At 39.7% G+C, this 514,853-nt stretch overlaps 5 protein-coding genes, 2 non-coding genes and 1 pseudogene across 14 annotated transcripts; 4 read left to right on the top strand and 4 right to left on the bottom strand.

Annotated features, from left to right (window-relative positions):
• The first annotated feature begins 81,087 nt into the window (after window positions 1–81,087).
• CDKL5 (cyclin dependent kinase like 5) lies at window positions 81,088–260,868 on the top strand. 5 transcript variants are annotated; one of them, XM_036270966.1, is made up of 19 exons: window positions 81,088–81,169; window positions 152,005–152,234; window positions 155,354–155,388; window positions 194,980–195,025; window positions 205,231–205,367; window positions 209,499–209,619; window positions 211,514–211,573; window positions 214,427–214,517; window positions 217,954–218,143; window positions 223,677–223,757; window positions 228,043–228,194; window positions 232,400–233,366; window positions 237,106–237,207; window positions 237,478–237,583; window positions 240,929–241,052; window positions 248,181–248,280; window positions 253,152–253,271; window positions 255,882–256,098; window positions 258,347–260,868. In XM_036270966.1, exons 2-19 carry the CDS (start codon window positions 152,171–152,173, stop codon window positions 258,406–258,408), a joined length of 2,775 nt encoding a protein of 924 aa, XP_036126859.1. In that variant the 5' UTR covers window positions 81,088–81,169; window positions 152,005–152,170; the 3' UTR covers window positions 258,409–260,868. The 5 variants fall into 5 exon arrangements, with proteins under 5 accessions (XP_036126859.1, XP_036126855.1, XP_036126858.1 ...); XM_036270962.1 differs by lacking the exon at window positions 258,347–260,868 and having other exon boundaries at window positions 255,882–256,268; XM_036270965.1 differs by lacking the exons at window positions 81,088–81,169; window positions 258,347–260,868 and adding an exon at window positions 95,765–95,831 and having other exon boundaries at window positions 255,882–256,268.
• LOC118636023 lies at window positions 172,911–174,268 on the top strand (annotated as a pseudogene).
• Window positions 260,869–269,054: 8,186 nt separating the features above from the next.
• Window positions 269,055–299,138, bottom strand: RS1 (retinoschisin 1). Its single transcript, XM_036270988.1, has 6 exons — window positions 299,046–299,138; window positions 284,072–284,097; window positions 282,891–282,996; window positions 274,815–274,956; window positions 272,385–272,580; window positions 269,055–269,389 (listed from the first exon to the last, which is right to left on the bottom strand). Exons 1-6 carry the CDS (start codon window positions 299,095–299,097, stop codon window positions 269,237–269,239), a joined length of 675 nt encoding a protein of 224 aa, XP_036126881.1. The 5' UTR covers window positions 299,098–299,138; the 3' UTR covers window positions 269,055–269,236.
• A 1,736-nt stretch (window positions 299,139–300,874) lies between these two features.
• TRNAV-UAC lies at window positions 300,875–300,947 on the bottom strand. Its single transcript has one exon. It is a non-coding gene; the product is annotated as a tRNA-Val (tRNA).
• A 310-nt stretch (window positions 300,948–301,257) lies between these two features.
• Window positions 301,258–416,638, top strand: PPEF1 (protein phosphatase with EF-hand domain 1). 2 transcript variants are annotated; one of them, XM_036271576.1, is made up of 20 exons: window positions 301,258–301,300; window positions 302,337–302,390; window positions 316,915–316,934; window positions 318,238–318,324; window positions 326,905–327,050; window positions 344,631–344,758; window positions 348,010–348,070; window positions 362,476–362,639; window positions 368,669–368,783; window positions 373,375–373,421; window positions 386,198–386,364; window positions 389,376–389,412; window positions 390,431–390,580; window positions 395,406–395,546; window positions 407,507–407,692; window positions 409,056–409,198; window positions 411,087–411,193; window positions 413,104–413,267; window positions 414,402–414,486; window positions 415,530–416,638. In XM_036271576.1, exons 5-20 carry the CDS (start codon window positions 327,005–327,007, stop codon window positions 415,736–415,738), a joined length of 1,950 nt encoding a protein of 649 aa, XP_036127469.1. In that variant the 5' UTR covers window positions 301,258–301,300; window positions 302,337–302,390; window positions 316,915–316,934; window positions 318,238–318,324; window positions 326,905–327,004; the 3' UTR covers window positions 415,739–416,638. The 2 variants fall into 2 exon arrangements, with proteins under 2 accessions (XP_036127469.1, XP_036127470.1); XM_036271577.1 differs by lacking the exons at window positions 301,258–301,300; window positions 302,337–302,390; window positions 316,915–316,934; window positions 318,238–318,324 and adding an exon at window positions 320,448–320,502.
• On the bottom strand, window positions 333,480–333,894 carry LOC118636477 (enhancer of rudimentary homolog). Its single transcript, XM_036271578.1, has one exon. It carries the CDS (start codon window positions 333,855–333,857, stop codon window positions 333,543–333,545), a length of 315 nt encoding a protein of 104 aa, XP_036127471.1. The 5' UTR covers window positions 333,858–333,894; the 3' UTR covers window positions 333,480–333,542.
• Window positions 370,630–370,733, top strand: LOC118636799. Its single transcript, XR_004960780.1, has one exon. It is a non-coding gene; the product is annotated as a U6 spliceosomal RNA (small nuclear RNA).
• Window positions 416,639–445,250: 28,612 nt separating the features above from the next.
• On the bottom strand, window positions 445,251–511,323 carry PHKA2 (phosphorylase kinase regulatory subunit alpha 2). 3 transcript variants are annotated; one of them, XM_036270245.1, is made up of 34 exons: window positions 511,230–511,323; window positions 510,651–510,882; window positions 493,756–493,914; window positions 491,196–491,243; window positions 490,124–490,292; window positions 488,999–489,081; window positions 486,163–486,243; window positions 484,408–484,506; window positions 482,262–482,408; window positions 480,417–480,470; window positions 479,694–479,816; window positions 476,407–476,502; window positions 473,066–473,173; window positions 472,074–472,152; window positions 470,600–470,734; window positions 469,810–469,919; window positions 468,526–468,670; window positions 468,185–468,263; window positions 464,729–464,910; window positions 463,778–463,954; window positions 460,475–460,563; window positions 459,075–459,208; window positions 458,505–458,661; window positions 457,613–457,692; window positions 457,333–457,411; window positions 457,099–457,228; window positions 456,428–456,529; window positions 453,836–453,954; window positions 453,043–453,072; window positions 451,533–451,586; window positions 449,604–449,774; window positions 447,577–447,630; window positions 446,664–446,864; window positions 445,251–446,175 (listed from the first exon to the last, which is right to left on the bottom strand). In XM_036270245.1, the coding sequence occupies exons 2-34, from the start codon at window positions 510,726–510,728 to the stop codon at window positions 446,005–446,007; spliced, it is 3,723 nt and encodes a 1,240-aa protein (XP_036126138.1). In that variant the 5' UTR covers window positions 510,729–510,882; window positions 511,230–511,323; the 3' UTR covers window positions 445,251–446,004. The 3 variants fall into 3 exon arrangements, with proteins under 3 accessions (XP_036126138.1, XP_036126139.1, XP_036126140.1); XM_036270246.1 differs by lacking the exon at window positions 451,533–451,586; XM_036270247.1 differs by lacking the exons at window positions 510,651–510,882; window positions 511,230–511,323 and adding an exon at window positions 500,164–500,223.
• Between the last annotated feature and the right edge of the window lie 3,530 nt (window positions 511,324–514,853).

The following is a 514,853-nucleotide window of genomic DNA, read 5'->3' as shown; positions in this document are numbered from 1 at the left end:
TTAAAAGAGGTAAAAAGTGGTGCTCTGCGGGAAGACAGAAGGTACAATTAACAGGAAATGGGCAGGAAATTAACAGAAAATAAGGCTTCTCAAAGGAAGTACTACTTGAACTGGACCTTTATTTTATTTTATTTTATTTTGTGTTATAGAATAGTCATTTATTAGCACTAACAGTCTTTTGGTAGAGACTTTAGGGTTTTCTATATATAAGATCCTGTCATCTACAGAGACAATTTAACTTCTTCCTTTCTGATCTGGATGTGTTTTTATTTCTTTTTGTTGCCCAATTACTCTGGCTAGGTCTTCTAGCACAATGTTGAATAGAAGTGGTGCGAGTGGGCATCCTTATCTTGTTCCTGATCTCAAAGGAAAAGATTTCAGCTTTTCACCATTGAGTATTATGTTAGTTGTGGGTTTGTTGTATATGGTCATTATTATGTTGAGGTACATTCTTTATCTAATTTATTGAGAAATTTTAATCATAAAAAATGTTTAATTTTTTTCAAATGCTTTTTCTGCATCTATTGAGATCATATTTTTTCTTTACATTTTTAAATTTATTTATTTTTGCTACAGATATTTCTTTTTCCCCCTAGACACCGTTCTTCTGATTCAGCCCCACCCCCACCCCCAGTACTGTTGTCTATGTCCATTGGTTATCCACACATGCATATAAGTTCTTTGGTTTACCTCATTGCTCTCCCCTGCCCCCCTCCTCTGAGGGCTGTCAGTCTGAACCGTACTCCTTTCTATGTCTCTGGGTCTATTTTCTTTAACTGGACTTTTAAGGATAAGCATTTCAATGAGCAGAGAAGACAGAAAGAAGAATTTCAGGATGAAGACACAAAGTGGTCAGAAATTAAAAAGAAACCCCTGCTTCTTGTACTTGATTATGAAATGTTGGAGTTGTTCAATCAGGTTCATTCTGAGCTCTCATTCCCTCTACAGTCTCTAAGGACCCATAGCTTTAGGAGCCACCCATACACAGATGACTCACAAAGCATTACCTCCCCTTCCCAGACCTCTCTTCTGAAAGCCAGGCTGGAATCTTCTATTGGAATGAATATTCAATACAACCACTAGAACACTGTCAAATAAGGACTATAGCCTAGTGGCTGAAAAAAAAAAGACAAAGTAAAATACAGAGAGGGGCTGAATCCAAACAGATAGTAAAGAGACATACGCTGCAATCAAGGAAGGGAATAAAGGCACTTACCAACTCTAATCAGAGAGCAAAGACTGTGAGCTACAATCAATAAGTTTTGAGTTACATTAAAACAAGTCCCATTACTGTACAAAGGGGTTCAGTCCAAAAAACTTGAGGGATGGGTCACTCATAGAAGGTATACCTATGTTCCTATGTTCTGTTTTCAAATCTCTAACCCATAAGTGAATTCTTAACCTCAACTAGTATCGATTTTTCCCTTTAGTTGAATGATACCATAATCCTAGAAGGTGAAGATGTATATATAGAGATGATCAAAAGGAAATATTTGAAAAATCGTAAATCTTTGAAGGCCTTAATAAATAAATCCATGTACCAAGATCACAATTTGGAAGATTTCTTATACTATATGTGTAAATAAAGCACTAACCATAAAAGAAAATATTGATAAACTATATTTAATCATAATTAAATTTTCTGTTTATCCAAAGGCACTATTAATCAAGCCAAGTGGTACTGGCAAAAGGGTAAACATATAAATCAATGGACAAAACAGAGTCCTGAAAAATAATCCATCATATATATGGTCAATAGGTTTTCAACAAAAGTGCCACAGTAATATCAATGAAGAGAGAACAGTTATGCTTTTTTCCAATAAATGGTGCTGGAACATATACAAATAATAAAAATAAAAACAACAACAACAACACCACTTACCTCACAAGTTATTACAAAAAAAAATGACCTTTAAATAGATCATAAATCTAAATAAAAAGCCTAAAATTATAAAATTTCTAGAGGAGAACATAGAGACCTTGTAACTTTGAATTAGGCAATGATTTTTTAGATATTACACAAAAAGTACAATGCTTAAAAGAAAAATTGATAAATTGGATTTCATCAAACTAACAAGTGCTCTTCAAATGACACTAAGAAAATAAAAAGATAAAAACACATATCTGATTTTTTAAAATCTATATCCAGAATATACAAAGAACTCTTATAACTCAAATTCTTTTTTTAATCCTCATCCAAGGATATTTTTTCACTTATTTTCAGACAGTGTGGGAGGAAGGGGGAGGGGGGGAGGGAGGGAGGGAGGGAGAGAGAGAGAGAGAGAGAGAGAGAGAGAGAGAGAGAGAGAGAAACATTGATGTGAGAGAGACTGGTTGCCTCCTGCACAACCCTGACCAGGGGCAGGGACCAAACCGCAACCAAGGCATGTGCCCTTGACTGGAATTGAACCTGCGACTCCCAGGCCCACGGGCCGCACTCTAAACACTGAGCCAAACTGACCAGGGCTATAACTCAATTTTTTTAAAAGGCAAACAACCCAATAAAAACATAATTGGCAAAAGATTTCAACAATCACTTTGCTAAAGATACACAAATGGCCAATGGGCAGGGAGAAATATGCTCAACATCATTAGTATTTAGGGAAGCACAAATTAAAACCACAATGTGTCATGGGTCTATGCCCACAAAAATAAAAAAGGCAAGGCCTCTGCCCTGAGAGCTCCCCTGCAGAACTTCCTAGGCTGTGTGTCCAGCCAACATTTCTACCCAACCGCAGTTTTAACCTGCCTGTGTTCCCACATGTGCTAAGCCATGCCCAGCCATGTGCATTTGTTTACTCATGGTGATTGGTGAATGTACCCATTTACTAGACCTATTCAGTATAAATTTATAAAATTACTTTAATATATACAGAATACTTTTCTGTGAAATTAAACTTTTCATACATACTTAATTTTAATTACACAAACGTGTCTATATAAGTAAAAACAGGTAAACTAATTTGTCAATTTTTTAACATACACATTCAGAAAACCTACTTTATTATATAATGGACTTCTGGTTTTAAGGGACAACCCCCTCACCTGAATTAGTCCGTCATATTGAAGTTTTACTATACTGAAAATAGATTTTGGCCCCTTGTGAACCAAAAAAAGCCTTTGTGGACTCAGAATAACTAGAATGAGCTTTTTCTTCTTTTTTACACATTCATCACCCCCCGAAAAATTAGAATACAGTTAAGTAAAAGAGGAAAAATCATCTATAATCCCACGATCAAGCAAAAATACCTGCTGTTAACCATCCGGTGTATATCCTTTCAGTTTTGAAAAATCGCATATGTAAATCCACATATAATACACATTTGAACCACTCTTAAATGTGTATTTTCCAAATTCCATATATCATAACCTTCAAATGAAATTCTGCCTAGATTATAAATTCATCAAGTCAATATTTTTAGCTAAAATGAAAATTGGACAATAATAAATGTCTTTTAAAAATTTGTGCAAAGCTAATCCCCAGAAAAAACTGTAGAAAAAGTTTAACTTTACTCTCAGTATACCTTAAACTGCTTCAGCACTTTAAGAAAGACTCGAACAAAACCCCTAAAATAGTGCTCAATGTTACATGGCATAGAAAAATTTGGTGAGAAAAAAAATTTAAAGCTTTGTTTTGTTTTTACCACCATAAAGGAAAGTTGCTTCACTAAATGCATATAAGGAGCAACTTCACTGCATTAAAAAAAAAAAAAAACACTCAAGTATAAATAAGCCCCCTAAAAAAGGTATTAGGTTAGCACTATTTTATAATGTCTGACATTTAAATTTCCTTTACCAAAAGATCAGTTACACTAAATCTACCCAGGCTTTGACCAAGCATAGATAACTGGGATCTTTTACAAAACCATTTGTTTTGCCAATTGTATCTTGTCATAGATTCTTAAATCTTAGCTCTTACACTAAGAGATCAAAAAGTGCTTTGAAAAGTCTTGCATTGTTTTAAACCATTTTCTCAATATAATTAAACAGTAAATTAATGGTGAAATTATTAAGCCTAAAAACTCTCATTGCGCTTATCTGATTCTAGAGAAAATTCTAGTTATTTTTGTTTGTTTGTTTGTTTTTTTAAAGACAGTTTTAAAGGACTATTTAGCAAATTAATGAATCTATAATTCTAAGATTACAGAATCCTCCCATCATTTGTTTGTCTGGTGTTTTTGTTTTTGTTTTGAAGATAAGGTAATATACCTTGAATCTCTAATTAAAGAGTCAATAAGGGTGACAAGGACAGGAACTAAACAAGTTTGACAAGCAAGAAATCTCCCAAGGCCCTTTGAATTTCAAACATTATAAAATAGATGGAATTGGAGCATCTCAACCTGAGAGAATATAAAAATAAACTAAACACAGATGTTGAACTGAAAAAAAAAAAATTGTTCCCACACCAACAGCAAGGTTTGCTGCCATATTTCTCAGACAGAAGTCCATAGGTGGGAATAATGTCCAAACTTAAACATCCATTTTTAGATTTATTCACTGAACCTCCCTTTTGGCAGATATTAAAATCCACATATTCGAAAGAGTAAAGTGACATTAAATTGAGATAACATCAATTTTTATTGGTGTAGAAAAGACTCTTAACTATATTATATATTTACCTGAATAATCTTTTCCTGATGACCACTACAATTTTGGTAATAAATATGATAACACTCATTATACAAAGAGTTGTTGTGATACCTCACTTTCTGCTATCTGGCCTCTATCTTCCCCCTTTTCTCCTATAACTGCTTCCAAGGCTTCAATTACCTTCCAGACATCAAACTCCATTCCAGTGTTTCAGTCATTCTCCTTGACACTTCAGGAGCCTTCTGTGATAGGTCACCCCTCATTCCTGACACCTCTCCTCTTTGAGCCTCAGTCACGTGTTATTCCCTGGTTGTCCTACCTCTATTACCCCTCTGTGTCTACTTTCTCCTTCTGTCCTAGTCATTGATCCTCCCTAGTCACTCAGTCTGTTCCTCTAGAGTCTAGAAATTCTAGAGTCTAGAGTCTCATTCCGTTCCATGGCTGATGTGGATGACTCCTATATCAGCATCTCCAGTCTCAATCTCTCTCCAAAAATTTCTAGTCTAGCCAACTGAACATCAGTTTGAATGTCTCACAACCATCTCAAACACTACATATTTTTAAAAATCTAACTCTTCTGTCCTCCAAAATGTGCTCCTCTTCCTTTGCTTCCTGTTTTAATAGACACTATGAACTCCCACTCTTTCTGAATTAGAAGTCACCTTTGATTTCCCTCCTCCTTTATCCAGTATCTTACCAGTTACCAAGTTATGTTGATTCTTGATAATCAGAAAGCTGGTAGTGAAAGAAAAATGATTCAAACCTAGGTTTGTCAGACACCAAAAGACAGGGTTCCAATACACTGTACATGCTTTGAAAGGGAGAAGCAAAAAGACACCCCATGTACCCTGGACAGAATGGATCCATGAGGACAGGAGAAAATAAAGATTACAGGTTCCTGGGGTCTAATGACGGTGGTGTTGGCAGTGGTAATAACAACTACTAAGAGGTGCCATTATTGAGCTCTTTCTAAATGTCTACCATACTAGGGCCTTTTAATACATTTTTCTTATCTGAAGCCTATTACAAGCCTGTTATTAATTGGTACTATTATTAATGTCCATTTGAAAGTTAAGGATACTGAGGAGCAAAGACCTGTACAAGATCACTCAACTACATTTGAACCTAGGTCCAGGAATGCTTAACCATTATGCTAAAATTGATTCTGTTGTATTTGTATACATGCCTTATCTCTCCTGCTAGACTATGAACCTTTAGGGACAGTATCAAGTCTGGTTCATCTTTGTATTTCTCGTGTCTATCCAGTGTCCATCACATAATAGGGCCTGCAAAATGTTTGCTAAACAAGTAAATAAAATCTGCTGTGCTACAGACTATTTATACCTAAATTACATATTACCAGAACATTGTTGTTTTGAAATATTTGGTGAAATTTTTCTTTTGGCTGTCGTTGTCTTCCATGTTTCTTTTTCTAGTATCTGATCTGCTGTCTTAATTTACACACAACTCCAGGTCAATAGGCCAAGGAGAAAATTCTTTGAGATCTGAGACAGTCCCTCACTCCCCACATCTCTTTCTTTTCCAACATTTGCCAGAACTTTATGTTTTTATTCTGAAATTGATTTCTGGGATGTTTGAGGTATCAAAAAGATAGACCCCAACATAAATGGTATTACAGGTGATTTTTTTTTCAGGGAGAAGAACTAGAAATATATGTTATACCACAATTCAGTTTATAAATTCTAATTACAAGACAGTTGGAACCAAAGTATGTGCTTAAACCAATAGTCAAACAAAACAAAAAGGAAAAGACACAGTCCCTACACAAAAAAGAATATACCTACAAAAATACTTCATTCTCTCCCCTTGAACATATCAATAATATAAAAAGTTTCAAGCTAAGTAAGAGAAGTTCATAAATATGTTTGCTGGTAGTTTTAAAGAAAATGTTGGAATAAGTGATAGAAATTATAATACACACATATAACTCACCAGAGACTATAAATAAAATAGCACAAGTCAATTTTTTTTTTCTTTTTTAGTCCACCTCATTATACAGACACTGCTTTCAAACTTGAATAACAAACAAAAAAACTCTTTATTAACCAGTCACTGTGCAAAAGGATGACAGAGAAGTTTGAGTTAACTGCATAAAACAACACCTTTAAGTTTTTCATTTTGACTGGAAAATAGTTTATTTTGGTTTGAAACTTTGGTTTCAAGAGTACTTCACATTTATACCTAAATGCAAAAGCATGTTGATTTAATTTAAGTACATTATAGCTATATATTTTCCTTTTACAAAAAGAAGCTGACTCTTTTAACTAAAATGTTGCTTCTGGTAGTGGTGATTATCCTAACACAGTAGAAAAAGTGTGTATATCCATTGTACAGCCATATATAACTTGTTAAATTGGATATGATTAATCAATTTAAGATTTCACAAGTATGTACTCAATCCACTCAAGTAAATAATCAAATTTTCCATTTTCTGATATATGTATAAACATAATTAGAAAAAAATTAAATTTTAATGTTGTGATTACCTTTAAAAATAAATTTTCATCTCTGAATTGTGAATAATCAATATAAAAAATGAATGTTTTTGGTAGTGAGTATTTATCAAATCAAGCCTTGTGGAGGAAATTAAGGTTTCTAGAGGAGCACTTTTAATTATGCTTTAGTAAAATCAACCACAACAAATTAAAAATTCTTTTCTGTGTCAAAACAAGCCCAAGGGAAAAGAGAACTATTTTCAAGAATTTTTAACATATCTAAAAAACTATAGCCTATAAGTTAAAATAATTAATACTTGCAATTTTTAAATAATTTATGTGAAAGCTATTCATTTAGTTAAGAAGTATGTTATATCAGAAAACAGATAAATGAAAAACAAGTCAAGGGTTGCCAAAATCCCAGTTTATAGTTGTAAGTTCCTAAAGTTTTAAAGCAAAGCCACAGGCTAATTGTCCAAAGACCTGCTGCCCACCAACATTTGCAGAGGACTGGACTTAATAGCAGGGCATGTCAATTTACTACAGGCAGTTCTCCATGCTACATTTTGACAAAAGAACTGGGTCAGGTTACAGCCTGTTCCTATTATCACAGCAGTCTAGATTTATGGTTTCTAACACTGGCCCTACAAGAAATAATGGAAATGATGACAACAACAATTCCTGCTAGACAACAGACTACAGAAAAGCATGCAATAAACCACAATCTGAAGTGACCAGAAAACTAAACATTCCTGATAATGCTTCAAACATGAGGCAGGTGTCAGTAAATTATCCACTTTAATATTTCTACAACCTCAAAAAATCTCAAATCAGAGTTTGTAGTCTAAACCAAGCAATATATAAATGTGCTTATCATTGAATACTATATTTTCTTTTAATAACCATCAAAGACAATGTGTTTATTTGAACAGATTTATTGAACTCTACCAAGATAATAACAAATAAAGGTAATACTGATCATTACGTTTCAAATAACTTTAAAGATGTTGAAAAATACTCCAAATAATACTTTAAATCTATCGAAAGAATAAAAAGACCCATTTCACAGCAAAGGACACATGTTTACAACTGTATTCAGAGGCAAGAGAACTGGAGAAGAAACACAGTTGATTCCCTCACTGCTTAATTTAAAACTAAGTGTATAATCAAAATCTTAAACCAGCTAAAAATGATGAAAGGTAGGAAAAGTGACCAAATGTTAAAAGAAAAAAACTTTGTCAATACATGAGCTTAAAAGCCTAAGCAAATTAAGCTGTTTATGTCTGGAATTCAGCACCAGTTAATCCTTATGAGAAACTAATTGAGATAGAGCAAGTATGTATTCTAAAGACAAGAAAAGAGTCTTACCAACTTTTTCCTGAGAAAAGAAAGCATCCTCAAGGTATGCCCTAGACTTGCAATATATCTGGTCCCTTCTGAAGTTTACAATGGCATGTTACCACAAAAGGTGGGCACGCTCTTTCCGCTTTTACAACAATTTGCTCCTATAAACTTAGGAAGGGGCAGAGCCACAGCCATAAACATAGATCACAAGTAGTAGGTAATAAAATGCTCTCCATTTTCAAATGTTTCCCAGCTCTTGACTCATATAAAGCTTATTCTTTTTTTAACTCCTTGGTTAAATAAGGAATTCATTTAGCCTAGGTCAGGTGAGGATGAAATTAAGTTAACAGCACCATCATATAAACTGCTTATAGGAACCTCAAATCTTTCACTTTAAACACAGTAAGAGATCTGTTTCTTACATTAAAACCTTTCTATCACATGCTCAAACAATGAAAGTAAGAGAAATACTTATGGATATATGTTTAGTAGAAATCAGCAAGAAAATCATTAGTATTATCATTTCTTTATATATATACACACACACACACACACACACACACACATACTTTTCCTCTATTGATTTTAGAGAGGAAGGGAGAGGGAGAGATAGAAACATAGATGACAGAGAACATCAACTGGCCGCCTGCTGCATGCCCCCCCCCTGGGGATTGGGCCCACAACCTGGGCATGTGCCCTGACCTTCGACCTCTTGGTGCAACAACTGAGCCACACCAGCTGGGCACTGGTATTATCATTTCTAAGGGGGCTAAGATTTAGTTATGGTAGACAACATAAACACAAAATAAGCAAAAATGACTTACTCATGAAAAACCACCGAACATATGCACATTTCAAACCCTAGTTTCTCAGGTATTCTTAACTTATTCAGCTTTCAGAACCATCTCTGCTATCTTTTTTAAAATGAGGTGTTATCACTACAATAAAGGCATTTCTATGCTTTGAGTCACCAAAGACCAAATTAGTTAAAGCCTGGAAAACTTACCACTAAATTACACCAACCTATTTTAATCTAAGACAAACAGCAGTGGTTTCTTTCATCTACTTCCCCAAGGTAAAAGGATAATAAATATTAAGACCCCAAGACAAGGAAGATTAAACATTTTCTTTCAAAATCACCAACATTTGCCATTTTCAAAATTTCCACTTCTTTTGGTTCCTGAAATCAACAATCACTTCAAATTCTAAGTTATTATGTAGTAATTTTCAGACATTGATAATGTTCCTAAAATCCTTAAGGGTGCTTGATTTTGCTCACTCCAAACTACAAAACACCTGGCAATGCCAGACCAATATTTGCACCACTGCCTCATGGCTCTAACATTGATGGCTGTGGCAGAGCTCACTTCTTTCATGTCTTGTATATCCTAAAAACCAGAAGTGGCTATGAGGAAACAATGAGATTCCCAGGGAGAGGAGCTAATAGAGAGAACCTCAGATTTCCATTCACAACTGGAATGAGAATAGAAGGGAAAGAAGTTGCAGACACGGTAACCTGGCCAAAAAAAATAAAAGGACTACAGGTGACTAATAACTCAAATAGCAGAAGATCCCTTGCATCTGCCAGTGTTCCAGTTACTAAAGTTGCAAGTGATTTCTATTAACCCAAAAAGAGGGGCAGTAAAATATACAAGTGAAATTTTCGTTCTCCTTCCACTCTCTCTCACCCTTTAAGAGCTCAAACTAAAATTGTGATTTGGATCTTCTTTAAATGGAACAAGAGGCTACATCATTTTCACTAAAAGACAGTATTTACTCAGCCTCAAGGCACTTTACTGTATCATCAATTATTTCTCAGGGAAGCAGCACAGGATTACCCTGACCATTTCAATGATGCGGAAACAGACACCAACAGCAAAAGCAACAGGGGCAGGAAGAGGGGCGATAGGAAGCATCTGGGAGGAACAGGCAGGCAGCTAAAAAAGAACAACCCCAAAAGAAAATGAGAGTCACATCTGGCTTATAGCTGACCATCATAACACTTATTTGTAATTTTTGAACTGAGAGAGATTTCTGAAACATTTTGAAAAAAGAAAGTGCTCTAAATGATCAGTCAGTTAATATCTAGTTACAGCCTAAACTACTTGGTCATAGAAGTAAAAGATGTTTTAGCATTAAAAAGACCCAATCTCCAAAACACATTCTGATTTTAATTTACACCATTCATTTTCCCCTTAAATGTTATGTTTGACCCAGAAAATAATCTCTCATAAAAAAATGTATAGTCGTACAGAATCAGAACAGAGAGGCATAACGTCAACATCACACAAGTCAGAAAATTCAATTATACCCAGAATTTCATTTACAGAATTATAACCAAAATCCCTGAATTTGCCCTTGAAATAAAAGGATTACTTGTTCTACATTCATATTGATTTTCTTAGCTATAACCTTGAACTTTTCAGGAATAAACTACTGATGGGAACCCTTAAACACCCAGAAACTAGCACACACAGCAGCCTCTGAATAAATGCACACTGAACTGAACTGCATACAGACAGCAAAGGCACTTAATAAAAATGTGTTGACTGAAGTATAAACCAAAACAACAGACTGTCTCATGAGAAAAACTGGTATCACTTTTCAGACTGGCTCCAATGCTTTTTGTACATATTATAACATCCTTAGTTTTAAAGCATCCTCACCCATAATGTATTCAGTTACATTAATATTTTTTTCCAAACTATCAATTTCAAAACAAATCAGATTCTCTTAGGAAACAGGTATGCACACTTAAAAAGCTTATATGGTTGTGTGATGTATATGAAATTTATTCAAAAATTCCAAAGCCATTTTAAATGGTGTTTGACTAAGTTTAAAAAAATCTGTCAGACTGTTTTGAAGACTATGGATAAAGCTACAGCCGAACAAATATAAGACATAAGGTCAGTGCTTTCATAAACTCTCTCCTTTCTTGAAATCCCAATTGGACTAATTTCCAAAAGCTTATATTCACATTCCTCCCACTAAATAACAAAACCACAAACAGAGTAAAAGAACATTCACCCTTGGAAATACATTATTTCATGAGTAATTAAGAAAAAGAATGGCAAGAAAGGCAAAATTGTCATTATTGAAAAACACTCCCAAGCACTGTTACTGATAAAATTTAAATACGTGACTATGAACTATTGTTACACAATTGCTTGTCATAGGAAGCTGTACTCCCTGAATGTTATACATCTTATAATATTCCCTTCAAAACAGAAATATTTAAAAGTAGCTCTGGAATCATTAAAAATGCAGCAGTGCCCTGGTCAGAGTTGCTCAGTGGTTAGAGCATGGGCCCAAGACCCTAAGGGTCCTGTGTTGATACCCTGTCAAGGGCACGTTCCTGGGTTGTAAATTAGATCCCGATCCTGCAACCACTCCCCCTCTCCCCCCCCCCCGCCCCGCCCCGCCCCGCCCCGCCCCCAATCAGGGAAGGAGACAACCAATCTAAGTGTCTCTCTCACATGGACGTTTCTCCCCGCCCCCGCGGCGCCACACCACCACTGCCCGCCACTTTCTCTAAAAATCAGTGGGAAAAATTTCCTCAGGTGAGGGTTTAAAAAAAATTGTTTTTTAATGCAGCACTTATTGGCAATGGTTTGGGGAAAGAAAACTTTAATTTTGTAAATCATATGGTCATAATGAAGTACTCACTTTCTCTGCCTCAGTTTCCCCTACTAACGGATCAATTCACTTTCTAGAGATGTCCCAAAGTCACGCTACAGTTAAGTCCTAAATGCTCATCTAATTCTTCAAAGTAGAGGCCAATTTCAAGTTGTAATCACACTTTATAATGAATGACAATATTACAACCTCTTTTAAAAAAAAAATGAATAGTCTTAAACGGAAACTTGTACCTAAATACCTGTGCTATCAAAACATTCTGGGGGAAGAGGAGCCCAATTACAGTTCAGCCCTCAAAGCTACGCAGAACCTCAAAGCGCAAAATCTATTAAATTCGCCTACCCACTCTACCTGTGTCGACTGACACTAAGATGCAGCACAACCACTAACCATGTGGAAAAGGCGAGAACGCTGTCACGAAACCAAGATAGCAAAGGTCCCTGGATCGTCGCGCCACGAAAGCACCGCACCCGCCTCGGCGCTCCTCAGGAGAGCAGGAGCCGCGCTCTCTGGTACCTACACTCCCCTCACCTCGGACCCGAGAGCGGGCCGCGCTGTCCGCTACCCAACCCCCTGACCCGAGAGCGGGCTGCTCCTCCAGAGAGCAGGAGCGGCGTTCTCTGCAGCCCACCCCCCTGTCCCGAGAGCGGGCGCCCCTCCCGAGAGCAGGAGCGGCGTTCTCTGCAGCCCACCCCCCTGTCCCGAGAGCGGGCGCCCCTCCCGAGAGCAGGAGCTGCACTCTCCGCCACCCAACCCCTGGAACAGAGAGCGGGTCGTGCCCTCCTGGGCCGCTCCAGCCCCTCAGGACAGACCAATGGGGCTCCGCACTGCGCCTCCCCTCCCCACACCAGCCCCTACGAGCCCCCGGCGCGAGTCTGACAGACACCTAGCATCAGTAGCCAAGCCCGCTCTCCACAGCTGGCGCATCCTTCCGAGCTGGCATTTCACTTCCAAACTCCAAAAGTTACTTCACAAGTCCCCGGAGGGCTCCCGGGCGAGTTTCAACCCCGAACACGCAAAGTCAGCCCCGCACACGCAAAATCAGCCCCGAACGCGCAAAGGCAGCCCCGAACGCGCAAAGTCAACCCCGAACACTCCAAGTCAGCCCCGGCCACGCAAAGGCAGCCCCGCCGCCCACCCGCGCTACCCCGGGGCCCCGACCCGGCCCCACCCACCGCGGGAAGATGCTCGGGACGGTGCTGTCCGCGCTTCGGACAGGGGCCCGCTAGAAGACAGCAGCCCGCCAACAGGACCTCCCGGGGAGTGAGAGCGGCTGCACTGCAGAAGCTGAGGGAACTAAGTAGGGCAGGGAAATCCCTGATCTCAGGGAGGTGAGGCCGCTGAGAGTGGGCGACAGGGGTGCAGGGCCCGGCTAAGGCCCGGCCCCGCAGGGCGGTTGAGGGGGCGTTCCTCGAGCGGGACGCGCCGCGAAGAGCTCCCAAGCGCCCGCCCGCCCGCGGACAATGGCCAGGTCCCGGACGCCAAGGTTCCGCCTCCCTCGTCCTCAAGGGGCCCAGGGTCGCCACATACCTAGGGTCTCGTTGGCAAAAGCAGCAAAATTCGATCGCACTGGTCACCGATTCCCGCGAGCAGGCAATGGTCTTCACACCGCTGCCGCCATGTTTGAGAAGCCGCGCGCGTAGCCGCGCATGCCCCGCAACCGCCACTGGCGCCCCGCCCCCCCTGGCCCGCGTGCCCTGAGGTTGCCACGAGCACGCCCTTTGACCGCGACCGCGTGCGGAGCCGGAGCTGGGGGCCCGGCTGTGAGCCCGCGGGCATAGACACTGCGAGCCCCGGAAAACCCTTGGCAGTTTTCCCTTTTCTCCTCCCACAATCTGTTCTCCCGCCAAAAAGGCCAGTCACAGTCCCTGCACCCAAGACAGTGGGGATCCCCTAACTGGGACCCCAGGGTGCACGTCAAGTTCCGTCCCGGGAACTGGTTCCTTTGGCCCTTCGACTTCGACTCTCGGGCACCACCCACCCTGGCCACACACCCAGAAGGCAGGCGCTTCCCAAGGAACTCAAGCAAGTTCCATGAGCATGGAAAAAGCATCTTGTTAGAGCAGCCTGAGCAAAACCACTCCTTCGCGAATTGCAGCATATTCCTTAAAACAGCCCCCCCCCAAGGGTTTTTGCCATACATTCTCCTCCAGTTCCACATTCTAGGTTTAGTTGTTCCTCTAAACCCAGGTTCGAGCTAACGGGAACTAGATTAACACGAGGGGAAATAATCTGCTCAATGGCCAAACGGTGTTTGGGGGCATCCTCTAGAACGCGTTTTGGGGTCTCCTCTTCTCCACCCGTCTCGCCCGGTTCTGAGCCGTGGTGCAGGTGGAAGGCCTACCTAGGAGGAAGGGGCGGGCTTAAAACTAGCTATAAAACAGTCCATGAATCTCTCCACACAAAATGTGGCAAAATGTGGAAAACCAGAGGAAGTCATCCCATCCCTCCTTGTGAAGTTGGGTATAAGCAAATTTAAAACTTTTTTAAAAATAATACAATGTGCTGTGTTAGCGGAAAGTAAACCATTGTCAGTCCGCTAACCCTTTCAAAAGTTGGATGTAGGTTTTGCATCCGTGATCTCCTTAACATAGTATATGGAGCATGACGTATTTAAATCATAATTTGGAAATTGGAGCTTAAAACTGTTTAAAGCACCGCAGAATATATCCATTTAATACAATGCATAATAAAATTATTTTCATACGCAACTTTTGCAACATTAAGCAAGAGCCAAGTTAGCATGTTTTTATTGTATCTAAACGTTGGCGAATGGCACAAAATCAAATTGCTCTGATTGTTCTTGAAATCTTTAAAAATGAATAAATAGCCCTAACTGGGTAGCCCAGTCAGTTAGATCGTCCTCCCTATAATGCCAAGGTTTCGGTTCCATCCCAGGTTAGGGCACATACAATAATCAACCAATTAATGCATAAATGGATAAAACAATCCCCTCTCTCTTTCTCTCTCCCTCCCACCCCACCCTTCCCCTCTCTCCAAAAAAGCAATCAATAAAGAAAAATGAATAAATAAATGTTAATGCAAAATTAAGAAAACTTTAAGATGAAAATAGAAAAAGTAGGCCATTGATAATGCAAGTATTAAAGAGAGATTTGGTCATATCAATTGTGTAACCTATCACATTAGAAAGTATGTTGAAATGGTCTAAGATGAAGGTTCAAAAATGTTTTCAAAAGCCAGAAAGCTATCTTTAACAGAAAGAAATTAAACAGGTTTAATTTAAGCAAACCCTTAGCATAGGCTACAGCAGGTGGGGAGGGGGGTTATGGTTAGGGGGGTTAGAGTTAGGGAGGTTGGTGGAGGGGTATTTAAATACTTAATTTTCTTAATTACCAGCCATTGTCTTTCTAATCACAATGCAATGGAAATACTTGAAATTCATCTCTACATTCTTTGTATGAAAGATCTGGATTTCACATACACCTCTTTTTTTTCTCTCTCTTTCAGCCATTTCTTTTTATTTACAGTTTGTGTTCAATGCAAACACAATATACAATCCAAAATATATATACAGCAGTCAGGTATGAAACAAAAGAGAATGTTCATTCACACACACAGTAGCTTGAGATCTGCTGGATATGGGTTCCTAGGTAGGTTTCTAACGATGTAAAAAAGAATGACTTTGGAATATAATGAACATAACAGTCTGAGGAATGGGGTAGTCCCAGAGACGCGGAAGTGGGGTACAGACTGACAATCCCCCTAAAGAGGGGGGGGTGGGGGAGAGATAAACCACAGAACTTATATGCATGTATGCATGAACAGTGGACATGGACAACAAACTGGGGAAAGGGCAGGGAGGGAAGGGGAGGGGGGAATCAGTGGAGGGAAAAGGAGAAACATCTGTAACAAAAATTAATTAATAAAAAATAAATAAAAATTAAAAAATTTAAAAAAAGAATGACTTTGGTTATCAAGACTACTGTGGCCATATTAGACACTGGAGCATCTAAGCATTAGTGTGTGACCATGTGAACAAAAGACTTTAGGGAGTTTATTTTTTTAAGTTCGGAGCATCGAGACACTTGTAAAAGGATTTACTTTCCAGAATTAAGTCCATATTAGGCTTTGGATCGGGTTCTAACTATCTAAAAATATTGACCAATAACAGAAAGTGTTCCAAGTGTGGCTCTTCTGATTCATAGTTGTTGTTTTTTAAAATATGTACAGAATCAGTGTTAAAGTTTTTCTGAATTTAATGTAAGCTTCCAGTCTTCGCTTCCCAAATACCTAATTTACAGTTTTGGCTCCTTCACATATTTGCCTTTTCAATTTTAAGATTTGTCAATTTGACCTTAAAAACCAATCACTTTTTAAATTGTAAAAAGTATTCAACATGTGCAGATATAAAAAGTATTTTGAAATTAGTTGAGGTCAGTGTACTTCTTTCTACCCTTTGAAATTAGTTTAGCTAAATGAATCTGGCGCTCTCTTTGATTATCAGCAAAATTTAATCATTATGCTTGGATTTGGGGTAGATTCCAATCCATCATTGCCTTAGCACATATCAATTACTACATAAAAAGTCAAATGCTATGTCAAATCCAAAGCCTCAGAGGAAAGAGTTCAGTTCCCAAGAGAACAGTGATAGCTTAACAATGTGTATATAACTTTATCTAGAGTTACATGGACATTAAACTACTACTGTGAAACAATACATTGAGGATTTCCAGGAACACCTGGAAGTTCCTTCTAATGTACATATAAATAAAACCATAACTTTTTGCATTACCTAACTGTTTTTATGACCTTAGAACTTTAATGAACCAGATGAAAACTGTTCCAAATTCCATCCTTTATCTCTAGATAAGATAAAATCTATTCATTTTCAAAGTAGAATTGTATGTGTCCATACTTCTTAAGCCACATTTAAAGAAATCACCTCTGAACTAATTTTGGATGTGTCTTCATTGTGTACATGAAACTGCAGCAGATTTAATATCAGCATTCATCACCTAGTCAAACCCTGCACATGCTCTTCAAACCAATAAATTTAAGATCCTCAACATTTTCGCCCTGGCCAGTTTGACTCAGGGGTAGAGCGTCCACCCACGGACCAGTGAGTCGAGGGTTAGATTCCGGCCAAGGGCAGGTGCCTTTGTTGCGATTGGTCCCTGGCCCCAGTCATGGTCATGTGGGAGGCAACAAGTTAATGTGTCCCTCTCACATCAGTGTCTCTCTCTCTCTCTCTCTCTCTCTCTCTCTCTCTCTCTCTCTCCCTCCCTCCCTTTCTTCCCCTCTCACTCCCTCCCACTCTGTCTGAAGATAAAAAGAAAAATATCCAATATCCTCTGGTGAGGATTAAAATAAATGAGATCCTGCCCTGGCCGGTTTGGCTCAGCGGTTAGAGTGTCAGCCTGCGGTCCTGAGAGACCCGGGTTCGGTTCCCACTAAGGGCACGTACCTCGGTTGCAGTTTGTCCCCGGCCCTGGTCGGTTGTGCGGGTGGCAACCACTCGATGTGTCCCTTCACATCGATGTTTCTCTCTCTCTGTTCCTCTCTCTCTCTCTCCCACTCTACCTGAACAAAAAAATGGAAAAATGTCCTCAGGTGAGGATAAAAATAATAATAATAAAAATAAATGAGATCCTCAACATTTTCTATGTCGATAAAATTAGGTGTGGAATTAGCAGATTCAATGAAGACCTGTTTTCCTTGTCACACAGGATATCTAGATGCAATTTGGATTGGGTTTAGAAGATAGAGAAGTATAGACCAGTCTTTTACCAGTAGAGATGCAGAAGAGAGAATGAGATCACAAGGAGGCTGGCTATTGACTGCCAAGCACCCCTGGTGGTGGCATTTGCTGGACTTGCAGTAGTTGAGGTATTGTGGGAGGTGTTACTTGCAGGTGTTATTGAAGTTGTTTGATTTGAATAAATCTGCGTGGGTAGGAGCAGCACCAGAAACAGCAGACTCAATCTGAGCCTGGCTACCATGGCTCTGCCCATGTCTGCTGGCTCCCAGCTGGCACAGGCAATGTCCTCATTTATGCCTCTTTCACATGTATGGACTCTTTATTAAGATGTAGAAATACTTTCATTGTTAAATTACCAGTCTCATGAACGCCTCACCTACTTCCCATATTTCTGTTGTTAACATGAAATGGCTGAAGTCCTTACTCTAAAAATGTAATTCGCATTATTATTCTTAATGACTATGTTCACCAAAGCATTTATAAAGGGTAGTACCTACAGAGTACTAAGAATCAAGCTAGCCTCTTTAGATACATAATTTTCAATATTCATAATGTTCTTTCATCAAGTTCTTATGAGGCAGATACCCTTATTTACATTTTACAGATAAGGAATTTGAATATTGCATAGTAAATAAATGGAAGAATCAGCTTCTGAACATATATCCAAACCTTTCTTAACTATCCTTTTCACCATCTCATCAATCATGTGCTTTCATCATAGACTATGTATATAAGCATTCAATAAGTATTATTTTATTTACTTACACCCTGCTTTTCCTTTTTTCCCCCTTTGCCAAAATAAACTTGAGACGGCTTCTTAATGATGTTAGTATAGGTCGGAACACCACTGTTTCTTTTACATTATATCGAAGTGCCTTGCACACAGAGGGAATTTGGTAAATATTTGTTGAATAAGTAAATGGATGAATGGCATGTGCAGGGTGTGACTAGATGATGAATACCTTTTATTATGACATTCAATTAATTTTGCCTGTTAAACGTGGAAATAAGGAGTCTATTTGAACTGAAAGAATAAGAACTAATGCTGATAAAACCCAAGTTTTGGTGACTGCATTTCAAACTTCAGATTTGCTTCTGTCGATTTGCTCCTATAGGTCTCCTGACTCAGCCCCAAACCTGTGACAACCTTAAAGATCCCTCATTACCACCCAGCTCAACCTATGGCCTCCTGCCATCAATCCCCCCACCTCAGGCTGCTCTCAAAGAGGTCAGACTTTCATTAGGAGAGGTGAGCAGAGCCCTCCTTGCCTCGGTAGCAGCCCTGGAGAACATGGGCTGGAGCGAGCAGAGGCTGAGAACAATCAGAGCAGTTAGGGTTTGATGGTCACAGGGAGGGGGTGAAGACCAGAGCAGGCAGTGGGCCAGCTGAGTTGACAAGATCACTTCAACAAATGTGTTTTTTTCCCAATTGAGCTTTAAACTACATTCAATAAAGTGTACAAATCATAAATGTATTTATGATTAATTTTTACATATGTACTCACACTGACATCAACGTATAGACATTGCCAGCACCCCAGAAAATCTTATGACTCCTCTCAGTCAAGAACACAATTATTCTTTTTTTTTTTTTTTATCCTCACCCAAGGACATTTTTCCATTTTTTGTTCAGATAGAGTGGGGAGGGAGAGAGAGAGAGAGAGAAACATCGACGTGAAAGGGACACATAGAGTGGCTGCCACCCGCACGACCCAACCAGGGCCGGAGACAAACTACAACCGAGGTACATGCCCTTAGCAGGAACCGAACCCGGGTCTCTCTGACCGCAGGCTGACGCTCTACCACTGAGCCAAACTGGCCAGGGCAAGAACACACTTATTCTGACTTCTGTCACTCTAGATTAGTTTTACCTGTTCTTCGGTATCTTATCGATGGATTTATACAGTATGTCCTCTTTTGTGTCTGGCTTCCTTCACTTAACATTATGTCCCCAAGATTCATCCCTATTATTAACGAATCACCCTCATTCTTAGCAAGTGTTGCAGACAACTTTACTCTCCTCCTTTCCCACAAGCTGTTTTTTGTTTTGTTTTGTATTGTTTTTTGGTTAAAGCTACTGCAAGTTGTCTTCCAATTATTTTCTTCTCCTTCTATAATGAATTCTCTTCAATTATGGCAGTAGTTTGGCCTCCAATTATATTAAACCTTAGTTATCTTGATAATGAAAACTTTGCTTGGGGGGAGGGGTGGCGGGGCCAAAAAAAAATAAAAAACAACTTTTCGTTACTCAAACTCAAGGGCAGATTTCACTTTATACCTCTGTAGGGTACTGTGTAGGTAAACTATTGATCCTTCCATTTTGGATCTTCTGTCTAAATGCAGATTTTTTTCATTTTTTCTTTTTATTCATAATTTTTTTTACAAATGTCCCTCTTTTTTCCCCCATTAACAATCTCTACCCTGCTCCCATCACCCCCCACCTTCACCTCACTGTTGTCTGTGTCCATTGGTTATGCATATACGCATGTAAGTTCTTTGGTTTATGTCTTCCTACCCTTCCACCCCCCCTTCCCTCTGAGATTTGTCAGTCTGTTTAAGTACAGATTTGTAAACCAACATGGTGGCTGGAAAGATGAACATTTAGAGGCCCTTTGCATTCCATATATTCCATAGATTTAGGCAACTGAGTTTTGTTTGTTGCTTGCCTCTGCCTTGGCCAAAACAAACAAGCAAAAGTAAAGCAAACTAACGAGAAATTGATTGGAAAGGTAAAAAGGCAAACTAACATAGATAATAATGGAAATAGCAGGTAACAATATCTGACAAAAGAAAAAGTATAATTGGGAGAGGATAGAGTCAAGAGAACTGGGAAAATGTTAGCTAGAAGTGGGTACCTGCCTACCCTTGCAGGCTCAGGTTAGTGAGAGCCTAAGAGATAGCACATAGCATTTTTTGCCCTATGAAGTACAGAATGTTCTTTGCTCCTTGACTTGTTCAATTCCCTTGTGCTTATCAATGTTTCTGCTGGTTACCTCTTCCACTTCCCTGGGGCCTTTCACACCATTTGTTCCCCTTCCAGTCCCTGTCTTTCCTGGGCTGGCCTCCTTATGTCTTCTCCTATCCCAATGACAGCTTGATGATTGGCTCCTCTCACTTCTGGTTCTGATGATACTTTTAAGCTGGCTGTGTAACCATCCCTGGATGAGTCCACTTTCACCAATCTAGGTCTTTGGAAGTTTCTTAGATCATAAAACTTAGACTTAACTATTTTTTTCTTGTGTGTGTAGGTGTTTAATTTTTATTTATTTTTTGTAATGTTTTAAAATTTTGCTTTTTTTTTAAAGAAAGATCTTTTTTTATTTATTTTTCTTTATTGATTTTAGAGAGAGAGGAAGGAAGAGGGAGAGAGAGATAGAAACATCGGTGAGAGAGTACATTGATTGGATGTCTTCTGCATGCCCCCCACTGGGGATCTGGCCCACAACCTGGGCATGTGCCCTGACCGGGAATCAAACTGGTGACCTCGTGGTGCATGGGTTGATGCTCAGCCACTGACCCACACTGGCCAGGTTGTATGTGTTTAATTTTTAAATACTGAAAGAAGAATAATACAATGAGCCCTATGCACCTATCACTCAGCCCCCACAACTATGGCCAGTCCTACCTCACCCTTATTCCTCTCCAATCTCCCTCATCCCCTATTATTTTGAAACTAATTCTAGATATCATATAATTTATTTTGTAAATATTTCATTATGTATCTCTAAAAGATGACTTTTTATAACATAATTGTATTAGTGTCCTAGTACTGCTATAAGAAATTACCACAAGCTTAGTGGCTTAAAACAATAGAAGTTTATTATCTTATAGTTTCAAAGAAGGTCAGAAGTCCAAAATGGGTAGGCAAGGCTGTAAGCTTTTGAAGGCTCTGGAGGAGAATTAGTTTCTTTGCTTTTTCCAGCTTCTAGACACCACCTGTATTCTTTGGCTTGTGATCACCTCCTCCATTTTCAAAGCCAGCAATATAACATCTTCAAAGTATCTATCTATCTATCTATCTATCTATCTATCTATCTATCTATCTATATCTATCTATCTATCTATCTATCTATCTATCTATCTCTATCTATCTATCTATCTATCTATCTATCTATCTATATCTATCTATCTATCTATCTATCTCTATCTATCTATCTATCTATCTATCTATCATCTATCTATATCTATCTATCTATCTATCTATCTATCTATATCTATCTATCTATCTATCTATCTATCTATCTATCTATCTATCTATCTATCTATCCCTATCTCGATCTCTCTCCCTGACCTCTTCCTCTTCTTCCATGGTCACCTCCTCTGACTCTTACTTTCTTGCCACACCTTCCTTCCTTCATAAGAACCCTGTGATTACCTTGGGCATACCCAGATAATCCAAAATAATTTCCCTATACAAGATTCTTAACTCAGTCACAGCTGCAAAGTTTTGGTGGTTTTTTGTTTGCTTATTTGTTTGCCACATATTCACAGGTTCCAGGGATTAGGATGTGGCATCTTTGCGGAAAAGGGATTATCATGTCTACTTACCATAATACCACCTAAATAATTTGAAATAATTTCTTAATAATATCAAATATACATTCACTATTCAAATTTCCAATTGTCCTATAAAATATCATACCTTTGCTTTTACAGCTTTAGGGGAAAAAAGGATGCAACTAAGGTCCACATATTGCAATTGGAAGACTCTTTTTTTTACCCCCTCACCTGAGGACATGTTTTAATGATTTCTGGGAGAGAAAGAGAGTTGGTTGCCTCTTGTATGCACCTTGACTGAGGATCAAACATGCAACCTAGGCAGAAGCCCTGACTGGGAATTGAACCTAAAACCTTTTGGATTATGGGATGACACTTCAACCAGCTGAGCCACCTGGCCAGGGCTTTTGAAAATATTTTATTTATTTATTTGTATTAATTATTTTTGTTACAGATATTTCTCCTTTTTCCCCCATTGACACCCTCTTCCTGACCACCCCCCCACACACACACACACACACAGCATTGTTGTCTATGTCCATTGCTTATGCATATATGCATATATGCATATAAGTTCTTCGGTTTATTTCTTCCCTCCTCCCTGGCCACCTCCTCTGAGGTTTGTTAATCTGAACCCTATTTCCACGTCTCTGGGTCTATTTTATTCATCTGCTTATTTTGTTCATTATATCCCACAAATAAGTGAGATCATGTGATATTTGTCTTTTTCTGCTTGGCTTATTTCACTTAGCATAATACTCTCCAGGTCCCGCCATGTCATCTCAAAGGATAAGAGATCTTTCTTTCTTACAGCTGCATAGTGTTCCATTGCGTATATGTACCACAGATTTATTTTATCCACTCATCTATTGATGGACACTTGGGCTGTCTCCAGATCTTAGCAATTGTAAATAGTGCTGCTATGAACATGGGGGTACATATATTCTTTCTGATTGGTGTTTCAGGCTTCTTAGGATATATTCCTAGAAGTGGGAACACTGGGTCAAATGGCAGTTCAATTTTTAATTTTTTGAGAAAACACCATATTGTTTTCCATAGGGGCTGCACCAGTCTGCATTCCCACCAGCAGTGTACTAGAGTTCCCTTTTCTCCACACCCTCGCCAGCACTTGTTTGATGATTTGTTGGTGGCAGCCATTCTGGCAAGTGTGAGGTGATAGCTCATAGTCATTTTAATTTGCATCTCTCTGATGATTAGTGACACTGAGTATTTTTTCATGTCTCTTGGCCATTTGTATGTCTTGTTTGAAGAGATGTCTGTTTAGGTCCTCTGCCCATTTTTTTAATTGGGTTCTTTGTTGAGTTGTAGGAGTACTCTATATATTTTGGAAATTATCCCCTTATCTGATGTATCGTTGGCAATTATGCTCTCCCATATAGTGGGTTCCCTTTCCATTTTGATGGTTGTTTCTTTTGCTGTGCAGAAGCTTTTTAGTTTGCTGTAGTCCCATGTATTAATTTTTTTCCTTTGTTTATCTTGCCTTAGGCATTGCATCAGTGAAAATTCTGCTGCATGTGATGTCTGAAAATTTGTAGCCTACACTTTCTTCTAGGATTTTTATGGATTCATGTGTCACATTTAAATCTTTTATCTATTTTGAGTTTATTCTTGTGTATGGTGTAAGTTGATGGTCTAGCTTCATTTTTTTTTTTTTTTTTTGCATGTAGCTGTCCAATTTTCCCAACACCATTTATTAAAAAGGCTGTCTTTACTCCATTGTATACTCTTGCCACCTTTGTCAAATATTAATTGAGCATAATGTCTTAGGTCAGTTTCTCGGTTTTCTGTTTTGTTCTATTGATCTATATGCCTGTTCTTGTGCCAGTACCAGGCTGTTTTGATTACAGTGGCTTTGTAGTATAACCTGATATCCGGTATTGTGATCCCTCTTACTTTATTCTTTTTCAAGATTTCTGTGGCTATGCAGGGTCTTTTTTGGTTACATATAAACTTTTGGAGTATTTGATCTAAGAATAAGATTCTGTGAAATATATCATTGGTATTAATGGTGACTGCAGTGAATCTATAGATTGCTTTGGGTAGTATGAATATTTTAATGATGTTAATTCTTCCAATCCATAAACAAGGTACATGCTTCCACGATTTTATATCGTCCTCTATTTCTTTTTTCAGTGTCCTATAGTTTTCCATGAACAGGTCCTTTACCTCTTTGGTTAAGTTTATCCCTAGGTATCTTAGGGTTTATTTTGCTGCAGTGGTAAATGGGATTGTTTTTTTTGGTTTCTCTTTCTGTGAGTCCATTATTGGTGTATAAGAATGCCATGCCCTGGCCGGTTTGGCTCAGCGGTTAGTCAGTCTGCAGTGCAGAGAGACCCTGGTTCAGTTGCCGCTAAGGGCACGTATCTCGGTTGCAGTTTGTCCCCAGCCCTGGTTGGGTCGTGCGGGTGGCAGCCACTTGATATGTCCCTTTCACGTTGATGTTTCTCTCTCTCTTCCTCTCTCTCCCTCCTACTCTATCTGAACAACAACAAAAAAAAATATGAAAAAATGTCCTCGGGTGAGGATAAAAAAAATTTCTTTAGGCCTGCAGTGCAGAAAGAATGCCATTGATTTCTTGATGTTAATTTTGTATCCTGCTACTTTGCCAAATTCATTTATTAAATCTAGTAAATTTTTGATGGAGTCTTTAGGGTTTTCTATGTACAATATCATGTCATCTGCAAATAATGACAGTTTCACTTCCTTCTTTCCAATTTGGATTCCTTTTATTTTTTCCTTCTTGTCTAATTGCTGTGGCTAAGACTTCCAGTACTATGTTAAATAAGAGTGGCAAAAGTGGGCATCCCTGTCTTGTTCCTGTTCTTAAGTAAAATGCTTTTAGTTTTTGCCCATTGAGTATGATGTTGGCTATAGGTTTTTCATATATGACCTTTACTATGTCGAGATATGATCCTTCTATTCCCACATTGCTGAGCATTTTCATCAGAAATGGGTGCTGGATTTTATCAAATGCTTTTTCAGCATCTATTGATATGACCATATGGTTTTTATTTTTCATTTTGTTTATGTGGTGTATCACATTTATTGATTTGCAAATATTGTACCAGTCTTGCATCTCTGGGATGAACCCCACTTGGTCATGGTGAATAAATTTTTTAATGTATTGTTGGATCTGATTTGCTAATATTTTTTTCAGGATTTTGGCATCTATGTTCATCAGGGATATTGGCCTGTAGTTTTCTTTCTTTGTAGTGTCTTTATCTGGTTTTGGAATTCGAATTATGCTGGCCTCATAAAATGAGTTTGGAAGTCTTCCTTCTTCTTGGATTTTTTTAAATAGTTTGAGGAGAATGGCTGTTAGTTCTTCTTTGAATGTTCAGTAAAACTCCCCCGTGAAGCGGTCCGGGACTGGGCTTTTGTTTGCTAGGAGTTTCTTGATTACATCTTCAATTTCCTTAGTAGTTATTGTTCTGTTCAAGTTTTGTATCTCTTCCCGATTTGGTGCAATTCTAGAAATTTGTCCATTTCACCTAGATTGTCCAATTTGTTGATGTATAATTGTTTATGGTATTCTTTAACAATCCTTTGTATTTCTGTGGTGTCAATTGTTACTTCTCCTCTTTCATTTCTGATTTTGTTTATTTGGGTCCTTTCTTTGTTTCTTGGTTAGTCTGGCTAAGGGTCATCCATCTTGTTTATCTTTCCAAAGCACCAGCTCTTTGTTTCATTGATCTTTTGAATTGTTTTTTTTTTTTGTTTTTTTTTTTCCTTTTGTCTCTGTGTCATTTATTTCTGCTCTGACCTTTACCATTTCTTTCCTTCTACATGCTCTGGGTTGTTCTTTTTGTTTACTTTCTAGTTTTTTAAGTTGTAGGGTTAGATAGTCAATTAGGAATTTTTCTTGTTTCTTGAGGTAGGCCTGCAGTGCTATGAACTTTCCTCTTAGGACTGTTTTTGCTGCATCCCATATATTTTGTGTTGTGTGTTCATTTTCATTGGTTTCCAGGAAGTTTTTAATTTCTTCCTTCATCTCCTTGGTAACCCATTCATTGTTTAATAACATGCTATTTAGCCTCCATATGTTTAAATGATTTTGCATGTTTTTGTTGTAATTAATTTCTAGTTTCATGCCACTGTGATCTGAGAAGATGCTTGATATTATTTCAATCTTCTTAAAGTTGTAGAGACTTAGTTTGTGTCCTAACATGTGGTCTATCTTTGAGAATGTCCCATGTGCACTTGAGAAGAATGTGAATTCTGCAGTTTTGGGGGTAATTCTCTGTACATATCTATTTTATCCATTTGATCTAGTGCATCATTTAGAATCTCTGTTTCCTTATTAATTTTTTGTCTAGAAGATCTACCCAGTGATGTCAGTGGGGTGTTGAAGTCCCCTACCATGACTGTATTGCTGTTGATTTCTCCTTTGAAGTCCTCCAGAAGTTTTTTATGTATTTTGGTGCTCCTATATTGTGTGCATATATGTTTTCCAAGGTTATATCCTCCTGTTGGATAGATCCTTTCAAAATTATTTAGTGGCCTTCTTTGTCTCTAGTTATGGCATTTGTTTTGAAATCTGTTTTATCAAATATGAATATTGTTACCCCAGTTCTTTTTTCCTTTCCATTTGCTTGGAATATTTTTTCCAACCCTTCACTTTTAACCTATGTGAGTCTTTTGTTGTGAGGTGGGTCTTTTGTAAACAACATATATATGAGTTATGCTTTCTTATCCATTCAGCTACTCTGTGTCTTTTGATCGGAGTATTTAGTTCATTTACATTTAAGGTTACTATTGATATGTACTTATTTATTGCCATTTTTGTTTGTTGTGGTTCTATTTTTCTTCTGCTAATTACAGCAGTCCTTTTAACATTTCTTTCAGTGCTGGTTTGGTGCTAATATATTCCCTTAGCAGCTAGTGGAGTAAATGTTTTTAAGTGAGGAATTGAAAGGATGTAAATAGGGATGGAATCAATACTGCTTTACTGGAAAACACATTAGAAAAACTGAACTCATAGATACAAAGAACAGATTGGTGGTTTCTAGAGGTGGGGGTAGGGGGTAGGCAAAATGGGTGGAGGTGGCCAAAAGGTATGAACTTCCAGTTATAAAATAAGTCCTGGAGATACAATGTACATCATGGTGACTATAGTTAATAATACTGTGCTGCATATTTGAAAGTTATTAAGAGAGTAGATATTAACAGTTCTCATCATAAACAAAAATGTATAGCTATATAGGATGATGGGTGTTAACTAGAGTTATCGTGGTCTTCCATTTTGCAATATATACAGATATCAAATTTTTATGTTGTACACCTGAAACTAATATAATACTACATGTCAATTATACCTCAAATAAAATACGGAAAAGAAAAAAAATTGAGAAACACTGGTTTACACTTCCTAAAAATCAAAACAAAATGCACAATAGAGAAACTGAAAAACAAAGGCTTAAAAGGATGGGAAGAGATCAACCAAAGAATATATATGCATATATGCATAGCCCATGGACATAGACAATAATGTGGTGAAGGCCTAGGGGGGCAGGGGCAGGGTAGAGGGAGGCAAAGAGCAGGTAAATGGGGGACATCTATAATAGAGTCAACAATAAAAACAAAACAAAAAAAAAATCCCAAAGGTTTACCCTTTTAAAATATTTTAATTTTTTTGAAATAACAGGATACGTTGAGAATGCTTTAGAATCCACACAATCACTCATCAAGTTTTAGGAATGATTTAAAAATGGAGAATGATTACAACAGCAAAGTTGAGTTAATGAGCAAGTGGATGCAAAGATAAAAAGCAATGCTCTGGGCACCTTGGCATTCAAGGGCTTGAGTTCAGACATTCTGTATGGGTTTTATAGCAGTACCTTTATTTTCAACCTACATGGATTCTGGATAGGGGCTATCATGAGAGTAATAGAGAAAGCATAGTGAGTCAGGGGACCTGGTGACATTTGGCTGTGCTCCTTCCTGGGACTGGGACTGGGACTGATTTGAAGTGCACTGGACTCTAAAATGAATGGAAAACAACCCCACCAGACAGCCATAAGCTCCTCTAGAGCTGATCCAGACAACCTGTCTAAAGGCAGCATCTGGCATTGGAATGCATGTGCATAACACCCTCTGCACATTCATTCCTTATTCAGGCAGGAAGTATTTATTGAGCCTACCATACACCAGGTCCCATGCTAGATGCATATAGTCTGCAGACAAATAAACAAGCGATCTCAATGGTAAAGGCTATTGATGAAATTAACACACTGATTATAGGCATCAATAGGTATATTCACTTTTTGAGAAAATGGACTCTTACATGTTTATGTAAATGATTAAAAATAACTCTTCATGAAAAATCCTATTAATTGTGAATATAGAACATAGTGAAATTAGACAAGCTAACATAAAATTCACTCAGAGAATATTTTCCTCCTTTCTTAAAGACTTTCTTTAGCTCCTGGCTTTTGGAAATTTCCATCAAATTCTCCTTCACACATTCCCAGCAAGTTGTCATTCCAAACCTTGTCTCTAGGTATCTACTGGGAGGGAGTCAGTCAACTACATGGTCTAAAGCCTGGAGTCTAGCAGGCCTTGAATAGCATAATACTCTCAATGGCCTCTCTTCTCCCCTCTAATGCTGGGGACCTCAACCCACATGCCTAAGAAAAGAAGATGGAAAGTTATGGTTTTGTGGGATACTTTGTGTAAACCTACAGTGTGCAAACCTTTTTTATTCTATAGCATCAACTAGGAAAGGAGAAAAAATATACCAAGCCTAAGTCTGCAAACTTCCAAAGCATGACACAACATGTTAAAAGGTTTCGTGCCGTGAACAATCAGGTCCTTGTCGTCTACCCATTTGCTAGCACAGTTTCCACAAATAACAGGCAAGTTCTAAATTTTCATAAAACATTTTGGCAGCACAGGATGGGCCAGCTTTCTGGCTGTTTCTCTAAGGAAATTGCTGCAAATTTTTTTGGTGTGAACAGCCTTAAGTATTTTAAATCCTTAGTAAATAAAATTGCCAACAGTCCAAAATATGTTTTACTATTCTGAATTGGACATTCAGGAATATTGTAGAAGAAGTTTTTTCAACAACAAATATTTTAATAAATGAGTTATCTGAATTCCCTTTCTTAAATGTTGATTACTTTGGGAAACTTCATAAATGAGAAACAAACTTTAGTAGACAAATTGCAGAGGTTGAGATAAATAAAAATTTCCTAGAAAACATAGTATAAAGGCAACATGACTCCATTGAGGCTTCCAGAAAAACTATAGACCCACAGTTTTTACTATAAATGCTGATTTCTAAATCAAAAATTTGAGAAACCAGCATAACCTACTAATCTGAAATAATTCTAGAGTTTATTCAGTAAGTTATCCCGAAGGATGGGTGTTCTAAATCTGGCTTCTGATATGGTAGCCATTAGCCACGTGTAGCTATTCGAATTTAAATTTAAATTAAATTAAATTAAAAATTCAGTTCTTCATTCATACTAGCCTCATTTCAAATGTGGCTAGTGACTATCGTATTACATAGTGCAGAACATTTCCATCGCAAAGAAACTCTTATTGAACAGAATTGTTCTATATCCTTACTACTCAAAGGGTAGACAAGCAGCTTCAGCAGCATCTCAGAGCTTGTTAAAAAGATAGAATTTAAAAAAAAGAAAAAGACAATCTCATGCCCCACACCAAACCCACTGAATCAGAATCTTCATTTTTACAAGATGCCCAGGCAATTTGTGTGCATACTAAAGTTTGACGAGCACTAGTCTAAATCAGTGTTTCCCAGATTGGCTTGATCATAAGATTCACCTAGAGCACTCATTTATCATTTAGAAAGCAGGGCCTTGCTAGACCTACTAAGTCTGACTCTTCAGAGCAGGTGCTTGGGAATCTGTATGTTTACCAAGCACTCTAGGTGATTCTTATTACTCTGGAATTGGGCACCCATATATTTTTTAAAAAACTCTCCAAGATTTTGATGGGCAGCCAAGGTTAAGAACGACTGCTATAAATGACTTGATCTCAAAACTGCTTCTAGTCATAAAATTGGGTATTCATTTTTAAACAGAGGTAAAATGAATAGCGTTAAAAGTAAATTTAAGGACTTCCAGTCAAGATGGCAGCATAGGTAAACTCGGTATCGCCTCCTCCCACAACCTTATCAAAATGACAACTAAACTACAACCCAACCATCATTCAGAACCCCCTGAAATCGAGCTGAATGGAAGTCCTACAACTACGAAATTAAAGTGGCAGCCACATCAAGACTGGTAGGAGGGCGGAAGTGGATGGGCTGGTCCCACACCCACCTGTGGCAGATAAAAATCAGGAGGGACACCTCGGCTGGGAAGGTCCTTTCTGAGGAGTGAGGAGTCCCCGTCCCACACCAGGTGCCCAGCTCAGGGTACCAGTGATAGGAAGAGAAGTCCCCATCACTTCTGGCTGGAAAAACCAGCAGGAATTGAGGCTGAGGGAGGCTGAGGCTTCTGGAGCCCCAGACAGTTCCTCTTAAAGGGCTCATGCACAGACTTACTCGGACTTGCTCCCTCTAAACTCAGAGGGGAGGCAGCTTGAGGGGAGCCAGAGACATACAGGGAAGAACTGAGCTGTTTGGCATTGGGATGAGAGCTGGAGAGGCGGCTTTCTCCTATACAGATGTGCTGGCTCAGGCTGATGTTCTTTTGGTGAGCCCTTCCCTGGGTGGCAGACGTCTGTCATATCTGGGACTCCAGCAACCTGGCTCACACTGTTTGCCCCGCCCTGATGATTCCCTGAGGCCTGGCCCCACCCAACTCTCTGGCCCACCCAAGTTGTTTCCAAAGGCTTTACCATAGGATTGGCCTGTCTTGGATCCTGCTTCAGAGTTTTCTAAATTCTCTCAAACAAGGAGCATCTGGTCTCAGCGAGCCCCATACCTCTCATTAAGTGGTCCCAGGCCTGACCCTAGAAGCAGCCAGCCTTGGGTCATAACTTGGCTTTTCCTGGGTACCTCCAAGCCCAGCACAAGAAGCAGCCATTGGAAGATCACTCTGTAACTTATGCTGGGTGGCCCCAGATAGAACACAGACTGTAGCTGACCTTGCCCCAGAGCTAGCACACCCAGTGGACAGCTCCAGAACACATGGAAACACCACCACCCAACCACCTCCACAAGTGACACACTCAAGGAATGCACTCAGTGGGTACCAAAGCCCTGTTGAAGTAAGTCTTACTCTATGTAGTGGGCCCTTGCACAGCTGATCCTCCAAAGTAGTCAGAAGTCGGTGGTCATTGGGCACAGCCAGTCCTCGCAGCTGATCAGCCTGAGTAAATCCCTCCCATTAACATACCAACAGCAATCAAGACTCAATTACAACAGAAGGATGTACAGTCCAAATGAGAGGTGCACCTCGAGAGTGCAGCTGAAGTGATCAGAGAGGCTGTGCCACTGGACCCTACAGAACGCCTACTACAATAGGCCACTCTAAGAAGCCTAGGAGACACAGAAACTCTACCTAATACATAGAAACAAACACAGGGAGGCAGCCAAAATGAGGAGACAAAGAAACATGTCCCAAATGAAAGAATAGAACAAAACTCCAGGAAAATAACTAAACGAAACAGAGATAAGCAATTTAACAGATGCAGAGTTCTAAACACTGGTTATAAAGATGCTCAATGAACTTAGTGAGAATTTCAAGGAATTTAGTGAGGACCTCAAGAGCATAAAAAGGGACCAGTCAGACATGAAGGATGCACTAACTGAAATAAAGAATAATTTACAGGGAATCAATAGTAGAGTAGGTGAGGGAAGTATTTTTCTCAGCCTGTTGAGATCTTGCTTCCAGGTATATCCTCTGTTTGATGCAAATAATTTTTATAAAAATTCTCTACAGATTTGGACATGTTTATGTTGACACAGGCATATTTCATTTATGTCTACAAATGGATATAATACTACTAATGAAATAAATACTTTAATGCTGCTCTGGCAGTATTACATGAATACAGCCTCTGGGACCACCTGGGCTCAGGCTGCAAGTTGGAGAGAGCCCAGCGCTGGGTAGGTCACAGTAGAAGAGTTGTGAGTTAACCCAGGTAAAACACTGACCTGGGTTTGCTCAGTGGTTAGAGTGTCGGCTTGCAAATAGGAAAGTCCCGGGTTTGGTTCCCACAACAGCACATACCTTGGTTGCAGTTTGTCCCCGGCCCTGGTTGGGATCGTGTGGGTGGCAACCACTCAAGGTGTCTCTGTCACATCCATGTTTCTCTCTCTTCCTCCCCTCTCCCTCCCACTCGATCTGAAGATAAGTGCAAAAATGTCCTCGGGTGAGGATTAAAACAATTTTTTAAAAATAGTAGAGTAGGTGAAGCAAGAAGAAAACCATCAATTTGGAATATAGGGAAGCAAAAAACACCCAATCAGAACAGAAAAAAGAAAAAAAGTATCCAAAAAAATGAGGATAGTATAAGGAGCCTATGGGACAACTTCAAGTATACCAACATTTGCATCATGGGAATGCCAGAAGGAGAAGAGAGAGAGCAAGAGATTGAAAACCTATTTGAAAAAATAATGGCAGAAAACTTTCCTAACTTGGTGAAGCAAATAGACATAAAAGTCCAGGAAGCACAGAGAGTCCCAAACAAGATGAACCCAAAGAGGTCTATACCAAGACACATCATCATCAAAATGCAGAAAGTTAAGACAAAAAGAGAATCTTAAAAGCAGCTAAAGGAAAGCAGTTAGTTATCTACAATGGAGCTCCCATAAGACTGCCAGACAATTTTTCAAAAGAAACTTGGCAGGCCGGAAGGGAGTGGAAATAAATGTTTAAAATGATGAAAAACAAGGACCTACAACCAAGTTCACTCTATCCTGTAAAGTTATCATTTAGAATTGATGGCCATATAAAGAGTTTCCCAGACAAGAAAAAGCTAAAGGAGTTCATCACCACCAAACAAGTATTATATGAAATGTTGAAGGGTCTTCTTGAAGAAGAAGAACAGAAATATGAACAATAAAATGGCAATTAATACATATTTATCAACAATTGAATCTACAAACAAAATGAGCAAGCAAAACAGAAACAGACTCATAGATACAAAGAACTTTTTGTTGCTTGCCAGATGGGTGAAGGCTGGGGGGATGGATGGAAAAGATGAAGGAATTAAGAAGTACAAATTGGTTGTTAGACTGATGAACCTCAAAGGGAAGAGAGGAGGGAGGGCGGGATGAGATAAACCAAAGAATTTCTATTTGTAGATGCATAACCAATGGACACCGACAATAGTGTGGGGAAGGCAGGAGGAGGGCAGGAGTGGGGAGGAGAGGGTCAATGGGGAAAAGGGGGGGGGGACATCTGTAATATATTCAACAATAAAGATGAGTTTAAAAAATAATATAGTCCTGGCCGGTTTTGCTCAGCGGTTAGAGCGTCGGCCTGCGGTCCTGAGAGACCTGGGTTCGGTTCCCGCTAAGGGCACGTACCTCGGTTGCAGTTTGTCCCTGGCCCTGGTCGGTCGTGCGGGTGGCAGCCACTCGATGTGTCCCTTTCACATCGATGTTTCTCTTTCTCTCTCTCTGTTCCTCTCTCTCCCTCCCGCTCTACCTGAACAAAAAATGGAAAAATGTCCTCAGGTGAGGATAAAAAAATAATAATAATAATATAAAAAATTTAAGTGTCTATGGAGCTTAGAAGCACAGCTAAAGATCTCCTTATTATGTACTTTGTGAGTTAGAACAAGAAATATCAATGTAATGTTTTGACTATTTTGCCAATTTCTGTTACATAATCAGACAGAATTCTATATGGTATTTTGGGGGTTTTGTTATGTTTCACCTACTTTTTTATGTTTTGGCTTTTTAAAGAAAATTATTAGCTCCTTGGGGAAGGAAATGAAGTTTTCTATTTTTGGACTCTAACTCCTACCCTAAAATATACACTTGTTGATGCAAACTAACTGATAACGAGATCCAAATAAAATAGTCACAGTATTTTAACAGCAACAGCAGCAGATATGAAACCCCCAGGAAAAGACCATCCACCTATGAAGAAATAACAGTCCCATAGAGATAAGGAATGGGTAACAAAAACAGAAGTGGCAAAATATCCTATTAATAAGGAAAATGTGTAAAGGAAGTGTTCCAAATCAGAAAGCAAAAGCTAGGTGGTTGGTTCCCAGATATTAATTATATTATTATATTTTATAAATTAACTTTGATAGCCCTTGATGCCTAGAGTAGAAAACAGGAAATGCTTAAAATTAGTTAGTTGTCCTACTTAAGGATTTAAAAATAGAATAAACTCAAGGAAAAATAAAAATAAAAACAAGTGAGAGTATCAATGAAATAAAAAATATAGAATAGAGACAAGCAAAGCTGAAAGTTGGTTCATAAAAAAACAAACAAACACAGAAGTGATTCATATATTCAATTTTCCCCAGATTAATCTGGAAATTCAGTGCATTTCCAATAAAAATTCCAGTGGGTTTTCTTTTTTCATGAACCCCATAAGCTGATTCTAAACTTTATATCAGAGTTTCTCACCCTTCACAGTGATGACATTTGGGACCAAATAATTTTTTGTCCTGGGGAGCTGTTCTGTGTGCAATGTATGATGTCTTGCAGCATCCCAGGCCTCTGTTTACTATAAGCCAGTAGTAACCACCACTCCCACCCCCCGAAGTGTGACAATCAAAAATAACTACAGATATTGCCAGTGTCTGGGGGGTTATAAAATTGCTCCCAGATGAGAACGATAGCTTTATAACTTTAAAGGGAAGGGACTAAATATAGCCAGAATACTTCTGAAGTAGAACAGACTTAGTCTCCCAGATCTCATGACTAATTATGAAGTTATAATAATGAGGACAATTATATGATACTAGAATAGACCAGTGAACCCAAGTATAGTCCTTCTCTCAAATTGCAAACTTCAAGAAGATATTTGCAAGCCATATAACTAGAATATATAAAGAACTCCTACAAATAAATAACAAAAGTACAAACAACCAAATTGAAAAATGGACAAAAAAACATTGTTATGGACTGAATGTTTATGTCCCTCCCAAATTCATATGTTGCAATTCTAAGCCCCAGTGTGATGGTATTAGGAGGTGGAGCCTTTGGGGGGTGATTAGGTCATGAGTGTGGAGCCTTCATCAATGATATTAGTGCCCTTATAAAAGAGACCCCAGAGAGCTCACTTTCCACCATGTGAAGACAGCAAGAAGATAGTGGTGTATGAACCAGGAAGTGGGCTCTCACCAGATACCAAATCAACCAGTGCCTCTATCTTGGATTTCCCAGTGTTCAGAACCATACAAAATAAATTTATGTTGTTTAAAAGCCACACAGTCTATAGTATTCTGTTATAGCAGCCTGAACAGACTAAGACAGGTATGAACAGAGATTTCACAGAAGAAAACATACATATGATCAATGAATATGTGAAAAGATGTTAAACATTAATGATCTGGAAAATTCAAATCAAGACCACAATCAGATGCTATTTTGCATCTATTAATTGGCCAAAAAAAAAAGAGTGGCTTGATCAGCTGTAGTATATTCATACAATAGAATATTATATCAAATCAAAATGAATAAACTACAGCCACACATACCAACAAGAACAAATCTTAACAATATACTATTAACTGAAAAGAGTAAGTCTGCAAATATTCCATACAACTTGATATCTTTTTAAAACTTAAAAACAACTAAAATTAAAAACAGACTTTTAGGTCTGAATATAGATGATATCAGAGAAAGCAAGAGAACAACTAACATAGGATTCAAATGGTTATCTCAGCTCGGAAGAAGCAAAATGATAAATGGCTGAAGACCACATAGTTGGATGCACATCGTTGTACAATTCCTAGCTCTCATGTTAGGTGGTAGGTTCACTGGTGCTCATTCAATTGTAAATTTAATTAGATAAATGAATAGATAGATAGGTAGGTAGGTAGGTAAGTAGGTAGGTAGATAGATAACAGACATAGTAATTAGAAAGGGTCATGAATGTGGTTCGGTGGTTGAGCATCAACCCATGCACCAAGAGGTTGCCAGTTTGATTCTTGGTCAGGGCACATGCCCAGGTTGTGGGCCTGAACTCCAGTGGGGGGCATGCAGGAGGCGGCCAATCAATGTTCTCTCTCATCAATGTTTCTATCTTTCTCTCCCTCTCCCTTCCTATCTCTCTGAAGTCAATAAAGAAAAAACAATTTTTTTAAAGAAAGGTCATGAATTTGAAAGTAGTCCTGAACCAAGGATTATAATTAATCAAAATCTGTGCACCTAAGATTCATTAAAAACATGTTACATATCAAATATTTCATAATTAAAGAAAACAACAAATAAAAAAGCACATATTCCCTTGAACAAGTGGATGTGTTTCTGAAAAACCATACAGAAATCTTGTTTTGCCAGTGGAATGAAATCAAATTTCAAATGTCTCACTAAACCTAGTCTTTCATTGTTATTTTTGTGTTTAATAGCAACCCTATAACAAATCTTTCTGTAAGGTAAATAACTATTGTGTTATGCACATAATTGTCTCCTAATTTATATATTTAGTTAGTTTCCACTTTCAGCCACTCTCTAAATGCTCTCTCCCCCTCATTCTCAATCTCTCTCTCTCTCTCTCTCTCTCTCTCTCTCTCTCTCTCTCTCTCTCTCTCTCCATATATCCATATATATATATATATATATAATCTCCTTCATACAAATAGCTGCCCAGGGGACCCCCCAAAAAAAACTCCCCTTTTCTCCCAACTTTGCTAGAGTAAGGTTTCCATCCCCTCAACCCAGCTCACCCTGTTCCAGCCTGGCATCTGGCTCACACTTCCCTGGTCCTGGCTTCACACCTCATCTCATTGCTCGTGCAGGTCTTTGAGGCCAGAACTATGCTCTTTGACTCCACAGCTCCTTCTTTGTCTCCAGCAACCACACTCCCATTTCCTATTTACCAGCCACTTTCACTATACCCAATGCACCGAATTAGGTACAGTGGGAGATATAAAAAGGTGAATCAGAGAAAGCCCCGGCCTCAGGAACATGCAGACCATTGAAGGAGATGACATAGATACAGCAGAAATAACTATAATGGGGAAAGGAATGTGTCAGGTCTTGCCCACATCTATAAAATCAACATTGTTAAAATCTATAAAATCAGATCCCAGGATGAATCTGACCTAAGGCAGTAAGCATTTACCAGACTCCAGCCCCTGGAAATAAGCTGCACATAAGCACTCAGCTGCCCTTATCATTTGGTTCTGACTTTGTCACTGCACCTCAGTTCCCATTCTGGAAACTTGCTTAACATCTCAGTCCCTTACTGGGAGGCTCCAGATCTTATCATTGGATTCTACCTTGGCCTCTGCTTCTTGTGTTTGGTTCTAGTAACTTTCACAGTATATTGTTATTGGTAGTAGTAGTAGTAGTAGTAGTAGTAGTAGTAGTAGTAGTAGTAGTATTTTGGCCTGGGGTCCTTGCATGAACCAGGGAACTAACTGCTCATAACTGCAGCTACCAGATAGTGCTTTGTTTGTTCTTCTTGATGCTCTCTGATACCATGCATCTGCACTTTCAAACTTCACCTTCCCAGGTTTGTTGTGACTTACTGAGGGTGCCGGCTACTTCATCCTGGATCTCTATCCTGTTTCTGTCGGTGACTCAATGCTAATTTGCTCTTAGACCCCAAGTCCCTTCATATGTCCACTCTCATTGTCTTTCAGCTCCCCCAAGCTGTTGTCCCACAGCTAAGAAGGGACCAGTTCCAAGTCCCACCCCTCAGCCAGCTAGGTATAACTGACCCTGCCCCCCTCCCCAGCTACTGGGATATGACTATATATGGAAGGATGCACTGGGGAAGACCTCATGGGAAGGCTCCAAAGGGCTTTTTCAGGCAAAATCACAAAGGTGAAGAAATTTGAGAGTCACATAAGAACCAGTATGTCATTCAATTTGGCTACAGCAAAAAGCATTGAGCAGAATGATTTGGTAAAACCAGGCTGATTCCGTTTTGTGGAGGGCTTTGAAGGTCAGGCAAAGGAGTTTAGACATTATTCACTAGAAAACTGGAGCCACTGTAAGTTTCTGAGGAAGATGGTATAATTAGAGCTGCACTTCTCCAGGTATAAATTTGTGTATCTGGAGTATATGTAGAGTCTATATACTAGAGACCTATAATGAGTATCTGATTTAATGCAGTCACAATGGGAAGGAAAAAGGAGAAACTATTGCAAGATTGTTGTAGAGGTGATAGAATTAAAAGATAGGATGCCATAACTGATACTTTAAAAATGACAGATTTGTGACTTGCAAACCAGGAGGATGGTACTGTGTATTTGACAAATGATGAACACAGGTAATAGGGGTTCTGGCCACCAATTTCAATGTGTGTACCCCACCTTGCCCCCCAACAAGCAATGCTCTGACACCAGCTGAGTGTCCTACAATTTAACTCAATGCTGACACTATCTACCTGGAGATAGCATAGATTCCACGGGCTAAAAGGTCACTCAGGATGCTAATTCCAAGTCCAGATTGTTACCTGCATTTTTGACTGATTGGTGATGGATTGGAGATTCCCAGAACTCCTCCCAGTGGGTACGATTGATTTTCTAGAGCAGCTCACAGAACTTGAGAAACATTTTACTTACTAGCTCACTGCTTTATTATAAAAGGATATAATTCAGCCCTGGCTGGTTTGGCTCAGCGGTTAGAGAGTCTACCTGCGGTCCAGAGAGGCCCCGGGTTCGGTTCCCGCTAAGGGCACGTACCTCGGTTGCAGTTTGTCCCCGGCCCTGGTTGGGTCGTGTGGGTGGCAACTACTCGATGTGTCCCTTTCATGTCGATGTGTCTCTCTCTCCCTCCCACTCTATCTGAACAAAATATCGGAAAAAACAATGTCCTTGGGTGAGGATAAAATATAAATAAATAAATAAATAAAAAATAAATAAAAGGATATAATTCAGAAAGAGTCAGATGAAAGAGATGCAGAGGGCAAGGTGTGGGGAAAGAGCACAGAGCTTCCATGACCTCTCTGGGAGTGCCATTCTCCCTGAATCTCCAAGTGTCCACCACCCAGAAGCTCTCCAAAACCCTTTCTGTTTTTGTATGAAGGAGTCGTTACATAGTCATGATTGATTAAATCATTGGCCATTGGTGATTGGTTGGATCTCCAGCCCCTCCCCTCTCTGGAGGTTTGGGGGTGCTACTGAAACCTCTAAGCACAGGGTTGGTTCCGCTGGTAATCAGCTCCCATTCTTCAGTGCTGTCCAAAAATCACCAGCAACATAACAAAAGACACCTTTATGGCTCTTATTACAGGATATTTCAAGGGTTTTAGGAGCTCTGTGCCAGGAATGAGTTGAAGTCCAAATACATATTTCTTTTCATAAATCACAGCTATCACAGCGAAGAAGGAGGAGGTGGGGAAAAAAAGTCAACTTATAATTGATCATGCTAAACTGTGAGAGTGAAAGGGGGAGATATTAATAGTTACACAAGGACAACAGACATAAACCAGGACTTTGCTGGGAAAACTGAAGTATATAGTCACTCAGAATATAAATTGAGAGGTGAGTAAGTAGAATAAAAGTGTCCTAAGTTTTATGCACTTCCAGAAAAAGAAAAAAGTAAGACATCTTTTTGTTGGTGTTGTAAATTGCGTATTTACTTGAATTTCACTTTCTGGTTTTGTTTTTAAATATAAATATATTAGCCCTGGCCGGTTTTGCAGACCAGAGAGTCCTGGGTTTGGTTCCCGCTAGGGGCACGTACCCCAAAATAATAGAGAGAGAGAGAGAGATAAACATATTAAACAGTCATTAACCTCGTTAACAATAAGGAAATGGAAATTAAAGCCACAGTGGGACACCACTACAAACCCAGCATATTGGCAAAACTTTAATTTGCAGTCATTTAAAAGAATGTCAATTATACACCAATTAAAAGGTGTTAAAAATACTGACAATATCAGGTTTTGATAATAATGTAGAGCATAGGAACTCTCGTACACTGCTGGTGGGAGTATAGATTGGTACAAATGCTTTAGAAAAGAGGTTGGCATTATCTAGTAAAGTTGAAGGTAAATATAGCCAAAAGCCCATCAGTTTTGCTATGTGTATGCCCTGCAAAAACTTGTTCGTGCATATTGTAAACAAAATAAATATTTAAGAATGCTCATGGCAACATGATTTATAATAGCTCCCACTACTAAAACCACAAGTACATCTTTAGTAAAATGGAACTATATATTATGACATATTCATTCAATGGAATGAATACTCTATAGCAATGGTAATAAACAGCTACACACTGTAACATGGGTGAAATCTCAAAAACATCATGTTAAGCAAAAGAAGAGAGACAACAGAGATAGAGAGAAAGAGAACCCAAATGGTATGGTTCCATTCAGACAATACTCAAATCCAGGATGCATACCGAGGGGTAAAACAGAAACAACAAAATGTGAAAAACAGGGACTTGATTATCAGGAGTTAGGAGCTACTTCTAGGGAGGAGGTTGAGGGTCATGGTCAAGGAGGTTGCATGCAGAGAACATCTGTAAGGTTCTGCTTCATTGACATGGGTGACCCACCATATTTGTTTTTGTTTTTAGCTTTAAAGTAAAAATTATATGTGTTTGATATACATTTTTGTATGTAGGTTATATTTCATAATTTTTAAAAAATAAATATGGGAGCCCTGGTCGGTTTGCTTCAGTGGTTAGAGTGTTGGCCCATAGACCAAAGGGTCAATTCCCAGTCAAGGGTACATACCTGGGTTGCAGGTTTGATCCCTGGCCCCAATCGGGAGACAACTAGTTGGTCTCTCTCACTGCAATGTCTCGCTCTCTCTCCCTCTCTCTCTCCTTCTCTCCCTCCCTTCCACTCTCTCTAAAAATCAATGGAAAAAATATCCTCGAGTAAGGATTTTAAAAAATATACGGGAAAACATAAAAGAGAGAGATATTACCTATAATCCACCATTTGGGAATACACATAGTTTATATTTTAATGAACTTCCTTCTTGTTCTTCTTCTCTTTCCCTGAGCATGCAAATCCTTTTTGTTTTCTGTGTTTTTTCATAATTGAGATTATACTGCAAAACTTATAAAATTGAAATCAAAACTATTTTCTCTTTATTAATATTTTGCACTGATCTTATTGAAATTCTTTTTTTTTTTTTTTTGTCCTCACTCGAGGACATTTTTCCATTTTTGGTCAGATAGAGTGGGAGGGAGGGAGAGAGAGAGAGAAACATCAACGTGAAAGGGACACATTGAGTGGTTGCCACCTGCACGATCCAACCAGGGCCCGGGACAAACTGCAACTGAGGCACGCGCCCTTAGTGGGAACCAAACCCGGGTCTCTCTGGACCGCAGGCCGATGCTCTAACCGCTGAGCCAAACCGGCCAGGGCTTATTGGAATTCTTTCAAAGTCCAATGTCCTATAGTGGTAGAGGCAGGACATTGTATAGGAGGTTGTCTGAACAATTGGCAAGGTACAGGAGAGGGCAGTTGACTGTGTTCTTTCAAGAAGTTTAGAATATCTAATGTTTTTTAGCATGAGTGTGACCAACACATCACGTGTATTTGGGTTAAGCAGGATTTGTGGGCAGACCTAATTACTGACTCAACAAAATATGCTGATACCTAGTAAATTTGGAGAACAGTGAAAATTCACTGAGGGTGGAGCATTGGATATGTAGGAAGTGGCAGAAAGTAAGTCTGAAGTGGTAGATGGGGCTGGATTACAAAGGTTTTTCAATGTCAATAATATCCCTGTAGGTAACAGAGAGTAGAAGAGAGTTTTGTTTTGTTTTTCTTTTTTAAAAAAGTTAAATAAATTGTTTTAATTTAGAATACTTTCAGATCTACATAAAAGTTGCAATGATAGTAGAGAGAGATCCCATAAACCCCACACCCAGTTTTCCCTATTATTAACACCTTACATTGGTATAGTACATTTGTCACAACTAGTAAACCGATAGTGATATATTATTACTATTAACTGAAGCCCATAGTTTATTCAGATCCCCTTAGTTTTTACCCAATGTCTTTTTCCTGTTTCAAGATCCCATACAGGATACCATGTCACATTTAGTCATCACGTCTCCTAAGGCTCCTCTTGGCTATAGCCAATTTCTCAGACTTCTCATGTTTTTGATTACCTTGACAGTTTTGAGGAGGACTGGTCAGGGATTTTGTAGACTGTCACTGCATTAGAATTTGTCTTGTGTTTTTCTCATGATTAGTCAAGGGTTATGCGTTTTTGTGAAGAAAATCACAGATGAAGTGCCATTATTATCACATCATATTAAGGGAATATGCTATCAACATAATTTATCACTGGTGATGTTGACCTTGATCACCTGATGAGATAGTGTTTGCCAGATTTTTCCATTGTAGTTATTTCCTTCATCCCTGATTCTCCACTATACTTTTTGGAAATTAGTCACTAAATGCAACTCACACTCAAGAGGTGTGTGTGTGTGTGTGTGTGTGTGTGTGTCCAAGTTGTGTTCCATTGTGTAAATGTACCACAGGTTTTTTATCCATTCATTTACCGATGGGCACTTGAGCTGTTTCCAGATCTTGGCTATTGTAAATAATGCTGCAATGAACATAGGGGTACATGTATTCTTTCAAATTAATATTTTGGGTTTCTTTGGATATATTCCCAGAAGTGGGATCACTGGGTCAAAGGGTAGTTCCATTTTTAATTTGTTGAGGAAACTCTATACTGTTTTCCACAGTGACTGCACCAGTCTACATTCCCACCAACAGTGCACCCGGGTTCCCTTTTCTCCACACCCTTACCAGCACTTGTTTGTTGATGTATTTTTTTTTTCTTTTTTCTTCTTTTTTTTTTTTTTTTTGGTCCACACCAAGACACATCATTATCAATACAAAGAGAGAATCTTTTTTTTTTTTTAATCGTCATCTGAGGACATTTTTCGATATTTTGTTCGAATAGAGTGGGAGGGGGGGAGAGAGAGAGAGAGAGAGAGAGAGAGAGAGAGAGAGAGAAACATCGATGTGAAAGGGACACATCAAGTGGTTGCAGTGGGGACAAACTGCAACCAAGGTACACGCCCTTAGCGGTAATCAAACCCGGATCTCTCTGGACCACAGGCCGATGCTCTAACCGCTGAGCCAAACTGGCCTGGGCCAAAGAGAGAATCTTAAAAGCAGCAAGAGAAAAGCAGTTTGTTACCTACAAAGGAGCTCCCATAAGATTATCAGCTGATTTCTCAAAAGAAACTTTGTAGGCCATAAAGGAGTGGCAAGAGATATTCAAGGTGATGAAAAGCTAGGACCTACAACCAAGATTACTCTATCCTGGGACGTATCAAGAGTTTCCCAGATAAGAAAAAGCTAAAGGAGTTCATCACCACCAAACCAGTATTACATGAAATGTTGAAGAGTCTTCTTGAAGGAGAAGAACAAAAATATGAACAATAAAATGGCAATTAATACATATCAACAATTGAATTTACAAACAAAATGAGCAAGCATCATAGATACAGAGAACGTTTTCTTGCTTGCCAGATGGGAGGGGGTTGGGGGGATGGGTGAAAAATATGAAGGAATTAAGAAGTACAAATTGGTTGTTAGACTGATGAACCTCAAAGGGAAGCGGGGAGAGAGGGTGGGATGAGATAAACCAAAGAATTTCTTTGCATATATGCATAACCAATGGACACAGACAGTAGTGTGGGGAAGGCAGGAAGGGGAGCAGGAATGGGGAGGAGGGGGTCAATGAGGGAAAAAGGGGGCGACATCTATAATACATTCAACAATAAAGATAAGTTTTTTTTTTTTAAATATCTCAGCTATTAATATTACTTCCTTCACTCAATATATTGAGCATAACTGTTGTGGAATATTGTTTGGTGCTGAGGAATTCAGCGTTTTGAAAGGAAAGTAAGTTAGTAAATTGATACATACAGAGGTAAGAACAGTCTACTATGGTACTGATGAAGAAACAAAATTAATGAAAGAGAATAGGGAGTTTGAAAATAAACTCATACAGCCCTAGCCAGTTTGGCTCAGCAGTTAGAGCGTCGGCCTGCGGTCCAGAGAGACCCGGGTTCGGTTCCTGCTAAGGGCATGTACCTCGGTTGCAGTTTGTCCCCGGCCCTGGTTGGGTCGTGCGGGTGGCAACCACTCGATGTGTCCCTTTCATGTCGATGTTTCTCTCTCTCTTCCTCTCTCTCCCTCCCTCTCTATCTGAACGAAAAATGGAAAAACATCCTCGGGTGAGGATAAAAAAGAAAAGAAAAGAAACTCATACAGTATATGAAGTTTAGTGCATGATAAATGTGGTATTTCAAATCAGTGGGCAAAGAACAGCCTGGCCAGTTAGAAATGTTGAAACATTTGGCAATCCATTAGTGGGGGGGGGGGAACATAGTTCACATGATAAACAAAAGGAAATTCCAGATAGATTAAGGGTATAACTGTAAAAAAGAAAGCCTCTAGCCCTGGCTGGTTTGGCTCAGCTGTTAGAACATCAGCCCGCAGATCAAAGAGTTGAGGGTTTGATTCTGGTCACAGCGTGTACCTTGGTTGTGTCATGTGGGAGGCAGCCAATGGATGTGTCTTTCTCACATCGATATTTCTCTCTTTCTCTCCCTCCCACTCTATCTGAAGATAAATGGAAAAATATCCTCAGGTGAAGTTTTTTAAATATTAAAATTAAAAATTCCAACAATGATTAAAGATCTTTAAAAAAAAATAAAGTCTCTAAAAAATTATATATGGGAATGTGTTTATAAACTTGACGCAGTCAGTCATCCTGAGTAAAAACAAAGTTCACAAACCATCAAGGAAAATATTAATAATTTTGACTAAGTGAATATTAATATTACTGTCCCTTTTAAAAGACACAAATTTATTTTATTACATTTTTAAATAGTTTATTGATTTTTAGAGAGAGAGGAAGGGAGAGGGAGAGAAAGAAACATCTATGTGAGAGCATAACATCAATCGGCTGCCTCCTGCGCACCTCCTATGGGGGATTGAGCCCGCAATCCAGGCATATGCCCTGACCAGGAATCCAACCGGCAGGGCAACCTTTTGGTGCACAGATGATGCCCAACCAACTGAGCCACATTGGCCAGGGCGAGACACGAGTTTAAAGACAGGCAGCAGACTAATAGAAAATATTTGTAACATATATTACAGTCAAAGAATTAATATCCATAATATATAAAGAACCAGAGTTTGTGGGGAAAAAAAGAAAAGAAACAGCCGCTTATGCAGAGAGTACTTACACACACACTTTCATCCTCATTCCAGGTCTCTCCTGTGAATGCCAGACATTTGTGTTCACCCTCTAATTTTGAAATCTCTTGGATGACTGAAAGGCTCTTTCCAAGTCATCAGGCCCCAAACTGAACTTATAATCTTCCTCAACATATCAGGTCCTCTCCAACATTCTTTTTTCTCTTTGAAAAAAAAAAAAATCAATCTACCAATTTTATTTTTTCAACTGACAGAATCGATTGATTCTACCAGTGTTCTGGGAATCAATTCTATCAATTCTTTCCCAGAAATCAATCTACCAGAAAGCTCTGAGTCAACCTTGACATCTCCTTCTCCTGTCATCCATCATTTGTAATCCTTCACCAAGCCCTGTGTAATAGCTCTTAAATCCACCCACTCCACCCCATCTCTACCACCTCCTCCCTTAACCAAGCCACCTGGCCAGGGCTACTGCTCTAGCTTCCTACTCTGTCCTCTTATATTCTGTTCTCACTGTAGTCTAAGTGATCTATTCAAAAGCAAATCTACTCCTAGCACTCAGACTGTGGTCTTTAAATGCTAATTTCCATTAAAAAGAACTGGGGCTCCTTTGAGAAAAGGCTGATTCTGGCTCTGGGGCTTGAAATGCCTGAGGTGACCCTTTTGCTGCCAGGTAGCAAGGAAGTTATCAAAAACTAGTAAATTGTGTCCAAAATAAACAGGAACCACCTTGAGGGAGCCCCACTGACCTAAAATGGGGTCATTTGGGCATTAAAATAATGATAGAATGGGTTAAAACACATTGAGTATATAAAAATCCATGGATTCAAACTGATAATATAAAAAAAACAAAACAAACAGATTTACTGGTTGCCATTGGAAGTAGTTAGATCATCAGCACCTTACTTTGAAAATTGATAATGAAGGGGAAAGAACTAGCCTTTATTAAGCATAATCAATCCTGTTTCAGGATTGCCAAATAATCCTAGATAATGGAGAAAAGTTCTTCACAGAAGAATTCCAGCGAATAAGCACGAGAGGAATGATAAGATTATAAAATTGCCACTTTGAACACTTCGAATGAAGTAACTGATACAAATAATATCAAGGATGCTAAAACCATTAGAGGAAAGGCTGCCACAGAACCAGACACTATCAGGGTGCCAATGTATCACCCCACTGATTACTCAGTGTTTGGAAAAAACAAACATCTTTACAATGGATGGATCAAGCTGTCATCACCTGAATGCACTGCTCAATCTAAAAGAGGAAAGACAATAGACATTATATACCTCTCGATGTGATCAATATGAAATGCATAGCATTGCCTATGAACTGCTGTGTTCTCTAAACCTTTGAACTGGAATCCAATGAAGGGATTAGATCTAACCTCTACTTTTGAGGAAATATGGGGGATAGTGGAACTAGTTAAACACCATTATGAGGAAGCCTCCAGACTAATTCAGAAAGTGGAATATTCCACAAGACAACTCATCTGGTTTCTTCCAAAAGCCAATGGCATGAAACAAAAAGAGGGAGAGAAGACTGCTGTAAAGTAAAAGAGATTTAAGAGACCCAATAAACAAAATGTGTGGTAATTAAAAAAATAAATAAATATCGAAAAATACATAAATAAATAAACATAATGTGTGGACCTTGTTTACATCCTGATTCAAACAAACTAACTTTAAAAAGGGGGCATTTTTGGCTGATTCCGAAGACTCTGTCACAGGGGTGTTCAGAATCAGACTCTGGCCAGCTAATAAATGGCTCTTATTTGGACTTCAAAGAAAAAAAAAGGCATTTTTTAGACCGCTGGGGAATTTGAATATGGAGTGCATATTAGATGATGTTAATGAATTATTGTTAATTTTATTAGATGTGATAATGGTATTGTGATCATGTGAGAAATTTTTCTGTTTATCATATTTGCACACTAAAGGTTTTAGAGGTAAACTGTCATAATGCCTGGGATTTATTTTAAAATATTTCAATTTTAAAAAGAGAGAGAAGAAGAAAGAGATAAAGGAATCAAGTGTGGTAAGTGTTAATAGCTGTTAAAATTGGGGTAATGGGTATATGGTGGTTTTTATACTTATTCTCTATACTTTTGAGTATATTGAAATTTTTAGTTTAAAAATTTCTTAATATGCAAAAAAAATGCATGTCTGATTCTGTCAGTTTCTTACCAAGAATCCCTTCATGGTTTCCCATTGTTCTTCTGATAAAGACAGAAATCTGCCCAGCAGCTGTGGCTCAGTGGTTGGGCGTTGACCCATGCATCAAGAAGTGGCAGTTTGGATTCCCAGTCAGGGCACATGCCCAGGTTATGGGCCAAATCCCTAGTGGGGGCATGCAGGAGGTGGCCAATCAATGTTCTCTCTCATTGATATTTCTATCTCTCCCTCCCTCTCCCTTTCTCTCTCTCTAAAAGTCAATAAAAATAAAAATAAAAATAAAAAGACAGAAATCCTTAGTGTGGTTTATAAGGTCCTCCATAAGGTGACCCCTTCTTACCTCCCAGGGTCATCTCACACCACAAGCTTTGCCTTTTAGAAACTGAGAATTCAGTTGAAGAAGTGAAGGAGATACATTTGGCCTCACAGAATCTATTTGATTTTGCAAGACTATAGGAATTTGTTATATTCTTTGTGATCCTAAGCCATTCATTTCAGCAGCTGCCATTGATCGTAAGTATGCCTGTTAATAAGTGTCCATTGGTTAGGCCATTCCAATGTGGACAAGTGAGAGGTGTGTCAAAGCCCACAATTCTACTTATATAATTTGAAAAACTAAAATTATTTTTATAGAAAAATTCTACAAAGGGATGTCTTGAAGATCTCTCTTTGAAAGGTGTTTTGGGTCCCTTCCTTTGCCATCTGCCACTGCTCTAATCTAGACCATCATTGTCTTGTCTCTGGCCTATGGCAGCAGTCTTCCAGCTGGTCTCTCAACCTCCAGTTCCCTTCTCTGTGGTCCATTTTCCATATGGCACCCAGAATGAAGTTCTACAATGCAAATGTAATCATGTCACTGCTTAAGTGACTGCCTATTGCTCCTTAGAGAAATCCTGAACTCTTTAACAGGTTTGGAAAGCCTTTTTGAGCCTTCCTTCTCTCTCTTCAACCTCATCTCTCCTCACCACCCCCCCACGTCCCCACTCTCCAACTCAGAGGTTCTAGACATACTGAACATCTTTCAGTTCCTCAAAGAAGCTCTTTCCCTCACTTCTGAGTCTTGAACGTGCTCTTCACTCTGCCTGGATGGCTCTTCCCACCACCTCACCTCATCCTTCAGTAGAGTCACTCCTGACTCATACTTCAGTTGTCAGCTAAAATGTTGCTTTCTCTAGTTGTCCTTGTTGTGTCTTTAGAGTGTCCTCTATTTAGCATTTACTGTGCCAGGTTGTCATTTCTCACTTAATTACTGTAAGCTTCTCGAAGACAGGGTCAGTCTTGCTTGCTTCAGTTGTATCCTTAGCATCTGGTGCAATGCCTGGGGAGTAATAACTTGATAAGCATCTGTTGAATGAATGAATAAATGCTCTACAAAAATGGCCTTCTGGATACTTTACCTGATACCACCTTCTTCTCCTCTAATTCTTGCTAGACTTATCTTCCTAAAACACCATTGTCACGGTGGTAAAAACATTCAATTGCTCCCCATTTCTTTCAGAAGCAAGTACAATAGTATTCAAGTACCTCCATATTTTTTTCTATGCTATCTATCCAACTTTGTATTCTGAGGAAGATATTTTTTTTTTCTCCAGAAATGATGTATTTTTGTTTGTTTTGTAAGAAAATAATTAAATCTCCCAAGGCTCCCCACCAGCTTTCATTTTCAGGGAGTGCAGGTGGCAAGGTAGGCACAAAGTCCTAGGTCCTCCAGCTGCCCTACAGCAGCCAAAAGTAGCTGGAGAGGGGAGCAAGGAAGTCCATGGCCACTCTTTTGCCTCGTAGGTCAGAAAGCATAGTACAGTGAAGGAGAAAGTAAAGAGTAGGGGCTGCTGTAATGATTGGATGTATAGATAAAATCTAGTTAGTTCCCATAGCTGCAATGGCCTCTTGACACCCATCAGGCTGACTAGATCCCAGATCTTGTGCATATAAACCCCCATGTCTTCAGGATTACTCTTGCCAGCAGTAATACTGAAGCAGCAAGAAGATGGCTTCCACCTCACTTCCACCTGGAGAGTGTAGTTTTAGCTCCTGTGGTACAGCATACACACAAGAAGGAGGTTGAAATACACACCAAGTGCCAATCAACCATACCAACCAAACTGGTGGAGGAGGAATAAACAGCAGAAGAAGCAGCTTACAGTGACAGCAGCAGCAGGAAAGTGCCAATGACTTTGAACCTTCTTTGTACTCATGAAAACAACTGTTGAAGTCTATGACAGTAACCTGATTGTCATAAAATGATGTATATTTCCAACACTGAAGCTATTGAGACCTATTTTACTAACTCATAAAAATGAGACAGTTCGGTTAGACTTCTATTATTTTAGAAATAGTCCAACAATAATTACATTGAAGTAAGAACAGCATATTGTTTTATAGAACAAAAGGAGTATTTTGATCTAAAATAAATCAAGTTTTCGTGCTTTCAAGAATGCATAGCATCTGTAATTGGACTAATAATGCATTGTCCAGGAAACCAATTTTAGCAAGCAGATAAAAATTTTGCCATCAGCATACTGATTTAGTGCTTATATTTAGCATATCACATGTTTACATGTTGTACATAAAGGGATTGAGTATATCCTCTCCACTCAGTAGATTTGTCTACACAATTAATTTGTTTAACAGATTTTTCATTATAGAAAATTCAACAATACACTTCAGCTCTACCACAAAGTCAATGTTACTGGTACAGTCATTAAGGAAGTTTAGTTGTAATTATTAGATGTGGTAGCAGCTACAATGATCATTTGAGAAAGTAACCAACAACTTACCTCTGAATTTTCTTGTGAGTAATGGGTTACATGAATAAATCTGTGCCCCGCTTCTTGGGCAGGCAATGTGGCATAGTAGAAGGATTTGGTTGGCTTCAGGAACCTCCCTTTCCCCTACTACTCACCTTGAGCAGTTATCTTTTTTTTTAACTTAATTTTTTTTTCAGTTACAGTTTACGTTCAACATTCCTTTGTATTGGTTTCAGGTGTACAGCATGGTGGTTAGACAATCATATATTTTACAAAGTGTTCTCCCTTGAGCAGGTATTTTTAAATGTAATTTTATTTTTAGTTTAGAACAAACTGAACATGAACCCAAAGTAGAGTCAGCCACAGAAGATAAATAGCATGCAGTTGGCCACAGATAAAAAGTCACGATGAAGGTTCAGCGTCCATGAGATGACAGTGCTCAAAACACCAAAAATCATGGTGTATAATTTAATGTTTAAAAGACCTCACTTTTGCCCGGCTGGTGTGGCTCAGTGGTTGAGCGTCGACCCATGCACCACAAGGTCACCGGTCCAATTCCCAGTCAGGGTACATGCCCAGGTTGTGGGCCCGATCCCCAGTGGGAAGGTGTTCAGGAGGCGGCCATTCAGTGTTCTCGCTCATTGATGTTTCTATCTCTCTCTCCCTCTCCTTTCCTCTCTCTCCAAAATCATGAAAAGAAAAAAAAAAATTTTTAATGATCTCACTTTCAGATCCCCTTGCACAAGTGAGCCTTGACCGAACCACCTCCCATGTATGGTGTCTATGCTTTGGGCATATGGGCTGCGGTCTTCTCTTTTTTGCCTACTGCTGTTCTGCTAGGTTTGTGCCTCTCACAACCACCTCCTTTGTCATTGTGTCACATGGTAACAACAATTTTTAAAAAGCTTGATTACTGTGAAATCAGGATTTTGAAGCTCTGGAAGTTTTGACATTTGTTCCATCATTATGTCATTAGTGGGAAGCCAGGAAAGGAGAGGTAGAATCTGCTTCTATTTTTGGTATCCACATAAAACAATTAAATCAGCTAGCAGCAGGAGTTCTTGTCTCTGTGGCTGTGCCATCTGAGTGTTTGCCTGTGTATCACTCAGGCATGTGTGATACATACTTTGCCTTAGCACCCAGGATAAAGTAATTTGAAAGGTGGATTGGTGAGAACTAAGATATTAGAGCTACAGATCTCCCATCAATGGGAGCAACATTGTCTGGAAATAGTCCCCTCAGACAATATAAATTTTAAGGCACAAACTCTAATTTTCTGCACTGAAGAACTACCTGTAAGTACTCAGGGACACATAAGCACGATTCATACGAAGAAATTACTGCAAGGCCCATTTTAGGAATATCAAGGCATACAGAGTAAGGGGAGGATCACAAAGTAGAAGTTTTAATTAGATGAAACTTGTAATTAATATCAAATTAAAATGAAATCCACAAAAGAGATTGGCCAGCAGAGATTATATCCTGTGAGAATTCAAACTGCTGTAACCTATTTTAATTACATTCCTGAAATAGAAGCCTGCAAACAGGATTTGAATAGATAGCTTAGATAAATCTTTGCTCCACTGACAAATTTTCCTAGCAACATTCTCAGTCTACCAAAATTGGAAGGTAATAACAAGCTGGTAAAGAAGAATTCTAGAGAGGATTGTCAGAAAGCGATTCAAAACTAGTGTGTTAATACAATTTAAAGGTTTTTTAGGAGAGTAAGCATCACAGAAGTTTATGCCATTGGCAGTAAGGAAGCAAAAGTACCATTTTAAATCTCTTTTTCCCTCTTTACAAATTTGAGGTCAAAATTTGTGCCAAGTTTTTCTTATCTCTTTAGCTTGTAAAGTAAAAGTAAATACCTGTGCCCTGGAAGGTTTGGTTCAGTGGTTGGAGCGTCGGACCGCGAATCAAAGAGTCGCAGGTTCAATTGCAGTCAAGGGCATGTACCTCTGTTGCAGTTTGTCCTCGGCCCAGTCAGGGTGGTGCGGGAAGCAACCAATTGATGTGTCTCTTGCATCGATGTTTCTCTCTCTCTCTCTTCCTCCCTCCCTCCTTCCCTTCTGCTCTATCTGAAGATAAATGAAAAAATATATTTGGGTGAAGATAAAAAAAAGTAAATATCTGTATTTCTGTAATATAGGGTATTTCTACATATTGTAGGAATGGTCAGAAAGAGTAAATAAGTCTTATTTCTAAACCATTCCATTTGTTTTATTCATTTGTTTATTTTATCCTCACCCAAGGACTTTTTTTCACTTTTGTTCAGATAGAGTGGAAGGGAGAGAGAGCGAGAGCGAGAGTGAGAGAGAGAGAGAGAAAGAGAGAGAGAGAGAGAAGAGAGAGAGAAAAACATCGACGTGAAAGGGACACATCGAGTGGCTGCCTCCCGCACAACCCCAATCAGGGCTGGGGACAAATTGCATCTGACTGTACGTGCCGTTGACAGGAATCAAACCCGCGACTCATTGGTTTTTAGGCCAACGCTCTAACCACTGAGCAACACTGGCCAGGGCCCATTCCATTTATTTTATATTGCCTGCCATAGACTGGACAACTGCAGGGAGCTTTTTAGATAATAATACTATATTCACTTCAAATGGCTGTTGTAACAAATTAGCATGAACTTAGTGGCTTAAAACAAAACTTTATTCTCTTCTCATTCTGGAGGCCGGAAGTTTAAAATCAGTTTCACTGGGCCAAAGTCTAGGTGTTGACAGGACCATGTTCCCCTTGGAGGCTCTACGGAAGAATCCGTTCCTTGCCTCTTCCTCCTTCTGGTGGCTGCTGGCATTCTTTGGCTCATGGCAGTATCATTCCAGGGTGTCTCATGAGGTGGCAGTCTGGATGTCAGCCACGCCTGAAGTCATCTGAAGACTTGATTAGGGCTAGAGGATCTGTTTCCAATTTCACACACATGGCTGTTAGGTCTTAGCCCCTCTTGGCTGTTAGCCAGAGGCCTTGATTCCTCACCGTGTGGGCCTCTCCTCAGGACACGCAGCTACCTTTTCCCCAAGGGAATGATCTAAGAGAAAGACCAAGAGGAAGTTGCAGGACCTTCCATAATCTGATGTCAGAAGTCACATACCATCACATCTGCATTTTTATATTGATCACACAGACCACTGTAGAGGAGGAAAAAAAATCTACTTTTGTAGGTTCTGTGGCTGGTTTAATAATCAAATTAACATAAAAGAGATTAACAGGAGAAAAAAACAAATTTAATTACATATATGTGGGGCTCCCATATATATTGGACTCAAGGACAAGTTGGGCAATTAAGGCTTATATGCCATCTTGAGCTAAGGAATGAAGCAGGGGCCTGATGCTTCAAAAGTGAAGAGGGCAATTTACTGGACGATAAGAGCAGATGTTTGGTATTTAGACGTTTGTCCTACCATACAGGTAGGTCATTCAAATAAAAGTTATTTCTGGTAATAGCTCTCTTTCTGGGCCAGGCCCCCTATCTAAATTCTTTTAGGCAGTTAAGGGAGAGGAAAACATTTTTCTTAAACTTTCTGGGTGCTGACTGCTTCAGCCCCAAATGATCCACACGTCATGTATTTTTGTTCCTGGTCACCAACACAATACAATGTTGGGGGACATTATGCAAGGGCATTAATACCAAGAGGTCAGAGATCATAGGAGCTATCTTGGAGGCAGGCTACTGCAGCACTTGAATACACTACCCTCGCCCCTTGGCCACTGATTTGTTCAAGGAAGGGGCATATGAATCAAATGAGGCCTGTCAGAGTGCATTTCTGAGAATCACATATATGGGTGCCAGAAATGAGAGCTGCTTTCATTTTCCTTGGATCTCAAGACTGAAAGTTTCGCTGGTCATTTTCCCAACCACATAGAGGAAGCCCTTATAAAATGGGAGAGAATAGAGCCAAACAGAGGAAGAAGCAGAGCTAAGGGCTGGAAATAAAGAAAGCCTTTCCAACATCTTGTGGGCCTCTCATTCCTTCCATGCTTGAAGTTCACCCCTGGATTTCCTAGTAACAAGCCAATACATTTCTCCTTTTGTGCTTAAGCCAGTTGACTTGGATTTCTGAGTCTCGCAACTGATAGGGCCTGGACTTAGGCACAGCTTGAGGAGCCTCCTAGGAAAAAACTCATCCGACAGGAATAGAGACTCAAACTTGGTACAGTTGCAGAGCCTTGGCTATGTGAGGAGTAACCCCCAGAAAGGAAGTGGTCACTCATGGCTTTGCTCCCTTAGAACAAGGCCTAAGCTCTATAGGTAAAGGAGGAGGATTTTTTTTAAAATGGGAAAATGGTTTCATCACAAACTCTGTAGGAGTAGGGGGGCAAAAGTAATCCCGAATTTGTGCCCTTGTGACAATAGTTCACACCAAGAGGAGGGAGAAGTGTTTTTACAGCATAGACACAAAACACAGTGAGGGCTTTGCAGACTTAGAGAAGGAAGCCTGGCTCAATACATTGGTGAGAGGGGCTTTCTGGCTGGTGTCCAGATGCTGGGTGTGACCTGTAAATGTTTCTGGTAGAGCTGATTACCTTCCAGACTGGGGAGGGAGAGAGACGTTCCCCCTCTGACATCTTTCCCCACACGGCACCCAGAAGACCTTCTGAGCTTTATATCTTCTTGCTTGGCTCTCCAGCAGCTCCCTGGTGGCCCACCTGCATTTTATATTGTTCCACTCCCATCCCTGGGGAGCTCTCATTATGTATGAGTCCCTGCAAAGGTCCAGGCACAGAACTTTGCCTCTATAGATGCTCCCAAAATATTGACGGAGTGAAAGCCTACCACTTTCAGACCGCAGATGGCACTGTGAGACAACTATAAGGCAATGTAGCTAGGGGGAAGTGGGTAAGAGACGGAATCAAACACCGGAATCTTGTGCTGGATCCGAACCTATTTAAAATCTGCATCTCCAAGGAGGGTTGTCTATGAAAGTCCCCTTCCCAGGAGCATGTGCTACAGTGGTCTATCCCCTCTCTATTCAAATGTGGTCCTCGGACCAGCGGACTAGCAGCGTGGGCATCGCCTGAGAGCTTGTTAGAATCTCAGACCCAGACACCCCCTTTTCTCCCCCACTCCTCGAGCAATGTCTTCTTAGCTGAGCAAAATCGTTTGAAAAGTCTTTAGTTATATAGAAGCACAGATGTTCATCAGTATTGCAAACAAAGCAAAGCAAACCAAAGCAGCCCAAAATGCTCTCTTCCCCTTTAAGAAAAAAACTGCTCTTGTAAACTTACTAAAAAGAGCTTGCGATGCTTGCTGCTTTTAGGCAGCAGATGGCACTGTGGGACAACTCTAAAGCAACCGTTTTTCCTGCAGCTTGATGGAAGCTCAGAAAGCAGACTGGATCCAACACACCAATCTTCCCTAGATCTGGACCTATTTAAAATCTACATCTCCAAGGTTAGAAGATTAGGAACTCTTCTGGATGAGGAAAAATAAAATAAGCCTGTGGAGACAGGTGAAAAAGAAGACGAGGACTTTCCTCTGCCAGGGGAGAAAGAAATCATATTTGTATGTGTTAAGTGTCAGAAAGGTCCTCTCAAATTGTCTCTTAAGATCCATTGTTAGAACCCCAGCCCTTTGAATTACTGCTTAAAATACAAATGCTTCTAAGAGACAGCACATTTCACCACCATTAATGCCTTTCTGGACATTAATTTGTCATCTTACTTTGTAATAAAGGTCATTCCTTGGCAGAAAAGACAACCCCCCCCACCCCCCCACCCCCAACACACACACACAGAGGCAAGACTTGTCAGGGAGACAGGGAGAAGATTAAATATATGCTCAAGGGTATAAGCCTGGGCAGAACCTCAGAGTTAGGCCTCTGGGCACTGGGTCCCAGGGGGGCGGAGAGTCTGGAATGGAAAAGATCTGGGCTCCAAATGTGAACTCCCTCTGGCCCCTCCAGGGGCATTTGTCAGTGGGGGTGGAGGATAAGGAGTATTGGAGTCTAGACATCCAGAATTTGAGACAGGAGCATGTTCCTCTGCCTCCTCCAGGGACAGGCCTCATGCTGGTCTTGCTCAATCACCCCTGAAAGCCCTAGGTCTTTGTCATCATGTGGCCATGGCCTCACCCGCTGTCAAGCCTTATCAAAGGAAGACCCAATATGGGATTGCAGGTGACGGGAAACCAGATTGAAGGACATCTGAAGAAAATAAACTAATTCATCATATATAATTTACAGAACCCAAATCATGTTGGAGACATTCTTTTAGGAAGAACAATACCCACAAAGAAATTCCACTGGTAGGAGTCTCCCCAGGTAGAATTGCCACATGTAGCAAAAACAAAAACAAAACAGGACTCCCAGTTACATTTATTTTCAGATAAACAACAAATAATTTTTTAGTATGTAAATAGGTCCCATGCACTATTTAGGACAGAGTTATATTTCAAAATTACATGGTGTTTTGTTTTTGTTTTTTTAATTCAGATTTCACTGAGCACTGGAGAAATTCTCATCTATAGGTCAAGAACACATGGACAGTGATGCTCGCCATAGCCTTGTTGTGTAATAGAGAGAAAGTAGAAACAACCTAACTAAGACTTGTGAGAAGAGAAACACAGTCACCCCAAAACCATGGGCTGTTGGAGGGAGCAGGGTTCTCCTATCTCACCTCTCTTCTACTGGGTTTCCCATTGGCAAAGCCCATTAGAAAGCAAGAGGGCAAGGGAGTAGGAGTTTGCAGTCTTTAGAGGTCAGCTGACCGAGCTCTGCTGGGGTCAACTGTGAGCATCTCCTCCCAAATCAATGTTCAGTGACGTCACATCCGTAAGTTGAAATTGACCATGGTGGGAGTATTTACTCCACGGAAATCAACAGACACCACAAATCAGGGTAATTTTAGTTCCATAGTGCTGGTGTTAACCACTTACTAGCACTCATTGTCGTTTTCCGAGGCACAGGGCAGGATGGAGAAGCGTTGAGAATGTGTGTGGAAGGGAAAATGGAGACTACCTAGCATAACTATTGTATTGTATAAATAAATCTCCATTTATGTATCTGTTCTCCTAACAAGGCAGCGCCTCTCCCATAACTTGGTTTCTTACTCGTTTCAGTAATTGCCTTCTGCCCTGGGCACTTCAGTCTTAGAAGTGGTGACTGTGCATCATCAGTTTGAGGCCAGTCAGGAGAGAGGAGTCACACAGTAGTTTGAACAGAGAGCGTTTAATATAAAGAATGCTTCACGACCCTGGCCGGGTAGCTCAGTTCGTTAGAGCGTCATCCCGATACACCACAGTTGCAAGCTTGATCTCTGGTCTGGGCACATACAAGAAGCAACCAATGAATGCATGGATAAATGGAACAACAAATCAATGTTTCTCTCTCTCTCTCTCTCTCTCTCTCTCTCCCTCTCTCTCTAAAATCAATCAATAAAACAAAAATTCTAATAATGATTCATATAACAAGGGATTAGAGTAATGAGAGGTTGGCTAGTAGGAAGAAAAGAGAACTCTGGAGAATATAGGTGTAGCTGATATGAGAGCAACCATTGTCCCTTTGGCTGCCATAGAGCGCCCAAGGAGGAGTTCCCCCTATCCTCCACCCTCATAAGATGGCACAGCAATGGCTCACTAAACAGCAGAGACATTACGATGGTGCTTCTCTGGTGGAACTTACTGGAAATCTGTGCTCTGGAACCTGCTGGGAATCGTCTCTCTAGGGCACCAAGCAAAGCTTCTCACAGGGAGGGGACTCACTAGAGGCTGCAAATCCACTGCTGGCTGCCAGACACTGCACAAGTTGTGGGTGCTGCAGGAACTTCGCACTGGAGAAGCTGTGTACACTGCAGGAGCCAATGATCAGGGAGCAAAACCCTTTCTCCTACAGTATCACCTCCCTACCCTCTACTGACATCATGCCAGCTGGCCAAGGCAAGATATTTAAAGGGTTCAGATCCATTGTCACAGAGCTGGCAACGAAGGATACATTTGGAGTAAAGATAATCTGCACAAAAGCTTTCTAGTACTGCTGGTCCCTGGGGTTTCACTATCCCTGTTGGTTCCCTTAACCCTGAGTTCCTTCAGTGGACTCCCTTCAGGTAAATCTTTTGGGTATGCCATTTCCTTCTCATAGGGACTGAATGATTCAACTGTTACAATGAAAGACCAACCAGCACAATGAATACAGGTATCAACATGAGTAAATCTCTTCTTGGGTGAAAAAAGGGCCACATCAGAAAAGATAGATACAATATGATATTTGTGTAAAATTTTAAGGTACTCAAACAATTGCAGATATTATTTACAGAACTAGACATATATTGCTAAAAGTACAAATGTTCATGAAAGGGGAGTAGCAAGTATATGTATAGGGGTTGGGAGAAGAAGATGGTTTTTAACTGTTCTCTGTAATACTTTCATTTTCTTTCTTTTTAAAGATTTATGAAGCATATTTTATTAATTATTAAATTAATAAATTGTTAAATCTAGCTGTTGGTAGCATGGTTGTCTGTTATGCCAGTGTCTTTACTCTGTGTGCTTGAAATATTAAAAATATACAATGTTAACTATTATGCAGATAGTCATTAAATATAACTTTTTATTTTATATGTAGTGCTTGCTTGGCACTGACCATGCAAAGATGTAGAGAAAACTGACAATTCAACATGCCAGTGCAAGAAATCTAGCAATGGCAGTAGAAGATTGATGCTCAAATGAGTGGTATTAGAAATAGACTGCTTTAGAGATGTTCAGAAGAGTGGAGGAACACCAGGAAGATCCTGGGAAAACTCCATGGAAGAGTGGCCATGGAATGGGGCCTTGATGCTGGCTGGGATCTGTATTGTGGGTGGGAATAGGGTTAGCACTCCAGACAATGAAAACAGTGTTGTGAAGCACAGTGGTCTCAGAGTGGGGCATCCTGGATGGCCAGCAGAGAGCTGGGTGGATCCATGGTTCTGGCCCAGGAGGGTGAGCTGGTTTGAAGAGGACTCTGTTAAACCCGAAGCTTCTCCCCATCTGAATCATTCTGCTTGTGCCTCCACCTATCAGGCAAAGAGCAGCCTGCAAAAAGCCCTCCAAAATCCCCTGAGGAGCCTGGATCTTTCTTTGTAGAGCGTGGGCAGTCACAGATTTTCTTAGCTAAGCACTGACAGGATCCAAGCTGTGATTTAGGCAGATCAGTTTGGCAATTCCACACATTGTGGCCTAAAAGGGAGAGACAGCCAGAGGCAGGAGAAACTGTTCAGTGGTCACAGTCATTGTTGAATGACACATGGAGGTAGTAGACCTGAACTAGAACCACTAGGAGTGAAATAGGGAAGAAATTAAAAGAAACTGGGAAATCATTGACAGAATGCAACAATGGTTGGATCCAGAAGACAAAGAAGAAATTGACGAGGGCTCCGAGGGTTAAGAGAATAGTGATGTCTAAGGACACTAAGTGGCATTGGGAAAGGCAGGCAGCTCTGAGAAGATTAAAAGTTCACTTGTATAAATTTTGAGCCTGAAGTAACATCAAAATGACCAGTCTATTAAGCAGGAGGTTTGAGACTGGGGGCTTGGGAGACAAGCCACAGCTGCCTATTCAGATTGGGATACTGTTTTACAAACCATAGGATTGTACATGCTTTTACTATTATTATTAATTAATTTTTGTTACAGATGTTTCTCCTTTTCCCCTCATTGACCCCTCCTCCCGATCCTGCCCACCACTCCGTACATGCTTTTTGAGATGAATAATTAAGATAAAAAAGTGCACCAAAGGCCTTTTCTTAGAGAATAAGGAGCAGGAAGATACACAGAACCAGGGAATGAGAAAGAAGTAGACCTGTGTCAAAGGGAGAAGCAGATGGTAGAGAAAATGTTGCCTCTAAGGCCATGCTGAGCAGTGCAAGAGAGTCAGGTTTCCATGGGTTTTGGCGATTGCTTGTCTACCTAGCAACCTTTGGGCAGGACAAATCCAAATTCAGAAGAATTTCTAGTTGTCTCTAGCTTTCTCTTAGCTCTAGCCAGTTACAGATGCCCAGAACCTGGACTCTAAGCCAATCTTTAATTTTTTCAGGAAACCTGACACTTTAACAGTTCTCTCATTTCTTGTCTACCTTGAAATAACAATAATAATTAAGTGTGTCTTCCTCTGCAAGCCCACAGCACATTTCTTGCCCCTCCAATGGCCATCAGATAAATCCATTTAAAGGAGATTCTGGAGTCACACACCTGGGTTTAAATCTGGGCTCCACCAATGACTACCTGCGACCTTGAGCCAATTACTGAACCTGCCATGTTGGATTCAGTTTGTATACTGGAGACCTAAACACAGTGACTAATGCAGTTAGTAGTTATTGAGTTCAATCAGATTTTGCAAAACCCTGGCCCCACATGTCACTTCTACTTTGTCTCCATATTTTCATTCTGTCCACACCATGATATTTTCATCAGAAATGCAGGGAATATTGACCATGTATTCAAGAGACAGACCAGTAAAGAACAGAGAGAAATGGGATGGTAACCAGAAGAAGCAGTAAAAGGCTTTTCCAGAATTAGGAAGATCTGAGTGTAATTGAAGGAAAGAACTGATGTAGGTTTAAGAGCTGGAAAGGGAAGGAATCTTATAGGAACAATATTTGGGAAGATGATAGGAAGAATTTAAGTCATGAGCACCAAGAAAAGGAGTTTCTGTTTCTTTTGTGTGTGTGTGTGTGTGTGAGTGTACTGTCCATCTTGGTCCAGCTAAACTCTCAGAGAGGGTACCCAAGTGCATAGCAGTATGGGGATCACACCCTTGGCCCACCATGATTCTCTCTGATGTCTGATAAAGGGAAGATTTGGAGATCTGGGTAGTTGGTATTTGGGCAGACATAGTTTTCAGCTGAAGCTGAGAGATAAAGGTAGGGAGAAAGCAAATAATTAGGTTTAAAATGCAGGGCAATTGGCCCATGAAGAAGTCGAGGCCCATCAGGCATTATGGAATAACCTCAGGGATGGGGTGGGGGGGTGAGACTGGCTGAGTGAAGTCAAGTCAGGGATGAAAGTAGACTTAGTGATGACAGGCGAGAAAAGCCGAGCTTGAGGACCCTATTCCCAAGAAAAGTTGCAGGTGATCTAGAGAGGTGTCAGCCCAGAGCAGTGCTGCTCGGGTTTGAGAAGGTGTTGGTAGTTACTGGGTGGTCAGCTCTGCTGAACACGAGCCTTTTAGTATTCCAAACAGAGGCTGTAACTTTGGGGAGGCATGGCCTCTTTGAAAATCTGATTTAAAAAAAAATATGGACCATCTCCATACTGGCTAGTGTGGCTCAGTGGATTTTGCATCGTCCCATGAACTGAGAGGTTCTGGTTCATATTCCCAGTCAGGGCACAAGCGTGGGTTGCAGGCTCAATCCCCAGTAGAGGGTGTTCAGGAATCAACCAATGGATGTTTCTATTTCTTTCTCCCTTCCTTTCTCTCTAAAAAAAAATCAATAAAACATATTTTAGAAAATGTGGACCATCTCCTAAGAAAGGCATAGGGGTACACACAAGTAATCCACATTTTTGCGTGTAATTTGGAGGAGCCATAGATCCTCCCAAATAATTCATGGATCTCAAGGGTAAAAATTTCTGTTCTAGAATTTTTTTTAATGATAGGAATCATTGGATTGTTTAAAACATTTAAGTGGAAAAAGTCTGGTTTCTTTACATGTTTTTAACGTAAATTTTAAAAATTGAAGCATAATTAAATTATATTAGTTTCATGTACACTTAGGTGTACAAAGTAATTGTCGGATATTTGTATATACTAGTGCAAAATGGCCACCACAATAAGTTCATGGGACTTTTAACATTGCCTCCTTCCATTGCTGAAATTGAAGCACTTTATTTCCATACATTGGAGAATTTTTGAATTAGAAGTGTTAGCAGCAATCTAGGGCTCCCAGCCCCTTCATGTCAAAACTGAGAAAGCTTAGACACATGGACAATGCGGTCACAAATCCTCTTTAAAAATGGCAGATCCTTTCTACCACAGTGTTTTCTGCCATTTCCTCTATTTTTAACTCCCATGGTGGAGTAGAGGGGAGCAGATGGGATTAAAGTACTCTGGGAACCTTCAGGTATACTTTTGCATAAGGTGGGTGTTATGGGTTAAATTGTGTTCTCCCCCCAAAATTCTTATGTTGAAGTCCTAAACCCAGTAACTCAGAATGTGACCTCATTTGTGAAGGGAGTCACTGCAGATTTAATTAGTTAAGATGAGGTCAGATGGAAGTAGGGCGGACCCCTAATCCAATATGACTAATGTCCTTATAAGAAGGAGAAATTTGGACATGGAGACGTGCGCAGAAAGAGAACGTCATGTGAAGATGAAGGCAGAGATTGGGGTGAAGCATCTACAAGCCAAAGATTGCCAGCAAGCCGCCTGAAGCTAGGAGAGAGGCCTGGAACAGATCCTCCCTCCCAGCCCTCACAAGGAGCCAACCCTGCTGACACCTTGATCTCGGGCCTCTGGCCTCCAGAACCAGGAGACAATACGTTTCTGTTGTTTAAGTTGGTGGTGCTTTGTTATAGCATCCCTTGCAAAAGGAATATAGTCGGGGAGGTGTCTACCTCTCCTGTTTGGGCACAGTGCTATAAGTACACATGCTGACTACTGAGTCTTATGGGAAATGGAATAAGCATGTCTTTGATTAAGAGACAGAAGGGAAGGGACATGAAGTATGCTGAGAGCCAGTCATAGAGGCCAGCTGGTCGTGGTCAAAAGGAGGCAGGTTTTCTTGGTTAGGATTGAGCAGACATCAGAACTAGGGAATGATGAGAAACTACGTTACAGAGCAGAGTGAGATGCTCAAATAACCCAAAGGAAATGTGATGGGGTTCAGATGGATTTGGGTATGGAAAGAGGGGCCTTGTGGTAAGGGGGAGCTTGAATGCCACAAATAATCTCTTCAGCTCTGACTTTCATGACAATCTCTTCAGCTCTCACTTTCATGAAAGCTATCTGAAATAAATGTGCAGTCTAAATAAAAACAGTGTGCTGATATAAACATGCAGTCTTTTAGGGGAGGTTGCCTAGACCAATTCGTTGTCCTAAGCCCTTTGTATTAGTCCTCTAGGGCTGCCATAACAACGTACCACAAACTGCGTGGCTTAATCAACCAAAATTTGTTTTCTCGTGTCCTAGAAAGTCCAAGATCAAGGTGTGATCAAGGTTTCAGCAAGATCTCAGACCTCCTAAAGCCTCTCTTCTTGGCTTGCAAACAGCCACCTTCCTCCTATGTCCTCACATGGCTTTGTCTCTGCATGTGCACATCCCTCTTCTTATGAAGACACCAATCATATCGGATTAGAACATATCTTAAAGGTGTCATTTAACCTTAATGACCTCTTTAAAGGCCCTCTCTCCAAATACAGTAATACTGGGGGTCAGGGATCCAACATATGAATTTGAGGGCATCACATTTCCCTCCATGATACCTCCTGTGAAACACTCTGAGGCTGTCTTTGTAATGAAAAGAAAGAGCTAGAGAATCACAAGGCACACAACTGGTTTAATATTACTTTGGAAAAGAGAGCAAGAGCTGCTAGCAGTGAGGAGATTGGATAGGAGGACCAATCAAAAAGGGAGACATCATATAAGTTAGCTGTGGCAGAGAGATTGTTTAATATTGTAAGTGGAGAACAAGAGATTGAGACATTCATGGCATTTAAATGATGGGAGAGAGATTGCAAGTGAGAGGAAAGGGAGAACTAGGTTATAAGTATTGTGGGAGTTGTTGATTGGGTCTGCCTTGGCACTGTCTCGAGGACCCTAGTGAGGTTCAGTTACTGATGGAGGCTGGGCTGTGCTGCTTTGAATGCCAATCAGTATGTAGACTGGATTATGTGGGGAGCTGAACTGTATGTTGGTTACAAAAGAAGCCAAGTGCACAAATCAAGAAAGAGGGTGCAATCAGGGTTTTTACCATGATTTGCACATTTTTGACTCAGGTACCTGAGTAACAGACACCACTACAACTAGATGATTTCAACAGGACAAAATGCAAAGCAAAAAAAAAAGTGAATAGTTGAAACATTAAATATAGACAGAGGATTTCCCAGATGGTGTCAATTTGGCACCATTGCTCTCTCAAATTGTTTAACTATGACTAATTCTTTTCCCTAATTTGACATGTTGAAAGAAACCTATTAGAACTTTTTTTTTTTTTGGTTAATCCTCACCGGAGGATATTTTTCCATTGATTTTCTAGATAGAGTGGGAGGAAGGGAGAAAGGGAGGGAGGGAGAGAGAGAGAGAGAGTGAGAGAGAGAGAGAGAGAGAGAGAGATTGATTGGTTGTTTCCCGAATGACCTGGGGAGGAACCTGCAACCCAGATACATGCCCTTGACTGGGAATTGAACCCGAGACCCTTCGGTCTATAGGCCGATGCTCTAACCACTGAGAAAACTGGCCAGGGCCCTATTGGAGCCATTTTAAATCTGAAATAGAGGCAAAGAAACCTTAGGGTTGCTGAGTAACTATAGGCCTGGTTGCAGTCATTTCAGTTGGAGTCACATTATGGCAGTAAAACCTGATACTTTTTGAGCTCTAACAAATCTGTGTACAATTAGGAGGAAACCAAGATGTGAGGAAACCAAGATGTAAAGAGGGAAAGTTGCTTGTCCAGAGTCGCCCTGCCTGTAAACTCTCTGAGAGGGTGCGTGTGTAAGGTGAATGCGGTACTGCAGGGGTGGGCCTTCATCCACCTTTCCTTCCTTAGACATTCTCTCTTTCCACAGAAATTGGCCACAATTTAATGACTGGAGGAACTTAATGCATATTATCTGAAACTCACATATTTAGCAAGTAAAGGTTGTCACCTTTGATTAATGCTTGATTAATACATATATATATATATATATATATATATATATATATAGAGAGAGAGAGAGAGAGAGAGAGAGAGAGAGAGAGAGAAAGGAGGAGGAGGTGGAGGAGGAGGAGGAGGAGGAAGAGGAGGAGGAGGAGGAGGAGGAAAATGAAGAGGAGGAGGCTTTAACACAAAGAAGTTTTGCTCCGAAAGTTTATTTTTGAATTAATGGCATTTGATCTCAGAAATAGGGTTGTAGAGGTTGATTAAGAGCTGAGATCAGGCTGGAAAAGCACATTTAACTGAAGTCCCAGAAGCACAGTAGTATCCCAGAGCCCAAACTCTGTTTTATGACAGAGTGTTTCTGTGGAAAATGTGTTTAAGATTTTGACTTGAAATGCCAGGAATATGTGTCCCTATGGACCCTTGTCTTCTCCGTGCCCCCCCCCCCCTACTTCCTAACACCAGGTACAGGAATAGAGGTGTGCGATAATGGTAAGCAGTCAGGGATGGGCTGGGAGCAGGCCTAGGCCCCTGGGGGATAGTGGGGAGTTGTGACAGGGTACTTTATGGGGCCTGGGATGCTCCCCAACCTCTTCTTCTTTTACCTGGATCCAGCAATGGCCACCTGCTTCCCTTCCTACTACTACCAACCCATGCCTCCAATAGCTTTCTTTCCTGGTCTGTTCTGGAACAGCACTTGGCCTCCATGTTTCTTCTTTACATTCTTGTCCCTGAAGCAAACATTTCACATTGTAGAAATTGAGTTTACTTTAGAAGAATAGTCAGACTTCAGCTGTCTTAGCATTTTACCTTAAGAGCTATAAGGATTCCTTCTGGTGACAAGTTGGATAAAGCCTGGTGCCACTGGGTAGGGAGGTGGTTGAGAAATGAGGACATCACTGTGATCAGTACATGTCCCCTGAGGAAGATTTGAGTGGCACAGAAGGGCCACTGGACCTGAAATATCCACAATTGATTACTTTTTTTTTTTAAGGGAAGATGCAGGTTAGGAAGACTTTTCTATTTGCAGATTTCTCTGAGTCATGATACTGTAGACATTATCTTAGCCAGAACTGCCTAGTGATAATGGAGCTTTTTGGATTAATGGAAAAGCCAGCTATCTGTACTGATATCTTGTTAAATTATAAAATGCCCTTCCATTCCTCATTTCCTCCTATAATGCTTCACTTTCTGTACTTAATATGAGATGAAATTTTAGTAAAATAAACATTGAGACTTGTCACAGGTTGGGCTCCCTAGAGAGCAGATTCTGAGATAGACATAGGATGTTTATTAGGAAGCCCCCTTAAGGTTAACCCCTGTGAAAAAAAAGGGGTGGGAAGCAGGACTGGGCAGAGGGAGAAATCTATCTGTCATACTGGCCCAACCACAGCCATGGGGATAATCTGAAGCTTTGTTCTGGGTTGGGCCAAGATGACTAGGCATTTATAACCTTGCATCCATAAGTCATTGGATGCAGGCCACCTGAGCCAGGTGGCTCTCTACAGCTGAGGCACCTGCTTAAGTGGCCAATGGCTCAAGGCTGCCTGCCGCCAGTACTCTCAGCTGCTGGAGCTACAAGGCTTTCGTTGAAGGGGCTCCTCCAGTGGTGCACCAAGGTGTCTATTTTGATACTCAAAATGAAAATGGATGATAACTAGGAATTTATAGTGCAAAATCAAAAAGCACACTTGCTTACATTGCTGTTTTCATTTGCACCGATTCATTCAGCAGGAGGAGCAACAGACTGCAATCCGTGGGCCAGCAGTTACACCTGTGGCTAAGCACAGATACTGGGCTGAGACTGAGACCTTTTCTTTTCTACCATGGCAACATGCCATGGCAATCAGGAAAAGAAGTCTGCCTCTCTTCAACTGTTATCTTTAAGATGCGAAGTGAATTCAGTTATTTATTGATCTGGACTATAAAAGCACCTGTAAAAATATGCATAGTACAAAAAGGAATAGAGCAGGAAAAAAAAATCACCCACAATCCCACTGACTAGAAGTAATCAGAGAATCATTGTTAACACTTTTGCATATTTTTGCTAATCTTCTCTGATATATATTTTTCCCTCCATAGTGGAGCTCATGCTGGACTAGTGGAAGGCAGCAATGTGCCATAATTAAGAACATGAATTCTGAAGGAGAAAGATCTGGTTTGAATTCTGTCTCTGCCACTTATTCATGGTGAAACTTTCATCCATCCATCCATTCATCCATCTATCCATCTATCCATCCATCCATCCATTCGTTTAACAAATAACTATTATATAGCAGTGGGAATATGAAGGTGAAAAAGAGATAAAGACTTTCCTTCATGAAATCACATGTTAATGGAAACTTAACCTTTCTTAAAGTCTCCACTTTCTCACCTGTAAAGTGGAGATAATAATACCTTCCCCTCAGCGATTCCATGAACCGTTATTATCTTGTTAAATGAGATAATGTATATAAAATGCCTGCATGTAGTAATTGCTCAAAAATGGCAATTATCATCATCACATAAGTTTTGTCTTTTTTCACTGAATATTATGTCATAGTTTGCCCACGTTATAGAAACACCCATTGTTGGGTTCACTGTGGGGTTCCTGTAACATTAGTGGGAATATAGGTACTTGGCTTCCTGCAAGGAACACAGTCCTTAAAACTCCAGCAACACCAGTAGCACAACCCTTGAGAGTTCAGGAGAACCCCATTTGCCCTTTAGCTTTCCAGCCTGAAGAGTTGTAGGGCTTCCTGAATGAGTAACCCCTGGATAACCTCGTCTTCCCCCTCTCGCTTCTTCAGCCCTTCCACCTCTTTCATAAGCAGCTCTGTCCAAGTGCATTCTTCCCATTTGGTATATCTAGAGTGGGTTCTATTTTCCTGCTTGGACCTGATGGAGGCAACCGTTATGTTCCATTCTGGTTCCTCATTTTAAAAGCAATTCTAAAAAATAGATAAAGGTCAGTTGGATAGTTGTAAAAAGAATTCAATACTTGAAAATGGGGCAGATGAGGAAAAGTTATAAAAGTGAACAGGCAAAAAGCTGAAAGTCATCAATAAATAAGGGATTTAGGAATATGAAAAGTTGTTCTAAGAATTTGACCATTTATTTAATGTCTCTACTAAGAAAAGAACCAGAGGGAATTTTCTCAAAGCCAGGGAATTAGATACTTTTTAGAGAAAAGCTTCCTTATCATAAAGATGGGGACAACTATGTTTTAGCCTGTGGTTCTCATTTGTGCCCCAGGGGACACTTGTCTGGAGGCAGTTTTGGTTGTCTCAGCTTGGGAGGGGGTGCTACAGGCATGTGGTGGGTGGAGGCCAGGGATGCTGCTAAGCATCCTAGCGTGCACAGCGCAGCCCCCACAACAAAGAATGATTCAGCCGGAAACATCAATAGTGCTGAGGTTGAGAAACCCTGGTATAAATAAAGTGGAATTTCTAGGCACTGCAAAATACTATTACCAGCTCTACAAAATGCCTCTTCTGCTTGTCTCACTGACTTTTTAAAATAACTTCATTGAAACATACAGTAATTCACATACCATAATGTTCACCCCTTTAAATCATACAATTCAGTGGTTTTTTAGTATACGTATTCACAGAGTTGTGCATTGATTACCACTATCTAATTTCAGAACACTTTTATTGCCCCCAACAGAAATACCGTACTCATTGGTAGTCACCCTCCATTCCACTTCCACAAAGTCCTACAGTGCCAACTGGTTTTTGAAAGCAGTGAGCAGCCATAAATTACTTTACCATGTATTTTACAATAGCCTTTTCTTTTCTTGAAGGACACGATGATTGTTTCCTTGCTTTGCTTTGCTTGGTTTGTAACATAACTGAAGACTTTTCAAAAGTTTTAGGTCAGCTAAAAAGACATTGCCCAAGGAGTGGATTCTGTCACAGGGGTTTGGGCCTGAGATTCTGCATTTCTCACAAGTTATCAGGTGATGCCAGTGCTGTTGGTCTGAATACCACATTTGAGTAGAGAGGGGATAGACAAGAGTAGCAAATATGCCTGGACAGGGGACTTTCATAATGTAACCTGCTGTTTATTCTCCTAGACCCATAAAAAAAAATCTTAATGAGCTATAATTCACAACCCATATAATTTGCCCATTTAAAAATAACATAATTCAATGTTTTTAGTATATTAACAGAGTTGTGCAACTATCACCATCATCAATTTTTAAACATTTTTATCACCCCCAAAAGAAATCTCATATCTATTAGCAATCACTCCTCATTCCCCTCCAGCTCCCCACCCTTCGCCTCAACCCATCAATATACTTTCTGTCCCTATAGATTGGCCAATTCTGGGTATTTCATATAAATGGAATCACACAATGCGTGATCTTTTGTGACTGACTTCTTTCACTTAGCATCATGTCTTCAAGGATCATCCATGTTGTAGTCTGGATCAGTACTTCATTCCTTTTAATGCCAAATAATATTCTACTCTATGGATATACTGCATTTTGTTTATCCATTCATCAGCTGATAGACATTTGGGTTCTTTCCACTTTTTGAGCATTATGAACAATATTAGTAGATTCATTGAATCATGGAATTTTATAATGAGAGATTTTGCCTCTGTGTTAGTGATTGATTGATTGATTGATTGATTGGTTACTACACTGTTAAAATGTAAACTGCCAGGAAATATTACACATAACACACTGACATTCCTTTATAGGCTGGTTTCAATGAATTTATCCGGTGTTTTTCTCGGAGTTACTTTTGAAACCAAGAGGGTACCAGATAGAAGAGCACTGGGAATACTGAATCTGGGATGATATGGGAAAAGGGGCAGGAAGGGAGGCTGGGGCCCCTAAAAAAACACTATTCCTTGATCTTGCCTTGCACAAATGCATTCATTATAAAGTTTCCAAAGGAGACTGAGATAGTGCAACTATTTAATTGTCATGTTTAGTTAGATACTCTTTTGCTTAGAAGCTGGTGAATAGACAAGACACATTGAAATCTCCTATTTACAAAGTCTTGAAGTTCTATCTTTTACACTAGTGAAGTTGACTAATGAGAAAATAAACTTAGGTTTTGTTTTTATTTGGTTAGTCTTATTTATGAATCAGTAAAGTCTTTTTCTTCCTCTTTTTATTATGATTATTCTTTGATTATGTCAAAGTTTATTAGCAGTTTGGAGGAGAAATAATAAGAAAAATATAGCTTACTGTGATTGGCCACTTGCTCCATTTGTGTATCTCTACTGCAATAATAAGCACGGTATTATCTATATTGTAGGATCTCATTAATCTTTGTTGAATGGATGAACTCACACCAACCTGGCCATTTGGTAGCAGTTCTTATGAAAAAAAGTTTCATATGTGAGGGAAATAGTTGGATTATTGACAGATGTCAATGGTTGCAAAATCTCTATCTCTTACTAATGTGGTAATACAGTTGCTTTCTTGATTTTGGAAGCCAGTGTCTGTAGATTCACATGGTTTTGGTCTTAGATACTATATCAGTTATGTATGGCTGCAAAATAAATTATCCCCAAATGCAGTGGCTTCCAATTATTTGCTTTCATCATGAATCTCGATTTGAGCAGGGGTTGGCAAGGACCTTTTGTCTCTATTCCAGGTGGCATCAGCTCTTTTAGGGCTGGAGGGTATAGTTTCCAACGTGACTCACTCACACACATGGCTGTTGGTTCCTCTCCATGGTGACCTTTCTATAGGATGGCTTGGGCTTCCTCACAACAGAGTAGCTGGGTAAGAACAATGAGCCCAACAGAACCAAGCAGAAGCTATATTGCCTTTTATGACCTAGCCTTGAAAATCACACAATATTACTTTCATCATATTCACAAACCAGCCCAGATTTAAGGGGAAGGAACATAGACCTTCTTCATCTGGATGGGAGGAGTGTCAAAACCACATTATAAGAATGTGGGATGAGAAGTATTGTAGTGGCCATCTTTGGAAAATATAGTTTGTCATAGGGATTATTTATGATCCTTCTTCATACCCCCAATTTCCCAAGTGTAAAGCTTTTTTAAAATTTGTCTTTATGATATTTTTTGTCAACTGTCCCCTCTAAAACTAGTAGCTATTACATCTCAGAAGCTAACATTCTTTAAAATCATTTATGTGTGGAAGATTGTCCTTGTAGTATACTGAAGGCATCCACTGAGCATCTTTCTAGGCTAGGAGTGTGTCCAGCTGAATTTATTCTTCTATATAATTCTCACCTCTATATCACCTCACACCTTCTAGAATGGTTGCCATCAATAAATCATCAAACAACAAGTGCTGGCGAGGGTGTAGAGAAAAGGGGACTCTAGTACACTGCTGGTGGGAATGCAGACTGATGTACCCAGTATGGAAAAAAATATGGTGTTTTCTCAAAAAAATTAAAAATTAGACTGCCTTTTGACCCAGTGATCCCACTTCTAGGAATATATCCTAAGAAGCCTGAAACACCAATCAGAAAGAATATATGTACCCCTATGTTCATAGCAGCATTACTTACAATTGCTAAGATTTGGAAACAGCCTAAGTGTCCATCAATAGATGAGTGGATAAAACAGCTGTGGTACATATATACAACGCAATACCATGTAGCTGTAAGAAAGCAAGATCTCGCCCTGGCCAGTTTGGCTCAGCGGTTAGAGCGTCGGCCTGCGGTCCGGAGAGACCCGGGTTCGGTTCCCGCTAAGGGCACGTATTTCGGTTGCAGTTTGTCCCCGGCCCTGGTTGGTCGTGCGGGTGGCAGCCACTCGATGTGTCCCTTCACGTCGATGTTTCTCTCTCTCTCTCCCTTCCTCTCTCTCCCTCCCACTCTATCTGTACAAAAAATGGAAAAATATCCTCGGGTGAGGATAAAAAAAAAAAAAAAAAAGAAAGCAAGATCTCGCCCTAGCTGGTTTGGCTCAGGGGTTAGAGGGTCAGCCCACAGACCAGAGAGTCCAGGGTTCGGTTCCCGCTAAGGGCATGTATCTCAGTTGCAGGTTGTCCCTGGCCCTGGTTGGAGTTGTGTGGGTGACAACCACTCGATGTGTCTCTCTAACATCAGTGTTTCTCTCTCTCTCTCTTCCTCCCTCTCTCCCTCCCGCTCTACCTGAAGATAAATGCAAAAAAAAAAAAAAAAAAATGTCATTGGGTGAGGATAAAAAAGAAAAAAGAAAGATCTCTTATCTTTTGAGATGACATGGAGGGACCTGGAGAGTATTATCCTAAGTGAAACAAGCCAAGCAGAGAAAGACAAACATCACATGATCTCACTTATTTATGAAATATGATGAACAAAATAATCTGATGAACAAAATAGACCCAGAGACATAGAAGTAGGGTTCAGACTGACAAACCTCAGAGGAGGGGGGCGGAGGGTAGGGAAGAGATAAACCAAATAACTTAAATGCATATATGCATAACCAATGAACATAGACAACAATGTTGGGGAGGGCAGGATCAGGAGGAGGGTGTCTAGGGGGAGAAAGGAGAAACATCTATAACAAAAATAAATTAATTAATAAAAAAGTCTTACCTGTATTCGGTTTGGAGAAGAGAATAACACACAGGTAGGCATAAACCTAAATATAATAAAACAAATGAGAAAAAATATATATATATATGTATATATGAATGTGTATATATATATATACATTTATATAATTAAAAATGAGAAACTATACATATATGGCCTGGATTTTTGGAAGGTTCTATGGTACAGGTGATGGGTGGATTCAGTGGAAAATCTTATAGACATGTGTAGAATAATGAGTATCTCTATTTTGGGATTATCATGGCAATGTAAGTTAATGCTTTATGTCATGTGTGTGTTTTTGTATGTGTGTGAGTGTGTGTATTTGTATTTGGTCCTAGTTAAAGTTGGAGTACTGAGGCTGGCTAGCAGTGATTTGGTCAGGACTTTGCGTGAAATCCTGAAATTGAAATCATAAAGCAACATATATTTTCTATCAAAGTAGCATTTTCCCTGACATTTTATTTTATTCAAATTTTAAAAACACTAAAAGTTTAAAGAACTGCACAGTGAACATCTATATATACCTGCCACCCAGATTCTACAATTACCATTTTACTTTATTTTCTTCGTTACATATCTACCCATCCATCCCTCCCTCCCTTACCCATCCATCAATCCATCTTGGTTTTTTATACTTCAAAGTAGCTTGCAGTCATTAGTACACAAAGTAGCATGTTTTGAGTTCTGTTGAAAAATGTGGACACTTTTTTCTTTTCAGTCTATCTTATAAAAATTACATTTGACAAATATATGAAATCGGGTGGACTTGATCTTTTGTCATTATATTAAAAATGAAATCTATGAGAATTTGGTGGGAAAGTTGCTGGAGAAACAAAATGTACAGATTGTGCTCTGTGATGCACATTATTTAATGTGCTTCATATAAAATCTTTGTCTTCACTTGAGAATGTAATAAAAACTTATATATTTATACTGAATAGTGTGTCTCTTGACAGTAAAAAAGACTGGTGAATGAATAAAATAGGAATTGTATCTCTTCATTTCTTTAAGTATATTGGAAGCCAAATTGGATTTTTATCTGTAAAGCTGGTCAAGAATGTCTTTTAGAGACATGAAATCAAGACTCAGGGCACTTGTACAGGTAGATCAGGTTCACTCCACAGCTCCCAAATCTTTTTATTCCAACCTACCTCCTCCAAATGGTATAGAATCAATATACCTAGTCACTTTGTGTTCATCTTGCTTTTCTTTTTCTTCTATTTAAAAATATGTATATTCTGCAGTTAATTGTCTGAATCCTTAATTTTCCTCTATTGTGTATCAACACAGCACAAAATAATGTGGAGATTCATTGATCAGTTCATTGATTCATTCATTTTTTAACAAACGTTTATTGAGTGTCAGGTCCTGTGCTAGGCATTGGGGAAATAAAAATGAATATGACATAATCTTTATTTTAAATGAAAAGAGATTAATATAGTACATTGATCAATATAGATGACAAAACTGGATACTTGAGGCCTGTTAGATTTTTCCCACTCTCCCAATAACAGATTTTACCCATTCTCCACTTCATGTTGTGCAGACACCAAATAGGAGCAAACATGGAAGACCAATGTTATGTTAATAAATCATTATTATACTAGACATTTTCAAAAATATGTTTATAGTGACTTTTCAGAGCGAGAGGAAGGGAGAGATAGAAACATCGATGTGAGAGAGAAACACTGATCAGCTACCTCCCACATGCGCTGCACTGGGCATCGGGTCTGCAAACCAGGCATGTGCCCCGACTGGGAACAGAACCAGGACCTCTCAGTCCATTGGGCGATACTCAATCCGCTGAACTACATTGGCCAGGCTTAGAACATTTTAAAAGAGCAAGAACTGTTTTATGGATTTGAGAAGAAGCAAGATCGATATGTTTTCCACTACGTGTGTTTTTATATAACTAGCCCAGAATTCCAAGGCGCCTTATAAATAGTCTGTAAAATTGTATTGAACCAGATATGAATTAAACCTAGAAAATGAGAGCAACAGCCATTTTATTACTTTTTAGTACTTAGACTCTATGAATTCACCTGGCTGGTGTGGCTCAGTGGTTCAGCATTGTCCCATGCACCAAGAAGTCGCCTGTTTGATTCCTGGTCAGGGCACATGTCCAGGCTGAGGGCTCCATCCCCAGTGGGGGGTATGCAGGAGGCAGTCAATCCATCCATGTTTCTCTCTCACATCGATGTTTCTAACTCTTTCTCCTTCTCCCTAAAAATCATAAAAATATATTAAAAATAAAATAATAGACTCTATGAACTCTTTTGTTTCTTTACAAATTAAATGCTGTGTGTTTTTAATTTTTAATTAAATTTTGAGATAAGATAATATACATTATATGCTATATCTCAGTCTACGCATATTTTCAAGGGAAGGGCAGCATCTAGGGTCTTTTAAACATTCCAAAACTCTTTGAGGGAAGGATATTAGTAAGGTGTTTATCAAGTCACCTCACACTTGAGCTAAACAAATAAGCAAAGGACAAATATGAAATGGATAACAGTGCTGCTTCACTCTATACCTTCATGTACATCATTAGTATTGATTCTGATAAGAAGAAAGTAACTGTACTTTGATGGCGTTGAAATGCAGAAAAAAGTATTCCTTGCAGAGCTGTAATGGGAATAAATGAGGCAGTGTAAGGAAAGTTCCTGATACATAGCACAATTGCATAAATGGTTTCTATTGCTGGAAGGTATAGCTTAACAGTTAAGGATTATGCTTTTGGAATCAGTTGCCTGGGTCTGTATCCTGGTTCCATGGTCTACTGCCTAGGTAAGCTTGGCTAAGTAACTACAACCTTGTCTGTAAAATGGAGATAAAATTCATCTAATTACTCACTGATGCATAACAAATTACCCTCAAACTTAGTGGTGTAAAACAATAAACTTTTGTTATCTCATAGTTTCTGTGGGTCAGAAATTCAAGAGTGGCTTAGCTGGATGGTTCTGGTTCAGAATCTCTCATGAGGTTGCATTCAGCCTGGGCTGCAGTCACCTGAAGGCTTGACTGGAGCTGAAGGATCTGCTTCCAGGGTGGTGCACTCACATGGCTATGGGCAGTTCCTTGTTGGCTGTGCACAGGATACTTCAGTTCTTCATTCCCTGATTTCTCCATAGGGTGTCTTGAAAGTATCCTCACAACATGTAGTTGGCTTCCTCCATCATGTGTGATTCAAGATAGAGAGCAAGGAGGAAGCTGCAACAACTTTTATGACCTAGTCTCAGGTCATGACCACCTATGACCATCACTTCTGCCATATTTTATTTGTCAGAAATGAGTGTTGCCCCCACTCAAAGGGAGGGGAAGTTAGTCTACTTTTTGAAGAGAGAAGGAAGGGGAATTTTTTTTTAAATCCTCACCCAAGGATATTTTTCCATTTATTTTCAGACAGAGTGGGAGGGATATATACATATATATATTGAGAGAGAGAGAGAGAGAGAGAAACATCGATGTGAGAGAGACACATCGATTGGTTGCCTCTCCCATGACCCCGACCAGGGCCAGGGACCAAACTGGCAACCAAGGTATGTGCCCTTGACCAGAATTGAACCTGAGACTCTTGGGTCCGTGGGCTGATGCTCTAAATGCTGAGCCAAACTGGCCAGGGCAGGAAGGGGAAATTTTTGTGGGGATATCTTAAAACCACTACATGACCTCATAGGGGTATTACAAGGATTAAATGAGATAATCTATGCAAAATGGTCAGCATAATGCCTGGCAACAAATTTTGATTAATATTATTTCTAAAGAAAGATCAATGGACTGTTGTTTACCTAGGGAAATTGGTTTCATCTGGATTAAGATATCAACATATGAAATTAATTTATTTGGTATTTAAAAATTATGTAGAATTATGACTGTTCAGTTGAAACAGGTATCTAAAACAACAAATATTTCTAATATACTCCCTGGCTTTAAGCCTCTTTCATAATTTATTGTGCAGGGTGTTGGGGAGGAAGGGAAATGGGATGTTAGTACTGCCTTTATACCTAAAATCATCAGGTCAGGGTATACAGAATTATTAAGTAATTTAGTACAGATGGAAAGATGCTAGAATTACTCTCCATTATGTGCCCCAATTCTTACTATTATTTCCCTGCTGTTATCTATAAAATTAGCTGGCTCACTTCTTACAAAGCCAAAGACAGCACATCTCCATTATCTTATTAGATACTCCTCTTGAAATAAAAAGCCCCTCTACATCAGTAATAGCATCCATTAACACTGCCACACTCCAGCTCCCTGGACACCGATGATCATATGATCTGGGCATACTAGACTAAGGTAGAATAGGGAGTCCACAGCCACCCTAGCAGATTGAAAATGGTCACTTCAGGTGCCTTAAGTCACAAGCTGGGAGATGATGGTGGGAGGGGTGGTACTAGAAGGGAATGGGATTTAAATCAACATTCGAGGTTTATTTTTATTTTTATTTTTTCTTTATTGATTTGAGAGAGAGAGGAAGGGAGACGGGGAAAGAGATAGAAACATCGATGAGAGAGAACATCGATGGGCCGCCTCCTGCATGCCCCTCACTGGGGATCAGGCCCACCTGGGCATGTACCCCTACTGGGAATTGAACCGGTGACCTCCTGGTGCATGGGTCGATGCTCAGCCACCGAGCCACACCGGCTGGGCATAACATTCGAGTTTTAAACTAGATAAAAGACCTAAGAGTTGTTAAAATTGTCCAAGATGTGAAGGGATACAAAAGGCAAATTTACCATAAAAATATGGTTCAAAGTAGTGATTGAAGAAAAATAAACTGCTTCAATTTATAGCCCATGGAACTGAGCCTGCTCAGTAACAGCTAATCCTTGTAAAGTCCTTACCGTGGGCTAGGTACTCTGTTAAGCATTTCAAAAATAGTCCCTCACCTAGACCTATGAGGTGAGCACTATTATTATCACCATTTCACTGAGGAGAAGTTGAGCAGTTTCCCGAAGGACATAACTAGACCTAGCATTTGATTGTAGGTGATCTGGCTCCTGAGTCTATGGTTTTAGCCACTAAGCTATACTGCCTTGCCAACCATCCACTTTCATATGGCATTTTATTCTGGTGTGATTTTCCCTTTTGGGTCTTCTGAGGCTGACATTTCTGTTCTTTCTACACTGTTTGTGGTTAAACTTAGTGCCTGGAGGACAGGGATACAGGTTTTAATAGTTTAAAATGAGGTACTGGACTTAATATTTCTCAAATGACATTTTCCCAAATGGTATGAACTTTAATGAAAACATGTAAGATCTGACAGTCTGATTTAAGCTTTGAGCAGAGCCAAGAAATAACTAATGCTCACCGTTTCCTACAAACAGTACAGATCTACACAATGATTTGATTCTTAAACTTTTTTCCTAGATCTTGATGCATTTTGAGGTCTAGGCCCAGATGGGCATTGCATAAATGATTTTTGACAATTATTAGAAAGCTTATTTAGTTTTCTAGACTGTCCCACATATATTCAAGATAAAAATGTCTTACATCTTGTTGACCACTTGTTTATTTATTATCGAGACCCCTAATGAGTAGAAGGCATGGGCTCTGATATCTGTAGCAGGATACTTCTGAGGCATCTAATAGAAACTCTGACTCAAACTGTTTTAAACTCAAGGAAAAGGCAGAATTTATTTAATTAAGCAACTCAGTGGTGTTATCAGGAACCCAGCTTTTTTTTTCTTTCTTTCTATTTTTCAGCTCTGCCTTACTTAGTATATATGCTTTGACCTAAGGCTGATTTTCCTCCTAGTCACAAAATGGCTGCCGGTGGCAACCTAGGTACTTGCTTCCTTTTTTATCTAACAGGATAGACAGGGGACACACTCTCTCAAACAATAGGATGTTAAGTCCTTTCCTTTAGTCTAATTGGGCCACACACAGCTTAACTAAGATGAATCAGCACCTACCACTCTGGAAGTGGGAACACAGTTTGGATTCTATAAGAAGGAGGAAGGAGCAAATACATGGTGGAGTTTTCTTTATCTGGAAAATTGTGACCTAACAGAGAATCTTGCAGATAATCATGACGTTCAGCAATAATGTATGTAGGGTTGGCAGATTTAGCATATATAAAAATTGAGGATGCCTAGTGAAATTTGAATTTCAGATAAACAGTAAACAATTTTTTAGTATAAGTATGTGCACCTCTTTCTACAAACACTACAAATTTACACACTGATTTAGTTCTTAAGCTTTTCTCCTAGATCCTGATTGCATTATGAGGTCTGGACCCAAAGGAGCATTAAAAAAAATTTTTTTACAGCGATTAGAAAGCATATTTAGTCTTCTACCCTTCTTTCACACGTATCCAAGATAAAAATGCATACTTATACTAAAAAAAAAATGTATTCATTGTTTATCTGAAATTCAAATTTAATGGGCCTCCTGTATTTTATCTAGCAACTCTAAATGTATGTAACATTCTTGGCACATAGCAGGCATTCATTCAGTGGTAAGTATTAGTGTTCCTTCTACATAAGAAAAGAGCTCAGTTAAATGGCAGCATGGTACATCTTAACTCTTACTAACCTTCTAGAAAAGATATAATTTTGATCAAAATTGCGATTAACTGAACTGGATGTGGCTCCAAGAAACCATGCACCACTATTCAAAACCAAATCAAAGCAAACGTCCCTAAGTGGAAGGTTGTATTTGTATATCTGGGATGGCACAATATAATAAAGCATCTAATATTATCACTTAAAATGAAACTGGACCAATATCAATGGATATTTAGTTATTGGTTTTCCCTTATTTTATTCCGAATCTATACAGTTAAACCATTCTTCATTTAACATACAGGGATGAAAATGGAGTGATTGCCTCAGGAATTCTGGCTCCACGTGGGTGAAGCTTGAGGTCATAGCATCCTTACCTTGCATCTGGAGGAGGCAGGAGAGTTTGCAAAGCTCTGTTGTTGCCTCTGGCTCCATTTTCCCTCACTGCTAATTCACTGTTACTACCTGTAAAAAATTCTAATATGCTTCCTGAAATTGAAGAGAAAGCAGGCACCTTTATTTCCTTATCAAATACTCACTATGTTATGAAAAAGGAAACCCTCTTGGCTTGGTGCAGAGTAGACAAACCTATGATATTGTTATGTATTGTTACCAGATTCATGACAGGAATAGATTAAGTGAATTTTATTCAAGTTATCTATTTCCCATTGCAGTACAGTACTGCATATTTCTAATTTGGTGGCTGCTATGACTTTATATACTGCTTATTTTCTGGAAAAATTCGCACAGAAAAAACTATTTTTCCTCTTTGCTTTTTAAAGTGCAAATTATTATGCAGCTTTACATAAATTTGCCCGCGATGTCTTTTAAAAATTCTTCTTAATTTTCAAAAAATTGAAAATGTATCTCCTTCAATTTTATCACCTTTCATTCTCATTGGAAACCTGATCCATGGTAGGTATTAAGATCTTTACATTTCTACTGGTTGGGCGATGACTTCATTGCTTTCACGCCAGCTGGGGAATCTTGTGTGGTGGAACATTGGACCAAAGTGGAGCTGTGTGTTGCTGCTGTTGCTGCTGCTGCTGCAACAGCCGTTTGCATGCATCCAGCTGCTGTGTAAGGAATCCTCAGGCTACTCGTTCTTTGCTCCTAATTCACCGAAGGTATCGCAGGCTGATGGATGAGTGTATGTATGCATATATGTATATATGTGTATATGTGCGTGTGTGTATGCACATGTCGCTGCAACAGTTGGACATCAGCAACAATGGATTTCGATATTATTTTTTTACCAACGACAGGAATAAAGAGTCTTTCATTCTTTATTTCCAAGCAGTGCCTCGGTTCCCGCTCTAAATGTGCTTGCTCTCTGCTCTTCCCGGACCCCCGGTCGCCCCGCACGTGTTCCTCCGGAGGGAGGCCAGGATAGCTGCGTTGCAGGCAGGATTCCCCTTTTTTTCCGCAGTGACAGGCGGATTCCCGGGCCTTCTCGGCCCCTCCACCCCCTGCAGCCGCCCCTTTCCCAGTCACGATCTCCCCCCCCCCACTGCGTCCCTCCCTCCCCACCGACACCTCGCGGCTCGGGCCCCGCCCCTCGCAGCCACCCAGCCCAGGTTGCTAGGGCCTGGCGGGGCAACCAAACTGGCGCGCGAGGAGGCGCGCGCGCGCGCAGGCGAGCTTACACAAGGAACGAGCGGTCTTTGGCTTCGAGGATCCGAGCACGAGCGGAGCGGGCGGGGCGCGCGAGCCCGAGCGCGAGCACGAGCGTGCTCTCTGCATTGGCTCCTACTAGAAGTAGGCGAGGGCTGAGGCGGGACCTGGCGGGGTGTGAGGCGCTTCCCCATTTGCCCGAATAGACGGCCGGGGCGGGGCAGTTAGCAAATTAGGCTGCGCGTTCGCTTCTGCGAGAGGGCGGGGCCGGAGGTTTCGATTAGTTGTCGCTGCCGCTGGGGAAGGTAAAGCGGCGACGGCGGCGGCCTCAGGAGCTGTGGGGTCCCCGGCTGGAGGTGGGGGACTCGCCGGGTGAGTAGTCGCGCCGTCACCCGCCCGGCAGGCCTTGTTGTCCACACATCGGCCCCGCGCCCCCCCAGCTTCTCCCTAGAGAGGGGACCCACCCGGTCCCCCCGGGCAGACGGGAGAAGCGGCGGCGGCGCGGGTACCCCCAGAACAGGGCGACGCGGTGAGGGCGTCCCAGTCTGGAGTGGCTCCTTCTCAGCGCCCCATTGCACCGCCGGAAGGGAGTCCCCGCTGATGGTCTGGGGATGTATTTTGGGATGTGGGGAGACGAGAGGGTATGAGGAGGGGCGGCGGATCGAGGCCGCCCCCCGGGGCTCCCCTCAGCGGCGGGTCTGCGGCGTCCCCGCCGCCCCCGCGGCGCTAGCTCCCTCGGGCTTGCGGTGAAGGAAGCCCCTTCCCGCGGGCGCCGAGGTGGAGCCTGCGCACCTGAGCCCCCCGCCCGAGTTCAGAGGGAGCCTGGGACCTGCTGACCTTGGCTGCCCAGAAGGGTGGGCGAGAGACCCACCGCCTGACCCGCGTCTCCTCCAGCCTCCCCCAAACAAGTTTCGGGCGTCGCTACGAAGTTCACGACTGGCATAGTGGGGTGAGGGGTGGGGAAGCAAAATTGGCCCTTTCCCAGACCTTCGTACCCTTTGTACCCTCATAGAAATTAAATCTTGGGGTTTGGAATCGTCTCCCAGAACGAACAGGTTCTGTTCGCATTGACTCGTCTTGTGCCCACGTTGGGGAAAAAAATAACCAGAACATATTTCAGTGTAAAGGCAGATCTTCCTTGAGGGTTTTGTTTTTCGCTTCACTTGAGTGTTAAAGCACAGATGCCTGAATAAGAAAAACCTGACCTTAGTATCTTAGATTAGACGGATGCTGTGATATTTAAGTAGTTGCAGATCAGTGTTCTGTTTAACACAATCTATTTTAATTGGCTGAAATGTAAGCTGATTTTAGAAAGTCTCGCAGACACAGAATAATTTCTTTCCGTGCATCTGAATTAGGTTTGTTGGGACGTAATGGTTATGTAGTTAATGTGAAAGATTATACAGATTAATTTGTCTGAGAGCATTTGACTGAAACAGGAGACATAAATATGTATGGAATAGGGTTCTCATTTTAGGTAACATCTGCTGGAACATTTCCAGCTTGTTCCTTGCTGTAGGGTTACAAAAAAGACATCTTTTCCGAGGCTATTATTTGCAATTATATGTCAATGACATTTATATGTAAATTTGTTTTTAATTTCTTTAAGGGCTTTTAAATATTTTATTCACAAAATGTGAAGAAGCTATGTTTACTGTTGAAGGCGGTAGTATAATCTTATATTAACAACCCAATTAGGGTTTATTAATAATACGTTTTTTTTAAAGGTGTGTGACTTTTTGAGAACATGATAGTTGAGTACCTTAGCAATCCTTTTAATTTATTTATTAAAAGTACTATTTTAGATTTGAGCATTTTTGGCAGTTGACACTAGAACAGGAGTAAGGAAGCCTGCAGCGGTATTACCAGTTTGACACCACCAGTGGGTGTTTCTGTTGACAAATGCAGAGAAGAGAACATTTGGGAAGGAAATCTCGCCCCCCCCCCATGTGGTGGGGGGTGGGAGAGATTGGAGGGGTGGAGGGTGAAGAGGGTAGGAGCCAGAAGAGAGAAGCTGTAGAACTAAAGCTGCCAGTACAGTGTATGCTGAGCATTTCACAAGTACAAGGGAACCTAATTAGGGTAAAAAAAAAATTAAATTTGGTTATATTAAATAATAGAACTCCAAAAGATGAATGCTAAATAAAGTTAATCATTCCAAGAGTGTTTAAAAAATCTACCATTTCAGAGAGTTGGAGGGTCTTCAGTTGGCAAGAGCATCAAATCCCTTTGAATCATCTTGCCTTTTTAACATAATGCAACGATTAATTTGATATATAACAGTTTAATATTTTAATTTTGCTTACTTAGCATGTTTTCTAAGCCTAATTGTTTTAAAAACAAAACTTGATACCTTTTTAAAATAATTGGAAATAAACATTCTTTCTCCAGAGAGGATTTCTTTTTCTTGCTCAGATTTATAATTTATTCATGATTTAGGGGCTGGTGGTAGGGAATTTTTTTACCCTTTTTATCTCAGGTTTTTAATTTTAACTTATGCAAGTTCCCTGCTAAATCTGCCGTTATTTTCATTGAAATTTTCTTGGAATTATTTAAACCAGAATGTGGCATCTACAGTGTGCCCTGGGGTTTTAAAAGAAAAGACTCCCATTGAGGGAAATTGCAGGGCCATCTCGTATAGATGAGTAATAGAAGGTTGACTGATTGCGAATCAGATGTATTCTGTTCCACATATGCTGCATGGGGCTAAGGCAGTCTCATTTAATGAGAACGAAATTGTGCGTGGTATTTCTACTTTGAAGGTGCAGTATTGTTACATTACAATCTGAAATACAGAGGTGGAGAAATTAATTCATGTATGCTTTTACCCCCTAGCCTTGCTTCACCACTGTGTCCAAGAATCTTTGAGAGACTCTTTCAACAATAGTTGCATTGTTGGAAATGACAGTGGCTTCTGTTGCAGGAATTTAACCTTTCATTTGATTTATGTTTCAATTTACTGTGTGATAGAAAATTCAGCTGTATCTGAGAATATGACTGTAGGAAATTTTAAGGAAGTGAGCAGAGATTAAAACAAGTCTCTTCACTGTGTGTGTTGAAAGTTTACCTTTTAACCCCTTCCATTTTAATAACTTTGATGATTATCTGCTTTATTTCTTCTGGATATTAGAAGGTATGCTAATATAGTATTTTATTTTTGGCAGTTAGTGGGGAGATAATGACTTTTTCATGTAATAAATTCATGTCAAATAATAACAAGGCATGTAAGAACAAATGAATTCATGTGCATAGATCCAAAATGTGAGGGAAATCCTTTGGGTAACCCTTAACATTGGTACAAGAACAGCAACATTTGAAGTTAATATTAAGTTGCTTTCTAAGTAGGAAAAGCTGTTTACCCAGGATTTGATAATTTTAGATTCTAAAGTTTTATTTTTGGCAGCATCAAATTTCTTGCTAGAGGAGGAGAAAGAATTTCAAAGGTTCTTTATCATCTGATGATGGTGTCAGATGGATTCCATATTTCAATTTATGAAAATAATGAAATTAAAATACTATATTTCAACTTTCTGTGAAGCTTTTCTAATTTATATTCAGTCTTAACCTCAACATTAGAAATTTTTTTGTTGGCAATGCACCATTTTAGTGTTTGGATTCAGATTCTTGATAGTTTTTAGATAATTTCCTATACATAGAGTAGTACCTGAATGATTAGATTACACAAAGGTCTGGCCTCATTTTTCATTCAAATTTGCATACTTCTTAATACTAAGATCTGGAAGCCGAGAATGAGGACCTTCTACCTAAAGAGCCTTATAACATTTAGACAATTCAGATTGGATATCAACAGGAAATTATTTGTTACATTAAAAGGACCTAGCCCCACCTGGCCAGTGTGGCTTAGTGGATTGATTGTCATCCCATGGACTGAGAAGTCCAGGTTCAATTCCTGGTCAGGGCACATGCCTGGGTTGTGGGCTCAATCCCCAGTAGGGGGTGTGCAGGAGGCAGCCGATCCATGTTTCTCTCTCATATAGATGTTTCTATCTCCCTTTCCCTTCCTCTCTCTCTAAAAAATTCAATGAAACATATTTTTAAAATTTTAGAAAAAGGACCTAGCCCATTCAGGTCTGTGAAATTGTCACCAGTTTAATTAAGCTCTTTAAGTACTTAGAAGCATTTGTGTTTGAGATAGTTATAATTAGAGTCAAGTTTTGGGTATGGTCTCTCTTTTGGGTAGTCTTCTGTAATAATTAAGATACAATATTCTATTTATTGAGCCTTGTTGAATGCCAGATACTATGGCAGATAATTTATTTGCATGGATATACGTGTGTACGTGTGTTCTCACATCTCTTTATTTCCTGTATATACTTGGCCAAATGACCTCAGAGAGAGAAAATAATTTGCCCAAATTACCCAACTAGTCATCATCAGAGGCAAAACTTCCATCCAGACTAGTCTGACTTGAATCTGTGCTCTTCAAAACCATGCTTTCTTCTTCTCTTTAGAATCTGATTCCACTTCTGGGGTGGTACTAGAGATATCAGTATACCTCCTGGAGTTCACAGGCTACATTGGCAAGGCCATATAACCTTTAGTCACATGGGAGGCTGGACTCAGATCCATCAGTACTGCTGCATAGGACAACTGGAAGCGCAGACTTTTCTAAGAGCGTCATTAGTTCTGTTTCTTCATAAACGAAGGTTGTACCTAATTATTTACACCCAAAATGAGTACTGTTTCTAATGAACCACTTGCTATTTCATGTTTATGCATGTTTCATTATAACTTTTGACTGACTGTGATTAAATTTGCTACACTAATAAAGGCTATGAAGATACTTCTTGAATGCAATTTTGTGGTTTGATGCACTCTTGAAATAAAATAGCAGCCATTACAACTTGCAGATGGTATCTCTTCTGTAAACGTAATGACCTAAGTGAAGTAAAAGCTGGAGATGAAGTCTGCAGACATATATTACTGTTGCTTCTTAATGCATAGAAGTTGAACTCTGACAATTTTTTTTACTTGAAAGTAGAATTTTCTACTACTACAAGCATCTCATGAGTGTGTGTGTTTAAACAAGACCTGTCCCTAAGAGCTAAACAGTTGCTTAGCCCAAAGGAGCACTCAGAGGTTCATGTTAGGGAGGAAAAGGACTTAATATCCTATTCTGTAATTTATGAGAATCACTTTTGTCACTTATTAGAGTTAGAAAGGAGTGATGAATATCATAGGACCTCAAGGCTGGAAATCATCTTGATCAGAGCAGGACAGTTATTCTACAAAGATGGGACCTATACATAGTTCTTGTGGGTTTCTTTACCAAGTGTGGGTTTTCAATATGCATTTTTCACAGCTTTATTGAGGTGTACTTTAAAAGTGCATATCATAAAATTCAGCTCTTTTAAGTGTACCATGTAATGATTTTTTAGGGCAAATTTATGGAGTTGTATAACCATCACTACAATCCAATCTTAGAACATTTCCATCATTCCAAAAAAGATCCCCCCCACCAACATGCATTTTTTTTGCCTTATTTACTTACTTCTACCTAGAATCCTTTAACATCAGAGACTAATAGATGAAATCATGTAGATTTTAAAACATACTTTAAAAAAATATACATATTACAATTTATTAATATTTTTTTGTGTTTTCAAAAGATTTTGCCTAAACATAATACATAGTAGAATATAAGGGACAATACTGCGAATGGTATAAATTACCTTGTCTTTGTGGTTTTGATTAGATTTTGTTTTGGTCTTTTTAAACCAGCGAATAAAATGCAGTGTTCTTAATGCTATGTTGGAAATGCAGGGAAAAAATAAAGGTAAAAGTAATATAATTATTGAGCAAGAAAAAAATTCCTTTAAGATTTAAGATCATGGGCAAAATAGTTTTTATTTTATTTTATTTTAAGCCAATAGTGACATTGTGGATATTGTTTGAACTCTAATCCCCCTTGAGAAATTCATGCCATAGAGTAGGCTTCATTAAATTCGGGTATTTCAAGCACAGTGTCTGCTTTCTGCATTGCTTCAGACTGGATTGTTGTGGGATTTGGAAACAACTTAACCTGCAAGGCTGCTTTTTCCTGCCTGCATCATTTTCTTTGTAGTTACTCTCAGTGGTAGATGGGGTCGGGGAATAAAACTAACCTGGGCACGAATTGTACAGTATGGGCTGATGCCCATCAGTTCACAGGTGCTCTCCTTTGCAAGGTTACTGTGTGTGTAGATGGACACTGCTGATAAAATAGCTTAGGGATGTTAATTTTGGGGTATGCATAATAGAGGAATGCAGTGGTTTGGTTGGAAGTAAAGTGTTTTGGAAACTAACTTTTCATCGCTTTTAGATTAACATTTCTGGATGGAAAGTGATCCTTACAAATGCCAGGCAGGTAAATCAATAACTCCTTGTGTGGTAGTTTGTCTGGATTTTTAATAACAAACAGATTGGACATAGCACCATTAATAGTTTACTGTAAATTCAATCATAACTGGTTTAAAAAAAAGGTTACATTAAAAAACAAACACCTGTTTAAGAACCATGGCTGTGTGATTCTGTTGCTACTTTGTATCCTTTGTAAGAGAAAGATCTAATATCAAATAGTAACAGATGAAGTGCTTTTTGACAGTATAATTTTTTGACTTAAAGCAAAATAGTGATTTTTGAAAGTAACAACTTGGGTTCTGTAAGTTAACAAAACATGTGGATGAATACATTATGTTTTTTTTAAAAAGATGGTCTTAAATTACTTTAGGTAAATTGCAATTTTAGATCCCTGTGTTACGCCTAAAGATTAGGTCCTTGATAGTGTAAGATTGTATTATAATAATCAGATTAAACACACACTCATGTGAGGAAGATATGGCAGATTAAAAAAAATGGTGATAAGTAATAGTTGAAGAAAAATGTACTGATTGGATTTGCTCAATTACCCCGATATTGGCCAAGAGGAGAAACTAGCTTCCTGATCAATAGAATCCTTCAGAGATCACAAAAGCTAATTCAAGTGTGACATATCCTAGAATTTATCCATACACACCACCCTGGTTTGTTGGCCTCTTGTGGGATGTATTAACTTTAATTGCTAGTAATTATGATTAATAATATTACCACTAAAATTTAAGATTAGCATTGCAAAGGAAAAGAAAAAGTTTTTTTTTTTTATCCTCGAGGGCATTTTTGCACTTTATCTTGAGATATAGAGTGGGAGGGAGAGAAGGAGGAAGAAAGAAACATTGATGTGAGAGAGACGCATTAAGTGGTCGCCACCCACATGACCCCAATCGGGGCCGGGGACAAACTGCAACTGAGGTATGTTCCCTTAGTGGGAACCAAACCTGGGACACTCTGGTCCACGGGCCGACGCTTTAACTGCTGAGCCAAACCGGCCAGGGTGAAAAGAAAAAGTTTTATTTTAATTTTTAATAATTGAAGATAGTTGAGGGAGAAAAAAGCTAATTTTGTGCAAATCGGTGTTTCATACTTTATCATTTATTTCTTTCTAAAATAACCTGTCCTAGATCCTGAGGATCTGTACTTCATTTAGCAAATACTAATTGTTTGCTATGTAACAGACTATGATAGAGGCTGGATGGAATGATACATTAAAGGGAAGTAGACCCTGCCCTCAAATAATTTACGGTCTTTTTTCTAATTCTCACCTGAGGATATACTTTTCATTGATTTCAGAGAGGGAGGAAAGGAGAGGGAGAGAGAGAAACATTGATGGGTTGCCTCCCATATGCCTGACTGGGAATCAAACCCCAACTTGAGTATGTGCCCTGACTGGGAATTGAACCCGCAACGCTTTGCTGCATGGGATGATACTCTAACCAACTGAGCCACATCGTCCAGGGCTAATTTATACTCTTGAGGTGAAGGCAGAGAAATACAAGGCACTATGGGAGATATAACAGGGTAGGATGGGTTATCTATCCTGGGGGGAGTAGGTAGGAAGGCCATATTGAAGAGGTAACATTTAAGTGAGACCTAAAGAATAAGAAGGGCATGGTCTAGTTCAGGAAATAAATTGTCCTGGCAGAAGGTGTAAATACCCTCAGGCAAAGTAAGAGAGAGAGAGGCTTTTGAAAAACAACTTTTTAAAGAACTGAAGAAATCTAAAGTGACTGGAAAGTGGAAAGCAGGTGATGAAGCAGAAGTAGGCAGGGGTCCGGTCTTTAAAAGGCTTAGTAAAGGCCAGCTGCTGTGTTTTTTAACTTGTCCTAAGTCTCCTGGGAAGCTATTGAAGGTTTTAAGCAGGGATGTGGCATGAAATGAAATACAAAAAAACAAGACTTTTAGCTCTTTGGAACCTTGATAATTTACCAAAAAGGTCAAATCTCTGCAAGGTAAAAATATTCTTTTCAAATCTCATTAAAATAAAGTTTTTGCAACTGCTTCCTTGATTGATTGTCATCTGTGATAAGGAATTACCTTTAATTTTCTGAAGGTTCCTTCTTTTCTTTTATCCTTCACCAATTTGTTAACCTTATATAGGAGTGCCATTACTATTTATAGCTGAGTTAAATATTTTTTTTAACAGTTTCAGCTCTTTTCCATATTTAAACTTAAAACTCTGCTGGGCTCCCCCCACCCCCATACCTTTAATCTAATCAAGGTATGTAATGTTTCAATAAAATGTTTCATTAAATTTGCTTTATCCCTGCCCTGGCAGGTTTAGCTCAGCGGTTAGAGCGTTGGCCTGCGGTCCGGAGAGACCCAGGTTCGGTTCCTGCTAAGGGCACGTACCTCGGTTACAGTTTGTCCCCGGCCCTGGTTGGGTCATGTGGGTGGCAGCCACTCAATGTGTCCCTTTCACGTCGATGTCTCTCTCTCTCTCTCTCCCTCCCCCTCCCACTCTATCTGAACAAAATATCGAAAAAAATGTCCTCGGATGAGAATAAAAAAAAAATTTGCTTTATCCTTTACCCCCTGAAATACAGTGTCTTAGGTCTAGTTTAATATTTTTCAACATTTATGCTATTCATAGTTAATCAAATCTCATTTTGAGCATCTACAATGTTTTAAGAGAATTTTATTAATACTGTTTAAGATGACTAATCTTTAGCAAGAGTACCATTTTCAAATCTGGTTCTCATTCTGTGATATCATCTTTTATATTAAACTGGTCTCTGTTGAGCATCTTATGTTCAAGTAAGTTTATGTATATAAAAGTACTGTAAAGGTGTTATTTTATATATCCTATTTTTTATTTCCCTCCTTCCACCATAAATGTCCCTACATGCTTAATTCTTTTTTGGAAATCTTAAGCCATGTTAAATTTTTGCTTGCCTTGTTGATTGACCAAACAATCATTCAGGTCTTCCTTGGTATAAGTTGTTAGTTTCTGCCTGTGTAGAATGCTGTTGCCCATTTTTCCTCTTCAAATATACAAAGAATATCCACAGCATCACTTCCGCCTTCAAATATTTCCTTTGAAGTCTGCATTTTGATGCAGCCTCTAACTTAGCTCACTTTGGCCTTGAGTTCTGAGGCTTTTCTGAACCATTCTATACTTGCTCTGTGTTCTTATTGCTTTAATCTTTTTGTCCTGGTGCTGGTAACCTGAAGAGTTTGCACTAGTTTATGTCATTACCTTTTTCACTTCCTATCCAGCCCAGGACATTTATTTTAAAAGAGTTGCCTCATTTCAGATTTTAGAGTTGAAACTGATGTTTTTGTGCTGTTATTCAAAACTACTGCCCTTGAGGACGGTGGCAAGATGGCGGCATAGGTAAACATGGTATTTCCTCCTCCCACAACCACATCAAAATTACAACTACAGAACAACCATCATTCAGAATTGCCTGAAATCGAGCTGAATGGAAGTCCTACAACTACGAAATTAAAGAAGCCACATCGACACCGGTAGGAGGGGTGGAGGTGCGGATGGGTTGGTCCCACACCCACGTGTGGCGGATAAAAATTGGGAGGACACCCCGGCTGTGAAGGTCCTCCATGAGGAGTGAGAGGTCCCCGTCCCACACCAGGTGCTCAGCTCAGGGTTCCAGTGCCAGGAAGAGAATCCCCATCACTTATGGCTGGAAAAACCAGTGGGAACTGAGGCTGAGGGAGGCTGAGACGGCTGGCACCACAGGCAGGTCCTCTTAAAGGGCCTGCGCATGGACTTACTCGGACTCACTCCCTCTAAGCTTGGAGGGGAGGCAGTTTGAAAGGCACCAGAGACATACAAGGAAGAACTGAGCTGTTTGGTCGTGGGACCAGGGCTGAAGAGGCAGCTTTCTCCTGGACAGACCTGCTTGCGGAGGCCTTTATTCCTTTGGTGAGCCCTTTCCTGGGGAAAAAGGGAGGACATCTGTAATACATTCAACAATGAAGATAAGTTAAAAAGAAAAAAAAATGAGTACCCTTGATTTAGAGTTGTGCTTTCAAGTCTGTCCCTCTGTGCAGGATTGGTAAAGGAAGGCTATACTTGTTATTCTTTGGCTGACTTTGAGATAGGGTAACAGTGTGGGTGTCTTGGTGTCAAGTGTTGTTCAGGCAACTGAAAGGGTGTTGGCATCATGGTAAGTGATGGAGATACAAAACCAAGGTGTGGTGCTGTGCCCTTACTGGAGTTTGTAATCCAGCAGAAGAGGCAGAAAATAATGAGTAAAGTATAGGATGATATGCGCGTTTAGATGGAAATACATGGTGCTGGTACTCTAGGCAAGAAGAAGTGCACTTAATGCAGACTTAAGGGGACTGGGAAAGGCAGTGCTTCCTGAGTGTTTGTGAAGAGCCTTAAAGGAGGCCCAGAATGTCAGGTAGAAGGAAAGGGTTTTCTGGCAGATGGTGTTTTCAAAGACATGGATCTAAGAATGAGCGTATAAAGCTGGGAGAATAGCAAAAAACAATGTGGATTTGTGTATTGCATGCCTTGCTTTGATGCCTTTGCCCCAGCTACATCCCAGGGTCTTGATTTTCTCTATGGCCATCTTTTGTCTTTTTTTTGATCTGTTTTCACTTTTACCTGAGAGTATAGGAAGGAAATACTAAGACCTGGAATTTAAATAGGGGACGGACTTCTGGAAAAAATGGATAAGCAGATGGTAATGGTTTTCTACTGCAAGCTCCATGGAGGCATGGAGTGTTGTCTGTTGCTTCCTTAGCGTCTAGTGCATTGCCTGGTACTTAGGAAATGCTCAGTAAATATTTCTTGTATGAAAAGCACCTCCTCTTTGTCCCCTCTCCATCTCCTCATGTCAGTACCTTCTTCCTTGTTCAGTGGCTTCTCTTCTCTGTCAGGTACCTACCTAGTTGATCTTCCTCTCTGCTCGCCTTATACACATGCTTATCCCATATCTAGTCACCAGGCAATTATAACTGTGTTATAATTGGATCCACATTACTGTGTGACTGTGCTAAGCATACAGAGGTGCTAATGGCTCACTGTGGGGCTCCTGAAACTTCTACCAACGTTTACAGTATGGCAGATGAGGGGGAGGCCAAAGTTGACACGTATAAGAGTGACATTTAAGTATTTTCATGATTTATTGCATGAATTCATTGAATTGATGAGCTCTATTCCATAATAAACTCTTGTGTGTGCATGCATATGTGTGTTTGTATATATCTGCATTGTACATTACTTGACAAAATGACATTCTGTGAACATGTTTGCTTATTTATCATGTGGCTTTGCATACCCCAGATTACTGTTTATGTCCCTCAGATTAGGAAGCTGCTTTAAAGGGTGTTACCACATTGAGATAAAATATTTGTCTTACAGAAATGTCCCCTGGGGATGCAGTATCTTCACCAGGGAATTCACTGTACAATAACAGCTGTTAGTTAGATGGAACGTTAGTTGGTTTGTATTTTAGCACGGGTAGCAGACTTTTAAATACCTCTCTACGTTTTGGTAATTTCTCATATTATGGGTTCAACTTTCCCAGAAAACTCGCATCCTCAATCATTTTTACAACTAGGATAAATACTTGTGATCTAGGTTTGACCAGTCATTTACAGAGTGAAACTTATATGTAGAGGTGAGCATTGTGAGGTGGCCATCATGTGTAGTTGCAGTTGAATTGATAACCTGGTGATCATATTGACAGGTGTATTTGTTTTTTAAGGCATGGCAAAAGCAGAGCTTATGGAATTCAGTCTCAAGTGGTATTGGTGCTGAGTGATGGCAGTACTTTTTTTTGGGGGGGGGGGTAAATCTGTCTTCCTGTTCTTTGATCACTGGGATTTGTGGTTAGATGTCTTATATTAATTTTGGAATATTTTCAGCCAATACCTCTTCAGATATTTTTGTCCCATTCTCTTATTTCTGTGATTCCAGTTACCAGTATATTAGAACCTTTGATCTTGTCCTACAGTTCTTGACTGTTCTGTTTTATCGTTTTCTCTCAGTGTTTTGGTTGGGGTCATTTCTGTTGACCTGTCGTTTTCTTTTCTTGGCTGAGTTGAGTCTGTAGAAGAGCCCATTGAAGACACTCCATTTCTCTTAGCTATGTTTTCCATTTTCAGTACTTCCATTTTGTTCTCTCTTATAGTTTTCATCTCTCTGCTGAATTATTCATCTGGTTTTGCATGTTGTTTTCCTTTTGGGTTAGAGCCCTAACCATGTTACTCATAGTATTTAAATGTTCATTTTAGATATTTTCAACATGTGATTCTGTGTCAAGTTCTGGTAAATTCTTTGTCTTTTGAGTATTGCTTTTTTCTTTTATTCTCACCCAAGGACACCCTTCCACCTTTTTTTTGTTGTTGTTCAGATAGAGTGGGAGGGAGAGAGAGAGAGAAACATCGACGTGGAAGGGACACATCAAGTGGCTGCCACCAACACGATCCAACCAGGGCTGGGGACAAATTGCAACGGAGGTACATGCCCTTAGCGGGAACCGAACCCAGGCCTCTCTGGACCTCAGGCCAACGCTCTAATTGCTGAGTCAAACCAGCCAGGGCTGAGTATTGTTTTTTTTTTTCTTTGCCTTTTCTTATACCTTGTGATTCTTTTTTTTTTTATCCTCACCCAAGGACATTTTTGCATTTATCTTCAGATAGAGCAGGAGGGAGAAAGAGAGGAAGAGAGAGAGAGAGAGAAACATCAATGTGAGAGAGACACATCGACTAGCTGCCACCCACACGACCCCAACCAGGGTGGGGGGACAAACTGCAACTGAGGTACGTGCCCCTAGTGGGAACCAAACCCAGGAATCTCTGGTTCGTGGGCTGACACTCTAACCGCTTAGCCAAACCGGCCAGGGCCCTTGTGATTCTTTTGTTGTTGCAAATCTGACCTATTTTGTAGAAAATTAGAGACTGATGTACATAACTTGTGTCTGTAAAAGGGCATATCTTTCCTTCTGCTGTGCCTTTACTGCAGTGATTTGAATAAATCTAGTCAAGAGTGGGGCTAGGTTTGAATTTGTTGTTGCGGTGGTTACCCTCAGTATACCTTAGGCTTTAAATTCTCATGGAGATGCTTTGTGATTAGGCTGGGAGTTGATTTATTTTATTCTGGGTTTCATATCTTTCTTTTGAATTGTTACTTAAAATGGGTCTTCTTGTTCTGACCTTCCACTGGTAATATGCTACTGTTAACTTGTTATTGGAAGTTGGTTAGCTTGGAGGTGGGGAGTATTGGTACAGTGTGGTCTTTTGTTCTAAACCTCAGGTTTAAGCCTGCCTCAGTGTCCCAAGGTCTTGCCCCTCCCTTGGCTATTTTGGTGGGCTCAGGGTGGAATCTTATTCCTCTCCCAGGAGTAGGGTGCCTGCCTCATTTCCCAGCGGCAATGAGTTTTTACCAATGCTTTAAGTAAGGATAGACTCAATTATTGGCCTTGCTTTCACTGATACAGGCTTTTCTTTAGTGGGGATAGGGAAAGAAGGATCTGGGTGAATTCCTTGCTCCTGAGGTACAGCTGTGGTTCCCTTCCTCCAGGTCTGCATCACAATGGGTAATCCTCAGGACCCTACTTTCTGTGAGTACCTGGTGGGGTTGGTGGAGGAAGATCCTGCAGAAGGTTTGGGTTTCCCCCATTTCTGCCACCCCCCCCCCCGCAAAGTTTAACACTGTCCTTCAGCAAGCAACATCAGATTTTTTATCAATTTGCCAATTATTCTAGCTGAACTCCTCTTATCAGTGTCCATTTGCAGTCTATCCCGGGTGATTTGTTTTCTCTCCTTGAAGGTCCTGCCTCAAGATTTTGAGCCAATTTGTTCTGTGATGCATTTTGTTTAAAGAAAACCATGAATTTGAAATCAATCCATCTTTTTTTTTCATCGGAAGAGTGGCCGCTATATTTCTTCCAGCTTTCTTATTCCAGGGTGAAAGACAGAAGTTTGGTTACTCTTAATTTTTTTTTTTTTTTTTTATCCTCACCCGAGGACATTTTTCCATTTTTTGTTCAGATAGAGCGGGAGGGAGAGAGAGGAAGAGAAACATCGACGTGAAGGGACACATCGAGTGGCTGCCACCCGCACAACCAACCAGGGCCGGGGACAAACTGCAACCGAGGTACGTGCCCTTAGCGGGAACCGAACCCGGGTCTCTCTGTACCGCAGGCCGACGCTTCACCCGCTGAGCCAAACCGGCCAAGGCCCTCTTAAAATTTTTAACAGGCACATTTAACTTAGTCTAAGCTAAATTATTATTTCCATCCTCCTGAATAAGACAGAGATTTTTAGAATGGTTTATCTTTTAACCCTCATCCTCTCATCCATGTTAGTTATTTATGCTTTAATTTTGCCTTGTATAAGCCACCTTATGCCTATAAAAATAGTGAATATTTACTCATCAATCCGTTTTTTAAACATCTTTGCATGCCAGTCTTTATTTACCCCATTTCTAAACTTTTGGGTTCAGTTTTTTTCTTTATAAAGAATGTTCTTAAGTAGTTATTTTACTAAATGCCTGTTAGTAAACTTGGTCTGGGCCTTTTTGAGTGTCCTTATTTTACTTTTTCTCTAAATGATGGGTACAGAATTTACAGTGACAATTATTTTCTCTATTCTTGTGTTTTTGTTGCTGGCAGAAATGGGGTTTTCCACAGAGTTGCAAGAAAAGCATTTTGAGGACCCACGCATGGGAGGATGAGGTGTAGTGGTAAGATTTATTGGAGTAGAAAGAAAGGACTGTCTCCAGGTCCCTGGTCTCTCATTCTCGAGCAGGTCATACAGCTCTGTCCCACTGTGGAAGAAGTCCAGCCTTGTTTTCAGCAAGGCTAGAAGGAGGTCCAGGGTCCAGAGATATTGTGCCATTACCTGGTATTGGCAGGGCATCCAAGAGGCTTTCATAGTTCAGTTGAGTCCATGCTGAGACTTAGTCTGACTCAATCTCTGTCCCACCTGCTAGTTTAGCCTCTGTTCCTGTCTGTGCTCAGCTGGTGCTGCGCTGCTGCACCCAGGCCCGCACTTGGAGCCCGCCCAAGCTTGGACCATGTGGCTGCCGGCCTATACAGCTACAACAGACCTGCACTTGGAGCTGTGCAGATATGGAGACCCAGACGGGCCTTTGTTAAGCTTTGATTATATTGATTATATTACCTTGGGCTTGGGAACTGGTAAGCTTTCTTTCAAATTAACCAATTTCTTTCCTGGATTTGTGTTGGGTCCTCCCTCTATCTAATCTGGTCTTTTTTCCCCCCAGGTTAGACACTTCCCCTTTATGGTCATCATCTTGGGTTCTAGTGCACATGCCTCAAAGAAAAAGGACCTACCCCTGTGCCATCTTGGCTCCTAGTTTGCATGTGCCCAGCAGAGGAATTTGCCCTTTACTGCCCCCCACCCCCAGCTTCACTAGATAATCTGGAGAACAGACTGGTAGTTCCCTGGGAGATTAGAAAGCTGGTCCTTCCTCCTTGGGTGGGGAGTATAAATTCCAGACTCAATCAGGGCCAGCCAGTCTAGCTCCCTTCTCTTTTGTTAACTTCTAGCTGCCTATGCTAACATTTTGACAAGCCTTGTTAATGAGAAGTCTTTAGTTGGTTCAGGTGTAATTTCTTTGTATGTAGGTAATTATCTTTTCTCTTGGGCTACATTTAAGATGTTTTCCTTGTTTTTGATCTTCTGCAGTTTCTTTGCAATATCTCTAGATGTCGATTTTTTTTTTTTTTTAACTTACACTGCTTTTCTCTTGTGTACTCCTATCAGTCTAAAGACAGTATCTTCAGTTGTAGAAAAATACCTTACTATCTTTTAAAATAATGCTTCTCCTCCATTTTTCATATCTGGAATCATTATTTAGATATGTGTTGGAGTTTTATTCTCTCTTTATTGATATGAGAGAGAGAGAGGAAAGGAGGGGGGGAGAGATAGAAACATCAATGATAATAGAGAACATTAATTGGCCGCCTCCTGCATTTTTCCCACTGGGGATCAGGCCCACAAAGTGGGCATGTGCCTGACTGGCGACCTCTTGGTGCATGGGTCGATGCTCAACCACTGAGCCACACTGGCCGGGCTACATGTAGGAGTTTTTCATTGCATCTTCCATATTGCTTACATTTTCTTTAATATTTTTTATTTTTACTTCTGGGTAATTTCCTGACACCCATCTTACAATTCACTAATTTCTCTTTAGCTGTATCTAGTCTATTGTCTAATCCATTTATTGAGAATTCATACTTAAAACATTTGACTATGTTTTTAAATGTAAAAAATTCAGTGATTTTTTTTTTGAAAACTGCTTTTTAATTTTTATAAGGGCATTTTCTGTGAACATTTAAAAATAGAGTTATGTTTGGATTATATTCTGAGCTGTAGTTCTTGAGGAATGAAATCTCCTATTCCGTCTCCTCCCTCCCTATTTTGCTTATTTCTTTTGTGGTTTGCAACATCTAACAGTTTGGGAATTGCTTCCTCTTCTTGAAGGTCCTGCCTTGGTGCCTGGCTTGTGAAATGTTCCTTTGATTGACTTTGCATTTATCTCTGATGGGACCCTTTGGATTCACTGCTTCTGGAGTGTTTCTGATCTGTTTTCAGATGGGTTTCTGACATCTGGAGAGTGGTGTGAATTTGGACTCCATATCTGTGGTAGAGCAAAGACTTGGGTTTTCCCTTTTGCTTTGGTCACTCCTATGCACAGCCCTGGGCCACTGTGTGTAGCATTTTTTTTTCTTTTCTTATCTACCCAAGGACAGCCCTTTGTTATCTCTTGGCTTCATGCTGGTTGTTTACTTCCAGCTTCTTTCCCATATATGGACTTGAGGCAATTGTTTCGGTTTCCTAGTCCCATAATTATTTGAGGGTGCAGCCCTTGGTTTAGAGGGCAGGAGTGAGCAGGTCTTTGTCCTGTAAAGAATCTTATTTAATAAGCATCCTGTCTTTACAGACACTCCTTTCTAATCTAGTTTTCCTGACTGTTGGTCAGGAAGCAGTTCATCCAGTTAAGAACCAGGAAGTAGTTACAACCACAGACATCTTCTAACTTTAACAAATTACTTATCAAAAGTTCATTTAGACATTAATTTTGTGGAAGAGTTCATATTATCTGATAGGAACTATGTTATTTTATAAAATGGGTTAGTTTCCCAGGTAACCCGCAGGAATCCATTATGTAGTTGAAATTCATATAGACCCTTTGGGACTGTAATCAGTATGGAAAAGGTGATTTCTTTGGGAAGGTACGTTTTGACATTCTGCGTGAGAAAAGGGAATAGGGTCATTTCCAGTCTTAGTTGTTCTTCTGTGGTGTGACCTGCTAGCTACCAGTTCCTATTATTGTTACAAACCCTAGCCACTGTTCTCAAACCGGCCACTGAATTATCACCACTCATACTTAGCACAACAGCCTTACCTCTGCTCCACTGAGAATACTGAAGGCCTTCTGGCTGATTTTCTGCAGGTTCTGGTTCCATGTACAGATTTATCAGTTCCTCTATTCCCAGAGCTGTTCTTTCCTCCTATCTCAGAAGATGAGGTGCTTCTGCTGCTGTTCCAGGCCAGTCCCTTGCTCATTACCCTCAGCTTTAGTGCTGCTGCTTTGACATAATTTTCCATCAGTTTTTCCTTCTCTTCCTTCCCATTGTGTATACCAGTGGTTCTCAACAGAGGGCGATTTTGCTCCCCAGGGGACATTTGGCAGTATCTGGAGACATTTTTGTCATCACAACTGGGGTGGTGGTGGTGGTGATGATAATGGTGATGATGTATGTGCTATTGGCATCTGGTGAGTAGAGGCAAGGAATGCTGCTAAACATCTTACAATGTCTAAAATGTCGGTAGTGTTGAGGTACAGTAACTTTGCTGCATCCTTTGAATCTTGCTGTGACTCCTTTGTTTTTCTCTGCCCATTATTTTATTCCTAAGGTTCTCATCCTAGAAAACCTTCCCTGAACCACTTGTTCACTCCTCTCTTAGTTACCTAACCTTCATCCCTCCTTCTCATCTAAACTTCTGTGAGAGTGGTTTATATATATTCCATTTATTTCTCCTCAAATTTTAGCTCTTACTCTTGGGCTTCCCAACCTCACTACTTAAACTGTCATTGCTGAGATTGCCTGTGATGTCTTGTGTGCTTCATCTAGTGGCTTCAATCAGTCCTCATTTTACTGACTTTTCTGTTGCACCTGACACTCTTATTCACTATCTCCTTGAAGCAGTATGTTCCCTTAGCATCCTGGTTGTCCATGAGTAGAGGCCAGTAATGCTGCTAAACATTTCTCTTACATTTCTTTCTCTGCATCTTCTGTGGGCTCATTTTGATCCACTTATTCCTTACCCACTGCTGTTAGCCTGAGTTTGACCTCTTGGCCGGCCAACTGTTATGTTTGGTCATTGTCTCCATTGTGCCCAGAGTTTCAGTTCTACTTATGTGCAGATGTTTTTCTAATTTCTAAATTCTTCCTTTCCTTTTCCCTACATGCTTCTGATTCATTCTTAATAACCTGCAGGAAATCTACACCTGTATATTTATTTTACAGGTGCCTTACACTCAGCATATGTAATGTGAAGCACAGCATGGTTTCCTCTAACTTGCTTTTCCTTAATTAAAAAAAAAAAGTCTTGCCCTGGCCAGTTTTGCTCAGCGGTTAGAGCATCAGCCCTCAGACCAGTGAGTCACGGGTTCGATTCCAATCAAGGGCATGTACCTCGATTGCGGTTTGTCCCGGCCCTGGTCAGGTCGTGCAGGAGGCAACCTATGTGATGTGGCTCTATCACATTGATGTTTCTCTCTCTCTTTCCCTCCTCCCTCTCCCTCCCATTCTATCTGATAATAAGTAGAAAAATATCCTCAGGTGAGGACTTAAAAAAAAAAAGTCTCAGTGTTTCTACCAACCACTGTGGTTCCTAAGGTAGATAGTTGGGTATTATCCAACTCAGATACATTATCTACAGTTGCTAGCTAGTATGATATAAAATCTGATTGTGAACTTATCACTGACCTTCTTGAAAGCCTGCAGTGGTGCTCTCAAACTGACAGGAGAAAGAGAAAGTCTGAATTCTCTTATAGGGCTTATCAGGCTCTCTGGTATGTTCTCTGGTTACCAACCTCTCCAACCTCACATCCTTTCTCTGCCTCAAACACTATGCTCTGGCATGTAGAGGTCCCCATAAAATCCTGTTTCAAATCTGATGTCTTTGCTTATGTTATCTCCTTGTCCTGAATGCAATGTTTTTCTGTGGTGTGTGTGGGTCATTAGCTCTCTGGTGGGACTCCCTATTTTTCATGGAAGTTACAGTTAATTGACACTTTTCTCCTCTTCTCTGGAGAAATGTTACTGAGTAGTATTCTGTGTCCAAACTATCAATTTAGACAGTCAGGACTAGATAAATGCTGGCATCAGTCCTGCTGAAAAGGGGTAGGCAGGGGGCATAGGTAATGGTGTTTTACAGGGCTCCAATTATGTGGTTTATTATTAGCCATTTCTTTTCTACTACCTATAGTTCCTACTACCTATAGTTTTATTATCTTTCAAGGGTCCTTCTGGAAACATATTTGGGGGGAGAGTTCTTTATTTTACTATATGAAGTTGTGGGTTCTTCAGCTCTAGTGGGTTTTGCCATCCATTGGATATTCTTATTTTAAACAATTTCTTTTTTTTTTATGTATTGATTTGAGAGAGAGAGAAACATTGATTTCTTTTTATTTAAATAAAATATGTTTTTATTGATTTTTTAGAGAGAGAGGAAGGGAGAGAGAGAGAGAGAGAAACATTGATGTGAGAGAGAAACATCGATCACCTGCCTCCTGCACGCCCCCCACTGGGGTTCAAGCCTGCAACCCGGGTATGTGCCCTGACTGGGAATCGAACCGGAACCTTTCAGTCCATGGGCCGACGCTCATTCCACTGAGCCACACCAGCTGGGCCATTGATTTGTTGTTGCACTTATTTGTGCAGTCATTGGTTGGTTCTAGAATGTGCCCTGAGTGGGGATCAAACCCGAAACCTTAGCATGTCAGGACAATGCTCTAACCAACTGAGCTACCCGGCCAAGGCCCATCCATTGGATCTTAACCTGCTTCATAGCTCCTTGGAATTCCTCACTGATCTATCTGCTGAAGTATCTACATTTCCAGGGCTGCTCTGGACTTATTTTTATATTTCTTTGCTTGTTTCAGTGGGTTTTAATGTGGGAAGAAAGGTAAACATGTGTTTGGTCAGCCATTTTAAAGCAGAACTTTAGTGCCCTGCACCTCATGTTGTTTCTCCTTTTTCTCTACTGTAGATATCATGGCAAAAAAATGTCTTTTAATGTGAATTTTTGTGAAAATTTTTGACAGTTTTTTTTAGGACGTCTTATATGCCCCTTGGGAATCACTGTGGGTGATGACACATGACATTGATGGGAGGGAGTGTGCCACACCTATAGAGGGTGTAGAGGAAACATGCTGATTCAACTAAAGGAGAGGTTACCAATTTAAAAATGTTTATTATTTTTGCCAGTCTGGTGAGCATTATTGTTTTTTTGTTAGATTTAAAAAAAATTAATTGTATGATTGAACATTTACAAAATTTATTTTATTGGCCATTTGTATTTTTCTTTGTACATTTTCTTTAAATGCCAATACAGGTTATTTTGTGTGTGTGTGTGTGTGTGTGTGTGTGTGTACTCTTGTAGGGTTCACATGATTCTTTCCTTTTAACATGAAATAAGTAAACTATGCCAAATGTCAGATCCATTTCTTGCTCTCTCTCGCTCTCTCTCTGGTTAATCTTTACTCGAGGATATTTTGCCACTGATTTTCTTAGATAGAGTGGAAGGGAGGGAGGGAGAGAGAGATAGCGATGTGAGAGAGACATTTATTGGCTGCCTCCCACATGACCCCAGTTGGGGCTGGGGATCAATCCTGCAACCCAGGTATGTGCCTTTTACCTGGAATAGAGCCGGCTACCCTTCGGTCCGTGGACAGACGCTTTAACTGCTGAGCCAAAATGGTCAGGGCCATTGCTCATTTTTGAAGTTTAGATTTCTTATCTGATTCTTGGAAAATGAACAACCATTCCTGGTGTTGTGATTATTAACATCTACCTCACAAGGTGACTGTGAAAATTAAATGAAATAACATAAATGAAGTGCCCAATGTAGTATTTGGTACACAATAGGTAGCAGTAAATATTAGTTTCATCTCTCCATTCTTTCTCCTTTGCCAGATTGTTAAAATAACTACAGCAGTCCATACTCCATCACATGTACTTACTGAACCCTTGTTAAATGAAGGGCAGTATGACAAATACCCCGAGTAATAGAGAGATGTTTAAGGCTGCTTTCTATCCAGGGATAAACATAGCTTACTGCTTATATATATTTTTTTTACCTTTCTAGGGTTTTTTTTTTTTAAAGGTTCTGAAAACCTTTCAATCTTTAAAACTATTATTTTATTTGAGCACAGAACACTTTAAAGGTAGGTATGACACATTTAATTCATTACATTTCTGTGAGAATAGTTATTAGTTCTACTTTCTAAATGAGGACCCTGAAGGGTGGTCTGCCCGACTTCTGGCTGGGGTAAAAATAGGCTATATTGGGATGCTAACTAACCATTGTACTTGCAGCCTCAGTAGGTGTTGAATAAATATTTGTTGAAAGAATGAATCATCTTTTGCCCTGGCCAGTTAGGCTCAGTGGTTGAGCATTGGCCTGTGAACCAGAGAGTCCCGGGTTCGGTTCCTGCTAGGGGCACGTACCACAAATGAAAAAAAAAAAAAGAATGAATCATCTTTTAGTAAATGGTATGTTAAGCCCATTCCTAAATTGCATCTCTACTTACTGCTTTTCTCTCTTCCTTTATACTTTATGCTGCTGAAGTGATTAAAATAGCTTTCAAATTCAGTGGTTGGTAGAAAAGACATCGGAAGTTGGAAGATATGCTACACTGCTTTAGTCATAATGAAATGGAAGATTTTTGTGCTTATACTGATTGTATTTGATGATTAAATTTTTTGCCCTGGTGCTGCTTTTTTGCAAGGCTACCTTTGTGGTTCCTGTAACAGCTGCAACGGGCTTCCCAAGTTGGGGGCCAGGATAAATAACCCAATTTGTTGCACTCTTAAGGATGCCTCTGCTGTTTATAGTCAAGTTTTTCATTTAATCCCTAGTTAAATAGGAAAAACGTAGCAATTATAATTAAGCTCTGGAGATGTGCAGGGAAAACTTGTTAATGAATGAACTAGCAAATATACAAACTTTAATGGAATAAGTGATTAATATCATCTTGCTCTGCATTTAGCTTTTTGTTGTTGGTTGGTGTCATAGTGAAATGACTCTTACTAAAAATGGTAAGACCCCATATAGCATTGGTGGTGGGACATCCATGAGTCTAGTGCACTCTGCACGTGGAGCAGTCCATTTTGTCTTGCTAAATTCACTTCTTTTTTTTTTTTTAATCTCCACTGGAGGACATTTCTGCATTTATCTTCAGACAGACAGAGCAGGAGGGAGAGAGGGAGGAAGAGAGAGAGAGAGAGAGAAACATCGACGTGAGAGAGACACATCCAGGTCTCTCGGTCCACAGGCTGATGCCCTAACTGCTGAGCCAAACCGACCAGGGGTAAATTCACTTCTTTTTTTTTTTTAAGGTATATAGCTTTTTATTTATTTATTTTTTTATCCTCACTCGAGGACATTTTTTTACATTTTTTGTTCAGATAGAGAGGGAGGGAGGGTGGGAGGGAGGGAGGGAGAGAGAGAGAGAGAGAGAGAAAGAGAGAAAGAGAGAAAGAGAGAGAGAAAGAGAGAAACATCGATGTGAAAGGGACACATCGAGTGGCTGTGACCCGCACGACCCAACCAGGGTGGGGGACAAACTGCAACCGAAGTACATGCCCTTAGCGGGGACCTAACCCGGGTCTCTCTGGACTGCAGGCAGATGCTCTAACCGCTGAGCCAAACCGACCAGGGCTAAATTCACTTCTTTTAACAAATTTTCTAAATAGATTTCTTCATCACGCTTTTGGTTTCCCCAGTTCAGTTTTCTACTTGGGATTCATTCAGTGCTGCTTACAAATAACCGTTATCTTGCAAATTAATCTTATAGTTAAAAATAGGCCTTTGGAGGTTGGTAAAAACCTTGGTTTGATTCTGGCCTTGACACTTCCTAGCCATGTGACCAGTGACAAGGTATTTAATGACTCTGGGACTGTTTTCTTATCTTTTAAAAGTGTGAGGATGAAATGTGATAATGTATATCAAAACACTTGGCATCATGTGCAATGTGTGGAAATGCTCCAAAAGCACTATCTTAAGCCGTGTGGTTTATCTGTTTAGGATGTAGCATAGTGGCCAAGTATGGGGCTTCTGGAGCCTGACTGCCTGCGTTTGAACTCTAGTTCTGCCACTTTACTATGTAACTAATTTCTCTCTTTATCTCCTTGTTGGTAAAATGAGTTTTCTGGTAGTGAAGGACCATAAAAGGTTTTTATGAGGATTAAATACATTAATATAAATAAAGCAGCTAGACCAGTGCTTAGCACAAAGTGCTATCTATATATTTTCGCTGTTATTATTTTATTACATTTGAAAATCCAGTATGTCACCAGAATTTTTATTTGAAATATTTTGTTCTTCTGGAATTTTTTGCATCTCTTATTACTTGAAGCTCCACGAGGGCAGGTTCTGGTCTGTTTTGTTCACTATTGGTATTGGTAACATCTGTTGTAGTGACTGGGATAGAATACTTATTCAGTAAATATTTGTGGAATAATGAATGATGAATGTTCCATTTACCTTGAATTGCATTTACCAGTATTTTAATTCAAGTAATAATTTTCATTGTTATGTCACTGTAAAAAAAAAAATCTGTAGCCCTGGCTGGTTTGGCTCTGCAGTTAGAGCGTCAGCCTACGGTCCAGAGAGACCCGGGTTTGGTTCCCGCTAAGGGCGTGTACCTCGGTTGCAGTTTGTTCCAGGACCTGGTTGGGTCGTGTGGGTGGCAGCCACTCGATGTGTTCCTTTCATATTGATGTTTTGCTCTCTCTCTCCCTCCCACTCTATCTGAACAAAAAATGAAAAAATGTCCTTGAGTGAGGATTAGAAAAAAAAAAATCTGTAACAAAACTTGTAATAAATTCCCAGGTTTACAGGATGACATTCAAGTTTCTTAGCTTTGCATTAAAAAAACCTATTGAATCTAACCATACCCAAGTTTCTTCTCTTTTAGAATGTGCAGTTTTAATCAGATATCCTTTCTCTATTTCATAAGTATGATTCTCTGATTTGTGAATTAATTCACTGGGTTGTTGCAATTTCCAGTGAAATGGTAACTGTGAAAGCACTTTGCAAATTTATAATCATTATAATCATTATTTATAATAATCCTCAAGTGTTTTTAAACAAATTTTGCTGGAATGAACCCTCTTCCTTTTTGCTCACACAACTTAACTGTAACCCCATCCCTTTTTCCAGACCTAGTCCAAATCCTCTTTGCTATGTAAAAGATAATCTCCCTAGTCTAAAATGAACACTCTTTTCTTTGAGTATTTATAGCCATTATGATTTATATCATTCATTTAAAAATATGTTTTTCTTTATTGATTTTATAGAGAGAGGAAGGGAGAGGGGGAGAGAGATAGAAACATCGATGAGAGAGAATACTGATTGGTTACCCCCCCCCCCAGGGTATTGTACTGACAACCTGGGCATGTTGACAGACTGGGAATCGAACCAACGACCTCTTGGTGCATGGGTTGATGCTCAACCATTGAGCCACACTGGCTGGGCTATATCATTCATTTTTTATAATTTGTTTGGTAATCATGAATCTGAATCATCTCATCTTGCCTGTTGTCTTCATGTATTAACTACAGTCTTGAAATATCTACCTCTTAATGAAAGCAGTAAACATTGATTGAACACCAATATTGCCCTAATCCTCTGGACACGAAGTTTTCATGTATTAATTCCAGTTTTCACAATTGAATTGTAGTTACTGTTTGAAGATAAGCTGAGGTATATTAACATTTTTGAGAGTTTGAGGAAAAAATCAGTTTGAATTGGGCAGCACCAAATTGGAAGTGATTAGGAGCATTCTGCCGATACGAGCCAGGGGAAGGACTTATATAGAGAAAGTGCTGTAGCAAAGAAAGGGAATTCTTTGATTGGCTATAGCTTAAGGCCTTGTTTTGGTTTGCCTTTGGGTATTAGAGCCATCTCAGTCTAATGGCCTCCTTGTTTAATTAACTTAACATTACTTTATGAATAAAGACTATAATGTGTGCCCTGGCTGGTTTGGCTCATGGGTTGGAGAATCAGCCCACAGACCTAAGGGTTTCGGGTTTGATTTCCTGTCAAGGGCATGTACCTGGGTTTCAAGTTCGATCCCCGCCCTGGTCAGAGTTGTGCGGAAAGCAACCAATTGAATGTGTCTCTCTCACATTGACGTCCCCCCCCCTCCTGCTCTCTCCCTCCTTCCCTCCCTTCCACCCTATCTAAAAAAGTATCAATGGAGAAAGATCCTCAACAACAAAAGACTATGACTGTACTTCTTGGTTTCATGAATGATTCTTTTTTTTTTTTTTATCCTCACTCGAGGACATTTTTCCATCTATTTTCAGACAGAGTAGGAGGGAGAGGGAGAGAGAGAAAGAGAGAGAGAGAGAAAAAGAAAGGGAAACATTGATGTGAGAAAGACACATTGATTGGCTGCCTCCCCAACGACCCGACCAGGGCTGGGGACCGAACTGAAAATGAGGTATGTGCCCTTGACTGGAATCGAACCCACAACTCTTTGGTCCGAGGGCCAGTGCTCCAACTGCTGAGCCAAACCAGCCAGGGCAATGAATGATTCTTTATACATAATAAAATGTGGCAATGGGTAATTAGTTGATGTATCATTAATGATAAAATGTAATTGCAAATATCATTTCCTTGTTAGAACCAGCCTAGCATTTGTCTGTGATGTCTGGATTTTTAAAAATAATTGGTTTACATTTATGTTTTCTTTCTTCCTTAGTTTGTTTTCAAATATGTTGACTTATTTCCTACTTATTTCTCCTTCACCAAGATACAAATACTATCTTTCCTTAAATTACTTACCTTAAATTTTCTTTTTTTTTGGACAACTACTATTTCTCCCATATGCTGTCTTTGTAAGATCTATCTCTGCAGTGATTTATTGAGGTCATTTTGTTTTACTTTTTAGTGCATCAAGATCTAAAGAAACTATTAATAGAATTTTTGTTATTCATAATGAATTGTTTTTTATTTTTATTTATTTATTTTTTAAATATGTTTTTATTGAGTTTTTTAGACAGAGAGGAAGGGAGAGATAGAAACATTGATATGAGAGAGATACATCAGTTAGCTGCCTCGTGAATGCCCCCTACTGGGGATCAGGCCCGCAATCTGGGCATGTGCCCTGATCAAACTGGGACTTCTCAGTCCATGGGACGATGCTCAGTCCACTGAGCAACATGGGCCGGGCATGAATTTGTTTTTTTAAAGTGGTTTGAGATTAAAATCAATAGCAGCAGTCTAACACCAGTTGAGGGTTTTTTGAAGAGGCAGGTAGCACTGGTGGGGCTTTCTGAAGGAGGTGGCCTTTGTGCAGAGGTGTGAAGGAATAAGTTTTAGCAAGATGTTTTGGTGGGGGTCCCCTTATTTGATGGACTGAAGTCAATAATTGGAAAGTTAATTTTAAAAATTGATAAAGCTCTAAGTAATTCATAAGAATGCACAAATAACAAATATTTTGCAGTAAAGTGTGTTTATTTGCCAGTCTTTTGATGTATGGCTACATTTTGTTTGTTTGTTTACGAGTATGGATCAGCTAGCTGAAGTTCAGTGTCATCTTTCTTGTATGAACCATACTCATAATGCATCTTATCTGTCTAGTAGGTCCAGTTTCTTAAAAGTGGAACAGTACTATAGGCAACTTATGAAACCGTCTAGTGCAGAATTGTAGATTTTTACAGTGTTCTCCTGTCTTTTAATGTTATCTAACCCATATCTAATTGATAGCCACATTTTAAAGTCACTCATCACCTTCATCAAATCTTGCCAAAGCATCCTACATAATTTTCACAGAAATTGCAACTTACTTTTAATTGGTTTACTTACTCTTTAGTTGAAAACCATGAGATGTCTATTACAAGAGGAGTTGACAAATAGTTTTGGGGAAGAAATGCAACTAACTTTTGGATGCTAAGTGTGCAGCTCAACTGAAGGGAGCAGAAGTGTGAAATTGAGCTAAATAGTTACCTATTAGCCAAAAACATTTGTACGGTTGGCATCAGCTGGTCTGTTTTACAGAGGTAATGGGGAGTTGGCCTGTTAAGAGACATGCTGGAGGGCCAGTACAGCTAGAGTGCACAGTGCAAATGGACTTTCGTAAATGCATTTTATACTTTTCAAAAAGTCCATTTTCCATGAATAACATGCCTTTTCACAATATAACAGAGATAAATGAATTATTGAGTGCCTGGAGAAAATCACACTATTCAAATAAAATCGTTGTGAAGCTTTTTCCCCAAGTAGTTTCCTCCTCCTCCTAGACATAGGTGATTTTTACGTCTTCTGGGCAGTAAAATACCTTGCATAGACCTTTTTTGTACTTCTCACATGTAGTTAATTCACATGTTCACCTCTTCTGTGAGCTCTTCCTCTGAGGAGCTTTTGTATACAATGTCTGATCCATAGTTGGTGTCCAAGAAATTGAATGAAAGAGAAGTTCTGGCCACTTAAACTGATGACACAACCAAATCTTGCTGAGATATAGTTTTCATTCATGTGCCATAAAAAAAATAAGCCATTATTATCTATAAATTCAGTCCAGAAAATATTTCAGTGTACTTTTACTCAAGTATATTATATTCTGTGTGTACAAGATACTGCATTATATCTACAAAGTACTGAATTTAATAAGACATGGTTTTTATCTGTGGACCTGTATTCTAATAGTACAATGGGAATATATGGGCAGATGAGATTAATTAGAGCCTGGAGGAATCTGTGTGGTTTTGACAGGACATTGGACCTGAACTGGATTGTGAGTGGTAACAATAGTTAGGGCTCTTTGGCACATACTGCTTTATGGCATTTTATAGTCTGAATCTCCATGGAACTCTCTTCCCTTCTTTTCTGTCACTTACTCTCAGTCTTCCTACTTCCATTTTTAGCTTTTTTCTCCCGCAGTATTTTTCTTTTCTTTGGCTATCTTTTTCCTCTTTCTGCCCTTTGTGTAGTGCTGTATTGTTTTAATACTAACTCTGAGCTTACATACCTCTACTGGACTGTGACTTATTTGAGAGTAAGTTGTATCTTTGTAGTTCTTAAAGTATCTGGTATATAGTTTTGTAAGAAGTAGGTGTCACATACTATTCTGTTAAATTTAGCTTCTTATGCCAAACTTAGTTCCTCTTCCAGACTTTCCTTTTTCTGTTCACAGTGGTGAAGTTCTCCCCTTAACTCCGTACCCTGGTCAGCAAGTTCTGCTGCTTTTGTCTTCCAAGTGTTATTCATAGCCACACCATCATTTCCACTTTCATCATTGCATTCCAAATAAAAAAACAAACAAACAAAAAACAAAACACATATTGACTGCTTATTATATTCTAAGCACTGTTTAAGTGCTGGGAATACAAATATTACAGATCTAGTCCCTTGCTCTTAGAATACCAGTGGGAGAGAGAGAGACACTCATTTGGCATTTTATTGAGAAAATGTTTTTATTTATTTATTTGTTTTCCTTATTGATTTTAAAGAGAGGAGAGGAGAGGGAGAGAGAGAAACATCGATGAGAGAGAACATTGATTGGCTGCCTCCTGCATGCCTCCTACTGGGGATTTGGCTCACAACCTGGTCATGTACCCTGACCAGGACTCAAACTTGCAACCTCTTGGTGCATGGGTCGATGCTCAACCAGTGAGCCATACCAGCTGGGCATGAGCAAATGTTTATTGAACGCTTTCTCTGTGCCGAGTGTTGTTATAGGCACAGATGTAGTACAGAGTTCTTTTCCATGGGCTGCTCACCTCCAAAGGGAGAGGCCTAGAAAACATAGCTACTGGATCTCCTTCATTCTAAAGTATATTTTCCTCCCCAGGCTTTAGCATTTCTAAAATTCAGATGAGTCTTAACCCTGCCATCTATATTTAATGTCGTTTTTAATTTCCTCTTCAAGACTATAAAATTACTGATACTTAACACTAGTAGAACTTTATCATTGGGGAACTATAGCATAAATCAGTGGTAAGGATTATGATAGAAGTATGCATAGAATTGCACTGTCAAATATGGTAGCTTCTAGCCCCACATGGCTACATAATCAGACATTACATTGATTACATTTAAGGTTAAATTTATTAAAACTAAGTAAAATTAAAAGATTCGGTTCCTCAGTATATAAGCCACAATTCAAGTACTCAATAATTTGACTAGTAGCTAATGTATTGGACAGTGCAGATATAGGACATTTCCATCGTTACAGAATGTTCTGTTGGACAGCATTGGTGTAGAATGTGGTTCACAGTTATACTTGGAGATTTGGAAAATATTTAGTCATTTGCTTTCTTGCATTACTATTAGTTAATATTTCAGATAAATTGTCTCTTGTTTATATCTTTCTTTGGTTTTACCCTAGGTTCTGGGACAGTAAGTAGTAGGTACCCCCCAAAAAACGGGGGTGTGAAAGAGTTCAGATAACAGGGGCAAAGGCTCTACATTTTCAAACTAGGAAGATAGCTTAGCTGGTTTTATTCAATATGTATCCTCCTGTCCTTGTTTAAAGAGGGTTTCTTTTTTAAGCAGTCTTACCTTTTTTTATTTATTTTTTATTTTTTATCCTCACCCGAGGATATTTTTCCATTTTTTTTCTTTGTACAGATAGAGTGGGAGGGAGAGAGAGGAAGGGAGAGAGGGAGAGAAACATCGACGTGAAGGGACACATCGAGTGGCTGCCACCCCCACAACCAACCAGGGCCGGGGACAAACTGCCACCGAAGTACGTGCCCTTAGCGGGAACCGAACCCGGGTCTCTCCGGACCGCAGGCCGACACTCTAACTGCTGAGCCAAACTGGCCAGGGCAGTCTTACCTTTTTTCTCTCAACTTAATTGAGGTAGAGTTGACAAGTAAAATTGTATTTATTTAAAGTGTACAATGTGATGATTTAATACACATGTACATTGTGGAATGATTACCACAATCAAATTAATTAACACATCTATCACTTCACATACTTACCTTTTTTTCTTTTTTTTGGTGTGAACACTTAAGATTTACTCTCAGCAAATTTCAAGTATACAATATAGAAGTATTGTTAACTATAGTTACCATGTTGTACATTGGATCCTTAGAACTTATAACTGAACGTTTATAACCTTCACAAGTATCTCACCATTTCCTCCATCCCCTGGCAACTAGCATTCTACTGTTTCTATGAGTTTAACTTTTAAAATTTTAGATTTCATATGTAAGTGCTACCATATAATATTTGTCTTTCTCTGGTTTATTTTGCTTAGTATAATGCTGTATAGGTTTATTCATGTTGTCATAAGTGGCAGAATATCTTTAAAAAAAAAAAATAGCTGAATGGTACTCCATTTTATACAGTCCCTCTCCCCATTTTCTTTCTTTATTCATCCATCATCAGACACTTGGGTTGTTTCTATATTTTGACTATTGTGGATAATGCTGCAGTGAACCATGGGAGGGTACATATTTCTTCAAGATACTGATTTTGCTACCTTCGGATATAAACCCAGAAGTGTGATTGCTGGATCATATGAGAGTTCTATTTTTAATTTTTTGAGAAACTAAAGAGGATTTTTAAAATAAATCTTGTGACTGAAAATTTAAGAAATTGTACATAGGTTCTTATCACTTATCAAGTGAGATTCTGCAGGTAGTCCATTATGTTACAAGGCTATGATTTGGTGGGATGTACCACAATTAAATTTACCAAGTTTCCAAATTTGATATTCACAGTACAACATGTAATTTCTTAGGGAAGGTATAATTGGACATGAAATATTTACGTGAACTGTTCACTCCCATGGATTTCTCTTTCAGTGTGTGCAATGATTGGAGCAAAGGTTTCCTGAGTCTTTTTCTTGTTTCCATTTTTTCGTATGGTAAAACACAACTATCCATTCTCTTATTAGCAGATAGTTAGATTGTTTCTTGTTTTTGGCCAATACAAATAAAACGACTTGTCTTTTGTTGGGCAGATACTTTCATTTCTCTTGGGTTAAATAAGTTTAATAGGCCCTGGCCAGTTTGGCTCAGTGGTTAGAGCGTTGGCCTGTGGTCCAGAGAGACCCGGGTTCGGTTCCTGCTAAGGGCATGTACCTCGGTTGCAGTTTGTCCCCGGCCCTGGATGGTCGTGCGGGTGGCAACCACTTGATGTGTCCCTTTCACGTCGATGTTTCTCTCTCTCTTTTCCTCTCTCTCCCTCCCACTCTATCTGAACAAAAAATGAAAAAATGTCCTCGGGTGAGGATGAAAAAAAATAAAGTTTAATAGTGGCGTGGAGAAAGGTCGTTGTTTTTCCATGCCCTCTCCAGGCAGGCCATTCTCCCCGAATCTCCACGTGTTCACTACTCTGAAGCTCTCCGAACCTCGTCCTTTTGGATTTTTATGGAGGTTTCATTACACAGGCATGCTTGATTAAATCATCCACCATTGATGACTGAACTGAATCACAAACCCATCTCCCTTTCCTGGAGGCCTGAAAGTTCAACCCTCTAATCACTTCATTGACTCCACTGGCAACCCACCCCCATCCTTAGGTTACCTAGGGTCTTTCCTAAAGTCACCTTACTGTTATTTTTAAAAATTTATCTTTATTGTTGAAAGTATTACAGATGTCCCTCCTTTTTTTTTTCTCTCATTAACCCCCTCTTCCCCCCACCACCCCCCCTTGCTGGTCACCACCTTATTAACATAACAAGAGACACCTTTGTTGTTCTCATCACTTAGGAAATTCCAAGGGTTTTAGGAGCTCTGTGCCAGAAACTGGAACCAAAAGCAAAAGTATATTTCATATTATATATCATAGTATCACACTAATATATTAAAGATATCCAACCTTCCTGGCCGGTGTGGCTCAGTACTTGAGTTTCGACCCATGTACCAAGAGGTCGCCAGTTTGATTCCCGGTTGGGGCACATGCCCAAGTTGTGGGCCCAATCCCCAGTTGGGGGCATGCAGAAGACAGCTAGTCAGTGCTCTCTTGCATAAATATCTCTATCTCTCTCTCCCTCTCCCTTCTTCTCTCTCTCAAATCAATAAAGAAAAAATATTTAAAAAATAAAAATAAAGATATCCAACCTTTGTTTCATTTATTATTTTGGAAATCAAGAAGTGTACATACTCACCCATTGCCTTGTAAAACTGTTTTAAGGAATACAGGACACCAGTGAACCACTCACATTGAATTGTCACAAACCAACACTTAACTTGAATCAGGTAAAGACATAAAACATTTCAAATCCCCAAAAGTTAGTGGTGTATCAGGGGCTGGGAGTGATGGGTGTGATCTGCCCCAGGTTCAGACAGTAACCATACATTTTCTATAGAGAATTTAAAATTAATGACTTAAAGTTGGTCTAGTTTTTTATTATTACCATGAGTTGACCATTTAAAAATGTCTCTCTCTCTGTCAGCCTGCGGTCCGGAGAGACCCGGGTTCGGTTCCCGCTGAGGGCGCGTACTTCGGTTGCAGTTTGTCCCCGGCCCTGGTTGGTCGTGCGGGTGGCAGCCACTCGATGTGTCCCTTCACGTTGATGTTTCTCACTCTCTCTCCCTTCCTCTCTCTCCCTCCCATTCTATCTGTACAAAAAAAAATGGAAAAATATCCTCGGGTGAGGATTAAAAAAAAAAAAAAAAATGTCTCTCTCTCGCTCTGGCCGGTTTGGCTCAGCAGTTAGAGCATCAGCCCTCAGACCAAAAGGTCACAGGTTCAATTCTGGTCAAGGGCATGTGCCTGGGTTTCTTGTTTCCCTGGCCATGACCAGGGCTGTGTGGGAGGCAACCAATCGATGTGTCTCTCTCAACATCGATGCTTATTTCTCTCTCTCTACCTCCCTCCCTTCCACTCTCTCTAAAAATACATAAATACATAAATACATAGATAAAAATAAAAATATCTCTATGTGCAACATCTACTTTGTGGCTTACCTGGTCACTCTCTTTGATGAATAGAAATTAATTTTAATATAGTCCAGTTTATCTGTCCTTTCTTTTGGTGCTTGTATCCACAAAGAGATTTTCTTCTATATTATCTTTGTCTGTTTGTTTGTTTTTGTTAATCCTCACCCAAGAATATTTTTCCATTGATTTTTAAGAGAGAGTGGAAGGGAGGGAGGGAGGGGGGAGAGAGAGAGATTGGGGGGGAGATAGAGAGAAAGAGAAACATCAGTGTGGCGCGAGAAACATCAATTGGTATCCTCCCACATGTGCCCCCACTGGGCTGGGGATTGAACCTGCAACCCAGGTATGTGTCCTTGACTGGGAATCAAATCTGCAACCTTTCAGTGGGTAGGCTGACACTCTAACGAATTAGTGACAGTGGTGAGGGCTTTCTACATTAGCTTTCAGGAGCTTTATTATTTTGACTTTTTTCTTGTTTTTTATTTTTTGAATTGATTTTGTGAGAGGAAGGGAGAAGGAGAGAGAAACATCAATCGGAAACCCAATAACGTGTCCTCACTGGGAATTGGACCAGCAACCTTTCAGTGCATGGGACAATTCTCAACCAACTGAGCCACACTGGCCAGGGCTGACTTTTACATTGAGATATATAATCCACCTGAAATTAATGTTAATGTATGGTATAAGTTAGAGGTTAAACAGCACCATTTATTGCAAAGATCAAACTTTCCTCTCTGATCTGCGTGCTAACTTTTTTGTATAAGCATCCATTTCCTGTATGATCTATTTTTGTGCTTCTGTTCTTTCCTTTTATCGGTTTTTCTAATATTCTGCCTTAATGATTGCTTTATAAGTCCTGATATCTGGAGAGAAAGTCTTTTCTTCTTAAAGTGTCTTGTTTCCCTTGGTTGTTTGCCTTTTTGTATACATTTTTGAATTAGCCTACAAATTTCCATGCAATACTTGTTAGGATTGATTGGGATTGTACTGGGTCTCTAGATCAATTTAGATAGAATCGACATCTCTACAATGTTAAATCTCAGGAACATGGGCTACGCCTTCACTTATTAGGTCTCCTTTAATTTTTAAATACTGTTTTTTATAGCTTTCTATATAGAGGTTTTTCTACCTTTTGTTTGTTTATTTCTAGGATTTGATGTTTTTAATGGTATTGTAAATGATATTAAAGTTTATTTTCTAACTTTATTGCTGGTATATAGAAGGACAATTGATTTTTGGATATTAACTTTTGTATCCCTTAGCTTTGATAAACTCTCATCTTTTCTGGTAGTTTGGATTTCCTATGTGTACAATCTATGAACAAAGATAGTTTTTTTCCCTTCACTTCCAGTTGTCATATTTTTGCCCAGCTTTCTACTTGTTTGTAGTAGATTACTCAGCATTATTGGAAGCAGAAATTCTTCCTAAACAGAAAATTAAAACTGCATCCTATTCTCATTTCTGAATTATCTTTTACTTTAAACTCAAATCTCTGTGTACCTCAACAGCCATGAGGACCAGTGAAAGATAATGGTATCTTTTCAGATATCATAAATGTTCCTAAAGTTTATATAAACATCTTATGAAATCTTTATTTTAAATGTTTAAAAATTTAATTTTGATGGTGAAAACTCTTAATGTATCTCCCAAGGACTTAAATATGAACGTTTATTGTAGTTAAAGAAATCTGCAAAGTGGTCGAGTCACTAACCACAAGGCACCTCTGATGTACTAATCTTTTAAAGCATCATCCTTAGAAGCCTTCTATTGGAGGTAGCCCAGGGAACTGTCCACTTTGCAGAGGGCATTGGCTTCCTGGGTAATGCCCTGTGGTGCCCGTGGAGATGAACTTAAGGGAGAATGCTAGAAACTGCTTGGAGAACGAAGTGGCATATGAGTGTCTGTGTGGGCAAGTGTCCCGTAGTGTTTCACAGAGGGAAATTCCAACTTGGTGGGTTGCAGCTGAGGGATCAGAGCCTTGTCTCTGCTTGTCCTCTGGCAATGTCATGCATAGGCCTGTGAGGGAGTCAACAGATGTTAAGCAGCCTCAGGAACATGATTGCAGCTTAAAACAGACAACCTCTGCTGTGTCATCTCCATGGGGGAGTCTGTGCCATCTTGGTTGTGGGATTTCAACAGTAACATGATGGAGTTATTTATATAGATGGAGCAGCAAAAGGCACTTACAATGAGCTGTATTGACTATTTTGGGAATTATGGGAGTGGGCAAACAACAGCTGCAACTGTAATTAGCATTGGGGGATGCAAATAATTTTTCTCCTCCTCACCTTTTGTTTTTCACAGCAATTTACACATGATAGCTGTTCAATTAATGTTGTATGTATATGAACCATCATTAAAACTTTGGAAAAATTTTAGAAACTACTGCACGTGAACTCAAATGCGCTCATTAAAAAATGATTAGTATCTTTAGCAGGTTAAATAATTTTTTAATTGTTGAAAGTATTACAGATGTACCCCTTTTTTCCTCATTGGCCCTCCCTCCTCCCTGCTCCCACCCCATCCTACTTTGCCCTATCTAATGTCTGTGTCCATTGGTTGTATATATGCATATAAGTTCTTTGGTTTATCTCTTTCCAACCCCCTCCCCCATCCCTCTGGTTTGTCAGTCTGTTCCCTACTTCCATGACTCTGGATCTATTTTGGTTGACAGCTTATTTTGTTCCTCCAGGTTAAAATTTTTAAAAGATCAAGTTTAAAGGAAAATCTTATTCTATTTTTGGAGCATGATGTATTTGAGTTCAATTTGCAGTTTTCTAGTTAAAGAAAAGAGCTATAATTATAAACTGCAAATGAAGGAGGTGTAAGACTGGTTTAAGTTTAAAAAAATTTATGTCCTTAAGTTAATTAATCCAGAGTGCTCTGTATTCTTTTAAAATGTATTGACATTGTAAGTAAAATTTATCTTCATAGTAAATGTTTTGAGATTTCTATAGGAAGCCACATAGAGTTAAACGCTACTTATTTCTTTTCCTAGTAGTATTTTACTGAATCATTTTATTAGTTGTATGTGCCTTTCTTGAGTTGGGAATTTATGCAGGGGGCTAAAGACATCCTTTCCATCCAAAATATAAACTCTATACCATTTTGTGGATAGGTGTCCAATGGTGAACCTTTAGTAATGACAAATGCTAGCTTTTATAATTATATGTTTTTATAGAATAATACCATCTTGTAAAGTAGTCTGTTTCTCAGTTTTTCTAGAGTAATTTCAAACACTTTATGAGTATTTAAAATAAATTATAAGGTGAATTTTTTTGTAAAAGAAGGGTTTGTTTATTAGCATGAATATTTCCTAATCTTCCCCTCCCCTTCCATACATTTCTAGCTACTTAGAGGGCTGAGTTTTTATATACATATAATAAATTTTCTCAGTTACAAATAGTGTTTTAGAGATTTGTACCTGAATCAGAAATGTAATTATTATTCTTACTTATAGCACAATGTTTCTTCAGTTGTGAATTTTTATGCCCTCGAATATGGTAGGATATCTTAATGTCACAGTTATGAAAGTAATAGTTGGTAATTTATAAAATCTGTATGAAAATGTATGTTAGGCTTTAATGGTTGTTTAGTTCTAAGTAGCGCCTGGGGAATCTTTAGAAAAGGTGAGTTTTTAAAAATTATCAAATCAGACCTGCTAGTGTCTAGTTTAGGACTTGAGTGCTTAATATATATTCATTTCTTTTTGAGGGGCAGATGTTTCTAATGAGTACTTCATTAATTTTGCATTTTTATAATTTTCTCCCTTAGTTTTATTAAGGAATAAATGACATATATCACTATTTTAAATTTAAGGCGTGCAGCATGATGGTTTGATTTCCATATGTTGTGAAATGGTTACCACAGTAAATTCGGGACATTTTTATAATTTTAAAATTAGAATCCATGGGCCAACTTCAGAGATTTCTTAAAAATTGCTAGTTTTTAGTCATTTGTTTTCTCTTAGCAAATCTCCAATGACAAATTAATTAAAACAATTTTAAAAACTAAAACAACACTTTAAAATATTAACACATTCTTATTAAAACACCTTAGAATAACTATTATATTTTGGATTATTTAATATGTATTTTTATGTACTATATGTAGGGAAATAATTAAAGATAAAAGTAATGGAGGAGTCTCTTTTAGGAATCACTTGATAGAAAGCAGTGAACGTTTCTCACATATAGTAATAAATGGATGAGGTGAACCTGGTTTTCTCAGGAAAAGTTCAGTTTAATAGTAACAGGAATGACTTTTAGTAATTAGACCCATTCTTTCAGTACTGTTGGATTGATTACAAATTGCTGAATTTTGAGTGTATTAGTCAGGATGCAGTCTGAGAAATAGAACCACTGTGAATGTTATGGAATGAGGGATTTATAATAGTTAATCAGACTGTGCACAATTGTAGGAAGAGCTGGGTATGTGAAAATCAGGAAGGGGAAAGATCAGAAAAATAGCCACTGATAGAGCCTCCTGAAACACTGGTACATGTGGGTCAGTCAGAGCTTACTGGGAAAATTTTAAGAAGCCAAATGTGTACTGTCATCAAAGTGGAAATGCCAAGAGGGTGATCGTGGAGAGGTCTGTGGGAGGCTCTTGCCTCTGTTTAACTACTGCCTCGGTGGATCCACAGTCCAGAGCCAAACATCTGTTGATAGGTATTGGGCCACTGTTTATTAAGTGAGAAAGAAGAGCTGGACACAGAGGGGACCAGAGGAGAGTGAGAATAAGTCAAAACCTGTCAGGCATCTCTGGATTTGTCCTCACCTTGTCTAATTATCAAGACCTTCCAAGAGTTTGGCCATCTCTCTCTCTCTAACTTGGTGTACCATACAGGGAAGGCAATTCTGGGAGACACAGTTCCCAGCTGGACCAAATTCACAATGGAAATATCCAGTACATTGAGCTTCCCATTTTGGGTATCTCCTTTGGCCTCATCTCATCAGTGGATGGTGGGAATGTTATAATATTTTGAGCCTCAAGATTTCCATTTCTTTATGTATGTACTGGAGAAATGTTCATATGCTATCTTCAGTCGAGAATTTTAAATGCTTTCGGTAATTTTTCTTATTAATACCATGGCCTTTTCCTAATGTATAATTTCTATATATATTATATATTGATTATTCTCATTGTTATTAAAGTTTTACAATCCCACAAAGGAATTCCAGATCAGAAAATACTATGCAAATTTTGGAGAGGAAAAGCGGTACAGTATTTAAATATGAATAACTCTACATAGTCTTTGGTGAATTTGGGATTAAAAATAACCAAGTGTGCCATAGGACTTTGTGCTGACTTTCTGGAGTATTAATGGTACTAATGGTAAAAAAAAGGAGATGACCTTTTGCAAAAGATTTTAATTTAATTTAATTTCTAGGTTCTTTTAAATACAGAACCTCAAAATTTTGTCAGCTAGGTTGATCCATTCAGCTAGCAAAATTAAGTGGTTTTCTATTCTCAGATTCCCACTACATCCTTTGTGCTCCACATCTGCCTTCTGTCTTCTGCAGTGCACGTGTAACATGCATGCCTGCTAGTTCTTGATTTTTTTTTTTTTTTTTTAATGGATGATCTGACAGAGTTGGGGAATAAGGGCATGATGAAGGATAGAAAGTGCTGAAAATAGTTTTCATTTATCTCCTTTCTGCAGTCCATATGGAGGGTTCATTTGTCTCTTTCCCATTTATTTTTTTCCTTGGGTTGAAGAATCTCTTCTAATGCCTTTTAAGAACGTTCACAGATAGTGACTGAAATACTCTGGAGAGTTCGATGTAATCTTTGACTATTTATTATGTTCTAAGTTGGCTTCCAGTATCTGTTCACTTTTAGTACAGTAATTGATTTTTTTTTTTTAATGTATGCTCTTGCCACCCAGGTAAAGACTACATTTCCCAGTCTCCTTTGCAGCCAGGTTTGGGCACAGGATTAAATCTTGGTCAACAGGATATGAATGAAAATGATGGGTACATCTTCTGTGTTGTACCCTAAAAGGAAAGGAGTTTAGCTCTGCCTGTACCCACTTTTTTATCTTCTCTGTGGTGGGATGCATGCAAAATTTTGGGATTTGAAACAGATACACTTACCCAAACTTTTACATGAAAGAGGAATAAACTTTTTTATTTAAGCCACTATTATATTGGGTCTGTTAGAAGAACCAAATTGTTGCCTAATACATGTATTAATATGTTAATGTGGTATATTTCATATTATAATTAGGCAGTATCTTAAGGAATAGAAACTTGCTTAACAAACCATGAGTAAAATGAGGTTTTATTCTAAGAACCTCGTATATCTCCTGGACTCAATTGCAGGGAATAATTAGTTGCTTTTCTTGCCTCTTGTCTCAGAATTGCTTCTGTCCAAGTCATTTTCAAATTTTTCAGTCATTCACTTGCAGGTAGTATGTTATGGCTGCCTCAAAATAGCAGCCTAAACACTTGAATTTACGGGACCTTCTAATCAGCTCTTTGTAGGTTATTACTGTCTTGGGCTCTTAGTTTGAATTCCCATCTCCCAGAAAGGAGAAGATGATTGGTCCAGCTTTGGCCAGGGTTTTTTTTTATCTCTAGTCCAGTAAGCTATGGCCAAGGGGCAGTGTTGCGTGGTATGTATCTATGACCGGATTCTGGGACCATAAGTGGAATCATTTTATTTTTTTTAAAGAAATGACTATAGCTGAGGGGAAATGATTGGCATTTTGGACAGAGAAAAACCTTAGACAATCAAGGTTTTTTCAAATGTGGTAATACCTTCCCCTATTGTTCAAGTGGCTTCTTAATTTTTATAACTTTTGAAAAGGTAAAAGATTTGATATATTACAGGAGTCCTTATAGTGTAGGCTAGGCCATAAGCCCTAAAATAAAATGCTAACATTGCTCATGAGAATGTACAAGAATATCATATAAATCCACGAATAATGTACACCATGTAGTTTACACAATGTAATTTCTGTTATTTGACAAGATACTAAAGGTGATGATACAAATTGAAAGGTTTTCTTTTATATTATGTATCTCATTAGATAATCTGATAGAGCTGCTCTTTGATATGTTAATCTATAACAGTTTGGTTAGGTGGCAATGAAGTATCCTTCCATACACAATTTGTTTTCTGAATTTTGTGGAATGTTTCTTGGACTTTGTCCCTGTCACATATTGGCTGGGATTAGGAATGTTTATTAGGAGGTATAGATAATACTCATTTTATAGATTAATAGGCAATTTTCTTTAAAACTGAATTAATATGGCAGATGCTTCTATGCTTTCATGAAAAAAGGAAAAATAAAACTAGCATAGAGCATTTACTTTGTGTGCCACATTGTGCACACAATTGAAGACTCTTTACTAGAGTATGTGAGGCAGAAAATTATTGTGAATTATATACTTTTATTTATTTATTTTTTATTTTCACCCGAGGATATTTTTTTCCATTTTATCTTCAGATAGAGTGGGAGGGAGGGAGACAGAGAGAGAAATATCGATGAGAGAGAACATCGATTGACTGCCTTCCGCTTGTCCCCTACTCGGGTTTTGGCCCACAACCCGAGCATGTGCCCTGACCAGGAATTGAACCAGCGACCTCTTGGTGCATGGGTCGACATTCAACAACTGAGCCACACCGGCCAGGAGAATTATATACTTTTAAAACAAAAGTTCTTGAGGCAACCTGGACCATTGCTTAGTCACTGTGAAGGTGTCTGATAGTATTGCCTCAAAGAAGAAAGTGAAAAAAGATACTATACAAAAGGTGCCCTGGCTGGTTTGGCTCAGTGGTTGAAGTGTTGGCCCTTGGACCAAAGAGTCTTGGGTTTGATTCCATTCAAGGGCATATACCTCAGTTGCGATTCGATCCCCGGCCCTGGTTGGGGTCATGTAGAGGCAACTAATCAATGTGTCTCTCTCATATCAATGTTTCTCTCTTTCCCCTTCTCCCTCCCTCCCTTCCAATGGAAAAAGATCCTCGGGTGAGGGATTAAAAACAGCAAAAACAAAACAAAACAAAAAAACCCAGAGGTAATGGCTTCAGGCAGAATTTCTGTGGTTTTTCTTCTTTTTTTTTCCCTTTCTTCTCCTCCCTGGCCCTCTCAGAATTTATACCATTCATCTTGCTATCTTTCATTAGTGCTCCAGAAAAATCCAAGTTAGAAGTGATATGTGTAAAACTAATCCTTTTACTTCTGATTGACCCTAATGATGCTTTGTTTAAAACAATTTAAATTTCACTTCTTGCCTAATTTAATCTCTGATATCTACTTTTAGTTAAGTTTAAGAATTAATGGTATTTTTAAAGACTTGGGATGGGGGAGGGATGGTATATTAAAAGTAGGCTATCAAGGAAACTTTCATTCTAATGAAATAGTAAAATCTCTACAAATTTAAATCATAGTTTTTTGTTCTCTTGATAGCATCAGTCTAGATTTTGTCCATTTTTATAAGCATTTCTGGCAGTGATCATTCACCTCATAGTCTAGCTTGGTAACAGGAACATTGTAAGGGTATGATATGTATTAATTATTTTCCCGACGATCCATTTTCATCTCTGCTGCCACAATCTTAATTAAGATCCTTATAATCTTTCACCAGGCCTTTTACAATAATATCCTAATTGTTTTGCTAGTCTTCAAGTTTCTACCTTTTTCAGTCCACTTCCATGTCCCCTGCAACAGTGCTTTCTGATATACAAGTTTAGTGATGTCACTAAATTTAGAAACATTCAATAATTTCTAATGCCTAAGAAAGTGTACACACTGTAGTATTACAATCAAGGCCCTTTACAGCATACTAATTAAATTGTTGAAATGACTTGCCCAAGGTCACAGAGTTAGTAGCAGAAGTTAAAGGTGGAAATATGTTTTGCTGCACAGAAGAAATACAGAACTTAATGGAATCCCAAAGTTAGTATTGGAATGAACATAATATATTGCGTGAATTTTGGAGAAAGTGTTGACCAAACTTGTCTAAAGAAGTTGAATAGGAAATACTTTATATATTGAAACACAATTTTTCTATTATGTGTTGAGTTAAGCCTTGTAATTTTAAAATTACATTTTAAGAAAATAATAATTGGAAAAAACAACATCCCTACTTTTTTTCTCTCAAATATTATATACATCATTTGTAATACTTTGAGTCTTTTAATATTTAGTATTGTGATAAATTAGAATTGATGATGGTACTTTAATGTTCCAAACTTGATCTGTTTCTTTTCTTGGAAAGGATAATGAAAATAACTACTTTACTGTTTATGGTTAATCCTATTTTCTAATACTTGAATTTAAAAAATGTCCTATAGAGTTAAGTTTATTCATATAGCAGATTTTAGATTTTGTTCCTGCAATATATTCATAAAAGAAGCAACATTACTATTCCTTAGTGACTTGTATAACTCAAGGCTAGAACACATATTCATCAGACAAAGCTTGAAATCAGAGTTAAGAATTGATACATGAACAAAGGATAGGTCCCTTGAGTATTTGCAATTGATGCCTTATTTATCTCTTGCTTGTGCTCATCCAGATTTTCTTATTTCTTTGTTTTAATTTATATTTGTTTGGAGGCTCAGTTGTTAGGTGATGTATGTTTATAATTTCTGTATCTTCCTGATTGACCCTTTTATCACAATAAAATGTTCCTCTTTGTCTTTAGCAATTGATTATTGATTACTGATTTCTGACTTATTACTAATAATGATTTTATTATTAAAGTCCATACTTTATTCAGATTTCCTTAATTTTTACCTAATAATTTTTGTCTTAATGTCTATTTAGTCATATTTTAATGTAGCCCTTCAGCTCTCATATACATGGTATGTCTTTTTTCAGCCTTTCTACTTTCAACCTATTTATATCTTTGAATTTAAAATGTGTCTCTTGTAGACAGAATATAGGGCTGCATCTTGTTTATTTATCCAGTCTGACAATCTACCTTTTGTTTGGATTGTTTAATTCATTCACATTCAATGTTGTTATTAATATGGCTCAATTTCATTTATTTTGCCTTTTATTTTCTGTTTTATGTCTTTTGTTTTTCTGTTTTTTCTTTGGCTACTTTCTTTCTTTTTTAATCCTCACCGAAGGATATTTTTCCATTTTTCTTCAGATAGAGTGTAAGGGAAAGAGAGGTAGGGAGGGAGGGAGGGAAGGAGAGAGAAAATGAGAAACATCAAGAGAGACACATTGACTGTTTGCCTCCCACACCACCCAGACCACGGCTGGGAACTGAAATCCCGTACCACTGTTGTGGTATGACAGAGTCAAAGAAAGACCACTAGAGAATTGAAGTCCAAATAAGAGTCGTTTATTAGCCAGTCGACGTCTGATTCCAATCACCCCTGTGACAGAGTCTTCGGAGATCAGCCTCGATATGCTTTATTACATGCCTTTTATACTTTACAGCAAAAGTTTAATGATATAAGAAAATAGGATTTTCTTGATATAATGCCCAGGGCTACAACAATGCTGTATAGAATTAGTTTGCCTTGCAGATAACAGGAGCACCCAGGCACACCCAGGAACACCCAGGTTTTTCAAGGTACATTGGGTCACACTTAGTCCCGAGCTGCACAAACACAATGCAAGCCTAATTCCTTGAGATTGTGGGGGAGGTCGAGTCTCTGACTCAAGACTGCCAGACTCCATGGACTCTGTCAGACACGTAGCTGGCTCCCAACAATTTCTTTTTTTTTTTCTTTTATCCTCACCCGAGGACACTTCTTGCATTTATCTTCAGATAGAGCGGAGGGAGAGAGGGGGGAAGAGGGACAGAGAAACATTGATGTGAGAGACACGCATTGACTGGTCACTATCCACACAACCTCAACCTGGGCTGGGGACAAACTGCAACCAAGGTACATGCTTTTATTTATTTATTTATTTATTTTTTTAGTACATGCCCCTAGCGGGAACCGAACCCGGGATTCTTTGGTCCACAGGCTGATGCTCCAACCGCTGGGCCAAACTGGCCAGGGCCCAAGGTACATGCTTTTAGCAGGAACCGAACTTGGGACTCTCTGGTCCGCGGGCCAACGCTCTAACCACTGAGCAAAACCGGCCAGGGCAATATTACTGATTTTTATTTATTTATTTATTGGTACGTGCCCCTAGCGGGAACTGAACTTGGGACTATTTAGTCCACAGGCCAATGCTCCAACCACTGAGCCAAGCCGGCCAGGGCCCAACAAATTTTTGGTTCAGGGGGTCTTTACAATACAGGTTGAGCTACAGGGCACACAGTGACTTTTCCAATCATCAATTATGGAGCTATAAACAAGTCAGCACAATAATTTACCAATCATCAATTATGGGGTTATGAACATGTCAGCACAGTATGTGCCCCTGACCAGAATCGAATCTGTGACTCTTTGGTCCACAGGCTGACACTCTAACTGCTGAGCCAAATCTGCCAGGGCGCTTCTTTCTTTTCTATTAAGAGAATATTTTCTAGTGTGGCATTTTAATTCCTTTAATGATTTTTTCACTAGTTTTTAAAATTATTTCCTTAGTGATTGCCTTAATGCTTACCATATACACACTTATCAGAATCTACTTCAGACTTATACTAACTTAATTCCCATGAGCTGTAGAAACATCCCCACTATATAGCTTTATTCTCTCCTCCTTTTGTGATGTTATACATATTATGTCTATATATGTTAAAATCCAACAATATGTTATTATAATTATTACATTATCTTTTTTTTTTATCCTCACCTAAGGACATTTTTCCATTTTTTGTTCAGATAGAGTGGGAGGGAGAGAGAGGAAGAAAGAGAAACAATGACATGAAAGGGACACATCGAGTGGCTGCCACCCACACGAACCAACTTGGAGTTAACAAATTTGAGCTTCTTAGATGCATAGATTAATGTTTTTCATCAAATTTGGAGAGTTCTCAGACATTATTTCTTCAATATTTTTTTCTCTCTTTTATTTTTGGTAGTCCCATTTTCTGTATGTTGGTGTGTGTGTGTATTAGTTTAGGTTCTCCAGATAAACAGGACCAGGACCAGTAGGGGGTACACACGCGCACACACGCACATAGAGAGACAGAGAGAGAGTGAGAGGGAGAGAATATCATGTGATTATCAAGGCTGAGAGGTCCCAAATCTGCAGTCTGAGGGCCTGGGAACCAGGAGAGCCAATTATGTAAGTTCTAGTCCAAAACAGAAGACTGAAAAATTGCAGCTTGAAGACCAGATCAATTAAACAGGGAGAACAAATTCTATCTTGCTCAGCCTTTTGTTTTATCCAGTCCCTCTATGGGTTGGATGAATCCCACCACATTGAGGAGGACAGTGTGCTTTCACTTGTTAATCCCATCTTGAGACACCCTCACAGATGCACCCCAAAAATGTTTAACCAAATATCCTGTTACCCAGTCAAGTTGACATACAAAATTAACCTTCACAGTGTGCTTAATGGTGTCCTACATTTCTCTGAGACTCTGCTTAGTTTTCTTCATTCTTTTTCCTCTCTCCTTCAGATTGCATAATTTCTATAGATCTATCTTCAAATTCACTGATTATTTCTTCTGCCAACTGAAATTTACTGTAGAGCTCCTCTAATGATGTTTTTTAAAAATAATCTTTATAATTTAGAATAGTTTTTGGTTTACAGAAAAGTTGCAAAGATGGTAGAGAATGTTTCTATATATCCTATTACAATTAATTAGTAAACCAATATATATTATTTTTAATATGTTTATATTGATTTTTTAGAAAGAGAAACATCGATGAGAGAGAAACATTGATCCACTGCCTCCTACTGGGGATCAGGCCTGCAACCTAGGCATGTGCCCTGACTGGATATTGAACCGGGACTTCTCTGTCCATGGAACGATGCTCAATCCGCTAAGCCACACCGGCTGGGTAGCAAACAAATATTGATACGAGTATTCATTACTGATTTTATTATTAAAGTCCATACTTTCTTCAGATTGCCACAGTTTTTAGCTAATACCTTTTTTTCTGTTCTAGGATCCCATCTAAGATACCACATTACATTTAGTTGTCATGTATCCTTAGGCTCTTCTTGGCTGTTAACAGATTCTCAGACATTTTGTTTTTGATGACCTTAATATTTTTGAGTAGTACTGGTTAAGTATTTTATAGAATATCTCTCAGTTGGGGTCTTTTCTGATGTTTTTTCTTGTGATTAGACTGATGTTATGTTTGGGGAAGAAGGCTACAGAGGTGAAATACCATTTTTATCACATCAAGGGTACATACTATCAACATGACTTATCACTGTTGATGTTAATCTTTTTTTTTTTTTTTTTTTATCCTCACCCGAGGACATTTTTTGATATTTTGTTCAGATAGAGTGAGAGGGAGAGAGAGAGAGAGAGAGAGAAACATTGACGCGAAAGCGACACATCGAGTGGTTGCCACCCGCACGACCCAACCAGGGCCGGGGACAAACTGCAACCAAGGTACGTGCCCTTAGCGGGAACCGAACCCGGGTCTCTCTGGACCGCAGGCCAACGCTCTAACCGCTGAGCCAAACCGGCCAGGGCTGTTGATGTTAATCTTGATCACCTGGCTGAGGTAATGTTTGTCAGGTTTATTCACTATAAAGCTATTCATTTCCCTTTTCCATACTGTCCTCTTTGAAATAAAGGCACTATACATAGCCCACATTTAAGGACTGGGAAGTTATACTCCATCTTCTTGAGGGTAGAGTATCTACATAAATTATTATTATTTTTTTTTATCTTCAGATAGAGTGGGAGGGAGAGAAGGAAGAAGAGACAGAAAGAGAAACATTGATGTGAGAGACACATCGAGTGGTTGCCACCCACATGACCCCAACTGAGGCCGGGAATGAACCGCAACCGAGGTACATGCCCTTAGTGGGAACCGAACCTGGGACTCTCTGGTCCGCAGGCCAGTGCTCTAACCATTGAGCCAAACCGGCCAGGGCTACATAAATTATTTTTAATTCTTCTGTGTGGGAGATTTTCCCAGTGTTCTCCATGTATTTAATCATTTATTTATATTATTATGCACTTACTGATATTTATTTTATGTTCTCAGTTATAATCCAAATCCAGTACTACTTTATTTTGTTTTTCAAGTTGTTCCTGCTTTGGCCATTGGGAGTCCTTTCAGTTGCCTCCTGTGCCACTTAACATAACATCATTCATTCATTCTTTCTTTCATTCATTCCTTCATTCCTTCATTTAAATCCTCACCTGAGGATATATTTATCAGGTCATTTTTTTGGAGAGAGCGAAAGAGAAAAACACCAATGTGAGAGGGGAATATCAATTGGTTGCCTCCCATACACACCTCAGCTGAGGATTGAACCCGCAATCTAGGAATATGTCATGACTGGGAATCAAACCCACAACCTTTTGGTGTATGGGATGATGCTCCAATCAACTGAGGCCCCCAGCCAGGGCTAATCTTTTTTTTTTTTAAACACTTCCTTTCTGGCATTACAGGATTCTCATCTTGTACATTTCTTGCCCCAGTCCTAGAATCAGCCATTTCTCAAAAGAGCTCTGGTTCCTTCTTTTGGAGAATGATATTAGAAACCAGGATTTGGGTGCTAGGTGTATGCTAATGAATTTTTAATTTTGATAATTGTACTTTTCTACTTAAGAATTTTCGTATGGTTCCATTTTCAGTATTTTCAGTCTGCTGTGCCTGGGATAGAGCTTTTGCCCTATGATTGAAAGCTGGGTGGAGGCAGGGAGCCCCTGTCATCTCGGTCTAGTTTCCCTGTAGTAGAGTTTCTGCAACATGTTGCTGTGAACTAAGGATGCGAAATGCTGACACTTGCTGCTAGATTCTCTAGGGAGAAACTTTCACCCTAGACTGGGAACTGGGGTGAGATGATACCCTGTCATCTTGGCCATACCCTCTTGGAGTGGAGCTAGGAATGGGGTGGAGTAAGAAAGTGGGTCATGGCTCAAATGCCACAATTTCGTTGTTCTTGCCGAGATTCAGATTTTCTTGAATAAATGTTTCTGTGTTTGACATAAGTACTTAAGGTAATTTTGAGAGCCTGTAAATAGTTGTTGTTTTTTTTTTAAATAATGTTTACCAGTTAAGATTGTTTTGCTGGGGAAGAAGGTACATGTGGAGCTCCTCACACCACCATTCTGAAAGTGCTTCTCCTGTTTGGTTTAATTTTGGGTGGAATAAAGTATCACTTATGGAAATATTGTTAGGAAAAGGTATTTACCAATTTTATATAACATTCTTTATTGCTTCCATCATGTTTTCTTTATCCTTTGATAGTAATTAATTGGTAGCACATTTCTTTAGAGTTTAGACTTTGTAAATCACCTCTTCTTTCTTTTAAAAATAAAGCCTCATTTTTGATAGCTCAGGCAGAATACTTCCATTTGCTGTCCTTTAACTCTACCGTTTGTGTGTGTCTTGTTTCTCTGGTTTCTTTCATGTAACCCCTTAGTGCTAATGGTAATTGAAATTGCTTTTCCTCCAAGTGAAATGCTTTACAGATATAACTCATCAGTTCTGTTTACAGATCCTCTTTGATTTGCCAGTTGTTTTTGTCTTGGCATAGCAGATGTTTTTTCTTTATACAGTTAGCTAAAGGTATCTTTACTTATATGACTCTATAAATTATCAGTACAGACTCCCCCCTTATTCATGATTTCACATTTCTTAGTTTCAGTTACCTACAGTCGACCATGGTCTAAAAATATTAAAGGGAAAATTCCAGAAATAAAGAATAAGTTTTAAATTCTGTGCTGTTCCGAGTAGCATGATGAAATCTCACACTGTCCCTGGGACATGAATCATTTCTTTGTCCAGCATGTCCGCACTGCTTATGCTATATGCCTATTATTCACTTAGTAGCCATATTGGTTATCAGATCAACTATTGCTGCCTCACAGTGCTTGTGTTTAAGTAACCTTTATTTTATTTAATAATGAGCCCAAAGTGCAAGAGTACTGATGTTGGTAATTCAGATATGCCAAAGAGAAGCCGCAAAGTGCTTCCTTTAAGTGAAAAGGTGACTGCAGTACAAGACATTTTGAGAGAGAGACAGCACATTCACATACCTTTTCTTGCAGTATATTGTTATAACTGTTCTATTTATAGTTAATCTCTTACTGTGCCTAATTTATAAATTAAACTTTATCATAGGTATATATGTGTAGGAAAAAACATAATACAGGATAAGGTAAAAGTAAGATTACAGTTGTGAGTACATGGAATAGAGTTTATTGTTGTATTATTATTTATTATTGTATTATTTTTCCATTCAAACAGCTGTAAACCTACTTTGTCCCACCTTGTATATATAGGGTCTGGTACTATCTGTGCTTTCAGGCATCCACTGAGGATCCAGCAACTCTGCGAACTTATCCCCCTCAGATAAGTGGGGACTACTGTAATGTTGATAGCACAATGACATTTCAGAAGTGGTTTTGAATTTACCATCGATCTAAATTATTTAGGCCGAGAAGACAAATTTCCAGCGATATTGTTTACCTTAATAAAATAACATTGTTTTGCAAATACTTTGGTTGTCATTGGAACTGGCAAGACTTAAATATTGCTTGCTTTAAAAATGCTTTATTTACTTTAAGAAAAATATTACTCTTAAAAATGCTAGTGATGTTTCATGAATCCTTCTGGGTCTTGACATAATTTATTTGTCTCATATAGGGAATCTCTTTAAGTGCAGGCTCATAATTGAGATAATTTCAAGTCCTATTTTCTAGACATATTAGCCTTCTTAGTTCCATCATTTATTGTGTGAAATTAGTGTTATTTTATTACTAATAATAGTTATATTATGTGGCTACTATGAATCAGAGGCTTTATTTATATAACCTTGAATTCTCACCAATAGCCTATAAATAGGTAGTATCAGTCCCTCTTAATGAATGAGAAAATAGGCTTAAAAGGTTAAATAACTTGCTCATGGTCACATAATTAGGGTTGATATCCAGATGTGTCAGTATTCTTAGAAGAATAGAAACAGGGGTTCCAGTAAAGGAAGGTTTGTGCTCAACAAGCAGTGTACTAGGTCTGATTGTTGACATCATCCTAATTGGTCTTAGATTGTTGAAGTAATGATTTTTCTTCTTCTAAGGAGGACATATTAAAGTATAAAAACTAAAAGAAAATTTACTTTTGATTTTTAAAATTTTAGGATATCTTAGTTTATGTTAGCATAGACAAACTTGTTTGATTAATTCAAAATAGCAGGTAATAGATAATATTTTAATTTGGAATGTGCATAGGTTTCTTTAAAATATTTAATAATGTGTCTGTTATGAAGTAAAATGGGAGTTATTGTAAGGAAAGTGATAATACCATGCTGGGAAGCAGGTATGTGGTCACCAGGAAGTTACCTAGTGTCCCCACCTTCTCTATTGTGAAAGAGGGTAGGTGGTGTTGGGAGAGGAAAGAGGGCCCTTCAGTCAAGCCAGAGCAGGGCTCCTCCATCTACACCTCTGTCCCCCAGTGTCAGTCAGCAGTGCCCTGATACACACAATAATCAAGGCAGACATCTTGCAATCATCTAGACTTCTCCATTTCTCATTTGTCAACTATTTTTAATTTGTTACTGTATCTTTTGAATACTCCTCCTAAATATTTCAAATCTCTCTGCCTTTCTCTGTCCTCACTGTTGCTACTTTCAGATTTTCATCATTTTGTGCCTGGCCTCTATGTCAGTAGCTTTCTGATTAATGTCTCTGCCCTAACCTTCTTTCTGCCTCTGTGGTGATTTTTCTGAAACATAACACTGATAATTACCTAAAAAGCTTCTCTTAATTTATAGTTGTCTATGGCAGTAGCCTTCAAACTTCTTGTAAAGCTGTTTAACTAACCCTTTCTTCAAATACAGGGGAAACATACCTGTGCCATGGCATGCAAGACCTTTTATGATTTAATTCCTGTCTCTTGCTATTCCTGAACCTGTACCTTAGATTTTAGAGAAGCTGAATGACTTGAGTTCTACAAATACTCCTTGTTTTTTTTGTTTTTTTTTTGGCCCTGTTTTTGCGCTAACTTTTCCTACAATGCTTATTCAGTTCTTGTCTCAAGAAAGTCACCTGACTCAGAGCAGGCAGACAGCTCTGGTGTGGATGGTTGGGGGTGGGGGTAGGGGTTGAGGGATTGAGCAACAACAAAAGGAGAAAGAGAAAACCTGGACTTGGGCATCACTGTGTTGATTGCCAGGGGTGGGGGAGTGGAGGTGGAAGAAGGCATAGAGGTCATAAATGGTGATGGAAAAAAGAAAAGAAAGTCACCTGAATCTCCTGAGTGATGACAGTGTCTTTCGTATGCTAATGAGATGACTCTTGGCAGAGTCCCCTAGATAACTTCAGGTTAGGGCCTGGTCACCAGAAGGATCAAGCCATGCTTAGAAGGTTAGATCTGTCTGGTCCCTCCTCCCACTCCTTCCTCTAGGGAGAGGAGGAGAGGGAATGGAGCTTGAGTTCAATCACCAATGGCTAATGATTTAATCAATTGTGCTTATGTAATGAAACTTCCATAAAAACCCCTAAGCATCAGGGTTTGGGGAGCTTCTCTGTTGGTGAACAGAACACATCGAGGTACTGGGAGGTATTTGGAAGGTGGTGTAACCTAAGAGGGCATGGCAGCTTTGCACACACACACTCACCCCCTTACCTCACCCTGTGCATCTCTTCCATTTGGCTGTTCCTGAGTTGTATCCTTTATAATAAACCAATAATGATAAGTAAATCATTTTCCTGAGTTCTAGGGAATTAATCAAACTTGAGGAAGGGATTGTGGGAATTACCACTTTTTTAGTCAAGTCAAACAGAAGTGCAGGGCCCCGGGACTTGTGACTGGCCTCTAAAGTGAGTGAAGTGTTGTGGGACTGAGCCCTTAAACTTGTGAACTTTGATATTAATTCTGGGTAGTTAGTGTTAGAATAGATTGTAGGACACTCAGTTGGTGTCAGGGAATTGGTGTTGGAAAAGAGGCCAAGTATTTGGTGTCAGGGACACTTAACCCCAGTTTACAAATGGAAACAAACCAAATCTTCAAGAGATTGCTCAGCTTAACATTAAGTTAGTTTGTGGGAGAGCTGTAATTCAAAAGTCCTCTTAACCATATCTTGCGCACCCCCCCTCCCAATCAGATAGACGGGGAAAGAACCTATGTATCTTTTCTTTAACATACTACATTTTTATTATTTATTAGTCATGTGTTCAAATTTTTTTTTGAACGTAATTGAACACTTTCATCAATTAATGGCCTTGATGAAATTGCTTGTAATTTTGACTGCATTTGTCTGGTCAAAGTGATGTTACTTACCCTTCTAAACTTAGCAGGACAAATAGCTGAGGAAGTGTAAGATGTTTAGCTTGATTTTCTTCAGTTCTTTCTATATTTTAAATAGGACACACATATCTCTGTAAATAAAAATAACTTCTTCCCAACCCATTTGGAAAATATCCCAGACTTCCTCTTCATGCCTTGCAAGGTTGCTGCTGTCTAGTCATTATTACTATTTGTTTTTTTCCCCCTCTCTTTAACATAAGTGATCATCCCAGGAACAGCTTGATCACCAGATGTTTGGCCAGCAGTACTCCTCTTATTCTAGTTTTGCAGTTTTTCTGAAACAGGCTAAAAGGTAATCCTCCATTCCTTTCCTTGTTCTAAGATAAGATTTTACTCAGTTCTTCTTGAAACTTACCTTGGTAAGTGATTTGGGACCATAATGAAAAGAGAGAGGGTAGAGTATATATTTTATACTGGCCCCCTATGAATTGACCTTTATTAATTGAGGATTTTGACAGTTATTTCAATTTGAGTGGTTATGGGTGTTTAGAAATGAAATTGTGGGACTTGAAAGCTAGGAGGGACCTCAGGGATCATCTAACAGAGGAGATATATTTCTGACGGAGGAAATGAAAGTTGTCAAGGTCAGCGATAAATTTGATACTATGGCTTGGTGAAAGAAACCTAAATTTCAGAATCTCTCTGATGTAAGTCTAGAGACATGATAACAAGCTCAGTTTGTGACTGCATTAACACTGTTTAGCCTGGAAGCAGCCTTTGTGACTTTTCCAGATTATTAAGGGTTTGAAATCTCTTAATGTCTTTAGGACCAATAAACTCTACCATGTACTTTTGTACTTTTCAGTTAGTGAATTTTTAAACTTCAGAAAATAGCAGTAAATCTCAGTGTATAAAACAGATATAAGAGGCAATAAATTAAAATGCAATTTAAAGTAGAATTTGTATTACAAAATTAATGAGAAAGTCAAATTTGTGAAATGTTGTATTAGAGTATATACATATTTCACTTCTAAGTCTAGCTTAAAACAACTGAATGGATGTACCATAATTCATTTAATCAGGCCCCTCTTGATGTGTATTTAGGTTGTTTCTATTATTTTGCTTTTATACACAATGCTGTAGTGAATAATGTATACTCATCCTGTGTGTGTGTGTGTGTTTTAGGATAAATTCCTAGAAATGTAATTGCTGTGTCATTAGAATATGTTTGTCTGTAGTTTTGAATATGTTATCAAATTGTCCTCCAAGAAATTCAGTATACATTGCCACAAGCAGTGTATGAGCAAGCTTAAATTCTCTCATGCTTTCATCAACATGGTATGTTAATATTGGTCTTTGCTAATCTGAAAAATTGTTCTAAGTGTAGTTTTAATCGTCAGTTTTTATTAAATGTAAACTTGAGTAACTTTTTATATGTTTAAGAGCCATCTGTGGCCCTAGCAGCTCAGTTGGTTAGAGTGTAGTAACAATGCGCGAAGGTTGCGAGTTCAATTCCCAGTCAGGGCACATATAAGAATCAGCCAATAAATGCAATGAATGCATAAATAAGCGGAACAACAAATTGATGCCGCTTTCTCTTTCTCTCTCTCTAAAATCAGTCAATTTTTTTTTTAAAGAGCCATTTGTGTTTCCTTTTCTGTGAACTATTTGTTCATATCACTTTGTCCATTTTACAAATTGGATTTCTATTCCTCTTATTGAGCAGTAGGAACCTTTTATGTGTTAGGATTAGGATCTTTTTTTCAGTTTATTTTCTCTTTACCCTTTTGTTATTTTTATGGCTGTCTGAACTCAAAAAACATGGTTAAAATGGAATCCTGGATTTTCTCCTTTCCCTTAACCTGTTCCTCTCATAGTCTTTCTCACATCAAGATGCAGCAACCTCCATCTACTCATAGCCCAAGCCCCAAACAAAGAAGTTTTCCTTGATTGCTCTTTCCCACACTTCCCATCTCTAATCCATCCCCAGTTGTGTTGGCTTTCTATCCCAATGTATCCTGAATCCATCAGTGTCTCTTCAGATCCACCAATTTAATCCATCCCGCCCTTATCCTTCCCTTGACCGGCTGCAATGGTTTCCTAACTGTGATACTCTCAAATTGACATCTTCCTTTCCAGTTATCAAGCCATTTTCTATTCTGTAGCTTATATGATCTTTTCAAGATGCACCTGATTGTCATACCATCCTCTGAACCCACCCCTTCCATTTTTGTTCAAAACCCTTCATTGGCTCCTTATGTCTTATGATGAAGATATAACTACTTAAAATATCTCATCCGCCCAGCCAGTGTGGCTCAGTGGTTGAGCACTGACCCATGGATCAAGAGATCACCGGTTTGATTGCTGGTCAGGGCACATGCCTGGGTTGTGGGCTCGATCCCCAGTAGGGGGTGTGCAGGAGGCAGCCAATCGATGTTTCTCTCTCATCGGTGTTTCTCTTTCTCTCTCCCTCTTCCTTTCTCTCTCTCTAAAAAATCAATAAGATATAAAAAATATATATATCTCAGCCTACTATTTCTCCAGCTTCACCTTGTACTAGATTATTAACCATACCACCTCCTCCACCTTTGATTGTATTCTGTCTGCCGTGTTCCCTCCTGACTTGGGACTTTTCACATAAATCATTCTCTCCTGGAGCACCCCTCCTCTTCCATAAGTTTATGTCTACTTGTCTTGCAGATCTTAGCTCACTCCACTCATTGCTTTCTTTGGAAAAGCAAACCCTTCCTAATTAGGTAGAAAACACTTGTTATAAGCCCTCGTAGCACCTTATAGCTCTTTTAAAAAAATAACATTTATTGTTACATTTTATACCTACTGTGTGATTCCTTGATAAACTCCATGAAATAAAAGGTCTTTTCTATTTCCTTCACTGATATATCCCCAGTGTTTCTCACAGTGACTGTTTAGCATATAGTTAGTGCTTAAGACATATTTATTGAATGATTGCTTAATTATAAATTATTAGGTTTACAGAATGTACTGTTTCTACCCTTTCCAAAAATAATGTGACTACATTTACTCTTTTTTATTTTAATTTTTTCCCCAAGTACAGTTGACATACAATATTATATGAGTTTTAGGTGTACAACCCAGTGATTAAACATTTATATACCTTATGAAGTTATCACCCCTATGAATCTAGTTCCCATCTGACATCATACATAGTTATTACAACATGCTATACTGTATATCTCTATGACTGTTTTATAACAACTAATTTGTTGTTCTTGATCCCTTTTCCATTTTTACCCATCTACCCAACTACCCTCCCAGTGGGCAACTGTCAAAATGTTCTCTGTATCTGTGAGTGTGTTTCTGTTTTGTTTGTTTTTTAGATTCCACATATAAGTGAAATTATGGCATTTATCTTTCTCTGTAAGATTTATTTCACTGAGCACAACACTCTCCCTCCAGGTCCATCCATGTTGTTGCTGATGGCTAGATTTCATTCTTTGTTTTAATGGCTGAGCCTTATTCCATTGTGTATATGCACCACTTATTTTTTATCCATTCATCTATTGATGGGCACTTAGGTTGCTTCTATAACTTGGCTATTGTAAATAATGCTGTAGTGAACATATGGATGCATATGTCTTTTCAAATTAGTGGCTTGGGTTTCTTCGGATAAATACCCAGAAGTGGAATTGCTGGTTCCTTTTTTGTTTCTTGTTATAAAGTCTATTTCATCTGCCGTAAGTATTGCTACCCCAGCCTTTTGTTTCCATTTTCATAAAATATCTTTTTTCATTCCTTTACTTTCAGTCTGTGTGTGTCTTTTGATCTGAAGTGTGTTCCTTGTAGACAGCATATGTATGAGTCATGTTTTCTTATCTATTCAGCCACGATATGTTTTTTTAATTGGAGCATTTACTCTAGTCACACTTAAAGTAATTGTTGATAGATATGTAGTTATTGTCGTTTTTTAATTCATATTTTTAATTTTTTCTTCTTAAGTCTCTTTTTTAATATTTCTTGTAATACTGATTTAGTGGTGAATTCCTTTAGCTTTTTCTCGTCTGGGAAGCTCTTTATTTGTCCTTCCAATTCTCAGTAATAGCTTTGTTGGGTAGAGTAATCTTGATTATAGCTCGTTGCTTTTCATCACTTTGAATATTTCATGCCAATCCCTTCTGGCCTGCAAAGTTTCTGTTCAGAAATCAGTCTTTTTTTTTTTTTTTTAATCCTCAACCGAGGATATTTTTCCACTTTTTGTACAGATAGAGTGGGAGGGAGAGAGAGGAAGGGAGAGAGAGAGAGAAACATCGACATGAAGGGACACATCGAGTGGCCGCCACCCGCGCGACCAACCAGGGCCGGGGACAAACTGCAATCGAAGTACGTGCCCTTATCGGGAACCGAACCCGGGTCTCTCCGGACCGCAGGCCGACGCTTTAACCGCTGAGCCAAACTGGCCAGGGCCAGAAATCAGTCTTATGAGAGTGCCCTTGTAGGTAGCTGTCTGCTTTTCTCTTGCTGCTTTTAAGATTATCTCTTTGTCTTTTAAACTTTGGCATTTTAATTATTATGTGCCTTGGGATGGGCCCCTTTGGGTTCCTCTTGTTTGGGACTCTATGCTTCCTTAGTTTGTATGTCTGTATACTTCACCACGTTAGGGAAGTTTTTTTTGTTTGTTTGTTTTCAAATAGGTTTTCAGTTTTGTTTTTTTTTTGCTCTCTTCTTCTGGTACCCCTGTGATGCAAATTTGGGTACACTTTACATTGTCCCAAATGCCCCTTAGGCTACCCTCATTTTTTTTTGGATTCTGTTTTCTTTTTGCTGTTCTAATTGGGTGTTTTCTGTTACCTTATCTTCTAAATCACTGATTCGATCCTCTGCTTCATCTAATCTGTTCATTTCCTCTAATGTATTATTCATTTTAGTTACTGTATTATTCATTTATGACTGGTCCTTTTTTATGTTTTCTATCTTCATTTTTGTACGTTCTATCTCTTTGTTGATGTTCTCATTGAAATCATTGAGCATCCTTATCAGTAATGTTTTAAACTCTGCATCTGGTAGATTGTTTATCTCCATTTTGTCTAGTTTTTTTTTCTGGAGTATTATTTTGTTCTTTCATTTTTGACATGTTTCTTTGTCTCTTTATTTTGGCTTACCCTCTGTGCTTGTTTGTATGTATTAGGTAGAGCTATTATACCTCCTACTCTTGGCAGGGTGGCCTTATATAGTAGGTATCCTGTGGGGCCCAGTGGTACAATCTCCCTGGTCACCTGAGCTGGGTGCTCTAGATGTGTCCCTTGCATGGGTTGTGTGTGCTCTCATGTTGTAGTTGAGCCTTGATTGCTGTTGGGAGGGATCAACCCTCAGACTGGTTGGTTGTGAGGATTGGCCACAACTACAGTGGAGGAGCTGTTAGGCAGGGGATGTCACTGCATAGCAAGATTTGCTTTAATGGGGCTCTGGTGTTTTTCTGTCTTTGCTCTTTGAGTGTGTCATTTATGCAGTTGGTTGGGTGATATTCTGGTATGGTGTGAAGCTGGTCACTGGGTGTGTTGGTTCTTGGGCCACTTGGGAGGTGTAGGCCATGGTCAGCCACTGACTGTGCCCTGCCTGAGGCTACTTGGTATGAGCTAAAAAGTGATCTACTTTTGGTCTTGGACTTCAGTTCTTTCTATCCTTTTTCATTTGAAGACTATTTTATTTGGAATAGAGGATAATAAGTTACACCACATATTCTTACTCACATCATCCCTGTAAAATCTTAGGTGGTCCGCAACTTCTGTTAAATTTATTTTAAATTTAGTTATTTAGAATTTGGAGATCAGAATAAATTATCCCATAGAAACCCTGAAAAAGTTGATACTTATATTTTCGTGCAGGTGCTTTCAAAACCTTTTAAACCAATAGTGTATCTTAAGTGGTACAGTATCAGTATGAATCTTAAATTTCTCTGATCCCAGTTTAGCCCTGAAGGGAAGCAGAGTTTGATACCCCAAAATATGTCTTTTGGGGTATTGATTTTAAGCTAGTTTTAAGGAACAAAAGACTAAGGGAAAAACTTTGACCTCTTCCCTAACTGCCTAAAAAGAATTTAGATAGAGGACCTGCTCCAGGAAGGGAGATAGCATCAGATAACTAGTTTAATGTAAACTAGTGAGTGACAGACAGGGGGGTCCATTTGTTCAAAGTCTTCTCTGTTCCATTGTTAGATGGTCCAGCAAACATTTATTTACTAAACATTTGCTTTTCCGGTGCCCATTGAGTTTCCTTCCTCCTCTTTGAAGTCCCAGACCACTACCCTCCGCCCTTCTACTGGGTGTCTCATTATGGCACTCCTGAACATGCATTTGTAGAAAAAAACTTTGGACATTTTCTCCTGTTAATCAGTCTCTGTTAACTTGATTATTAACCCAGCTAGGAAAGAAGGTGGGAGGAAAATTATTTTTTTAACCCCCACAGCTCTTTTTTTTCAATCTGAACCCCGAGGCCCTCAGATTTTCAGCAAGGGCTAGGAGTTGAATAAGTTGGCAGTGCTGGGAGAAATATCAAGTAGCTGGATAGGAGTATACATTGAGTTGGTCTTGGATTTCATTCCTCGTGGAAGAATTCTAAAGGGAAAGGGTGGGAAGGCAATGTACGTGTTTGGTAGTTTGAAATTTTTATGATCTTAAACTGTGTGTATGTTACTCATGATAGTTAAATATCAGTTTGATTTAATGATGGGAACTGAAGTATAGAGAATAGATTTATAAACCAAATGATTCTCCACTATTGGGGGAATAAAACATAATGAAGATCCTGTTAATTATTGGTCAGGTGGTCCCATCTAGGAAGACAACAAGTGGGGCCCTGGCTAGTATGGCTCAGGTGGCTGGAGTGTCATCCCGTACACTGAAAGGTTGCAAGTTCCATTCCCAGTCAGGACACATGCCTATGTTGCCCTTCAATCCCTGGTTGGGGTGTGTATGGGAAGGCAACCAATTGATGCTTCTCTCTCACATTGTTGTCTGTCTGTCTGCCTCCCTTCTTCCCTCCCTCCTTCCCTCCTTCCCCTTTCTCTAAAATCAATAAACATGTCCTTGGGTCAGGATTTAAAAAAAAGAAAACAAGTGGGAGTACTTTATCTCCTCACTTAGATTCAACATGGAGTGTTCTGTACAAGAGTTTAATGAGGATGTTCTTTTCCACAAGGCTGTGCTTTCCGTAGAAATGGTTTCCTTCCATACATGGATCACAAGTTTTAAGATGCTTGCAAACCATTTGAACTCTCTCATTATAACAGAAATTTTGTGATGTACCAAATTCATTCCAGTGTACTCTGCACTGAAAAAATGGTTCTCTCATTTGTATGTATAAAAACAATACCAGAAACAAAAACAAAGTTCAGCTGATTTTGTACTCTCTTTTGGAAGAAGAAAAGATCCTTTGAGATGAAAATTATAATTTCAACAACAAAGGAAACATTCAAGGCCCAGGCAGCTCTTACATTTAGTACTAATAATATATGAAATAAATTATAAGCTTTATGTGTCTGTCAGTTCTTGTAGGTAGGTACCTGCTTACTTGCCAATACAGAGACAAGATTACTTAATTCTAGGTGTGTTTCTTTGTGCAAGACAAATTCTCTTTAAAATGCAATCTGTTATTTTTGAAGTTAATGGTTAGTAATAAACTCACATGGTTTTTGAGAGATTCTTAGATCTTTGCTTTGGAAGAAACTTCAGAACATACCTAGTTTAGTGTAGAACTCTTTTCTACCAAGACCGAACTGCTTCCAGTGGTCTCTTCCTGCCCTCTCTTGGTCCTCTTGTCTACTATGCTTCAGATTACAGATCTCTGTCCTTGAATTTATCAAGTTCTGTAAGGCTCTTTGTACTGCCTCTAATGCTTTTTTCACATCCTTGTTCCCATGGCTTGCTTCTTTACATTCAACAGATTTCACTGAATACTTATTTCCTCAGACAGGCCTTTCCCAGATCACCCTATTTAAAGGATCCCTCCTCAACTGCAATAACTCTCTATCATAAGACATTTTTCCCCCTTTATAATCCTTGTCACTGTTGTAGGGTCGGAAAATTTTTTTTCCTTCTAGGTTTTTTGGCTGACCTAAATAATTAAATTGACATAAGACAGATTAACAAAAGAAAATTTTAGTTTTATAAGTATGGGTCTCATAAGAATATACTAAGATACAAAGAACAGCCAGGTAACTGAAGTTTATGTAACATCCTAAACTAAGGAAAGGGGTTAGGGGTCTGGCATACAAAGGGGAGGAAGGTGTTTTACCCAAGGCCAGAGGAGATTTTTGGAAAACAAAGGTTGCTTTGTTATGAAGATAAAGAGGTATCTGGCCCAGCCAGTGTGGCTCAGTGGATTGATCATAGTCCCTTAGACTGAGAGGTCCCAGTTAGATTCCTGGTCAGGGCACATGGCTGGATTGCAGGCTTGATCCCAGGTGAGGAGTGTTCCTGAGGCAGCTGATCAGTGTTTCTCTCTCATATCAATGTTTCTATCTCTTTCTCCCTTCTTCTCTCCCTAAAAAAAATCAATAAAAACATATTTTTAAAAAAAGGTATCTAGTAATAGCTCTTTTCCCTGTATGGGCCCCACTTCCAATGTAGAGTTAGGCAGTTGAGGGGGGAGGTAATAGAGCTTTTCCTTAATCTGTTGAGTTTTCATTGCCTTTAGCTCAAAATAATCCTTATGCCAGAGAGGCATATTTTGGGGTAACAAATTAGCTCACTGTCTGGAATGATCATGTTTGCTTGTCTCCCCTCAGTAAGTTCCATGAGAGCAGGGGCCATGTTTGTGTTGTTCAGTGCTATATCCCAAAGCATCAGTAAGTGGGCTGGTCCACTGTAGGTAGCTGACAGATATTTATAAAATGAATGAGTAACCATTAATTGTTTATTGTTGTCCAGTCATTACTGAGCTGAAATCTATCTCCTTTCACTTTTCCAACTGATCATAGTTCTTTCCTCTGAAATAATTCAAACCACCTGCTCTACTCCCTCTTTTGCAAAGAGTCTTCAGACCTTTGGATGTCAGTCATTACTCATTGAGGCCAAACTCACTCAGCTTCCTCACCAGCTCCTTATCTGGCATGGATGGGCATGGTCATCATCCAGTTATTCATCACATGGAGTTTTTGGTTTTGTTGTTGATACCCAGCACTTAGACACAGTACATATTGTGGAGTCTGAACTTCAGAGAGAGATAGTTTAGTTAAACTTTTTTGGTCAATGTTTATCTTTGATAAAAATGATCTTTTACCTCCAAATAAATGACCAATTAACTATTTATATATGCTGTCATTGTCAGAATTACTGTTTGAGTTCTTAAAAACTTGTTTTATTGTGGAATATAACAGCATAGAAATACATAAAATATATACACTCTAATGTCTGTTTATCTATCACTCAAGTCAAGAAATAGAACATTATCATGGTCCCAGAAAGCCCTCTTATTGGTGCAGGTATTCTAGGGGCCCAGGGACCCAGGGACCCAAGAGTTCACAACCTACTCTGGGTTCTTGGCTTTGTAAAGAAAAGAATTCAAACTTGAGCTGGAATAGCATTTAAAGTGAAGATAAATTTATTAGCAAAGCAGTGAGACAAAGAGTGGGCTATTCCACAGACAGAGCAGCCCTCACTTTAGTAGAATTTGCTTCCTTTATTGAGGTTTATTTAATAGGGGTAAAGGTAGGGTATTGGATAAAGGGGAGGAGTATTCAGAATTTTCCCTGAAAAGGGGTGGAGGTTATTCAGAGGAGCTCCGTTGGCCATTTTGTGTTCTTATATGGGCTTTCCATTTCAGATCATGGTGGAGCAGGGTGTGTTGTTTATCACGCTAATGTATTTCAGTGAGTGTAAAATGAGGCTAGGGGTTATGTTTAGGTGAAATTAGTTGTCATATTGAATTGAGCCGACCACTGCCAGTTTTAAGTCATAAATCTGATGGGTGGTGGTCTTACTATTTCTTGACAGCTCCTGTAGTTTTTGTCAGTTGCAGTTGTTTTGCCACATACCCAATCTCATCACGTATCTCTTTTCGATCTCAACTCCTCCCTGAAAATAAATAATATCCTGATTTTAAGAAGAAACACTTCCTTGGTCACTTATTATTATTTTTTTTATAGATTAACCACTTATATTTGCATTCCTAAACAATGTAGTTCAGCTTTGCCTGTTTTAAAATTCTATGTAAATGCAATGATACGGTGTTAGTTTTCTGTTGTTTTGTAATGAGTTACCACTAGCTTAGCAGTTTAAGACAGCGCCCAGATGTTAGCCAACAGTTGTGTAGGTCATGAAGTGGCTGGGTTTCTCTGCACAGGATATCATAAGCCTGAAATCAATATGTTGGCTGTGCTGAGTTCTCCTTTTACTTTGATTAGTTCCAAAATTGATTTCTAAGATCCGGCTCTTTGATCTCTTTATTGTTTGTGAGGGGAAGGAAGAAATTTTCCTCTACCCTTCTACATTTATTCACCTGGTCTAATAATTAAATCAACCTGAAACAGATTAACAAGAGAAAATAACCAAGTTTAATTATACACGTATGTATGGGAACCCCACATATATGGGAGAGTCAGAGACCTCACATACACAAGAGGTTCTAGACAGAAAGGTAAAATGAGGTATACATATATGGCACCCTGGGCCGAGGAGTGAGGTAAGGTGCCTTGGGGCTTCAGAGGAGAGGAGGTTCATTTGCAGGACTCTAAGAAGAGCAGATGTTCAGTAATGAGAAGTTTGACCTGCCCTATAGATAAGTCATAAAAATTTATTTCTGGTGATACATCTTATTATAGGCAAGGCCCCCCAATTTAAATTCTCTAGGGGAGAGGTAAAAGCTGCTTGTGAGCCTGCAGGGCTTCCTCTGCTTTCAGCTCAGAACAACCCACAGGCCAAAGTAGCACATCTTGGGGATGCCTGTTCTGAACCTCTTCAGGTATTTTTTATTTCATGAATTTCTGCTCTTCATTATCTCTTTCTTTATATTTACCTTGCAATTATTTTTCTGTTCTTTTTTTAAACTCTTGAGATTCATGCTTTGTTTATTAATTTTATAAAAAAAATATTTTCTGATATATGCATATGTAAGGCTCTCAGTTCCCCCAAGCATTGCTTTAGCTTCTTCCCATAAATTTGTATTTTTAAATGCCTTTTATGAATTCTTCTTTGATTGACATGTGGATTGTTTTAAGATTGTACTAATTTCCAAACATATGAGCATTTTTTTTTTTTTTATCCTCACCTGAGGACATTTTTCCATTTTTTTGTTCAGATAGAGCGGGAGGGAGAAAGAGAGAGAGAGAAACATGGACGTGAAAGGGACACATCGAGTGGCTGCCACCCGCACAACCCAACCAGGGCCGGGGACAAACTGCAACCGAGGTACGTGCCCTTAGCGGGAACCGAACCCGGGTCTCTCTGGATCGCAGGCTGACACTCTAACCACTGAACCAAACTGTCCAGGGCCATATGAGTATTTTTTAATTATTTCTTTTGTGATTGATTTTTTTTTTTTTTTGCATACTTAAGAGAGAATATCCTTATGCTTCAGTTCTTGTCTTTGTTTTGGATTGCATTATGGCCTAGCACATTATCAGTCTTTGTAAATGTTCTGTGTGTGCTTGGAAAGAAAAGATATTCTACAGTTCTTTGCTACAGTTTATATGTTCATTTGGCCAAGTTTTTGAACTTTCTATATCCTGATATTTTTCTCTTTAAACTCTCTGCTGAATTCCTTTGCTGTTATTTTATCTTTCAGTTCTAGAATTCTAATTTATTTTTTCAAATTTGTTCTTTTACCTTTTAGACCTTCAAGTTCAACCTTTGGGTTTTTATTAATTCAATCTCATAGATGTTTTTTCAGCTATTCCTGATAATTCTAATATTACAAGTCTTTCTGAGTCATTTTCTGCTTTAGTCATTTCTGTTGGTTCTTGTTAGTGGTATTTTATTACCTTGTGTGTCTGGCTATTATGTACTGCACAGTGTAAAGGGTACATTATCTGTAGCAATATTGTGAGGCCTAGATTGATGTTATCTTCTGCAGAGACTTGCTTTTCTTTTTTTCTTTTTTGCACCTTCATCCCCACCCTACCCCATTGCTTCAACCAGACAGCTAGTGGCACCAAAAATCTGAATGTGGGACCACCTTAATCCAGCAATCCAAGGTACACTTAGAGATTAATTTAGGTCACCCAGATGACATAAAGCTATAATCCCAGTGTGTTTAAGGGCTGATTTCTTTCTGGTTTTCCTCTATCCTGGGAGTATAGCTCTTTAGGGTTTCTGCTTCAAGTGAGTGGTGGCTTATCAAACTTTCTCCTTTGAAACTCTCTTGCCTTTGACTTTTTTACCCATTGATTTGTAAGGGTTTCAAGAGCAATCTGGCCCTGGCCGGTTTGGCTCAGCAGTTAGAGCGTCGGCCTGCGGTCCTGAGAGACTCGGGTTCGGTTCCCGCTAAGGGCGCGTACCTTGGTTGCAGTTTGTCCCCGGCCCTGGTCGGTTGTGCGGGTGGCAGCCACTCGATGTGTTCCTTTCACGTCGATGTTTCTCTCTCTCTCTGTTCCTCTCTCTCCCTCCCACTCTACCTGAACAAAAAATGGAAAAATGTCCTTGGGTGAGGATAACAAAAATTAAAAAAAAAAAAAAGAGCAATCTGTTTTTCTCCCCCACCTTTTTTTCCTGGATCTTCAACGCCAGAGGATTAAAACCATTTTGGCTGGTTTAGATTACCTCTCTGGTTTCTATTCTTTTGCCTCTCTTTCAATCAGATAATTCTTCACAATCTTCTTAAGTCCTTGGGGTTTTGGGACTGTGTTTAAAAAGTATTCCCTCCAGCCCTGGCTGGTATGGCTCAAGTTGGCTGGGCATCATCCCATGCACCGAAGGGTTGCTGGTTCAATTCCCGGTCAGGGAACATGCCCGGGTTGTGGGCTCTATCCCAGGTAGGGGGAGTGTAGGAGGCAGCTGATCTATGTTTCCATCTCAAATTGATGTTTTGTTCCCTCTCCCTTCCTCTCTCTCAAAAAAAAAAAAAAATCAATAAAAATATTTTTTAAAAAGTATTCCCTCCAGAATTTGTATTTATTTTCAAAAAGACATTTCATCTACGTTATTTAGTTATTTTAAGATAAAATGTCTGAGTTTTTAGTGCCTTAAAATTAATCGCTGTTATTCATATAAAATTGTAGATGTTGATGTAAGAACATCCAAAGTTATAGAAAAATTTTATATGAATTTATTTGAGCCAAAATTATGAGGACATTCTCAGAAGCAAGATCTCAAAGGATTGAGAAAATGCTCCAAAGAATGGCAGTTTTGCAGCTCGTTTTATACATTTAGAATCAAAGGAGAGGACACATAAAGGGGTTACATGGAATCCCCTGTTGGTAGATTAAGGAGGTGGGGGAAAGCAAAGTGGGGAAATCTCTGGGATTGGATAAAAATCAAAATGGAGCCCTGGCCAGTTTGGCTCAGCGGTTAGAGCATTGGCCTGCGGTCCAGAGAGTCCCAGGTTCGGTTCCGCTAAGGGTGCGTACCTCTGTTGCAGTTTGCCCTCGGCCCTGGTTGGGTTGTGCGGGTGGCAGCCACTAGATGTGTCCCTTTCACTTTGATGTTTCTCTCTCTCTCCCCCCCCCCACTCTATCTGAACAAAAAATGGAAAAATGTCCTCACTTGAGGATAAAAATAAAAAATAAAAATAAAAAAAAATGGAGAAACACGTTTCTTTTACATTGAGGGTACAGGACAGGTAACACAACACAGTAAATAGAGATGGTATGTAACAACATGGAGTCATGTGATCTTGTGCTCTGATGCCAGTGGTTGTGCTTTCCAGGGGTATGGAAAAGAAAATTACTCTGACACTTCAAAGGTATGTTATCCTGAATGCATAAGAACAATGGACAGAGCTCACTGAAGGTAAAGATTGACCTTTGTGCCCTGGCCAGTTTGGTTCAGCAGTTGAGCGTTGGCCTGCGGACCAGAGAGTCCTGGGTTTGGTTCCTGCTAGGGGCACGTACCACACACACACACACACACACACACACACACACACACACACACACACACACAAGATTGACCTTTGCTAAGAAAGCTATAGGCCTGGGATGACTTCCAGTCACTGAGCTTGTCAGGCCAAATAGCTCTCTGAACTTGTCAGCTCTAAGCTGCCCCCTTTTAGTTTACATAGTGAAATTCAATTTGGCATATATTTTTTTTCCTCAGTGTGAATACTAGTAGTTAAAAGACTGTTCTTGACACCTATATTGTGTATTTGTGCACTCATTTAAATTCTGATTCCCAGTTTACATTACTCAGTTTTGATTTCTACAGAGACTAGGTGAGACCAAATATTCTTTACAAATACTTACATGCAGAACTTTTGGGGTGCCGAGTCTTCGTCATAGGAATGATTTAATTTTTATCTCTAGTTTCTTTTGAGATAAGTCATATACCATTATTGGGAGAGAGGGGAATAATTACGTTTCCTGGGTGTTCTTCCAAATCAGTCATAGAAAATGAAAGAATGATTCCTTCTCAAGCACTTTGAGCATCTTTTACCTGGAAAGTGACTGACTTAGATTTTCATATGGGTGACTCCTTTTTTTTTTTTTTTTTTAATCCTCACCCAGGATAGTTTTCTATTTATCTTCAGGTAGAGTGAGAGGGAGAGAGAAACATCACCACGAGAGGGACACATCTACTGGTTGCCTCCTGCACCACTCCGACCAGGGCTGGGGACTAACCGCAACCAAGGTACATGCCCTTTGCTGGAATCGAACCCGGGACTCATTGGTCCACGGGCCGATGCTCTACCGCTGAACCAAATCTGCCAGGGCAGGGACTCCTTGTTACTGATATTTCACCTCAGATGTCACCTTTTTAGAGAGGCCTCTCTGAGTAATTACTCCTTCTTTCTCCCTTCATAACATGTATCAGTATCTGATGATAATCTTGTATTTTTTCCTCCCTCAGCAAAATGTAAAGCTCCATGAGGGCAATGACCTTGCCCAACTTGTTCACCACTGTCCTGTGTGTCTTATTTATCCACTTCCTGAAATATGTTAGGCAGTGAGTAATTATTTGTTTAATAAATGAATGAATAGAATAAATATCAATTTCTTCTGAAATTGTGACATCCTAGTCTCTAAATGTCACAGTCATCCTTTTAAAATTTGTGATATTATTAAAATTTTCTAAAATATAATGCCTGCTTTCTCTTGCCTTTTTTCAAAAAACATTTTTTGTAAATGTTGACTGAAAAATCAGATAATAAGAATCTGACCTAAAGTAAATGTTAGAGTGAAAAAGAAATATTTAGGACTAGGTACAACTGTGACTTTCTTGTTATATATTGAACTGAAACGAAGTTAGTGTGGCTGGAGTGAAGCAAGCCAATGGAGAGATTGGTGGGAGATGATGTCAGAGGAGGGCAGGTTAAGGCCTTGTAGCTTATGTGGACTTGGACTTTCACTCTTAATCATGAGGGAGGCCTTTGGGGAGTTTTGAGCAGAGAAGTAACATGATTTGACTTAATCACTAAAGACTTCTGTGAAAAGAACAGACTGAATTCGGGGGAGGTGAGAGTGGAGCTGTAGGGATATTTAAGTAAGTAGCGTCTGCTGCTGGGCTCTCACATTAGTTCCATGGGCTAATCTGTCTGCATCTGTGCCAGGAGCATACTGTCTTAACTTCTATAGCTCAGTTCTAACCCTCAATATATTTGGAAGGGGGCATACTGCCAGATCCTGCCCTCAAGGCTGAGCCTCCTTACTTTTTTTATTCAGTGGACTGTGGACTGTACTTGGAACTCTGCTCTTTCACGTATATTTTAGAATTAGCTTCTCTTAATTTCTCAGAAAACACTGGGATTTTGATTGGAATTCCATTGACTGTATAGGTTAATATGGAGGGTATTGATTCTTCCTAGCTTAAAATTGGGAAAACTCCATTTATTTAGGTCATCTTTATATATATATATATTTGAATAGAGGCCTTGGATATCTTTTATGTTAAATCCTAAGCCACTATTTTTGTTGTAAATGTGGTTTTAAAACAATTATATTTTGTCTATTGTTGATGTTTATAAATACAGTTAATATTTATATATTAAATTTACATTCAGTTACCTTGCCAACACTTATAATTCTAATAATTTGTAAATTCCTCTATCTAGACAATAGAATTTTCTATGTAGACAATAATATCTGTAAATACTATTTTGTTTCCCTCTCTCCTATCTTATATATTTTACTCATTTATTTATTTTTTCTTATTTTACTGAGCTGGCTAGAACCCACCAGGATAATGTTAACAATAATGTTAATAAGTATTCATTGTAGGACATCTCATCAGATTCTTAATTTTTAAAGGGACTATGTCTAATATTTCACATTTAAGAATGATGTAGGTTTTTGTTAGATACTTTTATCAGGATATGATCATTTTAAAAGCATTTAATTATGCATATTACTCTTTAGAGAGCTTGTCTCAGTTTTCAGTCCTACCATCAGTGTGCTAGCTATAGGCATCATGTTGTACATTATATCCCTAAGACTTATTTATTTTTAAATTTTTAAATTTATTTTTGTTACTGATGTTTCTCCTTTTTACCCCATTGACACCCTCCTCCCAATCCCCCCCCCCCGTCCTTTCCCCAGCATTGTTGTCTATGTCCATAGTTACACATACATGCATATAAGTTCTGTGGTTTATTTTTTTGCTCCCCCCAACCTCCTCTTCTGAGGTTTTTGGGACTTATTTTTTAACTAGAAGTTTGTACCTTTTGACCACCTTCACCTATTTCTTTATTTCTTAAAACAAGATCATTGTTTTGCATAACTACTATACTGTTGTCAAAATAAAATGATCATTGATACAATATTATTATATAATCTGTAGACATTTAAATTTTGTCAGTTACCCTTCATAGCAAAAAAAAAAAAAAAAAAAAAGTTCTTGTCCAGAATCCAGTCCAGGAGCATGTATTATATTTAGTTTTCATGACTCTTAATTTTCTTTTCTGGAACACTTAGTCATTCTTTTTCTTTCATGACATAGACATTTTTAAAGAATACAGGCCGGTTATTTAGTAGAGTGTCCGTAGTAGTTTGGGCTTGTCTGCTGTTGTCTCTGGTTAGATTTAGGTTTTACCTTTTTAGAAGGAATACCACAGGAGTATGTTGTGACGCATCCTATCAGAAGGCATATGGTGTTGACTTGTCCTATTACTAGCGATGTTAACTTTGATTGCTTAAGGTAGTATCTGGCAGGATTTGTCACTATGAACTTACTATTTTTCCTTTGTAATTGATAAGTATCTTATAGGGAGCTACTTTGAGACTAGATAATATCCTGTTTTCCATCAAACTTTCAACCACTGGTTTTATCATGTATTGATATTTACCTGAAATAATTATAGCCAGGGCCTTGCCAAATGGTGATTTTTCTAATTTCTTCACCAGTTTTTTTTTTTTTCTTTATTGATTTTAGAGAGAGAGGAAGGGAGAGGGAAAGAGAGATAGAAACTCTGATGAGAGAGAAAATCGATTGGCTGCCTCCTGCACGCTCCCCACTGAGGATTTGGCCCATAACCTGGGCATATGCCCTGACTGGTAATCGAACCAGTCTATGCTCAACCATTGAGCCACACAGGCTGGGCTTCACCAAATTTATTATTTGGAATTATACTCTAAGAAAGACCTTTTTCTTCTCCCCCATTTATTTATGGTGCATTTCCCCCCCTATGGATTATATTGTGCTACTATTTTTATTTTGTTGCTCAACTATTCCTCATTTGACCAGCTTGAGACTCTTCAAGCTGACTCCTGTGTCCTTTAGACATGCCCCTATTATTTTTTGAGTATTTCCTTACTTTCTGCTATAGCCTGAAAATCAGCCATTTCTCCAAGTGACTCTGGTTCCTTTTATTGGTGTATTAGCTATGCTCGTGGATACTGAAGTGTCATTGCTTTCAGGCCCCTTCAACAGACAGAGATAAGAAATAGATATGTGTATGTATATTTATGTATATTTACACACACATTTATATTTATTTCTACATCTCTCTATGTTAAGAATTGAGTTTATATGGTTAACTCTAATTTCAAGCCTTCCCCCTTTTCATATTTGTAACTTCCTTTTATGAGAAGGGACCAAGCTCATTATCTACAATATATATACTTACTTGGCTCAATCCTAGAATAGACATAAATAAGTCTTATGTCTCTGTGGAAATAAATATCTAAGTAGAGTATAATATGTGTTTATATTTATTTTTGTCTTAGCTAGAGGAATGTATGTTGTTAAAATATTGTTTTCAAGAGTTACCTAGGGTTAATTCTTTTTCCCCTGGCCCCCTTTAGTGTGTTTATGTTACTCATTTCAAATACAGTTAGGTGCATTTGTTCATTTGTGTTTCATTTTGGGTTCTTTCCTTCTGTGATTATTTCTGAGATATAAACTTATGGCTTTTAATTGTTTGTTCTTTCAGGGAATCATTTAATATTTCACATTAGAAGAAATATGTGAAAGTTCCTGCCAACCTGTGAGAATTTCTTCCTTCGGCCATTTTTTGTTCTACTTACTGGACAACTTTTTCAGAATTTCTTTTTTGATGCCATGTTCTGTGGCTCGCATCAAAAGAGGAGTTTGTCTTCATGAAGATTCCTAACATTGGTAATGTGATGAATAAATTTGAGATCCTTGGGGTTGTAGGTGAAGGTAAGTTTTGCATTCCTTGAGTTTCGAGCAATGTACAATTATACCGACCACCAAGATAATTAATAACTCCGGTCCTATTCATTTAATCTGTCAATTTAGATATGGGCCTAAGAGTAAGATATTTAAAATATACTCTCAACAATATAGATAATAATAAAAATAAAATAATATTACTCTCAAGTATTGGGTCCTATTCTCCAGTTGAAAGTTAACATTTTAAAACCCTTTAAAGTTTAATAAATCAGGGATATCTTGAGGCTGCCTTCATTCCTTTCTTTTCATTGGGAATCATGGTTTCTTTAGTCAGTAATTTTTTTGGTTACATTTTATATCAGCTAGGCTTATGGTGAATAACTTAAGTTAAATTTTACTTACTGAATGGTGAATAAATGAATAAATAACTTCTATTTGTCTTTGGGAATAAAAAAACACATTTTATAAATTCTGAGGCATATAATTTAGTCATATTGTAATATCTTTGAAATCAGATGTATGTTATAATCAGTAGCATGTCATGGTTTAATTGGCAACATTTTTCCTTTCCAAGTAGTACATAGAATTATAATCAATGACATCATTATGAGAAGAAATATGATCATTCATTTTTCATATGTCTTCCTGATTTTTCATTTTTAGTAGGTTTTGCTTTTTATTTAAAGATAACTTCATGGAAATTTTGATAAATTATTCTGTTAAAGGGATAAGCGACTATAATTATGGTTTCTTAGCAGTTATATCTTTAAAGCAAATGTTATAGAAATTTCATATTTCAGAATTTTCAAATAAATTTTGAGTTTCAAAAGAAGTTTTAAAAATTTACCAATGTGAACAGCAAAGTTGTTGTAGATTTAATTTTAAGTTGTCAAATTCTTTTCAAATAAATTAAAACAGAGTCTAATCATTGGGTATTTGCTTCGAAGTCTTCAAAACTGTATCAAGAGAATGGATCCTTCTTTCTTTACCAGTCGGCTCCTTTCCTTTTCTTCATTGATAATTAATTGTAAAAATAAATTTATTCTCCATACCTTATCTACTATCTGTTTTATAATAGCTGCTTTTTTGGATTATTTATTGTTGTTTTTTCACAAGTATTATAATTAGAGACTTATGCAATAAACTACTGACTGGAGAAGGTTACCTCACAGGATATAACAGGGTTGGAATGTTCCAGATTCTGGGCCTAAATTTTCTGGATCATAACCTTGTTTTTCTTTGTATACCTGTACGTTACCATCTTCTCAGGGATTGGCTCAGATTAACTAAAACTACCAGACTGGTCCTGGCCATTGTGGCTCAGTTGGTTAAGCATTGTCCCAAGCACCAAAAGGTTGCGGGTTCGATCTCTGGTCAGGGGTCTTGAGGGAGGCAGCTGATTTATGTTTCTCTCTCAGATCAGTGTTTTTTTCTCTCTCTCCCCACCCCTTCCTATAAATATATACATACGTACATACATACTACCAGACTGTTAAATAAATCAGAATATGTCAGTTTAAGTTGTAGTCAGAACCATCATTGCTATGTTTTTTTCCTTTGTAAACTGTGTCAGTTGCTTTTTTGGCTAAGAAATGTGTGTGTGTGTGTGTGTGTGTGTGTGTGTGTATAATTAAAAACTGTCAAGTAAACTACATTCCTGTAGCTTAGTGCATTTTTACCCCATAGTAAAACTGGCATGAGGATTGGATGATTGTCTATGATTGTGGAGCTAAGTTGGATGACTATAATGGCTGGTCCCATCCTAACTATGATAGTAAGGTTCATTCATCTCCACCAAATTGGGAGAGACTTGTTCTGGTTCCCTAGACTTTGTTGGAGAGACAGTTCCCAATTTCATGTCCCTAAAGTTTCCTTCTCATAAATACATGAGGTTTTGCCTGTCTGTTAATGTCAGTGTTCTTGACATTTCTACAAACCTGTTATCATACAATACCTTTTGATTCTCCTAATTAGATTTTTATAATATAACTTTAACCTCAGTCTTCCGGGTACCTTGCTGTCAACTCTGTGTTCTGCCTCTAAAGAAGTAGTTTATTGGCTAGATAGACCCAAAGGTAGGATTGAAGTAACACAAAAGGTAGTGATGAATCTCATAGAAATATGTCAAACAAAGTGGGAATGTGTGGCTATAAATGACCAGAGATTCTTGGACTGCTTGTGGGGCTTATACTATTTTCCAATCAGGAAAAACATTCCAGTATCCTAGAAGAGGACTGAAATGTCTCCTACGATAGATAACATATTTGGTAGGCTCTGTGCTTGAGCTTACTATTAGGAAATCATTAGCTCTTAAATTTTAAATTTCCTAGAATCTCTTGAATTAATTTTCATTTATTCCTAAAAATTTTTGTGCCTAAATCATGTCTCCAGTATATTTTAAGCTTAAATTAAAAAAAAAAAATGTCTTAAGTGAACTTTAAAAAGAGAAACCTTTTGTCTGGCCAGTATGGCTCAGTGGTTGAGCATCGACCAATGCAACAAGAAGTCGCCAGTCTGATTCCTGGTCAGGACACATGCCCAGGTTGTGGGCCCGATCCCGTGGGGGACATGGAGGAGGCGGCCAATGGATGTTCTCTCTCACTGATGTTTCTGTCTGTTTCTCTCTCTCACTTCCTCTCTCTCTAAAACCAATAAAGGGAAAAAGTTTAAAACAAATAAATAAATAAAAAGAGAAACCTTTAAAGATACATGTTGAGGCCCTGGCACAGGTGGCTCAGTTGGTTGCAATGTTGTCCCTTACACCAAAAGACTGTGGGTTCGATTCCTGGTTGGGGTGTGTGCTGGAGGCAGCCGATTGATGCTTCTCTCTTACATCGATGTTTCTTTCTCTCTTTCTCAAAACCAATAAAACATATCCTCGGATGAGGATAAAAAATAAAATAAAATAGAAATACATGTTGAGGAAGTGGGTTGCTTATACTCTTGGTTTACTAAAGATATATATAATAAATATCCATGCTCTCTTTGTATGTGGCTCATTGCATTATCACTGTGGAATATTGTCATTTTAGGAATAATTATTATAATATAATACTGATAAACAGTGTAAGTATAATAGAACTTTGATGTTTACAAGAGCCATAGTTGGTATACTGCTCCTAACTCTTTATTTCTTTTTATTATAGGAGCCTATGGAGTTGTACTTAAATGCAGACACAAGGCAAGTACAAGAAGAAAATATCTTATGTGTTTAACTGTTTTGAAGCTAATGGAATGTTCTATGCATGTGGGCATATAATTAAAACTGTCTGATTATAATGATGATGCTTGTTGAGTAGAATTAATATGTGAACCCAGAGAAAGAAGACTACTTTGAGACAAGCTTTATCATGATTAGGTAGTCATTAGTTCTTTGCAATCTCGTGTTGTTTTGTCAGCTGACCTATGTATAGGTGAAAAGCTGCCTAATGGGAAGCAAAGAGGTTGTAGAGAAGAAGTCAAGGTGGTGATGAATTTATGTTCAGGTACTTAAGAGCAATGAGGAATTTTATTCAGTCATTATTTTTCATGTAGACCCAATAACTTAGAATGTTTGATGGATCTGAATCCAGATATTGAAGGGTATAGTGGATAGTATTTGATTATAAAATAGGGCTTGGGATAATAGTGTATGGTTATGATTATTGGTTATAGTTGATCACCCTTGAACAGCCTTGAAATGAATCATGTTATATAAATTATTTAACTCTGACAATAATCACCATTTATTCAGGTAAGTTATTTCAAGTGTCCATAGCTGTTACTCAGTGGTGAGCGTGTTTTACTCAGAGACTAACTTTTAGATGGTAAGTGTTCTAATATCGAATCATTACATTGTACACCTGAAACTAATATAATGTTAAATGTCAATAATACCTCAGTTTAAAAAAATATGGTAAGTGTTGAAGCTATAACAATTTTGACCTTATCTAAGCTCTCCTTCTGCCTTTTATGTAAAAAAAAATTTTATTAGTTTAATATATTGTTTTTATCTTTCCATATATCTGGTTTACTTGTTTGTTAGAATATGCTTGTTACCTGTAGTAAGAAGTAGTTTGCACCGCACCTGTTGGTGCCAGCAAGATGGGCCCAGAGTGAAAGTGGATGAGAACAGGCATCTCTGCTGTTGGGAAACCAAATGTAAATATGAACTTTAATTCCTAGTGGCTATGTGTAGAGTAGAACTTTGAGTTATAAGGATGAGTAAACCATAGTTTTCTTAACCTTGTATGGCTTATGGTTTGTCTGAAGAGATACTTTGAAAAATGAGATTGCATCTAAAAATCTCTCTTTTTACTGCCCTTCACTAAATGGAGGACTCGCAGACCAGCTCTTTAAATATTGTTGTTTTTTTTCCTTTTATGCATCTAAAAAGATATCACTGGGTAGAACATTTAAAGCATAATTAGCGCCTAATTCAGAGTAATAAAAACTCATTTTAGAATCTGCAACTGTTTAGTCATTGGACTTGTTATAGTATATTCTTTTTTCAGCCAGGTCAGACCTTTAAATTTTTACCCCACTACCCAAAAATAGAGAATTTGATGCTTTTGGTAAGATTTACCCTTTAAGATCAAACAAATGGATTACCATGAAATTGCATGTTATAGGTAAAAATGGATATAATCCTTTCTGTTGCACCATTATATATAAAATAATCATGCTCATGTATTTTGCATACCTTTATTTGTTTATTTTAATTTTATTTTATTATGAGCTTCTCTCCCCCAACAGGAGTAATTTTATCTTTACTGTTTAAAGTATTACAGATGTTCCCTCCTTCCCCCCCCATTTTAGAAATTTAATAAAATCCTTATAAATTATATGATTACTTATGCATAGGTGTGTGTGTGATCACTTATGCATAAATTTGTTATCTTTATGAGTGGGTTGGCTCTATAAATATAATTAAATAATTCCTAGCATATTATATATTTGAGCAATTATGAAAGAAAGTTACTGTTTTAATCTGTGTACTGTTGCAAGAAATTTAAAGGACTTGTTTATAAAAAGATGTATCTTACCTTTTGTGAACACAATAAATGTTGGTCTATTCCAGGCCAAAGGCCATACTTCTTAGTTTACTGAAATAGATTCTGCCCATTTAAAAAAGAATGTAACTGTACTCTCTTTTTGACAGCTTCTGTTTATTGTTATATATACACATTGGCATGTATATGACAACTCTTAGCAGTGACCGTTCAGCTATTTATGGTGCTTTACGACTGCTCGCATTTGGAAGATGTTCTGGTTTGGACCTTTACTCTGCAGATAATATATTGCTGATTTATTTTAAACTTTGCATGTCTGCTTTGAAGTGCCTGTGAGAGGGGAGGCATGTTTTACAGCACACTTTTTCTTTGCAGAAGCCCAAAGAGATCATCCTTACTATAAAGTAGGGAGAATGGAATGGAGTTGATATAGAGAGATGAGTTTAGAGAGAAGAGGGTCGTGCAGCCAAATAGAGGTTGGAGGGCAGTGTGGTTGAGCCTAGGACAGGGAAGTGCTGGTTCATGTAGTTCCTTTCCTGTGGCTGGGGTTGACTTAAGAGAAGTTTCTGTTTGTTGTGAAGTAGTAAGTGCCATATGCTCTTGAGATAGCTAGTTATACAAAGCCATGAACTCTCCAGTATTGGGTACAGCCTATCCGTGTTCAATTAATGATAAAGTTGACTTAAATTACAGAACCCCGAGTGAAGGACACTGCAGAGAACTGTTGCTGAGTAGCAGGTCCCTATGGACAGATTAAAGATTATCCCAAGGATTTGTGGCAAACTGGAAAAGCATTGGTATCATTTATCTGACTGAAAAACTTATAAAGGGTGTATAAGTTTGGGAGAAGAAATAATGAGCTTGACTTTCATAATACAGAATAAAATGGCACAGAATATCAATCCTGACATTAATAAATACCACATATTAAGCATTTACCACGTGCTAGGCACTCTACTAGATGTTTTACATTTAATCCCCACAACGACCCTACTCTTATTTCCATTTTTCAGGGGACGAAACTGAAAAATGAGAGGTTATGTCATAGAGAGGTTATGTAACAGGGCCAATATTACGCAGCTGAAAAAGTGGCTTTGATCTGACTTCAGAAATAGCTAACTTGAGCATGAGATGGAACTGTGAAATGATTTGAACCTTCCAAGAGGGAACACAGAGCAGAGTAAGGGCAGGTTTAAAATGGTCAGACTGAAAGGAGAGGGAGGCCAACTTCTTGAAAGCAAGGAAGAAAGGTTTTTTTAAAAATGGTATTCACCAACAGTGTAAAAATCCATATAAAGATCTATGATGATTGAAGGGGTGACCAGATAGAGCCATTTCATGTAACGGTGCCATTTATTAGTGGACTCTTTAAGTGAAATGGTACATTGAGTGCCAAATTGTAAGAGGTTAAGAGAGAAAACATGGATGAAATCTGGATTGTGTAATTTTCCCCTTCGAGATTTAAAAGATTGAGATTAAGAGTAGGAAGAATAGATGTAATGAAATACTCACTAGTTCAGTACTACTTTTACCTCATTCTACTAAAAGGCATTCTTGGGTCGTTTGCTATTACTTAATAGTCACAATTTGTTTTTTGCTATAAGCCTTCATTTTTAGCGAGCATTCTACATTTTGAATTAGTGATTCCTTTTTTCTTTTTCAGATTAATTTTGTTTTTCCAACAAAAAGCTAACTGATGATTTGGTTACTTTTTTAAAGCAATATTTTAAGATGAAGAAAAGTCACTGAACCATCACCAATTTAACAGATTATTTATAGTCTGCCATCTCAAACCACAGTTATTTTCTAAAACAAAATAAACTTCTACTTTTTCAGTTTTCTCTATAGTAAATAAAACTAATGTTTTTTTTTTAATTTCTAGGTTTAGGTTTTACATGTGATTTGTGTTTTTAAAGTGAAGCTTAGAGTCAACAATGAGAAACTGAATATATGAGATTAATTAGATCATTTACTTTGTTGTTACTTTCATTCTTATTTCAGTATTGATTATTTTGTCATAAACATTTTTTAAGTAATTACTCTCTCCTAAATGGCATTAATTTACTGTAGGTTATAATGATTAATGAGATGCCAATGTTAAACTGGACTTAATTAAGGTCAGGAACAAAAATGGTAGGAATCATTTATTGGGGAACACATCTTCTGTTACCTCTTACACAAGTACTCATATAGAACCATATTTCTGTGTAGTTTCCTCCCTTGACCTGGGTTTTGTTGCTGATCCAGTTAATTGTAGAACAGTCTCTGGAACATTACAGAAGCCTCACCAAAATCATCCTTTTTTGTATTATAATATTTTGTATTTTCAATTCTGCTAGTCTGTCGATATAGGAAAAACAGCCTATATTTCTGTTGTCTTCTTATCAGTAAAAGAATGATGGCTTCTGTGTTAATTTCTGGGAGAGTGACTTCTTTAGGGAACTAGCAGAATTTTGTTTTTTTGCAGGCTTCCTGGTTGCCTTTATCCTCATCATCCTAATCTGGATTTGTTTTGTTGTTTTTTTGGTTTTTAGTAAATAGGGTAAGGGAATGGTCATATTAGAAATAGCCAGTATTAGCTCTGCGTGCACTGTCTACGCAGAAGACTTTACCTCATTCATCCTTCTTACAGTGACTCAGTTTCTAAATGATCATATCCCCACTTGCCACCCAATCTAGAGGATGAGGTGGCTGGAGTACTAGATGGACTTTAAAATCCCCTTTTCTGCTAATCATAAAAACATAATTAGTTCAAAGAAGAGAACATTATTTCTACACCTTCTTAAGAGGAGTACTTTCATTAGTCTTCGATAATGTCTGTGTTTAAGAGATTTATATTAGCTTATTTTGTTGTTATTAATCCTCACCTGAGGATATTTTTTCCATTGATTTTAGATAGAGTGGAAGGGAAGGAAGGAGGGTGGGGGGGGGAGAGAGAGAGAGAGAGAGAGACAAAGACAGAGACAGACATTGATGTGAGCAAGACACATCGATTGGTTGCCTCCTGCATGACCCAGACCAGGTCCGTGGATCAAACCTGCAACCCAGGTATGCACCCTTGACTGGGAATCGAACCTGAGACCCTTTGATCCTCGGGCTAACACTCTTAACTGCTGAGCCAAACTGGCCAGGGCTATATTAGCTTTTCTTTTTTTTATCCTCACCTCAGGACATTTCTTCATTTTTTTTTTTTTTCAGATAGAGTGGGAGGGAGAGCGAGGAAGAAAGAGAGAGAGAGAGACAGAGAGAGACATCGATGTGAAAGGAACACATCGAGTGGCTGCCACCCGCACAACCCAACCAGGGCTGGGGACAAACTGCAACAGAGGTACGTGCCCTTAGCGGGAACCAAACCCGGGTCTCTCTGGACCGCAGGCCGACGCTCTAACAGCTGAGCCAAACTGGCCAGGGCTATATTACCTTTTCAATGTGACTTCTTTTCCAAAAGTTTAGGAGCAAAACTGAGTATGAATCATTTTTCAACATAAGCCTGAAATATCTGCAGGGTTGGCAAAAGTAGGTTTAAAGTTGTTTATATGGAAAATAATACAATAATTAATAAATAATAATACAAGAATAAACTGTTTCACATACTCACAACTGTAAGCCTACTCGTATTCACTGATAATATAAGAAAAGGAACTGATCAACAAATGTCCATATAGTGGGTGCTTTTGTTGAAATTAGAGACTAGAATGTAGTGCGTGGTGATCAGTTTCTACAAAAAAGTAACCCAACCCTGAAATACTATGAGAAGCTATACAATGCTTTTGAGCTTTACTATGTCTTAATTTAAAGTTTGTTTCATACGTTAAAGCATTTTAATTTAAAAAATCAAACTAAACATCATTTTCTACCTCTTATGCTTAATATACTGTGTTCAAGGCATGGCATTATAAAATAAAATTCAAATAAATATCTATTTAAAAAAATCTATTGAGCCCTGGCCGGTTTGGCTCAGCGGTTAGAGCGTTGGCCTGCGGTCTGGAGAGACCCGGGTTCGGTTCCCGCTAAGGGCATGCACCTCGGTTGCAGTTTGTCCTCGGCCCTGGTTGGGTCATGTGAGTGGCAACCACTCGATGTGTCCCTTTCACATCGATGTTTCTCTTTCTCTCTCTCTCTCTCTCTCTCTCTCTCTCTCTCTCTCTCTCTCTCCTTCCCACTCTATCTGAACAAACTATCAAAAAAAAAAAATGTCCTCAGGTAAGAATAAAAAAAAAATCTATTGAGTGTCTACAAAATGTCAGGCATTCTGTTAGGCACTGGCTCTGCAAAAACCAGATGCAGTTCTTATTTTTGAGGAATGTAGTCTAGCATGTATAAATTAACGAGTACAAGATCATGTTTTTATTTGTCAAGAAGCTTACAATATAGTTTGGGAGAGAGAAATTTGAGAAAAGATTGTAGTTGAAATGATAGTGTGAAACCTTTCCCATTTTTAAAATAAATTCTCCACTAAAGCCTGCTTAGGAACAAACACTTTTCACTAATAAAGAAAAACACCTTTCCTTATTCTCTTTAAAATCATTTTGTTGATATCCACAAATAGCTTGCTGGGAGTGGGATTACTTTGAATCTGTAAATCAAATTGAGAAGAAATGGCCCTGGCCAGTTTGACTCAGCGGTTAGAGTGAGTGTTGGCCCTCGGACTGAAGGGTCACAGGTTTGATTCCCATTCAGGGGCACGTATCTGGGTTGCAGGTTCTATCCAAGGCCCCTGTCTGGGTTGTCACCAGTCTGGGTTGTACGGGAGGTAACCAATTGATGTGTCTCTTTTACATCAATATTTCTCTCTCTCCCTTTCCTTTTCCCTTCCTCCCTCCCTCCTTCCCCCTCCCTCTCTCCCTTTCTTCCTTCCGCTCTCTCTCAATATCAATGGAAAAATATCCTCGGATGAGGGTTAACAAAAGAGAGAGAGAGAGAGAGAGAAAGAAAAGAATCAATATCTTAATAATATTGAGTCTTTTGATCCATGAACACAGAATATCTCTTCCTTTATTTAGATCTTTGATTTCTTTCAAGAGTTATGTAGTTTTTTGTTTTGGTTTTTGCATGCAGATCTTGCAAATATTTTGTTAGATGTATACCTAAATACTTCTTTTTCTTTTGGTGATAATGTAAATGGTATTGTATTTTTAATTTTAAATTCTAATTGTTCATTGACTTTTGTATATTAACCTTGTATTGGGTGACCTTGCTAGAATTGCTTATTAGTTCCAGGAGTTTTTGTTTTGTAGATTTGGGGGGATTTTCTTCATAGACAATCATGCCATCTACAAACAAAATAGTTTTATTTCTCCTTTCCCAATACATTTATTTCCTTTTCTTGCCTTATTGTATTTATGACCTCCAATACAATATTGAATACAAGTGGTGAGAGGGTACATCCTTGTCTTGTTTCTGAGCTTAGTGGGAAGACATGTAGTTTGTCATCATCAAGTATGATGTTAGAAGATGGCAGCGTAGGTAAATGTGGTTCTCGTCTCCTCTCACAACCACATCAAAATTACAACTAAACTACAGAACTACCATCATTCAAAACCACCTAAAATTGAGCTGAATAGAAGTCCTACAACTATGAAATTAAAGAAGAAGCCACATTGAGAAGGGCAGAAGTACTGACCAGCTGGACCCATACCAGTATGTGGTGGATAAAAAGCAGGAGGGATACCTCAGCTGTGAAGGTTCTTCCTGAAGAGTGATGGGTCTCTGTCACACACCAGGCCCCCTAGCTCAGGGTTCCAGTGCCAGGAAGAAAAGTCCCCATAACTTCTGGCTGTAAAAGCCAGTAGGAGTTGAGTCTCAGGGAGGCTGAGGCTGCTGGAGCCCCAGGCAGTTCCTGGTAAAGGGCCCACACATGAACTTACTCAGACTCACTCCCTCTGAGATCTAGCATGGGGGAGGCAGCTTGAAAGGCACCAGAGACATATGGGGAATAATTGAGTTTGGCATCGGGGCAAGAGCTGGAGAGGCAGCTTTCTCCCAGACAGATGTGCTAGACTTGCTGGTGAAAGCGGTTGTTTCTTTGGTGAGCCCTTCCCCCATGGGCCGGCAGATGGCCACTATATCTGGGACTCCAGCAACCTGGCTCACACTGTTTGCCTCACCCTGAGGCCCTGTTCAACCCAGCTTTCAGGTCCATCCAAGCTCTTTCCAGTGCCTTTACCATAGGATTGGATTGGCTTGGCTCCTGCTTTAGATTTTCCTAAATTCTCTGAAACAAGCAGCATACCTCTCGCTAAGTGGCTCCAGGCCTGACACCAGAAGCAGCCAGCCTTGGTTCACAACTTGGCTTTGTCTGGGCACCTCCAAACGTAGCACAAGAAGCAGGTCACTTTGTAGCTTATGCCTAGTGGCCCCAGGTAGGTCACAGGCAGTGGCTGTCCTTGCCCAAGAGCCAGCACTCACAGTGGACAGCTTCAGACCACATTGAAGCACTACCACCCAACCACCTCCATAAGTGACACACTCAAGGAGTGGACTCAGTGGGTGCTAGAGCCCTGCTGAAGTAAGCCTTACTGTGTGTGGTGGGCCCCAGCACAGCTGATCTTCCAAGGTAGTCAGAGGTCATTAGTGGTCAGTGAGCACAGCCAGACCTTGCAGCTGATCAGTCTGAGTAAATCCCTCCCATTGATGTGCCAACAGCAATCAAGACTCAATTACGGCAGAAGGATATGCAGTCCAAACAAGGGGTGCACTTAAAGGGAACAGCTGAGGTGATCAGAGAGGCTGTGTCATTGGACCCTACAGGACACCTACTACAATAGGCCACCCTACGAAGCCTAGGAGACACAGCAACTCTACCTAATACATAGAAACAAACACAGAGAAGCAGCCAAAATGAGAAGACAAATGTGTCCCAAATGAAAGAACAGAACAAAACTCCAGGGGAAAAAAAAATCAATGAAATGGAGATAAGCAAACTAACAGATGCAGAGTTCAAAGCACTGGTTATAAGAATCCTCAAGGAACTTAGTGAGGACCTCAAAGAGCATAAAAAAGAAGTCAGAAATGAAGGATGCTCTAACTAAAATAAAGAATAATTTACAGGGAATCTATAGTAGAGTAGGTGAAGGCAAGAAGCAAATCATCAATTTGGAATATGAGGAATATCAGAAAAGCAAAAAGAAAAAATAACATCCCCCCCCCTCAAAAATAAATTAGAATAGTGTAAGGAGTCTCTGAGACAACTTCAAGCATACCAATACTCACATCAGGAGGATGTGAGTAGTAGAAGAGAGAGTAAGAAATTGAAAACCTATTTTAAAAAATGACAGAAAACTTCCCTAACTTGGTGAAGGAAACAGACATACAAGTCCAAGAAGCACAGAGTCCCAAACAAGATGAACCCCAAGAGGCCTACACCAAAACACATCATCATCAAAATGCAAAAGGTTCAAGACAAAGAGAGAATCTTAAAAGCAGCAAGAGAAAAGCAGTTATCTACAAGGGAGCTCCCATAAGACTGTCAGCTGATTTCTCAAAAGAAACTTTGCAGGCCAGAGGGAGTGGTAAATATTCAAAGTGATGGAAAGCGAGGAACTACAACCAAGATTACTCTGTCCTGCAAAGCTATCATTTAGAATCGATGGACATATAGTTTCCCAGACAAAAAGCTGAAGGAGTTCATTACCACCAAAGCAGTATTATATGAAATGTTGAAGAGTCTTCTTGAAGAAAAAGAAGATAAAAAATATGAACAGTAAAATGGCAATAAATACATATCTATTTACGATTGAATCTACAGACAAAATGAACAAGCAGAACAGAAACAGACTTATAGATACAGAGAACTTTTTGATGGTTGCCAAATGGGAAATGGGTTGGGGGAATGGGCAAAAAAGGTGAAGGGAAGTACAAATTGGTTGTTAGACTGAGGGACCTCAAAGGGAAGGGGGTGGGGAGTGTGAAGAGATAAACCAAAGAACTTATATGCACATATGCATAACCAGTGGACACAGGCAATAATGTGGGTAAGGCAGGAGGTGGGCGGGAGCAGGGAGGAGGGGGTCAATGGGGAAAAAAGGAGGAACATCTATAATACATTCAACAATAAAGATAAGTTTTTAAAAATGTCAGCAATGGCAAAAGAGACAAAATTATCATATGCCCTCATATTTTCATTCAAATAACATTATATTAACATAACTATGAAAAGCATACTGAAATGGGGAAAAAAACAAATAAGCACAATTTAGGGCCTGTGTGGATAAACAGGAATTCACCTTCAAGACAGTTTCTTCCTAATAAAGTCTTGAGAAAAAGCATGATGTTAGTCGTGGTATATGTACATGTAGTAATAGAATAAACTACAGGACATCCACGCAAGAGTACTGTGCAGCTGAAAAAAATGAGGAAGACTTTTATAAACTAATAAGGAGTAATTTCCAGGGTAAACTTTTTAAAAAATATGTTTTTATTGATTTTTTTTTTTTTTTTTTTTTTTTAGAGAGAGAGAGGAAGGGGGAGGGATAAAAACATCCATGTGAGAGCAAAACATGGATCAGCTGCCCCCTGCACGCCCTCTACTGGGGATAGAACCCACAACCCAGGCATGTGCCCTGACCAGGAATCGAACTGGAACCTCTCAGTTCATGGGATGACGCTGAGCACACTGGCTGGGCATTTCAACTTTCTTTTGATTAGTGTTTCACATGGTATATCTTTCTTCATCCCTTTGCTTTTAACCTGTCTGTATCTTTCTATTTAAAGGATGTTTTAATCCACTCTGATATTTTCTTTCAATTGGTATATTTAGGCCATTCACATTTAAAGTGATTATAAATATATTTGGATTATATCAACCATGTTTGTAACTTCTGTTTTTGTTATACTTCTTAGTTTTGATTTTGTTTAATTTTTTTTTCTTTATTGATTTTATAGAGAAAGTAAGGGAGAGGGAGAGAGAGAGAAACATCGATGAGAGAGAACATCAATTGGCTGCCTCATACACATCGCCCACTGGGTATTTGGCCCACAACCTGGGCATATGCCTTGACCGGGAATTGAACCGGTGACCTCTTGGTGCATGGGTCAGATGCTCAACCACTGAGCCATACCAGCCGGGCTATACTTCTTGTTTTCAAACAGAAATAGTTCACTCTTTTTCTGCCTTCTCTGATTTTAATTGACCATTTTTATATGACTGTTTTCTCTCCTGTCTTATCACATCTATGGTATTTCTTTTATAAAAGTTTTTGGTTGTTGCTCTGGTGTTTTCAATATATGTTTACAACTTATCTAGGTCCATTGTCAGATAACTCTGTTCTGTGTTGGGTAATGCAGGTACCTTATACCAGAATTTTTTCACCTTCTTCCTCCCATCCCTTATAACATTGATGTCATTCATTATACTTATCCATATATATATATGCTCATCGAATACATTGTTACTATTATTACTTTGAACAATTATTAATTCAGCATAAGAAAAATAGATTTCATTTCACCTTTATTTATTCCTTCTCCAGTGCTCTTTTTTGCTTTGAGTAGATCTGACTTTCTGATGTACAGTTATCCCCCGCCACTTCGCGCTTCTACCTTCGCGGCTTCACTCTATCGCGGTTTTTTCAAATACTATACTATACTATACTATACTATACTATACTATACTATAGTTGAAAAAACCGCGATAGAGTGAAACCGCGAAGTCGAAGCGCGAAGTGGCGAGGGACAACTGGGTATGAATAAAGAATCCTACTTCATGGAAATTCATTTATCGCGGTAGAGTCTGGAACTGATTAACTGCGATAAACGAGGGCCGGCTGTATATCATTTTCTTTCTCTCTGAAGAACTTTTTAAAACAGTTGATACTATGCAGATCTATTGGTGACAGATTCTTTCAGTTTTTGTTTATATGAGAAAGTATTTCTCCTTCACTTTTGAAGGATAATTTTACTGAATGCTTCTGGGTTGTTTTTTTTCTTTCAATGCTAAGTATTTCAATTCATGGCTTCTGACAAGAAGTCAGATGTACTTCTTATCCTTGTTCTCTATATGTAAGGTATTTTTCCCTCTGGCTTTCATGATTTTCTCTTTGTGTTTGGTTATCAGCAGTTTGAATATGATGTGTTTAGGTGAAGATATTTTGGTATTTGTCGTGCTTGGTGTGCTCTGAGCTTCCCAGATGTGTGGTTTGGTGTCTATTATTAATTTTGGAAGATTCTCAGCCATTATGCCTTCAAATATTTCTTCTCCTTGGTCTCATTCTTCTCCTTCTGGTATTCCAGTAACACCTTTTGTAATTGTCCCACAGGTCTTGGATATTCTGTTCTGCTTTTTAAAAATTATTTTTTCTCTTTTCATTTTAGTTTGGGAATTTCTACTGACATATCTTTAAGTTTACTGATTCTTTCCTTGGCCATATCCAATCTACTAATGAGTCCATTAAAGGCATTATTCATTTTTTGTTATAGTGCTTTTGATTTCTAGCTTTGTCTTTTAATTCTTTGTTGGAGTTGTATATGCTTACATTATCTTGTATGTTGTCTACTTTTTCCATTAGAGTTCTTAACATAATAATCCTAGTGATTTTAAATTTCTTATCTGAAATTATCCCTGATAATTCCCAGATTTGTGCCATATCTGAGCCTGGTTCTGATGCTTGCTTTGTCCTTTTTTAATGTTTTGTTTTTTGTTGGTGGTGTTTTTTTTTGTTTTTTGTTTTTTTTACAAGCCAGATAGGATATATTGGCTAATAGGACCTGAGGTAAATGGTCCTTTAGTGTAAGGTTTTATGTTAATTTGGCTAGGTGCTGGGATATGTTTGTTGTTTGTTGTAGGTGTTGGTGCCAGAAGCTTCAGTTTCCTCTATTATCTACATTTTTTTCTTTATTTCCTCTCCTGTTGATTTTGGGTTTTCCTAATAACTCTTTTTTTAAATAGAGTCTGTTTCTTGCAACTATTTCACTTGTAATTCATTGTTACGGTACTGGGACCCTGGTGACATGGTGGTAGAGTGTAGGGAAGGAGAAGTGGGTCTAAGTATGGGCTTCAACCTTTATTTCTTAGCCTTCCCCTCTCACCCCCTTGCTTATAGGTGGAACACTATATGGGGTTATAGTTAGCTAATTTCCCCTCTCCCAGGACAACATATAAGGCTCTGGTAAATTTTACCTTGTAATGGGTTGGCCTTTGTTATCAGTAACATCCTGGGCTTATTTTAAAACTGTTACTTTCCCCCTGGGCATATTTCAAAATGGTTACTTTCCCCTTCCCCAAAAGGGAGAAGATTTTTATTAGATAGTCACCCAGGGTGCATTTCAAAATTGTTACTTTTCTTTTCCTCTCACCCAAAAGGGGAGGAGCTCATTCTTGGATCTTTACTGTCAGAACCTGGTAAGGTTCCTGGAGGTAACGCCACAAGAGTGTGGAGGTCCTTATAAGATTGGGCCCCCAGGAGTGCTTACTCACAAGCCTTTGTCAAAATTACTATTTAACTTTTCTTACTAGTGATTACTCTAGCACCTTGTGCTCCATGTAAGCTGATCTTAGATGTGAGTACATTTGCCTCTCTCCAGATTTCAGGAGTTCAGTTTGCCCTATGTCCTCAATTCTCTGATAAGCCTAGGAAAAGCTGTTGATTTTCAGTTCAGTTTTGTTGTTGTAAGGACAGGAATATGTAAGCACTTTATGTGTTGGAGCTGAAACCTGAAATATTACATTTATACTTTAAAGTTGGGAATATCTAGTCCAGTTTAAAATAATGTTCAGCAAGAGGCTTTAAGTTTCCTATGAACCATTTGCTTGGCTGAGATGACTCATTCTCAGTTATTTTCATCCCTTTGAATCTCAGATCTGTATATTTTCAAAGTGCTTAGTGAGAACTTTTTCAGAAAAAAATACATGAAAATCTTAAGCACTTCATGTATTTCTATAAAACACTAATAACTATCCTAAATTAACTAGAATTATTTATTTTCTCCAAGCACTATTTTTTTTTGTTTGTTTTATCAAATACTGTCTATAAACCATGCTAATGAACTTTTGCGGGTTATTTTCTTTAACCTTCACTTATTATTTTACTCCACTTATATTTGAAGAAGTAACTCAATTTTCTAAGGTGCTTTGAAGCCTCTGGAGACTTAAGCATTGAAAAACTAATGAGAATAAATGCTTAAGTCTTATGCTGCCAACAGTTTATCTTCGGTTAGCCTTGAAGAATATTGTAATTATAAACTATAGATCTTGGTGACTTTAGCTTAATAATGTTACTTTTAGAATCTTTGTGATAGAGTACAGTTTGGCTCAACTGTGTTACTAAAGCAACCAAGAAAGACTGTGTGTACTTTAAAGAATTATAATCTGATTACGTACTAAAAAAAAAAAATGCAGTTGGAGAGATTTCAGTTCTTATCTTTGGAGAACAGTTGTAACCAACCTTGGGAGATGGAGACATTTTAAATTACATTAACCATGCCCCTTTTGATGTTTCATTTTAAGTTTTATTTTTCTCACTGAATCTACTGTGAGGAACAGCCATTAGAACAAGAAACAAGAAGCTACATGGTATTTTATTTTATTTTATTTTATTTTATTTTATTTTATTTTATTTTATTTTATTTTATTTTATTTTATTTTATTTTATTTTATTTTATTTTAATTCTCACCCAAGGACATTTTTGCATTTATCTTCAGATAGAACGGGAGGGAGAGAGGGAAAAAGAGAGAGAGAAACATCGATGTGAGAGAGACACATCAAGTGGTTGCCACCCACATGACCCTGGTTCCCAACCGGGGCCAAATTGCAACCGAGGTACGTGCCCTTAGCGGAAACCGAACCCGGGACTCTCTGGTCCGCGGACTGATGCTCTAACCGCTGAGCCAAACATGCCAGGGCAGCTGCGTGGTATTTAAGATTGCTTATTAGTTGGCAAATTCATGTTATATTTATTTTCAGAAACATTTTCCTGATTTAATTTTTCTAATTGTTTAAAATGAATATCTTTGGGAATTAAAGATTATTTTGAAGTGGGAGAATTAAAATATTAAGTATTATGAATATCTTAGTATACTAAATAAAATTTGTTTAAAAATTGATGAGTTGGTGCTGTATTGAAAGAATTTGATTTAAAGTCGGTTTTTTGCCATGTAATAATTAGCTGCGATTCATTTCAGGGTAAGATCCGTTTGTCTTGTATAATCTGGATTTGAGGCAGAAAGCTTTACTTGACTTTTGCTTAGAGACATTTCTTAGGAAGAAATAGGGCTGTCGGGATGAAATAGAGAAAAAAGAGGCAGGTCTTTAGTAGTGGCACAGTTGTGTGTTACAGTAGGTTCTACCCACCCTCAACAGATTGGTGAGTGGTATCAGTTTTGCTCCTACTGAAATTAAAAAAAAAAAAAAAAAAAAGCTCTAGATATATTTTAATAGTATCCTAGAGGAAACCCACAAGAGTGAACACAGTATATCAGTATTTTTACTCTTAACCATAAAGTTTCCATGGGCTAACAATGCAACTGAAGCTAATGGTCCACATTCAATAAATATGTATTTAAATTGAGGCTCTGTTGGTAGGGACCTGACTTCCAATTCCCAGATGAAAAAGGAGCAGCAGCTCCTCTTTGTTGTTGTTGTTGTTGTTGTTGTTCTGATCTTGCTACTTCCTGCTAAGGAGGATGTCAACTCCCCTTGCAAAATGGTCCTTCATTAAAGACAGCATTCAGGACCACAGCACAGGTCTTGATCGCCTATTCCCCTCTCGACTCTCAGGACCAGTCCCATGATTCTTGACATCCTCTTTTACTTTCTGTCACCACCAAAACTCACTGGCTACACATTAGCATAGAATCCTTATCCCTGCACTGCTCTGTACATCCCTCAATAGCATCCTGTCCCCTGGAGCTCCCAAACTGCCATTAGTAATTTCTCTGTGGCCTCAATCCTGCTGCAGCTTCATAGTATACTCTGGCTTTCTGCCTCTGGGCTTCTTTGCTGCTGCCAAGCCAGTGCCTGAGGTGTAGCCCCCTCTAGCACCAGTCGCTACCTCTGCCTAACTACCTGTAACCATGCTGTGTGCTTTTGATCTCCTTGAGTACAGTGATTTCTTTCCTCTTCAATTTTTTGCCCATGCTGCTTCCTTCACATGCAGCAGTTTTACACTCTTTGCTTGGCTGACTCTATGCAGACTGATCTTGGTTTCCTTGCATTAATCTCTTGTCAGTGCCCATTTGTTTCCTTCTTGGAATTTATTTAAAGTTGCAGTTGTATATTCACTTACTCACTTGACCCTTTTCATTGATTCTAAGATGTATATCCTCCCCCTCCATTTCTGAAATCGGGGCACATGTTACCCTCGGTATTTTTAAAGTAAATAATGGTTTACCTCACAATTGTGCCTTAGCTTTAATGAAATACTACATTTTTAATTGTGTTTCCCCCAGTTGACTATGAGTCCCACAGGAATTCTATTTTACTAACCAATAGGTACCAGTGCCCAGTATAGTACCTGAAACCTATGTAGGTACTGAGTAAATAATGCTTGAATGGGTATCATTATCTATTTGGGAGATGATGGCCCTAATACATCTGAAGATGAATCAGTCAGTATATGCATGTGAGTTGTTTAATTCAGTTTCTGTGTTTGAGACTTTATCTTTGGAAATATTTTTATTCAGTACTCTGAAGGAGACTTGTAGATATACCTGTTTTGTTCCCCCATTTGCGTAACTTGTGCCATTATCAATATATGCACGTCCTTATTTAAGAGTATTTGCTCACCACGTATGAAAATGAATCTATATAAGCTTTTTTTTTTTGCCTAGAAGTCATTGATTTATCCATTTGTTCATTCACCCAACAGTTGTACAATACCTGGGTACTCCATGTAAAAGAGTAGGCTAGGCAGTTGGAATACAACACAATCCATGCCCTTATACAATTCACAGCCTAGAGTTTGTAAGATAAGGCATATTTACTATCCAAAAATATACTAAAATCTAATCAGATGCTAACTTTTCTAACTGGAAAACTTTACTCATGTCTGATAATGTAGATGTATGTGAATATACATATAAGTACAGTATGTATATACCTAAGTATATATATAATACACACACACACACACACACACACACACACACTTCTAGATAGCTTACATGATGTGATATCATGGAAAAAGCACTGGTCTAGCATTGAAGGCTTACATTCTAGTCGAGTTCAGCTGCTTCTTAGCTATGTGACTAGGGCAAGTCACTTAACTTTCATTAATCTACTTCCCAATGCATAAAATGAAGATAATAATACCTGTTTTACCTACTTCACAAGCTTATTATGTATATAAAATGGCAAAAAGATGTAATAGTGTCTGTTAAATTGTAGAACTCTACAAATGTACAATCCAAAACATGAGAACTTATTTTAACTTCTAAAGCTATTAAGATAGCTAAAATACTTTCATGTTTTTAAAAATTATTTTTATTAATTTATTTTTGTTACAGATGTTTCTCCATTTTCCCCCATTGACACCCTCCTTCCAATCCCCCCCCCCACCCGCACTACATAAGCTTTTATCAGGTATCAGCAATAGTCTTCCATTGGAAGAATGAAGGAGGATACCAAAGAATAGCAGACTTATAAACTTGATACAGTATTGAGTGCTTGGACTTAACTTTTTCATTTTACTTCATCTTCCAAGGATGGCAGTCACCACCATACCTACCTCACTTCTTTTAAGCAAAACAAACAAACAAAAAACCCGGCAAACAGGCAACATGAGTGACTGGAGTGCCTTAGGCCAACTCCTGGACAGGGTTCAAGGTTACTCTACTGCTGGAGGGAAAGTGTGGCTCTCAGTTCTTTTCATTTTCTAAATCCTACTACTGAGGACAGTGGTTGAGTCACCCTGGGGTGATGAGGATTTTACCTTTCCTTGTAACACTCGACAGCCTCATCATGAAAATGTCTGCTCTGATAAGTCCTCCCCAATCTCTCATGTGCACTTCTGGATCTTGCAGATCACGTTTGTGTCTGTCCTCACACTCTTGTACCTAGTGAACGTGTTCTTTGTGATACAAAAGGAAGAGAAGTTAAACAAGAAAGAGGAACTCAGTGTTGCCCAAACTGAAGGTGTCAGTATGGAGATGGCACTTGCAGGAAAAGGAAATCAAGAAGTTCAAGTATGGCACTGGCAGGGTGTCTCAGTTGGTTGAAGTGTCGACCTATGCACCAAAGTGTTGTCAGTTCGATTCCTGGTCAAGGCACATACCTAGGTTGCAGGTCCAATCCCTGGTAAGGACACATACTGTAGGCAACTGATTGATGTTTCTCTTTCACACTCATGTTTCTCTCTCTCTCCCCCACCCTCTCTCCCTCCCCTTACCTTTCTCTTCCTCCTTCCCTCTCCACCTCCCCCCAAAATCAATTGAAACATCCTCAGGTGAGGTTTAAAGAAAAAAAGTTCACTTATGGCATTGAAGAACACAGCAAGGTGAAAATGAGAAGTGGCCTGCTGTGAACCTATACCATTAGTATCTTCTTTAAGTGTGTCTTCTAGGTGGCCTTCCTGCTGATCCATGGGTTCAGTCTGAATGCAGTTTACACTTGCAAATGAGACCCTTGCCTGCATCAGGTGGACTGCTTTCTCCCTCACCCCACAGAGAAAAGCATCTTTGTTCTTTTCATGCTGGTGGTGACCTTGGTGTCTCTTGACTTGAATATAATTGAACTATTCTCTGTCTTATTCAAGGGCATTAAGGACCATGTGAAGGATCTGGGAGTGAGCTTTACCGCAATACTTCTGGTCAGTCATTGGAGGGGCTCCTCATCAACTCTTCTTCACTCTACCTCACCCACTCCCAGGGACAAGCTGGTTTCTGGGGCCAGAGACAGTTCTTTCTGCCATAGTTACAACAAACAAAGAAGTGAGCAAAATAGTTCTAATTACAGCACATAGCAAGATTGAATGGGGAAGGTAGGAAGCACCATCTCTAACTCAGGCACACAGCCTTATGATTTCCCTCATGAGAAGCAGAATTCTAAAAAAAAACCTAGCTACTGGGCCTTAGCCATTGTAGACCAGCAGCCATTCAGCAGAGCCAGCAGTCATGCCAGCAGCAGTGTAATGACCTAAAGATCTAGACACATGCTTGAAAGCATTATGGTTCTGTCAATTGTTAATGAAAAGGAAGGTGTGGTAGAAAGTGCCTTTTTGTTCCAGGGGAGGTGGTGCTCAACAAGCTCAGTTGCCAGGCTTAGCAGACATAAAACCATTAGACTACTATGGTTCTTCTGGAGTGCCTGGTGTAGGAGGGTAGAGAGAGTGATTAACAGAGGTACATGTTGGCATTTAAAGTTTACTCAAATAATGTACATCCTAAGTAAAACAGACTAGGTGATGCATAAGTAAGGCCTTTTCCCTCCCATGCTCCCCTAGAGTGGTTCAGTGTATGTGAAAGTGATAGATATTTGTCATGTATTGATGCAAACAGATGCATTATAAATTCATGAACAAAGATTTTAATATAATGCACATGCAGTGTTCAAATTGAGCTTTTCTCGTGGATTTCGAGGTGTGGGCCCAAATGATGTTTCTGTTACTTAATTCCTACTGTGAAAGTAAAGCACTCTTTTCCTAACCCCACCCCCAATGTTACCTATTATGGATACTGGTTCTGTTCATTATTACTTTTTCTGTTTTGTAAAAAGGTGTCACGAATGATTTCTTTTTCTGAAATGTAATCATTGATGCTTGCATGATAAAATTTAGTACAGTAAATTAGCACTCATCAATGTGAGAAACTTAAAAGAAATACTTAGAGCTGTACTATTAAATGTTCTTGCATGAATTTTGCAGCAACTGATAGTTCTTGGCTTTATCCTACTTAATAAGCCCTCCTGAATAAGTAGTATTTCAGAACTTATACTCTGTTATGAATTTGGTAGTCAGCGTTTTGGGGCGACCAACATTTTTTAAAATTTGGTTTTCTTTATTGATTTTAGAGAGAGAGGAAGGGAGAGGGGGAGAGAGAGAGAACATCGATTGGCCACCTCCTACGTGCCCCCCACTGGGGATTTGGCCCACAACCTGAGCATGTGCCCTGACCGAGAATCGAACCAGGGACGTCTTGGTTCATGGGTCGACACTCAAATCCTGAGCCACACTGGCCAGGCTCAACATTTTTGATATTTGTAATAAGATTTTATTTGGAATTCAAGATAGGTTGAAAGAGGTTTGAGTATTACCCATGTAACTAATTTGTTTGAAATATACACTAAAGAAACCTACCATTTCTTCAAATGCCTCTTTTAAAGCTCTTCACAGATGATTGGTGAAAATCCTGAGCTTAATACTTTGTTACTGCACAAGAGCTACATAAGCAGTTTTGTACAATGAGAAATATGAATATAACATTTTACATTAAGCTACTGTCATGTTCAGTTTTATTGCAGACAGGGTAGACCTAGTCTATCACATATTCTAGAGAGTGTTCTTTGTTCAGTGAAGTTTTAAGAGAGCAACCCACATGTCTGCCTCCTCTGAGAGCTTCTGGCTGCACTGATCTTTCCTAGTCTTTTGAACTCTTCTTGGTGTGTCTTAATCGAAGCAAAATACACTAGAATCAGGTTTGTAGAAATGGAATTGTGACTACGTTACAAAAGGCATCTTTAAATATATGTAGCAGGATCACAGATATACCCACTACTTCCAGATGTACAGAAAACGTAGCTGCTGCTGCTTTTTTCAATTGATCTACTCTTCACCAGAAACTTCCACCCCTCAGGGCACTCACTGGTGGAAAGAGAAGACGGGGACAACTTAAACATTAAACCTACCAATCCACAGTATCCTGCTGTGACAGTTTAAACAGCCTCATTTGGAAAACCCAGTCTCTTGGTTTAATGAAGTTTTTCAGATATTTTCACAAGCTCTTTTATGAGGGGAAAAAAATCACAATTATACTAATGAGAGGTGTGTTTCTTTGGGGTACTGCAGAATTTCTGAAACTTTGGAATCAGATTGGACACTGCTACCCTCACTTCCTGTTTCACATTTATTTTCACATATTGCTTATTTTCTTTCAAATTTTTATCTTGAGATAATTATCAATTCGCATGCAAGTTGAGGAAATTACCTCCTATTTATTGTTTGCCAGAGAGTTTTTAAAATCACAAATGATGAATTTTGTCCAATTCTTTTACTGCATCAATTAATATGATCTTACGATTTTCTTTCTTTACCTTGTTGATACAGTTTTTAGATGTTAAATCAGCCTTGCATATCTGGAATAAATTCAATTTGGTAATGATATATAGTTCTTTTTTATACATCACTGGATTTGATTTGTTAATATTTTGTTGAGAATTTTTGTGTCTAAGTTCATAAGAGATATCAGTCTATAGTTTTATGTTTTTTGTGCTGTCTTTGTCTGGTTTTGATATAACTGGTAGAATTCTCCAGTGAACCTGTGTGAAATTGAAGCCTTCTTTTTTTTTTTTTCCTCACCTGAGGACATTTTTCCATTTTTTGTTCAGGTAGAGTGGGAGGGAGAGAGAGGAAGAGAGAGAGAAACATCGATGTGAAAGGGACACATCGAGTGGCTGCCACCCGCACGACCAACCAGGGCCGGGAACAAACTGCAACCGAGGTACATGCCCTTAGCGGGAACCGAACCCGGGTCTCTCGGGACCGCAGGCTTACGCTCTAACCGCTGAGCCAAACCGGCCAGGGCTGAAGCCTTCTTTTATTGAAAACTTTTAAATTGCAAATTCAGTGTACTTAATAATTATATGACTATTAAGTTTTCTAAATTTCATCTTGGTTAAATTTGAGTAGTTGTTTTCAAGGAATTGGCCTATCTCTTCTAAGTTGTCAAATTTATGAGTGTAACATTTGTAATACTTCCTTATTCTTTTATTGGCTACAGGGTTGTAGGGATCTCCCGTTTCATTCCTGATACTAATTATTTTTGTCCTCTCTCTTGTTAGCTTTATCAGTCTTGCTAGAGGTTATCAATTTTATCGATCTTTTTTTTTTTTCTTTTTCTTTTTTTTTTGCAGAACAAGCTTTTGCTTCATTAATTTTCTCAATTGTTTTCCTGTTTGAAATTTCATTGATTTCTGTTTTTATGTTTATTATTTCTTTCCTTTTTGCTTTGGTTTATTTTCTAGTGTTGAGGTAAGAATTTAGATTATTAATTCAAGACCTTTCCTCTTTTCTAATGTATGCATTTAGTGCTATAAATGTATCTTAATACTGCTTTAGCTGCATCCCACATATTTTGGTATATTGTATTTTTATTAAGTTCTGTGAAATTAAAATTTCCTTTGAGAGTTCCTCTTTGTATGATGGCTGCTTTGAAATTCTTATCAGATAATTCTGACATCTCTGTATTAGCCTCTCTCGATAGTTTTTTCTCATTCATGTTGAGGTTTTCCTGATTCTTCGCATGATGTAATTTCTATGGAAACCTGGACATTTGGGATATTATGTCATCAGACTTTGGATCTTATTTAATCTTTTGTTTTAGCTCTCTGTCTTTTTTTTTTAATCCTCACCCAAGGACTTTTTTCCATTTTTTTGCTCAGATAGAGTGTGAGGGAGAGAGAGGAAGAGAGAGAAAGAGAGAAACATCAACGTGAAAGGGACATATGGAGTGGCTGCCACCCTCATGACCAACCAGGACTGGGGACAAACTGCAACTGAGGTATGCGCCCTTAGCAGGAACCAAACCCGGGTCTCTCTGGACCACAGGCCAACGCTCTAACTGCTGTGCCAAACCAGCCAGGGCTTATCTGTCTCCTTGGACACTGCTCTGGTAAGGGAGGTGGTGCCAGATGGGGGATGGTAATTCAGTTTCCTCATCCCACTTCCATTGCCACCCACTGGGAGCAGCTCCTTGTTACTGGTGTGGGTTGGCTTTCAGTTCCCTGTTTGGCCTCCGCTGACCTCTGTGGCTGTGAGGGGCATGAGTACTTTGTTATTGCTTTCCAGCAGCCTCCACTGAAACAACCCTGGCAGGGCGTTGGATATACTCCCCATTCTGCCTTTACTGGTATGAGTGGAGCCACAATTTGCATTGTTTCATTTGGCTGGAGTAGAGTGGTTATTGTCTGAAAGTTTTCCATCTTGTTACACTGCTCTTTCCTGGTACTTTAGCTTGAGAGAGCAGGCTTTTATTGGGGCTATTTTGTCTGTGCCTATGGGTGTTTCTGGGTTGCTTGTTTAAGTAGTTTTATTAGGGTTGCTTTAAAACCCTTGTCAGATAATTCCAACATGTGATTCATCTTGGTGTTAATGTCCCTTGTCTTTTTTCATTCAGGTTGTAACTTTCATGCTCCTTGGTATGACAAGTGATTTTTTTTATTGTATCTTGGTCATTTTGGATATTATGAGACTTTTTTGTTTAACAGACAGCCTTCTTTTTGAGGGCCAGGTTGATGTATGTATACGTGTAGCCTCCTGCTTGGTCCTCCTGACAGCACCTCCACAGAAGTGTTGCTCTTACTCCTGTTGCCTCCTTGTAGATGGGGTGGTGTGGATGTTCGGTGAACATGGACCACTGATTCACACTGTCTTGTTGCCTCTGCTCCATCCTGCAGGTACTGTCCTGGTAGAGGGGCCAGAGTACTGTTCCCTGCTGCTGAGGGGTGGGGGGAATAAAAGATCAGCTCCTGACTGGACCTGCCAAAATCACAGGCGGGGAATGGGTGCACTGCCTACTTCTGCCAGGCAGCAGACAGAAGATTAGCTCCCTGCTCAGCCCCACCAACAAGGACAGCACCAGGTGGAGGAGTTAGAGCTGTTGCCTGCTTCCACAGAGAGACAGAGACAGAGACAGACAGAGACAGACAGACAGTCAACCCACTTAGCCACACTGAAACCTCAGTGGGATGGTGGTGCAGTTTTTGGTCTTTTGGCTGTGGGAACAGGCTTTTCTTGGCACGTTTTTTTATACTTGCCTCTTGTCAGTTCCAGGTTGGAGTTTTTTGTAGCACCCTATCAGGAATACATGGGAGACGGTGAGGAAACCTAGGAAACTCACTGCCATGGCATTTCTCAAGTCCCGACATCCCTAGGCAGTAGTCTTCCTCCTATCCACTGTCTTCCTATTCATTCATTCATTCATGATATGGATGTTTCTCCTTTTTCCCCCATTGACACCCTTTCCCCCCTCCCTCCCCTCCCTGTCCCCAGCTTTGTTGTCCATGTACATGCATTTAAGTTCTGTAGTTTATCTCCCCCCTTAACCCCCTCTTCTGGGGATTGTCAGTCTGTACCCTACTTCCACCTCTCTGGGACTACCCTATTCCTCAGACTGTTATGTTCATTATATTCCACAAATAAGTAAGATCATATGATATTTGTCTTTCTCTGCTTGGCTTATTTTGCTTAGGATGATACTTTCCAGGTCCCTCCATGTCATCTCAAAGGATAAGAGATCCTTCTTTCTTACAGCTGCATAGTACTCCATTGTGTATATGTACTACAGCTTTTTTATCCATTCGTCTACTGATAGACATTTGGGCTGTTTCCAGATCTTAGCTATTGTAAATAGTGCTGCTATGGACATGGGGTACATATATTCTTTCTGATTGGTGTTTCAGCCTTCTTAGGGTATATTTTTAGAAGTGGGATCACTGGGTCAAATGGCAATTCAATTTTTAATTTTTTGAGGTAGCACCATATTGTTTTCCATAGTGGCTGCACCAGTCTGCATTTTCACCAGCAGTGTCCTAGAGTCCCCTTTTCTCCACACCCTCACCAGCACTTGTTTGATGATTTGTTGATGACAGCCATTCTGGCATGTGTGAGGTGATACCTCATTGTTGTTTTAATTTGCATCTCTCTGATGATTAGTGATGTTGAGTGTCTTCCTATTCTTGTTTGTGTCTTATATGCAGGGATTTTTAGTTTTAAGAGGAAGAATCTGGAAGGAATGGGGCTGCTTCATCTTTACCAAAACTGGAGGTCTCCATCTGTGTGTGAAAATTCTATAAACAATTATTTATCTGATAATAACATCAATTCATTCTTTAAATATACCATGTATCAGGCACTGTTATTGACCTCGGGACTATAGATAGGACTGAAATATAGTACTTACTTTCAAAGACCTCACCGTTTTGTAGAGGTCAGAGGCCTGGGAAACAGATTTCAATTTGCCCCATGACACTCAGGTAGAAAACACAATTCTTTATTTTAAAAATAAAACTAAATCCAGCTCCACAACACCTGGCTTGTATTATTGGAGATCCTTTGCCTTCCATTAACTGATATAAGTCTCATTTAGTTAATGAGGTATCAGGCAAATGGTGAGGGGGCCTAGTCAGTAAAGCCTTTGTTGTTACCATGGTTACTCTTTATTGTTACTTAAGTTGCCATTAAGCCACTGCCCTCCAGTGGTTATTATTACCTGGCCCCAGCTCTCTAGGCTGTCAAGCTTAGTAGTCAGACTGGACAAATCTCTTGAAGGACCACCACTGTCCAGAATTCTGGACACCCTTCTTCGTCATGCAGAAGCCACCATCCCTTGATCCTCTCAGTAGTGGAGAATCCTCCACTCCCACAGAACCATCAGCTCTCCTTGACGTTAGTCTACTGTTAAGGAAGTTCTACACTACTGCTCCTGTGAGTCTGGGTTTTATACTAGTAAGGACTGTTAGTTCTCCCCAGGGGCAGGAGAAGACCCTCAGGGACAAATCCCACGCTTTGTGAGTTCCTCTGGAAACACGGTGATTGGGGAATGCCCAAAAGTACAGCATGTTGAGCTTTCTCCCTGATGTTTAGCTCAGGTGCTGTTCTGAGCATTTTACTTGTATTTCCTTATTCAATCCTAATAGCACCCTCAGAAATAAGTCATATTATTAGACTCAATTTTCAAAAAGGAAATTGAGGCACTGAGAAGGTAAATAACTTGTCTAAGTAGATGGTGGAGCCAGAATTCAAATCCAGGCCATTTGGCTCTAGATCTAGAGTTCTTACCCTTCTTGTGGATGTGTGACAACTTCTGAGTTTCACTTTGCTTTATTGTTATTTGTTTGAAATCAAGATAGCATCTGAAAGAAATACTTCTGGGCTTCTAAAAGGTATCGCAAAATTAAATGTAATTGCAGAATGCTTTTAATTAGAAACAGTTTTTGTTTTCTTTCTTATGAAATACAGATCTGGTAACAGGAATTTGAAAAGTGACTTAACTAGGTCCTATCTTATATTTTAAACTAGAGTATAGTCTTTTTTTCTTTATTGATTTTAGAGAGAGTGGAAGGGAGAGGGGGAGAGAGAGAGAAATATCAATGAGAGAGAACATCAAATGGCCGCCTCCTGCATGCCCTTCACTAGGGATCAGGCCCATAACCTGGGCATGCACCCTGACTAGGAATTGAACTAGTGACCTCTTGGTGCATGGGTCGACGCTCAACCACTGAGCCACACCAGCCAGGCGAGTATAGTCTTTTAATAACCAGATTTTTAAATTTGTTTCTGAAACTAGGAAATAATGATTTCATTAGAAATTCCTGTTTTTGTGTTTTTTTTTTTGTTTAGTTGTTTAGGGCGGAAGAGGAAATTTAACCAGATTATTTTATTATATATATCTATCATATTTCTTTATACATTTGTAAAATTTTCTATTGCTTTAGGTGTCTTTTTGTTGTTGTTTTTTTGTTTTGTTTTTTTTATGTGGATAATTTTACGTGGATATTTTTGCATTTATCTTCATATAGAGCGGGAGGGAGAGAGGAAGGAAGAGAGAGAGAAACATCTATGTGAGAGAGACACATCGATTGGTTGCCACCCGTACAACCCCAACCAGGACCCAGGACGAACTACGACCTGCAATGGAGGTACCTGCCCTTAGTGGGAATTGAACCTGGGACTCCCTGGAATGTGGGCTGACACTCTAACTGCTGAGCCAAACTGGCCAGGGCTAGGTGTCTTTTTCTTCAAATACAGGTAGTAGAGTAACTAGAAATATGTTATTATGTAAATATTATCCATGCCATTAGACTTAAATCCTACTTTAGGGGCTTATTGTGAGGCAGTTATGTAGCCAAGTTCCTCTCTTCAGAAAAGATTCATGCTGCCCTTTAACTTGCTTTTTCAGTGAAAATGTTTGTTTTTGTTCATTTAAAATGTGGAATATAATGAACATAACAGTCTGAGGAACAGGGTAGTCCCAGAGACGTGGAAGTGGGGTACGGATTGACAATCCCCTGAAGAAGGGGTGGGGGGGAGAGATAAACCACAGAACTTATATGCATGTATGTATGAACAATGGACATGGACAACAAAGGTGGGGACAGGGTGGGGAGGGAGGGGGAGGGGGAATCAGTGGGGGGGAAAAGGAGAAACATCTGTAACAATAATTAATTAATTAAAGAATAAAATGAAAAAAATGTTGACTCAAGTTTCATTTACATACATATTCTATGTACTTGGTAGTATAATCTAGCAATTTGGTCTATTCCTTATAAACTTGGAATAGAACATTTTCGCCATGTTTTATTAGAGAATAATGTATAATTTCTCTTAAAGTCATCCATTAATTTGTATTTTTCTACCATTGGCTCTTCTTTTTAAATTAAATTTATTGGCATGACATTGGCTAATAAAATGATATAGGTTTCTACCATTGGTTCTTAAATTTCCACAAGCACTTACCCACTGTGTGATTTATCTGAAGCAGATATCCTTTTCAAGTTATGTTGATTTATCATCCATGTCCATTTAAATACATTCTTTGTTAAAAAGCAATGTTAAATTAGTAATAGAAAGTTTAAAAGCTAAAGCTACATTTTCTTGGCACATCTTAGAGTCAGTGTTTGAGGATGTATTTCCAGTGTTTAAATTTTGTATTCTTTGTTCACTATTGAATACATTTTAAGTCCAATGATTGTCTGATTGAGGTTGTTGATTGCCTGCATTTGGCATGCCTAATTAATGCTCTTTTGTCTCAATTACATGATCGCTAGAAGTGGATTTTCATTTTCTACTCATTGTTATAAAATAAGGGCAACATAAAATGAAATGGTGACACAATTGCACAATAGCTACAATACAGACATGATGGTTAATATTACTAAACTGAAATGCTGTCTGGCTGGCATCATTACCATGTGCTCTTTGAAATGTCCATTCAATTTGCTAGCATACCACAGTCTGAGTTGGGTGGTTTGAGAGCATCTGTATATAGTGTCCAAAAGTGTGGGTTACTGAAAGTCAAGTATGTTTCAACTTTATATGATCTATAAATATGGAACTAAACTGTTTTTTTAAGTTCACCTGTCTCTTTCAGTTGAAAAGAGTTGCTATTTGCTCTGCCAGGGAGGGTTAGTGACTGTTGTTCTTTGGATACCTCATTTTTCATTGTGATAACTACATTTTATTTTTTGAGCATTTTATTAATTACCTAATCTATAATATTAAGATAGTCAATTTATATTACTCTGTAACTATGAGGTGAATTATTTTTAAATGATTCATTTTAAATTGTCTTTATTGAGGTATAATTTACATATAAGAATGTACCTTTTTATATACAATAAGATATATCCTTTTTAAGTGTACAGTTTTCTATGAACTAGTTTCCTTAGTTCATCACAGTTATATCCTTTGACATTTTCAACTAGGTCCCTTCAGGTTGATATTGATCCACTAACAGTTACACTGGGCCACATTAGAAGTACTTATACAGGCTTTCTGCATGTGTGGGTTTGTTTGCATTATCAACTAAATAGTCCTAGACATTTACATTTTTATTCTTATATTTGTGGCACTCAAATGTCAGCCATCTAGCTGCCCCCAAGTCTTACAGTCTTACTGGGTATGTTCACTTTTAATGTTTTCATATTTTCACATATAAAAATAGTTCAAGTAAAGTCTATAGGTATTCCAGTGGTCTCCTTAAGAATGTAGCTCACCAAAAAAAAAAAAAAAGAGCCCAGCCAGAGTGGCTCAGTTGGTTGAGTGTTGTGCTGTGCACTGAAAGGTTGCCTGTTCAATTCTCAAGTCAGGGCACATATCTGGGTTGCAGTATGATCCCTGATAGGGCATATATAGAAGGTAACCAATTGATGTTTCTCTCACACATTGATGTTTCTCTCTCTCTCTCTCTCTCTCTCTCTCTCTCTCTCTCTCTCTCTCTCTCGCGCACTTCTTTCTAAGCATGTCCTTGGGTGGTGATTAAAACAAATAATAATGTAGCTTACATTTTCAAAAGAGCTTCTCTCCCTTTGAGTTTTCTCTTCCAAACTCATGTTTTTAAATCCCACCTCTAGTGGCTCTTCCCTTCTTTCTGTTCCACATCAACCCAAGCTTTACCCCTTTTCCTTCTTTTCCCCAAAGTGCTGGCAATACAAAATGCCTGCATATTTGTAGCACACTTGCACTGAGGATTTAGCAACCATGTGACTGCACTGTAAGCAACATAAGTATTAGGTTGTAACTATTTCTGTCACTGAGAATGTCTCATACGACACAAATGTTAGATAGTAGTAATTATGTGACATCTCTGTTTTTCATATTCTGTCAGGCTAGAGGAAAGCTTGCTAGTTTTGTCACAGAATGGAATAGGGGTGATGGTGAAAGAGAATAGTTCTTGTTTCAGATGGAGAAATAAATCAATGTGTAATAATTTTAAGTTAGTAAGCCTTCTTCTGATATAACTTGATAACCATTGGCAACTTAGTAATTGCAACCATTTTATAGTAATGCTATGGAAGTTTTGTTTTTTTTTTACTCCTCACCTGAGGATATTTTTCCATTTATTTTCAGACTGGGGAGGGGGATGGGAGACAGAGACACTGATGTGAAAGAGACGCATCAATTGGCTGCCTCCCACATGACCCTGAGCAGGGCCGGGGATGAACCACAACCAAGGTACAGGCCCTTGATCAGAATCCAACCCATGACTCTTTGGTCCACAAGCTAATGCTCTAACCACTGGGCCAAACCGGCCAGGGCTATGGAAGAAATTTTTAACAGAAAGAAAGCAATATTGATTTTGCAGTGAATTTTTAAGACCTGCAGAAGGCCAGAGTAGCCAAATAGCAAAAGAGGTATTTAATCAAGACAGTATCATTCCTTTTGAACTTTAAGAGCTTATTCAAATTCCTGCCTGCTAGAGGACTTCAAGAGAGGGACAGATCAAGTTTTGAAGTATCTTATGTTTCTTTCATTATCTTTTTCTTTTCTTTCTTTCTTTTTTTTTAAAACTTTCTAAGGGAAGAAGAAAACATCTATTTTAATGTATCTCCTAATAATATACTGTCCTTTAAAAAAACTTAAATGTGTATATTTGTATTCCTTGTTCTTGCTGGATTTCTTTTTTTTTTATTTCTTGTCTACCAAGGAGTGTCTTTTTTGCTGTTTAAAATTAATGGTAGGAAAAGGTGTTTCTCTGTTAAACTGTAGTGGAATTGGTAAATTATATCCTAAAAGAAGGCTGACCCTGGCCAGCAGGATGTAAGTTTTGAATTGGTGATGCAGTACAGTGAGACATTTGCAGTGGATCTTTCTCTCTCTTGCTCAGCACACTTCGGACCAGTCATACATACGTTTATTTCTTACCCAGTTGCTTGCAGTCCAGTGGTAGAATGAGACCTTTATCAAGTGGTCATATAACTATGTAAAGGTGTCATTTAATAAAAGTTATGAAGAATAGGTGTTTGCTAAGAGAGCGTATGAGACTTCAGACCTAGTCACAAAGCTGTGGGAAGGCTCTCTTCAGGAAGTGAGGATTGAGCCAAGACCTGAGGGGTAATGTAGGGCTGAGTGGAGCAAGGGAGGGCAAAGCTTTTAGGAGAAAAGGGAACAAACAGGTCTTGTGGCAAGAGAGGTCGTGCAGATGGTAGGGGCTCAGCAAGCAAGGGAGGCTGGAAAGCATCACAATGGTCCCTGGACAGACCTTTCTGGCCACATGAAGGGGCTTTAATGTAATCCTTAGGGCAGGAGAGTTTTGGGAGAGTTTTAAGGGAAAAGGTGGGCACTGAAATTGGTTTCTGTTTGCAAATGAAGAGACTGGTTGTTGAGTGGTGGACATATTTAGAAGGGTTAGGAGGCCAGGCAGTACTCCAGGTGGGAATGCCAAAGGTTTTAACTAGGATTGGTAGTGTTTGGGTAGAGAACAGTAGACCAAATTGAAAGAGATTTAGGAGGCAAAAATCAGTAGCTCTTGGTGATAGAGTTAGATGGGTTTGGGGTGCTGGGAGAGGTCAAGAGTGATCCTAAATTGCTGGCTAGTGGTCATAAGATATGGGAACAGGAGAGAGGACTGGTCTCAGAGGGGGAAGATGAGGAAATGGTTAGACATTCTATCTAAATATCTTAACACTCTTCACTCTCATTTTCCATCACAATAAAGATTTGTGGAGAGCAGATTTAGCCCAGAGGGAGTAGGAAGGATTTGATGTTATAATGGAAATAAATGAGAAAATAGATTTTGTTACATAGGAATTTTATTACTGACTTAGCTTGGAGGCAGTTATTTTCTACATGATTTTGTCTTTGTAATATCCCACTTCCTACATCTTCCTTTTTGGGCTCCATGCTCCCTCGTGTTCTTGACAATGTATTAATATTTTTGTAAGACTATCCTCTTTTTAGAGGCTGAACATGAAGTAAATTCATTATGAGTTCCCTTGTAATGGTTTTTATTTTATTTATTTATTTTTTTCCTCCATTCTTTTTTTGTTGTTTGTTTGTTACAGATGTTTCTCCTTTTTCCCCCACTGACACCCTCCTCCCCCTCCCTCCCCACCCTTTCCCCGGCTTTCCTTGTAATGGTTTTTAAAATGTAAGTTTTCTTGAAATACTCTTAGCATACACATTATGAACACTTTAGAGTTGACACCAGTGTTCCTGATAATGTGAACCTTTGTGGCAGTTTTACTGGGTATTGGCGTAGACTTTATTTGACCTGGCTAAATTGTTTGTGGCGCACTTCGATGGATTTTTAACAAAGTAAATAATGTTTTTATATATCTTTTTGGTATATTTCACTATATAATGTTTTAAAAGAGCTTTATTACAAAAGTTATTTTAAAAGTAATTGTTGTTTTATGATAATGAGATGAGTATAGAAATTTTAGTTACAGATGATTAATAGCTTTAATAATTTTTGAAGAATTAATCTTCTAATAATCTTATTTGCAACTAAAATTTATTTTCACTGTATATTAGTCTTTTCGAAAGCCTTTCCTAATCTCCTCAACAAGTGGTCATTCTCTTTTAAGGGGGAGTGTTTACAGTGGAATACCACAAAATCGTTGAAATGAATAAACTAGACTAAAGTTTTTCAACATCAGCACTTTTGACATTTGGGGCCCGGTCATTCTTTGTTGTTGGGGCTGCCCTGTGTACTGTCAGATGTTCAGCATCCCTGGCCTCTACCTACTAGATGCCAGTAGTCACCCACACACCCATTGTGACAACCAAAAATGTCTCCTGACATTACCAGACATCCCTGGGGGTGGGGCAGGGGGGAGCACAGTTGTCCTCAGTTGAGTACCACTGAACTAGGTTTATGTTTAAATCTCAGCTACACAATGTCATTCTTTAAAAAAAAAGTTATTGCTAAAAGATGCATACAATAACATGCTATTTAACATGATTTTCAATGTACAAGGTAGTAGTAAAATTGCTTATGGGTAAAGTCATTTGTAGTAATAAAAATGTGCATGGGAATGGTATATACCATCTTCAGGACAGAAGTTACCTTTGGGAAGAGAAGAAATAGGGATGAATGAAAGTATATTTATGACATTTTATATTTCAAAAAGAGAGAGAGACACGAAACATATAAACCAACATATTATCAACTTAAATATAAAAGAGGTATACATTTTATTCTGTATATTTACGTGATCCATCTGTTTTGAACAACTGTGGCATATCATATAACATTTGTTGTACTTTTTAACTTTTGTCCTACATTTTACCTTACTGTCATGCATTATTACAGGCCAGGGTGTAAGCATCTGTGTATATGAGACGCTTCATTTACTCATGTCAAACTCATGTTACATACAACCTCACATAAAGCAGTGGCCCAGTGGGCAATTCTTAGCTGACTAACTGAAATGTTCTTCTTCTTTGCTTTAGATTGTTTCTTTCCTGATTTTGTCTGAAGTACTTAAATTTAATAGTTGATCTGATGTCTAGGATTGGCCAACTATGATAGTTTACAAGTAATAAATAATACAAGTCAAGTAAAGATCTAAGGGCTTTCTTAGAAAACAACCTAGTTTTTATCATTGCATGTCCTTGATAATGTTTTGTATTTCTATGGTACTTGGCAAACACATATTAGCTCCATTGTATCTACCATGGAATACATCCTGTGCTTGAAATGTACTCTCATAATTTTGTTCATAATGTCTTAATTTGTCTGAGTTATTTTAGGTTTCTGTGCAAAATATCAGAATAAAGATAAAGATAGAAACATTGAAAGTTGCAGCTACTTTTAGGTGTATAAATATTTTAATAGACATTTTTAGAAAACTACTTGGAAATTTTTGTTGGTGCTAACATGTACTTTGGAGAAAAACACAGAAGAGAAATAATGATGCCTCCCCAGTGGGGGATGTGTGTGTATGTATTTTACACTATATCTTTTTCAACAATAAAATATATATATGTATGTCTCTATTACTTCTTAGATGTGTATAATCTTGGGGCAAATTGTGGGCAGTGTGTGAAAGCACTTAGACAGTTGGGATATTTACATTCAAAATGTGGATTGAAATCTTTTAAATTACTTTAGTTGTCAAATTGTATTCCCTTCTATTGGGATGAAGAAATACTTTTTCTCAATGAAGGACCTCCTAAGAGAGTAATTAGAGAATGAATTGTAGAGTATAACCTCTGCGTTAGTTTAATCCATGAATTGTAAAGTAAAATCAGTATATTTTTCTGTTCTGTTTTATAATGCATGTTGGATATTTGAAATCACATTTAAAACAATGACTCCTACTACTTCCTTGTACACTGTATGATCAGTTTAGAGAATTCACTATTCCAGAGCATAATCAAATCAAGTTATGTAAGTGCATTTAAAATAACGGTAAATGTTATGATTGTTAATACCAATTAGTTACTTTGCCAACATCTTAAGAAAGGACCATTGATTCCGGGAATAAAAGAAACATTCAGGAGCTTTAAACAGTCAATGGCAGGAGTGAATTTTGGTTATAAGTCTCCGTGTCCAGTATGGTTGTTCAGTGATTGAGGCATGATTTTTATGAAGTAGGAATCTTGAGAAATATTATAGGCCCTCCAGATAATTTTCTATTTGTTACTACTTATAAATTTTATTTTTCATTCTCTTTCAGATTTCTTTTCAGCTGGGAAAATGTATTCTTGGAAATGCTAAATGCTTTGATATATCTTGTTCACTCATGGAGATAGAACCATAATTCAGGAGTTTTTATCTTTTTGCATTCTAGATTGATATAACTCCTTTTTTGAGGTGAAATTAAGGATGGCGTATGGAATTATCATGAATGGTTTACTTATACATTTTAACACATCCTTAGTTTATTTCTTAAAGTGTCACCTTTTAACTAGCTCATTGTTTAAGCCAAGTAAGACACTAAAACCAGTAGCAAATTATGCCTGTCATGAGAACTATACTGGTGAAATTCTGTTGCAGATGTTGTGGGGGCAATGGCATACTTTTGTGAGTATATCAAACACTTCTTCAGAGTTGTTTTTCAGATTTTGTCCTTCTTTGTCTATACCTATGTTATGTATAGCATCTCAGGGGGTGGTAGTACAAGTAACTAAACTTGATATACCACCTCTTACCTTCCCATTAAATACCCATGAAGATTTTTCTCTAAATTAAGAAACTAATTGTCGAAGATCATTGGCAAAATCCAGGGAGATGGGATGAAAAAACAGCCTTGAACATCATGTTATTTATTGTACGTTCTGAACCAGCATAGGGCAAACTCCCCAAAGGGAATAGAAAAATACTTGGGCCCATACCCACAGGGGATGGAAGCAGGCAGCCATCTCATGGTGGTAACTATCATCTGACCCTGTGGGAGCTGGAGTTCTCTGTCCCCAACTAGCCCACATCTGCATCTGTATTGCCAGATCTTTTCAGAGACTAAATACCCAAATACAGTAAAGCAAGAAGTAGAGAAAGATTCGAAGCAGCGTGCTTTAAAAATCATTTTTTGTAACAAACAGATGAAGTTCAGTCTCCTGAAGGAGAGCCAGAAGGATATGATCTCTATAGTCAGATCAAGCTAAAACAAGGCAAAAATTGCAGAAGTTATCTGAAACAAGATAGCGACCTAAAGTGGAGGCAGTAAAAGAACTAAATTGATTAGAAGTTTTGATTCATGAAATATTCATTTAATATTTATTGAACACCTACTATGTGGCTGCTTTTCTCGGTATTTACAGTGTAGTAGTGAACAGAACATGTAAGCAATTATGGAAGATCCAATGTAAGGTTTCTAGTGGAAATATATTTAAAAATAGTAGTAGAAACGACATTTAAGGTTGTTAGAAGAAAACTTTTCTAAGTTCATTGATTTCCAGTTAATATTACTTCAGAATGCGCATGCGCGCGCGCGCGCGCACACACACACACACACACACACACACACACACACACATATATCCTTCTAGACATATTCTGATAACAGTAGGCAGAAAATAAGTTATCTACATTGGAACAGATATCAAATTGGCCTCAGACTTCTTTTCTGTAACATGAAATACTAGAAGATCATCAGGGCATTGCTAGCCCATGTGGAGCCTTATGTGGATTAGAAAATGGCAGTCCTTCTTTTATGGCCCTGGCTGGATAGCTCATTTGATTAGAGCATTGTCCCCATAGGTACACCAAGATTGCCAGTTCGATCTCTGGTCAGGGCACATATAAAGAGCAATCAATAAATACATAAACAAGTGGAACAACAAAATTGATACTTCTCTCTCTCCTTCCCTTCTCCTCCTTCTCCCCTTCATTCTCTGTAAAAAAAAAAGAAAAAAGAAAAAAAATGGCAGTCCTTCTTTTAAGATCTTTCATTTTCTTCTTGGAAAAATAATCAGTATGCGGGTTTTGTTACAACAAGATACTTACTCCTATCTGCTGGAAAGTTGCTTTAATAAACACAAATCTGCGATGTCTGAGCTGAATGGCACTTTCCAGGGCTTTGTGGTGCATACAACCTTACAGTGACCCTAAATGGTGGAGAATGTTAGAATTCTGTGCCCGCTGAGTTGCCATTCAAAGATGCACACTGGCTGAGCAAAATCTTAATGCAAATAGAGCACTCAAATTTATGAAAACCACATTAGGAAAGGACTGGTGGAGAACAGTGCGGCCAATTAATATGTAAAGAAGCATAGACTAAATATAATAGCTCATGTGTGTATAATTACAAGTTAAATATAGCCAAAACCTATTGTCAGAATAAATTTATTTAACAAAATGTTATGAAAAGAATCAGGATCTGTAACCTCAGATTAATTTAAAATTGTTTAAGGTCACAATAACTTAAGCTGGTTCTGGCATAAGAATCAATAATACAGACTAGACTGTTGTATTTGTATTTGAATACGAAACATGGATTAAAATATTTTAAAATACTTCAGTTGTCAAATTGTATTTCTTGCTATTTGGATGAAGAAATAAAGACTTTCTCCCAATGAAGGGTCTCCTCAGACAGTCATTAGAAAATGAATTGTAGAGTATAACCTTTGCATTGGTTTAATCTATGAATAGTAAAGTATAATAAAACCAGTATCTTTTTCTGTTGTTTTATAATGAATGTTGGATATTTAAAATTACAGAACAAAACATTAAAACGATGACTCCTGCTACTTTCTTATACAGTGTATGATCGGTTTAGAGAATTCACTGTTTCAAAGCATAATCAAATCAAGTTATGTAAGCACATTTTAAATAACAGTAAATTTTATGATTGTTAATACCCATTAGCTGCTTTGCCAACATCTTAAGAAAGAAAACCATTGATTCTGGGAATAAACCAAACACTCAGGAGCTTTAGACAGCCAGTGCCAAGAGTGAGTTTTAGTAAGTCTCTGTGTCCAGTATGGTTGTTTAGTGATTGAGGCATGATTTTTATGGGCAGAGATCTTGAGAAGTTTTATAGGCCCTCCAGACACTGTTTTACTGTTTTATACCCTTTGACCCAGTTATATCATTTATACAACTTATTGTATGGAAACCAAGATGCAGATGTTGAAATATGCCCATTGATAGACTGTTTAAATAACAATTCGTTATAAATGGTGGTTTTAAAAATTAATAACAGATAAATATACCTTATATAATATTAAGTGAAATAAAAGCAATATGTATGACAATATACAATATTACTATTCCAATTTGAGAAAAATTTACTGGAAAAAAATATACCAAATGTAACAAGGGTTATATAAATAGCTTTTTATTTCTTCTTTATACTCCTTTTATACTCTTATACTGTTTTTATACTCTTTATATTCTTTTATATTTTCTGTAATGAGTTTGTGTATTTCCATAGCAGATTGAATAAAAATGAAATATTGAATATTTTCCAGCATCATCTTCTGCCCTTAATTATATGTGTTTTCTAGCAACCATTGAATTGATTTTATGTAGAAAACCTTATCTGTTTGGCTTTATTCTTTAAGTAAATGTAGAAACCATAGTGTATGTGTGTGTGTGTGTGTGTGTGTGTGTGTGTGTGTGTGTTGAGGAGAGAGAGGATTTACATGGTATTGGTGAAAGGATAAATAAAGTAATAAACATTTCATTTTATTTGACCCCCCTTTTGTGCAACTGTTTTATATAATAAAGTCTATTTATGAAATGATAGGGGGAAAAACTAATGAATTTTTTATTCAAGATGGTGTAAATGTACTAGTTTTAAATTTGAATCTGTAGTCATGTTAATGGACAATTTTGAACCAAGTAAGGCCTTTTATAAAGTCAGGTAAGTTTTTGACACTTAGGAAGCATTAAAAAAATGTATTTGGGGGTCTGAGTTTAGAGTACAGTATAGGGTGAAGCACTACCTGAAACTTCTCACCGTGGGAATAGTGTTACTTTCTTCCTGGATGCATATCATGCTGTCCCCTAGTTTGCGCTGTGAGCAGTTTCCTGATAGGGTTTGCTCTTTTTCTTATACCATAGGTAGGTTGCTAGCTAGAGCCATTTGGAAAAGAGCAACATGAGAGAATGTATTGAGAGAGGGTAGCATACTTAGAAGAGTTACCTGCTACTATCGGTACTAATATTCTAGCCCTTCATTTCCTGCATTACATTGACTTTGCAGTTATTCCTTCTCAGTGTTGAAATTTACAATATCAGAAAGTACCTGGAAGGCTGAGTTTCCTTAAGTCAGAAGGTCTGCTAATATACAGGGTCCCCCCAAAAATGTATACAGGTGTTTGTAGATTCTGTTACATTTTGAAAATGAAATGGATTTTAATAAACACTGGCTTTATAATTAAAGTTAGGTGTACATTTTCTGGTATACCCTATACAAATACATTGTATCCCAAAACCTGCCTGTGCTTTACAATTCTGTTCCTCCGTTAGAAACAAAAATGTAGTACCCTTAAGAATCTTTTTCCTCATTAGCCTATAAAGCACTTTCAGATAATTTTTCCCCAATAAGACAAATATGAAAGCTGATACTTTCTTTTTTCAGTGGGCAAACGAGAAATAGAAAGGTTTGATTTACACACATAGTTACAACTCAGGGTTTATCTTTTGGCATGAATAAAATGGTCACTTTTCCTCCCCCCAACCTTTCATTATTCCCCTTGCTTTTGTAATAAACTTGGGCGAAAAGCCACATATTTTTAATGTTAATGGTTTGGGATTTTTTTTTTTTTTTGGTTGTTGTTCTGTTTTTGTTTTGTTGTCGTTGGATGCTGTTGGTTATTGCCTGAAATTGTGTCCTTTTCTGAAGCCTTTGTTTCCATGCAGGGACAGTATTTTTTTTAGCATATTTGATCCTAGAGATTTGAATGTATGCTCAGAGTAAAAACAGGCTGAGTCATTCAGAAGACCTTTCTATATGACATGTTTGCTTTGAGGACTATATATTATTTTATCAATAGATTTTTATAGACCAGAATTGGGCATGAGTTACTTAGCTTAGTGGTACTTAGTTCTTAGTATTTCCGTTTCCTTTCTAGCCCTTATATTCTTCTCTTCCAACCAAAAAAGAAAAAAAAATTGTAACTTTTCAGTTTAAAGTAGGGTTCTGCTCATAAACTACTTCTGTTAAGGAGACCTATATAAAGACAGGGAGGGTAATTGGTATTTGGTAATCAAATGTTTGTCCTGCTTTGGATTTGAAATGACCACCCATAGGGAAGAGCTGGTGGGCAACTAGATAGTTTCATTAGGAAAAGGTACATGAAGGAAGAGACTTGGAGGAGGTATTCTGCTACTAGCAACTGCCAAGTATTGTAGAAGCGTTGTCTCTAGTCTTAGAAGCCCAATTAAAATATGTCTCTGGGTTTCAGAGGGCAGTACAGTTGGTAGTCTAGTGTCAGTCATCCTGACAGTTTTGTTTAACCTCAGTACATTGACATTTTTGGTTCATCCATGTTTTTTCACCATCTCTGCTCTTTTCCTCCTCCCTTGCTTCCCCCTCTCCTTTTCCTTTCCTGACAATGCCTGCAGGGTGGTAAGAAAGAATTTTGGAACCAAGAAGTGAGGGACTGGGAGGAGGAGGATCTATTTTTTACTCTCTGGTTCTTGCTACTCTGTCCCAGAATATATACCTAGCCCTGGGCAATTGGGATTCCCAGACTGAAAAACATGGGAGAATGACTTTCCTTCTGCCTCTTTTCCTTTGCAGGAAACGCATGAAATTGTGGCAATCAAGAAATTCAAGGATAGTGAAGGTACATATGTTTCTCTCTCTCTCTCTCTCTCTCTCTCTCTCTCTCTCTCTCTCTCTCTCTCTCGTGTGTGTATTTAGTTTCTGTGAGTAGAATGTGGAATAGATGGGATTGAGCTGATTAGACTCTATTCCTGAAATTATAAAGTGTCAACCTTAGAAATATAGCTTATTTATTATCATGCTTTGCTTTGAACATTTTAGTTCCTTCTATGTGAATTTTTTCAAATCTCATGATATTAGAAAACTCATCTTGTATTTTAAGGTACAGTCAACATTGGAAAACGTGCTTCATATACTGGATAGAAGGAATGCTATTTACATTGTATCCAAATATTAATAAAATGAGGAAACTAATTTGAAGTAAATATTTCTGTGTGTTCACACAAATAGCAAGCATAGTACCGGCATTGGGTACTATGATCTCCAGTTCCTAGTCAATTAGAAGTACAAGAATAAATGGTATGTAGATGGTATCAAGGGAGTGGTTTTATAAAAGTTATTGGTAAATAAAAGCTTTTCAAGGGTAAGTACTATACTTGGAGGGCTTGGTCACATGTCCAGACCATTTTGAATAGAGTATTAAAATTTTCCCATGTGCCCAGCTGGTTTGGCTCAGTGCTTGAGTGTTGACCCATGCACCAAGAGATCTGTGGTCCGATTCCCAGTCAGAGCACATGCCCAGGTTGTGAGCCCAATCCCCAGTGAGGGGTGTGCAGGAGGCGACCAATCAATGCTCTCTCTCACCCATGTTTCTCTCTGTCTCCCTCTCCCTTCCCCCCTCTCTCTCTAAAGTCCATAAAGAAACATTTTTTTTTTTAAGTATCCCATACTGGGTGAGAAAGGTTAAAAGAAACCACTTTTTACAAGTAATGTACAAAAAAAGATAATGTATCAGAAAATAAGTAAATAAAACATTTTAGTAGTTTATTGGGTTTTGAATGTAGATTATTGGCCATTTAAAGATAGTCAAGTAGAAAAACCGACCATGAAGACATCCATGGTATTTGAGAAGCTCTAGGTAGCATTTTTCTAATTTGTTTTTTGACAGAGACCCATAGTAGAAATATTTTTTACATCCTAACCCAGTATAAGCATACATAATGTCCTATATAGAACTGAAACAAAAAGTGTCACAAAACTGCTTTACTTTAGTAATGTGAGGTTCTCCATTTTCTGTTTTTTCCCTGCTCATATAAATTCATGTAAATGCTTATTGTGGCATCAAATACATTGATTTCACCACTAATGAGTCACAACCTGCCAATTGAAAAATAGTGCTCCAAGTGTAAGAGTCACCAGCATAGCATCAACCTTCATATCTAATTAGAAGTATGACAATAGCAGTCACAGCCTACCTTCATCAGCACACATTGACTGTAAGACAGCAGCCTCTATATTTATGAACAGTTTCATCACCCTTACCTTAGAGACTTAGCAAACCTTAAATAACTAAAAGGGCTCCCTGACAAAGTCCTGTGGTGTAAAGTCAGTGGTATGTGATGTAACCTGACTCTGATGTGCTGGTTATGTGGAGCACATGCACACCAGCCAGGAACTTGTGCAGCCATTGTCCTGGTAGCCTTAAAGAGAAGGCCATAAAAAAATGCTTCCGGCTTATTCTAAAAAAAAAAAAAAAAGAAAGAAAGAAACTGCTTCAAATGATGTACCTGTGGTCTAACAGGAAACAATAGCCCAGGCCAACCCTGAGACCATTGGAAATGAGCTCTCTGAGCTGTGGCTTTGAGCTAACCACAGGTGGCCAAGAGACAAATGGTGATCTACTAAAAAGAGTGGTTGCAACACTAGATCAAAGCAAAGCCTTCATATGAGTGTAAAGACTTCTGACTGTGTATTCATCTTGTAAGGCGCATCATCAAGCATCAGTTACCACCAAAAATAATACCTCATCAATTTTTTGAAAAGCAGTACAATCTATGGACATGTATGCCATTGCTTTTTTAAAAAAAACTAAATACCATGTTCTTTACAACCTCTATCTTATGCATAGCAATTCTTAGTTTCAATTAAATGATATGTTTGTACCTGTGTTATGTCTTCAGAGTGGCAATCAGTAGTATATCTGTTGAAATTCATTGAGCACTGAAAGAGGTACTGTAAGAGCTGTGAAGGTAAATCAGGTGCAGATATTGTCAAGAAGCTTATGACCTATTAGTAGAATTAAGACCTGTAAATAAACAGCAGTAAAATAGAGTATAAAGCAGTCAGTACCTGAATGAATTTGCATAATTTTGAGGCCAGATTGCCTAGCTGGTGTCCCAAGAATGCATGAATAGTGTAGACATTGTAGGAAACATTTGATCAGCCCCCATTTCACGGAGCTGACAAGACATGAAGCCAAATCCGCCTTCATCTCTATGGGGCCATTATCAGTTACCAAACCTCAGGCACTCTTGTGAGCAAAGGAGCATCCTCAAAAGGAGTTACACATGTTTCTGTCTTTCCATGATACCAAGTTTATTAGGGGAGACCTCCCCAATAAGCCAGTAGAGTCACATGTAAGTTACACACAGAGAGGGGAAGTGTATGTGATAGAAGTGAGCAGAGCGAGTGTCCAGAGCAAAGTCCCAGTCACTGCCAGCGTGTGTAGGTGGAGAGGTGGGCATGGGTCTCAGGCTAGGCGGCTACAGTGGCAGCATGCATCTGGTGAAGTGGAGTTCCAGCAGGGCTCCAACTGTGACTAAGCTTGAGCATTGGGTGATCAGAACGCTGAGTTCTTAGAGCCCACCAGGGGTGGAGGCCCCATTCATATCAGTGTTCAGATGGAATCCTTATCCAAGTGTCCAGACTTGTGGTTTTGGGCATTCCAGGCCCTTCCAAGGTCATTCCTGGCCCTCCTAAGGTTGTTCCAGGCCCTCTTAAGGGGGTTCCCTTTACACCCCATTCCCTCAGTTCTTGACGCAACACTTGACATAACTGTCATGGCTGACTGACTCCATATTGGATTGTCAGAGGGGTCCAAAAAGTCCACTCTGCTCTTGCTCTATATACCCACCCACTTTGCAGATGGACACCTTTGTAGGTATGCCTATACATACTTCTAGAGGGAGACTTCCTAAACATTTCTGTGATAAAATCTGAAGACATATCCAATTACTCATAACTTTTTAGTTCAGTCCTATTTTAGGTACACTTTCCTACTGTTTCCAGTTCTCCCTGGGAGATATCATGCTCTCTTTTTTTGTCTTTACCCTTTTCCTCCTGCCAGAGTAGTATCTTGCTTAATGGAAAGTAAGGGAATGTGTGTGGTGAACAACATTTTTGGAATGTGAGATGTACATAGATAGTCTAGTACAGATGAAGATGTGCATTCAACCCTTATGTAAAACACTTTATTCAGTTTATCATCTTAAATTTTAGTCAGATCAATTATAATAAAAATAGTTTCATAATATTGCCCTTATTGTCATATAGCTCTCATTAATCTATTTTATTAGTTAATCTCTTGATACTATGATAGTGACTTTTCTAAATGAAATATTTAAATTTTTGTGGAGATAATGAAATAACTTTGTAAAAACATTATTAAACTATAATAGGATCTGAACTTGATCTGACCCACATTCAAGCTAATCAAGTACTCACACTGATGATATCAAGGGATATTTTTTTTGAAAGTATATATTACCTTCTGTTAGCTTTAAAAGATTATGACTACTGCCCTGGCCATGTAGCTCAGTTGGTTGGAGTGTTAGCCCATACACCAAAAGGTTGTGGGGTTCAATTCCTGGTTAGGGCATATACCCTGGTTGCAGACGCAATCCCCAGTCGGAGGTATATGGGAGGCAACCAATTGATGTTTCTTTCTCACATTGAGGTCTCTCTCTCCCTTTCTCTCTCCCTCCCTCTCCCTCTCCCCCTTTCTCCCTCCCTCCTGCTCTTCCTCTCTCTCTAACATCAATAAAAACATACCCTCAGGTAAGGATTAAAAATAAAAGGATTATGTCCTTATTATCCTGGGATAGTAGATCTTTATTTAAAATGGAAACCAAAATTCCATAGTAAATAAAAGGTTAGATTGGGAAAAATAAACTAAAATTACAAAAATAAGTTTACCTTATAGTTAACACAATTTAGGTTATAATAGCAACTATGTGCTATTTCTTAGAAGAAAGAATCAAGTGTTCTCTTTTGGGGGGAACAACTTTTACTAGGTCAACGAAGGGTTTTCACAATAAAAAGAGTCATTAAAAAATACACAGAAGGCTTTCTCAGTTTTTTCTTTGTTTTTGTATGTTCCCGTCTTTTTGTCTTCATCCTGTGAGTTTTTTATTCTGATATAACTTTATTATATCATTTGTCAGTTGTCTTTGCCTATGGGGGACAAAAACTCCTGTTAAAAGGGAGGAATGTTTGAGTGATGGCATTTTTTTCTGAAATCACTTCATTAGTTATTATTTTCTTATTTTGATGGTGTTTGCTTCTTTATACATAATCACAAATGTGGAATCTCAGATAATGAATTCTTAATGATAACCTGAGTGATAGTATTATACATTTGTCTATTAATGTAAGTTTCTACAGAGAAACATTAAGTAATAAACACATAACCAACCAGAGGTCTCCGTAGAATTAATTCTACTCACTATTGGGGTTTTCTGAGAAGAGAAAAATGACCACAGATTGAAAAGATACTAGAGATTATTTAGTTAAAAGGTACTTTCAGACTATATATAAGGATAACATTAGCCTAGTTCTTTTACCCTTCCTTTAAGTCCAGTCTTGTACAATGATATTTGATGTTCAGATGATAACCTTCTATCACTATTGGATTATCATTCTCATGTACACACATACACATCTGCATTTTTGATTTATGAAATCATCCAAGAGCACTGATTTAGACTAGATAGCTTTGGACCAGCAAGAATTAAAACATTGTTCAGCCTTTACTTGAGGAGATCCTGTGATCTAGAATTTATTTTCAACATATACATTTGGAACTTCTGATGTGACAACATCTTTTGCTTCTTTGGACTTTTCAGTCTTTCTCTGAGTATACAGGTAGTGGAGTGAGAAGGGATCCTCTCCACTTGTCACATAGCAAGGAGACTGATCCTCAGGGGACTGAGTTGTAGTCTTCAGTTAAGATGGAATTTAGGTTGTGTTCCTGTTTTTATATCAAATAAAATTGCTTGCATTCATATCCTGCTGCTGATTTTGTTTTCTGTAGATAAATATTTTTCTCTTGGAATGGACATATTTATTCTTCTTAATCATGAGAAAATATTTTCTTGATCCATTTTTTTTCTTCCAATTCATTTCATTCTTATTTTTACCCAGACATTAGAAAGGAACTCTGGACTCTTATTTTGTATAATGGCACAAAACAAGAGTTCATAATCTTTGGTCCTTAAATTCAAAATCTTGATTTCTCCATAAGCGAGGCCTCAAAACTAACATTCCATACTCTGGTTAAACAGGTAATTCAGTTAGCTAAGCTTGAGCATTCTGCTTGTCATGATTTCACGACACTTGCTTTTAATGTCCAAAATCGATCTCTTTCAAACTTCAGGGATTCTTCTAGGATGTGGTGAACATTTTACACCTTTCATGACTTAATAAACTTCTATTGTGCTTTACCTGGTCTTCATCTCTGAAGATTTAAGAGTTCTCATCTTTTTTGGTGTATATGACAGCATCACAATTCAAACCCTACTGGCCCTGTTAATTGTCCTCCTATTTATATTCATTCTTCAGCAAGGCAACCAGACTCAAACGTAGCATCCTTTTGATTTTATACAAGGATGGGTTGGCTCACCGCCCCCGCCTACTCCTCCTGCAATTTACCTGTTTAAAGTTACATTTTGGGGGGATTCTTTGGCTATACAAGAATGTCAGGGTTGTGATTTCAAAAAGTAGGTTACAGCTATTTCTGGATTTCTTTTCCAAGCCCACTGTTCTTTAAAAATAGAGTTACAATAGAGATTCAGCTCATCTTTAGATCTTTTCTCTTTTCATCACATATCTTTGCATTTCTTTTGCTCCTGTGATCTTCTTTACATTTTTTTAAAAACTTTAGTGAATCTCTCTTCTTGATTTTTAGGTGTGTTAACTTTAACTTGCCTTCCTGGCAAGCTTAGAAATAGTTTCTTTTTGTTTATTTGTTTTTTTAGATTAATGTTCTTTTTCTGCCCTGCCATTTAGTCACCACTCAGAGTTTATATGACTTTGTCAGAGTTACTGTCTGTGCTAAGCTCAACACCCTCAGTAACTGATGCCCAAGTCCATCTGCATGCACATCGTAGGAATAGCATGGAAATACCAGCTCTTAGAGCTGGAAGGACCATCTGAATCATCTAGCAGAACCTCAGCCCTAATTTACAGCCGTGGAACTGAAGGCCCAAAGCTGCACAGCTAGTATGTGGTTAACTGAGACTAAGATACAGACCCCAGGGTCTTTGTTGAGTTTTTCCTCCACCCATAGCATGCTGCTTTGCCACTCGGCTGAGCAAAAGCAGAGTCTAGACCGGAACCTGGCTGTTCCAACCCACTCTCCAAAGCTCACTCACTGCCTTCCACCATGTTGCCTATGTCTCTATGTTCTATTCAGTGTGGCATTCTCTTCACTCACCCTTAGAAAGTTCTTCTTCCTCGACTTGGTTTCTTCATTTGTAAACTGGAGGAGCCTGGCCAAAACAAAGAATCTATAGGATTCTGTCTAGTAGAAGGCAGGGATTTTTGTGCTCCCTTCAGTGGGCTCTGCCCCCACTTGTTAAAAACTACCTCACTAAAGAACATGGCTACTTTCTGAACCTCTGGGGAGAGAAACAGGCGTAAGTGAAAGGTACTATCCTTTTCTCCATCATCTGATTGATTGTTTAGTGCCCCAATTTTCATCATAAAGTCCAGGCTAGTCCAGGAACCTAAAAAGTGCTCAGAGAAACAAAAATAATAAAATATACCCAATAATGAAGTGTGCATTTTGCTTGCACTTAGGAAATTAATAGTTCCACTTCCTGCCCATTCCCACTTATTACAATCTCAGTGCCGAAATGCTTACCTCGACTTTTAATATCTGTCATAAATTAGAGAAGCCTTCATTTCCCAAAAAAGATAGGCCACTCGAATGATGTGGTTTGGGCAGTACATACTAAGTCATTTTGTGAGCTGCTTTTTAAAGATTCCTTTCTCCTCTCTATAACCATTCTTAAGTAGAGTTAGTATAGATTTGAATGATGTATATATAACAAAGAACCAAAATTCAATGAGCTTTAGGCTCATAATCAATGAGACTTTAATGAAAAGAAATCAGATTATTAAACTTAGAAAAGGTCATGGGTTTTTTTAGGGTGTGTGTGCCCCTTTATTTATTTTATGAATGAGAAATTAAGTGGCTTACCCAAGTCACACCTCACCGTGTTAGTTGCTTAAAAGCATACAAAATCTAGGTCTCACATTTCGGCTGCCCATGTCTTACTTAACCCATGTCTTAAGGGAATAGGAGCAAGCCACCTAAGAGCAAAGATTTCCTCACGGCACCAGTGGAAGCATTCTTGTAAGAAGTATTTATCCATCCCCTCTTTGCGGCAGGTACAATCCTAGGTTGTTAGGCACATATGGTTGAACAGAGCTCTCAGTTCGCAGGAGTGGCCATACAGATGGTAAACCAGTAAGAAAACAAATACATAAATAAAGATGCTGTGAAGTTCTGAAAGAAACATTCAGAGTCCTGTGATAAGGAATAATAGTGATGGAGGCCTGCTTCAGTTTAGTGCTCTGGGCAAGGCTCGTAAGGAGTGACATTTAAACTAAAACCTGAAGGAGCTATCCCTGGAGTAGAATGAGTTCTAGGCAGAGGGAGCAAGTTCAAAGGCCCTAATGTTGAAAAATAAAGTCTGAGGCTGTTTTGGGAACTGAAAGACTAGCGGAAGAGGGGCATGAGATTAGGATAGAAAAGTAGGCAGGGACCAAGTCATGAGTCATCAATATATTTATCTCTTGCTCAGTCAAGAGCACTTGCTTCTTACTGAGACCTGTGTGGCCCTTTATGTCTTAGAGATAGGTGAATTTTAGTTTGATTACCCCAACATTCAGAGTAACTCAGATGGGATATCAGGAAATCAGGTTAGCCTTCATAAGACTAAAGGCTTTTAGTGTTCCCTAGGCTTTAGCAGTTCTAACAGTCACAAAATACCACTTCTGTGGCTCAGCCCCAACTAGCAGAACAGCTGGACCTCTGTGTCCATCCCCCCACTCTCTGCCCCCATCCCCTAAGCTGCTTTGGGAAGTCCCCCAATCACATCACACACCTTTTCCCCCTACTGCCAGGTGGCCCCACTGTGTCATGCTCTTTTCCACTGATGTGGGCCTGTGAGTACCCCTGACATGGGCTGGGCTGGTTCACTGGCTAAACCACTGCTGGCCTTAGCTACTGCTAGTTCTTGCCCTCCTTCTGATAGGCAGTGTCTCTGTCTGTCCTTTCCTAATCTAAGTTCCAGCCTTCTCCAACAGTTTTTGTGCTGAAGTAAGGAGAATTTTTTATTTGTGTAACCAGTTCTCCTTTCTTTAAACTCAATTTGACTGGGAGTTGGGATAGAAAATAATCTGAGAACTACTCCTGGCCCTACATTTAGAATCTCCTCTCCTCCTTTGGCCCCTTCAGGCATTTTTTCGTATGTGTATTTTGCTTAGGAAGTATTTCTTCCTAGAAGGCATCTTAATCTTTCGCGCTCCTATCAGTGAACTCCATTTTCTCCCATTTCCTAGACGTGCCTGAACCTGAAGGTCACACAACTTAGACTCTCAAGCTAGGATTTTGATCCTTACTCAAAACCATGGGGGCCAAATGTATTTCAGAACTGATAATTTTTGGATTTTAGAATAAAAATATGTCATGTTACTTTAGCACCCTGTAATCAGGTACTGTTTTTAAAGCACGGCATAAGAATATTCATACTGAGTGGGATGCATACACAAAGACTATAAATGGTCTCGTGTCAGTTCAGGTTTTGCCTTTATTTATTTTTTATCCTCACCCGAGGACATTTTTACATTTTTGTTCAGATAGAGTGGGAGGGAGAGAGAGAAAAACATCGACATGAAAGGGACACATCGAGTGGCTGCCTCCCGCACAACCCCAACCAGGGCTGGGGACGAATTGCAACCGAGGTACGTGTCCTTGACTGGAATCAAACCCGTGACTCATTGGTCTGCGGCCTGCCACTAACCTCTGAGCCAAACCGGCCAGGGCCAAGTTTTGCCTTTAAAGAGATTTGCCATAAATTTAGAAAAAGTGTTCAGTGTTTAGACTGATATTTGGGTTCTTGGAATTGCAGATAAAGAATTATGAACTTATATCCTTATGTATACATACATAAACATGGCAGTTAGAATTTCTTGGCTAAATCATAAAAACTCATTTAAAGCCAAATATTACCTTCCCCACTTCCCTGTTCATGAGTCCATTAGAGTTAATGTGACTTTTGTCCTTCCTCCATGTCTGTGAGGGTTATCATGAGTGACATTGATGATATGGAACGGAATGTTGCTTCAGCTTAAGTTCTCCACTCTAGTACAGCTACACCATCTGGGATGGACAGATGGACATACCACAGGAGGACGGCAGGAACCTACAGCAGCTGCTGTTCTGAGAGAAGATCAGACATGCTTAGAATTCCCTGCAATTTGACTGTGCCTGGCACTTGGCCTTTGCTCACTGAGGTGACTCACATGCAGCCTGAGGAATAAAATGCTTTTTTAAGCCAAAGCTTCAGGCCAAACTTAGGAACATCAACTGCTACAGACGCTGCGCAGAGGCTCCTCTGCACAGTGATTCAGTTGATTCCTTTTTACCCTTTTAAACTCCTTCCTCAGATGCAGTGTTAGAGTTAAACTGACAGTGGATTCATATATGGTACCTGAAACTCTGTGTTTTACATACACACTGTACAATACGGAAGTTAAGAAAATCCAAGCCGAACAGTATGTTCGTGCTGGTCAAGTAAGTCTTTTCTTTAAGTATCTTATTCTTGATACTTTGAACAAGAAAAGATATTATTTAAAAAAAAAAAAGAAAGAAAGAAAGAAGAAAGAAAAGATGGTATTTAATAATGTCATCCTTGGACTTACGCAGAAGTATTCAGAGTGGAATATGAAATTAGTATGTTTTCATTGTTCTTAGAATTTTTTTTGAACAGTAGTTTGAAAGCTTTAATTTTACCCTATTCACCGTTGTTTGCATTCTAGAAAATGAAGAAGTCAAGGAAACGACTTTACGAGAGCTTAAAATGCTTCGTACTCTCAAACAGGAAAACATTGTGGAACTGAAAGAAGCCTTTCGTCGGAGGGGGAAATTATACTTGGTTTTTGAGTATGTTGAAAAAGTAAGTCACTGATGCTGTGGAGATTTGCCTGATTCTTTTATTTAGGGTTGTTTCTGACACCATTCAAGGGAGTATTATTATCTAGTATGACTTGTCCCTGTTCTCATAATCTGAGGACTTTCAAAATAGAAAACATTACTCATAATCACTAGAGAAGTCTTGAAATATATTGACAGATTTTATACAATTTAACTATAGATATAATCTTGAGTTTAAACAGTGTGTTGATTTGGCTTCTGCAGTCTGAGAATCTCTGTTCATCAAGTAATTTTTAGACTTGGTTTATTTTAATTAAACCTAAGCGAGGCCTCTGAGGGAGATACAAATAAATGGGCAGTGATAGTACAGGTAGAGGTACGTGTAAGATAACTCATAAGCATAGGATGGGTGTCTGAATCAGACCTATGTTGGTGAGAGGGTGGGCTCATAAAGCAGCCTTTTGTGAATTGCCAGTGCTTTGGCTATATTTGAGGGAAGCAGGTGTGCCAGGAGGCATAAGGTGAGGCTTGAGGAGGTAGATGAGACCACAGGTAAAGGAATTTGAAACATGGGAGAAAATAAGAAAATCACACATTGTTCGAGTTGTCTGTGCACTTGCTTTAGTATACTTTTTACAAATTCTTAACTGTTAGGAACATTTTTAATGATGGGACCTAAGAACAAATGTACGCTGCAGTAATCCATCCTCTATGCCTATGATTTTCTTGGACAGCAGCTGACCCTACAGCAGTTGGTTATTGTCAAGAACTTAAATTAGTACCTTAACAAGAGGAAAATAAACTAGAGCCAGACACACCTTTGAAGGTTTCCTTGATCATTGAATAGGTGGCTCTGCTGAGTTTCTGTGTTATTATCTAAAGATTAAGACTGGAGAGGTTTATGCTTGCTTTAGATCAATCCCCAGGTGCATTCTATGGCATAAAGGACAGAGTATCACCACCACCATCATCATCATCAGGAAACAGAAAGCAGTGCTGCCGAGATGGCTGACCAGTAACCAGTAGCTTTCAAATTAATCCAGCCGTTACCAACTATTTTTCTAACTAAAAAACTATATAGTAACTTCATTATAAGCAGAAGTTGAAAAATTACAAAGTTCTTTGTTATTTTAAACAAGTGTTTTCCCTCTAAAATCTGTTTCAAGGTTTCTTTTTCTGTGTCGATTTAGGTATTTTCTTAAGGGACCTTTCCCACCAAAATAAAACGGAACTTTGATTTAAAAAAAAAAAAGTATTGCTGTTAAATCAGATGCTGTTTAAATTATTTTTCAGTTGTCAAAAATAATCATGCCATTTGCAGTTTCCACTGCCAAATAATAAAATTCTGACATCTGTATTTCAGTTTATCCTTTTTATTTCTGTTCTACTCATGGTGATTATTGACAACTACAGTTTAGTAGGAACAAATGGAAAAATCACCTCTTTGTTTCAGATAATCTGTCATATCTGAGATCTCTGCTGGTAAGAGGCAGAGCTGCTATCAGAACTCCAGTCTTCTGACCCCCAGGTCTGGGATTCTTGCTCTGGCCCTGTGTTTTTTTCGGTGGAAGGTGACCATCATACCATTCCATCAGTGGCAGTGCCTAACGATTAACAAGTCTCAAGAGGGCAAGGAGAAAGATGCTTTAAGGGTAGGGGGTTGTAACAGATGCAGGATCACAGGAGCTGAAACAAAATAGAACTTTCTTTCTCACATACAAATACAAAGGTGGGAAGTACAACGCTGATATGGTAACTCCACAACCGTAGGAGTCCTAGGTTGCTTCTGCCTTTCTGCTTACCACCGCTGAGAGCTGAGATGTGGCCCTTGTCCTCATGGTCAAGATAGAACTCCAGCTATCACATCCCATTGACCAGGACTTAGTTGCATGGCCACACTAGCTGCAAGGCAGAGGGAAAATCTACTCCTTATTCTGGGCACCAATGCATCCACTTACAAATTGTATTACTTTGGAATGAGAGAAGAATGGATTCCTCTCTGTCACTGAGGGGTTTAGAGTCCAATATGAAATTAGACAATTGATTTTCTCTATTACAAAGTCCTTTTATTCCTCTTGTGCATTTGGGAGCTCCTATGCATTTGTTAATTGAAAAAGGTAATTCAAGTGGAGAATCATTTAAAAAATAGTGTATACATACTTTAAACATTTTATTTTAACTTAAAACAAATAAATACAGATTTACCATTCTTCAGAGGTAGGGTCAAGGCCTTTTGAGTACTGATCTTCTGATTGGTGTTCTGATGGGTCTTTCTTGCATATATCATACCCATAATGCATCAACTGTGATATCCCGTGCCAGCTTCTTTAAAATGAGGCAAAAGCTTAAAAGCATCACAAAGCAACGTCAGTGCAGAGTCCTGATCACCCCCCCTCACCATCTTTGCCAGTGTTTTGTGATTATTATACTCACATTTGATAAGAGGGCAGTATGTTTGGTGGCTTTCCTTTATTAGTCCTTTCCAGAGCATGAAATGTAATTTTCTTACAAACAGTAACTCTTTTTTAAAAACATCATTTCATTGGTTTATGTGATATTTAGTTATAAAATAACAAGTGCATCTGTTATAAATAGGTATGGCTATGTTGTAAACAAAAACTGACTATATGTAGCCCTGGCCAGTTTGGCTCAGCGGTTGAAGCATTGGCCTGCGGACCAGAGAGTCCCGGGTTCGGTTCCCACTAGGGGCACATACAAAAAAAACCAAAAAAACAAAAAAACTGACTGTATGTATACCACTTGCTGGTGAGAACAAAGTTGTCATGTATGAGAGCAGCAGCCTTCTAACTTTTTGGTCTCAGGACTGCTTTACATTTCTAAATGTTATTGGGAATCTTAAAAGCTTTTCATTTATGCGAGTTTTATCTATTACTATTTCTCAGATTAGAAGTCAAAACTGAACAATATAAAAACAGTTAAGTCATTTAAATAACAATACTATTAACATAAATACATGTATGTCAGTCATTCTTTCAAGTAAAAAATGGTGTTCCACAAGAGAATTGGCTTGTTCAGTTTGCAATGCCATTGCCCATGTACTCTTCCTCAAGACAAACGTCATACTTTGATGTGCAGCAGCAAGAAATACTTTATGTATATTCCTCATTTCATCATGTAGATTCCTAAAAACATGTACTCAAGAAATGAAATTTAATAAAAGTCATAATTTTTACTGCTTCATCAAAGACATCCTTAACTAAAACTGGTTTGTTTTTATTTTAACTGCAAGGGTGTGGCATTGAAGAATCCAAAGTCTTGATTCATACTAAAGTGCCACCAATTTATCCATTGTTGCCTTGTGCCATAAGTGTAAATGCCCTCAAAATGAAAAAGGCCGAGTGTTATTATGACTATAGTTTTGACTCCATGGGCCCTCTGCATGGTTTGAGAACTGTTGTCCTGGTCATCTACAGACAGTAAACTCGAATGGTTCTGTGGGCCTTTGTCTTGTGCTTTACCTAGAGAATGGAGAATATTTAGTTAATCTGGAAATTCAGTAAGACTGGTTAAGTGGAGTTTGTACTTAAAAAAAAAAATTTCCATGAATTTTAGAATGGCCACTCCAGGCTGACATTTTTCAATATTGATTTGTTTAGAGTCTGAATTTTTATTTCAGCAACCTTTTCTAGCCTGTTTTAATTTTTATACTGATTGTATTGATCACTGCTAATCTTAGGGATTGTTTCTTTTAAGAATATTTTCCAGGTCTACCAGAAATATTTTCAAGGCTTGGTTTTATTGCAGAGTTGTATTTAAAGATGCACAATGAACTGTTTAAATGACTCCCCCCACCCCAATTTATATATTACATTGTCTTATCTCTACTTTGTATTGCCTTTCCTTTGAAAACTACTAACATGATGCCAGAAAGGTTTTAAGGAGAGTGAAAAGTACACAGGGTTATTATTTGGGACAGCACTGGGGAGTAGGAAATTCTCTTTAAAAAGAACCTTGATTTAATACAACATCCTACTTCAATATGAAAAAGGTTATAGATGAAAAGCAAAACAATTTAAAAGTGCAGGCTGTGTATTGGATGAATTATCATCCAAGATGCTTTTTTAAATTGTTAATACATGGCTTATGGGCCTACATAATTTTAGAGATTAATGGCTCCCTATTTAATTTTTAGAATATGCTTGAATTGCTGGAAGAAATGCCAAATGGAGTTCCACCTGAAAAAGTAAAAAGTTATATCTATCAGCTGATCAAAGCTATTCACTGGTGCCATAAGAATGATATCGTTCATAGGGGTAAGTATGGAATTTTTGAAATAGAAAATATTAAAGAAAACATCAAATAAAGTTAACAATAAAAAATTTCACATAGTGCTCTCATAATTATATTTCCATAGACATGGCATTCCATTTAAATTAAATACATTTTGAAAGTACAGGATACGAGGCATCGTTTGCCTTCCAAGTTTCCTTTTATATTACAAAAAGGGTGGATAGCAAATTTACTTGGATATTATGGTGAGATCTCTGTTTGTAAAGCCATATTCACTCTCAAGTATAGAAACACCTAATGTTATAAAGAACTCAACAGATGTGAACTCTGGAGCTTACTGGGTAGGGAGAGAGACCCTCTCCATTGCCTTTGGTCCTGCAGGTAGACCAGGTAATGTGAAACAAACCCCAAATGAGGCTTTAGAGATAGTCCCCTAAGTCATTGACACCATCTCCCAACCCCACTACCACTGCCTTGACAGTCATTGCTCATTCCCTTGGAGACCAAGATCTCCATGTGTATTTTCACCTCCTAATTTTCCCTACCTGTTACTGAAAAGTACCCATTGTTGCAGGTTGCATGCATGATCAACCTGACATAAAGGCCATGATTATACTTCCATAAACTGTTTTATTTTGTCTTTTATTGCCATGAGGTGCATTGTTTATAGCAATAAAAAGGAAATTACTTTCTCAGCACCATCTTTAACTCTACACCATTTATCTTCTGATAATCTCTCTTACATTCCAGTTATACAATAATGGGATGCAAATTGGTACAGTAATGAAGCTAAAATATGTTTGTCTTTGAATGATCAAATAAGAGAATGCTATATTTAGTTAACCTATATAGAGACACAAAGGTACCACTTTAAAGATAGTCTTACTTGAAGAATACCTTGTTTAGACTGCCAACTATTATTTCTAGAAAGAGATAGTTGATATTTCTCTTGTATTTGACTTTCATAGCCGTTACCTTATCAAGGGTAGCATGGATAGATCTCAAAGTTAGCTGGAAATCTAGTGTCTAGGGTAAAATACCAGTCTATACTATACAGTTTGAGGGCGTTAATAAGGAACTGATTTAGCTGCATTTCCATGGTGATAACAGTAATTTAGTAAGTGTGTAGTAAATCAATGGCTGGGAATTAGCAATAGAAGCCATGATGCTGAACTCTACAAAGTTCATTTCTACCCCTTCCCTTTCTCCATTTCCACCTCTACCATATGATATAGATAATAAGTACTCCAAAAATGCAGTTGTGAGGCGCCTCCCAAGGGGGGAATTAAACTGCATTTTCTGTGTATTTCTACTCAACTCCCACCACATCTTCAAAAGATCCGTGAAAAAATGAGAAATCTTGACTCATTTAATATAGCTTTAGCATTAGAGATTTTTAATGTTAACCACATAGAAAAGCTAAAGATACACATAAATATAGAAATTACATAGAAAATGTACCCTGTATGTATTTTTTCCCTCCAGTAAATATAATACTAGGTTACTTGCTCTTATGTGTGCTTATAAGGTATCTTGTAAGTGTAAACATTTCATATTCTGTCTCTGAAAATTTGTATTATTAGTGTTCTATAAAGTAAAAATAGTTCCTTAAAATGTGGTAGCTTGGAATCAATCATTCTTAAATTCCTTTCAGAAATGCATTTAATGCCCTTAAGATATAAGGGGAAAATATTTTTGAAATTTGAAATTGTAGTCTGCATGCTCCTCAAAAAGAAATTAATTGAAACGTTTATGTACCAGCATAAAATGTATTACTCTGCTTTTCACTGCCACAGGTTTCTATTCAGACCACTCTGGATATTTCTAGTTAGGTGCTGTTATAGTGATCTAATGGTGTCAATCAGCAGTACGGGGGACGTTTTTTTTAATAATTGTTTTTTAATCTTGATGCTTCAGATATCAAGCCAGAAAATCTGTTAATCAGCCACAATGATGTTTTGAAACTGTGTGACTTCGGTAAGTTGAAAAGAAATTGAGCCCTTTAAGGACAGTAGTCCTCCCTTATCTGCAGTTTCACTTTCTGTGGTTTCAGTTACCCACAGTCAGCTGAGGTCTGAAAATATTAAATGGAAAATTCCAGAAATAACAAATTCATAAGTTTAAGTTATTCTGAGTAGCGTGATGAAATCACACTTTCCTGCTCTATCTCGCCTGGGATGTGAATCACAGTGTCTGTCTCAGTTATCAGATTGACTGTCTCAGTACACCAGTGCTTGTGTTCAAGTAACCCTTTTTTTACTTAATAATGGCCCCAAAGTGCAAGAAAAGCTGTAAAATGCTTATTTTAAGTGAAAAGGTATGGATATATAGGGAAAAAACAGCACATACAGGTTCGGTATTATCTGTGGTTTCAGGCACCCACTGGGGGGTTGGTTGGTCTTGGAATATAATCCCTATGATAAGGGGGGACCATTATACAAAATTAATATAACACGTAGGTAGTTTTTACAAGCATATTAAAAGATTTTTTTTTTTTTTTATGTTTTGACTTAAAGTAGCAGAGGAACATTCTATTTGGTTGTATGTTGAAAAATTGATTGGAGGAAGAATACTACTCTCCCTTTGGTTTACATAGTGTTGTCTACTGTTTTTAAAAATTCATCATGCAGTAGTTATTTAATGAGAATTCAACGCAAATACATGCATGTGCATATATTCATAAGTCCGGCAGTTAATGACCCCTGAAAGGGAGTTCTCTAGGAAATACCACTGTGGCCTTCCGGTTTGAGTAGGATTAAAATTTTTAAAAACTATTTTAAATGTTGGTAGAAATTGTTGGAGGCATAATTATAAACACTGAAAATATGCCTATGTAAATACACGTGTGTGTAGTGTAAATGCAAAAGTTATGTATCTGTAAGATCAAAAGACATTTTTAGAACAATTCTGATATTCTCTTTAAATGTTCAGTGAATGATATTAGTGATTGATGTGTGATACTCCAGCTCCTGGTTGAGTGTATAAGGAAGTTTTTGAGTTGTAGTCTCTTCTAGTAGAAAATTGTATGCTATTTCCCATGTATTAAACACTATTAAACATTTAAATTGAACTAATTCAGAAAAGTTTTAAAAATATAAGGTATTGTCATGAGTCACTTTTGTAAATTGTACTTTTGTCTAATCCATATGTTGAAAAATAACTTGACTTTTTTAAATGTTATTTTTTCAGATATTCAAATAAAATCACATACAATGTAAACCTCTACATATAAATGAGAAGACATTTCTTTCTGTAAATAAAAGTTAGATGAGTACTTGGGAGATGGAGTGCATAAGTGAGACATGAAAACATTCCAAGAATTCACTTTAGAATGACTGACTTTGTCTACTGTAGCAATTGGAAGCATGTGTAGCTGTTTTTACCTAGTGTTTTTAAAGAATTTGAATATTTTGAACCTGCTTGCTTGAGAAAAATGTTTTACAGAACTTAATTTTCTTCATACTTTATGATAAGGAAGATTTCAGAGAAGAGTCCTGCTGTATCCTAATCATCATTAGAAGAGCTTAGGAGAATAAAAAGAAAATACTGAACACTGTATTTAAAAGATTTTGATCATGGCATTTTTAGCATTTCCTTAGCATTATGATTTTCAGGAATAATATCTGTTTTTTTACTTCCTATCCATAATTGTAATAACCACCAAGTACTGAGACTGTGCGCTTCATAGAACCTTTACTGTGCATCCATGAACTATGGAGTTGGTGATCTGTTTAAACTCTAGAGTAACTGAAATTTGTAAAGCAAGTTACAAAAGATGCCTGTAGAATGGTTAGTAATAGGAAAAGAGTATTTCTGGTCTAGCATCATTTGTAGAAAAAAACATTTTTTTATGGGCCGGAAGTTCTTCATGGCAGCACCACTGCCCTGGGCATCCCCTATGAAGACTTCCCGATTGCTTTCCCTCCCCGAGTTTGTAGTTTCTTTGTTTAGCTGGAAGAACCCCATTTAAAAATATGAATATTTCTTCAAAATATGTTTTACAAAGAAGTATTGATTAACTGAAGTTAGGGTTTTGTTTTTTGGTTTTTTGTTTTTGTTTTGCTGTGGTTTTTATATTTCACTGTTCCATTTTAAGAAATACTATTTTCTACTTTTCAAAACTGATACCATAATTTTAATGTTCTAGTTTTCTATCACTGTTCACAATGAATCCATATTACTTTTGGTGAGTTAGATGGATAATTAACTTACCTGCTGGTTTATTTTGTGACCCTAAAACCTCTTGAAAGTGTTTTGGGGGGAATAGTAATAGAGTCTATAAGGTAATTAAGATGCCTCTAATATGGTTCTCAGTCACTTTAGGAGATAAACATAATTTAGGCCAGCTTTGTTTCCATTATTGCCAGCCGTTACTTGTTTATATAATGGCTAGAGCTGACAGCAACAGTAGATATACTAGTAACATGAACGTCCCACATTGCAGAATGTAATGACTGCAGTGACACACTATTTAGCTTTGGCTTCTGGCTTTTGTGGGACTTTATTTTGTTTCTAAGATTTGTATTTATTGGGGAAACTATTTTAAAATGTGTTCTGAATGCTTATTAAAGCATGTGATGATTTTAAAAACAGATTTCTTTAGCATGGGGGAGACTTTTTTATTTAATGAATACATATTTTTAATTGGCATATGAACAGTGGACTAACCTTTTAAAATAGCAAGGACACTATTAATGAACAGCCCATCAATACTAGTCATTATGTTCTTTTGATGTTCCTTTAAAATATTTCTAGCACTGAAATATTTGGCCAACATGAAATTATTATTTCTTTTTCAAAGTTACACCTTTGGGCTTTGCTATCTTTCAGGTTTTGCTCGGAATCTATCAGAAGGCAACAATGCTAATTATACAGAATATGTGGCCACCAGGTGGTATCGGTCCCCAGAACTCTTACTTGGGTGAGTTACCTTCCCCAAATAGAATATTTGCACATCTGCTGATCCTTTATTATTAGCTCTTGGATCATCTATGGAAAATAATGTCAGTTAATTAAATACCAGTTACCTATTCTAGTGTAACAAACCACCCCAAAATTTAATGGCATAAAACAAAACACCATTTTATTTGCTCACAGTTCTAAGTGCCAGTGATTTGGAGGTCAGCAATTCGAGTTCAGCTGGATGGTTCTGCTAGTCTCAACTACAGTTGCTCATGTAGCTATCTATAGTCAGTCTGCAGGTCATCTGGAGGTGGTTGGTTTATGGGGCCTTAGCTGGGACCGAGCATCTCCATCCCATGGGGACTCATCCTCTAGTAGGCTAGTCCAAGTTTCTTTGTGTGATAACAGAACTCCCTGCAGCATTAGGACAAGCCCCAAACCAAAAGTTGTTTTCAAGCCTCTGTTTGCATGTCTTTTGCCTCATTGGCCAAAGCATATTATATGGCCAAGTTCTGATTCCAGGGATGGAAAAATAAACTCCAGCTCTTGATGGGAGGAGTGGCAGGGTCACATTACAAAGTGGGAGATGTGTGGAAATCGGAGGAGTTAACTGCTGTCATCTTTGTTAATAATCTTTTGCAGTACGAACGTGGATGTCCACAGAGGTTGTTTTTGCCTGTTTCTTCGTATCCCTCTGTCTGGACTCAAATGGGATGCATAGTACATTTTCTTTTGAGGGAGATTGTAATTTAGATTTACTAAACAGTGTTTGCCAAAGAAGAAATGTGAATAAATTAGATCATTCATAGAACCTCACCTGAGGATTCAAGTGTGGTAGAAGGACTCATGATGGTCTCAACAAGATAATTCTGAGGACAGCCTTATTGCAAAACTTCAGGGACTATTTGCTGCCTAATAATACCTGTCAGAAAATTGTGGTTAGGTTTGGAAGCTACCAGAAGTAGAAGGGGACTCCAGCTTATTTGATTCAACATGAATATTGCTAATTAATAATTGCAAGTACTAGTTGAAGAACCATATTATTTGTGTAAAAATTCCATTGATATCAGTTGATATTTGGTTAAGATTAAGAATTTATATTTCTGTACATTCTCAAAACTTTGTCTTTGACATTCAAAATAGTTCCAGCTGTATAAATTATTCAAACCGGTTTACAGAACAGAAATTATGCATAGTGGGTATATGGAGATTTTCTGGGTATGTGGAGATTTTTCATAAGTTTCTCCATCTAGCACATGTTTACTCTGTCGTAGATGTTAAAGAAAAATTGGGCCCTGGCCACTTTGGCTCAGCAGTTAGAGTGTCGGCCTGCGGTCCAGAGCGACCCGGGTTCGGTTCCCACTAAGGGCACGTACCTCGGTTGCAGTTTGTCCCTGGCCCTGGTTGGGTCGTGCGGGAGGCAGCCACTTGATGTGTCCCTTTCACGTCGATGTTTCTCTCTCTCTCTCTTCCTCTCTCTCCTTCCCACTCTATCTGAACAAAAAATGGAAAAATGTCCTTGGGTGAGGATAAAAAAAAAAATCAGTACCCTTCCCTCTCCAGCAAGCTACCAAAAAGACAGTCTACATGAAGTTTTCTAATATGGTTCTTAGGTTTTTGTGGGAAGGAAATGAGATAAATAAAATACTGACTTATTGTTCACTGATTTATTGTCCTAGAAACATATTCTGTACAATGTTAACAGTGCTTTAATTTCAGAGTATTTGTTAAAAGTTTTGTATTACTACTATATTATTATGGTATTCTAGAATTGTATTCTTTTTTTTTTCAGATATTTTATTTTGACTTCTCCTTCTTGAAGCTTAGATTATTTATGTTTGAAGCTAAAGAAAAGATGGTTTCTTACTTAACCTGCCATATAAAATTTGACTTAAGGCATTAGATATTGGGGTATACATATAATGCTGTTTTAATAATACCTAGATTTTTGTGTATAGCCTTCATTTATTAATTATAGTTAACACTGTTAAAGCCCTCTGGTAAACTCAAATCCTAGAAGAGAGTTAAACTGCTAAGTAATGGGAAATACTTTAAGGGAAATAGCTATCATAAAGCCCCATATATAGAATACAAATAGATTCAAGTAAATAATTCAATAGAGCTTAGCAGAATCTTAGCTATTAGAAATTATGACCATGCAGTCAGAGGTTAAATAATACTCATTGCTTGTTGTGTAAGAAGGTGGGTGGGGGCTGGGAGGAGGTAGGAAAAGAGGGTGGAAATGGGGGAACATCGGTATAGTGTCAACAATAAAAATATAATTTTTGCACTAAGTAAAAAGTTTAAAAAATAAAGTCAACCATTATAGTCAAATAAAGACTCATAAGTCAGTAGTACATTTTAGTAGACTGAACTACAAAAATAGATAAGATGTAACTTTTTGATATTTAGAGAGCTAAAGGATAATTATCTAGAACAGTGATTTTCAACCGGTGAGCCGCGAGAATTTTAAAACATGCAATACCTGACTATTTAGTCAGGGGCACTGACTCTTTTCCCTTAGTTTATCAAATAAAAAAAGACAACAGCCAACACAATAATAGCCATCCTGTGTGAATACTCTGTCTTGAACCATAAATATACAGGTCATATAATAGAGTTGCATCTTATTGGTCATGTTGCATAATAAGGTTGCGTCTGATTGGTTAATTCTTGATACAAGAAATCATTATATACAAGTATAGGCATCTGATTTTTTTAAAAAGTTACTTTGGAGCAAAAAGCATAAGTTGTTGTTGTTGTTGTTATTATTATTATTGTAAATCAGTCAAAGTTATACTTATCGTGCCGGGCCAGTGTGGCTCAGTGGATTGAGTGTTATCCCATGGACTGAGAGGTCCTGGTTCAATTCCTGGTCAGGGCACATGCCAGGGTTGCAGGCTCGATCCCCAGTGAGAGGTGTAAAGGAGGCAGCTGATCGATGTTTCAGTCTCTTTCTTCCTCTCTAAAAAAATCAATAAAATATATTTTTTTAAAAGTATAAATATTGTGTTGTAAGATCGGCAAAAAAATATATTTTTTGGTGTGTTGCAGAATTGTAGTAGTTAGTTTGTGTGTGCCATGAGTTGAAAATCACTGACCTAGAACTTAAATTTCTTGGGAGCATTTCATTCCCCAAGTGAGGTGTTATCAGGCATGTGCACTATATTAAGGTTTATTAAGCCATTCGTGTTCAAAATACACACAGATGTGAATAGATTTCAACTTAGTGTATGCTGTCTAAATTGTTACTAAACTGATGGTTTTATTAGCATAGATTTATTGACTTGGATATCCATAATTCCTTTTTTTAGCCTCCCTTTTTTCCACATGGCACTTTTTAATTCCTTAAATACATTAATGTGTTTTAAATCATCAATCTGTTCCAAATAATTTGGAAATTATTAAAATGTATTTCTTCAATTGCCAAGATAATCTCTCCATTTGCTTTTCAGAGCTCCCTATGGAAAATCTGTAGATATGTGGTCAGTGGGTTGTATTCTTGGAGAGCTTAGTGATGGACAGCCATTATTCCCTGGAGAAAGCGAAATTGACCAACTTTTCACTATTCAGAAGGTGCTAGGACCGCTTCCATCTGAGCAAATGAAGCTCTTCTACAGTAATCCTCGCTTCCATGGGCTCCGGGTAAGAGGCTTTGTGAAAACAAAAAATGGAACCAGTACAGCAGTGTTTAAATCACTGTTCATTACACAATGGAATGCTTAGCTATTCCCTTTCTCATTACAGTGTTTATAATCCCCATTATAATATTTTATTTTTGAATCTTATAAAGTGGTCTGAATATGAAAGTGGGAGCTGTTTATATATTTTTTAATTTGTACATTCCCACTTTTCAAAGTATTTGAAAGTGTGGGTATTATTATATTCTAAACTTTGGTTATCTCAGAATATTTCTTTATACAAAATATTAAGCATCTCCTGAAGATATAAAATTGTACAAATGGCTGTTGCTTATTTGAGCAAACATATTTGTAATGATTTGAGGAAGACTATGAATATTTAACATTTTGCAGATTTAAAGGTGCTGTTCTAGTGGCTATTTCTTGTTCATCTGTTGACAGTGAAACAAGTCTTCTATTCAGACTAGTATATTGTCTTGGGCAGCCTTTTCTAGACTTGTAATGTTGTATAAAACTTTTCAAAGAATATACTAAAATGAGTCTTAAAATATAAACTTTCCCCAAGTGAGGGACAATCAGCTTGCAGAAACACCTTATGGAAGTGGCCAGTTATAGGCTGCTTCTCTCTTCCATCTACCCCAAAAGCTACGTTTTTAGTCATCAACTACCCTGTTTGGGCCAGCATGCCAGTTGGTGGTAGCCATTGTGGGAACTATAAAATAAGCTTACTACCACTCCTTTTCTTCCTCTTAAGTGCATAATTCTCAAACTATGTTTTCTTGACATTTGTGAAGCACTTTGTTTCTTCCTTTGACTTTCTGGACCTCAGTTAATTTCACCTTGAAGAGCACCCCTCCTGACACGTGCGTTTCCAACACAGCACCCACTCCTGAGTGCAAAAGAAAGGAGTGAACAGAAGTGAATAGTTTCTCATCTCTTTCCTGTTTTTTCTCTCTTCCAAATCTGAGTTACCTCCAGCAAGTTTCTCTTCTTTTATTTTTGCTTTCATAAGTCAAAAATTAGCCAAATCCTGACCATAAATCAGGGTACACAGAGCTCAACAGTTATTAAGCATTTGTCATACTAGATGCTAAAGATATGACAAAATAGGTAGGACTCACTCAGCTTTAGTCTAGCAGAAGGGAAAGTCTGTTCAGACAAAGTTATTCATAATTCATGAATTTCTGTTTTGCTGAGAATATATCCAGACTTCTTCCCATAGCCTATGACACCTGATCCAGGCCCTTCTAGCTCCCTGACCTCAGCTCATACCACTCTCCATTCCCTTCCCTCTCCACACTATCACCACACTTGCTTTTCTTTCTTTTTTTTATTTTTTTTTTTATTTTCTGCATTTATCTTCAGATAGAGCAGAAGGGAGAGAGGAGGGTAAGAGAGAGAGAGAGAGAAACATCGATGTGAGAGAGACACATCGACTGGTTACCAACCACACAACCCCAACCGGGGCCAGGGACAAACTGCAACCGAGGTACGTGCCTTAGTGAGAATCAAACCCAGGACTCTGGTCCACTGCTGAGCCAAACCGACCAGGGCTCTTTTTTTGTTTTTGACTTGCATAAGCATTCCAAGGTTTATCCAACTTCATGGATTTGAGACTTGTGCCTCCTTCCAGTAAAGACACTTCCCTCGTGTGACCTTCTCATTTTGTAAATCTCAGTTCCAAGAATGCCCGCTCTCTCTGACCCCACAACATATTACCACCTCCTTTCTATTATCTTCCATAGTACCCTTTTTCCTCCATCATAGCACTTATTATATGTAATTATTTTGTTTGTTTACTTGTTAATTATTGTCTAGTTCTTAACCACTATAATATAATGCCCCAAGGGCAGAAATCTATTTTATCACTGTATTTCCAGCATCTAACACAGAGCCCAGTACATCTAGTAGGACTCAAGAAATATTTGAATGAGTGCTTAAACCAATCTGTGTTGGCAGCAGTCAAGTTCAATGATATTTCCCTTCTCTCCATCTCTAATGCTACTTTACTCTTACACCTGTTACCTGAACTGTTGACAGCTGCTCCCAAACTGATCGCTCCAACTTTCTCTCTTCACTTCAGTCTTTTCACATTGTGTTTAGAATCCTCTCCCCTCAAATGCAAATTTAATTTCATCTACTTTGTGTTTAAAAGCCCCTGCAGGATTGCTGATTACGTTTAAACTCCCTTAGTGTGTTAGTAAGAACCCCTTGCTCCTAGCCCCCAACCTCGTCTTCTCCCCTTTCCCCTCCCCTTGCCCCTACTCTGCAGCCACATTGACCTCCTCACCATTTCCTTGACATGTTGCTTCTATAGTGCTGTATTTTCATTTCTATTATGCTCCCAATGCTCACTCCACTTCCTGGAAAGCTCTTCCTCCTCTGCCCTCCCCCAGACTCATGTCAAATGTTCTCCCCACCCCTATCCCCTTAAAGCCCTTCTAGATTCTTCCAAGGGAATTAATGACTTTCCCCTTCAGTGCTCCTGTAGCACTTTGGTCATTTCTCTTGCAGCACTCATTCACTGCAGTCTCTTTTTGCAAATATGTGTCCTCACTGGACTAATGAATTCCTTGAGGAAGTGAACTATTATGTTCACCATTATATTCACAGCACACCTAGAATACTGCCTACTAGGTTGAATAGTATTAAATGATTGAATATTTGACTTCAGGATTTTAACACTAACTTCTAGAGCATCAAGCTTTTGCCTGCTGGCTGCCTGGTTCTTTGCCTGGTTGAAGAGGTTCTATGCCAGATTCTCTGAAGAGAGTATAAACAGATCTGTCATGGTACCTGGCCTTAATAACTTACAAAACTAGCTGAAGAGTTCAACTATTTGTGCGTGAAATAATTAGAAAACAATATAACTTATACTCAAGCATGATTTATAATAAAGTACCACCACATTCTTTACTACATTGTACTGTTTTCTAATACATCTCATGGTTGAGGCCATGAGAGTGTGAAATGTTCTGGAAAGTTAGAAATCATAGCTCACTGGATTCACTAGACAACAATTTATAGAGAAGTGGAAATTTGAAATGGATATTGAAGAATGAGTAGCATTTGGATTAGATAGGCCACTTGAAGGCTATCTTTTCCTCGTTTGTCTATGGTACTCTTAGTTCACAGACTTCCTCACTGAACAGTATTATCTGTAAATTACTAGAGAGTACATGATGACACTGCTTGTAAATATCCTTCAGAGAAATTGCTACTTCCATGACATTTTGATTTTTATAGACCTTAATATTTTTACATTTTAGTCTGAAAGTGTTTGTGGTGTTTCAGCTAAATCGCTTTAACCTTTTTGGAGGTTTAACAGCTTTTGAGGGACAGTCTTTATCATTTTGCTTGAGACTGTTTGCAACAGATAGCTAAGCACATTGGGTGTGTGACCAGCATCTGCTGTGAAACATGGACTCACCAATAACCAGTCTATGTTATTTGCATTTTGATTCAGTTGTGTAGAGATTGGAAAATGAACAAGATGTTGCTCTAATGGTGTTTACATTATTTTGAAAAAGTAACAATTATTCTCCCATAGTATAGGGCATAGACTCTAGAGTTATACTGTGGGGTTCAACGCCTGGCTCCTTATTTACTACTCGAATGGCCCTAGGCAAGTTTCTTGTGCCTCTTATTCCTTGCTGTGTGAAATGATGATAACAGAAGTTCCACCTGATGGGGTTGTTGTGAAGTTTAAATGTTTTATGTAGGATGGCCAGACCACATAGTAAGTGCTTGGTAAGAAGGCATTGACCGAGGAAGGAAAGGAGGGAGGGGTAAGAAAAGAAAAGAAGGGAAAGGGAAAAGAAAGGAAAGGGAAGGAAAGGAAAGAAGGCCTACTGAACTAGATGTTCAGGTAGAGTGGGAGGGAGAGAGAGGAACAGAGAGAGAGAGAAACATCGATGTGAAAGGAACACATCAAGTGGCTGCCACCCGCACGACCGACCAGGGCCGGGGACAAACCGCAACCGAGGTACATGCCCTTAGCGGGAACCGAACCCGGGTCTCTCTGGACCGCAGGCCGACGCTCTAACCGCTGAGCCAAACCGGCCAGGGCCAGTATAGTCTTTTATCACAGCAAGACAGGTATCTCTCTCTCTCTTTGGGCTAATAATTAATGCTCTGACATCCAAAGAAACCTCTGTACCTCCCTGAGGAGAGGTGCCTTGGTTTGGAAAGAGTGTAGGTTTGGACTACAGACTTGGGAGCAAAATGCTAATTCTACTGCTTTTTCATTGTGTGACTTGCCTCGAACAAGTTATTTGAACTTTCTGAGCATCACCTTCCTTGTTTCGAAAATAAAAACAATGATAATTGCTAAAATGCTTCATGTAGCATCACTTCCCTCAGAAATCAGTGTTAGGTTATTGCCTTTATGTCTGTATTAATTGAGCTCATGGCATTGCTTCTACTTCCTCTAAGTAGAAGATGCTGTCCTTCTTTTCTCCATCCTCACATTTTTCTTATCTTTCAAAACCTAGCTAAAATATTAGTTATGCAGTCTGTCTTCTCCAGCTGCAAACCACCTGGGTCTCTCCTTTCTGTGAGCTCCAAGTGGAATTTATAGCTGCATAGTGCAGTACTGATTGCTTTCCAACCTGACTGAGGAGTGCTTGAGTGCAGGGTTTAGGTCTTACCCATATTCTCTCTCCTGTCCTACCTGGCACACTGTGGGGATGAGGGTGAGGTCATAACCAATCCTCCCATCCACTCATTTAGCATGTTTAGGGATTTAAGTACTTTGAAATGTTCTCACGTTGATATAAAGGAAATCTATGTTAAAAGCAAAGTAGCCCTCCCATTGGGAGGAAGTTCATGGAATTGGGCCCTAATACCTTACCTTCACTTAGATATTGTGAAATGTGAGTTGGCAGAGGGAAGGACAGAACATCTAAATAGACTTACCTCTTCCCCCTCATTCTGTCGAAAAATACTTTTGTTAATTTACAAGCCTGCGTGCCTTCTGTTTCAACTTACATAAAGGAAGGAATTGAAAACAGGTCATTAAAAGAGTGTATAAAAGCAATAATAGAATGTGTGTTTGAATTCACTAATTCTACTTCTGTGGCCTTTCAGGAATTGACCTGTCTTTTTCTCTCTCTCTTTTTTTTTTTCTACTTCTCTAATTTTTCAGGAGTTGTTATAAGAAAAACAAGAATTGTCTATATGAGCAGAGAAATTCTGTATAAACTGTGTTATAACTGAATTCTCTATATAAGCAGACAATACTGTATAAATAAAGTTTCAAATTTTTATATTTTGGTTTGTTTTCCACGCTTCAGTATTGTCTGATAAGATTTAAGTATCTTCCACCTGTGAGGTTTCCTGTTATTTAACACCCAATTCTATTCATCTATACCTCAAATACATAGACACCAAAAATAATATCCATATGAAATAAATTTGACTTCAGTTGGCACTAGGGGAATAACTTCTGTTCGGCTACTACCTTCTTTAGTAATGATAGTGCGTGCACACGCATACCCTTCCCCCTGTGCTAACACCCTGTCATGTTGTTCTTCCAGTTTCCAGCTGTTAACCATCCTCAATCACTGGAGAGACGATATCTGGGAATTTTAAACAGTGTTTTGCTCGACTTAATGAAGGTGGGACAAGTTGATATTGTCTGTATGAAATGTTTTTTGGTTTGTGGGTTCTCTTGTGTCTTAATTGTGACCATAGTCTGCTTTTACGAATTAAATGTTGTGTTAATAGGTGTATAATGGTGAATAACGGGGGACTTATCATGTTAAAAGGCATGGAAATTATTTAAAATTGTAGCAGTGTCTGGAATTGTAGCATTCCATCTAGATACAACTGTGAGATATCTAAAATATAGTCCTAAAATGGGCAGAATAAAGACAGTCTAAATATAAATAATAAGAAATAATTAAATTTATTTTCAGCACTCAAGAGCTACTCAGGCATAAGGTTTTAAAACAAATCTTAGAATGAATGTTGAAAGAAAAGAGATTCTAACATTTTTTACATGATATTTAAGGCTTCCCGTAAGATTATTTTACCATTGAACCTAATTCTGCTCTTTTTCTAACTTGGCCTCCTCTTTCCCAGACTCAGCTCTTTCTGGGCCTGAGTGTTCTTCCTGTTGTTAGTGCCCCTGTCCAGAGGTCTTCCTGCTCTGGACTACTGAAAATATTCTCACAGTTTTTCATTTGTATTTTTCTTCCCCCGTAGATAGAGTCAACCTCTTGAGTGAGAATTTTTCTTTTCATATTTCTCCTTCTTTCATTATAGCCAGCCAATGCATAAGCAAGTGCTGTGTTTTTTTGTGGGTTTTTTTTTGTTGTTTTTTTGTTTTGTTTTTTTTTTGACAGTAGACCTTCAAAAAACAGTTGTTAATGAATCAGGTTTATGTTATGCCCTTTCAGACAACCATCATAATCAGAGATGGTTACACTGTGCACAGAGCCTTTAAAGGCATACTTAGCACAGTTGGAAGTTGCTGAGCAGTGCTCTCAGAACTTTGCTGTGCTTTAAACTATGTTAATCTGTGTGCCAAGGAACACTGTAAATAGGCGTGGGGGCAGAGGTGGGAGAGGGGGCGTGGCCTTTGGGAAAGGCCACATACCATATTCAGTAACCTATAAAGGCTTTCAGAAATCCCACAGCAAGGAAGCATTTCTGTTTCACCCAACATTTCCCAAATTTAATTAAATACTGAATACTTTTTTTTTTTTTAATAAAACTCCAAAGCACTAATGTTCTTCTCAACACAGATTGAGAGGTGCTATTAAAAAAAGAACCCTCAAGGCTCTTTTAGGTTAATTAGGCATAAATTATCTCTTAAATCAGTTCGGTTTTGTCAATATGTTCTTTCGTGCAATCAATATTTATTTATCAGAGTTTTAATTATTTGGTAACTTTTAAAATGTAAACAAAATAAAATAGAACTAAATTAAATTAAATTTCATGTTTTCTGCCTTTTTATCTTTTTATAGTTAAAAATAATTGAACTTTCCTTGTTAAATAATTACCAAATGTAATTACCAAGCATCAGTGTGTGGTACCTGGTAAAATCTAGCACAGATAAAAGTACAATGATAACCTGAATCTCTGCATTTATACCGATTCGGAAATTAAACAGTCTAATTCTTATTCGTTTAATATATTTATCCTCAAATTTTCTGAACATCAAAGAACCATTTTATTGAAATACATATTCATAAGGTATACAAATTATGTGTACATCTCAGTTAATTTTTATAATGTAAGCGTATCTGTGTAACCCACCCACACTGAGATATAGAAAATTATTAACATCCCAGAAGCTTCCTATGACCCTCTCTCAGACTCTACACTCCATCTTTCACTAAGCCTAGAAACCATGATTCTGATTTCTGTTACCAAAGAGTAATATCACCTTATTATTATTGAATATTAATATAAATAGAATTATTCCTTTTGTCTTTCAGTTGTATTTGAAAACAAATTTGAAAAATAAATAGTACCACTTACCTTTTTATGAAGAAATGTATTCTCTATGCCATTTCCCTAAAGCAGATTTGACCATTTTATCCATATATAAGTACCTGAAATGGCCATCTCATTCTGCATCTGTTTATACATGTCGGTCATTTTAGTGGGGATATAAGCCTCCAGAATTAATCTAAGCCCCTAATAACGTAAAGAATAGCTACAGTAATTATATGGGTTTTATTTTAGTTTTTTTTTTTAAAAATTATGTTGTTTTGTGCTTTCCTCATATTGACCTCATCCTTCCAAGTAATTTGAAAATTAACAACTATATTCATAAATATAAAAATAGTTATTTGCGTGTATATGTAGTAATTTCTACTGTTGATAATCTTAAAATAACACCTTAATGCTAGTAGATATTTGACTTCTAAAAGGTCATATGTACTTCTAATTTGAAATACTACTCGGAGGCTGACTTTCCTTTGTTTTAATTAGCATCACGCAATTTTAACCATTTTGATGTTAACTGTTTTAACTGCCGGTGAGACTAAAATCATTTTATATACCTCCACAATTTTTGTTTTCTAAAAAGGAGGAAGGAAGAATTGAGATGATTTTAGAGTTGTATCTGAATTAACATGAATGTAAATTCATTTGCATGTAAGCAATGGCCTGAGTGTCTAGATTCTGACCCCAAGTGAATGTTTCAGTATATGAAAGGATCACATTTCAAATTTTCTGTGATGCTAGGTTAAAGGTGGTTGTCTAAAATTGAATTCTGGCTTATTGGGATCAAATCTAGGTTCACTCTTAGTGTTCAACAGTGGATCACAAAGAGATTATTGTTGGCAAAACCAATGAAAGTGATCTAGAGATGGATTTGGGAATGCTTGAATCTTACCCTTCTTCCTTTCTCTGAAGGAGAATGCCCATCACTCAGAGCAAAGTTCAGTGTGCTCTATTGAGTTGTGTTAGGTGAGATAGGTTATGTTTCTTTATATATTTAATTTGTCAATAAAACCATTTAGTTTTAGTAATGAGTCACCTTTTTAAATCTTGTTCAGTTACTAATAAGATAATAAATATTATCAGAAGAAAATATTTTAGTTGTAAAAGAAACTGTGTGCAATGTAAAAGGATTAGTACCTTAATGAATAAAGAACACTTAGAAATAAATTAGAAAAATAAAAGAAGGAATATAAGTAATCAATAAGCATAAAAATATTCAACCTCAATAGTCATCAAAGATATGAATTAAAACAGCTATGAGATGCCATTTTAAAAATATTGAATTTACAAGTACTAAAAAGAATAATAGTGGCTGCTGTTGATAAGGGTGCCAGGAAATTGGTAGACTCTCGTTTGCTTAGAGGAGTATCGTTTGAGACAAACTTCCTAGGGGGTAATTTGGCAACATATAGAAAATAATCTTTAAAAGTTTGCATTCCTACCAGTTCCATCTCTAGTTTATCCTGTGAAAAGGATCATGGATGTATGACAAAGATTTCAGGTGTTCGTTACAATGTTAATTATAATAGTGAAAAGTGACAGCCATCTAAATGTCCAACAGTAGGAAATTGATTAAATAAATTACGGTATATCCATACCACAGACTTGTATATAGTCATTTAAAAACATGTTATGAAGTTTTGATTTTTGTTTTTTTTGGTATGTGCCCCTAGCAGGAATCAAACCCAGAACTCTCTGGTCCACAGGCCAAGGCTCCAACCGCTGATCCAAACCGGCCAGGGTTGTTAATGAAGTTTTTTTGTTGTAACATTGTTTATAATAATAAAAGAAGGGAAACAACCGAAATGTTTATCCTTAGGGAATTGCTAAAAACAACCTAAGGTACATCCATAGTTAAAGCTCTTTACTGATATGAAATGATCTCGTAAGATCTAATGTCCAGTGGGAAGAAAACTAAGTGCAGACCATTGTGTGTATGCTACTATTTGGGTAAAATAAAAGGAGCAGTTAGAGATAGGAACAGAGCAGACAGAGTTAAATACAGATGCACAAGAAACTGGTAATGCGGGCTGCCTCTAGAGAGGGGGACAGGAGAAAGATGAAAAATGTGTATTCTTCCATGTGACTATATACTTATTCCAAAAACATTTGAAGTGTTAGAATGATGTTGTAAATAATGTTTTTGATTAGTAAGTGAAAAGTGGAGGATACAAAAATTAAGTGTATAATATGAACCAGATTTTGTAAAAGGAAATATATGTATTATTCAAGAAGCGTCTGAGAGGGCATATCCCCAGAGGACAGCAATGGTAAGATTGTGGGTGATTTAGATAGTCCTTAAAAATTTTTGTTTGGACTAAACTGTGTTTGCTAGATATTCTTCAATGACCATGCATTTCTTTTATAAGAAAATAAATAAGGTTTTTGAGACAGATTAAATTTGATGTTGTAATGTTCTTTCCAACCCTAACTTTATTTCTTAAGAATTTACTGAAGTTGGACCCAGCTGAAAGATACTTGACTGAACAATGTTTGAATCACCCTGCATTTCAAACCCAGAGACTTTTGGATCGTTCCCCTTCAAGGTCAACAAAAAGGAAACCTTACCATGTGGAAAGCAGCACTTTGTCTAATAGGTAAATATTCCCTTTTAAGGAAATACAGATGCAGTATTGGTCTTACAAGTAGGTGGAGGAGGTGGGTGCTTAAATGATGCAATTAGAGAAAAAGAAGGGAAGCCCTCTTTATTCAAAAATATCTTCCTTATGCTTATTACATGATTCAGAACCACAATTTAAGAGTCGTGTGGGTCTTAAAGACTTTCTTATCTTTAACAAGTATATTATGGAAACCTATGCATTCCCTGGGAAAGGTAGCATGGGTTAGCAACTGAGGAGGGTTCTAGCCTCATGAGCCAGAAGATTCTGTGTAATGGGACCTAGGGGTGATACCTGGGGAAGAAGGGTAGGTTAGGGCAAGGGGATTTCTGGAGAGGGCATAGGATACCAAACCCGGATATTGGAAGGTACCTAGAACAATCTTTGTAACTGAACCAAGTAGGTCTGGCTCTATAGAAGTCTTGTGTTTTGTTGCTCTTGTCTTTTGATTGATTTGAGAAGTTATTTTTTTCATAAGAATAAGAATATGGAAATAGTAAAGTCAGTTTGGAAGGTAGTGATTAAAATTGGTATTTTTTTCAAATGTAATTTCTCAGCATAATCTTTAAAAGGAACCTCTATGTTTTGGGACGGGGAGACTCACAAGGGATAGGACCATGCAGTCACCTTCTCTCTCCAGAACTGCCATCCCATGATCTGTTGGCTGCATTTACAGGAGGGCAGTGTGTTTGTCTTCCTTCCTCTCCCAAGAAGCTGGTCTTGTCATCCAGTGTTGCTTAGACTATGGGAGATAGGAAATAGTTTCTCTCATCTACTATTAGAGAAATAGAAAACAATAATTCTTAATATGAAGCTTTTTGAATATAAGTTTCTCTTATTTCCACTCCCACACCCAATTTTGTTTCCATGTAGAGTAATTGTAATTGTTCTTAATCTAATGTAATTTTTAAAGCTCAAGACCTGGTACTTTTAGATCTGTGAGTGCATTTATAAATTGTCAATAAACACTTATCCTATATTTTCTCTGCTTAACTGTGATGGTGTGACTTTGTTTTGTTTTGTTTTTGTTTTATATATAGCTGTTTACTCTCTTTAAAGTGATTGGCTTTGGTATTATTGGTTCCCTCACATCTTATAAACCAGTCTTACTTGGGTTTTTGTTTTTTGTTTTTTTGTGTTTTTTTGGTTTGTTTGTTTGAAGGCCTGGGAGCAGATTCAAGTTTTGTTTAACCAAGTTTGTGTTCACTTTGTTTTCTGTTTGCATGAGATCTTAGTACATTAAGTCAAGGATTAGTATGCATCATTTGGTTGCTCCTTTGCATTGAGGAGGTTTACATTATGGTTGTCTTATCTGGGATCACTCCCAGTTCGGGTGCTTTTGTCTCCCATCTATTGTAATTGTCACTTCACTCTAGGTTACATTTGCAAAAAAAAAAAAGGATCCTAATGATATAAAGTTTAGTAGACTGATTTTTGATTCATACCATAGTGATTAGTGGTATAATCCATACCATGAAATGTGTATTTGTCCTCTGGTGACTCACTTGAGAGAGATCTCCAGTGGGAACCCTTTTTAGGGATCTGTCAAGGAGAATGTGTGTGTTGATGAGGATACAGTTTATATAGGTCTTTGAGGAGTCCTCCCAAATCCCTTTTTGAAGCAGAGGAGAATAGAATGTATAAGTAAATAAAAATCTCTGGAAGAGCCCTGGCCAGTTTGGCTCAGCGGTTAGAGCGTCGGCCTGCGGTACAGAGAGACCCGGGTTCGGTTCCCGCTAAGGGTACGTACTTCGGTTGCAGTTTGTCCCCGGCCCTGGTTGGTCATGCGGGTGGCAGCCACTCGATGTGTCCCTTCACATCGATGTCTCTCTCTCTCTCTCTCTCTGTCTCTCTCTCTCTCTCTCTCTCTCTCTCTCTCTTCCTCTCTCTCCCTCCCGCTCTATCTGAACAAAAAATGGAAAAATGTCCTCGAGTGAGGATAAAAAATAAAAAAAAATCTCTGGAAGAACTGGTTTTTAGATCTTGACACTTTTTTTTAATATCTTAGCTCAATTTGCATGTATGTGGAAATGTCTTCTTTACACTTGTCTATGGTCCATATTTCCTCCATAGTAGTCCTTCTTTGGGGGGTGCTAATTCTACACAGACCATGGCTTTCTTGAAGTTTCCAGCACCATTGTAGAGATGTTCACGGCACCATATCATGTTGGCTGCCAATTATTCCTCTGCCTTGTTCCTCACACACACACACACACTGTCTTCTGTCATCCAAGCTCATGTGTCTATAAGAGAGGCAATGGATTCTTGCATTACCTAGCCCCTGACTAAATCTCCTTCAAACTCTCCTGAGGTTCTGCTCACCTTGGACGTGGAGAGATGATACTTCAGCTTGCCCTTCACTGCTTTTACCAGTCCTGTTCTGCCAACCTTCTTCATAAAAGTGTAGCTTTGCATCTTTGATGTTTGCTTTGAAAAGTTATTGTAACTAATAAGTGTCTTCCTTCCTTCCTTCCTTCCTTTCTTCCTTCCTTCCTTCCACCCACCCACCCATCTATCCATCCTGCCAATCATTTTAGAAGGGTTTTTATATTAAATCCTCTTAAGTGGTTGGCAGTTTAACACAGATTCCTTATAATTGTGTATCCAAGAGATGAAAGTTTCAAAGTAGTTTTGTTGTTGTGTTTGGCAGGGCTCCAGTTTGAAGACAATTTGATGCCCTTCCTATGTAGGAATTATGTGCAAGCTCAGTACCTTTAGATTAATACCAAGGTAGAAACATTCAGGATAGCAGTTTAGACTCTTAGTAAATTTATGGGAAACCTAACTCTGACAAGTATCTCTAACTTAATTAACTTACTAACTTTATAGTCTCCCTTTTCACATTAGAAATTGTATCTTACATTGTTATGAATATGTTCTTCCTCACATGTAAGTTTGTGCTCCACCTTGTGAGCAATGTTTCCAAGTTTCAAAACTAGCAGCCGTCTTCACTTTTCTCTATCCTTTCCTGGCTGGAGCTTCAGACATTTCACAATATCTACATCTATTGTCCCTACTATTACTCTTTCTAGGCCTGGAGGAGAAAGGGGAGGAAATAGGGTTATGAGAGCCCAGAGGGGCCAGGCAGAAAGGGCCACCTCGTGAGAGCTGTAATCTGGAGGAACACAGCTATGATCTGAGTCAGGGTGCTGATGCCTGGAAGGAGCAGGGAAGACAGCCCCCAACCCTTTGTTTGCACTGCTAAGCCCCACTGGGAGTTACACTGCAAAGGAGCCTGGGTGACGCAGTCTACAGAGTTGGGCTCCTGAGGCCTGGGATGAGGCAGAAAGGAGTGGACAATGGATTGGGAATTGGGCAAATGGAGAATAACCAACACACTTAATCATATGTATTTATGGGTGAGACTATCTATCATCGTTTAACGTTTTGAAAACTTGCTAAGGTATTCTAGTTACCGAGATATAAATTGACAATTCTGGGAACTGTCCCTTATTGACCTGGGGGTGGGCAGATTCCTGTTGAGTGTACAAGGAAGTATCTGATGAACCTCAAGTATTGCCACTTCTCTGAAACACAAACATTAAGCAGCATGTTTTCCAACAAACCTCACCAGACTGTTTACATTTCTTTTTAGAGTGTTATTTTTCGTATTGAGTACCTTGCTAGAATTCTCATTCTTTGATGATATAGGCGAAAGACGAAAGAGACACTGGTATCTGTGTGTATATACTGTGAGTATGTACCTCTGAGACAGGCTGTGAGTTTGACAAATAAAAACGAAGTTCAAGGAACACAGTGACCTTCAAGTATAAATGTTGCCTTCTGACATTCAAGCAGACAGAGTCATAAAGAGTTTGTCTATAGCTCGACTCTCTTCTTAGCAGGCGTTCCGTAACCAACACGCATGTGAGCAGCAACATAGCAAAAGCATGTTTTCCCAGATTATCAGTTAGAAACTGTATTTGTAGAAAGTTAGCTAAGCTTTTAAAGATGTCCAAATAATTTCTTCAGGACTGGTGCTTTTTTGCAGAGGTACTTGATTGATCTAAGGTACTTACTGCTTATGGTTACTTGTTATTTGTTGATCCTAGTGTGAAAGACTTAATGTTTTTAGCCTTTGAGGTGTTTTAGGTATGTGTCTTTTTTTTTTTTTAAATGATATTTCTTGTGTGTCTGCTATTGAGGAAAACTGATACACTTTTTGGGGTTTTTTTTTAACATAGAAATCAAGCCAGCAAAAGTGCCGCTTTGCAGTCTCACCACAGATCTAATAGCAAGGACATCCAGAACCTAAGCGTGGGTCTGCCCCGGGCTGATGAAGGTCTTCCTGCCAACGAAAGCTTCCTAAACGGAAACCTTGCTGGAGCTACTCTTAGCCCCATGCACACCAAAACCTACCAGGCAAGCAGCCAGCCCGGGTCCACCAGCAAAGATCTTACCAACAACAACATACCACACCTTCTCAGCCCAAAAGAAGCCAAGTCAAAGGCAGAATTTGATTTCAATATTGACCCAAAGCCTTCGGAAGGCCCGGGCACGAAGTACCTCAAGTCGAGCAGCAGATCCCAGCAGAATCGGCACTCATTTATGGAAAGCTCTCAGAGCAAAGCTGGGACACTGCAGCCCAGTGAAAAGCAGAGTCGGCACAGCTACATTGACACCATTCCCCAGTCCTCTAGGAGTCCATCCTACCGGACCAAGGCCAAAAGCCATGGGGCATTGAGTGACTCCAAGTCTGTGAGCAACCTTTCTGAACCCAGGGCCCAAATTGCAGAGTCCAATACGAGCAGGTACTTCCCATCTAGCTGCTTGGACTTGAACTCTCCGACCAGCCCAACCCCCACCAGGCACAGCGACACAAGAACTTTGCTCAGCCCCTCGGGGAGAAATAATCGAAATGAAGGCACTCTGGATTCACGCAGAACCATAGTCAGGCATTCAAAAACGATGGACGAGTTGAAGCTGCCGGAACATGTGGACAGCAGCCATTCTCATTCACTCTCTGCACCTCATGAATCCTTTTCTTATGGGCTGGGCTACACCAGCCCCTTCTCCTCCCAGCAGCGACCACATAGGCATTCCATGTATGTGACCCGGGACAAAGTGAGAGCCAAAGGCTTGGATGGAAACCTGAGTGTAGGGCAAGGGATGGCAGCCAGAGCCAACAGCCTGCAGCTCTTATCACCTCAGGTACATCTGAGGGCCGTGACTGGATCTCTCGGCTCACCATGGGAAGGTGGTGCAGGGTTGAATAGGGTCAGTCTGCAATTTTCCCTACTGTAAGAGGTTGTACTTGCTTGAAAGGATGCATTTAGGGAAGCAGTACTTGAAGGACTAATCTGTTTAAAATAATTGAATCATTTAAGCCAACTGTTGAGTACTCAGAACTCAAAAAGCTTGTTTTCAGAAATATGTTTCCTTAAATGTTCCTTTCTGGCATATTGTGTTGAGATTATAGAATTCATTGGCTATGTGGGTTAGTTTTTAATTTTCTCAAAATTCAGTGAGAATTCATGGAGATTTTTCTCTAATTGTTCCAAACCATGTTTGCTTAAATCAACCCTTATTCAATACTAAGACCTTATTCAATATCTTAACCGAATTGAAACATGTTAAACTTATTCAGAACTATAGAGAAATTTAATACCAGGCCAGGATAAATGTCAATGTTCAGTTTTTGGATTGTTTTTAATCTCAAGACAGTGCTTTTAGTGCAATATTTCTTCCATCTTATTGCTCTATACACTCTAGAACTGACACTGACCTGTTTAAAGCAGCAGCATTCTTGCAACAGAACACGGTTTTTTGTTTTGTTTTTTTAATTACATTTTTGTGGTATTAAATATTCGCCTTGATCAAAGAAATGAAGGTGGAGAAACGTCAGTGTCAGAAGGGGAAGAGTTTCGTGTAGGGAAAGCCCTCCCCCCTTTTTGAGGCAATGAAAATAGGTTCATCAGCGTGTATAAGAACTCTAGAAAATATGGGTGAAAAATATAATGGGAGGCTTAGCAAGATGAGTGCTGGGGAGAGTGTATTGACAAGAGCTCAGCTGGGAAACCAGGCAGACCCAGGTTTGTATCCCAGTTCTGCAGTGTGCTTCGAACTGAATTTGGGAAAGTGATACAATCTCTCTGTGCCTCAGATTCCTCATCTGAGTGTTGTTATGAGGATTAAAGACGGTGTATAAAGCACTGTGCCCAGTGCTCAGCACAAAATAAGTGTCGAACAAATTTTAGTTGTTGCTGCTGTTTCTATGATGGTGGGGGCTGTGCTTTAGACTTGGAACACCTTCTCTATGCTGGGTATTCTTGGGCACTCAGAGAGTCTGAAGTAGGGTTCTTGCCCTTCAGAAACTTATCTTCTTTCTGGGAAGATTAAATTATACATGATAACAATGAACTATTTGGGAACCACATTCCTATGGCACTGGCTATAAATAGGAGCTGAGAACAGGGAGAGAGCATCGTGAGTAGGAGCAGTCAGAAATGACTTTAGGGGCAACTAAAGGTCTTGCTCTGAGCTAGGATGTAGAGAGAGGTTTTAGAAAGCTAGAGAATGAAGACGTGTTAGGCATTTACTGAGCTAGGCACCATGATTGGCTCTAATTAGAAAGATGTGGTCCCTGTCCTCTTAGAATGTGAGGGCTGAGGTGAGGGTTGCACATTTGCCAACATATAATTCATTACAATACTGTTTGGCTATGTGCCTGCACTGTGCTAGAGGTGTGTGTGTGCCGTAGTGACAGTCAGGCAGGGGCTTGTGGGAGGCCCTCAGGGGAGGTGTTATCTAAGCAGAGACTTCTGGGACTTAACTAGGGGAAGACAGTGGAGTAGACATCAGGAAAGAGGCTTGAGGGGAGCAGAAAAGAGCATTGCAAGGAAGAAGAGGGTAAGAGAGACATTCAATAGCATGGTGTGCTATGGGGATTGCAACTTGTTACACCTTGCTGGAATGGAAATGCAAGATTTGGGGTGGCTTTTGCAATAATCCAAGCATGAGGTGAGGAGAGAATGTTCAGTGGGAAAACAGAGAAAGAATGAGTTTTACAAGACTCCTCAGAAGTGGAAACAATGGGAATTGTAAATTGGACTGAATATAGGAAAAAGAAAGCCTTCAAGGTTGCTTTTCTAGGAGCTCCTTTTGGGAATAGAAAAGAGGACTTTTGAGGTCACTGCATTCAACCCCTTCATTTCACAGATAAGCATGCTGAGGCTGGGAGAAGTTGGCCTTGTTTCATAAGTTCACTAGTTCAGGGCAGAGCTGGGATCATGAGGTAATGTTCAGGTCTCTAGTCAGTGCTCTTTATAGTGTATCATGCTGACCATGTTGAGGTTGATGTGACCCTGAGTGTCTAAGCAGAGGTGTTATTCAGGAGGTTGGAAAGACTGTCTGGCGCCTAGGTGAGAGGAGAGGCAGGAGATGTCATGATTGGAGTCAGAGCAGTGGTTGGGGCTGCCTCCAAGGAGTCCCTCCAGAGAGGAGAGAACCTCCAGGACCTACAAAGATCTCTAGAGCCTGGCAGAGACCCATAGACATTAAGGTCAAACCAGGTAAAGTATCCTAGCTCTAAGCATAGTGTAAACAGAGAAGTAAGAAAAACAAAAAGCTTGAACCTGGAAAAAGGACAAGTGGACTAGCTCTTTGAGAGTTCCAGAAAAAGACTTTGTGAACATGGTGGAAATAAGCTAATTATAAACAGTTACTGTGGGCTAAGCACAGATCCAACTGTTACTGAATGTTAGGTCCAGTTCAAGATGTACAGTGCCAAGCTGCAAAACAGTACAAGTTTAAAGACACAGAGATGGCAGACGGCTTGACAAGTAACTAAAGCCATGAATAAATGAGGGGACTCACCCTCTAGCAAAGTGTTGTAGCTTCCTTCAAGAGTAAAGGGGCTGGACTGGCACTGTCATTTAAGAGTTTAGGTTAGATGTAAATCATTTGTTTTCTAAAATACTTTTTAGGGGCCTTTGTAAACAATACAGGTGATAAAATTTATGTGAGATCTTGTCATAAAGTAGAAAGAAGAAAGGCTATATTGGATTGGATGATTTCCTGCCCAGAATCCTTTCATAGTACATTTGGAAAGTGAGGAGGAGAAAGACAGAGACTCGATTTTAAATTTTAAATAAAACGTTTTTGATACATCACATAAGGCTCAAGATAAGACATAATGCAGCTAACTCCTCTTAATGGCTTGGTAATTTTGTTCCTTAATCTTTTTTTCTGAGGGTAGAAAATGCTGCTTTTTCCTTCATTGAACACCATTGTGGGCCAGTGCTGCTCTTAGTTTGTGAATCACTTCCTTGAGAGAAATGGGTAGTATCTCCCAAGATGAGCAGTGTCATAATTATGGTTAAGAAAATACATGAAATATAAGTACAGTTATCCTAGAGAATTTTCAGAAGAGAACTTAAGTATATAAACTACAGTAGTTAGAGAATTTTAAGACAAATTATTAAGAGTACTGATTCTGTTTCTCAGTATATCCAAAGAACTTTAGTTTTCATCTGACTATGCCATATAAGTCCTTCATGAAAAATAATTTCGAATCTGCTTGAGAAATTTTGGATTAACTAATAGAATCTCTAATTAGAGTGTTGCACAGGACCATGACTGTCTAGATATTAGGAAGATGATTTTCTTTGTTTTTAATAATTAATTGAACTATTTTCAGAGTAATTCCTTCCCTGCTCGCCTTAACTTTAATGAGAATTTCACTTTCCATCTATGTGACAGTCGTTTGACTTATTTTACATTCATCAGATGACCAACTCTTTTATGGGACAATTGGTGTTTTAGCCAGTTAACATTTTTTCTTTTAGTTGGTTAAGGTACTGTTTATACCAAATAAAGCCTATTGTGATTTAGGTGATTTTTATCATTTATAAAGACAAGTCTTACTGATCCTTTTCAATTTGACTTCCAGCCCGGGGAACAACTTCCTCCGGAGATGACTGTGGCAAGATCTTCCGTTAAGGAACCCTCCAGAGAAGGCAACCCTTCATTCCACTCACGGCAGAAGTCTGAGGTCTGAGTTCTCCAGAGTTGCTACCTTTAAATGATAAAACCTGTCTATAAAGATTGGTCATTCAACATTATTACAGCCTATCTTTTAAAATTTATCCATACCCAATCTCCCACAAATAATTTGGGCTGGCTTATAAAGTAGTTTTCCTCATGCCGTAATTCTGAGTTTTCTCTTAAAAAGATCCTGGAGTAAATTATAAATCAACGAGGCACTATTCTAAGTTCACAGGCTGTTTACTTTATATAAATGTAAACTTGTTTCCTGTCTCAGGGTGGAGCATATCACGACCCCCACTCTGATGATGGCACTGCCCCCAAAGAAAATAGACATCTGTACAATGATCCTGTTCCGAGGAGAGTTGGCAGCTTCTACCGAGGTAAGCCTGGCCCCTGACAGCCAACAGGGTCCTCTCAACTCTGCCCCTCAACTACACCTCCAACCCACACCCCCCCCCCACTACATTTCACTGTGCTTCAGGTCAGTGTGATAACACCTGTGCTGTCACCTTCCAACGCTTCTCCCGGTTCCGGGTCCCTCTGTCTTATTTCAGGTCCTTGAGGCTTCTGACCTGGGTTCTTTCAGTAGTCTTCCTATTTCCAAGGTCACCATCAAAACAGTCTCTGGAATGACCCTTCTGAAGCTGTGTTCTAACCACACCACTTATTGATTCAGTTGAGGGATAAAATAATCGATGTCACCTGTGTGCATAGCACTGTTCTAGTTTAGAACATGGCAATGTACATGACAATTGAATGTCTTTACCCTCACGGAGCTCATATCCTCATTGGAAGAGAGCAGCACTAAATGTAATAATTATGTAAAGCAGTAAAAGTTAGTAAATGCTATAGGAAAAAAATAGAACAAGGCAACTCATTGCCCCCCACCTCTCCTCTTATCCTGCTGAGAGCCCTCTGGTGGTTTCCCCATTGGTATCAAGACAAAATCTGAATTTCCTAGGGTGGCATTCCAGACTTTGCATGCCTTGACCCTGACATCCTTTCCAGCTGCTCCTCTTCCTCTCTGGTACCCAGCCTATGGGACTCACACAGGCCACACCCTCCTCTGGCCTGCAATCCGCCCCCCTTGGATAGCTTGTTTCTGTCCTTTTAAGATTCTACTGTGAGGTTCTCTGCAGTGTAGTGTCTTTCCTGCCCACCCAGATGAATTGAAGTGTTTCCTCCCCTGTTCCACCCATGGTTCCTTGTTTAGGCCTCTAACATGACATACAGGACACATGATACTGATTCCTTGTCTGCATTTCTCTCTCACAAGGTTGCGTGGCCCTTTATTTTTTCCTCTTTCACCCGCATTGACTAGCAATGCTTACTGCCTGGCAGTTTCATTAATATTTGTTGATTGAATGAAAGAAAATCTTCAGGTGTACTTGCACAGCCTTAAAATTGCACTTTGAAGTTTAATAGACATCTAAAACAGATGATTTGGGGACTGTATGGATTTAGAAGATGTTGACAGAGAAAGACATCCCTTTTAAGAAGCTATGTAATAACACAGTAGGAGCCCCTGGGGAGCCCCAGCCTGTAGAAAGGAGACAGTTAACAAGCCCACCAGGGTGGGGCAAGGTCCTGGATCTGGGAGCTCAACTTTTCAAAACCTTCTACAGATGCCCTCAACCACATTGCCTGACTTCTCACTATTGTGTTAATTTGGGAGGACAGCTGGAAAGGGCAGGAATTGAGGGTGGGGGCAGACAGTTGCTTGGTCATTTTAACCAGGAACCCAAGCTAAATACATACATACAAGTGTTATTCAGGATTAAATGTATATTGAATGACTAGGCTACTCTGTTCCCTCCCAGCCCCGCCTTTGAAAAATGCATAAGGCATTGAATATGTTTTTTAATGCTTTTTTTTTTTTTTTGCCCCCTCATGCTATGGTTACTTTAGAATCTTATGGGACTAAAATTTTAATTCAAATTAAAGTTATTTAAAGCAAAATCTTGTAGTATACATGAGCAAAAGCCTTTTCTTCTATCACTATAAGTTTTACTTCCAAAATGGACCATACATATGTTATTTCTATAGAGGTCTGTGGAATATAAATTTTTTTTTTATCCTCACCCGAGGACATTTCTGCATTAATCTTCAGACAGAGTGGGAAGGAGAGAGGGAGAAACATCGATGTGAGAGAGACACATCGAGTGGTTGCCACCCAAATGACCCCAACCAGGGCTGGGGACAAACTGCAACCCAGGTATGTGCCCTTAATGGGAACTGAACCCAGGACCTCTGGTCCACGGGCCGACGCTCTTACCGCTGAGCCAAACTGGCCAGGGCTGTGGAATATAATATAAAATGTTAACATTTTAATTAATCTGGAACCACAGTTTTATTTTGATTGCAAGTAAATTAAATCAATTAATATCAGTGAAGCCCCTCATTTGTCTTCCTGATAATCCACTTCAGGATTGGGCAGAACATTTTTTTAAATATGTTTTTATTGATTTTTTTAGAGAGAGAAGAAGGGAGAGAAACATTGATTGGCTGCCTCCTGCATGACATCTACTGGGGATTGAGCCCACAACCCGGGCATGTGCCTTGACCGGAATTGAACTGGGACCTCTTTATTTTACAAAGTCTACAAATAGAAAAAATTTAACTAGGTGAACATCTGGAGACAGCTGCCATTTCAATGATGCTACGAAATCTAACAAAGATTTTGTGATATCACCAAAATGATACCATTTTGATGTTTCCAGAATATTTTCCCTTTTCAGTCTTACTGGTTGAGAGTCAAGTGAAATTATGTCATTTGTCTTGATATACAGCCTATATTTTCCTTTTGTGATGAAATTTGAAATATATTTTGATCTATGACCAAGCTTAGAAATTGACAGGAAAAAAATAGGAACCCTCACCTAAAAAGCAGAAAAGTATTTACTCAGATGCAATTTGGTGTATCTTTCTGTTTATTCTTAGATTGAGAACGTAGAGGAAAATGTGTATTCTTGTGCAAGTAACCAAATTTCTTTGGGATTTAATTTAAAAAATATAAAATTGATGCTGCCTCCCAAGTGTCAAAGCCTAAATGGTACTTTGTATATTCCAGCACACATATTGTTAAGAATCACTTCAGACTAAGAACATATTTTGCATAGTTGGGTTTATGATGTAAAAAAGCTTCACCTTCAAAGAATGTCAAAACAGTGAAGGAGGGCTATCATATTCATACTTTTACATATCCTACAATTGCCTAGCCAGTATGGCTCAGTGGATTGAGTGTAGTCCCATGGACCGAGAGGTCCCGGTTCAATTCCCGGTCAGGGCACATGCCTGGGGTTGCAGGCTTTATCCACAGTGGGGGTCATGCAGGAGGCAGCTGATCGATGTTTCTCTCTCACATTGATGTTTCTATCTCTCGCTCTCTTCCTTTCTCTCTCAAAAATCAATAAAAATATTTTTAAATAAATATCCTATAGTGTTTTTCAATTTCTTAGCTGATAGGTCAATTGATATCACCTGGTGATGTGATGTATTTATTGCCTGGTGTTGACTAACCCTCACAGGTTGCTCTTATAAGCAGTGGAGGTAGGGAGAGTGTTCCTTGAAATGTTTCCACCCTCAGAAAACACAAAAATTACCTGAAGGGCAGATGAGGATTTTGAAAGATCTGTTTGTGTTTTATTCATGTGAGAAAAAATACAATAGAATAACCTGAATACTGCTTTGACCAAAAGAGTACATCAGTGACTTTCTTTATTTAGTGCCATCTCCACGTCCAGATAATTCTTTCCATGAGAATAATGTGTCAACCAGAGTTTCTTCCCTGCCATCAGAAAGCAGTTCTGGTACTAACCACTCAAAAAGACAATCAGCATTTGAAACGTGGTAAGTATTTTTTTTATCTTCACTATTATTTTTTCTAACTGGAGATTTGAGATTTCAAAGAAATTCTGGATAAACGTTTAGCGTTCTTCCTCTGGCTAGGCCTTTCTTTTTCAAGAGAGGTTGCTTGATAAGGAAAATGTGATGTGTCATTATTTGTAATGGTTTCTTTCAATTTCAGCATTTATATTAAATGCCGTGTAAAAGAAAAAAAATCTCCTGAATCAATAAATACCTCATAAGTGTTCCATCGCATTCTTCTGACATGATTGATGTCTTTTACTGTCTCCTCTTTTGTTGCTATTGAATCACGTAGCAGACACTTTGCTTAGCAATTTGTGTGCACTCTCACTCAGTTCTCACAATCAGCCTTTGAAGTAGGGGTGACTCCCATTCTACACATGAGGAAACCACAGCTTAGAAAAGGTAAGGAGCTTGATTGGTGCTGGACAGCCAGCAGCAGGAGCCAGGATCTAAACCTACACGGGCTCTAGACTCCACAGCTCGTATCTTTCATCTCTATACTACCTGACTTTTTTCAGGGTGAAAAGATAGAAATGGAGGAACAGTTCTTTTTTTTTTTTTTTTATCCTCACCCGAGGACATTTTTCCATTTTTTGTTCAGGTAGAGTGGGGGGAAAGAGAGAGAGAGAGAAACATCGATGTGAAAGGGACACATCGAGTGGCTGCCACCCGCACAACCGACCAGGGCCGGGGACAAACTGCAACCGAGGTACATGCCCTTAGCGGGAACCGAACCCGGGTCTCTCAGGACCACAGGCCGACGCTCTAACCGCTGAGCCAAACCGGCCAGGGCGGAAGAACAATTCTTTATGCTACCACAAAAGTGTAATGGTAGCCAGATAGTAAAATGATGTGCCAACTCTGTTAATCCTTTTATCTTTTTGTGTCATGTGTAATAAAAATTTAGGGAGAGAATTATAATGTATATCAATTCTCATTAGCAGATCTGTCTGGGAGTAAGGACTTTTTAAGAATAGTAATGGGTGAACTTTGTATTCTCAGCTGCCCAAAATCCAGATGTGAGGGCACTTACGTGTACTTCATAGAACTGAGTTCTCCACCAGAAGAATAAAACAGTACATCACTGTAACACATCGACTTTAGAATAAGACCAGTCTGTCAGAGAGCCCATCTCTAGTGTTTGTTGCCAGAAGTCACAGAGGGCCTTAGTTTGGTTCTACTAACCCTATGTGGTTTCACAATTTGGACCCTGTTGGTAGGATTATATTGAGGTTTCATTGTTACTGTGCCGAATGGTAAAATTAACTTAATTATTTAAATAATAATAATGATTTTTAAAGTTATAAATACTTTTTCTTTTATAAGTACACTTTACATCCATTGCCTTATTTATAAAATGAGAGTCTTAACATTCGTGACTAAGAGGCTAGGAGTATAGACTTTGGAAATAGGGTATCTTGATTAATGTCACCTTCTGGCCATGTGACTTTGACCTCTTTGAGCCTTGGTTACTTCATGTGTAAAACAGGGCTAGAAAAAGCACCTCCCTCATAGGCTTAATGTGATCATTAACTGGGGTGAAACATCAAGAGCACCTAGAGTAATGACTTGTTAATGTCAGCAGTCTTTACCATTCATGTCCTCTAACTTCAGTATGACTTGTCAGGTGTCTCCCTTCCACTTTTCTGATAAACTTTGGTGCATTCTCTCCCCATGTGACTGTAGACAAGATCCCCTGTACATTAGCCCGGGAACACAGGTACAACTTATTTTAGTTACCAGCATTGACAGTTTTCAAGTGTGGTTTTAACAAGCCACGAGAAGAGTGTCTAAATGATGAGAATACGGAATTACAGAAGGAATTGTTTTTCCTCTTGTTCATTGTAAAATAAAGTGGTGACGGTTTAAAAGAGTGTCAATTACAGACTAACAGAGTCCTGTGAAAATTAGGTAGGTCAGGTCAGAACTGAGTCCAAATGTGGTATAGGTGGTATTCACAACATACTACGTCTCTCTTTTTGACAGCCAGTTTGAGTAGAGCTTGTTTAGACCTGGGTATGTGTAGAAACCAGAAAACAGTTGGTCTTAAAAAAAAAAAAAAGAATTAGAGCCACAATTGGTACGTTGAACTTTAGACAAGTCTCCATTGAGTCATCTATACTCTGATGCTGCTGATAGGAGGCTTGAGAGAGTTCCAGAATTACTGGTGATGAACTGTGACATTCTTTTGTTCCCATTGCCCCTCCTAAGAATGCTGCTATGATACTTTCTTCGTGCATCACATCTAACTTAGTCTAAGTCATTCATTAAGTTTGACTTGTTTTGATGTTTTTTCTTAAACAAGTAATCTTATTGTTTCATCATGCCGTGTATATTTGAGAAATGCAGTTTGATAATTGTTACAAAAACATGAACCTCACTATGGTAACATAGTGAATTGCTGTTTCTAAATTATCACTTTCCAAAGGGCAGTCTGTTTCTCCTTGATAGTAGTGCGTACTTTACATTTCTTTTGGGAAGATAATATTTCTACAGTGTATATATACATTTTTGTAATGAAAAAAAATCAAGCTACTATATCTTATTTTAAAGTGATAAATAGATATTGTAGTATAATATCCAGAGTGATTATTCTGGCCATTTTAGCTATCCAGAATCCACATTTATAAAAATAGGCTGCTCTTACTTTGCTTAAGAAGACGAAGTATATAAATATGTTTAGAAAGACTGCTGTCAAAATTGGGTTAAAACTTAATGCTTAAACAGGGAACCAAATTAATGAGAAATCCCAGTAGTTAAGTGAAGAATCGCAGCCCTGGCTGGTTTGGCTCAGCAGTTAGGCCGTTGGCCTGTGGACCGAAGAGTCTCAGGTTCGATTCCAGTCAAGGGCTTGTACCTTGGTTGTGGTTTGGTCCCAGCCTTCCCTCCCTTCTTCCCTCCCACTCTATCTGAAGATAAATGGAAAAATATCCTGGGGTGAGGATTTAAAAAAAGAAGAATTTCTGGCACTCACTTGCACAATCCCAGGCTTTTTCTTCTTGTAAAGTTATTAATATATTGGTATATATTATTGCTTGCCACCCTAAGTTACATTATTAATGGATTTTCTCTTCTCAGACATTACTGACCACCCTAGTGACACTGCCAGAGGAGGGGAGGTGGCAAGGAAAGTGTCACAGAGGAATTACTGCCCCTCTCCGCTTCAATTCACCTTCATGCTGCTCCCAGAATGTTTATGCAAAAGCCCCCAAAGTCTGACCCTCTGTCAAACCTTTGGGTCTCCTGCCTTGAGTCTATGAGCAGCTTGAAGTCACACTCCTGGTTTTATTTTTCTCTGTAATTCCAACACCTAAAAGAGGGCCTGGCACATACAAAGTACTCTGTAAATGGTGGTTGACTTTGATTCAGTCAGTTTTAGTTGTAATCCCTTCCATTTTTTAGGTGAGTCTTTTAAATTCTCTCTTTCCTCTTGACTACTTAGAGAAATAGCTGTTGTGTGAGAGAACTTGTGTCCCGTGACTGTTCAGGAAGCAGACTGTTACTCCCACACCATCATCACCCCCTACCTCCATGGTTTTATCGGCCCCAGATAATGTGCCCGGTGACTAGCTGGGTGGTCCATCTTAAAGCTCCTATGAGATTGATGTGATCACCCACTTGCCCTTCTCTTGTGCTGCTCCTCTTGGACCCATCTATTTCTGTACAATTAGCTCAGCTCAGCACATAACTGTTGATCATACCAGGCAGAACCACAGGGTTGAGAATTCAAATTTGAGCTGTATCATGGGGCATACTCTTACCCAATGGGTACAGTACTAGTTGCAAATGTTCAAGTCTCTCTCTTCGTTCTTTTGTACAACACATGGCTTTTCAGGGCCTGTGTTCCAGGCATTTTTTCTCCATCTCTGAGTCTCTCCCCCAGGCTTTTCTTCCCTCAGTTTTTCTATTAATTGTCTGTATGTGTATATTTCGGTGTAGCTTCTCCCTCTGTTTTTTTTTTTTTCTTTCTCTGTCTCCCTCTCTCTCTCTCTCTCTCCCACCTGATCTCTTTCTCTTTCTGTCTGACTTCCTTCTGTGTCTTTTGTCATGCATGCACACCCACACTTCACTCCTAGCTTTCATCCTCTAGTTCAAGAGTAATTCATTTTCTTTTCTATTTTGGCCTCTGGGATCTCTCCCTGCCTGGATACTGGTCCCACCACCTCTGCTCACCTTCAGTTTGAAGATGTTTACGTCATCATTCCCCTTCCCCCGAGGCTCTAGTTTATCCATTGCCTCCAAAAAGATGCTGCAGAAGGTCTTTGATGCCCTGTGTTTGGGTCATAAGGAACAACAGACACCAGCTTTTTGTCCTGCTCCTTCTTTTCCATTACCCTCCTCTCACTGCCATCTTATTAGGTGGACTCTTCTTCCCATCTCACATCCTGCTCCTCCTAGGACCAGTGTCTCAAGCTTCCACTTCTCTCACCAGCATTACCATTCTTATAGAAATACTCATTCCCTTCCTGGGGTTGCAGTCATAATGAACGTATCCCCCTTAAAGGTTTCCTGGATTGGCAGAAAGCACTTACACTGCTGACCCTTGACAGACCTTTAAGATTTTATTAGACTTTCATTGTGATTGGTAAAATCTTCTACCTGTTCATCTGAATACTGTGCTATGCAGACCCCAGTATGGAAGGACATAAGCTATATCACAAGCGAATAATTCTTTATCCTCTGGAAGTTGAAGAACATTAAAAATAGCATTGCTGGTTAGACTAGATGCTCTCTGAAGCTCCTTTCAATCCTAAGGGTCCTGCTTTTGTGATTCCAGCGAACTACACTGTTCTGCTGTGTTCCCTAGGACCCTCACATGACTAAATGCTGTGGCCTGGAATTGATTTTAGGTCAGTCTGTCTTTAGGCCTCATGCAAGAGGGTTTCATCTCCTTAATCTTAAAACTACTTGTCATAAGAAAATTTGACCGAATTCTCAAGGTGGAGGCCCAGTCTGTCATTGGGACAAGAGTGTTTTCCCTAGCACCACAACACTGCACTTAAAGAATATTTAACTTTTCACTCATTTCATTCTCACCCATTCCATCATGTCTGAACTTTTCCAGTTCTCAACATTGTAAATGGATTATTTATTTTATTGGTTGTATTGTATTATAAAACTTTCACTTCAGAACTTGGGACTCCGCAGTGATGTGTAAAATTGCAGGTCCTAATGACACTCAGGAACACAGGCCTACGGTACATGCTTTTACGTCTTTGGGATTCCCATTAACTTTTAGGCTAAACACTAGAAGAAATGATCATTGCTCCTTCAAACAGTCATGGTTTTTACTTCCTATTTCTCTCTCTCTCTCTCTCTCACTCTCTCTCTCCCCCCCCTTCCTCCCTCCCTCTCTCTCTCTTCCCTTGTTGTCTTTGATCTTGAGTTCTTGGCTTTTCAAATAAATTTGTTTGTGGTTCATAAAACCTTTCTATTACTCTTAAGTACATTTTGGTGTTGAACTTAAAAAGAAGGAATGCTAAATCACCAAAATAATTCTCTTACCCAGAGATGATAGCTATTAAGATTTTATTTTATTTCTTCCTGTCTTTTAAAAAAATGTATGTATGTGCACACATATATTCCTTTTTTATTATTATTTTTTTTTTATACTCACCCGAGGACATTTTTCCATTTATTGTTCAGATAGAGTGGCAGGGAGAGAGAGGAAGAGAGAGAGAGAGAGAGAAACATCGACGTGAAAGGGACACATCGAGTGGCTGCCACCCGCACGACCCATCCAGGTCCGGGGACGAACTGCAACCGATGTACGCGCCCTTAGTGGGAACCGAACCCAGGTCTCTCTGGACCACAGGCCGACGTTCTCACTGCTGAGCCAAACCAGCCAGGGCCATATATTCCTATTTTAAAAATATGGCTAGGCTCATATTATGTAGAAAGTTTTGAATCGTGCTATTTTCACTTAGTATTATAGTTTGAATATTCCTTCATATTTTTGAAAATTCTTTGACAATGTGATTTATTTTAATAGCTTTATGTTTTCTATCATGTAGATCTGTAATCATTTATAGAGATGTTTTCTGCCTTCACACAGATTTAATCAAGTAAATGATGTTGCTTCTCTCATGTTTTCTTAGATGTTCTAGTAACTTCTTCGCTGTTAGGTATTCTAAAACCATTAAATATGAGTAAACTCTGTCACCTTTAATGTTTTCACTATTGATTTTAGGGAATAGTAGAAGGAATGCAATCATTTGAGAAAGTGGTTTTCCATAGTCATATAGATATTCAAATTTAAAATAGAGACAATGGAATGTGCCCTTCTGAAAAATAATACCAGTTGAGTTGCTTTTTAAATACTATAAATTAAATTAATTTATGGCCTTTGCCAACATACAAGTAGCCAACTTGTTGGGGCCAAGGTATCTTGTTTGCTGTCTTTTAATATATCCTATTTGTATTAAAATGCCTGGTGGGTGGTATCATTGATATGAAGCCTAATGTCAGTATTTTCAACTGAGGCTTTTATTCTGAAAGGGTCCTTTATATTAAGCATTTTTTCTGTCCACACTTTTTTCTTAACTTACCTATTTTTATTTAGTATTAAGTAGATACAATATTTTTATAAAGGGATTTTCCAGCTTCAGGCAACTTTTACTTTTATTTATAATGTTTCTGTAGCAGCATTGATTTTTTTTTTCTTATGTTCAGTACCTTGGCAAGCCACTAATAATGAACTTGTTGAGCTGGGTTTAAGAAGGTAAATAGAAAAATGAAGATAATGAAAATGTTTTTGCTCTTTCCGTTGGAGGGTTGCAAAAAAGGCGTCCTTTAGACCATGCGCTTTTCAGACTCCTAATTCTGAGGTTTTCAACAGCCTGAAAATGGTCCTGCAGCAGAGTTACAGATCATTTATAATAATGCTCAAATTGCTAGTTCGAATGAGTCTGTGCCAAAGGCTAGTCATTAACCATGGTTGATTAGATTCAGTTCCTCCTGTGCTTTTTAGATGCTCTTTACCTGTGTGTTTGATCTTCATGGCTATTTGAACCTGGTGACATGCAGTTTTCATCTTAATTATATTTGTCATGTAATGGTAGGAGAATGATTGAGAAATCAATATGATAAAAATGTCTTCTCATTTAGGAAAAATCCTGAAAACATTAGTCATTCTGAACAACTCAAGGAAAAAGAAAAACAAGGTTTTTTCAGGTCAATGAAAAAGAAAAAGAAGAAATCTCAAACAGTAAGTAGATGGCTAATTTCTATATACAGTGGCAAATGAGTCTACATTACTCCGTGGGTAGTTTGCATTTTATATGTGGCAATCAAAGTGAATGATTTTCTTATTGAGACCTGACATGCGAACACTGTGTAGGTTTCTTTCTCAAACTCTATACAACTATCCTCCTGTCACAGAGCCTTTTTTAGATTCAACAGAATCTCCAGGAATAGAAGAAATTTAATTTGGATGAGAGAGAACACTTTAAGCCTCTCTCAATAAATGTCTTATCTGTTTGGATTTGTATTCATGTAAAAACTATGAAGCTACAGGATTTATTTCTCTCTAGGGGTTAAAGATATGCGAACACTCAGTAAATGGTTTTGATTTATGCTTAAATCTTAAAAGTCATAACTAACTATCACTCAGTCTTCTCCCCTGGCTGATTATCCAATTCCTATGTTGACAAGTGTACTTCTGGGCTGTAGAGTCAAAGAGAGGAGATAGTATTTGACATTTCAGGGCTTGCTTTAGTAGGAAGATATGCTTATCCTGTGATTGAACTGTGCAATGGAGCGAGTCTTAGCTCCTGGGAGCCCTCTGTCTGAACCCAGGGCTGCCTCCATGGAACTGTGCACATCACATCACTGAACCACCCAAGCAAGGATTCTGCTGGTTAGTGACATGAGAAAACGTGGGGAAGCCAGGCCTCCAGGCCAGCAGGCACTTCTTTACCCACGGGAAGCCTGCTTCTCCCTTTACTTTATGCCATCTTCCAGACTAGACAGTGTTGAGTCGGTCATTTTAAATGATTTTGTTTCTAGTTTTACTTCAGATGTGATTGAATCTTATTTAAAAAGGAAAAGGATTCTAGGGTTATGACTCAGTAGTTAGTAAAGGTGAGATAGATGATAGTAGCAAAGAATGATAGCCAAAGTAAGGATTTTTCTTTCATAGATGTTCTAGAACTATATTCATAATCCTTCTCAATTACCCTTCTAGATTATTCTATTACTTGCTTGTTTGTTGAATTTATATATTTCATTATAAAATATGAGTTAATTACAGAAAAATTGAGAAAAAATTATAATTTCTAATCTACCACCCTATAACAACTAGTATTAGTTCCTCTTAGCTTTTTAGCCTATGCATATGTCTATGGGAAAAGGTGGCTTTTTATTTTGTTTTAAATAATAGTAATCATTCTAGTATAATTTTGTATCTGGATTTTAACAGTAATTTCTGTCTGTCAATACACACAACATGTATGTTACTACACAAATCTTATTATCTTCATTTTAATGGCAGCATGATATTCCTGAAGTGTTTATTTTTTAAAAACTGCTTATATCTCTAACTGAAACTCACTTAAAGCAGAATTTCAAGTCAAAATGGCACTCAATTAAATATTACTACATTTGTTATTTAGACTAGATGAATAAAACAGACCTGATTTAAATTAGAGAAGCTCAAAATATTTAAAGTGCTAATAAAGTAATACTTTCATCATTGTCTGTAGAACATTTGTCTATCATGAACATTGAACTTAGACTGCCTCCTCTTAACCACTCTTATTTCTATTTTGATGTTTTTTGTTCTGAACCTCAGGTCCATAGCCACTTATGGGGTGGTTAAGTGGAAGAAAGTGGCAGAAACCAAGGAATTGAAGTGTATAGATTCATAGATGTTCTAGAACTATATTAATAATCCTAATGTCTGTGTATTGACAGACAAGGAATTTGTGTATAGATTTGGCTTTTGATATCTGTCTTAGACCAACATTAAACTTAAAGCCACTGGTTCACTGTGGCCTGTGTCGAGTATATACATGTTGACTGACTTTATTATTTAGGATCAAATTTTAGATGTTGAAATAGTGTAGGTTAGGGTAAATAGGAAATTATTATTCTCTAATATCCTCTCCACTTGAACATCCTTTTTTAAGGTTTTCATACATTTTATTTTTGGTATGTAAAGTAACTGTAAAATATTTCTGCACAGGCCACAATGCCTTAAGCCTTCAAACCAAAAGTTTTTTGTACCTCTGGATTTTTTTAGTTAAAAAAATGTTTTTAAGGACTTAGGGGATGTAGAGTAAGATTTCCAAAGAGCACTTAATATATCTTTCCAGACCTCAGGCTCCTAAGTCTGGCATTTCATTAACTCTGCCCCCTTCGCATGAGCAGAAATAGAATTAAAGTTAGCTTTTTTCACTTTCTAGAACTCAGCAAAAGGAAACTAGGTAACCAAGCTTTGAAAGGTTTAAAGCTTTGTAGCATTGCATAAGGTTCAAAAAGGGAAATGTAATGCCCAGAGCACATAGAGAAGCAGCACATTTTAAAGCCTCGATGGGTACTAAGTCTAGTTTAACCCTTTTATTTCGCTGATATAGGAGCAACCCAGGCAAGTTGTGACCTTCCCGAAGTCGCACTATCAGTTGAGAGAACTAGAGGTGGGTTCTCCTGACTAGCAGGCCAAGGTTCAGTCCCTGCCACCAGCCCACTCGGTGGAGAGCCTCGGACCACTTGTTCCTGGCTCTCTTGTGGCCTCCTTAGTGATGCAAGTTTAACTCTTCCCTGGGACCCCATCATGGGAGCAGGGAACTTCATGGGCTGTTTTACTCAAATGTTCTCATACACACATCTATAAAAGATGATCGGAATACCTTTACACGCATTCTACTTCTCTGAGAATTGAGATGTCCACAACAGAGACAAGTGGTGTCAAAAAATAATTTTGTATTGTAAGGGTGCCTGCTTTGACTCAATCAAATCTGGAAGCCGCCTTGGGAAATCTGGCTTCAGTTCCAAATCCAGAGAGTTACATAAGCCCTCAGAGCATATGGTGACTGCCAACTTGGTAGTTGTACCCGAGTTAGTATGCACCTCAACTGGTAATCGTGCTTCAATTTAAAGACTGAATTTTCTGTTTCTTCACTTTGAAATTTCATATTCTGAATTGTGCCAGATATTTCCCATGGGGTGAATATTTCTAACACCCTAGAACCAGTCTTCTTCCTTGACAGTAGAACCCTGCAACAGCTATCTTCCTCTTCCAAGTGATGTGTTCTGGGTCAAGAGTTGACCATGTTCAAAAGGGTCTGCAGTATCTTTATTTTTATTTATTTTTCCTAACAGGCAGATTGCGTGGTAGATTTTTTTAGTTGCGGAAGTCTTCTCTAGCAACTAGTAAGAGATTGAAGTTCATCGGTAGCTCTTTAAACACAATTCTTTATTATAATTGTATTTCTGATAATAAAGAAATCCTTAAGTGTTTTGTAAGCTTAATGTGAATGATGTGTGTAGGTCTCTAGGCATTCCTTTGATAGGTGTTGATCATGACCACATATTCTCTATATATGTAGAAGTTTTTTGCCTGTCTTAAGTTACATTGTTGGCATCTTCGTCTCCAGGTGAGAAGTGACACAGTGCCCCTCCAGATGCACACACAGCACATTCTTTCAGTGACTGTTAATATTTAACAATTTGAGGGCTTCCAAGGGCTAGATGTTTCAGCAAGAACACTTTTTTTTTCTTTTCTTTGGCAATTAGTTTATTTGTATCTTATATTGCAGACAGATTCCACCAACGGGGAGAATCCAAGCATCAAGAAATCCCTCTTTCCTCTTTTTAATTCAAAGAATCATTTAAAGCATAGTTCTTCTTTGAAAAAGCTTCCTGTAGTCACTCCACCCATGGTACCCATTTTTACGTATGGTAGCCCTGAAAAGTCCAGTAAACTTGTTTTACTGATGACAACAGCATGTCTTTTATTTTCATGGGGTCATATTCTCTTTGTGCTAGTTAAGTACCTGAGCCAGTTCCATAAATTCACTGAGACATAAATTCTTTGCTGTTCTGGATTTTCTGAAGCAGTTAAGGAGGTTGAAGCATAAAAGGCTGTTGAGCAAACAAACTAGTGAAAGGCTGGTTTGGGTTGTCTGATTAGCCAATTGTCAGCAGACAGCATTCATAAAATTCCTTATTTCCTGTAAAGAATTTGATTAACATTTATAATTTACAAATGTCTTTTTGTTTGGCTCACAAAGTTTGTTAACAACACTTGGTTGGCAGTTTGTTTATTTGAAACCAAGTTGAATTGACCAAATTGAGTGAGCCAGCCGGCTCCATGAAAAAACAGCTTCCGTTAGTTGGTGATTTGCTTTTTTCTTGCCTGGCTCTAGCTTTTGCTGGTCACTTGGTTTAAAGCCAGGGCTTTTGCTTGACATTTGGCGTTACTCTACTGTGTTCACCAAAATCGGTGAATGGATCAGTTGCATTCGTGTGGAATTTGTGGCACAAATTTCCAGCATTTTCATCATTCATAATGCTAGACCCAGATTCTTTACTGGGCAGTGTCTTGTGATTATGATTCAAACCATACTTTTCTACTTTGCTACCCTTGAAAACCTGCTAGACTTCTTTGAGTACCACCAAACACAGTGTCTGGATCATTTTCCCAGCAGGAACAAATTTTTGTTTTATTGAACTGGTTCATAACCTAACTGCAATGTGGAATGAGGATACGACAGCAATTCCTGGTACAGCCCAATTTAACTGCTCTCTCTTACAGCGACTAAAACTAACAGCATGGGAATGCTTTAAGGGTTGAGATTTTAACAAAGCTGCATGACATCTGTCAATTTTTCCTAATGCAGGGAAAATTAAGAGGGCAGCAGAATTTAACTAGCATCACTTGCATTGTGAACATTGGGAGAGTTTGGGTTTCTTTTTTATTGTTTTCTTTTTTTTATTGTTTTTTTTTGTTGGGGGGGTCCTTGGGAGGTTGAGTTTAGGTTTGGTTGACTTGCTTTTGTTCTCTTTTGGGGTGTGGTTGCATATCTTAATTAGGCTTATTGGTGTGCTGATTGAATCCTTGTCTATATCCTGCTCTAGGTGCCCAATTCTGAAGGCCCCGATCTTCTGACATTGCAGAAAGCCATTCACTCTGCTAACACCCCAAGCGGCAGACCAAAGGAATGGCGTCCTGAGAAGATCTCCGATCTACAGACCCAAGTGAGTGGCACAGACATCACTCCTAGACTCTTAGACTACAGTGATCGTCTCTCCTAGGGAGAGGGGCAGGGTTGAGAAATTTAGCCTCTCAGTGTTACAACAATATTCTGGAAAGTCTCCCTAGAATATACCCTCACTAATAGCCAGATGTATCTTGGGGTCCAGATGGATCTTGCGTTGATGACCCTTGTCCTACTAGGGAAAAAAGTGAGCTTCCATTAGACTTCACCTAGCTGGGGATATGGGTGGGGGTGGGCTAAAGAGATGAATGAGATACAGCCCAGCCTACAAATACTCTGTAGCCTAAGAGAGACAGAAAATCCATAAATAACCATAATTGGTGGTAAAAAGTGAGGCATGCCATAAAATGTAGGGGAAAGTGAAAAGAGGTAGTGGGAAGATTTAAGGTTTCATTAAAGGTGGTAGTATATAAATTGGGCCTTGAAAGACAGATATGATAAGCTTTCTTGAAAGATTATTTAAACTTTTTAAATCCATACTGTTTTTGATAGAAAAGAGGCAAACAATTGCATTAGGAAGTACATATTAGACGGTACGTCTAATCACATTTCTCTGTCATAATGGGGGAATAATAAGTAGAAACCGAATCCGTAAATTTTTCAGGTACTGAGGTTTGTCTTTTTTAAACAATTATTTTGATTGGAAATGTTAAAATAATTGTATCTTCATTATCCTGTAATGAGCATAGCAACATAATCTACCTTGTTTTTTTATCATATTCAGTGTTTTAGAAATCCATTGTTTCTCTGTACTATAATTTCTGACAACTCTGACGAGCTGTTGAGGCTGTAGAGTTATTTGTGATTTGGAGGAAGAGGGTCTATATTTTTATAGGTTTGCTGTTGACCCTCTCATTGTAAGCTGTTACTTAGAGCTGCTGGTATGGCTTCGTGGTTGAGCATCGACCCATGCACCAAGAGGTCACGAGTTTGATTCCCGGTCAGGGCACATGCCCAGGTTGTGGGCCTGATCCCCAGTGGGGTTATGCAGGAGGCAGCCCATAGATATTCTCTCTCATCTGTGTTTCCGTCTCTCTCTCCCTTTCCCTTCCTCTCTCTCTAATATCAATAAAGGAAAATATTTTTTTAAATGGCCTAAAGCAATGCATATGGTCAGACACTCAACCACAAATGGAAAATAGTACAAGTATTTGTTGAAAAAAATCCAGGTATAAGTGGACCCATGCAGTTCAAACTCATATTGTTCAAGGGTCAACCATAGTTGCTCAATAGTTACACATGGTCAGGGCTATAAAAATCACCAGGGATGTCATTGTGTTATCATACTAATTCCATTTTTGAAGAGAATACACTTTTGAGCACTTATAGTGTGCAGTATACTGTGCCACATCCTGTGGGGACCACAAAGCTTTCTTGGACAGACTTTGGAATGCCATGGAGGATGCTTCTCTAAGAGCAATTTCTACTTGAGTCAGTTCTCGAGCAGTTTCCCTTGGATTCCAATGCTCTGTTCCTTCGAATCTTGTAGTGTTTCTGGAGATCATCGACATTATGTTAAAACTTTGCTGAGCCCTTAAAAGCGTGTTCCTTGAAGATTGGCAGCCAGAGGTAACCCTGGGAGGGCTTTGAATTTCACGGTGGGTGCTTTCACTTGCCTCTTCTGATGGTGAGCTGCCTGTCACTAGTGAGGAGCCCACAGGGCAGATGGCTTCCAGGACCCTCCCTTCTGCCTCAAAGCGCAGTCCCCCAGCCACACAGCAGACAGGGCAGCCAGGAGCCCATGTTAGGAATCCAAGGCCTCCTGTGAGTGAATTGTTTTAGATTCTGTAGGACTTTTGCTTGTTTCTCTGTGCTTTGCATTTTTGATGCTCCAATCTTATCCTCCCCCTTAAAAAAAATAAATAAAAAATAAAAAAAAATTAAAAACCCAAAAATAAAAGGGCAGAAATGAAACATTTGGATTTTGCAATGTCAAGGGAAAATGGGGGAGATAAGAACAGAGCAGGGGATACTTTGTGAAGTATATGATTGTCTAACCCCTGTGCTGGACACCTGAAGCCAGTACAAAATAAGATTGAATGTAAACTGCAATTGAAAAACATTAAAAATTTTAAAAAATAATAAACAGCTTTAAAAAAAGAAACAAAAAAAGAACAGATGGGGATATATAAATTGAAACATTATATTGTTTCAGTTTCTCTTGCAGCTAGATGGTCATATGGCTGAGCCCTGGCCACTGAACTAAAAGTGGCTGCTTTCTGTAGCACTGTTGGGAAATCTTCTCAAAAGGAAGAGTCATATCCCTTCTTTTGCTTCTTCCTGCTGGTTTAAGCATGAGATAGATCTCCCTCCCCCTCTAAAGGTGGGATGCAGCAGATAGAAGGGGCCTAAGCCTTTGATCATCCACCACACCAGCTCTAGATTTATTCTCTGGATTTCTAAGCTTCTTTATTAAGGAAAAATACATTCAATCTTGTCTGGAAAACAACAAAAGAACAGATAAGGCTGTGCTAGGCCCTCCTCTCCCCCCAGGGCCCACCTTCCCTGGCTTCATGCAGTCATGTCAGATCTGCTCCTCTCCTTCCAGCTTTCCAGTCTACCCTACACACACTCTCCTCTTGTCTTCCAGAGCCAGCCGTTAAAATCACTGCGCAAGCTGTTGCATCTCTCTTCAGCTTCCAATCACCCGGCTACCATGGACCCCCGCTTCCAGCCGTTAACAGCTCAACAAGTCAAAAATGCCTTCTCAGAAATTCGGATTCACTCCCTGAACCAGGCCTCGGGTGGGAGCAGTAACATCCGGCAGGAGCCCACACCGAAGGGCAGACCAGCCCTTCAGCTGCCAGGTCAGATGGACTCTGGTTGGCACGTGTCCTCTGTGACCCGGAGTGCCACAGAAGGGCCTTCCTACTCTGAACAGCTGGGAGCCAAGAGTGGGCCAAATGGGCACCCTTATAACAGAACAAATCGGTCTCGAATGCCAAATCTGAATGATTTGAAGGAGACAGCCTTGTAATGTGTGCTTGGGGCGGGGGGTGGGGGAGGGGACAAGCCAGTTGGGAGGGGTAGGGGAGGGGGTTGGAGGGTGGGCTGGGGAATGGGCTGGGCCAGGGTGGTAAGCCAGTATTTTCAGCTTTATGAAGGTGTGTGCAATATTGTATGTGTGGAGCCATGTGGCTCCTCACGGCCACAAATGCTAGTCAGGGATCTTAGAGCCACAGGAGTTCCTTAGGGATCGCCAGTCTCCACGGGTCTTGCGTGAGAATGGATAGAGTGTGCCATTGAGGAAGAAGACATTCTTGCCAGTTTCTCCCCCTTACATTCCAGCTATAGTGCAATCCCTCTTGAACTTGGGAAAGCCAGGACATGTTCTGGCCCTGCAAGGGAAATAAAAATCCGTGTTGACCGATGCCCTTACCCCAGATTTTTTTTCTGCCTAGACTAAATGTGGGGTTTATTGTAATCCAAGAATATCCCTTTGAAGGGTTAGCAGATGAATTAACTGTATGTCTTAAATTGTTTTCTAAACTTCCATATTTGATAGGATTTGTAACATTTATTTATAATTAATTAATATTGTACTGTTATAATCATATCTTTTATGTTAAATGTAAAGTTATTTTGAGCTGTTTGGAACATTGTGAAGCAGTGGGACAGCTACGGTAGTTTCTATAAAAACTAAACAGTAACATTTATATATTGCATCAGGAGTATTTTATTCTATATATAAATATATATATATGATAAACATATGTGTCTGTTTTATAAATATAATCATTTAAAGAAAGTATCGTTATGACACTCTGCCATATTTTTATACATTTGTAATATGAAGTGAGTATTATACTTCTAATCAAACGAGTTGAATTGTGGCTATATGTAACTGTAACAGTAGGAACCTTGCTCAACTTTTAGGCCCCAGCAGTAGCCTCTAGATATGCTCCTTGGTAGCAGACAGGATGCAGCATCTCCTTGCAAACCCATGGTGGAAGAAAGTGGACTAGGCTAGTGAGAGCTCTGGCAGGCCTTGTCTCCATCCTCACACAATTGGCTCCTCTTCATGTCCAGGGACGTTCCTTGCACCTGAGGGAGAACAGATCCAGGCTTACTCATGGGTCTTTGTAGAAAGAATGTGCTCTTCTACTTAGAATTAGTATAGAGCATTGACCAAAGATTTGCCAGTAAACATTCCTAGTTGCAAGGTTGTAAGAGGCCCCTGTCTGCAGACCTGGCATACCAGCTCTATGCTCCTGAATCCTGTGCACTGTACCAGAGACTCTTGGTGGGGAGGAGAGTGGGTAGATACATGTATGGCATCTCTATTTCTAAATACTTCTTTTGTTGTGCTCTTTCCGGTACATTTAAAAGACTCCTGAAGCAATTCTAGATGTAGAGAAAATTCCTATACCCACTTTTTCTTCCTGGGACCATCCACACATAACAAGATTATGCACGCGCGTGCACACACACACACACACACACACACACACGATCAGACCAGGACTTCTCTTTCTCTCACTAGATCTCCTTCAACTCCCAAGTTCCTGCCAAGTGTCATAAAGGCCGTAGGCCACCTAAGGTTATAGCCCCATGTCTCTGGGCCATCCTGGACAGAAATCACTCAACACTATCATCCATCAAGAACATTTGATTTTTGGAAGTAGGCTCCTAGCAATAATAGTTTTAAAGGTCCCCTCCCACCCCTCAAAGAGGTAATGTCTCAGTATTTATTACTTGTCCCAGGATTCTGAGAGAGTCAGTCCCTGAATCGAGTTAGCTGTAACTGATATGTGCTGTTACTGTTCCCCTCCCCCACGATTTTGAGAATCATAGTTCTGATGATTATGAAGATTATAAAGAAAAAGTCTTAGTTTCTTTGAAGCTTAAATTGTGTGCATATTGCATTTTTATATAACTACTATAATGATGTGCATTGATTATATATAGAGGTCATTTTAAGGTGCTTTTTATTTAATTTACTAAGTGTAATAGGCACTAAAATGAAACAACTGGGTACTATCATTGAAACAATTTGATTCACACCAATAGTTTGCATGCTCTTTGATTCTTTTTATATCTTGTTTCTTTCACCAGTTCAGTACTGTTTGAGTAGCTCTGAATTCTGGCTTTTCCCAGGCAGCTGCTCAGTTATATAAGTGATGTGGACCCTTAGCAGTTTTTGCCTGGATGCTAATGACTCTAAAAGGGTGTGTAACTCTTCTTTTTCATACTAGATCTGTACCTTGTGTTCCCCCTTGCAAACCAGAAACTACATTTTTTTCCTCTGGAAAGACTTCTCACTGTGCTGTGCGCTTAGGAACTGCGCAGTCACATTGCCATGATGTGGCATTTGAGGCTCGTCGTCACCTAGCGGCTGGTTTCCCATGTTTTCATCCTTGCTAACACTGGGATCTCAGATGTTTGCAGATCATTTCTATTCCTGATGGTTCTTCAAAGAAGGGCTAGAATAATTGCCTTCTACCTAGAGCAAAGTAAACCTAACCGATGAAGAGTTAATACATACTTTTCTTACATTCCCAGATTTGAGCCAGAAAATATCTACAGTGTTTTCAACTCGTGTTTTTGAGGTAGCTCTTTTATCCTCTTCTCAGCTTTTATCCATTCTGACTTTTCATTGACCTCAGTGAGCTGTAAAGTGAATTACAATCTGCATTTCTAGCATGTATAATGCTTTTCCTACTCACACAGGGAAATGGTCAAGTTTCCTCTCAAATCTAATGGGCCCTCTCTTAGCTTTTAACTTATTTTCCTCTGTCAGTGAATTCTCGACCTCACAGAGATTTGCCATCCATGATGAGGACTTGATTCTTTAGGAAGAGAAATTTTTATGACATCTGTGTTCTGTTATCTGCCCTAACTTCCTAAAGAATAAAATGGTTGAATGAAGGCTTATCAATTACTTTGTTTTATGGAAGTATCACTGATCTCCTTTTGAAAAGAAACTCTGCTTTGCTGTTTTTCTAGTTTTGCTTTACCACCATCCTCCTTTTTCTTCTCAGAAGTTCTAAATCAACTTTCGCTGAACCTTATTTGGTCCCGGTCTGAGGTTTAGCCTCTCTCCAGAGCCCCAGACCAAAAGTAGTCCTTACTAAGGGGCTCAAGAGAGCTGTCTCTACAGCAAGCGTTCTCAACCAGGGCCAACTTTGCCTCCCGGCAGTATTTGGCTATGTCAGGAGACATATTTACTTGTTACAACTGGGTGCTACTGTCATGTTGTTAGTAGAGGCCAGGAATGCTGCTACACAGCCTACATTAACAGGACACTCCCAGAAACAAAAAATGATCCAGCCCCAAATGTCAGCAGTGCTAAGGTTGAGAACCCTGCTCTTACCATGTTCCACCAGTCGGTAGAGCTCAGCCCTGTCCTTGTCTCTCCAGGCTAGGAAACTGTAGGTATGAATTCTTCAGCATCCCAGTCTTTTAAAGAATCTTCTACCACTGTTTTTGAACCCGTGGAATCCTATTGTTCATTTCCATTATCTTGGGCCTGCTAAAAGGTGCATCCTTTGGGAGGAGACCAGAGTTACTTTATTGGTGTTTGAGAACTTAAATTCTAGGTCAGCTTCCTTAGAAAATCTTTCATAGACCCATGATGCTTATATTAGAAGTGAGCAACAGCCTGGCATATTGGCATGATTTTCACCAAGTGCTTAAAGACATCCATGGCTTTTAGCTGTGTCTCCCAAAAGAAAATGTCTTTGTTTTTCATTTAGGCCATTTAAGAGCTCTTAACAAATATTGGCATATGACAGACCGATTAGGAGCAAAACCTGGTGGTTGTGATGTGGCTGTTATAGGAGTATTTGTGCTGTACGCTTTGGTCAAATCTGTTTTCAAACCTGCTTTAAGACTCACCATATGCAGTTGTACTTTTCATTCTAAGCTCAGAGCTACGCTGGTTTCTAGTCATGTCATGTATTATAAAGTATGTTGTGGTTGTAGAGTTAGCCAGTTTAGCATGTTCCTAATCTGAAAATTAGTGGACTTCTCTAGGAAATGCTATCCCATTTTTCCTTCCCAGCTCCTCTTAGTTAACGTCATAGTATCCTCACACTTCTTAAACTAGTTTTTAGAGTAAATAAGGAAAAAAGCCATTTATTCTTCTAGCTATGTATTGAGAATGACTCATAAGTGTACAGCTTTTTTTAAAAGCGAGAGGATTACTTTTCAAGTGTGTAGAAGGCGCTGTTTATTTCTATTCACCTAGGTCCTGGTGGTGACCCAACTTTCAGCAAGGGCAATCGCTCATTGCAACTTATTCCTGGAGCTCAGCTGGGACTCAGAAATCTGCATATTCTCTCCTGATCAGAACATTTTTTCTGGAGAGCACTGCTTTTATATCTAGAAGTTCGTTACTTCCTGCATTATAGTGGGATATTGAGCTCCATGTGAGCACTAAGATCCACAGACTCATACTTTTATGAACTGGGAATGTGGTATGATACACTGAACCAAGTCAGAAAATACTGAATTACTTCCTTACTTCCTTCAGTTCATCACTAATAAAGTGTGTAGGCAGAGAAAACTTATTTACAGTTAAAATCAAATGGTTTCTTTTTAAAAAAATATGTTTTTATTGATATTTTTAGAGAGAGAGGGAGGGAGAGAGAAAGATCGATGTGAGAGAGAAACATCGATCAGCTGCCTCCTGTACGCCCCCTGCTGGGGACCGAGCCCACAACCCAGGCATGTGCCCTGACCGGGAATCAAACCCAGACCGCTCAGTCCGTGGGCCAATGCTCAATCCACTGAACCACACCAGCTGGCAACAAATGTTGCCTTTAAAAGGGGCAGCAGAAAAGACAGTACAAATGTTCTAAGTGTCCTGTCGCTAATCCCCAGGTCCAGAATCTCACAAGAAGATTCTCTCAGAGACTTAAAGGGCCAACTTAACAAAACACAAAGTTGTAAGTGGTTCTGATTTCTTCCTTTTATGTCTTGACCAGCTGAGGTATAGAATATCTCAAAGTCTGATTCAGCTGGGTAAAAAGTTCTGTCTTAGAAACCATGAGTAAATACAAGAAAATGAAGCTGTGACAGGACGAGTCCCTCGTCTGTATACACACAATGTGGTGAAAGTAAGGTGGCTAGGAAACTTTGGGCCTGCTGCCCTATTCTATTCTATTTCTTCTTTTTTAATTGAATGTACTATAAAAGATCATAGACTCCTGTGCCAAGTCAGTTACTACGTGAATATCCATTTCCCATCGTGCTTTGTTAATTCATCAGCGTTGGGCCTGGTCCTGACTCTACCTTTTTTCACTCTGGGCACTGACCCACCTTTCTGTGTATTTCCTATAGGCTCTTAAGTATGATCACAACCTGCCTTGTATTTTCATTCATTAACTGTTTACTCCCAAATTTGAGGGAGATTTGTCTTTTTGTTTTGCCAGAAAAAAAAAATTGTAATAGTTGCACGTTGGATTTCTAGGGCCAGAGAGCGGCGTCAGTGAAACCGGTTTCACTTCTAAGGCCCTTCATTACCTACAAGGTTAAGCTCTCTGAACCCCATTTGATCCTTGGGTCATATTTTGATCCTCCATTGGAATCTGAAAAGAAAAACAAAAAACGGTCTCCATGTTGTATGCAGAATAGAAGTTGCCTTGTTTGTTACTCTTCCAGCGCAGAGTATCAGGGAGAAAGAGGCCTTATCTGTTCCTCCATCCCCTCCATTTTGACAGACTGCTAAGAATTCCTCAGGACTTCCTTTGGTTTGGGATTGTACTTGCCCAAAAGCCTGATGTGATTCATTTCAGGCATAGACAAGCTTGTCCTAGTGTTTTGCTTCAGGGTTAATCAGATGAAACCCAGGAATGGAAAAGGTAGATGCCTTGACTTTTGTCCCTGTTGGGGGATTAAAGTGTTTATCGCCAGAGTTGTCAAAAGCTCCAGTTACAAAGCATTCAGAGGTTCACGAAATAAAAGATGCTTTTTCTTCTGGAGAACTTTGAAGTTCTCTATGATGGCTTAGGTTTTCCACAGTGGAAAGCAAAATTTATACAAAATCCATTTTCACTAGAGATATACGATTGGTTATATATAGTCCTTTCAGTCTATTTCCCTCTCCTTGTTTCCTCTTTGGTCACTGATGGAGTCAGGCTGGAGGGGTAATGCTGTGATTGCAAGAAGTCAGTTCTCACTGTAAACTTGGATTAATTAACAGAAACAATTAAACCAAACAAAATAGTGGCCCCTAATTTCTATCTCCAAGAATTGCTTTTGTGCCATTTTGAATTCAGGTAGTTATTCTGTATATACTTAGAAGACTATTCCGAGCTTCTTCAATCTCTAGGAAGTTTGAAGGTGGTATCTGGGAAGACACAGGGCAGGGCGATTTTGAGAACCCTGCTCGTGCATGAAAACAAAAATAGGGATAAGCCAGAGTGATATAACATCCAAATTTGTAGTAGTTGAAGAATCAGTGGAAATTCTTAATTGCACAGACTTTATAAATCCATAATGCAAAGTGTAATTCCATACTTTTTACTGTGGCAAGGGTGTGCTGTGGTGTTAACCTTTTTAATTTTTGAATCCAAACTGAATTTAAAGTGTTGAATATTTAATTCCTCACAAGCTAATTATGAACCATTTGTAAAGTGTTTATATAACTCTTTGTATCATGTGTTCGTACATCTTATCAAGTTTTTTCTGGCATGTATTCCATTCTAAACTTCTGTAAAATTTCTATTGTTGCTGTAAATATTATACAAATATCTATTCCGTGGTAACCTTAATTATGAGCATGAAATGGTTAATTTTTACTGAGCACAATGTATTTTTGAATGGACCTTCCCAAATGTCTTTAATAAAATGCAGATTTTGCACTGACTGATGTGATTGCCAGGCCATCCCAGTCTTGAGCACTGTTGTCCCTCAAGTTTGAATAGCAAGCAGCTCTTCGGTTAGTTCCTTCTTTGTAAAGAACTTGTTGGAATTCAAATAAGGGATAATGGGCCGTTGAAGTTGGAATCAGTATAAGGGACTGAAATTAATGTAAAGCAGGGCAAATCCTGTTATTTAATGATGTTGATATTTTTTTTGTATTTATAAAGCTTTTTTCCCCTTCTGGCATTTTGGAAACTGGTTTCTTTTACACTTGAGTGTTGTCTCCTTTGCATGTTCCTAGTCGATCACTTGGTGGGTCCAGGAGGATGGGAAGAGATGCTAGCCTCCTGCTCAGTGCTGTGGAGAAAGCCAAGGTGGACAGCTAAATAAGGATTTCTTTGTGTTTTAGAGCAGTGGGCTGGCAAACTTTTTCTGTATAGAGCCAAATAGTAAATATTTGAGGCTCTATGAGCCATAGAGTTTCATCTACTCAACTCTACCATTGGGTGCAGAGGCAGCATTTGAAAATGATGAGTGTGTCTGTGTTCCAGTAAAATTATTTACAAAAACAGGTCAGGTGCCAGATTTACTAACCTGTTCTAGGCCTTCACTTTTGTCTTTAAGGATAGGACCTACTGACTAAATGCTCAGTCAGGACGAAAGAACTTAAATTTTGAGATAACATATCTAAATACTCTCCAACTTTATCTTTCTAAACAAAGGACAGCAGCTAAAATCCAGTGCTTGGCATTCTTATAAGCACTGTATCACCAACTTCTTTGCTCCAGGTTTCTCCTTAAATCATGGAAACCTGTGATTTCAATTATACTTTTTATCAAGACGTAAAAAGTATCTGGGGCTTGTAATTCTTTTTATATTCATAGCACTTACTATGGCTGAGCACAATACAAAGTGTTTTACTTTTATTACTACATTTGCTTTTCAGAACAGCACAATGAAACAAGCTGTATCCCCATTTTGTAGATGACAAAACTGAGGTCTGTGGACTTTACATTAACTTGCCCAAGGTCAGCCAGCTTGGATTTGGAGCCTAGTATGTTCACTGTAAAGCCTGCTCTTCAATACTAACAAACAGTGCAGTTGCTGTGTCTCCATATATAGAAATGGACATGGGGTTCATGACATGTGGGATTAGTGTGCCACCTTTCCTCCCATCTCCCAGCAGGTGGTAATTGATTTGATTTGAGACCAGAGCATTTCATTGAAACAAGTCACTAGAGGTCCAGAGACTGGTGAAGTGGTTAAAAGCACAGGATCTGGAGTTAGCTTGCCTGAGTGGAATCCTATATGTTGTTTGGCTTTAGGCAAGTTACCTAACTTTTCTATGCCTCAGTGACCGTATCTTTAACTGGGAATATTAATAATGGTACCTACCTCATAAGGCTGTTTTGGGGGATTTGATGAGATGATAACCTGCAAAGCATTTGATAGGTTCTCAATAAATATTAGCTATTACAACAGTATTGCTAGTATTTGTGCCCCAGTTGGCAGCCCTATGAAGTTGAAAAGGATTGTCACTGAATCTTGACTGCCAGCTATGGAGACCTCATTAAGCCCTTTAGATACATTTATCCTATTTGATCTTCACATCAGCTCTGTAGAATTGTCCAGGTTAAGAAACACTGTGATTTGTCACTTGTAGCTTGGAGCTACTCTTGGATCACAGGGAAGCAACAGCCCTTACAGCTGGACATTTGTCAGCAGGCCTCAGCAGTAGCAGGTAGACAAAAAGATGGGCTTCTGGCAGTGTCTGTTCAAAGCCTCACTTAGGTGTATGTACAGTCTTCTAGGTTCTGATACTGGATTCATAGTGGCATCTTTATTTTGAAATACCTTTGCTTTGTCCAAGTAACCTCCTCCCACACCGAATATCCAAATCAGCTCAGACTTTTCTTTATCTTGGCAACATTTACTGCTACTTTTTTTGTTCATAGCATTTAATGTAGCTGTTTTAAAATCTCCTGCAATATGTTATATTTTACCACAATTTAAAAAAAAAATCTCCAACAAGTGTACCCCACACTCAAGCATTTCTAAAAATAAAAGTAAACATGTTAACATAAGGTAAGGGAATGAGTTTTTGCTATAATATATATATATATAATATATATATATATTATATATATATATTTTTTTTTAATTGCAAGTTTCCCCCACAAAAGTAATACTGCAAACATAGTTCATGTGTTTAATAGCAAAATTCCGTTAGGTTTTATTTATTTTACATTCTGGCATTAATTCAATGAAGTAAAAAATTCATATGCTGTTGTAAACAAATTACCTACAGATAAACATTTTACGGATTTCAGAACCTCATTGTTTATTAAATTCTGAAGTGTCGAGCAATTTCCAATGTGAAATCTCAGCTGACTTCTTTGCAAAAAAAAAAAAAAAATTGATCCTAAAATTTATATGGCAATTCAAGGGACTCAGAATAGTCAAAATAATATTGAAGAACAAAGTTGGAGGACTCACATGTTCTAATTTCAAAACTTACTACAAAGCTACAATAATCAAAACAGTGTGGTGCTGGCATAAGGATAGACATATAGATCAATGGAATAGAATTGAGAGTCCAGAAACAAACCTTCATTTTTATGTCAACTGCTTTTTTTCAATAAGTATACCAGTGGGAAAAGATAGTTTTTTGTTTTTGTTTTTCAACAAATGGTGCTGGGACAACTGGATACCCACATGCAAAGAATGAAGTTGGAACCCTCATACCATATATAAAAATTAACTCAAAATGACTCAAAGATCTAAATGCTATACTATAAAACTCTTAGAAGAAAACATAGGAGTAAATCTTTATGATGTGAATTTAGCAACGGTTTCCCAAATATGACACCAAAAGCACAAGCAACAAAAGAGAAAAATAAATTGGACTTCATCAAAATTTTTAAATGTGTATTTCAAAGAACTCCTTCAAGAAAATTTAAAAAAATAAAATAAACAATAGAAAATATTTGCGGATCATATGTCAGATAAAGGAATTGTATCTAAAATAAAGAAACCTTACAACTCAATAAAAAGCCTGAATTTAAAGTGAGCAAAGGATCTGAATAGACATTTTTCCAAAGAAGTATACAAAGGGCCGATAAACACATGAAAAGAGGCTTCGCATCATTAGTCATGCATGGGAAAATGCAAATCAAAACTGCAGTGAAATACTACTTTATATACCCCAGATGGCTTTAATCAAAAAGACAGATAATAACAACTGTAGAGAAATTAGAACCCTACTAGATTGCTGGTGTGAGTGTAAAATGGTACAGCCACTTTGGAAAATCTGACAGTTCCTCAAAAGTTTAAACATAGAGTTACCATATGACTCAGCAATTCCCCTCCTAGGTGTATATACCCAAGATAAATGAAAACATGTCTACATAAAAACTGGTACAGCCCTGGCCTGTTTGGCTCAGCGTTGGAGTGTTGGCCTGTGGACCAGAGAGTCCCAGGTTCAGTTCCCGCTGGGCCCTAGCGGCTAGGGGCACGTACCAAAAAAAAAACAACAAAAAAAAAACTGGTACATAATTTTTCATAGCAGCATTATTTGTTATAGCCAAAAGCATGGAAATAATCCAAATGCCCATCAACGGATGAATGGATAATATAATGTGGTCTGTCTATACAGTGGAGTGCTATTCTGCCATAAAACGATACATGCTACATCATGAACAAACCTTGAAAACACTGGCAAGCGAAAGAATCCAGACAGAAAAGACCACATATTGTATATGATTCCGTTTATTAGAAAAGTCCAGAATAGGCTACAGTAACAGAAATAGATCAGTGGTTGCCTAAGGCTGGGGTGGGCAAGTGGGTTGGTGGGGTGATAGCTAATGGATACGGGGTTTCTTTTTGGGGTGATGAAATTTTTAAAAAATCAATTGTGATAATGACTGCTCAACTCTATACTAAAAGTCACTGAATTGTACACTTTAAATGGGTGAAATCTGTATGGTGTGTGAACTTTATCTCAATAAAGCTGTTACCAAACAAAAATTTCCTACATGAACAATTATTTGGAGAACCTTTATTCCTACCTCACACCATTTCATTCTTTTTTCCCTTTAACTCGATTCCTCTCCTGTGTTTGGACTGCCAGTTGTCGAGGACCTGAACCTTTATTCCCTGACAATGCATGTCATGATAAAAGTTCATTCAACTTTCCCAGTTAGGGTATCCAATCAGGTGTTCTGTTCAAAATGCATTTGTCCATGTGTTCTAAGACCAGAGAAGGACCCCCCCCCCGAATTGATTTGTTTATATTTGAGAGAAGATGGAGCACAAAAAAGCATTTTTCCAGGTTCAAGTGTAGAGGCTGGGTTAAATATGAAACTCTTCTTAACCCAATGACACCAGAGAAGAGATTTAGAGATTTTAGGAGGCTGCCAGGGTGAATGTGATGTCCAGGATCGTGTTAGTATGGGTCTAGTCACTCAGCTTGGCATTTGAAAACAGTAGCTCGGAAAGGCTGCACTGCATAAGGGCCAGGATAGTCTTGGATCCCCCAGTCTTGTTGGAGGGCCCCCATCCTCTGATTCTACCCTCCCATTTCCTACTTTTATATCCTCTCCTGCCCACCTGCCATGTCATTAGCTTTCCCCAGAGAAGGACCCTAAAACAGGCTGAGCTATAAATGACAAGGGTGACTTAGACTGTCGTTTCCTAAGCTCCCTGCTTAATGAGCTGCTCCAGGAGGGGAAGGCCAGGCTCATGCCAGGCTCAGTCCAGACCCGTTCCTTCCCAAGGAGGTTGCAGCATCAGTAACAGGCAGGTTTGTGTATTTTCAAGGCAAGGGAGCAGAAGTTGGAAGGTGTGCTCACTGGGGGTGTAGCCGCATCTCTCTTAAGTACACAGGTCCCAACCACTACATACAAAGCTAATGGGCTTAGCTAACGGGCCTTCTCTGTGTAGCCAGTGATAGCTCCCAGGCCAACTGTTTTCTTTTTTTTTTCATCCTCACCCGAGGACATTTTTCCATTTTTTGTTCAGATAGAGCGGGAGGGAGAGAGATGGAGAAACATCGACGTGAAGGGACACATCGAGTGGCTGCCACCCGCACGACCAACCAGGGCCGGGGACAAACTGCAGCCGAGGTACGCGCCCTTAGCGGGAACCGAACCCGGGTCTCTCTTTACCACAGGCCGACGCTCCAACCGCTGAGCCAAAACGGCCAGGGCAGGCCAACTGTTTTCAAAGTGCTAAGCTTGTTCAAAACAATAGCTCTAGATAAAGGGAAATTCTGGTGTGTTCTGGTCATTTGGGGTTCCTAAATACAGGGAAACTGCTACTTACACATGTAGCCTGACCTGTGAATTCACCTGAATAGTGACCATAGCCTGGGATAATTTGCCTGAGTGGGCTGCAGAATGGAATTGTATATAATGAGAGCTCTGGAACCCCCCAATCCCTGTGAACATGGGGGTAAAAACTCAGCAGGTCAGGCCCTCCTACCTGGGGCCTTTGGTCATGTACGGCTCTCAGGAGACTGAGACACAGGCTCACATCCACCGTACTCATCTCCAGCACCCAGTAACGCCAAAACCATTCACTCTGTATACCCAGTGCTCTACAGTCCTAAATGGCCATGATTTAATGAAAACTTAGCTAAGAGAAACCACAAGCTTGGCTCCCTCTTTGTATTCAGAGCCAGGCTTCATGAAACATTATGTTCCTGTTTTGAATATAGTGAAGCAAAAGAAATTTCAAATTATCAGGGCTGCTTTGTGTTCCCCTGGGACTGCACCTTTCACAGTATCACTGTGACAAAACAGAACAAAACAAAACAAAACAAAAAAACAGAGCAGCAAATTACCCCTGCTACTTAGGCTTTTGTAGGAAAATTGTTTTTAGGGACATTTTCTTTGTTCTTATTTATTTATATTTTTTTTTGGCCCTGAGTGGGGAATATGTTCATTTTTCTTTCTTTCATTGAAATTGGAAACTATATCTTAATGGAAAGAAAGAAATATTCTCTACCCAGCTCTGCAGTGAAAAGAGCTTGTAAAATACAGCCCTGTTTGTCACAGTGATGTGTCGGGGTCCCCCCGCGGGCAGCTCTGTGCCCTCCACTACCACCCCCCTCCCGGCAGGCGCCCAGCCGCTCAGGTGTCAGGCACACTTGCTGACGCACTCTAGCAGCTCCATTCGGATGGCGATGCGGACGTGCCAGCCGAGCGGGATCAGCCGGATGAAGCGGGAAATGATGGGGGGCCGCAGCAGGTTCTGGACTGTGGAGGTTCTGTCTGAGTTTCCGTAGAAGACCTAAAGAGAGGTGAAATCTTCTCACCATCACACCAGGGGAGGGAAAAGGAAGAGCAATTCCTGTCTGGAGCTGACCCCAACTTGTAACTGGAAAAATCTCGGAAAGTGGTTAAAGTACAGCGAATTTGCAGACATCCCACAAAATCTGATCTCCAGCGGTTATTAGCACCTACATGCTCCAGGCCTCTCTGAATCTGGGGACATCCAGAACTGCGCTGTCCAGTATGGTAGCCAGTAGCTACATATGGCTACTTAAATTTAAATGACTTCAAATTAGATAACAATTCACTTCATCAGTCACACTACCCATGCATGGTTCAAGTGCTCAATAGCTAATGTGATTAGTGGCGGCCGTATTGGACATTGCAGATATTAACAGTTCCATCATCACAGAGAGTTCTTTTGTGTGGCGCTGCTTTTTTTAAAATGCCTCTTGATTTTTCATTTTAATTCTTTGCATTTTGATAAGAATTTTTAAAAGGACCACATCACACAAGAAGAATGTTCCCATGTTCCAAAGGTATCCAAAATGGGGCTCAAGTAAAAACGTGTGAGCTGGCTCTGCAGTCATGAGCTAAAGTTTAACAGTGTGTCTCTACATTGATACAAACAGCAGGTACTTTCTACTCTTGGAAATGTTTTTTAAAAGAAAAAAAAAACTAGAAGGAAGATTCTGAAAGGAGGAGGGTAGTGCCCAGAGAAGAGAGGAAAATGGTTTGTTTTATGGTTTTCAGGATATAACGTGGCATGATGCAGTGGGTGAAACATAAAAGGTGCAGTGAATGTTTGGCTGTATTTCCAAAGAAATCATTCTTTTCACTATTTCTGGAGTCATAGAGTTCTGCCTGATGACACTGTAACATTTTATTCCCTTCTGGTATTATCTTCTGGGAAAAATTGGCCTCATCCATCCACAAAACAAGAAGGACCTCCTATGCCATGATCTTACCTTTCTTCTCAATAACAATACCCCACATCTCCTCTAACCTGCTTGCCCTTGAATCTATTCAAGGCAGCAGCCAGGTGAAGAGGGAGGATGGAACAGGCTCCTCCAGATTGTGCAAATGCCCAAGTGGAGTGCTTCTTTGACAAGAACCCCCAAGGCCTTCAGAAACAGTGCTTGAAAAGAATTCCCATTATCTTTTTGAAAAGCCAATAAGAACAAAAATGGAATAAAAGATCCAAGTATCAATATGGTTTTACCTATTGTGTTCAAACTCCTTAAAATCTCAACCCATGAATGTCTTGCTATATGGATTCCCATCAGAGGGTACAAAGCCTTTTGATTTTCAGCTGCACATGTCTACTTGACTTGATTGAATGTCCAAATTAGCTGGGAGAAGTCCTCACAGGCAAAAGAGCAATTAACATTTCCAAATAGCTAGTAAAATTTTAATTCATCATATACATATATGTATGTATACAAAGATATAAGATATATGTGAACAGATAGAGATAGAGATACATTGAGAGAGTCTATTGTGTCTAGTCTAGGATGAACAAGAGTTGGGCCTTGGCACTCAGAGTTTACTGGCATATAAAAGTTTAAGGGCCTCTATGTCTGCACTGCTGGAGTCATTTTAAACATTTCTGTAGTTTACTGGCTAACATGCTGGGTTGTCTAGAGCATCTCAGCTGTCAGTCTCAATCAATAGTAAGGAGAGGCCATATCTACATCAATGGAGCAGGATTTATCTGCATCAGTAATAGATCAAATCAGATCTATGCAGCAAAGTGTTCAACAATCCAATGAGTTTGAAATAGTCAAAATGGTTGGTTTTGATTATTCAAGCCACTATATCCTGATATGAGAACTCAAAGATTTCTTTTTTTTTTTTTTTTAATTTTCAGATTTTTTATTAGTAAGAGTTCCTAGATATTGCTTCAGCCATCCAATATGAGCTCAATCCAATGTGTACTAACAGGTGACTTTCGGTATTGATTTCACACTTACAAAACTACTTCTTATTTTTGCATCACCCCTTAACTGTGGTCCTGAGGTTTGGGGGTTTATCTAAAACACAGAATATGCATGAATTCAGGAACAGATTGGATCCATCAAACGGCAACAAATGTTTGATGAACCGAATTGAGTTCATTCCCTTCTTCCCTTTCTTCCTTCTATTTTCCTATTTTATTTTTCACTCATTCAACAACTATTCATTGTGTGACTACATTGGGTCAGACCCGTGTCTAGGCATGAGATATACGGCAGTGCATAAAACATCTGTCTCCCGTGGGTCTTGTATATTCAGTGGGGAGACTGTTGATAAACAAGTACACCAATAAATAAGAAAGATGTTTTCAGAAAGTGGTAAGTGCTATGAAGAAAGATAAAGTGATAAGATGGAGGTATTTGAAGAAACAGTGGCTGTTTGATAGTGTGGTTAGGGAAAGAGGGCCTGTCTAAGCAGAGTAAATTGGAGCTTGTCCCGAGTAATAATGAGCCATTGTGGTCAGGGTCTGGGGAAAGAGTCTTCTAGGCAGAAGGTGTGTAGCAAGGTGAGAGCTCCTTAGGACAGGACACAGGCCTGTCATTATCCCAGCATCCTGGCTTGTGTCCTGTTCTAAGGGATAATGTCACTGGGGGTACATCTCCCAGGGCCTTGTAGGCCGGGGAAAGAGTTGGGATTTTGTTATGAGTGCAATGGGAAGTCATTGAAGCAGTGAAGGGCACGATCTGATTTACTTTGTTAAAAGCTCACTCTGCTGCTCTGTGGAGTGGAGTTTGAAAGGGTGGAAGTGAGAGCTGTGCAGTTGCCCAGGGAAAGGGGAGAGCAACTTGGGCTGGGGTGGTGGTAGTGGAGTCAAAGATTTCTTTTGTATGCAAGAGTGACACTCATTTGCTAACTACTAGGCACCATGGATACAACAAGAAAGACCTACTTTGGGGCCAGTGTGCTGACAGAGGACAGCGACAGGGACACTGGGATACTGGAAAGAGGTGAGTCCCAGAGAGTGTGAGCTAAGGTGGTTTGGGGTAAGCCTGACTTACCCTGTTGTTTCCGGTCTGGTCCTTATAGTAAATCCAGTTCAGGCTCTCATCGGTCCTGTACTGCACACTGTATTTGGTCATCCACTCATCTATGTCACAACGACCCTGGGTGAGGATCCCAGAAATCACTTTGACCTCCTTCAGATCTATCTGTAACCACTGGCTGCTGTCCTGGAACTTGGAGAGCCAGGCGCACCTGCCAGGGACACAGAGAATTAGCAGGAGCCTTCCCTGCAAATGTCTCTGAAGAGCCTGGAAACGCTGACTTTTGAGGGGATGCCAGCACCTGAAGAACCCCCGCTAAGCTTGGACTGAGCTGCAATCTCTGAAGCACCCAGAGGCTTGTCTCCAAGAAGTGCCCAGCCTATGTGACATTTGCATCATTCTCTCTCTCCCTGTGCCTCCACCGCCCGAGGAAAACTTGTCAGATCCAACTAATTTGTCAAAGAAATGCCTCTGAGTGTAGCTGAAATCACCTTTGGGGCGTGGTTGAGCATGTCTTTCTTCAATGCATGGTTATTGCACCCACCAGCCCCCTTCCCTTTTCATTAGTCTCACCTGATGTTTCTTTCACCATGAATCTTTTTTCTTTAATTTCATTCTCTTTACATATCTGCATCTCCTTCATGTGCTGTCATGCATGGCTTTCAGGGAGAGTGTATCATGTACAGAACACTGAGCCGAGTGGCTCTGGGAGGGCTTTTGACAATTATAAAATAACCAACCTTGATGGAACGGATTTTCTTTTTTTTTTCTTTAGCTATGTCCCTCATAAATTGTGGACACCCATAGCTCCTCTACTTTTTTATTGCATATGAATTAGCTTCTCAGAACTCAGTCCTTGGCTACTTTCTCTTCTAATTCCAGACTTGCTCCTCAGTTGGCTCTGACTTTCTGCCTCCATCCCAAACCTTTTCTAATTTCCAGATCCTGAGAATCATCTGTAAGCTAACCAACTTCTCCCATATGCCTTAGAGCATCTTAAATGAAACAAGCCCAAAAGTGAGTTATGATTTATCCTCACCCCAAAACCTCCTTCAGTGCTACCCATCTCACTGAATGTGACCCGTCTTCCCAGGTCTTCATGCCAGCAATCTGAGAGCCATCCTTGGCCCCTTCCTCTCTGTCACCTCAAACAGCCAATCCATCTATTGACTCCATCTCCAAGTGTTTCTCAAAGTCATTTACTTCTCTCCATTTCACTGACACCATTCTAGCCCTCAACTGTTGCCCGGACTGCCACCGTAGCTTAATTCATCTCCCTGGATTATCATAGTCCCCCATCTGAACAGCTCTCCCCACAGGAGCTACAAGATTTTTCTCTTAACACAAATCTGATTGTGATACTCCTCAACTTTAAATATTTCTCTCACAGTCTGCTAATTGTGTCCTAATAGCCTCTCCCCATCTCCTTTTAGCAATAGAACTCCTGAGTTTTATCTGGGCAAATGGCCACCAAGCTAAGATCACATTTCATAGTCCTCCTTGCAGCTAGGTGGGGCCATCAGACTAAATTCTGGTCAATGGGATATGGGCAGAAGTGGCCAATACAATTATGTCTGAATCCTTAAAGGAAAAGTGTGTGCGCTCTGCTCTCCTTTTCTCTCTACTGACTCGAATTTGAATGTGACAGTGGGTGCTAAGAGCAGCCATCTTGGGTTCCAAGATGGAAGCTTCATGTTAAGGATGACTGAACAATAAGGTAGATAGAGTCTGGACCCCTGATAGCATCCACCTGCCATGAGAACCCTAGACCACCTAATGAAACTTTTAGATGAGCAGGAAACATACCTCTATGTGAAGTCTCTGTACTTTGGGATTCTTTGTTACAGCAGCACAAACCTGTATTCTAACTAATGCACTTTCAGGGTCCTCCCACTATCCCTAAAATGAGGACCACAATCCTTAGCATGACTATAAGACCCTGCATGATCTGACTTCTGTCTGTCTCTCCAGTTTTACCTTGCCTATGCTCCCACCTTGTGGGCCTTCTTTACGGCCCCCATCCATGCTCTTAAGGGATCTTCCCTACTCAGGGACTTTGCACCTGCGATATCCTCTGCCCACCCCCTCACCTTGCAAACTGTAAGTCTCAGGTTAAATATCTTTTCCTTAGAAAGCCTTTCCATGGTACTTCAAATGGACTAGGTCTTTCTGCTCTGTCTCCTCTGCAGCACTCATCACACTTACTAAGTGATCAGTTGTGTGATTATGTGTTTAGAATCCTCCCCTTCTAAACTATGTGCTTCCTAAAGGCCAGGACCTCATCCACCTTGTTCAGTGCTGTATCCACAGTCCTTGGCACATGGAAGGCATTCAATCAATGTTTGTTGAATAACTAAATGCATTCTGTGTCAGTAGTTTATTAAAGGGACCTACTTTGTCAAATCACATGGGGGGAAAAATTAGCTGAGCTGCCAGCCTGCTTACCCAAAGCCTTGACCGTTGAGGCGGGCCTTGTTGGCAGTCCATGACGAATACCAGCCCACGTACTGCTCCGGGTTGGAGCAGGTGATCTGGTCTGGTGTAACCTCTCCTGACTCGAAACCCAGGGGCTTATGATAGGGGCATTCTGGGAAAGGAAAAACAATGCACATTAAAACACTTGTATTGCATTACAATGCTCAATAAACATGACATGACTGAAATGACAAATCAAACCATCCCATTTGAAGATGAAATAAGGGAGTTGCCTTAGAGACTCAAGACATTCATAAAAGCAGAGGAAGTGGTTCTTTGGCAGTTGGGGGCGGGGGGGGGTTGAGAAATACTTTACCTCCTCCACAAACAGAGACCTAAAAGCCAAGAGGTCTACAGCAAAATATCATATTTAAATGTCATACTCTTTATTTTCCTCATTAATGCAGGTTTAGCCATCCTGTATGATGACATCAGGGTCCCTAATTGTCCTCAAGCAGCATATGATGGCAATTATAGGGGGAAAAAAAAACAATGGTGAGAGGCAGGATGGTGATTATATATTGAGATCGACTTCCCACTTGTAAATACAGTTTTCTCACTAGTCTAATGAAAAGAAAAAGAAAAGGTGAAATGTGCCCAAGTGACTGTCAAATAAAGGACAATTGAAAGGAACTGCTTTTCCCAAGGAAGAATAGCCAAAGCTTGTTCCTAGGCGTTAATTGTCTGCTGCCTCTCATGTTATTTCCTCTCACGTTCAGTGTTGGTTTACCTGGTCAGAGACTGCCAATTGTCAACCAAGCATACATTACCCCCTTCTTTTTTACTAAAGAACCCTAATTTTGTTGAGGGCAGCAATGTAGCCAGCTAAAAAAGCATCTTTCCCAGCCTTTGTTGCAGTTAGAAGTCACGTGACACAATTTCTGACCAGTGAGATATATAAGAGAATATCTGCTGGGGATTTCTGATCAGGTTTTGCTTTGCCTCTTCTTTCTAACTATTGCCTAGAAGCAAGACCTAATGACTGGTGCAACAGTAGCCATCTTGCACCATGGAAGTAAGGCCAAGAGAACTGCAGAGACCTCAGCCCTGATATCCTTAAGAAAATCCCTACCCCTAGGCTTTTTACCATGTGAGTCAAAACAAAGCTAATTCAATAAGCCACTATTTAGGGTACCTCTTATTTATAACCTAACTCAACTTCTGCCTGAATTTTTATAGAAAACAAATGATAAGCTTATGCAAATACATTCTCCTAGTTTTCCAATTGTGAATGATAAACTTCAAGTAAGGTAAATCAAATTATTTTTTCCATGTGTGCATTGGGTTCATATTGAAGAGCTGAATATATTTACTGGGGCATCATCACCTTCCACAGTAAAATGAGAGCTGAGTTCTTTCTAGAGAGTAATTTTCAGAAGTCAGTAATACTGAATGAAGCATGCAAAAGCTTGATCACCATCCTGAGGCTCCATTATGCCTGCAGGGACAGCCATGCCCTGTCCCCAGAGGCTGAAGACAAAATGACAGCTTCGGGCCTCTGGCCAGAGGGCTTAACCACCTTTCTACCCAATGCACCAAAAAAATAGGTCCAACTCCCACCAGTAGCTGCAGCTCAATGGGACTGAGGGTAAGGGGAAAGCATTTGTAGTTTATCAAGTACCCAAGGCTCCGGGAACTATTAAAATGTCAGTTCATGGGAGAAGGAAGAGGAAAACTTTATGGACTTGCCTGTGTGGCCAAATCATCAAGGGGGCTTATTAAGAATGCAGTTTCCAGGATTTCACTCCCAGAATGACCAGTTTTTTTCACAAGTACACTTTCAAAGTGCACAGTGGAAACCTTAGCATGCCAGGGAAGGCGTTGTGTTGACTGGTGGATTCAAGGGCCTAGTGCCCATGGCCTTGGGGGCTCCTCCACCTCCTCCATCCCCCTCCAAACTAGAAGACAAACTTGTGCCACCAGATAGAGGGACAAGGCCCCAGTGTCAGAAAGCTAGGTTTCAGTTGGGCCTTGGTGGTCACTTAAATTCTAACTGTGGATGTCTCTCTAAGTCCCCTGTATCCAGAACCTTCCTTTTCTTGCTCCAGAGCCACCAGCTTGGAGGGAGTGGGCAGAGGGGAAGGAAAAGCCATCGCCACCTCTCTCAAGAACTTTATTCTTGGTATTTTGATCTTTCTCTGTTCCCCCTTATATTTCTTGCCATTTCTTCACAATTACCCCATCTAACAATTAAGAGTGTGGGCTGTAGACATGCAGGGACCTGGCCAGTGGCAATGACTTTGGAGGCCTGTGAGGACTTGTCCAGACATGGATCTTGTCCACACTTTCCAGGGGAAGCGATTATCTCACCATCCCCATGGTTTCAGCAGGCATTTGGGAGTCAGTGCCTGACTCTTAGGCCCTCTGACTATTTTCCAGGTGAACAGTTCCATCTGGGTGACTCAAAGATGCTTCATACCCATATAGCCAAAAATGAGCCCGTCAGCATCCAAGCCCCAAGCCTTCCCCTGTCCAGTGCTCCTGTGTCAGGCATTGGTGCCTCCAGCTACCCAGCTACTAACCCAGAAACTTGGTGGTTTGGCCCAGGGCACAAAGCAGAGCCTCTCTGATGGGTCTCATCCTGGGCATCACCTGGGGAGTTGCAGAAGTGCTGATGTTCGGGCCAAACCCCCAGAGATTCTGATGTCTTGGTCCAGGGGCAGGAGCTGGGCATGGGGTAAAGCTGCAGGTCATTGTAATGAGCAGCCAAAATCAAAATTAGAGCCAATGCAACCTGGGATTGAATCCCACTTGAATCCCACTCTCCCTCTGTGTGAGTTTCGGCAAGCTGCTTAACATCTCTGTGCTTCAGTTTCCTCCTCTGTGAAAAGAACACAACAGCCTCCATACATTGTTGTGGGATTATGTGAAATAACATTTGTAGAGTGTAAAGCCTATAGTGCCTGGCCAAAAAGCAGCAACTCATATTGGTAGAATAAGGTGAAGCTGTGAGGATATAGTAATGTCTATTTGAGTTTGGCATGTTTTTTGTTTTCTTTTTTACAGATGAAGGATCACTAGGGAGGGAATCTAACACACCTCTACCCTGCCCTGCCCCGCTCCCATCATCTGAGAAGGAGCCCAGCTTCAGGTTTCTAAAGGTCTGGGTTCTCCTTTCCCTAGGACTGAATAAGCTGTGTGTGTGTGTGTGTGTGTATGAGTGACAGAGAAGCCTGTTGGCAACATAACATCTCCCAGGCTTATGGATTTGGAAGGTCTAGGCCTCAAAACGAATCAACTGATTATTCCAGAGGAGAAGGTGGCCAGGGGCTCTGGGTTTTGAGTCTTGCCCAGTGGTGGTGGTGGGGAGCTTATGGGAAGGGCCTGAGCTTAGCTGGGAAATGGTGCCCATGATGAGGCTGGAGCAGGGATGGGGCTTGGGAGCCCTGAGCTCTGGACACCTTCAGGAAACTTGGAAAGGTCCCCAGGACTGAGTTTGGTTCAGAGGGGGAAGGTGTTGACCTTTGAGTGGGGCTGTGGGCCAGGCAGAGAGCCTACCACCCAGCCTGGGCCTAGGCTCTGCCCCAGACAGCCCTTGCAAGCCCATAGTCCAAAAGGGAGAAGAAGGACCTTCCACAATCCTGTCTTTAGACTCTTCATTTGTAGAGTGTAGGCCATGACAAAGGGAGACTCAAACTGGGGTTATTTGAACTTGGAAAAATAGAAAATGTAACATTCGTTGGGCTCTGTGTGCTGTGAAGTGAACTTTATTCTAGTTTATTATTTTTCCCATGGTCCTGGCTAAGCCGCCTTCAGGTCCTCAGGCAGGCCTGTAGGCCTTCACTTGAGGCTGTTCCCTCTGCCTGTGACACTCCTGTCCCCTCTTTTTCCCCATCACCTTTACTCATCCTTCAGATCTCTGCCTACCCTGAGCTGAGTAAAGGATTCCAGGTTATGTCTTCCCAAGCACCCTTGTCCCTCCTCCTGTGATTATTTAATCGTCAGCAGCATAGTCTGTCTTGCTCACCATTCTAACCTCTGAGCCCTGCAGAATGCCTGCACATGTAGGCACTGCGTAGATATTGATTGCATGGATGAATGAAGGATGGATGGATGAACAAACATCATCACCCCCCCTTGGTGGCTGCTGAGGATAAGCAGAGAAAATGGCAGAAATAGGAAGCAATGAGCCCGGGGAGAAAGTAGAAGTTGTCTGGCCCAAAGCCCCACTGGCCTATGTCTGTACTCATTTTACTCTTAAGGCAAAACCTGCATCTTCTGTCACAAGTGGCTCTTCTGAGCGATGATTTGATAATTAGATGGATAAAGGCAAATTCACAATGTGCTGCTAATTCAGACTGTGGATACTTAACATACTAGCCTTTCTTATTCAGTACATAGTTTCTCAATTTGTAGGCATGCAGGCCAGACATGCTTATAAAAGACATTATAACCTAAAGGGACACAAAGAGAGTTCAGGGACATTCTTGTCAAGAGAGATGTGAATATTATTCTGCATGTGTATTAGACTTGAATACCTATGACAATGTAGTAGAATATTGAATAGCATTTACAGAAGAATAGAATATAAATCTGAATATAATGTAGAAATATAGAATCTGGAATAAAAGTAAAGCATTGAGTCATTGGATTTCTTATACTTTGATACCTTCCCTAACCTATTCCTGCCTCAGAGTGCTGAGGTAATCTTGGCTCAATGGTGGGAAAGATAGACCTTTCAGTAGTTTTAATAGTGTTAAGGTGAAGATTACAAATAAGCACTTAGTCTTTGCTCTATGGGTGGGGTCCCTGGGCAGTAAGAGCCAGTGTGCACCTGGGAGCTCCTTTTTTGGCAGCTATGAATGACCTTCCTGTCCTTCTGTGCTTTCTAGTCTCTTCTTTACCCCTAAATCAAAGTCTGCAGGAGGCCTTGAATCGCAGAGGCCGGAGATATCGACCACCATATCAATAAGGATCTGAGCCACTGACGGGCAACTGACTTCATGTGTTTCATGGAAAACCCAATTACTACCAATGAATAAACCAATTAACACCAACGTTGTGTTTTTTTCCTTCGTAGAAATATCTGCATTGTTATAAAAACAAAATGAGCCCTGACCGGTTTGGCTCAGCAGTTAGAGCATCGTCAGCCCGCGGACCAATGAGTCGCAGGTTCAATTCCGGTCAAGGGCACATACCTTGGTTGTGGTTTGTCCCTGACCTTGGTTGAAGTCCTGCGAACAATTCATGTATCCCTTTCACGCTTGTCTCTCTCTCTCTCTCTCTCTCTCTCTCTCTCTCTCTCTCTCTTTCTCTCTCTCTCTTCTTCTCTCTCTCTCTCTCTCTCTCTCTCTCTCTCTCTGTCACTCCCTCTCTCTCCCTCCCACTCTATCTGAACAAAAATGGAAAAAAAGTCCTCAAGTGAGGATAAAAAATTTTTTTTAATGAAACAAACAAAAACAGTGGGGAGAGAACAGGTGAGCTAAAGAATTTCTGATTTCAGAACTTCCAGTTCATGGCAATGTAGGGGAGAAAGCTTTGGGGACCGGGGTCTTCTTCACATTCCTCAAACACAAGTCCCTCCTCAGTTTCACAGTTGATTGGGTCAGTGAATCCAATCTGCATAAATCATCTCTTTTCAATTTCTTCTTAGAACTTCCTTGGAATGGAATTCCAGTAGGCCTCCTGCCTCTAGTGAAGAGAACATTTGTTTTCACTAAATGGTAAACTCCTCCAGGGTGAAGACAATGCTTTCATTTTTGTCTCTCCATCAGTGTCTGGCACATAAAAGGCACATGATAAAAGGGGGCGGAATTCTAAGTGGATTATTAAGGAGGGTGCTTCAATATTGACTGGGCAGATCATCCGAACAAGTAATGGCTGCAGGAGCTCCGGTCCACTGGGAAGCCCACTGAACTGAACAGCACGTACTGCTTTCCTCACTATGGGGACCCCACTGTTCCCTTCTGTGAGACTTAGTTCAGAAAAGACTTTCTACCACTTTAGTAAAAGGAAAACGGAAGCAGTAAAAGCCATTGTACACTACCCTCTTTCTCTCCCCCACAATTTGCTATTTTAATGCAAATTTAATGAAATAATGAAGAGAAGCTCACAGGCATACACACAAACCTGTCTCTCCTGGAGCTATTATTAGGCGATTATGTAAAGTGAATGACGTTACAAGGCCCTCTGTAACCCTGGAGAGGGGTGACAAGGACAGTTTCATGCCAAAGAAGCTCAGAGCCTGGAGGGGACTGAACATTGCAAATATTTGCAGCCGCTCCAGCCTCTGAAAGCCAGAGCATGAGCTCTTAGGAGGCAGGAAGAAAAGGAGCTCCAGTTTGCCAGGTACAGCACAATGTGCTTTAATGCCTCATCCAATTTATTCCCAAGTCCTTGGAGCAGGGGTCTGCAAACTGTGGCCTCCGGTCAAATATTGCTCACTGCCTGTTTTTGTAAATAAAGTTTTATTGGCACACAGCCATGCACATACATTTACCTATTGTCTATGGCTGCTTTTTGAGCAACAATAGCAGAATTGAGAAGTTGAGAAGGCAGGACCCATAAAACCACAAATACTTATTATCTGGTCCTTTACAGACAAAGCTTGCTGGCCCCTGCCTTAGAGGAAGGTGGGAATTCACATCACTCAGAAAAGGCCATGTTATGCTGCAGAACAAACCATCCAGAAATTTCTGAGGCTTAACACAACAAAGGTTTATTTTTCACTCGGGTGACTTGGCCATTGTGGGTTGGCAGGGGTTTCTGCTCCATGGCATTTCCCTGGCACCCAGGCTGAGGGACAAGCCACTTTCTCAAGCAGGAAAATGGAGAACTGGAGTACCAGCAGGCCTTAAATGCCTTATTTCGGAAGGGACACTGCTCGCTTTGGCGGGAAGCGCTCATATGAAGCCACCTGGCTGCAGTGGGGCTGGGATGGGGGGAAGCACATGGCTGCTCGGTGAGTAATGACTATCCAGGCACAGTAGTATCGATACTGTTGAAATTAGCTAGTTATTAATAATAGGAAAGGCACAAAGGGAAGGCCAGATATTATAGGCATGTCACTTGGGCAGCTCCACCAGGAAGCTACAACTTTACACTCCCCAGGGGACCAACAAAGGGAAGATGGGTGCATGCCCAATAAATTAGGGGGGGGGGGGCTAATGAAGGTGCTTGCTGTCAATTACACCCGGGGACAGAGATGGTTGGCCAGAATGGGCATGGACACTGCAAGGGCGTGAAGATTTGGGATACATAACCCCTTAAACAAAGGTGTTCGCTCTCTTGGCTCTCTGGGAACTCATGTGACTGGGCTTGTGGGGCTCTTTCGCTCCTGCTTCCTTGCATTTGCCCACATGGCCCACACCCGTGCGCACCCCACACACAATGGACTAATGGACTACAGCTAGCCTGATGCTGAACTGGACGTGGCTCCAACATGTAAAGAAAACTCTGGACACAGGCTTTGTTGCTAGCTCCATTGAAACCCCAGCTATACTTCTTCTATGACTGGACTAAGGGAAATGGGACTTTGGAAACCCAGGGATGTAATTCCATGGAAATAAAGCTTTCTACCATATCTCATCCTCCTGTGGGGGCGTCCAGAAATGCTTCTTCCAGTGGTATCCCAAGAACCTCACTCCCACTAGCAACCAGGGAAGATGAGACATATTTTTCTCCAATATCAGTATTGCTTCCGCTTGATAGAAAAAGGCCAAAGTGAGAGTCCCGGAGTTAAGAAGTGATGCAGCCAGGATTCCAGCTCTGGTCTTTTCTGGCTCAAAAGCCTAACCTCTTCTCAAAACTCCCTGCTACCTACTATTAATTTATTTTCAATTAATTATCCATTAATCTCTTTATTAGGTCCTATCTTACCATCTTACCCAGGCCAAGCAGAGATCCAGAAAGCTTTTCTGGACAAGGGCATCAGGACAGTTTAGAGCAATGGCCATGTGAGATTTGAAGCTCAGAGGCCAACTGGAGAAAACCCAGAGCGTGGCATATCAGGGGTTTAATTAAGCTGGGTTGAAAGAAAGGAGAAATAGGATGTTCTCAAGGACACCCAAGGGTCTGGTGCTCCAAGGAGAGGGGACACTCACTCACCCGGTATGCAGTCTAGGGAGGCGGCGCCCGCAGACCACAGGGCATTGGCACTTCCTTGGCAATCATACTTGCACACTTTCTGGTACCAGGGATCCTCACCCTCATCCTGTGGGAAGCCAAAGAGGCAGAAAAGTCACGGTCAAAGTTAACTGTAGTCAGCACTACTGGAAAAGCTTGTGTTCAAAAATGTTGCTCATTGCCCTGGCCGGTTTGGCTCAGCGGTTAGAGCGTTGGCCCGCAGAACAGAAAGTCCCAGGTTTGGTTCCCACTAAGGGCACGTACCTTAGTTGCAGTTTGTCCCCAGCCCCATGGGATTGTGTGGGTGGCAGCCAGTCGATGTGTCTCTCTCTCTTCCTCCCTCTCTCCTTCCCGCTCTATCTGAAGAGAAATGCAAAAATGTCCTCGGGTGAGGATAAAAAAAAACGAAAAAACCTTGCTCATTCATTACAATTGTCTACAGCTGCTTTCACAGTACAACAGCACAATTGAATCCAGCCATAACACACATAGTTGCCACTCATCTGTAAATCTAGATAAACAAGTGTCTGTCACTGTGGGTGACCAGCTAATAATCTCACAGACACACCCATATAAGGGGCAGTGTTCACTCCATTATAGTTGTCTTCAGAGGTTTGGGGATACCCAGTCCAAGGTCAGGCTCCTTTCATCCTCTGGAGGTCCCTTTTGGGGATCCAGTTTTAAAGGGTACTGGATTCAAGATTACACCATCTTAATTAAGACCTGGTTTACTCGCGTTCTCTCATTGAAACATTCTCTCAATGAAACATATCTCTCAGATAAAATGTGCTATTGCCACAAACAGAAAAAAATAATATTTAAAAATACATTTTTTAAAAAGTCATAGCCCTATACATTATTTTTGGCTCAGAAACTCTTTAAAAAAGGCTATGCATGTAAATCCTAGTCTTCTTCTTTTTTTTTAATCCTCACCCGAGGACATTTTTTCCTTTTTTTTTTTGGTAACCATTGACGTGAAAGGGACACATCGAGTAGCTGCCACCCGCACAACCGCACAACCCAACCAGGGCCGGTGACAAACCGCACCCAAGGTACCTGCCCTTAGCGGGAACTGAACCCGGGTCTTTCTGGACCGCAGGCCGATGCTCTAACCGCTGAACCAAACTGGCCAGGGCAATCCTACCCTTCTTACTATAACATACCTCAGTAGATGACAATCCCAGTGTGGCTGAGCAAGAGGACAAGAGAAGAAAAATCAAATTTTAAAAAAGAGAGAAATTCAACAAAATGTTTCATTACATGGAAAAGTAAAATGAAGTCACATAAAAGTTAACAAACCTCCTTCTGGAAGAAGTCAAACTAAGTAACTGTCAGCATCCACAGATGCTGAGAAACTAGGCACAGGAAAATTAAACAGAAAGACAGGGATAATTGGTATTATTTTCTTTTATTTTTTTGTTAATCCTCGCCTGAGGATATTTTTCCATTGATTTTTAGATAGAGTGGGAGGGAGGGAGGGAGAAAGAGAGAAACATCAATGTAAGAGAGACACATTGGTTGCATCTTGCAGGATCCCGACTGGGGACAGGTATGGAACCTACAACTCATGCATATGCCCTTCACTGGGAATCAAACCCTCAACCCTTCCGTGCCCGGGCCAAAGCTCTAACCACTGAGTGACTCCATCATCATCATCCTCCCTAGTGTCTGCCCAATGTGCTAGTCAAGAGCTGATGTTCAGTTCCCCCACTGTGACACATTTAGGTAATTATTTAGGGTTAGGACATTGTTTAGAAAATGCTTTACAGGGTTATCTATTATGTACAAGAAATATCAAACCATAATCACAGTATAAATACCACATAAATTATGTGGGGAAATTGAAAGTGTGCAAAATTTAACATAAAACTACCATATAAACTATCTTTATGGAAGAATAAATGAAAAGGATGACTGCACAAAGGAATAGGAAAAGTGTGTGTATATATTAGCATAAAATGATTGCTCAGAGCTGCGCTGTCCAATGCCCTAGCTACTAGTCCTTGTGGCTATTTGAACTGAATTTAACTAAAATTGATACAATTAAAAATTCAATTCATTTCTCCAGTCACACTGGCCACATTTCAAGTGCTTACTGGACTGGCCACATGTCACTAGTGGCTGCTGCACTGGACAGCACAGATATACACTTCTGTAGTCACAGAAGGTTCCAGCAGACAGTACGGTTTAAAGCACCAAAACGCCACTTCTCATTTTCTTTCTTTTTAAATCCTCACCTGAGGATATTTTTCTATTTATCTTCAGATAGAGTGGTGGTGGTGGGGGGGGGAGAAACATTGATATGAGAGAGACACATCGACTGGCTGCCTCCCGCATGACCCTGACCAGAGTCGGGGACCGAACTGCAACCCAAGTACGTGCCCTGGACCGGAATTGAACCCGCAACTCTTTGGTCTGCAGGCCAATGCTCTAACCACTGAGCAAAACAGGTCAGGGCACCACTTCTCATTTTCAACAAAACAAACCCCTTCATTTCTTTTCTGCTTATAAAAGCGACACACCTATGTATGAAAATCTCAAACAAAACCTGAGTGTAGACAGCAGGAAATAAAAGTCCCTCCTTAACCACTTTCCTATCTAAAAATTAGATCTGATGCCCCCAAAACAATTTCAGATTGTTTTAGAGAGTAAAGAAATGGTCTCATCTTTTTCATCACAATTATAAAACTCTTTTTCAAATCGTACCTTTATTTAAATAACACATATTTACCTATTCCACAAATCCCTTTTGTTTTTTTTGTTTTTTTTGTTTTTTTTTTGTTTTTTTTTTTATTATGAATTTTTATTTATTTTTTTGTTACAGATATTTTACCTTTTTACCCCATTGGCACCCCCCACCCCACCCCCTCCACCCTGTCCCCGGCTTAGTTGTCCATGTCCATTGGTCATGCATACATGCATATAAGTTCTGTGGTTTATCTCTTCCCACCCCCCCACCCCCCATCCCCTCTTCTGAGGGATGTCAGTCTGTGCCCTACTTCCATGTGTCTGGGTCTACTGTATTCCTCAGACTGTTATGTTCATTATATTCCGTATATAAGTGAGATCATGTGGTATTTGTCTTTTTCTGCTTGACTTCTTTCACTTAGGATAATACTTTCCAGGTCCCTCCATGTCGTCTCAAAGGATAAGAGATCTTTCTTTCTTACCGCTGCATAGTACTCCATTGTGTATATGTACCACAGCTTTTTGATCCATTCGTCTACTGGTGGACACTTGGGCTGTTTCCAGATCTTAGCTATTGTAAATAGTGCTGCTATGAACATGGGGGTACATATATTCTTCCTGATTGGTGTTTCAGGCTTCTTAGGGTATATTCCCAGCAGTGGGATCACTGGGTCAAATGGAAGTTCAATTTTTAATTTTTTGAGGTAGCACCATATTGTTTTCCATAGCGGCTGCACCAGTCTGCATTCCCACCAGCAGTGTATTAGAGTTCCCTTTTCTCCACACCCTCGCCAACACTTGTTGTTTGATGATTTGTTGATGGCGGCCATTGTGACAGGTGTGAGGTGATACCTCATTGTTGTTTTAATTTGCATCTCTCGGATGATTAGTGATGTTGAGCATTTCTTCATATGTCTCTTGGCCATTTGTATGTCCTGTTTGGAGAGGTGTCTATTCAGCTCCTCTGCCCATTTTTTAATTGGGTTCTTTGTCTTCCTTTTGTGGAGTTGTGTGAGCTCTCTGTATATATTGGAAATTAACCCCTTATCTGATACATCATTGGCAATGATGTTCTCCCATACAGTGGGTTGCCTTTCCATTTTGATGATCGTTTCTTTTGCTGTGCAGAAGCTTTTTAGTTTGATGTAGTCCCATGTGTTCATTTTCTCCTTTATTTCTGTTGCCTTAGGTGATGTATCAGTGAAAATTCTGCTCCGTATGATGTCCGAAATTTTGTTGCCTACATTTTCTTCTAGAATTTTTATGGATTCACGGGTCACATTTAAGTCTTTTATCCATTTTGAGTTTATTTTTGTGTATGGTGTAAGTTGATGGTCGAGTTTCATTTTTTTGCATGTAGCTGTCCAATTTTCCCAACACCATTTATTAAAGAGGCTGTCTTTACTCCACTGTATGCTCTTGCCACCTTTGTCAAATATTAATTGAGCGTATTGCCTTGGGTCCATTTCTGGGTTTTCAGTTCTGTTCCACTGGTCTATATGCCTGTTCTTGTGCCAGTACCAGGCTGTTTTGGTTACAGTCGCTTTGTAGTATAACCTGATATCTGGTAATGTGATCCCTCCAACTTTGTTCTTCTTTTTCAAGATTGCTGTGGCTATTCGGGGTCTTTTTTGGTTCCATATGAACTTTTGAAGTATTTGTTCTAGTTCTATGAAATATGTCGTTGGTATTTTGATGGGGATTGCATTGAATCTATAGATTGCTTTGGGTAGTATGGACATTTTAATTATGTTAATTCTTCCAATCCATGAACAGGGTATGTTCTTCCACTTTTTTATATCTTCCTCTATTTCTTTTTTCAATGACCTGTAGTTTTCTGCAAATAGGTCCTTTACTTCTTTGGTTAAGTTTATTCCTAGGTATCGTAATTTTTTTGGAGCGATGGTAAATGGGATTGTTTTTTCAGTTTCTCTTTCTGTGAGTTCATCATTGATGTACAAGAATGCCGTCGATTTCTTGACGTTAATTTTGTATCCTGCTACTTTGCCAAATTCATTTATTAAGTCTAATAGATTTTTGATGGAGTCTTTAGGGTTTTCTATGTACAATATCATGTCATCTGCAAATAATGACAGTTTCACTTCCTCCTTTCCAATTTGGATCCCTTTTATTTTTTCTTCATGTCTGATTGCTGTGGCTAAGACTTCCAGTACAATGTTAAACAAGAGTGGCGAAAGTGGACATCCCTGTCTTGTTCCTGTTCTTAATGGAAATGTTTTTAGTTTCTGTCCATTGAGTATGATGTTGGCTATAGGTCTTTCATATATGGCCTTTATTATGTCGAGATATGATCCCTCTATTCCTACATTGCTGAGCGTTTTTATCAGAAATGGATGCTGGATTTTGTCGAATGCTTTTTCAGCATCTATTGATATGATCATGTGGTTTTTATTCTTCATTTTGTTTATGTGGTGTATCACGTTTATTGATTTGCGAATATTGTACCAGCCTTGCATCCCTGGAATGAATCCCACTTGGTCATGGTGAATAATTTTTTTGATGTATTTCTGGATCCGATTTGCTAGTATTTTGTTCAGGATTTTGGCATCTATGTTCATCAGGGATATTGGCCTGTAGTTTTCTTTCTTCGTAGTGTCTTTTTCTGGTTTTGGAATTAGAATTATGCTGGCCTCATAGAACGTGTTTGGAAGTCTTCCTTCTTCTTGAATTTTTTGAAATAGTTTGAGGAGAATGGGTGTTAGTTCTTTTTTGAATGTTCGGTAAAACTCCCCCGTGAAACCATCTGGGCCTGGGCTTTTGTTTGCTGGGAGAGTCTTGATTACCTCTTCAATTTCCTTAGTTGTTATTGGTCTGTTCAAGTTTTCTATCTCTTCCGGGAATAGTTTTGGGAGACTGTGTGTTTCTAGAAATTTGTCCATTTCGCTGAGATTGTCGAATTTGTTGCCATATAGTTGTTCATAGTAGTTGTTAACGATCTTTTGTATTTCCGTGGTGTTGGTTGTTACTTCTCCTCTTTCATTTCTGATTTTGTGTATTTGGGTTCTCTCTCTTTGTTTCTTGGTGAGTCTAGCTAAGGGTCCATCAATCTTGTTTATCTTTTCGAAAAACCAGCTCTTTGTTTCATTGATCCTTTGAATTGTTTTTTTGGTCTCTATGTCATTTATTTCTGCTCTGATCTTTACTATTTCCTTCCTTCTACTTGCTCTGGGGTTTTCTTTTTGTTTGCTTTCTAATTCTTTAAGTTGTGAGGTTAGACAATTAGAAATTTTTCTTGTTTTTTGAGGTAGGCCTGTAGTGCTATGAACTTCCCTCTCAGAACTGCTTTCGCTGCATCCCATAGATTTTGTGTTGTTGTGTGTTCATTTTCATTGGTTTCCAGGAAGTTTTTGATTTCTTCCTTGATCTCCTCGGTGACCCATTCATTGTTTAATAACATGCTATTTAGCCTCCATGTGTTGAAATGTCTTTGCATGTTCTTGTTGCAGTTGATTTCTAGTTTCATGCCATTGTGATCTGAGAAGATGCTTGATATGATTTCAATCTTCTTGAACTTGTAGAGATTTAGTTTGTGTCCTATCATGTGGTCTATCTTTGAGAATGTCCCATGTGCACTTGAGAAGAATGTGTATTCTGTAGTTTTGGGGTGTAATTCTCTGTAGATATCTATTAAATCCATTTGGTCTAGTGCTTCATTTAGAGTCTCTGTTTCCTTGCTAATTTTTTGCCTAGAGGATCTATCCAGTGCTGTCAACGGGGTGTTGAAGTCCCCTGCTATGATTGTATTGTTGTCGATTTCTCCTTGGAAGTCCTCCAGAAGATTTTTAATATATTTTGGTGCTCCTATATTGGTGCATATATGTTTATCAAGGTTATATCTTCCTGTTGGATAGATCCTTTCAATATTATGTAGTGGCCGTCTTTGTCTCTAGTTATGGTCTTCATTTTGAAATCTATTTTATCAGATATGAGAATTGCTACCCCAGCTTTTTTTTGCTTTCCATTTGCTTGGAAAATTTTTTTCCATCCCTTCACTTTCAACCTATGTGAGTCTTTTGTTGAGAGATGGGTCTCTTGTAAACAACATATAGATGAGTCATGCTTTCTTATCCAATCAGCTACTCTGTGTCTCTTTATGGGAGCATTCAGTCCATTTACGTTTAAGGTGATTATTGATATGTACTTATTTATTGCCATTTTTGTTTAGTGTGGTTCTATTTTTGTTCCCATTTCTACTGCTAATTACAGCAGTCCTTTTAACATTTCTTGCAGTGCTGGTTTGGTGCTAATGTATTCCCTTAGCTTTTTTTTGTCTGGGAAGCTCTTTATTTGATCTTCTATTTTGAATGATAGCCTTGCTGGGTAGAGTAGTCTTGGATTCAGATTCTTGTTTTTCATGACTTTGATTACTTCATGCCATTCCCTTCTGGCCTGTAATGTTTCTTGTGAGAAGTCAGCTGAGAGCCTTATGGGGTTCCCTTTGTAGGTAACCTGTTGCTTATCTCTTGCTGCTTTTAGGATTCTCTCTTTGTCTTTAATTTGTGGCATTTTAATTACTATGTGTCTTGGTGTGGGCCTGTTTGGGTTCTTCTTACTTGGGACTCTCTGTGCTTCTTGAACTTGAATGCCTTCTTCCTTCACCAAATTAGGGAAGTTTTCTCTCACTATTTTTTTGAATATATTCTCTATCCCTTGCTCCTTTTCTTCTTCTTCGGGGACTCCTATGATGCGAATATTATTACGTTTCCAGTTGTCCCATAGTTCTCTTAAGCTGTCTTCCTGTTTTTTAATAGTTTTTTCCTTTTGTTTTTCTGATTGGTTGATTTTTTCTACCCTGTCTTCTAATTCGCTGATCCGGTCCTCAGCTTCCCCTACTCTGCTTTTTAAACCTTCCAATGTGTTTTTCATTTCGGATATGTCATTTTTTATCTCTTCTTGTTGGTTTTTAATTTCCATTTGGCTTATTTTCAGTGTCTCTATGTCCTTACTCATGCTGTTCAGCTTCCTCAAGATCATGGCTCTGAATTCTAGCTCTGTTAACATGCCTAATTGCTCCACATTGATCTCATCTTCGGTGGAGGTGGTTTGCTCTTTCATTTGGCTTCTGTTTCTGTGTTTCACCATTTTAGCTATCACTCTGGGCTTTGGAGCCTGTCAAGTTCTCCCTGTGGGTGTTGGTGTTCTGCTGTTTGTGGCTCCCTCTCCTGTGTTTAGATGAGCGAGGGAGGACCCGCGTTGAACACCACTGTCAAGTCTTACTTTCCTGGTTAAAGTTGCCAGCCCAGGAAACGTACTGTTATCCTCTAGCTTTTTGCCTGGAAGCTAGCAGTCTAGGTTAATTGATGAGTTTTGGGTTGTCAGTTGATTGAAAAACTCCCTCTGGTGCTCAGCCAAGGGGCTTTCACGAGGGTGGGGCAGATGCTGGTCCTTAGTGAGCCTCAATTAACACTTCAATGGCCCACAGGGTGGGGTTGGATCTCCGAGGGAGGGGCTGCTGCCTCTCTCAGAGCCCTGGGAAGAAGCAATGTGGCCACCGTCCTGAGTGGCTGCACTCAGCCAAAGCTCCGAGAGCCCTCCAAACCCCGAGTGTCCCGACACAGTTCCAGTCCAGTCTGCCCTCCCTCTGCCGGAGCCCAAGGTGAGTGGCTGTGGCTGTTTTAGCCTCAGTCCCGGCTGCGCTGTGGGGCCGCCTGGGAGTGTGACCCGCGGGCGCCGCTTATAGCTAAGGCCGCTGCCGAGCTGCCGACCGTGCGCTCCCAGCCCCGTCTCGCGCCTTCGCAAGCCTACTGGGATGGAGTCAGTGTCCCTCGTTGTATGGTCCTCGCAAGCTGCTTTTCTGTTGGTTTTTCCCGTCGATTTGTCTGTGTTATAGTTGTAATTCCAGTTTGGTTCTGGGAGACGGTCTGTGTAGCTCCGTTCACTCCGCCGCCATTTTTCGGTCTCCACACAAATCCCTTTTGCATGTCCACTGTGGGCCTGGCCCTGGGCCAGGGCCTAGGCCTTCTGAAATGGAAGCCTCACTCTCTCCCCACAGGGCCTTGAGGACCCAGGAAAAGACCAACTACAGGATAATGCCCAGGGTCATTGCTCTGCCGGGTTATGCATAGGCTACAGTGGGAGTCAAGGGGCCATACCTCTTAGCCTGGGCAGTTTCAGGGCCACCCCTCACCTGTAGTCACCAAACTGCTGTCTCTCCTGGGCCTTGTTCACTGGTTATTCATTCCTAGAGACTCCTTGGTCTACCCCCTATGGGCAGAACTGACCCTTTCAGGTAACAGTGAAGGTTAGGGAGCACCATCCTAGTAGAAGGCCAAGCCCTGTGCTGGCAAAGGAAATTGCCAATGACTTCTCACTTCCACATTCAATGGATTCTGTCCAACACTGAGCTTAAGTCTTTGTGGCGCAATGTTGGGTGCTGTCAGTCTCTCCTATCTTCCTTCAGTTTCCGTCATGCTGCTCACCTGGTTCTCCCACTACTCTGAATCGTCCTCCTCAGTCTCTCTTGAGAGCTCTACTTCTTTTCCATCTCCATAAATGTTGCTAAGCCCAAGATTCTGATACTTGCATTGAATGGCTTACTGGACATCTCCACGTAAATGTTTCTTACTATGTAAAACTGGTGCCAACCAAGTGTCGTCAAGGTCAGGGAGCAATCTGAACTGTCATGTGGTGCCAGTGGGGTATAAGTTGGTCTAACTTTTTTGAAAAACTGCTTGGCAATTTGTACCGAGGCTGGACACATATGTGCCCTATGAACCAACAATTCTACTCCCAAGTATTTACTTACCAGAAATGCACGCATATGTTCTCCAAAAAACAAAACCATGTACTAGATTATTCATAGCAGCAGTATTTAAAATAACTCCGAAGTAGAAACACTCATATGCCCATCAATAGTAGAATGGATACCTGTAGTAGAGTCACACAGTGGAACACTATACTGCAATGAAAAGGGATGATCTACAACTCCATAGTATGCTGCATCTCACAATGTTGAGTGGAGAGTCAGATGCTAAAGTGGATATACCATATGAATCCATTTAACATGTATAAAAACAGGCCAAAGTAATCTATGCCACTAGACATAGGGTCCTGGTCACACTTGGGATGGGGAGTGGCAGGTAGGAAGTCCAGAAAGGATGTCTTGATCTGAGTGCTGTTACTTGATCTGAGTTCTAGTTACTTGGATATGTTTTGTGGTGAACATTTATTGAATCAAACTAGTGACCTCCTGGTGCATGGGACGACACTCAACCAATTGAGCCACACTGATCGGGACTAGTCGCCTCTTTTTCCTATCACCCTATACCCAGTATCTATTAGGGGACTTCTTTTCTCTCCACCCTCACTGTCACTTCCTGTTTTAGACCCTCCCCCTTCCCCTTCTCCCCTGGACTCTCTCCTTGCTAAAAAGAGACTTTGCCTCATCCATCCTTCATTTTGTCAATGGAATGAAATGCAAACCTGATTTTATCACTTTTCTGCCAAACCCTTTGGTGGGTCCCCTCTCCCAGGGTCTGAGTTCCACCTCTGACATTTCTTGGTTGTATGACTGCATGTCTCTATTTCCTCATTCTTCAAGTATGTATAATAATGTGTTCCTTAGAGGGACTGTGATCTAGCTCCTGCCTACCTTTCCAGATTGATCTTTTGTACTCTGTACTACCTGCAATTCATCAAGTGTGCCAAGCTGTTTCCTGCCTCCATGCTTTTGTCCTTATGAGTTCTTGGCTTCAAATGCCCTCCCCTCCCAACTTTTCTGCTTGCTTATCCCCTTCCCTCTGAAGAGGACTTTTTCTGTCCCACATATAGAACTCACCAGTTGTTCTGGCCTTTGAGTCCCACCTCTTTGTTACCCACAGGTTTATCTAAGTACCTGTACAATTATACAAACTAATATAAAAGATAGCTGATAATGACTGGTCCCGAAACATTCATTCATTTATTACTATTTATTGAACATCTATATTCTAGGTCCAGGTTTAGGTGCTGGAGATATAAGTAAACAAAACAGGAAAAACACCTGCCCTCATAGAATTTATAGTCTAATGTGGGGAAGTGGGGGAATAATGAATGAGCAAATGAACTATAAAGACACTAAGGTGGGTGGATGCTTGACGTGTCATCCAAAGGAGAGATGATGGTGGCGTGGCCTGGGAATAATGAATGAGCAAATGAACTATAAAGACACTAAAGTGGGTGGATGCTTGACGTGTCATCCAAAGGAGAGATGATGGTGGCATGGCCTGGGGTGGTGGCAGTGGAGGTAATGAGAAATGGCTGGATTCTGACTGTCATTGGAAGGTGGTGGCAGTAGGATTTGCCAATAGATGATGTGGATGTAAAAAAAAAAAAAAAAGAGCTGCCTGAGGCCTGAGTGACTGAGAGAATAGAGCTATCATTTACAGAGGAAGAGAAGGTTCTAGGGGGAACAGAGATTTGAGGAAATGGGGGTAGAAATGTTTCATTTGAGAGGCCAATGGGACACCCAAGTGTTGAAGTTGAGTGGGCGGTTGGCTGGAAGCTCCTGAAGCTCAGGGGAAAATCGAGTTAGGCTGGTGTCACCCTATGTTCCTCGCAGTTAATGTGCACGTGAATCCATAGCTTCAGTCTCGCAGCTGCTCTGCCAAGAACTGCACAGTAGATGAGCAGTTGGCATCTAGTTGATCTGGGGACTGTTCATCCAGGAGGCACTCAGCTCCACCCCTATCTTCAAGAGCTGGGGATGGCCAAAATGCAGGAAGGCCCTGTCGGTTGGGCAAACATCAGTTGTGCCAAGGCCCTCTTTTGGGGGGACCAAAGGTGAGGTGAGCGGTGTGTCCTTAATAACCAAATCAGTTTGGCCCAGAGGCCATATCTGTCACTGAAGAGGGTCTATGCAGCTGCAACTGAGCAAACCCAGAGTTCAAATGAAGCTCAGGACCTGTCCAGTTGCCTTTGCATCGCCTGGGTCTAGGGATGGGCCCTGGAGGGGCTCCACATTCTGCAGAAAACAAAGCAGAAGGCAAAAAGGAAAGGTCGAGGAGGTCCGGCCACTGTCAACCTGTGGAGAAAAAGAGACCTACCAGGAGGCCTAGTTTGAGAGCTACTTCCTGTGTTTACCCAGAGACTGGGCAGATTTCCGCCTCCCCTCCCCAGAAAGCATTGCTCTGTAAGCAGCCTGGGGTTCTGAGGCACCAGATCCTTAGGGAAATGAGCAGAGACGGAGGGAACGGCAAGCATTTTACAGGAAGAGCTGTCGTCAGCAAGGGAGCAGCAGTGTGGCCTCTGTAGTCCCCAGAATGATTAATCAAAAAAGCTGGCAAAAGCATGTTTGACTACAACATCTTATAATACCAGAAGCTAAGCAAAACTTTGCCCTGGCTGGTAGCTCAGTTGGTTACAGTGTCATCCTGATAGGCCAAGGTTGTGGGTTCAATCCCTGGTCAGGGCACATATGAGAAACAACCGACGAATACATAAATAAATGGAATGACAAGTTGATGTTTTTCTCCCTCTCTCTCTAGAAAATCAATAATTTTTTTTAAAAAAGAAAATAACATTGTTGGAATAAGCAAAAGAAAACAGGCCAGACTTTAAAGGAAAAAACAGTAAAGGATTTAGATTATGTGGTTTTGCATTTTTCTCCCTACTGGGGTTGTTTTTGAGATTCCTCCACAGGTTACGCTCCACTAGAGCATCTGAGAAGTCTGCCACTCACCGGTTTTAGAGTCATGCAATACGGAGTCATTCTGCCCTTTTGCCCAAAGGACCACTTCATGGGAAAACACTTGTTACCACAGCAAGGAAATTCAAGGCATAGCTATTTCTCAAAATGTGCCTTGCAAACCTAAGAGAAGAGGTATGCATTTGAGGGTGGGGAAGGTCTGGCCCGTGGGCCATATAAGGCCTGTGAAATCAATATCAGCTAACATCACTCGCCTCACCAAAGTAGCCTGAGCAAATATAGCAGGCTAATTTTTTTTTTTTACATATTCAAGACTTTTTATTTTTTATTTATTTATTTTTAAAATTATTTATTAATTTATTTTTGTTACAGATGTTTCTCCTCCCCCCCCCCCCAGCCCATACCCAGCTTTGTTGTCCGTGTCCAGTTAGGCGTACATGCATATAAGTTCTGTGGTTTACCTCTTCCCTCCCCTCACCACCCCCTCTTCTGGGGATTGTCAGTCTGTACCCTACTTCCACGTCTCTGGATCTACCCTATTCCTCAAACTGTTATGTTCATTATATTCCACAAATAAGTGAGATCATGTGATACTTGTCTTTCTCTGTTTGGCTTGTTTCACTGAGGATAATACTTTCCATAGCAGGCTAATTTTTAAGTTGATAATTTTGTATGGCCCGCGAGTGATGTTATAAATATCCAAATAGCCCTTGGCAGAAAAAAGGTTCCCCATCCCTGTGTGAAGACTCTTTTAGTCTCTTTGATTGGATGTCACTAAATACAGAACTCTCCTTCCCATGGAAACAGATAAAGCCTTGGAGAAAAGCATAAAATTATGAATGATAAAACTGTAACCAGCTTCCAATCTACTTGAAAAACAAGAATAAGACATGGGAGAAAAACAGCAGGCTGAAATAATGTCCCTCTCTGTGAAGACGAAAGAAGGAAATTGCTTCTGGAGTGAAAGTGTTACTATTTTAGGCGACAGACATATTCAGGGGTAAATCTGTTATCTGTACCTGCTTCAACACAGATGAACCTCAAAAACATATTCTATGTGACAGACAAAAGACCATATGCTATATGATTCCATTTAAATGAAATGTCCCCAATAGGCAAATTTATAGAGAGAGACATAAAGTAGATCAGTGGTTGTGGGGGTCGGGGCTGGAGGGAGGGAGGAGGGGAAGGAATGGGAAGTGACTGCTAATGTCTACCGGATTCTTTTTGGAGAGATGAAAATGTTCTAAAATTAGATTGTGTGCTCCACAAATCTGTAAATATACTAAAAGCCACTGAATTTCACACTTTAAATGGGTGAATTTAATGATATGTAAATTACATCTCAAGCAAGCTGCTTAAAAAAAAAAATCTGCTGTCCCTGATGGTTAACACACCACAAAGAGGACACTCACCTGTAAGATAAAGTTTGGTAATTTTTAAAAAATATAATAACCATGACCAAGTAATTGAGTGATATAATTTTTACTAAGGTGGAAGTTTTTAAAATCCTTGTTGGCTTAGAATCCAAAATGTACAATGTAATATAAATAGAAGCCTCTTCAGTTGTAAGACATAAGTTGTGCCTTACTCTGATGATTAGTGTATTCCCAAGTGAACCTTCATCTAATGCATAAGTAAAGTCAATCCATTTACCTTATTTCACTGTAGGAAAGAGCCACTGCCACCATGGAATAGAAACAGGGGAGAGTAAATTAAACAAAGAAGCTTTGTCTTCAGGTTCCCAGTGTGCAATAGAATACGTCTTTCCCACGTGCATTGTGCCTTATTCCTCCATCTGGATTGCAAGCTGATTCAGTGCAGTAATTGCATCCTGTATTTTTTCTCTGTCTCCTGGAACATCCCTTTAGTTCAGGGTAGAGCACTGGCTATTTTCGGCTGGCTTCTTTCATTCTACGCGCCATGTGAGGGTGGAGGGCGTTGGTTAGGTGGGTAAGAGATTTAAGCTTCTCAAGCTTACCCACTGGACCACATTCCATTCCAGCTGGACAGAGGGGATTCTCTATTTGTAAATTTCTGGAGATCCCTCGCCATGCACAAATATTACTAAGTAATTGAACAGGAAAGAATGCACAGCTCTGTGCCTCCTGACAGCATGTCTTTTATTGTAGATATTCCCTGAATGAACAGGTCTAATTTAAAAATGGGTTGGTAAATTTTAGAGTTTCTTCGCATTTGGGGGTCAAAGAGCAGGATTGTTAGACTCAGCACATGTTTGGCCCATAGCAGGTACTTAGGGATGGGTTCTTGAATGAACAGGCAAACAAAATCTGAGGGCGAGCCCTGTGGATATCTGAGAACCAGAAGTATTGACATTTAAGCCTTGAAAGGGTATTTAGATTTTTTTTTTTTTTTTTGCTGAGGAAAGGGCAAAGAGGAAAGGACAAACAACAAAATAACAAAAGCATCTTAAATTATTAAGAATTACTTCAACAATCCTGGCCTGTGTGGTTCAGTTGGTTGGGCGGCATCCTATGTACCAGGAGGTTGCGGGTTGATTTCTGGTTGAGGGCACATTCCCAGGTTTTGGGTTTTGAGCTCCATCCTCGGTAGGGGCCATGCAGGAGGCAGCGGATGGATGTTGTGCTCACACATGGATGTTTCTCTCTCTCTCCCCCTCTCTTCCCCCCTCTCTAAAAAATCAATAAACAGTTTTTTGTTTTTGTTTTTAAATTACTGAAACAAGTTGCTATTAATTGCAACGGGGAAAAACAATTAGTCTGAGTGATCTCTACTTAGAAATACATTTGGGTTTGCAAAATGACATTGGGATTATATCTTTATAAGTCTTTCCAAACTGAGAAATGTGACTAAATAGCAAAAGCCATATGATTGGGGAATCATGAAAGCAGGTACTCTACCAGAAAAATATGAGAGGGTAGAGAGGAGAATAATTTAAACCAGGAATTCTGAGTCTGCTTGTGAGTTTTGTCATATCTGTCTACCAGGTCATTTACAGAGTGGAGAGACCTCTTCCTCCCCACCCTCCTTATTTATTTCTGTTACACACATAAATACCCAATGACCATAAAGAAGATATTTTGTTCAGAATGTACCTAAAAAAATTTTTTAGCTGATGGGTCCTTGAGAGTTGAGAGAGGCATGAAAGAGTATAATTCCAAAGACTGAAAATTTGAAAGTTGAATTGGATGACATTTTAGAGATTTGCCTTTAATTTCTCCTTATTTAAGCATATCATTCCTGCCAGGACCATATTTAGCGACTTAAAAATAAGTGTATTGAGTCTTCGGGGGTTTCTGACTGTCAGTTGGATTACTCTCTTAGAGTCCAATGGTACTTGGCATGCTATGTTAATCCATGTTTAAACTAGGGTGACCCCACGTCCTGATTTGCCTGATTTACACCCGTTGTCCCAGCAGAATTATTAATAGCAACCTCTTCTACTCTTAATAGCGTCTTGGTTTGGAAGATTAATCTCTACAATTCCGCCTAAAATTTTTCAAGAACACGCCACACTTTCCTACTAATTGTTGAATTTATAGCTATTTTATACAATTACTGAGATCCTTCCTTCTTCTTGACCCATTTTAAGCATCCTTTGAAATTCAGAAGGCTCCTCACAGAACCAGAAAGCCAGTGGTGAGACAAAGAGTACTACATCCACACAAAGACAACTGTTGTTCATTAATAACATATTAATTAACATGCTTTGCCAATTAATAATATTTTCATTATTCAGGTTGCATTTCTATTAATGAGCTATATTATTAACTCAGTTATATTAAGTATATAATGAATGCTCAAGGTTTGCTAGCACATACCTTCATAGCCAAACAGAAGTAAAATCAAGAAGCCTTCTATCTTACGTGGCATTCTCCCCTTGTCCTTGGCGGCAGCTCTACCTTATCCAAGTGGAGAGCTTCCCCAGGAGCAGGAGCTTAACTTGAGCACTGGCCTCATTAAGCACCTTATGCCATTTAGTTCTTAGGGCTTTGGCTGAGCCCCACCAAATTAACCCACATAGTTACCTGCCTCAAGAAGGAAGTTTTAGAGAAGAATCTAATGTCAACTGAGGTCAGTTTAGCAAAGGAAAGTATTAGTTTTAGTCTATCTTTAAATGTAAGGTAAGCAGTGGAGGAAAATGGAAACTAGAATCAGAAGACTCAGGTTTTAATTCCTTCTCTGCCATCATCTTCTAGTAGGTGACCTTGAGCAATTTCCTGCCAAATAAGCACTAACATTCTTGAGATCTGTGAAAATGACATGGATTCTCTCTTAGAAAGCAATTTGGCACCAAGTCCATGCCTGTTCACATGGGAAAATACTAAATTTAGGAGGGGGGAACAGTTACACACAAGAATGTACATGGCTGTGTTATTCATAATAACAAAAAAATGGAAACAATCTACATTGCCAAAGTTAGGGAGGGTTCAGTTCAACAGGTAGGGTTAACAGCTGATTCCCAAGCCAGACTGGGTGCAAATCTCAGCTCAACAACTTGTTATGCAACTTTGGACAAGTTACTTAAGTTCTCTGTGTTTCAACTTTCTGATCTGTAAAATAATGGTAATGCCTACTTCATAGTGGTAGTTTTAGACTTAAATTGGATTATGTGTATATACATATATATATTTTTCTTTTTCACAACAGTGTGAATATAATTCATATTACTCAACTGTACACTTAAGAATGGCTAAGGTGGTTAAAAAATAAAGTTAAAAGTTAATGAAGAGATTGTAATAACAGGGACAATCATGTGTCATACTCCGAGTTAGAAAATTACGAAAATTTACACATTGTATGAGCAAAACTATGTGGGAAAATGCAAAGAAAAAGACTGAGTTTCCCCTTTTCTTTTTAGTTCTTGGCCACCACTATTCCACCTCAGCCCCAGGGTCCCAGACACCTTTCCTGCATTCCTCTTGTCAAAGAAGAAAAAGACAATAATACTATATTATTAAAAAGATAATAATAACCCTTCAAAAGGAAAGTGCAACGAACTAATAGGGAGAAACGAAAAGGAACTAAAGAAACGTTATTTAATCAGTTTATTGAATGTCTACAAGCCTGACATTTATTCTGTACTGTGTATGGATTCATTCAACAAAGGTCTGTTCTACAAACTACTGTTGTATTAAAAAGAAAAGGACTGTTATTTCTTTTATAAGAAAAGAACTGATTTTCCCTGCTCTGTATTTTAAAGTTCAATGTAAAATTAAACCCTTAATAATAATAAGTAATAATCTTTTAATAATTGAACAGCAATAAAAGAGCTGTGGAGTTGGCATATTTTATTTGAAGGCTTTGCGGGGCCGACCTGTCCTGACTTGCAAGAAAAGGGCCACGCTGGGTGGTTTTGTTTTCAGGCCGCCCTGGGGTACCGGAGGAAAGGTGGGGGGGTAGGGCCCCAGCGGGCCGGGGTGCCCTTGAGACTATGACACAGCCAGCCCCCACCTCTGCTGTTTTTCAGTTGGGGCGATGGCGGCCCGGATGGGAGGAGCCGGGTATCTGTTATTACGCTTCTGCGATAAAAGCATTCTAAAAGATAAATAAAATAAAATTTTGTTTAAAAGGAGAAAGAAATGTACTTCCTTTTTGGTTTTTATCTTTCACCAGAATAACTCAAAACATGTTGAAAATAAGAAAGTCGTGGTCCCACTGGGGCTCGAACCCAGGACCTTCTGCGTGTAAAGCAGACGTGATAACCACTACACTATGGAACCTCCTCGTAGAGCAGCCTCCTCATTGGTTTACTTATAGTCTCACCTCAGAAACAGCGCTCCCGCGGAAACCCCGCCTCCTCGCCGTAGCCCCGCCCTCACTGTAGCCCCGCCCCGCTCCCAAGATTCGGACTTCTTGGCCGGCCTAACTCCAGCTCCAGCGTTCCGACCGCTCACCCTCTCTGCCCTCTGGGTTGCTCTCCCTGCGACCGGGTGTCCCCCCGCGGCCGAGAGCACCGCCCGGCTTATCACCCGTCCCCAAACTTTCCCTCAGCCTCAGTATTAGCGAGGCTGTCCCGGCGGGCGGAAGCGGATCACGCCCGGGCACAGCCCCTCCGGGCAGTTCCCCTCAGGTGGTGAGGGACCCTCACTTCCCCCATTTTCCCCGCCGGCACACTGAGCCGCTTCCGGGGCTTTGGAGGGCGGACAGGAGCACTGCTGGGAGCCAAACACTCAGGCAGCGTGGGGGGGCGGGGGTCATTTTTATATCGGCATTTATTTTGCCAGGATTGGAAAAGGTCGCTGGTGAGTCGGCCTTTTGACCCAGAATGTAGGCTCTTACTGCTCCCCTGACCTTTTCTATAGCCTTCTCCGAGGGGGGCTAAACAGTGCAGGCCTTTTGTTTGCTCTCGGCTGGGGTGGGGTGGTGGTGTAGACAAGCCACCCCCTTTATGGCTGGAGTGGGGGGCGAAGCAGGAGCGGACACAAAATTTGAGGGACCCAATGCAAAATGAAAAGTACCAGGCCTTTTGTTCGTAAGTTATTAAGAATTCCAAAATGGTGACCTCAGAGCCCTAAACCCATAGCACCTGGCCTTGTGCTCCCAGGACTGTGGTTCCTATAAGGTGCTGGGACCCTCCATTACAAAAGGTGCCTGTATGGTTTCCTTATTGGTTTTCGTTGTCAGTGCCATTTATTCATACCCCCACTAACACCCCCTCTGCATCTGGATGGATCTTTGTCACCATTTGAGGATTGCTTGCCATCCTCAAGCTTGAAAACCATTTAAAAACACTGGTGGGGGCTGGGGAGGCATTTTTAGTGTTGAGTGGGACATGGCTGAAGGCTGTGCAGCTGTGACTGTCATTTCCCTGGAGTCTTCTGAAACTGGCAGAATGATAGAGAAATTATACTGATTGTCTGAAAGCAACCTCTTCCGCCAACTCCTGTCTTCTTGGGAAGGCCCCTGAAAGAAACAGGTGTGTGGAAGGTGCACTAATCTGGGAGACATGATTTGGATTCCAGTCCTCTCTTGTCTACTCACTGTGTACTCTTGAACTAGGTCACTTCACCTCCCAAACCTTAGTATCCTTTATGAAATGCATGGGTTGGACTAGACACCTCCCACATTCTTATGAGGTAACCATAGTAAATACTGCTATCTGTTTTCAGCTGAAGAATTTGAAGCCAAAGATATTGAATGCCTTGCCTGAGACCATTCTGCTGGTGAGTTGCAGGGCTGGGCTCATACTCAGTCTTCTGACACCTAAGTGATTTTGGGAGGCCCATGTCCACAAAGGACAGTGCTGTAGTCTCTTGTAATAGTTTGTATGCATGCCACTGAGGAAATGGATACTTTCTCTTTTTTATCTTTTGTAATTTGTTGTTGTTCAGATAGAGTGGGAGGGAGAGAGAGAGAGACACATCCATGTGAAAGGGACACATCGAGTGGTCGCCATCTGCAGGATCCAACCAAGGAGGCAGGGGACAAACTGCAACCGAGGTACATGCCCCTAGCGGAAACCGAACCCCGGTCTCTCCAGACTGCAGGCCGACGCTCTAACTGCTGAGCCAAACCGGCCAGGGCTATCTTTTGTAATTTTTAAATGAAATCCGAAAGCGCAGGAACCAAGAACCTATGGAAACAACTGTTGATGATTTTCACCTTGAAACCACCAGAGTCATGGATAGTGCCTCAGATAACCACAGTTTTGCCTGGCACTTCAGTCTGTTCAGTTGGATTTGTGAGGCCTGTCACCCCCAGGTATGCCCATGAGCATCTCAGCAACTATAAGGCAAATACATAAACTGGTAAATAAAGACTAGAAGTCACTTCAAGGTTTTTGGGTCCTCTGATTTCTCATATGTCCAGTGTGGCTTCCTCAGTGTTTGCCTTCACCGATGGAGGGTAATTCAACCAAAGAGACTGCAGTCTAAAACACTGACTTGATTTAGGAAGCTCAGTGGACCTGGTTTCATTGATAATTGTACTATGTCTTTTAATGAGTACTCAAGTATTTATTTACTAAGTAAAGTGAGTCATTGCCTTAGTTGATAGAGCTCACCTTATTTTTCCCTTTTTGTGGCTCATCATGTTCAAAACATTTGAAACTAGTCTATTGGAATAGATATTTGTTGCTTTTTGCCCACCTACCTTTTCATTGTTGCTTAAATCCCTCTGTTTTCTTACCCTGCTCAAGTTCTGTGGTCACTTTAATCACTCATTTGCCTTTTTTGTTGCTTGTGGCAAGACCACAATCTACTGAATTCAATTCTCTCCCTACTCCACCCCTGAATGTGGCCCCAGGAAAAACACACATTCAGGCCTACAGGTTTTATATTAAATTCTTGAATACTTATCTCAAGTGAGCCGTTGATGTGGCCCAGAATCATGTCCACTTCCCCTGTGTATTCATTGTACACCTTTCGTAAAGGATAGTTTCATATCTTCTCTCCCTACACTTCCTGTACCTCCTTCCCCAGTCTCACAGCTGATGAACTTGCTTCCTATTTCAGTGAAAAAATGGAAGCAACCAGAAGAGAGCTTCCACAAGTAACCCCCACATCTGCCCACCTACCTACATCTCTGCCCTCATAGATCTACACCTGAGCTCTTCCTCCAGATCAAGGCTTCTCGCCCTATTGACATTTGGGACTGGGTAATTCTTGGTTGTGGAGAACTGTCCTGTGTACTGTAAAATGTTTCACAGTATTCCTGCCTCTCTTCACTGGATGCCCACAGCATCCCTCAGTTAGTTGTGACAACCCAAAATATCCCCTGGGGGAACAAAACATTGGAGGCTGTTGACAGTGTCTGCAGATACTTTCGGTTGCCATGACTCGGGGATGACATGGGGTACTGCTGGTATCTAGAGGGTAGAGACCAGGGAATGCGGTGAAACATCCTGTATTGCACAGGGCAGCACCCACATGGAAGAATTACCTGGTCCCAAATGTCAATAGTGTCATGGTTGAAAAATCCCACCCTAGATGAATTGTCTGCATTCCTATTGAAACCCAGCCCTCCACCTGCTCCTGCAGGAGTCAGAGGCAACTCCATGGCATGTAACATACACCATTTTGATACGTACCAGCTGCTGAGGGACTTCCCAGTGTTGCAGTCCCCTGATTGAAGTTTATTATCACATGTCTTCAATATGTCTAGAAGCACAGTGTTGGGCAGTGTGGGAGTTTTACAAAGAAGTATATGATATGGCCCCATCTCAAGGAGTTTGAAGAACACTGATTAACCCAAAGGACTAATTTTTTTCCAAGATGTTAATGGATGAGAATGGTTTCATGTAGTCTTCCTAACTTAGGGTGTATTTGGATTTCAATTAGACTCTGTCTCCTCTCAAAGAAGAAACTCAGACATGGGGAAGGCAGAGGGGAGGGGGGGCCACGGTGATATGCAGAAACCCATTTAATAATAAAGATGGCCTCATGTGGTATTCCTCTCCATACTAGCTATCTGTAATACCCCAAATCACCCACAACATATTTAATGAGCTTAGATTATACAGGGAGAGAAAGAGACCAGCTCAAAATACTCCCCCTCCCTTATTTATATATCTTGAGTGCCTCTAATTTTTAAAGTCACTCCTCTGGGACTATGTAACTGAACACAGAACAATTTGGCTACTCCCCACTTCTACAGAACTCCATTTAAAAGAAAATGTCTGATTGCAGCGTCTAGCCAATGGTAATTGGTGACAAATGAAATTGGCTACTCCCTCCACTTCCCTAACACTTAATGTCTTCTTTAGATTTACAAGTGGATTCAACTGTGCACATAATAGAGCTTGCCTCTGAGCTTGATAGATTTCAAGAGTGATGCGGGTATTAAACAAAAATCATATACTGTATTTTTCTTAGTGATTTTAAGTATTTGTGATTGTTGGGAATACCATTAGGGTATTGTCTGAAGATTGTATATAATAATAAAACCAAAACTAATTAGTAGGTTAACTCAGAGGCTGTCTGCAGGCTAGCAGCTTTCCTCTGCTACATCTTGTTAAAATAAAGTAGATTCTATTTTGTACAGAATGAGCAGGCTGCCATGACAACTGTCTGTGAATATTATTTCAGTATTGGTTATAGGTTTCCAGTGTCTGACTCCGGGTTCAACGTTTTTTCTAAAACCCAGATGCACATCTATTCTTAAAGGAGTTTTGGACATATTTACAAAAAGCAGAAACAAAACACTTTCAACTGGCTGGATTTTTTTCTTTTGGAATAGATACTTGAATGAATTTACACAATTGCAAATTTTAGATTTTATTGCTGTTCTTTTCTTTTGGAGAGGTGATTTGGGTATGAATTTATATTGTACTTGACTATAGATTTGATTAAATAGACACACTAGACCAGAGTTTGGGAAGTTCCTTTCTAGGTATATAATCTTTACATTCAATTGTGTTTTTGTTTGTTTGTTTGTTTTTCTTTCATCTAACAATATCAGAGGAATCTGTGGTTGCAAGTGACAGAGGATTCAGCCCAAACTAAGTTAGCAAAACCAGTCTAAAATGAATCTGACTTGAAAATTCCGAAGGTAAAATTTCATCAGAGATTTATGATGGAGGGTTCTGGCTCCATTTCCCTGCTTTTCTCTTGGTCTCCCCTTCTACATGTATCAGTTGTACCCCCCATCCCCCACCAGACCGGCTCTCCTCATGGTGACAACCTTACTCAGACAGAGCACCACATTTTGGGGAGAAGAGTGAGTCTGTGTCCCAGTGCTTTCTCCAGAGCCCTGAGATCCATTCGTATTGCCTGTCTTTAGCTACGTGCTCATGTGAACACTCTCTTTTGCCAGAAGAGGATGTGCTAACTGCTTTAGGCCTGAGTTATGTGCCCATCTCTGAACAGTCACTGTTGCTTTGGAAATGTGCTCATGCTAATTGACTTAAGCCAATCTGGGCCCACACTTAGAGTGGGGGGTGGTGTCAATCTCATGCAAACCACAGGGTTGAGAATAGGGAGAGGGTTGATTTCAAAAAAGAAAATTGTGGTACTATTGCAAGGAAGTGAGGAGAATATTTGCTAACCACCTGGTTAGGGACCAGAAGGCCAAGCAAACAATACTAATAATTATAATTATAGCTAGCATTTATTGAATAACTAACTATGAGCATAGACACTCAGACTGCTTTACAAACGTATTGGTTAGAGAATATGTTTGGCCGCTTGTAATAAGGTAAATGAAATAGCAGAGACAACACAGAGGGTTGATTTTTATCTCCTGTGATATGAAGTCAGGAAAGAAGCAGCTTCACATTCTCATTCATGTCTCAGTCTCCTCCCATCTTTCTGTAGCATCATTCTCTCTCTTGCTAATGTGCTCAAGAGGCCTGCTCCTACTCCAGGCATTGTGTCCTGGTTCCAGGCAGGATAGAGGGAAAGGCAAAGAGGAAAGGACTCATGTCTGGTCTTTTTTTATCAGGAAAATAGTTTTTCTGGGAGCCTCAGACAGTAGATTTCTGTTTATATCGCATTGGCCAGAACTGTGCCACATGACCAACCAACAGTAAGGGAACCTAGCAAATCGAGTTTTGTTGCCTGAACCCGTTGCTACCTACAACAAAATTGGGGTTTTATTGGTAAGGAAGAAAGGGAGAATGGATATTGATTAGGCAACTATCAGTGGCTGCCACAATGTGTATTAACTCATTTATTCCTTATAGCAGCCCAGTGTGGTAGGTACTATTACTGTCCTGGTTTTCTAAGAAACAGGCACAGTCTATGTAATTTTCCCAAGCTCACACAGAGCTGCTAAGTGATGGGGCTAGACTATGACCCCAAGCAATGTGACTCTAGAGCCACATTCTATTATGCTCCCAAGGCACATCCTGACCCACAGGCCAGATCACATTTCTTTCCTAGGATGGGTATCCACTCGGAAATTGTAGGCCTCTCCTAGAAATGGTAGTTAATATTTGCTTAGCGCTTTATAGTTTATGAAGAATTTTTCACTTAGATTATTCCATTCATATATTATTACCCTCATTTCTTAAATGAGAAAATTGAGGCTCAGAGAAGTTATATAAGTTGCCCAAGTTCCCTAGGTTGTAAGTGGCAGAGCTGACATTTCCTTGAAATGTCAAGAACTTGTTCCTGGTCCCCTATCTTAATCCTCCTACTCTTCCAAGCACAGAAGACATCATTTTAAAAATTTTTAAATGACAATATTTTGCTCTAGGCCCTGTATTAACTTCATAATTTTCTCAGGAAAGGCAATCCAGAGAAATCTTGGATCTCTCACCAACTCATTTTCAGAGTCTTTTGCACTTAGCCACACCACCAGGAACATGACAGATCAGCAGGAATTGTGTTCTGTAATAAGAAACAGAGACCTAAGAAGGGAGTTTATTATTATTATTTTTAATCCTCACCTGAGGACATGTTTTTAAAAAAAATATTTTAGAGAGAGGAAGGAGAGAGAGAGAGACATCAATGTGATAGAGAAACATCAATTGGTTGCCTCTTTTATGTGTCCCAGCATGGGATCGAACCTGAACCCGAAGCCTAGATATGTGTCCTAACAGGGAATCGAGCCTGTGATCTTTTTTTTTTTTTTAATCCTTACCCGAGGACATTTTTTCATTTTTTTTGTTCAGATAGAGTGGGAGGGAGAGAGAGAGAGAAACATCGATGTGAAAGGGACACATCGAGTGGCTGCCACCCACACGACCAACCAGGGCCGGGGACAAACTGCAACCGAGGTACATGCCCTTAGCGGGAACCGAACCCCGGTCTCTCTGGACCACAGGCCGACGCTCTAACCGCTGAGCCAAACCAGCCAGGGCGAGCCTGCGATCTTTTGATATACAGAACAACCAACCACACTCCAACTGAGCCACACTGGCCAGGGCAAAGGGAGGTTATTTTTATCTCATATACTATAAAATCCAGAGCTTCATTCGTAATGTGAAAATGTTCATTACAAATAGCTCTTATTTACCTGTTTACGTAAAAGAGTCATTAAATATATAGAAATTTCCTGGCCTTAGTTACATGAGGTTAATTTATATTACGTTTCCTTGAAGCTGCTCTGTAAATCAGACTTTTTTCAAAGTGAGAATGACTGTCAACCTCACTGGTGTAGGTTAATGAAGTTTTACTACATTACTGATACCTCAGTTTGCTTATAATTGTTATTACCCTCATTCTTTCCTAATATTTGAAATCATAAGCTATGGCATTGTTTTATTTATATATCACAACATTATTTTCTTCTGGCGATACTACTGAATTGACCAAAAAAATCATAAGAATGTTGTAGAATATAATTTGACTTTAAAAGTCATGAAAGGGTGGGTTGAAAAATAGAGATTTAAACAAATAAAAATTATACTGTGTTGTATGTAGAGCAGCACCACTCGAAGTATACGTTGCCATCACTGCGGAGCTTAATAGAAATACAGATTCATGAGCGCCACTCAAGACCTGCTGAATCAGAACCTCTAAGGGGCTGGGCCCCAAAATCTGTGTTTTAACCAGACACCCCCCCCCAAGGTGATTTATAAACACATTAAAGTTTGAGAATCACTATTTTAGAGAGTTTTATGGAAATGAGAATCACAGATTGTACACTCTTTGGAATATTGGTGAAAAAAACTAATTTCAGATTTAGTAAACTAAGACCTAATTCTCCTTGGAAAGTCTCCAGATCATGGAGTTCACTTATCTACTACAAGTCATTGAGCCTTAACTCACATGTATGCTTGACTCTATCCCCCCATCAACACCTTCACCTAATCAATCTGTGTTCATCTTGCAGATGTTAGTTAAAAGGTTACTTGCTGCCCTGGCTGGTTTAGCTCAGTGGTTACAGCATTGGCCAGAAGTCCAGAGAGACTTGGGTTCAGTTCCCACTAAGGGCATGTACCTCGGTTGCAGTTTGTCCCCGGCCCTGGTTGGGTCGTACGGGTGGCAGCCACTCGATGTGTCCCTTTCACGTCGATGTTTCTCTCTCTCTCTCCCTCCCACTCTATCTGAACAAAACATGGGATAATGTCCTCGGGTGAGGATGAAAAAAAAAAAAGGTTACTTCCTCAGAGAAGCCTTTTTGCTTGACCTCCTGACTCATTCTCATGATACATGTACTTCTCTGCAATTTTACATTTATTTATTTAAATTCTATAAATGCTACTTTTTATTTATTTTCTTCTATTTCCATTTTATTTTTTTTATTGTGAAAAGTATTACAGATATCCCCCTTTTTCCCCCATTGACCCCCTCCTTCCTGCTACATTTATTTTTATAATTATTTGATGAATGTTTACTTCCCCCACTAGGCTATAAACTTCATAAGGGAAGAGACCTTGTCAGTTCTGTTAACTGGTATATCTCCAGGGTCTAGAACAGTGCCTGCTTGACAAATATTTGTTAAATGAATATATAAATGAAACCAAGATAAGAATAAGTGCTATTAAAGAAAATTCTCTAGCCCTGGCCATTGTGGCTCAGTTGGTTGGAACATTGTCCCATGTTGGGTTTGATCCCTGGTTGGGGCGCATTCAAGAGGCAACTGATCAATGCATTTCTCCTACATCCATGTTTCTCTCTCTCTTCCTTCCTTCCTCTCTGAAATCAATTAAGAAAATTATCTAAAAACTTTTCCAAAGGCTTCACTGTAAGCTCTTAGTCATCTGAGGCAATGGCAAGGGTTTTGAAAAGAAAACTATTAATCTTTTCCAGGCCTTGTTATAGCTAATAATTTTAACATTTCTCCAAGAAATAAACTGTTTTTGTTTTTAATATATTTTTATTGATTTTTTTAAGAGAGAGAGAAAGGGAGAGAGAGATAGAAACATCAATCGGCTGCCTCCTGCATGCCTCCCATTGGGGATCAAGTCCACAAACCATGCAGGTGCCATGACCTGGAATCGAACTGGGACCTCTCAGTCCATGGGCAGAGGCTCAATCCACTGAGCCACACGGGCCAGGCAACTGTTCTTTGTTTTCTATGTTTATGAATGCAAAAGTTGTTGATGGGGGTAATAGCAAAAAGAAAGCTTGAAGAACCTTGTATCTGCCTTTCCAGTAAGCAGGAAGTGGTTTTTGCATGCAGGTTGTGTTGTTTACCTTATGTAGGCAGGTGATGATGTCATAATTGCATCTGACATCATGGGGTTGCCCCGGCAACTTATTGAAGAGTTACTGTATATCATCTGCCTCTGGCAAACTGCAGTTGAGGCTGAGTCCTCCCCAAGTAACACCCATGAGCATGAGAATGGCTTGAATCCTAAGCCTCCAGCCTTGGCTGAAAGATTCACCAACCAGCCAAGTGAGTATCTAGGAGTGGGGAACTGATAGAATGTGGAAGGGTAAAAACTCTTAAAGGAGAAGATGAATTGAATGAAAATTGGGTAGTCATGGAAACATGTTTAGTTGTTTGGCAAACTCTTGTGGGCTTTATGTTTTGTTTAAGGAGTTTATTGTATTTTACTATATATTATATTGGAGCTATCTTTATAGGGTGAAATGAGTAACTTTGATGAGTACTGGCCACCCAGTCATAAGACTGACATTCAGGAGCCACCTAAGCTCTCCTATAAAATGGAGGGCCTTTCTGAACAAGTCCAGACGGCCACAGCATCTTGTCACAAGTCATAAGACTGTGATGTTGGGGAGCCACCTCACCTGTTCTATAAAATGGAGGGCCGGCCCTGGCCAGTTTGGCTTGGTTAGTTGGAGCATCATCCCATACATAGAAAGGTTTTGGGTTCGATTCCTGGTCAGTCACTTAAGGAAGGCATACAATCGATGTTTTCTCTTGCACTGATGTTTCTCTCTCTCTCTCTCTTTCCCTTCCCTTCCCTTCCCTTCCCTTCCCTTCCCTTCCCTTCCCTTCCCTTCCCTTCCCTTCCCTTCCCTTCCCTTCCCTTCCCTTCCCTTCCCTTCCCTTCCCTTCCCTTCTCTAAAATCAATAAGCATATCCTTGGGTGAGGATTAAAAAAAAAAGGAAGGCCCTTGTGAAAAAGTCCAGAGGGCTATAGTATCTTGCCACATCATAGGCTCACCTATTACAGAGCTCTGGGCCAAAAACCTCATGGTGGTCTTACGAGGAGACTCTACCATCTGTGCCTAGATCATTTTGCCCAATTCCCAGTGCTTTGACATGAGAGGGAGTTGCATAAATGGATATTTTTTTTGTTTTACCTTTGTCTTGGAATGGCATATCATAGCTCCACAAAAGGAAAATAAAAAAGAATTATCATTGCTCTGCCATTGACTCATGCTAGATGTCAAACTGAGATACTGCAAAACAGGAGCACATACAAGCTAAAGGGACAGATTGTGGCAATATTTAAAAATATCACAACTGTCTAAATAAGAAACAGCTCTGGTAAGTGGATTTGGAATTCAGACAAAACACCCATAATTCTGAAAATCTGAATTGTACATTGCCAAGGTAAATTATTTTTATGCAGTAATTATAGAAGATATGTTGGATTATATGATTTGTATTATATGTCTTCTTTGGTATACAGACATCCCTCTCTCCTGGGCTGCTTGCTTTCCAGATTGCTCCCTTGTTTACTCCTTAATGTTTCTATTCCCCAGGGTTCTGCTTTTGCCCCTATTGCCTGCTTACTCTACAGCTCTCCTTGGCTATTTTATTTTCTCTAATCACTTCAGCTATTACTGGTACCCTGCTGACCTCTTTAATCAGAATATGCAGACCTAAATTATTTCCTGGGCTGTAAATGCAGGCTTCTATTGTGTATAGAACATTTCAGCTCGTTATTTTTCTCCATTGTAAATACACTTGTCCCCCTTCATATCCTACCCCTGTATCTTTAATACTATTCTGCAATTAATGGCATCACCTAGACTGTAAATTATAAGAGAGAAGGGACCAGTATTGTACTTCTAGCACCAAACATAGTGCCTGGTACAAGGTAGACACCCAGTAAATAATGTTAAATAAGTGATGACTTCATTTATTATTCCAAACTAGAAACCTTGGAGTCATTCTTGATACCTCTGTCTTCTGTGCTCCCTATGCCCAGTGTGGGACTAGTGGTGTTTTGTACATAAAAGGCTTTTATATTTGAGCCCTCCCCTCCATCCTCACTGCCCGGGCTTTAATTCAGCCCTTATATTTATCTCCTGGATTGTGGCAGGAGCTTCCTCATTGGTCTATTTATGGCTGGCTTTTTCCCAGTTCATTACCATCTGACCCTCAAGGTGATCTTCCTAAAGTTGGAATCTAATCAGATTACTCTGAGACTCCCCTACACTCAGAGTTTGCAATCTGGCAACCTCACACTGAATACATGGAGTTTATACAATGTTTTAAGAAAATGAGAATGACAGTATTTCATTGATTCTAAGATGCACATTTTTTCACATTTTAGCACCTCTGAAATTGGAGTGAGTCTTAAAATCAATGGAGTGTCATAGTTTGATAGGTGGCTTTTTGCTTTTTTATTGGTACATAAAATGGTGATGCACCTTATAATCAATGGCATCTTAAATTTGCAGAAATATACTCATATTTAAAAATAGGGAGATTTCGCATAAAAATATGTTCAGCTTCTCTTGAAAAAATTACATCGGGTAACACTGGGCCAGGATTTCTGGATGGCAGCCTTAGAGGGAGCTACCAATAAGTAGCAGCTGCCTCACTTAGACAGAAACTCTCTAGAATGCCCCATCATTTCCACTCAGACTGTTTTATATACTTATTTTTCTCCAATTTTTATTAATTTATTTTTGTTACAGATGTTTCTCCTTTTTGCCCCCTAGACACCATCATCCCCATCAATCTCTCCCCCGCCTACTCTGAGGTTTGTTAGTCTGAACCATACTCCTTTCTATGTCTCTGGGTCTATTTCGTTCATCAGCCCACCTTGTTTATTATATTCCACAAATAAGTGAGATCATGTGATATTTGTATTTCTCTGATTGGCTTGTTTTGCTTAGCATAATACACTCCAGGTCCCTCCATGTCGTCTCAAAGGATAAGAGATCTTTCTTACAGCTGCATAGTATTCCATTGTGTATATGTACCACAGCTCTTTTGTCCACTCCTCTATCAATGGACACTTGGGCTGTTTCCAGATCTTAGCTATTGTAAATAGTGCTGCTGTGAACATAGGGGTACATATATTCTTTCTGATTGGTGTTTCAGGCTTCTTAGGGTATATTCCTAGAAGTAGGATCACTGAGTCAAATGGCAGATTAATTTTTAATTTTTTGAGGAAACACCATACTGTTGTTTTCCATAGTGGCTGCACCAGTCTGCATTCCCACCAGCAGTGTACTAGGGTCCCCTTTTCTCCACACCCTCGCCAGCACTTGTTGTTTGAAGATTTTTTGATGGCAGCCATTCTGGCAGATGTGAGGTGATACCTCATAGTTGTTTTAATTTGTATCTCTCTGATGATTAATGATGTTGAGCATTTCTTCATATGTCTCTTGGCCATTTGTATGTCCTGTTTGGAGAGGTGTCTATTCAGGTCCTCTGCCCATTTTTAAATTGGGTTCTTTGTCTTCCTTTGGTTGAGTTGTATGAGCATACTATATATTTTGGAAATTAGCCCCTTATCTGATGTATCATTGGCAGTTATGCTCTCCCATACAGTGGGTAGCCTTTCCATTTTGATGATTGTTTCTTTTGCTGTGCAGAAGCTTTTTTGTTTGATATAGTCCCATGTGTTCATTTTTTCCTTCGTTTCTGTTGCCTTAGGTAATGTATCAGTGAAAATTCTGCTGTGTATGATGTCTGGAATTTTGTTTCTTACATTTTCTTCTAGAATTTTTGTGGATTTGCGAGTCATGTTTAAGTCTTTTATCCACTTTGAGTTTATTCTTGTGTATGGTGTAAGTTGAATGTCTAGTTTCATTTTTTTGCATGTAGCTGTCCAATTTTCCCAACACCATTTATTAAAGAGGCTGTCTTTACTCCACTGTATGCTCTTGCCACCTTTGTCAAATATTAATTGAGCATAATGTCTTGGGTCCATTTCCGGATTCTCTGTTCTGTTCCATTTATCTATATGCTGTTCTTGTGCCAGTACCAGGCTGTTTTGATTACAGTGGCTTTGTAGTATAACCTGATATCTGCTATTGTGATCCCACCTATTTTGTCCTCCTTTTTCAAGATTGCTGTTGCTATTCGGGGTCTTTTTTGGTTGTATATAAACTTTTGAAGTATTTGTTTAGTTCTGTGAAATATGTTGTTGGTATTTTGTTTTTGTGTTTTTTTTTTATCCTCACCCGAGGACATTTTTCCATTTTTTACTCAGATAGAGCGGGAAGGAGAGAGAGGAAGAGAGAGAAACATCGATGTGAAAGGGACACATCGAGTGGCCGCCACCCACACGACCCAACCAGGGCCGGGGACAAACTGCAGCCAAGGTACGTGCCCTTAGCGGGAACCGAACCCGGGTCTCTGTGGACTGCAGGCTGATGCTCTAACCGCTGAGCCAAACTGGCCAGGGCTGTTGTTGGTATTTTGATGGGGATTGCATTGAATCTATACATTGCTTAGGGTAGTATGGACATTTTAATGATGTTAATTCTTCCAATCCATGAACAAGGTATGTGCTTCCAGTTTTTTATATCTTCCTCATTTCTTTTTTCAATGTCCTGTAGTTTTCTGCAAATAGATTCTTTACTTCTTTGATTAAGTTTATTCCTAGGTATCTTAATTTTTTTGCCACAATGGTAGATGGGATTGCCTTTTAGTTTATCTTCCTGTGAGTTGATTATTGATGTATAAGAATACTGTTGATTTCTTGATGTTAATTTTGTATCCTACTGCCTTGCCAGATTCATTTATTAAATCTAGCAGATTATTGATGGAGTCTTTAGGGTTTTTTATGTATAATATCATGTCACCTGTGAATAATGACAGTTTCACTTTCCCCTTTCCAATTTGGATCCCTTTTATTTTTTCTTCATGTCTGATTGCTGTGGCTAAGACTTTCAGTACTATGTTAAATAAGAGTGGTGAAAGTGGGCATCCCTGTCTTCTTCTTCTTCTTAAGGGAAATGCTTTTAGTTTCAGCCCTTTGAGTATGATGTTGGCTATTGGTTTTTCATATATGACCTTTATTATGTCGTCCACTCAGGCTGTTTTATTCATTTATATTATCTGCCCCAGCTCATGTAAGTATTTGTAATTGCAATCCCTGACTGACTGGTTGAATTTAAACTGGTTAAATTCTTTGTTATGATTTGCATGAACCATCACAGTTGGCACCAACCTACTTCTCCAGGTTCAAGTCCCCATCCTCCACTCCATAAGCCCTCTAGCCCCCAGTCTCAGGAAACGTTACTCAAATATAACATGCTCCCATGTTCCTTGGAATGTCTTTGCCACCTTTTAATTCTCTATGAAACATTTCTCGACTTGCCCTGACTGAACTGATATACTTCTGGACTCCAGTATTAAGTGACATATCTCTGGACCTATACTGCCTGTTTTGAAATTATTTGTGAACAGGCCTGTGCCCCTCATTACACTGTACACTTGGCATGGAAATGAACCAGAGCTCATTCATTTTTGCATCCCTGACTCGTAGCTGGAACATGCTCAGTAAGTATCTGTTGAGGAAAGAGTGGATGGGCTGTTTTCTGCCTGGGAGCTCTGTTCTTTGAGTTTTGCCCATGGTTAGAGAGCTAAAAGTAAAGTCAGAGGGAAGGGCTAGTGTTTTCCTTAGTGCTCATAGTTTACAGCAGAAAATACTCCTTCTGGCTGTGATTAGGAAGGGCCTCTCACAGTCCAAGTCAGCCCATGGGGACTTTAATATCTGCAGACCCAAGGCACTAAACCAGAGCTAGCTCTGAAGCTTTCTGAAAAAATTATTTTTAAATTAGTATACAGTAAAATCAACTTGCTGTACAGTTCTATGAATTTGGACACATGGATAGAAGATCATAACCACTACCATAATTAGGATATAGAACATCACCCTCCAAAATTTCCTCTGCTATCCCCTTGTAGTCACACCCTCCCCCACCCATCACCCCTGACATCCAGTGATCAGTGCTCCATCACTGCGGTTTTGTCCTTTTGAAACTCTCATTTAAATGTACACAACCTTTTAAGCCTGCTTCTTTTACTGAGCATAATGCCTTTGAGATTCATTCATGTATATCGCTAGTTTGTTGTAACCCACCTTTGATGTCTTTGAATGACTTTCAAATTACTTGCCAAATCTGGCCTCCTTTTTCTCCTACTTAATGCAGTTTTTCAATACTTAGAACTTATTCCTGAAAATATACATGATTCTTTCTCTATTTAAACATAATATTACGCCGGCTGGTGTGGCTCAGGGGTTGAGCGTCAACCCATGCACCAAGAGGTCCCAGGTTCCATTCCCAGTCAGGGCACATGCCCAGGTTGTGGGCCTGATCCCCAGTGGGTGGCATGCAGTAGGTGGCCAATCGATGTTCCCTTTCATTGATGTTTTCTATCTCTCTCTCACTCCCCCTTCCTCTCTCTCTCTAAAGTCAATAAATAAAAAATAATAATATTACTTATTATCCCTTCTCTTCAAAAGGGAGCAGGCTCTTTAAATCAGGGTTCTTCAAATGTTTTTGATTGTGAACCTCTCACGGTAAAAGCTTTCTGAGAATGGACCCCAATACAGGTATATTTATTTATTTGCAACTAATACTACTGAACTCATATATTGTGTATATTACCAAACATACATGAAAATAGAAAATTCAAAAAGAATAAAATGATAAAAATACAAATTCTAATGTTTTGCTTTCTATTTTCCAACAGATCTATGCTTCTGATGTGGGGTAGGTACCTCAATTTGGAGACTACCAGGAGCTAGGAAGCTGGGATTGGATATGATTGCTTACCACTAGCCCCAGCACCAGAAGGCTAGCTGAGAGGCCAGCCCAATCCGAGCTACCCCCTCTTGGTGCTATTGGGCATTTAGGTATCAGGGACCACAAGTGGATGAACACCTTAAGTACTCACTACCAAACAGATCTGTACACAGTGTTGTTTTCTCAATTTACTCCCAAATCTAGCTGCTTTGCCTACATTTTAGCATATTCCCCAGTGTGTATCATAACCCATTAGAATTACTTTTCTGGAACTGTGGCCAGCTCCAGGAAGCTTGTGAAATAGGAGAGATTGGCCTGCAGTGCCCAGTCTCTTCCTTGTGAGGTAACCAGCCTTCTCTGTCTCCTCTATCTTTCCATAGTTTACTACTACCATAGACTAACCAAGGTGCTGGTTTTGGTTTCCTTAGCAACAGACCCTTAGACAAGCATTTGAGAGCAAAAAGTTTATTTGGAAGGTGAAGGAAAACTCAGTAGGGGAGTGAGGAAGTAATAAAGGAAAGAAAAACAGCAAAGATAGCCAATAAAGAGTAAATCTAGCCTACAGAGTTGGAGAGGCAGCCATTTTTCAATCATAACAGATACCTTTCTCTACCCTTTTGAAAGTCTTAACTGCAGCATTATAATTACGGTCACAGTTCATTCTGATTTTTACTTCACCTCTCTCATTTCACATCCTTGTTAATTACTATAAAATATACATGTCTACAAGAACATCCTCATCTCCCTTACCTCTTCTTCTGGCTAACTCTTAACTCTGTCTCCTCAATCATCAGGTCTCAGCCTAGGCAATACTTCTAGAAAGCCTTCCCTCAGCCCCCTTTCTGGGATGGGGCTCCTTTTCTGTGTCCCCTAATTGTCTTGTTAGAGATCTTACACTGTATTGCTTTCATTTATTCATATAATAAATATTATGTACCTGGCACTGTTTTAGGTACCTTGGGCTTATATTCCAATAGGAGAGACAGATTTTAATTTCTCATTTACCTGTGTGTTTGCCTCACCTAATCATTTCTATTTTGTTTTACCATTCATGTCCGTCCCCCCATCACATTGCCTGCCACATAGGAGGTGTTCAACAAAAATGTGCTGAATTGAATGAGACAGCATGGGGCATCTTAGTTAAGGATGATGTGGTATTGCTATGGCCTTCCCTGGGGGGAAATGAGCTCTCATCTTTCCTGTTGGCTGTTCTTATATGATTATGGGCCCATTGAGAGATAAATTGACCCATTATTTTTTCTTTTTCCAGGCTAGGAAAACACATCCGTCCTCAGCTGGAGGAAAGCCAGAGAACATCTGAGTAGAAGCTGGAAACATAATTTCACGAACATAAAAGGTGCTGACTGAGGCAGTATAGTGTAATGATTATAAGTAAAGGTTCTAGAGTGAAAGCGCCTGTGTTTAAATCCCAGCTCTGCTGTTTGACTTTGGGCTATAGTTCCTAATGTAGAAATAATGATAATAATGGTGTATGCCTCATATGATGGTGTGTGGATTAAATAATATTAACATATGAAAAATTAGTAAGTGCCTAGAACATAATAAGTACTCAATGAATGTTACTATCATTATTGTGATTTATTCACATATATCAACGCTCATTCATTTAATAATTGGAAGTTGGCTATAGGACACTTTGTGGTGCTCAAAGTAGCATTTTATCATTGTACAATGGAAAAATATGGTGAAGTTCTTCATTTTAAGCAAATTTTAAGTTTTAGAAAAGTCACATAAAGGGCACAGCCAATCCAATTCATGGTTCAGAAACTGGTCATTAAAATAACTACCTAAATCATGAGTTTTTTCCTCTCCTTTTCTTTCTTTCTGTGATTAAACAAATATTTGGTGAGTACCTCTTATTGCATTTGGTGCTGGGAATGGAAGACGAACAAAATGGATCCTTTCCCTTCCAGGATTTCACATGTAAAAGGACAAATGACTGTGCACTTTGGAAAGTTCTATAATTGGACATACATATGGCTTTGAGTGCCAGAAGACAGAGTGACAAAGTCCCCTGTTCTGATTTAGGAAAGGCCTCACACACAGGAGGTGATATTTGAACAACTGTACTTAGACATAGCCATCATTTAATCAGAGTGGATTGAATAGGCATTCGGCTGGAAACACAGCCATATAGCGACATTGTCCACTATTTTTTCAGGAGCCTGGCTAATTATGCTGTCATTTACAATGTGTATGGCAGCCTCATCAGGTCCTGGTCTTGGAGTCCCTGCCATGGAAACTTGTATGGTTGCATTACCTCATAATGAGGTCCTCTGACAATATTTAATATGCTAATAGGAGTAGAGAAGCCCAGAGCTATCTTTCTGTTTATTTTTTTTAAAGTGACTCCATTAGATTAAATAGCAAGCTAGGTAACTGCTTTACTGGATCTCTTGTGGCATCCAATTGCAGAAAGAAATTGGCTAAAGAGCAGCTTGGGTGGGGTTATGAAATAATTATGCCTAAGGCCAGTAAGCTGAGGCCATATGCTGTGTAACCAAGTAGGAAGAGTCTGGGAGGAAAATTGCTATCAGTGCAGCTGCAGTCAGCATGAGACTCTGGGAACAAGTCACCCCTGGATTGCCTCAAAAGACAGCCGAGAACTGTGGCTGGTCTCATCCAGTACTGACATCCACATTTCGATTATTCAATTGTGTCTTCTCTCCTCTTTCTTCTCAAACTCAGCAAAATTACAGGTCAACTTTCCTTTCCCTTTCTGCCGATGGAGGGAGGTGAATCTCCTTTCACAGATGGGTTCTCTAACAAGCTGGTAATTGAATAGCTGGAAGAATAAAAATGTCATATAAATAAATTTGCAGCACAGAACCCAACAGCCACTTCCTTAACCCATGCCTGTTCAAGTCCTAAGGAGGAGTGTTTAGTGATTCCACTTCCTTCTCTTAATTGTACCCAGGTTACTGTAATGTTTCTTAGAAATCACTCTTGGGTCTTGGTTGACCTAAAGAGTCAGCCATCGAATGCTTTTCTGCCCTTATTTGGCAAAATTCTCTATTACACTTTGTACTGATGCAGATTATTTACGCAAACAGCTGCCTGGTCCTGCTGGTACAGAGCCTGGTCCCCCTGGAAGCAGTCATGTGATCGCAGCCCATTACTTGAGCACATCCCTTATCGCCTAGCCTGGAACAGGGCAGGGTTTGGGCAAACAGCTGTGGCTCCCGGCCAGCGCTCAGCCTGTCCCCGATCTGTGGCTCTGGGCTCGCCTTCCAGGCTGAAAGGCAAAGCAGCTGGGCCTGTTTGGGTTATTTCTTTGTGTGTGCGGGTGTGTGTTTGTTTCTTGATTTATTTAAGCTGGGGCTCATCCTGCAGAGAGCTGCAGAGATGTGAGATGTGTGGAGTGTGTATGTGTACGTAGGGGGTGCTCCAGAGAGAGCTGAATTCTACCTTTTTTTCTTTCAGACCTCAGCATTCCTCATAGAGAACTTTTTTTTTTTTTTTTTTTTTTGGTGGGTAAAGAAAAACCTCTGCACTGGCCAAGCAAAAGAACCAGGTAATATATTTGTTTGTTCTTAGGTATTTTGGGGAAGCAGAAGTCTGCATTATTAACATATATTGTGTAGCAACAGAACAGGGAATGTGCACTCCTTGGAGTTTATTTTATTGCTTTTCTGTTTCTCAGATTGATTTTTCTCAAAGATGCTTATTGCAAATCACTTGCCACCATCTTAAAATGGTATACTTTGTAATCTGAAGGGTTGTGGCCTATTTCAAATAAACGTGATATTTGGAAAAACTCTGTGGTCACTTGGGTGAGAGCTAGAAAATGAGGGAAGGGATACTTTAAGAAACTCTTCTAGGCCCTTCACGGGCTGTTCTCCAAACCCCATTGTACAACTTCATGTTCAGAATGTTCAGAAATCTTTTTTTAGCTCTCTTGTCCTCTTGTTATCACAGAGCACCACAGGGTTCCCATCTGTCTGTAAGAAAGGGAAACAATTCCTTGCAATGTTCAAGAATTCTCTTTAGTGATTTAGTGCTTGCATAGATTGATCAGATTGGATCCCAAAACCAAGGCATAGAGAACCTTTAAGTGGACAGACATCTTTGTTCTTTAAGATTAAACAGAGTGGGGCTTTGGTTCTGCTACTGATTATCTGTGCCATGGAGTACAATATTTAATTTCTGAGTCTCAGTTTCTTCATCTGTAATATGGGAGTGATGATACCATTGTGAAGGTTGCTGTGAAGATTAACTGGAATAATAGAAATATAAAGTACACACTGTACTGGGTAAACAGTAGTCCCTTAATAAGTAGTGGTGATTTTTAGCTCTCCTTCTTCTTTTTCTTCTTCTTCTTCTTCTTCTTCTTCTTCTTCTTCTTCTTCTTCTTCTTCTTCTTCTTATTATTATTATTATTACTGATATAGTAGTCTTTCAGATCTTAGCGTTCTCAGGGAAAAAGAGCCCATATCTTGTGAATCAGCAATTATCCCAAAACCTGTACACACCCAAGGGATTTAGTTTCTGGAAGGTCCTAGGCGATGCATTTGGAAGTAGGAGATTTGAGCAAACACAAATTTTGTTTCAACACTTCTACCACAGTGGGTACCCACCCATGTGTGCTCCCTCCTAAATCATCCGCTGAGAATTGCTCATTAGTCCTCAGTACAAGTATGTAAAGTATGTTATTATCCCTACTTCATTATGAGAAAACTGAGGTACAGAGGAATTAATGACTAGCTGAGAAGAATTTAAACTTTGGTTTGTCTGACTTCTCAACTCCAGGCTCCATGGGGCTACCATTAGGCAGTTAGGATCTGTAGATGTTTTTGAGATGCTTTCGCTCAAAAGGGTCGCCTGCTAGGCTGTTTTGGAGACACTGGGCACAATAGCTCTTCCTTAGAGTCAGTCTTACAATGCACATTAACATATTGAAGGTTCTGAGGAGTCCTGTAGTAAAGAAACTTGTGTAAATCTACTTCTCGGGAACTTATTTGATGGTGGGACCTTTTTGTTTGTTTGTTTGTTTTGTTGTATTCCTAGAATTATGAACCCCATAGAACTATGCTTCCACAAACACACTTTGGAAAACTGGCACCAGGCCAAGCTGCCTCCTGATCACAATCCTGCCTGATATAACAACAGATACCCTCAGACACCTTCTGGTGGCCAGAATAGTTTTCTACAGTTTCTTATCCTTTCATCTAATGAGATCCAGGAACAATCACCAGCTCAGTCCTACAGATCTCCCACTATTCATTTAGGATCCCAGGTACAAACAAATGCTACAGTGTTTTATGGAACGGTAGCAGTGGAAGGGGCCTTTCTAGCATGGTCTGCCAGGGACTCCTCTACTCTATGCCCCCTTAGTTATATTTAGGCCACAGACATCAGGCTGTAGAACCCCTGGTTTGATGAAGAAAAAAGATAAATCAGCAGGGTGAGCCTGAAAAGGTATCTGTCCTCTATCAGTGTGCCCACAGTTGAATGACTTGTGGGTTCTAGATTTGGCTTCCTAGGGGCCAGAGCTAGAGCCGGGATTTCTCACAAAAGCTGAGCTTTCTCTAAGAAAAGCTGAGCTTCTGGCATGGGAAACCACACACTTCACATCCAGAATGCCAGAGCTGGGATCAAGATCAAAGTGGCTGAGTCAAGGTGTGAGGGTTCAATAGAGATGCACTTTGAAATAAAATAAGAACAACTTGGGGAGACTGGGCTAGCGCTTGGAGGGTACTTGATAGCAGACTTCAGCTTGCTCCAAGGGCCATCTTTTGTTCTTTCTTTGTATTTTCACTTTTGGAAATGAAAAGTGGTTAGGATGAAAAGAACTGAACAACATCAAAAGGTACAGCTCTCCACTTCTCCCGTCTCATCCCTCCTCCACACACACACGATGAAAACCTTTTAGCAGAAGCCTTAGAAACCTTTCGTTTTACAAATTATAAGTAAGTGCCAATGAAGAGTCACTATTTTATGTTTAGGCTTAAAATCCATCCTCAGTATATATTGGTAGGGGCAGCAGCATAGGGCAAGTTTCAAGCTGTGTTTTGGCCAAGAGCCACCTTTTCAGTGGTTCCTGTCCTTGGGTCTTTGTAACGCTGCTGACTCTCCCCACCCCTTGAGCTGAAGAACCCATTTCAGGCCCCAGGAAACTGTTTCTTCTTTAGAAATATCCATTTATTCATTCATTTTAGCATTTATCAAATACCTGCTATGTTAAAGGCACTGTGTAGGTGCCAGAGATTCAAGGAGTATTTAGAAAGAAAGATACCCCAGGAGCTTACAGTCTAGCAGAAATATATTCAAGAATGATGCTTTTTAATTCCTAGTGAATCTTTTATATGGAATTTTGTTGTATAATGAATTAACTGAGGGGTGGCTGAGAACCAAATGCTTTTGGAGAGATATATTGTTTTATTTCTTTTTCTGGAAAAAGAAAATCGAGATGGAAATATATTACTTCCTATTGTTGAATCAGTGTTGCCTACTCAATGCCCAACTCTTATATATTCATAAAAAGAGTAGAGAAAATAGCATGAAGATGGAAGTGAAGCCCAAGGAAGCTATAGAGAGCCGTGTTTCTCAGATTGAGATACAGGGAGTGCCTGCATCAAAGTTCCCTGAATGGTGCACTTTAATCACAGATTCCCAGGTCCCCCAGACTGCTTGAATCCAGTATTGGCAGTAAAGTCTGGGAGTCTGCATTTTTAATAATCTCCTGTGGTAAGTCTTATGGTACTCCTGTTGGAGAGCTCTAATCTGGGCACTTGGATATAGTCAGCAGAACTAGATGAACTACTTCAAAGGCTGATGAAGACCCCAGCAGGTGTGTTCTCATAGGCACTACAGATAACCTCAGAGAAGTTTCTGAGTATGGAGAGAAGGCAGGTGATGTGTAACTAGTGCCCCAATTTCAAAAATGAAGACATGAGGAAAGAGTAGATGCCAGAAGCCACAGCCTTATAAGCTTGACATGACTTCTGGAATAATTTTGTTCCAAACAGATGAAGTCAAAAAGCATTTTAGAGGAAAACGTGATGTTCACTAGGCATCATCATGGGTTTTCCAAAATATTGTCTCTATTAGAGATTGTCAAACTTTGCTGCATGTTAGAATCATCTGGGGAGCTTTAAAAAATCCAGATGCCCAATCCCACCCAAGGGAATCCAGGCATCAGTTTCTTTTTAAGCCCTAAGAGATTCTGATTTAATAAGGTGCTGTCTGATCATTGGGAGTTTTAAACTCTCCCCAGGTAATACTAATATACAACAAAGTTTGATAACCAATTTGTCTCTATGACAATTATGCGAGTTGCTTAACTTCTTTGTACTTTGTGTCAATTCCAGGTAATTTTAAAGGTCTCACATCTTTATACATCTGTGGTTCTGTTATTAAAAATCATGCCAAACTGATTTCCTTCCTTTCTTCCTCTCTCCTCCCCTTTCTCCTTCCTCTCTCCCTTCTTTCCTTTCTTCCTTCCTTCCCACCCTCCCTTCCCCTTCTCCTCCTCCTCTTCTTTTTCTCCTTCTTCTAATGCTGGGATAGCCTGGAATGTCAAGATGTCAAAGTATATATCTTAATTTCACTAAATTATTTAGCAAGATTTCCAAGGATGTCTCATAGATAAATAAGATAATAGTTATGATGGGTGAATTTGCCACCTAAGTGCACAAATATTCTCCAAGGGTGTGAATGTAATGGCTCTGCGGTAACCCTGGAGAATGGTTTGGAGTGGAATGCTACAAGGGCTGCTTTGCCCTTGGAGCTGACCTTGTTAATATTTAAGAAAGATATGAAAGAAATGCCTATCAAATTTGCGAATAACCTAAAGTTTAAGAGGGTAAATTGATTCAACACATAAAAGAATTGGGCCTAGCTCTGATTAGAATATGTTTATTAAGGTTATTTTTTTTTAAATGTCCATAATTCCAATATTTTGCTCATTTTAGTTTTCCCCTTTCTTCAGTTGAGTTGACATTTCAAAGCTTTTAGTGTAGTGCTATGGAAAAACAGATGTGCCCATAAGGTCCCTAGTCAGTTAGTTGTTCTCTGACTTTGTTCCTATCAAGAAATGAAAATATATTAGATCAGGTTGGTTTGGAGCATCAAAAAATAAAGGAAATGTGGGAGCTAAAAAATATTTTCCTCTCACCTTCTAGGTTCTTTTAGATGGGCTAATAATAAAATCAACAGAGACACATTAATAGGAAAAAATCACATTGTAGTACATGCCCATGGGGGATTCATATAAGCATGGAAATTCCAAAGACAGTGAAGTAAAATTGGTTATATATGTTATTTTGGACAAAGGGGAAAGAGGAGGTAGGGGGTCTGAGACACCAAAAGGAGTAGACAATTTACAGGTAGTTGAGGAAAAGGGGTAACATACAGTTGCTGGGCAACCCAGAAACAGGGAGACATGGTGGCGGGTGGGGGTGTTGTCTAGTGAACAGACACCTGCTTGGAGTCTTCCTGTCTAATACTAAGATGATTATGCTAAGGTTCTCTTCCTGAAGCAGGTTTTTTTTTTTTTTCTATCTGAATCACTTAGGCAAGAAAGGGGGAGAATCAAAGTTTCTTTCTGAGTCTTTTGTTTCTTTTAACATCCTGCTTAAAAATCAATATTCCAAAAGGCAGAACTTTTGGTCCCTTTCAGAAACATCACCCAAAAAAGTGATGAGGAAAGGAATTTTGTTGAGAACTCCCAGGGAGTGATTGTGGAAGATCCCATCAGCAGTTTCATCTAACTCGTCAGAAGGGATGGTGAGCTAGTGGAAGGTAGACTTGGAGGAGTTTCAAAAACACTGGGAGACTTATTTATTTTTTTATTAAAAAAAATTTTTATTAATTTATTTTTGTTACAGATGTTTCTCCTTTCTCCCCCATTGACACCCTCCTCCCGATCCTGCTACCCCCACCCCTGCCCCGTCCCCAGCATTGCTGACTATGTCCATTGGTTATGCGTACATGCATATAAGTTCTGTGGTTTATCTCTTCCTCCCATCCCCACCCCTCTTCTGAGGTTTGTCAGTCTGTACCCTACTTCTATGTCTCTGGGTCTGTTTTGTTCATCAGTTTGTTCTGTTCATTATATTCCACAAATAAGTGAGATCATGTGATATTTGTCTTTCCGTATTTAATTTTTTTGTTAATTCTCACCTGAGGATATTTTTCCATTGATATTTAGAGTGGAAAGCTGGGAGAGAGAGAAACATTGATGTGAGAGAAACACATCGACTGGTTGCCTTCTGTATGACCCTGGCTGGGGATCGAACCTGAGACCCTTCGGTCCATGGGCGGATGCTCTAACCACTGAGACAAACTGGTCAGAGCTGGGAGAGCTTGTTTTAAAAGGGCACTCCCACGGATTCTGATGCTGTAGTTTGGGGGGATAACTTAAGCCTCCTTTTTGTAAACAAATATCCCCACAGATTCTAAGAAATATTGTCAAAGAACTCACTTTGATTTGAATTTTGACATTGTTGTTTAAATTGTGTGTGTGTGTGCGTGTGTGGTGTGTTTATCGTAGTCAGTCTCCAATTTGTGTTTTTCAAAGCCCAGATAGATTTAATTATTTTGAGCTGAAAACGAAAACTGTTAAATAATGTCAGATCCTTCATATCCCATTTCCTATATTTCAGTTAGAAAATTATATGATCTTACATTTCCTTTTTATTGTTTTTAATGCTTTATTTTCTACAGACCTTGATCTGACTGAGACACAAGGAAAATATAATTTATGTGTAGCAGAAAAGCAGTCTATAGCTGCTCCCTTGCTGCTCCTGTGTTGTGGAAAATAAACCAGGATTAGATTAAGTCTGATCACTTTCCACATCACATGATGAACGGCAGTTGAGAAGAAGCATAAAATGAATCCTGCCCAGTAGTCCTTAGATACCTTGTTGTTAACAGCGCTGCTTCCCTCCCCTCCCTCCTGTGTATTCTCCATCAGGGTCTGTGACTGAAGTGGCTCAGCTAAGGAGTAGCTCCTCACGGCTCTTCACACCACCTGGAAATAAGAAGTTGAAACAATTTCACGCCATCTAGAAGACATGGGTTGTGGTAGTTCATCAATTAAAGTCAAGAAATCTGCAAAAAGTGAGTGCTAGGAATGTGCCTGTCTTCCTGATGAAAAGGGAAGAGTGAGCCAATTACCTGTCCCCCTTTCTCATTTACTCATATGGTTGGTTCAGGAGCTGCCTGCCCTGTATGATTTTGCACAAGGGATCATCACTTGAACCGAAGTTTAAATATTGGGATAACATCGGAAACTACTGTTAAGAAGATGTAGCTTTGGATTTATGATGTACCATGAAGTATTATCTAAGAGATATTTTATGTTTGAGTTGATTTCAGTTGGAAATGTACCAATGTAAAATCTCAATTTAAAACTCAGTGGCAGGGAACAAGAAACTGTGTAAATTTGTTTATTCAAAATGCTTATAAATAGCTATATCCATACCTATGTAACATTTAGTAACATCATTGAATCTTTATTAGGTTTTATAACTCAGTGATCAGATTATTTTTATAGCTATTCCACACAGAACTTTATGAGATTTGCCTCATGTTTTTACTATATTCTAGGTAGAACTTGGGAAATGCTGCTGCATCTGCTTCTCCAAAAGAGTGTTGTTTCTAAATAGATGACATGCCTCCTACTACCCCCATAGAATTAGAGGCTTAAATATTTTCTTTATTTTATACTGAGGTTCTTTCTCATAGCTACTAGAATCTAGTTGAAACTCACTTGAGTGTTTAAGAGACATAGTCTTTACAAGCAAATTAAAATAAAAACAAACAAGCTGGGACAATTGTGAATAATTTGCTGTTATGCTCCATTCATTTGTCATCTAGGTATAGATAATTTTCACAATTTCTATTCCACATATTGGCTTTGGAAGTTTACTTAGGCTTAATGTGGAGAGTTTAGGATGCAGAGTAGAGTGTCCCATACTAATTAGTGTGACCCGCTTTCCTTTTGGTTTCAAATGTGTAGCAGAAAAGCAGTCTAGAGCTGCTCCCTTGCTGCTCCTGTGTTGTGGAAAATAAACCAGGATTAGATTAAGTCTGATCACTTTCCACATCACACGATGAACGGCAGTTGAGAAGAAGCATAAAATGAATCCTGCCCAGTAGTCCTTAGATACCTTGTTGTTAACAGCGCTGCTTCCCTCCCCTCCCTAGTTGAATTGGGCTGGTGAGGTAGCAAGCTAATAACAGTAGGGACAGGGGAGGTGCACTAACTCTCAAATCTGTAAGCATGTCATGAAATAAATCTTTTAAAAGCTCTAAAATGTCTTATATTTTAGGATTGATTTAAAAAAAATAATGTATTGAGGTGAAATTTGCTGACATAAAATTAACCATTTCATGGAGAATAATTCAGGGGCATTTGATACATTCATAATGTTGTATAGCCACCATTTCTATCTACTTCCAAAACATTTCCATCACTTCAAAGTGAAAATCCTTATCTATTAAGCAGTTTCTCCCTATTTCCCTCTCTGCCACCCCTGGCAACCACCAATCTGTGTTCTGTCTCTATGAACTTACCTATTCTGGATTTGTCATGTCATGTAAATGGAATAATTCACAGTGTGACCTTTTGTGTCTGGCTTCTTTCACTTGGCATAATGTTTTTGAGGTCCATCCACGTTGTGGCATGTATCAGTACATCATTCCTATTTAAGGCTGAATAGTATTTCATTATATGTATATACCACATTTTGTTTATCCATTTATTTGTTGATGGACATTTTGGTTGTTTTCATTTTTTGGCTGCTATAAATAGTACTCTATGAACATGAGTGTATGTGTACTTGTTTGAGTTCCTACTTCCAATTATTTTGGGTATATGCCTAGGAGTGGAATTGCAGGGTCATATGGTAAATCTATGTTTAACTTTTTGAGGAAATACCAAACTATTTTTCTAGATCACTTTAAAAATATTTTCAAAATATGTTTTTATTGACTTTTTTAGAGAGAGAGGAAGGGAGAGAGTGACAGAAACATCGACTTGAAAGAGAAACATGGATTGGCTGCCTCCTGCACGCCCCCTACTGGGGATCAAGCCCACAACCTGGGTATGTGCCCTGACTGGGAATCAAACCAGGACCTCTCGGTCCATGATACGATGCTCAATCCACTGAGCCACACCTGCCTAGCCTGGATCACTTTTTTAAAATAGCAGTTTTATTGAGATATAATTCACATACTGCACAATTCACCAGTTTAAAGTTTATAATTCAGTGGTTTTTAGTTTTTTCACAGAGCTATACAACCATTACCACATTCAATTCTAGAACATTTTCATCTCCCCTCCGAAACCCATTAGTAGTCACTTTCATACCCACTCACCCCCACCTCTCCAGCCGTAGGCAATCACAAACCTACTTCCTCTATACATTAGGGCTATTCTGGACATTTCATATAAATATAATCAGACAATATGGAGTCTTTTGTGTCTTCTTTCACTCAGCATAATATTTTTGAAGTTCATCCATGTTGTAACATGAATCACAACTTTATTCCTTTTTATTGCTGAATAATATTCCATTGAATGAATATGCCACATTGTATTCCTCCATTCATCAACTGATGTTTTGTTTCTACATTTTTACTATTGTGAACACTGCTACTATGAACATGTAAGCACAAGTTATTGTGTGAACACGTTTTCAGTTATCTTGGGTATATACCTAGGAGTAGAATTTCTCAGTCACATGGTACCTCAATGTTTAACATTTGATAACCTTCCAACTGTTTTACCAGATAGCTGCACTAGCGATGTATGATGGTTCCAATTTCTCCGCATCCTTGGCAGCACTTGTTATTGTCTGTCCTTTTGATTATACCCATCCTAGAGGGTATGAAGTGTTGTTTTATTAAGGTTTTCAATTGCATTTTCCCAATGACTAATGATGTTGAACATCTTTTTATGTATTTATTGGCCATTTGTAGATCTTCTTTGGAGAAATGTTTCTTCAGATCATTTGTCCATTTTTAATTATTACTTTTATATTATTTTGTTGTAAGAATTCTTTATATATTCCTGTTATAAGTTCCTTATCAAATATATGATTTGCAAATTTTTCTCCCATTCTTTGGATTGTCATCTTACTTTCTTGATGATGTCCTTTGAAGCACAAAGGTTTTTAATTTTGATAAGTCCAATTTATTTTTTATTGGTTGCTTGTGCATTTGTCTAGGAATTCTTACATTTAAGAATCCACAGTCAAATCCAAGGTTATTTATGCTTATGTATTCTTCTGAGTTTTATATTTTTAGCTCTTTCTTTTAATCCTCACCTGAGGATATTTTTTCATTTATCTTCAGATAGAGCAGGAGGGAGGGAGAGAGGAAGAGAGAGAGAGAGAGAGAGAGAGAGAGAGAGAGAGAGAAACATCGATGTGAGAGAGACACATATTGATCGGTTGCCTCCTAAACGATCCCAACTGGGGCCAGGGACAAACCGCAACCAAGGTATGTGCCCTTGGCCGGAATCAAACCCGGGACTCTTTGGTTTGTGGGCCGATGCTCTAACCGCTGAAACAAACCAGTCAGGGTATTTTTTAGCTCTTATATTTAGGTTTTGATTCATTTTGAGTTAATTTTCCTATATGGAATGAGGTAGGGGTACAAATTTATTCTTTACAGGTGGATATCTAGTCCCAGCATCATTTGTTGAAAAGACAATACTTTCCCTATTGAATGGTCTTGGCACTATTGTCAAAACTCAGTTGACCATAAATGGGAGAGTTTATTTTTGGACTCTCAATACTATTCCATTGATCTATATGTCTATCCCTGTGCCAGTAGTACATTGTCTTGATTATGGTAGCTCTTGTAGAAAGTTTTTAAATTGGAGTGTGAGTCCTTCAACTTTGTTTCTCTTTTTCATGATTGCTTTGGCTCTCTGGTCTCCTTACATTTCCATATGAATTTTGAGAACAGTATGTCAATTTCTCAAAAGAAGTCAGCTGGAATGTTGATGGGATTGCTTTGAATCTGTAGATCAATTTGGGGAGATTGCCATCATACCAGTCAACCATCTGATCTTGAATGTGGGATATCTTTCCATTTATTTAGGTTTTCTTTAATTTATTATTATTATTTTTTATCCACACCTGAGGACATTTTTCCCTTTCTTTTTTTTATTCAGATAGAGAGGGAGGGAGGGAGAGGAGAGGAGAGAGAGAGAGAGAGAGAGAGAGAGAAACATTGACATGAAAGGGACACATCGAGTGGCTGCCACCCACACAACCCAACCAGAGTCAGGGACAAACTGCAACCGAGATACATGCCCTTAGTGGGAACCGAACCTGGGTCTCTCTGGACCACAGGCTGACGCTCTAACCGCTGAGCCAAACTGACCAGGGCTTCTTCAATTTTTTTTTTTATCCTCACCTGAGGACACGTTTTCATTCTTTGTTCAGATAGAGCAGGAGGGAGAGAGAGAGAGAGAGAGAAACATCGATGTGAAAGGGACACATCGAGTGGCTGCCACCCGCACAACCAACCAGGGCCGGGGGCAAACTGCAACCGAAGTACGTGCCCTTAGCGGGAACCGAACCCGGGTCTCTCCGGACCGCAGGCCGACGCTCTAACCGCTGAGCCAAACTGGCCAGGGCTTCTTCAATTTTTTAAACAATGTTTTATAGTATTCAGAGTTGAAGTTTTACACTTCTTTTGCTAAATTTAGCCTAAATATTTTATTCTTTTGATGCTATTGTAAATGAATTGTTTTCTCTTTTTTTACTATATTTAATTTTTTAAAAAAATTTTATTATTTTTGATTTTTTCTTTTTTAATTAATTTTTTTTTGTTACAGATGTTTCTCCTTTTTCCCTCATTGACTCCCTCCTCCTGATCTCCACTCCCCTGTCCCCAGCATTTTTTTATTCATATTTGTTATTTTATTTTTTATTAAATTTTTTTGTTACAAATGTTTCTCCTTTTTTCCCCATTGACACCATCTTCCCAATTCCGCACCTCCAGCATTGTTGCCTATGTCCATGGTTGCACATACATGCATATAAGTTCTGTGGTTTATCGCTTCCTTCCCCCCACCCTCATCCCCCTCTTCTGAGGTTTGCCAGTCTGTACCCTACTTCTATGTCTCTGGGTCTATTTTGTTCATTACATTCCACAAATAAGTGAGATCATGTGATATTTGTCTTTCTCTTCTTGGCTTATTTCGCTTAGGATAATATTCTCCAGGTCCTTCCATGCCATCACAAAGGATAAGAGATCTTTCTTTCTTGCAGCTGCATAGTACTCCATTGTGTATATGTTCCGCAGCTTTTTAATCCACTCATCTACTGATGGACACTTGGGCTGTTTCCAGATCTTAGCTATTGTAAATAGTGCTGCTACGAACATGGGGGTACATATATTCTTTCTGATTGGTGTTTCAGGCTTCTTAGGGTATATTCCTAGAAGTGGGATCACTGGGTCGAATGGCAGTTCAATTTTTAATTTTTTGAGGTAACACCATATTGTTTCCATAGTGGCTGCACCAGTCTGCATTCCCACCAGCAGTGTACTAGAGTCCCCTTTTCTCCACACCCTCGCCAACACTTGTTGTTTGATGATTTGTTGATGGCAGCCATTCTGGCAGGTGTGAGGTGATATCTCATAGTTGTTTTAATTTGCATCTCTCTGACGATTAGTGACATTGAGCATTTTTTCATGTCTCTTGGCCCTTTGTATGTTCTGTTTGGAGAGGTCTATTTAGGTCCTCTGCCCATTTTTTAATTGGGTTCCTTGTCTTCCTTTTGTTGAGTTGTATGAGTACTCTTTACTTAAAATTTTAAAAATACTACATAGCCACCACATATTTCTTTAATTCTTGGAATAACATGTAGTTAATTTTGTCTTTTAAATATCTAACAATCGAGCCATTCAGAATTACCTGAGAAATCCCCTCCCTCCATGCCGAGCCCCATATCCCCCAACCCCCTCAATCTTTTTTTTTTTTCTTTAACTAAAGACCATTTATTTGTTTTTCACTAAGACTTTATCTTAGGACATAATTAAACTGTATTACCACCCCCCACCCAAACTTGAAGAAGGGTTAGTACAGTGAATGTTATAAAGTAGATATGAACAGTTGTTTGTTTTTTTTTTTACCTTTTTACCCCATTGGCACCCCCCACCCCACCCCACCTCCGCCCCGTCCCCGGCTTAGTTGTCCATGTCCATTGGTCATGCATACATGCATATAAGTTCTGTGGTTTATCTCTTCCCACCACCCCACCCCCCCATCCCCTCTTCTGAGGGATGTCAGTCTGTGTCTGGGTCAATATGAACAGTTTTTAAACAATTGGAACCAACATTAACTTGACAAAGAAAAACTTCCTTCTAAATCATAATAATGTTTAAGTAAAAAAAAAAAAAAAGAGAAAAAAAAGGGGGTGATGGAAGTTCAGATTGAACAAGATCCTCACATTTCATCTAACACATTCAATCTTGGCTAGAATGTACCAAAATGGAAACAGGATTACTATAATACAAGACTTCCACTACAGATCGCTGTACACACCTGTGTTCCAAGCCCACCCCCAACCCCCAGTGCTTCCAACACAACTATTTCCCAGCCTGTTGGGCCTGCCGACGAAGGAGCACGTAGATCTTCTCTTTAATCCAATCTTTGTTATAAGGCTGGTATGTCTGGGTATCAACTCGGTAAACAAGACAGCTGAGGTCTGCCAGATCATCAATAAAATCAAACAATTGGCTGATATCATATGTAATAGAGGGACTGTTGGGATTCATTCTCTTCAGATGTTCTTCATGCATTTTACAAACGCCTTCCATGCATTCATTCACTGATTCATAGTCAGCATAAGTTCTGCCTTCTGGCCTCTTGGTAGGCTGTACCAGTAAAATGGTGTGAGACATCGCGCCAAACTCTTTTGCTTCAGCCGCCGCCGACACCACCGCCAAACACCCAGTCTTTTTTTATTATTATTATTGTTATTTATTAGTTTTTGTTACAGATGTTTCTCATTTTTCCCCCAATGACACCCTCCTCCCCTCCCCCACCCTGCTCTATCCCCAGCTTTGTTGTCTATGTTCATTGGTCATGCATACATGCATGTAAGTTCTGTGGTTTATCTCTTCCCCCCAAACCCCGCTCCTCTGAGGCTTGTCAGTCTGTACCCCACCTCTATGTCTCTGGGTTAATTTTGTATACCCTAAGAAACCCGAAACACCAATCAGAAAGAATATATGTACCCCTATGTTCATAGCAGCACTATTTACAATAGGTAAGATCTGGAAACAACCCAAGTGTCCATCAGTAGATGAGTGGATAAAGAAGCTGTGGTACATGTTCACAATGGAGTACTATGCAACTATAAGAACCCCCTCACTCATAGTGTTAGGTTCTTTACAGTCATTGTTTCCTTTATCTTTGTTGTTCTCTAAAGAATTTTCTGAAAGTTTAGATGAATGCATAAATAAGTAGAACAACAAATCCATGTTTCTTTTTTCTTCCTTCCTCACTCTCTCTAAAATCAATAGATAAAAATTAAAAAAGAAAGTTCTAGACATTATGTTAACCTCTATATACTTCACATGAATCTTCTAAAAAGGATATAAGTACAATACTATGTCACTGAAAAAAAATTCACATTGCTAGAGTAATATTATTTAATATCTAGTTCATATTCAGAATTTCCCAATTGTTCAGAATTGCCCTTTGTAACTGTTTTCCCCTTCCCTTGATCTCTTGTTCCTTCCAGTTACTATCCTCTCTCCTGTTCAGAGTTTGCTCCTGAAGGGAGCATTCACACTACTGTCCTGTACCTCCTCCTTTGGAAAATGATTTTGACAAGTTCTTGAATGACCTTGAAGTCTAATGGTACATTTTCAGTACTTATTTTGTTTAACTTCTTGGCAGTAGTTGGCACTCCTGCACACTCCTCTCTTAAAATATTCAAGACCCTTGGCTTCAGTGACAGCATATTCTCCTGGTTTTCCTTCTATGTCTCTGTTTGAACTATTTACGAGGGCTCCACTTTCTTGCAACTTTTAAATATTGGGGTTTCACCCTGGCCGGTTTGGCTCAGTGGTTAGAGCGTCGGACTGCGGTCCGGAGAGACCCGGGTTCGGTTTCCGCTAAGGGCACGTACCTCGGTTGCAGTTTGTCCCCGGCCCTGGGTGGGTCGTGCGGGTGGCAGCCACTCAGCGTGTCCCTTTCACGTCAATGTTTCTCTCTCTCTCTCCCTCCCGCTCTATCTGAACAAAATATCGAAAAATGTCCTCGGGTAGGAAATAAATAAATAAATAAATAAATAAATAAATAAATAAATAAATAAATAAATAAATAAATATTGGGGTTCCTCTGGAGTCCTCTTGGCCCTCTTATTTTTGTCACTCTAATGCTTTCTTTGGGTGACTTTACTCCCATAGCTTTAATTAAGAACAGTATGCCAGAATTGCCAAATCTTTATTTTCAGCCCACATCTTATACTATAATCCCTGGTTTTTTGGCATCAAATGGAAATCATTTTAAACAAGTACTTTTCTTTGTAAAAGGAGACCATTTTCTTCATCTGAAATTATGATCCCTTTCAATAACAATTTTTAGTTAATTATTCACTTTTTTATATCATAATGTATGAGCCTTGATATTTATATAGGATTAGTACTACAAACACATTTATTGCCTGCATGAAACAGGCAAACAAAAAAAAAAAAACATTTGTTCTTTATGCCAGTTAAATGCATCTTCATCTTTTTCTTTATTTTTATTTGCTGTGTGATTAATCTTCCTCTGCTTTAGAAATTTCAGGTATAATGAGACTCTGACAGGGACTATTCAAATATCCACCCTAGACTCATTAAACTTTAGAAAGTAGAAAATACTGCTGAAAGAATATGAAGTCCCATCTCCCCATTTAAATGCTTTTTACCAGCTTCAGCCCTGACTAGGCAGTTCACAAAGAAGCCAGCTTTATAGTTGGAGCCTGGTATTTGTTAGAAAATGCTGTTACAGAGACACATTTAAACTTAGTGTAGGAAAGGGCAATACCTCAGCCCCAATTGCCAGTTATTTCCCTTAATCAGAACAGTTTTCCTATACGATTATGGGTTTGTATTGCATTATCTTTCTAGGAGCTGCAAAAGACAAAAATTTAGTGCTGATTGTATTTGACCTTGGGTAAATGAATTTGGCAATATAAGTCAGATTAGTAATTATTAACAAAGGAGACATAAAACAGAATTGCATTAAAGACATTTAAGTTTTTTTTTTTTTTCTGAGTGAGGATTAAAGGTCATTATTGAATTGTTAAATAGAACATATTTCCTATGAGAAAATATTTTAATAATTTAAAATGAGAGTTATACTTGTACGTAGCTAAATTTCTTATGTACTTAAGAAAATAATAGTTTAAAGAAGTTGAGTCCGGCCGGTGTGGCTCAGTGGTTGAGCATCGACCCATGCACCAAAAGGTCATCGGTTCGATTCCTGGTCAGGACACATGCCTAGGTTGTGGGCCCGATCCCCAGTGGGGGGTATGCAGGAGGTGGCCAGTTGATGTTCTCTCTCATCAATGTTTCTATCTCTCTCTCTCCCTCTCACTTCCTCTCTCTCTAAAACCAATAAAGGAAAAAAAAATTTTTTAAAGTTGATATTTTCACAGTAATGATTCTTTTAGGAAATTAGCAGAAATCAATGTGGCAGAGATGTCACAGTTGCTTGTGAATGTTCTCCCGATTTTACTGATTTAGATTATTATTTTAGTATTGTATAGATAAACCTTCATATTTTCCTGAACTGTGATTCAGCCAAGGATTACAATTCTTATGGAAACTTCCATAAGATGGCTTTATGTAAGCAAAGTGTTGTTCCATTGCCCTGTTGAATAAAAGAGGGCTTTAAATGGGGTATTTAAAAATTATAATCCTAATAAATGTAGAACAAATGAGTTAGAATTTGCTCTTTTGCAACCACCATAGAAATAATTGATTTAGGCAAAAATCGTCAATGGATGTTTCAGAGAACAGAATATATACACAGTCCCAAAGTGTGTTCCTGCAAATTGTTTACTAATTATAAAGAGAAAGAAAATACCTCTACAGAATTGAATTTTAGGTAGACACCACCTTAACCAAGTGATCTAAGTTCACATCACCCATAATGAAACAAATTAACATCATGTGCTTCCTGATATAACACACTTGAGAAAGATCCATCACTTATTCCTGCCAAAATGTATAACCTGAATCTGATCATGAGGAAAGAGCAGACCAGATCCGGACTGAGGAATATTTTAAATAACTGGTCTGTATTCTTCAAAAATATCAGTCATTTAAAAAATATTTTAAAAAATAAAAGAAGAATTCTACCCTAATCCTTCCTTCTCAGCGTTGGATAGTTCTAGGCCTTTGTAAAAATAAAAAATAAAATAAAAACATCAGTCATTAAAGAGAAAGGAAGGCTAAGGACTTGTTCTAGAATAAAGGAGACTGAAGAATGATGGATGATATGTGTGTGTGGAGAGAGAGTGTGTGTGCAAGAGAATGCATATGTGGCAAAATATTAGCAATTGTAATATTCTTACCATTTTCAAATATGTTTGAAATATGTTTCAAAATAAAAAATAAAAAATATCCTAATCCTGCAGTGCCTACAACCTAGGCTTATGCCCTTTGGGGGTACTATTTGTTAGCCCTTCCTTGTTTTTGTCATCCACCAACTTCTTTATTCATTGCAGACTCACAGCCATGTATGTCATGGCATCATCTTGAGTATCTTCACTGTACACATGAATAATCTCAAACACGTTGGCGTCTCAGTTCTTTGACCTCCTGAACTCCAGCAGCCTCTCCTCCACTCTCACTCCCATTTCCTGTGGCCACTTGGATCAGCTCCACCTCTGCAGTCTTTATGATTATTATCCCATTCTCTGATCTCTTGATCTTCAGTGAAACCTCTGGGCCTTAGACCTTTCCCATCTGTCTCTGTTTCCAGCCCCATCTTCTTTTCACTTTCTTCCCCATCCACCTTTCCCCATCTTCTATTGGCTATCACTTGAACCAAGTAACAGATCATATACAGAAATCATATATCTTATGTAATTTAAAGGAGAAGTAATAGGTGAAATGTTTAATGTTCCTAGACCAATTGCTAGCAAAGTTTGGCTACAACTCCTTGATGGGAAAGGCAAGGATATTAGTGACTTGACTTGGATTTTTCTACAGGGATAATTCGGATTTTTTAAATAGCTTTTAGAATTTGTCTTCTTTGTCCAGAAGCTTCTGATTTGAGTGTTCACATTTACACATCCTATTTTGTCCTTGAATGGTTATTTTCAACTTCACTATGTGCAATAATAGGCTGCAGCTGTGGCATTAAAAAAAATAGAGGGATGAATTAGAGCATTTTATAACTGGAAAGGATCGTAGAGATCACAAAATTCCATGTTCTCATTGTTCACATGAAAAACTGAGGACCAGAGAGGTAAGGTGACTTGCCTGAGGTTACACAGTTAGCACCTGGTTGAGTCAGGTCCAAAATGAAAGTCTCCAGATTACAAATTCAGAACTTATTTTTATTACCCTATGTGGATAGGTTGATAGGGGGGCTAATATCTGAGTAAATAAAAAGCTATAGAAATGACCTCTAATTCTTGCCCTTCTCCGACTAAAAGGTCAGAGGTTTCTAAGAATGATAAAACTACAATCTTTTTTGTCATTTAGGGAAAGTGTATAGTTGTGTTTAGAATGTTTGCCATTGTTTGGGCACTGGGCCTCCTGCTTTACTCTCATTTACCTCTTGTTTAAGAAAAATGCTGCCCTGGCCAGTTTGGCTCAGTGGTTAGAGCGTCAGCCCTCAGACCAGAGAGACCCAGGTTCGGTTCCTGCTAAGGGCATGTATCTCGGTTGCATTTTGTCCCCGGCCCCGGTTGGGGTGGTGTGGGTGGCAGCCAGTTAATGTGTCTCTCTCACGTCGATGTTTCTCTCTCTCTCTTCTTTCTCCCTCTCGCTCTATCTGAAGATAAATGCAAAAAAAAAAAAAAAGTGTCCTTGGGTGAGGATAAAAAAGAGAAATGCTTTCCAGGGACAGGGAGGCTGTGCTGTGCCCTTGTTCTGCAGGGATGTCACAGTTTGTGGATGAGCGAGCCTCATAGGGGTCCTTGCCTTATTTGCTGCCAAGTAGCAGCCTTTGTGACCATCTCACGCTCTGAGCTTTTTCCAGTGAAGCTGGAAGTCTCAGTGCAACAGACACACACTGTAGCAGCCAGCAGATGTAGAATGTCTGTAAACAAAAACACCAACAATGAAAACTGTGGTCCCAGAGTTCAGCCATTTCCTATTCTCATCATGCTTTGAATAGCTGAGGTAATAGATGCTTTTCCTCTATGTTTAAAGCCTTTTGCCCCTAGACGGTTCATTCTCTTTCCAGTTCATTTGAATTCATTTTAATCAGTTTTATCACACATGTGTGTTTCTCTCTCTTCCTGACTGGATATCAGACCCCTTAAAGTTACATTAAATATTCACTCATCCTGATGCCTTCTCAGGAGACCTCTACCAGCAGAATTTCAAGAGGCAGAGTCTTTAGATGCCTTATTCTGAATATAAAGCTTCTTGTTTAAAGAACTATCTGTCAAATAAACTCTTATTTAAAAAACAAAAACAAATCGAACATAAGACTGTACCAGTCAGCATGAGGAGAAACAAGACAGAAATTCATAACTAAACAGTAATTTCATTCATGTAACAAATATTTTTTGAGCATCTACTATTTTCCAGGGACTGTTCCAAACTCAGGGGATGCAGCAGCTAATCCAGTGGACCCAAATCCCAGCCTTTATGGAGATTACATTCTAGTGGAAGGAGATAGACAATAACAAACGAGTAAAATATATGCTATATCAGATGGTGGTAAGTGCTGTGCAGAAAAATAAGGAAGGAGTAGGCAATGGGAGAAGGATGCCATTTTAAAAAGGGTGGTCAGGAAAGGCCTCACGGAGAAGGTGACTCTTGAGCTGAAACTACTCTCTAAGGGAGTGAGCCCTGTGGGTCCTGATTGGCACGGGCTCTTCTTGCTCCTGGTTCTTGGGTTCTAAGATGGGAGCCTGTTTTGTCCACAGTAGTTTGTGAATTTTTAATGAAATATCATGTCTAATTAGGAAGTCTATGGGGGCACTACAACTTGTTAGCCTGGAAAGAGAATTATCTGTTGTTCCTGCCTCATTCTTCAAAATAAGTATTCTATCATTTATTATATGACAGACAATGTACTAAGCATTTTATATTAATTATATAATTAATTATATATCAGTTAATATATTACTAATACCTATATTAACACATTACTAATGTATTATTATAACAGCCCTAGAAAGGCCTCTCCCTAGGTGCTGGGAATATAGCAGTGAACAAAATAAACTCTGTATTCTCATGTAGCTAAGCTACTAGGGGATGATAGACAATAAGCACAAACATATGACTATATGGAATGTCAGATGGTAAAAAGTGCTGTGGAGAATAAGAAATCAGGCAAACAGTATAGGAAACATGTGGTGGGGAGGTGTGGGAGGGAGCTATTATTCTACATACTGTCTCATTTTTTATGACTGATTCCAAATGCCACTCTGGGTTGTATTGCAAAATGATATGAGCCCAGGTTCTGAAATTACAGACATCTGGATTTGACTCTACCTTCTCCCACTGATAAGCGATGTGACCCCAAATAAATTAATCTGAACGTCAGTTTCCTTTTTGTAAAATGAGGATAACTTCATAGGATTGTTGGGTGGGCTAATAAAATCAAATCATCCATACAAAGCATCAAGCACAGTGCCTGTCACCATAAAGCAAAATGCTCTGAATTTATCATTTGTTTTACTCATTGACCCGCTACATGGATATGTAGCTTCTTGCAAAACATCATGATAATGATCACAACCGAAGGAAATAATCCATTCAAAAATAACAACCAAAACAGTTTGGCAATACAGAAACTACCTGTGCTGGACACAGAAAATTGGCAAGGTAACTTATTAAACCTATGCTGTTGCTTCCTTCCAGAAACAAAACAGAAGACCTTTGAGATACATAAGGCAATAGTTTTGTTGTTGTTGTTAATCCTCACCTGAGGATATTTTTTCCATTGATTTTGATTTTGAGAGTGAGAGACAGAGACAGAGATAATGTGAGAGAGACACATTGATTGGTTGCCTCTAGCACGACCCTGATTGGGGACGAGGATTGAACCTGAAACCCTTCGGTGTGCAGGGACCCACGCTCTAACCACTTAGCAACACTGGCCAGGGCAAGGCAATAGCTATTATTTTTCTCTTTTTCTGCATAGAGTTAATGTGACGGGGATGACAAATTCTGTTACACCATGAAGCAGCAGGACCAGAAGAGATCTAAGCTGTCCAATGAGTTCGGAACTGGACAACACAGATCTTTTCCTCCATGGGCAGGGTTGGGAGTTATGGAGTCAGTGGCCCCCCTGGCATAGGGTCTATATGGGCTCTTCCCTTTGCCATTTGGGAGGTTTCTGCTCCAGAGGAAGGTCCTGAGCTGGCTTGAGTGCCCTATGGTGGTGAAGTTTTAGAAGTCTGATGTTGTTATGCCCATTCCTGCTCTGCCAGTCCCCTTCCCTCTCCTATTGACAGAACCAAACATGGAGCAGTTGGCACAGTGGAAATGTGGCCTGCGGAGTCCCAGCCTCCAGCATCAGCCAGCTGATTAGAATTGAGAAGCATGGGGTGAGAGGTGATAGATAGCTTAGTAAGTGGCATTCATGCTCAGGTGTAGGGGCTCAGGTATAGGAATGTAAGCCTAAACGAAGATGGCGGATTCCCAAGTTGGGGTCAAGACTGGCTCAGCTTATTGACTTTGGAGAAGAAGAGGAAGTGTAAGAGACAGGGAACTGAGCATAGCTGTCTACCTTCCAAGGCCCGGTACCCACACCCGATAGTAAAAGAAAGCCCATGAATGTAATGCGTGCTTACCAAACAAAATAACTCCTCTTCTGGGGAGTGGGCTGCAGTCCCTGAAAGACAGAGATGGGAGAGGAGACTTAGATAGCCTCTTTCCTCTTGTGGGGGAGGAGTAAAAGTACTGCCATATGTAATGTGTCTGGCTTAGTGCCAGGCACATAGTAGGCACTCAATAAATGATGGCTATTATTCAAAGAAAGAAAAGGTACAAATAGAGCAGGGAATGATATAACTGGCTATATATTGTGGAGAGAGCCCAGGGTTTTGACTTAGAAGACCTGAGTCCGTACTAGGTAAATGATTTGAGCAAGATCCTTACTTTTCTAAACCTGAAGTTTCCTTTTTTGTAACATGGAGATGATAATACTTGGGATTAATGTCTTGTAGGAGACCCTCAACATATGGTAGCTATTTTGTTCAATTATCAATTATAGAAATGATAATAAGCTTGATTATTTATTATTGATTTTGCTAATAGTAAATAGAAGAGACTTTAGAGATTATTTATTTCACTCCATCTTGTGCAGATGAAGAAACTGAGACATAGAAAAAGGTCAATAGCTCTGTGGAGGTTAAGAGTTTGGGCTATGGGGTCAGTGAGACTTTGATTCAATTCCTTGCTGTCCATTTTCACTTATTGGCTAGGTGACCTTAATTAAGTTAGTCTTTCTCAGATTCACAGCGCGGCAAGGGCTGCAGGAATGAACCTATTGCCTGGCCTTCAGTAAGTGCTCAGTAAGTAGCACTGGAACATTTTGCTTGGTGAACAAAAAACCACTGAGGTGAGGGTTGGTTGGTCATGACAGTGAGTATTCTACAGAACACAACTTTCAGGTGAGCCTGGACTGTCCATAAGGATATGGTAAAAACATGAGATTTCAGCCATGGTACCACTAGTTATTTGCTTTGCAATACTGAACAAGTTACTTGATATTTTCTCCCTATAAAGATTTTGACACTTGACGTTATGTCTGTTTCCTGGGGTTTTCTGAAAGCTGAATAATGAAATGAGAGTCTCTGAAACCCAAGAGCCTTGAGGGAGCTCATAAATAAACACCCTCAGATGATTAGTGTCTACTCCATGTACCATAGCAGTACTAAACCAAATATGCTGGGACTGGAGGCTGGATTCCTACTTTCAAATCTCAAATTGTTCTCGTTATAGTCAACTCTTAATTTTTATGTGCTAACTGGGAAAAATTATAGCATGAATAAAAGGAGCCAGCTGGTGTTGATTGCTATTCATTCTAAAACTTGAGGAAGGCATAAGAGACTATATTTTAAATCTCATCTTTCACCCGATCTCTTTCTTCAAAACTATAAAGCTACAGGATGGTTCAAAGGTTACCAGAAGAGAGTCAGCATGCCTGAATAATCCACAAACAAGACAGTACTTATCATTATAGTCGCCATTTATTTAGTATGTGCTTTACATCAGGCATTGGGCTAAACTCTTTCCCTATAGTATCTCATTTTGTTCTTATAGTAGCTCTATAAAGGGGGAGGTGTATTCATTTCCATCTGTTGTCTATCAGTTGAAACTCAGGTGTGGAAGGTGGAGTGAATCATACTTCTCAATTAATTGTGCATTGTTGTCATTGGTTTGTGCAAGACCCTTTCTTATGTTAGTTAATTAATTTACTTGTTTAACCTTTTATCCATGTACCTGATGCTCATTCACCCTCCTCCCATAAATAACCAATCTATTATGTTTAGTGGGTATCTTTTCCTTTGTATATATTCTTATGAAATGTATATTGTGGTTTTGTGTTTGTGCATTTTAAATTTATATGAAATGGTATCATATTATATTTAATGATATATTTCTGTCTCTAACTTGTTATTACCTGTTCTAACTGAATCACCATTTTTCTTTTATTGATTTTAGAGAGAGAGGAAAGGAGAGGGAGAGAGAGATAGAAACATTGATGAGCGAGAACATCGATTGGCCACCTCCTGCGTGCCCCCCACTGGGGATTTGGCCCACAACCTGGGCTTGTGCCCTGACCGGAATTGAACCGGCGACCTCTTGGTGCATGGGTTGATGCTCAACCACTGAGCCACACCAGCTAGGCTGAATCACCGTTTTTTAAAGACCCACTTGTGTTGCTACAGGTTTATTTAATCTATTGCTTCCACGTGTGGTGTCATATTCTATAGTGTGCAGCCACCACAGTTACACATTCTCCTTCCTAGCGATTGACAGCCGGGTTGTGTTAGTGTCAAACTTCCTACTGCCACAAAGAAGCATTGTATTGCCATATGTCTCCTTTATGGACTGTGTGAGAATTTCTTTGGGGTATACAGTGAAGAACAGGGCAGACGTAGACTTCATATGCTTAAGTAGTGCCATAGGTAAGTGCTGTTATCACCATTTTACAGATAAGGGAACTGAGGCTTTGAGAGTTTTAATAACTTACCCAAAGTCACATAGTAATTGGCAGAGCTGGAATTCAAATTCAGGCAGTTTTGCTCCAAAAATTCTACTCTTAATGTTTATGCCATCATTCTTCTCTGAATGTTTGAGACTTGATGACATTTTTCAAAAATATGAAGGTAGGTCTCATTGTAGTTCTTATGTTTGTAGAACTGAGGAATATAGGTGGACTGATTTTTTTTTCCCTGAAGTGCCTACCTCACCCCCCACCCCCATCGCTGCATAGTAATTGTTTTTCTTTGACTTTTATATCCTGTGTGTCTGCAGCAATAAGAGCCGCATTGGTCATCCAAAATTGGTACCGAGGTTACAGAGCTCGGTTGAAGGCCAGACAACGTTATGCTCTCACCATCTTCCAGTCCATTGAATATGCTGATGAACAAGGTCAATTACAGGTCTGTTTTGTAAGCTTGCCTCTTCTTTTGGTAAAATGCTTCTCTTTACTCCTTGTTATTGAAAGAATGACAGGTTGAGGCCATTTTAAGCTGAGGAACCTTGGTGAAACACTTTAATAGAAAATATAGTGACATTGTCTTGGAATTAGCTGTTGAGAGAGAATATGATTTAGGATGAGGATGGTATTTTTCAGTTCTGAAGTTCACTTTTTTAAAAAAATCCTCACCTGAGGATATTTTTCCCCCCTTAGTCTTCGGATGGAGTGGGAGGGAGAGAGAGTAAACGATAGGGAGGGAGGGAGAGAGAGAGAGAGAAAGAGAAAGAAACACTGATATGAGAGAGACACATTGATTGGTTGCCTCCCACACGACCCCAACCAGGGCCTGGGACCAAGCCACAACCGAGGTACATGCCCTTGACTGGAATTGAAACCACGACTCTTTGGTCTATGGGCCAACGCTCTAATTGTTGAGCCAAACAGGCCAGGGCTGAAGTTCACATTTTTAGGAGGGCTGCCAGAGTCTAGTTAACTAATAACAATGGTCTTATTTTGTTTTGGGGGATGTACCCCAGTAGGAAGTAAAGTTGTTACTTTATGAAGAAAAACATACTTTAAGAAGTTAAAAACTAAAAGAATTTCCTGGGAACAAACTTATGAAAGTTCTAGGAGAAAATATAGATGGGTGAGGAAGGCTTTTTCAAACTTGCAAAAAATGATATATAAATCCAGCTTTAATGCTTATTGATAGAAAAAAGTACTTCTTTTTATTTATTTATTTAAATTACACACCATATTTTAATACTATCATTTTATTTATTTATTTATTTATTTTATCCTCACCTGAGGACAATTTTCCATTTTTTGTTCAGATAGAACAGGAGGGAGAGAGAGGAAGAGAGAGAGAGAGAGAGAGAGAGAGAGAGAGAGAGAAACGTCGATGTGAAAGGAACCCATTAAGTGGCTGCCACCGGCATGACCCAACCAGGGCCGGGAACAAACTGTAACTGAGGTACATGCCCTTAGCAGGAACCAAACCTGGTCTCTTTGGACCGCAGGACAATGCTCTAACCACTGAGAAAAACTGGCCAGGGTGAAAAAAAGTACTTCTTAATAATAAAAATATCTTAGAAAGATCTCATAATTGTTAAAAAAATCAACTTATAGAACAATATGTAGGGTTTTATCCCATATATATGAAATAAAATTAAACATACAGCAAAAGTCTGGAGAAAGCTATACAATGAAATGTTTCCAGTGGTTATTTCTGGGGACAGGAGTGGTATTGATGGGTGGGAGTGGGTGGGAGAGGAATTCTCATTTTCATTCTGTATTGTTTGTAGTTTTCAACAATCATATTTATATGTAAATTTATTACATAATCTTTAAAAAATTAAGAACATTTTAAAAAAGAATAAAAGAAATTGCTGGATTTATTCTTGGCAGCTATAAAAATGATATGCTTCAGTCATATTCTCCCTTTGCCCTGATTAGGAGCTCACAGTGTGGGCTGTCCTTTTAAGCACTACAGAATATAGTGCTGAGTATAAAGGTAGAGTGAGCTTTCAAATTGATATGCTTTGTATGCACACATTCTAGTATTAGCACATTCTTTGATGTTGACTCTTTTAATTGTAGATTTATTGAGATACATTTCAGTTAAAGTATAAAATTTAATGGCCTTTATTATATTCCCAAAGTTGTAACCATCACCACAATAAATTTTAGAACCTTTTCATCACCCCCTCTTCCTGCAAATAAGCTCTATACTCATTCACAGTCACTCCCCATTCCTCCCACTTCCCAAGCCCCTGGCAACCACTAATCTGTTTTCTGTCTTTATGGATTTGCCTTTTCTCACCATTTCATATACAGGGAATCACACAAAATATGATCCTTTTGTGTCTGACTTATTTTACTTAGCATAATGTCTTCAATGTTCATCCATGTTGTATGTAGCATGTATCAGCACTTCATTCCTTTTTATGGCAGAATAATATTCCATTGTATGGGTATTGCACATTTCTTAACCCACTTCTCAGTGGATAGATAATTTGAATTGTTTCCACTTTGGGGCTATTATAAATAATGCTGCTGTGAATATTTGTGTGTGTTTTTATGAGAACATATATTTTCAGTTTTCTTGGGTATATACCTAGAAGTGGAATTGTTGGGTCATTTGGGAACTCTGTGTTTAACTTTTTGTTAAATTGTTTTCCAAAGCAGCTGCACCATTTTACATTCCCACCAGCAGTGTATGAGGGATCCAATTTCACCACATCTTTGACAACACTTGTTATTATCTGTCTTTTTTATGATAGCCATCCTAGTGTGGGTGAAGTGGCATTACATTGTGGTTTCTATTAACTCTTAATTGACAAACCCATCAAGAGTATTAAAATTATATATTTTGATATTTGTATGGAAAGTCTTCCTTCCTTCAACTCCCAGACCTACTCCCAGGTTGGTAAGATTCCTTAGTGTTCACTCTTTATGGGAGGCAGGGCTTAGAGAAGTTATTTGTGCTTTATAAATGCAGATCGTTGCAGGTAATTGGTGGGCATAGAGACATCATCTAGGTGATGGCTAGCGTGCTGGTGGATTTCCATCTTTCCCTCCCTCCCTCCTTCCTTATTTTATTTCCCACATATATTTGACATTTCAGAGTATTCCTTAACTCTTCTTCTCACTACCAAAAGGAAATGAAGAGATCATAATGAACAAAATCTAGTAGCTGTCTTAGGTCGGTTTCCTAGAAGCTGAATCTAAGACAGGGATTCTATGACAAGTGATTTCCTAAGAGAGTGTTCTCAGGAAAAACCTTAAAGAAGTGAGGAAAACAGTATTAGACAGGGGACGAAACCAGGCAAAAATGTGGTTTCTGGAGAAGTTTGACCTCAGCCTGATCCCATTGGGGCTCTGAAGTGTGAAAAGCATCACAGTTTATCCCACCCAGTGGCAAGGAAGGTGGGGGGCTGGACTGTAATACTCTTGCTTCAGTTAGTCATTTTCTATGGGAAGACCCCCAGGAGGACAGATATGTGATATCCTGTGTAGCTCAGGAAGGTGCTGCCTATCTGCCAAGGGCAATCCTTGGGAGGAGGGGCCGGGTAGAGGTGGGACCTGTGTATGGCAGCTGGGAAATGAGTGCCCTAGAAGAGTAAAGGGGACTTGCATTAAACACCAAATAGCATTTGTTACAGTAGCTGTTTGGAGTTCATAAATTGATTAATGTATTTTTATTTTGTCCAGTTATCCAATTTCTTTTCCTTCATGTTGGAAAACTACACACATATACAACAGAAAGATCCAAGTAAGTAAAATTTTAGTCTTTTGAAAAGCAGTCATTAGATATTGAATTGTTCTCATCAAGGGATGTAAACTCTGAAGATAGAAGAATACTAAACAATGTAAAAGATACCCACCTATCTTGTCTATGTAACACCAAACAACCAGTGAAATCAATTCAGCTGGCTTTTTCTTCTCTGATGGGTGTCAACTGAATTGACCATTTAATTCTTTGACTTTCAAAAAAAATGAATTAAGTTTTATTTGATGTTAATTTGTTGAATACCTTCTCTGAACCACAATCTATTGATGTACAATAGTAGCTTAGTAAGGAAGACCTTATTTTTTATCCATGAAACTTTTGTGCTGAGAGATAAAAATATCTTGAGTATTTCATGAAACAGATCTTGAGGAACTGGTGGATTAAACACAGTTGGCGCCATCATGTCTGTTTTCTGTATGGATACCTATCTGTCTGTCTATTTATCGATCTCATTTATTTAGTCAAATGACTAAACGAATCATTTCAGAGACAGGCAATATAGGTGTGGCTCCAAAATGATTTTAAAATAATAGTTTTTCACAAGTCATGTAATTCTCCTGCAAATTAAGACCTGCCTATAATCTTCAAAGAGGTGTAGACTTTAAACCTTTTTTTCTTTAATTTTAGGCAACCATTCTTTGTTCTAATTAAATGTTTGTGACATCTAAGAGCATATTTTAAATAATCTAGTGAACACCCTCAGAAGAGGCAAAAGAATGGTGGTTTAATGGCATGCTTTGAGCTAAGTACACATGTATAAAACTAATTAAAGCATTTAATGATTTATGGAAGCTTTTTGAATGGTGGAATAGCCAAACCTGAGGAGTGGGGAGTGGGTGGAAGTAGGTATTTTGCCATTTTCTTTCTTTTAGATAATTGCAATTTCAAGGGTTGTTTCATGTTCTTTGGCAAAAATATTTCTGAGAAGAAATATAATAATGATGAAGTGAAGCAGCACTCTTTCTGCTAATGACCTAATATTTCAATCTGGACTGTGCATCAGAAACACTTATGGAGATTCATAGCCACAGATGGCTGGGTTCCAGCCCAGAGATATTTATTCAGGCTCTGATTTTTTATTTTTATTTTTTATTTTATTTTATTTTTTTATCCTCACCCGAGGACATTTTTTCCATCTTTTGTTCAGACAGAGTGGGAGGGAGAGAGAGGAAAAGAGAAAGAGAAACATCGACGTGAAAGGGACACATTGAGTGGCTGCCACCCGCACGACCAACCAGGGCTGGGGACAAACTGCAACCGAGGTACATGCCCTTAGCGGGAACCGAAGTCGGGTCTCTCTGGACCGCAGGCCAACACTCTAACCGCTGAGCCAAACTGGCCAGGGCAAGGCTCTGATTTTTTTTTTATCTACATTTAAAAATTCTGCAGGTGACTTAAAAATATATTTAAAATTTTATCGAAGAAGGAGACAGTGGCTTAATCTTATATAAACTTCACATTACAGAAAAATACACAAATCATAAGTTATATGACTCAATAGATTTTCTCAAAGTAACATACCCTTGTATCCTGCACCCAGAATAAGAAATGAGCCATTATTAGAGCCACAGAAACCTCCTGTCCCTCTCCAGTCACTACCCACTTCCCTTATCACTATTTTCTGACGTCTATATTCCAGATTAATTTTACTTGTTTTTGAACTTCTCTAAATAAGTGGAAGCATAGAGCTTTGAGTCTGGCTTCTTTTACACAACACAGTATTCGTGAGAGTCATCCATGTTGTTGCAATTTGGTCATTCTTATCGCTGAATAACATTCCATATTATGCATATACCAAAATTTATCCATTCTACTATTTGTGGACTTTTGAGTTGTTTTCAGTTTTGGTAATTTAAATGGTACTGCTATGCATATTCTTATACATGACCACTTTGGTGAACATATGTACTCTTTTTTAAAAAATATGTTTTTATTGATTTTAGAGAGAGTAAGGGAGAGAGAGATAGAAACATTGATCGGCTGTCCCCTGCAGCCTCCACATTGAGCCCACATCCTGGGCATGTGCCCTGACTGGGAATTGAACCAGTGACTTCCTGATGCATATAACAATGCCCAACCAACTGAGCCACACCAGCTGGGTTGCATTCTTTTCTTTTGCTATGTACTCATTTTCAGTTATCTATTTCTGTACAACAAACCACTCCAAAATTTAGTGGCTTAAAAACAAAAGCAATTTTAATTTTTATGATTCTGTGAGTCAGGCATTTGAACTGGGCTCAGTGGGGATGACTTGTCTTTGCTTCAGGTGGTATCAGTTCTGCTCACTCAGCCTAGCTGGGTGGGGCAGGGAGGTCCAAATGATTTTACTTACATGTCTGGGACTTTTCAGTGTTAGCTATGAACTTGGACGCCTTAATTCTCCTCATCCAGACTTTCTGTCCAACAGGGTATTCTGGACTTCTTTACATGGCAGCTGGATCCCAAGAGGGCAAAGCCAGAAGCTTGCAAGGCCTCTTGAGGTCTCTGCTCTGGAACTCACACAAAATCAGTTCTGCCATATTTTGTTTGTCAAAGTCCATCACAAGGTCAGCTGCAGATTCAAAGGCGTTAGGAAAACTCCATCTCTTGCAGGGACCAGCAGCAGCATTATATTGTAAAGGGATATGGATACAAGGAAGCATGTTTCAATGGGGGCCAGGAGTAGAAGTTTTGGGTTATAGGGTATGCATATGTTCAGCTTTACTAGATACTGACAAACAGTTTTACAAAATTGTACCAAGTGATACTGCCACCAGTGTATGAGCGTTCCAGTTGTTCCATATTCTCACTAATTCTCCTTTTCATTTTAACCATTTAGTGGGTATGTAGTAGTATCACATTTCTGCTTTAATTTACATTTCCCTGGTGAGCAGTGAAATTGCTCACCTTTTTAGTATATTTATCAGTCACTTGCACATCCTGCTTGGTAAAGTGCCTGTTCTGTTTTTTGGCCCATCTGTCTTTTTCTTAGCAATTTGGATGAGGTTTTTGTTTTTGTTTTTTGAAATAGTCTAATTATAAGCATATGAATCTTTGTTAGATAAATGTATTGTAAATATCTTTTCCTGGTCTTTGCTTTTTATCCCTTCCAATCTTTAAAAGGTGTTTTTTGATAAACAGACATTTTTTTAAGTGTAGTAAATTATTTTCCCCTTTGTGGTTAGTAGTTTCTCTATCTTGTTTAAGAAATTCTTATATTTATATATATAGATAGATATGTATATAGATATAGATACAAATATATAGATACACACACACATATACATATAGACAGACACATGCTCATTTGTGCAAAAATAAACACAGGATAAACCAGAAATTAATGACATTGTTTACCTATGGGGCTTGGGGGTGGGTGGGAGCAGGAAACAAAGAATGGGAGAATGAGGATGGGGTAGAGGGATGAGGGGACAGTGACAGTTCTTTGAGTATACATTTTTATAGTTCTGACTCTTTAAAAAATTTTTTTTATAAATTTTTTTTCTTTATTGATTTTATTTATGTATTTTTTAAATTAATTAATTTATTTTTGTTTCTACTTTTCCCCCCACTGATTCCCCCTTCCTTTTCCCTCCCCACTCCTTTATTGATTTTAGAGAGAGGAAGTGAGAGGGAGAGAGAGATAGAAACATCAATGAGAGAGAACATCAATTGGCCACCTCCTGCATGCCCCACACTGGGGATTTGGCCCACAAATTGGGCATGTGTCTTGACTAGGAATCAAACTGGTGACCTCTTGGTGCATGGGTTGATGCTCAACTACTGAGCCACACCAGCCAGACTATAGTTCTGACTCTTAAAACCATGATAATGTTTCAAATCCCTAAAGAAAATAATTAAAAACAGAAAGTGTATATATATTTCCAGAGTAGAATATACACTGTGACAAATGAACATAACTGTTTTACAAATGATAACATAATCACCTGAAGGAGTTGGGGAAGAGAAAAAACTAACCTAAGTAACATTGGAAAATAGCATTTTAACCATAATGTGACTTGATGAGGTTTCATTTTTACTTATCCTGCCTGGGTTTTGCTGAGTATTTTGATATCTATATTTTTGTCAGATTTAGAAAATTTTCATCTATTAATTATTTAAAATATCTTTCTTTTAAAGTCTAAATATCTTTTTCTTTGTGAATCCTTCTGCTTTTAAACTTAGAAGGCACTGAAATATTAAAAATGTGATTGCTATGCCTGTATGTCTAGATTTTTTATGGTTTGACTTTTAAAAAATTTAACACTTCATAAATTTTGAATTTTTATATTAAACCAGAAAAGGAAATTTTGATGCCTAGTGGTTGAGAACAATTAAAAACTACAAAGATAATTTCGAAATAGTTAACCAATTTTTTCCACAAAATTTATTTCATAATTTATCTTTTCACCATGATTTGTAGTGCCTCCTTTATAATATATGTATGTAAAAATGTATAATAGGGCATATTTCTAGGCCATCTAGTCTCTTATACATCTCTTGATTATAGAGTACTAGAATCATGTTGATTTAATTATTTTTTAATTAATTAATTTATTTTTGTTACAGATGTTTCTCATTTTTCCCCCACTGATTCCTTCCCCCTCCTTCCCCGCTCTTTCCCCAGCTTTGTTGTCTATGTCCATTGTTCATGCACACATGCATATAAGTTCTGTGGTTTATCTCGCCCCCACCACCCTGTCTTCTGGTGATTGTCAGTCTTCCACGTCTCTGGGACTACCCTGTTCCTCAGACTGTTATGTTCATTATATTCCATAAATAAGTGAGATCATATGATATTTATCTTTCTCTGTTTGGCTTGTTTTGCTTAGGATAATACTTTCCAGGTCCCTCCAGGTCATCTCAAAGGATAAGAGATCTTTCTTTCTTACAGCTGCATAGTACTCCATTGTGTAAATGTACCACAGCTTTTTTATTCATTCGTCTACTGATGGACATTTGGGCTGTTTCCAGATCTTAGCTATTGTAAATAGTGCTGCTACGAATATGGGGGTACATATATTCTTTCTGATTGGTGTTTCAGGCTTCTTAGGGTATATCCCTAGAAGTAGGTTCACGGGTCAAATGGTGGTTCAATTTTTAATTTTTTGTGGTAACACCATATTGTTTTCCATAGTGGCTGCACCAGTCTGCATTCCCACCAGCAGTGCACTAGAGTCCCCTTTTCTCCACATCCTCGCCAACACTTGTCGTTTGATGATTTGTTGATGGCGGCCATTCTGACAGGTGTGAGGTGATACCTCATTGTTGTTTTAATTTGCATCTCTCTGATTTAATTATTATATGTGTCAGGAAAGAAATTTACAGATTATTGCTATAGGTTGATTTCATTTAAAAATTTTCCCAGCTTTGCCCTGGCCAGTTTTGCTCAGCGGTTAGAGCATTGGCCTGCAGTCCAGAGAGACCTGGATTCGGTTCCTGCTAAGGGCACATAACTCGGTTGCAGTTTGTCCCCAGCTCTGGTTGGGTTGTGCGGGTGGCAGCCACTTGATGTGTCCCTTTCATGTCGATGTTTTTCTCTCTCTCTTTCTTCCTCTCTCTCCCTCCCACTCTATCTGAACAAAAAATGGAAAAATGTCCTCAGGTGAGGATAAAAAAAAAATGACTAAAAATTTTCCCAGCTTTGTTGAAATATAATTGACATATAATATTGTATAAGTTTTAGGTGCAATGTAATAATTTTATTTATGTATGTATTATGAAATGATTACCACCTTAAAGTTAGTTAACTCATCCACACCACCTCACGTAGGTACAATTTTGTTTGTGTGTGGTGAGAACTTTTAAAATGTACTCCTTTAGCAAGTTAGAAACATACACTGGAGTATTGTTAACGAGAGTCACCATGCTGTACATTACTGTAGGTTGCTTTCTGATGACTCTCTTTGGTAGGAAGGTCCCAGACAACCTCCACCTAGACCTATTTGGCAGAAGTGCCCTGACCCCTGAGCAAGGTATATTTAGGGATACAGCTACATTTAACATTTGCAGATATCAGAGCCAAATTAATGGTTTTAATCTGAGGCATAGAATATGTCGAGACTTCTGGGTGTTCCAAAAGTGACAGGTGACCTGGAAGCAGAACTTTTCTGTGCCCTAGTACTTTAACATTCAATATTAGTTTGTATTAGTTTCAAGTGTACAGTATAGTGGTTAGACCATCATACAGGGGTAGGCAAAAGTAGGTTTACAGTTGTGAGTACATGAAACACAGTTTTATTCTTGTAGTATTATCTATTCTTATATATTTTCCCATACAAACAACTATAAACCTACTTTTGCACATCCCTGTATACTTTACAAAGTATTACCCCCAATATTTCCAGTACCCACCTGGCACCATGTGTAGTTATTATAATATTATTGACTGTATTCCCTATGCTGTACTTTACATCCCTGTGACTGTTTTATAACTACCAATCTGTACTTCTCAATCTCTTCACATTTTTCACCCAGTCCTCCAACCCTCCTCCTCTCTGTTCTGTATCTGTGAGTCTGTTTCAATTTTGCTTGTTCATTTGTTTTGTTGTTTAGATACCACATACAAGTGAAATCATATGGTATTTCTCTCTTTCTGGCTGACTTATTTCACTTAGCATAATACCCTTTAGGTCCATCCATGCTGTTGCAAATGGTAAGATTTTATTAGTTTTTATATCCGATTGATAGTCCTTTGTGTATATGTACCACCACTTTTTTATCCACTACTCGTCTGTTGATGGGCACTTGGACTGCTTCCATATCTTGTCTATTGTAAATAATGCTGCAGTGAACATAGGGGTGCATATATTCTTTCAAATTAGTGTTTTGTGTTTCTTCAGTTATATACCTAGAAGTGGAATTGCTGGGTCATAGAGCAGTTTCATTTTTAATTTTTCGGGGATCCTTTATACTGTTTTCCATAGTGGCTATACCAATCTGCATTTCAGCCAACAGTGCACGAGGGTTCCCTTTTCTCCACATCCTTGTCAACACTTGTTTGCTGATTTATTGATGAAAGCCATTCTGACAGGTGTGAGGTGATAGCTCATTGTGGTTTAATTTGCATTTCTCTGATGATTAGTCACCTTGAGCATCTTTTCATATGTCTATTGGCTATCTGTATATCCTCTTTAGAAAAGTGTATATTCAGGTCCTCTGCCCATTTTGTAATTGGATTGTTTGGGTTTTTTTTTTTTTTTTTTTTTTTTTTTTTTTTGCTGTTGAGTTGTATGAGTTCTTTATAAATTATGGATATTAATCCCTTATCAGATGTACTGGTGAATATGTTCTCTCCCATTCAGTAATTTGTCTTTTTGTTTTGTTGATGGTTTCCTTTGCTGTACAAACACTTTTTAGTTTGATGTAGTCCCATTTGTTAATTTTTTCTTTTGTTTGCCTTGTCTGAGGGGTTGTATCAGAAAAAAAATGTTGCTATGAGAAATATCAGGGATTTTACTGCCTATGTTTTCTGCTAGGATTTTTATGGTTTCAAGTCTCACATTTAAGTCTTTAATCCATTTTGAGTTTATTTTTGTATATGGTATAAGAAGGTGGTCTAGTTTTATTTTTTGCATGTATCTGTCCCATTTTCTCAGTACCATTTATTGAATAGACTGTCTTAACCTCATTGTATATTTTTGCCTCCTTTGTCAAATATTAATTGACCCTATAGGTGTGGATTTATTTCTAGTATCTCTGTTCTGTCCCATTGATTTGTGTGTCTGTTTTTATGCCAGTACCATGCTGTTGTGATTGCTATAGTCTTATAGTATAGTTCGATATCAGGTAGTGTGATACATCCAACTTTATTCTTCTTTCTCAAGATTTCTTTAGCTGTTCAGAATCTTTCATAGTTCCACATAAATTTTTGTATTATTTGTTCTAGTTCTATGAAATATATCATTGGTATTTTGATAGGAATTGCATTTAATCTATAGATTGCTTTGAGTAGTATGAACATTTTAATGATGTTAATTCTTCCTATCTATGAGCACAGTATATGCTTCCATTTATTCATATATTCTTCAGTTTCTTTCTTCAGTATCTTATAATTTTCTTAGTACAGGTCTTTTACCTTCTTGGCTAAATTTATTCCTGGGTGTTATTTTTTATGCAATTGTAAATGGGATTATTTTCTTAATTTTCCTTTCTCATAGTTCATTATTGGTGTATAAGAATATAACTGATTTCTCAATATTTATTTTGTATCCTGCTACTTTTTGAATTCCTTTATCAGTTCTGGTATTTGTCTGGGAGAATCTTTAGGGTTCTCTACATATAGTATCATATCATCTGCAAATAATGAGTTTTACTTCTTTTTTTTTCCATTTTGGGTGCCTTTTATTTCTTCTTGTCTGATTGCTGTGGCTAGGAATAAGAGTGGTGAGGGTAGACATCCCTGTCTTGTTCCTGATCTTAAGGAAATGATTTTAGTTTTTCTCTGTTGAGTATGATGTTGGTTGTGGGTTTATCATGTATGGCATTTAATATGTTGGGATATGTTCCTTTTATTCCCACTTTGCTGAGAGTTCTTATCATAAATGGGTGCTGGATTTTGTCAAAAGCTTTTCTGCATCTATTGATATGATCATATGATTTTTTATCCTTCATTTTGTTTATGTGGTGTATCATGTTAATTGACTTGCAGATTCTGTATCAACCTTGCATCCCAGGAATAAATCCCACTTGATCATGGTATATGATCTTTTAAAAGTATTGTTCGATTTGGTTTGCTAATATTTTGTTGAGGAATTTGCATCTATGTTCATCAGGGATACAGGTTTATAATTTTCTTTGTTTTTTATTTTTATTTTTAAATCTGATTTTTGGAATTAAGGTAATGCTGGCCTTATAAAATGAGCTTCAGAGTTTTCCCTCTTGAATTTTTTGTAATAGTTTGATAAAGATAGGTGTTAATTTTTTGTTGCTATAATTAATAGGATATTTTCCCCATTGTATCTCCTCAGTGATTATTGGTGGTATTTAGTAAAATTATTGATTTATATTTATTTTTTGTATTGTACTACTGTCAAATAACATTAATGAAATTATTATTATTGCTTTTATTTGTTGTTTGCCATATGCCATATCTTTAAGTACTTTATTATTTATTGATTTATTTTTTATCCTCACCTGAAGACATTTTTGCATTTATCTTTAGATAGAGTGGGAAGGAGAGAGGGGGGAAGAGAGAGAGAAAAACATCCATGTGAGAGAGACACATTGACTGGTTGCCACCCACATGACCCCAACTGGGGCCAAGGACAAACTGCAACTGAGGTACGTGCCCTTAGCGGGAACTGAACCCGGGACTCTCTGGTCCGTGGGCTGATGCTCTAACTGCTGAGCCAAACTGTTCAGGGCTCTTTAAGTACTTTAAATATATCCTTTAATTTAGTCTTCATGACAAACCAGTGAGATCAGTATTATTATCATCCCCTTTTTGTGGATGAGGCTTAGAAGGTAACCTCCCAAGGTTATTCATCTCATCAGTGGTGAAGCTGTGATTCAAACTAGTATGGTTAGCCTCTGTATTATTTTATTTTTAACCTTTGTATTATTTTAATTCTTCTATCAATTATGGGAGTTTTTCAATTGATTTTCTAAAAATATATATATATATATAATGTGTGTGTTTATTGATTTGAGAGAGAGAGAAAGGGAGAGGGAGAGATAGAAACACTGATGAGAGCCCTAGCCAGTTTGGCTCAGAGGTTAGAGCATCGGCCTGCGGTCCAGAGAGACCCGGGTTCAGTTCCCGCTAAGGGCACGTACCTGGGTTGCAGTCTGTCCCCGGCCCTGGTTGGTCGTGCGGGTGGCAGCCACTCGATGTGTCCCTTTCACATCGATGTTTCGCTCTCTCTCTCTGTTCCTCTCTCTCCCTCCCACTCTACTTGAACAAAAATGGAAAAATGTCCTCAGGTGAGGATAAAAAAAAAAAAGAAAGAAAGAAACACTGATGAGAGAGAAACATCTATCTCCTGCCTCCTGCACATCCCCTACTGGATATTTAGCCCACAACCCAGGCATGTGTCCTAACTAGGAATTGAACCAGTGACCTCTTGGTGTGTGGGACGATGCCCAATCAACTGAGCCATATAGGCTGGGCCTTAGTATATATATTTAATAATACTGGCCACAAGTAACTTTATTTTTATATCTTTGTGTCCAATAGTCACTCCTCTTATTTGACTTCATGTTTTGTTGCATTGTTAAAATGAAACAGTGAAAGTAGGCATCCTCGTTTTGTTAATGATTTAATAGAAAAACCATTATTGTTAATTTAAATTAAAAATTATGTTAGGGAGGTATCCTTTCATTCTTAGTTTTCTGGGTTTTTTAAATATCAAGAACAGGTGTTAAATTTTATAAAATGTCATTTTGGCAACTATTGAGTTTATTATATGGACACCCAACTGTTTTAATCCAGATTTGTAATTTAGAAATGAAATAACTATAAATGCAGTTCAATTGGTGCTTTTCCTTTTCCAAGCAATATCTGGAGCTTGTTTTAAAAATGACATATAGGTCAACCTGGTCGGTTTGTCTCAGCAGTTAGAGCACCAGCCTGTGGACCGAAGGGTCATGGGTTAAATTCCTGGTCAAGGGCACATACCTGGATTGCAGGATTGATCCTTGGCCCTCATCAGGGTCATGTGGGAGGCAGCCAATTTCTGTGTTTCTCTCCCATCAATGTTTCTCTCCCCCCCACACACACACACCCTTCCTTCCACTCTATCTAAAAGTCCAGGGGAAAATATCCTTAGGTGAAGATTAGCAAAAAAATGAAAAAATAAAAATAAAATGAGATGTGGGTAGTAGAGGCAGAACTTTTTTTGTTTTGTTTTGTTTTAAATTATGGACTTAAAATTTTTCCCTATCCACATTTTGAGTCTGTACTAGGTAAAAGAAAAGATTATGTATAGGGAGCATTTTTAAGGTGTTTTTTTTAGAATAGCTTGTAAAGGTATCATTTGATTATACTTCAAAATTTTATTATAGTTTGTTTAGATTCATGTTGACAGAATTATAAAACCATTAGGTAAGGATTAATTCTAATTACATGTTGCACAAATCTTCATATATTGTTGACATTCATTAAACTATTATTACTAGTTATAATAGTTATAGCCTACAAAGAAAGTGCTTGCATTTGAAATGTTAAAGCTTTTCATTGTTTTTATACATGACCCACATTAGCTATACATTAGGGAGAGAATCTGTTATTTTTTTTTAATGTGGCTAAAAACCAGCAGAAGGATTATGATTTGATGTTTACAGATCATTCATATTGAGTAGTTTTTTAAAAATAGCAGCATCTTTTAAAAACATGTTAAATTATTATTATTATTTTAATCCTCACTGAGAATTTTATTGACTCTTTTTAGAGAGAGAGGAAAGGAGAGGGAGGGAGAGAGGGAAACAGATGTTAGAGAGAAACATTAATCGTTGCCTCCCTTACACACTCTGACTGGGGATCAAACATGCAACCTGGGTATGTGCCTTGACTGGGAATCAAATCCCTGACCTTTTCGTTTTATGGGATGACACTACAACCAACTGAATCACCGTGGCCAAGGCTCATATTGAGTAGTTTTGACCAAGAATTGATTTAGGAAAATGGTGCTTTTTTATATATTTATCACTGAACTTATAAGGAATGAGGGTCATCAAATGTTTTGAAGGGCCAGACTGAGCTGCTGCTTCTTCTTCTTTTAAAGAAGAAAAGCAGTATTTCTATTTTGTTCTTAAAAAACAAAACTGACTTTTAATAACCTGAACTAATGGAATTGACTTGATGTGTCAGCTGACAAGAAAGGGAGCATAGGTGAAAGCAATGATTGGGAAAGAAAGTCATTTCTTGTTTATATCTCACAGAGTTGGGATTACTCAATAAGTCAGTTATATGATGAGATAGTGAAACTGCTGGGTTGTTTCGTTTTTCTTTGTTGTTGTTTTTTCCCAAAAGGAGCTTGATATTTCAGTATGTGGAGTTAAAAAGAGAGATGCCCAGCTGGGGTGGCTGTGGTTGAGCATGGATTCATGTACCAAGAGGTTGCCAGTTTGATTCCTGGTCAGAGCACATGCCCAGTGGGGGGCATGCAGGAGGTGGCCAATTGATGTTCTTTCTCATCAATGTTTCTAGCTCTCTCTCCCTACCTCTCTCTCTAAAATCAATAAAGAAAAAATAAAATAAAATAAAATAAGAGGAAAGTGCCCTGGCCGGTTTGGCTCAGCAGTTGGAGCGTCGGCCTGTGGTCCAGAGAGACCCGGGTTCGATTCCCACTAAGGGCACATACCTCGGTTGCAGTTTGTCCCCGGCCCTGGTTGGGTCATGTGGGTGGCAACCACTCGATGTATCCCTTTCACATCGATGTTTCTCTCTCTTCCTCTCTCCCTCCCACTCTATCTGAACAAAATATCGAAAAATGTCCTTGGGTGAGGATTAAAAAATAATAATAATAAGAGGAAAGTTTTCCCTTGGAGCAAGAAGCTTTTCTAAGATTGACTACCAAGTAGAAATGAGAGGTATAATCATTAAGATAGTTCAGTAGAGTATTTAGGCTTTACTGCCTACATAATGAATCTGAGATAAAATTTACCAAGATGCTCTGCATTTCTAGTTTTCAGACATAAAATGAAGTAATTATGTTTTCTCAAATCTCAAACCAAATCCAAAAGAAAAATAACCCACTGGACCACATTGAAGACTGACATTATTACTCCTAAATTCAACTTCTTATAAAAGATAATCAGCCATCCCCCCCCAAATATTGGATATACAATAATTTAGAAAGCATTTTTAAATGCCCAAATATGGCTTTAGAAAAATTTTCAAGTTTAGTTCTTAATCTCCCAGAATAAGTGAATCATGAAAAGACATATTCTGTCTACATCTGCTAATGTCATACCTTTCAAACATGTCCACTCTAAATATTCAAAATGATAGAAACTGCTTGCAGACAACTTCTGATTAATGGCCTTAGTAGCAATTCAGTGTTAATGAATTGAAGATGTCATCGTCTTCTGTATCAGTTACCTGTTATCGTGATAATACTATGTATTAAACAACCACAATAGTTCAGTGGCATGTAATACACATTTCTTTTTGCTCATTAGTCTAGAGATTAGCTGAGCACATCTGCTGATCTTGGCAGGCTTGATTTGGCAGATTTTCAGATCTTGGCTAGAGTTCACTAATGTGTCTGGAGGTCTGCTGGCTGGTGGCTGATCTAGGATGGCCTTTGCTAGTGTGATTCAGCTTTGTTCCACATGGTGTTGGAGCTTTCAGTAGGCTAGCCAGGGCTTTGTGGTAGTGGCACGGTTTCAAAAGAGAAAGCATAGAAATAAACAAGTCCTTGTGAGGCCTTGGCTTGGACCTGGTATGTAACACTTCTACTACATTCTTTAGGCCCACACAAGTCATGAACCAACTCAAAGGGCTGGGGAAATAGACTCTTCATGAGAGTAGGTTCAAAATTACATTAAAAAGAGCATGGCCACAGTTTGGGATAGAGAATTGGGGTCACTATCGATGTACCATATCCCCTTTCATCTTTCTCCACCTGATTTGGCCAGATTTCTGTTCTTGGGCTGATTATTTCATGGGTAATCTAGCAAGAAAGGGACACTGGATCTCAGCACCTACTGAAATGGGCGGTGTAGGCAATGTTATATAGAAATGTGTCTCTGAGAGAGAGGTCCTTTGGAATTTCTGCTGATGGTTTGTCATCTAACTTTATGTGCTTTGTTACTAAAAGAAAAAGAAAATCATGTCAGAAAATCTATTTTTATGCGAAGAGGGAGACAAATCAGTTACAGCTAAGTAAAATTTGAAGTGTTTAATGGGAAAAATTAAATGTTGCAGTTTAATTTTCTGTAGATCATGAATAGCAGCATATGTTTAAACAAGATATAATGCATTGCTATGTTTTTCAACCCTATTTGTAAAAATCTGAGATGTAAGAGTGGGCAAAAAAATGTAGATGCTTCAGAGCATCAAAACACCGTGACTGAGTGGGAAGGAGGGGGTCAATGGGGATACAGTGGGGGCATCTGTAATACTTTCAACAATAAAAAATAAATAAAAAAAACACAAAAAACAGGCAGGTAAATCTTGTAAAAAAATAAAAATACCGTGATTGACCAGTTTTCCCTGTGCTTCTCCCTCCATTCCCCACTGATGAACTCACTGCTTTGGTAAAATATCCACCCAGGAAGGGGTGATAGTGATTCATGTGCATGTACCTACTGGTCTCAGAACAAATCATTCCTCATGGTTATATGTGGGATATCTTGGTATTCATAACACTTAACACATTGCCTTACTTTGGCTAGACATTCAAGAAGGTATTGCATTTAAGTATGGGTATGTTGATTTTTGCCCCCCTTTCTGTTTTTTCCAGCATTAGTACATCGGCTGTTTGGTATTGGCCCCCATGCTGACAACAGTAGGCAGGATTTTATAGGGCTGATAGAGATTCCAGACTCCTATAGTGGCCCCCGGCTGCAATTTCCACTCAGTTCTGTTTCTCTTAATACACTGATTGAAGCCTTTAAGAAGCAGCAGGTAAGTGGAAGCAGATACTGCCTTAATTCTTGTACATAACATGTGTTCAATGACTATTTGTTGAATTAGTGAATGGAAATAGTACAGCAGAAATGCATTCCCTTGGGAAAAAGCTTCACATTAAGTGAGAGCTACCCTCTGCTTTGCTTAATCCATTGATTTAGAAGTATCCTCAGGTGCACAGAAACTTCCTCTCTATCTATAGCTTATGGCATTTCCTTTTTCTTTTTCTGAGGTATAATCCAAGATAAAATTCACCATTTAAAGTATATGATTCAGTGGGGTTTTTTTTTTTTGTACATTCAGAAGATTGTGCAGCCATTACCAATAACTAATTCCAGAACATTTTCATCACCCCAAAAAGAAGTTCCATACCCATTACCATTTCCTCCTCCCTCACCCCAAGCAACCATTCTTATACTTTCTGTCTCTATGGATTTATCTATTCTAGATATTTCATACAAAGGAAATCATATATGATGTGGCATTTTGTGTCTGACTTCTTTTATTTAGCATAATGTTTTTAAGGTTCATTCATATCTCAGCATGTTTTATTACTTTACTTTTATAACTTAGACTTTTGTATGGATATACTATTTTTGTTTATCAGTTCATCAATGGATGGACTTTTGGATTTTTTTCTACCTTTTGGCTATTATGAACAATGATACTATGAACATTCATGTACAAGTTTTTACATGAACTTATGTTTTCATTTCTCTTCAGTATATACCTAGGAGTGGAATTGCTGGGTCATATGGTTACTCTGTGTTTAACATTTTGAGGAACATCCAAAACATTTTTCACAACTGCACCATTTTACATTCCTACCAGCAATGCATGAGGGTTCCAATTTCTCCAATTATTTTGCCAACACTTATTATTTTCTGTTTATTTTTTTTATTTATTTTTTATTATAGCCACCTTAGTTGTGTGTGAAGTGGTATCTCCTTGTGGCTTTGATTTGCATTTCCCTGATGACTAAAGATATTGAGCATCTTTTCATATTTGTTGGCCATTTGGACACATTCTTTAGAAAAGTGTCTATTCAGATCCATTGCCTACTTTAAAATCAGGTTATTTCTCTATTATTGAGTTGTAGAAGTTCTTTATATATTCTGGATACAAATCCGTTATCAGATACGTTTTTTGCAAATATTTTCTCCCATTTTGTAGGTTGTCTTTTCACTTTCTTGATAATGTCCTTTGATTCACAAAAATTTCTAAATTAGATGAAGTCCAATTTATTTATTTTTCTTTGGTTGCTTGTGCTTTTGGTGTCATATCTAAGAATCTGTTACCAAATCCAAGGTCATGAAGATTTAATCCTATGTTTTCTTTTAAGAATTTTATAGCTTTAGCTCTTACATTTAGATCTGTGAATCATTTTCGGTTCATTTCTGTCCAACTTCATTCTTGGCACGTGGATATGCAGTTGTCCCAGCACCTTTTGTTGAAGAGTCTATTTTTCCTCCCATTGAATGGTTTTGGTAACCTTGTCAAAAATTAATAGGCCATAGATGTATGGATTTAGTCTGGACTCCCAATTTTATTCCATTGGTATATGTATCTATCCTTAGGCCAGCAGCACATTGTCTATTAATGTGATGTATTACATTGATTAATTTTCTCATGTTGAACCACCCATGTATTCCTGGAATAAATTCTGTTTGTTCATGGTATATAATACTTTTAAAATTCTGTTGGATTTGGTTTGCTGGTATTTTGTGAGGATTTGAATTTTATTCATAGGGATATTGATCTGCATTTTCTTTTCTTGTGATGTCTTCATCTGGCTTTGGTGTTGGATAGTACTGACCTCATAGAATGATTTAGGAATTGTTTACTCTTCTAATTTTGGCAAGAGTTTGAGAAGGGTTGGTGTTAATTATTTAAATGTTTAGTAGAGTTCACCAACAAAGCAAAGCAGTCTGGTCTTGGATTTTTATTTGTTAGGGTTTTGAGTAATGATTCAATCTCTACTTGTTCTAGATCTGTTTGGGTTTTCTGCTTCTTCTTGAGTCAGTTTTGATAATTTGTTTCTAAGATTTTGTCCATTTCACCTAAGTTATCTAATTTGTTGGTGTACAATTGTTCATAGTAGTCTCATAATTCTCATTTGGTTGTTTTTTTGTTTGTTTAAATCTTCACCTGAGGACATGCTTTTTTTTTATTTTAGAGAGAGAGGAAGGGAGAGGGAGAAAGAGAAAGAAACATTGATGTGAGAGTGAAACATCAGTTGGTTGCCTCCTGCACATGCCCAGACCAGGGACTGAACCTACAACTTGTTTAGGAATCAAACCCGTGACCTTTCTGTGTACCAGACAATGCTCCAACCAATTGGGCCACACTGGTAAGGACTCTTTTTATTTCTTTAAGGTCGGTGGGGATGTCCCCGCATTCATTTCGGATTATAGTTTTTTGCATTTTGTCTTTTTTTTTTCTTAGTGAATGTAGTTAAAGGTTTTTGAATTTTGTTGAATTTTGCAAAGAATTCACTTTTGGTTTTGTTAATTCTCCCTATTGTTTTTTGTTGTTGTTGTTGTTCTCTATTTTATTTTTCTATACTCTAATCTTTATTTTCTTGCTTCAGCTAGCTTTTTATTTAGTTTTCTCTTATTCTTCTAGCTCCTCAATGTTAAGTGAGACTTTTCATTTGAGATCTTTCTAATTTCTTTCTTTTTTTATCCTCACCTGAGGACACTTTTCTATTTTTTGTTCAGACAGAGTGGGAGGGAGGGAGGGAGAGAGAGAGAGAGAGAGAGAGAGAGAGAGAAACATCGACGTGAAAGGCACACATCAAGTGGTTGCCACCCACACCACCCAGTCAGGGCCAGGGACAAACTGCAACCGAGGTACGTGCCCTTAGCGGGAACCGAACCCGAGTCTCTCTGAACCGCAGGCCGACGCTCTAACCGCTGAGCCAAACCAGCCAGGGCTCTTCTTTTTTAATGTAGGTATTTACAGCTATAAATTTCTTTCTGAGCATCAGTTTTGCTTTATCCCATACGTTTTGATATATTGTGTTTTCATTTTCATTCACCTCAAAGAATTATTTTAAAACAATTGTTTATTGATTTGAGGGAGAAAGAGAAACATTGATTTGTTGTTCCCCTTATTTATGTATTTACTGGTCGATTCTTATGTTTGCCTTGACTGGGGATTGAACCCACAACCATGGTGTATCAGGGCGATGCTCTAACCAACTGAGCTACCCGGCCAGGGTAATCTCAAAGTATTTTCTAATTTCCCTTGTGATTTGCTGTTTAACCCATCATTTGTTTAAGAGAATATTGTTTAATTTACACATATTTGTGAATTTTCTAGTTTTTCCTCTGTTACTGATTTCTAGTTTTATTTCATTGTAGTCAGAAAAGACACTTTGCATGATTCCAATCTTTTAAAATCTATTGAGGTGAAAGATTTATATGATCTGAAGAAAGACACCCCAATAAATTCAATTAAAAAATAAAATCAATGGAGGCTTGTTTCATGGCCCAACATCTGGTCTGTTCTGGAGAATGTTCTATGTATATTTGTAAAAAATATGCAGTCTATGGGTGGAGCATTCTATAGATGTCTGTTAGGTATAGTTGTGTGTGAGGTCTCTGAAGTTTCTGTTCCTTTAGCTTGTGTTCAGCTAGGATTTTTACAGAATTTCCTTGAACCCTAGGAGCTATTAAAAAAAAAAAGGAAAAGAAAAATCCAGTCTTTGTGGATTGGCTTTGTGTTGGTACTCGCCTTCACCACTTAGCCAGGCTATTTACAAGTTTGTCTTAGCCTTCCTGCTTGCGCTGAGACATTTTTAAGTTACCATTTCCTGATTTAGAGTTTGCTTGGTAGTTATACATTTTAACTATTTTCCAGAGCTCTGACAAAGTTGATTGTGACAGTTTTGTTTTTGCTTGATTTTTAAAAGTGTTTCTGTGAAGGGATGGGCCTTGGAGCTTTCTATTCCATTATTTTCTCTGACATCACCCTAAAATCCTCATTCTCAGGCTAGGACCATAAGGACATACCCTAGGAATAAGAGTGAACTACAAGTAGAATAGGCACTGAAGCAAAGCTTTGAATCCTCTAATTCCTGAGATTGGATTGAGATCATCTTAGATAGCTAGTACTCCTAGGCACTTGCCAAAAGAAAATTTAAATCCTCTCTGGAAGAAAATAGGTCTCAAAAAATTTCTCCAAGTTTTCATATACCATGTCCAGAACTTAATACAAATATTAACTAGGGACATGAGGATACAAAATTCATGAAAGAAAACAGGATTTAGAATGCTTTTGTGGGGAAAATCCTTAGTAGTCTGTTAGTTCTTAGATGGACAGGGAAGATGGGTCTCTTCCCACTAATCAACATCCAGGGGTCCTTCTCTTTCCTCCTAATTCTCACATTACTTCAAATTCTAATTTCTGTCTTTAAAAAACATAATAGTGAAAATTATCCAAATTTAAATTATGTGTTTTTGGGGTCTGGGATTGAAAATTATTTTATTATTTTAATAGCTAGGAAAATGAAAATTTGAGGACACTATGAGTTATGATTTTTCCAAAGGGTTCCATCTGCCCTGACTTCTATACCCAGAGCAGTATCTGAACAATATGTAGACATGACCCCTCTCTCAGCTTTCAGTAATCTAAACCAGTGCTAATAGAAATATAATGTGAATCACATACATATTTTTAAATTTTCTAGTAGTCACACTTAAAAAGTATAAATAAATGGTGAAATTAGTTTTAAAATATTTTATTTAACCCAGCATATATAATTAGCATTTTAATATGTAATTCTAGTAAAAGTTTTTAATGAGACATTTTATTTTATTTTTTTTCATACTAAGTGTTTGAAATCTGGTGTGTATTTTGTACCTACAGCATTGCTTAGTTTCAAGTGGTCAACAGCCCCATGGGACTAGTGGTTACTATACTGGATTACCAACAGTCCTGACCCATAAAGTGGTGTTAACATCTGTTAAATTTGTATTGGCTACATTACTTTTTGGCTTATGTATTTGGAATATTTTATAATTAATAAAGGGAAGAACAGCACACCAAATTTAAAACAAACAAAAAACTACAGAGGAGAAAACAAAGTAAATCTGTCCAAAACAATGATGTAATCAAGAATTTAACTGGAGGAGAGTCATGGAATGAATGAATGGTCATAATAGCAGATAACCCAAATGGTTTATTTGGGTTTCATATGTGTTTTATACTTATATTTGTTCAATATAAATGTGCTTGCTGTTCTGTAAACTCTCGTATCTGTGTACCAACAGTTGAGCCACACCTGGGATGCCTGGCTCAGGGTTTCCTAGGGGCTTGTATGGCCTCCTTTTGAGATTTATCAGAACCCTGTACAACCATCTAGTTTCCATCCCAGGTGGTAGGATGTCCCAAAGAAATACAAAGCAGACCTTCTTCAACAGTCTCTTTCTACTTCTCATTCTCTCTCCCTTCCTTCCTTCCTTCCTTCCTTCCTTCCTTCCTTCCTTCCTTCCTTCCTTCCTTCCTTCCTTCCTTCCTTTCCTTCCTTTCCTTCCTTCCTTCCTTTTCTTTCTCTCTTTCTTTCTTTCATCTTTCTTTTTTCCTTCCTTCCTTCCTTCCTTCCTTCCTTCCTTCCTTCCTTCCTTCCTTCCTCCCTTCCTTCCTCCCTTCCTTCTCTGCACACTTCCTTAACGTAAGGGAGTCTCTTATTTTTCCTATCACTTCTCTTGGGCTTTACTGACCAAGAATAATCATAAATGTTCTATGAATGGGTAATGTCAATTAAAAGCACGGGAGTATAAATGTCCTAGGAACTATTTATTCATTCGATTTACAAATCTCTGGTGAGGAGTTATTATATGCCAGACACTGTGCTTGAATCATCTATTTGAGAATAATTTAGGGATGATCCTTAAATATAGCTATCTGAAATGTGCTCACATGCTCCACCTTTATAGCTTTCTATTTTCTATTTCTTTTCTATTCAGTCATGCCTTTCTTCCTAGTTTACCATATCTATTTCCTCTGTTTTGCCCTCACAGATACTCCATGCCTATTATGTTTTAGAGATACTGTTTGAAACTAAGGAAGTCCTGAAGCAAATGCCAAATTTTACTCATATAAGAACTTGTCCTAACAAAGAGATAACAATTTGTGGTAAGTTTCAGAGCAGGGTTGCCAAATTAATATTTTGGAACCTCTTGGTTTCGTGTTATTTGCCTAACTTGAAAACCGTGTAAATTGAACTATGTTAAGGGAAAAGTGTTAATATAGAATTATCTATCATGATAATACTGTTCCCCATCTTGTCTTTGTTTTGCATACCAGCTGGCAGGAATTAATTATGTGAGAAATTAAAGAACTCATAGCTTTATATAAAGGCAGGCAGCATTTTAATACGGAAAACCACCCATGGGTGGAATAAGTGTTCTTTGCCCTCCGTCTAGCTCTCATTATATTTATTTCATGTTGCTTTTCCTAGGTGGGCTTCTGCATGCCACTTATGCTGGAAAGAGAAAAGCCTAAGGCAGGGTGGAGATTAAACTCTTCTCTGCCCTTGGCTGCTGTTTTAGATTTTTCCAACTGGTCTCTGCAGCTTTTAGAAGAGTGGGAATGTCCCAGAAATCTGTTCCTTGTTCTTCTAAATAACAAGATTGAGATTTTGTTATCCTATAGGCCAGCCTGGCAGGATATCGCTTCAAGAAACAGTACACATTGAAATTCAACACAGTTGGTGCTCAGCATGCTTGCAACTGTCTGAGAATGGAGTGCGTGGAAGGAACAGCAACTCCCTTAACTTCTAATTAAGCCTTTAGGTTACAAAACAGTGATTGTTATTTTCCAAATCAATTTTTAGCCCATGTTTCTTTTACTCTGGCAGGTAGAAGTGGATTTGACAGTCTAATTAATCCATTTCCATTTCTAGAATCTGATAGTGGTGACAGGGACTTGATGCAGCAGTATATACTTCATGACATGCCCTGACTCAAGTTTTTGGAGTCTTTAATGGTTCAATTCCAACTTAATCAGGCTACCACATCTCTGCCTAGCAGATGAGGCATCTCAGCAGTGGGGGTCTTTTATTCAAGGCCTCACCAACTCTTACTTTTCATGGAGACAACGGATTTGGAGTCATGAGGCTCAGGAAGCCATGCCTACCCACGGAGCCTATGGAGCCAGGGCTAGATTTGCTACCAGAGTGTATATAATAGGCCAAACATGTTTCTGGTATATCTCCAGTTGCTATTGTAGACTTATCTTTGGATAAAAAGATCTGGAAGAAGACATGAATTAATTAAGTGCATGGAATCCTGGAATCACACAGTGTAAGAATTGAAGGATTCTTACAGAGACCATCTGTCTCTATCACTTGCTCTCACAGATGAATTTGAGACCCAGAGAGAAAAATGTATCACCTTCCATGTATTTCTATGTAGTAATGGCTCCCCACCCCCACACCAAGCTCACTCAGCTAGTTAGTGGCAGAGTCAAGATAAAATATCAGGTCCTCTAGTTAGAGCCAGCCAGGTATGTGCTATCCTAACTCCATATCATGTACTGCTCTGACTGATGTTTCATTTTTCCATCACGGCATAAAGATTGATGGGGCAGTTCCATTCATTGAAAGAGCCCCACATCTTGGGCATTTATTTCCAGGCTTTCCCCACATAGCACCATTGGCAGAAGGAAAAGCCAAGACCAGTAGGTTCCCTTAGCACAGGAGTTATTTTCTGTCTTTAATAGTGCCATTGAACTTAGAAAAATTTGGTCAGTATTTAAAATAAAATTTCAAATTAGGGTAATATTTTCTTTTTTTAAATTAATTAATTTATTTAGAGCCATATTTCCAAATACATCTTCTGTTTAAGACAGTATTAGGAAAGGGAAAGAAATTGTGATGAAACTTTACCATTATTTTAATTTCCAGATGCATATTTTCTATGCACATTTAAACATGCTACTTGGTTCTCAACATGCATGAAATATAGGAGGTGTTTCATGCTTGCTTTGGCAGCACGTATATTAAAACTGGAATGATACAGGGAAGATTAGCATGGCCCCTGTGCAAGGATCATACACACACACACACACACTCACACACAAACACACACACACACACACACACAAGAAATATAGGAGGTGTTTTAGTCTACAGTAATGTTGTAAATGATAACTAATTCTGCACTTATATTTTTGTTTGCAGTGGAAGTATCTTTATGCATCTATCTTTCCATGATATGACTTTTATCGCTTGCTGCCCAAGTAGAAGTTAAAAATATTTTTATAGCCTCCACTCTGAATATACTGAAACCAATTCATTTTTAGCATGAGAGCTGCAATAGTTCTGTCTACCCAAATCTTTGAAAGATGAGTCACCCTGAAGACAATTAAGAAAATAAAATAATTAAAATATATTTATATAAATAATAAGTAAAAGGTCCTTCCATTTTTTTTTTTTTTAGATTTGGAGTGAGACCATGTGAAATCATGAGTTTTAAGTATATAATAATATTAACATGCTCTTAATCTTACTAATATAGTCATGTTATGAGTAAGTGCTAGTGATAAGTATTTTAGTTTTATTATTCCCATTATAATTGGAGTATTTTGTTGCATATATTTGGTTAATTTTGGTTGTGGGCTTTTAAGCAAATTGAGGAAATTTTTTTTCTAAATTAAATTTTATTTGGTAATTAAGTTTGATACAGAGAATAAATATTTATGATCAGAGCTTATGAAAGACAAATATTTACTTAGAAATAATAATTCAAATAGGCCTTTTGAATATTCATATATTCACTCTTGATTTCTAATTAATGGCTTCATATATTCATATGGTTTCCTTTAGTTGGCTGAGTTTTATAAAGCCATGCTTTCATTTTAATTTTCTATAACTGTCTCATCAAAAGAATGTAAGCTTTCTACTCACAATTTTTAAGTTTCAAATGCTACTGCTGGAACATATTCTTTAAAACATGGCTTTAAAAAGCTACACATTTAGCAATTAAACATATTTATTGAATTCCTACTATCACTGGATATAGAGGAAACACTTAGGGGGTTAATGCCAAGATAGATACTATTGCTGTTCTAGAGATTACAGTACAGAATAACTGCTGAGAGCTTCAGTTTTGAAGTGAGATAAAGTTGGGTTTGAATTCCAGCTGTGATAATTGGTAGCTGGGTAACTTTGCATAAGTTACTTAACTAGTCTGAGCGTCATTTGTAAAATGAGAATAATGAAAATAATATCCATCTCATAGAGTGGTTATAAGGATTGAACAAGATAATTAACGCAAACACATAGTACAGTGCTTGGCACAGAGGAATGCAAGCACTATGTAAACGGCTGGAATGAATAAACAATTGGGATATTTAATGCTGTTACCCAGAGAAAAGAGGACAAAGTATCCATAGAGTGGTAGGAGAACAAATTGTTGAATTAATATCATCATAGGGTAAATTCCCAATGCCCTGAGAATGTTTGGAGTATATTAGCAGTATTTCAGTTTTAAAATTCTATAACAATTATGCTCTCGCATATAGTGGGTTCTCTTTCCATTTTGATGGTTGTTTCTTTTGCTGTGCAAAAGCTTTTTGTTTGATGTAGTCCCATGTGTTCATTTTTTCCCTTAAAAATGTAAAAGGAACTTACTATATGGGAGAGCATAATTGCCAATGATACATCAGATAAGGGGCAAATTTCCAAAATATATAGTGTGCTCATACAACTTAACAAAAGGAAGACAAAGAACCCAATTAAAAAATGGGTAGAGGACCTAAGTAGACACCTCTCCATAAAGGACATACAAATGGCCAAGAGACATATGAAGAAATGCTCAACATCACTAATCATCAGAGAGATGCAAATTAAAACAACAATGAGGTATCACCTCACACTTGTCAGAATGGCCACTATCAACAAATCATCAAATAATAAGTGTTGACGAGGGTGTGGAGAAAAGAGGACTCTAGTACACTGCTGGTGGGAATGGCGACTGGTGCAGCCACTATGGAAAACAACAGTATGGTGTTTATTCAAAAAATTAAAAATTGATCTGCCATTTGACCCAGTGATCCCACTTCTAGGAATATATCCTAGGAAGCCTGAAACACCAATCAGAAAGAATATATGTACGCCTATGTTCATAGAAGCACTATTTACAATCACTAAAATCTGGAAACAGCCCAAGTGTCCATCAATAGATGAATGGATAAAAAAGCTGTGGTATATATATATACAATGGAATACTATGCAGCTGTAAGAAGGAAAGATCTCTTATCCTTTGAGACGACATGGAGGGACCTGGAGAGTATTATGCTAAGCGAAACAAGCCAGTCGGAGAAAGACAAGTATCATATAATATCACTTATTTGTGGAATATAATGAACAAGGTGGGCTGATGAACAAAATAGACCCAGAGACATAGAAAGGAATATGATTCAGACTGACAAACCTCAGAGGAAGGGGGCAGAGGGGATGGATAGGATGAACCAAAAAACTTATGTGCATGTATGCATAACCAATAGACATAGACAACAATGCTGGGGGGGGGGGCGTGACGGGATGGGGAGGAGGGTGTCTGGGGGGAGAAAGGAGAAACATCTGTAACAAAAATGAATTAATAAAAATTGAAAAATAAAACATTTTACTCATATAAAAAATAAATATATAAAATAAAATTCCGTAACAAAATGGGCATTTTCTTGTTTCCTACTGAATAATGATTTTTCATTTGCACTCCAGGTGATTTACATGGAAAATTAGATGATCTCCTTTTGATCTTCTCCAAGGTAAATGATTGTTTTGCTAAATATTTGCATTTTTGTTGGGGGAGGTCAATCATAGGACAGGTAACAATATTAGTTTTATTAAGGATATATACAAATACAGATGTAATATAATACTTGTTATGAAAGAAGCTGAACGATTTATAAAAGGATATCTTTTGGGTTTTTCTTATACATATTTCATAAGATTTAAAAAAATTTAAGTTGGGTCTTTGTTCAATGTTGTTATTATCTCTATAGCCCTTAGGATTTGTAGCTGATTGTATTTATGGTCTTTATACATTGTAAATGTCTAGATGCCAAAGGATGGGGAGGGGAACAGTCTGTTTTATTTTATTTTGTCCAGAAGTGAGCATATCACATACCAGTCTTCTCTTCCAATGCACACTAATAATATGTGAAAGGAGTCCCACATGGTAAGTTACACCTTGTTCTCTTTTCTACCTGATGCACCATTGCTGGGCTCAGTTGTTCTTCCAGTATCATGACTTCTCTTCATTTGTTGGGTTTTGGTGGTGGAAGCCCACACAGAGGTCACAGAGCAGCTTGGTCTGCATGGAATTTATCTGCATCTCTTGGATTAGAGTTAATTCTCTCTCTGAGCCAGCAGTTGTCAACTGAAGGTTTGCTTCTGGGACGAGTGCATGTAGAAAACTGATCCCATGGTGACCACTGCCTTCACAGTGGTACTCTTTTATGATTACTGTGTTATCCCCATAACTAGCATGTTGAATAATTGGGCACAGCATAGGTGTCTCAGATGGACTGAAATAAAATATAGTTTGATCATTATAATGGCCAATCAATTCCACTCTTTGGAGAATGTGAGAGCTTGAGTCACATCACTTCATAAGCCTTAATTTTTCTTTCGACTGCAATATTCTTGAGCTTTCACCTCATAAGAGATTGTCTTGTGAATAAAATAACATACATATCCAAAAGCATTTTTGTTGTTGTTGTTGTTGTTGTTGTTTTTTTATCCTCACCCAAGGACATTTTTCGATATTTTGTTCAGATAGAGTGAGAGGGAGAGAGAGAGAGAGAAACATCGACGTGAAAGTGACACATCGAGTGGTTGCCACCCACACGACCCAACCAGGGCTGGGGACAAACTGCAACCAAGGTACGTGCCCTTAGCGGGAACCGAACCCGGGTCTCTCCGGACCGCAGGCTGACGCTCTAACCGCTGAGCCAAACCGGCCAGGGCTCCAAAAGCATTTTTAAGTACTAAATTATAATAGAAATGAAAGGTTTCCATGTCATTCATTCAGAATGGAAGCTTGGAAGGATATGGAGCAGACCAAACAAGGAGTGGATGAATAGAGCTGGCACTTAGGAGGTAATTCAGTTGAGACTGCAGGAGGCCTAAGCAATGATCTAGAGCATGATAGCCAGAGTGTGGGGTCAGAGGAAATAGAAGGATGCCCAGGTAGTGGGTTGGTAGCAAGAAGTCCAGCCATAGGTTTGATGGTAGGGAGCTGAGGGTGCTGGTGAAAGAGCATTTCTAGAGATCAGACCCAGAATACAAGCTGGGCAGGGAAGGAAGAGAAGCCAGGATGGGCCAATCAACTGGGAGAAATGGGAGGATTGACAGATTGGCATGTTCTCTGAGGTCAGGGAGCAGGCTGACTGGAGTGAGGGCCTTAGGAGGCAGGATTGGTGGGTAGTTGCAAGGAGAGTAATCCTAGGGGATAAATGGGTCCAAGGTGGGGTCCAGAATTTGGATAGCTGAAGTGAATGAAAGACAATAGTGGACATGAGAAGGTGAAGCCCATGGAAAGCAGGTGTATTAAATGAGCTTGTGACAGGACTGAGAGATGGGGAGCAGGGGAAGAAAGTTTAGTCACAAATCATGGACCTGGAAGGAGTAGAGGCTTTTACCTGAGGCTGGCAAAGTGTTGGTGTTTTAGTGGCTCTGAGGGGAGCAAGTAGACCTCCCCCCCACACACATACACATGACCCTGAGGTGTCCATCCTGTGGAAGAATGGGTCCTTTCCTTATGGAGGGCTGCAGGAGCCAGGAGTCCAGCAGCATCTTTAAGGGAGGCCCAAATTTCCAGAGGGAAGTCTTTCCAAATGAGTTGAAGGCAGAAGGGAGTTTATTTACCATGAAATGGGGATTCTACTGGCCAAATTGGAAAGCTGTCGGTAGAGGCAGAAACGATAGACTGGTGAGAGGATACTTGCACAGTTTGGGGAATGGTATTTGTGTAACTCTACATATAAATGTTCAGAAGTTCAGTCCTGCTATTGTTGACAATTGCAATCTGAGGAAGGAGGAGGGAGCAGAGGTATGTAAGGAATAACTACAACAGAAAATGTGGTAATTATTTCTCCAGTGGTTTTGGGAAATACACGAAAGTGAAACTAGTTGAGTAAATTAAATGGGGAAAGTGACATCCGAGGCATTTAGAAAAGAAAATTTCACAAGAGGCATTTGAAGATTTTAAGGTGTGATCAAGGAAAGGCCTCTGGAGTAGACATGAGAAAAGAGAATTCCAACATGCTCCTTTAGTTCTGTTGGTAAAAGTATATGGAACATATAAAACTGGAAGGTGCTAATGTAAAGATTGAGCAGGAGGAAGTGGGTGGTAAGAAGTACTATAAAAAGAATTAAAGGTGAAAACATAGCTTTCACATGAGAGGAAGAAATATTTTGAGAGTTAACCAATGACAGTGCTCAGGAAGTAGAGATTGAGAGCCCAGTAATGAAAGAGTGGGCACTGTTATTTGGGGGTGGATTTGGGTAGAGGGAGGGGAGAGGGTTGTTTGGAAAGCAGAAGTCTGCAAGAGCCATGAATTAGAGTTTTACAGGCTTGAGGGAGAAGCAGGTAAAATACATCTCAGATGTGGGATAAACCACATGCACCAGAATCTTGAAATTGCCTGGTTTAAAGAGGAAACTGAGGGAAGAGACTTTGATGACAGCAAGGTTCCACTTTAAGATTTTTGTTTTAAATCCGCACCGGAGGATATTTTTCTATTTATCTTCAGATAGTGTGGGAGGGAAGGGGAGAGGGGGAGAAGGGGAGAGGGGGAGAGGGGGAGGGAGAAGGGGAGAGAGAGAGAGAGAGAGAGAGAGAGAGAGAGAGAAACATCAGTGTGGGAGAGACACATCGACTGGTTGCCTCCCACATGACCCCCAACCAGGGCTGGGGACAAACCACAAACGAGGTATGTGCCCTTGGCTGGAATCGAACCTGCGACTCATTGGTCCGCAGGCCGACGCTCTGCCGCTAAGCCAAACTGGCCAGGGCAAGGTTCCACTTTAAGAAACTGAAAAGATGGTGTAGTTAATGGTGTCTGAGAAGGTAGAATGACCTAGTGTGTTTATGATGATGGTGAGTCACTTAGCTTACAGATGATGCATGTCCTAAATTAAACGCTGAGAAAGAAAAGGGCAGGACAGACGTATCTCAGGAAGCTATGCTATTTGGTGATCTCTAACTTGTAAAAGTCATCATTTTGCCTTATTCTTTCTCATTTTTTAATCCGAAGTTTAAATAAGGAATGGTGATAGATGGTAGAGTATAGGCTGTAGTGCTTCCTAAAACCATGAATACAAACTGTTCTGAAACAAGATTTTTACACGAATACAAATGACAGTGATACCCCACTTGTCCAGAGGTCAAACTCTTGACTACTTCACTTATTTTTTATCTTCACTTGTACTTCTACAGAAACTCAGAATTAAGTAAAGAGAATATCAGGGCTCTTGAAATTGTCACAAACCCGATGTACTTTACTCACAGGAGAGGTCCTAGGCCCTTACTCAAAGACCAGTGATCATATATCAGTAAAACCTTATCTGACATGTTTCCCGGACGTTTGCCAGTCTGGCTCCCCCCCACCCGCACTAACAGATTAGGGAGTGGGAGGGGAAAGGCAAAAACGAGATACAGTGAAAGTAATGAAAAGTAAAGCTCTTCCTGACAGTAAGCGGAGATCTAGAACTCTAAAAATGAGACAGGAAATGAAGTAGTAATCTTCAGGGATCTGGGGCTGTGTGTATAGGGAAGAACATTCTTTAGATCTTAGAGGGGCCTGAGGGCATGCTTAGTTTGATGTGCCTGCACGGTCAAGAAAGTTTCAAGTTCTGTGGTGTACACTCTGTTAAGAAGTAAAGAAACAAATGGCTTATTTAAAAAATTCCCAGTCAAAGTGCTTCAAGGTAATTTTAAAATGTATTCTAGCTTTTAAAGGAGCGTGCTTCAGTGATCTGGAAAATTCATTTCAGCAATGCTTACAGTATGAGTGAGTATCATTATTGGGTCTTAGTGAACATAAAAAAAGAAAGATTAGTTAAGATAAGAGTAATGGGCCAGGAAAGTAGATGAGGAGGAAAGGAAGAACATCTTAAAATGAGGAGAAAGGTGGGGCGGGATGGATTTCTCTTTTTAGCATCAGATGCAAAGGTTGCCTGTGCAGGAATTACAGCAGGTGCTATGACGCAAGCAATCACTTGATTGCTTCAGGAAATGGTAGAGTTTCTGTGAGGGTGGCTGATTCTCATTATGATACTCAATGCCTCAACAACATGTTGAGTCCCAATTACCTGCAATGCCCTGAATGTGCAGCTTTCCTCTGATTCATTCATAGGAGCACACAGGATTGAGCTGCCTCTCACTGTAAGCCATGGGCTAGCTGTCTTCTGCTTAGAAGCAGCCAGTGACCATGCTTTAATTGATCCTTATTTAATTTATTAAAATGATCAACTTACCTTTATTTTATTTATGAAAGTTATTTTGTATTTATTCAAGTTCTGACTGAACTTAAATGACAGGGAATAGTTTGGCAAAATAGATCCTGTTGGAGATTTTTGGAGCTATAGATGACCAAGTTTATGTTAGGCTCCGTTCTCCGTCCTTTGCCTATGCACAATTGTGCAGCATTGTCTCTTTTAATCTTCATTTTGCAATTAACAAGCATTATATTCATTGTTCATGTTATTGTGTAATCTTTATGACAGTCATTTCTAATGATTATATCATGTCCATAAAGTGAAGGTACCATAAAAATTGAATTATTCTAAGTTGAAAATTGTAGATAAATTTTAAAAGTTCAGCAGAGTGCTTTGTTACACATGTAATTGTTTCTATATTTTGGATTATTTTCTTAGGATATAGGTCCATGATTAAAATGTATGCCTAAAACAAGAAAAAGAAAAAAGAAACCAGGAAAACCTCAGGCTTTGAATTCAGGCAAAATTGTAATTCATCTTTCAGTCGGTGTTTTGCTAGACAATTTCTTCCTCATCAGTCCTTTTATGCAGTATAGGATGAGTAGGCTGCAGGTCTGGGGCTGGCCCAAGGCCAGGGTATAGCCTTAAAGGAAGAATTATAATGTAGGATCTCCCTGAGGTGCCTTGCCATATTACTTTTTTCACCTGTGGTTGGTTTGGTTTAAGACTTCTGTTGTTATTCAAATCATATGTGAAATTAAATCTGTCCACTGATTTATTCATTCAGTAAACTTCTATCTGGTCCCTACAGTGTTCAAGGTACTATACAAACTGTGAAATGATACAAAGATGAACATGAAGTTCATTCATTTTATGTATGTGTATTAAACACCTATTATGAATGAGGTATTCTGCTAAGGGTTGGTGATACAGTATGATTGAGACACAGTTTTTGGCTCCAAAGACATCACAGTTTAGTGAAGGAGGATCAACTAGTAAAACATCAGGGAAGTTCAGGGTGGGATGCATTATAACTGGGATAAGCATGAGGCTCCAAGGGAGCACATTGGAGGGGCACCTAACCTTATGGGAGACTTCCTTATGTCACCCTTATGGGTGACATTTAAGACAATCAAAGAATTTTAGTAATTTACTAAGTGCCTAAATCATGAAGGAAAGTTTTGGAGGATTAGAAAAGATTTTATTCTTACATACTTTTTGTGATGCACTACAATAAATGATGAGATTCACACTAATGATTGTTATTGATTGTTTTAAGATTTTGGTTTCACCCTGGCCAGTTTACTCAGTGGTTAGAGCACTGACCCGTGAACCAATGAGTCGCAGGTTCAATTCCGGTCATGGGCATATACAGTGATACCTCGGTTCTCGAACATAATTCGTTCCAGGAGGACGGTCGAGAACCGAATTGTTCGAGAACTGAAGCAATGAAACCCAATAGGAAAGCGTGACTCCACAAAGCGTGACTCTCTCTCTGCACTCACACTGATGACGCAAGCAAGGCGCGCTGGGCCGAATGAACGCCATTCGGCTCAACTCGGCTCATCTCGGAAGTTCGAGTTCCAAATATTTGTTCGGATTCCGAGACAAAAGTTTCTCGAATCCCGATTTGGTCGAAAACCGAGGCGTTCGAGAACCGAGGTATCACTGTGCTTTGGTTGCGCTTGGTCCCTGGCCTTGGTCGGGGTCATACAGGAGGCAACCAGTCGATGTGTTCCTCTCACATTGATGTTTCTCTCTCTGTCTCCCTCTCTCTCCCTCCTTCCCACTCTATCTGAAGATAAATGAAAAAAATGTCCTTGGGTGAGGATTGAAAAAAATAAAAAAATAAAAAATTAAAAAAAAAAGATTTTGGTTTCTTTAATATTTGGCTGTCCTTTAAAATTATATTATTTAGCATCTTTACACTAAGCCAGACATTTTCAGATCACAGTTCTATCTGGGTTTGAAAAGAATTCTTTCCTCTGGGCACCACACTGTTAACCATGAAAGACTGTAAAAGGGCATCTCAACTTTATATGGATCCAATATCATCAAGTGGAGCAATTTACATAGCATTAGTTAAGTCATATTTTTAGATTTTATTTTCTGAACAGGTTAATTTAAATCAGCCACTTTTGCTTAAAGTAACCAATTTAAAATACTTCATTCAGAGCCTTAGCCTTGTTAACATTGCAAGACATTTTTCCTCACTGAAAATAAAGCTTGAAATTTTAGATCAAGTATTGGCAAATTATTTTGTTAAATTCGTGCTGTGAATGGAGACCTCCTGAAGCCGAAAAAGAGATGTACATGGACAGACAGAAGCTAATTAACCATTAACCCTGTGGGTGTCATACTGATGCTGTCCATTGGAATCCCTGTCATCTTGTGTGTGTTTGTTTTCTCTTTCCCTTCCCTACCATCCTCCACCCCCCATGCCTGTAATTTTCCAGTTGAGAAGTTTATTACATATTTTCTTTCTTCTCTATCACTGATATGTTTCACACTGTCACAGTAATCAATTCTTTTCTTTTGAGATTAAGGTAGTATATTGCAATCAGAAGAACAGACATCTAAAATAGGATTCGCAAAAGATACAAAAATTAAAATAATGTGGAGTTGAGGTTCCAGAAGTTATTGTGTGATGTGCACAAAAATGTCCACAAAAAAGTGGGGTACCTTCTAGATCTCTGTTGTAAAATGCTTCCGTAGGAAATAGGTGACAGATTAGGGAAACGTCTTATTTTTGTCTCTATTCAAGTTAATTAATTGTACTCTGCTGTTTTTTCCCCTGCAGGTCATCTGAATGATGTTCAGAGTTGTGATTACCCTGGGTTTTCTATAGTTGTCAACTTCATTTCAATGTCATAGATGGTTTATTGTATATCAGCTGCAGAATGAGCCAGAGAGTTTGGTTTGCTGGAACTGAGTGAAGGATTGGGTATAGCAGCAGGTTTTGCTTCTCTGAGGGAAACCCAGAGAAATCTCAGTAACCAGAAGCCTAAATATTCTATCAGGGGTGGGGAACATCCAGCCCGTGGGCCATATAAGGCCTGCAAAATCAATACCAGCTAACATCACACGCTTCACCAAATGAGCCTGACCAAATATAGCAGGCTAATTTTTAAGTTGATAATTTTCTATGGCCCAAGAATGATGTTATAAATATCCATATGGCCCTTGGCAGAAAAAAGGTTCTCCATCCCTGTGAGATTTATGTCCCAGGAGATTTAGCTCCTCATCCTCTTATCTGTTTTCCAGTTCTCTTGTTATTCTAAGACTAAAACATATTTGACTCAGACTATATAAAGTAATATGACTAATCCTGAACCAATAGGACAGCTTTTATACATCCAAATGTGTCTTGCCTTCTTTGAAGTGGTTGACGTAAGAGGCTCAACATATATACACATTTAGAACTCCTTTTAGAATCATTTTCGAAGACTGATATATTCTATTGAATGATCTTCATTATCACAAATCTCAGTCTTTTGACAACGTGTGACTTTTTGAAAAGGTTAAAACTCATTGGGTGTCAAGCGTGCTGTATAAGGTGGATGGCTCAGCTGACCATTATTATTTTTGGCTTAAAATTAGGCTTGACTAAAGAAATTCATTATTCTTGGCCCATAGTAGAGATAAAGTACCTATAAACAGTTTGGTTTAACTGGAGATGAATAATTTCTAATACAAGAAAATTTGTCATCACAGTTGAAAACATGTTTGGCATCCAAATATAATAAGTATAATTTTAGGCTGTTGAATGCATTTCTCCAATTTTGATATTACAGTTTTATGAAATGAACTGGAAAGATTTCCATCTTTTTCTGTAGTTTGGAACTTAAATCCCCAGTTCTCAAACTTGACTATACTTTGTAATCATCCAAGGAATTGGGGGAAAAAATACTGATACCTGAGTCCCACTCCCAGAGATTCTGAATGGACACCTGGGTACGTTTAAAAGCTCCCCAAATGATTTTAATGTGCAACCAAGGAAGGGAACCTTTGGTTTAAATAACATTAAAACTATTTGCTTTTGCTCAGCCTCGTGGCTCAGTTGGTTGAGCATAGTCCTGTGCACCAAAATGTTTGTGGGTTCGATTCTGCTCAGGGCACATGTCTAGTTTGCAGGTTCAATCTTCAGTTGGGATGCCTACGGAAGGCAACTGATCAGTGTTTCTCACACTGATGTTTCTCTCTCACACTGATGTTTCTCTCTCTCACTGATGTTTCTTTCTCTCTGTCTCTCCCTTCCTGTCTCTCTAAAATCAATTTAAAAAATATTCTCAGATGAGGATTTAAAAAAACAAACAAACATAGACTCTTTGCTTTTGAAAATTGAGATAGAGCTCTGCTATAAAGCTACATGGAGCCCTGGCCGGTTTGGCTCAGTGGTTAGAGTGTCGGCCTGCAGACCAGAGAGTCCCGGGTTCAGTTCCTGCTAAGGCCATGTACCTTGGTTGCAGTTTGTCTCTGGCCCCCGTTGGGGTTGTGCAGGTGGCAACCAGTTGATGTGTCTCTCATGTGGATATTTCTCTCTCTCTTCCTCCCTCTCTCCCTCCCACTTTATCTGAAGATAAATGCAAAAATGTCCTCAAGTGAGGATAAAAAAAAAGCTGCATGAAGCCAATGCACTATTTAAGTTTTCTACTTCTTTTTAATCAGTTTTAGTAGTTTCTGATTTTTAAGGAAATCCTTCATTTTTCTAGATTGTGAAAGTACATTTCCATGGATGTCGATATTATATATTTTACATGTATATTATTCTTTTATTTAAATCTCCATATCTTTATGGCTTTTTTCTGATCTTTAATCTTACGTATTTTTTTCATTCTCTCTTTCACTTATCCTCAGGCTCATGCTGAGTTTATCAATTTTTTTTTGGTTTTTTAATTTATCTTTATTGTTGAAAGTATTATAGATGTCCCTCCTTATTTTCCCCCAATTGACCCCTTCTTCCCTGCTCACTCCGCCATCAATTTTATTGATGTTACTGATTCAAAGAATCACCCTCTGGATTTATTTACAGGGTGGACAAAAGTCAGTTTATAGTTGTGAGTACCTGAAACAGATTTTATTTTTGTATTATTATTTATTAATTATTGTATTATTTATCTGTATTATAACTGTAAACAGACTTTTGCCCACTCCTGTATCTTTTCTTTTAGTTTGTTTTCTATCTTATTAATTTCAGCTTTTATCTTTATTTGATTGGTTTTATTGTTTCATTCTAATTTTTAAGATGAATACAGTCTTTCATTTGCATCTTCTTTAATAACGAAGGCATTTAAGACTACACATCTTTTGCACAGAGATGAGAGAAAAGACACAAAGGAATATGGAAGCTGGAATCTAAAGTAGTCTCCATGATTCCAGTTTGAGGAGCCAGATAGGAGTAGAATTTGGATTCAAAGAGGGTTTGAGGCTAAATAGAATAATATGACTTCCTTTGAAGCAGTTAAAAAATGAAATCAATGGAGACTACAGAGACTAGAAGAACTGAGTCACTCCATAGCTGGGCTTTTCCTATCCATGAAGTACCTTGTAGAACCACCCATCCCACCTACCTCCCAACTTGTGCACAGAGCTCTACATTCATAGTTGAAGGCCTATGTCAGCTGTAAAAAGACGAAGGAACTATCCTTTTCATTATAGCTTCACATAAAGAAAATAATTTTTTTTCTAAATAGAATGGCTCAAAATTTAAATGGAAACAAAAGGCTCTAGAAAATAAGCAAAGAAGATGTAACTTTGCTCTAATGTTCATGAAGTATCAGAGCAAAGGACTAAAACAACTTATGTTTTCCATAGCTCATATTGCCAGCTTGGCTACCATAAAAACAGGACACTGTGTCCATGAAATTGAAAATAAAAATAAGCATCTTATATAAAATAAAAAGAGGACATATCTTTTCTAATTTTAGTTTTGACTGAGCCCTTCTATTGAATTTGTGGTATTGCTTTTAATTTCCTGTTTAAGTCAAAATTTACTAAGACTTTAATTTTTAATTTCCAAGGATCTTAAAATTAAAGGAACTAGAATTTTTTGAATCACATTTTTATTTATTTCAAATTTTATTGGATTATGATATGAGAATGTGTCTTATAAAATGTTTCTCATTTTGAATTTGTTAAGGATTTTTTTGAAATCAAGTACACGAGTCTCTGTGGACAAATGAAAAATTAATTGTATTCTCCATTTTAGAATGCAATGTTCTTCATATATCTATCTATTAAAACAATTGGTTATGTATTCAATTTTTCCATATATTACTATTTCCATATATTACTATTATATCTGTATAAACATGCATGTTATATATTGCTGTATAATAAATTACCTCAATACTTAGTGTCTTAAAACTACAAACATTTAGTATCTCAGTTTCTGTGGGTCAGAAACTTGAGTGCAGTTTAGCTGGGTGGTTCTGGCATAAGGTCTCTAATGAGAGGGAAGTCAAACTATTGACCCAGGGATGTAGTCATCTGAAAGGTTGACTGGGGCTGGAGAACCCATTTCCAAGGTTGCTAACTCACATGGCTGCAGGCACAGCATTTCAATTTTTTTCCTGGCTATGGACAGAACAGCCACATGGGCTTCTCCATAGCATGCCTTAATATTCTCATGACATAGCAGCTGGCTTTCCCTAGAGTGAGTGATCTAAGGCAGAGAAAGCTGCAGTGTCTTTTTAAAATTAGTCTCCAAAGTTGCACACCATCACTTCTGCTTTTTTCCCCTATTTTTTAGGAGCAAATAACTAAGTCCAGCCTACATTCAAGAGATGACAAATTAGGCTTCACCTTTTAAAAGGAGAGTCAAAGAATTTGTGTATATTATCTTAAATAAAAAAAATTCAATCGGAATATTTTTGCTATGTTTGTATTTTTAAACAATTTCTTCTTGTATTTATAGTAGTCAAATACATGAAGCAAAAACTTATTTTTTTTGTATTGAATACAAGTTCATGAATTGTATATTCTTCATAAAGTGCCTCTTAATATGACATAATGTTGCTTTGTGATCCTATTTAGCACTTTACTTAAATTAATGTATAAGAAAATGAAAAATAATGGGATCTTAAAATGAGAAATAACACAGAGGTCATAACAAAATTAATCTTAATTTATATGGTGCTTTATGGTTTTCATGAAATTTTATCCACACAGCCTCACTTGAGTTCAAAAGTAGTCCTGTGTGCTAACTATGGAGGTTATCATCCCCATTTTACAGATAAGGAAACTACAACTCGTAAAGATTAAATAACTTGCCTAAGGACACATGGGTAATAGTGGAGGTGGACTAGAGAATAATTCATATTATTTGTGGCCCAGAACACTATATCACTGACTGCTTGTTTGTTTTCAAGTCTTGGTAGGGATGAGATGTTTGTCTTAGAATTTAGTAACAAAAGTTCTTATAAAGACTAAACTTTTGTCCTAATCCCAGTTATTTTTCATGTTAACACTGTGTTTAAAAGTATAATCTCATACCCAGGAGTGATAATCAAAATATTTAATAACTAATGTGGCCTGGTCAGTGAGCAATGAGAACACACACTGGCTATCAATACTCAGTGTGATTGTATCAGAGTGCATTGCTGGTATATCAGCCCTGCTCACAATTACACGGTGCCTTACATGTTCCTGGGTGCTTTTGTATCCATTCTCATTTGATCTGGGGAGGGGGGAAGATATAGTGTCATCCCCTTTTTGCAATTTGAGGAGCTCACACACAGCCCAGAGAAGTTAAACATAGGGCCCCTTAGAAGTTTCCCCCTTTTCCAGGGAAAAGGTAGAAGAGAGAGTAGCCATTTTTGATAGGACAAATATCAGGTCCTTTCAGAGAAAACTCATAGTAGTTGGTGGGTAGAATGATCAATCCCCATCCCCAGTTATCTTCCTGTCCCAAGCTAATTCTTCACTTTTAAGGTCCCTTGCAGGAGATGCCTGCCCTAGAAGAGTGAAGCTGACTCAAGCAACTGAGAAAATTGTTCCCAATGGAAGGACTGACTCAATTTCTTTCTCTATGTTCACAGGGACCTTACTTTAACAATACATTTTGTAACTGCTTGTTTTTCCCCCTCTCCTTCCACAGAATGGCCTCCCCTCAGGGCAGAACCCATATGTTTTTAACGGAGATTTTGTAGACCGAGGAAAATATTCCATAGAGATCTTAATGATCCTGTTTGTGAGTTTTCTTCTCTATGGTGATGACCTGTGCCTGAACAGAGGGAACCATGAGGATTTTTTGATGAATATGAGGTAACCTAGGCCTTTAGATTTTCTCTTTTGTTTCCCATCTTGGAAAATTCTATCATGTTTAGTTCCTAGCAGAGAGTTAGAGGTGAGTGTAGAGAAGTAGGAATGAGAGGAATCTCAATTCTTACCCCTGTTTACAACCCCCAATTTTCTACTGAGTATACATTATTCTGAAGTCCCTTTCCTATCTTTAGTTCTGTTCTTTCTTGTACTTTCTGTTATGTTCCTTCTTATCCTTCTATGCCCACCATTCACAGTCCAAATTGTGTTCTGGGTAGATATGTTAGACCAGGTTTGGAGGTGTGGTAGGTTCTATGAGCAGGCTTAGATGGAATCATTCTGTTGCTACCCTTTTGACTTGTGTTGTTTCAGAAACTAGTACTGTTTTTCACTGATGTGTATATTTTTTATGACATGGTGATTTCTTCTGGCACAGTTGTTCATAAACATATTTGAGAACAGCTATAACATACCATTTCAACTATCTGACTCACTGGAGAGTTGAGGCATACAAAATGGTTAAATGGTTTATCAATTTTTGCTGAAAGGCCTAATAGGTGATAGATGTTCCCCTTTTTCTTCTTTCCCTTCTCTTGTCCTCTTCTACCCCCTCTCCTCTTCCTTCTTTTTATTTTGTTTCTTATTTTATGAAAAGTAGGAACCAGTTTGCCCTAAGGCAGTAGAAGGCATGGTGTGTTTCATATTTTTGGTCCTGAGTTTTGGGTGCCTTGATCAAAGCTCAGCAACTGGTTAATTTTGTCTTTTGAGCAGTTTTGGCACTTGGCCAGAGTACAGAGTTTTAATTTTAATTCTTAGGTATGGAAGCAAATGATAAGACTGAAGAAAAAAATTTCAAGAGTATTATCAGAGGTCCATATGTACTATAGCTCAATACTTTTATTTGGGCATGCCATTTGTCCTTTCATTTATTCATTTAGCCAATCATATTTATTTAGTGCCTACAAGGGTTAATGAAAGAGACATGGCCCCTGCTCCCATTGAGTTTACATCTAGCAGGCAAGACACATACTGAGCAGGTTTTTCAAGTGTGGTGAATTTGTAAAGTGGAGGATCCAGTCTGTCTAAAGGGTGACAGAAGGTTCTCCCACAGAAGTATGGCATTAGTCTGAGCCCTGAAAGATGAATTAGGCAACCAAGAGGAGGCCATGGTGTTTCACAGTGGGGATAATGTATGTAGAGTGTAAGTCAAGACTTTTTAGACCCGAAAGAAGTTCAGGAGGGTAGGAGCATAGACTGATGGACAGGTTGGTGTCTGATAGGGTTGGGGACATAAGAAATTGTTGGCCCTGGCTGGTTTGGCTCAGCGGTTGGAGCGTTGGCCTGTGGATTAGAGAGTCCCGGGTTTAGTTCCCGCTAGGGGCATATACCAAAAAAAAAAAAAAAAAAAAAAAAAAGAAATTGTTGGATCATGCAAAGGAATTTGGATTTTCTTCTGAGGACAACAGAATCATTGGAGAGTATCATAAAATTTGTGTTTTAAATGCAGCAAGAAGAGTAATTTAGAGAGGGGCAAGAGTGTATATGGGGAGGCCGATTAATAAGTAGTTGAAGAGTACATGATTGGTTCTCACTTAAAGTAGTGTGGTGGGGATGAAGATGCAAAGAAGTAGATAGATTCAAGCAAAGTTAAGGCCATGATGATTTAAGGTTTGGTAACACTGGAATGAGGGACTTGAAAGAGGAGAGGATCAAGTATGATCTCTAGGTTCTTGGCTTGAGTTTGGGGATACATAGTATCATGCACCAATATTGGGAACATGAAAAGAGGAGAAAGTTGGGATGAGAGAGAATGATGAGTTCAGTTTGGGGAAAGTTGATTTGAGGTGCTGTTGAGTAGACAGTTGAGAGAACAGATGTCCAGAGCTCAGAAATGAAGTGTGGGCTAGAGCATTGTCCTGTAGTATTGGCATATAGATAGCAACAGAAGCCCTGTGCACGAATGAGATTGTTGGGGGAGAAGGTGAAGGGAGAAAAGGACCTAAGACAGAATCTGAAGGAACTCCCAACATGTAAGGCAAGGTAGAGGAGACCTTGCAAAGGAGATTCACAACAGCTAGAAAGGTAGGAGGAAAACCAGGAGAGTTTACTGTCACACAATCCAAGAGAATAAAAGTTTTTCAGAAGGACTATGCAGTCAGCTGTATTTAGTGTTTCAGAAAGAGCAAGACAGTTGAGGATTGCAAAATGTCTATTGGATTTAAGAACATGGACACCTTTGGTGAGTACAGAACTAAAATCATCTCAGAAAATATAATGTTACACTCTAGAAAGCCTGGCATGACATGGTTTGCATGGAAACCTGGAGTAAGTATGTTTTGTTCCAAGTTCACTGTGTTGGATATTAAGGGTATATACTATTATGCTAAGGCAAGGAAAAGTATTCAAAGAAAATTCCCATAATTAAATCTCTCTTAATGACTGCTATTCAGGCTCTAAAATTCCTGACACTTTCTATTAAAACCTTCAATACCATTACATAAAGTATATCAGAGAAACTATAAAGAGCCAACTTGTTTATCTTCTAGGCTTTTCTTAGTCTTTGTTCAGTCTTTTTTTCCTCTTCACATCATTCATTTACTGTAAGATATAGGCAGTCTGAGAAATTCTGTGTAAACTAAAAGTGTTCTCCCACACAGTGTCCCCCGGCTGCCACAGCACTCTTCTCTGAATACTTGAAGCACTGACACAACCTATACTTACCACATATTTTTTCAAGTTGTCTCATGATTGTTTCATGAAAATATATCTCCTTCCCTGAACTGTACTACAAGCTCCTTGAGGATAGGGATGAAGTCATTGGCTGCTTTTGTTCTTTCCCATCATGCCTAGCAAACACTTGGGTAAGTAATAGTTCCAGCTAAAGTCTAGTTTCTTAAGTTGTTGACATTTGAGATAGTGAGATGTGAAGGCCTCTCCTTTTTGCATGACTCATATAAGTAGGAGTTATCAACATTTAATTAAATAGTTTTAATACCCCCTTCCTTTTCCCCAAGGTATGGCTTCACAAAAGAAGTCTTGGGTAAATATAAGGTAAGACTCATACTTTTTTTTTTTTTAAGTCTCTTTGCTGTCTATACATAGAACTAAAAAAAAGAGCCTTCAGGAATGGTGATGAGTGAACTAGTTGGAATCCATAGCAATAAAAGCACAGCAGGAAGCCATAGTTGTGCTAGAGGCTTTTCTTCCTGCTTTTTTTCTTTTTTAAATTTTATATGTTTTTATTGTTTTTAGAGAGAGAAAGGAAGGCAGAGGGAGAGAGAGATAGAAACATCAATGAGAGAGAAACATCAACTGGCTGCCTCCTGCACACACCCCCTAATAAGGACTTAGCCCATAACCCAAGCAGATACCCTGACCAGAAAACCTGCAACCTCTTGGTGCATGGGATAAAGCTTAACCAACTGAGCCACACTGGCCGGGCTAAAACAAGCTTTATCATTGTGATTTTTGTAAAATTCAGCATAGAAACAAACATATTCCATTGTTTTAAAGGTACCTGGGCTTTGTTTTACTCAGGTATGGTAAAGCATGCAGACATGAAAATAGCTGTCCTAAAGGAAGAGGCTTTTATTCACAGTCACCAGGAAACAGGAGGCACAGCACACCACATTGGGGGGCAACACAGAGAGGCACCAAGGTTGGGCAGAAGGCAGAGAGAATGAGTGGGAGAGCCTTTATTGTGGTTTCCTTGGGAAGGAATAGGGGGAGGCAGGGTAAGCAGGTTTAGGATTGGCTAGTTTGAGTAATTTCAGCCCCATAAAGGAGGTGGTTGGGTGTGTGGGCTCTTGATTGGCTGGTTTGCATATGATAGACAAGTCTTTTACTGTCTCTGAGAATTAGCTAGTCCTGGGAGGGGCAGTCAAAAAAAATACAGAATAAAAAGACATGCTTAATGCGTGCTAGTGGGTTAATGACTGTGCTGACTTCCTTTGGGTGGCATGAAAACTGTTTTGCTTTTTGTCCATACATTGAGACTATTAAATAAACTTGAACCCACCAAAAAAAACAAAAACAAAAAAACGAATCTTATTTAAGCTCTTACTTACAGATATATGGGAAAAAAATCCTGCAAGTCTTGGAAGATGTTTTTTCCTGGCTGCCACTTGGTACAATCATTGACGATGAAATCCTGATCTTGCATGGTGGGATATCAGAGTCCACAGATTTGGGTTTACTCCATCATGTAGAGAGAAACAAAGTAAGAAGGCTGTTTACATGAATCTTGTCTCAGTGATTTATAAGGGGATGTATGCCTCTTTTTTTCATTTATTATTTTGTATTCATTTGTATTTTAGTGGTGGTTGTAACTGAAAAGATTGGTATACATTTTAGAAAATCTGTGATTGTATGGTAAAGAACTAAATGGGTAACTTGTCTACATGGGAATTTTTTTAAAAAATTGATTTTAGAGAGGGAGGGAGGGAGGGGGGAGAGAGAGAGAGAGAGAGAGAGAGAGAGAGAGAAAAGCATCAGTGTGAGAAAGATACATTCATAGGTTGCCTCCTGTAGGCACCCCAGCCAGGATTAAACCCACAACCTAGGTATGTGCCCTGACTGGGAATCAAACCTGTGACCAACTGAATCACACCAGCCAGGTCTATATGGGAAAATTTTAAATTCGTGATGGAAGTGGGAAAATAAGGAAATGTTGGCATTTCATATAGTTTCTAAAAGTGAAAAATCCTGATTTTTTAAAATTAAAATCTCTAATTAATATGGTAAAATATACATAACATAAATGTACCACTTTAACCAATTTTAAGTTTACAGTTCAGTGCCATTTACATATTATGTAACCATCACCAAAATCACTACCAGCCATAACCCAAACTTTTTATCTTCCCAAACTGAAACTATCTACACAATTAATATTAACTCCACTTTCCCCCTCCCCCAGCCCCTGGCAACCACGCTTCTACTTTCTGTCTCTGTGAATTTGACTACTCTAGGTGCCTCACATAAGTGGAATCATATAGCACTTTATTTCTGAATTGATATGATTTCCCTTATAGTATACTCCAAATGGCTCAGGGCAATATTTTTGGAAATATTTTTAAACCTAAGTAATCATATTAAAAACAACAGAAACAGAGCAGGGACGTATATAAAACCTCTGAGGGAAGTGGTTATGTGGGTCTTGTAAAGCTCCCAACCTTCATGAAAGGCTTCTTTGGCTGGGCTTTGCAGAATGACTGGAGTTGTCTTCTTCCTGTACCAGCCTAGTCCCTAGACCAGGGACTACATGGGCATGAGGACCAATAGCAGTTTTGGAGCCAGATGATCATATATAGTCCTAGTGAAAAACACGGATCCTTACCCTTCAGGCCTGACCAACTTCCAACCAATCTAGGCAAGCGGTATCTAGAGCTGGAATTTAATTTGATATAGACAGAAATGTGACCCCTATCCACCTTGAGTTATAAGAGCCCTTATACCTTTTTACACATATGAATGATAATATTGTTGCTAACTTTTCCTCATCCTTTTAATTTCAGCTTAAACATACCCTTCTGCAAAGCCTTCTACAACATGGAGACTAGATCAAGTCCCCTCTTATATGCTCTTAAACCCCTTGTGTATATCCTTCAGAACAGTTACCAAAATTAAATAACAAACTGTGGTAATATCTTCCCCTGCTTCTCTAGTTTTATGATATAACCCCAGCATCCCCAGCATATAAGGTGTAGTAAATACTTAATCAATGTTTATTGAATATCTCCTAAGAGATTTAAGACCAAAGCAGGGTAAATCTAACACAAAACTGGATGAAAATTTACAACCCTTTTCCTGATTCTGTGGTGATTTTGCATAGCCCCCTCTGGGATCCAGTGAAGACCATATTTCCTGATTTATACCTGTTGTCTTGGTGTAATTGTTATTAACACCTCCCTTTAGTCTCAAAAGTATGCCAGTTGCAATAAAATTTAAGACCACCCTGAGTTTAAGGCATCTTTCTCATGGTATCAGCAAATAGTCAAGCCAATAAGACATTTTGATCGCCTGGCTGGTGTGGCTCACTGGTTGAGCATCGACCCATGCTCGAAGAGGTCGCTGGTTTGATTCCAGGTCAGGGCACATGCCCAGATTGTGGGCCTAATCCCCAGTAGGGGGCATGCAGGAAGCGGCCAGTCTATATTCTTTCTCATCAATGTTTCTATCTCTCTCTCCCTCTCCCTTCCTCTCTCTCTAAAATCAATATAGAAAAAAAAAGACATTTTGATCAATATGAGATAGTGTTAGCATGAGTGGATATGATTCTAGCCAAGAGCAAGGGAACATGATGTTTTTGTCAGTCAAATATTGGTAAGCACATGGCAGGAATGGAACACTCCATCACCACCAGTTCTATGACAACAGCACTGATCAGCCATGGCAGCCACTACCAATTGATCAGATTGAAATATTTTTCTTTCCTGAGATTAGCCTGAGCAGGTAGCCCTCTGTAGGACTTTTTCATATATTAAGATCATATCTCTGGAATGCCCATTACTATCTATGTGGAGACCCTAAGTTGAGAGCCACCTTGATCTAATAAACACTGTGAGGTTCTGACATCAGACAGGTATAGCTAGCTTTACATCCTGCTTCTGCCACTTCCTGGTTGGGTGACTAGGCAAGGAACCAAAGTTGTCTAGGTCTCAGTTTCCACACCTATACCTTGAAGCTAAAAGTACCTAAAATATTGAATTGTTAGGAGGATTAAATATAATTACTTAGATGAAGAAAACAGCATAGAGTAAGCTCTGAACATAGAGCACTCTTTTCCAACTCTCTCCTTTTTTTCTGATACTTAGGACTAAGGTCTGAATTTCGGTAACCAAGATAGACCCTGGCGAGAAGTTTGTGGACCAGGAATTTTCCCAGGATACCTCAAATCTCACACCCTTTGAGGGTCCCACCTACTCATAAGATGGGATTTATAGTTAGAAATTTGACTTATGTAGTTTTTGTAGCTTCTACCCCTCCTAGAGTGAGGTTGAACTGGTAGCACATAGTTGTTGTATTAAATATAATTGAGCTGCAATAAAAGTAGTAGGTTCAAGCCTTTGGAACTCTACCAGATGAGCTACAAAAGTAGATTTTCAAGTCCAATTTTATTTATTTATTTTTTATTAAAATGTTTTATTGGAGAGGGGAGATAGGAGAGAGAGAGAGAGAGAGAGAGAGAGAGAGAGAGAGAGAGATGAATCTGTTGTTCCACTCACCCATGCATTCATTGGTTGCCTCTTGCACATGCCCCAACCAGGGATTGTACCCACAACCTTGACACATGGGAGCAATGCTCCAACCAACTGAGCGACCCGGCCAGGACCTCAAATCCAATTTTATAACCCCTACTTTTCCATCCCTTAGAACCCTGCAAGTGTAGGGTGACCATGATTCCTGGTTTTTACCTATTGTGGTATAATTGTTAATAGGAGAGGGGCAGGGTTGAGGGAACCTGATAACAACCTCCACTCAAGGTTCATTAAAAGGCATTTTCGCCCTGGCCAGTTTGGCTCAGCGGTTGAGCATCGGCCTGTGGACCAGAGAGTCCCGGGTTCGGTTCCTGCTAGAGGCATGTACCACCAAAAAAAAAAAAAAAGGCATTTTGTAGGGTGGGCAGGTTGGAAGGAGGGGTCAATGCAGAAGGACAGAGAAGGAATATTTTATAAGGTTAAGACTTTGGCTTAGTATTCTTCTATCTCCCTGGCAGGGTGTGAGGAAAGGGATGACTGGTAGGTTAGGTTCTCCAGGATAAAATTATGGTGTGGTGCCTTAGGGAGGGGCTGGGGCAAAGTATCCTGATCCCCAGTGGCCTTGAAAACAGTAGAGTCACATGTACTTAAGAGACCATGTAGCTTTGCCCAATGAGCTTACCAGGAATTGTGTGGGCCCAACTCCAGAGTGTCCTCCCAGAATATTCTGCTCTGCCTAAGACCTGGGGACATTTGCTGGGGGAGATGGGGAGGGTAGGTTGTGAATTCATCAATAATAATAGCTGAAATTGAATTTCCAACCATCTAAATGAGACAAGACCTTAGAATAAGATTCAATTTTATTTTTGAAAAATAAAGGTAAGGTTTCATATACACCCTAGTTTATAGAAAAAACTAAGGGCCTACCACAGAGAATTATCTATCACTGAACTAAGACCACCAATATAACAGAAATATTGTTTCAAATTGTTTTGTATAAGGGTAGAGTGCTACAAAGAAACAAGTGTAAAATTACAGCCTCAAGTTATGTAAGGGAATGTAGAAGGGATTACAGTAATTGACATACTATCAGAAAGACATTTTATTTTCCAAAGAAATGCATCACTTTTATTAGTAGGATTAGAGAACACCACCAATTGCTCACAGGGTCAGATTGAAACCACATTGCATTTAAGTTGAAGGGCTTCCAAAGTTTTCAACTTATATCTCCTTTGAGAATTTTCCTGAACACAAATGTACTTACTCTCATTTGTCCAGGGAAACACAACAAAATGAAAAGCAGCACTCTTGAGGTGTTTCTGAAATCAAAACCTATTGGTTCTCTCTTAGCCTCATGTATAGATAAAGACTCAGTGGGAGACCGGTTTCCCTTAGCAGCTTCCATTTCCTGTGATGATGCCTCAACATGTCTAGTACTGATATCTTGTGCCTCTATGGTCCTTTAGAAGCTCTAATGGGAAACTTTCCCTGTAGGGCAATCTCTGTATTTGACAAATGAACAAACAGAATTTAACAGGTTCACTTTGTAGAGATCAGTTGATCACTAAGATAAAGTAAGTGGGTGAAATGGAAAAGATGACCATGTTTTTTTTGTTTTGTTTTGTTTTGTTTGTTTTTGTTACAGATGTTTTTCCCCATTGACACCCTTCTCCCCCCCCCCATCCCCAGCTTTGTTGTCTATTGTCCATTGGTTATGCATACAGACCATGTGTTTTTCACTGGGTTGAGGCACAACAGTATAGACAGAATAGCAACTGGTACTGAAGTTTCTGCATGCAGCACACCAAGCATAGGGTTTGATTAAAGCATGAATTTGTTTTGTAGATGAAATCTGTGCTGATGCCACCAGTTCCAATAGATAAAGAAAGCAATTTTGAATCTAGGAGAAATAAAGGACATACTCTTCGAGGAATCAGATTAAATGGATCCCCTTCTGAATATTTATCAAAGCATGAGTGGGAACAGGTAGGTAATCAAACTGTTCACCAAAGTGGCAAAGAAGATGCAGCATAGATGATGTTGTCCCTTACAATATAGAGATAAAAAGCGACTTACTGCCCTGGCCAGTTTGGCTCAGCAGTTGGAGCATTGGCCTGCGGTCCAGAGAGACCTGGGTTCGGTTACCGCTAAGGGCATGCACCTCGGTTGCAGTTTGTCCCCGGCCTTGGTTGGGTCGTGCGGGTGGCAACCACTCGATGTGTCCCTTTCACGTCGATGTTTCTCTCTCTCTCTCTTCCTCTCTCTCTCTCCCACTCTATCTGAACAAAAAAAACAAAAAAAAAGTCCTCAGGTGAGGATAAAAAAAAAACAACAAAAAAAAACGACTTACCTTTATATGCAGAGCATATAATTTTCTCCGAATTCATCACTATATTTTTAACAATTTTATTGATATAGAATTCACAAACCACATAACCTACTTATTTGAAGTATATAATTCAGTGCTTTTTGATATATTCACAGTGTTGTAGAGCTATTACCACAATCTAATTATAGAACATTTCCATCAACTAATAAACTCTACACACATTATCAGTCACTCCTCATTTCCTCCCCACCCCCAACTCTCCCAGCCCCCTACCCGTGCTCCCCTCAGCCTTAGGCAACCACTAATCTACTTTTGGTCTTCATAAATTTGACTTTTCTGGACATGTTATAATATATGATCTTTTGTGTCTGGCTTCTTTTACTTTGTGATTTTGGTATTGTATCTAAGAAGTCATTGCCTAACCCAAAGTCATGAAGATTTACTCCTGTGCTTTCTTCTAAGGGTTTAATAGTTTTAACTCTTAAATTTAGGTGTCTGATCCATTTTTAATTGATTTTTGTGTATGGTATGAGATAGGTGTCCAAATTCATTCTATTGCATGTGGATATCTAGTTATCCCAGCACCATTTGTTAAAAATACTATTCTCATTGAATTTTCTTAACACCCTCATCAAAAATCAATTGACCATAAATATGAAGGTTTATTTTTATATTTTTAATTCTATTCCATGATCTATATGTCTATTTTATATCAGTACTACACAGTTTTGATTACTGTAGCTTTGTACAAAGTCCTGAAACTAGAAAGTATGAATTCTGCACCTTTTTTCTTCTTTTTCAAGATTTTTTTGACTATTCTGGATTCCTTAGATTTCCATATGAATTTTAGGATCAGCTTGTCAATTTCTACCAAAAAAACAGCTGGGATTTTGATAGGGATTGCCTTGAATTTGTGGATCAATTTAGGTACTATTGCAATCTTAATATTATGTCTTCAATTCCATGAACATGGGGTATCTTTCCATTTATTTAGATCTTTAATTTCAACAGTGTTTTTGTAATCACATATATTGAGGCACTTGTTTTGGTAAGGTTATTCCTAACTTATTCCTAAATATTTTCAATATTAATGTAATTAGAATTGCTTTCTTAATTACATTTTGGATTGTTCATTGCTGGCGTATAGACACACAATTGACTTTTACATACCGATCTCATGTGAATCTTGATAAACTTGTTCTAATGGTTTTAGTGGATTTCTTGGTACTTTCTATGTATAAGTGCACATTATCTGTGAATAGAGATGATTTTGCTTCTTTCTATCTAATTGGGCTGTCTTTTATTTCTTTTTCTTCATAGTAGTTTTATTTAGGACCTCCAGTGCAGTGTCCAATAGAAGTAGTGAGAATAGACATTCTTGTCTTATTCCTGATATTATGGGGAAGTATTCATTCTTTCACTATTAGGTATATTAGTTGTTTGTTTGCATTTTAGGTGTCCATCATATGGAGAAAGTTCTTTTCTGTGCCTACTTTGTCAAATGCTTTTTTTTTTGCATCTATTAAGATGATTATGTGGTCTTTGTCTTTTATTCTATTAAATATGGTGTATTGCATTGATTGATTTCAGATGTTAAACCATCCTTAAATTCCTGGCATAAATCCCACCTGATCATGATGTATATGGCACTGGCCTCAGTTTACTAATATTTTTCTGAGGATTTTTACATCTATATTCATAAGGGATGTTGGTCCGTGGTTTTCTTTTCTTGTGATATTCAGTATTAGTGTAAGATTGGCCTCATAGGATGAATTGTGAAGAAGCATATCTTCTTCTATTTTGGGGAAAAGTTTATAAATGAATTATACTAAACATTCTTCAAATGTTTGGTAGAATTCATCACTAAAGCCAGTTGAGCCTGGGCTTTTCTTTGTAGGAAGTTTTAAAATTATTCAGTCTTCTTTCTTACTCTAGTTCTGTTCAGATTTTCTATTTCTTCTTGAGTAGTTTGTATATTGTTAATCTTGATAATTTGTAGACACTATCCTTGGAATTTGTCTATTTCATCTAATTTGTCTAATATGTTGGCCTAAATTTGTAGAATGAATCTCTATCTATCTATCTATCTATCTATCTATCTATCTAGTGTGTGGGCAAAAGTAGATTTACAGTTGTCAGTATGTGAAACAGTTTGTTCTTGTATTATTTATTATTTATTAATTTGTCTTTTCCATATGAACAACTGTGTGTGTGTGTGTGTGTGTGTGTGTGTGTATTACTGTAAGGTCAGTAGTGATGCTCCCTCTTTCATACCTGATTTTAATAATTTGAGTCTCTTTTGTCTTCTTGGTCAGTCTCACTAAGGTTTGTCAATTTTATTGATCTTTTCAAAGAGCCAACTTTTGATTTTATTGACTTTTCTCTATTGTTTTTTGTTTTCTCCTTTATTTATTTTGGCTCTAACCTTTATTATTGCCTTCATTCTGCTTGTTTTAGATTTAATTTTCTCTTCTTTTTCTAGTTTCCTAAGGTGAAAATAATGTCACTAATTTGAGATTTTCCCCCCCCTTTTTTAATGAAGCTATAAATTTCCCTGTACATACTGCTTTGCTTTAGTTCCATCCCATAAGTTTTGCTGTGTTGTGCTTTTGTTTGTACTCATCTCAAAGTATTTTCCAATTTCCCTTGGAATTTCTTCTTTAATTCATGTTATTTAGGAGTGTGCTGTTTAATTTCTGCATATTTGTGAATTTCTCATATTTCCTTCTCTTATTGATTTCTACTTGAATTCAGTTGTGGTTGGAGAACATACTTTGCATGAGATTTAAATCCCTTTAAACCTGATTGAAGCTTTTTTTATGGCCTAACATATGGTCTGTCTTGGAGAATGCTTTATGTGCTCTTGAGAAGAAAATATATTCTGTTCTTGTTGAGTGGAGTATTTTATATATCTGTCTTTGAACATATTTATAGCATTTACTTTGAAATTTTTGTCTAAGTTAACATCTAATCTTCTCAAAGGCAATTTCTATTGCCTGCTTGTTTTTCCCTGTGTATTTTTTTCTTTGCATGTCTTGTAATTTTTTTGTTGAAAACTGAACTTTTAGGTAATATAGTAACTCTAGATAGTTATTCCCATGATCCTCTGTGGCTTGTTGTTATTTGCTTTTTTGCTCATTTATTTGTTTAGTGGCATGCCCAGCTGGTGTGGCTCACTGGTTGAGCGTCGACCCATGCACCAAGAGGTCGCCAGTTTGATTCCTGGTCAGGGCACATGCCCACGTTGTGGGCCTGATCCCCATTGGGGGGCATGCAGAAAGTGGCCAGTTGATGTTCTCTCTCATCGATGTTTCTATCTTTATCTTCCTCTCTCTCTAAAATCAATAAAGAAAAAAATATAAATATATATTTGTTTACTGGCTTGTCTGAACTAGTTCAGTGTGTAGTCTCTGATGTCATTCCTTAAAGGGTGCTGCTGCCTTGGGCATGAACATAGTTTCCCTGACTACCAGGGATGGTTGTAGTTTTAGGTAGGCTCTCTTTGACTGTCTCTTTCCCTGGTTTCCCCTTTAAGCTTTGGTCTATCAGCCCAGATATTAGCCTTCACTAACTGCTATTGTTCTTTACAATGTCCTGGGGTTCCACAATCTGAACCCATTAAAGCTGGACAACTTTGCAGAGGCAGGATGTTGATAATTCGTGAAGCTTATTTTGGCCCCAAAAGAGCTATTCTCATTTGTCCCTTTCCCTGATTCTGTCTGTTAAACTTCTAGCTGGTCTATTTTTGCTATTAGTATTATGGAACTAGCAGCTTTCTTCTACTTGTTTACCCCCAAGAAGACTCTATTTCTTAATTCCATACCCTAATACCTTGATTGCTGAAAATCTTGACTAAAATGTGGTTTCTTATGTAAAATATACTCTAAGCAATGAGGAGAAAGAGAGATGGGAAAATAGGGAGAAGAGGTAGTAAGAGAGAAATAGAATTCATCACTGGCTTGTGCATCAAAAGTATTTAAAAATCAAGTAAGCCTAAGCAAGTAGGAAAGAATGCCTCCTTAAATGTGACATTTAAATTCCAAACAGCAAACATTAGAATAAGAGATTAGAGTTGCATAAAAAGAATACCATGGTCTCTGAAAGCCTAGGTGAATTAGAATTATAGAGAGATGTTGTCTTAAGAAGTGGGAGGGGAAGCCCTGGCCCATTTGGCTCAGTGGTAGAGCATCAGCCCTTGGACCAATTAGTCCCTGGTTTGATTCCAGCCAAGGGCGTGTACCTCACCTCCACTGCGGTTGGTCCCTGTCCCTCTCATGTCAATGTTTCTCTCTCTCTCCTTTCTCTTCCTCTCTCTCTGTCTGAAGATAAATAGAAAAATATCTTCGGTGAGGATTAAAAAGAAAAGTGGGAGGGGGAGATGGGGGTCATTATTCTGTAATAGAACCTCTCCCCACCCCAACAATATAGATGCAGCATCTTACAGACTCCATATCTGTGACTGGAGCTGACACAAGGTAAAATGGACCAGAATCTCATTGCCACTATTTTAGTAATTTCAGTTGTACTTTTAATTTTTCTTTTCTTAGTTCCTGGTACATTGTAAACATATAAATTTTAGTTACCTAGAGTTGAAATTTCCAGATAAAAACAGAATTCACGATTACTTTATTTCGTAATATCTGTGAACTATTTTATAATAAAGATCACAGGCTCTCTATTTGTTCCATTCTCAGGAAGTATATCATTCTTGACAGACTGCCATAATTTGTCTTATCTTATGTTCACTGAGATATGGGGGATATATGTACTAATAGTTAAGTTATTGTAGAGAGACAAGTGGGATACTCTTCATTTAGGACAGACTTGCAAAAATAAGGAGGCCAGAGAGGCTTAAAATATAAATTTAATTATTTATATCCTAAGTGATTTCTTTCTCAATTCATTCATTTAACAAGTATTTACTGAGCACCTACTATGTGCCAGACTTTTGAGACTGTCAAAGGTCTATTACAATGGAATACTATGTAGCTGTAAGAAAGAAAGCTCTCCTATCCTTTGAGACAACATGAAGGGACCTGGAGAGTATTATGCTAAGTGAAATAAGCCAATCAGAGAAAGACAAATACAACATGATCTTACTTATTTGTGGAATATAATGAACAAGGTGGGCTGATGAACAAAATAGACCCAGAGACATAGAAAGGAGTATGGTTCAGACTGACAAACCTCAGAGGAGGGGGGGTGGGGGGATGGATGAGATGAACCAAAGAACTTATATGCATGTATGTATAACCAATGGACATAGACAACAATGCCGGGGGTGTGGGGGAATGGGATGAGGAGGAGGGTGTTTAAGGGGGGAAAAGGAGAAACATCTGTAACAAAACTAAATTAATAAAAACTGAAAAAATAAATAAAATGTCAAAAAAAAGGTCTATTATCTCATAGAACTTTCATTTTAGAGGGAGGAGTTAAATAATAATATAATAATAAGTACATTATATAATATTTTAAATGAGATGTTCTATTTGGGAAAAAAAAAAAAAAAAACTAGAACAAAGGGGAAACAGGAGAACTAGAGGTAGGGGACAGAGTTGTAATTTTAAAAAGGCAAGTCAGCCTAATTAAGAAGGCTCCCAATAGTGAAATAACTTGTTTGTAGTCACTTGGCTAGTCACTGAATAATAGAGAAGGATCTTACTCTATGCTCTTTACCCAAAGGGAAAGATAACTTAAGAGTGATAGGAGGTCAATGAACTACTCTAGTTTCCCCTCATCCAATGAGGCAATAGTTATACAAGGAGTAGACATCTGAAGAAATCTAGGTAGCTGGCTGGAAGATTTGGGCTGAACACAGCTTTTAAAAAGCAAGACATGTTCAAAAGCTGGAAGGAGGCACATAACTAAGAGAAAATACAAAATAAATATTGAACCTATAGTATTAGTATAATACTAGTATAGAAGAGAAGCATTTAGATACATCTTTCAGTGCCCTTAACCCTCCCTCAAAGCACTTTTGGAAACTGCATTAGCTAACACTGCAGACAAGCACAGGGCATTTCTTGCATAATTTATTTTGGATTTAGGTTTAAAGGATGAGACACAAATAGATATTTGTTGACCAGGTCATATAAAAGCTGTCATTCAATAAAACTTTTCTAATTTTTGGTTTGAAAATTTCAGGAAAGAATGGTAAGTAGTTATTCTTTTATGCACTTACTTACCACCCAAAAGACCCTTGCATTTCAGAGAAGAGGATGTTGTTGAGAAGGAGAATATCTCTGCCTAGGAATTTATTTCACCCTTTATAGAACTTTTTGTTTGTGAGCCTCAAAATTAAATTTATGTTGTGGCCACAGTCTAGTCAAGTGAATGAATTCTAGACAGAAAAGGAATGCAGAACTCAAGGAATGGATGATTCTGAAGAAGTTCATTTCTGTAAACCTATCCATCATGTCTTTGAATCAAAGAAAAATGAGTGTTAGGTATACCTTCCTCATTTCATTTCTGAGCCATCTGGGGCCTGAATAGACCAAATGATTTGTCTAAGGTGACACAGGTGACACTTGAAAAATTAACGCCTTGGCCCGTGCTTATTCTAGTTCAACAGAATCCCATCATATGTATATTTAATTTATGTAAATTTCAACTATATATACATGGAAAAAAGAAAAAAGTGTACAATTTTATTTTCATATAATTTACTATATTGTACATCATATATATAAAATATCACACATCCACATTGCTGTATAAAGTTGTATATACAAAATCATATGCACTGTGCTTTAAGGGTAATTTAAAAGGTTTTCCAGGGGTAATTTTGGCTATAAATTACCATGTAGGAATTAAAACTTAATCCCCTTTTTGGAAAACACAGCTCCTTGTGTTCCATTTTTTCTCCTTTATTATACTAAATATCCAATCATATCCTTCAAACATGAATTTATGGAAAACCCTCCTTAGTGCACTCCGCCCCTCAGAAAAAGACAAAACAAAAAAAAAAAACATGAATTTATGGTGTAAGAGCAAGATACAATTCAGTCTAAGAGGCAAATGTTATTTTTATCATAAATACCAGCCAAGTAAATGGGTTCCATTGTATTGATTTGTAGGGTAGGGTTGTACCAGTGTTGGAATTCAGTAGGGGAGAAAGAAGAATCTTCTTTGGGTGATTTTAATTCTCACTTCAATCGATCATCAAAAACTCTACAAGTATCTGGAATATACCTGGTGCAGGGTCTCTCCAGTTCTGACCAGGTGCCCGTCATTCCAGAGCATTTATCCAACCAGTTCTGCTCTTTTCTCCACCTTACTATCTTTTCCCTCATTGATTTCTAGCTCCCCTTCAATTCCAAACCTATAAATAGCTGTAGTGGAACAAACCCCTGATTGGAAAGATCTAGAAACTGAGACCCAGAGAGTTTTCTCAAAGTTACACATCTTTAATGATGAAGTTAGTTTTTCTCACTACTGTTTAAGCTCCTGTAGGATATGTTTGAATAAGGAAACATTATACATAGATTACATCCACAAACGGAGCCCTCAATTTTCTATTAAAAATATTCTTAGACGCTTGTAACTTTGGTCCTGGACATCACGTAGTCTGCATTTGCTTATTTCAGCCCCAAAAGGAAATGTTATGCTGGTAAAATCTTGTGGATTTAGGAGAACACATTGTGGAAACCAAACAGTGGCTAAATGTTTTGCTGAAACTGAGCTGTACTTGTCAAGAGGGCATAAGCAGTTGTCTATATTTGTGATGGGAAAAAGGGGTCTTCACCCTATGTACTCAACAGGACAAACACCAGGGCCAAAGCCACAACTGAGAGACCTCTGGACATATTAAGAATACCTAGTGTTTATTCTTGTGTATGGTGTAAGTTGGTGGTCTAGTTTCATTTTTTTGCATGTAGCTGTCCAATTTTCCCAACACCATTTATTAAAGAGGCAGCCTTTATTCCATTATATGCTCTTGCCACCTTTATCACATATTAGTTGAGCATAACATTTGGGTCAATTTCCAGGTTTTCTGTTTTGTTCCATTGATCTATATGCCTGTTCTTGTGCCAGTACCAGGCTGTTTTTATTATAATGGCTTTGTAGTATAACCTGATATTCAGTATTGTGATCCCTCCTACTTTGTTGTTCTTTTTCAAGATTGCTGTGGCTATTCAGGGTCTTTTTTGGTTCTATATAAACTTTTGAAGTTTTTGTTCTAGTTCTGTGAAATATGTCATTGGTATTTTGATGGGGATTACATTGAATCTATAGATTGCATTGGGTAGTATGGACATTTTAATGATGTTAATTCTTCCAATCCATGAACAAGTTATATGCTTCCACCTTTTTATAGCTTCCTCTATTTCTTTTTTCAGTGTCCTGTTGTGTTCTGCAAATAGATCCTTTATTTCTTTGGTTAAGTTTATTCCTAGGTATCTTAATTTTTTTGCCCCAGTGGTAAATGGGATTGCCTTTTAGTTTATCTTCCTGTGAGTTGATTATTGATGTATAAGAATACTGCTGATTTCTTGATGTTAATTTTGTATCCTACTGCCTTGCCAGATTTATTTATTAAATCTAGCAGATTATTGATGGAGTCTTTAGGGTTTTTTATGTATAATATCATGTCACCTGTGAATAATGACAATTTCACTTCCTCCTTTCCAATTTGGATCCCTTTTATTTTTTCTTCGTGTCTGATTGCTGTGGCTAAGACTTCCAGTACTATGTTAAATAAGAGTGGCCAAAGTGGGCATCGTTGCCTTATTCCTGTTCTTAAGGAAAATGCTTTTAGTTTTTGCCCATTGAGTATGATGTTGGCTGTAGGTTTTTCATATGTGGCCTTTATTTTGTCGAAATATGATCCCTCTATTCCCACATTGCTGAGCGTTTTTATCAGAAATGGATGCTGGATTTTGTCAAATGCCTTTTCAGCATCTATTAATATGATCATATGGTTTTTCTCTTTCATTTTGTTTATGTGGTGTATCACATTCATTGATTTGAAAATATTGTACCATCCTTGCATCCCTGGGATGAATCCCCTTGGTCATGGTGAATAATTTTTTAATGTATTGCTGGATCCAACTTGCTAATATTTTGTTAAGGATTTTGGCATCTATGTTCATCAGGGATATTGGCCTGTAGTTTTCTTTATTTGTAATGTCTTTATCTGGTTTTGGAATTAGAATTATGCTGGTCTCATAAAACGAGTTTGGAAGTCTTCCTTTTTCTTGGATTTTTTGGAATAATTTAAGGAAAATGGCTGTTAGTTCTTCTTTGAATGTTTGGTAAAACTCCCCCCTGAAGCCATCTGGGCCTGGGCTTTTGTTTGCTGGGAGTTTCTTAATTACATCTTCAATTTCCCTTAGTTTTTATTGGCCTGTTCACGTTCTCTTTCTCTTCCCAGTTCAGTTTTGGGAGACTATATGTTTCTAGAAATTTGTCCATTTCACCTAGATTGTCCAATTTGTTGGCGTATAATTGTTCATAGTATTTGTTAACAATCCTTTGTATTTCTGTGACGTCAAAATGGATAAAAGACATACAGGTGACTTGTGAGTCCATAAAAATCCTAGAAGAAAATGTAAGCAACAAAATTTCAGACATCACACACAGTAGAATTTTCACTAATACAATGCCTAAGGCAAGAGAAACAAAGGAAATAATTAATACATGGGACTACATCAAACTAAAAAGCTTCTGCACAGCAAAAGAAACAGCCATAAAAATGGAAAGGGAACCCACTGTATGGGAGAGCATAATTGCCAATGATACATCAGATAAGGGGTTAATTTCCAAAATATATAGAGTGCTCAACAAAAGGAAGATAAAGAACCCAATTAAAAAATGGGCAGAGGCCCTGGCCAGTTTGGCTCAGCGGTTAGAGCGTCGGCCTGCGGTCCGGAGAGACCCGGGTTCAGTTCCCGCTAAGGGCACGTACTTCGGTTGCAGTTTGTCCCCGGCCCTGGTTGGTCGTGCGGGTAGCAGCCACTCGATGTGTCCCTTCACGTCGATGTTTCTCTCTCTCTCTCCCTTCCTCTCTCTCCTTCCCACTCTATCTGTACAAAAAATGGAAAAATATCCTCGGGTGAGGATAAAAAAAAAAAAAAAAATGGGCAGAGGACCTAAATAAACACCTCTCCAAACAGGACATTCAAATGTCTGGGAGACATGAAAAATGCTCAATGTTACTAATCATCAGAGAGATGCAAATTAAAATGACTATGAGGTAGCACCTCACCCCTGCCAGAATCGCTGCCATCAACAAATCATCAAACTACAAGTGCTGGCAAGGGTTTGGAGAAAAGGGACTCTAGTACACTGCTGATGGGAATGCACACTGGTGCAGCCACTATGGAAAACACTATGGTGTTACCTCAAAAAATTAAAAATTGAATTGCCATTTGACCCAGTGATCTCACTTCTAGGAATATATCCTAAGAAGCCTGAAACACCAGTCAGGAAGAATGTATGTACTCCTATGTTCATAGCAGCACTATTTACAGTTGCTAAAATCTGGAAATAGCCTAAGTGTCCATCAATAGATGAGTGAATAAAAAATCTGTGGTACATGTACACAATGGAATACTATGCAGCTGTACAAAAGAAAACTCTCTTATTCTTTGAGACGACATGGAGGGACTGGAGAGTATTATGCTAAATGAAAGAAGCCAATCAGAGAAAGACAAATACCATATGATATTACTTATTTGTGGAATATAATGAACAAAAAAAAAGCTGATGAACAAAATAGCCCAGAGACATAGAAAGGAGTACAGTTCAGACTTACAAACTTCAGAGAAGGGGGATAGGGGGGGAGGGATGAGATAAACCAAAGAACTGATATGCATGTATGTGTAACCAACAGACATAGACAATAAAACTTGGAGGGGGGCGGGATAGGGAGGAGGGTGTCTTGGTCGGGGGAAGGAGAAACATCTATAACAAAAATTAATTAATTAAAAAAGAATACCTAATGTGTGTTCAAATTGGGGAAACTACTTTCTCCTTTGAACATGACAATGAAGTATTTTGTTTTTTTTTAATCTTCACTGAAGGATATTTTTCTATCCATCCTCAGAGAGCATGGGAGAGAAGGAGGGAGGGAGAAAGAGAGATAAAGATTAATGTGAGAGAGATGCATCAATTGGTTGCGTCCCACATGACCCCTACCAGGGCCAGGGACTGAACCGCAACCGAGGTACATTCCCTTGACTGGAATCGAACTCGTGACTCTTTGGTCTTTGGGTCAATGCTCTAACCAGTGAGCAAAACCTGCCAAGGCCACAATGAAGTTCTTTTAAGAGAAAAGACCTTTGTAGATTTAGAAATTATAAAACAATTATGAAGGATTAAAAAAAAAGCCAAGGGCTGAGTCTTCATGATTATTAAGCATTGCTACAGTAGTTACTATTATTGCGACATCGATTATTGGGGATGAGCAGAAAGGGATTGTGGTGGTTATGGGCATTAAAATTACTCTCAAAAAGATTCATGGAGGAGAAAAATGTGTGAAAAAAAATTGAAAGAGGAATGAGAAATAGTAAGACTTTGGGATAATATGAGTTAATATTTCTGGAAAAGAAGTTAGAATCTAGAAAGATAAACTCTCACTTGTAAGTAGGAGCCTAATCTGGTTTGTTGTTTCAAGGTTATCGATATCCTGTGGAGTGATCCTAGAGGTAAACGAGGCTGTTACCCCAACACTTGTCGAGGAGGGGGCTGCTATTTTGGGCCAGATGTTACCTCCAAGTTTCTTAATAAAAACCACTTGAAGCTGCTCATTAGGTCTCATGAATGTAAGCCTGAAGGGTATGAAATCTGCCATGATGGGAAGGTAAGCTAACATTGTTGGTGACATCACAGGCATCCTTCCCCCAAGCATAGTCTTTACAGGATGTGTCTCACCTAGAGGCCCATGGGAAGATGTCTTCCCTAGTACTGAAAGAGAAAGCCATGCTTTGGGCAGACTGTAGGGTTTACAAAAGTTGTTGGAAGGGGCCTCTCTGTCCCTCTCACCCTGAGGGACATTTGATTTATTTCCCTAATCTTCCCTAATCCCAAAGATAGAAAGTCTGACATGTGACAGTAAGTATACCCGAAAAGGCTTTTACTAATTGTAAGGCAACTTTTCAATACAGTGAGATTGAGAATGTACTTATCCTCACTGAGTACATAAAAGGCAGCAGTGAATCCAGTTTTCTCTTTCACCTTTGCATGTTCCCAGTGCAGGGCAGAGCAACAAAACACCCTTCCCTTCTACTCATTGAGTAGGTATCTCTAGGAAGTCACTCGCTGTGGTTACTTTAGCTGCAGCCACTAAAATGGAGCATGTTGTGCTCCTGCAGTGATGTGTGATAAGACTAGAAGAGGTGAGGATTAAGGCACTGGTTTCTTGTTCCATGTTGTCCTGGGATGTCCCTTTTCCTAATACTGAACAGTGATAAATACAAAAGAATACCAGTTTGCATGGCATTTCCTTCTGTTTCAACACTTTTTACTTTTCTTAACTCTCTTAGTTCATTTGAGGCTCATACTAACAATTGTGAGGTGATTAAGACAAGTTTTATTTAGGGTTTTTTTGTAATAAGAAAATGGAGAGAAAATAGCAGTGGCTTATCTGAAGTGACATACTCATTAGGGCAGGCCTCAGCCAGGTTTTCTGTCACTGACAGATGTTACCCTCCCATCCTCCACCACATCCCCAAGGCCAACAGAGTGGTTGTAGTCCCTTATTTTAAGTACTTTGCCCTTAAAGTATTGATTTTGTATAGGGCCCTGAGCTCTCTAAATTAGTCAGTTCCAAGAAAAAGAAAAAGACTGTGATGCTAGACAAGTTATTTTGAATGCTCAAATATCACAAGAAAAGGAAAGAAGGGCTTGCCCCTTTGGAAAGTTAGAATTTGCAAAACCAAGCATTAAGGAGGATTTTAAGATATGAAGCTGACATTGTACACAGGACTGCAAGGTCATACACTGTGGGGATGAGCACTAGAAGTCAGTACTTCTGGGGACTCTGATTTAAAAGCCTTGTTTCTCTCCAGTGGAATCACAGGAAATCTTGTCAGACTTAGATGATTTGTATGGATTTTGAACTTTGTTAGATTTTTGCTTTTTTAATATGAGCTACTTCTGACTTTATTGAAGGACATTTTGAGAACTAACTCTACGTGAACCTGGCCCTCTTTTTCTTTAATCAGGTTATTACGGTATTTTCTGCTTCTAATTATTATGAAGAAGGCAGCAATCGAGGAGCTTACATCAAGGTGGGTTTTCGTACAACCCCTCGATTTTTCCAGTACCAAGTCACAAAGGCAACGTGCTTAAGACCTCTTTACCAAAGGTGTGTATACTCTAAAGGGAATTCTGAACACAGGTACTAGTGACCAAGTAGAAGTAATCCACAATGACTAAGAGCAGCCATGAGAGTTGAGACAACTACTTATTGATTACTCGTTGGTGTAAGCAAAATGGAAATAGTTCCAGACAGCAAGTAGTGAATACATTCATATTTGACACCAAGAAGAGCAATGTTTTAATTCATACATCTCTTTAGATGGATAAATTGGTCAGCATCCACAAACAGTCCTTAATTGAATGTAAAGAAAAGAAGGTCCCACACCCACCCAGCCCCATAACCTACAGCCTTCTCTGTCCCCCAGCGCCACCAAACAACCCAGTCTGGTCTTCCTTCTTTGTCTCTTCTCTACCCAGCAGTGTGTATGACAAAAGAGTTGTGTGTGTTTCTCCGTATGATGGCATCCATAGCTTGTCTTTTTTGCTTTTAAATTATCTTTTAGAATTTTTTCATTATAAAATGAATATATTTACTGTTAAGAAGTGAGACCAAAAAAGACATATAAAGAAAATGTTAATGATCTTCTCTCCCCCTATTTTTCAATAATCTTCTTGATTGATTGGCTATTTTATCATAAAATATTCCTTTTTATCTCTAGTAATACCTTTTGTCTTTTTTTAACTTTTCATTGAATTTATTGGGGCGACACAGGTTAACAAAATTATATAGGTTTCAGGTATACAATTCCATAACACATCATCTGTACACAGTATTGTGTGCTCCACCCCAAGTCAGGTCTCTGTCCATCAACATTTATCACCCCATACCCTCCTCTACCTTCCCCACACCCCTTCCTGACAATCACCACATTGTTATCCGTGTCCATGAGTTTTTTCTCGTTTTTTTCTTTTTTGCTCAATCCCTCTATTCCCTCCAACCCCTCTTAGCAGCTGTCAGCTTGCTCTCTGTCTTTGAGTCTCTATATTATTTGTTAGTTCAGTTTGTTCATTAGATTCCACCTATGAGAAATTGTAAAAGCTTTTGTCTTAAAATCTATTCTGTCTACTATTAGTATAGCCACTCTAACTGTCTGTAGTTGTTGTTTGCATGGTGTATCTTTGTCCTTTTCCTTTCAAACTCTTTGTATCTTTGGAAATAAAGTGTATGTCCTACAGACAACACACAGTTGATTCTTGTCTTTTTTTTTTTTTAAGTCTAGTCTAATAATGTTTTTTTATTTATTTAATCTATTCACATATGATGTTATTATTGATATTGTTGGATTTATATCTGCCATTTTGCTTTTTTGAGGGAGTGAGTATATGACTTATGACTACTTTGTTCCTCTATTTCTCCTTTATTTCTGTAAATGATCTAAGGTAGAAGTTTAGAATTCAGTCAGTTAGTTAACTATGCTAGTACCATTTTTAAAAATTATCCTTTTACTACTGAATTGTCATACTTCCTTTGTAATACATATCGTTCCCATATATTGTTCACTATATTTGTGAAATTTATATTATCTTCTCATATTCCTGTTTTTTCTTGTGTCAATAACTGTTGTTTTGTTTTAGTAACTTTGTGGTAAATTTTAATATCTGCTATAGCAAGTCCCACTTTATTTCCTTTCTTCAAAATTGTCTTGGATATTCTCAGACATTAATTGTTCATGTGACTCTTTGAAATAAAAAAAGAAAACACCAATGGTAATCTTTTTAAAATTTCACAAAACATGCATATATATATATATACACACATACACACACATACACACACACACACACACACTCACACATTCACCACCTAGTAACATGTATGAAGTTAGGTAATTCATTTAATGTAGAAACTGGTGAGTGGTAACATAGCACATTAAAATGAAACAGAACAAGATGATTTATGTAATTTTTACCTAATAACTGTTTTCTTAACATAGGGTGAATACTATAGAAAGTAATGCCATCAGGATATTAAAAGAGAGAATGATTTCACGAAAAACTGACCTCATTCGTGTTTTCCAACTTCAAGACCGCACTAAGTCAGGTAAAAAATTATGTAATGCTTACCATTTCTTAACATACCAGGTTACACAAAAATTAGTTTTCATTTTCTTTGCTTTCTTAAGATTTCAAACAAGATCTGGCACGTTCAGGGTGGTATGGCCATAGACCGCTGTCTTAAGATTTCAGTTCTCTATTTTTATTAGTGAGGAATGACAGAAATAAAAATAAAATATAATCCATTATAAGCGAAAAAAGGCATATATTTCTCCTTTTCAATAGCTTCTTTCAACCTAAAAAACAAAGCAAAAACCCTGCCCTGGCCAGTTTATCTCAGTGGTTAGAGTATTGGCACTCAGACCAAAGGGTTGAGGGTTCGATTCCCAGTCAAGGGTATGCACCTGGGTTTTAGGTTCAAACTTTGGCCCCAGTCAGGATCATGCAGAAGGCAACCAATCGATGTGTCTCTCTCACATTGATGTTTCTATCTTTTTCTCCCTTCCTCTCTCTCTAAAAAAATCAATGAAAACATATTTAAAAAAGAATTACTAACTAGTAAAGTGATTAATCACTAAAAGAGAACTCTAAAGGCTGAGAGAGGGTACTCAAGGAAGGAACACACTTGGAAGAGTCCCCTACTCTGAACCAAGGGTAAGATTCAGACCTAATTGGAGAGGGTATGACTCTGGCCCACTGCATGGAGTAGAAGAAGTTCACTGATGTCTCAGGACAGAGTTGGTCTGCAGCTAGAGGGCTAGTACTGGAGAGGATGAACTCCCTTTGAGCTATGCACCACTGTGTCTCCCACACACTGCTGGCAAGGTAGACTCCCACTGTGGTGTCAGTGAAATTGACTAGTGAATGGGTGCCACTGCATTTCCCACACACCTCTGGCAACCATATATGCTATAGAAAAAAGAAGCAAAGCATACCAGACCCATTTCTTCTGCTGTGTCTTAGAGCATTCTTCCTGTACCGTGTGCTGACAAGGCCTAACATTATACCAAAAAAAAAAAGGAAATAGTTACAGGGTTCAGCTCCAATATCACAAAACAAGGCAAAGAAGAGTACATTTGGAGCTGAGTGGGAATAAATTGATAATTAGTAAGCCAGCAACTTTTAGATAATGAAAACCTTAAAAGATACCATTCATAATAATCAAGTACCAAGCAAGAGACCAAATGATTAATGTATGAGATTTCTAAAATATTATTAAAAGAAATGAAAAATAATTGAAAAGAATGGGTAGATATTACTATGTTCAAGGGCCAGTGTTGTCAAAAATATAAATTCTCCCCAAATTGAGCTATAGATTCAATGCACCAAAGGGGCATGTATAGAAATGTTCTTATCAGTACTGTTTGTGATAGCCTCAAATTGGACATAATCCAGTATCTACCAACAGTAGAATGGAAAAATGAATTGTGAAGATTGGTTTATTGGTTTTCTGTTTATTCAAAATCATTTCAAATGAGCATATATTTAATAATCAGGAAAAATAAAGATTTATATTTTTAAAAACTATATATAACAATAGGGGATGAAAGGGTATTACCTGGGAAGATGAAAAGTGAATAATATTGCCAAAATGTTAAAAATAAAATCTTTGATCTTTTATATACTTTTCTTTGTATCCTTTTGCATTTTCGAATCTTCTATTATATACATACATTGTTAATCAGAAAAAGGAAAAAGAAATCTGTCACCCAAAGTCTGATTGCTTACACATAACAGTAAGGAAAGAGCTATGGAACACCTAAGACTTTATTTAGTTGTTCCTCCCTTGGAGCCATGGGGCCTGGTAAGACAAATTGTGAAGGGGAGCAGGAGGCACCCAGGCCTTGAAACCCCAGGCTTCCCACTGGCTCCCCTGAGGAGGTTGCATTTTTTTAAAATCAAGTTATCAAATAATTGATAGGCTTTTTTCCTTTTCTTTTTGATTGTTATTGCTAGGGAAAATTTCTATGGGCCAATGGGCTTTTGCCATGGAGAACGTTTTGGGGCTGAACTTACCATGGAGAACCTTGAGTTCACAGCTGATTATCACAGACCAAGATGGGAATGTTGACTACATGTCCTGCTTCTACGATATCCACATTCAAAAACCTGTGAAAGAGGCAAGTGAAACACAGCTCCAGCTAAAACCTGGCTAGAGAGAAACACCCTTTGGGGAACCTGTAAGAGTAGCTTAGTTAGTCCTTTGGAAATTTGGGAGTGGAACCATCTAATGGATGGGAGTGACAGTCTTAGGAATTCCTAAGGGGGATCTCCCAGGTGCACTGTGGTATGTTCAGGAAATGTGCGCATTCTAAGGGTAGGAAAAAAGAAAAACTTTCTGCAAACAGAACCATGTCAAGTATGTGATTTTTCTCTTAAGAGCTGTTCAACAGGACTGCAGATGTGACATCCATTCTTTCATATAACACACCCTTTAAAATACTCAACGTATTTCCTATTGAATTGTGAGTATATAGACTTACTGACATGACATCTTATACCTTAAGGACTTTTAAAGTTTAAAATCCTTTATTAAAATGGAAATACCCCAGCGAGAGTTGTCAGGTCCCTTAGTACTTATTAGTTAACAACTCGTTCAGCAATTAGTTGTGACATTGGGCTGAAAAGTGTGCTGATGGGAACTAGACCCGGGATGATTGTTTGCAGGGGAGATAAGAAGTTAATAGCAGAGAAGGGAAGTAAAAGTACCGATGAGAGCCTCAAATGTCCACAGGAAGGAGGCTTTGGACTTCACTTAAGGGGTAGTTTACCATGGTAACTGAGCTCACAGGCCTTAGCTTCAGGCAACTGAGATTCAAATCCCACCTACCAGCTATGTGAACCTTAGGAAACTTACTTTACCTATCTGTTCTTTAATCTGCAAAATGGACTTAGTAATAGTTTTATCCCTTGGGGCTGTGTTGAGGACTGAATAAAACAACTCACAGAAAAAACCTGTGCAGAGCCTGGCACACAAGGTGTTCTCAGTAAATGTTAGCTATCGTTATTTATTGGCTCCCTTTGGCCCTGTTCCCTGAGGAGCACCAACTGCAGATGCCTCTGAACATAAGAGCATGGTCTTCTATCTGATTATTAATATTAAAGAGGGTTGGGCTTCAAAGAAAGGCCTACATTTTCAAATGGCTATCTAAATCCCCTACTTTGAATTAGTGATGTTTTATGCATATATTTAATAAAATAAAATTGATCTGTATTATTATTTCTGTTTTAACACTTATAAAATCTTTTTTTAGGTTCAGTCAGCTGTAATTGAAACTCTGTACAGATACCGATCTGACCTGCAAATCATCTTTAATGTCATTGACTCTGATCACTCAGGTAAATGAACTTTGATTAGTTTACTAGCAGTAGAAAGCAAAGGCTAGTCTGTTTCTCTGACACGAGAACTCGGTTTTTATCTATTGCATTCTTTATCCAAACTTCGTTTAACTTGGGGTGGGAGGGGGCACTCATCTTTAATATTAGTGTTATTTTAGTTTGGCTACAAACTGTATTCAAGACCATAAGGTCCTATATAGGCCTATATATCCATTAGTCAGATAAGAATAGCTTCTTTTATAAGTCACCAGCACAGATGAAAAGATAATTCACTGTCCATTTAAACATCATAGTCACTCCTAGCAATAAACATCATTCCTAGAGTTCTGATTTTGTTTTGGGGACTGAGGGCTATGAAAATTCATTTTCTGCTTAGCTTTGATGCACAATTACTTATTTTCAAACTTTTTTTCTTTTGCTTGCAAATATTTATTTTTTCATTAAATTTATTGGGGTGACATTGGTTGATAAAATTATATAGGTTTAAAATGTACAGTTCTATGATTCTTCACCTGTATATTGCATTGTGTACCCACTGCCCATATTTTCAAACTTAAAAAGAAATCAAATAATCCTTAACTGTAGAGATCATTGAACACCAAAAAATTAATGATCAAAACACAAAAGTAAATTATTGCCTACAAACTGGCAGAGCCACTGTTTGCAATGCTGTTACTGAGTCCCAGGGTATCTTTTTTGTCTGCTTTGATGTTGCTCTCTTCTCTGCCCACCTTCCATGTCCCTCTCCCTTAGATTTTAGATCTTATCATTTCTGTGCCACATATAGTCCCACAGTTGATAATCTCCCTCCATTCCTTCACTGTTTACTCATTCTAGCTTTAGAATAATCTTAGGATCACTTCCTAGTTTAAAGTGACATATTGTTTCTTATATTTACTCTCTTTCCCATTTTCTTCAGTGCCTTGATGGTCAGGCATGTTAGCGAACTTCTAATGGAACTATTCAATCAGTATGTCTTCCATACCCCTCCCTTAGGTGGGCCTTAAAATGAACACTCACAGCCTTCTCCTATATTCTTTTAGGTCTGATCTCCATGGAAGAATTTCATTCCATGTGGAAACTTTTTAGTAGTCACTACCGTGTTCATATTGATGATTCCCAAGTTGATGAGCTTGCTAAAAGAATGGACTCGAACAAAGATGGAAGCATCGACTTTAATGAGTTTTTAAAGGCCTTCTATGTAGTACACAAATTTGACAACGTGGGAAAATCAAACACCAGTCTTGCTTAACAAGAAGTAGGGTTTCCCTCCTTATGTACACAGTCACTAATACCGTCTTTTGCAGAACCAGTAGTAGAAAGAAGTAAACCCCAATTTCCGCCGTGAGCAGATGTATGGTGTGGGTATTGGAAGTGCCCAGTAAGCTGTTTTGTAAAGACTAGGTTAAATGTCAGCTCCAGTGGTAGGACTCACACATTTCTAGATAGAAACTGAGCCTAGTGTTGGTCTCTTTGATGTCCACTAACTAGGAGACTACAGCAATTTAGAACATACTGAAAGAAAACCATAAAACAATAAAAATTGCATCTGTGAGTGGCCGAAGAATAGGAGGAGGAATACTGAACTATTAATACAATAAAATACATCCAGCTTTCAACTGTAATCTTCTTTGACGATACCATAAACCAGATTCTCAATTATGGGGGAACCACACTTCAGGGATTTGGGCCATATCAGATTCTTAGGATAAACTGTGTTTGAGATACAAAGTGAACACTTTCAGATTGAGCCCTGCAATTAATATGGTTTGACACCTTCACTGGTAAGATGGGACCTTGGTTATGCATACATTGTGAAACTTATTCTGCTATTCCAATTGCATATCTAACACAATAAGAGATTTCTGTTTAAAGGCAAGTATATTTTAATATTTCTAAAGTTTGATAACTTCAAGATCTATCAATATACCAGGGTAGATATCCTGCAGTGCTGTCTGCTATATACACCAAAATAATGGACAAAATATAACAAATCTCTTTTTTAAATGAATAACTGAGCTGGTAGGAAAGTAAAAGAAACCCCTGTGGGACAGGGAAAAAAAAGAGCGTAATTAAAATCAGCAATATTAACATTGGGCAGGATAGACTTTAAGGCAAAGAATATCATTGGGTAAAAAAAAAAAAAAAAAAGGTCATTACTGAATGCTAAAAAGGAATGATTCACCAGGAAGATATAATAAGTAGAAACATGTGCACCTAATAACAGAGCTTTAAAATTTATAATGCAAACATTGACATAACTACTAGAAGAAATAGAGGGAGATTTTGATTATACCTCGTCAGTAATAGATGATGTAAATAAAAAATTAGTGTATAGGAGATTGGACAACCCAATTAATCCATATGATTGTGTGTATGTCTGTATGTGTATACTCTTCATTCAATTTTACAGAATACACATTTTTTTCAAGCATACATGGAACATTTATAAAAATTGATCATGTAATAGACCAGTGATTTTTCAACCATTTTCATCTCATGGCACACATAAACTAATTACTAAAATTCCACAGCACACCAAAAAATATATTTTTGTTGATCTGACAAAAAAAAATAGGTATAATTTGATTCATTCACACCAGATGGCTATTGTTGTGTTAGCTGTTGTCATTTTTTTATTTGACAATCTAAGGGAAAACAGGTCAATGCCCCTGACTAAATTGTCAGGTATTGCATGTTTTAAAAATTCATGCGGCACACCAGTTGAAAATCGCTGTATTAGAGTACCAAAAATATCTCAAATACCAAGCAATCAATAACAGAGATACTATATTCTCTGAACATAATGCAATTAAACTAGAAACAATATAAGAATTTAGCAATGTTAATGAGCAAAAAGGGATATAATGAGCTCTAGCAGAAATTGCTAAAAACAGTTACAAGAATACTATGAATAACTTATCCCAATAATTTCAAAAATTGGAGAATGGACTATTTCCTAGAGGAAAATATAATTTACTAAGGCTGACGAAGAACAAAAGGAGGATCTGAAGAGATATATAACCATTAAAGAATGTGATGGCTGCCCAGCCGGTGTGGCTCAGTGGTTGAGCGTCGACCCATGCACCAAGAGGTCACTGGTTTGATTCCCGGTCAGGGCACATGCCCAGGTTGTGGGCCTGATCCCCAGTTGGGGGCATGCAGGAGGAGGCCAACCAATGTTCTCTCTCACTGATGTCTCTATCTCTCTTCCTTCTCTCTCTAAAATCAATAAAGAAAATTTAAAAAGAATGTGATGGCTTTGTAATGTGTCAGTTTGACTAGGCTGAACTACATTTCTCAGAATTCCCTTTCGGGTATGTTTCTGGGTAAGGTAGACCACAACGGAGATTCTTGAGAGATTGGGACAGCAAAAGGAAGCACAGCCATTGTGTAACTCCTACACGTTGTTGCTTGTTGCTGAGCTGCTGATTTACCTTGCTGGTGTGTGAAGCCTAGCTAGGCCTGCAATTGTGTATGTTGCCCTGGATCCTGTCAGCTTCCCTGACTCCTGGGCCAGATATGTGTTTAGCTCTGTGCCAAGGGCTCTGGTTTCTGCAGAGTGACCTTGTCACCAAGGCCAGAGACAATAAGAATGGACTTGAGTGTCAGTCCATTCTCATGGCATGGATTTGAGCCTGCTTCTCATCTTCCCTCCTGCCTGTCTACCCTATGGACTTCAGGGTCCAGCATCAGGGATGGTGTCTGCAGCCTGCTTAGCCAGCTTTACATTTGCATAAGTCACTTCTCCTGGATATTTATATAATCACCTACAGGTTTGGCCTCTGGTTGAACCCTAATTGATACAGAATTTGGCACAGAAAGTGATTCCAGAAGAACAGAATCTTTAAAGATTAGTGCTCTGCATGCGTGCAACCCAATGTGCACAGAGCTACTCCATTTTCACACATGAAAATCCACTGCTAATCCCGGGAGAGTGGTTTTAAGAAATGTCAAATTTCTGGCAGTACTGGATGGGTCTTTTGTTATTTCTTCCTAAATATCATTTGGTTACTGATTCTCAGGTTCTTTCTGGGATTCTCCTTTTTCCCTTGGGCTTCTAATTTCTGGAATTATTATATACCTTTGTTTGAAATTTTACCTCAAAATGTATTTCGATTTTACTAAATATCAGCACTTAATGTTGTAAAACTTCTGGCTGACGTGGGTTGTGCTTAACCACAATTCAGTTTTACAAAGCATAAATATAGTCAGGGGTTGGCAAAAGTAGGTTTATAGTTGTGAGTACACAAAACAGTTTATTCTTGTAATATTATTTACTAATTATTATTTTCCATACTAACAACTGTAAACCCACGTTTGCTCACCCCTGTGTGTGTGTGTGTGTGTGTAGAGCGAGTTGTGAAATATCTCACTCTTAATTTATTTTTTATTATTTATTTTTTTATTTTATTTTATTTTTGTTGCAGATGTTTCTCCTTTTTTACCCCATTGACACCCTCCTCCCCATCCCCCCCGCCCCGTACCCGGCTTTGTTGTCCATGTCCATTGGTTATGCATACATACATATAAGTTCTGTGGTTTATCTCTTCCCTCCCTCGAATCCCCCTTCTTCTGAGGGTTGTCAGTCTGTACCATACTTCCATGTTTATGGGTCTACCCTATTCCTCAGACTGTTATATTCCATATATAAGTGAGATCATATGGTATTTGTCTTTTTCTGCTTGGCTTGTTTTACTTAGGATAATACATTCCAGGTCCCTCCTTGTCGTCTCGAAGGATAAGAGATCTTTCTTTCTTACCGCTGCATAGTACTCCATTGTGTATATGTACCACTGCTTTTTTATCCATTCGTCTACTGAAGGATACTTGGGCTGTTTCCAGATCTTAGCTATTGTAAATAGTGCTGCTATGAACATGGGGGTACATATATTCTTTCTGATTGGTGTTTCAGGTATATTCCTAGAAGCAGGATCACTGGGTCAAATGGAAGTTCAATTTTTAATTTTTTGAGGTAACACCATATTGTTTTCCATAGTGGCTGCACCAGTCTGTATTCTCACCAGCAGTGCACTAGAGTCCCCTTTTCTCCACACCCTCTCCAACACCTGTTTGATGATTTGTTGATGGTGGCCATTCTGACAAGTGTGAGGTGATACCTCATTGTTGTTTTAATTTGCATCTCTCTGATGATTAGTGATGTTGAACATTTCTTCATATGTCTCTTGGCCATTTGTATGTCCTGTTTGGAGAGGTGTCTATTCAGCTCCTCTGCCCATTTTTTAATTGGGTTCTTTGACTTCCTTTTGTTGAGTTGTATGAGTACTCTATATATTTTGGAAATTAACCCCTTATCTGATGTATCATTGGCAATGATGCTCTCCCATACAGTGGGTTGCCTTTCCATTTTGATGGTTGTTTCTTTTGCTGTGCAGAAGCTTTTTAGTTTGACGTAGTTCCATGTGGTCATTTTCTCCTTTGTTTCTGTTGCCTTAGGTGATGTATCAGTGAAAATTCTGCTGCATATGATGTCTGAAATTTTGTTGCCTACATTTTCCTCTGGAATTTTTATGGATTCACGGGTCACATTTAAGTCTTTTATCCATTTTGAGTTTATTTTTGTATATGGTGTAAGTTGATAGTCTGGTTTCATTTTTTTGCATAGAGGTATCCAGTTTTCCCAAAACCATTTATTAAACAGGTTGTCTTTACTCCACTGTATGCTCTTGCCACCTTTGTCAAATATTAATTGAGCATATAGTCTTGGGTTCATTTCTGGGTTTTCTCTTCTGTTCCATTGATCTATCTGCCTGTTCTTGTGCCAGTACTACACTGTTTTGATTACAGTGGCTTTGTAGTATAACCTGATATCTGGTATTGTGATCCCACCTACTTTGTCATTCTTTTTCAAAATTGCTGTGGCTATTCGGGGTCTTTTTTGGTTCTATATGAACTTCTGAAGTATTTGTTCTAGTTCTGTGAAATATGTTGTTGGTATTTTGATGGGGATTGCATTGAATCTATAGATTGCTTTGGGACATTTTAATGATGTTAATTCTTCCAATCCATGAACAAGGTATGTTCATATATATCTTACTCTATTTCTTATCTTTTATATCTTACTCTATTTCTTTTTTCAATGTCCTGTAGTTTTCTGCAAATAGGTCCCTTACTTCTTTGGTTAAGTTTATTCCTAGGTATCTTAATTTTTTTGCCGCGATGGTAAATGAAATTGTTTTTTCAGTTTCTCTTTCTGTGAGTTCATCATTGGTGTATAAGAATGCTGTTGATTTCTTGACATTAATTTTGTATCCTGCTACTTTACCAAATTCATTTATTAAGTCTAGTAGATTTTTGATGGAGTCTTTAGGGTTTTCTATGTATAATATCATGTCATCTGCAAATAATGACATTTTCACTTGCTCCTTTCCAATTTGGATCCCTTTTATTTTTTCTTCATGTCTGATTGCTGTGGCTAAGATTTCCAGTACAATGTTAAACAAGAGTGGCAAAAGTGGACATCCCCGTCTTGTTCCTGTTCTTAAGGGAAATGTTTTTAGTTTCTGCCCATTGAGTATGATGTTTGCTGTAGGTCTTTCATATATGTCCTTTATTATGTTGAGATATGATCTCTCTATTCCCACATTGCTGAGCATTTCTGTCAGAAATGGATGCTGGATTCTGTCAAATGCTTTTTCAGCATCTATTGATATGATCATGTGGTTTTTATTCTTAATTTTGTTTATGTGGTGTATCACATTTATTGATTTGCGAATATTGTACCAGCCTTGCATCCCTGAGATGAATCCCACTTGGTCATGGTGAATAATTTTTTTTATGTATTGCTGGATCCAATTTGCTAGTATTTTGTTCAGGATTTTGGTGTCTCTGTTCATCAGGGATATTGGCCTGTAGTTTTCTTTCTTTGTAGTGTCTTTTTCTGGTTTTAGAATTAGAATTATGCTGGCCTCATAAAACGAGTTTGGAAGTCTTCCTTCTTCTTGAATTTTTTGAAATAGTTTGAGGAGAATGGATGTTAGTTCTTTTTTGAATGTTCAGTAAACCTCCCCCGTGAAGCCATCTGGGCCTGGGCTTTTGTTTGCTGGTAGAGTCTTGATTACCTCTTCAATTTCTTTAGTTGTTATTGGTCTGTTCAAGTTTTCTATCTCTTCCCGGTCCAGTTTTGGGAGACTGTGTGTTTCTAGAAATTTGTCCATTTCACTTAGATTGTTGAATTTGTTCATAGTAGCTGTTAACAATCTTTTGTATTTCTATGGTGTCAGTTGTTACTTCTCTTTCATTTCTGATTTTGTGCATTTGGGTTCTCTCTCTTTGTTTCTTGGTGAGTCTAGCTAAGGATCAATCCATCTTGTTTATCTTTTCGAAAAACCAGCTCTTTGTTTCATTGATCCTTTGAATTGTTTTTTTTTTTTTTTTTTTGTCTCTATGTCATTTATTTCTGCTCTCATCTTTACTATTTTCTTCCTTCTACCTGCTCTGGGGTTTTCTTTTTGTTTGCTTTCTAATTCTTTAAGTTGGGAGGTTAGACAGTCAATTAGAACTTTTTCTTGTTTCTTGAGGTAGGCCTGTAGTGCTATGAACTTCCCTCTCAGAACTGCTTTCGCTGCATCCCATAGATTTTATGTTGTTGTGTGTTCATTTTCATTGGTTTCCAGGAAGTTTTTAATTTCTTCCTTGATCTCCTTGGTAACCCATTCATTGTTTAATAACATGCTATTTAGCCTCCATGTGTTCAAATGTCTTTGCATGTTTTTGTTGCAATTGATTTCTAGTTTCATGCCATTGTGATCTGAGAAGATGCTTGATATGATTTCAATCTTCTTGAACTTGTAGAGATTTAGTTTGTGTCCTATCATGTGGTCTATCTTTGCACTTGAGAAGAATGTGAATTCTGTATTTTGGGGGTGTAATTCTCTGTAGATATCTATTAAATCCATTTGGTCTAGTGCTTCATTTAGAGTCTCTGTTTCCTTGCTAATTTTTTGTCTAGAGGATCTCTATCCAGTGGTGTCAATGGGGTGTTGAAGTCCCCTGCTATGATTGTATTGCTATCGATTTCCTCTTTGAAGTCCTCCAGAAAATTTTTAATATATTTTGGTGCATACATGGGGTGTATATATGTTAATCAAGGTTATATCTTCCTGTTCGATAGATCCTTTCAATATTATGTAGTGGCCTTCTTTGTCTCTAGTTATGGTCTTCATTTTGAAATCTCTTTTATCAGATATGAGTATTGCTACCCCAGCTATTTTTTGCTTTTTGTTTGCTTGGAAAAATTTTTTTCCATCCCTTCACTTTCAACCTATGTGATTCTTTTGTTGTGAGGTGGGTCTCTTGTAAACAACATATAGATGAGTCATGCTTTCTTATCCAATCTGCTCTGTGTCTTTTTATGGGAGCATTCAATCCATTTACATATAAGGTGATTATTGATATGTACTTATTTATTGCCAGTTTTGTTTAGTTTGGTTATATTTTTCTTCCTATTTCTTCTAATAATTACAGCAGTCCTTTTAACATTTCTTGTAGTGTTGGGTTGGTGCTAATGTATTCCTTTAGCCTTTTTTTGATCTAGAAAGCTCTTTATTTGACCTTCTATTTTGAATGACAGCCTTGCTGAGTAGAGTAGTCTTGGATTTAGATCCTTGTTCTTCATGACCTTGATTACTTCATGCTATTCCCTTCTGGCCTGTAGTGTTTCTTGTTAGAAGTCAGCTGAGAGCTTTATGGTGTTTTCTTTGTAGGTAACCTGTTGCTTATATCTTGCAGGTTTTAGGATTCTCTTTGTCTTTAATTTTTGGCATTTTAATTACTATGTGTCTTGGTGTGGGCCTGTTTGGGTTCTTGTTACTTGAGGCTCTCTGTGCTTCTTGAACTTGAATGCCTCCTTCCTTCACCAAATTAGGGAAATTTTCTGTCACTATTTCTTTGAATATATTCTCTAACCCTTGCTCATTTTCTTCCTCTTGGGGACTCCTATGATGTGAATATTATTACATTTCCAGTTGTCCCACAGTTCTCTTAAGCTGTCTTCCTGTTTTTTAATCGTTTTTTTTTTTTTTTCCTTTTGGTTTTCTGATTGGTTGATTTTTTTCTACCGTGTCTTCTAATTCACTGATCCGGTCCTCAGCTTCCTCTACTCTGCTCTTTAGACCTTCCAATGTGTTCTTTATTTCTGATATGTCACTCTTGATCTCTTCTTGGTGGTTTTTAATTTCCAATTGGCTTATTTTCAGCATCTCTATGTCCTTACTCATGCTGTTGAGCTTCCTCAAGATCATGGCTCTGAATTCTAGCTCTGTTAACTTCCCTAACTGCTCCACATTGGCATCATCTTCAGTGGAGGTCTCTTGTTCTTTCATTTGGCTTTTGTTTCTGTGTTTCACCATGTTGGCTATCACAGTGGACTTTGGAGCCTGCCAAGTTTTCCCTGTGGGTGTTGGTGTTCTGCTGTTTGTGGCTTCCTCTCCTTTGTTTAGATGAGCGAGGGAGGACCCACATTAAACATCACTGTCAAGTCTTACTTTCCTGGTTAGAGTTGCTCGCCCAGGAATGGTACTGTTATCCTCTAGCTTTTTGCCTGGAGGCTAGCAGTCTAGGTTACTTGAAGAGTTTTGGGTTGTTAGTTGATTGAAAAACTCCCTCAGGTGCTCAGTGTAAGGGGATTTCCCAAGGGTGGGGCAGATGCTGGTTGTTAGTGAGCTTCAATTTGCATTTCAATGGCCCACAGGGTGGTGTTGAATCTCTGAGGGAGGGGCTGCTACCTCTCCCCAGAGCCTTGGGAAGGAGCAAGATGGCCACTGTCCTGCGTCCTGTGTGGCTGCAACTCAGCAAAAACTCTGAGCGCCCTCCAAATCCCGAGTGTCCCCCACAGTTCCAGTCCAGTCTGCCCTCCCTCTGCTGGAGCCCAAGGTGAGTGGCTGTGGCTATTTTAGCCTCTGTCCGGGCTCTGCACTGTGGAGCCGCCTGGGAGTGTAACCCGAGGGCGCTGCTCCCAGCTAAGGCCACTGCCGAGCTGCCAACCCTGGGTGGGCTCCCAACCCTCATCTCACGCCTTTGCAATGATACCAGGATTGAGTCAGTGTCCCTGGTTATATGGTCCTCGCAAGCTGCTTTTCTGTTGCTTTTTCTTGTCGATTTTTCTGAGTTTTAGTTGTAATTCCAGTTTGGTCCTGGGAGATGGTCGGTGTAGCTTCCTTTCACTACGCCGCCATTTTGATATCTCTATATTTCTTTATTACCAATGAGATTGAGCATCTTATTAGTTTGTTGGTTAGTCTATTCTAAGAAAAATATTGTTCTTATCCTTTGCTTATTATAATACTATAGCTATTTGTGTTTATCTTACTGAATTCTAGGAACTTTAAAGCTCTTTTTTTAAATTTTTAATGATTTTTAGAGGGAGAGGAAGGGAGAGGGAGAGAGAGAAACATCATTGTGAGAGTGAAACATTGATCAGCTGCCCCCTGCATTCTCCTCCACTGGGGAATCGAGCCCTCTACCAGGGTATGTACTCTGACCGGCAATTGAACCAGCAACCTTACTATGCACAGGATGACACCCAATCAACTGAGCCACACCGGCCAGAGCTAAAGCTCTCCTCCTCCTAACCTTCCCTTCCCTCCTCTTCTGTGTTTCCCCCTCCTCCCCTTCCCTCCTCCTCTTTCTTCTCTAGCTCCTCTTGGTGTTAACCCACTGTTCTTTATTTGGGAAGCAGATATCTTCTCCTGGTCTGTGACTTGATTTTTCACTTTCTCTCTGACATATATTTTCAAGCAGAAGTTTTAAATTTCAATTTATCCAGTTTGTTAATCATTTTGTTTATAATTCATACTTTTTGCATCTTATTAAAAAACAAAAATATCCTTTCCAATTATGGAAATATCATAAAGGTATAGTTGATCCTTATTATTCACAGATTTTTTATTTGAAACTTCACCTACTCATTGAAACTTATAACCTAGTAAACATTTTGAGTCACATATGTTCCCAGCTGAGGTTGAACAAAGTGATGGTCTGCCTTCTTGTTACCCTAGGAACAATTTTCTTCTCCTTCTCCTTCTCCTTCTCCTCCTCCTCCTTCTCCTTCTTTTCTTCTTCTTCTTCTTCTTCTTCTTTTTTTTTTTTTGGTATGTGCCCCTAGTGGGAACCGAACCCGGGACTCTTTGGTCCACAGGCCATGCTCCAACCACTGAGCTAAACCAGCCAGGGCAACCCTAGGAATAATTTGCAAATTCAATGGTTGCAGTGATTATATAGAATATAACTATTGGAAGTAATGAGAATCGACTATCCAAAAAATTTCAGAATGTTTGCTTTTCCACAGCACTTAGCTCTTCTATCCATTGGAAATTTTGGGGTATGATATAGATGCACCATTTATTGAATTGTTCATTCTTTCCCACTAATTTGAAATTCCACCTCTATAGTAAGTTCAATTTCTAGGCTTATGATCCAATGGTCTCTTTGGTCTATCATCTCATGAATACCTCATGTATTAAATACTACAGTTTATAATAACCTTTATCTTTGGTATTATGAGTTCTCCTCCCCCGTCTTTATTCTCATTCAAAATTTCTTTGAACCTTTAGTCCTCCTCACATTTTAGGGTCAGCTTCTCAATTCTGTGAAACCCCCTGTTGGATTTTTATGGATACTATATTAAATGTATACATTAATCTGAATAAATTTGCCATAATTCTATATTGAGTTTTCCTATCCATGAGCATGGTGTGTTTTTCCAATTATTTTAGTTTTCACTAATGTCTTTTAATAAAGAATTTCTCATCATTCTTGTAATCTTTTTAAAAAAAATTTATTCCATGCCCTGGCTGATTTGGCTCAGCTGATAAAGTATCAGCCTGTGGACCAAAGGGTCACAGGTTTGATTCTGGTCAAGAGCACATACCTGGGTTGCAGGTTCAATCCCTGGCCCTGGTGGGGTTCATGTGGGAGGCAATCAATAGATGTGTCTCTCTCACATCAATGTTTCTCCCTCTTTCCCCCTTCCACTCTATCTAAAAATCAATGGAAAAAATATCCTCAGGTGAGTATTGAAAAAAAAAATTATTACAACATATATTATGGGTTATTTGTTCTATTTTTAAAAAAATTTTGCTTGCTCTTTTTTTATAGGGTTTAATTCTAATGATTTGATTGTTTTCCTTCTAGTCTTTAGTCATTTTATATGTATTTCATTTATAATCTCATTCTGGTTATCTTTCTGTATTTGGAGTTTGTGGGGGTGTAATTGTATGTTTGTCATATGTGCAGACTCTTGATCAGGTTGGATTGTTCATTCTTGGGTCTTGTTTTTTATTGTGAACTCATCATTAACAGGGCTTGTATTTTTTTACTGTGAAAATGTCATGATGTTTGGGATGTGGGAGCATCTCTTCAGATAAGTTTTTGTTTGCTTCTGCCTTGTGCCTCAGGAGTGTTACTGCTTGAGGAATAATTCTTTCATTATTTTTTAGTCTGGAGTTTCTGAAATGTGGGTAGAGTAAAAGCAATGTGAATTGTTGTTCTGTGATTTAGTGTTCTCAGAAGGCTTTTCTTCCCCCCCCCCCCCCCATCCAAAGCCCTGTGTCCTGTGGTCTCTCTTGTTTTGAAATCTTTTCAAAATAGAATAGTCCTTTGAGGGTCTTGGCTTTATGCAAAGTTCCCAGTTCCAGTTCCCTACTCCCAAAGCCCAAAGCCTCATTTGCTACTGCTGTGTGGGAATTATCACCAGACCCCTAGGTTCTGGAGACAAACACCACCTCCATTATCACAACCCCCCATTAACTCAACCACTTACCCTGTTTTGTTACTTTCCTCTTTGTTTCTGGCACCTGGGGATTTGCTTTTATTATTTGTGAGCCTAGCTGTACATTTAAAATAATTAGGTTACACTTTACCCAGTACTTCTAGGTGATTATAATAAAAGGATTTTCAGGTTGTCTGAATCTATTAAATTTCCAGAAGGTAATAAACAGACTTTTTGTATCCACTGCTATTTGTTAATAATCTTGAGGCTTCATATTTTTATCTGGACAATGATTGAATGTTCATAATACTCCATGGTGCTTGAATTATGCAACATGTGTCATTTCCTGAGTCTCAATTTTTAAACTTTGGTAAAACTTATTTCTAAATAACTTTCTTCTTTGATGTTGGTGCTTTTTAAAAAATATAAATTGTATATTATACCATTTTTTGAACAGGGCTCCCCCCTTTTTTTTATCCTTTTATCTTTCCTCCCCCAACACAATTTTTTACATAATTTTCTGCATTCTGCTTTTCTCAACCAGTAATACCTGGTTGAAATTCCTACAAGCTGTAATGGCTCTAATTATTTTTCTTTTTTGAATGCACAAATCATGAATGTACTAAGTGGTGAATTTCCACAGTGAATATAACTATGTAACCACCACTCAGATCAAGGAACAGAGAATTACCAGTGTCCTGGTATCCCCATTATGCATCTTTCCATATACCTCTCCCACCTCCACCTCCACTCAGAGGTAACCATCATCATGACTTTAGCAGTATAGATTTCTTTTTAGCCTGTTTTGTAATTTATATAAATGGAACCATTCAGTACATACTTTTTTGTATAACATTATATGTATGATATTCATAGTAGCTGTAGTTTGTTCATTCTGGTTACTGTATAATATCTTTGTGCCGATAGACCAGAATTTGTATATCCATTCTAATACTGATAGATGTTGGGGTTATTATGGACCGTGCTGCCATGAACACTTTTTTGTTTATTAATTTATTCTTTTTAATGACTATATAATCATTCAGTGCTATGGTGGACCACTCTTTATTCACCCATCCAGCTTCATTTATTGATCAGTCTATGCTTTTCCCACTGAATTGAATGACCATACTTGTGATACACTAATTTCTCAAACACACCACTATTTAATTCTATATTTTCCAGATGTTTCCATTACTTTTTATCTATTTTCATACAAATATTATATTAATTTTATTTTTGTGCCTTTGTAGAATTTCCTATCTGGTAAGGCAAATCCCACACCACTGTTTTTTCATAGTTTTCTTAGCTATTCTCAGACATTTATTTTCTATATGAACTTTTTATTTATTTTTTAATCCTCACCTGAAGATATTTTCCATTGCTTTTTCTGATAGAGTGAGTGGAAGAGAGCGAGGGAGGGAGAGAGAGAGAAACATCTATGTGAGAGAGACACATTGATTGGTTGCCTCCCGAATAACCCTGACCCCCTGGGCCAGGGATCAAACCTGCAACCGAAGTATGTGCCCTTGACCATGAATTGAACCCATGACTCTTTAGTCCATGGGCCAACGCTCTAATTGCTGAGCCAAACTGGCCAGGGCTTCTACATGAATTTTAAGATAACTTTATATAATTCCAAGAAAAGCCCTGTTAAGATTCTAATTGAAATTGAATTCATTTTATATATCACATTTGGGAAATTTTACATTTTTATGATGTTAATATTTTGAATTAACAATTATAAGTTTCTATTTGTTCATAAATTATTTTCTGTCTTTTAATGGGGTATTATAGGTTTTCTTTTGTGCATCTTATGGCTTTCATATTAAATTTATTTCTAAATGTTATATAATTTTTAGCCACTGTTATAAATATTGTTAGAGTAAAAAAAAATGCTATTTATTGCTGTTATGTATCTTGTATCCAGCCTCCTTACGAAATATTGTTATTAATTCTAAAAGTTTTAAATTTATATCTCTTCTCTTCTTTCAGGGTTGCCAGGTATAGCAAACAAAAAATCCAGAATTCCCAGTTAAAAATGAATTTCATATAGACAATAATTTTTTAGAATAAGTATGTCTCATGCAATATATGGAACGTATATTGTTAATATATTGTTCATTTGAAATTCTAATTTAACTGGATATTCTGTATTTTATCTGGCAACCTTACTTCTTTCCCAGTGATTATGCCTGTTTGCTTTGCTTTTCACATCGCATTTGCTGTGCATTAACCTGAGCCAGGAAACTTAAAAAAAAAAAAAAAAAAAATTCTAGTGCTAGGTCCCCTAGGCTCAGAGATTAAATTGGCATATATATTTTTATTTTTTTTCAATAATATTTCACATTCAATATTATTTTGTATTGATTTCAGGTGTATAGCATAGTGGTTAGACAAACATATACTTACAAAGTGTTCCTTCTGATACTTCCAGTGCCCACCTGGCACCATACAGAGTTATTACACTATTATTGACTATATTCCCTATGCTGTACTTTACATCCCCATGACTCTTTACTAACTAGCAATCTATACTTCCCTCAATCCCTCACCTCTTTCACATAGTCCCCCCAAACTCCTCCAATCTGGCAACCATCAGTCTGTTCTCTGTATCTAAGTGTCAGGTTTTGTTTTGTTTATTTGTTTATATTGTTATTTAGATTCCACATATGAGTGAAATCATATAGTATTTGTCTTTCTCTGACTCATTTATTTCACTTAGAAGCATACCCTCTAGGTCTACCTATGCTGTCACAGAAGGTAAGATTTCACTTTCTTTTATGGCTGAGTAGTATTCCATTGTATATATGTACTACCACATTTTTATCTACTCGTCTACTGATGTGCACTTGGGCTGCTTCCAAATCTTGGCTAGTGCTGCAATGAACATATGGGGTGCATATATTCTTTTGAATTCATGTTTTGGGTTTCTTTATATATATATATATATATATATATCTGGCATTATATATATATATCTGGCATTATATATATATATCTGGCATTATATATATATATCTGGCATTATATATATATATATATATATCTGGCATTATATATATATATATATATATATCTGGCATAAAATATCTGGCATAAAATATATATATATATCTCCAGAAGTGGAATCGCTGGATCATAAAGCAGTTTGATATTTAGTTTTTTAAGAAACCTTCATACTGTTTTCTTTTTCTCCCTTTATTTATTTTTTACTTTTTTATTGAGTTGGTTAATACAGTTATGTGAGTTTCAGGTTTACAATTCTATAATACATCATCTGTGTACTATATTGTGTGTTCACCACCAAGTCAAGTCTCCTTCCATCACCATTTATCCCCCCTTTACCATCTTCTATCTCCCCCTCTGGCAATCCATTCCCTTTGGTAAACACCATACTGTTGTCTGTGTTTATTAATTAATTAACTCTTAATCCCTTCACCTTTTTCACCCAATCTCCCCCATCCCCCTCCTCACTGATAGCTGTCCATCAGTAAATGAGTAGATAAAAAAAGCTGTGATACTGCCCCACTGGTATGGCTCAGTGGATTGAGCATCAGTCCCATGCACTGAGAGGTCCCAGTTTGATTCCCAGTCAGGGCACATGTTTGGGTTGTGGGCTCAATCCCCAAAAGGGAACATGCAGGAGGCAGCCAATCTATGCTTCTCTCTCACATTGATGTTTCTATCTCTCTCTCCTTTCCTCTCTCTCTACAAAAATCAATTAAAATAAATAAATAAATGTATACATTTACACACTGGAATACTACTCAGCCATAAAAAGGGAAAATATACCCTTTGCAACAACATGGATGGACCTGGAGATTATTATGCCAAGTGAAATAAGCCAGTCAGAGAAAGATAAGTACCATATGATTTCACTTATATGTGGAATCTAATGAACAAAATAAACTAACATACTGCTTTCCACAGTGGCTGCACCAATCTGCATTCCCACCAACAATGTACAATGGTTCCCTTTACTCCAGAGCCTTGCCAACTCTTGTTATTTGTTGATTTATTAATGATAACCATTCTCATGATTAGTGATGTTGAGAATCTTTTCATGTCTATTGGCCATCTGTATGTCCTCTTTGGAGAAGTGTCTATTCAGGTCCTTTGCCCATTTTTCAATCAGATTGTTGTTGTTTTTTAAGTCTTTCACATGAGAGTTTTAAGTGACAAAGTAGCACAGATAAAGTCAAGGACTTGAAATTCAGACAAATGTCCTTTTGACTCTAATCCAACTTATCTTTCCACAATATTTGGGGTTTCAAACAAAGCCAAGTATTTCTAACCAAATAAACATGGCTCACATTCAGATCAGCTTAGGGTCAGTGTCTGTCACTGTTGAGGCACATTGATGAAGCTCTTTAGTGAGCCAGAAGTGAGCATGTAGGTGGAAAGTTTGGCTCCTAGTGTCACATGGCTCCACGTGCCTGATATGACCAGAACTACAGACCTGTTGAATGTGTTCTCCAGGCTTCTTAGGAGGGTTCTGGACTTCCTGCCCTTCTAGGAATATGTCCTTTCTAGTAGAAAAGCACACACCCTTGGATTCTGAGCATCTTAGGGCAGTAACAAAGCTTTGGCCTATGCCCAAAGGTCAAGGAAGGCGGTGTTCTCAGGGCCCCTATGGCTTTGGGGCTGTCACCAAGGGAAGAAGGCCCTGATTCATCGGAGTGGGAAGTGTCTGTCTTGAGCACAGACTTGAAGCCCTGTTCCCAGCACCCTTCCTCTCCTACAGAGCTGCTTCCTTGGGCCATTGTCCAACCATAATCCTTTGTGGGGAGTGTTGCTTAGACTTCCGTGGTGGATCAAAGCCCATGGCTCCCTTCCTGGGGTCCCTGGATCTCCTGGGAGGACAGTCATCTTAACAGGAGCCCATGAGATGTTATTTTATAAAGCCCTCCAGAGACTACATGGAGCTCCAATAAGATATCTTGAGCCAACAAAAATGTCATATCTCATTGCTTTTGGAAGGAATCCCAGCTTCTCAGCTTGGGAATACCACTTGTCTCTTGCTGAACAGAAACTTCATTTGGCCATTATGTTGGTCTCCAATTAATAAGTTAGGAGAACAAAGTTACTTATCACTTGCAGCTTGGGAGATAAAATCTTTGAAAGCATAGATAACATGGGGTGATAAAAAAAAAATTCCTGTTGGAAACAAGCTGGAGATCCCTGAGGCCACTTACATGTTGAGTCTGAGTAGATTAAATAGCTCTTTATTAACTAGCTCCGGGAAATCCACAGGGCAGCTCCTCTGCCCTGCTAACCTTCTGGGATTGCTGTGAGGATGCAGATGAGGTAACATGGTTGGAACTCCCGCTGCCTGATTTTATGTACTGAGTGATGGTGGTTGCGTCGTGGTTGTACGAACCCTGCCTATAGAGCCTGATGCAGCTCAAAGTAACAGTATTCCCCTCTCCAAGAATGTCAGTGCAACAGGACCTGTGGGAAACACATCAGAGAGCACTGGATGTGGTGACAGAAGATGGCTCGGCTCCTGCTCAGTTGCTGAAAGTACGTGAGATGGGGCTTGTATTTCCTCACTTGCAACAAAAATGATGGCAGGATTCAGGAAAGCCCTTGGCAGCTCCCACAGCCTGTGAATCCTGCCTCTGTCAGGTCTCCTGCCTGTGGCTGTCTGTAAAGCAAGTATGGCCCTGCTCTCTCAGTGTGTCACTGAAGGTCTGATGATGGAGGTGGTGGTGATGATGATGGGGATAAAAGTTCACATATTAGCATTTCCTCTGAGCCAAGTGCTATTCTCAGCACTTCATGCATATTAACTCATTAATCCTCACAACCACCTTAGGAGGTAAATATTCTTATCCTCACTCCTATGTCACATACACAGAGAGATTAAGCCAGCTGCTCAAGGTCATACAGCTGGTGCGTGAAGAGGTCTATGAGCCTCGGGGCTGAGCGTGGTCACAGGGCGGTGCTGTCTGGTATCGGTCCTGGGAGCTGCACAAGGATCTGGAAACTTCATTTTAACCAGGAGTGTCAACCTTTTTCCTCTCACCAAAATGTACCTTTTTAAAAAAGGATGCTAGCAACAGTCAAAATGGCCAGACTCGCCATCCTTTTCTCTCCTGGTGGTCCAGGGGCATCCACTTTGGTGCTGGTGAGATGATTCCCTTGGTTGGCTAGCATCCCCCAACCCTGCTCTTCTCCTTCCTGGCTGCCCTGTTGGGCCCTTAGCCATGTCCCTGCTTGAGGTTTTCCCCAAAGAGGGAGAATAAATACAGGCAGAGAGGGCCCCTGATCTTGAGCCCAAGTATAAAGACCCCCCCCCCATATAAAACAAATAGAAATAGAAATTCTGCGGCAGTGTGATTCACTTCACCATCATGACTCATGCTCTGCTGAGGTTTCCTGAACAATGTGTTCACAGTCTGATTTAATTATAGCCTGGTGCACTGCTGCCTTGGGAGGGCGCCCCAGCCCTACCTGGGGTGCACGAGCTGACATGCCTCCCAGTACAAGTGGGAGAGGGCCCTGGAAATGGTTTGCTGCAGATTCCATTTGTCACATCACACGTGGTGGACAGCTCTTGAGGAGACCTCAGCAAGAAGGGCAGCCTCTTCACACAAGCTGATAAAACCTTGTGGTTGGTCTAAGCCTACTGGGGTGTCTGCCTCTTGGGCGTCCCTTCGTGCAGAGGCTGGATTGAGATGCACAGAGCACCAGAGCGTGGGTGTTTGCAGTGATCGATTGAGAGAGAGAAACAGGATTTAGTCAAAGCTTTGTGATGAGGGTGGAGGGAACCCAGGCTGCCTGCCTGTACGGTTTGTTGCCTTCCTCACTCCTCATCACTTTGCAACTTCAGGGAGAACATTTGGAGCTTCTGCATTTGAAGGGTTTCATTTCACAAATGTGGAGATGTGTCCACAGTTATATCCTAGGTAGGGGACCAAACCAGTGGTCACTCCCTACCCCCGCATGAAAGCATTAGTGTGAATTTCAACAGAAAATGATGCAGTTGCCCCCAATATCTGGTATTGTGCAAATTGCACACCCAACTGGCCTCTGTTGAGCTTCAGGGTTCCCAGATATAAAATATAGGCACCTAGTTCAATTTGATTTCCAGATAATGTTTTAGTATAAGTGTGTCCCAAATATTAGTTGGGACATGCCTATACTAAAAATGTATTTGTTGTTGACCTGAAATTCCAGCTGAACTGGGCATCCTGTGCTTTTATCTGCTAACTCTGGCAACCCTGCAGGGCCTTGAAGTCACACAACTTCTGCCTCTTGCCACCAAGGGGCTGTGAAACTCTGGACAAAAGACATGAGCATTTGGAGCCTCCGTTTCTTATCCTGCAAAATAAGAGTAACCGTCGGTGGCCCCCACACCCCCTTTTGCCTGTGCAGCCATCCCCAAGCCTCAGGACAAACCACTCACATTTGTACCCTTTTCCCCTGAATTGCCCTAGGCTGAGAGGAGGCACCTGCCTGGATCAGGACCCTTCATTACTCCAGCGGCTGACTGGAGGAGGGACACACAGGTCAGCCTCCTCCCCTCAGAGCAAGGGAGTGGTCCGTGTGGAAGTTGAGATTCCAGAGTTCTCTGAGGGCTCAGGCTAAAGCTGGTCCTCGTCTGGAAGCTCAGCTCCTTCCCTGCTGCACTTCTCTCACTTCTTACAGGTTGCTCCCAAGAGCAAGCTCTCAACATATCACTGGCACAAAAACCCACGACCTGAGACTCTGGGATTACTGGTAGCATCTGATAACTCAGTGTTCATGTAAGCCTGCCCGGAGCCCAGGGATGTGCACTAAGAATGTGGGCATGTGATTCTTGGGGCTGCGGGACAGTGTTGGGCAGCAGAGAAGCGACTTGTTTCTTCTCAGGAAGATGGGAAATGGGGAGTGGGGATGGACCTCAGGCCTGGAGTCCTCTCTGCAGAGTGGAGCCAAACACCAGGGGTTGGGGGTGGCAAAGGCTGCCTAGTTGCTTCCTCTTCCAGAGCCAGGCTGAGGTGGCCCCGAGGCCGGCAGGCTTGGCCTCAGCTGAGCAGTGGTTGGGGAAACTATCAGGACCCAGTGAAATGAGGACAAATAACATGGGGAGGGGGCTCAAATGGGTGCTGCCTAAACTCTCTCCCTGTCTCCCCACCTTGTTTTGTACACTATTTCATAGTTATTTGAAAAGAAACTGTGGGAAGGATGAATCCTTAAGAGAAGGTATACAGTTTCACTTTTTTTTGTTGTTGTTTTAATTTTTATCCTCACCTAAGGACATTTTTGCATTTATCTTCAGATAGAGCAGGAAAGAGATGGGGGGTGGGGAGAGAGAAACATGGATGTGAAAGAGACACATCGACTACTTGCCACGCACACAACCCCAACAGGGGCCGGGGACAAACTACAACCGAGGTACGTGCTCTTAGTGAGAACCGAACCCGGGCCTCTCTGTTCCAGTGGCTAATCGCTGAGCCAAACTGGCCAGGGCAAGAAGGTATACAGTTTTAAAGAGCAAGGCCCAGCTTTGACTCTCAGCTCTGCCGTCTCTGTACAGGCTCTGGAATCTGGAACAATCTCTGAGCCTCTCCAAGCCTCAGTTTTCCTTCCTACAAAATGGCAACAGGTTCCAAGACAAAGAAGGAATTCAGAGGTCAAAGATGAAGATAGGACTTTGAAGCTTTTTGTTTCTCCTCCCCAAAGTGCCATCCCCTGCGTCTGTCCCCCCTGCTTCATCCTTGGTCCACAGCAGAAAGCCTTGCTCGGGGTGGAGCAGAGGGCAGTGACCTTGACCTCTCTAAAGTGCTAATTACTCACACCTGAATTGGGCCAAACCAAGCTCTGCCAGGCTGCAGTTGTGGTAGACCTCTTAAAAATGTCTTTATTTCCATTACCTAATTTTTGTTGGTCCTTCAACAAAAATTGACAAGTACTGTTATCTGCATTTGACAAATGAAGAAACACAGCTCAGAGAATGACCTGCCATCCATGGCCACGCAGCAAAAAGTAGCCTATCTGAATCCAAAGCCTACATTCATAAACACCTCAGGTGCTTCCCATGGGGTTAGGAGTCTGCAGTTATAGGTGGGGTGCCATGGGGTAGGGTCGGGGGTGACTGCAGCCACTGTCACAGCCTCTGACATGCGCCAGTAGTTTATATACATTATTAGATATTCCTTGTTGTTGTTGTTATTATTACATTATCTGCTAATCTCTAGAACTACCCAGTGAGGACACTTTATACACTTACCACCCCATTTCACAGAGGAGGAAACTGAGGCACCAAGATACCATGCATAATCCAAGGGTGTCCAGCTCTAAGCAGCTATGTGGGGATCTGACTTCAGGCCCGGCTAACCCCAGAGCACCTCGTGGATAAAGGGCCAGGGGGCCCAGGAGGTGCTCAAAAAGAGATGCCATGCCTTCAGTCACATGTGCCTCCATTCCAATTTTGCTGAAGGCTAGCCGTCTGGTCAAGGCCTCTCGGGTGGCAGTATCCACATTACAACAGATATACTAGTTGTTCAAAGCTGCAGAGTTTCCAAAGCATTAACCACATTTCTTCTGATTTGAAATAGTCCTTTAGAGAGAACAGAGCAGGACCTGGCCTCCCCACTTCAGGTGGGAGTCTAAGAGCTACCTAGGGGCCAGCCTTGGACTGAGGCTGTGAGCTGTCTGCACACCCCAGGCCCCGCGGTGCCTCTCCTGGACATGCCTGGTCTTCAGCTGGGTGGAGTGTATTATGCTGCACCTGGCTGCCCATTTGCAAACAGGACTTGGATCATCATACACTAAACTGTACACTAAACTGAGAGTCCCATCCCCTGCAACATCTCTCTACATAATCTACATTCCAAATCCTGTGTAATCCAAGAAAATGAGAGTCTCTCTTCTGAGGTACGTTTGTAAGGGAAATGCAATACTCTTTGCCCAGATCTAGGTAAACATGGAGTCTCTAATCACAGGTTTTGGTCCTGATCTAATGTGGGGGGAATTTGTGAAATTCACAAGCCCTCTGGAGCCTCGGTTTCCTGTAAAATCTGTGCTAATAACAGTCATCTAACTAAGCAAATGTATAATGATAATAGTGTGCTCTCTACCAATATCTGTCCGGATGTTGGGTTTAAATCTCTGTGCCTTCCTTTGTCTTTCCAACTCACCTGAGTGCTGAGACCTGCAAAGACCTGCAAAGACCAAGTCACTAATTCCAGGGACTCCTCAGCCAATACTGTTGGCCTCAGCTGTTCCTATCCACACTCCCACTCTCTCCACCCTCAAGGTGTGCACCCTGGCCAGCCTCCCAGAATGTTCCCCTGACCACCACCTCCAGCAGGGAGCTGCTGCCTTCCTCCCAAGGATGACTCACTACATCGCTTGCTTGCTTTTCATTGTGCTTTTTTTAAGTTCAAAAAAAGAAATGTGTCAAATTTAAAACTCAGCACAGCACATCTATTTAAAGTGCAGAGGAAGCAGCCTTTGAACGACTGGCAGAATGTGAAGGCTTTAGAGCCTGGAAGGCCTCAGCCCCACCGCCTTTTCAGTGCTTTCGAATGCCCCACTGGAAAGCAGGCAGGTGCTTGCAGATGGCAGAGAAGAGGTCCAAAGTCCCTTGGGTTGCTGACAAGGGGAAATTTCTCCAAGGGCAGGCAAGAGCAGGCAAAGCTGAGCCCGAGGGCTGGGTTCCCAGCCAGTGTTCCTCTCCGGACCCTCATGTCACAGGAATCACAACCCCGGGTATCCCTGTAAGTGTGGCAGGCACAGGCAGGCAATGACTGGGTACGCAAGTGTGTATGTTTGCTTGAAAAGTATAAGGACTGCAAGGAATTATGGCCTAAGATGGGGGATGAGGTGTGGAGGAAGAGAAAAGGAAAAATTTCCCTGTCATTCAATCATTCGGTTGCCTCCACTTTGCAGCTACCAGATTCTTATCCCTAAACAGTAGCAAAGCAGATGTTGGTCCATGAGCTTCTGAGCTTCTCAAAGCCAGCGGAAGGAAGTTAAATCATCTTCGGCACTTGCTCCTTTCCCATCTCACCGCCCCCTGCCCCCAGACATAGTCCCTCCAAACCTGCTGGTAATGAAACCCCTCTCCCCTCTGCCCTGCTTCCCTGTAAAAAAATATCTATATCTATATCTATATCTATATCTGTATCTGTATCTGTATCTGTATCTATATCTATATCTATATCTATATCTATATCTATATCTATATCTATATATCTATATCTATCTATATCTATCTATCTGGAAGCATTGGCAATGATTGTGTCATTCCTCTGTCCCAACCCCCTGCCGCCAAAAGCCAAAGTCTCAGCTCTTTCCTTTGATGGCTCCACTTCTGCCCTCTGACCTCCTTCCCCTTCTGCAAACATATTATATGCACCCCCCGCCTCAAACCTTCGCACTAGCTATTTTCTCTGCCTGGCATGCTATTCCCCTAGGTATTGCCTGGCTCAATACCTCACTTCCTCCAGGTCTCTGAGCAAATCCTGCCTTATCAGGGATTTTCTCTAGGCATCCAACTCGTAGGCCTCCTTGTCCTTTCTCTACGTTATTCGTGTCCTGTCCACGGCTCTTGTTATTGCCTGACACATGCATCGAATTGCTCCTCTACTTATTGTCTGGGCAGGAAGAAGGAGGAGGAGTCAGGGGCTGGTTTCTTAGCCCTGTTGTCGAGCTATAGGGAGACCTGGAGATGGCCTCACCCCGCTGTTATATCCCCCCAACCCCCAGCACTGCACTTTGATATCTATCAATTAGACAAAGCTCAATACTAATGGATTCTGGTCTTAAGAAGCTCTTGGCCGGAGGCCAAGTTTTGCAGGGGAATGTTTTAGTCATTCTTGACCTGCTGGCGGGGAGGGGGGCGTTACACCCAGGAGGGGAGGGTTTCAGGGAGTCAAGAGGCTCCCTCCCATGCAAATCCTTCCAGAGCAGCCGCAGTGCGGCCTCTGCTTCCCCCTCGCATTGCTGAGAAAAGCGGCTGGTCCTGGTGGAGGAGCGGTGCCTGGCATCCAGTGACAAAGGGCTCTGCTACAGCCTCTCTGAAACCCCCCTCACCTCGGTCCAACCTCTGCTGGCCCAGTGCTCAGTGTGAACCCTTCTCTGGCTCTAATTTGACCCCTCTTCTCCCTGTTGACTTGCTTATTTAGTTTCTTCCCTTACTAGGCCTGGAGCCGTCTACACCGCAGACTGCCAAGCATAATGCCAACCACATAAATGTGTGCTGACAGCGCAAAGCTATCTCCCGTCTCCATCAGGGGACCAGGATCAGAAACACATATGTCGGGTGTGTGTGAGCACTGCAGCACAGTTAGCTCACTGCTCTGGGGGATGAGAAGCGGACACTGCCAGAGATTCAGGCTGCAGGGTCAGCGCAAGCTCCCACGCTTCATAGCAAGGGCCCACTTAGCCGCTTCTTCTTCTCCCGGCACAGAGAGCTGCCTCCGCGGCTGTGTGTTCGAGGGCCTCTCAGAGCCACCTTGGAGCCTCCGGGGCCCTTTTAGCTCTGGATCTTTTTTTTTTTTTATCCTCACCCGAGGACATTTTATTCATTTTTTGCACAGATAGAGTGGGAGGGAGGGAGAGAGAGAGGAAGAGAGAAAGAGAGAGAGAAACATCAACGTGAAAGGGACACATCGAGTGGCAGCCACCCGCACAACCCAACCAGGGCCGGGGACAAACTGCAGCCGAGGTACGTGCCCTTAGCGGAAACCAAACCCAGGTCTCTCTGGACCACAGGCTGATGCTCCAACCGCTGAGCCAAACCGGCCAGGGCTGGATCGGATCTTTTTTTTTTAAATCCTCAGCCAAGGATATGTTTATTGATTTTAGAGACAGAGGGAGAGAAATATTGATGTGCGTGGAACATCGATCATTTGCCACTCCCCCTCCCCATACACACCCCGACTGGGAATTGAACCTGAAACCTAGTTATGTGCTCTGACTGGGAATTCAATCCATAACCTTTTGTTGTACAGGACAATGCTCCAACCAATGGAGCCACCCCACCGGGCCAGGGCTAGCTCAGGATCTCTTCTGGTTAAGGAGGGAAGGGGAACAGCCCTGGGAGCTGGTGCTGCTGCCACAGGAGAGGGAGGGGAGCGGCAGAGAGGCCAGCTCGCCTTGGTGGCTGTGCTCCCTGGAGCCCAGGAGAGTGACTCAGATGCATGCAAGAACTCAGGGATACATCCCGGGTGACAGCTGAAGGAAATGATCCACAGTGTCAGGAGAGAGGCTTACATCTGGAAGCAATTCCAATTCTTTATTTTTAAATCCCCCAGCTGGCTCAAGACTTGGAAGGAAAGATTCAATGATCATTTATGTCTTGTCCCAGACGGGCTGTCACTCATGGTCCAGAAAATGGGTAATGGGGCTGGGCCGGTGGTCATGAAAAACTATGAGGTCCGGTTAATTCCTCCAGGGCTCCAGTGGGAGGTTTGTAGCTCCTTGGACGGTGGTCTGCTCAGTGGTCTGGGCAGCAGGAGTGATCCAGGTACAACGACTTAGTAACATTTCTACCCAAAGGGAGAACCTGCAATTGTCCTAGCTGAGCCCAGAGTGGGCATTGGGATGAGCTGCACAAGCCGGGCAGTCCCCTGCATGCCCTTCACTCCTGCTGCATAACCTTCCCCAACAGGCACACCTGCCTCTTAGGTAAGTTCTCAGGGCAGAATGAGCAGGAGAGGTACAGGTCCTTCTTTTCTGGATAGAGGAATAAAAGTCAAGAGTCCTGGCTGTAGTGGACACTTAGTTTTGGGTGCTTGGGATCGAACCCCTTCCTGGGTCTTGGGGATCTCCCACATTATGAAGCCAACGCTGCCTCCACTTTAGAAGGAGGAACTAGAAGATACTGGCTTTTCCAACCTTCCTATCAGCTAACAACCCGTCCCCCTCCCCACCAACCGATAAAACACACCTGCCCGAGATGGAATTAACAGCTTAGCAGCTGTGGGAAATCCACTCTTGACAGGTGGCAGCCTCTACATTTAGTTTCCAAAAGAGCAGAGGCAATGGTCCTGGTGATGGTGGCTGGCATGGGGGCATCTGTGGTGAATGCCCCAGGGTGTGAAACTGGGAGCACCTAGGAGTGACATGGGGAAATGCCAAGCCTGGTGGCCGTGTGATTTATCCAATATCCTTGAAGAAACATATTTCCTACCCAGCCAGAGTTGCTGTAATTTGCAAATAAGAACTCTGACAGTGCCAAAGGGTGACACTGAGGCCATGCAAGATTAGAGCCAATGACTAGAACTTCTCCTTGGTGTGTCTATCCTGGGTTTGTATCTGTAAAGTTCTTTCAAAAAAGGAGACATGGAAGGCACAACCATTGCCCTATGCCCAGTTCAGCTGCAGCTTGGTCCCATGCGGATAACCCAAAGCTGTGCCCTTTGCAAAGCCTGGTGTGTCTCAGTTAAACCAGCTAGAGGTAGAAGCATCTTTGGCCACTCCACTGAGAGATGGGCCAAAGATGCTCCGGATTTAGGTTTGAGGTGTGGAGGTCCTGGTAGACTAAGTGCTAGGAACTCTTCCCTAAGAGGCTGGGAAGTGTCTTTCCTTAGATGTCTCCACAAACAGAACAGCCATTTTTCTAAAATCTCCCACCACCCCTACTCCATGTTTCTGCATGCCACGCAATGCACAGTAAATGCTTTGTGAGCAATTCATCTGTCAGAAGAGTTGACATATTGCAATAAGGCAGAGGGATGAATCACATGACTTCAGAGTTCATTGGGTCCAATTATTCTAGTCTTTCTAAGAAGGTATTTTTGCCAATGTTCTTGCACATATGTTCTTTAAAACACACACACACAATTGTTTTCTGATGGAATTTCTCCCTCTCTCAGACCACCAGTCAAACACTCCATGCATTAGACTCAAGAACACTCTCTCTTGCTGTTTTAGGTCTCCTCGTTCCTCAGAGAACTCTCTTGCTAACTCAAGGACATGGATTTTCCTAAATGGCTTTCTGAGGCGAACAAGGGGGCTCTAAGAGGGTGACAGCAACTTCACAAGCAGAGCTATTGGTGGCCAAGTCTGGGAGAACAGAATGAATTCTAAGAGCACTCAAAGTGCAGAGACACACAGAACAGATGGCAGGGACTTTCAAAGCATAAGTCACCTTGAAGGATAATGGCGCCAAGGGAGGGAGTGGGAAGCTTTTGTACCCTCTGACAACAAGGAAACAGAGAAGACAAAAGCTATTTGCCAGATTTGTGCACCAGTCAATAGAACTGAGAGATGGTTCTGCTGTAATTTGCATCAAGGGAGGCTGAGCCTCCTGTCTTCTTGTCCAGAAATAAATGGCGTCAATCAACTAACAAACTGTTTCTCTTGCGTCCTGATCCTTGGTCTTTTTTCTTTCTTTACACGGAAGAGCATTTACATGCTCTCTATGCAGGCAGCTAATGGGTAACAGTTTCTCCTTCCATTCACCATACCTCAAGAGTTGCAGAAGCTCTAACTAACCTCCTGACAGCCAGCCACCAAGGGAGACATGGGCACGACCTGAGAGAGCCCATCCCTGGTTGCCATCAGGCATAGCTGGCTTCCTGCGACTGGGAAGGCCCTGGGCCCCAATTGCCAGAAGTGAGGGAATTGGGGGGTTCCTGTGATTCCCTTGTCCTTACTCCTGTGCCAGTCTTTAGGCTTCTTGCACATTTTCCAGATGGGTAAATTGAGGCACCCAAAGGCTAAATAACTTGCCCAGATCAGAACAGGGATAGAAGGCTAGGTGGACGCAGAGATAGAACCTTCCTCCTTGCTGCTGGATTCATCCGGGTCAAAGCCCGGGCAAGCAGCAGGTGGGGCAGCTAGCTGCTTTACACCTGAGGATGTTAAAAGAAAAGTTTGTTTCTGGCTCTCAGACAAAACATTCTACCCCCAGCCCCAGAAAAGGTCAAAACTGGCCTCTTTGCTCCAAGGAGGGAGATAGGAAAGCACAACACCCTCCCCCTGCCCCGACCTGACATCATGAGGACAGGATGGTTGGGGACAGGGCCTCCACTACCCCCCTCCAACATCTGTTCCTCTTTGCCACGTGGGCCTCAGCTGCTTGTACAAGGGATCAAGCCTCAGAAGCCTGTTTTCCTTCTTTGAAGCTGACAGCTTGATGCCTGTGGAAATGCAATACTATTTCAGGATTTCATTTGAAAGAGGTTTCAAAAGAGTGAATCGACGGCTCGGTTGAATTGCTTATTATGGCTCTTCTCCCGGCCTGCGTCTCGGCTGGTGAGCCCAAACACGGCATCTGTGGCTTTTGCACGTCATCCATGGGCAGGTGATTGTTCTAAATAAGCACCTGGCTCATTTGGGAGGGCTGTAACTCTTCCTGAGCCTTCTCCCAGGAAGCAAGCGGAACTTTCACAGCTTGTACCTCTCCTACATTGTCTGTGTTTGAAATGATCCACCAGGGAGTCTACCAGGTAGATTACATGAGCCTGTTTATGGCAAGCATGTCTTAAGGACACCAAAAATAAAGGCAATGTAAATGCTACTATAAAACCTGGGTAGCTGTGACCCACACTCTGGACTCTCAAAGATAAACAGGATCAAACTGGTTTCCCTGGGAAGATGGGACATGAACAGGAAGGTTCCGGGGCACTGCAGGAGCTTGTGGGGAGGGGAGCGTAGTGCCCATACTGTGGCTGGGATCTGCCCCATCAGTGCCAGTGTTCTGGGCAGACCCCACCTTGCCTGGCTCTCTAACACTGCCCCCGCCACGCTAAAGCATGGTCATCTCTTCACACCGGTGTTCCTCAAGTCACGTCTCATTTATCTTTGTCTTCCCACACTGGCACAGAGGATGCTTTCTTAACACATGCTGACATGTGAAGGAAGGATCTAGTGATCCGAGGAGAATGGTTTTACATACTGACATTAAAGGCAGGGGCTGGTGACACGGGCAAGGGCAGGAGGAGAAGGGGAATGCAGACGTCCATTGGAGCAGAAGCTGAGAGATTCTGGGACCTTTTCCTTCAGTAACTACTCTAACTCATAAAGGAAAATACTGTAGTTTTGAGGAAAAGAAAACAGAGACATTGACGTTCCCTGTGAATGGTGCCTGTACACCACTGAGTCCAGGGCGATGCACCGGGGCTTGTGTTCTAGACTCTCTCTCCCAGGGGCAACTGCAAAGTACCCGGCTGCGACTGGGAGGCTTTTCAGCAGGAAGCACCAGTAACTTCCCTCTGCATCCGGAAGAACTGTCAGTACTACATCTTGACTCTGAGAGGTGTCAGGCACAGCGATGTCCCCTCAAAGCAGCTACAACATTGGCTCTCTCTACCGTCACTTAAACTTCTGAGCAGAGATCCAACCGACCACGTTTCCATTTCAAAGTTGTTACAAATCCAACCCACCACTCTCAACCAGCCAGAGCTCACCATGTGGACACCAGACCAGCTGATCATCTTTTCAAGTCCACTGTTCACATCAACTGTTTGCCTGTTGTTCCTCCTCACCCCCCAAGCTTGAAGACAATGCTTGGAGAGAAACCCCATCCCCCAGGACATTGGCAAAAGGTTGCTGAGGCCCTGTCTGGTCAGGATTTGTCCTGGCTGCTGTAAAATCAAGGCCACCAACCACACTTACCGAAGAGCATTAAGATGGAAGTGCCTACAAGAGAAGGGCTCAAATCTGTCCCAGCCTGACTTATTATAAGAGAGAAGCATTGTTTATTTTCTTTTTTATCCTCGCCCAAGGACATTTTTGCATTCATCTCCAGATAGAGCGGGAGGGAGAAAGGGAGGAAGAGAGAGAGAGAAACATTGATGTGAGAGAGACACATCAAGTGGTTGCCACCCACACGACCCCAACCGGGGCCAGGGACAAACTGCAGCCGAGGTACGTGCCCTTAGCAGGAACCGAACCTGGAACTCTCCGGTCTGTGTGCCGATGCTCTAACCGCTGAGCCAAACTGGCCAGGACGAGAAGCATTGTTTTTGTGGGAGGACACCACCACCAATTTCCATGGCCTCTGGTGCTGCATACTCACCACTTGGCTCCCCCAGAGCAGAGGGGGAGGTACAGCCAGGGGTGGGAGGGTGATGGGGTGGGGATCACAAGCCTTCCAGAGGGACTCCCTGCACACTTGAGCCTTAAAACAACAGCTGGCCCAGCTCTAAGAACAGTTAGTTCCTCCCCTGCCATTGTTGCTTTTCTAGATTCTGGAACATGTGGGATTTTTCAGAAGGGCAGGAGAAATCCGAAATTCATGGGTGGTCAGGATAAAATCCTTGAAGACCATGAGCCAAAATTAATGAAGGTAGCTATGCCAATAAAACAAGAGATCAAGAAAGAAAGCCACAAGAAAAACAAACTTCCCCAGAAAGATAGATTTGTTCTATTTGGTAAACAGTTTGGTCCACAGACAGACTATATCCCGTTAAGATGTTCCCCTTGTCAAGGTCTGCCTGTCTAGCTACTGCTACTAGAAGGATCTTTAAGATGTGCAGTAGCTCACCAAACCTATTTTGGTAACTCTCTATGAGAGCCAATTTAAGCTGGCTTTTCAGTTCACACTGCACTCAAAAGAGACCAGTTTCCAATTCCTCCTCAGACTCCAGGAGACCAGATGCCATGACAAATGTTCCATCAAAACGGACCTAGACAATAATCCTACGCCGCCCCTTCGGGGAGCACAGGATTCCTCGGCTCTTTCTCTGGCTTGGACATACACTGGTTTCAGGTCATGCCCTCTCTGCCCTGCCAGTGTTTCTGATGGGACATGCTTTTGTGACAGCATCGAGGATCCTGGGCAACAGAAGAAAGTTCCCAGTGAGGCTAGGGGACAAGTGACAGGCTCAGAGTGCCAAGCCCTATTGCATCTGGCAGCCTGAACTGGGCAGCAATTCTTGCAAATGAGAAGCCACTGCCTTCGTTAGGTAGGTCATTGTCCCATAAGCCCCACTTGGAGCACTGTCGTAAAAGAAGTGGCAAATGCCTGTGGCTTGGTCTTTCTCCAGGGTGTCCATGGCGCCAATCGACATCTGCAGGAGGAAAAGGCAGAGGAAAGAATGAGCAGAGTTCGTTCTCGCAGCCCTGTGATGACTCTGTGTGCTACAGGCCCGTGGCCCGTGGAGCTCCAGGCACTGCACTGTGTTCCCACATGCCCTGGTTCACAGGGCATTACTCTAATAAGAGGATGGCTTCTCCTAATGCAACTTTGGATGCAGAGTAAGTGGTTTTGTCTACTCAGGGCCACATAAAAGCAAGGATGTTATTTGCACTAAAGCCGATGCTGAAACAGGCCTGTACATCTTCAAAGGTCTTTAGATTCCCCAAGGGGCCACTGTACCATTTTCTAACCAAATGGCTGACATTTTTCACCATCTGTGATGACATTTTCTTTGTTCGAGAACATTCTTTCCTATTGGATACAGAATCTCCAGCCTTGACAAATGCCAGCCAAACTGGCTCCCCTGCCTCTATTCCTACCTTGGCTGTGGAGTGACTGGGCAAGCCTGGGCACACCCACCTGGTCCTGCAGGAACAGCTGGTTGGCCACCTGCACGATCTGGTCCACGTGGATGATGCCCCCGATGCTGTTCATCTCCGTGTCTGAGAGCAGGGTCAGCACCATGATGGCTTCTACCAGCAGCTGCCGGTACTCAGGCTGGGGCACACGGTTCAGCACCGACTCAACGTGGACAGCGAACTTGATCTCTTGTGGAGTCATCTGCCAAAGGGACCCACAGGGGGTCAGGAGTGAGCCAGGATAGACACAGCCTGTCACCAACGCTAACCACAGCACCCACTGGGTTTGGGGCTCATCTCAAATGCTGCCTCCTTTTTGGTCACTGTCCTGATTCTGTCAGCAAGAACCCTCTGAAGCAGGAGGCGGGGCTCTGCTCTGGGAGGCAGTTGGCCTTGTCCTAGCTTTATTTACCTAACCCACTGGACTTTAACTTCCCAGGGGCAGGAATCATTTCATATTTCTCATTCTTCATCATTCTAGCAACATATGACATGGTGCCCTGGGCAGGGTAAAAACTAAAAAATCAGTTTTTAAAATAATGAATAGGGGAAAAGAAACCAGGGAAGATGACTGCTCTCAGCAGAGAAAGGGATCAGAGGAGGCTGCACGTGGGTCCAATGAGTGTGGCATGCGGCTTTGCTCTTTTTTCTCAATAGGGGTTTATGGGGCGGATCTAAAGAACTTGACAGCCAGAAATGCTATTTCTGAGAGGGAGAAAAGGTGATACTAACTAAGTGTGGGAAAGAAACTTTGCAAAATTTGAGGGTTTATTAAGCTAAAAAGATCGGACCTCCAAATGACCTGTCTATATATGTAAGAAGCTTGAAAGAAGCCATCAGTGGTCAGGGTCCATGAAATACAAGCATTTGTCGGAAAGGGTGGTAAGACACTCTTTGGGTTTTTCCCATCATACCTCTTGTGTCGTTGAGGATGGGAGCACATAACCATCGATGGACAGACCATGGCACTGCAGGCAGAACACACACATCACATTTCAGTCAGATTCCAGAACACGATTGATAAGTGTGCGCACACATGCACACGCACATGCGCACACACTCAAGTTGCTCTGTCCTGGAAACCAGCATGAAGGCTGGAACACGCCAGACTGTCATTTATTTTTAGAGAGCTGTTCTCACTGCCCACAGGCTGTGTTTTCGATGGAACAATTCTAGGGAACCAGCAGGCATGTTTCAGATCTTGCACGAACAATGCCCCAGGAGCTGCCGGGTCCTCCCCTGTGGAAGCTCCACATTTCACTTGGCTGAGAGGCCCCCACTGGTGCCATATAAAGGGAGACTTTCATGGCACCTGCTGGCAAAGTGATACTTCTGTGCCTTTGTAAGGCATCTATTTTTGAGATTTCTATAATAAGCAGCAATCACAAAAAAACTCAAGCACATGCACAGACACGCACACGCACACCCATGTATATAAATATCAAGCGCCGACTCAATAAAAAATGCTGTTTTTTTCATAATAAAAGTGTCTTGGTATTGAGCCAGTGGAAGTCCGGATGGAAGCGTGTGATGCCCTCGGAAGAGTCAGGAGATTTTCTAGGAACAGTTTGTTCTAGTTTAATTGGCTGCCTTCTAAATCTCAATGTCCTGGCCGGCAGCAGCTGCCCACCCGTCCCTGGAAGGCTGAGGATAGAGCGGCTGCAAACGCTCATGCCTCCTGACAAGAGGCAGGGAATGGAGAGATACAGGCCTTTGTGGGCTTTGAGGACTCTGATCCCACCTGGCGACCAGGAGCCCAGCTACATGAGGACAGGGACTGCTCTGACCTCCCCGTGTCCAGCTCAGTGAGGAAGACCTCGGTCCCCACACACAGAGAGACCAAAAACTCCTAAAGGTCCACAGAAACACTACACCCGAGTGGTGCTGAGGCTTTGGGAAGGGGCTTGTTGTATGTGCTCGTCTGGGATGACTTTTCTCTCTCCTCCTACTGTGAAATGAGCTAACAAAAAGAGCTTAGGAAAAATTGGTCCTGCCCATTGTTCCTGGTTTGCATAGTCTTTTTTGTTTTAAATTTAATTTATTGGGGTGACATTGGTTAATAAAATATTTCACTTATATGTGGTATCTAATTAACAAAATAAACTAACAGAATGGAGGCAGCTGGGAAATGCAGCCCTACCTGGTGGCCACAGGAATGGTGACACTAAGGGGAGCGGGTCCGGGGTCCCTGTCCTCCACGTGGGAAAGCAGATGCCCAGGGTGTATAGGGCTTGTGCTTTCAGGGCAACGGATCTAGAGTCCGAATAGAAACCCTCAGGACCTGACATGGTGCCCTGCAGATGGGAATCGCTCGATCATGTCGTTGAAGGGCATAAATACCATACTGCCTGATCGTGCAGGAGGCTACGGGATGGGGGTGGGCTGTTCGGGGTCGTCTATGTCACGGTGTTTTCATCCAAAGCCTTCTCTGCTTTCTTGGTTCTTATCTATCTTCTGACTTCTCTATGTTCCTAATATGTCAAAGGTGATCCCACACAACCTGGGCTGTCACCTCATCTAACTTGCTGTTGTTCCAGCCAGTAGTTCTCAGCCAGGGGTGATTTGCTGCCCAGGGGGCACTTGGCAATCTCTGAAGATGTTTTTCGGTTGTCACAACTGGAGGAGGGGGTGCTATTGTCATCTAGTGGGTGGAGGCCAGGGATGTTGATTAATATTCCACAATGCACAGAATAGCCCCCACAAAAAAGAATCTCATACTTCCAAGTGTCAGGGGTGCCAATGTGGAGAAAGCCTGCTCTAGGCTGTGAGCTACCCAAGGTCAGGGACTGTATTCGACTGTTCTACAACCACATGCTACTTGATGATACTAGTGGGTGCCACCATACATCACAAAACAGTAAGGGGGGTTAGTTCATTTCCCCAGGAGTGTGTGTCCCCCAGCCCCAAAGCCTGTGGAATTCAGTATAGTGGCCAAGCTCACCTTCTGAAGGATCTTCCACACCTTCTGGTAGAATCCCACAGGCACCCTGTTGATTGCCCCATCCAGCCTTCTTCTGCGCAGCCACTGGCCCTGCTGCTCCCCCCAACCAATGTGATGCCCGCCTGAGTCTGACGATGATGTGCCAGTGGGCGAGGACGGGGTGCTGGACCTCTGCAAGACAGACAGTGCGTGGCCTTCAGAAGCCTCATAGCTAGTGCTGCAGGACAGCTCAGTGAACTAGTCAAAACACCAGATCACCACTTGCCCAGAGTGGAACGTGCTTCCTTGACTGGAGCCTGACCATTTCTTGAAGCTGGAATAACTCTTTCCCGTACTAGTTCGGTTACTGAACTTGTTTGGTGCACTGCATCCAGCTCCAGGAGGTAGTGCAGCAGCAAGGACCCGAACCCGACAGGGAGGCCAGGCAGGGGAGGGGTCTGGAGTCAGCTGCGAATCCCAGCTCAGCACTAGTTGCGGCAATCCCTGACCCTGACCCTGGTTCCAGGCCTCGACCTCATCTGTACCTTGGGCACACAGCTGGACTGTCAGGCAGGACTCGCTGCGTGAAGACACAGAAAACCCCAAGAGCACGCCCAGCTGGTGGTGAGTGCTCATGGGTGTCAGTCATCACTGCCAAGGACTCTGCATTGCTGCAGCAGCACCTGGAGAGTCACGGGGCCTTGAAGCAGGTGAATCCCTCAGAGGCGCTGCAGCCCGGGAAGACCAATGCCAAAGTGCTCACTTCTGCAGTGCCACAGAGAAGTGGTGGTCACCTCCCCACAGTGCAGGTGCCACAGAGAGCACAATGCATAACATAGGGTGGGGGTGGGGGAGGGTCTGGAGCCAAATACAACAAGGCTGGGAATCCTCATTTAGTACTAAGGACCTCAGAGACTATGGTATATGCACTTGTCCTCAACCTGCTATCCACTTTGTCTGTTCTCAGCACAGAACTTTATCCTAATTTGGGGCAATGGCTGCCTCTACGCGGGAACACATGCTTTGCTGAAGCAGAGGGAAAGACGTCATCTCCTGCCCACCTCCTTGCCTGGGGCTGGATTTATTCTGGCAGAAGCAGCTCTGAGAGGCTCCTACCAGGGCCCTGGAGACCAGGCCTGAATGTGGGGGACCCTCAGCCGCAGATGGGGTGAAGTTATACCGTGCTTCCGCCCTGTAGCAAGGCTCTGGGCCTGCCTTCTTCCCATGGATGGATTCTAAGTGCATGCTCTCTAGGTTGGAAAGGAACGACCTACATCCTTACACATTATCTTTGTTCTGGAATATCTGGCACTTTCACTTCTCAGTGCACAACATTAAATTTAAAGGTTTAAAAGTGAAATCCCAATGTTAAGTATGCTACCAGGGCAGTACTCTATGGACTCATTTTGACTTCATCGAATCTTATTGTGAAAAGGCTGTTAGGCTGGGTTATTCCATTGGGCTCATTACTGCCATTTAAGTACGGCAACAATTAGATACAAATAAAAGTAATCACAGCTGCACTCATCAATGACTCAGCTGGTTTCCTCCTTTTCATTTCAGGCAGAAGATTCAGACTCGCCTCAGTGATTCCAACACTTCCTAGTCCTCCACTTTATCTGAGGCCTCACACCAAGCCAGGGACATTACGAGTACACAGTGCTAATGAGCACATGCAGGCAATGGTTCACCACCGAGACTCCATAGAGAAGCATAGAACCAATGCCTCAAAGGTTCCAGAGGCTCCTGGACAAGCAAAGCTCAGTTCAAAATCTTCTTGGCTTTCTCTCTAGACTCTCTTCATGATGACAGTCAAATGAAAACACTTAAAGCTGTTCAAATCTTTAGGAATTAGGAGTGAGGTGGGAGCATGAAAAGGGCAACAAGAGGGTTGAGACACCACAAACAAAGAGGCAGCGGTGGGGACGAGTGTTGGGACGCATGGTTTACCATAGACTTGGAGCAATGCGAACTGCTGGATGCGGCCTGGCTCACAGAAAAGAGCTACAAGACAAAGAGAGTCCATTCAGTCATGTGCAGCGATGCCAACGGATACAAGCAGAGAGGAGGAACACAGAACAGCGTGAACACACCCGCAGAAAGGCACAGAGGATGCGTGTGGACAGAAATTCTCATTCAGCAACCAGGCAAACAGCCCCAGAGACCAGGTGGGCAGAGCTCTGGGCTCTGCACAGTGAACTGGGAAAATTCTCTTTCTCTCAGTATGAAATGGTACCACATTCTAGTCAGTTGTGGAGGATTCCTCATCAAGTTAGAGCCCAATTTATTTTCCAAAGCCACAGCCATGGAATGCTAACCTTTTAGGTTAAGGGTTGTGAAAATCTACAGAGGGCAGCAAAATACCCACAACCAGTAGTTAGCAATCTGGCACCTACTGACATTCAATAGATATTTGTTAAACGAATAAGATCAGGCTGATGACCTTTGGCCAATAAGTATTTCCTCATCTAAAAATCTAGAATGTGCCTTGAATACTGCCTGTTATTATGTGCACCCACGCATGGTGATCTTGCAAAAGCAAACAGAAATTTAAAATGCCATGGCAGCTATTAAATTTTGGATAGAGAAAATGTTTCCTTGATGGAAATGTCCAAATACAAAACTTGTACTTGGCTAACTGAATCTAATGCTACCAAAGAAGAAAGGTGATCATTCTGTCCCCGTAACATGCAAGGACAACATTAAATGGAGAGAAAAGGAACCACCCATATCCCCCCCCCCCCCCAAGGCGCTGTGGGGATGTGAGTAACCAGAGGGATGGTGCCACCGAGTGGCTGGCAAAGGAACATGTTTTGGAAAGTCTGTTCTTTGAAAGAGCATAAATTTGAATGAGAGAGCACATGTGTTTTACCCTATGACAACACAGAGAGCCTGCATGTCATCATATGATCCCTTTGCACTCTCTCAGCTGTGGAGACATTAAATCATTAGGAACCTGACTCCAATTTTCTGGAGGAAGGAGAAGGAAGCGTGGTTATATAAAAGAAAGGTATCCTTATATTTTTTCCTTCCAGGGTTAAATCCTCCCAGGCAATCTGGGGACAGGAATAGCAGTATTCTTTCTACTGATATAATCAATGACCACATTTTACTTTTTCCTATTTCCTTTTTTTTTTTTTTTTAACAGAAACTCCTGCCGAGGCAAAGCCTGGGACCATCTCTTTCACAAAGTATCCTACAAAACCCACAAGTTTACTAAATGGATTTTTGTTTAAAAGCCTGGCCAAGTCCATTTCTCCTGCGTTCAAATTCAGCAGTGTGCCTGTCTCCAGGGCTGCCTGCCACAGCTGTGTGGTCACCTCCACCCAAGCCTGTGTGATGGGCAGCACCGTTCTCCCAATGTTCAGACTCTCTATTCACAGCCTCGCTTCCCACATTCAAGCCAGAAAGAACATGAAGCACACACAGTAAAGGGCGAAACAAGACAAAGATGTTTCACCTGTCCATCGGTACTAAATCGCCTATTCATCTGAAAATAAAAATACATCAGGAAATAAATAAACCAGTTTTGAATCAAGGGTGCCCAGCTATTTCTATCACCCTCTGGACAACCCAGGAAAGTGTTGGTCCAAGTGCAGGGTGTGACCCATTAGTGCCTCCTGGATCTGATCTAGTGGTCACCATTTGAAATGAATAAGAAAATCTGAGCATATTTCATGCTCAAAAGGAAATTATTTCCTACAGTAGATCATGGTCATGTCCTAGCACAGTACCAGCACATTAGGACTGAAAAGCTTTTGACTTAAAGTCCTGTGGGGTCAGTTCAGAAGGGATCTATTGTGAATTAACTAAAGGTGAACAAAGAAGATACGTGTGTCTGGTGGAAAATACACGTATCACGAGCATTCCACTCCATTTCTAGATTCCTCTGGTTATTTCATTTGAAGGACACATTTGATGGAGAGACGATGCAATTACTTTTTGCACGACTCTTCTTTTTAAATGGCCTTGGCCCACTCAAAAGAGTGATTCTCAGCAACAGAGGCAAACGGGGAAGGGCGTTTTCTGCAATATTCACATAACATATCAAAGTTAAGAATGAGCATGTGCAAGTAGCTGGGGGATGTCTGGGTACAGGGTGTGTTCAGATTCCAGGACAAAAGGGATCTCATATCCTCTACAAAGAGTGCGCTGAACCCTGCATACCCTCAGTTTCTAGCACTTTCCGAGGTGAGCCCAGGTAGGAAAACCACTTCTCTTCTGGCACCGTCACCACCGAGAGCTCTTCTTACCTGTTTCATTTCACTTCTCAGCCTGTTAATGCCACTCCTCTCAGTTTTGGTGACTCCAGTATGTCCCACCTCATGGATGGAGATGGCAGGGCTGGATGTAGAGGAATGGATAGGTCGCACTGGAGGGGAAACACACGTGGTTCTTAGAAACCATACAGCATTCACCCTGAGTAAGAAATATGTACGATGTGCTTATCTTTAGCCACATCTCTCTCCCTCCTCTATTATAAACTCCATTAGAGAAGGCCTCATCTGCCCTGGTCAGGGCTATTTCCAGCACTTGAAACCATACCTACTATACAGCCTGGGCTCAATATACATTTGAGCGAATGAATGAGAGTGAACATCGCTTAAGCAACATGCAGAAAACACTGGGTGGTCATAAACCCTTTCATGAATTGGATATATATTTTTAAATAACCTTTTCACTTCTCCAAAAATACACCTTGTAGAAAACAGACCACCCAATTAAGGGGCCTTGGAGTTGGAGAGGGAAGTCCTGGGAGAATAAGCTGACCAAGGCCTAGAGGCAAAGAGGCCTCCGCCATCTCACTCCCAAACTGCTGTAGTCGCCTTGGGACTCACACCTGTCTGCAGCCCTGCCCCCCACTAACTAGTTTTCCATGCTGTGGTCACAGTGATCACTCTAAAAGGTAAGTGTGATCATGTTACTGCCCACTCAGAATCCTTCCAGGCTTAGCTCTGTCTTCAGGATAAGGCCCAATCAATCCTCCCAGCAGCACACAAAGCCCTATGGACTTGAGCCCCACCTGCCCCTCTAAGCTCTCCACTCCGGGCCAGCCACAAGGTGCTGGGCATTTGCACATGCTGCTCCCTCTAGTCCCACCTGCTCCGCACTGCCCAGCCTATCTGCTCCTTCTGCAGGCCCAGTTCAAAGGTCACTTCCTCAGGCAGCAGTCCCTGCACATCCCACCTTCCCAACAAACCTACCACTGAAGCCATGCTCTGGTGGACACTGCCTAGGGGAGTAGAGACAAATAAGGAGCCAAGGGGCACCAACATTCAAAAGACAAAGAGAGTCCCAGCTGGTTTGCTCAGTGGTTAGAGCGTCCACCCACAGACCAAAAAGTCCCGGGTTTGATTCCTGCTCAAGGGCACGTACCTGGGTTGCAGGTTCGATCCCTGGACCCAGTCGGGGTTATGTGGGAGGCAGCCAATCAATATGTCTCTCTCCCAACAATGTTTCTTTCTCCCCCCCTCCCTCCCTTGCATTCTATCTAAAAAAAAAGGAAAACTATCCTCAGGTGAGGATTAACAAACAAACAAACAAACAAACAAAAGGACAGTAGAGAGGGAGGAACCCACAAAGGAAACAAACAATGATTAGCTGGAGAGGGAGGAGGGACACCAGAAAAGAAGCCAAAAGGGTCTGTGAGGCCACAGTGGGGCCTCTATGAGGTGAGCATTAGCTGGAAAAATTTATCTCAGGATTTAATCAAAATTCTAAGACTGTTTGAATTTCCTAATTTATAAAAATTGAACAATTGCAAAGGACAAGTAACAAATGATGTTATATGTCAAAAGACAGGACCTCTCCTGGCCTTGCTTGCAATTAGACGTATTTATGGCTTTCAAGAGACATGACTCTGTTCCTAGTTCCATAAGCACCCATAGCTTTATATCAGATGACAATATTTTAGTAATTATCTGTGTCAAAGCATGTATGTTATTTTGAATAGCAGAACATATTAAATATTTAGCTTGTATATTTACATTTCAATGATCAGCCATTTGAAAGAACTGAAAATTACTTTTTGAAAAGGGTCTTGAACATGCCTCCTTCTGGAGAGGAGGAAAGCCACCAAAACTCATCTGATGCGGCCTTTGTTAGCTGGTTGGCACGCACTCGGAGGAAATATGCGAAGTACCCAATGTCCTTCTTATTAAATAAAGAGAATGACAGCCCACACTGCATTTCTTTGGCTTGATTAGATCAATTCAAAAATGTGTCTGCAAATCATTTTGCTTTATTATGAGGAGGAGAAATGATAATTGCTTCAATTATAATTGAGAGCATTTGAGAACAGAATTCCACCAGGACTTGGGTGATTATATTTCCTAACACTGCAAACAGGGTGCCAGTACAGATGAAAACTGAGCGGGCCAGCCGGGGACAAAGCAAACTCACTCAGCAAGATGTTGTGAGGTTGCACAGGGCTCTTCTCCCAGCCCCATAAAGGAGACTGGGGTCCAGCTGAGGACACTTTTGTCCAAACCAAAAGTGGGGTACTCAGGTGTTCAGAAAAGACAGCCTGGTTACCTCACTCCTTCTAACACCTGTGCACAGTGACAGTACCTGGACCTGGCGGAAGGAGGAAGGCAGCAGGCCAGGTTGCAGAGATTTGCTCACCGAGCCCACGTGGGACCACAAAGCCCAATAAGCCAGAACCTTGCACCTGGGACTCTGTCCATCTTGATAAAGTAGGAACCTTGCCCTCATACATTATGCCCCAAATCACAATTACTGATGTCGATTTGCATATAAATGAAGCAGTTTCAGGTGATGCTGAATGTGTCAATCAGGCCCTCTCTGCTCCCCTCCCCTCAGAGGTAAAATAAGCATTTACTTACTGCTTCTTTCAACACCAAATTCCTTTCCACTCAGAATATGGTGCAGGAGATTTTTCATATCGAAGGGGCTGAGGTTCATCAAACTTTCAGAAGCTTCTTCTCCTACAAACAAACATCTTATAAGTGTCCCAGACACAAGGCTGGTGACAGGTGAAGGTAGAGTTGGGTGGGCCCTTGGGGATGGTGACAAAGGACACTGGCAGGTCTCCCTGATCAGGATTACTTCCCCACTGCTTCAGGGCTGAAATGTAATGACCCTTGGTAATTCTAAATGCTGTTTAAGTTGTGTATTTTCTTAACTCTAAGACACATATTTTCCACACTAATGATCCCAATATTAGAATGCGTCTTGCAGTTGATTTACACATTTCAGTTGGTAGGATTTCTCCCAGCAGAGGTGTTATTAAATAGGGGATGACCTCACTGCAAGGAGGTACAGTAAGGAACTTAGATGTCAGGAGCAGGGCAGAAGATTCTAATGCCTCCTTCCTTGACATATGAAATTAGACAGCCCGTGCTGGATGGCCTGGCAGACGTTACATCTAAACTAGAGAACCAGGTGAAGCAAGAGCAAGTACAAAGGCGCAGAAGCCCAAGTTCCAGAGTACCTGGGTAGGCCTCTCTGGGGCTGACCTGCAGGAACCTCCCAAGGGCCCGCCCATGCTTTGCACCTGAACAGTTCAGGCTCCTCGCCAGCTCCGTGGCCATCACCTGAATGATCAGTCCGATCCGGAGCCTGAGCATCTCCACGAAGAGGCTGGGCTGTGCCCTGACGTACATGGCCAAGTAGACCACAATCTCCTGACACAGACACACATAGAGACAGCGTGTCAGAGAGCGGGTGGTGGTGGAGGTCCCTGCAGCCTGGAAAAGGCTGCAGCCCTGTCCCACCCCAGCCATCTGACCTGTGTGAGGACAGCGATACTAATGTCCTGTCCGCTGGCTTCGTAGATGAGTTTTGTGAGTTCCTCCGGAGGAAGGGGCCTAGGAAAGAGTATCAGGGTACAAACACCATGAAAGATACCTAAGGGAAGTCTCCTCACCCTAGAGGAAAATCCTTAGTTTCCTGCTGGAAGCTCATGAGTGACAGTGTCTTTAAAAAAAAACCTCTTCCTGAATGGTGGATGGCACCGATGTTTTCCCCATGGCCCCCACAAACCTGAGGCCCCCAGGCTGAAGACTTACGCAGAGATGATCTTTTCCCGAGGCTCTGGAGGCAGGCCCACCGTGAGCTGTGTCTGGTGTGACAGCAGGTCTGTGCAGGCCTACTCATTTAGGGGAAGGGTGAGGGAGAGAGGGAAAGAGAGGAGAGAGGGAGAGAGAGGGAGAGAGAGAGGGAGAGAGAGAGGGAGAGGGGTAGATGAGCAAAGCCAAAAGGGAAGGGTACTGTCTTTGCAAACTTTATGACCCATGTTGCCATTTATTTGAAAAATTCAACCAGATTGAGCAACTCAGGCTCAGTTGCACCCCTGTGATCTTTGTGTTCCCAATACGTGGCCCCAGGCCTGGCTCTGTGGGGCCTGTTAGTGGTCCCAGCCACTGTAGCAAACACATTGGATTCCCTGATATGCCACAAGGGGGGGGGGCTGTTGTGAGTTCCTAAGATACCAATGTTAAAGGTTAACCACCATATTATAGCCTTAAATTGTCAGTTTCCCCATTATTCACATATAATAAATACCACCCCCTTTACCATATCACTGGACTTTAATGTCTTAGAAAGGGGTTCTAAATTTTGCAGGGTCATAGGGTTAAAAATATTAATGCTGATTATACTGTGAATGTACAGAAATAAGAGAATTCTGTTTAAGAGGGTGTCAGGCCACAGAGCATTTTCATTTTATTTCTTGGTAAGCCTTTTTCTGCAGCTAAGAAGGAACAAAACTAATCAGCTTCAATTTAATTTTCTCTGCTCGCCTTCCAAGAGCAGTGGAAGGTCGAGAAGAGGGTCCACTCTACTGATATATTAAATAACTGGTTTCCTTTACAAAGAAGAGGTGCTTGCCTCCAGTTTTCATACAGGAAGAGGGCATGGGGCTAGAAAAGACAGGCGGACAGCCAGCACAGTGGCTCTGACCTCGGCTAGGACCTCCACTTTCTTCCTGAGCAGGCCAGAGATGTAGCGAATCAAACCCCACTCCTGGTTCAGGCCGGCTTTCCCATAGAGCTCACTGAGGAGGCTTTGAACTGTGACCCCGCGCTGTCCGGAGAGATTTGTGTCCCAGCAGGGACCCCTGTTGAGAGATAGAAAACCCCAGAAGTGTGGCCTGGTACGTTTGCAGGCCGGATTCTCTTGCAGCATGGCTCACTTGGCAGGGAGGGGAATGAATCACTGCACATTCTGCCAAGTGCTCAGGGCCCTCCCACTGCCTCCAAGTATCAGGATTGGGTTGAGTCTAACCAAAGCATCCCTTCTGTCCATTGAAACAGAAGCCTAACATCGGGAAATGGTGAGATCCTGGCCTCATCCAGCCTCCTCATCCTGAGAGGCCAGCATGAGTAGGCAGAAAAGGGGATGGAAGTCTGTGTGTGATCCTGGGTAATTTGGGTGTTATCGTCATGACCCAGCTTGCTGGAAGGTTAAGAAGACAAAGACAGAATCAAGGAGACCGGATAAAACTTGGCCTAGTAAAGACCAGAAACTTACTTTATTACATACAGAATGTATAGAATGTCCGCTTGGTCCTGTAGGTTTGAACAGTCTTTTAGCTGCTCAACCAGCTTCTCACAATCCACATCACCGCGGTCATCTCTGGGCCAATGGAAGTCATCTTCGGGGGCCTGGCCATACAAAAGCCCAAAGCAGGGGAAGACTGCTGAGCATGGGGACATTCAGATCGGAAGTGACACACCAACCTGGTCTTGGAACTCTGTCACTGTGCTCCAGGTTTTCAGTGAATCTTTTGTAGCTTATTTATGTGCTTTACTATTTTTGATAAGTGAATGAATCACTGTGTTAGTCAATGTTTGAAAGAGACTGGACTGAAAAGTTAAAATATGTATGAGTTTTCTTTATGCCAAGTTCAAAAACAGCAAAACTAACCCCTGGTGTTAGAACTTATGCTAGCAGTTACCTTTGGAGTGGAGGGGTAGAAGTGACTGGGAAGGGCACAAAGGGTCATTGGTCATTTACCTGCATCTATTGGCTTGGTGATAATTCATTGAGCTGTATACTTACACTCTATACACTTTTCTTTCTTTTTTTTTAAAATCCTCACCTGAGGACATTTTTCCATATTTTGTTCAGATAGAGTGGGAGGGAGAGAGAGAGAGAAACATCGACGTGAAAGGGACACATCGAGTGGTTGCCACCCACACAACCCAACCAGGGCTGGGGACAAACCACAACCGAGGTACGTGCCCTTAGTGGGGACTGAACCTGGGTCTCTCTGGACCACAGGCCAACACTCTTAACTGCTGAGCCAAACCGGCCAAGTCTATACACTTTTCTATATATGTTATACTTCAATAAAATATATTTTAAAAACAAAAACAAATGCAAAAAGTATGTGAGTTTTAAACAACCTACATTTGAAATTAGGTCAAATTATTCTACAACAGACACTGAATCATTCTATTCATGTGGGATAAAATCAAGGGAGATTTCTGAATAAAATAACAGATTATGGGAACCAGTGGGGAACACCATGCAGTTTATTCTCCTGAGGAATCTTTTCTGGTTGTATACTCTACTCTGCAAGTAGTCCGGCCTTGGCTGGCTGGCCCAGACAGGACAGGGCTAGGTAGTGAGCTAGTTTATTTTTTCCAGTGTGACACAGATTCTGATGAGTGGGCAAAAAGTCAGTAGCTTTTTCCTATATGCAAAACATAAAGGTTTGCATCAAATACAATGTGCATACTGACATGAAGTAGATTCTAGACAACTGAGTGGGTTCACATGGAAACCCAGAACTTCTAAATCTAAAAGCCCTAGATATCAAGAAATATGCTCTTTCTTTTGAATTAAACCATTTAAAAGACTCCTTGGGACTATACCAGCATCAAATAATATTATACTTGTTAAAAAAGTGATTCTACAGATTTTACCTGTTTTAGGAGTGGCTGAGGAGAATCAACAAGATTCAGCGATTTACGGTGGGTATTCAGAACTTTAGTTGGCAAAGTCATGGGAACAACTGGAAAACCAAAGAATAAAGAAAATTATTTTGAGGAGGGAGAAGGAGAACATATTTCATTTAAGAGGTACAGTAGTTACTCCTTATTCAATACAAACCAACTAAAGGAATGATTACTTATTTAGTTTAATTAATTTCAACAAGAATTTATCATGTAGCCACATCATGTGCTGGAAACACATGAGCAGGACATGAATCTTGCTTTAAGAAGTAAAATTTCACTTTTGCCTCCTGGAATTCAGGGAAGAATTACATAGCATCCTAAGACTGGAGTGAGCCTTAAAAGTGATTAAGCCCAACTTCCTTTCCTTTCAGATGAAAAAACTGAGAATCAGAGTGGGTAGACCATTTGTCCAAGGCCACTGGCCTCATAATCAAGGAGTCTGGGCTTCCTATCCAATATGCAATTCATTTTGCAACTGCCAGGCGTTGGGGCTTCTGGTTTTTAGCCGCCTTTGGATGTTATCATTATCAATATTTATTCATTAAAGCCATCTGTGTCTTCCAGGCTATCTCATATCATCTTGGGAAAATAGGAAGTTTTCAAGGTAAAGATAAGACATATTTAAAAGGTATTTATAGACTTTCAGGTTACACTAGTGCATTTTACTTCCTCTCAAACCCCAACTAACACTAAAGAGAAAAATGTTTTAAAAAAAAGTCCTCAAGAACAGGGAAAAGCAGGAGAGTATATAATAGTAACATTTCAGAAATGGGAAAGCTGATGTTTGAAAGATAATTAATTAGGCCAATACAAGGCAACCAAACCCCAAGTCTGCAGTGGGGAAAACAAAGAACCAGTCAGATTTACATCAGAGAATCCTCAGAAGTCTCAGGAGCTTGGTGCATTATGTACCTCTGGAGCTGGGGCAAGGGGGCTGTCCAGAGAGGGTGGTCCAGAATAAGGAAGACAAGGGAATTGCTGTATGAGAAACAGTGAACTCTCTAGATGCCTTCCTTAACTTCACATAGCTTGGCAACTGCCTTCTTCCCCCTTCCCCTTGACAGAAGAATAGAGGGCCTTTTTGGGAAGGGTAAAAGGAAGGGTTTCTGGAGTGGGGGCTGATAGGCATGTCTGAAGGCCTGGGTATATTCTTTAGGGGGAATAAGGACCAGATCCTTACCTGTCAAAGAGGAAGACAGAGTATCTCTGGAAAATCTGCCCAGCCTATACCCATAAACCCAACAGGCCCCACCTACACACTTTGAGATTCTCAAGCATGAGCAAATAACCAAGGAGCACCCTGCACTGAAGGAAAGACTCTAATGTGGAAGACAGAAACAAAAACAAACAGAAAAGACTGACTTGGAGGAAATGGAAACCATTTAGGGAGAAGAAAATATAAAAAACAAACAAACCCCCAAACCCTGCCATTAACATTCTTAGAGTAATAATAAATTATATTGTATGCATGAAACAAGAATGGGTGCAATTCAGAGAACAAAAGTTTAAAACATGATAGCAAAAGTGAGAAAACTCAGTTGAGAAGGTGGAACAAAAAGTTGAAGCAACAGCTCTCAGAACAGAGCAAAAGACAAAGAAATGGAAGACAGAAGAAAAACAATAAAGACCTCTCTAAGAGGTCAACACTGAAATCATAGAGTGCTAGAAAGAGAGACTCTTTCTTTCAGAAAGAGAGAAAATGTAAGGAAGGAAATGAGTCAAGAAAGTCTTCAGAAAAACTTCATAGGACTGAAAAACATAAATTTTCAAATTGAAAATGTCCAATGAGTGCCCAACACCATGGAGGAAAATATACCCAGATCAAGGCACATCACTGAAATTTTAGAATCTGGGAGCAGAGAAGATGCTAAAATTTTTGAAAGAGAGAAACAATTTATATTTGAAGGATCAAACATCAGAATGAGTGTAGGTTTCTCCAAAGCAACACTGATATTAGAAGACAATAAAATGATGCTTTCAAAGTTCTGAAAAAAATTTATTTTCAATCTAGAATTCTATATCCAGACAAGCTCTCAAATGGATATAGAGTATTTGTAGATATTTTCAGACTTGTGAAATTTCAACAATTTCGCCCACCATGCACTGTTTCTTGGGAAACTACTGGATGTCCCCCACCAAAATAAGAGAGTAAGCTAAGAAAGGAAAAGTTGAGATACAGAAAATAGGAAAGCCAACACAGGACACAAAGAATTCTCAAGAAACTCTCCAGATGATGGTGAACAGAGATCCCAGGGTCAAATCTATATCCTGGACATGGAGGGCAACCATGTCAAAGGGGCAGTGAACTTTAGAAACAAACAAGTTGAGGGTTGTCATTATCATACCTGCTTCCATTATATCATTAAAAAAAAAACCTTACTGGAACTATTCTAGAATGTGCTCCACCAAAGAAATAAATGGAGAAAGAAAAACATGCCAGATGCCCTGGCCAGTTTGGCTCAGCGGTTGGAGCATCGACCTGGGACCAAAGAGTCCTGGGTTCGGTTCTCGCTAGGGGCAGGTACCAAAAAAAAATAAAATAAAAATGCCAGATTCAGGAAACAGGGAACCCAACTGAAGAGATAATCGAAGGAGATTCCAGGGATTACAGTAAAGATTACAGGTATGCAACAGGCTTAAAATTCAATCAGCCAGACAGAAGGAGATTTGTGAATTCTAAAAAATAGAGGGAAACAGACATTGTTAGATATGACTGACCTGGTGGAAATTTGTATTGAGAGGCTATTGGAAGGTGTAAAAATGAAGCAAAGCAAATTAAAAGATAAGGCAAGTATTAGCTTTAGAAAAAAAATAAAAATGATAATATATTCATAGTAGTATACTATAATGCTCAGTTGGGAATGATATTTACATACATACAATAATATAAGGAGTAAGAACTAATTTAACTTAGCTTTAATATAACTACATCAGCAGGTTAGGGAAAGTGAAGCAGAGGGCTACATGTAAGACAGCTACATCCTCATCCCATAAGAGAAAGGCAACAGATTCTGAATAAAATCGATGCATCGAAAGACAGCAATATACACACATTAGTTTAGGAATTCGGAGATATGTAAATGCCAGAAGAAACAACTGCAAGTTGAATGTGGTTTCCTTTAAGGACTGGGGGCAGTGGGGAGGGGAAGGGTGAGGCAGGAAACATCTGTAGTTTGTTGTCTTTTTGGATTCTTTGTGTTTGAAATTATGCTCATGAATTACTTTGAGAAAAAAGTTATTTTAACAGGCAGAAAAGAGTTAATAACATACATGGCATTTCCAAACCCTTTGCTTTTGCCATCACGGAAAGTATATCCCGAGTGGAGTGGATGGCACTGAAAACATGGCTGTCTTCTGAAGTCTTCTTACGAAGAGGGGGCAGGTAGCACTTTAAGGATGTGCTTTGCAGGAGGTGGTTGATATACTGGTCCAGTTTGTCCTGGCTTTCTGTAATTGTACAGGCAAGCAAAAAAGACAATGAAAACAAGCTACCGGAATATTCTAAAGACATAATAGCAATTATGCGTAGCACGCAGCCCTGAGTAAATTTAGTTGAAGACAACACTATGAAATAGATATTTGCAACCCCACCCCACCCCTGGAGAGTAAAGAGATTTACACAGATAATGTATGTGTTTATCAAGCTACTGTTTGGAAAAACTTCATCCTAGGAAAAGAAAATACAGGTCAAGATAGTGTTCATATCACAGCATCCCAACATGAATTGAATATATAAGACAACCTGAGGGCCAGCAGCTGACATCTGATCTTTTTTGTTTTCATTTGTCATGAGTGAGCTAAGCATTAAGGAACCCCCAGCATCAATCCCAAGCACTATCCCAAAGTAAAAAACAGGTCACTTCAACCCTAAATCCTATTCAGTTTGAAAAATGTTATAAACATAGGATTTCAGCACTCTTATCCAACCCAACCTAGGTCATTCCACCATTCCTTTGAAAATTCAAGCCCTGTGTTTCTGTGTTTAGAATATATTTTGTGAAAAGCCCTTATTCCTGAAACTCTCTGTCCCTCTCCATTTAAAAAACCCTACCTTTGCAGGTTAGTGGCATTTTATTAATTTTAATGCCTACAAGTTTCCAAAGCCTCTTTTACTATGTTGATTACCAGTCATTTTCTGTGCTTGTGTTTTAGGGCAATTTTATTTACCACAATGCTAACGTTTCAATAAATTCCTTGAACTACTTGCAAAGGCATTCTTACCTATACCTCGACTGCTGGTCTCTTCCAAATATCCTCCCAAATGTGAATCACTATCAGGACTGAAGCTCCCTTCGCTGGCATCATCATCATCAAACAACTTCTCATCGCAGTCTGGATCCAGGAAAGTCAGATACGTGTAGAAAGACGTGGTAAGAAATTCCGAAAGGTTCCCTAATTTTACTCTGCCAAGGAGACACTATGTTAGAATTATAGGTGCACATGAACAAACTTCCACTAATAAATCATGGAAAGACTTTTCAACAACCAGGTGGTGCTTCTGCCAGTATCAGTAAATATGCCACTCTGCAGTAGTCAGCCAAGAAATGAAAATGAAAATTCAATAGCAGGTATAAAGTGGAAGCACACAGCATATTAACAGCCAAAATGAATCACACTGATTTCTTACTCCCAAACCCAACACAAACAGAAATCTATTTTACTGAACCAACCAAAGTTTTACAAAACCTATTGGGCGAACCACTTTTAACAAGAACCAACCTTTATAGGAGGTTTTTACCCTAAAATGGCTGGACCAGAACAAAACCACAAGCGATGATTCTCTGGGTGCACTTGTGCCATCATCTGAGTCCCTACTACGCCACAGGGTCACACAGGCAAAGGGAGGCATGTCTCAGAGCCCAAGTTCTGTCTAGAAGGAATGTGATGTGTGGGCCATCCCCAAACCAGAGCAGATGCTCAGAGTGGCCCTAGTATATTACCAGGCTAGCAAAGTTCCACTGAAAATTGGGAGCTGGGTTTGGCAGTGTGGGGTCCTGCTGCAAGGGCAGTAGCCTCCAAGTCTGGCAGGTCCACCCCCAGGTTCAGGGAGTAGTGGGATGTCCACCCTACAGAAAAAAAGCCTATTATGTGTACTTAGAACTGGAGGTAGAAAATAGATGTCTTGAACCTACCAGCATCAGATTATGACCTAGTTGAAATGGCTGAGAGAACCTTTTAAGGAGTAAATTAAAGCAGCAACGTAAATGAATTCATAGGTGCTTAAGCTTCAATGGGCAAGTGGACTGACTACATCATAAACATGGCCTGAGGGCAAGAAAAGCCTTCCCTTCGTGAAGTAATAACTTTCCCCCCTAGAGCCCTGGGGTCAAAACTGGTGATAGTTTTGCCCCGAGGCTGGGGAACAGGGCAGATGAGGTGGAGCCAGGAAAAGACAATGGAAAGTTTCCCTCTGTCTGTTGAAAGGAGTCAGGTCAAAGGTGGAAAGGCAGTAATTTGATAACAAGTTATCCTAGTTGGGACCCTGTGGTAGAGACCGGCATCTAAGGTGAGTTCAGCTTTTTAAAGACCCTCACACATAAAGGAAAAGGCAAAATGAGATTCAATTGTAACTATCAAGAACTCAGTAGGAAAGATGGAGCCTGGGCATTCTTGTTTCATTCCCCGTTTCTCTGAATCATTGCTGTACTCTGTAAACGGGAGGCTCTCCTGACTCCTGTAAGCCCTCAGCCAGCTCCACATGGGGTTAGAGCCTGGTTTCTGCGTTCACACAGAGCTTCTGCACCTATTTGTCTTGTGCACTGGCTCTCTGAGGCAACAGCTCCTTCTCCATAAAGCGGGAATACAGCCCACGTGGCAAAGTGAAAACTAAATGTGATAATGCATACAAAGCAACAAAGAACACATTGCAAGTGCTCAATTAACAGCAGACAGTGTCTACTTGACTTGATTATATTTCAATTAATGAGTTTATTTTGTGAAAACAGTTCATTATGGGCGTATGGTATTTTCTCTCAGTATAGTGCCATACACCAGGTGGTAACTCAGTCAAACTGGAGGTAAAATGTAAAAATGTGGGTGCCAACTGCAGCTATGGCACTAGCACTAGAAAAGTATATGGAAAAATGCTAGGGATGGTTTCACTGACACTCCTGAGAGGGGCCAGGAGAAGCTCAGAGTGAGGGTCACTTTAAGTCTACAGCAAAACTCGCAGCAAGCTCTGTGAGCAGAGGTGCCAACTCCAGCACTTAGAAATACAGTGACTCAACCCTGAAGACATAAGGCTATGTGAAATGAGCTAGTCACACAAAGACAATACTGGATGAGTCCACTTACATGAGATACCTAGAGGCTGAAAGTAGAATGGTGGTTCCCAGGGGCTGAAGGCAGGGGAAAATGGAGAGTTGTTTAATGGGTACAGAGGTCAGTTTCGCAAGATGAAAGAGTTCTAGAGATTGGTTGCACAACAATGTGAATGTACTTAACATTACTGAACTGCATACTTTAAAACGGTTAAGATGGTAAATGTTATGTTATGTGCATTTTACTGCCATTTTTATAATACTACTGTGGCAGCAGGGTTCCGAGTGTGGGAGGATATGAGAAGAAGGGCTGATTTCAAGGCTTAACCAAATTTAGCAACTGGCATTCCATTAGGGACCAAATGGAAGCCTTTCTGAGCCCGGGAAAGGTCACACCTCACTAGGGGCTGGCTTCACAGTGAGGTTCTCCTGGGGCCCTATAGGCATATCCCAGGGAATTCAGAGATCAGGGATAGATGCTACAGAGAAAACCTCTGCCTTGTGACAGCCAGAGGGTATACAAACTAAAGGGGCTTTTCTGGGAGGTGAGCCCCTCATACCAAATGCTTACCCATAATACCTGGGAGCATCTGTCGGACCTGAAAAGGAATGGGTATCATTCCACTGAGAATAAGAGAACAATGGTTTACACAGGCCCATTCACGTGCTCTGCTCTGAGGGCCACTAAGAAATTTGAAAAGTTCTGTGAATTACTCTTTTATTTATTTATTTATTTATTTATTTACTTACTTACTTACTTATTTACTTATTTATTTATTTTTTATCCTCATCCGAGGACATTTTTTCATTTTTTGTTCAGATAGAGCAGGAGGAAGAGAGAGAGAGAGAAACATCGACGTGAAAGGGACACATCGAGTGGCTGCCACCTGCACGACCCAATCAGGGCCGGGGACAAACTGCAACCGAGGTACATGCCCGTAGCGGGAACCAAACCCGGGTCTCTCTGGACCGCAGGCCAACACTCTGACCGCTGAGCCAAATCAGCCGGGGCCTGTGAATTACTCTTAAGGAGATAGCATACTCAAGTAATTCAAGGAACATTTATTGAGTACCTGCTAGATCTGACACTGGGTGTTTTCATCCATGCCTTTTCCTAGAAACAGGCACAGCATTCCATATGTGCTTTCCAGGAATGCTACTTCAGAGAAATTGATATGTTTACCTCTCTATGCCCCAGGCCTCCTGGTGCCCACAAAATCTTCACGAACACCTGCCAAATGCTGCATTAGAGATGACTCCAGTTGCACATGGGTCACTGGATTAAGTAAGTTTTAACTTCCTTCTTATCTAAGGCACCATGCTTCTATGTTCAGCAATTGGCAAGGAAAATGGGAGAAGGGCAGCAAAAGACTTTCAGAAAGGTCAATGTTACTTTAATTTTTTAAAAATATATTACCTAGCTCCTCCAAAATAGCCATCCTCTAGTTTTCTAATTGTAGAAAGAACTGCAGGATGAATGTCTGAGCCATCATTTGCTAAGGGAAAAAAAAAGATGAATTAGTTCACTTCATCTAGGACTACTTTTTTGAGGGGGGAAAGGGCATACACTGAAATGTTTTCATGAAGACAACCTAATTAAAATACCTCTGTCAGAGAAGATTACGGAGTTAAGAAACTGAACTGCTGAGAGCGCCCTTCAATACTTAGCTCTGTCCACGACAGCCATTTTAAACATTGTAAAAAGGGTCTCAACCAACAGTGGGATATGAGTCAGGCAGATCAAGTTCATAGACTTACTGAGCATGGTGTGGGTGATTGGAAAGGTGAGCGTGGGTCTGCCTGTCATCCGCCAGCAGGTGCACAGGTAGGCCAACTCAATTCTTAGCATCTCCACAATCATCTCATTGTCCAGGGCCAGGTAGAAGTGATGCTGGTCAGTGAACTGCAAATCAGCACAGGCCAAGTAAGAGGCTGTCCTTCATTTCCCTCAACACAACCCCAGCTGTCATTCACAGCAGCACTAATCCCTGTGCTATGTTATCAGAGAAGCAGCTCAATCCTGGTTGTAATCCGCCCATCACGGGGCTCTCCTCACAATCAGACAAATCGACCTGTTGTCTGCCTAGGAGCCGTGGAAGGGAAAGGTGCACAGCTAGATCTATTTACAACTCCTCAGATGAGGATATAAGCACCTGGCCCAGCACCGCTGTCTCCGAAAGGAAATCAATAACTCCTTAATTCTGACTCCTCCAGGGCTGCTGGGCTCGGAGGTGCTTTCCAAGTGAAAAGCACTGAGAAAAGCCAAGATGTGGAGACTGTGCTTACCTGATTGATGGCCTGGTTAATGTGAACTAAAGGCACTATGGCCTGATGTCAATGAAAATCAAATTGTTCTTCTAGCCTCTGGACTAGTCCATGCTCAGCCCATGCTCTGGTCTGGAATTTCTTACAAAAGGAAATAACTCACAAGATTTAAGTGAGCAGTGAGGGTTAGGGTGAAACAGAGCAACTTGGGGCTACTGACCCCTGACTGACTATGTGCCTAGGTAGTGGGGGAACTACTTCCCATGTTGACACAGTGGCACCATAGTTGATATTTCTAGCTGCCCAAATGGATAGAAAACATTTGGTTTGGGTTCCAGAGGGCTAGTTTCCTTTGGAAAGATTAACTCTGAATGAAAGTTCCATAATCAGTATATACAGGATCCCATTGAGAGTCTGGGGCCTGAAAATCAGACTGGTTATGTGTTACACAGAGGGTCTGATGACAACATAAGCAAGGGTGAGGGACTCGTGATTAGTGGCACAGGGGCTGAGTGCAGTGATATCAGCAAATTCGTAAAGTGGTGTGAATTTCACTACTACTCATGACTAGAAGTGACGACTCACTCAATTCGATTCAAGCCACATTAATTGAGCATCTACCATAGGTAAAGAATTGCACTAGGGTAATATCATCTCACATGTCTCTATTTGAACATACACATGCACATTCTGCCACATTCAAAGTAGTTCACCAGCCAGAAAAGAGAGCTTAATGAAAAGATGCTCGTTGTTTTGCTACTGGCCTGCTCTTCTCACCTGGGGTGTGAAAGTAAATATTTGGTTCCTAATCACATATAGTTTAGATGTTCCAAGGACACCAATGTGCCGATATGGTCGCCCGCTCAATTTCATATTCTTATTCCGTCCTATTTGTAAAAGAGAGAGAAATTGGTGTTAGAGTAAATACAGTAACATCTAATCCAAGTGGCTTCAGCTAAGACTGAACTTATTTTTATGTCAAACAACTCATGGTGGGGTTTGTTTTTTTCTAACACCATTGTCCTTCTTTTAATGGGACAAAGATGAATTAAAAACAAATCTCATCCCGTTTGCATACATGTATATGAACAGCACCTGGTTCAGTATCTATATGGAATAAAACTATTAAAATTATTTTATTAATATTTACTTTTAATTTATTTAGTATTGAACCATACAAAATCTAAATAAAGTTAGATTTTAGAAAAAGTAAAGAGAACCCTCTCCTATTTTAATGGGTAAATGAGCATTTTCTGAGACTACAGACAAAAATTAGAAACATTATCAAGACACAAATGACTGTTCCAATTATGAATTGTCAAAGGTAGCTGCATATTGTACAACAAATCTGGCAAATCATACGGCCAACCTGTGGTGACATCTACTGAACTGACATGAGGAGAACCTGCTTATTTGCCCATTCCTCTTCACATGGAAGTGGTCACACCACCTGCTTGAGTGCTTTGCCCCATTCTTTCAAATTTATACATATCACAGTTTTTCCAAAATTCAAAACCTACAACCGAGATGCCTCCTCACCAAAAATGTCCCATTTCCCCAAACCTACCAAGCTTGGCGTATATATGACTGAGGATCCGGCCTGGTTGGACTCGGATTGGGTGAATGTCAGCAATACTCTGGACATCTATCCCATGCTTCCTCAACAAGTCTTTAATGTGGTTGTTTTCTGCCAGAACAGTAACTGCAAATAAGAAGAACACACAATCTGCATTACATTGTGGCCCTTGTCTCCTCACATGGATATATGCATCACGGACTGACCTCTTCTTTGGCCTACGATACACACATTAGCATGCTCTCCACGCACTGGGTGGCTTTGAAAATGGCAGCACTTGTACTGCTGCTCTTCTTGGTTCTCTCTGGCCTTGCCTCCCCTCAAGACCATGATGCATATTTACCAAGTATTTACAATGTACACGACAGTCTGTTAAGAGACCTCTAGGAATGGTTTTCAACAGATCCCAAGTCAAATTACCCCATTTCACATGATGTCTTGCCTTCCCCTGGATCTGCATTTATTCTAAATCTGTCTTGTGTTCTTTTCATGTGTGGTCAGGAATAGAAACAGCTCTGCATGGGGGAACCAGGAGAAACCTGTGCCTTGCTCTCAAAGGACATAGCTCCCATGCTAGCACATGCCACCCGCACCACCACAAACATGTGAGTAATGTGTTCCACTATGATGTTATGAAATAATATACGCCAAAGTATACACACGTACACACTTTTTAAACATTAAAAAAATTAGGGAACAATTTGCATTAAAAATACATGGGTTTTCCCTGAAGTGGAATCGCTGGGTCATAAGGCAGTTCCATGGGAATATATCCAAAGAAACCCAAAACACTGATTTGAAAGAATATATGCACCCTATGTTCATTGCAGCATTGTTTACAATAGCCAAAATCTGGAAGCAGTCCAAGTGCCCATCAAAAGATGAGTGGTTAAAAAAGCTGTGGTACAATTACACAATGGAATACTACTCAGCCATAAAAAAGAAGGAGATCTTACCTTTTGTGACAGCATGGATGGACCGGGAGTATTATGCTAAGTGAAATAAACCAGTCAGAGAACAAGTACCATATGATTTCACTTATATGTGGAATCTAATGAACAAAATAAACTAATAAAGAATATAGAGACAGATTCATAGATACAGAGAACAGACTGACAGCTGCTAGAAGGGAGGAGGATTGGAGGGACTAGGTGAAAAGGGGAAAGGAATAAGGGAGAGGAAAAAAAAAACCTCATAGACACAGACAACAGTATGGTGATTATAGAGGAAAAGAGTAATGGGGGAGGTAGAAGAGAGTAAAAGGAGGATAAATGGTGATAGAAGGAGACTTGACTTGGGGTGGTGAACACAGTACAATATACAGATGATGTGTTATAGAATTGTACATCTGAAACCTATATAATTTTATTAACCAATGTCACCCCAATGAATTCAATTTAAAAATTCAAGCAAAGAAATATATGGGTCACAAAGTTAAATAAAAATAGTAAACATGCTCACAAACCTTGTACTACAACATCAGGTTTGACAGAAGTGGAAAATCTTCTATTTAAGGGGTCAATTTCACCAGTGGCAAGGAATCCCTAGGAAAAAAGGAACATTGATGCTATGAAATACTGATTAACTAAAATTTCACCTAAATTTGGAAATGAAATATTTGGGGGCTCAAAATATTCAGTATTTAATCCTTTAGATATTATAAGTCCATTGCTTATTTTCTCTGAAACACAGTAAACCATTTGGATAGCCACTGACAATTGTATTACATTTTCAGCACCTAGCTCTCCAGGGCTAGCTGGTGAAATATGCTGCCATCTTGTGTGCGTACAAAGAACAATGGTTTGCCCTGGCTGGTTTGGCTCAGCAGTTAGAGTGCTGGCTTGCGGACCAAAGAGCCGTGGGTTCCATTCCGGTCAAGGGCATGTAACTTGGTTGCCATTTGGTCCCTGGCCTTGGTCGGGTTGTGAGGGAGGCAACCAACTGATGTGTCTCTCTCTCACACAGATGTTTCTTTCTCTTTCTCTCTCCCTCCCACTCTATCTGAAGATATGAAAAAATATCCTCTATCCTTGGGTGAGGAAAAAAAAAGAACAATGGCTGCCCTGGTGGTTTGGCTTAGCAGGTTAAGAGCATCCGCCCATAGACTGAAGGATCATGGGTTTGATTCTGGTCAAGGGCACATGCCTGGATTCAGGTTCAATCCCCAGCCCTGGTCAGGGTCACGCAGGAGGCAACCAATCCATATCTCTCTCTCACATCGATGTCTCTCTCTCTCTCTCCCTCTGTCCCCTCTGTCCCTTCCACTCTATCTAAAAATCAATGAAAAAATATCCTCGGGTGAGCATTAACAACAACAACAAAAGAACAATGGCAATAATACTTCCAGAGCAGCTGACTTTAAAGCCAGGATGATGCCAAAGTCACTCACAGCCACATTGGGTAGAGAGCCCCTGTGCTCTTCCAGTTTCCCATCTGTGAAGCCCCCAAGCCCCCTACCTCTGCCAAGAGTGAGCTGAGGATGTACAAGGACTGACCCCACAGATGGGGCAGCTTCCCCAAAGGAACTCTGTCCACCGTGTGAGGATTCTTGTACTCTTCATCTACCTGGCAAAGAGAGAAAATCCTAAAGTCAGAATGTCAGAGGATAAAACAGCCAATGTCACCATACACTGGGGAGCACAGAGGATTTACAAAATGCTCCTCATTCACTCCTCCAAGCCAATTCTGTGTGAGAGCCGGCATTGGGAGGCCAAGGAGGCTAAACCTTTGTGTGGGCAGCGGGGAGGGTGGGTCATACATAAAAGCAGCAGAGGCGCAACTAAAATCCAGGCCTGGTTCCAGGCCAGTGCTCTGCTCACAAGCACGCTGACAGCAAAAGGTAGAAAGACAGGCACTGGAAGTCTGGCCAGCCTTCTTTGAGCACAGCTCCAGGCAACAAGAAGTGTCACAGCTCATGCTTACATCTGGCTGTGTTACAGGTACAATGATCTAAAACATCAGCCTTCTGCCATGGCAGTGCATCGCTGGATGCTAAGTCAGGTTTCTTCCATCTTCCTATTCCTAGTGGTTCATAAACTCTGTATGCTTACACAAGAAGATTACCAGAAGGTGGCACTATTCACTGAGGAAAAAACAAATGTACTATTAGATCACAAATTTTCCATCAGGGGTTCAAAAAGCTGAATCCATTTGGGGGGCTTCTGTCTCATCGAAATAAGCTACAGTTCTTGTTCTGGAGGACAGTGCTGGCTCTGCATTGTAGAAGTTAGTCTACAACTTTCTCTGTAGTCAACTCCATGCAGACTTTTGGGTTTTTAGTCATTACGACGTTGGTTAGGGATAATGTCAGTGACCACTTTTTTCCTCCAGAAAACATCATGAAATAGAAAACACTTATCCTTCTTCAAAGAAGAAAATCACACCACACAAGGGAGTCATTTTCTATTTGTGGATCAATCAGTGATGTTATTAATATATTTAGTAAATTTTTAAAAATTTGCTATAGTACTAAACATTAAGAAAATCTTAAACTCGTAAACTAAACATAATTAAACATCACCAGTAATCAAATAATCAAATAGGATAATAGTGTGGCAGGAGATTCTCCAAAATGTCACAGTTGTTATCGTTGGGTAGTAAGATTAGAGATAGATAGTTACTTCTTTTGACAGAATCCTGGATATTTTGCAGTGTGCAGGATTACTTTTACAATCAGATTGTTAAAGCTCTTAAAACGTAAGTAGTGCCCAGGAAGACTGCAAAGATATAGAATGAGAAATAGTCCATGCAAAGAACAGAAGGCAGACAAGGTGTCCAGATCACAGACAGCCTGGCTCTACCCTCCTGCCACCCATGGGCTGGCTCCTGCCTCCCAGTGGCTGCGCCCCTCCCCCTTTCTCCACCACAGTCCTTACAATGCACCATGCCTTTGCCATCTCCACTCTTGTGTCTACCCTCCATCGCTGGACTAGCTCTTCCGACCCCTACTAGCCTGTAAGCTCACAAAGGCAGAGCTGGTGTTATAACCCTTTTGTGCCCCAGGACCCTCTATATCTAGCCTGGTGCCTGGCCCAGAGGAGCTGCTTGATAGGCATCTGCTGGGCACATTTGCATTAGTCTCAAACTGTCCAACGGACGATGGTGCTTTGCACAAGCATGTCTGGCTGAGGAAACTAATGAGGTCTGAAATCCAGGCTGGATGCCGCCTTGCCTGGGGCTATGGCCACTCCAAGGATGAGGCCCTTTTTCTAATTTGCACAAAGGTGCCATATGGGTCTGCGTGGCCTTGTCTATAGTGGTTTCTACATGTCACTGATGTAATGGGTGAACCGTCCCAGTTGTCATCTGGAGACAGCGAACACAAACTGTGATCAACATAAAATAATGTTCAAAATTGGTGCCTTGATTGCATATAAACCCTCTACATAAAGGAGGATGTTGTCACGGCAAGTAGAAACTCAAAGGTCAGTGTGGAGTTTAAAAGAGAGAAAGTTGCAGAGTAAATTTTTACGACATATAGCCAGCACTGTTCATCAGAAAGAAAAATATGGGTTATAACATCCAGCATTCACTACAGTCAGGAAAATGTGCCTTTTATTAGAACACAGATGAATGGTTATTCTCTACCATAAAACAGGTAAAATATCCCTAAAGTCATTTCTACTTCCAGGTTCCAAATAACCTCCCATTACTAATTTTGTTCTGCCAAATGCCTCAGTACTGGAAAGGGGGCAGGTTGAACACGTAGTTACTGGACAATAACTACCCAGCCCCCACCATCAGCCTCTCCCCACCAACACATAATACCACACACAGCAAAATGAATAATTTGCAGGATGTCTATGTCTCTCACACTTAGAAAGAGCCCTTGTACACTCCATGGCCTGATCTGTATAGTGAGGAACTCTCCATCACCTGGAAATGCACCACCCATTAGGAGGTAGTGTGGGGTTGTCAGGAGGCCCTGACCCTGGGATCTGATCCAGGTGGAGCCCAGTGCTGTCTGAGCCCTAATAGTTTTATAGCCTCTCTGGGCAGAGACACAGAATTTCAGAGGCCCCACCAGTCCCCTGACCATGTATTTGTGGGCCTGATTCAACCACAGAACCCCTAAATCCAAGCTGTGGTATGCCAGCATCTGCTGGGGTACAGTCTCCTGCAGGCCCTGTCAACTAGGGGAAAGACCTGCTCCCTGAAGTCTCTTCCTCCTGCAAATGTGATAAAGAAGCTTTGAAGCAATAGGAACATCTGAAGGACAAACAGCCTTGAATCAAGAATTCTTTTCTTCTAAACACGAGACACGTATAGGGAAATCTTCCCACCAAGATATATATATAGGTCCATCATGGCCCAATTTAGGAAACTGGATAGAACAAAACTATCTTTAGGCATCTTATTGGAACTGGCCGATTTCTCTCTCCCTGATATAAAATGTCTTCTAAGTGATTACTTGAGCTCTAGCTCTGGAATGGCTTGACTCAATGGAAGAGATTCACAACTATCTCCACATCTCTCCTTCCTCCCTGGGGAGATTCTGTCTGGTTTCTTCTTCTGTGGATATGTGTGACAGCATGGTGTCCAACAGTGTTTTGTGCATTTTAAGGCTCATTTGGCCTCGGGCTCAGGTGAGGGACAGGTAGCCTCTGAAGGTCCTCCACTGATGCCTCACTTGGGCACCCCTTTCCGAGCATGACCCCAACACCGTAACTCCTGTGATAGACAGGAACACCACTGAAGGCTTTACAAACCACTACTCCTGAAGGAAAAGTAGTGTTAGTTCTGGGAGGAGAAGAGAAAATCTGAAAAGGCCAAGCACCAATTCTCTTCATTCTGGTTACCTTGTTAGGTGGGATGGCATAGAGTTCCGGCACCAGGTGGATCCCATTCTTGCCCCTGATTAATATTCCCTCCAGGGCCTCTCGGTATTCTTGGACCTGGAAAATAGCCCATCCCCCATGGTGTGAAAGAGGGGTCCTTAATGCTGTAATGGCAGTGCAACACAGAAAAACAGTTCTCTTGGCAACAAACAGATTAGAAATAGGACACAGAGCCAAGAAATGCACAAATACCTTCTACTCAAGGAGTAGAGAAGGGGCTGTCTTGCTGACAGCAAGTGTTAGGAGGAGCTAAATATAGCTGGTCTTTTCTGTTTGGTCTTTTTTTTTTTTTTTTTTTTTGGTACATGCCCCTAGCAGGAACCGAACCCGGGATTCTCTGGTCCGCAGGCCGACGCTCCAACCGCTGAGCCAAACTGGCCAGGGCTCTGTTTGGTTTTTAACTCATGAGTTAAATATTTCACTCCTTTCAACAATAAAGAAAGGAAAAAGAAAAAATTGGGGGGGAAAAGCAAAAATTTGAAAAAAGATTTAAAAGATTTCACTCTTAACTTCTCACATATTTAAATTTTGTCTTGACCTGGAAAATAAGGTACTAAGCATAGTCTTTTTTGTCTCTGTAGTTTTTTTGTTTGTGTGTTTCTGATTATTATCAAGCTTGTTCACAATTAAAATTCCAACTCAATGCATTTGAGATCTTTCAGTTCTGGGATAAAAACAGAAAACATAAGACCCAAGTTAATCACTAAAGCATAAAAGTAAGAATGACCAACAGGGAACAATAACATTTTAAGCTTGCTGTCGCTTCTGCAGCCCCCGGCATTCCTGAGCAGAGGCAGCTTTCAAAAATTAAAATAAATACTAGATTGTTCATCCCACCCCAGAACATGTGATTCAACAGGTTTAAAAAAAATGGCAGATCTGCACAGTTTTAAAAAATGGCAAAGCATTGAGTTTGTCAGTCATGTACATAAGCTTCAAGAAGACAGGTCTGCTCTACTCACCAAAGTATGCACCGCAGCAAATGCTAAAGAAACCTGTCCTTCTAAAATATATAGAGTGCTCATACAACTCGACAAAAGGAAGACAAAGAATCCAATTAAAAAATGGGCAGAGGACATAAATAGACACGTCTCCAAACAGGACACACAAATGGCCAAGAGACATATGAAGAAATGCTCAACATCACTAATCATCAGATGCAAATTCAAACGACTATGAGGTATCACCTCACACCTGTCAGAATGGCTGCCATTAAAAAAACATCAAACAACAAGTGTTGGCAAGGGTGTGGAGAAAAGGGGACTCTAGTACACTGCTGGTGGGAATGCAGACTGGTGCAGCCACTATGGAAAACACTATGGTGTTTCCTCAAAAAATTAAAAATTGATCTGCCATTTGACCCAGTGATTCTACTTCTAGGAATATATCCTTAGAAGCCTGAAACACCAATCAAAAAGAATAGATGTACCTCTATGTTCATAGCAGCACTATTTACAATTGCTAAGATCTGGAAATAGCCCAAGTGTCCATCAATACATGAGTGGATAAAAAGCTGTGGTACATATATACAATGGAATACTATGCAGCTGTAACAAAGAAGAATCTCTTACCCTTTGAGATAACATGGAGGGATCTTGAGAGTATTATGCTAAGCAAAATAAGCCAATCAGAGAAAGACAAATACCACATGATCTCACTTGCTTGTGGAATATAATGAACAAAGTAAGTTGATGAACAAAATAGACCCAGAGACATAGAAAGGAGTATGGTTCAGACTGACAAACCTCAGAGGAGGGAGGTGGGGGGATGGATGAGATAAACCAAAGAACTTATATGCATGTATACATAACCAATGGACATAATAAACAACAATGCTGGGGAGATGGGGGGAGGGATGGGGAGGAGGGTATCTAGGGGGGAAAAAGAAGAAACATCTGTAACAAAAATAAATTAATAAAAGTTGAAAAAAAACATTAAAAAATCTGTCTTGAACAGATGAATGCTGCATTAGCAAATTATTTCCTAGTACTATGTACTAGGCATGGGGAATATGTTAGCGAGCTGGATAGAGACCACTTCTAATAGGGTCCTTTGGCAGGTGAATGGAAGGTTAAATACAGTTACAGGTGCCATGCTGTTATAAGAGCCATGGGGCATAAAAGAGGGACACCTGACCCAACTTTTGGTCAGAGAAGGTTTTCTGAAAGAAGCACTTACAATGAATCAAGTGAAGGACGGAGGAGCAGATGGGAGTGGAATGCATGTCCTGAGCATTTGAAAAGAGGGAGAGACAGCGTGACCTTTCCAAGGGACTAAAAGTGTGCCTGGATCACAGAACTAAGAAAGGAAGGAAGTTCTAAGAAATTGGGATACAGTGGTGAAAACAAGGGCCAGATTTTATGGAACGAAACATACGAAGACCTTGTATTTCATCCCAAAAGCAATCGGGAAGCCATTCAAAGCTTTTAAGCAAGGCAGTAGCATAATCTAGTTTGTCTTTTAATATCACCTTGGCAAGGTGTGGAGAAACTGGGGGCAGGGAGGCCAGTTAGAAAGCTTCTTACAGTAAACAAGACATTAGCTGAGAATACCCTTAAACCAGAGCTGAAGACAGCAAAACCATCAGCTGCTCTGAAAAGAACAAGAGCAACAACAAAACCTGTCTGTGGTGGACTGTTTGGTGCTCCCCGATGAACCCCGCCTCCTAGCACTCAGGCATTTCTGTAGTCTTCTCCCTTTAAATGTGAGCTGGTCCTTTAAACAGCAGAATGCAAGGGAAGTGACCCTTTGGCCAGTTCTAGGTCTAAGCCTTGAGAAAGCTTGGCAGCCTCTGTTTTTGCTCTCTGGTGGAAGATGACCACCAGGTAAAAAGCCTAGCTCCCCAGAGACCACAATACTGTGAGAAGCACAAGCTAGGCACGTGGAGGAGAACCAAGGTCCAGGCCAACAGCAGAGCTCTCACCCAACAGGCAGCACCAAGCTGCCAGCCATTTGAGTGAGGCCATCTGAGAAGTACATCCTCCAGCCCCACTGAACCATCCCAGCTGACACCAGGTGAAGCAGAGACCTGTCCCTGCTGAGCCCTGCTCACACTGCAGAATCATGAGCAAATAAATAAAAAAATAGGCATCGTTTTAATTCACTAAGTTTTGGAAAAGTTTGTTAAGTGGCAACAGATCACCGAAACGGTGCCCTAAATTCCTGCAGAACCTTATGTCCTAGGAGCAATCAACATACCAGTGGGATGAAAATGCTTATTATCAACACAACACCTGACATTTTCTCACCTGAACGGCGTCACCATTGAAGACCCCGTCTATTATGAAATACGTCCAGAACACAGGCCATTCACATTCAATGTTTTCAAAAAGCTTGAGTTCAGCAGGGTCATAATGCAATCGGTTTGGGTCCTGAAATCAAATAGGTAAACCTTCTAAAAGGTGATGTCAGATTACATACATAATACCATTGTACCTCACTGGGTTTCCCTCACTTGTCTATTTCGATGCAGCTTTGAGGTTGGTATGATTAGAATTCTGCTATAATGGGGAGATGCCATGTTTGGCAGTTTCCCATGGTATCATTTCAGGAAAGTAAATCAGAAATGTACACAAGCCTCCTCGGTAGTTTATTATATCAAGTTTCCTATATCGCTAACAAATAAATAGCAATTTGTCTCTCACAGTGCTTGGCAGACTGTTTTATTGATATCATTATATCAGTCACTATGACAAACAAACCCAAGGAGGCAGCCACGGTTGGTGTTTTAAAAAATGTGGGAGCCACAGAATTGTTTGTCCTTGTCTACAAGCTGGTTTTAAACCACCAGCTTGCTGTCCTCCTGATGATCTTACTATTCTATTGTCTAACTCCAGGCTTGCTGACTCCAAAATTAAGACTTCCCTTTCCAATATTCTAACGTAATTATAATCAATAGCGGGGAAACACCACAGTGGTAACTTAGATAGGAAGCAGTTAAGAAATCATAAGAAACATTGTTTAAATACAACCTCTCTTGGGGTTTTATAACCATCTCGAAGGAAGCGACAGCATCCATAACGCCCCTAAGAAGATAAAGAAAAGTAAGTACATTTGAGGACATCAGAAGAATTTCTTTGCTTTTTTATTTTAATTCCAGTCAACCCTTTGCCCCCTTTCTCATGAATCTTTTAGTAATGAAATGTGTAGCAAGTGTTCTTTGCTTCAGTACAAAGAGTTATTTTTAAGTCCTAAGCAGTGTAAATTCAGGTTTGATTAATGCTTGGAAGGAAATGCCAAAACAATGTTACCCTACCAGAGGTGTGAGTAATTACTGAGAGTTCAGTGAATGATCATCCTTTCATTCTGATTTGCCGTATTATACAAAGATGCAAAGGGCCTCTCACTTGCTTGAAGAAAGCACTATTCAGATACTTGGATTGGGCTGCTTTTACTTGAAAGGCTGGAAAGCTAAAAGGACACTCCAGACTCCTTGCAGTGAGGCTCTGCATGCAAAGGAGCCTGCATACAAGCCTGGCAGGGAGGCAAGTGGGGCTTCTTGCGGCTTTGCGCTGTCACTGGTGGTTTTCCTGTTGCAGGCTCCAGTAGTCCTCTCCAGCTTCCTGGGTGTCAGGAAAGAATGGGAGTGGCAGCACTCTCTTAATCTGCCTTCTTAACTTCTGGATAGCAGCTCTGGGTGACCATTTCCATTTCTTTCTTTTTTAATTGTTGAATGTATTACAGATGTCCTCCTTTTTTCCCCATTGACCCCCCCTTCCTGCTTCCACCCCACCTCCTGCCTTCCCCAGCCTACTGTCCCTGTGGATTGGTTGTGCATATACGCATATGAGTTCTTTGGTTTATCTCTTCCCACCCCTCCCACCGCCATCCCTCTGAGGTTTGTCAGTCTGTTCCCTACTTCCATGACTCTGGATCTCTTTTGGTCGACACTGTATTTTGTTCATTATGTTCCACAAATAAGTGAGATCATGTGGTACTTGTCTTTCTCTGACTGGTTTATTTCGCTCAGCATAATCCAGTTTCTTGAGTATGTGCAGGCTGCTCTAGTGTGGGCTGTGGAGGCAAGCACGCCCCTAGTGGCCAGCTCTGATTAGCTCTAGGAGTCCTGGGGAGCCTAGAATCTGCTCCCCTATAAACACTTCTTCCCCTGTATTAACTCTGCCCACTTCAAATATCTAAACAGGTTCCTTTTCCTCCACTGAACCCTGACTGAGACAGTCACATTCTTCTGGAGATATGACTGGAGACCCTTTAACCCTTTGTTAAAGGGGCTAAAAGCATTTTTTTTCACTGAATCTAAGATCATAAACATGCAGATTTTGGCTTAGGAAACTTATATTCTTTGATAATTTTACCCCTAACCTTAGTTGGATGGAAAATTTAATAGCATTCTTACTTTGATGTAATATGTCATAGTTACATAGTTACTCAGAGCAGGGTTTTTTTTTTTTTTTAATTCAATTTAACTTTGAGATCACCAGGTCCCCTGATATTGTATGTAAAGTTTGAGGATATTGAAACATGTGCACTTTTTTTCTGGCAGGGACTCTATAGCTTTCAAGACATTTTGAAAGGAGTCTGTGATCTCTAAAGGGCTAAGCAGCTCTTAGAGAGTGGTTTGAATATGGGTTCAAAGATGATAGCTTGAGTTCAAGCTCTGCCACTTAGGAAGAGAACCAAGTTGCTTGATCACTAAGAGACTTAGTTTGTCACCTGTGGACTCAGTTTTGGATCCTCACTCTATGAGCCCACTTAGATAAACCAAGCCTTTGACCTCACAGTGAGCTGCTCCAAGTCATAGTGTGAAAGTAGCACTTAACGCAGGGCAGAATGGCAACAGTGTGAGCAACGCTTACCTGGAGCTTGGAAATAATTTCATTTTTGGTCACATTCACAAGGTTCATATCTTCCACTGCAAAGGCCGGGAAAGAAATAATAGAAAGAAGTCCAGCGTCAATCTCTTTAGATGTTGATGCTCTTGGCAGCATGGAGAACAGAATAGACTGAATGAAAAACAGAGGTGGTTTTAACTTGGAAAGAACTAATAGTTACATACAGTATCTAGAGAGCATGACTTTAGCCCCAGAAACATTCGAATAATTAGAGCTTTGTCCTACCAACATGACCCCTGATGGGCGACCTTGCCCACCCAGCCAATGACTCCTGTTCCTTGGGGGAGAATAAGGGGTTGGGGAGAACACGGTACTGCCTGGAGCCCATGCTGAGAACTGCTTGTCTCCCTTCCTTCTCCCTTCTTTTGTGACTTCTGTCGACTTTGCTGGGCCTTCAGGACATGCAGGACGGAACTAAGGGCTACCTGTGTCAGCAGGCTAGGATGTCCTGACTGTGAAGAAATACAGAGAAAAACACACATACAGGGCCAGTATAGAGAAATGTCTCGCTTCTATGGAATGTGGCCAGTTGGACTGGGTGACTGAGAAACCACTTAAAGAAAAAGTCAAATCCAGAAGACCACAAGAGCATTCAGGCAAAATGGTAAACAACAGAATTAGTTTACTCCTAGAGAGAATGGGTTACTTAGTGGCACTATAATATGGCCTCAGTTATAAAGTGGTTGGATTAGGCACTGTAAACTAAAGGAAGTTGAGATTATAAGGAAAAGTTTGGAAAGGGAAGGAGCTAATCCTGAGATTTAACATGTACAGACATGGGACTAGACCCCTGCAAACATAAGCTTATGAAATCTTCCATATAAAGAAGGAATTCAGGTACTATATCTAATTCATATATGAGGACTCTAAGACTCTTGAGTACAAAGACTCAGCCTAAAGCAATGAAGCTAGCATGCGACAGATCTAGGATTCCCACCCAGGCCCAGCTGACTACAAAGCTCACACAATTTCCACTAGACTACACATCTATTAAGATGCACGCCAGCTTGACTCCATTAAACCATACCCCAAGAAATCACAGATTCCCCACTAACAACTATTTAATGAGGGAAAATAGAGTGAGCTAGAGAGTGGGATAAAAATGGTGGGGGTGCCCTGGCCGGTTTGGTTCAGCAATAGAGCATTGGCCTGTGGACCAATGAGTCATGGGTTCCATTCCAGCCAAGGGCACGTACCTCAGTTGTGGTTCATTCCTGGCCCTGGTCGTGGGGGAGGCAACAAGTCAGTGTGTCCCTCTCATGTCGATGATTTTCTCTCTCTCCCTCTCTCTCCCTCCCATTCTGTCTGTAAAAAAATAAATAAATGGTGGGGGGACCCTTCAGCTGCAGGATAAAGCTTCATTGTGTATAGCCAACTGACCTACCGCCCTCCCCAAGCCTAGTTCTTTAACAAGTTACTCTTCCCTAGGCTCTCTCTGCCTGGAAACATGCACTCCCACCAGAAGCTCTCTGCTTACAAGTTTTTATGTATCTGACTCCCATAGTCCTAGCATACGGTGAGCCCTCACTAAATAAGGGTTTGGTGATTGACCAGTAGTTGGTGACCTACTGTCCTTCTGCTTAATGGAGTTCCCTAATCTTCATCAAAGTCACTCCTTTCTCTGATCTATATTTCATGGAGGTTCTACTAATTTGCCATTTCCCCCATCTTATCTCTCCTCCATTACCCACTCTGCCCATCCCCTCCCCCCTCCCCAAGTGAACTAGTGTTTGCTAGTCGTTCAATTTGGGGGCATCATAAAATAAACCTATGTGCTCTAGAGAAAAGCACCTATATGCTCAAATCAAATAAAACAGATTTTGACTTCTGAAAAATTTGGATTACTGAATCTAAGTATATACATTGTTATGTCTTAGGTTTGCATGGTACTTTCTGGTTTACAAAGTGCTCTCACAAATTTAGTTGATTTACCCTCATCCTAGGGCCACCTTATGCAGCAGAAGGGGAAGGGCCCAATATGCCCATTGTATGGATGAGGGAACTAAATGTCAAAGAAGCCAAGTGCCACCAAGCTAGAAAGGTGAGGAAAATTGGAACCCAAGTCTTCCCTTCATGATTCTCCTTCCCAGGTGAGAGGCTGTGCTGTTACCTGGCAGTGTTCAACCTCATCGGGCAGGACATGGATCACTGACTTGCGTCCTCCGTGGGCTCCAAAAAGATCCAGTTCATCAATTGCCTCAAGTGCTGCCTACAAACATAGGTCTGAATTACTTTCCTTTCTAGTGAACATGCACTCCCATTATGTGATACTCCTTTTCCATTAAGCAATCTAGCATACATGTTTTCCCAAAGGTGATAAAACACACCTTTAAAATCCAGCTAAGGAGCCCTATGGTCATGGTCTATCCTTATTTTCAGTAGATCAGAGTTTTCTTGAATGTTTCAGCTCATTGTAGGAACAAGCAGGATAAAATAGAAAAAATATTTCCCAAAATGAAATTATTCTACCAAAAATGAAATTATTAACAAGTTAATAACATTGGGTGTATGTGCCAGAGGCACAAAATTCACAGTCGGCTTTTCTTTCACCTATTTTAGTGGTTAACGCCTAGCATTAGCATATCTAGCACTTAAGAAAGTTAATTATTTTAGTACTAAGTATGTTGTCTGTCAGTTGGCCTTAACACATTTTTGACCGCTCACGAGTTAACTCGTGTTTTTCTGCCAAAATATTTGTGACTCTTCGGCCTGAGGGTCGAAGTTCGAAAAACAGCACACCATTCTATATTCTTGAAGTAGCTAGGGAATGGATATCTGCTGGTTCAAATGAGTGCTGCTCAGAACCTAACATGCAGTTTGCCCTAAAACGTGAGGTCCCTGGTGTGTCTTAGAGATTTCTATGCGGTACGCAATGTGTTAACAAAGCATATCTTTTATTTTTTTATTTAATGTTTTTTTCAATTGCAGCTTACATTCAATTATTTTATGTTAGTTTCAGTATACAACATAGTAGTTATATAATTATATACTTTACAAAGTGTTGCCCCTGATACATCTAGTACTCACCTGGTACCATATATCGTTATTACACTATTGTTGGCTATAGTCCCTATGCTGTACTTTACATTCTGTGACTATTTTGCAACTACCAATCTGTACTTCTCAATCCCTTCACCTTTTTCACCCAGTCCTCCAAACACCCTCCCTTCTGACAAACATCAGTCTGTTCTCTTAACAGAGCATATTTATTGTTGCTTTAACAATTCTAACTCTAGAGTCTTTACTCTGTCCAAAAGTATGTTTTGGTATTGAGGAGTAAGAGAGGGAGGCATACTAAATGTCTAGGGCAGGAGATGTAAACTGGTGGCCTGTGGACTGAATCTGCCCCACAGGTGTGTTTTGTTCGGCCTAAAGAAGTTTTTTAAATGATTTCGGAATACCTTTATTGGAATGTTCCCAGTATCCCCAATACCCTTCTATATTTTTCTATCTGGCTGACTTCACTTGTTTGAATGTTACTTGCCTGACCCTATAAACTTCTAAACTCGTGAGCCCTGCCCTACAAAGTGGTCATGTTCCTCAGCCCTCTTTGTGACCCAGAAAAGAAGACTGGAGGTCGACATCCAGCTTCCTCAATAACAGCAAGAACTTAGACCTGTGGGTGATAACAATGGATAATGACGAGGGAGTCACTTATTTTCAAGCACATGCAGATTTCAGTGTAGGAAACCTCCATTCTTTACCTATAATTTCAGTTGGCTGAAGTACATGTGCCACTTGAATTTCATACTTGCTGTTGACTTTTGAAAAATATATTAATCAGATTAAATCCAAACTTCTAATGAGAACCAAGTCAAAGCAGTAAAAATGAACAGAAGGAAGAACAAAGAGGATGAGCCGTCACCTTGGCCATTCCTACAGAGCTTGCATTCAATTCTGGAATGCCCTGATTAGTCTTATCGCCACGTTCCCACATTCCATAATCCTGCAGGAGAAAAAGGTAGTAATCAGAGCAGGAGAAAGAGGAACACAAGAGCTGCTATGCAAAAATGATTCCTTTATGTTACCGCAGGCATAATGGAATATGGATATCTCTTTTTGAAGACCACCAAATTCATGGTTTTACACACTCAGGCTGTGTTCTTCCTCGATTTCAGTTCATTTGACCTTTGTACATAGTGTTGGAAGCAAATACTCAGGTGGAACCAAAAATGCATGTAAAAGTGTTCTCAATTTTCTTATTTCTAAAAATTATTAATTTGTAAGAAACTTGATTTGTAGCGAACAAAATATTTTATTTATCATAAAATCAAATAAAATGCTGCCTTTCAATTTAGCTAATTCCTTTGAACTTATATTAAATTATAAGATGAAATTAAGAAACTTTAGCAAATGGGTTATAAATAGTTGAAGCCAACCAACCATTTAAAATAATTTAATATCTTTTTCTAGCATTACCTCTTATGGGGGGAAAATGCTCAGCAAGTAACAGGAGCCCAAGTCAAAACTAAGGCACAGAATACTTCCCTGGTATTTTAAACTAATTAATTGGCTCAGAACACTCCATCTACATAGAGGACTTGATACATGCATATCTAACTTTTATAATTCATATTTTCTCTTAAGAAACCCAAGCACTGGATACTGTTTTGAAATGATGTTATGCACACTATGAAAAGATTACAACCCTACAAGAACAGGACCAATGCCAAATTTCAGTATTTATTACTTGGTCTCTGAAGACGAACATTTTCAAAATGTGAAAACTTCAACTTAGACACACTAGAGTGACTCAAACTCTCTGCCTTATAGCCGAGACCCAGGACTCCTTCCTTCAGTATTCCTCACATCTGGGCCTTTCCACGTTCCAACCCATCTTAATATCAACTCAAAAATTGAGATTCTAAAATGATAAACTGTTTATCCAACCCCAGTGGATCCTGTTCATATCTCTCTGTGGATGGCCATACCTCCATTATTTGGCCTCTACCCCCTACACACCCACAATCTAACTTTATTTTCTACCATTGTCCAACATTCACTTTTTACCCTAAGTCTCTTCCTTCACTCTGCACCCTCATTCCCCAAGCATTCACCCACATATACACACTCAGAGTCTGTTCCTGCCTCTGTGACTGCTCATGCTATTCCCTCACCTCAAACACCCCTTTTTCTCCCTTCTGCTTATCTAACCCTACTCATCCTCCAAGGTCCAACTAAAGTCCCACTTTTTCCACGAAGACTTCTCAAGTTTCTTTAGACCAGGGTTTGTCAACCTTGGCACTACTGACATTTGGGGCCAGATGATTCTTGTTGTGGGGCTGCCCTGTGCACTGTAGGGTGTTCAGCAGCATCCCTGGCCTCCACCCTCCAGATGCAAGTAGCATCCTCCCCAGTATGACAACCAAAAACGTTTCCATGCATTGCCCAATGTTCCCTGGAAGGGGAAGATAGCCCCTGGTTAAAAGTCACTGCTTTAGACCTGGGGGCAGCAAACTACAGCCCTTCTACCAAATCTAGTTTGCTACCTGTTTTTTGTAAATAAAGCCTATTTGAGACAGAGCCATGCTGACGTGTTTATGTGTTGTCTATGGCTGCTTTGGTGCTACAGTGCCAGAGGTGAATTGTGGCAAAAGAGACCATAGGGACCACAAGGATGAAAATACTTATTCTCTGGTCCTCTACAGAAAAAGGTTTGCTGACCATTGCTTTAGACCACAGTGGCTTTCTTTTTCAAACCAAACTCCACCTTTTCCTTATCACCCTTATAGTCAACCCTAGAGGAGTTGGGGTTTATACACATTTGTATCTGTACACACCTGGCCTGGGGCACACATCTGGCTTGAGGCACATCTCTGGCTCAGGCCCCTCTACCCGTGGGCTGCCTAGGGTGAGCCCCACGGCACAGCAGTTCCCACGGAGGCACTGGTGCTACTGCCCTTAATCGTGATTCAGGCCAGCCTAGGTACATGCCATAAGACATTTTACAATCTTATTTAAAATAAGAGTAATGCCGGTTTGGCTCATGGTTAGAGCGTCAGCCTGCGGTCCAGAGAGACCCGGGTTTGGTTCCCGCGAAGGGCACGTACCTCGGTTGCAGTTTGTCCCCGGCCCTGGTTGGTCGTGCGGGTGGCAGCCACGCGATGTGTCCCTTTCACGTCGATGTTTCTCTCTCTCTCTCCCTCCCACTCTGAACAAAAAATGGAAAAATGTCCTCAGGTGAGGATTAAAAAAATAAATAAATAAGAGTAATGGATTCAGCTCTGGCCAGTTTGGCTCAGCGGTTAGAGCGTCGGCCTGTGGTCCAGGGAGACCCGGGTTCGGTTCCCGCTAAGGGCACGTACCTCGGTTGCAGTTTGTCCCCGGCCCTGGTTGGTCATGCGGGTGGCAGCCACTCGATGTGTCCCTTCACGTCGATGTTTCTCTCTCTCTCTCCCTTCCTCTCTCTCCCTCCCACTCTATCTGTACAAAAAATGGAAAAATATCCTCGGGTGAGGATAAAAAAAAAAAAAAAAAAAAAGAGTAACGGATTCAAACAGAGCATGTGGTGCATTCCCAAACCATGAACTCTGCAATTTCATTCCAGGACAAAAATGTGCACTTTGTGTGTGAAGGTGACATAATCTTATAGCTTTAATCACGTTAACTTTCTGGTGAGCCCTAAATAGCCTGGCCCTCAGAGAACCGTACAAAGTTTATTCTTTTTGATGACTGAGAACACTACCAGTGTTTATACTTACAGCGACTTTATATGCAGCTTCTATATAAAAAACAAGATTTTGTATGAAGGCCACCTCATCAAGGGTGAAAATAATACGTAAACCTAGTAAAGAAAAACAACAATGAAAACATGAAGTTATGCTGTAAAGAGAGCTGCCAATTACAGATGCCACACTAGGAAATGAATCGTTTTACCCCCATTTTCATTTTTTTAATAGAGCATCAAAAATTAAGTCTGAAGTAAATTGTAACAATTTCTAATCTCAGAAAGAGGAAGGAAGGAAGGAAGGAAGGAAGGAAGGAAGGAAGGAAGGAAGGGAGGGAGGGAGGGAGGGAGGGAGGGAGGGAGGGAGGAGGGAAGGAGGGAGGAAGGAAGGAAGGAAGGAAGGAAGGAAGGAAGGAAGGAAGGAAGGAAGGAAGGAAGGAAGGAAAGAGGGAAGGAGGGAAGGAAGGAAGGAAGGAAGGAAGGAAGGGAGGGAGGGAGGAGGGAGGGAGGAGGGAAGGAGGGAGGGAGGGAGGGAGGGAGGGAGGGAAGGGAAGGAAGGAAGGAAGGAAGGAAGGAAGGAAGGAAGGAAGGAAGGAAGGACTCCATGTTTGTGTGGGTGCCTATAAGCAGAAAGGATTGAAAGAGAAGTGTGGGGACTCGTGCACTCCTTGAATGTTAGATACCTAACTAATGGAAGGAAGCAAATAGATATGGGGTCAAAGTTGGTATTGCAACAATAGTTATAACAGCGAAAAGAAAAGAAATAAAGGAATAGTTAAATCAATTGTAGCATATCCACTGATAAAGTCCTGGATAAGAAAACTTTAAGAGGGTGCATGACACGCTGAAGACATTTGAACTGTTGAAGGTAGATGTGATCTAGGTTGCTCCAGTAACTAGGTGACAGGGACAGAAAGGAAGCTTTGGGATCAACTAGAGAGATGCTAACAGAGCTGGTTCAACAGCCCTCATCCTGTAAGTGCTCAGGAGGCTGACTGTTGGCACATAACAGAGTCAGTGCTCATAATATTATAAAGAAGTATGCTTTTTCTTTACAGAAATAGCTTATTTTGAATACAGATCATTCACTGTCTGACCCTCCCTGCCCCCTTCTGGATTGTCACTCCCTGTACAATGGGCTCAAATGGCCCTGGCTCACCTGAAGCAGTCATCTGGGCCAGGAACAGGAGGAAGAGGGAGGTGGCATCCACCTGGAGGTGGCCCCACTGGTCATCGCCCACCACGGTGCTGCAGGTAGCAGTGTTATACTTGGCATGCAGGCTGTCCTTGGTACTCTGAGTATGCTTGAACTTCTCCACTTTATCCACCTGCGGGAGAAGGCAAGCCGGCTCTGCGTAGCTAAGGGGTTCATAGCTGACAGAGGCCACACCCAGGGTCAATCTCCTGGATTCAGACCTCTTATCTGCTACCTTTGGGAGCCAAGGGGATGGAAAACAGGGTTTTTTGTTTTTTTTTTCACTAGTGAGTACTACAGGGCTGTGTGAGAGATTCTTCCTGCCCATCTTTAGGCATGTCCCAGCCCAGTGGAATTTTAACAAGTTCTGCAGGGGCAAAAGGTCAAGCCAAGGGGTTTCCATGTCTGCGTATCCCCAGTACGAGCCTCAACACATGGTAGGCACTCAGTGAAAGAGGGAAGGAAGGAGGGCAGGAAGAGGACCTGTTATGTTGAAAGGAAAAGAGTAACTATCTTTGAAGATTTGCAGGCCCGTGCTGATTAAGTGTAGGGATGGTATCATAGTCATCTTTACATCTGTTGCAGGTCCTAGTATGATGTGTTGTATACAGTATGTGCTCAATGAGTTGTTTTATTTACCCCTCACTGAAAATACTAAATAGTAATGTCAAATTTTAGAAACTTAAGCATTTCAACTCAAAAGAAACCCTTTTATAAACTCAATGGAATAAACAATAGTACATGACTTTCCAGGAGTGGCTTTTTAAAACAATGTTTTCTTAAATAAAAAGGCATGTTCTTTTACACAAGTAACTCTTAAAAATAGATTCTGAGACACAGCGTCCTTTGAGTCTGTGGTTATATGGTGTAATAAAAGTATTGAAGATAACTTTAAAAGGAGAACGTCAGCAAAATATTTTCAATTTATCTTCATTTTGAAAAGTTCAAAACACTTTAAGAACGTTAGTTGTCATCATGAAAATGACTAAATGCCCACTCAGATAACCTGCGAACACATTTGTCATTTTCCGCCTACCTGTCTCATCATACACTGGAGAAGACCCCGCATGAGTTTCACCACGTTCTGTAGAAATAAAATGGGATCGGTAATGAGGCCAGCTTCCCTGCTTCATGCAAACCTCACCACATGGCCAGTAAACCAGCGCTGCCTGGAGACCTCCCTGAGAAGGCAGACCCTGAGCATATTAAAGCATTTTGAATGTTCAGTTATTTCCACCTCTCCACTCTATCACAAAGAAAGAAAATCTTAACAAAGTGACTTATTTTAAATAAAGGGGCTGTGTCAGATGGCACCTCCCAGCTCTGAAATACAGTGATTCCTCACTGATATTTTAGCAAGACAACTGTATAAGCCTAGTACCCTGGAGCTTTATGGCACAATTCTTAGTCATTTATTTTTGTTATGCAAGGATGAATTCAGTCCACCATGCCTGTACCAAGCAATGCTGCGTTGTGTCCAAAGTGCCATGTGTGACACCATTACTGGGCTATTGAATAAAGTTCTTACAAAATGCAAGTAGCTGCCATGGTTTCTTAATAATATGTATTGTAACCAATCACTATAAGTCTTATTATCATTATAAATAGCAATAGTACTTTGATAATCAGATACTATGTCCAGGCATTATACAAAACACTTTACCTATTCTCTTCAATTCTTGCAGCAACCTTATGAGATAGGTATTATTATTACCTCACTTCACAGATAAGGAACCAGAGGCTGAGAGAGATAAAGTAACATTGCTAAAGTCTCCCAACTGGCAGTGGATAGAGCAAGGACAGAGCCCAGCCCATTTGACTGCAAAGTTTGAGCTCTTAGTCAATACATTATGTGGCCTCTCACTTTCTTCACAATTCAGGCCTTAGTTGTGAATATTGAAAGATTAGTCTTCATATGTCCTATTAATAATACTATAAAACTACATCACAAGTGGCTGGAGAATGAGATAGGTCAAAGCAGCCTGGCTGAAAGAAGCTCGCACCCAGGACCACGAGAATCTCCTCTCTTACAGAATGTACGTGGTTTGTAGGGGAGGATGTAGTGAAGGGCCACAAAGCTGATCATCAAAGAAAAATCGGGAGAGGATCATCTTTCAGAACCTTCTGCCTCTAAAACCCTAGGATTCTAGAATATAATCTCACTTTATGTCATATCTTCTTTTGAGGCAGAAAATGTTACCTCATAAATATAAAGTATAATTAACATCGTTATAATTAACATTTTCTACAGAGTACAGCATAAACATTTGTTAATTTCACTTCCCCTCCAATATAGAAAAGTTATTTTTCCATTATGAAGAAGCAAAGTAGTTCCCAACTAAGGGTGACATTACCATCCCCTGGGAGTAAGCATCTGGAAATGTGGGGATAGAGGCATTTTTATTGTCATCATGATGGGGATGGGGCTACTGGCATTTAGTGAGTAAGAACCAAGGACTCTAAGTGTCCTGCAATGCATGGGCAGTCTCACACAATGAATAACTATATTGCCTAAGCCCCAAATGCAATATCATCCTGTTGAGGATCACTGGAAGATCCTGTGTTATTTTCCATAATCAAAGGCGATGTCTCCTTCAGTTATTAACTGCACTCAACAAATCAAACAATGTGGCCTGTTTGCATCTTGTTGTCAGTTACAGAGCAGCAAATCGAGTCAACTCTAACCTGAATCAGAAATCATTTACAGAGGAGAGGTGGGGAGCTGTGTGTGTGTGTGTGTGTGTGTGTGTGTGTGTGTGTGTGTAGACAGGCATGGCTTTACTTTTATTTTGTCTCAAAGGAGGATGGGAAGTTTGGAGGACATTGACATCAAATTATACTGTTAAATGAATGATTCATTTACTTAATAGCCATCCAACTTCTTGAAAGAGCAGTCGATGTTTGCTGTATGTATTTTCAAAAACTCTCCATTCTTGCTTTAACTCCAAGACTGGGTGGTTTTATGACATCACACTCAGCATGTTAGTCAAATCCAAACTGTCCTTCCCTTGCTCCCATTGACAGACCTCCTCTCTTAGTCTCCCTACTGCTGTTATAGCTGCCTGCCACTCATGCCTACTTTGATTGCGATAAACAAGCACCAGTTGGGTCACAGTAACTCTCCCTGGACTTGATGGCCTACTGGCTGTGCGGACCAAAGAGGAATGTATGAATCAAAGATACATCCCAAAGGCTCTCATGCCAAGAAAACTAATGTGTCAATGCTCCCTACTTCAATGCTATCACTCTGAACATCCTGAAAATACCTCCTGTGCTCAGGGACAGATTATTTTCTTACATACTCAATGATGGTAAATCTTTCCTTTGGTGGGTATCTTGGTTTCTGATTTTGGAAAAAATAAAAGGACTTCATTGTGCTATATGGTAACATTTTTCTTTTTTTGAAGGAAAAATATCAAAGGGAAAGACAAACGAGAGGTTAAGACCACTTAAGTGTCTCCCCAAAATATTCTATAGGAAAAATGGAGCCAATGTCTGCACCAAACTGTTCTGCACACACAGCTACTTCCTTGTAGGCTTTTTAGTTTAAGGTAAAGGTGCCGAACAGCCAAGACACGGCTGCCTGTCAGCATTACCTGCTCCAATTCATAGGCCTTAGCCTTGTCCTCGTCACGGTCAGCATTCTTGCGGTAGGCCATGCCCAGGCCCCAAACTGCCAGGATGCTGTAGATGTTATCCCGCACCCAGGCATCCTTCTGTTCATGACTGGCGGACAGCAGCCCCGTGACGGGATTCTATTAGAAAAGAGACACAAAATGACTCCACAACACCCTTCACCCAGCTCCTGGTCAAGGAACACTTGCCCTCAGAGTGTACATGAGGGTCAGGATGACAAGTAACAAGACAGGAGTTCTAGTCCTTGCTCTGCCACCAACAGTGTTATCTTGGGTGCAAAGTGAGATCATTAAGAAAACCTCTAAGAATATTCCCACTTTAAAGTTCTTGTTCTTTTGCTTTTATTTTATTTTTATTTTTTTTATCCTCACCCGAGGACATTTTTCCATTTTTTGTTCAGGTAGAGTGGGGGCGGGGGAGAGAGAGGAACAGAGAGAGAGAGAAACATCGATGTGAAAGGGACACATCGAGTGGCTGCCACCCGCACAACCGACCAGGGCCGGGGACAAACCGCAACCGAGGTACGTGCCCTTAGCGGGAACCGAACCCGGGTCTCTCAGGACCGCAGGCCGACGCTCTAACCGCTGAGCCAAACCGGCCAGGGCTGTTCTTTTGCTTTTAGACAAGATCACATTGTTGGAAATGACAAACAGAAGAAAGAGCAAACAGAAAAGCACTGAGGGCTTTAGATCTTCTTCTGCCTTCATGTTTCCACACAAACTGGTAAAGCATTGAACTTCGGAGTGGGGCCCCACTCCATCACTCTTTTCCCAGGGAAGCTGTCGACCATGTCTGGGCCTCAGCTGCCTCATCTGTAATCCAGACTCTTCATATGCCTAAAAAGGAGGCACTGAGCAAGAGGACATTGGAGGTCCTATTTAGCTATGATATCACAGTATTTATAAGGCCAGCTGAGTCACTAAAAAGCCAGACCTTCATACATACAAAGTATACACAATGTTTACAACAGCATTCTTCATAATAGCCCAAAAGAAGAAACAACCCACATGTCCATCAACTGATGGATAAACAAAATGTGGTCTATACAAACAATGATATATTATTCAGCAACAAAAAGGAATGAAATACTGACACTTGCTACAACATGGATGAACCTGGAAGACATTATGCTAAGTGACAGAAGCCAGTCACAAAGTATCACATATTGTATGATTTCATTTATATGAAATGCCCCAAATAGGCAAATCCATTGAGATAAAAAGATTAGTGGTTGTCTAGGGGTGGAGGTAAAAGTGGAGTAGGAGGAAATGTGGAGCGAGTGATAGCTAGCAGGTGTTTTTTTCCTTTCTCTGGGTGATAAATATGTTCTAAAGTTGATTGTAGTGACTATATTAAAACCATTAAATGTACACTTTAAATAGATGAATTATGTGGTAAGCAAATTATTGATCAATAAAGCTATTATTATTAAAAGCCAGTCTTAATAACTCTGTCCCAAGAAATAAAATAGATAAGATATGAGGAGTCATAAAGCCTCTGTTTTTTCCTGAAAATATGCAAAAAATATGTATCTAATAACAATATATTCTAACAATCAGAGCCTTGCCATCTTTAAAAAAAGGGCACCAGCCCTGGCCAGTTTGGCTCAGCGGTTGGAGCGTCGGCCTGCGGACCAGAGAGTTCCGGGTTCAGTTCCCGCTGGGGGCACGTATCAAAAAAAAAAAGGGCACCAAATGATTTACAAGAGGGCTCATAAAACTAAAAATAAAAAGACTCTGTTGAGTACCTTCAAGGTGATACTGCCAAGGTTATTTGGTAAAGGAACACTGGCATAATTTCAAATGGTCCTAACTAAGGAATTAAATTTTCTTTCGACTCTTTCCTTTAACTAAGCTATGTCCTCTTCAAAAACATCTAAAACTCAACTGATACTGCCCTCAGGGGCAACAGCATTCAGTATATTGACATAGTTCTACAGCCAACAACTACAAATCAATGATTTTAAAGTCAACTAGAACGGTAGTCTAGGGATGGTTGAGAGAAGGCACATGTCTTATTCCAATAGTGGACTTCTGGAGTTATTTTTTTTAAAGCATCACCACGCACTGACAACGTATAACATAAGTATCTTTATCTGTTCTGAGGCCAGTTGGCTAACCTAGGACAGGAAATCATCAGAACATCCAGGGAAAGGACTCAGTCCCTTCCTGGTGTACCCATCAACCCTGAGTCCATAGAGACAAACAGCCTTCCGATGACACAGCAGTGGCTATTTGCACATAGCGCCAAGTGTGGTTTGGATTACAAAATATCACTGTCCTGTTAACTGAAAGTCACCTCGTTTATTCTTTAGCTTGGGCTTAACTGTTGAAGTGGATTAGTTCATCCCCACCCAGAACTAGATAGACTGTTTGAACCCCTTGTTCTACTACAGAGAGGTAATCTGGTGTTTTGGCAATCCCCATATTTAGAATTGTATATATAAGCCATGCTAAATTGGGGCCCTAGTGCACTCAGCAAAAGGAATACTTACTGTCATGAACTGAATGTTTGTGTCTGCCCAAAATTCATATGTTGACATCTAATTCCTAATGTGATGGTATTTTGAGGTGATGTCTTTGGGAGGTGATTAGGTCATCAAGGCAGAGCCCTCATAAGAAGAGACCAGAAGGCCCACTTGTTTCCCTTCTGCCACGTGAGAATGCAACAAGAAGTCAGCTGTCTGTAACCCAGAAGAGGGTTCTCACCAGAACCCAACTGTGCTGTTGCACTGATGTCGGACTTCCCAGCCTCTAGAACTGTGAGAAATAAATTTCTGTTGTTTAAGCCACCCAGTCTGCGGTATTTTGTTAGAGCAGCCAGAGCTGACTAGGACTTGCTTCTCTCTTTAAGTCTATTGAAAATAATGTATTGTGTTGTAAGAAGATGTGCAAAGTTCCATTTTGATGTGAGTCATAAAAACTAAAATGATCATAGACTGGAAGATACTTTGTGATCCCCAGTCAGCTGTCCCTTTTTATAAGAATGACCCAGTGGTTATGGTGTTTCCTCAAAAAATTAAAAATGGAACCTCTATTTGACCCAGTGATCCCACTTCTAGGAATATACCCTAAGAATCCTGAAATACCAATAAGAAAGAATATATGTACCCCTATGGTCATAGCAGCACTATTTACAATAGCTAACATCTGTAAACAGCCCAAGTGTCCATCAGTAGATGAATGGATAAAAAAAGCTGTGGTACATATACACAATGGAATACTATGCAGCTGTAAGAAAGAAAGATCTCTTATGTTTTGAGACCACATGGAGGGACCTGGAGAGTATTATGCTAAGCGAAACAAGCCAGTCAGAGAAAGACAAATATCACGTGATCTCACTTATTTTTGGAACATAATGAACAAAATAGACCCAGAGACATAGAAGAAGGGTTCAGACTGACAAGCTTCAGAGAAGGGGGTGAGGGGAAGGGAAGAGGTAAACCAAAGAACTTATGCATATAAACATAACCAATGGACATAGACAATGCTGGGGGCGGGGCAGGAACAGAAGGAGGGTGTCAATGGGGGAAAAAGGAGAAACATCTATAACAAAAATAAATTAAATAAATACATAAATAAATAAATAAAAAGAATGACCCAGTGGTTTTGTTTGAGCTATTCCCCTAGTTAGAGGTGAACTGTACTGTATCACCTGCATTCACAGTCACTGATTTTTGTGAACCACCCAACAGGTCTGTCAGAGCTCTGGGGTCTTCTGCTTACATTAGTTATCTCAGTGGAGGAGGAACAAAAGGCCTCCATATCTGATGCAATTTTATAAGCTAAACACAAACAGGCAAATTTCAGACAAGAGGAAGGTAGGTATATTTATCCAGGTTAAGCCTGTGGCTTCAAGATATGTCATCTTAGCCATAAACTGCTTTCCAATCTTAGCCATAAATTGCTTTCCAATCTTTATTTTTATTTTTCTTATTTTTCCATTTTTTTGTTCAGATAGAGTGGGAGGGAGTGAGGGAGTGAGGGGGAGAGAGAGAGAGAGAGAGAGAGAGAGAGAGAGAGAGAGAGAGAAACATCGACATGAAAGGGACACATCGAGTGGTTGTCACCCACACGACCCAACCAGGGCCGGGGGAAAAACTGCAACTGAGGTACGTGCCCTTAGCAGGAACCGAACCCCGGTCTCTCTGGACCGCAGGCCGACGCTCTAACCGCTGAGCCAAACCAGACAGGGCACTTTCCAATCTTTAAAAAAGGTAACTTAGTTTTAGCTATACCCACACATAACCTTCAATGTGTTGTGTTTAAGAGCACAGGTTCTGGAAACAGACTGCCAGTGTTCAAAGCTCTACCACAATCCAGCTGTGACCTTGAACAAATTATCTCATTGTCTCTCCATCTATCAAACAGGAATTAGAATAGTGCCTGGAACTCATGGAGATGTTCGTGAAGATTAAATAAATTAATCCATATCAAGCATTTTAGACTGTGTCTAACAGCACAAATCAGTGCTCAATAACTGTATTTGAACAGATTTCATTCATACTATAGTAGAATCTTGGTTCTCGAACTTCATTCATTCTGGAAAGATGTTCAAAAACCAAAGCATTTTTTCTCATTAGAAATAATGTAAATTGAATTAATACATTACAGATCCCCAAATGATTCTGTTTTAACCTTTCTTATATATAGTACATGTCTAATATACTGTTTAATCTATAAATACTTTAAAAACAAAAAAGACATGACAGCCCTGGCCAGTTTGGCTCAGCGGTTAGAGCATTGGCCTGTGGTCCAGAGAGACCCGGGTTTGGTTCCCGCTAAGGGCACGTACCTCCGTTGCAGTTTGTCCCTGGTCCTTGTTGGGTTGTGCAGGTGGCAACCATTCGATGTATCCCTTTCGTGCCGATGTTTCTCTCTCTCTCTTCCTCTCTCTCCCTCCCACTCTATCTGATCAAAAAATGAAAAAATGTCCTCAGGTGAGGATTAAAAAAAAAAAGGACATGACATGTAAATGAAAATTTAACAAAAAAATAAAATGTACAGTAATAGATGAAAATTTAGTAACAATAATAAGCAGCAATAAAAGCAAAAAAACACGAAAATATTCACAGCACAATTTCTTGAGGTGTTAACAACTGTAAACTGACTCATATTCATGCCTTCTCTCCTTTGTCACCTGAGAAATACGTGACTGATCAAGAGATGTGACTGATCATGAGACATGTGACTGATCATACAGGCATCAGAATGGAAGGATTGTGGGATTGAGAAGCGAATTGTTTGAGATGGGAGATGTTCAAAAACCAAGGTCTGACTGTATTCTTTTTCATATAATTATTTCAGGAGATCAGATGAAGATACATGGTTGGGGAAGAATATACAAGTTAACTCAATGTAACCACTGTGGGTTTTTTTTTTTTTCCATATATGTTTTTTATTGATTTTTAAAATTTGCCCTTATTGTTGAAAGTATTACAGATGCCCCTCCCGCCTTCACCTCACTATTGTCTGTCCATTGGTTGTGCATATATGCATATAAGTTCTTTGGTTTATCCCACCCTGCCCCAGCCCCCTTCCCTCTGAGGTTTGTCTATTCCCTACTTCTCTGGCCCTGGATCTATTTTGTTCGACAGCTTATTTTGTTCATTATATTCCACACATAAGTGAGATCATGTGATACTTGTCTTTCTCTGACTGGCTTATTATGCTTAGCGTAGTACTCTCTCCAGGTTCCTCCATGTCGTCTTAAAGGGTAAGAGATCTTTCTTTCTTACTTTTTATTAATTTTTTAGGGGGAGAGAGAGAGAGAGAGAGAGAGAGAGAGAGAGAGAGAGAGAGAAACTGATTGGCCGCCCCCTGCATGGCCCCTTACTGGGGATCGAGCCCCAAACCTGGGCATGTGCCCTGACTGGGAATTGAACTGGTGACCTCTTGGCGCACAGGGCCACACTCAACCAACTGAGCCACACTGGCCAAGCAACCATCATTATTTTTATTAGGAAAAAATGCTTGAGTGTCCTCTTTTATTTTTACTGTTAATATTGGTAGTGGATGCATTTTATCCCATGTTATGGTTGAGATAAAAACCCTGGCAAATCTGCACCCTCTCTACCCCCAGTTCTTTGCCTTTCCCCTTCTTTAGGCTTGGGTTTTGCTCATTTATATAAATCATCCCCTTCTGTTTTATTTTACTAAATGTTTTCATTAAAAATAAATTAATATCAGTGACAAATTATGTAATTAAGAGTCACTCTACCACTCAATAACTATTTCCTGAGGTGACAGGTGTGGGGCCATAAAGGAAGAGGATGGGGTGGATCTCAGTCAATGTTAGCTATAAGGAGAGCTACAAAGAGTCAATGGCAGTGGCCCAATGAAGTGTTAGAGAAGACAGCACAGACCTACCCCAAGACCTGATCAGTGCCCCTGCTGTAGGGGAAGTGAGTCATAAAGTGTGAATCCTCCAACTTCATTCTGTTTTTTCAAGATTGTTTTGACAATTCTGGGTCCCTTGCATTTTCATAGGAATTGTAGGATCAGCTTGTCAATTTCTTCAAAAAGGTAGCTGGGCTCTTGATAGGACTGTGTTAAATCTGTAGATCAGATTGGGGAGTAATGTCATCTCAACCATATTAAGATTTCTGATCCATAAATATGGGCTATCTTGCTTTGGCCCATGTGGCTCAGTTGGTCAGAGTATCGCCCCATACACCAGAAGGTGGTAGGTTCAATTCCCAGTCAGGGCACATACCCAGGTTGCGAGTTTGATCCCCTATCAGGGCACATGCGAGAGGCAACCAATCAATGTTTCTCTCTCTAAAAAAATAAATAAATAAAAAAGGGGGGATATCTTTCTGGCACAGTCTTCAGTATTGTTTCCATGCTTTAAGCTTCCTAAGGGCAGAGTCTGCCTTTTTGGTTTATCACTTTAAGCCAAGGTCCTGGCCTAGTTAGGTGCTAAATAAATAAATAAATAAATAAGGGTTATATTTTTACTGATTTATAGCCTGAAATATATTTTCAAAGATACTAAAAGTATAAATATTATCTACCTATATTTGTATTATGTATAGCTAATACAAGTAATTTTCCCTTTAAGAATGCTTGTTTTTTTCTGCACATTCTTCTGTTCAATCTTTCTTTAGGAAACCCTAAAGAAGCAAATCAGGCATGTACAGCATGAACCTTGGGATTGATTCAAACAGGAGGTAAAGCTTCATTTTTGCTTTAAAAGTAGAAAACTGAATAAAACAGAGAGCTGCTTCAAACACAGGAAATGACTTACTGCTAGACTAAGAGAAGAGATGGCTGAAATAGAGAACAGTAACCTCACAGAACAGAGGTGAAGTTTGAGAAGTTAGAAGGTAGGACAGCGAACTTCACGGGGGTAGGGGTACAATGATAGAGTGTGGCCGAGAGAATAGGGTACATGACTCCCTAGGATGGTGTATGTAGTTTAAAAACAAATATTCAACATTATTATCTCCTTAAAAATTTTTTTAAAAGCTGAAGTCTTCATTATACAAGCTCAAGAAATAACACTTACACAATCTTCTTGGCTGGAGGCAATACAAAGATGATTCTCAGAACAAGCAAAGGATAGGGCAGATTTTAACAACCAAAGAGGGCAGAGATGCTGAAATGCTGATATCTACTGCTCCTTACAGGGTGTGTGCATATAAAGGAAGGGACATGTATGGGTTGCAAAGTGGATGCTGAGCCTATATGAGAACAGCAGAATGCTTTTGGACTAGAATAGTAGGTCGAAACAAACTAGAATTCAACAAGAATTTCTCTTTCTCTCTCTCTTTTTAAAGCTATTACTTTTTTTTTCTTTATTGATTTTAGAGAGAGAGGAAGGGCGAGGAAGAGAGAGATAAAAAATAGATGAGAGAAAACATCAATTGGCCGCCTCACCTCCTGCATGTCCACCACTGGGGATCCGGCCCACAACCTGGGAATGTGCCCTGACCAGGAATTGAAGTGGGACCTCTTGGTGCATGGATTGATGGTCAACCACTGAGCCACACTGGCCAGGCTCAACAAAAATTTCTTTATTGGGCTCACATGTTTAATAAATGTCTGCTGGACTAATTTTATTAGCCATCACTCCCACACTTTTGAGTTGACTCAGCTCTCTATGCACATACACTCCCACTCCCAGGGCTCTAACAAATCTTTAAACAGAACCTCTTCTCTCTTTTCCAAATCAGCCTCCCTCTCCCACCCCAGCAACTACCCTGTGACCCAGCCACATCTTGCCCCAATACTTAGATACAAGAAATTTCAAGTGTACAACACTGACTGCAAGTTTTAACAGCAACCTACCAACAGCATGTGAGTGGATACCAAAAGCCAATGCTGTGTTCATGGAAGCAGAGTTTTCAGAACAAGGGGAATGAGAGTTGCACTGAACTGCCAGCCTGGCAGAGTGCATCTGGTATACAAGCACTGTGTTTTAAAAGGGACATTCACGCCCTGGCCAGTTTGGCTCAGCGGTTAGAGCGTCGGCCTCCAGTCCGGAGAGACCCGGGTTCGGTTCCCGCTAAGGGCACGTACTTCGGTTGCAGTTTGTCCCCGGCCCTGGTTGGTCGTGCGGGTGGCAGCCACTCAATGTGTCCCTTCACGTAGATGTTTCTCTCTCTCTCTCCCTTCCTCTCTCTCCCTCCCACTCTATCTGTACAAAAAATGGAAAAATATCCTCGGGTGAGGATAAAAATAAATAAATAAATAAAAAATAAAAAGGACATTCACTACCTGCAACATACACAGAGGGCGGATCAGGGCTACAAGAGGCTAAAAGCCACATTTCATGGGAACAGGGGAAGAAGATGGGTGTTTAGATAAGGCCTCACTGCATTTGAATGTGTACTGTAAGATTCCACAACACCAGACTAAGGACTGACATCTCAGTAATACCTCGCCTTTCCACTGGAATTAGCAAGAGATAAAGAATTACATCTCTCTTTACGCAGCCAGTGTGGCTCAGTGGTTGAGCATCGACCCATGCATCAAGAGGTCGCCAGTTCGATTCCTGGTCAGGGCACATCCCCAGGTTGTGGGCCAAATCCCCCATGGGGGGCATGCAGGAGGTGGCCAATCGATGTTCTCTCCCATCAATGTTTCTATGTCTCTCTCCCTCTCCCTTCCTCTCTCTCTCAAATAAATAAAGAAGAAAAAAAAAAGGAATTAACATCTCTGAAGAGTAGTAAAGCCATTTGCACATAAGGGGCCCAGACTGGTGGTTTCTGTGAGTTTCGAAAATTTTAGGTTGAGCACTAGGATCGGAAACAAAGCTGGAATGAGATAAATGCCTGCAATACTTGGCTACCTACACAGTTTATTTCTCTATAAACAATAATGCAGTCATATGAGATGGTGCAAATGTTTAGGCCCAGGAACTCTTGCAGTGTGCAAATTAGTTGTAAACTTGGGGGGAGGGGTCTAATAAGCAGCAATTTAGGAAAAGACACCTCTATACCTACTTTTCATTTCTTTTCCATGTCTGTTACATGGGTCACAATTACAATGGTGAATAGAGTGATAAAGAGGATCCTTGATGTTCCTGACTTTAAAGATATTGTTTCTAATCTTTCATCAACAGATTATTATGATGTTTGTAGATTTTAACATTATCCTTTATCAGGATAATAAAATTCCCTTGCATGCTTAGTTTGCTAAGAGGTGCTTTTAAAAAATCATTTATAGATGCTGAATTTTATCAAATGCTTTTCTATATCTATTGAGATGATCACAGCATTTTTCCTTTAATTTACTAATGTGGTAAATTACATTAATAGATTTTCTTATAGTAAAGTTCCTGATATTCCTGGTATACCCCATTTGATCATGATGTAAATTTTTATACATTGCTGGACTCATTTTATTTGTATTTTACTATTTCTGCATTGATATTTATACGTGAATTTCCTCCACGAATATTGTTTCTCATTCTGTCGTTTGATTGTGGTATCTCAGGATATTGGCCATATAAAAGGAATTGGGAGTTATCCTTCTTTATCTTTTATCTGAAACAATTTATTTAAGATATGGGGTTATCTGTTAATCTCTTGACCCCCCTCTGACTCCATTGTACTCACCAGGAAAAACCCCCGCTCTGGTTAAATCTGACTTTTTGCCTGCTCTGGGGGTGTACCTGGGCAGCTGAATGGAGAAAAATACACAGCCATACTGATTGAACTCACTCGAAATTAATGACCCTTCCCCCATGCTGTCCAACAATCATACTAGAAATCCCTGGTCCATCATTTCCTTCTCTTTCTTCAAACCTCTGATATCTCCTCTCTATTTTTACTCTTGGCTGATGACCCTGCCTCGTGTTTCTCTGAGAAAGTAGAAACAACTGAAAGAGAACATGGCAATTATGTACCTGGCCATCCCTCTTGTTTTGATGGATAAACTATCTGTGCTTCTCTCTAAGGTCGCCTGCCACATATATGCTACACTCCAATCCCTCGAACTCACTCAAGGGCTTTGCTCCAGTAATTCTCACTCTGCTTCTCTTCGGTTTCCCTCAGTGGTTCCTCCTCAGCTTCTGGATCTCTTCATTTTGGGAAAGCTCCTCTTTGAACATCATCTCTTTTTTGTCTACCCTCACTCCTGTGATCTCATCCAGCCCCATGGCCTTTTAAACATCACATATGTACCAATAATTCCTAGGTTTTTATCTCCAGCTCAGACCTCTCCCTTGACTCAAATTCAATGGCCTACTTACTATTTCTACTTGGATGCCTAATGGGCACCTCAAACTTCATTAAACTCCTTATCTTTCTCCCCAAACTTGCTTCTCTACAACTTTCCCTATCTCAGTAAATAGCAATCCCATCCTACCAGGTGCTCAAGCCCCAAACCTTAGTCATCCTTGACTTCTCTTTTTCCCACACATCTTACACCCAATTCACCAGTAAATCCTATTGTCTCTGTCTTCAAAATTTCCCCAAAATTCTACCACTCTCAGCTATCTCCACTGCAACCACTCTTGTCTGAGCCATCATGCTCCAAATGAAGAAACTTCCTAATTAGTCACCCTGCTTTGCTCCTTGGCACCTTATGGTCAATGTTCCATGCAGCTGGTGGAGCATGTGAAGGTTCAGAATGAGCCACCCCAAAATGTGCTTCAGTGTTATGCAGATTGCCTTCAGCTAAAGGCAATTTTAGCTTCAAGCTCAAGAGAAATTTCTGCCCAGTCCCCCACCCCAGGAGAATTTGAATTAGAGGCATTGTCCGTAGAGATTATCAATAATAACTTATTTTGACCTATCTATACGGCAATTTAGTAATTTACTATTTATTACTCTTATCATCCTGCAATGACCTTCTGAAGCCCCCAAGGCACCTTACCTCATCCCTAGCTCAGGATGTCTTATACATCTCAACCTCCCTTTCTATCTCTGAACCTCTCATATATGCGGGGTCTCTGACTCTCTCATATATATGGGGTTCCCATAAATGCGAGCTTAAATTTTATTTTCTCTTGTCAATCTGCCTCCTACTGATTTGATTATTCAGTCAGACAAAAAGAATCAGAAGAGGGAAAGAGGGATTTCCCCCTTACCCCCAAGTGATTCTTCTCAAGTATTATTTAGGTCTCACTGGTCTGCTCAAAACTCTCTCATGGTTTCCCTTCCCACTCAGAATAAAAGCCAAATTCCTTCACCCTCAAAGAGAAGTGAATAAATAAACCTCTAAATGTTCCATGGTCCTAGTCTGTAAACCCATCTTTGACTAGGACTTTTTTGACTCATTCAATTTCTCTAATGGTTATAGGTCTAATTAGGATTTCATTTTTTCTTGAGTTAATGTTGGTAACATTTATCTAGAAAACTGTCCATTTACATTTTCAAATTTACTGCCAAAATTATTCATAGTATCTTTCCATGTTCTCCTATATTGTTTATTTGTCTCTCCTCTCCCATTGCCCTGCCAGTTTACCCACTTATTCGTCTTCTCTAAAAAACAGCTTTTGGTTTTGACAATATTTATTATTTGTTTTATATTACAATATTACTCCTATTTTATTATTTCCTTTCTTTCATTTTCCTGGGTGCATTCTGTTGTCCTCTTCTCAATTTTGATTCATGAATTTTTAAATCTTTCTTCTTTTCTAATATATACATTTCAGGACATAAATTTCTCTTCAAATCCCACCTTAGCTATATTCCGTAAATTTGGGTTTGGAATGCTTTTGTTGTTATTCAGTTTTAGATATTTCATAATGTCCATTTTAACCACTTCTTAGATCCATGACACATATAAATATCCAAGACATAGATATCCACGATCTATTTAGATATATTTAGAAGTTGGCTTAGTAAGATTCCAGACATATTTGGGAGGGCTTTAGCAATTATTTGTTATTACTCTAATTTTCTTGCATTTTGGCAAAAAAAAAAACAACTGTGCATAAAATTGATTTTTCAGTATTTTTGATACTTTCTTTATACCCTAATTTGTTATCAATTTTTGAAAAATATACTTTGCAAAATAGAAAAATTACTATTTTCTATTGGTGGAGCACAGAGTTCTATGTATGCATACTTGAAGTTTGTTTCTTACAGTGCTCAAATTTTCTATGTCCTAATTATTTCTCTGCTTTATCTATTAGTATCTGAGAGAGGGGAATTAAAAAACTTCTACTAATTATGGATTTAACTTCTACAATTTGGTCAATTTTTGCTTTATACATTTTGAAGCCATATTGTTAGTATTCTGTGGGTTTAGAATTGCTTTATTTTTTTTGGTGAATGATCTTTTTGTTATTTAGCAATAACATTTTTTATCCTTAATAATATATATTTTTAAATTTCAAAATGTACTGTTTGATATTAATATAATTACAAAAAAATATTTTTTTTTTTTTGGTTAGCATTTTCCTAGTATACCTTGTCCCACTAAATTACTTTCAACCTTTCAGTGTCCTCTGTTTTAGGTTTTGTCTCTTAAAAACCACATGTATCTGTAAAATCATTTTAAAATAATTTCTATTATCTGGCTAATTTAAAAATTTACATTTATTGTGATTACTAATATAGTTGGACTTATTTGCATCTTCCTGTTTTATCCTTTACGATTATTGTATGTTTTTTATTACTTCCTGTTCCCTCTGGCATTCTTTTCCTTCCTTCTTGTGGAGTTATCAAATTTTCTTTGGTTCTCCATTGCTTTAAAAATTATATATTCCACTTATATTATTTTAATGGTAATGCTTAAACATGAACTCCTGACTTAAAATATATAATACCTCTATCCTCCTTTTTAAAATATTTTTTTCTTCATTGATTTTAGAGGGAGAGAGACAGAAACATTGATGGGAGAGAGCCTCCTGCATGCCCCCCACTGGGGATCAGGCCCACAACCTGTGCATGTGCCCTGACCAGGAATCAAACTGGTGACCTCTTCGTACATGGGTCAATGCTCAACCACTGAGACACACCAGCCAGGCTATCCTCTTTCTTAATGTGATAAGGGCCTTAGAATGCTGTAACTCCAGTCTCTTCCCATTCTTCTATCATATTACTACTTTCTAGTAGTTAATTATATCTTTTTAAAAAGTATTACTATTTTTCCATTATTCCATGTTTTGGTTATTCTATTCTTTTCATTTTAAATTTCATTGCTGCTAAATAGCATTATTTAATTACTGTCCTGGTCTCTTAATTATCTGCTTTTTATACCAAATAATCTGCAGTTACAGTGAACAGTGTGTTGATCATTTTTCTTTCTGATCCATATTCTCTTATCATCACGTTGTACTGAACACTTTTATAAATAAGCCTGCAAACAGAGCTGATATTTAAGAAATGTACAAAGTTAGTATTTCTTATCTGGCCAAAGAAAATCTAGTAATTTTTTTAAGTCAACAAATATTTGAAGATACTTCCTAGAGTACATATTTATACTCTCTCGATATATAAAAGCAAACCTGCAAAATGACCCTTTCATAAACATAGCTCTTTCGTTCTTTGCTTGAAGATTCAAATAATATTTAGCAGCAAGCATATTTGACAAATGACTAATGGAAAAAATTCTCTTTCACAGATACAGGAAAAGGAATTAGTTGACATGCTAGCTGATATGAACAAACTATTGCCTCTAACAGAAGAATGTTTATGAGTTTGACATATTAACACTGAATGATTTCTAACAAGTGAATTCCATATAAGTTGATCTTGATTTGAAAAGCAAATCAGAAACAGAGTTCAGAGCTTGTACCACCTGACATTGAAAAGTGCTTCATAAATACCTGCACATATCTACTGTAGATGAGGAGATACAGCATAAACTTCAGAAACCGTTATTCCAGCTCATTCATTTTTTTTATTGTGGGTAAAATATACATAACGTAAAATTACTCATTCATTTTTAGAGTGGTTAAGTGATGTGCCTAAGATCAGTCAGAAAAAATGATGAAGCCCTAAATGGGTTAGAGTTCTACATCTATGAAGACTAGTTGTTGGAGCAGGATGGGTATAGGGTGGAGGAAGATGGGAAGAAGTAGGACTCTACAAGTGCAGGCTCATGGGATTTCCCAGCAGAACCATATTTGGAGTATTTGGGTTGGCCATAGAGCTTGACAGTGCAGCCAGGCAGGGGAAAAGAGGGCAAACGTGAACGCTTTTCGCCAACTACCCCCAAAATAAATACAACTAAAGGCTCAGACAACTTTTTAATCATTAAAATGTTAGAGAAGAAAGTCCAACATTGCACATTTGCTTTAACAAGAAGTTAGTTCTTTTGCTCCTGAGAGACCACAAGCCTCGATCAATAGTTGGGTCATTAGGATAGCTCAGAGACTGCAGGAAGTATTTCATCACCAAGGACTTAAAGGTAACTTTCATTGTGTGGAGCACTGCTTGATGCAAAAGGGACAAAACTAATGAGATCTCTATAGTTAAGGATCTCACCACATCAGTGGAAGACATAATTATGTTCGAAGACCAAAAAGAATTAGTAGTTGCCCTGGCCGGTTTGGCTCAGTGGTTGGAGTATCGGCCTGAGGACCAGAGAGTCCCGGGTTCAGTTCCCACTAGGGACACATACAAAAAAAAAAAAAAGAATTAGTTGTTGGATCAGAACCTTTAGGAAAGGGAATATAATGGGCCAGGGTGGTGAGGCAAGGGCATCTGGCCTGGGTATGTGTGGCCTACATCAAAGTCTTAACACCCACCAATAGCACTCACTATTTACTGATTACCTACTATAGACTGGGCACTATTTTTTTCTTCATAATACCTCAGTGGAGGCAGGTGCTATTATTCCCACTTTACAGATGAAGGCATGGACTCAGAGAGGTCAAGTACATGTTGTTCGTTCAAAGCAGAGCTAGAGATTTAAACCCAGGTATGACACAACAACCAAGCTTTATCAGTTCACCTTATAGCCCCTTCCATCACAGTAATGAAGGGAACAGTCATTCAATTTGGATTTTAAAACACTCTGTAGATGTAATTATAATATAATCCAAAGAGGAAGGCAAAAAATAACCTCCATTCACCTACTTACTCCTTTTTCATTTCTCATCTTGAACATTCTCTCTTCCAGGACTCCTCTCCTGTTCCCCAAACCAGGCTAACCTCCCAAAATAAGAGCCACAATCCTTCATGTGCAGTTTCAAAAGCCAATAAGCTGTGAAAATTTCAAGTGTTTTCATAAGTTTGCAGCAAGCTCATTTGGTGGCAAAAGATGACTTGAACTGACGTGAAATTATTTTCAATCTTTACTTTCCTACTCAGTGTGAACATTCATATTTGGATGTGGAAATAATGTGTTTAATTAAGGGTGCTCTCCAGACTCCACTGCAACTATTATAGAATACATAATATATGTACATCATCTTTCTAAAAATCCAAACATTTCTGTCTTGCAAACCACATCTGACCTCAGGGGTTTCAGACAGTGGATTCTGGACCTATATCCTATGCATAAATCTCACTGTACTACAATAATTTATTCTTTTGTGTGAGCCCAGCACCTGACAGAGTGCCTTGTATATAATAGGTACAGAATAAATATTTCCAGAATGAGGAAACAAGGCTGAGAAATTGGCAAAGAAGGGAAAATGGTTAGTGGTTTGAGAGTGACCATGAGTCCCAACTTGCAGGCCAGGTCTCTAACCATGGAATGCCACTTCTTTTTCTGACAGGAGGTCTTATAAATAGTTGCTGTTGATTGACGGTAAGCAGCATAGCTGCTGTCTTCACTAGGAATAAAAATAGTCCAGTTATCTTACATGATGGACCCACAAATAACTTTAGCCCAGGAATACAAAACAGCAGGCATACTCATACTTCAGACCACAGGCAGCTTCAGAGGTCCCCTGAAACTTGGGAGCAGAAAACCTGCATTTGGGTCTGACCCTAGTACATGCAGTAACCTTTTGGGCCTGCAGTTTTCTCATCTGTAAAGTAGCAACCAGAGTAAGCTAAGGCCCTCCCAGGTGGGTCTCTAACAAGGTGACCCACGGAGGGACAGCAGCCGCCTGTACACTCCAGTGAGACGCACACCTCAGGAGCTTCTTCACTCCTGTCTACTGTCCTCGCAGTCCAGAGTTCACCATCCTCATTCAGTGGGCTCTGTCCAACCTATATACACCTCCTCTCTCATCCAAAAGAAGCAGAGTCAATGCAAAAAGGCGCATTTTGTACCCAGAGCGCCCAGGAAACTCTTCCTGTTTTTGATCCCAAACAGTGGGCAAAAATTCTGTGAAGAGTAGCCACATAGCCCTTTGGTCACCTGACTCAGAGAAGATGGGGTGGGATTGAGGGGTGGGGGGTAATCACAGACCAGCGGGACTGGATTTAAAGAGAAACCTCTTAACTGCAAAATCTCAGGACACAAGATGGGACTGGGGGAGGGGGGTGATCCCTCTTTACCTGGTAACACAGGATGGTTTGCTGAACCAGCCTCGCATAACCGTCCAAGCGAACCCCGGAATTGCTCCTGCTCCTCATCTCGGCGCTGCTCCGCAGGGGCCGCGGCGCGAGACCTGCTGCGTGGAGGTGGGACGCCCGGGCTGAGGCTGCCAAACGGGCCTGGTTCCCGAACACTCAGTCTCCGTCAGTTCTTGGGATGAAACCCAGCGGCCTTAGGTCGGGGCTTGCAAAACTGATGGAAACAGAGTATGATTGAAAAACAACCAGAATTTCAAACGACTGGAAGGCGCGGGGATCGGAGCTGGCGCTCCAGTGGCCCTGCGGGAGAAGCGGGGAACTGGGTTCCGGGCGTGGGGCGACGACACCCGCCAAGCCTTTATCGTCTAAGGGAGGTGGGAAGGAGGCCCGGGGAAGGACCCCAACCCTGTCCTGCCCGACCGCCGCGGCCCACTCACAGCCCCGCCCCAGTCCCGCCCCCGCCCCGGAAAGGAACCGGCCGAGCGGCGGCCTTGGGGGGAAGGAGAAAGGGCTGGTCCGCGGGAGCAGCGGGGAACCCGGCTCCCTCCCGGAGCCCCTCACCTCCCCGCCGGCCCCCGACTCCAGCGGTGGCTGGAGAACCTGACCTTCCCGAAGCGGCCACCTTGACGCCAGGGACCTGGCCTGGGCCCCGCCCGTAGACCCGCCTCTGGCTCCGCCCCCGGCGCGGAGCGGACGCCTCGGCGCAAAGTAGGCGCGTGCCCCCTTGGGGCCCAGGACTCCCCCCAAGCTCTCTTCGTCGCCAGAGGCCCCGCCTCTCAGAGGTGAGCGCACAGTATGGCCCCTGGCCCCGCCCTCCAGCCCTGCCCCTCCCCCTGCCCCCCCAGCGGAGCGGAACCCTCCAAGGAGGCGGGGGTAGAGGACGGGCTCCCAGCGGGGCATGAAGCAGCCGAGAGGAGGCTCCCAGGATGAGCCACCAACTTCACTGTAGGCGAAAGAAATAGATCTGCCCACTGCGGCCTCCTGGGCGCCCCTCCACGGGCCGCCTGCTCTTGGCTGAGTCTCCACCACTGAGCAGAAATCCAGTAGTGGGGTTCAGTAGGGAAGAAAAAGGGGAACGGCTAGGACAGGGTCCCCAGCGCCCCCAGCCCCGCTCCTGGTCACCTTGGCTCATCCAGCCAAGCCTGCAGTTCATCTCCTATAGGGCTACACCTTGAAACTTAGATTAGTTTCTCGTGGCCCATAATTACCTGCACTTCACAATCATTGGTCCAGTATTCATTTTCCAACAAAATCTGGCCCCCTATGAATTACACTGGACACCTCCTCTAAGGTAACTGTTGTTTCCACAAGCCCGTCTCTAGTCGCCATACATTTACTGTATGCTTCTTCACCCAACAGGCCCTTCCTCCTCCTCCTTGCCTGTCTGAAACCTATTTTTTCTTTTTCTTTTTTTAAATTATTTATTTATTTTTTTGTTACAGATATTTTACCTTTTTACCCCATTGGCACCCCCCCACCCCACCTCCGCCCCATCCCTGGCTTAGTTGTCCATGTCCATTGGTCATGCATACATGCATATAAGTTCTGTGGTTTATCTCTTCTCACCCCCCCACCCCCTCTTCTGAGGGATGTCAGTCTGTGCCCTACTTCCATGTTTCTGGGTCTACTGTATTCCTCAGACTGTTATGTTCATTATATTCCGTATATAAGTGAGACCATATGGTATTTGTCTTTTTCTGCTTGGCTTCTTTCACTTAAGATAATACTTTCCAGGTCCCTCCATGTCATCTCAAAAGATAAGAGATCTTTCTTTCTTACCGCTGCACAGCTTTTTTATCCATTCGTCTACTGGTGGACACTTGGGCTGTTTCCAGATCTTAGCTATTGTAAATAGTGCTGCTATGAACATGGGGGTACATATATTCTTCCTGATTGGTGTTTCAGGCTTCTTAGGGTATATTCCTAGCAGTGGGATCACTGGGTCAAATGGAAGTTCAATTTTTAATTTTTTGAGGTAGCACCATATTGTTTTCCATCGCGGCTGCACCAGTCTGCATTCCCACCAGCAGTGTACTAGAGTCCCCTTTTCTCCACACCCTCGCCAACACTTGTTTGATGATTTGTTGATGGCGGCCATTCTGACAGGTGTGAGGTGATACCTCATTGTTGTTTTAATTTGCATCTCTCTGATGATTGGTACATACAAATGGCCAAAAGACATATGAAGAAATGCTCAACATCACTAATCATCAGAGAGATGCAAATTGAAACCTATTTTTTCTTTAAGTGTCCTCACAGCTCCTCCCTCCAGTTAGCCCTCCCCATTCTCTGAATTCCCATAGCAATTTCCTTACTAAGAGTTTAGGTCTTGGAGTGAATTCAAATTGAGTTTAAATTCCAGATCTGCCCTTTACAAGTGGTGTGAGCTTAGGCTTGCTGTTTTAGCTGTTTCAAATTCACTGTTCTCATCTGTAGAATGGGGGTAATAACAGCACCTACCTCCTAGCGTGGCTATGACGATTAAGAGGATGAATATAAAGCCCTTAGCACCATGCCTGGCTCATAGAAAAGTATTTCATAAATCATAGGTGCTTTCATCATTTGACAATAATGTATTGCCTCAGTAATTTTTTTCATGTGCAGCATGGTTTTCTAACTGGATTGTAAGTTATTTATGGAAATCATCATTACTTCCGGGACTATGTCTGGTATATTGTTGAGCATGTAGTTGTAGCTCAATTAATGTTGAATGAGTGAATGAATGAATGAATGAAAACCAGTCCTGCTCAGTTTGGTCCCCTATGTATGGTCCCTAATCAAGTTCATTTAAAAAATTCCGTAACATAAATCTGTGCCACTCAACTAAAGCACCAAACCTCTCATCATCTCACATACTTTTTGTTTTCTTATTAACAGTCTGGGTAACTTTCTTAAATTATTCAGCGATTCATGTGATGTGCCTCCATGCAGAATTTGCTATGGTCTATGTGTAAATAAAACTAGACATTAAGTTATCGTCATTAAATGTCTTTTGGAATCTGAATATGTACTCTTACTAGAACTCATATATTCTGCATCTAAAAGCTGGGATCATTGCTTCTTTTCATTACTGCTTTTTTCACATTGAGTGCCTCTTCAAGAGTTCATTTTGCAGCCATGGGGGAAATAACTGATGACTTTTGCTGATTACCTGTTATTTCTATCCAGTATAGAAACATTTTCAGTTTCCTGATCTCATTTTTTATAAATTCTGCTATACACACACCCTTTTTGACATATAGCCAGCCTACATTCTTAGGTTTTGGTCTGTGCTTCAATGTATATTATCATATGAGCTATATTTTTTAATAAGCTTGAAATCCAGGGATAAAACCAAGAAGGAAGGCTACTACTTATTAGCTTTTAAATTTACAAGTGAATTTTAGTGACTAGATTCATTTTGGACTAGAAGATGTGCTATATAAAAAATGAGACACACAAAAAATAAAATTAAAAAAAAAAATGAGACACCTATCTTAGTATCCTCATGCCCCTGAGATACAAAACCTCTGTGTCTCGGTACCCATATCCATGCAGTCTTTCTTTGGTTGGGACCCAGTAGAAATGTGTCTCTAGATCATTTCTGAAATTTTTGTCAAGAATCAGATATGGCATGTGATGGGTATGTTATTTTTCTGAAGCTGGTTCATGATCTTCATAAAGGTGAAAACCCAGAACTGGATGCTGGGGTAACAGCATATCTGACTTATCTGACGCCAGCCAGAGCATCTACCCATTGTCCTGCCACAGGGACTTAAGCCAAGGAAGTTCCCAGAGAGTCACATGTCAGCATCCAAGGTAGAAACCAACAAAGGTTTCTCTTAGCAGGTGCAGGTCTTTGATTTTAAAGAAAGGCATTTCATCTTTTTTTTTTAATTGTTTTTTTCTTTATTGATTTTCAGACAGAGAGGAACGGGAGGGAGAGAAAGATAGCAACATCAATGAGACAGAACATCGATCAGTCGCCTCAGGCAGCATGCCCCTCACTGGGGATTTGGCCTACAACCCGGGCATATGCCCTGACAGGGAATCGAGCAGGCAACCTCTTGGTGCATGGGTCAACGCTCAACCACTGAGCCACACCGGCTGGGTGGCATTTCATCTTTGATACAGAGGAGAGGGTGCATTCTGAACCAATTTGCTGAAAATAGCCAATTAGTCAAATTTAGTTATTTCTATGACATT

This window comes from Molossus molossus, unplaced genomic scaffold (assembly GCF_014108415.1).
Source record: "Molossus molossus isolate mMolMol1 unplaced genomic scaffold, mMolMol1.p scaffold_m16_p_2, whole genome shotgun sequence".
Taxonomy (NCBI): Eukaryota; Metazoa; Chordata; class Mammalia; order Chiroptera; family Molossidae; genus Molossus; species Molossus molossus.
This window is presented reverse-complemented; position numbering and strand designations above follow the sequence as displayed.

Excerpts from the sequence above, each read along its gene's own strand:
- PHKA2 (XM_036270245.1), bottom strand. The coding sequence starts at position 510,728 with ATGAGGAGCAGGAGCAATTCCGGGGTTCGCTTGGACGGTTATGCGAGG. Across the intron at positions 486,244-488,998 it reads AAGCTGCATATAAAGTCGCT|GATTATGGAATGTGGGAACG; the intron begins GTAAGTATAAAC and ends TTTCTCCTGCAG. Across the intron at positions 482,409-484,407 it reads ATGAGGTTGAACACTGCCAG|TCTATTCTGTTCTCCATGCT; the intron begins GTAACAGCACAG and ends TTTTTCATTCAG.
- LOC118636477 (XM_036271578.1), bottom strand. The coding sequence starts at position 333,857 with ATGTCTCACACCATTTTACTGGTACAGCCTACCAAGAGGCCAGAAGGC.
- CDKL5 (XM_036270962.1), top strand. The coding sequence starts at position 152,171 with ATGAAGATTCCTAACATTGGTAATGTGATGAATAAATTTGAGATCCTT. Across the intron at positions 228,195-232,399 it reads AGCAGCACTTTGTCTAATAG|AAATCAAGCCAGCAAAAGTG; the intron begins GTAAATATTCCC and ends TTTTTAACATAG. Across the intron at positions 241,053-248,180 it reads CAATCAGCATTTGAAACGTG|GAAAAATCCTGAAAACATTA; the intron begins GTAAGTATTTTT and ends CTTCTCATTTAG.
- RS1 (XM_036270988.1), bottom strand. The coding sequence starts at position 299,097 with ATGCCACGTAAGATAGAAGGCTTCTTGATTTTACTTCTGTTTGGCTAT. Across the intron at positions 282,997-284,071 it reads TGGGATTGTCATCTACTGAG|GATGAGGGTGAGGATCCCTG; the intron begins GTATGTTATAGT and ends GGCTTCCCACAG. Across the intron at positions 269,390-272,384 it reads ACCAGACCGGAAACAACAGG|GTCTTCTACGGAAACTCAGA; the intron begins GTAAGTCAGGCT and ends ACCTCTCTTTAG.
- PPEF1 (XM_036271576.1), top strand. The coding sequence starts at position 327,005 with ATGGGTTGTGGTAGTTCATCAATTAAAGTCAAGAAATCTGCAAAAA. Across the intron at positions 407,693-409,055 it reads AAATCTGCCATGATGGGAAG|GTTATTACGGTATTTTCTGC; the intron begins GTAAGCTAACAT and ends TTCTTTAATCAG. Across the intron at positions 413,268-414,401 it reads TTCAAAAACCTGTGAAAGAG|GTTCAGTCAGCTGTAATTGA; the intron begins GCAAGTGAAACA and ends ATCTTTTTTTAG.